General features: G+C 40.0%; 3 protein-coding genes across 29 annotated transcripts; 2 read left to right on the forward strand and 1 right to left on the reverse strand.

Annotated features, from left to right (window-relative positions):
• The first annotated feature begins 173,806 nt into the window (after positions 1 to 173,806).
• On the forward strand, positions 173,807 to 245,516 carry ACVR2A (activin A receptor type 2A). Its single transcript, XM_082313544.1, has 12 exons — positions 173,807 to 174,816; positions 174,944 to 175,581; positions 212,134 to 212,341; positions 214,686 to 214,795; positions 216,207 to 216,361; positions 231,442 to 231,585; positions 232,861 to 233,004; positions 234,704 to 234,849; positions 235,881 to 235,995; positions 237,252 to 237,390; positions 239,845 to 239,975; positions 240,901 to 245,516. The coding sequence occupies exons 2-12, from the start codon at positions 175,527 to 175,529 to the stop codon at positions 241,093 to 241,095; spliced, it is 1,542 nt and encodes a 513-aa protein (XP_082169670.1). The 5' UTR covers positions 173,807 to 174,816; positions 174,944 to 175,526; the 3' UTR covers positions 241,096 to 245,516.
• An 83-nt stretch (positions 245,517 to 245,599) lies between these two features.
• ORC4 (origin recognition complex subunit 4) lies at positions 245,600 to 268,891 on the reverse strand. Of its 7 annotated transcripts, none has more exons than XM_082312678.1 (14): positions 268,590 to 268,889; positions 265,856 to 265,927; positions 263,399 to 263,475; positions 261,617 to 261,707; positions 258,999 to 259,074; positions 258,506 to 258,591; positions 256,276 to 256,324; positions 255,598 to 255,749; positions 253,596 to 253,769; positions 253,176 to 253,262; positions 248,790 to 248,898; positions 247,425 to 247,520; positions 247,272 to 247,339; positions 245,600 to 246,755 (listed from the first exon to the last, which is right to left on the reverse strand). In XM_082312678.1, the coding sequence occupies exons 2-14, from the start codon at positions 265,910 to 265,912 to the stop codon at positions 246,567 to 246,569; spliced, it is 1,311 nt and encodes a 436-aa protein (XP_082168804.1). In that variant the 5' UTR covers positions 265,913 to 265,927; positions 268,590 to 268,889; the 3' UTR covers positions 245,600 to 246,566. The 7 variants fall into 7 exon arrangements, with proteins under 7 accessions (XP_082168804.1, XP_082168805.1, XP_082168806.1 ...); XM_082312679.1 differs by lacking the exon at positions 268,590 to 268,889 and adding an exon at positions 267,457 to 267,515; XM_082312680.1 differs by lacking the exon at positions 268,590 to 268,889 and adding an exon at positions 267,145 to 267,423.
• On the forward strand, positions 267,873 to 423,084 carry MBD5 (methyl-CpG binding domain protein 5). 21 transcript variants are annotated; one of them, XM_082312656.1, is made up of 18 exons: positions 267,873 to 268,163; positions 288,928 to 289,059; positions 290,051 to 290,113; positions 291,556 to 291,902; positions 311,370 to 311,509; positions 319,730 to 319,827; positions 347,928 to 348,065; positions 352,293 to 352,484; positions 357,200 to 357,257; positions 365,874 to 366,555; positions 371,297 to 371,399; positions 372,062 to 372,242; positions 375,418 to 377,556; positions 393,026 to 394,054; positions 395,738 to 395,949; positions 397,693 to 398,901; positions 404,390 to 404,502; positions 407,101 to 407,311. In XM_082312656.1, the coding sequence occupies exons 10-18, from the start codon at positions 366,443 to 366,445 to the stop codon at positions 407,294 to 407,296; spliced, it is 5,295 nt and encodes a 1,764-aa protein (XP_082168782.1). In that variant the 5' UTR covers positions 267,873 to 268,163; positions 288,928 to 289,059; positions 290,051 to 290,113; positions 291,556 to 291,902; positions 311,370 to 311,509; positions 319,730 to 319,827; positions 347,928 to 348,065; positions 352,293 to 352,484; positions 357,200 to 357,257; positions 365,874 to 366,442; the 3' UTR covers positions 407,297 to 407,311. The 21 variants fall into 21 exon arrangements, with proteins under 21 accessions (XP_082168782.1, XP_082168796.1, XP_082168793.1 ...); XM_082312670.1 differs by lacking the exon at positions 311,370 to 311,509; XM_082312667.1 differs by lacking the exon at positions 290,051 to 290,113.
• The last annotated feature ends 19,576 nt before the right edge of the window (positions 423,085 to 442,660 follow it).

The raw sequence follows: 442,660 nt of genomic DNA on the forward strand, positions 1-442,660 counted from the left end.
TGGCTTATATTGACACAAAACGGATCTGCCACCTGACATGGCTCTGAAATTGCTCGGTAAGTGCCGGACACTGACAATTTCTGCTGACTCTGCATGTAAAGGTTAAGATCCCGGTTTAATCAGTCTACTGAAAACAATGACTGGATCCAAGTTCAACTGCTGTTCTGCCGGGGGCATGAATCCTTTTACCTATTCCATAGTAGATTTTACATAATATTAAATCCTCCTCTTTTGTTTCAGAGACTTTTGTGGTCAAAGAAGGGAAAGACAGGCAGAATCTCAAAGCAGGCACGGCATCCTACTGGCACAGCAAAGGATGGGTTTGTCGGCTGACGATACAGCAGGACGCTTAACTGGTCCTCTGCAGGGGAAAGTATGTATTTTCCCCGAAACCAGCATGCAACATATCCCAGTTGGCCAACAGACCTAAAAAGACTCTTATCACGTAGTCATTGGCATCGGGGCAAATCAGTGCTGGCAAACACAGGAGTCACATCATTGCCTTTCACCTTCCTAGGATGGGACTGGAGTCCAAGCGTTCCTGTTAAGATTCTTAGCTATGTGTTAAAAAAATAAATATCGACATGGGGTGGGAGGGTGGAGGAAGGAATGGGGTCATGGTGACTGACTGTACAGAAGAAATATCCAGTCATTTATCCGAGCTGCAGCAGCTCTAACAAGGGAAATGAGAAAATCCCAGGCTAGAGCAGCCAGCGTACTAGTTCGTTAGGTGGCTACCAGCTCCATGAAGGACCGAACTTCCACTGTCTATTCTAAATAAAGTACATTGGGAAACAGAAGGGTTTCCTACACATCCTAAGAATGCAGCCAGATGCACCTTTCTGGTTTTCTGATCCCCTTTTAAACTGTATTTTGTTTTTCTGGCATCATTACCTTATGCAAATGTCTTGTCAGCAATTTTAAGGCAAAAAGTACAAGGCAAAATTAAAATACCATTTTAATCCTATGGGGTTTTAATCTGGGGCCTGATTTATGGTGTTTGTGAGGCTAAAATTTAAAAATGGGCCATGCTTTTTTATGGTTCTTGAATATAGAAGCGAGATGGAGAGGGGCAGAAGTGTTGTGCTAGTTTGCAGTCATCTGCAAAAGAACAACTCCACGCCACCACCATTGGCCTGAATAACATGGTTCATCTCAAGGTCTTTAACAGAAAAAAAGCTGCATATACAAGTTAAAAAAAATCACCCTAAGTAAAGAATTAAATATTTTCCTTACCAGTTTATTAAATTGTATGCAGTATAAATAACAATCTCAGTGCCACAAAGCAGCAAGGTAGCAAGGTTAAACAGAATCTGCAGCCTGTAACTTTCTTATGTGCTAAAAAATAACCCCCTTTAACTTTGGAAAACACACTGTCTTTTAATAGCATAAGAGATCAGCCACAAAGTTTTATTTCAACCTTGATCCCTCACGCATGATTTTTTATTTGCTTAGATAATATTAAATATTTGATGTCATAAAATGTGTTCTTGACCTAACAGATCTTTAAAGTATCTCCTTTTTCTGGCCGATGTATGTATCCCTGTACGGTGGCCAAGTTCAAAGACAGTCTAAACAACTTCCTGGCTTTACCGTGCATTAAGACAGCTGCCAGCCCTGTGCTTTTTTGCTCTATTTCACAGTTCCAACTGCTTCAGAAGCATTAAATTTCCAGTCATGTATGGAAGCTAGGATGTAAATAGTAAAATGTTCCCTAGTATGGAGACATCTATGTATTTTTTTGCCTTATCGTCTAAATACTTTGCTAAACGGAGCAATACATTCAATTTCCAGTAGAAAATGGCAGGAATGCACATTATTTTCGAGTAAGAGTATATCTTTATGCTATACTTAAGCAAAGATGGCTGCATGAAGATTATTTCTTGGAAATCAATATTCCACCAGGGAGAGCTGATGGCCTCAGATACATGGGAGAATCATTGACTCCAGTTGCATATGACATAGAAAATAGTCTACATGGAGGCTGTCGGGGCTAAAAATAAAAGTATAGGCATATGGATTTTTATATGCATTATGCAGTTCACAATTGCAATACATTGCATGAGAGAGTACCAGAAAATTAATGTTCTATATATTACTCAAATGACTCAAAATCTATTCCGTGTATACTATTTCTCAATCAATTGTATTTCCGTAAAATATTGGTAATGTTTGCCAATATTATTTACATAAGATGAGAGCCTAAATTAGAGCGGTAGGTGTAAGCAAACTGTCAGGTTACGCTCCTCCGTACCGCTTGCATCACACGCTGAAACAGAGTTGATGAGACGGTGACCGGGTCCCAGAGTCAGGAATAAGAGGGAAGGGCCCAAGGCCAACTCTAAATTACACACTAATTTTTTTTCTTTTTTTTTTTTTAATTACAAATGTTTCTGTATTGGGAAAGTGGGACGCAGCATGTGTAATTAACTCGTTTGGGCAAGTTACAGGCCTTCGCTAAAAAACTCCACCTACTTTATCTGATGCGTACACACCCTTGTGGGCCTTCAACACGGCATGGGATGTGTGGGATTCCTCTTCTGGCAGATTCCCAGTTTTACATAATGTAAACAAACCAGCTACGTTCAGCAACTCTTTGGCTCCCCTTTAAAATTGCTTTAAGACCCAGCAGTGCAAGCAAAACCAAGCTGCGGCCTATGAGCCAGAGAAAGAGAAATTAAATCACTTTTAAAAGAGAACATCTCTGGGGTGAGGGCAACACCTAAGAAGTAGAGCAAATTCCAAGAAAGAGATTTTATGCCCTTTAAAAATAACAACAAACTCAACCAGCCGAATGCAAAATTCTCCCGCGTCACGCGGGGTGCCTGGGAAGCCAGCCTGAAGCCACAACTGCTTTAGTAGGAGTGGAAATAACGTTTGTCCCTCGCCCTCCAGCCGAGCAGGAAATTACACTTGGGATATCACTCGGGAATTTTAAAGTTTTTAAGATGCTTTAAAACTGCAATTACGCATTCTGAATATCCACTGCCGGCAAGGACCCTCCATCGCTTTTCTCCGTTTGCACAGGGGGCCGCGGAAATCGAGAGCTGCAAAGGCAGAAGTCCAGAAATCCTGGGCACGAAGCTAATTTAATATCTTCGTAGCCACTCGGCAGCTCCAACCAGAAGTAAAGATAGGACAGCAAAAGTAATAACGAAATTCCAGTGGGAATCTGTGCTGCTGAAGGGCTGAAAATTAGGGCCTTTGCAGGGATAGTCCCTCTGCAAAGCCAGGCTCATTTTAATTACTTAGGTGTTAAGGCATCGGCGTAGGAAATACAGTCGCATCCCTTGACTATTCTCAAAAGCAAAACCAAGGGGTTTTTTCCTTTCCTTCCCCCCCTCCCAGTCTAATGAGTTAAAACCAGGTGAAGCAGCTCCTTCCTTATTAAACCAGCTAACACCAGATGGCTTGACACCTGGCTGGAGCTGGGTTTGGTGACCTTTGGAGTGACAGCAGGTTGATATATTTAAGAGAGAGAGTCCTTGGGGGGATGCAGTAGGACACAAAGGATTTTATAGAGCAGTTGGAGATGGTTTGGTGGGAAAGACACGTCGTTTCTTGCAAACGGGAGCTGACTTGCTCTGCTAAATCTCTGAAAGCCAGTGTGTGCATGCTCGTGCTGTTTTATCTAATCTGTACAGAAACATTAATAGGAACTAGGTGAAATCTATAAATGACAAATGCATTAGGAAATGTCCGCAGCTGATTACTATTCACTTATCGCACAGAATTGATCCCCCTGGTACTGTTTCCATGTTTTTATGCCACCGCTTTGGCACTCTAACATTTTTCTTTGGCACTTCAGATATTTCTGACTGCTTTCTCAGCCTCTAGTGCTGGAAGAATTTTACCTAAAGAGTGGATAGAAATTCATTTTTTCTTTCCTCTTTTAACTTTCCATAGTCTTGGCAGCAAACTGTGTCATGATGATGTTGGCAACAACATATTTGTGGCAGAAGGAAGAAAGAGAATCATAAAATATATGAAAGAAAAAGTTGACATTTTAATGAAATACCTTGTAACTTCTTGGAAAAAGTTATTAAAATGCATTCAGTTTATAGCTGCTTGCACAGATAGGAGGAGTAGCATACTGTCTCCTGAAGTCCTTAATAAAAATTGCGTGTTAACAAGAAGTAATAGTGGCTAGAATCGTTTTCGAAATTCATTGCTGGAGTGAATTTTAGGTTTGGGACATTCTGGGCTTATTCTGAGTGCACACGAAGACTGCTGGCACACACGTGAGTTTCTGGGAGTGCAGCGTGACTTGTTCACGAGAAGAGCGAGCAGAATGATGGAGCAGCTAATGTTCCTTTCAGCCGGCTACCAAAGCTGGCACTTACTTCTCACACAGCTACAAATAAAGGAATTCGTTTATCTTAAATGCTACTCTGTCAGATTATAGTGCCCAGTATTCCCAGCCCCTGCAAGGGTTTTGTCTGCCTTTGAGCAAGGAATGGTTGAGCAAGGAAACCGAGGACATGGTTTAGTGGTGGGCTTGGCAGTGCTGGCTTAACGGTTGGACTCGATGATCTGAAGGGTCTTTTCCAACCTTAACGATTCTGTGATTCTATGAATGATGGCAGCAGCTCTGTAGATACCCTCAAGCCCAGGTCAGCAAGCCGGGATCCCCACACAGCTACAGCGGCGGAGGCTGCAGCAAAGGTCTCTCCGGGCGCTACGCAGCAGTGAGGAATCCACTCTGCAGCTACTCAGTGCTGAAGAAGAAAGAAATGAAAGGCACCCTTCCTGTTGCACGCTGCCATTGCATCTCACCTCTGTAATTACACATCTCATTTTAATATGACATAAATCTGAGGAAAAGCCTCTTGCTGCAAAGCACAATAAAGCCAGTACCACTGGCATCAGCTGCACAATAGCAAGGAGAACAGATCGGCCACAGCTGGGTGTTCGTCACAGAATAAGAAAGGAGAGAGGGAAAACACTCACAGCCAGCCATGGATTTATCAGGGTGAAAGATGAAAGAGTCGAGGACTGTAGGAGCTTTGCTCCCCTGCCTTTTTTTCCCCCCAACCTGGGCTGCGTTTTCCCTGACAATAATGGCGTAAGAAAAAATAAAGAGAAAATACTGATCACCCAACTGTCAAATACATTGGACAGTCATCAATTAACATTTCTCTGTCAGAAACGTGCAAAGCAGCAACCTAGGACAGGAATCTCAGACCTCCCTGTATGATAAAGTGGTTTCCAGACCCAAATAAACCTGCCTGGTTCTGTGCCTCCTGCTTCACCTTTCCAAAATGTAAACTTGAATTGCAGGTAAATCTTGGGAAATTATCCTTCCAGTTGGTTTCAGCTACAGCTGTAGGAAGGACAGATGTTGCACTTCTGGAAGGACTCTGACATTTTGATTTAGTTCCAAACCAAACAAACCAGACTCCATGATGAAGAAAGAACCTTCTTTTTAGGAAGAGCTGAGACATCTCTTACACAGTTCGATATCACGAAGCAAAAAAGAGTTTCAAATCGAAGAGTCATTTCATGAGCAGAATAGCAGGCACTACTGCAAAAAAAAATTGTAGAAATACAGTGCTTTATTACAGCTGAAATTTCCCTTCTCCTCTTCTCCAGAATCAGCCTTCAGCCTCTGCCCAAGCAAAATATCCTTCCCTTGCACTAGCACTCGCATTTGTGTAACACTGATGAGGGAGTTGATCCATGTTAAATAAAAAGCCCACCAAAAAAAAAAAGAGAAACACCAATAAAAGATGAATTTGCAGCACGATCAGCTGCCTGGACCACCCCACCGCAGATGCCCGAGCAGCTCCTGGGCAGGCACGTGAGCCCCAACCCACAGCAGCTCCCACCGCCACATAACTCCACTCTCATTATTTTTAATCAGCTTTAGTTTCAGCTTTGACAGAGAAATTGTAATGTTAGCTGTGTCACACAAAACCGGGTTCGCTGGGTCTCCCCGCCGTTTCAGCACACGTTACGCCGCGGGCAGGTCAGCCCGCCGTGACTCACCGGGGCGAGCGCTGCTGGCGGGGCTCCACCCTGCGTGCTCGGGGCTGAGAGCGGGACACGAGGCTCCGCTCGCCGCCCGACAGTCACAGCGGGGAGAAAAAGCTGCTGTCATTTAGGGTGTTATTTTTAAAACTCACTTTTTCTGGTTGATTAAAGAAGGTGCTACAAAAAGTCTGACTGTGTAGAAAGTGGCCTGCCCCCCTCCTCCAAAGTCTAGATTGAAAATTCCCCAGCGATTGTCCCTCACCGTGCGTTTGCTCAGCGGTGAGTAGAAAAGGTCCCCAGCCTCACCGGTGGTACCACAACGCCCGTAACTACGTATATGTGCTGCATCAGCTCCTGCCACGAGACTGATGTACAATGATTTGTTGTTATTATTAGGAAACAGTCATTCCAAAAATTATCATTAAAGATTTCAAGGATAATACTTCCACAATCAATGCAATTGAACGTACTAGACATACAGCTACTATACACCAGAATAATATACACTACACGCTAGAATACCAAAGCGTATACCAAGCACAGATACACTTACGGGATTCTGTTGATATTGTTTCTGACTTCAGTCATAAAACTGAAACAGAAATAGCACGTAAAAAGTGGAAGACAACTCTGATCAATTAGCGGCCCTGAAGAATACAGACTGTTTTGGCAGATCATTTGAAAATTTCACAGCTTGGAAAAAAGCCTCGGTAACAAAATAAATTTTCTTTTATTGGCAACTACTTATAAAGATTTCAAACACTGGACTGGATGGCAGTGAATTTAAATGCATATTGACTATTAAAACTCTGGGTCACGATCACTGTGTAATAATGCCAATTTGGGAATGCTTATGTTATTTTTATGTTATTTATGTTCTGTTTAAGAACTTGGTTATTAATTATCATACAAACTCCAGTTAATAATCAATTCCTGCCACAATTATCGTATCAGTTATATTGTCTAATTAAGAACTGGTGAGTGATTGGAATTCCAATACAGTAATACAGGCACAGGCTGCAATCCTAAACAAATGCAAGTGTGAAGTTACTGAACAAAAGATTATCTAAGCTTTAGTGTCTACTGGCAAAACTCTTTCAGTATGGATCATTAGCTTCCAGTCCTATTATTACATTCAAATGACCAATTTCTGCTAATTCCTAAAGCTAATTCCTTCAAACCATTATTTTGTATACATTGTGTTAAGGCTTTTCACTTGTTTAAATTTGCATAATTATAGCAATTGTCTTCTGAGCTTACTCTACTGAAATAATTCTAAATTGGGATTTAGCCTATTTTTAAAGATTAGTCAACTTCTATAGAGCAACGTATCTGGAATTGGCATTGCTAGATCTTCATGTAATTCAGCCCGGGACAGGGAGGCAGTTTGGAAGGGCCGGGAAAGGGCCAGGGCGGAATATCGATACGTACAGTGCTCAGCAAAAGATACGTGAATACCATGTAAGACACAAAGCATATATAGGATAACCTTGCTTTTATGGATGTACTATCCCTGTGTCTATCATTAACGAAATACTGGACCAGCAGTTGCTTCCCAGCTACCACCTCTGATGAAAAGGTAGCATGGCTGGTCCTGTCTGGAAATCCTTTGTTGTTTTGCCCCTCTCTCCTCAGAGGACACAGGAGAGGCTGGCCGCAGGCGTAGAGCTCCACGTAAGGTCAAACCAAAGACGGTAGCTCTTGCTTTCAGAGCACTGGAGCGATCAAACCCAGGATCACAGCCTCTCCCTGCAACTCGGGTGGGAAGGAGCCCTGGAGGTCTCTGCCCTGAGCTCCTGCCCCGGCAGGGTCAGCTCTGGGCTCTTCCATTTGAGACTGTTCCTTAAATGTGTCCCTCCTAAAGAGCACAGAGCCGTCCTCAACCTCCGCCGCGGCGAACAGCAGCGCAAACTCATCTGGCTTTCCTGCGATGGCCTTATCTTCCTCTAATGCTCCTGTTAGGCCTTGACCATCTATCAGTCTGACTGCTTCTCTGGCAAGCTTCCTGCCTCTGATGTGTTCAAAAAGTTTTTGTTATTAGCTTTTCCACCTTCAGTAAGTGCTCAAAATTTGTTCGGCTTGCCTTTTACGTTTAAATTGACAGTTGACTCTCTTTTCTTTTAAAAAAAAAAACCCAAACAACTAAAACCCAAACCTAATAGCTCCATTGTATGTTGGTTTATATTTTATTTTTGGCAGATCTTCTTTAAAGTTATTATGTTGTGCATATTTGTGTTGAGTAGTAAAATAAGTTGTTGCCTTTAAAGCACCGAAGCCGCCTACAAACATATTCCCCTCTTAGCTGCTCCTTTAATTTCCTTTTAATTATCATCCTCATTATTAGCAGTTCCTCCGTAGGGGCATTGATTCCCCCCCCAGGGATGTTCAGTGTTGTTATGACTATTCCGGAGTGGCTTTTTCACACACACTGACTGAAGTAGCTGGAGAACTGCAGTGCTCAGAAGTAACTGAAGAATTATTCTTCCCCGTGCCAACGGTTTTATTGTCAAAAAGCATTTCTGGAAGGGGGGCCCTGGCTGTGGCACTGTCAGCCTGAACAGGGATGAACCAACTTGCTCTTACTGTGCTTTTTATTAATCCTGTGGCTGTTTTATCAGCAGGGCCATGCCTTCTCCCATGGCTGGGGAACTTATGTCCTGTATTACGGTGATTACTTTCTTTCTGCGACACCTGTTACAACATCCCCTGAGCTTTCAGACTTCTGCTATTCATATAAAAGCACTCACACAGCTGGTTTTGATCTCGTCGTCTGTGGCCCCAAGTTTCCCACAAATATTTCATGTTCTTTATGTTTTCCTACCTGAGCTCCACCTGACTTTTTTCCAGAATAAAATTTCCATGGCCTCATCTTTCCAGGATGGCCTATCCTGAACTTCTCCTCATCTCCTAGCTTCCTCTCACTTTACCCTCTTATCTGTCTAACTCTTAGTGCCAGGAGAACAGAGCTCATCTCTGCTGTAGGTTATCTATATTTCAAAAGCTTCTCATCCCAATACCTAACAGACCCTTTTCTCTGCCTTCTGCCTGTCTGGCTGGCCTTTGAAGCATTTCATCTCGCTTTCATCTGCTGCCAATACAACTAACTCCTTCCATACCTATGTTCTGAAATATGCCGTGGTACACATACAGATGAGATAGTACGCTACTGATTAAAAGTAAAGCTATCAAAAGACGATCAGCAGCACTCAATAACACAAGGCAAAGTCCTCGAAATTTTATGCAAATGAGATATTAAGAAGTTGTTCCTTTGAGAAAAAGGGTAAAGTACTGTTTGGGTTACGATCTGTTCTGTGTAGGATGCACTTTAAAAAAAAACAAACAACAAAAAACCATGGAGTTATATATTAAGTATGGAACCCCATCTTGTTGTCTAAGAATTCACAGCCATGCAAATAGCCACGTTCTTCACAAGCACGAGCAGCAGTGAGTGTCATTTTCCCGTCACCTGCTATAACAAATTGGAGCATTAAACGCTGCTGTGTTAGTGTCCTGACTGAGTTTTCTTTGCTGATTTCTTCTTTTTCAAAAGAAATGAAAAATGGTTACTGCCCATTTCAGTTACCTGTTTCTCACCAAAACATCTGTCACATACCAGAGATAGGCTATAACAAACAGGCTGTATCCATACACAGTTTATTTTCTCTTATTTCAGGAGGAGAAGGAAAAAAGGGGACTTCACTTTTTGCTAGCTGCCCATCTCTATAGTGAGTAAATCAAAAGAATGACTTTTCCCGGCCCAGATAAAACCTCTTACGCATCGGTACATGTTCTCTCCATGTATCATCCTAACTTTTTAAGGAACTTTACAAGATTAAAACATAGTACCCCTGATAACCATAATTTCAGTTATCTAGGACTCAGAGGCAAAAAAAAGAATAGAACTCTTTCTGCATACAAAACAGTTCTCAATAATTTTCTCAAAACAAAACATCAAATAACTCGGTTCCTTCAGATGTTGCAGACGAAGGCAGCCTGTCACGCTGCCAGGGCGGGAGTATCGCCTCCCCACGCCTCCCTGCCAGCAGAACAAGGGAATTTGCCCTCTTCCGCCATTCTAAAACAACTCTGCTCTGTTTAGCTTGCACCAGGGGGACTGATCAGAGGAGCTGTCCCCCTTCCTCTGTCCCTGCAGGCCTGGAGGATATCAGACTTTAAAAGCCATGATATTTGTCAGTCATCCAGGATTTTTGCTTCTCTTCAGCTTCAGGCGGTGGCAATTTGTGTAGGTGAGGGAGGAAAAAAACTCTAATGGATTTCTGCAGTGGGTTAATTTTTTTAAATGAGGCTCTTTTGAAAGTAAGTGGCTGGGAGAGATCGATAATGGGCAGAGGACAAGGAAGCGCTCCAAGGTACACGACAGGCACACGTCCCACACAGCCCTACAGTTTGCCATCATTTCCATATGGAAAAAAAAAAAAAAAAAGTGAGCCAAATAATTTGTTCTTTTTGAGTTTTTCCATGTGAATGAACAAAAGCAAAATTTTCTACTAAATACTCTTTGTCAAAAATTCCCATTTCAGCAGAGGTACATCATTTTAAAAACAAGACCAAATGGGGGCGGGGGGGAAATAGTATTTTATTTGGTTTCTTTTTTAGTTTCCTCAGCTATAAAGATGAGTTCTAGGAATTAGCTCTCTGATTCTACCAGCAGTCTATTCCTCACGATCGGCAAATGATTTCTGAAAGACTATATAATGATGCAAATGAATCAATTTGCAAAAGGTCTGCTCTGATATAGAATGTACATGGCAGTAAAATATACATGAGGTACTCTGAATAGTAACTATGCAGTTAGCAAAGCAATAAGTATAATTATCATCCTGAACTACTTAAAATACAAATGGCTATAAAATTCCAGTAGCCAATACAAGTATAATGACAATTTTGTTTAGACACAATACTTTTTTGCCTTTGAATGGAAGATAATAAATAAATGCAAAATGCAAACTGTCCTGGTATGAAGTAACTTCTAATTTAAATATCGTATGTGGGAGTCCGGCTCATGTTGCTTTTAGACTTAGGAGTACCATTCACTTTCCTATTGCTTTTGTGGAAGAAGAGGAAGGGAAATAAATTCAGAATTAATTTGTATTGATTTTGTTAGATCTCTACTTTGACATTTATTTGTATAAAATATCCTAGAACAGCTAAAATCATTTCCAGGACAAGCAATTAAATAGAAAACCTAAAAGTATAATGCTCCCCATCCTTGCATTTGCTTAATATACACAATTACCAGATTTTAAACAGAGAAAATAAGTAAAGCTGAATGATACAACTTTTAAATTCAGTCTTAAACTCATGGTTTCATAGAAGGTGCATCTTAAATAACAACTCAAGGATTTCTTTACTTAATCTTACTATTTTTAACAAGCAATGCCCACTTGCTTTAACAAGTGTCAGCAAAGACAAGAGTAACCATGAAGTATTGAGCCCTGTCATCATCTTGTGAGGACTTAAGCGTTTCGAAGGAGCTTCAGGACACCACAGCCAAAATAGCTAGTGAGACTTCAGGATTCTGTGCATCTTTTCTTTCAAAAGATGCACTCAAAGGTATCGTTAAAGAAATGCTTGTTAAGAAAAATCTTCACGAAGCAATTTAAATTTCATTTACTGCCACATGCTTTTCTGTTGCAAAGATTCTTCTTCAGTTTGGGGGTTCAAGGATCTCAACAGTATGAATGCCCTGGGAAAGAGTCCATTTTCTTTCCCCAGGAAAACACGATTCCACAATTTCCAGATAGATACCAAATACAGAAATGATGCAATGGACCAGAGGTTTTGCGGAAAAGCTGATCTGACATTAAAGTTGAATGGACCAGTCCCACTCTGAAGGGTAAAACTTTCTAGATCCCAGATGTGTGCTGTTCAGAGACCTTCGCGCTTTGAACAGAATACTCTACAGAGTTTACTTTAAAACCCTAATTTTTTAAAAATTTTAAATCTAGTATATGCAATAAGAAATGACTAGCTGCTTGGATTTAACAAAGCCGCTTGAAACACATGCCAGAATTGCGTTTGATATTAATGATCTTTTGATTATGAGGAGACGGTTTAAAAGCTTTCTCGTTTTTTCATGTATTTGGGTGACTTGGTATGAAAAGCCCTTGCAAAGATTACAAAGACCTGCTTTAAATGTGCTTATATGGTTTATAATTTGGGACACTCCTAAACAATTTTTTTCCTACTAATTATTTATGCTTTGTTTCGTGTCATATAACAGCACGTACTTCTATGCTGTCTTTCTTGTTTGGGAAAACAGACCTATTGTTAGTACAAACACTCAACACATTTCTTTTGTTGTCTGCATAAAAATGGAAAATCATTAAAATACTTTTTCCAAGTTATCAGCCAACATTTCCCCTCAAGTGAGACATTTTAGCAATACACGTAACCTTTTTTCCAACTGAAAAATCATGTTCATCGTTGTCTTCAGTTATTAAAAAGTTAGCAGCAGCCACGCAACATGCATCTGCAAGTTAAATACCCTGACAAAAATATATCATAAAAGGAGAAAAAATTAGAACAGAGTAATTCAGGTGAGAAGGGGTCCCAGGAGGCCTCTGGCTGGACCTCCTGCCCCAGCAGGGTCAGCTCTGGGTGCCACCCAGTTGTTCTTGGTCCTCTCAGGTCCTGCAAACCTCCAAGGATGGAGATGGCACAGCCTGGAGGCACAACTCCAACACAGTCTGGACCTCTCGACTTCCAATTCAGGTCTGTTGCCCCTTTTCCTCCCACCCGGCTCCGAGCGCTGAGTAAAGGGGGATGACCGTGTCCCTCGACCTCCTGGCCACGTCCCTGCTCCGGCAGCCCAGGATGGGCTCCAGCACCCGCGCCTTTTCCCCGGGGCTGCTCCCCAGCCAGCTCTGCATACCCAAGGTACCTTTCTGAAGCAGCCAAACCCCTCGTGCTGCCCTTGGGGATCTGAGCTTTCAGGGCAGAGCTGGCTGCCTGCAGGGGCTCCCGCCTCGGCCCTCGCAGGGCAAGTGGCTGCCACGTAGGGCTCACGGTATGGGCAGTGATGCTGTGACCACTGATTATGCTCCTCATCAAGCTATTCATTTGCTTGCCAGTGTAGCGCTGTTTTGGCTATTATTAAATGAAGCTGTATTTTTAATTTACATATAGATTCAGAAGCCCTGCTAGTATATTTAGGATGACAAATAATAGCACTATATAATGACAGGAGAAAGAGGAGCTATACTGCGACTCTGTGATTAAGGGCAATGCTGACGAGAGCAATTGCTGACTTGTAGCTGACATCTTCAAAACAGCCATCCACAGAAAGTAATGATCTGGCTCACATCAATAATTAACAGATAATAGAAAAATGGTAAAATGGCATGATAAAGCAGGATTTGATCTGCAACATTTGTGTTTCAGGTTCCAAATGCGAGAAAGAGAAACCGCAGTAAGCTGTATCCTGTGAACGGCTATTACTGTAGATAAATATTATGACCCGTAATTATTATTTGTTGTGCACGGCTACAGTTATAACATCTACATAGCTTGCACTTCCATGTGGTTTCTCTGAGTGGAGGAGAAAATACTACTGCACCATTAATTACTTGCAAGTTGTACGATGCAAATTGTACTGAGCTAACGCTTTGCCTTCTAAACAGAAGTCGTACATAATGCCACTGCTGGCTGCACCAGGGCGGTATTTGTAACGAGAACCATGCCCAGGTTGTATGAAACAAAGCTGGAGAGTGCAATTTGTTGTCAGCCCTTCTGCCGACAAAGAAACCACGACGTATAGCCGACTCTGGAGGACTTCATACAGTTACAATTTAAACGAGAATCCTTTATACAGCACACTAAGGCTGGAACAGTTGCACAGATTTTAAACCATCAGGCTGATCTCAAATTTAGGAAAGTTCTGCCTCTCCCACCTCAAAGTAAAATATGAGGAGTCTCAGAATCTGAAAATGGGAAGGATTTGAGATGGGTGATAGCAAGTCTTAAATTTCTAAAATATATCAACACAAGCTTGTATTAGCTGAGCCTTTTTTGAGACACGAGACAATTACCCCTATTTCACGCGGTCGCAACTTTCTAGGTATTAGCCTTCGGAATGACTGACAAATTGGGCTGAAACATCTCTGGTGTGAAACACTGGGTTATTTGCTGTCACTGTTGACCTGCTGGTCGGTCACTCAGTCATCCCACGGGCAGCACACTGATATTGGGAATGTGCACAGAGACCTTTCCAGCTGTATCTCTAAAACCCCAGATACCCCAAACCAGAACTCATACGACTAAACTCCACATCTCTCTATACAAAGATTATGTTCAGGGTCCACAGCAACTCAAACCAAAACACTAAGTTTTGAGAGGATTAAATATGGCAACAACTGACACCGCAGACGTTTTTGTCCTAGAAAGCAAATCCCTTCTTGGCCCCCCGGGCCGCAGGCACTAGCTGTTTTAATTAGCTCTGTTCAATTTAGGTTTTGAACAGTAAAGCAGTAGTTTAGCCCTTACACACACCAACAGAACGACCCCAGAATGCAGGATGATCAGTTCTTAGGGATTTCTGCTGTTGTTTTGTGCCCATGTCTCAGCAATATTGAAATTCTGATGGGAAAGGGATGAAATTCATTAAATGTCTTTTATAAATCATGTATTGTTTTGCTCCTTGGATGACTGAGTGTGCTAAAGAAGTTAAAAAATAAATGAGTGTACTTTGGCAAGACTGCATATGGGTATCACCTAGTTCTGAATAATATTTACATGATTTAAGAATAGGCCATTCCATTGAACTGAAAATGTGAGTTTATTGTTGAATTAAAGAGGACTGAAAATAATTAATGCAGACATACTGAAACAACAGGATTAAGGGCTAATCCTGCCATATTTGGAATTATAAAAAACTAAATCATTTCATGTAGCTGCCAAACTAGCTGACTCAGGAGACTGAAAAAAAAGCTGATTTTTTTTCAGTTCTATGCTTTTAATTTGAATATAGATCAGAGGTTTGAATGCATAATACCAGATGATTAGAAAACTGGTTGTCTTCTAAGTCAAAATTCAGGCAGTAGGAAAGGTTACAAAACTAAAACTCTTTTTGTGAGTGCATGGTGCTCCTCTTCTCCAAATTAGCTCAAATATTTTTCAGGTTCCTACTTCTTACCTGGGCTTCCCAGGCAAATATGGGAACGTATGAAGCGTATTTCTTGCTCTTCTGTGAGCAGCTCCGCAGTTCCCACTGATCTCTGGACCCTTGTGCAGTTCCCGTTGATGCTGATACTGCAAGTTCAGGCCTGTAGATGATTGTTGCCATTAGTAGAGATATTTTTGACCAGCTACACAATGGCTTGGGTCACGATGCTATTGTAATGGGCCTGAATGAGAATGACCTGTTAAATATACTTTTATTTAAAGAAAAAAAAAAAAAAAAACTTAGAAAAATGAAAGAAAGTCTTTCATTTTGCATGACACAGGGATTTTTCTGATTGGGCAGATAACTCCAATTTCCAACTTGTTTTATCTTGAAAAAAAAACAGTTTTGGCGACCACGAAGCAGCAATGTTTTGTTCTCAGCCAGGTAAGTCCTCTGCAGACTGCCGTCCTCCCCAGTCACCTCTCAAACTTGCACTCTACAACCAAATGCTTTTGCAATCTGACAAAATTGTGCAAGGTGGAAACCTAAATGACACGCTAGGTACGAAGCCAAAACTGAAGCCTCTCTTTGCAAAGGACAACGGATCATTTTGGATGAAGTATCAAATACCACAATCAAGTGGGATATTACTCATCCAGAAACATAAAATACAATCTTATTATACATGCGTGGTGTGCCATCTGGCACTGGAGTCAGCACACGCTACAGCTGGGTGACACGGAGAGCGAGCCAATTGTCATCACCTGAGTTGCCAACTCTCAGCGAAAAGTAGTCTTACTATTTCCAGCCAGCAGACATATTTGTATACTATAAGGAAGGGAAAACATAACAAGCAATCTCTGAGGAAAGTCTAAAACAGGAAATTAAGAAAACCCCTTTAACTATGCACATGTATTGAAAAGCAGAGAACACAAGACTCAGAACATAAAAATCTTTCATGAAAACGAGTATGTGCACATGACGTAAAGAATAAATACATTTATTGTGTTGGTAATGGGAAAATGTAATAGGGAACCATAACCCACAGAAAGTCTCACCGTACAATAATTCAGGTGTTGCAGCTGCAGCTTGCCTTAAAAAAAAAAGTAAAGTACTCACTAAAGGGGAGGAAGGTTTCAGATTCTCATACGATAGCTGTTAGATATGTGAGCTGCTTTGTCAGTTTTATGCTGTAACCAAAAAGATAAGCACCTGTTGCCTGAGGAAATACAAGCCATTTCTTAACGCAAGGACATTCCACACTTACTGAAATGAGCAGCAAAGAAGAAAAAGGTAATGAAAAATGAACCTGCTAGCTAGGGGCTTGTTGACTGGCTGGTAAAAAAATTGGAAAATACCAGATTGTCTTTTGTGTAAATGAGGAAACGAAGACAAACACAGAAAATGATCCTACCTTTATATCATAAAAATAACCAACAGAAAGATGAAAGGAGATTGCTAAAAGATATATATTTTAAAATGCTGTTTATGTTTCTGCCCATCTAAAATGATCACTCTTGATTTATTGGTGCAGAATATATTGCTGCAGCAATTGAAGTAATGATAATAGCCCAGGAAAAATGTTGATGCCGTGAGTCTGATGATTGATTGAAGCACTACTGAACCAGCGAGGGGATTTATCAATGCGCCTCAGAACTTTGTAAATGATCCTTCTGGAAGTCTGTAAACAAACTAAACTGGAAGAGAACTGCCAGCGCTTCCCACCGCTGAGACGCACCAGGACTCATTTAGAGTATTGTTTCAATTAGGGATGATTGACTGTAATAACGATCCACGCGTTGCTACACTGAGGCCGATGGGGCTTGTCAAACATGGGGGAGCTAATGCAGAAACACCAAAATGGGTTCGTGCGGCCAGCCCGGCCGCGGCAGTTAGCAAGGCTGGATGGACACCAGGAGGCACCTGAGGTGTTTTGAAAAAGTCAATCAGTCACTGCAATCAGCCCGGCCACAGACGCCACATAGCCCCATCACTGCCATTCCCCCTGTTCCCAGTCTTTTCCTTACCCATCAGTTGCCTTTACCGTGTGATTTTTCGAATTACTTTTCTCCCAGTTTACTTGATCTTCTAAAAACATTTTGGGCCTTTGCATCTCCCAAAGCAAAAAATTCTCTGATCAGCATGGCTACTTATTTTGTGTGCTAAATGTTGCATGAAAGGAAACAAAAAGTTTCACCAAAAATTATTAAAGAAAGACCGTTGACTTGCCACCCATTCATCCACGACATGGGGTGGGACCTACGTTTTTACCCAGTATCCATAGAAAGTTCACGCGATTGTAAAGCCCTTTACCAGAGGTATGGAAATGAAAAAACAGAGACAAAACAGCATGTTTACCAAGAGAAAGGAAAGAAATTGCAGCCACGTGATGACCCTTGAGGACTTAGAAGCCAAGGCACTTGTCAGTCTGCATTTCTGAAATGTTTGCCCTTTCTTCTCAATTGAAGACCAAGGCTTTAAAATATATAGCCCGTGCTGCTGTTAATGGGCGATTACTCCACTGAACACCACCGCAGCGGGAGGGCTAACTCCCAGCTTCTACATTCACTTCAGAATGTGTGAATCTCAGTTTTTGTTTTTATTGATGCTGGCAGATAAAAGGATAAAAATAATCATCAGAAGTGCTAGAACAAGACAACAAATAAAAGAATCCCAGAAATTTTATAATTGTGGGTAGACCTGTCAGATGAATGTTTGAGCTGACAACAGATGAATATACAGAGATCCTTCGCATGTTGTCAAACTTCATAACAATGCAGATTAAAACAAATTAATGAGGCAACTGAATTCGTGCGTCTAACTGCTCTTGTGGTCCTTTGTTTTAAACTCCTGTGTTGAAGCCACAGGAAGACAAGCCGGAGCATCGGGGTATTTGCTGCGTGTCGAGAAGAGCTCCACCACTGACTTGTGTAAATGACTCTACACCACACAAGGCAGCAAAATGGTTGGACACGAGCTCAGGTCCCAGAAGCAACAAGCAGTAATTGCTCCTTCCTCAGCTAATGAGTCCTTCTGCGATGTAAGAGCGAAGCTGAGCTAGCAGATACGTGCTGCTGAAATGCAGAGCTCCCCGGTCCTCCTCTTCCCTCCCTTCCCTGAAGCCTCCTGGACTTCTCCCATGACCCAGGTCAACACAGAAGCCAGTGGAGAACTAAAAAGGAAACAGTTCTCTGCCAGGTTAAGACCACAAGTGAAGGATCTGACAAGTGCTGGAGCAGGGAAGGTGGAGAAGGGAGAGAAGGAAGGGAGGAAAACAGGACCTTTTCTTCCTGCGGGGACAAGCTGTAGGATCCACGTTCCCTTAGCTGGGCAGACCACGGGGCTGACCTGACCTGCTATCACACAGCTCATCCAAGACTTGCTTGTTTGTTGCATCTCGGGTGCCTCTAAATAGTGTTCGGTGAGACATGTTCTCTGATGGGGAAAAATTCAACTGACCCATCTGCATCTCAGCTTATAAGACAGACAACTATATTTCACCTTCTTAAAAGAAGCAATCTCTATATTACCAGTAGTTTTCAAGCAATGACTGTGGCAGCAGAATGGATAGCAGAATGGATAGCAGAGAGTCCCAAGATGGATTTTTTGGGGTGGAAGGGAGAACTGGACAATCAGCAGAAATTATTATATATATCAAATAAAATTTTACATTTCAGTTTCATACTAACAGCTTCCTTGCAGTTTACAAATGTTCACTCATTCATTAGGACCATCTGAAGTTGCCCAGTTTACAGACAAGATAACTGAAATAGAGCCGTTAAGTTACAGTATAAAAACTTGGGAAGGAACTGCGGAGGAGCAATCTCTTTCAGACAGAAGTAGGATGGGAAACAACCTGTTCTGTGATTTTTGCTCCCCAAATGTATGTTCTTCCATTAGCAAAGGGAAAAGCATCCCAGCTTGCCGTAAAGTGTTCTGTCGGGTCACATTTTGCTGCACGCGAACACGTTGCATCGGACGTGACAGGACAAACGCCATGACCTAACGCGACTAAACAAAGCGCAGCACCTCAGCGATCAGACGCCGCCTTTCCTTCCCTGGCCACGAACGATTGTCACTCTGGGTAGGAAACAGCTCACCTAGATTTTAAAGTAGTATTGACTAGAAAGTGCTGGGAGGTTGTTCGGTGGAGCTGCTGCCCACAGACTGTCAGAAATCCCGAGTTCACTCCTAGTACCTAAAGGTCCCTGGCGAGAAGAAGGGCAAACTCGCAGGCTGTTGATCCAAAAAACTATTTGCAGGCCTAAACTGCTACAGAGTTACTCCAAGATTTTCATAGGCACTGATAGCAATCTTTGGCTTCTATTTTAGAAAAATAAAATGAAAATAATGATGAATTAATTTGAAAGGAAAAGCAGCCACCATTTACATATTACCTGACATTCAGGAAACGGCTGTTTTTATTGCAGGGAGCTGAGAGCCTGAGGATAAATAAACAAATAGGCACAAGTAAAGAGACGAGATTAAACACAGAGGTTTTTCTATATATACATACAAATTATTTAAAGGAGGCGCCATGAGAGAAGTATGCCTTTGAGTTTGAGTCCACAGTGCACAATTAACTCAGATGACTGGCACCTCAATTACAGCACCGGGGTTACCCAAGGCAGGCACGAGGATGCTCCCGGCTCCCATCTCACTGCATCCTCCCGGCGGCATCTCGGAGGCATCTGCACGCTCTTTCTGTGCCAAAATGCCTTGGCATTCCTCTGCAAATCGATGGCAAGAAAAAGCTCGGAGAAAGGAGCGGAGGGGGTGGAAGGAACCTGAGGTGAAGAGGAGAAGATGAAAGAAAAATGGGATTGAAGCACAGCTCAGATCAGAAAAAGTCCAGGAAGAACAAAAGAGGCTTCTCCAGGTGTCTCCCACTGGCAGAAATCTCTGCTGGCTTCTCCCTGAAGATTTTTTTGTTAGCTTGTTTTAAGGTTTGGGATTTTTGAGGTTTTTGTTTTCTTTTTTTTTGGCCAGAGCTCACAGGGTAGAAGGTAACCAAAAGGAAGACAGCACTTTTTAAGATGCCCTTAAAAGCAGCAGGGGATCTGTGGGCTCAGTTTCAAGGGTGATGGAAATGGGGGTGGCCTAAGCCACTCCCCGTATCTGTCACTTGACATCGCTTTCCTCCTTCACCCCTGCCAAATCCCAGGCTTTCTGTGTTTAGGCGAGGGCCTGGCTCATCAGTGCTATTTAGGTTCCTTACAGACCACTTTATCTGCAAAGTAACAAAGGTATTTGATTCTTTAAATGTGTTGTGTTACTGAAAAATGTTGCGCTTCTGAATGCACTGAACTCTAATTTTTAGACTTTATGCCTATGAGTGGAAAGCTCTTTACCACCTGGAGGTCAAGTGTTAACATAGGCGTTCGTACGTTGCAATGGACTTGCTTGAGAAGAATTAAAACGTGAGTCAAGCATCTGTGATTTTTTAAGGATCTGCCCTGATCTCTTCGGGATGTGGAATTTCTCTGTGTCCTTTCAGAGCCTACCTGGGCAGAACTTTAATCAACATTAAGACCTCCATATATTACATAGAACAAAATATTATTGACAGAAACAGCAATTTCACTGACAAGAAAACATTTACTGTTGAATAAAGTAATACATTAAACTCAAATCTCCAGATTTTTGTATAATTTCCATTTGAAAATGTTAAAAGTCTCAAGTAAATTCAAAATAACTGTCAGTAATCTACCACACTTTCCCTCCCTGACAACTTAGAAGTTGAGTTGAAAAGTAGTGCGATTTTGCTGTGCTGAACAAATTTCCCAACTTCAGAAGTTACAGAGCATATGTTTAAAAACTGGCACCTAGCGAGGCACACCAGGTTCTGCTATCTTTACCCTGCTGCACTGCGGCGAAGCCCACGACTGCACAACACACGGCGCGGCGGTGCTCAAGGGGTTAAAGTAAAACGGTTGAACTTGTCAAGATATTTTTGCATTGTCTAGCCAAGTTGTTTGTTCTGTTGTAGATGCTGCAGGGTATCAGTCACTCTGAAGGAGAGGATGTCCAAGCAGTCCCACAGTTAGACAGTGACTGGCACTGTCAGTAAATCGTTTTGTCAAGGATTCATTTTGCAGCAATGCAAAGGAAATGGTGTGATTGTTTGAAATGAACTGAAGCATTTTGTATTTATCGGCATGCTGAGTCCACAATAAAATGATCAATTACGGCTTGTTAATACCACTCAATAACAGTTCGGACATGAGCTTTAGACTTGCTTTACTGTGGGTAGTTTTACAGTACGGCAGATCCTCTCTCATTTTTAAGTGGAACAGTGGTATCCTTTCTGCTCTGGGATATTTTCAGTACAAAGCAGGGAGATAAGATGGTTTTCCACCTACTTGTCTTCATTCAAGCCAAGCATCTTCTGTCACGTAGCTCTATGCACACAGGACGAGCGGTTTATGAAAACAGCGGAGAGAGGCAGAGTTGCAGTGGTCGTGGTTTTGTGATTCTGGCCAGGTCCTGTACAAAATAACCAGAGGTAACAGGCTATGGATTTTACAGCTCTTAAAGAGCGTTGGGATCTCTGAATGTCAGTTCGTAAAGAAAGCAATTTTTTGGTGCAATGGAAACCTATCACACGTTTTGCTGGCCAGAGGTTGCCCTTTTAAACTGTCACAGACATCCGTGTACAGCCAAAGATATCTGCCACCAGATACTAAAGCGTAAATATAAACTAGATTAGTCTGCAGAGCGTTCAATCCTTAACTATTATTTCCCAATCAGTATTGGTAAAATTTTTTCATACCACCTATAGCTTTTATTTCTAATTTACTGACAAGGCCTCTGGGACTTGAGGTATGCTAAAACTGTGGGAGAAGTTGTGCTGAGTCCTACAACGTGTTGAGCCCGGCTCTCCAGCTTCCCTCTGACCAGGACTGGTAAAGCCGATGGAAGGTAAGGAGGGGATGAACAGTGACAATGAAATAATCAAGTTTTCTACTAATTGGCTTTAGATAGCAGTAGGGTAACCTTTCTAGATCTCCATCAAGGCAAAGAGGAAAAAGAGGAATATTAGATCCAAAATCAGCTTAACATGTAGAAGCTGGTGCTGTGGTTAATGCTGTACAGTGGCAGTGATTCAAACTGTATTGAGAGAGAGAGATTTCAACCTACTTTGAAATCTTTCAGTGAAAGCCTTTACTTTTAGCCCATAAACACTCCAAATGACAATCCACAGACAAGCCAGAAGATTATGAAGAGAGAAGCGAGGATAATTATGTCAGATATACACCAAAGCTCTGCAAGAATTTAGAAAATTACAGTTATCAGTTCATGTTGACAACAAACGTGGCCTCCTTCCCTTGCTCTGGTTTTCCCAAAACTTGGGCATCGAACACACTTTCGGAAATAATTTTAACTAGCAAGCTACTGGCGAACTAGGCACAGAAAAAGAAAACTAAAAGAAAAACATAGCAGAGGCTCTAGAACTGGATATGGGAGGAATAACTAGAAGCATTTCAATTAAATACATACAGTCAAGCCAAGCAATACCTATGGGCAATATATCTGTCAACACACACATGAAGGATGTAAACAGAAAGAATGGAACGGAACGATTTAGTGCAACTCACTGGGCATAGCTAGGAGTGATGTGATTAAATTAAGAAAGATAATTCAGGTTGAATCTGAAGAACAACTTCCTGACAGTGAAATGTTTCAGCTTCAAACAATCTCCCAAATAAGCAGTTAATCCCCGTTCTGTAAAACATGACTGGGCAAGAGCCCTCGTACATGCGGAATGGGGAACGCTGCTGCTTTTGCCAAAAGATGGATTGGAAAATGAAGTAAGCCTTTAATTTCTTTAATATCTGTGAATCTACCATCCCAGTGGGGATAGCATAATGGTGAAACTGAGAAAAAAAGAGAGGGATGGGAGGCAGACCCATCCTAAACTCATAGTTAACCAGATTTCTTGGAGCAAGAACTTTAACGTTAATATATAAGGAATGAAAAGCGATGCTAGGAAGAGGGGGTGAAAGTCCTGGGCAGGAGCTCATCATACCCCTAGTAATTTATTATGGTAGCTTCCCCAAGGTTTCCAAATAGCTATGCCTCACTCTATGGCAGCACACCTCTCCCTGGATCACGCTCTACTGGTTGCTGGTGTTTCACATGTTTTCTTCCTTAAGCTGCCCTTAAACACAGAGTCAAGCAGCACAACTTAATGAAGGCTACGTCTGCATAACGCACTTTCCTAAAGCCAGCTCCGGCAGCGCGGTGCGGAGCCCTTGGCCTGCCCTGCTCCCCTCCGGCGCGGTGCCAGCTGCGGCGCATGCTCCCGTCTCCATCCTTGCCCAGCCAGCTTCTCCTGATCCCCTCCACCCTCTCTCCACCAACATCCTAGCAAAAAATAAAAAAAGGATGAGACTAGCTAAGTCTCATTATCCTGCTACACAAATTAAATCAACTAAGGAGAGGCAAACTTAAGAGCTTTGCCCAAGGTTACAATCATATTCAGAGGCAAAGCCAAGACTAGATCTGGAATCCTGCTTTCTCCTGTAATGTTTAGACTACAGCTCCTGCAGCAAATGCTTTCACACTTTATAGTGTTTACTAACTTCATAATGTCTGCTAACATACTGCTCTGCCTGAAGAAGCTACACAAGAAAGAATTTAATCAATGGAAAATAAATGTAGTTATTAGGAATTACGCAAGACAGCACTTAACACAACGGCTTACATCAGTTGGACGATTTCTATTGTTTCGGGAGAAGGCCAACAGTTTCGGTATTGCAGCAAGGAAGAAAATCACAGGGATTATTCAGGCTTCACTTGGAAGGCACTAGAAGTGCAAGGCACCATCCATCATCTTTATGGTACATCGCATCACCTGAGGCATGAAGTAATCATCTAAAAATGCACTGCCTGACGTGACCATCGTGTATAATCAATAGCCTCTACGATCAGAGAATATTAAGAAAAATCTTTTATTCTATTGATGTCTTGTTTTTATACAAAGAAGTCCATTATCAGAATGGCACAACTGGACGACTTACCCGACGTAGATTGAAAAGTACTCATTTTAGAAATAAAAGTGCATGGCTCAATAAATGTGTAAATCATCAGCGAGAAGCTCTGATTGCCTCTGTACATCAGAATTAACTCCTGGAGTGTAAAAGAGCTAGCTTCAAAAATCTGCCCTCTATATGTCTGCATATAATGTTTGCCAACTTCATATTTTTACATATGCATTCAAAAAAAAAAAAAAAAAAACCAAAAAAACCCATATATATATATATATATATAAAAAGACACATTCCTGCACTACAAAACCAGTGCTCTCAAGCACCAGCTAATGAACACTTCGAGATGATGCCTGCCAGCCACCACAGCCCAGAAAGGCCAGTGAACTGCACAGGCCGAAACAATGACTAGCGCTGAAGCTTAAGCATATTTTTCTGTCTCTGTAATTCAGTTCACACAAACCAGAAGCTGTTTCTCAAATGGACAGTCTCGGAAACTGAGAGTTTTGAAGGACACGAAACACTGCTTTAACGACCCATTCAATACAGGTTCTTGGGAACATCGTGTGCAAATGTCCAGAGTTCCTCGTGTTCATAACCGAATTGCCACAGACTGTGACTTATGGAGAAAAATGAAGTATTTTGGAATATACAGAAAAGTATTCTCCACACAGGTCTAACGCACGTGCAATTCAGGCTCTACATGTAAGTGAAAAGCACTAAGAGAGTAATGTCTCTTCTAGGTGAAGTATATGCTGTATATACATGGGTGTGTATGTGCAAGCGCTGTTTTTTTAGGGGAGGGGGCTTCATCGCTGCGCTTAGAGAAATGAAGCAGGCAGCAGGGGAGACGAGATGGGCTGGGGTTGTGCTACGGGACTGTACAGACAGACTGTGAAAACATACCTCGGGTCTGGGAGGGGAGGCTGTGGGTCTCTTATCTGTTTCTGGTTTCTAAAGGTAGGAGTTGCTTCATATTCAAGCTTATGGGCGATGCAGGCTGACAAGCAAAGTTTCCTGAGTAGGACCATTCAGTAGTCCTATCTGCTGCTACAAAGATGACAGCAGTCATTCAAAGTCTCATCAAATCTGGAAAACTCTTTGTCCCTCTGAACTTTACATGCTACTACAGCTCGCCAGAGAGCGTCCAAATGCAGGCGACCTGGATTCAGGCTGCATTTAACCACATCAGTCCCAAAAACTTATGTCAGACAGCCATGAACATTACAGAATGGTGTTTCCCTTCTGTAACTTTTTTACACATGATCAGACTCTCTCTCGCTCTCATTCTTTTTTCACTCTTGCAAAATACTCCCAGCTTAAATTGCAGTCTTTGGAGCCAACACGTCTGGCTGTAGCTGCTCTGTCATTCATAACCTTATTATGCAAATAAAACATAGACAAGCTGTAAGTTCCAATTGAATCCAAACACCCTGGAGCATCCAATAAATGGAGACGTCTAAAAAACATAACTCCATGGATGACACACATTTGTCATCCAGCTGAGAAATCTTAGATAGAAAGATGAATAAGAGTGAATTTACAAATGTCAAGAAGCTTCAGGATCCTTTTCCCCATTTCTATTGCTTCAGGGAAGAGTTGAGACCCAGAAAAAAAAAAAAAAAAAACTCTCATGAAATGGCAAGCTGTGTTTGCAATTATTACTTTCTCTGAAAGTTGATCTAGGGAACAACAGGCTTAACTTGGGATTTTTTATTTTTGCAAATATTTCTTAGAGTCCTAAATCAGAGATGAAGAACTTCAACAGGCCTATTTCAAACTACGCTTCAACTGCTTTTTAAAAAAAGGAAACAAAAAAGTTAACAAAAACAAGTTGACAAAAGTTAAATATGTAAACATTTTCTTGCTGTTTTGAAAGCATGATTATCATTAGATCATGGACTGAGACCTGTATGTCCGGAATACCTGCACAAGAATAACTAATATTTTAGACAAAGTATTTTGCTGATCACAAGCAAAATGGGAAAGAATGTGAGCCACAAAGTATCAATTACCATTACTGGCCAATGGAAGAGATTCTAATCAATATTCTTAATTTAGCAATAACTTATTGTTAATAGTGGTAATATTAACAAGGAAATCACGAATTTCTAATTGATAATATTAATGAGGTCACAAGGTCTGCAAACAATAAAAGACACTGATTACGCACGTTGATATTCCTGCCAGCTTGTGGAAAAGTCATGCTAAATTTCTGGATCTATTTACCCTCTGTTCGGCATTTCTATTATTATAGCAGGGGTGAAATGAGTATTTAGAAGCCAAATGAAATAATTTAAGGTTTGATATGCAACCTTTTCATATTGCAACATGTCTGAAAACTTCTGGGATGTCTTACTAGTACAGACTGGTCCATAAATACCATTGATTACAATCATTTAGATGCGATTCTAAATGCTGCTTTCGATAACCAGAAGGCTTTAGAGTAGGTAAGGATGTAGTGCTGAGAAGTGATAGTGATGATGGCTGCCATGAAATCAGTGTTTACAGAGGTCTGCAACTGCTTTTGGATCAAAGTCAATGGATCTATCAGTCACTTTCAAATGCAGCCGATGGAACATTTGTGCCTCTTACGGAGGCAAAACAGCAGCAGAGATGAGCAAGCCAGGACTAACCCAAGAGTATTGAAAGATTTCATGCAAATTCAGTGATTTTTTTATTACACGTGTACTGGGACATATTCACTGCAGTGCTGGGATCTGGGTTAGCCCAACTGGAGTGTGAGCAGCCGCCTCCATAGGTCTGTCCAGCTGCTCTGGTGCCAGGGGTGCGGAGCTGGCAGGGCCCCCAGGATCCTGGGGCACGGGGGCTCCTCACCTTCCAGCAGCCTCCCTTCTGCTTCCCCAGAGATGAAAGCATCTTACTAAGAAACTCGTATACATTAGTTTGTTCCTGCCAGTCAGAGTAACGTTATAAATTATTAAAAACATTAAGAATTACAATTTCCAGATCCTCAGCTGCTACAATAAATCAGCACAGCTCCAAATGCTTTAGTACCGTCAGATCAGTTTACACCAAATGACAGCATGGCTTTGTCTGTATTTCGTTTCGTGCCTGTAAGGCTACTTACACTGGAAAAGTCACAGGTCAGCAATTAGCTGAAGGAATTTTTTTACACATTTGTTGTTAGCATATACTGTCATGCTTACCAAAGTTGTTGTTAGCACTGCTTCCTACAAATACAAAATGAGGGCTATAATATAAGTAAGGAGGTGAGATAAAATCAGAGTATGAGATTATTTACTGTCTCCAGTGGTTTACAGTGGTTTTACCACTGAAACAAGTCTGTTGACATCTACCGACCAGGGCTGGTGTGCATTTCATTGGCAGCAGTGATATCAGAAACAGGTGCGCTTTGCGGCATTACTTAGAACAAGGATCCATAATAAACATTAAAAACACGGGGTTTTTGCAAGCATATTGCACCACGTAAAGAAGCAGGGAGGGAAGTCTCTTGTATTTACTTTTACCGGAAAAGCATGACGGACTGGTCCTGACATCACTTTGTTTTGCAAAGGCTAAGGTTAGATATAATTAGAGTGACAAAGCCACCCTCCCTTGGCCAGGCTCCGTGACACTGCCGGGGAGCTCAAGGGTGCCCACGCTCTGCCAGAAGATTTTCACAGATTACGGCGTAGCTGAAGCCTGCAGCCAGTGCAGCGGGGCTACCGCCGCCAGCCCAGCTGCCTTCAGGGGCTAACGATGTCTGCGAGCCTGTTACTGCTGGGAAGTCCTTCAGACTTTGGAAAAGAGACCTAGAGATTTGTATTCTGCGGTACATCCCGAGAACTGGGATGTACATCCGATCGCAGTCACTTATTTTCCGAAAGAGATAATTTAAACAACCAGTGACTGAGAAATATTCTGTAGTAAAACTATCCGTATAGCAGCAAGCTGCATTGCAACTAGTATAAATTGTTGCTTTTAACAATAGTAATTACAAGTAAATGTAATCAATGTCATCCCTTCAGAGAAGGGACAGATTGAAGAAAGGGACTGAAATGGGCATCTCCTGGAGCGCCGCAGAGAAGAGCAGCTCCTCAAGAGAGGGGGATGGATACCCTCTCTTTCCTTCTCCAGCGGGGCATTAGTGAACAGTGCAAAGGCCCCCGACGATGCTGTGTCCTGTGGCAGCACCAGAAGGGTCCTTTTTCTTCTTCTTTCCCTCCTCTCTGCCCTTCATCTACTGCTCTTTTCCTTCTACTTGACCGATACCTTCACCAATGAGTTAGGACCTTTTGTCCCCCAAGCACACAAAAAATATCTCACTGTTGCTACCTCATTCTTCACTCCACCTTGCCGCTGCCTCATCCCCATACGCCATACGTTTTTGCATGACAGGGAACATTTATTACTCTGTTTGCACAGTCCACAGCAAACAGGGACCTCCTTCTGGGTAACTTGCAGGTTATTGTAATAAAACGAACATTAAGAAATTATGACAGCATTAGGCCTCCGCTGAGTGCTCACTGAGGTATGACTTCATGCTGTTACCATTCTGGTTAGTATTAGATTATCCCATTATCTTCACGGAGTATCAAATAAGGTCCTTGCAACAAAAATATACAAAAAAAAGATTAAGAAGAATGTTTAAAATACTGAATGAAAATCATTAAAAATATGTTTCTTAAAAAATCATCTTTCCTTTGGTTTCATCACCGTCTCATTTCCCAAAGCACTTGGTGAATCTTAGCTTCCTGAGATCCTTCAGCCACAAAAAAACCTACCTGTGATTAACAAAACCTGAATTTCTTTATTGTATCACAAATGGTCTTGATGGAGGTTTATGCTATTGCGTCCTGAGTTCTTAGACTTCTCTTTTTTCTTTCTTTTTTTTTTCCCAAGAATGCTGACTTTCATGAATATTGTATCACGTTTCCCAAAAGCAGCTATTTATTGCATCTGTTTGCCCTTTATTACACGAAAAATAGAAAGCTTGTGTTTTTCTTTGCTGTGTAAAGATGCTTCATACGTAATCTAAGAAGCTACTTTCATGTTTGTTCAATAAGTATTTCAAGATGCTGCTATTTTGATAATGTGCTGACTGATACATAATTCACAGCAATGCAAAGTTTAATAATATCTTCAAACTCAAATATAAAATGAGCTCTCAATTCTGACATGCTAAATCTAGTTCTAAAGCCTACTATTTCTCATTTGTTTTGTAAAACGATACGGAACCGCTATTACTCAATGTAATGCATGTGTTTCTTACGCCAACGCATTAGAAAAATAAATCACTTAATTCCTGAACACATATACAAACATACCTCCTAGGAAGTGGAGCAGATGAAATGGTAATCGCTCACGGAGAAGACCTCTGTCCGTTACACGGTGAACACGCGCTGAAGAATGAATCGCTCAAGACACCATTCCCTCCCACAAATCCCTTTACAAATTAGTTCTCCCATCGGTAAGAACGTCGACAAGGAAGCCTGACCGGACCTCCACAAGGAAAGATGTTAAAGGACAAGAATCCCAAATGACAACGTAATTGCCTGGGTTTCTTGGGGACTGGGCGCTCAACAGACGTTTGCCTTTTGCCACCAGTTCTTAAGCCTGCTAGAAATGTTGTTTGCTAATGAATGATAGAAGTGGTTTATCTACCTTTAAACACTTGCCATTAGATATAGCCTACTTAAAATATCTGGGGCGCTGCTCCCCCTCTCCCTATTTCTTCAGTTTCTGAGATTCTCAGAGCCTTTCGTGCGTTTTTTCTCACAGCACACCGTGTGGTAGGAAAGTAGCGCTCTCCACATTTAATAGACAAAAAGCTGAAATTTGGGAAATGGGCCACTTGCATGAAAACAGAACATTTCACAGGCAAGGTTCGATGTTTGCCAAGTACAGCCAGAACCCAGGAGGGTTTCTGAAGGAAACCTGCCTCATTTCCAACCATCTTCTCCTCCTGGAGACTTGATAGCTACCAGGCAGGATGACAGAGACTCCTTTACTCTGTACGAGAATAAAACACTTTTCAGCATCTGATGTTCTTCCACAAGAGGAGCAAAATTCTAGCACAAAATACGTAAAAACTTGTCTAACGTTGAAGATGTCTTGTCAGCTCCTGAGCCCCTGCCGCTCTCCTCCCCGACACAGCCCTGCTGAAGCTGCACACTCGCTAGTGGAAATCACACAGAAGCACTGAGGATCAGCAACAGCCACGGGCATTACTTCATCGTTTTCCTGACTTAGCTTTGCCCTAACACGTGTAACTGCGGTGTCGGTTCAGGCCTGGGAAGGATCTGGGAGAGACGAGATGTTCTAGGTTCGGCAAAGTCGCTGCGCGTTGCTTTTGCCTCTCTGCTCGAGTCATGAAACCCCATCTGTACCTCAGAGTCCCCATCTGTCAAGTGGAGATGATTCTTCCCCGCCTCACGCAGATCTTTGTGACGATTACTTGATAAGCCCTCTCAGATCCATGGGAAAGGCAGCACAGAGAAGCAAAAAGCATTACCAAGGCATTAAAAACATACAACGATCTTTTCACTTGGGAGATTTATTTTGCAATATGTATTTCTAAAAAATCTATTCACTTGCAAGGTGAAGGTGGGGAAGAAATAAAGAAGCAAAACTGGAGTCCCGCTGTTTTTCCTGCTCCTGTCCATAATTCATCTCATACTGCTTTCAAGGGACTTGGATGTCCTGTCATCTACCCTCAGATTAAATATTTTCATTTGTGGGCAGATGAATAAATCAGAATGGGGTTTACCTGACTGCTACAGCACTTTTCTCCTTATTCCACTTGCCTCCTCTCCAATCCTCCAACTGCCTTTTATCAATCTCATTATAACATAGCTTAAATAAAACCAGAAGTTAGACAACCTCATAGCAGGGATCACTTCCTTTACCCGACTTGGAACAGTCCGGCACTTATACAGCTACAAACCTACGTTCGACATCCTGCAATGGGTTTCCAGCCAGTACAAAATGCTGTAGTCAATGGAAGTACGGCAATTTACAGCAGCAAAAAAGTCTGCTCCATCAAACACAATATTTTTCACCTTCTAAATTCATGGTATGTCATGGACCTTCCTGAACACTCCTGATTGCTCTGTCATAACCTAAACATTACGGTCTCTAATACTCTGCAAGTCGTCCTCACCCAGGAGCCTTCAGAAACTATTTGTATGGTATCAATCTCTCCCTAGCTTTACATTATGAATGAGCAAGATGTAACAAATTATAGAATGTTTTAAGAAAATTAAAATGCCAAACATATTTTTCTTCTTTGAAAAATGCTAAACAAAAATCTGGGTCTTCTGCCTCGCTGCATGCATCACTGCCAACAACTACAACCTGATCTGTAACACCAGAAAATTACAAACAGTAGAAAGGAAAAAAAAAAACCTGCCTTGAATGAGACCCACTCTCACTCTGCTGCTACACGAATAAGCGCATTAAAAATGTAAATAGGACTAGCATAAGGACAGGGTTATGAAGAAAACAAATGATGGCAGAGACTTCAATCATTCATATAACAAATATTTCAGAGTGTCACAACTAAATGAAACCTAGTTTTCCAGCCATTCCGGTGATCACTTACACTAAACAAACCTTCATACTTTATACCTAAAACTATGTAAAATTACCTAATTCTGCTATTATAGACAGGAGAACCTATCTATAGTACGGAAGGAACAAGCGAGCCCTGTGTGCCCTTACCAGACTGTGCTTCGTCGGCAGTGTTGTGTGGGATAAATCCCTCCTCTTCAGATATCTCTCTTTGCTTCCTGTGCTTATCTTATGCAATAAACACTAAAATAAGAGAAGCTGCTTGTCCCTCACCAGCTGTCTTTTCACAAAGACACTGAACTACTGGGTAATATCTGCCTTCTTGAAAACCTCATTAAAAGCAAAGAAATAAAAATAGTTTTTACCCCGCTGTCGGGGTCTGCTTACTTATGGTGAGGGTTGTGCACCGGAGTCAGGCTTGCACTGGTGCGGCTCCCCTGACTCCACGCGCTCCGTCTGATGGCGCGGATGGATGGTACCGGTGAATGGCAGAGATGTCTCTGCTTCTGTGTAACAAAGAGAAGTTAAAAACCCGATTGATAAGATTTTCAGACGTGGGAAGCACCCAAAGCTTTCATTGGACACGTGAGTTCGAACACCTGAAATGGTCTGCATAAAGCCGGACGGGAAATCTATGGCAACAGCAGAAACGGAATCAAATTGATCAGAATCCTTGGTCAACATCTGACCACCTTTTACCTTGTGCAAAATGCATGTTGATGTTAATTTTTTATTGGCATTTAAATACAGGGCCATTGTGCCTCCTCTATGTGTTCCCGGGAACAGGTAGAAACCTCCACAGCAAGAGGAGGGCTTTTGCAGCTGTTGGCCATCGCCGCAGCCGTGGCAGCTGAAGCACAGTGCAGGCAGCTGCCTGCTCAGCAGCCAGTTCAATTACCAGACGCAAAAAGGTCTAGACATCTCAGCTGAGCCAGCCATTCTTAATACTCCTGCATGGGTCTTTCAGACTGATTCCTGCCTCCAAGATAAGTGATTTCTCTCCTTTCCCTTATCAAATATATAAAACAAACCTGGAAATTAATGGCAAGGAAAATAAAGGAAACTAATTGGTTAGTCAGCTCTTGAAATCACGTTGTTATTTAAAATATCAAATGTTTGTTTATATTTAGGCTCGTTTCCCCTCTCTTTAGGACTCTCTGTAGTTTCTGCTGCCAAAATAAAGCCCAGATGCTTCTCCCCTTTGTTACTCATGATGAATTTGCATTTCCAAATGCAAATTCCTTTAAAACAAGAAGGATTTGCTGTTTCATTTATTGAAACAAAGTGAAAACTTCTTGAGGGAGCAAGAAAACCAGTCACCTTGGGTAACATCTGGCAACGCTGAACATCATAGCTGAAGAGCGACCGTCGAAAGCCGGACCTCCATCAGGTGTGCTGCAGCTCCCCACCGCCAGCGCGGCCCAGAGCTTTCCCTGCCTTCCTCCAGCCCATTCCAGAAGATCCCTGGGAGCCCTCTGCTTACTGCAGAACAGCCGATCCTGCTCCGACATGGTATGTATTTCTAAATATATTCCCTGAAGGGATCTTAGAGGCAGTATACTGATGAAGCCATATTCTTCGCATGCCAAGCATATGGGGAACCTACCACTCACCACCCTGAACTCCATCACCTTATGTCCTCTTTGCTTTTGACAAACCAAAATGCTGTTTCAGACCGCACAGCACCACATACTTACGATTATCCAAAGAAAGAGGCTGTAAATGTGTACCTTTCAGCATTTAATAACATCAGGGTGAACAATTCTTGGCTAAATTAGGAAGAAAGCACTTTCAGTGCCGAGCAGCATAAAGCAGATCCATGACAGACTCCTATCACCGCACACTTACAGAATTAACAAACAGCAACTTTCAGTGGAAAGCGGAGCGCTCTTGTTGCAAACTAATAATGATGTACTTTCAGGAGGGCAGCTGCCGCACATCTAAGTGCCTCATTCATAAACTCTCTTTTTATTTTGAAGATAGAACAACGTACTTAGCAATACTGCTGTACAGGCTAATGATAAACAGGACTCATTGTACATTTTGGTTCTCTGGAGCAATTGCTCTGTGTTAATGCTGCATCATGGTGCTCAGCACTTGCCTCTACAATTAGGTACTCTAGAGCCCCTAATAAATCTCATCCGCACAACTGAATGCTTCGAAATGGCACATTATACAAAGATCAGACCTGAATCTGAATCTTTAGGGTGCAGAGTGAATCATGATAAAAATATGCTCCCTAGAGACCTGTGAATGCTTCAAGTAAGATGAGGGGGAGGATAAGACATTCGATTTAGAAAAAAATTTCACTTTGTGTAGTGAATTTTCTGTCTTGTTTTCCTTTCCCATTTTTATTACTCAGTAAGCATTCAGGAAAACTGGATCTTTGCTTTTGAGATATTCTGCACCTGCTGTCTAGCCTATAAAAATGCTGTTTTCAATTCAAAGCCATAAAACACTGCAATTAATCTAAATCACATCATTACTGTTGGAGCCTAGACTCACAAAATTGGCTGCCTCTACCTCAGTGTATACCACTTATCTTATTTTCAAAAATATTTTCAAAATATATTTTGTTATTCTTACCTCTTTCAACTTAATGCTATTACTCTTTATTTCATTGTTTGTATTAGGACTCACAGGCTCCATTTCAGATTAGATGGCCCACAGTGCATAGTAAGCACAAAGCACAGATCCCTGCCATACAGGTTCAGATGGAGACATACTCCTGTGCACAGTCAAGTATCACCCAGCAGGAAAATTAAAAGCTGGAAGAAATACCATCTGCACCCAATTCCTACAAGACTGTTATGGTCAGAATAAGTCATAACCGGGGCCTCCAGCCCTGCGTGGGCTAACCGTGCTGCCGAACATCATATGCCAAGCGCTCCAGAGCTGACCACTCCACCGCGCCGTAATAGATCCTTGCAGGAGTGGCAAAGCGACAACCACCATAAGCACTGACAGGGGACAGTGCAGGAGGAGGCTGGATGTAGCTGGCGAAAAAGGCTACGGTATTGCCACTGCCATGCCTGAGCAGCCATGTATTCTCTCAACATGTAAGTTATGTGCTGCAAACCCAAAATGTAAGCAGCTGCATCCAAATAGTTGATCCCATGGTGGTATTCAGCAAGAACGTTACATCACATTCCATTAAAAAATACACGTGCCAAATAAAATTACCTTTTTTAGCCATTCTCACTTGGTAATTCCACACAAAAATCAAATCAGACGTAGCTTTTGCCTATATTTACTAACTCTGGAATTTCATATATAATACTTTTGCTTTTTTCTAAAAAATTAACTTATTGACTTCCATGTTCTCCATTTTTTCAGTCATGCAACAATATTCACAAACTCTGGTTCGTGCTGTTATTAAGATACAAAAGTGTGGCCCAACGTCAACGTGTGGTTCCAGACCGTACAGTGACAGAAAAGAAATATGAAAAGATTTCCCAGGAATTTCCATTTAACTTCACAAACAGGGCTTCTCTCCAGAGGTTTACAGTGCCAGAGCGTCTGACATTACACCTGAAATGATACAAATGAATAGGTAACAAAGATGCTACCTGTGGGTACAGCAGAGGATGAATCATTCATTTTATCACATTTCCTATTCTTTATTTTATCAGATTTCCTATTCTTACTTTGAATAAAGCTTGCCAGATTGTCTGGACTCAAATACACATAGAAATTTTTATTCTGCACTTTCTGTCATTAGTAGGAATGAAGAAGTTGGAAATTTGTATTAATAAGCTTAAAAGCAGAAGCAAGAGATAGACTATTCAGTGGAAGGTCAATTGAGTAATGTCCAAGGAAAATAATTCAATTCCTCTTCTTGTCAGTACACGCAGGACTAGGACATAGCTGTGCCCCAGAAGATGACTTTTATTAATTACTTAGCAAGTTGAACATTGAACTGTGGTCTGTGGCAAAGCCACTAACAGCTCAGACCACCTTATGCCCACAAATAAGCAATGTTTTTCAGACTTCCATTTTTAAATATTGTTAAAAGCTTCTGAATTCTGGCTATATTTCAGGCGGTATCTTCCAAAAGTCCTCGGGTGGTATAACTCTGCCTCCCAAGGCAATTTTACCATGGTTTTGGATGGCCAGCCTAGGCCTTTGCTAAGTGATTTTGAGAAGCCTGTTACACTTCTTCCATCACTGTGACAATTCTGACACTTGTTATTGCAAGTAACTGCTTAGGTCTCTTTTCTAGGTCTGATACACATTTTTGCATTGTTTTTCCCATAATGAAGAGATATCAGGATGATTTCCAGTTTGGATATAAAACGCTCTAACTACTACGGAAATTGCTCTATGTACGTTGCCAAAATGGGGGTATAAATAAAGTGCTGAAGGGTATGAGATGAGATGCCTCCCAGTGACGCAGAGGAAATTAGCTTGTCTCAGTTGCCCGTATTTCGTCTGACAGTCTGTGTTGACACCTTGTTGTGAGACCACCACACTGTCCCTAAGTATATTATGCAATTATTCTCTCATTTTCTCTCCGCTTTCTTCATTCAATGAGGTCAAGACTATTCTATTTCCTCTCTCATGACATTTGCAAAATATTGGGGGAGAGCCTCCCGGAACTAAAGGCTGCAGAAGGTATTTGGTAGGAAGAAGTGCCTCATGTTTGAAAGAGGAAGGCTGGGGGGCTGCACTGGAGGCAGCTTTCCTGTTGTACAAAATTTGACACTAGTAGGACATGTTTTGAACTATCAAGATGAAACCAAGGCCCTTCGACGTCAAAAATCGGGACTTCAGCAAGCCTACATGAGCCGGTAGCAGAGTGGTTCCTCAAGGCAGTCAGGAAAGAACAACAGATCATTTACACCGTAACTTCCCATGTTCAAGACTAGTCCTTTATTGGTCTACTGGCTGCACCAGAAAAGAGTATGCTGTATTATTTTCGGGGAAAAATATGTTGCAGAAGCCAAAACTCAAAAAAGAAGCCTTTAACTACATTTTTTTATAGAGCTCGCAGATTTTTTGGAGTGTGATGCTATGGAAGTGTAATCTGGGAATTTTTTTGAAGAAACATCATAGCCCTATTTAATTTTTCTCCGGATCTTTAAATCGTGAAGAACAAAGAAAGAACGCTGGGGGGACATTTTTATTTAAAATAATCAAGTTTCTCTTTGCTATAGATTAAGAAGTTAGGCGGCGTTATAAAAATAAATCCATCTGAAGCATAAAGTCTAATGCATTTCTTTCCCATCCTATCTGTATGCTCAGGCCTAACTGATAAGATTCCCAAACAGATTTTATATACATACTTGCTTCTGGTTTCTGAGTTTTTTTCTGGCTGAATTCTCCTTGGCACAAGATCAGAGGATGGGAAATTCAGACTAGGTGGCTTTAACGTACCCATTTCTCTGCGGCCTCAGGAACGCTAATGCATGTTCAGTCCGGAGCATGATGGACATCTGTACAGCTGCCGGTTACTGTGAGACCACGGAAAATACAATACGGCCTCCATATTCTGGGGAATTGAGGACAAAACAGATTAAACTGCTATGATGCATGTTGATGACAATATAATAAACAAATGATAAGTTCTCTCCCAAGTCTGAGCTCAACTCAGAACAAGGCAGAAGAAGACAGTGAGAGAAGAAAACTGGAATCAAGTATTTTGGCATTAATGTTCCCTTTTTGGTTAAAATGTAGATCAAAACGGGAGGGGAAATAGGAGCTGTGAGAAACCAAAATATTTTAGAAAGTAAAAAAAAATCCAAAACAAACCAGGAAATTATTCCCATATCACATTCAATTTATAAAAACATGAATGAGACTCTGATATAGGATAGGTAGGTTATTTTTTTTCTTTTCCGTTAAATCACAGTGTTGCAAAAGGGCTTTCCAGAAAGCCAAACTCTCATAAATAGAACTATGCCAGCTTGAGTTTCTTGGCATTTAGCAACACTAATTGTCCCTTTTTTCCTTGCTGCTCTTTGCCATATTTCTTGGAAAACAACAGCTGTGTTTATTCAAATAGCAGTATCCTGATGACTTGATGATAGGCTAATCTGCAGGAATTTCAAGTGTGACTGTCCTGTAGGAATCTCTGCAGAGCACCACACAATTGCCTTTGGATGACAGAAATCCTTGGAAAGACTTCCATGCTTTTGGCCGATCTGGAAGGTTACCCTTATCCTGGTTAGTTCACTGAATTTCTTACAGCACGCACCGCCTTTTTCACGTTTTGTGGAATAATTTCCTCATGCATCAATGTCAGAAAGTAATTCCACAACATAAACGGCTTCCCTGCCGCACACTCTAACCAGAGGGATGTAGGCAGTACGTTGAATTACAATTGAAACAAGCCTCAGCATTCGCCTGGCAATCAGGGCTATAAATTCAGCGGGACTGTCAGTGTTCTCCATGAAACAGTGCAAGCTTCAGACTACCTGATATCTTAGTAAGCAGTTTACATAGTATATCAAATGATCCAGAAGAAAAGCAAGCGTATGAGAGCGGCTGAATTAATCACATGTATTCAAAGAAGAAGCTTTCAGACAAGCGCGCAGCCAGCCAGATGCTGGCTCATCCCCCTCTTTGTATCGGAGGGGGATGCCCACCTAATAACTGAGCATAAAATGTCGTTTACTCAGCACTTTTACTAAGGAGGGGAAACTGGGATAAAAAAAAAATTTCTCCCCACCTAAGTCCTGTGTTACCGGACTTCGGTTTAAAAAATAAACTGTTAATATACATAAATCAAATGAGAATGAGGAGTAACGTAGATGAAGAACAGGAACAGCGGGGCGAGGGGGCAGGAGGGTCCCATCGGGCATGGCAGCCGATGCGCGCAACAGCACACAGAAGGACAGCGAGGGACACAGGACCTACACAAGATGGTCCCAGTGGCCCAGCCTCCCAGAAAAGCAGGTCGGGTTTACATATTTCAAAAACCAAACATAGCCTTTTTAAAAGACAGAACACATTCAGAGCCATTCCCAGACAGAAGGCATCTTAGTTTCATTAGCTGTGTTTTAGGTAGTTTGGGCAAATGTTCATTTATTCGTAATTCATTGTAGAGTTGTTCCCTGATCTTTCCATCTGGATTACTGGTTTCTACAAAACTGCACCTCTCTGGCTGACCCATTAGAAACTCTTTGGGGAACTCCAAAGCCTGCCTGAGCACAGCAAGAACGTGACTGCAAAAGCCTTTTGCAACACAGTGAAAAAGGGAGGTTTATAGATGTGCAACAGAGACCACTGTACTCCTTTAGCTTAACTTCCAGTGTAACTTAGAGCAAAGCTTCACATTATATTTAACTTTATATAACCATACTTGGTCACCAAGAGGTCTGGGAACACAAGGAGATCTACTGCTTTAAAAGCAAACAGCAGTTAGATAAAAATCCAAAGTAATGTGGCATTGCACCCACAGACCGTAAGAATAATGATTGATTACATCCATTTGTAAAACGTGCACCTTACACACAGTCCAGTTTGCCTAGTTTCAGCTTCTAGTCCTGCATCTCGCTATAGCTTTGTCTGCTAAATAATGTTTCATACACCACATATAGTTTATTATAGATGAGGTCATTGCACAATTTTTAGTTTGATAAGACCAATACATCATATTCTCCACATACATAAAGAGAATATGTACTTTATAAAGCCATTTGCCAGCATTTTAGTGATGCTCTCAGTTCTTCTGAACTCTGTGAATAAGGATAGCGAATACTAGGGCTGAAACCGCACAGTCAGAGTTGGCATTAGGGCCAAACACAAATTGCCAAAGAACCGAGGCTGGACTGGGCCTCTGGAGGCCTCTGGTCCAACCTCCTGCTCCAGGCAGGTCTGGTTAGCTGGTAAGATCTGTCCTCAGCCTTCGCTGCACGACCCAGCCCTCTCAGCGTCTCCGTCTGCGTCCCGTGCTCCAGCCCCCATCCAGCTCGGTGGCCTCCGCTGGGCTCGCTCCAGCACGGCCGTGTGTCCCGGACTGGGGAACCCAAAGTCAAGGACGTGGCCTCTTCACTGCGCCCTACTCCCCCATTCTCTCTATCACACACATGTGAGACCATGACACACGCTTTGACATGGACTATCTCTGTATCTATCTATTTATCTCTCCGTATGTATCGATATACAATCAGTAATGAGTTCTTGTTTCCTTCTAGGTCGTTGATAGAAACATGAAACAGCAGGGGATCTAGAACCAACCCAGAAGTCTCTCTACTAGAAACTTACTTCTCAGTTACAATCTGTTTAAGTTACCCCTTGAAGCCAGACAGTTAGACAGCTCAAATTATTTAATATGTGCCAGATAATATTTCTTAATCAACATTTCAAATAAGACTCACTTCAAATGTTTTATTTAAGTTTAGGGTTATTACATCATCTTTTTTAGCCTAACCTGCAATCTCAGAAAAGCTAAAAATAGAATAAAAGATCGGGTTAGCTTGACCTTCTTTAATTCCAAAACACCCTATTGACTGGCCATTTATTGTTCCCATTTATTTCTTTATTCATACCATTTTATATTCTTTCCTATTATTTTTCTCTGAACTGAGGAAGCAATTTCATTTCTGCTTTTGTCTGTAAGTATGTATTTAATTACATAGCCCTAATCTGCATAGAAATAGAGTCACTTAATCATTTCCTTGCCCATCTTCAAGACATGATAATTCAGATGATTGTTTTCACAGGTACCCTGAATCCCCAGCCACCTAAGCATTTTAAAACAAAGATGATGTGCCCTTCTTGTTTTTCAGTATTACAGACCGGTCCTTATCTTACCTCTCCTAGAACAACAACAAAAAATAAATCACAAATACCCCAAAAAAGCACAAATCTCCCCAAGCAGTGATTCAGGGAAAAATGGCTTCATTTATGTGGAGTTGTACATAAATACTATCTCATCAATGCAGATGGTTCTCTACAAGTGCATTATCAGTGCTGATGGACTGAATGAAATTGGTGTCATTTTCCTTCACATGACTGAGTTTCTCTTTGCTGGAAAATTAACTACAAGTAACATCTTTGAGCTTTCCAGATTAAAAAATAGGCAAGAGATTTCTTCTGCATTGAGAATATGCAGCCAAAAAAGTCCAAAAGCTTACAGAACCAAAGTATACAATATCTTAGCTCTTAAAAATAAATAAATAAGATGCCCTTAAATCAATTAGAAAATTTCTATGCTTGTGGTCCAGCCTTCCAGCATGTGTCCATCTTAAATATTCATTTCAAGAAAGTTATTAGTTTAAGAGCTTTACTATATATTGCCTTATGCTAAATATAACCAATACTGGTCTTGTCAAAATGAAAAAATAAAAAAGCATTTTTTTGCTCAGGTATTGTCTGCAATGTCATCATGTAAGAAGCAACTGTCAGCAAAATAAACTGCTCTTAAGGGCAGGATATTTAATTATTATTAACGCACTGAACATAGCTGAAGTTCTCAGAATCGTAATGAAGTTAAGGTACATATTATGCATGTAATCATTCTTTTCTTCTATTTCTTTTTCCTTACCCAACTTGCTTACGCTCAGTTCAAATAGCAATTGGCACTGAGCATCAGAGCTCACTTGCAAGAGCCCAAAGTATCACTGTATTACAGAAGTGCAATAGCAGTGTATTCTCTTTCCTGGGGAATCTATTTTCATATAAATGGTTTTAAACTGAGCTGCTGCCTGGCTTGGAAGAGATGAATTATCTTGTGAAAGTATCAGCACTAGTGCAGAGAGCAAATGCTCCAGACTGTCCTCTCTGCTTTTAAGCCAGGGTTCCCATGCCAGCCACAGGACTTGGCTTATACCTCAGAGGCACAGAGGGCAAGGTACGCTTTGGAGCCCTCTGAGTACATAAATCAACTGAAAAGTTTAAATCTAAACCCAAAAAGGGAACAGTTACAAACTTACAGTGCAACCAAGGCTTCAAGAATGTGCACAAAGAGAAGCGATGATCCCACACCACTGTGCCCTACAGCTCTTTGCAGCAAACCCCGTCCCACTCTCTGGACCAGCTCCAGGCATCCATCTCCTGGGGATGCCGCAGCCCTGGGACTCCACTGCCACTCCTACACTGTGCTTACGCAGCTAATTATGTCTGCATCGACCGTATCTGATGATTTCTGAAGTTTCTTTCCGAAATCCATCAAGCCTGGATTTCCAGGGGAGCAAGGGGGCTTTAGTAGCCCCGGCAGCTCCCACCTCCTGTGCCAGCCCGACGCTGAGGCCAAGGTCAGCCGCCTCCGCAGGCAGACGGCTTCTCACTCTCTCTGAAAGAGTGAATGCAGGTAATTAGATAATTTACAGTCCCCTCTATAATTAAAATACAGAATGACCTTAATGCCACAGTTCATGTTCACAGTTCATTATTCATCAGGCATCGCTCAAACAATGTCAGCCATCTATTTTTTATATTTCCAGCCTATTCAGAGCTCACACCAGGCAGTCTGCAGCGTCTAGGGCCTCCACCCGAATCGCTGCTTCTTCTGAATTGGGATCTTTTCCTACTCTTCTCCAGATAGCTTCCTAAGCAGGAAACACTACAACTAGTCCTGCCACATTTTTTTCCAAGGGAATTAATTGTTGCACAATTCTCAGGTGCTCACCATCCATTTAAATAAACCAAGGCTCAGTGCTCTAGGAGCTGCCTCAGTAGTTTCGCCTGTGGTCGAGTTTGCAACACCTTAATATATAAAGTGGTTTGAGAGCAGGTTATCTGAGAAGCCACACTCGTACCACAGCAGCAGTTAGGAGAGATGTGAGCAAGCCTTCCTGTGCAGAGATCCAGCATCTCTGCAGCCCAGTGACTGGAGACTGTGCCAACATTTCGGGTCAAATAGCCAAGCTTGGAGGACATCATATGCATGTCAGAAATGTCAGTGGCCAGTATCTGGAAGGCAAGGAGGATATATCCTTAAATAACTTGTGTATCTACTTTACAATGGATCCATTACTTCAATTGTGTATGATTATTTTTGCTACTGGGGTATTCATTTTTGCTTGCAAGTTTAACCACTTCTAAAACATTTTTCTTTCACCTTAATATTAAATAACAACATAGAGTCACACCAAGTGAGAAGCAGACCAGCATGTAGTATGATGGGATTCAAAAAGTACATCTGAAACTCTTCAGCATCAGATTCTAAAAGACAGTTAATGGTTTTTAATGTCATTGAGGTCTGGGTTTCTTACCGCTCCTGTATAAAGCCTCAGTTGTTACAGCTGACATCTATGCTGAAGGCTCTTTTGCAGTATTGTAATACAAATGAGAATAACAAGTAATACAATGTATATTTATACTATAATTTGAATCATTAAATAAAATGTCACTGTATACACACAGCTGCTTTTTGGAGAGCAACAGTAATTTCCTGCTTTTCAATGACTTGAACAAATGTGGTAAGTTTTATTTAAAAGTCTTTTTGCTTGTTTCTTAATTGGTGAATTCTTGTGTCAAAGCACCCAAATCATTCACAGAATTGCAAAAAAAACTGAATTAGCTTTGAAACACTTACTGGCAGAATACGTCTATAGAAGCTGGAAAACCACAAAACACATGCAGTAATCTCCTGGTTTACTTCTTGCTAGTAATCCTAGGCTGGGTTGGAAAGGGTTGTTACACTTAGTGTAACAGTTGACTAGAGCCCAGTTATCTGTGCATTCCCTTTAAGATGATGTAATCAGATCGTCAATGTCAGAACAGACTTTCCTACTTTGTTATATTTTTATAATCCTAAAACATCTGTTTTCTTTGAAAAGAGAAAAAAAATATCATTTATGGAAAGTGACAACACTGAAAAGAATAAACATTTCTTAGTGATACTGCATTCATGAAATACGCATAGGCAACAAGGACTGTTTTCCACAAGAATCAGAGTTTTACATTTTCACTATTTAAACACTGTTCACTTTTGCTGTGAAAATAGGAGAAATGAATTCCCAAACTGCAGCTTCAGGAGATCACTATCCGAGCCCATAGTCATGGACAGACACCTGGAGAACTAGATGTTACTGGAAAGATTGAAGGGGTTTGGTAACTCATGACCAGGTGATTGAAGGACCTCAGTCATTTGCCTCTCTCCTCCGCAGATGCGATCGGTGTCCACCTGGAGGAATCAGCCACCCCAGGTCATCTGGACACAGCAACTTGAATTATCGCCAGTTTGCACGCAGACCAGCAGCCTGGGCTGCTGGCCGCACAGCTGCATGTGGAACACAGCATGAGCTCCCCACCATCGGGGAGACTGCAGGAGAGGTGGGACGGTACGGTGGGACCTTGCAGTCCTGTCCCAGTATGAATCCCCAGGGCTTACGGATGAAGCAGAGATCAAAACTGTAGGGACTATATCGTGTCTCTAGCCTTCAGAGTCACTTGAAATTTATAAAAATCCTTGACACAAGTTTACAAATCAGTCTGAATAAGACATGAGTATCTATTAATGTTCAAAAAAGGAACATTCATAATTAAATTATTATCCTTAGTTTACTTGCCTTCTCCCTATTTCATACTGAAGGCTTAGCTTCTGTTTAATATCCATAATAGGTAACTTTCATTCTCTATAGAGATTTACATTTGATCTCCAGAACAGTACAAAGGATTTCACACAAATCTCCCTAATTTCCTGTGCATACATCACTGCCACCACTCTTCAAAGCTACTATTTTGTCTGCTACTTGCAGTACTCTTTAGATAACACGTACACACACATATATATATGTATATATGTATGTTAAATATGTGGAGTTCCTCACCAGCTTCCTAAAAATAAAGCTCCATCAAATAAAGCTGGTCCTATGGAAAATACACAGATACTTGGAAGAGGCAGATAGAAGGGAAGATTTAATGATATTTTTCTTTATACAGGTAAAATTTGGACATTTGAGAAGTTTTGTCCCATGCAGGTCAAAACTGGCAATGCATACACTCATGGAAATTTCTTGATTTTCTTTATTGGTTCTGAAATTTCAAAATGCAACATTTCAAATTCTGAAAGATTTCATATCCTTTGGGACTGAATTAATTTATAGGCCAGCCAATGAAATCTGGATTTGAGTAAAAAAATAATCTTAGTGAATGCTGACAAGAATGTCATGGATTTGTCCTGGCAAGGAGACCAGGGACTTGGAAAGAAAATGCAGGTATGAGACCACCAACACTACTTATTTCCTACAATATTTTGTTAGTGAGATCCTTGGCAAAAAAAAAGGTTAAAATTAATTAAAGCCTGGCGTATGTGCTGAAACTGTAGGTTGAGGTTATCACAAAATACATCTGAGCAGGAAAATGAGCACCAAATGAAGAAAGAACTTGAGCCCTTTCCTCAGTGACAGACCAAATTTCTGCTGCCATTATTTGTGCCCATTTTGCTTCCTTATTCTGATTCCTCAGTCATCCAGTGAGACTGAATAAAATAAATTAACCTTATTAATTATGTACAGACAGTTTCTGTTGTTTCATTAGTATGTATTGAACTCTGTGTCTCCACATAAAGTCAAAATGAAAAAGGAATTCTTATTTCAGTTCTAGGAATTTGTCACAGTGATGTATGGAGAAGGAGATATGTATGTGCGTGCATATACATCCACATACCCACAGGTATGGGCATGCAAACCACAAGATGTTTTCAGCAGCTGGCTAGCAAAGTTCAAAACTGTCAGTCAAAAGAGAGCACAGAAATAACAAAAGCCTTGTGGAAAGTACTGCCATTCCTTTCCGAGGAAAGAATGGTATTTAGCAGTCAACCCAAACGCATGCTAACAAAACCAACATGCCACCAAACATTCTGTCCAGGGATGAACATACTATAAGCAACAAGATGAACTACCTTTAATTGATGTTTGCAATCATACACACCAGAGGTGAAATCCTGTCCCTGAAAACCTGATGAAGTCCGTGACTTCACCAAGGCCAGAATCTTACTCAAAGATGTCTCATGGCAGAGGCTCCAACAGCAACGCAGGCGGTTTTGAATGGTTGGGGACTCTGCCAAAAACCCACACATACCTTTGTTCTAGCTGGAATTTGCTTCTTTCAAACCAACCTCAGCTTCAATTTCCGAGGGTTACAACTCGCATCAGATAAAGACTGGACACGAGCCAGCACACCACATCTTGGAGAGAGACAACGCGGCAATGGCATGATGCATAACAAGGATGCAAGGACCCTGCTCTGCGGTGCACGACCTACCTGCTGCTTGGGGAAAAGATGCGTCGTACTTAAACACTTACAGACCTTCACATGCTCAAGCCTTGGGCAGCTTGATTAGCTGACAGGAATTAGTTTATGAATTTTTGCCAGTAAATTCAGTGTGGAACAAACAGCGTGAGTTTCTTTTCGGGTAGCAACGTGTGGTGGATTTCTTCTCCCCCGGGTACTTTTTTGCAGAGGAGAGCAGAGAAGGGTGACTGTGCCCAGGCGGGAGAGCACCTTCCCCACTGCGCGGGGCCACGCCGAGAGCAAGGGCTCTTTGGTACTACAAGGTGTTACTGGAACACACTTACTCACAGCAATCGTGTTTCCGACTGCTAACCTGGCAAAACGTGTGCTCCTTTCTGTCGCTGTGGTTTGGGGAGGGGTGAGGAGAGCTAAGGGACAACCCACCTCTCTGTATTTCTCTTCTATTTATTGACTTCAGACGGCTATAATTCATTAAGTAAACTACCTGGCACCAGCAGACAAACTCAAAGTCTACGCTTTCCATTACCACTCAGAGGAGAAAGTATCTAAGATATATGCCAAGTGCACATAGGTAAAGTAATCAATATGGGGGAGAGGAGAGCAGATTAATCACAAGTTATGTAAAGCTGTACCCTGAAAGCCGCTCAATTTAATCTCCACCACTTGTAGCTATTCCTAATCCAGTACCGTACAGGTGTTCGCAGTCAGTTTTGTGCTAGCCTTGTATGACCCGAGCCTGGTTTTAATTGCTTAACAAACGTAATTTTATTAGAGAGATAAAGATATAGCTAACACTAATAAGCTGACTTCAAAATATAAAGAGCCTTTCAAGATTGGATTTTTAGTTAGCTTGCTGCTCTTTCTTTAGTATCTAATTGATTTTCTTGACATCTCTTTAGCCTGGCATACTGCCTGCCTAAGTACTTTATCTGACCTTCAGGCTCTTTGCCAGGTATTGATCCCATCCCTACAATGGCCGTGTTGTAGCTGCTCTTCCAACTCTGATAAGGGCTAATGTACCAGCACCAGCGAGGCAGGAAGTCAATGGGCACCCAATTTCCATCATCCTGCTCTCCCTATCTACTTATGTAAGTATTCTGCACGCTGAAATAAGATCCTAAGCAGGCCATATGTGCTTGTATTCCAAATTTCTCTTCCAGGAAATATTTTACAAAAAAAAAAAAAAAACCACCCTTAAATAAAAGTGTTTAGATAGAATTTTCATCACGGAGCCAAAATAAAGCTTTCTTGATTTGATGAGCAGAAATAGAAGCAAACTTGAGCTGTTAAATAAAATATCAAAACAATACAGGAAAAAGAAGGAAAAAAAGGAAGTCAGATTTTTCAGTAGCATCTCATACACCCAAGTCCATGAAAATATTTTGGACATTACAGGACCTTAAAGGAAAGTAAAAGAAAGTTAGCTGTGTTTTTAATAACACTTCCAAGACAGCAATTTATTATAAATTACTAATAGCAAAACACAGCACAAATTTAAAATGGGAACGAAAAAAGAACATAAAACTTGCTAACATTCTTGTAATAGCAACAGTCAAGGCTGTTTTCCCAAATTCCGCTTCACTCATCTAAGGCCTCGTAGCCACATCATGAGAGCCATTAAGCAATCTGAAGTTAAGACTAATAGAGGCTGTTTCCACCAGATGTTATACTATATAAGGGGCTACAACATAAGGCAGAGGAAGCTAAAGGATCGTCTCCTCAATGCAGACTCCTTAAACCACTGCATCTGATTAAAATGGCAGCACGCTAGACAAGATTTTGGGTTGTTTAAAAACCTTTGCAGGACAAATAAATACTTACACCATGTGCAAAAGAGCGGTACTCCGCAAGGGCCGTAGCCAAAGCCCTGAGATGGACAACTGCATCTGCAGACACATTCCAAAGAATGGTTCAAGTTTTTCCAGTGGAGTCTTTTAAATGTTTTTTGGTTGGTTCGTTGGTTTTATACCCCCACAAAGATGTAGTGAGGAGCCATGGTTTCATGATGAGACTCCAGACTTGGGAAGTATTGCTTGAATCCTAACACTGTTAAAAACACTCTTCACAACTATTGAATCTTTCAGTCTCCGTAAACGTTGACAATGGATGCACAAGGAATGCTGCCAGGTAAGTACATTAAAAACTGTATTCAAGGACAACTGTTATAGAGCAAGACAAATACCACAGACAGACAAGAGCCATGTTTAGAAGATACTGCTGCCCTGAGGCTCCTGCTGCTCCAGAACCAAGTCCAGCTTAGACATAATTGCCAGTTACTCCGGATGCAAAAAACGCACAAAAATATTCTGTATTTATATGCTCCTTATATGTGCTCGAAGCAGTTAAAACAGACCACATTTCGAAAGTTAGGCTTACCAGCCCCTCACGTAAAAAAGTAGGGATTAGCAGGACAGTAAATAGAAGTACTTCAATCACAAACTCTTGCAAAGAGAAAGAAAGAATCAAGGTAGCTGAGGGAAAACTTCAGCAGGGAAAATTATGGATTTTTCAAGTGACAAAGAAAATATTACAAACACAACATCACAGTAAGGGCCTTTTTCAATACACAGGAAAATCGCCTGCGTAATACCTTGCTCTCAGCTGTTCAGGAAACATCATATCCTCCACCTGCTCTGCAAACCGTTGTGTCTCCCTACCTCATTGGTACCAGCCTGGAAAGAGGCTTCAAAACTCCTAGCATTTTAGCAAGCACTCCTCTGTTCCCCTCCAAAGAAATAATTTAAGTCACAAATTAAGATTTTGTAGATTGATCCACTATTTAAATTTATTTGGCCTCCCGTAAGTGCTATGGTGCTTCATATATAAGTAGAACAGGAAGACGCCTCCCAGACGGTCTGGCACGGCACCAGCAGACCATCAGCAAAGAGGCGGCTGAAAGATCTGCTCTTGCAAAGTGGATGTGGAAGGGCAGAAGAGCTCTGCTTTGGCTAAGACTGGCTGAAGTCCTGGCTCGTAAAATAAATGCATCTGACAGTGAAGTCAGCAATGAAGTTAACAGAATCAGCATAACTGAAACCCTGATGTATAGGGCTTTCCATCTGTTTTCTGGTGCTAAAACAAAACGACTGAACTAAAGGCACACCTCTCTACTTAGGTTTCTCAATTTGCTTCAGCTGCAGAAATTGCCTACTGTGTTTCTCAATTTCCGCTCAGATGAAGGAGTTGAACAGGAGGAAGGTGAGGGAGGATCCTCCTGCACCTATAAAGGGCTGCTGAAGTGCCCGCTGCTCCACCTGGAGGGGAAAATCCTGCAGGATCTGCCACGGGAGAGGTCCCCAGGGAGTGAGGAGGGGAAGCGTGGAGAGGGCCGCGTGAGAACTGAGAGCAAGTTCTGAAAAGAGGGCAAATAGGGAATGTAACTCAGAAGAAACGTGGATTAGGGAACATGATGAAGTGGGCCATGGGGCCAGGGACGAGAGAGATATACAGGATCTGGTTTCCTTATCTTTAGAGGAAGGACTAATTTGCTTTACTTGCAATTAGCCTTTTTACCTTTTAAGTGCTGACATTTAGTCCAGATTTATATGTTTCTGTGTGTATATCTGGGAACAGTCTGTGTATTTGGAGCCAGTGATTTTTCTTTATTATTATTGCTAATGACACAGGCTGGATGAATGTGGCATGGGAACTACTAAGTTCTACAGAAACTTCGCTAGCTCTGGAAAATTTCTTTATCATCAATGACCACGATACTTAGCGGCGAGCCTTCACCCACAGAGCTGTGGGTGGACAAGCTCCTGGTTTGGTTTTTTTTTTTCTTTCAGGAAAGGAACAGAGTCGTGTTCAGTATAATTCAAATGGACTGATCGTCAGAAAAATGCCGCAAGGCATACGTTTTTCCAAGTTTTGCTAAATTGTTTCATTGAGAGGCTTGCGAACTTAGATACAGGAGCTTATTTTGTTGGCAAATTTATATTTCATAATCATATCCTAGAGGGTTTTTTTCCTCTCTCTGATAATTTTTTAGCTTTGGTTTAGTGAATTTTTAAGTTTAGGCTGAAAGTGTTTTTTAACAGAGATATTACTTAAGGGAACTTAATATAATAAAATTGAAAATTTGGTCATTGACTCTGCATCATACAAATGTAGAGTGAATTTTCAAACTGAGAGACTAGTTATCTTCTGTTCTTAGACAATCTGCTCCTACTGCCAATTAGTTCTCTTCTCTGAGCAACTCCTGACTTTGCGGTTTTCATTTTTATTGTAATCCCATCCTATCTCAATTCCGTGTTATCACCAACCCTGGTAGAGTAATGCTATTTCCTGACCTGATACATTAACACTTGCTTTTCTGTATTTATCATTCCTTAATTTCTGATCTCCTTTATTTCTCCTCTTTATGAACTTCTTTTACATAACTTGCTCTACTGACGTTACGCAGAACTTGGAATTTTTTACATTATTTTCAATAAAGCTCACTTTTTACACAGAAACTCCCCAACAGATGACTTAAAACAGAAGTATCTGGCAACCACAGTTAAATGTACTACAAGATTTTAGATGGGACTACTCCAGTTGAGTCTGTAATGATACCATTCCTCTTTTACACAGGATAGGATAATGTAGTCTAGCCAGCTTCAAAGGGAACAAAAATCACTATATGCTGACATACACGCTGTTTAGGGGAATTGGAAAGAATGAAAGACAAAACACTACTACGTACTATTCCTTTCTTTTCCTGTTTGAGGACCTACTATATATTTGGGTATTATAATTTTTAGTAAAACCAAAAATATCTGTTGATGCAATACAGTGAAGCGTTCATATAAACTAAGAGAAAGTATATAGATCTGCAGCACCTGTCTCAGGTATGCAGAGTTTTGAAACTTAGCAACACAAAGCCAAGCAAAACTTCATTACTTACTCTTAATGAGTGCAGAAGTTTACTATACAGAAAATTAAGCAGCTTAATATCAACATGAGAATACACTTAGTAACTTAATTACATTCTCACCTCTTTAGAATCTGGCTCAAATTGGGCTGACACCACATGGGTGAAATAAGTCTCTCCTTCTCAAGTGAGTGTCGTGTTGTAAAGGGACAACAGATCTTTTCCACAATATCCAGAGTTGACTTTAGAGGTGCCTTGGCCTTGGATTGACTAGAAGGTGGTTCCAGGTTAGATGCAATGGCAGAGATTTATTGAAATCTCTTGTTGTTTAGCCTGGAGAAGAGGAGGCTGAGGGGTGACCTTATTGCTCTCTACAACTACCTGAAAGGAGGTTGTAGCGAGGTGGGGGTCGGTCTCTTCTCCCCAGGAACAAGCGATGGGACGAGAGGAAACGGCCTCAAGCTGCGCCAGGGCAGGTTTGGGTTGGATATTAGGGAAAACTTCTTCACCGAAAGGGTGGTCAAGCACTGGCACAGGCTGCCCAGGGAAGTGGTTGAGTCTCCATCCCTGGAGGTATTTAAAGAACGGGTAGATGTGGTGCTCGAGGACATGGTTTAGTGATGGACTTGGCAGTGACAGGTTAACGGTTGGACTCGATGATCTTAAGGGTCTTTTCCAACCTTGACGATTCTATGATTCTATGATTCTATGAAAAGCCTATTCAGTCCTTGCTTCTATTGCAGCGTCCTCAAAATGTATGTCTATATCTCTTTCATGATGACTAAATTTCTCCCAAAAGAGAGTTTGATCCTTAAAAGTGCTGGTTTAATCATCATTGACTTAATGATTCTTTTGCAATGTCAATTAAACGGTATGAAAAATTAAACCATTTACAGAACACGAGGACCTTTTAAATTACACATTTCAAAAATATTATTTAAAATTCGAGTTATATAATCCTTTTAGAACTGTCAAAGAATAATGCTGCTCTAACATTTGACTCATTACTCATGCCAATGCTTGTTGGAATTCACAGAGTTGGCAGATATTTAAAAACCAAACTCACTAGAAATGAAGAAATTATCAAAGCGTAACAGCAAAATTAGCCGGTGTTTTGCAGAAGGGGGGCATACACACCATTCAGGTGATAAAGCCTGTTAAACATTAAGTTTTACACTGCTAATGTCATGGGAAAGCTCCAATTATATAACAATTTAAAATTTCTATAAATTAAGTCATATATCCAACGTGGGTTTCTACTTTTGTTCTTTGAAAACACATTGAGCCATTTTGCTGGGAACATTTATCTTCCTTTCAGCTGGTTTTACCCTTTCCATCTGTCCCTCCCCACACCCACGCGGCAGTGCACCCCTGAACGGATGTTTTACTCTTGACTCTTCCATTTAATTATCTTAGAAAGTTGCCTTGATACCGTTAACTACCTCAAGCAGCCGTGTTTTCAGCTTGAATGTACTGTGGAGCATTTATTTTAGCACCCAGCATTAGCACTGACAGTCATCAAGCGGGAAGCTGCTACAGCTCACTCTTCAGGGACTAACTGCTGTTGCCTTCACTGCCTGTCTTATGGGAAATGAAATGAGAGGTTTTATCTGGGACCTGTATGAATGTGGGATTTCCCCTCAAGGGAAACACATTCAAATGAGCCCAAACACATACAAGAAAGACTCCTTTTGCTTCTCCTAACCCAATAGATATGCACTACAGGTCACAGTGTTTGTCATGTGAGTATCAGGGGTAAGCATTATAATTAAGGAAACTATATAAAATCTGACAGTTACATTTGTAATAAAAGACACCATTCATGAAGCTGTCTATTTTCCGAAGAACGATGATGCAATACTGTACATAAATTAGGAAAAGACAGTAAAAGAATGGCAGGCAGCCAAATTACCACGATAATTTCCGGCTTCAGTGTCCATCACAGTCTCCAGTGATTTTTACCAGCATGTCAAGTCTCACGGTTGTTGTTGAGCATGCACTACCAAAAGTCACTTCTCTGTCAGTCCTGCTATATCATAAATACATTCTGGAAATGAGTCTACCCCTTCTCTCACTCCACCTTTTATACATATACACATTAAAAAAAAAAAAAAAAAAGAACCAGAGAGGCTCAAGAAATATTTTTAAAAAAACCCAACTAGTCTAAAAACACTTGCCAAGGGACAAACTTCTCTTTTAATACACAGATTCCTTCAAAGACCCTCACTAATAGGATTCCTGTAGCCAGTCTATCACCACAGGCTCCCTAGTAGTCATGACTTTAAGAAGTGCCAGTATTCAACAGCAGTTAGGACAGACATCCAGAAGATATTCAGGCCAATTAGGTTAAAAATCTTTGCACAAATTACAAACTCCCAGTCAATGTACTTGTACGCTTAGTAAACACTACTGTCAAATACACAAGCACATAGACTCTTGGTTTTTCTCTACATGGATTCCCACACTGTGCAAATACGATTAACCTTGCCCACACCTACGCCGCAGTATTCACTATTCTTTATTCATAAAGAGTTCAAGTTGTCCCATCTCCTCCATGGAGGAGAAACAAGACTTGTGTGACCAGTCGTATAGCACGGAGAGTCAAAGATCACAATCCTCAAGCTGAAATGTTATTGTCTAACACAAAATCAGCCAACCTCACACTCTAAACCACAACACTCCCTCTCCCTGATGAATAATTTCCTAATAGCCATTTGTACTAGTCTTCGTTACACGACTGTAAATCTGGTCAAACGATATATCACTGATAAGGGTAAGAATATTCTGGAAACAACCTTTTTAAAGGTCTATCCCTCACACTGATGAACTTTAAATGAAATTTTGAAGGTATGGGACATTTTTGTTTCCATGGGGTAATGAGTTATTTTGTAGCTGCCTATGTTTCATATACTTCTGATAACCTGAAGCTAAGGCTGTGTAAATGGAGCATATCTGTCCTGGCCAGACCTCAGCAGTCATTAACATTTTATGTTCGAAAGGTTATTCTCCAAATGACCCTATTTTGATGTTTGAAAGAGAATCTAATGGAAACTTCTATCATGTTAGTAACTTCCCTTATGCTTTCTCTTGGCAATGTCAACTGAAGGAAGAAAGTAGAAGCTGGGAAGCTTGGAGTTCTACACCAATTTTAATGTCATTCTGTGATCCTTCACCTCAATTTCCACACTTTCCACATCAGCGTACCGTTCAGTTAGATTAAGTAAACTACAACATCACCGAAATGTTGCAAAGCACAGAAGGATAGAGAGATAATTTCTCTTTTCTAGTTATAACCTAATACTCTGCGGATGCCTACTAATAAAAACAAAAGGAGGTTGTCCCTCTGGGATAAGTAACTATCATTGCTTCACTTGCAGCTCGCCATCACAATGAGAAGACAGTTGCTTGTGCCTTCATGGTATGGAAAATACTGGCTAACTGGTTGCTTGCGGGGTGTCCCTGGAGGGTGTCTTCAGTCTTCTAATAATTTATGACCTGATAACCTGAGATATCATCTCCTCAGGACATAGGCAGGAGCGACACAGATACTTTGATAATCCACCATTCAGTTGCAACAACTGGAGCGTGCACTCTGCTCATGACAGAGGGAAAAAGAAAGGGATGAGCTGTGTTAACCACAGATTGTTTCTTATTAGCCATTAATACCTTTTTTCCCCACAATCACATTTTACAAGACAAGGTACTGGATCTTCATAAGACACTAAAAAGAGAAAAAAAACCTGCTCAATATTACACACGTCCGCAAAACACTGGGAAGACGTACAAAAGGCAACTCAGCCCAGGTAAGACATAACCGAGAATTTCCCACACATACACATAAGCCTTTTTTTTCTTTTTAAGTAGAATCTGGAAGGTTAAATAAGGAGAGGCCTCCAAATAGTCCTGTAAATAATTTCAGAACTATCACAGGCATATTTAAACAAGAGGATGGTAACAAGCAATTTCTCAGCAAAGAACGATAGCAATTTCTGATGCTATCACAATTATCATGCCATTATTACGAGATAACCTAATATATTACACTATGTTGCAGCTCAGCTCTGTCTATCATCCTGCTGTGTAACACAACTAGTTACTTATATATTCTAGACAAACGGTATCGGTATATTTAGTGGCTCATTTTTTTAAAATGCTCTGAAACCCTGTTACGTGCTGAGATCCCATCTGAGTAGCAACAGCCTGGGACCATTTTCTCAGGAAAATTCGGTGACTTATTTTGGGACTTTGGGACAATATTCTCAGCTATAATTACCGGTTTTTAAAGAAAGAAAGAATAGAACAAAAATAAATATCAAACCAATTATTTACTACCCTAACTACAGATTTTGCAGATGATGGTTACCTGAAACAAGATCTCTGGGAAACCTTGCAGTGGCGGTTTACTATTACGACTTCTAATCACCCACCCTGCTATCCTCTGGAAGGTACAACACCTCCGAGAGAGGCAAAAAACCAGAAGGTGTGTGATGTCTCAGCTAACCCTGCTCACAGAGCGGCATCTTGGTTTAAATTGCTGATGAGAGTGGGTTTGAGCCAAGACTCAGTTATGACAGAAGCGCGTTTTCCTTCCTGCCAGTCCTGGCAGAAAAACAGGGCAGATCTAACCACCTCAAAGCAAGATTAGCTGGAACTGGTTTGTTGAAGCTCTTGTGCACCACCAACTTGAAAGCGTTTATCCTGATGCCCTACTGTATGAAACAAAGCCAGTTTAAAGGAAACACCACTGAAATTTAACTCTTATCAGTGTGGTATTAAAAATACATCACAACGTTCACACCATGGGAGCTCCATCCTCCATTCAGGTAGGTTTCTGGGTAGGTTTCCATAGCAGTTTGGAGGGTTATCATCCTTCTCCAACAGCTGAGAAATCCTGCTGATGGACATGTGCGTAAGGAATTTCTACCGTGTACTTCATGCTTTGGAGGAGGCAGGGAAGGAAAAGTGTGTTAAAAGAAATAATTTCTTTTAGCAATAATTTGGCAGCTGTGAATAGGCCCGCACTGCCGCCCAGCAAAGAACCAAGGAACCAGCACACACCAACAGAGAGGCTTTTTAACATTGCGGCTGCCTTATACCAGCTGTCAGATGGGTAACCCCGAACAGTCAGACAGAAGATGCTTCGGAGGCGATGCCTCCTGAGAGAAGGGCTGGAAGGAGCTGGATGCCCATGGGGATGTCCAGGTGAGGACACCAGAACGGCCGCGGCACGGAGCAGGAGGCAGCACGGGAAGCTTCGGACAGGCCGGGCAGCAGAGCACGCCAAGCAGCATCTGGGAGTTACCGAGCAAGATCGACTTTGCACTGCTAATCGCTTCCTCCGTGTGCAGTTTATGCTTTGTAACACTAACCCAGATAGATAGCCTGGATAATGAGACAGAGAACTGCTTTCCAGGTCATTGGTGATTAAAAGGGTAGAGTTAGCACTGATAACAAACTGGTGCTCTATTTCATACACGATTATCAGCATTCGGCAATGACGGAACCATCATTTTCTCTATGTATGAAACACCGGATTTTTTTTCCCGTCTGTTTTCATTAATCTCATTATATGTGAATTAACAGAACACTGCTTAAGGAAATTATATCTTGTTTTGGCAAACGGACGTTTTAGTTGTATTAAAACCTTTCTATTATCTAGCATAATCTAATACATTAAATGTTTCCAAACTAAATATTTGGTAGGTCAAGATATGTAATCCACCCCAGTGAAACTGTCAATACGTACATTACTTTTGACCACAGTTAATGGAATTAATGTCACTTGTTTCAGTCAAGCCGTACGGCAAAGCCCATGTCTAATCTATGACGTGTACAGATAAACAGATTTACAAAGCAATAGCTTACATGGCACCTTGTCTTTCAAGGTCACAGGTTGCACTGCAAAGAAGCCAACTTCAAGATGCCCTTACATATCTACTTACCCCGAGCATAATGGTATATATTGATCTATACCTTCATGTAGTCTATAGACATGCTCAAAATATCAGTAGGGATAGCTATTTATTAAATTGCATTTACTATAAATCTTGTCTATTTTACCACACCTTTGTCTGCTAGCGAGCACATCAAACAATCCCAATAGATATGAAAATATTTTTTTGCCTAAAGTTATCATCACTTCTTTTTCAAGAATTCAAATTAAAAACCAAACAGAACAAAATTAAATCTAAAACTCATTCTGTTAGGTAAATTAGGCTGCATCTAAAACATGTTTTATGGGAAACCACTACTTCGTATATGCAATTTCTTCCTGGATTGAACAAAAGAAGTTCTTTCTTTCAGGTAACATGATCCTATATACTCAAATATAACACATGGACATAGCATAACTTCTATCAGACTATACTGTGCTTCAGAATACATTGGCCTTCAATCAGCGAGGTGCTTAGAAGACAGAAAAAATGAGATTAACAAATAACTGTGAGATAATGCGAGTACTGCATCTTGGAAGACGGTTTTCCATCATTTGTATGTTAATGAACACCTGCCTGTAGAGCTGGATTTTTCCTGGACATTCGCAGCAACTTAAATTAACAAAAGGAAAAGAAGCTAATTTTGTGGCTATCTTCATATATTGTCTTAGACCAAGGAGCTACAATTCAATTTTCTAAACTAGTTTAAAAACTCTATTACAACAAATTTCCTTGTTAAAAATAAATAAATAAACCAGTATGTATAAGCTGAAGCCATTTTACAAGCTCTTAAAAACTGCGCTATGGGCTAGATCTTAGATTAATGTTTGTGATGCACACTGAAAACCTGTAAAGCATTTATGTAATTGCTAAGCATTATTATTTTTATTACTGTAACAGATGGAACCAATCCATCTTCGTAGATAGTATCTCATAAATGATTCATTACTATTCCTTTAACCTAAAGTCTTTTGTATTTTGCAGATCCATGAGAAATAACTATTAGGAGGCTCCATGCATAAAACAGTACGAAAACTACCTAATGTTTTCCAAACGTAGTAGCTTTGCTAACATTTGGGCCTTACAATTTTCGCATTGTTCCTATTCCTCTCAGAATCTGTTACTTCTGCAAGATACTCCTCCTCATTTTCCACCACTGGTTTTCAGGTGACGTAAAATATCACTGCAGACGACTGGTAATGTTTATAGCTTATATGGCTGCCATTAACTGCAAATATGGACTAGACAAATGTTTTATAAGAGAGAGAAATATCTCCCACAAATGCACGACACAGTTTTATAATGCAGCATTCTTGGCTTCAGCTGCTAATGAAAAAGAGTTCTGTGATCACACTGTCCATCTTTCCTTTGTCCAACAACTTTCTGACAAATTTTAATCAAATCGGAAAGCCAGGTAGACATCTCACAGATATGAGTTTCTATCAGCTTAATGAGAACTGATGGCTGGACGAGAAAAGAAATACACGAATTAGTACTGTCACTGATACAAAGGCTTAAATGGGAGCTCATCAGCCATCCCCCAGGCCTGCGCTGCCTCTGGCCATTCAGACACTCAGTCCAGAATCAGACAGAGCAGATGCCATCTCCTGCCCACCTTACAGCTGACAGACAGACCACTGACAATATTTTGAAGAAAAGCTTGTCTAAAAATGTATTAAAGGCTGATCCAAGCAAAGTAATCATCATGATATCAGTGACAGATGACTACCCCAACAGTTAAAATGTGAAAAAATGCTCATATACACACACAGAAAAAGCATTTCTTGGATTGTTAGCAGAAAACGCAGAGAGAGAATCTCAAGCCACCACACCTAGCTTATTATTTTGATACTGACCTTGGGAGCATCATGAGCACAACAGTTCCCAGAGCCCAATACATTAACCACCGGGCTTGTAGGCCTTTGGAGAACGCACAGGTCTCCACTGTTTCTATGGGCTTATTTGGGCTATTCAATCTGCTCTTTACACACAGAACAATTAGCCATTTTCAGCAGACTTCAATGTAATGGTAAAAGCTAATTAAAAGTGATGAGCCCTAATATGGAAATCTTCATGGGTTTTATCAATGAAAAAACAAATTACGTTCTCCATGTAATCATACCACATTGTGATTTGAATACGAACAAAAGGATCCATGTTATTCTGCTTACATTGTGCACAATGTGATAAACTAAGGCATTCTGGGTTTTGGCTGAGCGGTTTTAGACTCAACTCCAACGTCACTTCCTTATCTAGTCGCATTAGCTAAGGGTTTGGGGTGTCTGAGTAAGGATGCCAGATACGGCTTGATTTTCAAAACGCGGTCACCACCCATACAACAGAAGTTAGGCTTGTCAGAAGTATACTGGAAATCTCCTTAAACCTCATGAACACCAAATACCAAGGGACCAGAAGTAAAAACTATTGTGAAAGTTTATGTCATTTTATTTAAAGTACAACAAACTACAAAAATAAAAATTAACAAGACCCTCCAAGACAAACAAAACCCAATAGGCTGTCATGGTTTAACCCCAGCTAGCAACTAAGCACCACGCAGCCGCTTGCTCACTCCCCCGCCAGTGGGATGGGGGAGAGAATTGGAAGGGCAAGAGGGGAAAACTCATGGGTTGAGATAAGAAAAGTTTAATAACTAAAGTAAAATAAAAATAGAACAGTAGTAATAGTAATAATAACAATAATAATAAGTAATAATAGTACAATAGTAATACAGAGCAAGCGATACACTGTACAATTGCTCACCACCCGCCAACCGATGCCCAGCACATCCCCCAAGCCGCGATCATTGCCCCTCCCCCCGCCAACTCCCCCCGCTCATACACTGAGCATGACGTCCTGTGGTACGGCATAGCCCCTTGGCCAGTCTGGACCAGCTGGCCTGGCTGTGCCCCCTCCCAGCTTCTTGTGCACCTGAGGAGCAGGGGAAGCTGAAAACTCCTTGACCAGTGTGAGCGCCACTTAGCAACTACTTAGCACTACTTAGCAAGAACCAAAACATCAGTGCATCATCGACATTGTTCTCATCCTAAACCCAAAACACAGCCCCATACTGGCTACCAAGAAGAAAATTAACTCTATCCCAGCTGAAACCAGGACATAGGCGAGATAACGGTCACACAAAGAGCACAGCATGTTGTATCGGTGTGTGCAGAGAACGAGACAGCAACAGCCTTTTCCTTACCTCTGTAACTTCAAACCCTGGGGGCCTGGTGCAACCGGAGAAGTATTTGAGCAGCTGGGGAAGGCAGCAGCCCCGTGAAGAGTCCTGCGTGCAAGCTCTACAACCCAAGCCTGTTGCGCTTCCCTTCTTCTTGACTCAATTCATCACTATATACTACAGCATGAGAAGCTTTCACGGGCAACCTGCTACTCTACCTGCTAATTCTTCCCACCTCACCAAGCTGTAGCAGAGGAGGTTGTGCTAGGGAAATTGTCTGTAGGTTACACTAAACTCCCAACCTTTTAAAGCTCCTGTTCAACCCACCTCTTACAAAGGCGTCTTGTTTGTCACCAACACATATTTACTTTAGCTGGAAAATGTGTTTGGAGGCTGAAATAATGGAACTTTGCCACCAGCCACTTTGACACTGGGTCTCTTCTAAACACTTCATAAGAAGTTACTATTCCTCTTGAGAAACCACATGAAAGCATTTCTTGACCAAATGGAGCTATCTTTCACTTGAAAAGTATCATGTGATCTCGGCCATTCTACTTGCAACTAGTTTCAAACTGATTTTGACTCACAAAATAGTAAGTTGCCTTGAAAGCTTCCCCTTAAAAATCTAAATTCATCTAAAATTTTCATGAAAATTCAGGTAAAAACACAGTTCCCAATACCCAAAAAAGGAAGTCAAATGTAGAATAACACGTTTTCTAAGCAGCTTCAAATTCCACATCGAAACGAGAGAGCATGAAGCCAGATTCCCCTCTGGTCGAGGATGACAACCGGAATGGGCAGGCAGAGCTCCCAGTCTCACTGCTCGGGATGACGATGCCATCCTAAAAATCTTTCACCAAGGGGAACCCTACAAAGTGCAGCGTTGAGGCATCACAGTGAGAAGCAAAGACTTGAATCCTTCATCTCTGATTGAGCTTTTCAATATTCCACTAGAAGGACTGACATTTATAAACTGCCCTTTTGAAAAGAATTCATTTTCCTTTCCTCTTCTCACATAGAAGATACATTCCGCATAAAACCAGCCACAGATTTGTTCTTTTTGCTAACACCTCAGTTAAATACGATGAACTACATTTTACTCCACTGTGAAGTGCGTTCACTTAGATGAAATGACATTGCTGTAAGCAGAACAAAATTTGCTCTAATTCAAGAAAATCCCTCTAATGCACATAATTTTAAAAATCTCTTCCAAGTGGTACCATATGACTTTTAACAACATAGGTTTGGCAAGTTATTAAAATAAGTCATGCTTATGAGAACAATGTGCAAGCAAAACTCAGTTTTTTTCCTAGGCATATTTTCACTCGTACTCAGCTGTTCTTGCTAAGACATGAGCGGCTCTGTTACCACTTTGGCCTCTCAGTGTACAGATTTTAACTTTGTTACTTAGCTAATTCATTTGCTTTAACATGAGATTTTTAAATACAACTACCAGCTGTTCAACATAACGAGGTTTCATTTACAATTTTCTAATGACCATGAGGGTAGATAGAAAAGAAAAATCTCAGCTTTAAGATACACATTATTTTATACCAAGGGAGAGAACAGCAAGCATTCATCTGAAGTGACTGGTTAGGATGACATTTTTGCAGTGAAACAGATTTTCATTTCAAGATTCCCACAGCTACTCTGAATTTAATTGCGTGAAAGACCACCAGGATTTCTTTCTCAAACACAAACCAAAAGCATGTTACCAAAGAAACAACTATTACATGCAGGAAACCAATTTTTAGTTTCTAATATGTTGAAATGTTTTAAAAGGAACCAAAAGGCAAAAAAATTACAGGAAGCACAACTGGGGTTAGGTGCTTTGATAAAAGGAAAAGTTTGCAAATTAAGCTATTAGCAGGCCACAGAGCTGTACGCGAATGACGTGCTCCTAACCGGAATGGCAAGGGACAGGCGAGCGCAATAGGAAAACAGGTCTCAGCCCCTCTTTCTGTATCAGTGGGGGGCAGAACTGAGACCTGAAAGCCTACAACGCACATCTGAAAGTGTCCGGCATTGTCTTACCTTCTGGGAGCTGGGCACGTCGAGATGGGCGTCACCAGGGTTAAAGAAATGTTGCAGCTGCCAACAGAGAGAGAAAGATGGTAATTGCATTTTGCAGGTAAATTGGGGCATGTTTTGAAACAAGAAAATAGTCTGCATGTAAAAAAGATACGAGACTGTAAAGGAATTCTGCAACATTTAATACAGACAATTTTCCCCCTACTTGGTCACATTACAGGAAGCTGAATATTTTATAACTAGGCAGCAGAGAATGGTTGAACAAATGGCAAAGCGTCAGATATAGACAGGTAATAATGGGTTTGTTCTGTGGATAACCTACTCCAGAGAAAACATGTTAAATTAGAAATGCTGAACTAGGGGGAAGTAAACAAAAGTTACTAAATTGTGCTACTCTAACACTTCCCATTCTGGAGAACACATGAATCATAGATAAGGCTGAATATTTGTCACAGCTGTGATTTCAGCATCAAAAAGAAATAATTTTAGCCCAGATTTTAGGGGAGTTTCCAGAAAATTTGTCAGTTCAGCCAACCGGATACTAGACTTCTTCGTGATCTGCCGCAAGTTTAGCTCTCTTTGGGTTTGAACCTGCAAAGCAACAAGCACTCACTTTTGAAACCACGGTGATGACTAACATGGTTAAGTGTCTTGGTGTCTTCTTGGATGAGGCCAAAGCTCTCAGCACACTGAGATATCAGGCTGTATTTTGATGGGTTTTGGTGCTTTGAAACCGATGTGTGCACTGAGTATTTTTAATTTGAAAGATGAAGAAACGTCAGCGATACAAAAATATGAAAATGCTGAACCACTGTTTTTCACTTTTTATGATAAAAAACGCTGCCCTTAAGTTTTCTGCTCTAGTAAAGCAGCGTGTTTTTATTCTTGGCAATGACAAAACTCAAGTTCCACCCGCAGTCCTGACTCACTGAGAGCGTATGGTAGGGGAAGTGGCCTAGCTTCATAAGCCTGCATTAGAAACTATAGCTGGCAGCAAAAGTGCATAGTTTATATTCCAAAAAAATTATTCTGGAGTAAACAAAGTATTTGCAAGTTCAGATTGAATTTTATAGCAGAGCAGAGGAGATCTGAAACTTGGAAAGTATTTAAAAGCTCAAACCAAAATATTTTATGTGAAACAAAATATTGCATTCAATTCTAAGTTAATTGTTTCTACATTTTCAGTTTAGGCACTGAACTGAAAAAATGCCAACACTTCTGATTTTATTTTTAAAAAAGAATTCCTGTATACCGATATTCTTACAAACCCTGCCAAAACATAGGCACATGCATAAGTATATCCCAGCTTTAACCCCCGTGAGTTCAGTTAGACTTTCCATGCTTATTTGAACAATTAGCTGATGAAGAAACTTGTATTTTCACAGATTCACGCTATCATCCAAAATTAAAAAATGGCTTTAACTCACTCTAAAATTTTAAGAAGGAGATTTTAGATTAGAGTTAAGCCAATCTAAAAGCTAGCTGCTACTGAGAGGTGGTGTCCTGCTGGCTCCCCTCCTTTGCTGTTCTGCCCACACTCCGCTTCTCCTCTCCCGGCTTGGGTGTTTGCCTCACTTTGTACTGAATCAGTGCAGAAAATGAGACAGCAAAGAACTAACTGCACAAAAACCAGCAAGTAGTTTTCTGCCAATTTAGCTCCCTGAATCAGCTCACCACAGGGCAAACGAGCCACAGAGCCTGCACCAGGACCACATGGTTAGGGGAACAGGAGAAAAAAGATGACTCTACATATATATGTATTTTTTTTACATCAGCTAATTTTTGGATTGTCTTAGCTCTAATTTAAGACCTTACGGTGAGTTCTAGCTGCCCTCTGTTTCATACCTTCTGGGCTGAGCTCTCTCCTTTCAGATACAAATAATCTCTTCTTAAGCCCACTGACAGAAGGAAAAAAAAACCTACTTACAGTTTTAAAATTTTATCAAAGGAATAAAAAGCAATTACAAGGCAATTTATGCAGTTGTTCCATCTGAAATATAAAGGAGGCTAATATTATTCTCAAATGCAATTTTTTAAACAGCTCGTAGTTCTTTCCCTGTCAACCTCTTAGTATTGCACCTTCACTTATCAGGACCCGTGCACTCAGAGAAAAAAGGAGCATTTTATTGAGGAAGGCGCCCGCTGGCGCGGGTGCGCGCTGCAGGCTCCCCGGGCCTCCGCAGCTCGGCGGAGGCAGGGCCAGCCTGCTTCGTGCTTCAGGCGCGCCGCAATCTCAACTGGCAACGCAGAAAGACATCTCCAGCTTTTGTCCTCAGGGCAAACCGCTCAGGGAACGGGATATGCTTTAAACATCTAATATCCCGCAAGGATGATTTTCAGGCGTATCGTTGGGGATTGATCCGTCAGCTGCTTCACAGCTTGTGTTTAGCAAATACATTTTTTCCTGTGGAAATCCTGCCTCACAGGTTAAAAGGGAATTTTCCATTTTTCTGTAGCAGCCATACAACCCACAGCAAAACCCGAAGTGCAATCGCACAGTTAGCTAAAGCTGCCCTGAGACCCCCCCCCGTTGCCTCCAGTCCTTCTTTTCATCTCCAGCTGCACATCCTCACCACCTTCCCTGCGGCAGAGGGGACTCTGGATCAGACCCAAGAGCTCCGCTCCGGCAAGCTCAGCCTGAAGGACAGACGGAGAAAATTACTGTTCAGCCAGAGCCCCGAGCCGACCCACCGTAGGGCTGCGGGCCCCCCGGCCCCCACCCCGGGGCGTGCGGGAGCGTGGCTAAGCGCAGGTGGGAGGACAGGACTGGCCCTTTCAACAGTTTCAGCCTGCAGCTTCAGGGTAGAGCTGGTCCGAGACAAGTACGTTCACAGGAAATCTTCCGCCTAAAATAGGCGTTGTTCTTCTACACCTCCTACTGAACAGTGGGTACAATTCATGAATATAGACTTTTGAAACTGATTCAGAAGAGATCTGAGGAATGTATCAAAAAGTCCATATGGTTTTGCCAAATCAAGTATGCAGAACTGGGTAAATTTAGCCATGCGCTTAAGATCTAAAATTTGTCTTGTTTGACCCAACTGGAAGGAACATAGTCATGAGCCACTTACACACACATCAATCTGACTAATTCTTCATCTTGGTGAGGTCAAAAATTGACGAGTAACACATTATTTAATGTATGGAAACAAAAGGACACCTCAGTTACCAAAGAAGTGCAGTGGAACATGAAAGCACTACCCAGACAGGTCTAAATAATGCTATTTTCTCTAACATATTTAGGTAGTGAAATTACAAGTGACAAGTGGTTGGCGCTTTGACAGCTGGGCCTACGTTTCCAAGTTTTTCTCCTGCAACTCAGAAGAGTGAAAGCTTTGTTTTAAATGAAGGCTGAAATTCTTACAATAAGACAGGAGCTGGAGGCTTTAAGAAATATTATACATTGTTCATTGTAAAAATTACAGGTGTTCGTAAGAGTGAGGTGTCAAGCACATAAGGAAAGGCTTCCCAAACCTCTCTACGCCATCGTATTTCCACTTGCATCAGGATAGCTCAGCCTAGCACCATCCAACGCCAAGTGCCTGGAGCACCCTGGAGCTAGCTTTCGAATTTCCCTTCCATCACCGAAGGCCGCCGCTCTGCAGCCTTCAGAAGCTGCGCTCAGGGTCAGCCTCAAATTCCCCAAAGTTCAACTGGCCGAGCTTTTGCATGCGTAGACTTATAGGGGTAAATCTTGAACATGAGCTAGTTCTTCTCCCCCCACCTCTTCTCCCCTCTGGGATCAGAGGCTTTAGCAATAGTTCCTTGTATTCCCCTAAGGAACGGGGGAATTAGGATGCTTACCAAAAACCCCTATTTTCTGGCATACTTGCCCTATTAAAAGAGCGGAGAGTAATCAAGCGGCACACGTAACAAAGTACCCCAAATTCACGCAGCAATCCAAGGTGCAACTAGAAAAGGAAAGGTACTTTAAGCACCAATACTAATTTCAAGCTAAGCATGCAAAAGGTAATTATTTATAAAACTGAACATGAAACATTGAAATGCAATGCTTTTGTAATGGGAAATACATGTAATAATATATCTGCAAAAGAAATAAACAGAAGTCTTTTGGTGATTGAACTTGCAGATTTATCTAGAAAAAATTTAAAGATTTATAGCTCATTTTTTAGTCACATTAACCCAGCCCTTCTAATATACACAGAAATGTATGATCCTTGCAGCTGAAATGTTCAGGACATTAATCTGAGAACAGTGAGATCCCAGAATCCAGGACCCTGCAGGTGAATCCTGGCAGTGAACAAGAAGGTAGTTTTACCTTCCAAGCCTGCACTTTTACAAGTCCTCTACCTATTAAAAAACATGATAATGCTTTTCAAAAATATTAGCCTATGGTTATAAAACTCTCATCATCCTCTTTTCTCCCTGGAACCTTTAATTAAGTCTCCACACTGCTTCGAAGCAGCAGCAGTCTAATGGGTTCAGAATATTTTCTTACAAATAAGCTGTTCAAAACACACAGACTCGCTATGAGTTGTAGTCTTTGAACATAAGCTTCTTAAATAATCCCTTTTATTTTTATTTATTTTTGAAGATATCAGATTCTAATCCTCTCTAACCAATGTACACTACCAGTAATAAAAAAAAAATGCATAGCTCTTTGGAATTTTTTTTCTTTTTTGCCATTTTTGTGCTGAATATGTGTATAACTATGCAGGATTTCCCACATGAAAAGTGTTCACAGCCGCAAAAGAAAGCATGAAAATGGTTTTCATCAGCAGATCTTAAAGTACTTTTACAAAGCACTATTCTTTAACAGATGGGGAACCTGAGACTCAGGCAGATAAAGTAACTTGCCTAAAGTCACCCAACAAGGTAACACAAGTTGGGTTGCTGCTGTGCTAGTAGTTTGCTCTTGTGACTCTTTAGGACTATCTGGAGTAAATCCACTATGTGTTAGACCTTCAAGAATGATTTTATGGCATCAGATTACGAGTTTTCTTTGACAGGAGTGATACAGACCCTCAAAAATTACACCTTGGGAAGCTAAGAGGGAAGGAAAGAGGCCAACATTGTGCTAAGGGGGAAGGGATCAGTGCAGTGACTACGAAAGCCTGGATCCACCTGTCCACCTCTCCCGACCAACATGGTGTAAAACTAAAGCGCTAATGAAAGAAGTGGACTAGAGGTCTTTGCTTCACTAGGCTGGTCCTCTGGTGTGAAAACTATAAATCTGCCACTCGGAGTTTTAAGTCGCACGTCTTGCACAATAAAACATCACCCTTTTGTTCGGTATGCTTAGGGTCTCTGCATATTGGCCTGGAAAACCTGTATTAGATTTCTGGACAAAGCAGGTATTTAATCTAAAACCAATATTACAGTATGTTCACACCAGCAGACATTCTCTCTGAGCTGTGGTGCCACCCTGCAAAGAGGCCTCTACAGCCGAGCTCAGAGTGTTTGGCAGCTAGAAAAGCCATAACACAACTATTTCTATAATTGAGTGCCATGTAGTGGTGCTAGCAATAAAATACCTGGACTGTGTATCTGGCCAGACACATGAATGTTTTTATCACATCCCATGCAAAATATTATGAATTTCTACACCTGTATGAATCATGCTATATTTTGCTGCTAAACAAACAGCTGAAAGATCATACTGCAGAGGAAATGCGTTTGCATGAGTATCTTTTACACCTTCACAAGTAAACCTTATCTTCCACTTTAGAGGCAAACTGTGGTTTTGAGCAGCTGAAGATTAATACATAAAAGTTGTGTTTTTATTTACTGTTAGTAGAGTAATGCTTCTGGTAGTTTCCTAAAAATCTGCGCTTACTCTGCCTGTGCTGCCACGCTTACTTAAGATTCTCATGATACATTAATATAGCAGCACGTGCAGAGCCTGCTGTGAATGCAAGACACATTTTCCCACAGAATTGTTTGAAATATAAATTCAGTGCTTAGTTTGCTAAACATTTGTTTTCTTCACATTTCGATATTTGGAAAGAAAATAGATAGCTCATGATTAGTAAAACATTCATTGCAGAATGAAATAACCAACAGTCCCTTTAATCTGTTGTTCAGAAGTCTGCAATAACTATCTCTATAAATAAATTTCTGCTTGCTCTTTTATATTTGTACTAGTGGCAAGAAATTCTCGACTCTAACTTGATAACAAAGACTTTAGCACTGTATCCTTGAGGTGTGAACCAACAATGAAAGCTATTATTTTTTATTACTTGCCTGTTTAAACAAAAGACGACAAAGTCTAAGATATTCAGATTTGCAACATCAAAGTAAACTCTGCTACTTGACAGATATTTAATAAAGTATCACAAGTCATGCATGGAAAACATGAAGACTACACTGCTGTAAACATTAGCTGGCATGCCTAATATTTCTTGGTGGTCTGAGTTCACAGTTTTATATTTCAAAGGCTATGAATGAAGACAGCTTTACAGTTGCACGTGTCTTCTTGCCTGAAAGAGCTCTTTAACAGTTCTGAAAGTAGTAACTTCAACGTTCTACCCACCTCGTCTTACCAGAGACTAACGGTACACATTTATAGTGGTACTGCGAATGGGAATAACCCAACATTTTCCAGTCTGAACATACTCGTCACTCAGAGCTGCATGATTCTTTTCATATATCTTAGTGGGTTTTGTTCAGCTAGAAGTGTGTGGAGCATATATTCTAAATTACATGTCAGTTTGCAGCAATTGTTAATTTGCAGCAGTGTAATAGACTGTGAAAATGAAAGCTTTAAAATAATTGTCCACTTTCCTTTGACACAAAGCAATTCCCACTATTCAGACGTTTTCAAACAAAGTCTCGGTGACAGACTGGAGTGCAATACTTACAAATTGCTACTTCAGCAAATGGAAACCTATTTTAACTAGATGTTAGGGAATGATCGTGGAAAACACAAAACCTTCAGCTTTGTGAGTTCAACAGAATAATCGGCTACTCAAGACCTACTTGAACACCTCAGCTGAAGAATAAATATTGAACCAACAGATCTGGGAAGCGACTTGCTAGAACTTTATTTGTTGGAGGATGGGAAAGGCTTGACGCTATTCGTGCTTAAGTTCTGCATCTGATTCAAACAAATGGGAACAAAATTCTTAAAGCTTAATGAAGTGGATTTTTTTTTCAGCCTCTGTCAAGCTTGTGACTTATCGGTGCCAAAACAAGGCTATACTGTTCTGAAGGCGACATGAGGTATGCATTACATATAGGTTGCAGTGTAGAAGAGAGGTCTATGAGCTTAGGCTGACCATGTTACTCCCCCACAGCGAAGCCGTCAGTCAGTTATGCGCGTCCCCCCTACCCACCACCCAAACCGAACCGTCCGTCACAGCAGAGCATGACGCGCTGAACGACTCAACTGAGTACCGCAGAAATGTAACGGAAAATTTTCAGCCATTTCTACTGGAACTCTGGGACTCTAGCGGTAGCAGCAGATGCTGTATGCACTCATTTTGAGAAGTGTTGAACATCCAGAATACGAAGGGAAGTCAACAGCAGCTGTATGCACTCAGCACCTCTGAAAATAGCAGCTACACAGCCCTGAGGTCTTAGGTGTGAGGAGTTCAATTAGAGGAAAATTAAAATGAAACAGTTCCATTATGAAGCTACTTTAAAAGCTGTTTAGACATAAGGAATTTAACTTTAAATATGTGTATTTTTAAATTCCTACTTAGAAGTAAACACTAGGTAGCACATTCTGAAGTTACAAGTTTCCACAATTTCAGTAATATAAACGATTAGTGTGTTGCCTTGGCATTTATGCACAAGGCATGTGTTTTCTTTCAAAAAGATGGTTTTAGGGGTCAGTCAACTCATAACACTACTAACCACCCACGGGACTAATTGAGAGATAACTTCTGGTCTGTAATAAACAGTACACATTAATCCCATGTAAAAATTTGCATAAAGAATGCATGCCAATTTATATTATTTATGTGAAATTATAACACTAAGGGTGCAAAAAGTCTTCAGGCTTGAGACCTGGCTGTTGCCTCACTAAGTAATTTGCTGTTTGGATTAATGACTTGCTAATATTTCAACCAAGCATAAGAGGTGACTGCACGTGGCCTGCCAAAGAGGTTTTAGTGGCTCCAAAAACTGAGAGGGCAGCCAAGAGCCCAGAAAAAGAAGTATCCAAACTACATTCTCCTAGAGGCAAAGAATTACATACGCTAGGAGCACAGAGATGTTCACACTAAACCTCACACCAACAAGAGGATATGGCATTCGGCATGCCTCTCCTGCCTAAGAACTGCAACACCGGACAGGTGCTAGGACTCGATTACTGTGCAGGCAATAAATAACTGCAGACAGCTAGTGAACCAGATTTATAAGGGACGACTTTTGGGATTTGACAGGTTTGGAAATGTAGAGGAAATGCAGAGCGTTTCTTTTCTGTCATCTCTGTCGTGACAAACTTCCACAACTGTGTTCATTTGTTTGGGATTTTGCGAAAAGTCTGGTTTTCTTTTGTTTGCCAGATCAGGTTAAGGTATAGGCACTCCAGTCCTTCAAAACAGCTCTTCGTGAAACAGGATCGTGAGAGCACTCTAGCAATGCTGCGCGCCACAGGCTCACTAAGGTACACATCTCCTGCGCTGCACGGCCAGTCTGAGGAGCGAGGGGGGGAACTGTCTTGCAGGGATTTTCATCAGCCAGCTGATAAGCTTTCTAGAAACATTATTCACATAGGACAAAGACCTTCTGAATCCCAAGCAATTTTGTAAGATGTCACCTGATAGAAATATCACACCTCATAGATTTCAGAGCAATAATTTCAAATCTTGGATTTTGTGGAAGACTGGAGAAAAAGGGAAGATACCTTTTTCTTGCATTTTGATTTACATGATGACTATCTGAAGCTAACGAGAGGACTGACACACTGGAACTAACACCGTGATGTGGGCTGTAGAGAGCAAGACTAAACATCACGCACTTCACTGCATGTTCAGTATCTCCACTTGTACACAAAATACGTTTCCAGAGCACCCTGAGAGATGATGCCATTTCCCATCAGTTTAATGCAGACAGATAAACTGGAAAAAATAGACCCAGCGACACCTCCACCCCCTTTCTGCATCCTGATCTCAGGTCACAGAGCAGACGTTGCTGAGACACACAGGTACTCTGAGCCACGTCCACTCTGTGGCTTAGGGCAGGCTTCCAAAGCCCCCTGCCAGGACTAAAGCATTATGAAATCCTTTATTTCTGAGGCCTGAACAGAACCAACTTTTATCAACCTTAAAGATATTTACCTGAAAAAGCACTGGGTCTACCTAGTCATAAAACTTGGGACAGATCGGGACAAAATAAGAATATTCAATGCACTAGCACGAGGCTACTTCACAAACCAGTCGGTTCTGTGGCATTTGTCTGGAACACTAGGCATGAGGTGAAAGCAAACATGACAATCTGTGATCGAAAGCAGAACAAATAGCTTCAACGCAAAGCGCAGCAAGGGTGGCTCAGCCTCGCACCGCTCAAGCCCATCTCCTGCATTAGGCCAGCCGCTCATACCAGAAAGTGGCAACTCGCAGTGGAAAAGCTGCGTCCATTGGTACGAGAATTTGTACGGTACCTTAACTGAGCTTTCAGGAGAAAACTTAAGTGGGAGTAGCAGTAGTTTCACACATACAAAAGAAGCCCTATTTTAAACAAATAGAAAAAAAAGAAAAGGCTAAAGAACCAGGAAGTGGAGGAGTAAATGACAGTGGTGGAGAGATGCCTCCTTCCATTTAGGCAAGCAGACATACTCTTGCGATTTAATGGATTGTAAGGACTCAGAGATATTTACTGTCTAGCCACGTAAGTACATTCCAGCTCTTGATTTGCTTTTAGCATTGAAACCAGTCATATATTACATCAATGTGATTCTTGTTTGTCGAACTAAGTGAATAATTTGGGGAGTATATTCAATTCACGATTTTTACATTCCCTTGTTTCATCTGTTCTCAATTTCCAACAATATGCCGTTTGGAAAACTACAGCTGGAAGCACGTGGCCAGTCAGAGAGATTGGTCAAGAACTCTGACGCCTTAACTAATTTGCTTAACTACATGTTGAATGAACGACATACAGGCTAGGTTGTTACGAACATGACATACATCACTTTTTGGTTTTTGGTATGCAGAGGTCGAGCGATTTGAGGAAACAATTCTGCTAAGGCAATTTAATGGCTCACTTCTGCCAAAAGGTGCTACTCCATCCCGCCGTATGCTCAGCCTTCCCATCCCCTTCCTCACACTGGCATTTGCCTGCCGGTACTGGTCTGCCTTCAAGATGAGCCAGTTGGGGGAACAAAACTGGCAGAAACCATCCACTTTTTTGGTAGTGTTGATTTTCTGCTGGCTTAGGGCTCTCAGCTGGCTCCCTGAAAGGTCAAGAAGTCAGTACAAAAAAAAAGCACAAACAGGCAGCCAGGGAAAAGAGGAAGGAGCAGACTGTCGTATCATAAAACTGCACCGTCAGAGCGTACCTGGGGGTGGCTTCACTCTTGTTCTTCTTACGTGAAAAAATTTAACAGTTCTGAAATAGGTAGAAATATTGTTTCTCTTGCTAAAGCCTGTAAATTCTGAAGCTACTAGGTTCTGATGTTCTGTGGAATAACTACTAAGGTAATTTTCCACAAAATCTTTTAAACCATAATTTTTTTCTATTGTAGGGCTTAAAATTCAGCTACTCAGAGATAGCCAGTGAAAACAGAAACATCAGCCATCTAAATTCCCATAATATTGACTTGAAACAAAATACAACAGTGTTTACTCTATTGCTTTGGCGTGGGTTGGTTTGTTTGCAGTCAAACCGTAATTTATACTGGCTCCTCACATATTGGTATGTTGAGGAAATAAACAGTAAATACTATTTCCAATCCATCTGTTTAACTTGTTAGAAAAACAACAGTCAGAGGCTTTTCAGAATTGTATTTTTTCTGTACAAAAACCAAATAGGGAACTAGGTTTTTGTTACACTTAAAGTACTCTGTGTGTGCGTTTGGATGAAGTATCCAGTCTGACTTCCCAACTCCCACTCCAGCCCTGGTCCTGGCAGAGGTTTGCGGAGTTTGCAGCGAGTGAGTGACAACTGTCTGGAGGAGACCCACCACATCTGTGAGCCTGGCGAGAGCCGTCCTAAGCCGTGGTCGACTCTCCTCGCTGTTTCTCTTTGTCTGACACACGACTATGCCTTTTAGAGAAAATGTCACCCACCTAACCAGGAGCTTTCTAGGAACGCTGCTGCGAGGAGAATCAGGTTGGCTCCGTCATGGTTCACCTGCTGGCTGCCGAGTGGAAGACACTCAGCTCGTGCATAAGAAAGCAAATTTTTGCCTTGTAATCTTCAATTCTTCTCAGACAGAAAAATGAAGGTACTTATCTAACACTTATTCTCGAAAACTCATCAAGTACTGAACAGCTTATGCAGACTGTCTAATGGAGGTCCTATTGCCAGGCTGCAGTACTGCTATAAGGGTTTACCCCAGTCAGCGACACTGCTGAAGAACGTAGCCTGGTTAACTCCACTCCGCTCCAGTAGTCTCGGTAGGTTTAAACAAGCATAAAACTGCAGTAAAACAGCCTCACAGTGTCTTACCTAGCCACATTCTTCTGGCATTCAGCAATGTTGTCTTATAGTATGGTCTGTATAAAGGCCTATAAGAGTTACATTGAAATATAAAGCCAACATAGTGCATGTTTTAGCCATCTTGTCTAGCAGGTCATAGACACTAAAGTGGACATGGTGCTTCTTTGGCCTTTTGAGCTAATCTATTCACTAAGCCAAAAGAAAGCGTTATTAAAAAATAAAAATAAAAAGAAGAAAATAAAAAAGACGTGGCTTACAACGGCTCGGGTGAACGCCAGAGCTGGTAGGAAGGAGCACGCGGTTACCAGTGAGAGAAGGTGGAAAGGAGAGGGAATGGCAGGACCCGCCTTTTGGCCTCCGCTACCAAGTAGACAAGGCAGTGGAGTCCAACTGCATCTGTTAGGATTCATGTTCTGCTGAAAGATGGAATAGTATGGGCAAAAAAATTCCTTCAGATGATTGTCATTTTCTGAGTCTAAAAGTAACTTACTGCCAATGAACTAGAGAGGGGGAAAAAAAAAAAAGTATTTGTTGACTTCTGTAAAATGAGACAGAACTACCAGCTTCTAAGGGTTCAATTATGCTGCTTTCAAGATCTAGGCCAGCAAGTTAGTACCTTTTTCTAATATTAAAAATGTTGAGATGGATTTGAGTTTTACACTCAAACCCTGAGGTAGGTAATTTAAACCATCTGAACTGCAGAGCTGTTGCTGAAGCCAATAAAAATATTTCATAATTACTTTTTGCTTCCTTTTTTGCCAGCATCAAATACCATCATTGTTAAAGTTCAGAAACAGGCCACTTTTCAACACTTCAAGAAAAAATGTTTACCTCACTAGCCAGATCAGTACTTGAAATAGTTATGGATAGCAGGAATATTCTCAGGTGTAAGTTAGGAGCTTTGGAACAGCAGGTTTCAGACACTCACCAGATTTCTGATACCATGAGGTACCTGAATGATTTTATTTTAATTCTGTCATTTTGAGTGTTTTCCTACAAGACCCACTCAGAAGAATCTTTCAATGTATTTTAGGTGCATTCCATACAACCCTAAAACTATGGACAAATTTTGCATTTCTTTTTGTAGCCTGTCTTGGTCAATTGCCGATCTTTTTTAAAAAGGATTTAATATGCTCATTTTTTTTGTTTAATTTCCAGTCCTCTAACAATGGATTAAAACACATAAACAGGCTACAGCTGTTTAGCCTTCTAAATTCTGACACCTCCTTCCTCCATGTGGGACTACAGTCTCTTATTCTTTTTGTCTTTGACTTTTTGTCGACTGAAATCCAATACTTTTGTCTGCATCTGCTGCTAAAAGCCGTTTCTCTCCAGCCACAGACCAGTCCCCTTGTGTCTCATTAAGCACATTTACATTTGGCTCTTAAAATCCGAAACAGAGCATTTCATGCCTAGCAATAGTGCACTGATGAAAGATGCACTCTACTCATGGCTGCTGTAATGACACATGGTATTACCCCATTATTTGGGGGGGGACTCAAACAGAATCTTATTAAAAAAAAGTGACTGCCCTGTTACAGAGGGTTTTTTTTTTTAAACGATCAGTACTTTTCTATAGTAGGCAACAAAGAAATTTAATTAAAAGGCATATAAAAAGTAAAATTTTGCATTGTGGATTAATTCAGTGGGGTGGGTATTTTTGCGACGCTCCTCCTAAAGTCGGTCAAGAAGGGTTAGTTTCTCAAAAGAAGATATTAGCAACACTGAGTGTCCCAAGGTATGCAAGCCATTTGGTGGCATCAGCCTTCTCAAAGTCACGTGCTTCGATCGGGAATAGCAGGCATACTAGATCACCACAATCTAATTAAATGCAATTAATCAACTCTGAACCGACCACTTCCAGAAGTGCCCACTGAACCTTTTCAGGTGGCAGGAATGTCAGGAATTCATGATTCTGGCACACAACAGTAGGAAGTAATTCCAGTCTGGCTCCTACAAGTCATATTGGCTTCAGTTCAAGGCTTCTATTGATCATTCCTGTGGTAGCATAAAATAAACCAAAAAAAAAAAAAAACCCCAAAACCAAAACAAAACAAGAAGGAAGCAAGCATTCAGGAACCCAGCCCTGAATCACTTGGGATTTAACACGAACAAATAATATCTTGCATCATATTACAAGCCAACAAGTAGAACAACCTGTAGGCCACAGGTGCAGCATGCTCACCACAAGAAGCTGTCTTTAATCACCTGGCTGTGCTATCTGAACTAACTGTATATTCTATGCAGCTCCTACATGTAGCTCCAAGAAAAATGAGCAGCAATAGACTAATCTAAAGCTAATGAAGGAAGTCAGGTCTGTCCCCAGAGTGAATTGTCACATTTACCTTCGCAAGAGCAGATGGGAAAAGCAGGCTTTTGGATGCTTCCGTAGGAGCTTACAGCCAACAGCCCAAGGTCTAACAGACCTTGAGCTTTCAAAACATGGCTTTCAAAGAATGGACAGCTATCATCATCCCCAGCTGACATAACCAAACAATGCTCTGATTCCTTCATAAAATTTGCCAGCAGTGCCAGTTTTAGCTGGATTATGCCTCAAGGCACATCACCACCAGAAGACATTGTGTCAGCCGCTCTAGTGACCACAAAATCACAATGGAGACCTCTCCACCGTAACACGGACTGTATCAGCATGGGCTCAAAGGCTTTTTCCATACTTTGGAGGACATCGTTAATCCAACAGCATTAGCATTGATTCAACTTCAAAAGCAGAATAAAATCAAGGGACTACTAAGAACGTTAAGGTTGCTTAGACAAAACCAACAATCTAACAATTAGCAAATATGATCTATTGTAAAAATGTGAGAACATTAAAAAACAGAGACCTTAAATGAATATGATCTCAAGAAAATCTGGCAAAAGAGTACCAAGTAGCTCGATGACGGCTGGTCCTTACAAGCCAACAGACATAGCGAGACCATTATACAAGTAGAAGCCTGAAGTGCCCTCCTTCCGTTCAGAGTCACAAGCCAGAAGAAGGCTCAGTTTAGCCCTTTGAAACATTCTTCTCCACCCACAGAAGCTGCAAATTTTATTTGAGAAATTCTGCCTGTGGTACAACCAGCAAATTCCTCAGCTGGAAACAAAGGAGCATTGCTGTCATCGAGCAGTCGTGGGCTGAGGAACTTCCTGCCCCCAGCCAAGAGAAGAACTCTCCTCTTAGTGCCGCAATCCGCATTTACCAACCTACTTCCAATTCTCTATTCTGTGACCAAACTTGCCTCCAGCCAGAAGGAAAAATAGGCAGCTCTCTGCCTGCATTTCCCCATTACTATCCTTACACATGCACACAGAAGATAAGAACCCAGAAAGAATACATACTCAGACAAGGTCAAATGTAAGAGCCGTCTGACCTCTTTTTCTTTTAAATCCTTATTCTGATTTCGTTTGTTTCTGTTGTCCCCACTCGCTATCATCTCTGCAGAGTCCCTAGTGTGAAGACATTCTCTATCACAGAAATCACCCTCGAAAACCTCTGGTCCTCTTATCTGGCCTTTTCTTTCTGTAAGACACGAGTTTGAAGCACCAACACCTTTCTCTGGAGATCTCAAGAATCTCCTGTTCTGAAAAAATCTGTAACTTTAATCAGATGCATCCATACAACTCTCAGTTAAAAGAAACGAGTCTATCATCCCTGCTACTTAATGAAAATACTGCAATATACCATTTGCAGCTGGCTATGCATATACAAGCAGAAGGAAAGCTCTTCCTTCCTTCTTTGACCCAGACAGACCTCTAACTGCAATAGGTATTTGAGTCTGTGCTATACTTCCCGAGCAGAGTCTCCCAGCTGTGCCTAACTGATGTGAATAACAGTATCTGGTAAACTATTTGAGTCATTTTTCCTTCAAATGGCTTTACTTCTGAACTGCAAAATAGAAAGAAGCAAAAAAGTGCTCTTAGGTATCACTTACAATAGCGTGCTGAACAGAACCAATCTCAGAACTCAGTCTGAGCTTTACTCAAATTCCTTCCGAAAATTTATTTCTTCTGTTGATGCGTACAGAAAGTTGGGCAACAAATAAAGTAAAAGGCAGAAGACTCGAAAATCTTGTAAGTATTAAGTTGTGTTTTACCCTGACTGGTGCAAACAAGAATTTATAAACTTCCTCAGTTATTCCAGATTTTTCAATGTTCACAAAAGTGGCAAATATTCAGCCACTGGCAGGGGTTCCACAGAAATGGATATAATTTAATTATTTCAATTTAATATCCAATTATTATTACTTTCAAAAAGTTCAAAGGAAGTAAAACTAGAGCTACATGCCTAAGGTAGGACTAAATATTGTAATCACTTCTCATGCATTTTTAAATGTTAATTTTGTTGGAAATATTTAGATGATTTCCTCACACCTATGAATAAGTAATCCCATGCCTATGTGTGTATTATTTGTAGGCACAGGAAAAAATACAGCAATGAATCTTAATTCTTTTCTGCATCACCCAGCAGGCTACAGCCGCCCAGCAGATAGGAGAAAAAGGATGTGAAATGGAATAGATCTTACTTCTCAGAGATGATGATGTTTTGAAAAATCCGGGTGATAGATAGCTGATGTCACCACACGGTGTTTTATAGGCTGCTACTAAGTGGAATTTTACTCTCTGGGGGGGGTTGATTAGACTTGTAAGAACGTTACTTAAGTTTTCACTTCAGAGACATTCAGAACAACAAGAAGTAAAAAAGCTTCTTATAGCAAGCAGGCAATGTGAACCATGGTAAAAGCCACTGCTTGGGCAGCGCAAGAAAAAATAGGAACCACGTGGTCTCAATACTGTATAGAAATGAGCAAAAGGGGCAGGGAAAGCCTCTCATACTGTTCATGCTGATCAAAAAATATTAGAAGTATTGAGCTATTGAAGAAACCATTCAGTACTGTATATAACGGTGCTGCTTTTGACCAAAGCCAAACATTGAAAATTAGAAGTCCAGTGTTCAAAGCCCCGCAAGACAAAAGACTGAGGAAGAAATTGGTAGACTGGACGCAGACTTGCTTATTCAAAAAAACTTACAAGTGCCATTTCTCCTAAATACAGGAGGCATCAAACAAGAGGTTTATGTTCTTTCAACCTTGCCAAAAAGCTGTGTGAATGCAAGTCGTTTGTGTCTCTGTCTCCATTTTTTTGTCAAGTTCATGCTCAGCAGCGCTTCAGGGTCTCTGGAGCTTCTCTGACAACTCCCCTGTCTGGGTAAGAGGCTAAATCACAAAAGAACATCTCCTCTTGCATGCACATCCTCACTTCTTTTTAAAAACTGCATTTAGCAACAGCATATATGTAAAGTTTTGTATGCTTTCACATGAAATGCAGTCAGCAGCCCTGTAGTCTGTTGCACATGTGGATTAGGGGAGATTAATCTTTTTGTCCCTCAGATGGCGTATTTCAGAATCAGACCACTGTATTCAACTGGCGAGGAAGCCAGTCTTCTGTTAGCAACCTGTGCTTTGCTAATAGAGCCTCAAACTTCTGTTCTTCCACATAATAAAATTACTTAGCAACTCATAGTGATTCTTCTCCTGATGGGGTTCTGCTGAAACCAGTGGGGACTCTTCTACCAATTTTAATGGGCGTCAAGTATATCAACGCACATCTCATAATTTTGTTCCTGTAGCAATACAAGCCAGGCATAGGTAAGAACAATCACAGTACAGCCTGCATAAAAACAGACGAGAAAAAAACAAAAAAAAAAAGATTCTGAGCTGTCTAGGGGACAGATTAAATTTAGCACAAGAGTGAAACAAAGGAGAAAAACTGTAACAGTTGGACTGCTGATGTCTCTGTTTAACCCTCTTGTGCTGACCGTTACTGCCTTATTCTTCTGGAGGCATTGTTGGGAAAAGAAGAACGGGTGACAATATTTACATAAGGCTCTTTTCAAGGGGGAGGGGGAGTATGAGAGAAGCACCGATGTTGATTTACTGGGGGCTGGAAGAGGCAGCCCTAACATCATCGCTGATTTTATTAACATCACCCGGTGCTTCATGTGTCACAGGATGCAGTCCCAGGTCCCACCACCTTTCAGATTGCAGTGCAGGCTATGGCATCTGTGAAAAAATGTCGTAGGCATGTAGCAGAGACTGGCTTAAAAAGTAAAAGAAAGACTATCATTAAGGATATGTCACTACTGTTTTCAGTCCAGGAAGCCAGGTCATTTTGGGTTCCCATAAATAGAAAGTGGCAAGCCAGTAAAAAAAGACTCAGATTCTTGTTGCACAATTTTTCTCCTTCTGTTCTTGATTTAATGCCAATGTAACCAAAAGATTGACCTACAAGAGCTCAGATTTCCTTCCTGTTTCTTCCCTGCCATCTCCAAGCTTCAAACTCCTAACTTTATGTTATCTGTAAACCCTGCTATAGTTCACTCTTCAACAAAGTTAAACACACTGTCAAATGAATCAGTAGTTAAAGTATGAGCTAACCCCAGCCAAACACCATGAACGGTCATATCAACACAGTGATGACTTTTTAGCATGGTTTCCTAAGAAAACAAGGCTTATGTAAATATATCAGTTACCAGTCTGCCTATGACCCTGTTCTCCCACTCCACCAATAATTTTTGAACCATTGGCCAATTTCAACCGTATTTGAGGAAAGGACAGAAGTCTCAATGCCATTAAGGGGGGTTGGAAGGGAAAGCAGAGATACCCAAAACGGTGCTCCTGCTGTGGGCATCAGACTCAAGTGTGGGGTGCTGAGATTCCTAAATCTCATCTGCAATCAGTTCTCACTCCATTTGTTTCAGAGAAACTCACAGGGTTGACCTTATCCTTACAAAAAGGACCAAAAGCACTCAGGCACTTGTTTGGTTTCATGAAGGAGCCATGACAAAGAGTTGAGAGGCCGCAAGGAACAACATCTGCTCAAGTCTCAGGACTCAAACCTGTGCTTATTTCCTTTGCTGTAGCAAGGCAACAACAGGAGATTTCACACGCAAGTCTTCAGCTCTGGCGGATTTTATCCAGCAATGTACTTCATTCGCCTCAAGCTCCGCAATACCTTGCACCAGAGCATTGGCCATTAAGAAGACACTAATCCTCAGGCAAAGAGTCAGTGCGACACCGATGTGTTCACACAGACATGTCCTGAAGTAAGGACTGCATCTGGTAGTCCACATTAAGGTTCTTGACCAAGTTTGAGCTCCTGGACAAAACCAAGACAAGCAGCCATCTACACTGGTACAAGCAAATCCCGTAGCACTCTCAGCTCGGGGGAGCTAGTTTTACCCCGACACCATAAAGACGACTTCTCATTTAGCTCTTGACAAAACAAGGTTCCCTCTTTGAATCTTTTACAGTCAATATGATCTCTCTGCCTCCCCTGCAATCACACCCAGCTTGCTAACAGTAAAAGAGCCCATCTTGTCAGCTTCTCAGTGTGGCAATAATGCTGCCTTTTGACTTCTTTCTGCAGAGCGGAAAGATATTATAATATTAACTGCTAATGGCAAGTCCTCGCTGCATATTAATAAGCCAGCCAATGAACAGCATGTACTTTATTATTCATATTACAGCTAGCACAACAAGCTGAGGTGACAGACAAGTACTGAAAAAAAAAAGCTAAAAGGTATCAAAAAACATACATATGCTCCAAGTTGTTGAAAAACATGTTATATCCAGGGAGATATTTTTAGGTTTCCATAAACCGACAGGTGCCTACATTATGCTAGAAGTCTTTAATCTATAAAATTGGATTTACAGCCAGTGCTTCAGGAAGAATGAATGCATCTAACAGCCACAAAGACCTACATTCTCTGTACATTTAACTGCCACAAGTTTGTAGGACTCACATAGAACTGTAGAGAAGTGTACACGTGCTCTTTCTAAATTTTCTTCAAGCTTTAACGGCCACAAAGTAGAAGGGAGGGGTGTTTTGATTTTTTTATTATTGTTTTGGGTGAGCTTTCACTTAATCAAAGCTTTAACAATATGTAACTTTTTCCTTGGAAAGCTGGCCTACAATCGGCATGTTGAAATAGCAAACAGTTTATTGTTAGCTTAACAGAATCTAACAGCTAATGACTCAAGCACGGGTTAAAGAAAACCACTACCAGTGGCTTCCCTAGTCAGTGCATCTGTATTGACTGTAAAAACAAAAACTCACCACAGAAAGGATTTTTCCTCCTGTCTCCAAACAGAGCAGATTATTTCACCACAAATGCTGTCAAGTCTTTGTCTGACGGGTGGAACTGCCGTCTTGGTCAGATCTCTTCACCACTGACCTGTTAGCAGAAAGTATTTGGAAGGTTTTACTTATTACAGATAGTATATTTGTTGTATTAAATCACTGTAAAAAATTGTTAAGTTTGTACAATCCTGAATACTTGATTATTGCCTCAGGATGACACCCAAAACCAACTGTGGAATTCAAAACTAGGTGTTTCACTACCAGTTTCCTATGGGATCCAAACTACCAAGTATCCTTTATCATGTGGACTTCCATATATCCTCCTTCGGACCCTAAAACAGACTCAGCAAAACAATGACTTTTCGACAGTGTGATAACCTTGTTTACTGTCTAGTGACGTATTTCTAAAACTTTCAAAGCCTAAAGAACAAATTCCTAGTAGTTGCTGTAAAACAGAGTTACTGGAGGTACTACAAGGAATGGGTATTTTGAACACCGTTGTACCAGTTATAAACCTAAGTAATCCTCATGTGACAAGATGCTTCTATTCACATGGTTCCACCGATTCAAGCAATATTTATTTATTTAACCACTACCGAAGAGTTTCTTCCATTTAAAATGAATTAAGGACCTTTCGACTCTAACAGAGGCCCCTACACATGAAACTTGTACATGTCACATGAAAACACCTCATTGCCTTCCCGCTCCGGGCGATTCCACAGAAACACCGAGGCAGACGCTGCAATGGCAGTCTGTCAGATCTCCCTAGCTGCCCACGACACCAAAAGGGCGATCGCTGATGAGTCTGTGCTTCTGAGAGCATCCCGAATTGACTGTTCTGCTGTTTTCCTTGGATCAGCATATTCCATCGTTCTTATTTTCTCCAAGCACTACTATCTTAGTCCTTCAGCAATTTCATTTAAGTCAATTACATTCTTATGGACTGAGAAGTTATTCCAAGTGAGAAAATAACTATATTTAAAGCAGGATATGAGTAATTTTTTTTTATACCTTCAACAATGTAACTTGATTTCACATTAATAACATCTAGTCCTAATGTCTTACTGTAAACCTCACTTCAAAATAGGGAAGCTGAGTCACTGAAAAGTTGAAGAGCTTGCCCAGATAAATTCAGCAAACTAGATTCCCAGCCTAGATACCGACCACTAGATTAGCCTGCCCTCCAATTGCTTCTCTAGGAAGATTCCCTCACTATTATTGACTGTTCTTGATTTCTACATGTCTGTGCTACACAAATGCCTATGGTGAACAAAGAAGAAATCGCAAGTTCTATAATAAACACTTGGCAAACTTCTGAACGGAAGAGATGTCCCCTGTCTGACCTTATTATCCCTGAACTAGAATGACAGTGGGATTTAGCAATCAAAAAAAAAAAATTATGCTTTAAAGTTATTCTAGCAAAAGCATTAATCCTTTCCGCCCTTTTAGGAACTGGTTACTTGTTTTCCCTGAGCAACTGAGCAATAAATATAAATTGTGCAATTCTGAGCAATGGAAAGAAAATGTTGCTTTGGTTTTAGCAGGATATAGGAGTTACCATAAAAGCAAATCACTAAGACAGATCAGTTCCTTATTCCACAAATGTGGAATGAAAGGGATGCATCCTTCAGCAGATCCATTCCAACACTAGAAAGGGAAAAAAAACAGAGGAAAAAATACACAGCCAAACAGCTCACAAATCTCTGGGACAGAAAAAGATTCCAGATACAGCAGGATCTGCAGGTGAGATTCAATATACAAATAACCTGTGTCCAGCACACTCAAAATGTTTTCCTTAAAATTCTAAAGGAAAAAAAATGGCAAATTACTGAGGAATCTCTGAAATCAAAGAAGTCTTCTGCCTGTGTGAATCCTTCCAGAAACACAAGACAGTGTTCTTGAATGCTAGAAGACAGCACTCAATCTGGTGTCGGAGGTCAGCCTCTGAGGAGGAGTAATTCACTGGAGAAGATGGTGATGTCAGCTCCAAACATGAGATGGAAAGGATCCAGGAAACTTGTTAGTTCTGCAACCGCTCAGGAACAAATATTTAACTTGGGAATTAGCAAGGAGACCAACTTGGAACTGGCAAGGGATCTCTGTAAAGAAGCAAAGCAGGAATTATATAAGAAATGCAGGTCAGAGTCTGCAAGGAACAGGTCCTGTTCTGCTCGTTCCTCCAGCTGTTCCACCCAGACCGAAGCATTTGCATCAGTCAGGCATCTCTATTTTGCATCAACTTTACCGAGACTGGAAGCATCCACGGTACCTTACGTGGCGGCTGGGATGCCTTGAAAATGGAGAACTCCTGCCTAATGGGGAAAAAAATAACTTCAATGAAATCACTGTATCTTGGAATAAAAAAGTAACCCTTTTTAAACCTGCCATGGTCTGATACTCTTTTCACATCAGTCTAAGGCTGGAAGAACCGGTTTTATACGTCCACTAATTTCCACTTTCTGCTCTTGGAACTTTTTATGCCCATACAAGCAAGGCTGAAAAGCCCTCTTGTGAGCAGGTAACAGCTGATACACAAGTTCATAAAACCACAACTCGAGCTTCTTTCAGACAATGAAAACTTTAGCTACCTGAGCCTCATTTCTCTCTCATGCAATATTTTCACAGCTGTCTTATTAATTTTTTTCTGGAATTTCTGCATCAATAACTTGCTCCAAATACGTAGGTATTTATCAAATATTTCTGCCTTCTCTGCAATTCAAAGGGAAATATCCCCCCAGCAGCAGCAAGAGGAGTTCCAGGCTCTGCCCACCTTCGGGCTCTGGGATTTTAAAGCCCGCCAGCATGTGCACATGCCTGGCCCAAGATGCAAAGCAGGAACCATCACAGGTGGTTTGGAGAGAATGAGCTTAAGTAAACGCAGTATAATTCAAAGGACGGAGACAGAGATTTGAGCCCTGATTTAAAGAGCTGACAAACAGAAGAGGAAGGAACCGCAGTGGTGTGGGAAGCTGGAGCGCATGGTCTGGGGAGTCCAGAACGGCTGCTGCCGCCACCGCAGCCATAAAACCTGGGAACTCACAATATGCCACCCATCCCTCTGACTCTCCCTACAGATGTCCTCATCTGGTATTCACTGCCATTTACTTCCTCTTTCCTATTCTTTAATCAGCGCATTGTTGTTTGTTCTACTGCCAATTATTTTCATATTTTTCTTAAGTGGGTTACTTCTTGACCAAATTTTTTATGTCTCTGGAGCCACAAGTTTTTGATATCCCAGATGAGACTTTCAGATAATTCCCAGTTTCCAATAGTATTCCCCACAGTAAGTTACATTCCCAAATGCATTCTGTAACTGTATGCATCAGTATAACTTTGGAAAATTATTCCTCTTGATGTGGTACCTATATACATGTGCAAGCACATGAGTGCATGTGCACATACATTTGTGTGCATAAACCATGGATAAATAACTGGAGCCATGTCCTATTTACAGAAGGTAAGTGCAACCAGATTGTGATTAGTACATAGGGATACATAAGGAAGTACTCTGGTTCAGAGTGACAAAGAAGCATTCTTCTTTGTCCCTCAGAATTAGATTAGTCTATGTGGTAACACAAGCTTTCTGTGTTAAGAAAAAACATTTGTATTTTTAGATGACTGGCCTGCAATAGTTCATTCTCTACATGCAACATTTTTCTAACCAGAAAATCTTTTCAGAGTTATAAAAAAGCATATTCATGCAGGACTCTAAGAAGACTGGCCCAGAATTCACTCAACAGTGAACACCAATCTTAAATTTGAGGAGATAAGAGGACCTGGTAACAAGTTCTATTATGCTCAAGAGAAAACTGAATATAAAACTCATGCCTTAGCAATTTAAGTGAAAGTGTTGCCCTTCTGCATGGCTGAAAGCTTCACACTGTGCTGAGAATAAACTTGCAGACAGCAATGACAGCTGTGGGAATGATGCCACATATTAAAATGTTTAAACTCTCCTCACAGATGACAACAGGAGTAGTCACCCAACAGAGCATCGTTCTGCTCAGGTACAGGTCAGCTGAGACAAGGAGCAACACTTTGGGGAAGACTATAACTTGAAAAGAAAAATAAAGCCAAAATAAGTTTTTCAAGAGAACCGTTTAAAATAAGGAAGCATGCTTAAGAACATAGATTGCAAGGAAGAAATTATTAAATTCCACATCAAGCTAATTAATTTAATCCATAAGCAGACATATGTCTTGCCAGATAAAAATGGAGAACTTCAAACTGATCTCAAGAAACTATGAAAAAATGCAAGAGTACGTAAATAAATGAACGTTAGGCATCTCCTGCCACCATCACCGACAGAAGGCAAATATCTACACTGAGCCATGTCCATTTGCACTTAAAAAAAAGTTAGCATATAGCATACATCACAATCTTTTCATTAATTCACTTAAAATCATGTGAAAGGTACTGCATTGTGACAGCCCCTGGGATTCCTTCTCACCATCACATCTGGAATTGTAGGTTTCTAATAAGATTAGAGACAGGGAAGAAGCCATAGTTTGGAATTCCTGATTTACACATCATTACTTGTACCTAAGTGTTAGGAGTCTCAATCGGGCACCAAATCAGAAAACACACCTCGAACGCATGTCAGAAAGCTGTGGCCTGGTGGAGCAGAAAGTTACTTATCAAAACCTGAGTCTTTGCAGAATCACCAAAAAGAGCATGAAAAGTCAAACTGCTGTCCATACGAGCAGCAGTTCTCTGTGGCTGTAGTATGAAGCACTGCGATGGGTTTCAGCACAGCTTTCTGTAGCCATCGAGTCCAAGACAGCAGCCGGGTTACATGACGTGACTGGGGGAGCACCTTCCCCGCTCCCCCGGCTCCGCGACGCAGCCAGCTGAAAGACTTCTGCAGGGTCCCATCCTTCTCCGTGAAAAGCAGCCCAGGGACAAAAGATGTTGCCTTATCCCGGATCGCATTTTAGCCCCCTCTGCCTATATTGCCTTAGCCAAGAGTAGAAAGATGTTCGCGTATGAAGCGAGGAATTAATTTTCTCAGCCTGGTATGGAGCCAGCGTTTGCAGCCCTCCTAGGCCTGAAGGCTGCTCCAGAGGCTAATTTGCAAAATGAGGATAAACATCCCGAGCTTTACAGAACAACACACAGTGTACATTTGACAACGCGTTGTGTGCATTTGTTTACTTTTCGCTGCAAAAGCTGCCGTGATGTAAGCTTCCCTGGCCCTCTGCCTTCCTGTGCCTCCCCTTAACTCCGGGCAGGAGCTGGTGGGTGAAGGAATGGCTGGAATGTGTTGGTTGTAGCACGGTTTTCTGCTCTGCGATCACTTGCTGCTTCCTGTCAGACTGCAGGGAAAAACCAGGCTTCTTTTAATATCCCCAGTTCAAAATGTAGCTAATGCTCCATTTTCTTGGGATAAAAGAATGTTTTATTAATGGAAATTACGCAAATAAAAATATTCTTAATTCATTTTTTCCATTAATTTGCTCCTTTTTATACCGGCACTCAAGCATGTAGGTCTCCGTATCTTATCCATTATCTATTCTTATGTACATATTTTGCAGAACAAAGACATTGAAATTGTGAATCCAGTTCTCCAATCTGGGCGCTTCATACTGTCACAGCCACATAAAGAGGCGCGGAAGCTAGCAGAACAAGATTCACAAGGAATAACCTCAGGACGAGGGAGTTTCCCAGCTGTCATAGAGCCAACGGAGTAACTCTGCAAACTTTCTCCCTGAGCCCTAGTAACCAGGGCAAAAAGTGCTCAGCGATACTTCTCCTGTAACCAGCTGCAATGATAAACCCTCCTGGCCTTCACAACTCGGCGTCAACCTCCCAGCGCGAGATCCAAAAGCTCATTTGCCTCTTCAGCCTTACGGAATAGGTTGCAACAAGCAGAAGAAATCCAGCTTTGGTTCTTTTGAGACCACCAAAATCCTCATGTAAAATATGCACGTTTCAAAGTTTGGATTGTTGTTCCCCAAAAGAAAGGAACATACTTTTTTTAAAAAAAATGTTCCAGCCTGCTACAATTAATACAAGATTTTTCGTAGCAGTAGTAGTTACATCTTTATATCTAGTACAGTATCAGAGCAGCTGCCCTCAGCTGTTTAGCTTTAAAAAACAGTTTCTTATTGCAAGCTTTACAGTTGCTTCATATACGACATTTTCATCTGTCAGACGACATCTGAAATTCGTTACTGGTTCACAAGGCTCCAGTTTGCATTTTTAGATATATTCCTTAAATGTCATTTACAGAGGTTAATGCCTTTGAATATCTAAAAGCAACTGCAGCTGTATCTACCTAAAAAAAGAATACAAGTTCCATTTATATTGTATTCACGATGCTAGAACCAAAAGCATCTATGGATTCCAAATTATTGAAGTATGTATCTATTTTTGCTTCCACTATAATTGTGAGGAAAATAAGCACCAAAAAATAGTAACATATTTCGTAACAGGCAGTACAGTCTTAAAAACCCAGCCTATTTCTTGTTGATATTTCATCTGGATTTTTCAAAACATGAAGCTATGAATCTGCAGATTTTTATTCTGGCGTGTTTATACCATAAATTAAAAGTCACAAGACTTAAAAAGCGCTGCCCTCAAATATTCGTACCCCAGGTTGTTCTTTTCTGATGAGTACTCCAAGGGGAGCGGGGCTGAGGCTTCGCACATGTCCCTGTCCCTGCTGGAAACGTCCCCTCCGAGTATTTCCACTAGATCACAAGAAAGGAAGGGAGAGATCCACTATTACATTATTCTGGCCATTTTCATACTGGCTCTGTCCTACAGTACACTTCCCAGTATTTGGTACGGTTTTATTATAAATTGAAGTTTAAAAAAAATGAACTGTCACCAGTTCTCGAACACTGCCATCCCTCACAGTGTTTTTACATATGCTCTCTGTGCAGCTCCATGCCATTACTGCTAGCTAAGATCCTCTCTGCTGTTTACAATCTTGAAATATTTGCAACTAGAAGGCAAATCTGCACAAATTATAGAGAGAAAAATCAGCCACAGAAAAAGTGTTAAATAATGGCACTTTTAAGCTACAACAGCAACACAAGACACTTTCTCTTTCACAAGTACATTTTTGAAAGCAATAATATAGAGTGTTAGTTAAACAAAGATGTTGGCACCAAAGGGACTGCAAAATTATTCAAAATGAGTGTTCATAAAGGCTAATGTATGGAGTGCACTTAGTAGTAAGTTTTCTTTTATTTAAAAGTTCAGTATCTTTAAACTACGAGTTAATAAGAAGCAGAGTTGTGCGGGTATCAGTGCACTAGACCCAAACGCACGCCCCAAACTCCCACTGACGCCCGTGCGTTCCACAGGGCACCGGGCCTGGGACTGCGGGAAGTTAAGACTTGGTGATGAAACTGGAGAGCCAAAACCAAATATCCCACCACTGCAAATTGCATCAGGCCGTTGCTCAACTGATGATGGAAACATATTTCCTCCTCGTAGTGATCGAATTCCTTACATCACATCATCACAGCAGCTACAATAACAGTTTGCCTGTATAATTTGAGGTTATTTTGCAAAATTTCGCATCAAAAGGAAAATAGCTGAGTTTTAAACATTTATTTTGCAGAATAAATCAGTTTTTCATAGTGAAACTTTTTTTTTAATGGCCAATACTTCCATCTCTGGAAGCTTCCCTGCCTAAGCGTGCTTAATTGCTCCCTGTGCAAAATAAATCTCCTCTTTTCCTTCCAGGGATTTCTACTTTACCCACTTATCTTAAAGGAGTATAACATAATTAGGTAGAAAGCAAAGAACCAAGTGTTACTGGTCCCGACACCATACTTCTATTTGCAACACTGCTAAGCAGAGCACACCATATTTATTTGCAGAAGACTTGTTAATACAGACAACGTTCATACTAGGAGGAAGAGAGCGCTCCAGAGGAGTACACTTCAGACCTCAGGACAGAGAAATGCTACAGGTGACTGTCGACTAGAAAGCCTGGCTTTTCAGCAACAGCTTTTCTTTAAACACCACCACTCCAGCAATGGAAACTGGGTCTCCTCTGCTGCCAGAGCAGTCCAAACCCAAGGACAACCACCTCAGCAACCAGCGGCCGGCTGCGTTCTCTCAGCATGAGTTACTTCTGGAGCTATGAAGGAGGCAGCCCTTTGTGAAAATGCTGGAGGACAATAAGAGCACACCAAATACTAACGGTCTGACAAGGTGAACAATATACCCAAACAATATACAATTTATACACAATACACAATTTTATGTACAATATACAATTTATAGCTCCCCAATACATTTCAGGATATGAATATTAGAACAAATCGTATGAATAAAGGAAAAACATCTTAGGGAACTGGAAGGGAGACCCGGGGAGCAGCCCTGCCAGGCAGGACTTGCAGGAGCAGGCATGCTAGTTAGTAAAAGTCACATTTAATTCTCCTTTCACAAGAGGCTTAAAGATCCCTGCAAGTAGCAGCAGACTTTTGATTCTAAGATCTTTAGTGAGAAAATTATTTTCCTGTGGGTTAATACGGATGTTGTTGTGAAGGCAGCGAGGAAGAGGGAGGTTCAGGGCTGAACCACTGGCTGTTTTGCAGCCCAAGCAGCCCAGCCATCAGAGGCAACCGCCCCAGCCAGCGGCATCGTCTCGCTGAGAAAGGGGGTGAGGTGGACGAGTTCTCGTCGCATCTGTGTGCCTCCGTGTCTCCCATTTAACCTTGGCTGGGAACCTCCCAAAAAAATCAAGAAAGACTTTAGGGTTGTTGGTGGGCACTGTCCCCCCACGCACTAACCTTTTCCAACACCAAACTATTGTGGGAAATGAGGTAAAATGGGATTAAATTGCAGAAGGCAGGCGAGCCACTAATGCTACATGAAAAATGCACGGTATACTGAAGGGATGTTTTCTTTAAAATGTGCTAAGAAAATGTTTTTCTTAAATGATATATCAGTAATGCAATTCCATGAAAGCCTTAGGATAAATTCTTTACAATCTGGAATTAATATAGGAAAATATTTTGAGTTTAAATAAAAAGTCTATAGGTTGTCATACGAAATATGAACAGCAACTAGTTTCTTAAGTGGGAAACATTTGTTTATTCAAGCAACAAGAAAAATAACATGTTAAATACTAATAAAGATATGACAGCCAAAAGAATTTAACGGTGGCCATCTCTGCTAGAACAGGACCATTAAACACAGGCCCGCCGACATGAGCTGCCTCCCGTTCCCAGTTCATGCTCTGCTCCAGTCCTGCCTGGATGAGCCCAGCCGACAACTAAAGCAGGTTTACTCATCCTCCGCATTTTGGCAGACAAAAATTAAAGTAGTCTCAAAGACAAAACTCAAAATGTTACCCTGTTGGGCAGATACAGGTTGCATCTAATTCAGAATAAAGACAAAATAACTCCAATGACTCTAGGGCCACTACTTGAGATTTATGTCAGTATTCATCTCATTTACCCTTGATAGCATCTCACCATTTTAAAAAAAAGTTGGTCCAAAATATCGATTTCCTATTTTTTTTAGGTTCTATAATCACCTAGTAGGGATTTTATTGTTTGGATTTTAAGGTTAAATTCAGCAATATTTAATACCTTTTATTCATTTTTGCCATTACTTATATTTCAAAAGAGGCCATTCATAGCCAGATGAAAAAAAAAATTAAAAATCCTCTGCATTAATAAAATAGGTATGTAAGCATCTTTTAAAGCATCTATGTATTCATGTATTTTCAATTTATTTTAATGCAACTGAAGAAAGACTGTGCAGGTAGCTCTAGATTGGAATCCCACCATAAGGTTTAGAAAAATCTAATTCATCTACCACATCACAAAAGTGCTTGAATGTCTCCAGAAAATCAGATATTCGTATAGAACTACTATATTCAGTGAACTACTGTTGCAACTAATCATACCTATACACAGAATAAAAGGAAAAAACTCTGCCTAACTTTTAGGGCAAGTAGAACTTCCAGCGTTCTTAGCATGCCTATTTCCAAATGTTGTATTTTCCTGAATTACACAATAACTGTGTGGACTTAATTATCTTATAGCTTTCCTGCTGGTGTGTCAGCATTCAACTGGTTAAGCTTTGACCCTCAGACTTCTCACCATCCTTAAAACAAAACAAATACTGCTTGCAGAACAGCAGGCTTTTCACATCTACAGGGGAGTAAATATCAATACTGAACCAATAAGCAGAAGAGCTCATGAACAATTTAGATCCTTCCCATTGTCTCAAAAAGTAATTTTCTGGAGGATAAGAAGAAACTAGCACAATATATGTGTGTATAGGTGTGCCTCCTAGTAGGCAATACCGTTTTTGCTATTGAAGTGCATCCCAGAGCTGGAGCTTTATTCTCCAGTACTGGCAGTTGCCACCGCTGGCACTGGGTGTTGCTCTGAGAAAGCCTGACTGCATCTAGCCCAGCTGTTTACACTGTGCATTTATAGACAGAAAATAACTTTCTCCCAGGATCATATCTGATTTCGACATTCAACTATTTTTCTCATGCCAGTACATGTCCAGTAAAGTGTTGAAATTTAATTTTAAACACAGCACAATACCCAACTCCCACGTACACATTATTTGTAACAACCATTCTTGTATTTGGCCTAGGAAAGAAGCACAAATGGAAAACCTACAAACTCAAAATTTGGGTGTTGAGGGAAAGTTCCTGGCAGAAGACTGAAACATAAGCTTTTAAAATGGGCATTATGCATTGCTAAACCGAAAATCTTTAAGACTCTGTAAGCATCCAGCAAAAGTACGCAGTGATAGAGAGAAAAGGAGTCAGAATATTAACGGCTTTGCTGTGATGAGGGTGAGAAGCTGCGGATGCCCCCTCCCTGGAAATGTTCAAGGCCAGGTTGGACGGGGCTTTGAGCAACCTGGTCTAGAGGAAGGTGTCCTCCCTCTGGCAGGGGGGTTGGACTAGATGATCTTCGAAGGTCCCTTCCAACCCAAACCATTCTGAGACTCTGAGGATTTCAGTAGGTTTATGACAGTCACGGTCTCCAAAGCCACAAGTGCAGAACCTACACGTGAACTAGTTTGCCTTGCCATTAGATGTGGCTCTGACTGTGGGATGTACAGCGCATATTTCTACTATGCATCATTGAGAAAACTTGTGCGTTCCATTGAGCACTCTCATTAGCTACTGAATTAAGAATAAGCTTCCTAATTGGAGGTTAATGCTGCGATGAGACAGAGGGTACAGTAAAGTCCTATGTTCTTTGTGAATTTTACTGCAGATAGGGATGGGAAAGAAGGAAAGGAGTAAAGGAATAGGAGAATAAGGAATTCACAGACTACCTAACATTTTCCATACCTTGTGTTTAAATGCAGAGCCAGAGCTTCTCTGTTTCTGTGTGATACAGGAATCACTCAGAGCAAAGTATTCAGAGGAAGAACAGCTCCCTGAGTGTGAGTCTGAGCGCCTCAACGCTTTGTACCCTGAGCCACGGTACGATGCTGCTGCTACCACCTTCTCTGAGGGAAGTGCTCGAGGCGGCAGCTCCTCATCTGACTGCTCGAGAGAGACCCAGCCCAACCCCACTGCTTCTGCAGAACTCCAGGAGAGAAGAGAGGCTGTCAGACAGGACACGAATACATGGGGACGTTGTACTGTCGTTCACAGCGTTAAATACAGAGTACAACTGCACAGGAGTTCTTGGCATCTCCTCATAGGATCCAAGCTCCACGTCAGGATCATAGGACAATCCAAGTTGGGAGGGCCGTCTGGAGGCTTCCAGGCCAACCTTCCTCTCCAGGCAGGGCCAGCTAAGACTTCACACCAACTTACTCAGGGCTTTAACTAGTCAGGCCTTGAAGACCTCCAAGGCACTGCCCAGCATCTCTGGGCAACCTATTCCCCAGCTTGTCTACCCAATGAGGAAAAGGGATTTTTTTAAATATCCATGACACCATCCACCAGGTTTGGCTTGGCTTTTGTAAATAAACAGAAGAACTAAATTGTTTTATGTTAAATTAGTTAATAGACACATCCCTGTATATATAAGAACACCACCTACGGATGCCTACAGCATATGTAACTCGCTGTAGGAAGAAGATGCATTACCATCCTCCACAATAACAAAGTAGATAAGAGCTATAAATACTTATATTTTTGTAACATATTTGGGTTTCTGCTTTTTGTAATTCAGAAGGTGGTAGAATCTAAACAAGTATGGTACAACTCAGAAAGCCAATCCATACGTAACGTGACTGAATTTGACTGCAAAATTATGCAGACATGTTCACATCTCTCCACGCTTACAAGCCTGCACAGATTTTTGCATATACATACTGTCATCCATGACCCCAGAACTGATACTATATATTTTAGTACTATATATTTTAGATACTATAAGCCAAACTGCAAAGCATTCTCTCGCTGACTCTGCTGAAAATCCAGCTTCCCGGCTGGTTACAAGCACCTTTTAATTGATGGTAAGTCCACACACAAATACGTACACTAATCTCTTCTATAAAGATAACAACCAAGAAAGTCAGTATTCTCTGAAAAGCAAAAGATACAAATCTCTGCATTTGATATTTAAAGAGTAAACTAATGATGTCAATAAGCTACCAGGAACTGTAAGCCAGATAGCAATAGAGGCTTTTATTCTTCTCTTGCAACTTCAACTCCTATCCAGAACAGGTGGTAGCTTTCCACTCCGCAGTTGATCAGCTCTTATTCACAGCTAAGTGCACATGTAAGCAGTTACTCAAAGATTCAGCTTTCCGTGTAATTCTCTCTACGCCATCCTTTAGGACAGCTCATGTTCTTTGTGGACCTGCGCTTGCTGGCATTGCACACTCCCTAAAACCTTATTCCTTCTTTTTTTTAATATATTTTAATATAGTTTCTCACACAGTTATAAGGCTAAGACAGACCAGGCCCCACACTCTGTTTAATAGAAGATTGGTTTACAAAACATTATTTTTGCTATATACGTATTTAATAAACAGTGAGAAAAAGGAGAAAAACAGCTAGTTGTTAGTGGGACTGTTATTGACAATGTTGTATGTAGTGATCACATTCCGCAACACAGAGCTCTTATAGCATCATTACACCAACCTAGCATGAAAGTACTAAAGGGTATTTTCTTCCCTAAATCCAATTAGTATTAATTGGAGCTACATTCACGTTTTGAAAGAGAAACACACACTAAGAAGTGACTTACCATAGCAGGATAACTCACCTATATCAACTACCAAAATGAAAGGATGGTGATAAATACAAGCCAATCAGTTCCACGTTGAGATCATTATTCAGGTAAACCCACTGCTGATCTCCCTGTGCATGCAACCCTTCATGATAAGAGCCATCAGAAGCTGCTTTTGCCCTTGCAATGATCCCTTTACATAAAAACTTATTTCAGTGATCATCAGATTTTCTTATAATTTCTCTAATCAGCACATGCTGCTGGAAAACTAATTTGGGGAAAAATACATATATATACACACACACATTAAAATACAGCTGCCACTATATATAGATATACTTAACATTTCAAAGCAAACGATACAGCAACATACAAGAATCTCTTCATATATTTCATATCCTGTTTGCCAATAAATCACTTATTCAGAAACTTTTTTCATGAAAAACAGAAGGGGAAGAAAATGAATCAGGTTTATTTTAGGAAATGTAAAGAAAAGTATGTAACAATGGCTCTGGAATGGCTCCCTATCTTTCAAGAAGGATGCACTTCAGTCTTTGTTGAAAAACATACCAATACACCTTGAAACAGTCAGCTGTGCTTTGTGGCAGAGTGTCCGGAATGAACATTCACTTTTTATTTTTTTAAAAAGTTGTTGGTTATTAGAAAACTATTAATAGGGCAGGCAGATGTTCAACCAAGCTACTATAACATTGGCTACTTTACTTTTAAATGTTCATAGGACAACACAGAATAAAAAAGCCACCAAAAATACCTATGTTGATATTCCTTCCTAAAACTGAGATTCAGAAACTAGCCCACAGACCTTAAGTGGTGTTAAAAAGAAAAGGAAGGTCACAGCTGAGAGTGGATCGTAACGTCAGTTAAGAGTGGTCAGCTCCTCGTAGGGTGTTGCATCCGTGTGAGCCACAGAATGAAATGAGGTCATGGTCTCATCACTGAAAATAAGCTATTCATCCTGAAAAAAAATATATTGCTATCATGTATATATATGTATGTGTATATATACATGCACACATGTATACGTAGATTACACAATACAGATAGATAAAGACATTACGAAGATGGAGAACAGAAAAACTTTGCACGAACCACAGAATAAGAATAGAAAGTCTATGAAGAAGATCTTGAACAATCAATTCAAACTACAACCTATTCGTGGGTAATTCCTGAGCAGAACAGAAAGCCAAAGTTGGCAGATACCGATTCTTTATGAATTACTTGCTCATCCTTCACAGAGGTAATCTGAAAAGGCTGTAAATGTAAGAGCTGAGTGAAATGTGTCAGCCTAAGATTACCAGGTAGTGGAATTGTAAGCGCAGTAACTAGATTTTCACACCTATTTTGAACCCCACATCCAAAGGTTATATGATAATGATGAAGCTCTATAAAATTTCCCTTCCTTCTATGTGGTGCCACAAACAGAAGAGATACGAAGGATACGATTCTGGAAAGAAGCATAACGGCATTTTTATTTCTCAAGAGAAAAGAGCATAACTGTAACTACAAACTGCTTGCATAAGCCTTGAATTTCTTCAAGGCACGGAACTCTTTCCAAAGCTATTTGTCCAGCAGTAGAATCAGTAATTATTTCTAGCAAAGAAATAATTATTCTACCAGAGATACTGTTTAAGAGGGGGTAGGAAGAGAGAGAGAGAGACATTTATTCTTTAAACTCAAACGTGATCCTAAACACAGAACATGTAGGGTATGTTTCAAATCCAGAACAGATTTTATAGCAGAGTTAAATTAAAAATTCTTGAAGTTTTATAATGGAAATGCTGACAGACCCTAAAATATAGCGACACTAGTGGGAGTCACTATAATAAAGTGGCATTTAAGATTATTTTTTTTTTTGCTAGACTTTGATTTCTGCAAAGGTCACATTTGAATAAAACTCTGTATCAGTAAACCTCATTAAAAGTATTCTCTTTGCCAGAAAGGCACTGGGTTTGGGCTTTTTTTTTTACCTAGCTTGCACGGTTTTAAAGAACAAATTAATGTCTATATCAAATCTTTTCTCACGTATCATTTTTGATAGAAGTCCTCTAAAAGGTAAAAGGAGAATGACGGACTTTGCTCTCGAGCTGAATTCCCTGCTGCCGGAGCACTGGGGCTGTGACACAGCAGCGAGGGAAACACTCTTGGCTCCTTCCCAAGCTGCTTTTCTCTTTGATTATATCCCCATGGGGTGCTTAGGAAGCTTAGATACTACACAGGATTTTAAAGCAAAAGAAGGGAGTGCAAGAGGTTCAACAACAAAAATTGAGAATTAGCTTTGCAGAAAAAGAAAGCAGACCAACCAGGTCTGCTTCAGAGCAAACCTACCTTTCATTGTATTCTAACCTGCTAGCTCTGGCTAGACCAGGCAAATCTTAGCTGTGGCAAAAAGACACTGTGAAACAGCTTTTACGCTCTTATTTATTAGCGGAAATACAGAACGAGCGCAATGTGGTAAATTTAGATACATCCCCTGGTTAGAATCTCATCCAAGGCTTAAGGAATTCTTACTGCTTCACTTCCTTTACACCAGTATTTGTTAATATACAGCTTCATGGAAAAGTTATTAAAAGTTTGTTTTAATCATATGAACAACCGACAGCACTGCCTACAACTAAGGTTGACTAGCGTTCTCCGCTGTAAAATTCAGCAAAAGGCTGAAGGCACACCCAGGCATTAGGACCCCAAGTTCCTTTTCCTAAGAGGGTTTCAACACTTAGCTGAACCACAGAGATTTAACTGTGGTGATTCGGGACTGCTAAAATGAACATCTATTTTAGGATGCCTTACTCCAGGGATGAAATCCGCAGCCCTGCATCGCAGTCCTCAGCTCCTTCACCATCTAAAGGAGAGAAACATCAGGGAATGGATGCCTGGGAGCTGGTGTGCTGAACAGGGAGCCTCACAGGGCTCATACAGCGCTTCAGAGGAGTTAAAAAAACCAAAACAAAACCAAAAAAAACCCCCACAAAACTCCACCGTATAAAACTACTACACAAATTCCGGTCGGACTCTTCGGTTTCCTCTTCTGGGGAATTTAATATCTAATACCAGTTTAGTAAAAAAATAACACTGGCCATTACTGCTGATGAACAACAGAGCATTTTATTTTTTAAAAAAAGGGGGGATAAAGAATAGAAGAAAGAAAATATTTTAAACTCAGGTCTCCTCTGCATGGAAAATACACTTTACCTTCAAAACATCCTGCACTATTCATTTAGCCAGCCTATGGCATAGATATCCAGCTGAATTAGTATAGCCAATGCAATGCAAAGTATCTTACTTGCACGCTGGAAACTCCAGACTACCTGATAAACTGCAATGGGGAAATGCACAGAAAGCGTTTCCTCTTATCACTTCTGCATGTGCCGCTCCTACAATACACTCTCGAAAGTGGCAATGCTACAGCTACATGGAAGAAGGATTCACAAATGCAAAACCAGAGTATTTATGAAGATGTGAAAAAGAAATCATATTTATGTATGTTGAATTCAAATTCACTGCATACAAAATTATTAAAAAGTGGAGTAGCATAATTTGCCATCATATAAATTACCTGAATCTAAACCCTTATGTGTGTCCTTACCTGGCTCATAACATTGCAGAGTTATCCCAGTCAGAGAAGTGTGATAAAAGATCATTTTACAATTTATCTTTGCACATGGAAGCCTCAGCTGAGTCACATTCAGATGTACAAAACCTTAGTTTTGTAAGGTGTGATGGGTTTACAAAAGCCTTTCAAAAAGAGAAATAAGAAATCCCAAGTCTCCAAGATAACTCAGAAGTCATGAGAATTATCTGTTTGATTAATAAAGGAATACATCGAAGCTATCTTCCTCCCACATTAGTAAATCCTGATGCTTTTGCAGATTTTGCACAGCACATATCCTTTTATGCTGTCCTAAAGCAGTAATTACATTGCTCTATGCTCTGCTGTTTTACTTACTGTAAACATCATCGCTCGGTTTTGATCCACCTCCTTTGCAAAACCAGGCTGCTTCTTTCCCGTGCCGCCGGGGAGTTCTGTTGACCGTACCAGAGCTACTTCATTAACTGTAAAGGGGTCAACTTCCTCGTTACTCCCTTCTCTCCCGTTTGCCCTCGCCCACAGAGATGCACGTTTGTATTCCTGGAAGCTCACTAAGGCCTAATGGTTCCTGATGGTATCAAGAACGGTCCCAGACAGCCCAACGGCCTAAGTGCCAGTAGACTTCAGTGATAATTAAGAAATCATCAGAGTCTTCTAAAATGAGTATTAGAAATCACTAACAGTCTAGAAATCCCATATGGAAAATTCTTCTCCACTATGGATATAAGTGCAAAAGGAGATTCTGCTATCTTATCCTTATCTCATCCCCTCCATTAGCAGGAGGGCAATGATCAGCTATATCCCATTTATTATTGTTCGGGGTTTTTTTATTTATGCACCCAGATATATGTTTAAGTTCAACACTATTTCCATATTTCATCTGCATGATATGTAAGTAATTTCAAAATAAAAATCATTAACAGTGCTTCCAGAACATACATCCTTTGCTTCACATATAAAATTTTCTGTGCATATTTTTCCTTTAATATCTTTGCTTAAAAGGTTCTCTTTTGCAGCTAGCTTCCATCTGTATTAGGCTATTTTTTCTCTTAATTTTTTTAAATTAATGAACGTTTTTCTACAATGGCTGAGTAACCTCATTTTATTATATCTTGCTTTTCTTTTAATTTGTACAATTTCCCACCTTATTTATATTATGTTCTCAATGTTATTAGTTGCATAGAATATCTACTGAAAAGCATTTTTCAGGGATAGTTACAGAAAGCCTGTTCCTCTCTCATATTTGCTCTGACTTTCCTAGAACTACCTACATGTGCAAAAGACAACATGAGCGAAAAGAGATTCTGCTTTCTCCTTTCCACTCACAAACCCTTTTTTCCCTAAATAATGTTGCATAGTCCAATGATTTTCTAACTCAGTGCTGAAATCACAACAATCTCATTATTCACTTACACCCCTTGCTGGAAGAAGGAATTGGAAATTGCGTCAATTAAGCAGCAACCAAATTAAAAGCAAAAGACCTGCTTCTTATGCAGCGTTATTTTGCCGTGTTGACGCAGGCCAAGTTACGGCTAAGTCGGTGCAGCCTGAAGATGTCACTTAAGCCTCTGAGCATCCGTACGGCAACCAGCCTAACGCAGAGCGATGCTTCGCGCGAGTGCATGCTAAGCAGCTTGCTGGAGGAAGCCTGCCAGCCCTCACGCCCCTGCCATTCTGCCACGTGGATGCTTTTAGCTGACAACTCAGCTAAGGAGGAGGCTAACAGCTAACAAGTAGTTTAGGAAATTGCTTGCCTCTCCTGTGCTAATTACTGGCTTACGAATGAGACCTTGTAACCAACTTTATAATTGGTTCTAGTCAGGACAAAGTCAGGCAAGTTAGCTCACACCGTTCCCAGGATCGGAGCCACTAATGACTACCTGAGAGGAGGCAGCTGATACCAGCTCTCACGGGTTGAAGATAAGGTGTTCAACATTGCACTGGGACCGTGAAGAGATGGAGAAATCCCACGATGACACACCAGGCTTCCCTCACACATGGCAACCTAACTACAATACGAAGGCCCAGCTGATGAAATGAGCTGCCAAGCTGCTGAGTGCAGAGCCAGGGCCACAGCTCACATGGTAGCCTGGGAAGAGCTTTAGGAATGAGATCTCCAGAAGCAAAGGTTTTTGTAAGGAGACCACAAGAATCGCTTGGCTAGTGTACGATGGAGGTACGGGGCACACGCGTGCCATGCCAGGAGAGAGCGCTCCTCACAGGGACACACTTCAGCACTAACCAACCCAGGGGTAGCGTATCTGGACCGTTTTCTGTACCAAAATACCAAATTTCAGCTATGCCAATATATATCCTTCCCCCTCCCCCCTCAAAATCTCTGCCACAAAGAGCCCAGGACCCATTATTTTCAATAGCACATACGCTTCGGATTTCCCTCTTTACTGAATGACCGAAGAACAACTGCAGATAATCAATGATATTCAATAATCCCTACCACTCACCCGGAGTGAAATTCAGCTATTCCATTAAAAGTGCACATCCTTGTAAATGTTTCCGGATTGCTACTGCAATAGAGCTTTTAATAAATCGACTCCCAATAGCTGTGAATGCTAATAAAAATAATCAATTCAGCACTTAACACTTCAATCACAAGACATATTTTTAGCCTATTACTGATAGCCATGTTATAAAAACAGTAGTCTGTTATGTTCGATGCTTTTCTTGTGAAACTCATGTAACAGTGCCAGAAACAAGCAAATAGTTTAAGCATTTGCTTCTTAAATACTTATTATAGCTCAGACCAAAATAATAACAAAGAATCTCAGTTAACTTTGGCTCCACTATTATCTGGGTGACTATTCAGTACGTCAGGCAGGCAACGAAGGTATATATTTAGTGATTACCTGGATTCTTCTTCAGCAGTGATACCCTCTGAATTTAATTTTTAGGGGATATTCGACTGAAATTGTTTATGTATCTTCAAATCCAGCTTTATTCTATCATGTCTCACCTTTGCTATTGTTTTTTTCCAGTTTTCCTTCTTGAAACAAATTCAAACTGACATGAGAAAGCCGCAAGAGACCAAAGATGCTTTTCTTTTCCAGAGGTTTTTTAACTTCTTTTTCCACACATAAATACACACATGAATGTCATTATAATATGTCATTCTAATTAGGAGAGCTTAATATTCAGGAAAGCTAAAGTGCCTTGCGCAAGGAAATTACTATTGCAGCAACCGTGTATACTCTCTGCAAGCCCTAGATGCATCTACATCTTGATTCTAACCGTAAGTTTAATCATAAGCATGTGACTTGTTGCACTGAAGTCAGAGAGATCTGGACAATCCATGGTTTGTCTAACTAGAGGGTTCAACTAGGGTGTTTAAGAATTTAAAACATATTCTGTGGTACCAGCAGTGCCTCGGATCAATTCCCATTGATTTTAGATTCCCTTATGCCCACACATATACTAATGGTCCCCACCTGACCAGCTCCATGCACAGCTCCTGCTGATCCACAAGGCACACTCAGGCCACAACGCGGAGCAAGCAGTCACCCTCGTTCATGAAAACCCACTCAGCAGTTCAAGGAGGAAAATTTCCTTGAGAAGAATCAATTGCTACGGTCAGAACTGCGATTCTGATGAAGTCCAGTTGTCCTTGCAAAGAGCCTTCTGAAGAAAGGCAACTTCCAATGTTTAACTCACACCTTCAGTTTGAAACTTCTCATGAGAAAAATTCAGATCAATCACGTTCGATTCGTATTGAACAGAAGCTTCGAGGCATTATCTTTCTGTCACTGACTTACAGGTTCGCTTTACATAGTGAACCTGAATCCAAACTAAAGAGCTAACCTAAGGAACAAAAGCATTACAGCAATTGAATTGCAGAGACACACACCTGACTCCCGAAGAAACCTTTCAAAACCAGTATTAATGCATGGTGTCCAAACGCCGCGAGGGCCAGCCTACCCACAGCCCACTCTCTTTGTGCCTGAAGAGGGCCGTGGGCTCTACAGCACTCTGAGAAACTCACCATCTGCTGGCCGCTTCTGACTGCTAAAGCAGCAGCAACGTGCCTCTGTGTACACCAGGATCGAGGCCGAAATCCAGAGACTCTTTTGAGAAAGAAGCGACATTAATTATTACGGGGATACTGTCTTCCTCATCTCTGATATCTTTTCATTGATTACTGTAAGCAAACAGCTAAAACCAATTCATACCGGTATTTTAACCACTAACGAATAAAACTGCAAGGGAAAAAAAAGTAAATAACCTTAAACTAGAAAAGACTTATCTTTTTTGATCTTGAGTTTGCTATTGAATGTGCTGAAGCAATGCCTGAAATAACTTTTAGTGCGCCAGAAGGCCCAAAGATTCTGAGCAGCGGAAACCTTTCCAAATTACATACATACACACATACACATGCATAAATGCATTCCCACTCTCGCTCAGTCTTGTGGCGTCAGGAGTCTGACTCACAGCCTTTAAGTGCAGTAAGGTCAATGTTCCAGCTCACTAGCATGTTTAGCCTCCATCCCAGACATTTTAATGTATCTATTCAATTTCCGTTTTATTAACCTTAGCTAAAACATATAGTAATAACACTACATCAATTAAAGCATCCTGGTTCCATAATTCCCAGACAAAATTAAAGCAAAAAAAAAAAAAAAAAAAGAAGAATGATGCATTTGCTTATTTTCTAAGCATTAATGTTATCTAAAATGAAAGAACGAGCAATCTGAGATCATGACAATGCTATGAAGACTGACAAGCTCACAGAGCTGCCTGGTGCAAAGATCTCTGAGGCACAAGCCCGAAGGTACAGAACGGAGAACAACACACACCAGCAAAGCATGCCGTGAACTCAAATGGCATTAATATTTCTACATTACAACAGTTTTATTTTGAAACAAGCTCTCATACCTTGTTACCAGTGTGAACAATTCATTATCACATTTAGTCAAGTTTTTGCCTTAGTTGGAATATGCTGGTTTCTACAGCATGACTTTTTTCAACTAATGCTGCAAAACTCTGTTCCGCGCACGGAATGGCACTGACTAAGGAGACTGGTATTGACATATCTTACATGGGATTTCCAAGGGCATCAAAGCTCCCATTGCTTTAGGAATGCAGGAATTCAAGGTTCAGTCTGCAGCTTGATATTTGCCATATCTTAGACATAGCAAATATCACATTAGGAAACAGTACGTCAGATAACATCATTTATTTTTATTACAGTTGGTTACACTTGATTGTCATAATAAACTCCTGTGGCCCACATGCACAAAGCAAATGTTCATTACATTATGATCAAATCATGGAGTGATGGACATTTTCTATGTGTTAAGCTTCTGTAAAAGTCTCACCGGCCTACAGTTTATCTAATCTTCGTTCCCTGCTGACTCTGAGAAAGATGGGCTGCTGTACAGCAGGGTTATTTGCACAAGCCTGTTATTGATCAGCAGAAATGATCTGTGCAGTTTATCTCTGCTGATTTGATTTTTACTGTTCCCTATCCTCGCATAATGAGGACCTCCAGGCTAATTCGGGTAGATTTTTATCCACTGAAGTCATCACCATGTCCTAATTCCAAATACTTTTTTTGTTGGTTGGAGTTTAAAGGCACAGCCCAGCATGATGATGCTCTGCCCCACAACTACTGCCAGCAGAACGGCTGAGTCAGGCAGAGGGCCCCACTCCCATCTCTCCTCTGGCAGCAAGCCGCTGCTAGAGGACCTAGTCTTGCCTAACCCCCTTTTACCTGCACGAAAGAAAACCTTTTACAAAGGGCGAAAAGTCAGGAAAATGTTTGCTGCACGTTTCCTTTGTCATTTACCTTGCTTTGGGCTGCCTGCAATCTCGGCCTCGGATTGAAAAATACCAGCAAAGGAGCACTAAGGAGAATCTCAGCTAATGGTGTGAGGAAACGCCCCACTCGACAAGAAAGTCTGGGGATGTATTTCTTCTCCTCTTCATTTTTTTCTGGGCAGGTATCACCTTTTGTAATTGCTAGTCCGGCTAAAATAGAATTTGGACCTGCAAACTGTTTATCAAAAGGTAGCAGGATTATATAGAATTTATACTGTCAAATTATTATGGTTATTCTTTGGGCATGAAATTTACCCCACAGAATAGTGAAAAATCACTCTTCTCCCGAGTCTTTTTTTTCCAGAAGAGCGTACGTGAAGGAAAAAAGGGGTTGGATTAAAGGACAACAGAGAAAAGAAGACAAGAGTTTGTTATGGACAATATTCTATCTATAAACTTGCACATAGGCCTTGAAATGTTGCCCTTTTAAATATAACTAGCAGTATAATATCTGTAACATCTGGAATTATTTATTTATGCATAATAATTGTTGCTGTTGCTATTTAAAGAACCTCTCTGTAAATTCAGGAAATGGTATACATATGCATGGGTCCCTAAAAAAATAAGAAAATCACTTTCTAAGTTACTGGGAACCTTTACTGCTGGTTTTCCAATCCCAGAGGTAGGCTAGATTTCTGTTTCACCCAATTCCTTTGCCAACAGTCAATATTCCATTTTCTGTAAACTGTCCAGTAATTCCAGTGCGGTTTCATAACCGATTTCCAAACTGCAACAGGCACTGCAAGGAAGATTTGATTTTACTCAGAGTTAATGCATAAGCAAGTATGAAAAATCAACAATTATTTATTATTTTCATGTAAAGAAGCTACCTCCAAGAATAATCACGAAAAATCAGAAACTTGATAGGTAATGCTATCTCTAGCTACCTCTTTCCTCTCCGAAAGAAACTATAGGGACCATTTAAATGCATATGCTTGCTGGCTAAGTACTCAAAGAAAAGAGTAAAAAAGAGTAAAAAAAGAAAATTCCTAAAGTAAATAGAAAAATAAATTATGCCCCTATGACATGAAAACTTGGCTGAAACATAACAGGCTTAATCAAAGGAGGCCCTAACCCACCCTGTTTCTCAAAGTCATGTCTCTAATCAAGGGTGCACCCTCAAGGAGTTTCAAAATTCTCCATTAAACAAGGGCTCTGCCAAAACGTTATAGACACTTTGTGGTGCTTAGGCTCCAGCCCTCCACCACTACCTCCCCCTGGAATAAACAGCCCATCAAATATACTCAAAAGTATGGTAAAGATGAAAGGCGAGCCAAATATCAAGTGCTTGTTCAAACTGCAAAATACGTACAACTTTCAAATTTAATGAAAGCTGAGAGGGACATTTCTTCATACTTCTAACGTCAAACTACTTCTCCCTCTCACATGCTGAATTTCATCATGATTTCAAACTAAGATATGGAGAATCTCAAGCTGCAATTTTTTTTTTTCTCAAAATCATTGGGAAAAAACATTCTAATTTAACAGGCAACACGGTCTCTGTGTTCCGCTTCATGATCAGCAGCAACAATCGCTCATACTCTGTGCAACAGAAAACAATTCATGACCTTCAGCGAGATGCAATAAAACCAGAATCAATAAAAAAAAATTGTAAACCCCCTCCTTTCCTCACACAGGCTGACATTTGTTATAACAAACCTACCAATTCTGGGTTTCAGTAAGTCCTTTCCTTTTAAACAGAGGCCTCACGACTCCCACAAGGAGCGAGCCGGGGAAGCGAAGCACCAAGAGCGAGCAAAGCACACGCTTGCGGGGACACCTGAGCTCCTGCCGCCGCCTCCGGCCGTGCTTCTGCGCCCCGCAGGCTGCTGCCCCGGGGGATGCCCAGCCGAACACCGAAACCCTAGTTTGAGGAGTTGTTAAAAAAAAGAAAATAAAATAAAAATCCTACATCTGATATCACTATCTACCTGAAACAAAAGTACAGATGACAAAAAAAAAAACCCCTTTTTTTTTAATTTAACAAGTGAATCAGAAACAGTCAGACTCAGCACTCTAATTTCCTCATTTCCTATAATTAACTGAGCTTTCAACACCTCTTCTAATTTACTGATGATTATCTTTTTATTCACCAATCTAGATTAGAACATAATTGACATTCTTTGCTACCCACTGGTTCAGATGTTCTCATCTTTCTGCCTCTAAAGATAAGCAGTAGTTGTTCTCTGGTGGATTTATTTTCTTTCCTTTCATCCATCGCAGACTGCCACGCATGTTATGGAGAACTAGAAATCCTTCAGAACCATCTGAGGTTGCCTTTCTCTGATCACTGCACACTACTTTTTTCAAGAAGCAGCTCCTTGTTCATTTTAATCTAAATGATATTTCATCTTGCAAAGCAAGATGTCTATTTTATCAACCTGGTTGCTCCTCTCTCCTGCACAATACATGGAGCCAATTTTTCGTGCTTTGATAAGGCAACATATGCGTGTGCTCAAAAGAATTACAGTACCAGAAACAGGAATTGTCCAGGTAATTTCCACAGCTCTTGATGATGAGACTGTATCTTAAGAATGCAAGAAGGAATAAGAACGTAAGAAATCCATATTAGAAACAGAAAACAAAATATTTCTTAGAATTATTTGGAGGTTTTGCCTTGTTTTTCAGATGGAACAGATAGTATCCGATTTTCTTTTCTCTGCTTTCAAATAATGCATAGAATCTTCTTTATCACTGTTTTTTTAAGTAACAGTATTTGGGTGACTCTTGCACAGTAACCCACCAAACTGCGAGATGTTTTCTCTAACCGCCTAGTTAGCATTTCTGCAGACATGCGCTAGCATGCAAGTATCAACCCTTAGAATTGTTTTTAATCTAACAGTATAATCAATTGTAAACCAAGAAAATCTTGTCTCACAAGATCCTGTCCCAGCCTACTCCAAAGCTGATCATTCCCACCTCTGCTTTTCTAGCTTCCCTTTGCTATTTTTATACTGCTATTCTTTTAGGATGGCTGACAAGTGTTGCTCCCCCAAATATTTTTTAGGCAACAGAAACCATCTAAGAATACTAGATGATATCCACGGGCTTCTGCAATACAGGAGATTTTCACGTGGAGTAAATTCTGAAGAGCTACAAACTGCTTTAATAGGAAATTCCTGAGAAGCAATAAGCGGATAATTTTCCACGTTTCTGAAATAATCTTCCAAGCAACCATAATCCACTTCATCGAAAACGAAGGATGAATATATGAGCACATATGACATTCACAGAGAACAAATATTCAATGCTTTTGACAAGTATCAGATTTATACTCTACATCCACAGAAGAAGTATCATATGGACTTCTGCAGTATGAACCTCCCCAAACTCCTTGTTTCACCCCAGAAATATATATCTGCAAATGGGATCACAGTTCTATCTCCAAGCCGATCTCCATGCACTTGCCTGACTTCTCATGAATCAGATCACTTACTGCTATTTCTCACCTAATTTAACCTATTCTGTTTTATAGTCCATAGTCACTGTATTATTGGAACACACATTCCCTGAAAAAATGAACATCCTATGTAAGAATTACGGACAACCAGGGTAAGAGGGCCTACGGACCCCTTCTCTTCCCTTTCTACAGTGTTTCTCTAGTTGATCTGTCTGCAAACCAAATTGATCTATAGTTGGTATATTAATGACTCCTAGATCTATTTATTTCATAGCTCCCTGATCTGAGCACTCAGTTCAGCCTCTCTCTCTCCTAAATCTCCTTGTGAATGCCTAGGAATCAACCGTCGGGTGCTTCACATAAGCGATTAACACTCCACGTTGCTCTGCACTCTCCAACCTTCTTTACCACCACAGACAATATCAACAGTTTTAATGGACGCCATCATTAACATTCATTTTTTTTTAAAGCCTGCACACCTAAGCAGTGTCTAAGTTGATCAGCTGTTTCTGCACAAAATCCATGCACTGCAGCCATTAGAGCTGTCACTACCCGGGGCTTTGCTCACCAGCCTTCCCTAGGCCATCCCTACCCAGCCCCTTGACTGCCATGTCCTGCCCACACAGTTCCTCCTGCCTTTTCCTCCAAGTTACTCAGCTTCACTCTCTCTACAAATCTACCTCTTATTCACTATACAGGACACCGACTTCCAACTCGGAGCAGCCTATAGGCCAGAATTTATCTGCCTTTCACATTTTTCAACCATGTATTTTATACTTTCTCTGTTGCTATTCCTCACGTGTGGAAATTATTTCCTGTAAACACGCAAAAGTTCCCCAGCCGCCCTCTTTCAAATCCCAGTTGAAGACCGTCCTTTGGATGTTACCTATAAAAAACTGATGTTTTGCTTAGACCACTGCCTGCCAGACGGACCCGTTTCATCACAGTGTTGCCGGGGGCTTCCCTGTTTTACTGACTTCATACTTAAATTGTCTCTTAAAAATGAATTGTCATATCTTGGGGACACTTTTAATCCAAAATCTGAACAAAACACTGCAGAGCAGACCATCTTCCATCACTTCACTCCCTAGGCACTATAGTTACACAAACACCAGTGAACAATAAAATGTGTGTGTCTGGGGTTTTTTGAATCAGCTTTCTAAGCAGAAATACAAATATAACAAGAAGTTAAATGACTTTCAGTCCCAGAAACAGATTAACAGTACGGCCACATAATGTGCCAGAGAATTCAATTCATGGCTCTTGATATTGCTCTGCTTGTGTTTCTCCTGCTTTTAACAGATGTATTCCTGGGACAGCTACAGCATCCCCCTTTTGGGCACCTGCCTTAAGGGTCTAAACCAGGAGTTGGTTGGGAGCCTACTTCTCCAATAACCTCTGGGGAGCCCCAGCTACCCACTTAGGGACGTAGATGACATACATAGAAGTAGATGGGGTGAAAACCCAACTTTCCATTGTACAATTGTGCAAATGCAGAAATGAATAATGGCCTTGCCGTGGAAACCCAAAGCCCACTCCAGTGAGATGTTTAACAGTACTTTTCTGTCTTCACTGAGAATATTTTCAGATTTGGGGAGGTGGCATTTTACACTCTCAGTTCTGAGCTGCGGGTTTTTTCTGCTTTAGGTAATCAGTAACACTGGTCCCTCAGATGTGTGTAAACTCAAGTAACAATAACAAAACAATGTATCTCAATTTATGACTAAAGGAAATTCTTGGCACTGTGAGCACACTGCTGTATTTACTGATTTTACAGTGTAAACACATATGTTGCAAGACAGATGGACCTTTCCCCCCCAGCTTTCAGCAATGGGTGTCTCATCAGGGAAGGGATTAAGAAGATCTTAAAATCTTTAAACAAGGTTTCACAGCCCTTGTCGTGGACAGCCATCTACAGAGGCGGGGATTATTAGACACAAAGGGGTGTGCTTTCGGGGCGCAGCCAGGCCACACTAAACAGATAATTCAGCAGTGTTTTAATTATATTACAGAAAAAGGGTTGACAATAGATTTTACTATCAACTGCAGCCAGGTGGCTTTACAAGACAAAATTTTGGCTTTTTAGTCCGTGGAATGCAATTCTTGAATTATCCATATTCTGAACAGCAGCGGGGTCTGTGATTTTGAACAGACTAGCTCTCAGCTGAAACTACTTTTGCAAAACAGCCACAATATCAAATTATTTTTGACACATTTTCTGTGAAAATATAGTGGATTTTATATAAACATAAACCGTGGGTTTGGAGGTAAAACAAAACTCACATCAAGGCATTTACAGATTTGCCAGAGCATAGACTTTTTACTCTTAGTCTTTGTTTGATCAAAGGTCTATTATAATATTTGTAGAATGAAAGTCCATGTTATAATAATCAACTTTCTTTTTTAACTGAGGAAAGCTCCGATGGTGCGGAATGCACTCAGTCCACAAGCCAAAGAGGCCGATACACCCCTGCGACCCTGCCTGTGTTCAGCAGCTTCAGTGAAGGATCCCTGTTTACAGTCGTACCTACCTCTGCCCTCTGGTATTCTTTCCACTATAACCACAAGTTTTTCTTTCGAAGAATTGCAGGAGCCATCATAGTTCGCATTTCTCCTAAAACTCGGTAACCAGCAAGAAGACATTTCTCCACGTTTAGCGAAGGAAGGCTCGACACAAACCTCGGCATCGCTGCCGTAGAGCTATCGGGGGCAGCACCACCAGGCCTGCTCTCTTTACTACTGGCTCCGTGAGAGAACTACACAGAGATCTTTTATTGCTGGTTTTTGTTTGATTTTGAGGTGGTTTTCTGCTCCTAGCAGACTATCTAGCTAGTTTCAGAGACAGAAGCTTTAAAATTACATACGGTAGAAACAAAAGGCCTCTGTCTTTTTATTAAGTTACGAAATTTGCCTCCAGTAGAGTACAATCTTTCGAAGGCAAAAAACCCCACGCAAAGTAAAGCTGTGCAGTAACTGGAAAGATGATAGGCATAAGACTTTTGTCTCATATTTTAGAAGTTATTAATTAATTTTCTTCTGCAAGACTGAGTAAGGGAAAGTAGTAAGGATGGATGTGTAAGTAGGTTTGAGAGAAAAGGAAACAAGGAGGCAAGGAAGAAGAGATAAGCATGAAGGGCAATACAAGGAATCTTTTTTCACAGCTAGTGAAAACTGACAAGAGTAAGAAATTAGTTATTTCCTAAAGGAAAACAAGCTGCTGTATTCAATTTAGGCTATGGATTCAGATGAAAGCTCTTTTGACAAAATAAGATGCTGTCCAGACAATACCTCATAGCTTTCTCTTGTACACTTACTGTCTCCATCCTATGACCTTGCATATAACAAAAATGTGTACAACAATCACGCTGGTTGTATCATGATGGTCTTGCATACGAGACTTCAAACTTGGTCTGAAGTGCTCTTTATAAAGGTTGGTAACCTAACAGCGTGAGATGGCTTCTTCCCCGCCATGTGCATCTTGTCTTCCTCTCTAATTTATACTGTCAGTCTGATTTTGAATACTGATTTTTTCTCATTTCACAGCAACCCTTGCCAGCAAAGTCTTCATGGAATCAAAGCTCATTTTTCAGCACAGTAACTTGCAAAACAGCAAACATTCTGTAAAAGGCAGGTGATAAGAACTGACTGGCATTCTCATATGTTATGGATGAACACACTCTAATGCTACTTAAAAGATTTAACGTCTGATATTCTCCTAATGAGATTAAGGGGACAAAGAATTGAAAACAAGGGATGTTTACAATTACTGGCACCTGAAGAGCAGTGATGTCACACGGAAAAACAAACTTTCCACCATAGATGAATCTCCTTGACAATGCAAACTTATTCATCTCTAATTTGTCTCCTCGGACCTAATATCATTTCAACACTGTAACCGAGAATAGAAATAAATGCAACAAAGCGTAATGGTCAATTATCAGCAATTAAAAGATGAGCACATTTAAGTTACGGTAAAAATCTGCTCGTAACTGAATAACTGAAAGAATGAAACTGTCATTGGAAACATCCCACTGCAAGGTGGAGGAAGTCTTACCGTTCAAACATGTCACAGATTACAGAATGACCTTTTCTTTGACTTTGGACTGAACTACTTTTACCTGGACAACACCTTTAAAGTTAGCTTTTTTTATTATTATCTTGCTATAATTTCAAGACAGTTGTAATGTTAAGGAATGTAAGCTGGAACAATGTTTGGATCGTCTTCTTTGTGAAAGATTGGTCTTACTAAAATCAGATTTAAATTTCCACCTTCCTTCAGAAAAGCAGTATTTCATTCCTTATCTTTACCACTAAAACACGGCAGAACTCTGCCCCTTCTGACATCTTTCTTCTTGTCTCTTTTTGCTTTCCCTATCGTGCTACATAGCCTGCTAATTCTTCTTGACCTGCTGCTATTTTAGGGTCTGATCCAAAGGCCTCTGAAATATAAAATAAAAATCCTGTTCTTCTCAGTGCTGAGTAATATTATTTTATCTTTATGACATATCAAAATCTCCTGTCCCTATTGTAGCCAATAAATTTGCCAATTCATAGTGTCTGCATCTCTAATCTTCCTCCTTCAAATCTCCACTCTTTTTCTGCTGTGTTATTTTCAGAAGGCAAATTCTGAAAAGGGATGAAATTTCAAATTCCCTAAGTGACAGGAAAAGGAGCAATAAAGTTAAAAAAATAGCCATTTGCCTGAATAAACATTACAAAACAACTGAAAAGTTGGATAAAATTGTTTCACTTATTTCTGTTTACTCAGTTGCGTTCTACAAATACGTATCTGAGTTTTACTCAAGTGTACAGTCCCACCAACTTTCTGAGAGAATAAAAACAGGCCCTTCATCTGTAAGCTGTACATTTATTTATTTGTTTATTTTTACATTTCAAGAGCTGGATATGCATAACATAGTAATTTGAGCTTGGATCCGAGGTTGCAAAACACGATGCCTTCTTGCACCCCGCGCCTTGGGGTGACAGCTTCCTGGCTGGGCAGCACATGGGCTGCAGCACATTCAGCCCTCGCGGCTCTGCCCCGGGAGCATTGCCCAGGGATTTGTATTTCAGATCTGTCAGATCTTTAAGGAGGGATGGGCACTTCAACGTACCCCTTCACAGGTGAGTGCGCTGTTAGGCTCTAACCAAAAAAAAAAAATGAACTACTTCCACTGTTTTATAAAGAAGAAGAACTTCCACAGCCTTTAGTTATGAGTTTGCTAGTGATCCCAGGTGAATGGAGTCTGAGATAGGCACCAAGTTCCAGAGGAGGGTTTTCTCTTGTCTATCTCTAGAAATTTCTCTAAACCTCCCAGGTGACTTCTGACAACACCTAATTCTCCACACTGACTGCACTTGAAGCCAAAGCACCCAAGTGGGACACATGGAGTGACCTTCCCAAAGCCACACATCTGTGCTTCAGACCCTGCTATGCCTACGTAGTTGGTGCTTAAGCCAGCGCTCTTAACACCCGAGATATTTTAGCGATCTGTAACAGCTCAGCATAGAGTTTTGTTTCTGTTATGGCCATTGAAAGCTCAGATCTCACACTACTGAGCTAAAAAAAAAACAAAACCAAAACCAAATAAAACCCTTATTTACTTCTGGAGCCTTGATCCATGGAGTACTTATTCTTGAAAACCTCTTATCAGTTCTAGAAGGTAAAATACTCTGATAAGATATGCAGATCTCATTAAGGTAATTTTTAATGCTATCTATGCTTTTAAAAGAGAATCTAGGAAAAACACTGAAGGCAAGGAATCTCTCTTACTTTCTCGTAGATTTTTTTTAAGTTGGGGAGTTCTGAGGTCATATTTGGAGGCTTCTCCAGGGCTTTGTTTGCACAGCAAACACCAGTGTTTTATTCTTCAGAGGTAAGTTAGACTGCCAAAGTAAAATTTACTTTTGAACCTAGTTTTTAATAAAAATATTGAACTAGAGATATAGCGTTTGGCAAGAATGAAAAACAAAAACAAGCACACAAGAAAATGACACTTCTCCCGAAGGGACAAACTAGAATCTAATCTCCTGAAAATACAAAAACTGCTTTCAAAAGCAGTTTTCAGACTGCTTTCAAAAAAAAAAGCAGTCTTTCAACTTTTTTTTTCCAACATTTTAGCTGCTGTGTTTAAATATCTGCTTCACTGATTATATGGATATGAAACAGGTCAAACCTTTAAATTAGTCATACTAAGCTTCTACCCGTTAGTGATGCGTCATACCACTGATGTATGTCACAATTTCCTCAAATAAAAATGTTCTTTCAAAAGGCAGAGCGTTCTCAAATGCAAATATAAAATGGGAGAAGGGCTTAAAAGAAGTGTAACATTTTTAGATAGCATGCACTGTTTATTTTCTACTCCTGTACTTTTTGCTCCAGCTAAGGGAGGCTGAAAATTTTCAAGAGATGTTCTTCAAAATTCAGAACTGCCATTCTGCCACTTACCCTCCCCTTTCCCTAATCCAGTGCATTCAGGACCTCTTACTGTGTTAATGTTTTCTTTCCATAATCATTATAATGAACAACCTTTATAAATAATACATTTCCTTTGTTTCCTTCTGTTCTGTGGGGACAATCCAGTCTCATAAAGCACCGTGCATGACAGAACAGAATCTTAATTTTAAAAGATATAAAAATATTTAAGCATCAGGTTAATTTTGTCCATATAGTGACATCTTTTTTTATTTCATTTAAATACTTAGTATAACGCAATTTTGTTACAAAAAACTCAGGCTGTACATATTAAAAAATTACTGATCTCAAGCTCTTCTCTTTTATGTTCTTTCTGTCAACAACTAGACACATTTCGCCTCTTTTTTTATACAGCCATTTCAAGAAATCTCATTATTCTCTAGTCGTAACCCATAACTTCATTATAGTTGTCAGCCTGCTCCTTGAATATTTATCTCTAGGATTTTCTTTCACTTCAGTGGCATAGAGGGACTTGGAGGATGACGATGAAACACAGACTTTTTTTTCACCTTGCGTTTTATATTGTGAGGGCTCTATTCAGGAGTATATGTCTAATTTAAACAGTATGCTTAATTCTAAATACACAAACAGCCCTACTACCTTGAAAGATGCTTAAAAATATTTAAGCATGTATTTACTTACGTTTATGAATCATTATTTATTTCTGCCCCAGTTACTTGAAAAGACATCGTGCCTGTTTACATCTTGTTCGAAACATACTGATCTATATTCAAGAGTTTTTCTCAAAACTAAAAGCTAGGACTGCCTACAAATTACAGCAGCATGGATGTCCAAAGCTACAGAATAAATACACAGACACGTGGGACTATATTCACGGCAGGTAGGATCAGACAGTATCTTTCACCATCACAAATAAGGACAGTAGCCAGAAAGTGAGACAAGAAGCGTTTCCATATGCTAACACCAGTAGGCAAAACATAAAAAAAGTAAGATTCCTAGTCAGGAGGACAGAAGTGTGATCTGTTATAAAATACTGGTGAACATTTAAGTTACGTAATACTGAATTTCCACTTTCAGCCGTCCATCGGTCTTGTCTGGTACATCTAAAACATACCTGCGCTCCCACTCAGATTTTGACAGAATTAAACAAGATAAAAGCACATCTAAAAGCAAAAAATAATTAAAGATGGAACTGCAATAAATATAGATGTTCGCATGCTGGCTTCACTCTACCATGCTCAGGTTAGCAATTGCAAACCTGGCTTCAACAAAGTGACTTAATGATATATTTAGTAATTGGTAAAAAAAACCAAAAATAATTTCTAAATAAAATTATGTGTATGTTTCTAGAGCCATCTGCTATATATAAAGAGCTGGATGTTAGAAGCATTTTCCCAGAGCAATCTCATCTGTCTTGTTGTCTGTGGAGTTAAAGAGTTTGATGACTAAAATCGAAACCTATAAATAAAGATTTTGTATAGTTTTTAAATTTATACTCTGGAGCCTTTCATATAATACAGCTTTTCTGTATTCTGTAGCTTTCTACATTTTGCTTTCATACTCCATACGAATTATTTCTGTTCATACAGCTTTTCTATAATCCGGAGCCTTTGGTCTGAATCCCTTTCAGGCAGAAATGAAAAGAAGGGGAGAAGACAACTCCCTGCAGACGTTCATTACAAACCCCCTGCCCCTCCTCTCCAAGGTGCTGAGGATGTACAGCCATACAGCAGGATGATGACCTCCCGTGTCCTCACGTGTGGACTCCAGACTGGAGCCACCCCTCCGAACAGCTACGGAGCATGCACAAGGCCGGGGGTTTTCATTTTCTGTCCGAGGCACCATGTCGTCATTCAGTTTGGATCCCCCTGCAGCTGCTGGATACATAAAGCCAGTGGGTTTGCAGGGAACACTGATTTAGCGTAAAGTTGCAGATGCTGAGAGACGAGGGCAGCACCCTCCTCGTCTCATTACTAGAACAAATTCTAAAAGCAAGCGCTTGCACTGACAAGTCTCCCCACAAGATACAAAGAGCTGGATCCTTTACCACAAACAAGCCTGTATTGATTCAAACTAGCTGATAACCTAGTCCACAGCATTGGAAATGATTTCAGTAAATAGCTTGAGTATAAATGAAATAAATTATGTGGAAAATGTGTTTGTTTTCAAAAGCACAAGTGTGCTTCCATCCGAAATACATTACTGCAGTTTGTGAGAGAGTCTATCTTGGCAAGCTACAAGCTTGAAGCACTGGTTGTGTAGAATGACATTAGCTCAGCCGGCAGAGCAAATAACCAAAGGGAAACTCCGGAGCACTCTACTTGCCCTGGCTAAACAGAGCAGCAGGCCAAGCCGGCACTCCTTAGCCAGACAAGTCAGCGTTAGCTCAATGGCATCCGTTGGTGACGAGTGCCCAGCCCTGCTCGTGACGGGCTTGGTCCTGGTCTCCTCGGCTTCCGCAGAAGCAAGAGCGTGTGCTGCTTTAACTGCGTCCCTCCTGCACTCCGAGGGTGGAGATCATCCAAGAAACTCCTCCGGAATGCCTCACGTGCACAGAAATTGCTGCTTCTGCAAACGCCCAGAACCAGAACAGATCACGAGCACCAGGTGAAGGAGGCGTCGCTCTCCCAGGTGCAGCCCGTGAACAACGCAGCTTGCTAACTGCTTTTGAGCAGCAAGCTGCAGTGGGGCAAAGACCCTCCTTGCAACTTTTTTGGATGGATACAGTTCCACAGCGAACATCGTAACATTAGTAAAGGATAAACGTCCAAAATCAGATGAGCGCACATGAAAGTCACGCTTACCCTTTCAGTTGTAACGGCTAAGCAGAGAGTTATGAGCCTTTAGTTTTTTTCCTGATCCTGAGAGAAAGCTGCTGATGGAGGCAGCTATTTCTCTGCTGCAGCCCAGTTTGCTGACAAGAACGGAGGAACACCTTTTTCCCCGAGCACAGAAGGAATTAAAAATCAGAGCTGGTTTCTCTTCTCGCGGCTCCTTTCCCAGGCCGCTCGCGCTACAGAAGGTTCTGGGGCTGCAGCGCCTTTCTGCTTTCTCCCTCTCCTCCGTAAGTAACCCTCCAAACCACGCTACCCTAACTAGCCATGCCTGATGAACTCCTTCGCTCACACACTTCTCATTAGCCCTGCCTAGACTGTCTAGCAGTGACTGTATTTTAAACTATCTATCCAGTATATAAATTAGGGGTTTTTTTTAACATGAGTAAGAGGCAGGGCCCACTAATTAACTTTCACTCAAACACTGGAATCAGGGATGACTGCAGAAAAACTAATCAAAGTTATCCATCAATAGTGTATTGACACTATTAATTGTAGATAATCTATTGTATAGGAACAATGTACGGAACCAGTACAGAGCTGTGCCCATAGAATGACATAGATGTATCATCCTCAACAAAATTGGAGCGGTTATGTTTGAAGGCTTCTGGTTTCACGGCAGACGCTCTCTAGGTGAGAACATACTGGAACAACAATTTTAAAAGGTATTAATGAAGCAGCGTTACAGTCTTGGTGTAAGATATCACCATACCTTTTGGAATAAAAATGGAATTACAGGTTATAGTCCCTCAAGACGGAAACCTGTCTTCGCTTTAACTTTTCAGACAATTGTTATTTTAAACATAAACATTTATTTTATATTGGTTATTTTTATATATACTTTTTAAATTCAGATTATTGTATCAGTAACTTTAAAGGTATGCTCTCTCAAATCAAGAACTTTGCGGTCAGGTTATCAATACCTACTTAAATGCTACGATCCTACTGGGGGGCAGTGGGAATTTTATCTATTCAGTTAGTTAGTTAGTTATTATTTTAATTTCACATATTTTGGGAACATCTCTGGAGTTGATATACTATGTTATAAAATAAAGGAGTTTTTCTCTCAGGTTTCCCACACAGATTCAACCTACTTCCATAATATGCGTAAGAGCTTTTCTACTGACTTCATGTTAGATCAAAGCATAAAGACAGAATTCAGACATGGGTTTTTCTTTCCTTTTTTCAAGAGCTCTATGGAAATTGCCAAAGATATGATGATTTGGATCACAAATAACATCCCTTTTTTTTCAAGTTCTGAAATGAATCCATAAATAAAGAAATATGTCAGAATAAATGCACGGTATTTTTCTTTTTACTTAAAAAGCTGTTCTAACACGGTGTGTTTCCATTCTGTCCCTGCTAACTTCTGCTGCACTGGAAGCTCATGGAAAGATCTATTAATCTTTTTTTTATGGACTGTACTTTGCAAACTTCATTCCCACCTACAAAGTGGCTGTTTTGTGAATTACAAAGCACTAATATATGAATATTATGTTATTATAATGTTCCCATAACATACTCTGTAAAGAATAAAACCTGCTCCTACAGAATAATTGAGACACAGTATTTGCTTTTAAAGAAGCCAACTCCCGAGAAAACAAACAAGAACACCCTACCACTGTTTAGAAAGGTCATACGTGAAAATATTAACATTGCCAGAAGTAATGCTGATGCCTGGAAGTAGGAAAATTATCATCCCTTCTTTGCGTATGATTAATAATGTTTTACCTCTTTACATAAAATACAAGACTAAAGATACCGCAACAATCTCTGGAAAGCTGTTCTTGAATTCTACAGCAATGCATTTTTACTGAACTTAAAAATAATTTATAATTTTCTGTATTTCAATGTAATATGAAACAAATGTGGGCTGGCTGTTCAAAACAAGCTTTTAGTATAATGGTATAGACCTGTTCTAGGAAGTTATAGATCATTCAAAACTATCTAAAAACTAATCACTGCAAATGAAGGCAGTAAAAAGACAACCAGCAAAACTGAAGGCTGGATTGCACTTTCTATCTCACCAACATGAGTCTGACCTGGTAGTTCCTTAAAAAACTAGTTACACGTTGCAGACTTTTCCTGCTAACAGCAGAATTCAACAAATACTGACACCCACCCCCACCAGCAGGTCCCCTGGACCCGTCCCTATTTATCCAAGACACAGCGATAGAAAAGCAGCAACTGAAAACTTTGCATAGGTACTCTAAGAGTGAATTTTTCAACAGAAAACTTTTAAGTTTATAAAGTTTGTATGTCATAAAAATATAAAAAAGGAATTATTGAAATTACTTCGCTAAAAATCAATCTCTGATGTTTTGAAAACTTTCCCATGGATTATAGTCTTAAGTGATGCCTTTCCCCTGGCAGTGAAACTCTGCTAGAAAAATATCAATTATTCTGTTCTGCAGAAATGGGAATACACAGATGCTGGCAAGAAATTTTAGTTTGAACAAATTTCCTATGTTTCCTAGAAGAAAATGTAACTAAAATCTTAATCTGGGCCACCTGTCCAGTAAAGTTTTCAACATTTGAATCTGGATCTGATTTTAACATGATCCCATATCTAGCATCAATACAGTATTCAGAAAAGATTATTAAAGAAAGCATTATTTGAAAAATACAAATTCTTAATTTCCAATTGCAAACCAAATAGCACAAATAACTCCGTCATGGGTTTCTGAAACAGCCTTTAAAAATGAATGTCAAAATCATGAGTGAGACTTTTTAACCAGTAAATGTTTGTGTCAGGGATGACAATTTATAACTTCCTATCTGCTACCAAAAGAATGGGAAATTCAGTGGTAACGTGGGTTTAGCCAAAAAAAGAAACTATTCCACGTGCTGATGGGATACTCATGAGCAACTTTTCCTGAAAGCAGCTTTAAATGACTGTGTTTCAGTTTGGGGTTTTTTTTATTATTATTATTCTTGTATGTATTGCATGTGCCAATTTGATGGGTTGCGATCAATGTATTGGTTGTATTCAAAAACATCAGAAAGCCCTTGCAGCAAAATGCTTCATATATTCAATGCTGGTTGCTCGATAAATAATTTCTAGCAAAACTGATGATCTGCTTGGGCTCTGAGCAACTCTGAATTTCTTGTTGCTTCTAAAATACACCGTGACTACTCAACTATCATAAATATGTTGAGATTAAAGCCACATGAATGTCCTGAGACCCACTCTGATATTTTTAACTTTAGCCACAAAATGAACATAGTTTTAGGGCATGATTCTCATTACCAGGATATGTAGTGAACTCTAAAATGTCACTGAGAGCTTGTGCTGCTTTTATTTTGGCTCCCCAGGGAATCCACCAGGCTGAAATAATAATAAAAAAATATACATTCAACCCTACTAAGCTAACCTAACCAAATGTCCCTGTAAGCAAGAAAAATATATTAATGTTCAATGAGCTACACAGGTTAGTTTTTCTATTTGGCTCACCCAAATAGAAAAGAGCTATTTGTAAAATCAGACTCAATGCTTATAGTAATTAAATGCTATTCTAGGTCTCTCCATCATTTTGCTTCTCATATATAGTAAAACAAATGCTGCACCTAGTCTCGCTCACAAAACACCGAGTCAATACGTGACACTATCACAGGGCTCAATTTCCAGATCAAGATCACAAAGGCTGAAGATCTGAAATCACAAGGGGACTTTGTTTTTCAGGTTATGTACATGGAGTATGCGTGAACTGTATAATGCCAAGTGAGTAAGTACCTTACAAGCAATCATGTAACTTGTTAGCAGATTTTAGAATGAAGCGATAACAGAACTCGGTAAGTTCAAAGATCTGACAACAATGAATGTGGAAGCCCAAGAGAGATTTTCACACAGAAAGCTTGTGTCAAACAACGCAGTCAACTTAAGAGATCTGATAAAGTTTCAGTGCTGAAATCCAATCAAACTGGTACTTAATGTAATTAAAACTTTTCTAAAGTTCAGAACAAAATTGGTATTTTATTTAGTAAACACCATTCAGCCATGTAGATCTAATTTTGGGGATGCCAATAAACACTAGAATTGGCTAATAATAATGAGTAGAAATAATCTTTGACTGAGTCTGAACTATCAGAACACCAGTAAGGATTTTTTTTTCTTTTTTATTAGCTCATTAGGTTATGAGGAATTTAGGATTAGCTGTGGACTTTAACGTACAAGTCACCAGTTCAGATGAAACAGGTAAAGAACACACTTACACAGGTGCTGACCAAATTTCTGCCAAATCTGAATGAGGGAAAAGGGCCTCAAATAGATGAGGTTTGTAACAGTTTGCTTAAAAATCGGAAGCTGGGGTTGAGTAACCAAAGGGTAGGCAGCAAATTTCAGGCCCCCACTCGTACCGAGAAGCAGGAATGTGAACGCGCCAGGCAGCCACCTCGCACACAAATACTACAACCAAGACAAGGAACTTCGCCACGTTGCCCAAAGCGGAAAGTACGCAGATAGCTATAAGGAGAAAGAGGTAGGAAACAAGCTTCATCCATCCTCCAGCTCACTACCTAACTTACTTGCTTTTGAAACATAGACTGAAACTACAGAAAACGCTTTTCATTTTGCCAAACCAAAACCAGTAACAATGAATTTGGTTTTGATGTTTTAACGGTTGTAGAAGTGTTTTATCCACCAAATTTGGTGAATAACATTCACTCTAATTTCATAAGTGAAGTTTCAAGCCCTTTTAATTAGACAAATTCTTCTTTTTAACATTTCGCTAGACATGCACGTTTGTATCTTTTTAATGAGTTTATAGGATTTTACGGTCTTTGAGCCTGCTTCTACTTAGGTCAGTGTCAAAACTTTGGCTGAGTTCAGTGAAAGCAAATCAATCCACTAGCAAGAAAAATCATATTTCTTGTAAGGATCTGCTTTTTCACTGATTATTGGAAGAAAACACAGAAACAAGGCTAAGAAAAATTGTTCCCCTCATTGTCACTTACTTAGTACTTCATGTACAACTGTTCACAAATACTTTTTCAATTATCGTTTTTCTTCTTAATTGGACACTTTATCATCCCATTTTAGTGGCTGCCCCAGTACTGGATCCCAATTAAGGCCACAGCCATAGCAGTGGAAAGCTGCGTTTGCTGTTTAATCACAGTTATACATGCTTTAGGCTAAAACCCTTTGTAACACTGCTATGCCCGATTTACAGTCCAGACAAACTGTTTGAACAGGACCTAAGAGGATTCTGCTTTAATACTCAAAAGGAATAAGGCTCTTTAATGCAGAAAAAGCCTCCTAATGGAGTCTGCATATAAGTCTTCACTACACAAGCGTGACAGAGGTACCTGGCAATCTTTTACACCAGCACTCCTAACATGCAAATGCTAACGGCTGTGACTTCTAAATGGCTAATGCTTACGGAAATGCTGAAGTTAAACACTTTTTAATGTTTTTTTTCTTAGTGAATAATGCTTTCTCACCACACAAAGTGCTAGACGGCAATATTAAAATTGGAAGCGTTCCTTTCAAACTTCCCAGTTTCCACAATAAGTGTTGTCTCATAAAGTTTGTATTTCAAGGGAAAGGTTCAAAGACCGAGTGTTTGATCACACAAAGAAGTCTTCTGTACTGCGAGCTCACAAAATCATCCATTTTATTTAATGCCTAACTATTTGGTAATTGCTCATATTCAGTCTCACACCAGCTTGAATGATTTCAGCTTTTAATGTGCCTCATCTCATTCTGAGGCACATCAATCCATGAGTAGATCGCAGCACCTTGAAATACTAATGCTTGTCACATACTTTAATCTCCTCTAAAAGGTCTTGTTCGTTGTGTGCTTAAATCTCTTAATAGCTTTTTCTTCTCCTTAGGTTTTTACTTTTGTGGCAACTGATTCTAGTTAGGATGAAGTTTGTTTAATTTTCATTTTAGTGAAGTGGAGGAGCAATAATCTAAAAGCTTGGATTATTACTGTATTAATAGAAAGGTAAAATTGCTTTTTCTAAAAAATGACTTTTTTCCCCAAGCATGAAACTCTCTCAAAAACGTGTCTATAGTAATAAAATAAACTTTTCAGAATGTAAGAAGACACGCAAGAGCTTATACTTGATCACGTATGAGGATCACTCAGATATGCACAATTGGATATCACAGCTAAATTTCTAACGTTATTGTATAGCACAAAGTCTGGGAATGACTGCTGCCGTGCTGCTACACACCTCTTACAATAATGAGATGATTCTTTTATTCCAGACTCATTTTTATTCTATTGTCTATTTAACTAGAAACTTGTACTTGCTATTGTTTTATCTCCTTGCACGCATTCCAGCTGTGGATACCCTGCTCGTTGCCCTCCCACGCCAGCCCCTGGAGGGGACTCGCCTTCGCAGGCGCGGTGAGCTCGGCCGCACGCTGCAGGCTGACGCTGCGGCACTGTAAGATCTCGGTTGCTGCCGGGGCTCCGCCGAGAGCCGCCGCGTTCACCCCCGGGCCTGCGCAAGGCGCCGCGCAGCGCCTGCGCCGCTCCCTGCGCGCAGCCGTTCGCTTCCATCTTGTGTCAGCTCTGTGCTCAGGCTGCTGCAGGAGTGAGTCACGACCTCACATCACACCAGCCCTTTTGACAACTTCTCCTTACAAATCAAACTGCAGCGTAACTGATTTCTGTCATTTCCCTTCCAATATTCAAACAGAAATCTAAGGAAAAAGAATCGCTCAACTGAGCAAACCTGTAAGACTTTCCCCAAACCCTTTGGAGAACAGCCACGCACCTCTTGGGAGAGCATTTTAAGGCTAAATTAATACCACCTGGACAACAGCAGCAGTTCTGGAAATTACGCTCCTCTGAAAAGCTGCTGCTGTCACACACGCACATTTTTTTAATCCTTCACTCATTGCTTATTTCAAACCATGTGAAGACACGGCGTGACGTTAGCTAGTCTCCGTATTCAGTCCACGGTTTCAGACTCATCAACGCTCATTCAGCCCTTCAGCTACCTCCAGTATATACATAAAGTACTGTGCTACTCCGTATGATTAGGGACCTGCTCGGTGATAAATAAAAAACAGAAGCTACAAAAAAAAAAAATTCTATCTATCTATCTCCTCTGTGGAAACATTAAGCAATCTTCAGTGTTTGGGGCTTTTTTCACTCACTGTTATCCAGTATGCTTAATAATAATTGTCCCCAATCTTGAAGATGGCTATATTTCAGTCGTCTTTATTTTTACATGAATAATGCTTGATGATTTGAAGTGCTCTTACATTGCAGTTCCTACTTAAACAGTATTTTAGCAGTAATAGTACCAGGGATGGGGCAGGGTTAAAATATTTTCTTGTTTTAGTCTGTCAAAATACTCGTTGAAACTAACATATCTGATACATTAAAATATTTATGTGAAATCTGTCTGTTCAGCACTCAAGCACAGAACTGATAAGTATAGTCAAATTCTTACTGGATGTCAATCAACTTCCGAATGAATGGAACCATTCAATTAAAGAGCAATGATACAGAAGCAGGCACGCATTTACACCTTGCTATCCAGTAAATACTGCCCATTTCCACTTCAGTATGCGGGACAATGCTGCTCTTACCCTTCTCCACAGTTCTTCATATTTTCTTTCAAAACTATGAGGCAAAGGAGATTAAAATCAATACACGAGCTGTTTATGAAATGTCACTTGGGCAGTCTAGGAATCTCGCTCTATTCATCAAAGATGATACATAATTTCTCTGTCAAAATGTTTACCCAAAAAAGGGTCATCTGCAAAGGTGTTTAGCATAGTTCAAACTTTACTCCCATTTTGTTACAATTTCCAAACAGCTTTTCAATTGGGCGGGTGGTTTTTCTTGTTTGTTTGACCTCTATATATGACCTCTATAATTTAGGAAGAGATCACCAAACAATAAAGTGCAGGTCAACAGCCATCTTGACGACCAGACTGAGTTCAGGGAGCACCTGAACTTCCACATTCTTCTTCCAAATCCAAAGATATTCAGTTCTGGAGCAAAACCTCTATTTTCTCTCAACACTTTTCCCATTTTGTGGGAGGGGAGGGAAGTTCAGCATTTCCTGAATGTACGTTTCCCACAGCCTAAGATGCCTAGCGTTTCTCTTCTCCTCTCTCTCGCTGTTCAAAGAGCAAACAGGAGCAGGGGCAATCTCGGGGCCTTACGAGGTGGCTGTCGATGTCCACCCCACTGGCAGGGGATGAAACGCGCTGCTTATTCACCGCTGTAGGTGCGAGATTTCAGCAGAGCTGTCATGGAGCAACACACTGGGGACCAAATGAGTGTCAAGTGTGACACTTGGCAGGGCTGTCTGCCAGGATTTGAACCTGTGGTTCCAGAGAGTCTAGATGTTAGTCTAGGAAATCCAACCTGCTGCTTAGATGATGAAACCATCCCCAATTTAAAACTTGCAGCCTTATTCCTCTGGAATGTCCCTTCAGATGAATGGAATATCCCACCATGCTGGATAAGCACATTAACTGGATGCTTTTACTAAAACGATCAGAAGTAAAATAACTCTGTTGACATTTAAATCGCCATAATCTGTCTGCAAAGCTAACACTCCATTGAGATGAACAGGAACATTTATTACTTTGGTTTGTATCCATATACGGTATGATTGCACAATATCCACTTCTATTCCAGAGGTTACCTTTGCAGTCAGAGGGCAGTTAAATGAAAAAGTTGAAGGAGGTGTCTGTTGCACGTACATATGCTCATATGGTCAAGATAAACAGGAATATGAATCCACATATTCTTTAACAATGAATGAGAAATATTGCACCCACGATGAACAGAACCGCAGTGGCTGTCTGATCAGAAAATAAACAATCATCTCAAACGTTTTTTAAAAATTGTCAAGTGTTGATTTTTATGAAGACCGTTGAAGATTGCAATGATGAATCGTCAACAAAAAGATTCCACTCATTTTCCCAAATACTAAATGCTTATCTTTAAATTACTGGTGCTTAACAGCTGCAATAACTATAATTGGGTCACTACAGCTTTAATCCCCACTTTCACACTTGCATCTTGAATCTAAACAGCTGAAAATAAAATCAGAAATGAAGCAGCAAAACACACCTTAAATTTCTGAAGCAGTAGCACTGTTCTAACACTCCAGAGGTAATTATTACCCTTAATAACACCAGATATGATTGAGGCTTTTAACAAAAGGAATGCTGCCTTGAAACCGTCTGCTACGACTCAGAATTTGACTGCTATGAAAAATTGTCAGCCGAGGAATAAATGTGCATTATTAATGATAGGTACGTGGTGGGATGTGCAAACTCTCTGCCCAGAAAGGGCTGGGAAACGTTGAATTCCTTTACTGTTAGAAGGAGAAACCTGTGCAATATGCCTTAGCCAAGGCTAAAAGGAAGACCTTCTAACCATGATATCAAAACCAACAGGCGTGAAAGAAGAGGTTTAGATCAGGATGTATTTATGGGTAGGAATGGATTTCCTAAATACTGAGCACCATTGCTTCAAAACAGTTACTGTTTTAATAGTGCTTCTTTCCACAAACAGTGTTGTTGGACACTGCAATCAATGACGAAAGTATTTCTTAAGACAAAGTTTTGTTATTGAAATTAGTCAAACCAGGCACAATTTATCAGGTAAGATAATCACATTTTTCATACACTATCAATTTTAACATTTTCTGTTGAATAACTCATGAAACTATGTGCATATTTATTTCAGCACTGCGTGAAGAGGACTGCCGGTATTTGGGTTGAAGAAACCAGGGATGTTCGTATGTGCTCGAAATAACAAAGCATAGTTCTTTGCAAGCTTTCCCCAAAGGATTCTGCATACCTTGGAACCAGGCTGGTCTTCTGTTTTTAAGATATGGAGCAAACCAAAATCACGTGTTGCCTCCTGAACCACCTCCTGCAGCTCAGATTCAAAACACTCTTTCAACAAGTACTCCAAATTATGTCAGCTACAGACAGTAGGTCGTGCAAGCACAGTACATCTGTAACTATGTGATTAACACAGCGACGTCTCTCTCAAAAGTAGGAACATTGACATATTCGGGTAACAGTCTCAAAAAGAAAATACACCTGATCCTGAGACATGCTGTGTAGATTACTTTGTATTTTGAACTTCTAATGCAAAGACCAAAAAAGTGATTATGATCCTGCTATTGACTTTACCATGTATTCCTTTAAAGTGTTTAAAAAGGTAGAGGTAAAAGTTTGAGCAGATCTTTGAGAAACATTAGTTCGACTGGGATACTCTCACTTGCATTTTTAAAGACACATTTTTTAGGAGAAAGATATTAGCGAACAATAAAGACTCTGAAAATTAACCTTGCAAAAAATTCTGATGAAAATTATGCCCATTAGGATAAGTCTGTGCCAAGACCAACACTGGAGAGTGCTCTCAGGGGAGCAATCAGTTGCAAGGGCTGGAACTGTACAAGCTGCCCTTTCATTGCGATGGTGTTCAGATGTGTATAACATACATGAAAAATACAGATGGATTTATGGAGGTTGAAGGAATATTAAGCTATGCTATTACTTATTATGCTACAATGCTTTCCCCTTTCTTGTAATACTCCTGACCAGTGCTGTTCACTGGAACGAAAGATGAAGCCATGGCTTTTAACCGTTCTTGCCTTCCTTATATTTACATATTTTAAATCATTATTGCTAAATACTACAATAGGTACTATGAAAAATACCTTTATATTTCTCTCTGTTATATACTGAAACATAGACAGCCTTTTCTTAAATTAAAAAGGAAGTCTGTGACAAACTGGGAAGAGAATAGGTATTTTCTGAATCTGTCAAGCACCGACAGCATCCAGAATTTGTCCCAAATTCACATTTTCTATCTTAAAAAGCAATAAGAAGAAAGGAAAGCTGTTTGACACGCAAGATAGCTAGATCAATATCAAAAAGCATGACTCCAGAGAAAAAAATGATGATAAGAATGTGAGGACAGAAGAAAATTCAAGAACGTGGCCCAGAACATGCAGAAATACAGGCAAAGCTGTACAAGAAGTGAAAGAGAAGGACCAAGAGCCTAAATAAAGCATTGACGAAGGGAAGAAGGCCTCTGGCAAGCAGCGACCAGCACAGTAGGAAGGAAAGGCAATACTGACAGAGCGCCACTGTTCAAATTCATATTCCACCCCTGTCTACCCATTCACAGACAGGCAATATATATTGTATATACAGCAAGTATACACCAAGCATAACAGTGCAGGTCACAATGGCTGGCGTTGTTCACCAATGGAATAGGGTAAAATTCCACTAAACAAAAATTAATTTTTTATATTGAAATCAACAAAAGCCCGTAATTGTTGTGCCTGACAGTCTGAACTAACGGTCAGTATGAATTCTTAGTAATTGTCCCATTCCACCTCTTTCAACGCTCTTAGGCTCCACTACATATTGTGTGATTATAAAAAACGGTTTCAGAAGTTTTCGGTTAAGAGGGCTTTTTTACAAGAGGAAAACGCCAGCAATCACCATGCTTTTACACAAAGAATTCAGCTCAAGTCAAGATAGATTTCAACTTTGACACAAAAAGCAGAGGAACAGATTAGCTGGCAGCTTTTTAAGCAGTTGGCAGGGAATAACTATAAGTTCACTTCTCCCACTGGCTTAAAAAGAAATTTGCTATACTTATTACTGGAAAGAGACTCATGCAGGGATTGTTCCAATCAGAACGTTGTACGGTACAGCAGCATTTGAGTTCCGAGTTTCAGAAATATTTGTACTGAGATTTCGAAGTCACGTGAACACTACCTTATTTTCTAATTATTCCTTTGATACTTAGGATTGAGTTGTTTCAAAAGATATAAACTTAGCTCCCCGCCTTTACTGAGTCTCTTCAGAAGTCTCACCTTGCTCTTTGTTACTAAAATTTTTTTCACCAGGGACAAAACATTGTCTGGTACACAGACACACAAGTGTGATTTTCAGTTTCTCACTGCAAGACACGATGGCGAATTGTTTAATTTTAACTTCACAGATTGTAAGGTGCGTGAATACAACATCTATACCTCCACGGAAATAAACATGAACAGAAAGAGGCACTGAACTCCTAATCTGCCTTATACCGCCAAGGTCACGGAGGGCACACCAGGTCAGTGCATTAAGTCCTGAGTGCTAGTAATAGCTGCTCTTCCTTTAAGATGTCACTTTGCATTTGTCTAGAGAAATCAAGAAAGGAGTTAAATACGCTGTAATGTAGGTGACAGGCAGAGTATGCAGTTTTTAATCAGTAAATTGGTTTACAGAAGCAAACTTTCTGTTAAATTGGCTTTCAAAGCTAGAGCAATATACAAAAAATATACTTTTACCACAGAGTTATTCTATTCATAAAGAACTTACTTCATGTAGGACCGCCTTTTTGTTTGGTTTTTTTTTTCCTGAATTCAGATGTGTAGGTGATCCATGTTCTGGGCTTCGTCTCAGTTACAAAGTTATAAGAAAACACTACAACTGCAGTTAAGCAGTGAAGGTAAGAGACAGGCTAACACATACTGTCACATTAAGATGTCCAGACCAGGCAGCCCAACCCCTTCTGGAATTTTCAAAAGCAGACAATGGGAGAGCTGACGCTTCTTTTTCCTATGAACATTCAATATGATTTGGACATCTAAATCTCTCTTGGGCTCCTTTAAATCACGAAATTATCAGAAGGCCTCAAAATATATCTTAATAAGGTAAAGGGTTTTTGTGCTTGGTTGGGTTTTTTGTAAATCATCGTTGTTGTGCAATGTGGCAAAATGTCAGAATTCCCAGCATTTCTTTCAAAGTGTTTTCTTCATGAGAATGTACATAAGAGGTGAAAGAATGGAAAGAACTGTAGCATCTCTGGTCATTGTATAATCTAAAGGCCTCAGTAGTGGACATTTTGACTATAACCAGATGGCTGCAGGCTGCCAAACTATTAACATCTTCAGCATGAATAGTATTTTAGTAACCCTCATTTTTCTCAGCAGCGTTACACGGATTAGTCTGTGCCCCCTACTTTTGTCAAGTGTCTAAAACAGGGCTGCACAGTCACTTCCAACCTTTTATAAGGTTTTATAATGACCTTAAAGTCATTACCTTCTGCCCTTCATACCTCATCCCCGCTTCCAGACCACCGCCTCTTCACTATTTCAAGCCTTTTGCCCACTTGATTACAAACCTTAGGATGGACACAATTTTACTAGCAGAAAAGTACTTAATTAAGTCATCATCTTTGCTTGTGTGGAAATACAGCACAGCAATGTAAGGCCTGAAAAAAGAGCTGTACAGCTTTAAAACCACAGAATCTTTTTTATTAACTCAGACCACAGCATGGGCATTTTATGACAGTTAAAACAGCCTACTAAATAATACTGTAAGATATGAAAAGTTTGTGGTGTCTAACATGTGCAGGCAGACCTACGAAGAAGTCAAGGCTCTAACGTCCTAACGCCCTGTCCCTTCTGGTGCACGCTGCAGCGCTGGGTTACGTGCTATCAACAGCTCTGCAGTGTTTCACAACTCCCCGACTCGCTGCCCGAGAGCTGCTGCCTCACCAGAGCCGTAACTCCTCCGCTATCTGCTGCTCCCTCCCACGCTCCAAGCCATGCGGAATCATCAACTGCTGTTCCTGTCCAACAAACACACAGCGCTCGGGTTTGGGTTTGGGCACGATTCGTTGGTTCTGCGCTGCAGTTGATCACTGCTCCCTTCTTGTTATGCCTGCACTCCAGGCTTCTCCATTGCACCCCGATTCCTGCTTCCCACACCCTCCACCGCCCCGTGCACCCCTTTCGTCCAGCCCCACACCTCTCCACCACCTCTTCCATAAGCCCCGAGGCTCCTTGAGAACCTTTGGGTCCGCGTCCTCAACTCCCTCTGGTTCTCCTGCTCCCACTTCCCCACTCTCCCATATTTTTCAAACTCTTTCCATGTTTCCAGAATCTACACTGGCCAGAACTCGCCTGCGAGTTTGGTCTCTTTTGGAGTAAAATTATATTCGTAAACATAACTGTTTGCAAGGTCAGATCAGTTCGTAATATCCTGGCTAGTACAACTATTCATTGTAGAAGACAAATTCTGTATGAAAGCCTTGGTTATCAAATACTATAAATAATATTATAAATATTATAATATTATAAAGTATCAATATTTCCATGTTGTAGAAGCCAGGCTGTAAATCATCCCACTTCAACAGCTAGTTGAGAGGGACTGAATCATTTTTCTGATTGCCTGCATGTCTCCCACAGAAAATACTGGGGAGAAAAGGTGATTAGCATTCCAGTTAATAGAGCCCAAAGCTATTAATAATAAATCCATTAAAGCCCTGAAACTAGTCAGACAAAATACACCCCATATAATAAAATAAATCTATAGTATCAGTAATAATTAGCAACGTATCCTGTAGGATTAAAAATAATTAAAATAATTACATTTTGAAGTATTTTTAAATAGGTAATAGACTGCTTCAAAGAAGCTAATAAAATTACATTCAGAAGCTGTAGGCTACCGTCCTGGCAGGATATACTTTGAGTATAGTCTAAAACAATGAATTTACAAGTAATTAAAAAGTATCAGGCACTGGATAATTATTTTTAATGATCTCGCCTTCCTTCTTGAAGATAACAAAGATTTGGGGCCCCTTTTAGCAAAATTCTGTAACAGTCAAAGTTCACGTGTTGCCCACTGTTCACAACATCCAACAAGCAAAGAGGTATCAATGTATTCCACGACAGCTAACCACCGTGATTGCAGGGGTATACGACAGCAAACGCCAAGTATGAAGCCCAAAATTCTTATGGAGGCACCAAAATCAATAACCAGTTGTCGGGGTGACAGGAACAGGCTTTACTGGCAATGGGCAAAATAATAATCTGGAGATTTTTTTCTGGGGCAGCTTATGTGAAAAAGGGCGGTGAGTCAAGAAGAGCAAAGCAGTTAAGAAGCCAGCGCAGACCAAACAGGACAAACTGTGTGTGCCACTATAAGCTAAGGGAAATTTAGAGTGGACATAAGTAGAGGGGAAAAAAAAAACCAACAAAAAAATGCTATTTGCATTGCATTACATAAAGACTCAACGGACTTGGTCAAAATTTGACCAAAGAAGGCATCCTCCAAAGCGCTACAGGGAAAATCACTCTGCAGTATAAATTCATTAGTTGATTGGAAGTTTAAGTGATCCTACTTGTCGGAGGTTTTCTGCTTACAGGCACTACAGAATTTTTGCAGAGAATATGCAAAAGCATGAAGAACATGGGAGAAAGGGAAAGAGAATTATACAGTTTCCATGAAGCCTGACAAGTTTAGGCATACAGCTTAAGATTTAAAAAAGCAGTTCTACTATACATAATTGGCTCTTACCCAACAATTTAGCTAAGTAAGATTTATGTAAACTCCTATTTCTCAAGACAGATATCTAAATTGCACTCCACCCATACTGAATCTGCCAAACTTTTTTGTTCATAAACAACCCCATTTAGAGATGTATGAAGCTTAGGGAAGGAGAAAAGGAAAGCTCCATGCTAAAAATCCCCCCGTAGGAAATATCTTCCTGGAAAAATGATCAGATGCAGAGGAGTTTAAGTAGCTTACCAAAATTACAAATGTGTATGAAGAACAGACCAGCACTACATGGACAAACTGAGTTCCCATACTATAAGCCTAGATGAAATTATCACCATTACAAAACAACCTCTTTGTATAGCACAAAACCTCAAAACCCAGAAGCAATGCATTTCTTTGCCCAAAATAAAGATTTGTTTCAAAATTAAATTTGTTTTTAAAAGAGGTCTAGAACTATTAACTTCTAAATTTCAATTTAAAATGACAGAATAACATAATAGCACTGACAAAGCAAGCCAAACAAAAGCTGTGGTAGATTAAATTTCAGGCACCTATACACTGAAGACTCAAAATCTAAATTTCCCTGTACACAAAACTTCTGGTTATTCCGCTTTAAACTGTAAAGTGAATTTTCAACCTTTGTTGCTACATCCCTCAGGTAAAAGGATCAATCTTCAGAGAAGAGATAACTAGCGCATGGTTTTGGGGTTGGGGCTTTTTAAGTTATTAGCTTAGCTCTTAAGCCATAAATAGTAAATACGTTGAAAGGATATGAATGAAAATATGGGGGAATGAATTAGAAGCAGAAAGCATTTTATGAGAGAAGGTGATTCAGAAGGCAAGAGCAGAAAAAGCAAATAATTGAAGCATCAAATTTAATATCATATCTTATTATTATGAATAATAAGAGAAATTTCCATGTTAGACGATAAAGTATTTAATCATATAGTCAAGAAGTTTTCCTTTAAATCTACTATTCCACAGCTATTAAGTCCAGACTACAGTTCTGGAGTCTACAGTTCCCTTCCTCTCAAGTAATGATGAATCATAGAATCATAGAATCATAGAATCGTTAAGGTTGGAAAAGACCCTTAAGATCGAGCCCAACCGTTAACCCAGCACTGCCAAGCCCACCACTAAACCATGTCCTTGAGCATCATGTCTACTTTTCTTCTAAATCCCTCCAGGGATGGGGACTCAGCCCCTGCCCTGGGCAGCCTGGGCCAGGGCCTGACAGCCCTTTGGGGGAAGAAGTTTTTCCTAATATCCAACCTAAACTTGCCCTGGCGCAGCTCGAGGCCGTGGTGGTTCAAGAGGGTGGTGGTTCAAGAGAAAAGTTGCACGAGAATCCTGATGTCTACAGATGGCCAAAAAAATCCACTGAGTTATAGTTTTCCAAACAGGCTACTGTATCTTCCTCTCGCTCCCTTCTCTCCTAGGTCAGCTTCCAGAGTATGAGATACACTGGTGAAGCCCCCCCTCACACGTATGTGCTAGAGAGGCCACAGATGATATTCAATAAAACTTAATGCTGCATCAGCTCATTTTGAAATAAAAATTCTGTTGGGTGCTAAGGGATCCACAGAAACAAGGATGATCTATCACTTGAAGTTCAACCAAGGTCTTGTGCAAAAGCTATCCAAGGGATCGCAGAGAGAGGGCCTAAAGACAAGTCAGCAGTTGCAATGAAGTGTTTTCTGTCTTTTTAAATACATACCGATGGCATAAAGCATAGTTTTATGGATTTGCCTGCACTGCCACAGGACAGACCATAAGCACAAGCACTGTACCTTGCTTGTCCACATTGCTTAATTCTCCTCTAGATTTGTTTTTGAAGCGATCCAACTAGATTTCTCCAAGACAAACCCAGGCCACAACTCTGGGCACAGTTCTCCTTGGTAACTGTTCTAAGAGTCAGTAAGGAAAACACTACATCAGCGCTGGCTCCCTGCACTCACAACAGTCTGCCTGCACAGTCCTCGAATATTTTGTGTCCTCCATCTCCCCTAGATGCCTTGATACCACAAACAGAAAATGTAACTGGTGGCATGTAATTAAAGCACCATTCTGGTGTACTGCAGCAAAGATGGCATACTTTCAGACTGAACTGAACCCTGCCCCCTCCTCAAAACTGAATCTTAGGTGTGCAGAGCTGCCACGTGCTGCTCAGGGACAGATGTGATGGGATGGATGTGACCAACCTGTTTTAGAGGTAGCCATCCAAAGTCTTTGCACCATTTGGATTTGAGGCCAGGGACTGCTGCCAAACTTTCTCTAATTCAGCAGCATAGGTGTGCCCCATCAGTCCACTCTCAAGGCATGTTTGCTATTCCTTTTGAAGCCCTTTCAATTCACTGAAGGTCGCTCTCAAAATCGGAACAGGAAACAGGACCAAGAGAAGAACCAGAACTTTGTTTTGTCTGGCAGCTCTATACAGAGGCGTGAGTTCACTTTCATGAACCGCATTTTTGTAACCGAGAGCTACATCGCTGAGCGTGGTTAAGCATTCTCATATGTTTATGAAAATAGCTACGTTCACTTTCTCATTTAGATTATACCCAACCAGAACATTAGGTGAGATTGTCAGATGTTATGGACTAACGTGCTGACAACATGTCAGGAATGCACAGCCAGTTTTCTTCTCATCAGAAGTACATAATGCTGTCATTTAGCTAACCAAGCACCTGAAAGACATGAGCAGCTGGCTCCTACTTACCTGTTTAAGACACTAGCAGAGAACAGAAAGCCATTTGATAAATGGGCACTTGCCTGTTCCTGTTACTGAAGACATTTATCTCTAAGCAGTGAGCAGACTGGAAACTTCCCTGACATCATCTTTGCTTGATACCAAATCATCAAAGATGTCAAGAATTAAAATTTTCCAGTGACGAATAGAAAGTCTCACAGACATATCATCTTTGCTAACTTTATAACCACAATGCAACAATCCTTCTATACCCTGGCATGGAAACGAATGCCGTGTAAGAGCTCTCCAATGCCACACAGTTCAACAACCTCAAGTGCATTAGAGAAACCCCATCCGACTGGGCTTTCCTGGATATCCATCCAATACCAAGTTCATAGTCTGCACATCCTCACAAAGTCCACAAGTACATACACATAGAGACTGAAAATAAATACACAGTGCTAATAAATAGAATGCAAAAATGCAGTAATTAAAAGCAAATGTAATGAACTGTTACGCCGAGACTATTCCACCAAGACTGGCAATAGGCTGGATAAAAGAGCTAAAAGCTCTTTTATTATGTGTCCTAGAATAAAAAGTAACCAACATGAAAACGAACACAGAAAAAAATCCCTCAGAAGATGTTGCAGTTTTAAGGAAGAATGATAAAAACATTTTAAAAAGGAATCAGAGGGAAGGCAAACTGATAGAACAGGATGAAAAAAAACTTCAGCTTAGAAAATTTGTAAAAAGTCAAAAGCAGAGAAAATTGTCTGAAATGCTTTTGCAGCAGAAAAAAAATTAAATAAAAACCATTTAGCAAGGTAACAGCAAATAGCAGCTCTATGAGTTGGCAATTGAGCTTGGCAGTAAAAATAAAAGCTGAAGTGATACACACTTGCATACGCTGAGACTCAACTGAGGTTTTTCATTACCAGAAAGATTTAAATTAATGACAGGAGATTCATGGAAGAATAATAAAAATTATAAGTGAACAGAGACAAATGAAAAATCATTAGAACTTTGAAAAAACCCTTAGATCTAGACACCATAGTTTAACACAATTATGAATAAATTGGGGGGAAATGAGTACTGCCTACACATTTTCAAATGGTATAAATATTACTGCTGAAATCCCGTATTTAACTCAATGGGAGTTTTGTCATTGTCTTTATGGGGCCAATGAGTTGACGTTGAAGTAGGAAGGGAGAAATATAAGATAGAATCAGAAACTAGCTTCAAGTTAGGCTTGTTAAATTTGTTGAAAGTAGAGTATTTTGAACTGAGAAAGGTACGTAAAAGAAATGATGGAAGCTTCAGCACTTGCAGTACTTAAAATAGCCGAAAAACTGCCTGGAAAACACATAGCAGGTATAGTCCTATGCTGTCAACTGAATTAAATGTTCTCAGCAAATTTCTGTGGCTTGCAAATTCACCAATACTGCTGCAATAATTTAAAAAGTCAATAGAGAGACGGTTCAGAGACCAAGAAAGTTCGTATCCACCAGCACTAATTCTAATAATAATCAGTCCCATAATAGGCTCCGTGCTTGTGTCAGTCCCTATTCTATATTCCTCTGAGTCACCATCAGATTCTGTTTCTATATCCTCCTGCTTAACTCGGATGTAGATTGAGCTGGTGTTAGACAGCAACACATGGTACAACCTGATGGAAACTCTTAAATGCTTGTTAGTTCTGCAACAGACTTCTATAAGATCTTAGTCTTTTATTAGGACATGTCTACACATCACAAAAAAGCATGATGCATAGGTCTTCAAGTTAATATTGACCAAACTACCGTCACAGCTTGAGTTTGGGCCCCTAAAGCAACACAACTGCATCCTCAAGAGGGCTGTGTTCAAGCTAACATGCTCTGCAAGAAGCTCTTGCTGCAAAGGCATGAAGGCATAGCTACCTTGCTTCCAACGCTGGAGCTAACTCAAGTGGGACTGAAGTCCTCATCATACCCTACTCTTCAGAACAGATGTGCTCTAATTACTCTTTTTCAACAGAGAAACAAAATTAGAATCTGAGATATCTATGATGATGTTTGGTATCACTGCGCTTTCACCCTAAAATTAGCAACAAGAAACTCATAAAATAGCAGTCCATAAGCTCTATGCAAATAATTTACCAGTCTCCCCCTCCCACCCGAAAGAGGATGTGTCAGTGTGAGTGGAAGGGAAACAAGCTATCTGCAGAAGCAAACTTGAGGAAAGCGGGAGGTTTTAAGAAGTCTAATGCACTTAACAGAACACAGAACAAAAGCTGTAACAATTACACTTACAAACATACACAGAGCTAAATTCACAAGAAGTTAAGCCCTGCAGAGCTATGTTGTTATTTTCATAGGTAAAGGATGCCAATGTCCTTTCTAAGATGCACAACAATTCATGCTTCATGTCACTACTGTCATTGGACCAAGTCTGGACATTTCAAGGACTGCAGAAAAACAGACAGTAATTGAGCTCAATGCGGGATTTTTATACTTAAAGTAGAATTACATGTACTTACATCACCTCTTCACCTGAGCCAGGCTCATATTTACAATCATGGTGTGAAAGACACCCTGCCATCTGTGATTTTTATTGAAAGAAAATACCAAGCCATAAGAAGCAGCTAATACTAACTGCAGCAGCTGTGCACTGTCTCCAAAGAGAATTATGGGACATGCATTGAATGCATGGCATTGCTTTGTAAGGATTTGATTAGATACAGTTTGGTAAGAAAAAATGTTATCCATCAAATAAACAGTCTGCTATTTTAGAAGTTAACTTCTGTATGTACAGCCTAACACATTTTCTTTCCTGTATTTCAAATGTAGGGTAATTCCAAAAACTGCTTCACTAGTTATAGAAGTAATTAATTCTGTCTATAGAATAGGGAGTGAAGCTAATTACAGATAAAAAGTATCTATAAAATGAATTAAAATTCACAAGAAAACATTACTAAAGGCAGTTGACCATTTATTTTTAATGCTTTTAGGAGCATCTACTCTTGAAATGAAGAGCACAATAGCATCTAGCAAAAATTTCTCTTTTGAAGAATATAATTTTTAAAAGGGAAGTACGCAGTGTAACTGCATTTAAGATGTTATCCTACAAGTTCTCAAGCTACTACTGACACATATGGTACAAATTCTGCTGTCTTTGAAGTCATAAGCTGACTATAACACAGTGGAAGTATACAGAGGATTTAATTACGTTTTAGCTCTACCTACATAAAATACTAGAAAATACTGGTTACTTCTGACTTTTGTTAATTATTTATATCTTTTTAAGGTGTTTTAATGGAAAATAAATAAATAATTGTGCCACTGGAATAAGATTCTTATCTACTATAAGCACTACACTTAACTCCTACACAACTGTTGCAACTGTATATTAGGAAAAATTATGTTACACCCCTTATGATGTAGTTGAAAACTCAGCCCCATTTATTTAAGAGCTGTCAGTGACACAATCTACACGTTCTGACTTTCCACAATCTACAAATGTCACGTTTCGTGCACCTGTAAAACTTAATGAATGCATACATATGAATGCATACTTAATGAATGCATACATTTTCATTGCTTTCATTGAGTTCTACCTTCCTCTTTTTTTTCTGTTAATAAAGGGAGAAGATTATTCTGTGAGACTGATTCTGCAAGTTTTTGAGAACTGTCCTGTTCTAATGGACAGATCACAACTTGGAAGAATCAAGGATGCAGAGCTTTGTTGTTTTGTTTAATCACAATATAGAAGGGAAGAATAACAGTCATTCTCATTTACGCACACAGCCATAATTTTTTGGTACGTGCGAATGCATGATGCTTATGAATTATCTTGAATGGTAATTTTTGTTCACGTGACAATTTTCTAAAATTTAAGAATAAACCAATGTGAGAAAACAACATGCAATAAACAAGTGGCCGTTCTTTTATTACAAAGATTTTATACATCAGTGGCTTGAAATAATATGGATGCTATTTCCATCCACTTAAAAATAACTCATAGTGCAGTATTTTCTTGTTACTATTGGGGGTGGGAGCAAAAATAACTTTCCAAAAGAATATTTGGCATAGGAACAGCGTGCTATATTTTTTTAAATAAAAGATCTCATGACACCCAGGCATTTGCAACTCAAGAACATGAAAAATCAGCTGGAACTCTCACACCAGTGAACATAACAAAATGCACCTTATATTCCCCAAAATTCTTGATATGCAAAGAAGCACATTATAATGATGTGGGATTATAAATATTAAATATACTGAAACAAGTTGATTTATAGTAGCAAAGAAAAACATACTATCAGGCAATTAACATTCTATTAAGTGTAGTGTTTACTACAATGAGGCATCCATCAGTGTAAATAAACTTCTTCCATCAGCTCTTTAGTGGGGCCTGCCAGTATACTTCTACTTCAAGCTCTCTTAACTGAAGGATATTGTTTAGATCCTCACCTGGTGCAAAATAAAAGAACTCACCCACCTTATTTCTTTATGGCAAACTCATAGCACTAGAAGGAAAACACCCTGTACTGGCATTAGTTTATTAGCTGATGATCAGTCCTGACTGAAGTGCTTTCTGCCACACTTCATTCTTATCCCAGTACTGGATTCTTCCCAAGTATGCGAGCAAATCACTGTTGAACCCTCTGATACACCATAAAGCTAAAAATGTTGTCTTAGGTTATCAAAATGACTCAAACTAGCACAGTGAAGCACAGTAAACAGCTGGTCACATGGTCACACACAGCAACCCAGAAGGGCATTCTGTAAGGACAGTGAGAGCTTAAAAAAGATCTAGAAAGAAATAGGAAACTGAACCAATAACCAAAACGCTACTATGATCTCATCCTTCATTTTAAGAGATACTGTAGTAGCAGTAAAGAGAATATTAGGACTATTTTGGCTTCAGCTATGCACGGATGATTGGTTAGCTGTCTACAGGGAAATACTGTTCTTTAAAAATGGCCACACGGCTTTTGAAGTGAAACTGTATCGTGGTAAGCAAATAACAGCACTCATTCAGGACCCCACCTTCACACAGTTGAGATGATCATCCACTGACGATCTTACCTGGAACTCACTGCAATGAAAACACAAAAAGATTTCCAAAAATGTAAAAAAGCAGCTATGTTCGTAGTTCCTCAGTCTCCTCCGTACACACACAGACTATTTGTCATTTAAAAAGATCATTAGCTAAAATTTTTCATTGAAGCGGTGTATTCGCTGGCTCCATTTTATTACAAAAACTGTTAAGTATTTTACTCGTGCCTATGCTGTGAACTGTATTTTAAGCTGGGCTTGGTGTAGCTCAGCAGTACGGAGCTAGGAAAGGGAACTTGCCCCTCCATTACTGCATCTCCCTTACTCTGGTCAAGGCGAATCCCAGCGTAACACTGATTGAGGTGTACTGTAATGTACGCGAGCTACACGAAGTATTTATTACACTGAGATGCAGGGATCCATGCAATATGGACCCTCTATCTTCCTTTCATTATTCTGCATCCAGGATGGATGGAGGTATGGAATCTGGGTCTGCGCCTCTCGCTCAGGAACGCCTTTCACACTTTGACAAATCATCCCTCAAAGACGACTCAAATAGCACAGCATCAGTAAAGTATTATTTTTATTGTCATATTATCTGTTCCCAAGTTCTCTCTATAACCTCAGAAAGGACTCACCAATTCTAAAATGAAATAAAACAAACCATCCACAATATCAAATGTTTTATAAGAAGCCTAGACTTGGGAATTGCAGCAATGTTGTTCAGGCGGTTTCTCGCATTTATGTCAATACTCAAGAATGCAAGGGAACAACACCTGCATTTTAATGATTTCATATTCCTCCTCCTACGCTAGATTTCTGTAGGGCAACAGTTTCCACTTCTCAATTACTCATATAAATGTCTTCTCACTTTGTTCCATACCTCTATTGCTACAGATAAAATACCTCACTTGTAACCTGAAAGCCCTTTTTTCTTCAAATTTTCCCTTAAAACCCACTTCTATCTATGACGCCCACAAGAAACTGCCAGCTGATAATGTTTAGATAGCTCAGAGGATGGGGGCTTTTTGTCTCCACTGACTTAATGGAATTTTTGTACTACACAAAGGAAAATTGCCAGTATCGTGATCTAGTTTTGCATGAGGAAGTGTAGCAAAATGAAATATCCCAATGGATCTCAGAGAATCCTGCTTCTGGCAACCCATCACTTTTTTTTGTTGTTGTTTAGCATACTGCCAACAGATTATGGATACTATCAATTATAGAACAGGGTCCATATGGCAAAAGTTTGCCTTATTTTGTAATTGACACCTCAGAAAATACCCATAGCTGCATGGCCATGACTAGAGTTTCTGTTGACTATAATGGGATTTCCACACTCTACACATTTAGGCAATCTAAATGTGAGTACCTGCCATACTGCTACTAACTCAACACGTTATAAGGAATGTCACAACAATAGGCACATTTTCCTTAAATCTGCAAATCCTAGACTCATGGGGTTACGAGAGAATTTGAGGTGAAAAGAGAGTTTGTGTTTCCAAAGCAATTTTTTTCCAAAGTAAATAGCTCGGGGAAAAAATAAAAATAAATAAATAAATAAATAAATAAAAGATTAAAATACTTGTTCATTAATACAAGGTAAATTTCCTTCAGCCACACTCAATGCATGGCAGATTGGCATGCACTACACATCACGAGCGCTGCTCCTCTCCACCGACGTCTCCTGTGCCAACAGTGGCAATGTTTCCTGGTGGAAAAGGTACAGGACAGCCTGATCCGCTGTGAGACCCTGACATAACCTTTTTTCTTTTTTTCCCCCTTGTTTAATCTGTGAACTCTCTCTACAGACATAGCCTTCCAAATGTCTGTGATATCTAACAGAAAATGAAAGCCAAGATCAAATGATGCTTTTGTAAAGTACTCAACAGGCAGCAGCTTCTGTACAAGCACTTCAGTTTTCCCTTTGCAGAACTTTCTTTCCAAACGAAGGTGGAATACCGATTAATTTCCACAGTAACTACAACGGTGTATAGTGGACTCATGAAAAATGTTCTTATGGAAGGTTAGCTCTATAAAAACAGAAAAAGCCACGCTAAAGAGAAAAGCTTTGTCACATGGTTGCAGCAGAATTTACCTGCCATTTTCTAAGCATTACTGGCAGATGTAGAGTTGTACAGTACTCTTATTTAAATCTAATGGAAGAAAAAAAATGATGCTGTGGGCTTAAATGTTCTTCCTATAAGACAGTCCTGACTTCATATTCTATTCTTAACCCTTATTTAATAATTCAAAGTAATTATATTATTAAATAATAATTCAGAATAATATGCTAATTCTCAATGATTCTAAGACATTTTCTTATTTAACTATTTGCATCCTGTATCTAGGAAGTACCAATTTTAGTGACCCTAAATTCCACATTAAAAAAAGATAGACAGAATTTGCAAGGAAGAGAATATATGTTACATCAACTGACATAATTCAGACAAAAAAGACAGATTTTTGGGCACAAAGCCCTTCCTCAGGTCAGGAGAAAACCTGCCATAGAACTTTTTATGTAGCTAAAAGTGTATTTTTGTGATTTATGGCATTTAAGATGAGATTTTTAAGTCTGAAATAATTAACAATTTGAAAGTTGACAAATTCTGACTAATTGCTTACCAGGTATCACACTATATGTTGTAAAATGATAAAAGTGGAGGACTAAACTAATACCTTATCCTGATTGATTAGTAAAGTACTGCACGTATGCAAACCACTAACAAGTATGCGTTACAGGCAGACCTAACAGTTCCTGTGCTAAGATGTTTGCAAGTAAAGAAAAACATGGACAGCTAGTAAAAGTGAAATTCAGGTCTCCCACCTCTTAATTCAAAACTGTATCAGTGGAACTGTATGAATTAGGTAGGTGCAGCAGCCAAAAATACTTAGCAGGGAACAGCAGAATCTACTGCAGTCCTGCTTATAGCAATGTTCCTGGACCAGCTCTTGGAATCCGTTCTCCACAGACCAACGAAACTTCCCATCTCAAGACCTCATGAGAAAGACAGTGGACGGCTAGTCCAACTATAGGATCAGGAGTTTTCTTCATAGTTTTAGAATAATGAAACTTAATTTCTTGCCTAGAAGCAAAGAAAGGACATTTTTAGTCTGGCTAGTTATTTGATGCAAATCTGTCTAAAAAAACCAGCAGGCTATTCAATTAGTTAGGATTGGCAGCAAAAGCTGTAGCGCAAGCCTAAAGATATATCAAAACCTCAGCTCAAAAGCAGGCTTTTTAATCCTGATTTATAGGATTTCTTGAGGCACAACGCTTTGATCATTTTTTTAATATCACAAAAAATTGAGAGGTCTTGTGAAATATATGGAATAGATTATGTGGGCTGTATATCAACACAGCGAACACAAGTTCAGCCACCACCCCTAACCTACAAGACTGCTTGCTCTCACGCTCAGACACAAGAAAGAAATCGGTGCATACACGAACACCATGCGAGTGTTTCCACCAGTCCATCGTTAGCCTGAAGGATGTCAATCTCAACGACAGAGGCACTATCAAAACCAACATAAAAATACTAAATTTTCCACAATTTTTAAAACAAATACTGACAAACTTTATATAATATTTAGGCATAATACCCTTTGAATAGTTATCGGGGCCTCTAGAGATCTTATGAATTACTAAATTCTCACCAGCTAAGCAATAGCAAACTTCAGCATGAATATACGTATGGAGAAAGTACCCCAATGATTTCAAGTACAGCAAAACCTCAGTTTGAACTGTCATGGCCTGTTACACAACTGCTGCGCTCCATGCCAAAGGTGGCTGCATTTCAGCAACGAGAGAGTGAGTCATAGCTTGCACAATCGGAAAAACTCTTGGGATGAAAAGTACTGTACAAGTCATTCATAGTATCACTGGTGTTCCAGTACTGAAATTGGCTACATGCATGAAAACACTCCCCCTTACTGAAAAAACAAAGCATGACTGTCAAGTGTTTGGCTATACATCCTGTATCTACTTACACCTGTTATCTTTGTTATTTTTGGCAACAGTGGCGTAGGAGTCCAGTTGAAGTGTGGATTTCACTACAGCTACAGCATACTATTCAACCTGTTGGCAAATTCAATCAAGCGGGGTTCTCCAGGCTTGCTGTCACAGACAGTGAAGCGCAATACGAAAGAAAACATGAAAATTGGAGGTGTGAGCCCCTGGTATGATGCTCCCTCCCCGGATGATGTGCAACTGTAAAGGAAGTAAACACCAGGATGGATTCTGCAGCGCACCCGAGCTCCGTGTGTTCTCTGATCTCTCCCAATTCTGCTGCTATCTGGAGTCGTTTCCCTTCGGCTATGTTTAAGCAGGCAATGAACAGCTTAAATGGAGAATAAAAACACTGAGCTGACGACCAAGGACTTTGGGTAGATTTTTACAATATGGACTGAAATCAACAAAATTCAATTTTTTTAATGGTTCTAGCAATCCAAGCAAAGATAAACCATAAAATTATTATGTCCCTGACAGACAACCATTTGGGTCTGAATAACGTTCATCTAACACATTATCCTGTCTCTGGGTGTCACCAAGGCCCATAACACCTCTGTCTCCTGCAATAAGCCGTTTAGGAGCTTCCTGAACAGGAGTTTGTACCCTGAAGAGTTGTTTTGTGTGTGTTTTTAGGGTTTTTGTTTCACTTCAATAGCCACTGATGGTGATTTAAAAATCTATTCATGCTTTTGGCCTCCACAATCTCCTGTAGTAGCGCATTCCAAAATTTAATTCTGTGCTATTTAAGAACACTTCACGTTTGTATACTGCCTATTTCTTGTATTATGAAAAATGATGAAAAACCATGTTCTGTGCACCTTTCCCACACTATTCATGAATTCATAGGCCCCCTCCGTAACTCTCCATTTAGTAGTCTCTTTGCAAAGTGGAAAAATCCTAAACAATTCAATCTCTCTTCACAGAGCAGTTGCTTCGCAATTTTGATCGCTACATCTCCTCACCATACCTTCTCAAGTTACTGTATAATCTTTGTCAGATCCCGGTGCTGTTTTAAATAAACCATTGTTTTGCTAGTCACAGTTAAAAATCACAGTTACAGTTAAAAAATCAAATCATAATCACCAGTCAAAAACAGTTAGAAGTTAACAGTTAAAGTTAACAGTTAAAAATCACAGTTACAGTTAAAAACCAAATCATAATCACCATTCAAAAACACCGTTAGAAGTTCTCTCATTCATAAATAGAGGGGAAAAATGAGCACTCGCAAGTGACTAACAGCATTATGTCACTTACGTGTGATATGTTGGTCCAAAGACCTCTCACATAAAAATTTTAGACCTTGGGACACTGCCTTAAAATGAAAAAGCATAATTAACGTTGAACAGAAAACGTTTCCTAACCTATACAAAGATTTCAACTTTAAATTTGCGGGAGTCAATCTTGCCATGAGACTTCCCCATCAGCCCCCAGTCAGCATTGCAGTATTGCGACTGGAAGCTGATGATTTCTTTGTAGCTACCAAATAGATTTCCTACTCCATGATGGAGAGAAAGTAAAAATACTGTTCTGGCTGCCTCCTCATTCTCTCCTCTAGTCCCCACGGAGTACCCAAGTGGAGCAGAATGACAACTCTTACCACCACCACCACAGAGGAGTGGAGAATCTAACGGTTATAAAAAACCAGATTCTATCTATCACACAGAGAGCACATGAGAATGATGCTGACCGTATCTGTAATTAGAGAAAAGCAGCAGCTATATACAGGTAAACCCTCAGCAGTATAAGGTTGTCAATCTGGGGAGATACACACTGCAGAGAAATACCAACGAGAGCATATGGGGCAGTAAATCAGCCATTGTGCCTAAGAAGATCTCAGACAGGCAAAAAACCACAGCAAGCTGAAACAGCTGTGCCCCAGGAAACAGCAGAACGAATGGATTTACTGCCTCCTGACTACAGCGATACCAATACCTCTGTAGAGAGAACAGCAGGGCGAGTAAGGGAAACTGAAAACTGTAAGTTAATTTACTTGATAAACAAGTTATAAATATCTGAAATGCTGCTTCATTTCAGTATGTAACATTGTGTTTTGCTCAGAAAGGAAGATGTAGATGACTAACGTTAAGAGGGTAACTCTGATATCAGACACTGAAAATTGGGTGCTGTTTCACACAAGCTTATGTTGCAGAGTACTGACCAGTTCCAGCAAGACAAAAGTATCTGCCTTTCTGTAGTTCTGGTTACGCTAAACAATGCAGTGCAACGCTGAGATATACGACTCTTAAACTTTGAATGAGGTGGTATATTTACATGGCAAAGAGCATTGCTGTGCACAGATACCAGGGCAGGTCTTTAACGTAGTACAGCTGCTTCGGTGTAACCCAAGCTAGCTCATGAGAAACAAGATAATCCTAATGCAGCTATACTGCTTCCAGTTCTGGCGAGGACTTTAACGTTGATCTGGGTAGCTCAGCTTGGCACTGCCTTGCACAATGTGAGCGTACCACAAGAGATTCTCTGTTCTTAGTAATTTCTGTACTATAAAATAGCCAGGATGGCCGCCCTTTATCATGGAATTTGGAGGTGAGAGGAGCTGAGGCAGAATGACTCTCCACCAGAATGATTAACTGAACATGGCCCGTGCACATCCCATAACACTCTCAGCAAATTCAATGTGGAACTGTGCAATAAGCAGAACTGGGGTCTTAATTCAGACCAGTCGTACAAACCCCCAGCCTATAATAAGATACATTTTGGATTCAGCTGACTGCGTTAAAAGATCACTGTCTCTGGCTGGAGGCATCTACATTACCATCTTTATTCTCCCTAAAGGAGGTTACCATTTTCTCCCATCACTTACATAACTGCAGAGGCAAATGTCCCCTGACCCACCTGCATCAAAAAGATTCCACCTACCATATAGTAAGTACACTGCATGTTAATAGTTCGCTTCAATTTAACCTCAGCCATTTTGACAGAACTGGATTAAGAAACTACTATATGTGCAGTTTTGTCAGCAGCTTTGCTAGCTTCTGGCATAAATGGAGGGATGAAGAAGTGTGGAAGTACCTTTTAATAAGCCTCAGCTGCAGCTTGAACTGTACATCTGGCCACAGCAGTACATTTTTGCTGCTCTTACAAAAGTAAAAGAAAATTAAGTAGAGCTTGATTTACAGTTTATCCACCTAAATTCATTACTGTATTCTATTTTTCTGTACGCTGTAGGATAGGTATTTCATTCTAGGCATCACCTTGTTACCCTGGACATTCGGTGAAGACATCTGACCAGGTTTTCACTAATTCTTCCAGACTTTTTGACAAAGGCCTGGCCTACGGAATAATTATAATACTGAGCCTTGTTGGTATGAGGTGAGATTATTTATACTATTTTATTTCTGTAGGAGGAAATAAAGTAACATTAATTTTAGCTTTTAAAAATATACATGAAAGCCCTAAAAAATGGAGAAGGGAACCAGAGAGGTAAGTATCAAAACCCATAATGATCTAAAGCTGCTTACTACAAAAATAGCCAAGATGCTATATGGTATATTTCAAAAACCTGTAATTAACTGTGCAATTTTCACTTGCTAATGGCATTGGGTTACTGTGTCCCTACATACAACTCAAGGCCCAAACTGTCATTTTTTTTGCCAAGTTAGAACTTCTTTTCATTCCAAAGAAGATTTTTCCTGAAAAACTACTGAGAAAGAAAAGCTTTCTTACAGTTGGAAGAACAAAAAATGGTTATTTTAAATCATGACACGAAAGACTCAAAAGACCCTGAACAAACAGTTCAAATTAATAAACCAAACTAAATTTTGACAATGCACGTAGGAATTTATTCCAGATTGGCACATACATTACAGGAAATTAAGATTTATTTATAATAATGAAATTCATACGACAAGCATTTCTTCTGAAAAAATAAGCTAAAGGAAAAAAAAAGGAAAATTAGTACTAAGGACTAAGTTTACTAACATATGAGAATTCCGTGGCACATGAAAAGAAAATTGCATCTCCCATGCATTTCGTTCCCAGAATTGTTTATTAACAACAAACAAAGAAATTCAAGTTAGAAAGGAATGCTATCTTCTCTGTCACCATCTGCAGTGGGAAACCATCCACCAAAAATATTCCCTTGAAAAATATCTAACTGGTATTGGATATCATTCTCAGAAAATTCCAAATACTGCTGAACACCATCAAACACTCTCTTTTTCATTAGCTGAATTAGTAATGCTACACAAATCCTTCAACCGGCCCATAACAAGTCAAACCCAAATCAGACCTACAGTCTTCAAGAGCCATTACCATCCAATTTAATGCCTCACGGCCTGTGTGAAATAAGGCAGGTGTCCTAACAAAACCTGGTAACACAACTGGTTTATGACCATTCTTTCTCAAAAAGGAGGCAGAAACTGAACTGAGGTGAACACTGCAATTGTCTCACCTCTACAATTCAAGGCAGAAACGCACTCACCACTTTATATATTTTTTCTCCACTAAAGATGTTTCCTGTTAGGAGGTATAGCTACACAGTAAAGCAGTTGATATTCAATAGATCATCTATGCTTGGTAAGGCTTGGGATGTGGTCAAACAAGGTTTGATCAGCAACATGAGCAAGTGTGCCGTGGAACTAGGAAAGAACAAGAACAGATAGTAATGTGGATGGCATTAATGTTAACGTGGTTTTAAAGTGCTTAGTTTTACCCTCAAAAGAATAAACTGCCACCTATTCTGTTAATCCTCATCTAGAACGGACATACTGATCCTTTATTTAGCATTATCCTAATATCTAAGGCAAAAAATAGCCATTATTTAATCTATTGAACATTTTCTAACAGAGGGCATCAAGTTTCAATCAGTTACACTGGAACTGATCTCATGAAGGATATTTGATGAATGTAACTACATTTAGATACAAAAAATTGGTTTTTTTTCCAAGAGAGTGTGTAGAGTCAGTTAAACATTAAAATTGATCATAAAATGTTTAAAAAAAAGTTTAGTCATTTGCAGCTATAATTGGGAAAGGGGATTCAGATGAATCAGCTTAAATAAATTCCAAAATCTTCTCTAACCCAGCTGTTAAAAAGATGTTTTAATGCATCTAAAAGACTGTAAGTATTAAGATATAGCAAAAAAAAATTAAAACTGAGTATTTCTGTATACCAGCACTACATATTTCAGAACTGAGATTTTCCTCTGTTGTTCTATTAACCTATTTTAACCAGAAAACACAACTGAAAATACCTAAGTCAAATATAAGAAATGATCCTCCATGTATATTTTATTTGGTCTGCAAAGTGTTTTTGAAGGCTTAACTGAATGTTCATAATAAAGTACCATGTAATTAGACTTCTGAATTTCAAGTTGACTTTTCAATATTTATGTGAATCACATGACATTATCTTTTATATCAGGTGCTAACTATCAAAAATGACTGAGAAAGATTAGCAACACAGCAAGGTTCCTTGTTGCTGTGTCTTTTGAGTTCAGGTGAAGTTGAATCCTTAAATGTTATCAAAGCTCTCCCAGTTTACTTTGAAATCTAAGCAACTAAAAAATGAGCTGAAAGAATTTCCCTAAGAAGAAAAGTGTATAGTAAACTTGTTTCAAAGCAGAAACATCATAGCAGAACAACTAATCTCTTAGGCATGAGATGATGGATGTGAAAAAGGATGATCTGCCATTAGAAAAGCTCTATTTTATAATAAAGTATGTATCTTTTAAAAATACGTAAAAATATCTTTTTTTTTCTAATTTAAAAGAAACAGGGATCAAAAATAATCTGTTCTGCCAATGATAACCTATTTTTAAACTAAATTCTGTTTACTTCCTGTATATGCTATCATTGTTTACTTAACATGGCTTATAAAGATGCATAACAAAAAAATAGCATTATAATATTAAATTAGTCACTGCTCAGTAGATGCAGTGCATTTTCTTTTCCTCAAATTACCATTGACTTTTAACAAGATAGAGTTGTACTACTGGATTTATTACAGGAAGGATTGTGGGAACGTTGAGGTCCCAGCAGCCTTCCAAAATGATGGGAGAGGAGGGAAGAGCGGAGTTCTGTGTCACCGTGTACCAGAAGCAGCTGGGTGCAGAAGAGGAAGACCTGAAGTGCTTTGTGTTTCTGAAGGATGCATTCTCCTCCACGCATCTTCATTCAATGGGAGCCTGAGATGACTACTTCTGTGGCACCATCCTATTAATTTCACTAGCTGTTTTCTCATTTCTTGGGGTGAGGATTATTGCTATGCTTTCCCAGTTAGTGATAATAGTCCCTTCCTAAATAATACCACAGAGGCAGGCGAAGAAAAGAGAAGCAGCATTAATAAGAGTGTTTGAGATGAAATGAGTAGAATTAGCACAAAATAGTCCAAAATAGAAAAGCAGTAGACCACCAGATGAGACTTGTTTCATTATCTATAAGTAGCACGATGTGTAGGAGCATATAAAGTGTGGCTACATTTCAAATATAAAAATATTACCATGAGGCTTCTCCCTCCCACTCTATTATACTCTCCAAGAGAAAAGAGAGTAGGTAGACAATGAAATTCTTAGTTCACTGCCAAGAATTCCAGTGCAAACAAATTATCAAGAGAATCAGATAAGAATAATGATGTGATATTGATAGAGAAAGCAGAAGCTCGGTATAAATTAAAGTTTAAAATAAACTGTAGGAGTGACAGAAGGAAAAGGTAAAAAGGCAGGCAGAGAAAAAGATCTGTATTTTGATAGAGAAAAGGGTATGTACATCCTGTACACACTACTGGTAACAGCATGAACAAACAGATCTCTCATTGTAGGCAGTCTCCTCCTTAGATAACAAGAGCATCAGCAATGCAAGACACTGGTTATGTAGAAAAACAGTATGTTCAGCAGAAAATAGTTCCTGATTGCCGAAGTTACAAGAGTCGCTTGGAAAATAACCTGCACTAGACTGTACTTGTATCTGTACTAAACAATGAAGAGCAAATAGGTTTACTGTTTCAAAGTAAGTTTAAGATTTTAGTAGCTCAGTCCATTTTGCTTAGCTTGTGCGAATATTACCATAGTCTCCTGAATTGCAACGCACAAGTGAAAATATTTTTATCCTGCCTGGCTTACTTTCCAAGGTTATCTAGTCTGAAGTGATCAGGTATGAAATCAGAATTCTCCTTCACGGGCCTTCTTGAACAGTCTCAGTGATCATTTCAATTGACCTAGTTTTCCTCCTTCTAGATACTCATGCTTCATGGTATCTTACTCTGATGTATTTGATATAATTCTGCAGGGAATTCCCAGAAAGAGCCATCCCCACTCAAGGACACAGATTTACTTCGTCTGCTGTAAACGTACGTACGAAGAAATGTCGATCATTCCAACAGAGGCAGAGATAAAGAAACAGTATATGGAAATCTGCAAAATTATAAATTATGATAAGATGATTTTGTTTGGTTGCAAGTCAAATTTAATCAGTTCAATGAATTGGCAATAGTGTTGTACGGAATCAAAGAATCAGCATTAACTGACAATTGCATCAGAAGACCTAAGGGAATTCAGATGAATGATCTTTGAAAGGTGGAGTAGCTTTAAGAAAATGAAAAAATTAAGGTAGAACAGGAAAATATGCCAACATATGGAAACGCCTGAAAACTTGCAAAATAGAAACACTATAAAAGGCAAAAGAGGTGACAGGCAGCCCGTCATGCAGCCACCACCAAGGCAATCAAATGCTCATTCAGCTGACTATTGACTAGAGCTCTGACCATACAGATGCTCGGTTTTAAAAATGAACAAATCACACATAGCAAAGAACATCTATATCGAACTTGCTCCCCCTTAAAGTAAAGATGCTCTAAGATGAAAAGTCAAAGAGTTAAATAAAATAGATATCACCCAAACTCCTGAAGATATGAACAGAACTGATTAAAACATTTTAAATTTTTTTTCCGCACAAAAGAAATTCTGCGTATAGAAATTACACGGTTTCCAGCTCTACAATTGGTTCATTATATGGAGAAAAGCAAAATTGCAGTATATGCTCTGTCATTCATTTTTAACCAAGATAAATGATTGGAACTGAAATTAAGCCATTAACATGGATACTTTTGAATGTTATCTTAAAACAAAAAGGGGCAAATTAAAAAAAAATTATTGCTTTGTATATAGCATTGAATCACATCTAACCTAAAGAAAAAATCCATTATAATCAGAGGAAAAAAATATTTTAAAATGCTGATAACTCTTTCACATTTTATTCACCCTAACCTAAAAAAAGCATACTATGTAAAAATTAGTAACTCACAAAAGCAAAATTTCTGTTACTCAAAGAAGAGGTGAACTAGATTTCATAAAGCCAGGAAGGTCTTCGCTATCATTTATTTCTCTATGTTTTATTTTATATACACTATTTTATTGCATATGAGGGGCAGTGTATGCTTTGAGATACAATGATAAGGTGCACATATGCATACAGGTTGAAGTGTACTGCAGAATTACGTATTTCCACAAAAAGAAACCTTAGAAAGTGAATTGTCCAGCTCCGCAGCCTTCCTAAAGGCTGAGAATATATACACCACCTTTCATGCTTCCTCCTCCTCCTTGCTAGAGCGCCTGTAATGCTCACACATTGAAACAAGTACTGGGCCTTACTACTAGCTGGGCTGATTCTCAGTGCTTACTGAACACCGAAAGTTAGACTTTTTTTTATCTTTAATGGCCAATAGACGCATGATACTTCTGAACAGGACACTGCTTCTTAGGCCCAAACAATATAACAATATTCACAAAAGTATTTGTTTTTAAATCACCTGGATTGCTACCATTGCAAACTCATGCTTATGCTTCTCGTACCATATCATCACAGCCACTCATCTTTGTCTCATTTGCAACTTCTCATTAATACGAAGAATTGTAAGCTACCCTCGAATAAACCCCAAGGAACGCATTTGTTGATACTTTCATCGAAAGTGTATTGATTTTCCCCGTCTACATCAAATAGTACAAAATGAGTGAGCATAGTCACCATTCTCCACCCACAGCACAAGTCAATCGTAGAGTGGTTGAATCTTTACCACGATCACAGCTATAAATAAAACCTTACTGAAAATATTAAATATATATGCTCTAATTTTCTGTGCATGTGCTTGTGTTTCATACACAACAATAGACAAAAAAGGACAACAGGAATGATGTTGAAGCATTTTACAGTTTTCGGTTCTCCTATGCTACCTTGATCTGACTCGAAATCTAATGATTTAATAGGTATAATGGTGGAGAACTACACAGGGAAACATTAACCCTCTTATTTATTTTGATAAGCAGGTCTACTGGGGTCTTTCCGGGAAACACCTGCATAAAGGATGTGTGCACGGGGTAGGTCACAGTTTGGCTTCTGACTTCATACAGAGGAATCTTATTTTATAAAACCTGCTTACTTCTTAATATAGCTACAGATGCTCAACAAAACTTGAAATTAAGGGAATAGTAGATCTACAAATCAGTCACAGATTATTTTCTTTAAAGAAGTAATAACTGTAAGATCAGAAAACATTACTCTTAGCATCAGGGTAAGAGCAAATCCAAAGATCTTTGAAGCAAAGCCTCATGTCACAGATCCAGTGGGTGAAGAACATGGCTAACAGTCAGAAGTCCTCAGATGTGCCAGTAATGACATAGTTACAATGGTTTTCTATGAGTCAGTCCACAGAAAGAACACAGTGAAAAGCACCTTATTTATATAAAGTATTTGTCATTATTGTATACATAGAATTTCTTGGAGCTATACGAGTTGGGTGTCAACTCCTATTCTATTTCAACAGGTTTGCTCTGCAAGTACCACAGGACAGGGTACCTCCATGAAAGTTGATGCAATTTCACATGTCTATCTTGGCCCATGCTCGGGTCTAGTTTTATCTGAGGTATTCAGCAATTGCCTTTACCCACATAATGCAATTAAATCTGAATAACCTAGGTACAGTCAAATGGCCACAGAAGGTAGAGATTTTATTAGCTGTTTCTCAAAAAAAACCCCAAACCAAACCAAAACAAAAAAGACTAAAAGGTCAGAATCAACTGTGTCAGCCATCAACCATATCAATAAGATTTGACATAAATGTCTTGGAACTCAGGGAAACTAATGCTATAAACAGTCTTACTAAGAGCTATAGACTCTGCATACTATGAATGTTACATGTATTTGTAAAAATAAAGTAATTTTTTAGTACTTAAAAAACCACTAGTACACTTTTAAAAAATAAGTAACATACTACTAATGTTTTACACCTATATACTACTTAAATGCAAAAGTTACTATACAATTAGAGAGTAGTACTGTAAGTAGTACAGTAGTAAAAGACTTTGACTCTTTCTATTTAACGACACCAGAAATTTGAATTGTTTTTCGGAAGTGTCTGTATTACATTAAAAGATGTTTAGGCAAAGTTTCTAAGCATTGTGTTTATTACATGATTTGTTTTGAAGGAGTTATACTTTTCTGATTCTTTAAGCTCTTTATAACTCCCTCATCTCATTTGCACTGCTGGAGATCTTTAAACCCACTCTCTTCATAGTTAAAAACAACGTAACAAGATTAGGCTGAGAGCCAACAAAATCAACTGTGTGCCAACCAGTCTTCTGCATTCTAATTAGAACATCATTTGTATTAACCTCCATTTTCTAACATAAGGACAATGCTATTATTTCTATGATTATATCAGTGAAGTAATTATCTATTCCAGGCGTATATTGCAAGATAGAAACAATAAAATGTAATACTAATAGGACAACTTGTAGGAAGTTATTAATAGGCAATTATTCCAGAAAAGCATATATTAATCTACAAATGTTTAATAGAAATGCAATAAGGAAATAGCCATTCATAGTCAAGAAGGATTTGATAAAGAAGCGTACATACAAGAGTATTTATGTCCTAATCTAGTGAAAAATCTTTCTAGCTGGGCAAGGAATTACTATGCTTTCACCTTTTCTGACTAGCTTTACCATCTGTATCGTTACTTACTCTAAATAAAGAACAGCTTTTTCAGTCAGCCTTGAAAAATATTTTATTTTCAGCCTCTGACTTAAGAATGACAAGCATTGCTCTTTAATTCAATTGTTAGTACAAATCAGATTACCTAGTTTGCATGTGCTTACTATATGCGCATATTACTAAAATCAATGATCATGACTATTCTATATGTAAAATAAAGATGTATAGTCTCCTATTATTTTTGTTTAAATAAGTCATTAAATATCTTCCATTAATAAAATAAAAGAAAAAAAATTCATTAAAAGCACTCATACATAGATTGGAAATGCGGTCTAGAAATGGAATGAAGCGCTTGTTAGATATATGTTGTATATAAATCTTCTAAAACCCAAAAATCTGTTTAGCCACCGACTAAACACATTTAATGCTAAAAAACGCTTTCCTTTCGTTAGATCAAGTATGCAATCTCTGTTCCAAATGCTGGTAATGCTGCTCTCTCCTGTCACTTTGCATGTCATTCCATGAAGTATTCCTTTTCTAATATTTCATGATCAATCTAGGTGTCAGATGTCTGCTCGACTCTAACCTCTGTCTCCCTTCCACAGGGAAGATCTCCAGAGGCCCCTTCCAACCTCAACCATTCTGCACAATTCTGTGATTCCCTTATACCCTACCTCTCCAAATTCCTCCTGTGTTTTTGCTATTGTACTTTTTGGGTTAATCTTATAAGCTGTATTGAGACTGCTTACCCAATACATTTGTGATGAATTTGGCTTGGAACAGACTGATTTGGCATTTGGTCAAATTTTAGGATATTTCATATTACCATGTGATCCGTAACACTGAGATGTTAAGTAAAGAGTTTTTAGTACAAGGTTAATTTTGTAGAAGGATATTATTTGGTGAGCGATCTCTTCAAAATCCAACAAAGGCCCCTAGAACACCAGCCAGAACACTTTTTTCATATAAAAGAATAAATTTTAAAACGAAAACCAAAGCATAGATTTTAATGCAAAAACTGCATTAATGAACTTAGAAGAAAATATTGTGACTTAAATCACAGATAGTATACTATTATCAGTCTCTTGTACTGAAGAGAGCTAGAAAAGCATGCATTGAAATAAATATTAAAAATACACTTACAGCAATAATTTACCTAACTACAAGATTAAAATAACATTCATATTTTAAACAGAAAATTACCTAAATATGTGGATTATCAATGGGTATATATACTCACTGAAATCTATGGCACTCTTTGTGCAAAATAAACCTAACACAGAACCAAGAAAAACTGGGGATATATGGAATGCATGTGTTTATCATAATACATTTACCACAGTAGTATCATATATTAAGATGAATCTCAAAGTGTGAAAACACTTATGGTGCATGTTTTAGCAGTTGTTTTTCAATGAAGATGCTATTTTTGCATCTATATAAAGACACACAAAGAATATGAAATTATAAAAATCCTTTCACGTCCACCATCTTATAACAAATCAGCTAAACTTCTAACAAGACAGGTCAAAACTTTCAAGAGAGTATTAATTGTGCCTCACGATACGGGTGTACAATTTGATTCAAACTTCCACACAGCAGTGATCAATACTGCCTGAAAAAAGAATTATATTCCTCATAGGACATCTCAAGCTGAGCACCAAATCATCTATGAGAATTTAAGTACACATCTTCTTTGCAGACAGAGCAGATTAAAGTATTTTGCGCAAGGAAAGACACTTCCTTCCTGTAAAACCAGTCATGAAAATATCTTTGAGTATTATATAAACTCATTTCTCTACCATAAAATTTATTATATCACATAAAACTCATTTATGTAACATAAACTCATTTATATAACAATACCAATTGCGCTATGCAATTGTTTATACAAAAGTATAAGGCCATAATGCCTGAAAAACTAAAATACAAAAATTGGTTTCAAAATCTCTATGCCTGATCTGCCAATAAAACTATTACATGTTTAATGATTTTGATCTAGGATATTGAAACTATTCCTCATTTATTTTCAAGGTAACATTCTATGTTTATTCTCTGAAGCGATATCAGCTCTATTCAGAGATAGCATGAACAGAAGCAATGACAGCAAAAGAATGGCACATTTTTACTTTAAAAACCAAACAGAAATTTACCGTCAGCAAAGCAAGGCTGAAATACAGTTCCTTTATTCTAATACCATGAAAGACACGATTACCAAATATCATTACAGAATCACCTCTTTATCCTTAAGATTGGCAGGGGTACCATTACCTTACGTTCAACATTATAGCCCTATGCTTTAAAAAGTGACTTTGTTGTCTTTGGAAATGAGTACTGCAAGACAAGGAGTACTGTAATAAACACGCAGAGACAGGTATTGAAACCATTCTCTCCCAGCGCTGGTCCTCATACATTTCAGTGAGAAATAAGAAGTCACAGAGTAAGGAGCAGCCACCTGCAGTACTACGAGTAAATCAAAGCAACTTCAGGATTTCCAGTGGGCCTCTTAGCTAAAGGCCTGTCTCTTACATTTACACATAGCGTGAGAGGTCCAGAAGCAACAACTACCTCTGATATAGCTAAGTCTCTCAGAGACTAGTTTGGGAATCAATCTAAAAAGTCACAGTTTCTTTACCTTGCTCCTACTTTTTGCAGAACATTTTCTTTCCTCAGGAATTTTTCACAGGAGTTAGGAGAACAAAGACATTGGAGAGACATGATCGGGAAGGAAAGAAGGATAGGAAAAAGAAATGTTAGGAAAACAAAGAGCGCAAGTTGCGGGTGTAATAAGACTGAGAGAAGAGGCTGCAAAGAAGAAAAGTGGGAGGATGCCATAGCAGACGAACCAACCCTGTTCTACAGATTGCTGTGGAGAACTTTGTAGATTGTCAGCCAAGTGGTAAATGCATATGGGAACTTGTTGCTTCAGGCTTAATCAAGCTCAGCTGTAACAAAAACTTTTTCAATTATTTTTAAAGCCTTTCAGAATTTAGAATACTTTGGTTGGTGTTTTACAAGTCACTGGGCTCAATTTCATTTAAGAAGTTAATTTCTATTTTCGAATAGTCTTAAAGACAAGCATAAGACTGGAACTTCCACTCGATTCTCCCCGAAAGTATATGGCCTCTGCAGCTCACTTTAACACTGAGCAGAGCGATCTTACATTTTAATGCATTCAGAACTAGGTAAAGTTTCTTCCACAAGAAAATATGATTGATTGTTACAATGACAGTAATTGCATTTTAGTAAAAGTAACCATTATGGTAATTTTCCTCTGGAAAGAGACATTTAACTAACTTAAGTAACTTGTTACTTTTCAACACATTAACTTTGGCAAATTTAACATTACAAACGTATAGAGTTCACAGACACAACAACATGCATCACTTCGGGAGTGTGCGCGCTTTTTTCCTTCTATATATCAAGTAGTGTTTCCAAATAGTATATGCTAAAAAAATGTGCATACATAACACAGCATTAATTAAACTGTTAAGAGCAGCTACAGTACATCTATTGCCAAGTCTCCTGTTTAAAAATTCTGACTTCAAAGTAGCAAACTTCAGATCATTATGAGACATTAATTCCTAAGCATCTACAAAGATAAAATGCCAACTCTGAGAAAACCATAATAAAAGATCCTGGTAAAGCAAAGCAGATCAACAGTAACTCATGACACACCACTAAGAGAGGGAGGCGGGTGAATGACAGACACAGAAAAGCATTCATAGGACAAAAAACTGTACAGAAGCCTATAGCTCTAGATCGCAACACGGGGGAGAGCGAGCGAGCAAGCCATTTCTGTGATAGACTACCTGTTACAGTAATATCTGTAAGTTATAAAAAACAATATTAGCATTTAATTTCATGAATTGCTTCCAAACACCGCTTCGACACTAGTTAGAAACTAACCACTAAGAAGTCTGTAGCACTGCACATATGGAAGAGGTGCATTATTTTTTCCAACCTGCTATTTATAAACATCCAATGCAACATAGGTAGTAGTAACTTCTTATTAAAAGTGTAGTTTCTGATAATTAAGAACTACATCACAAAATAATTTAAGCATCCAGGTTTTGTTTCATACTACTTCACATGAGTTAAAATAAAAAAACTCCACCTTTACTTTAAAGTTGTTTAAGATAATAATCATTCCTTATGCTTTAAAGGGATTCTAAGCTGGAGCTGGTTGAATTTCCATACCACTGAACATTTTTACACTAGAAAAGAACTGAAATTAGTCTGGATTGAAATTTTAAGAAATTTCCTTTAAATGGAAATATTAAAAATCTGAATTTCAATAAATCAGATTTTAAATTTTCAATTCAACTTTCCTACTTTCTCAGAAGAAACAGTTTTTGTATCTCTGGCTCCTTCTGCCTCCTGTACCCTTTTTGAATTGCATATAATGTTTACAGTGCAGAATTGTGTGTTTACAACTCAGGCTTTCATATATGATGCTGCATTTTTTTTTCCCCCTAGTCAAAGGATTATTATTACAGAGGAAGCTATGCTTCCACGCTCTTAGTATCTTGCCTGGCAGGTCCAGACTAACAGGTTTCGTCCTCCATATCATCAGTAGTAGTACACACTCCTCCCTTCTGAAAAGTGCTGACCTTTCAGGTATGTTAATTCAACTATTTCAATGTGAAATACTCTATTCTGTATTTTAAGAAGATTTTTTTTTAATTGATTTAGATTAAAGAGCCTCAGTTTAAACTGTGATTTAAGTATTTAGCTGGAATGGTCAATGGTTTTTACCCTCCTCTTATTTCAAGATCCCAGCTACACTTTTGAGATAAAATAATATAGATGCTATAAAGTGGAGGAGAGACTAGAGAAAATTACAGAGGGCTAAGAAATAAAAAGTTAGAATATTAATCTGCATTATTTCAAAGTCTGTTGAACTGCTTTTTCAGTAGCAGCCTTCCAGATAATTTTAGATAAACCCTTAATTTTTCTTTTTTCTTTTAAGAAATTACACCTGTAAATTGGTCAATGATTTTTTTCTTTTTTTTTTTTTGCTTTTATAATAGAAAGCAACTATTAGGTTGCAAACTCTTAGTGAAAAAAAAGCCAAAACTCTTGAATAATCAGAATTAATTGGAAATTCATATAGCTCGAGAAATCTTTCTTTCAAATATTTTCAAGATTAAAACCTTTCCACTACTGTTCATCTTCTACTACTTTATAATGGAAGAATTTTTAAGAAAATTTCAAAAATAGTTTGGTTGTTCAAAGATAAAGTGAAATTAGAAATAAATCAGTGACTGACACACAAACAGCAATAACCCAAGGCACATGTTAAGAGCTTACTAACACCCATTCTGCCATGGAATTTTGTGAGACTATTTTTATAATGCAGTGCCCTAGTTACTTTTGAGAAGAGGAGGAAACTTACAGTTTAAACAGAATTGGCAGTCGACCTCTATAATTAGTCCTTTATCTTTTCCGTATCCTCTAAATTTCACGTGGCAAACTACATTCCTGAATCTTGCTTTGCAGAGTGTAGGAGTTAATTCTTCAACAGTAGCTGAAGAAATAAATGGTTTTGTAGTGTCTTTGCAGTTCCAGCACCGATGTGCTTTACTCCATGCAACTCAGAATAATGTATGGATCTTTGACCAGATGTTGAGGTTAACTGTGGAAAAAAAAACATAAACAAAACCACCAATCAGGGGTGTAGTGCAACTTTTCCCTGCCCATGCCCACACGCTGCCTGTGACAGGACCACTACCCGATTCCTATAAAGAAAGGTCCTGCCAGGACCTCCAAAGAGAGAATGCAACTGGGAAGAGAAGACCTTCCAGTGGGGCTCTGCTGAGCAAAGGGACACCTTTTACAACCACACTAAACTGCCATGCAGCATCCCGGCCTCTTTCCATCCTTTGCTTCAAGCATCTGAGGTCAGAGAGAAGCAGCAGCTGTGGTGCAGGCTCGCAATGGATTAGATAAAAGTGCCAAGCAGGCAAGTACAAATTGGGACTTATATGAATAACTCTTGCACATAATGCATTAAATTTGGCAGGCTTATAGTGGAAAGATGGGAAAAAAATAACATAACTAGTATTTGCATTGTACTAAAAGATTACTTAAATTAAGGAGAATTTCTCTCAAAAAAGGCATTTAATTTTTATTGAACTAGCTGTAATTGTCTCAGAAATTCCAAGCAATATAGAAGTATGCATAAGTACTATGTAAGACCTGTAAGACTAACGAAAGGAGTTGATGCAACTAACCATGATCCACAATTTTATTCTGATGTCCAACAATGTAATAAATGAGACATGAATGCGTTTTCTAGTATGTAATTTGGGATGAGTGAAACTCTGTAATTCTTTGTAATCCAAAGATAAAACACTTATGAAACGCATAAATTATCTTAGCACAGTTTTGGAGAAAAGGAATGAGCTACTTAAACTGTCAGATTGTAATACTGACAAGCACAATTCATCTAAGCCCTGTATTTTTCTCCAATTGTTTTGTTGCATAAATACTAAATGGAACTACCTAATACAGAAAATACCTCTTGTGAGAGGTTGTTAGAGGGTAGAACAATATTTTGGTGGGTGTGGAAATGTGTTTTGGTTAGACACAGTTTGGATCACAGAAGATACAACTTGAAGTTCTTAAGAGAAAAATGGTTAAAGGCAGGCAGGTGATACAGACAGAATTAGTCCAAGGCACACCCTGGGCTCTATCCAAGGTGTGTCTGACATAACTTGGGAGCCAGGGCATAAAAAGATGACAATTAAGCCTCTTTTACAATATCTGGCTGTTTAGCGAGGAGCCACAATTTAAACTGCAATTCCACAAGCCCTTTAAACCAGCCCTTGCATCAAAAAAGTGGCTCCTGGTTTTCTTCACACACTTCTTGTGGTCTTAACACCAGGAAGGTGAAGACCTTCAAGCCAACATAAATATTTGTGAGGCTAGGAATGAAGTGAGTTCAGAAACTAGTTTAAAGCTAATGTTTTGGTTTGGTTTGTTTGCTGGGCTAGTTTGAACCTAAATCAGTTCCCCAATCAATTAAGTGTGCAGCTGCAAGAACATTTGTGCAGGGCTGGGCAGCATCTCTTGGCTTATGCTGGCTTAAAGTGTTTGTGGAAGTACAGCATGAATGTAACTAAAGATCTGCTATAGTCTAACACTGCTAATAATCCACAAATGCCATTCCAGAACACAGGAATAGTTAAAGCATATAAATGGCCTTGCCATCTGCCTTGCATAGGGGCCTAACAGAGGAGAGCTTAGAAATTGGTATAACAGCTTGAAAAATACGTAAGTTTTGAGGTAACTGTATGTTCCAACAGCAAGGACAAAAATCTGATTCCCAAGTCACTTCCATCAAACTACAGTATGACTGATGATAACACGATAAATGTACCTACCAGACCTCTCACAGTGCAGCTTCTGTGAGAAAGCTGATGACACACATAGTGCATCCTTCCCACCCCTCTAACCCTAACCTGTCCTGCCACCATTTGATCCTCTTTGAACCTGTCTGTAGCCTGCAACTTCCCTTCTCTATAATAAGGCCACTTCTAAGCCAGTCGCTACTTAAAATTTCCAGTAATGCTCCAAAGGTAACAGAGAACGAAACTGAAGTAACAGCAGAAATACCAGAAGAATCAAGATGGAAATGACACTCCAATTTTCCTATTACTACTTCATTGTAATATAAACGCTAGCCACAGACGATCTGAATGCTCTTATTGTACGATTTCACAAAAAGCTGGACTGGGCATGTGCATATTCATAAGCGTTGTCTTTACTTGGAACCACAAGCTTAGCACATCAGTATATTCTAAAGTGTCTAGTCTGAATGGTTTATCTTCATTGCTATATTGACATCGCATTTCCACTAAAAGTATTAGCTATTCCAAGTACTAGGAGCTATCTGTTAGAATTTGCATTAAAAAATTATTTCATGCTGACTGATTTGCCACCTGTTTTACATAATATTTTCATTTTCTCATTTTCTCTACCTATTTTTAAGAAACTTTTCATAAAAAGGTTGTAATTACATTCTAGTTAAATGAAAAAAATCTTCACCAAAAAAGCATGTCGTCATCTGGTACAAATCTTAAGTAGAATTTAAGCAAAGCAATACTGTACAAGAATAATCACCTGCTAACATATGTACACAGACATACATTATATATTGTGCGTATCCGACTAAGTTTTTCTCAAGTGAGAATCAGCTAATAGGGCTTAAAGATAACAGCACGCTATTATTTAAAAATAATAGTTAAAAACAAGCTTCTTTCAATATTTTGAACCTTGTTTGCTAAATATTTGACAGTAAGTCTCCACTACAGTCAGCACTCTAGAAAGCAAATCTTGTGTAGAAGAACAGTTTTTCTTCAACTGTCATATACAACTGATATTAGGCTGCTAGACGATGCAGTGTAATGCTGATGATCCTAAGAAGATCCACCAGTAAAGCAGTTATTTATACAATTCCTAAATATACTTGGATAATTTCCATTATGAAATTATGAAAAAGCACAGCAAATGATCAACTGACAGCATACTATATGCTATACACTGAGATGAAAAATGCTGCACAGTTGCACGAAGCTACTGCAGTTCAGTTGTATTAACTTCATTAAACCTGCTTCAGAAACTATGATTAACTGAATGCTTCCATATTATTTAGTTGGAAAATGAGAGGGAGAGAGTCTGTTCTTACATTCTAATTTGGTTTCTCCCATCACTGCTACAAGCGGCAACACGGTTCTATAAAATTCTTCCATGCTAGCTAACACAGATGAAACATCCAGCCACATCTTAGCCCTTCCCTCCAATAGCACAGCTATTTACATGACTCAGTGAATCCCCTGATATTTTAATGACAATAGAACTTGTAAACCAATACAGATTGGGACTATTAGTTGTGACAGATCATTAAAAGATCATTAAAAGAAAAACATGAACCAAACAAGAAAAAACCCTGCCTCTTTCCTTTCACTTGCCTTAGCCAGTGCCTGAAAACCTCCATGGCAATGTCCATTAAACTTGGCAAGAAGTGTTGTCTGAGCTTTCTCAAATGTGAAGCACTCAGCATGACCTGAACATTCAACCTCTGAGTATGTTTAATTAAAAAAAGTAAAACTAGGTAGTGCCATGCACAATTCCAGGAGAAAAAACCCTGATCTTTCAACCCAAACTGCAGCCAAGCACCTGTGCCAGTGGAATAAGCCTTCAAAACCATGGGAATCTCTCTCCTGAGAGCTGTTTAAGCTTCCTTAATGCTCATAATCCACCTTGATATGGAAACGCTAGACACACTGGCAGCCACCTTCCGACTTCCAAATAGCTGGTCAAGTGTCTCAGAGTTTCTTTTCTCTCAGTGTAGATCCTGACAGGCTTTAGGACACAGCCTAACTGAAGTTTTCCACAACTGTGCTTGTGGCCTTCAAGAAACACCTTACTGGAAGTGAAAACCTCCCACGAACTTTGAGAAAAAACAGACTATAATAATGGTCAAAAAACTAAATAAACCTCTCTGGAAAAGAAAGACATTATTTAGGAAACGGCACAGGAAGAGAGACCTCTAAACTACACTGCCAGCTCTACGGGCTGTGCCATTAATTAGTTCATCAGTGTTCATGGTAAAAAGAGGAATGATGGTCTTCTGGCTGAGGCAATCCCTCTCTGTGTATGAATCCGAGGCCAAAAAGGCCCCGCTTTCATCTTTAGAAACTTCATTGTCCTGCCAACAAATGTTTAATAACCACTAAACCACCAAAACACCCGTTATCAGAAGTGACTAATAGCTTCAAAATGGTGGTGTTCCAATGGAATCATTCACATGTTTTGGGGCAAGTATGCAAAAAAAATCTAGTATCCATCTGCGTCTACTTCAGCTTCCCTACCTCTCCGTATAAAACAAAAATACTTTCCTCTCTGCAGTTTTATGAAAGTTAATTACTTGATGTTCCTAAAACAGGGTGCATGCACTGTGTATCACTAAAAAACAATCTTAGAAGTATGCTTTCATTGCCTAAAGAATTTGAAGGCAAAAAAATGAGCCTTTATATTAGAAAGGTCGACTGCTATGTAGAAAACTTTCTAGTTAAATAGAAAAAAGGTTACCTTTTGTTCATTTTAAAATAGCCTGAACTGAAAGAAATTCTCACTATAGGAAGTAAATGGAATTTTGCCATCTCAGACATTAAAATACTGTTTGTTCAATGTCTAAGTTGAAATTATTATAAAATAATTTGTAGATGAATCTACCCCAAAACTATTCAGCACTAGAAGCCGGAGAAGGATTTAGCTACCCGGTGAGCTGGACAACGATGAAGCACATGTAACAGGAGTAGGCTGGGATCTTCTGCTGGTTGCAGAAGCAAGATTATAGGTTTTAACTTACAGAACTTCAAATGGCCTTGGATTGGCTCACCCCATCCATCTTGCCAAAGGCACAACCATCAGAAAGAAATTGTTACAGCTGGATGCTCTTTGTTATAAAAAAGAAGTGGACAGCTGGTAGGTGTTCCTTGAGAGACTTCTAAGACTAAACTTGCTCCGTCCTTCTTTAGATCTGAAATAGGTCAAATTTGGGAATCTTCCATGCTCTTTACAAGGAAACCTGTAATGTGCCAAATTTCCAGGAATTACAGCGCTTGGGGAGAGGTATGCTTTTTATAACAGTGAACAGAAACAAAGGGGTGTCTGCAGGCTGAGCTGCTGTTGGCAGGATTATTTTAGTGCTACTTAAATTCTGTGCAGAAATTATGAAATCCCTAAATCACTGATTACGGGCTGAAACCAAAACACATTAACTTAGACCAATATTAGGCAACACTGTCCCAGAGTCACACTTCTGACTTCCTCAGGGTTCCTGCTACATTTCTACATAACTACCTTTAATAAAAAGATCAGAGAAGTGAGACACTGTCATGGGCCTGAGGAAGATGCAGTTTAAGATCTCATTGCTCAGGCACGGATGTAACAGATTTTTCTGCCACCCATCATTTAGAAATATTTCACTGTGCTACAAAAAATATAACCCACAACAAATACAACAGAAGCTCTGGAAGCTCCCTTTCCCTTTGTAATTTTACTCCGTATCAGTATTTATTAGATGTAGCTGCTCCTCTTTCACAATGGGAATTCTAACAGTCACTATTCGCTACTTGGAGTCAAGCATTCAGATAACAGCAGGAGCATCAGTAGCTAAGTCCTTCAAAGGAAGTGGGTCTCAAATCATATTCCAACCACTGTCCTTTGCAGGAAGGCTTTATTAGCCTATAACTGCTGCCTCTAGAAGCAGGACAACTTCTGCCACATAATATATTTGTAAGGGTTAATTCTACATTCTACAGCTGTTAGCTGCAATAAAACACAAAATTATTAGTAGCTTGTTCATTACCATGGATCTTCACATTTCTTTTCTAAAATTCCAAATGACCAATTTTGAAACCACAGATTTTTTGGTAGATACTTGACTCCCGGTTGCCATCTCTTTCTGAAACCGATTGGTTACATCTTGGACCTCCAATTTCTTAGCATTTTAGCAAAAACAGAAACTAATGTTTTGAGCTTCAGTATCCTCCAATCCATCTGAATCTTCAAAAAGTCCACCTCCCATTATTGTTCTTTAACAATACCATTGGGAACTTTATTATTAAGTTATCTGTTGAACCAGAACCTGGCACTCCATCGTCTTCCCCAGCGCTCATCTTGACTATGACATTGAACTGAATCAAATAATAATGTTATACTTACTGAGGTTTTAAATTGCTAAAGTGGGACAACAGGACCTCTCTGATGGACAGACTCAGAAACAACTGTACACATGCAGTCTCACCCAAGGCCTCTCACTCCTCCTCTTCCTCCAGGCAGCCGACTTCCATTCGGACCTGCAAACCTTTGATTCACTTCTCAAAGCCTTTCCTCAGCTAACTATCACTACTCATCTCTGCTAGCAAACTCTAAAATCCACAAATACATATCTCGAGTTTCCTCTATTTCCTGAAAACCTGGCCTGTGACAATTTGGCTACTTGTAAGCTGGCTGCCTCATCTGATCATTCCCAACTGCGATTACCACAATGGAATTTACAAACCTATCAACACCTTCTAATTCGCTGTTCCAAGAGAGACTTCCAGAAGCCATATTTTTAAGGTTTCCAGCTCAATCTTTGCAACTTTTTTCTTCTTTTTAATTTAGGTTGGTTGACTATTAACATCCTACAATCTTCCCTGCTACAAAAGAACTTACGTTTTAGGATTCAGGGCTGAAATGAAAACTCAAAGGACAAGCTCTGTTGTCAGTTCTTTTAAAAAATACTGCGCGTGTATGCAGTCTGTTGCTAAACCTTGAATCCAAACCGCACATCACAGCTCTGACAACTAGCCCGCTCTCTTCAAGTTCTCCACCCCCACCCCTCGGGGCACTTTTCTATGTGTTTCATTTTGATTCAATGAGCAAAACAGATATAATTTTCTCTAGAACCTAGGCTGTATAGCTGACACTAGTACTATGCTTTACATCAAGCTCCCATAAATTGTTTCTGCTACTAAGAAACAGATGAAGACTTCGGGTACACTTTTGATAAAATGCCTTTGGCTTATGAAAAACATATATGCATTACCCATGACAGGGTATTTGACTTTCTTGTGCTCCTCTAATACTGTTTAACAAAAGTAATATATATATACAATTCGCGATTAAACTCTGAAGTTACACCACACATGACAGCTTGGAAAATTAGCCAACTCTCCTGATCCTACCCTTCAGTCATTACAGAAAGCTTCTAGTATATTTTGAATGACATCATAAGTAATTGCATCTATTCAACTTTTTTCCTTGTTTCAAAAGAACCAAAAGTCATATTAACAAAATAATTCTAAAGACCACACAATTTAATACTCTCAGTATCTGACAATCTCTCCCTACTCAGCCACTTTGCCCTCCTATTTCTTATGACTACTTAGTTATAAATTGTCAGTCTAAAATATGTAATTCTTTACCAACCAATATATATACATACAAAGACTTTCTAAGAAGTGAGAAAGATACGTTCTTTAAAATCTAGTATCATTGTCAGGACACCGTAGCAAAAGAAAACACTTGTCACACATTTTAAGAATTCATCGAAAATAATGGTGAAAACATTACAATGTTGTAGCACTTTTGCTTTCCGTGATGAACACAGTTTGTTTTCAAGGGGTATATATTAAGTATCATACTATATTCTGAGTAGGAAGATCTCTACACAGACCTGAGGAACCTTGTTTTCGTAATACAGATTAGGGTTTTAAGAATTCATCTCGGACTCTTCACGGCACTTCAAAAAAAGGATTGTAAAGTGTACATGAGGACTATAGTACAATAGCTGGAAAATTTAATTGTATAAATGTGAAATCATACATGATAAATGCCAGAGTAATAAAAAACTGTGACACAACAAACCGCCTCTAAGAGACAATGTAGTGTCTGAAAGCAACAGGAAGCTCTAGTCGGATGATCTTTTCTGACAAGACAGTGCAAATCCTAGAAGGAAACATCACTCTGTCCTCCAAGAAAATAGGTTAGATATTTTTTCATCTCTGCACAAGTATTTTAAGGAAACAAAAGTCTGGATAGCAGATCGAAAAAGAAAAAATAATCATTGGTACAAATGCAGCCTTTAATGAAAATGACTTGATGGAGATTGTATTTAAGTGTTAATTTCTGCAAAATTTTTTAGCTATGTGTTTGTTTTCAAACCTGAAGGAGGGAAATATTCACCTTAGTGTGGGTCTACAGGCTCCATCTGATTACATTAAAAAGGAATTTTTCACACACAAAAAGCTTGCTATAGAAATAGCTTTACATAACACGATACAGGGCAAATCCTATTCATTTGTAGTTATTAGTACTGCTCACATGAATAAAACGAGCATACTTTAGCCAAACACCAAAATACCTGAATCCAAAATAGGGCTATGATTGCAGCATGTATTTTACTTTGTCTTTGTGGATATCAGCTGGATTCAACAACTGCATGTAAAATTTATAACTTTGATTACAAGCGTAAAAGGAGAAAATTTTGGTGGGCATATATGCTGACCCAATCGAAAAGCATACCAGAGGCAAGCTTTTGATTTAATTTGAGTTCATCAACATTTAAAGGGTTGATTAATTCTACATTTTCTCATGCTTTAAAGCTGTGTTATCCATATAACTGTAAAGTATCCCAATAGTTTTGGAACAGAGTAAAAAATGCAATATAATGAAAAATTTGTAGCAATTTCGTTATCTGTCCACTGCACTAAACCTGAAACTTTGTATTAAAACTTTTTAAAAATATTACGAGTTTCACATAAGTTATGTATACTTACACAAAATTAAAAATAACTTCAGGGCAGTTATTCATCCATTTTTTTTTTTTTTTAATTAGGCTGTCCTCCAATATCTGCACTTTTTCTCACAGCATGGAAAGTTAAGCCGGCTGGTAAGGAGGAGATCCCTGAGAGAGATTAATTTCTTGCTGTTTTGATCATTTTTGTTTTGGTTATGTAAAGACAGTGTCTGAACGTGGTCCTCTCTTCCTTCAGAGTTTCAAGGGGAGAATTACTTAGACCATGAGGGAAGATTAATGAGATAATGACAAGGGTTATATCTGTTGATGTTACTCCTGATATTATAAACGCCACTGTTGTGGTTTAACCCTAGTCCCCAGCTAAGCACCACACAGCCGCTTGCTCACTCTCCCCCGCAATGGGATGAGGGAGAGAATTGGAAGATTAAAAGTGAGAAAACTTGTGGGTTGAGATAAAGACAATTTAATAATTGAAATAAAATAAAGTAAAATAGTAATAATAGTAATAGTAAGAGTAATAGTAATAAAAAGAATATACAAAGCAAGTGATGCACAGTGCAACTGCTCACCACCCGCTGATCGATGCCCAGCCTGTCCCCGAGCAGTGGTCCCTGCCCCCTGGCCAGCTCCCCCAGTTTCTATACTGGGCATGACGCCATACGGTATGGCATAGCCCTCTGGCCAGTCTGGGCCAGCTGTCCTGGCTGTGCCCCCTCCCAGCTCCTTGTGCGCTGGGCAGAGCATGGGAAGCTGCAAAGTCCTTGACTCAGTGTAAGCACTGCTCAGCAACAACTAAAACATCAGTGTGTTATCAACATTATTCTCATCCTAAATCCAAAACACAGCATTATACCAGCTACTAGGAAGAAAATTAACTCTATCCCAGCCAAAAACAGGACACCCATGTTTCCCACTCTACATTTTAAAAATGCTTGTACAGATACTATGAATGAGCCTTGCACACTAGCTTCTTGCCTTTAATGCTGTTTCTGCATAAACAGTAGTGATTCAGTGGTAAGTGTGGAAATAGCAAAGGCACAGCTGAAATCCTCTATTCCTAGCAGCGCTCTGAAGAGAAAAAGAGACATTGCTGGTTTTTAATTCTTCTCATTATTCCCTAGAAGGAAAGTTATATTTGTGCTGCCTCTAGGCAAAGTACCATCCCACATGAACAAAAGAATGAAACTAAGATCGCATCCATTTCATCTTGCTGCTGCTACTCCTGCACAGAAGCTCTCCGCAGACGCTTAAGTCCCTGACACTGTATCTTCAGTGCTCATATGTCACAGTAAATGATTCATTAAAAATGCATAGACAGACTCATCTTAGAAGAGGGGAAAAAAGACCTGGAGTTCAAGGCGAAAGGAAAATAGAAATGAAAAGCCAAAAGGAAGAAGAGGGAAAGACCCCCAAAATTCACATGAGAAAGGCATGCAAAAAGACATTTAAAATGAAAGAGGAGACAGCAACTGTGTTGACATTTAATATGTCTACTTGGGGTAAAACTCATCCTTTTACTAGCAATAAAAGCAACAGCCTAGAGAAAGCCCTTAAAGCATTTTGCGTCAAGTACCTCACAAAAATGGCAGGCAATTTCTGCTAAGGTCTGTACGATATTTGCACCAAACTACCTAATTTTTTTTTTTTAATGCAATTAAATGGGAGCAAATCCCTAATGCAGATATAGATAGCTCTATAGATACTGTGCCTATAATGACATAACTGAAACAACATTATGGTGCTGCAATCATGCAACAAAACTGGTTTTTATTGTTTGCATACCAAAAATGAGCATATTTGTACCTCTCCTTATTTGTTTCTTTTCATATGCTACATTAGGTAGGCCTTCAAAGGATGCAAGGCTGATGTGCAGCACCACTGGGGCTGAAAACAGAGTGATGCTTCTGGAGTGGTACGAACATCTGAGCGGGCTCCCTGATCCTAGTTCCCAGTAGTCATCCTAGTTCATATACCATTTGCCATCGTCCCCTTAGGCCTCAAAACTGGGAAGGAAAATAGAGAAAGATACGCTTCATTCGTGATTCCTGTGGTCCTGATAAACATGTGATTGACAAGACTAACCCTATACTATTACTGCTTTTGTAATATTTACTGGATGGCCAGAAGGCTGTATTCTGTTTAAGGGATCCTGCAAGCAAAAAAACACCCATGCTTAAGAATAATAAGCTACTTGAGTAAGAGGCACCTCCTTACTATGACATTCATGCAAATGGTGTTATATAGATGACATATTTATTCTATTTGTACTAAAAATAATCGGTAAAATACAAATATGGACCATAATTTACATTCTGTCAGGGAAAAAAAAAGCCAAATACCTACAATGGGAAGTATATATATATATATATATTCACACACACACGTACAATAGCAATATTTTTAGCTATAATTTCCTACTCATGTGGCAACATGACGAGCATTTTGAAGAAGCTGAGCCAAGTGAAAATACAACCTGCAGAACAGGTCATGTTTAAATATTCTGCTATTGAAGAATATTAAAAACTACAGATTAAGTAGGAGTGTTGTAATACTTACATTAATTAACGCTTGTAAATCATTCTGAAATACTTGGATAAAAGATGGCATAAAAAGTGTTGCCACATGTCTTGATGCTTCTAGATGTACACAATCCCATACATCTTGTTTTGCTTTTTGGATGTTTCAAATCATCAAAAACATGGTCAGTGGATGAATTTAGCGTTGGTAAGTGTTTGAACACGACAGAGAAACACCAAGGATGCCCGAATCCTGATTAAGAACTCCAGCAGACACCTCAATATAAATAGACTGAAATATCTACGTTTCTTCATGGCTGAATCCAAGTGCTAGTGGTGGCTCACCAGGTCTAGTTACTGAACGCCTCTGTCGATCAGTGAATTAGCACAGCTCAGAGAGCTTGGCAATGTTACTCAGCCTTGACTTGGCTGTATATCCACATATGTGAAATATCTTATACATAACATGCCTTCCAATCTAGTACCCCCGAGTATTTCCATCACCAAAAAACTTAGACCATGTCAGCATGAGAAGGAAGGTATCTGAAATCACTCAATCCACATCTACGGTTACTGAACAGCATACCACTTTTCAGAGAAGTTGGCACTACTTGCTTATACAAACACTGCCCTTTACAGAAATACAGAAATGAAAGGCCAGCATTAAGGCCGTTATGCTTTCCCGCCTTGATCTCTAAATCTAAGAGACATGTATTCCTTTTTACTCAGAGGCAAGTAACATATTTTATGGTATCCATTTAAAAAAAAAAAAAAAAACGGGGTAGGGAGTCTCACCAAACTGATGAAGGAGGAGAACCACTGTCCTCAAGAGGGATTAATTTACTGCAAGAGTGTTTTATCTCCAGTGACAAAAAGTACCGCCAATATATACATCTTCCCCAAAAGGTGAGAACACTAGAAATTATTCATCCTTCCTCCTCTCTCCCTCCTCTGTTCCAAACCCAGCACATGTGCTGCTTTATACCCACGTTCTGGAGCACAGACTGTTTGTTCTGCTCTTGCACAGCACGTAAAACAATGTAGTGTTGTGCCCGTCTCAGGAACTTCTAAAGGCTATCTCACTTCAAATAAATACTGCAAGCCGCTAGACTGCGGCAGCCAAAGGACAAACAATGATAGGAAACAGAAGTTTGTTGTGATTCGGAGGGAGGCTAAGCAAGCTGCCAGAGCAGGAAGCGCAGCCACCATGTGAGCAGAGCACCCTGTTCTTCTGGGTGACCAGCGTAATTAATTGCACGTGATACGCTCTGCAGGAACAACCACCTAATAACGTAGTGTCTTGGCGTGACAGCGGCTGAAAGCAAGGCTGTAGAACACGCTCGGGGTGTCGTGGCAGCAGCGGTTACCCTGAGGAACATGCCCGCCGTGGGGACCACCGCAGGCCCCGTCGCCTGCCAGGGCTCCCTCTCAGGGCATCGCAGCGGCACTTGGGGCCAGGGGAGCGAAGCGGAGGGCCGGGAAAGCAGCGCTTGACGCCCCTGGTAGCCCCTCACAGCCTTACACCGGGTCTCACAGCGTTTTTTACCGTAGATTTTTTTTTTTTTCTCCCTAGAGCGCTCCGTCACCTGAAAAGGGCCTCGGTCAGGGAGAAAGGCTCCCGAAGACCAAGAACAAGCCCCGCGAAGGTGAATTAATAATAACGGGGGGTGGGACCGGGAGGCGCCAGCTCTCCTCCTTCGGCGCCGGCAGGGCCGGGCGCAGCGAGCAGGTGCCGACGGGCGGCGCAGCCGGGCCCGTCCCTCACACCTGCCGGCCCGGCCCGGCGGCCTCCTTCTCCTCAGGGGCGGGCGCCAGCAGCCCCTCACCCTGCGCTCCCGAGGCGAGAGGAACCGGCCCCCACCGACCTTCGCTCTGCAGAGCGGGCAGGACACCGCGGGCCGGGGCGGGGCGGCGGCCGGGCGCGGCGCGGCGCGGAGCGACGAGGCGGGCGGGCGGGCGGGCGGGCGGACGGCGCCCGACGGCCGCGGCGCGAGGGCCGCGCCCAGGGGCGGGCGGGGGCGCGCGCCCGCGGACGCGGGCGTGTGCGCGCGGGCAGGTAGGGGCGGGGCCTCGCGGCGGCGTCCCGAGCTCCGCCCCGCCGGGAGGAGGGAGGAGGGAGGAGGAGGCGGGGCCAGGCGGCGGCCCGCTGGGTCGTGAGTGGGCAGGGCGGTTGTCAATCCGGGGCGGCGCGCGGCCGGCCGGCGTCGCGCGAGGGGCTGCCGTGATTGTGGGAAAGGAGGGGAGGGTGGGGGAGGGGGAGGCGGAGAGGAAACAAAAACAATCGCCCGGGCGCCGCCATCTTGGGTCCGTTCTCCACGCCAGGCAAGTGAATGGGTAGATATGAAATTACCACAGGGGAGCAGCAGCAGCAGCAGGGTACGGAGGGCTGCTCCCAGCTGCCGGCCGGACTCGGGAGACTCTAGAGACGGCTCCTGCCGCCGCCGCCGCCCTGAGAAAACCCCCGGGCTCGGCCTTTTCTCCTCGCCAACCCCTAAACTGCACTCCTGGAGGGACAAAGTTGGTCTCAGCCGCGCTGCCTCCGCCGCCCGGGAGACGAGAGAGTTGCGTTCGGCAGCGGCTTCCTCGGAGCCGGGAGTGAGCCGGGGTCAGAGTTAGGGGAGAGGGTGCCGAGGGGATTCCTGCCCCCGCCGCCCTCCGGCCGGGGCTCGCCCGGTGCGCGGTGCGGGAGGCAGGAGGGACAGCCAGCCCCAGCCCGGCGGGCTCTTCCTTTCCACCCCTGCCGCTTCTTATTCCTTTCTCCTACGAGGAAAAAGAAAAAGAAAAAGAAAAAAAAAAGGCAAGAACTGGACCGAGAGCGGGGCGGGGGGACGACACACGGTCTCGGGTCGGCGTGTGAGGAGCAGCGGGGCGGCGAGGCAGAAATGCGCCGGTGAGGAGTCGGAGCCGCCCGCCCGCCTGGCCGGGAAGGGAAGGGACCCGCCGGGCAGGGACCCGCCGGGCCGCCCGCCGCAGCCTCCCCTCCGCCCGCGGCTTCCGAGGAAGCCGAGCCCTCCTGGAAGCACGGCACTCAAGGAAGGATTTGCCACAAAGAATATATCACCCTCCTCCCCAGCGGCTGGATACTGCTTTTTTTTTTTTTTTTTTTTTTCCCCCCAATCACTCTTCTGTGTTTAAATACCAAATATAGCCTCTTGGGGGGGAGGGGATGGAAATCTCTTAGAAGAATTTGACATCTTGCTGGGGTTCGGGAGCGCGGGTGTCGCCGGGCCCGGGCGGAGGATCGCGGAGAAGGGGCGATGCGCGGCTCCGGCTGACGGGCGGACTCCAGATTTGCCACTTTTCGCAAGCCCGAAGGTTGGTTTGTTACCAGACTCTTGTTTCTCCCCTTCTCCTCTTGTGGGTCAGGCTAAATCCCTCAGCATTAAAGACAACCGAAGCGTTGCCCACGTGTAGCTGGTGGCTTTCTCTTTTTTTAAGGTAGTTTTCGTCAAGAAACTGACAAAACTTCCTCCCTTCACCCGGAGGCTTTTGAGGTTTGAAACTGAAATGGAGCTACTTTTCTCCCAAACACTACATGTTGTATAAGGGGAGCCAGGACGAAGACGTCGTGTTTACTGGTTCCGACCCCGCTCCCTGGCACTCGGCACCCGCGAGGGATGCTTCGCGGAGCTTGATGTGGACAAGCAAAGTTGGAGTGTGCTCAGAGACTTCGTCGTGTCCAGCGGCTTAATTGTTGACTTTTCTTTTTTTTTTTTAACGTGGATTCGTAGCATACTTTTATGAATTAAAGTTTGCCACCGTTTGTACAGAAGCCAAATGACCCGTGTGTTTTGAAACACGGTTCCAAATATATCCATCCCTCAACCGGGATTCTCGCTAGAAAGAGCCGGAGGGAGATAGTGTCTAAAGAAATCTGATTTTACTGTTTTATGAACATTTTCTGCTGCAGAAATGTTGCTATAGATTGCTCTATAACGGTTCAGCAAGAAGGGAGATTTTCCAGCTTGCAGGACCCAGGAAACTGGATACTTAAAGTCACTTAAATGTTTTAACAGCATTGGAAAATGGGAGCTGCTACTAAGTTGGCGTTCGCTGTTTTTCTTATCTCTTGTTCTTCAGGTAAGTGAATGTTCTTGGTTTTGTTGCTTTCCACGTAAGGCTTTGGGGTCAGCACTTGGAAGCTTGAGGGAACTTTGTCGATTAGCTTGAAGGGGGAGAAACCTCTCTTTGTTCAGATGACAAATGTTTGGGGATGGCAGAAGCTGTTTTCATCGTTATTCTTAAAAATGTATATAACACGAGCGCTTCAAATGTGGGCAGCACTTGGGTTTCAGATCAATTGTGTGGAACAAATGTGGAGACATAACCACCTAGTGTCACATAGAGTCATCTGGCAGTGCAGTTCCTAGTGTTTCATAGTGTTTTTTTAAATCAGAATAACCCAGCCGAAATACCCTTGACTTCAATTGGATCTATTAATCCGGACCATTCACTGGTGAATGGCCACCTTCATTAATGCTTCATTAATTTAGAATAGGTACTGCTCTGAAAGCAGTAGCTCGTCCTTTCATGATAGCGAGGGGTGTGTGCATGTATAGATGCATGCACAGAATTAGGCTGAAAAGGCAGACTTTCAGTTTCTAAACAATAATTTGTAACGATTTCTATTTTGCTACTCAATATGTCGCTGCCTTGCAGTGCAAAAAAAGCTACTACTTCTCTCTTTGAAACAGCAGAAGTTGGGTTTCAAACGCCAGCTCTGAGTCCTGAGAAGCCAGCGGGGTGTGAGGACTTCCCCACGCCTCTACAGGAGGAAAATGGTTATGGTAGCAACCAGTGGTTGGGGGAATTGTTGGTGCACTTCGGCTTGAAGCTCCATCAGTTTCACGAAAAAACCTGTTATGAAATGTGTAAAGGATGTAATATTTGTTTACGTGGCAAGCCTGGCACTTCCTGCTTACTCTTTGAATGTGAATATAGTCCTCTGTGTAGGTTTAGATACACTTTTTGGCATTCTTGCAGGGCGTGCGAAGGTATACTTCTTTATCAGTCTGAAAGCTAGCAGACAAGTGCTGAGCTTTTCAGTGTAACCAGTGTAAGGGAGTAATGAGATCCATATAACAATGCCTTTTAAAATTTCAGTGTTATAATGTACAGGATTTTGCTGAACAGGACATTTTCTTGTGGTTAGTAAATGGATAGTCTAGTCTTATGTCTGTAGCGGTATTGATCAATTCCTTGTGCGCTAAATGTGCTGTGAAATGGTGAGCGCTGCCAGAAATAAACCAAAAAAAAATCCTTTCTGTTTTAACCAGATAAATAACAGAGCAGGTTAAAGACAGACAGAGGCTTGTTTTTTTTTTGTTTTTTTTTTTTTTTAATTAGGGTATACCATTTATTCATCTCTTGAAACAAAGCACGATTTCTTCTGACAGTTTTGTCTTGCAGTAGGAGACATGTCTTTCATCTTTTCCTAATAGCTTATTTTTAAGTTACTCGAGCAACATTCCTCTTAATTCGGCAATATTTTCTGTAGGGAAACTTCCACACCCCCCTGACAGTTTCTGAAAGGCTTGGTGCCATCTGCCCTTCATGTCTGCCTCTCCCTTCCCCGTCCTTCTATTAAGATCTTTTTGCCTAGAGCACAGAATAGTGATCTTGTTGACATTACCCATCTTACTTATTAAAAAGAACGGTTTGGCAACAAAAGCCTTCTTTTCTTTAGCATTTCTTGCTCAGGTTGTTCTCGTTAAGGTAAAATGAATGGTTCTCTTGCCTGTGAAGGTGGAATTAATCTTTGCTAAACGAGCAGGAAGCTGGCTGCAGTTTGGACTGCTTCTCATGTTAATGACATTGTTTTGGTGGTTATTCCAGTAGTACACATTGAGTGTTCCAGTATTTAACAATTAATAAACTATTTTCTCCTAACCTAAAATTTTAGAGTATCTGCAGTCCTGGTGTAGGTCTAAAAATAAATTCAACAGTAGGCTTTTGTTTTTATGATCAAAATTATAAGATTATGTAAGCTTTTAGCACGAAGTACAGGCATTTTGATAAGTAGTGTTTCATCTCTTTACTGTAACTTGTTTCAGTTTAAAATCTTACCTGATCAATTGGTTCTAACATCATCGTCAGAAGAAGTTTCTTTTCCAGTCTTTAGTCTGAAAAAGTCTGCCCAGGCTATATATTTAAGAATATTGGCAATGGTTGAAGAAATCCTAGAATTCAGGTGTGAAGATGTCTGGTTTGTCTTTCTCCGGTGTGCAGTCCCCAGCTGCTCTGAGTGTGTGTTTCGGGGAGTGGGGGTGTTGGTTTTCTTTATTTATGAATTTATTTTTGTATGCAACTATTTTTTGCAGTTGTTTACATAGCCAATTAATACTAGTGGTCTTTAAATAGGTGAAAATGTTGTGGGATTTTTTTTCTACGTGATGGGTGTGGAAGCGGTCTTTAGGTTGAAGGTGTTTTATTTTGCTATCTATAAACTGCTGTATGAAACCTTGTAAATGTGCTTCAAATGGATAGGAGTTTCCAGTGAATGAAAATAATAATCTAATAATCTTTGCTAAGGGAGTGAAAATATTTCCCTTGTCTGACTAAGATATTTGAAAAAGAGCATCTGTGTTATGTATTCTGCTTAAAAATATTTGTAGATGTTTGCATAAAAGTGGGTGTAGGTTTGCACCCATTTGTACTAATTCAAGAGAATGAGATGAATGCGGATTAACTAAACATCAAAACAAAGTGCCCAGGTCAAGGTTTTCCATGTGCCCACTAAGAATTTTTTTTATATAAACCCATCTGTATTTTTGATTCAATAAAGAACAGAAGATCCTGAAGTAATAACAAAATACTTATGAACAATTGAATATGCTTCCTGTGCCTCTTTTGGAGGTGAGGCAGGATTGTAGGTGAGCTTAAAAAAGAAAAATAGTAAATAAAATAGCTTGTTCATCAAAGAACGCTTCTCTTTAGATATTCTTTATGTTCTCCCATCCCCCAAGGAAGTGTGTTTCTGTGTCCTCCAATTTTCATGATTGCTGAGTTATACTTTATGAACTTTCAGGAACAGAGAATGTATACTTCCATAATTTTCTGTGATGTTTCAGAATATATGCCCTATGCCGCTGAAAATGTGGGAGGTGTTGAAGTAGTGGATTGTCTTTTAACCAGAATCTTCTGTGGAGGGTGCTATAGTTTTTAACATCTCATGGTCCTTTTGTGACTCTTATGCTTCATATCTCCTAAACTATCACCTCTTCTGAGCTGCCTGCTCTGTCTTTGGTACCCGGGCAGTCCGTCATCAAAGTAGTTCTGCAGCTTTAAGTCTCTTACAGGGCACAAGACCCATATTTGTTAAAACTCACTTAAGCTTGATTCATGAATCACCTAAGCAAAAGGAAACGCATCAGAAAAGTCTCGGTCCTCTTTTTTTTTTTTTTTTTTTCTCTCCTTCCTAATGCTAGATCATTCTCAAGCCACTCGGAAGGTCTTGAGTAATTTTGCTGAAGGAAGTGGCATGTCAAAGATAACTTTGTAGTTGAAGTAGCATTTTCACTGCATGGGGAATGTTTTAATCTTTGATTTTTATTTTATTCTTCTGTCTCACACTGATTATTCTCAGGGGAAATGATTTTTTTAATTTATTCTCCCCCACCCCCCCAAAATCTAGATAGAACTGTAAAGCCAAAGATACTGGTACAGCGTGAGAAGCTGAATCGTTAGGTGTTCTGAAGGAATTAAGGGGTGGGAGGTGAGACTTTTTTTCTTTAATTTTACTAGTGTAACTTTTTTTTTTTTTGACTCTCCTTTCATTATTGATTTGGTAGCACTTGAAAATCCTGCCAAAGGTTTAGGAGTATTGTTTGTGAAATAGTCTCTGCTGGTATGTTCTCTGCGAGCTGTCCATGATTATGGTTGAACTCTAATCGCTTTATTGCACAGGCAGAGCAATAAAACACTTCAGACTTAGTACTGCTCTTAAAGTAAAATCCTGCTCAAGATTCCTGTTTTATAAGAGTGTACACTTTTTTGTACGACATGTGTTATCATTGGGCAGTACCCCAGCACTCTTGATGTTGCTGTTGAGAGCAGGACTGGTAAACCTACTTAATACTGTTTTCAAGCACAGAGGTGTTTACATAGATGTAAATGTTATGTACCTTACGTAGTTTCAGGTTGATGTTAGAACTTTGATTACAGATCAAAATTGTTAGTAGTTCTATCTGATCAGTTAATACTCAACAAAAGTTGCAAGCCTTAAATCTTCTGGGTTATGAAAAATAGCTGTACTTGTGCTGATGCAGTATTAGAACATGTAAACGTAGTTCTAGTAGAACTCTGCTTGACAAATGTTTTCGGAGAGATGCTGCTGGCATGGGTTTATTTGCATGTCTACCCTTCAGACGCAAGTCTTTTTTTGGAGAAAAAGCTTAAATAAGTTTGTCTTCAAATGCTGGATGCTATGTAAGTTGGCGGGGTGAGGGGTGTTCTGTGTGAGGGGAAAGCTGTTTTCTGCTGTATGGGGGTGCAAGATGATAATTACTGCTATCATGAATAATAGTTTTCAGCTGGTTTTAATGGAGAGTATTTGAATGGCATTTCTTTTTTCCCCCCACCTTTCTGGAATTTGGGGGCGAAAGTCCTTAGGTGATGGGTTTGGATGACTTGCAAATGAGGATAGACAAATAATTTTTTTTTTTCACTTCCATCTGTTTAACTATAGAGGTTCATTTTTGTCATATCAGTTTTAGGTAGGGGAAAAAAATAACAGTAACTCCAATGTTTTTTCATTCTTGCTGATTCTACCTTCTCTTCCAACTCCCATAGCTTATTTCTCTTTGAAATTGGAATACAGTTCTATTTCAAATCATCATTACGAAGTTTATATGTGTAGTGTCTGGATCTCTTAAAAGATGGTAGTAACATTTTCACGGACAAATGTGGTGGACAAAAATATGCGAAAGTAGTCTTTTGGAGACCTATGTGATTTGGAGCTAAGATGTAGCAAGTCCTGGGTACTTATCCTTGGGAAATCATCTGGAGAATAATCATTATAACATGGGCTGTAAAAAGATAGAGGTTGACAAGGAATCTGATTGTGGAAGAGATTTCTTGGTGAAGGGGAAATGCATTTCCACCGCTTAATTAACAGAAAGCAGATTAATGCAAATGTCTGCTTTAGCTGGTTGGTAGAATACATGGTCTGTTAGCTATCTGATGTTCTTGAAAATGAGAACTCTTTAAAAAGATCAAGAAAATTACGAATTTTACAGCCAAGTTCTTGTGTGATGAAATCTTAATGTGTTTTTGTTGCCTTGGTGCTTAAAATTCAGCATATCTTATTTCCTGTTATTTCCATATGGAAATTGAAGTGTTATTGGATGCCAGTGACTTTATGTGGCATCTCTTATCTTCTCTCCCCTACACTGTCTGTGTGGTGGTGGAGGCTTTTTTTCTTAGAAACAGTTTGTGACTACAGTGCCAAACAGCAGAGCATATTTAGGCTTAATCCCACAGAAAATGAATATTTACTGCAATATTGTTTACATTGCATATCTCTGTGGCTAAGAATCCCAAACGTACGTTAGATGCATCAAAAACTTCAGTTGTTGGTGGAAAGAGAGCAGAAAGGGGTTTGTCCGCTGCAGTAGTTATTGCTAAGGCACCATTCCTTAATAGTTCCATAGTAAAGTAACCCTTGGAAGAGAAAGGTCAACATTCATGGATTTCTTCTGAATTTCCCAGTTAAAGCCGTAACTGGAAGCAAGTAGTCTGGCTAGGAAAAAAAGATTAGACAATTCACTTCCTAACTGGAGGCATAAATCTTTGGTTATGTGGTTAGAGGTATTTGAAAAACCCTTGGAAATAAGGGAAGCGTTTGTGGGAAGACTACCCGTTCCTGCAGCCAGGAGCAGCTGGAGGTAGCGCTGGTATTGCTGCTAGGAGGGCATCTACTGAGGCTGGGTATTGGAGGCGTGAAGTACTTCTCTGTACCCACCTCTAGATAGGTGCTGTCACAAAAAACTGTGTTACTTTAGATAGTTCAGGGAAAGAATGTACCTTCTCTCGTTATCTTTTCCTCTTTAACTTCTGTTCCACGGTTCTCCCAAATTAATCCCATTTTGAGACTCGCAGTCAAAGAAGGATGAGCCGAATGGTAGCCTTTACCTCTCTGTCTTTGGACCTTTCTTTGTGATGGTCCTCCTAATGAACCGTGCTGCTCTCGCTTTCAGGCAGAAACTTCGTTATGGAGAAAATGAGCAAGTGACATACTTAGAATTGTATTGGTGCCAGCAAAGGTCCAAGTGACGGCTGTGTAACCTAAATTCTGGGTGACTTTACAATGTAGCAGTGGAAGAACAGGAACGCTTCTGTATATTGCCAATTCAATGTTTCACTGATTTTTTTTTTTTTTGAGGGTAAATTAAGTATTGCTGAATTCTAAAAACTTTCCTTGTAAAAATACTGGTGGTATTGTATTCTGCTGGTATTCCTGGTTAAATTGGTGCAAGGTAATCTGTTTCAATCAGGATGCAGAGTCAGTCCAAAATTGTAATTAATTTCAGTGTTGTTCTTAAGTTATTCACTAAGAAGGCTTGTTAGTAACTATTAAACTGCATTGACTTGGCCTTCATTTGATGTTGAGTACCTTTAGTTGGCAAGAAGGCTACGTGTCATTGAAGTAATGTAAATGGCTAGGTATCACCTTTTGAGATTCCTTATTTTGTTAAGGTATAACTTCTGTTTTTAAGGTTTTATATGAAGTTGTAATTAGGTGGTAATTCAATTAAAAATGCTGAAACCAGAATGTAATTAAAAGCAAAGCCCTGTATACTCCTAACTGCGATGGGCATGTAAGAAATGCCAAAATACATTTTTTTGCTTTTATAACTCTTATTAATGAGGGAAACATTGCCTACAGTTGGTGAATTGAACTGACCGAAAGGCAAGATACTCGGGAAGAATCACCGTTTTGTAAGTGCTGGATCTCAGCTAAAATGAAAAAGAAGAATATTTCTCAAATTGTTTTGTTTTCTGAACTTTGAGGTAGTTATCAACTAAGCTGAAATTAAGGAAATGAACATCGTATTTTGCATTTACAAACAGTGAGTATTGCTTTCTAATTTAGTTTTGTTGTGCACCTAAGTGAGGCTCTTCTCACAGTTGGGAAGACTCCACTGTCTCTGTAATGACAACAGCAAATGAGTTAAGTTTTACTTTTTTAATTGTTAACATTGACACAGTTTAAAGGTAATACCTGAAAGGTTACTTAATAATCCAGTTTTATTTAAAAGTTTTGTTTTCAGAAAGTGTCTGTATAATTATTTTTAAAACTGGGAATAAGAATCTGTATTGCTTAGAATTTTGTTGCTTTTCTATAGCTTTAACTCTGTGTCTTCCATTCCTAAATGAGATGTGTTCAATGTATTGTTATTTCACCAGAAGAGAGTTTTTAGAACCGAAGTTGCAAAGTTTCTTGCGGCAGATTGACTTTTGAAGTTGGATGGTACATGCATCCATTTTAGAAATGGAGAAGGGAGGATGTGGTCAAAAATGTTTAGGTTATTGTTTCTGTATTTTCTGAAAGGTACCAAACTTTTTATGAGGGTAAGGTGACATGCAGGTTTTGTTCTGGAAAATAATGGGGAGGGGTAAGGCAACTCCATGTTGGTTTTTTTTCTTGTTTTAATGTTATTGACTGTAGATGTGATGAATGTTTTAGAGATGATCTGTGGCTTGTCTCTTTTGACTGTTTCGAAACTTCTTAGTGAAATGAGGCTGCAGAGTGAACACAAATACCGTTTAACTACTAATGCAGTCCTGATAGCTGTTCTAGCTTGTGCCAACTGGTGTCTAATGAGATGACACGCAAGCACAGTTCGAGGGATAGTGCAGGCAGGGGGCCAGTGCCAGGAGGCAGCACAGTGAAGACTGTACCAGAATTCCTGCAGCTTCAGCACTTCAGTATGCCCACATCTTGTATCTGAGAGGATGGAGTATATACCATCAGTATGCTGTGAAAACTTTATGATGATTTACACTGGGTTACAGCTTAGCTTTTGCATTATTTTGGATGTTCAAACTGAAAAACTGTCCCACTTGCAACAAAACCAACCAAACAAACAAAACCCCCAAAAAAACCCAAAACAAGCAACAAAAAACCCAAACAAATCAAGACAGCAAACCAACCCATAAGCTGCTTTGGGGCCAGAAGAACATCTCATGGAGCCACCAGGAGGAGGTCCATGGTCAAGCACTGTGTGGAATGGGCATGCTCAGTCTGTGACACGTTGCCTAAGGGCCAGTGAAAAGTCCCTGGACCTGTTGTGATCTGCAGTACAGATACATGCTTTGAAGAAAAAATGCCTGCTTTGTGTTTGAAGATTTTAGATTTTTCATCTATTTTATATGAGTATTGAAAGTTTTGATGCAAAAACAGTGCAGTTGGTGGTTACTGTAATGTTGCAGTCTACCTGTTTCTTAATGTCATTTCATAATAATGGCTCTGAATAGAAATGGTAGTTTCCTGTTTGAAATTACTTTTTAAAAACATAGGAGCATAGATTCTATTTGGGTCATCAGGCGATCTTCTCCAGCATCGTGCTCAAAGCAGTGTATTGCCCACCAAACCTCCAGGTTCTCTTTGGCAGAGCTGCTACCTGACAGTCGCCACTTGTGCTGATGCAGAGGATGCTCTGTTCCTAGGCGCAGGACTTCACGTTTGTCCTTGTTGCATTTCGTGAGGTTCCTGTTGGCCCACCCCTCTACTCTGGCTAGGTCCTCCTAAGTGGCATCCCTGCTGTCAAGCACCTCACCCTCTGGCCTTGGCTGCCAGCTCATTGAGGCGCCTTACACCACCTCCTCCAGCCATTGATAAAGGTATGAAACAGGATGGGTCCTAGGGCAGGCCCTTGGGGGACCCTGCGTGTGATATTTCACATCCCACTATGGACGTGTTCCTTACATGAGTGGTTCTATTCCAGTCACATGCTGGCTGTATTTGAGCTTGCTAGCTCGCATACATGATTTTAACTCCGTTTCAGCAGCTTCCTTCCTTTTGGTGGCATACAAACTTATGATTCGGAGGTGATTTTTTTTTTTTGTAACTGAAACTGTAATGGCATGACCTTATTTTTTCAGATTCAGAGTCCTTATCTCATCTAGATAATGCTAATCTCTAGTCTTTAAATACTGCCTAAACGATCATAGTGATCTTTATTCTGTCAGCTGTCTTTTGAATCCTTGGATTTCAATATCAACATGTAAGTTGAAATTTAATCTGTTTTTAAAAGCTATTTTTAAATATAACCAATCATTTTATCAAGCCTTCTAACATGAAAAACTGTTTTCTTCTAGGAATTTTGGGGAAGATCCACATAAACAGGGAAGTGGTTTAATTTTGTTGTTCAGTTATAGTGTTAAGTGTATGAGACAAAATTAAACTTTGCAGTAAGTAACTTAATTTTAGAAATTTTTGGTAGTGTTTGTCAGTAGAGGGTACAGATAGTTCTCTTTAGCTCATAGCAATTACACGGTGGAAGAGTTTTTTCTTTAAATATTTCAGGGTTGAAAAACATTTAGGCTGTGAAAGTTGCAAAAATTTTAAATTGTGCACAATTGTTTGAATTACTGTACTTTGCATAATAAATTAGATTGTCTATTTTTCATCATTTTAAAGCTACTTTAAAAGTAGCAGAGAGAAGACCACTGGTTAAATATTTTCATTTTAACTCTCTGATCTTTAATTTTGGAAAGGGTCTGTTTTGCAAGTTAGACCTAGGCATGATTATATTTCATTAAATTTAACACAAAGCCTGCCAAAACGGTTGTCTTAAAGGGCTCTTAAAAATGTTATGGTTTGATTATGTTTTGTTTTAATTTCAGGTTGTGGCACGTATTGGGGGGGGACAGACCCCAACACATTAAGCCTCATCTTACCTTGCCCATTTAGAATAACAAATCAGCAGTGAAGCTTAATTAGTTTTTATGTGCCATATATGTACTAAGAGCAAGATTTGGAACCATGAATAATCTGTGAGAAGGTTATTTAAAACCACAAGATGGTTTTGCTCCCATTCCTGGCCTGAAATGAATTCCCCCCTCCCCAAATGAAGTACCAACACGAAACTCAGTAGTAAGGAGTGACCTACCAGCACTCCGGAAAACACCCTATGAAAAAAAAAAATTGACAGTTTGGTGAAAGTCTTCTGTTTCTGTTCGCTTGAAAAAATAATGAATCACATCCTGTTGGGTCAGAGGCTTTCAAAGAAACCAAGAGTGCTCAGGTCCCACTTCTTATTCCTTTGGAAATGGAGTGGATCCCTCATGAAAAGTCTTGATGCTTCAGTGTGCAGCTCTACTTTTCCAGTGGCTTAAAAACATTCTGATGGATGGCAAATAAAGCAAAATTCATTTCAGTTGGCTTTTGTCCCCTCTAAACGAGGGAGCTGTACTTCTGACAAGTTGAACTTAAATCCCCCTTTTGTCTCCCCCAAATCATGTGTAATTATTTCTGTAGAGTATTACTTTTTTAAAACATTTTGCAATCTTTAATTACAAGATTTACAATTTTTAATTGTCAATAAGACAATTGGAATAATTCAGAAAATACATTTGAATGCTGTTTGGACCTATGGTGACAGGTGCTCTGGAGTTTTTGTTTGAGGAAGGGACAAATTTTCTCCTATCCCTTACCCTGTTGTGTGACAGCAGAAACTTCTGTTCTTTTGTACATCCCTTAATATACTGACTATGCGCTTTTGAAAACGCCTACACAGAGGCTATATGGTAGATAATATGCAAAAAAACCATCAGTAATCCAGCGCTTCAAATTAGGAAGTAGTATGATTGGAAGGAGAATCATCTATGGCATGTCCTAAGGAGAACCATCTTCTAACGACCTGTTGTGAGGATTCAGCCATAAAATAAAATCAGTTTTTAGTTTTGTTTTGTTGTTTTTTTGTTTTGGTTTTTTTGTTTTTTTGTTTTTTTTTTTTAAATCTTGAGTCTAAAGAGTGATAAGAATACATACCAAAAGTGAATGTATTAATTGTATTAATTATTGTATTAATACTACTTTAACGATGTATGAGAACAGAAATGGAATAATCCTTGGATTTTATGTAATCAATGATGAGTAAATTTTAGAATTTGGTGAAACATCTTCTCTTACAATTTTGGAAGGAGAATGTCACCTGATAGTTTGAGCCTTTTAGTCGGCAACTGATGAAGATTTTCTAGAACCTTGCTTTGCCAAAATATTTCTTCTGAAATTTAGTAATCCCGGAAGTTTTTTCTCTCACCATTATTATAAATTTTTTGGTGTTGGAAGCTCTTTCATTCAAAGTGAAGATGAGGAATCGTATCTGCGTAGAAAACCTATTGGCATTTTTCTACCTCAGCATAATCACCTTGGTCAAAGTATGAAGCTTCTTTCAACAAGTAATGTATAGCACATCAACTCAGGCAGTTAAAATCTTACCAGCTGAGTGCTAGCAGACTTCAGTATGTGAGAGAAGAGGTAAATGACACGTTCCCATTTCTACATATGTAAGAGTAAAAATGTGTGTTTGAACTTGGTTTTGATAGACTTTTGGGATATTTACATGCTGACGAAGTATCTTCTGGGGGAGCTTCAGTTGACCTCTGAACTTTTCTCCCCTCTGTCTTTCTCCTAGCCAAAGTCGGTCTAACATTTTTCTAAGACAGAAGCTTGTTTGCAACATCAAACAAATGTTTGAGAAATCCAATATTCAAGCATGGACTGACCACATTCACCATGCAGTAGGTCATAGACTTTGATAGGAACTCTTGGAACGTTACTAATAAACTGCAAAATCCTTGTTGTGCATAACAAACAAGTTGAGTGTCTAGCATGTGTCAGATTTTGCTTGGTCGATGGTATCATTGGACAGGATGTTCAAACAGGAAAAGTCATTTTGAAACAGAGGTTCAGTAATAAAATAAAGTTTTAGAAGTAAGCCAACAAAGTGCATGCATTTTAGTTGTTCCTCCAGTAGTTCAGCCAGCTTCATAGAATAGCCAGTTAGCTTCTGCTTGTCCAGAAGGGTTGGTTCAGTTGCAACCTACTGTTAAAGGTGACAGCCGGTATCTCTTACTGTAGCCACTTAGGGCAGCTTGTACTTCTTTAATCAAAATCAGGAGGGTTTCCAAACAGGGGGTTTCCTTCTGTTGAGAAGTCCCTGGTTGTCTGTGTGGTAGAAAGTTGTGTGGTAAGAAGTTAAGTCTTTCCTTTCCTGAGGCACCTTTGAAGTGTCATTACTTAAAATTTCTATTGTATGGCACTTTTAGATTACATTTCTAGCTTTAAGCTAGCTTCTCTGTTTGACATAGTGTGAAGAAGACTTTAAAAATTATACATAAAGAAAAATACTACATCGTAGAGTCCTTTCAGTGTTGGTGTCTTGCAGTACTGTCAGCTTTATGTAGGGTATTTAAGAAAAACTGATTGGAGAACTGGGAGACTGACAGGTCCTCTTTTCTGTATGCTCTTCCTCATACCCACTTCATGGCAAAGTTGCACTTCGCTGTTGGTTCAACCCTCTCATACACCAGCCCTCGTGGCTGTCTGGCATTGTGCTGGGCCGATTCAATTTGCTAAACCAGCAAAAGTGACTTGAAAAAACAGCAAGTAGCTTTCTGCAAGCAGTATCAAATGAGGACAAGAGTTGGGGTAGAATGACTGGAGCAAGGGAAAATGACACATCAGAGTTGGTGAATAGGGCTGTTCTGTAGACATATTGGGTAAGAAAGGAAAAAGGACAAAGTTAATTATTTTTAATAAACTCCATCTTTAAAAAGAACTTGCTTCTCTTTTTCAGAGTGCTTCTGAGGATGTCGGTGCATGCCTGTTGTCGCAGGACTTTTTTCTCTTCCCTTGCTTTATAAATATCTCCATGTCACATTATTCTCTAGGGGCCCTAGGTTGAACGTTTCCAGGCAGAACGGCAGGCCACTGCCTGTTGCAATATTGCTGTAGACAGTACCTTTGCTCACTGGTACAGAACTACTGGTTTGTTGTTTGTTTTTTTTTTGTATGGACATATGAGAAAGAGCAGGAATCTGGTAGTAAAAAGTTTTCATTGTCATCATTCTCTTAAGCGGCATCCTCTTCTGTTGCACTTGCAGCTGTTTCACAGGTAGCAGAAGGCAAAGTTCCCATACTTGGGGAGAGCATGGCACAAACTGGTAGAGCTGGAACCTGCATCTGTGGAACCTGATTCGAAGGAATAGGTGATCACATTCACTTCTGTCTCCCAGGTTTGCTGTTAACTGTGAGGTGGGAACTAAATAGGAGGTTCAGACTGATACAGTGGGCTGTAAAAGCCCATTACATCCCAAGTTTAAGAAAACAATTTGGAAAGACTGTTTGCAACATAATCTTACTAGTGTCTGATTTGTGGTAATCAAATTCTAACTGCAAGTTGTCCTAGAAACTTATGCTGAGCAGGGAGCAATAAAACTTTATGGAAAAACTCTGGCAAAAAATTCAGATCCAAGCAGAGAATAGACAGCACTCACGCATCTACAAGTGATGGGGGAAGAATGTAGGAGAGGTCTTTAAAATAACAAACCTCATTTGGTAATGCCTTAAGTACTGAATTCAAAACACTAAGCACAGCATCAATAATCATGTTTACAGAAAACAGCTGATCTGGTGATTTTTACGTATCAGCTAAACAGCCATGTAGAGATTACATCCAGGATCCCCATCTCCCCAGTCTGAGAGGACTCCCATCTTGTGAGTGTCTTCCAGTTCCCAGGGGAGCATGTAAGAACCAGGCTGCTTGTCAGGGGCTTGTCATGTTGTTACCATTACGAATATGAGTGTCTCTAAGCCAGATGAGCAAGCCGGTGGAACCAGGGCAGTCAGGAGTGCAGAACGGTTATAAAGTGTCATTGAATTGACAAAAGCCATAAACCAGGGAAATCTTCCAGACAGCAGGGCACGCTTCACGAGAGAAAAGGTGTGGCGCTCTGGCAAGTCGGGATAAGATTGTGGTACTTGTAGTTCAGCTGCTCACCAAGTCTTTGGGGCACCTACCTAAACTCATCAGCCTTTTGTTACTCTCTAGTGTGAGGTAAGCCTCAGGCTTTTCTTAGGCTTTGTTCAGACATCATGTTGCTTTTAACGTTCCCTGAAACTACATGAGGACTTCTTCTGTAATAAAATCTAAGCATGGGCAGCAAAAGTGAGAGAGATCTTAGTCTCCGGTAGCAGTGTTCTGAAATTCTGAATAAAACATGACTAGAAGTCCAGATCGGCTTCAAAAGCATGGAGGAATCTCACCTTCGGTGTTATGTGAAACCTGTCATCTTTCTATTTCTTCCCAGCCATGGTCTTCTCCAGCTGAGCCCAAAACCTGCCTCCCTTTTAGGGAAGAAAGAAGCTAATGTTCCAAGGCCCAGGCTGCTATTTCCACCATCCTGTTCCTTTGGCTGCTTCCAATTAACTGTGATGTTTAACTTGCTTTCTGCTTAAACAAAGCAGAATTTTTAAACCCTTGCTTCCCTGAAGTGATGGCTTCTGCTGAGGGCATCAAGGTTAACGCAATGACTTAGTGCCACCAGAAGGTAGAGGCCTAAATTTATATTGTTTTTCCTTTCTGTCCACCTTTCCTCTAGTGAGGCTGTTCGTTCTTCTCCTGGGAGCATATTGTTCCTTTCTTATTTACCTTTGCCAGCACACCTTTCTATTCAATTCAACAAAATCTCCACCCTATCCGCCAGTCCCCCAAAAGTGTTTATTTGTTGCTGGAGTAGTTTTCGGGAATTTTAGGAACTGAAATGTCTTATGGAGAAGTGTGGTAAGTTCTGAAGGAAGGACAAGATAATGGCAGTGGAAGCAGAGAGGCAGATGAAGTGCTAGTGAGACCTCTGGCTCTCACACTCTTCATGTTCTTTTCCAAGCAGACTGAGAACGTTACACGCAGAAAGCGCATTACGTCTTTTTGTTAGACTAGTCTTCAGCTGGCTTGGCGCATTGGAACAGCTTATCTGTACAAGAGAGGAGGCAGAGCCCCAGTGGGATTGATGTGGGCTGCCGTAGATTGCAGCCGCCGGGAGGCTGAGGCAAATGGAAGTGAACGACCATAATATTCCCTGGTCAGATGATCTTCAGCCCGTTGTGGAATCTAACTGCTCTGAGGCTGGCAAGGTGATTGAAGCCTGGGCCCCCTCTTCCAAACTGCTGAGCTTTTACACAAAAAGCTTTTATGTGGAATTTCCAGTAGCTGCCTTTTACTGGGGAGTGAGCTCTTCTCTAGTATGTGTGTTCCTAATTGGGGGAAAAAAAAAAAAAAGGTAATCCAAGTGGATGGCCTCAAGCCTGGGCAGGATGGACTGGATGGAGGCATCAAGCCTAGAAATTTAACTTCTGTGGGCAGGAACTTCTCTTCGTGCTCTGGGTTCCCTACTGATTTGCTTAGGGCAACTCTCCGCTCTATGGTTAGGAGTCCCACATTTTTCCACTGACTGTATAGGGAACGTGGGTACCTAAATTCATGGCGTCACCAATCTTGGTGTCTCTGCATAAATAATACTATAGTTAAATAAACAATGTAAGAGAAGAAACAAAGGCAGTTTGAATGTTACAACCACCTTAACCGTAGAACATTATTGTTAAGTATATTCAAGGTGAAGTTAGGTGTCAGTTTCTTGTTTGATTTGTTTTTCAAGGAAGCTTTTGTTACAAGGAAGGTATTTCAGAAAGGCCTAGGATTCCCTGTATTGTCTCTAAAACACTGGTCTCACTGCTCCTAATAGGATGGAATAAACCACTCCTAGGAGTGCTACACAAGTTGAGTCACTGGTACTGTTCAGCCACTGATTTACCAAATTATCTGTTGACTGTGTTGATTACCTGTAGGTAATCATTGTCCTGGAAGGAAAAAAAAAAAAAAAAAAACCACCAATTTTTCTTCTCATTTTAAAAGGCTGTTCTCCTGTTGATCTTAGTGATACAGCTTTTTATGTACTCATTTAAAGACTCATTGACTACTGCAGAAGAAACACCTTGTACAGGCAAGGCTTGAGAATTCTCCCATAACTTTTTTTTTTTTTTAATTGTGAAGCTTTGGTGTCCTTCTGGACTGCTGGGAGAATTTATTGCTGAATGAATTCCTCACTTGTGACAAGAGAAACACCTGTTTCTGCCTGAGCAGAAGCACTGCTCCATCAAAGACAACGTCTGGCAGGATAAGCCCTTAAACTTCTGTTTATGGCTTCCCTTTCTGTGTAAGATACTCCAAATACAACTTTGGAAGTTCTCTTGAGAAAGTAAGCATCGGTATAATAATGAGGATTGCTGGCTACCTCAAAGAAAATACCGTGCTAGAAATACATCATCATTCTGTCCATTACCTTGATACCTGAAGAGGCTTTATTTTAGTATTAAAGAAACGCGTTCTCTTGGATGTTGAACTTTTTTTAATAACTAGGAATAGAAAGTTACATATGAGCATATATATAACTTAATCTAAATGTAAACAACTTGAAATCTGTTTAGTTGTTTTCTGTTCTCTTAGAAGTGTCCTAAGAATTCCAAGCATCAGACTGGAGGACTCAGCTTTTAAGCATCATTCTCTTTTAAAAATCAGGTTGGGAATTGGAAGTTAATACCCTAGATACAAGTACTTAGCTGTAATTTCTCCATCCCAGTCCACGCCAATGTACTACCTCTGTCTGATAACTATGGAAATGCATTTAGGGATGCTTTTGGGGCCAAGTACCTTGTCTTTTCTTCCTGTTCAGCCTGCTGGCCAGCTGCTTCGCATCAAATCCAGTGAAGTGGTTGATGAAGGTATTTTAAGCAGACAAAGTACATTTACTAATGACGGGTAATTAAACTGTAGAACTCACTGTTTCAGAACATGTGGAAATAAAAAATGGTTTCACAGATGGACAAATTCAAGGAGGATAGTTTGTGCAGAGGTGCTTAAACTTGGTCTGGATGGAACCTCTAGATCAAATAATTCCTGATTGCTAAATATTCCTGCCAAAAACCTTTAGTTAAACCTGCAGTTAATGTTCTCTGCTTCTGAAATATTCTCCTCCAAAGGATATTTCTGATGAAAATTAGGCAAGCCTGCTGTTTTTTCCTGCATGTGTTCTTATACCGAGCTGGTGCCTTAATACCAAAATGCTTTACGGCAGTTCATGAAAGAGAACTATTTTTTGAATGCATTTGTTTTCTCGTCTCTTCCAAACAGGAGAAAAGTTCTAGCCTCAGTGATTGCATTTAGGAATTTTTGTATGTATATGTCTTTGAGAGGGCAACATTAAAGAAGTATTCTTTGCACTCGAGATTCCCTTTCACTTCACGCCTGATCTCGTGTAACTACTGACTTCTGCTGAACAGGGAGTGGTCCTTCCCCTCCCTAGGACAGGTTTCCGCAGCCCACCTTGTGCCGGACCCAGCAATCGTGCGGCAGGAGGGAGGGAGTTGAGTCAGCAGTTATAATCTTGTGCAAAGTTCACTTTGCTGCCATTTACCCTATGTTTTTGAAAAGTTAAGTTGTAGCTCACGTTGTAGTTGTGATTCTGTAGTTGTTTCTCTTGCATAGTCCTGCAAGAGTATTCTTTAGGGCATGAAGGGGATCAGAGGGTGCAAGTAAGGCAGGTTCTGAACAGTGAAGTCTGTGAGGGTAGGTTCGTAGGAGGTGCTGGGACATCAGTCTGCCTCTGAGAGTTTGTACTATCGATCCTAGGCAGGGTTAATGTCTTGAATTCTCTTCAGATTCCGCATGTTTGAAGCATACGGTGTCAGCATATTCAATATAACATGCTGCTTGCTTTAAACTTGGCTATTCCGGGTGACTTTAGTCATAGTGGCAATGAAGACATTACTGGAGCAAAATAGATCAAAACTAGTTTATGTATAATAATACAGTCTGTGACTTGTACTCCTGATTCAAGTATAGGTACCTTTTCCCTGGTCCTAAGAATCATGCATTTCGGAATTTCTGGTTAAAAATTCTGGTTTTCTAGTTACCTCTCCTAGATCGTTGATGGTCTGAAAAGATTCTTCGTCCTTTGTACTGTGTGCAGCTATCGAGGTGGATATTCAAAGAGTTCAGTTGCCAGCTTTGTCAAAGCCTTCATTGACACAGAGTAGTCTGGGCTAATCTTATTTTTGAAAATGCTGTGAAACCAGAAACTCGGGATAATTACTTAGTATTAGCCCATGGTACAGTCCATGAAGAGAGGTTTCTTTGCCTCTTACTTACCTGCCTTCATGTGCAGTGGGTGGAATGCTATTTCTAAGGAATCCTGTGAAGAACTGGCATTATTGTAAGCAACCATGTCCCTTCTACCATGGCTTAAGGTATAGATTGGGAAGTTCTGGTGAATTTGTGCTTATTAGAGACAACTGGCAGAATTATAACTTAAACTTCTTTTTTGTAATATTTTGTGCAGCGTAACTGAAAAATGTCTTTTTCCTCTCCTACTGAAGGTGTCTGGTATTCTGCTAATTTCTTAGGAGCGTTGTTGAAGACATCTAAGCAGATAACCTGGCTGGCAGCTGCTCTCAGAAATAAACTAGTGGAGTACACCTACAGTCATCTTTGTCCTCTTACCTTTGATAGGCAGGAGAGATTGGTACCATTGCCTCTGGGCAGGGGGAGTAGGCGTGGAAAACATGTTTAAGGAACCCTGCTTGAGACTTTCATTAGCGTGGAACTTGGAGTTTCAATCATCAAATTTAAGACTGTTACTTTGTCAAAGTGTGGAGAAGCTTATTAATGTAGTAACAACATTCATGTTCTGGCTTTCACTGTGTTCTTGAATAAGAAGAATAAGGTCAAAATCGTATCCTAAAGTGCCTTCAGGATTTCAGGTCAATAGATGTCGTTTTCTTAATTGTTATCTAAATTTAGAAGACAAATTAACTTCTAGTAGCAAGTGCAGTACTTTCACCTGAAAGCTTTTGTTGGTGTTGTTGTTTTCTTCCATCGCACACATCCCTGGTTCATCCATGAACTTCTGGATTTCTTTTTTCTAATCACAGCATGATGAGAAGTGTCAAAACCAGAGTTGTCTTTATATAGCCACAGTGTTATTTCATCTAGGCTACATGGTTAATTCCTTATTCCACAAAAAAAAGCAGAATCGTAATTCTAACCTGCGAGTGAGCCTAGCTTTGCTAGGTGAACTCGTAATACAAAATATGCATCCGTGAGATTCTTATAGTGAACTGTAGTTCTTTCATGTCAAGCTCCTTAGACGGAAGGGGCACGTGCTCCACGTCTGCAGTCTGTTAGAGTTTCCAAACAGCAAAGCGTGTCTTCTGAAGGGAACAGCAATTCCAGCAGCAAAGAGGTCACGTAGGTCTGGGGGAAGAAGCCCGAGTGACAGCCTTGGACACGATATGGCCAAGGGAGCAGATACCTGTACGTTACATAGGCTGGCTGGTTGGTGGCGGTGATGGGCTGTTGGGTAGAATTACTACCAAATATGCTTCAGTTGTTCAATACTTTACAGAAGTAGATCACTATGCAGTTGCACTCTGAAACAGTGAGTTTTTCCTTCTTTTCAGAAACTTTCAAAAGTTCTGGAGATTTCCGGGGATACATATTAGTGGCATAGCCATATATTTATTCTGAGATTAAAAAAAAAAAAAAAAGACCAGATAAAAAATGACATTTATATAGCTGCAGTATGCTAGAAACTAAATTTTGTTTGCTAGGTACAAACCAAAAGTAGTCTGTCTAGTTTTACTTATTCTATCAGATTTACCTAATTAACATTAAACACAGTAAAAACTTTTGCAGCCAAAACCAACCCCATGTTTTTGAAGATAAACAGCCAAGCTCTGAGAAAGTCTCTGTGTGACTTTCAGTACTTTCAAATTTCCTACTCTACTTAAATCCTTTTTTTTTTTTTTTTTTTGAAACTTATGATGTTGTGGTGGAATAAATCAGATAAGGAGATTGAACAATTGGCCAGAAAATAGATTGCCTTGGTGTGGCACTACGAGGTGGCCCAGTTAAATAACAAAATAACACCATGCTTTATATTCTTGTACACTCATTGCATATGTCAGTCTAATCTGCTTTTATTTGATGCTTTTTGCCACCAGCCTGCTCCCTTGGCAGCTTTGCAGAACTCTGCTGCTAACTCTGTCTTCTTGGGGAAGTGATGAACTTAAACCATAGTGTATTAGGATATTTCACAGAGCACTCTGTTTTCCACAGGTGTAGGAGTCTCAAAAGGTGTGCAGAATATCCCTTTGTTAAACTGCATTTTTTTAGGAGGTTAAAGTTAGCATTAAAAAAAAGGAAAAAAAAAAATCTGTTGTCAGTAGGACTAAAGATAGGTAATTCTTTAAATAGATCATAGGCAAATGAACTACAGCACTACAGAAATACTGCAGAGCTTTAGGATGCTACTGCTCCTGCATGTGCAAGAAGAATAAAACACAGGCGCTTGCCGTATTCACTTCAGTGAAATGCAGACTACTTTATTGCAAGGTAATATTACTGTGGCATTGGTGAAATTATTGCTGAAAAATGTCTATTTTGAGGATTCAACCTTAAAAGTGAAGTCGACAAATTGGGAAGGATTCAGAAAAAGGCCTTCAAGAATAATCTTTTTGTCTACAAATCTTGTGTTACTGAGGGGCTAAGAAATCTCAATCAATGTAGTTTAAGAAACAGCATGATGACTGGCAATTATCTACAATGAGAAGGGATTTCTGACCTTAAAGGTGTTATACAGTATAAATATTAAAAATCAGTATTTTCAGTGAATCCTGATGAAAGTGAGATTATGTACAGTGTCCACTTTTAACTGAGTAATTAAACACTGAATAAGAATCATAAATTTTGAATTGGCTGCTGCATTTCATTAGTTTTCCTGCGAGATGAGGCACTGCTTAAAAAGTTGTGTGCTTCAGGCAGAAGTTACCGGTTGCCGTTCTTTGCTCCTGTGGGTTTAAAATGTGGTAAATTTTCACAGCCATTGCCTCAGGTTTATAAGATGATGGATTTTTTTTTTTGTGGATATGTCTCTCCCAGGCTTTTGTTGAAGGGTAAATCATATGAAAATTTTGGCAGAAGGGAAAACTTTAATGCAAGACACTTTTATTAAAAGAAATTAAATGATTGCTATTGAGCATACAAAATAATAAATGAGAAGAGATCAGAACATAAGCAGAATAAACAAATGTAGACAAGGAATATATATCCTTTAATACAAAAATCATCTATTAAATCACATAAATATTCTATATGTGTATCTGCACCACTTCTCCAATTTTTAATTCCCCTTAAAAATGTAGGACCCAGATAAGGTTTTGTTATTGAAAAAAACCCATCAGAAGGAAGCTGATTATTTATATTCTCAAGTCATTTCCCAAAGCTAGTTTAAGAAAACTGTGCATAGAAAATATCTTGCACTTTATTGCTGCCTGCTGAGTTACAGTCCTAAATGAAGAAGAGCAAATCGGAACTGAATTCAATATATAGAGAATTCCCATTTTATACCAGCAGTGCAAAAATAATTCTGTTGCTGTTCAGTAGGCTTCCTTACCAGTGCTGCTTTTCTGTCCTGTACATCCCCAAATCCTTCATCCGGGGAACTCTGCAAGTGTATTTAAAATTACCTTAGCATATTTCAAAGTCAATATAATAGCTTTGTAATCAGTGATAAATATCTAATTTAAAGATAATTAAAAATGCTTATCATATATAAGCATATGATTTTTAAGTAAAAGTTGTTTCTGCTTGCTGAGGAGGTGATAAGATTGTAGACTAAATGTGATTAATGTTCTTTGCAGATGTTGCTTTATATGCTTAGGCTTTCAGAAGTAAAGCAGTCTAGACTGTCTGTCTGCATTCTCCTACAGCTTTGATCTTGATTAAAACTCGTTGTATTACATTTATCATGTTCCTTTCTTGAATGCCAGAAAGTATCTTAACTGGTTTTTCAGTATGTATGTATGTTTATATAGAAAGATACTAAGTATCTTCTATGAGTACTGTAAAAATTACACGTTTGGATATGTTCAGCAAGTAGCAAAAATCAGTATTTTGTATCCTGAAAGCCTTACAACTATCATTTGGCTTATTTCAGATACAGCTGATGCTATTCAAAATGTTAGTCAAATTCGTAGGGAGTGAATCAGGTTAACATTTTTAAGTGGTTTTTTCCCTCCTGTTGGATATACATCTAAAGATAGGTGGTGGCTTCTTTGATCTTCTTGCTGCAGTCATTTGTATTTCTGTCAGGTCTGATATCAGTGATCTGTTAATATCTGTTTCATTCTACTAAACCAAGATTTTTCTTCCTGACCACCACCCTCGCAACTCAGGGTGATCGAACAGGGCTGCTTCAAGCTGTGCAAAGGGATCCAACACAGCAGTGACACATATAGTACCTGAACGGAACAAAATCTATCAGGGACTGGTATGTGCCCACTATATGGCGGAGCAAAAGATTTGAAAGCAGTGAGTTTCTCGAATCTTTGTCTTGGTATTAAATCTTTCACTGCTTTGGGAGATGATCAGTTCCTCACTTGTGTGCACTAAGTGCAACTGGAATGATTTGCCAAGATTTTGAATAATCAAATTTTCTGTTCATTTGCTTGCTTATCAATCGAAGATTATATAGGACTGATTCCAGAACTTGATATATTTTATGGGGAATTTTTAAGTGAAGGGAATCCTTTTGATACTAAGAAACTATTTGATCGTCAGTCAGTAAAACATTTTGGGTAGTTCTGTTAAATATTAAAGTAGATGGGGTTTATTTTCTATTATAACTTTTATTGTTGGTGCCACTGAATGCTTTAGGTAAGTCTGTTGGTTAGAGTTCTTTATGAAATGTTTGTAGTTTCTGCACCACAGTGGTGTCTTAAATCCAAGTTTGGGAACATGACTCCGTGTACTCATCAAGCATACAAAACGGATGGAGAACTAACTAGATAATGAGTTCAATACTTAGCTCTCATAAAACACTTGTAAATCCATTGTAGGAGGCAGTGAATTGTGTGTTGCTCTGTGCTTTCCCACTACCTAATTTTTTTCCAATCCTTAACTATACAATACTAAAATTGTTCAGGTTTTGTTGTGTCTTGGCAATGATGTGTGGGTTTTTATTACTATTTTTTTTTTAAATCTGTAACAAAATTTAATATTTTTATATTAGGGCATGGCTATCATTATGGAAATCTGTAATCTTGCCTGAATGTTGACATAGCTATCGGGGAAAATTAATTAAAATAAAATATTTGAATACAAGTCTCACACAGCAAATTTGGATTCCCCCTGTTTTAAAAGCATTACCGAGTACATAATTGATGTACTGGCTGAACCGGAGTTGCTGTTCTAAATGTAGATAGTTAAGTAGTTGAGAACTGTGTAGGGCTCTCTTATATAGACCTGGGCTTCCTGAGAGTAATTTCTTAATAAAATTCTGGTAAATTATCTTAATATCTTAATTATCTTTGAATGAGCATATTGAAAAGTTAACACTAAAAATTTTATACAACATTTTGTAACAAATAGATTTTTAAGGTTTTCTTGCAAAGTTAAATGAAGCAAAACTGGCTTAATTCAACACTTCAAGGCAATTTTTTTCATTGATTTGCATGCTATAAACATCTTTAAGTAGTTTAGGATTATTGTACTATGTCAGATGTGGGCTATACGATCAGGGTATGTAGTACCAAAATTCAACTTCATCATGTATTACTAACCATGTGATTTGCTAAAACCAAAAAATCCAGTAGCAGTAGGTTTTTTGTGTGGTTTTGAATACTTTTCATAACAAACATACAGTGAAGCACGGTCCTGTTGACTTCAGTTTTACTAAGCATATGTGCATGGTTCTTAAATGAGAATTTAATTTGATATCTTAATTATTAAATGTTTAGATGTTTAAAGCCTTTAAAACATGCCCTCAGTATCTTCATACTTAGAGATAATTCCAGCAATAATCTTGAGTTTCTAAAATGTATTTTGTACTTTTTTTTTTTTAAGTGAGACATGGCAGATTGACATCAAATTTTTGTTATTTGTACATAACCACAAATAAGAATATTTTGGTCTCTTTTTCCTTAGCGAGGAAATTTTCCAAATTACTTGATGTTGGTATATTATATATATAATCTTTCAAATGTTTTTATTTGTGCATTTCAGGGAATACAGAGATGATTTACAGATTGCTAGAATTGAACTGGTATTCACTCTAATAAGGGAAAAGAGGGGTGATTCCGTACTGTTCTTCTGCATTTTCCAGTGTATAGGTTAAATCACAGCAATTCAGAAGCACTTTTCTGGTGGAAGAATAACAGACAGTTTCATCCACTTCAAAATTTCTTTTGAGAAGACTTTCTGGAGAGGTTAATATTTCTTTTGCCACTTTATGAGGGCCAAACTTTAGAAGCATGTGCATAGTTATGTTTTTGTATACAAGGAACTGTTGTAGTGTGTACTTGGAGTTAGCTCATGTCTCGTAGCACTCTGATATTTCCAAATGTCTGTTTGCCTTGCTTCATACTGAACATCAAACAGCCTTAGAAAAGGCTTTTTTTTTTTTTTTTTTCCTTTTTTCCTTAAGACAGACACTGAACATGAAAACATAGACTATTTGTAAGTGCTTGTAGGCAGGTAAGAGAAATAAAAGCTACTATCTTGGGTTACTTTAGGATTGATTAGATTCTCATGTTAGATCAGTGCTCATTTATTGAAGTCAGCTATTGCAGCAGTTGCTGCATTTAGCTGTTCTAATGACAATGAATGTGCTGGTTGTCCAATATGTAGCATATTCTTAAAGTCACTACTACAGAGTTACGTTCTAGAACACCATTAAGAGTTTTATGAAAGTACTTTAAAATTGTTCCCTTTTCCAGTCAGTTGTTCTTAAAGCTTTGACAAGAAATACAAAATAATGAGTGAAGTTTTAGTATGTAGTATCCTGACTTTAATAACCTCCTTTTGGTTTTGAAATACTCCCTTTTTGGATTTGTTCTCCTAGTTGTGGATCTTGCTTTTCTGCATACAATTAGTAATAGTATCAAGAAATGACTATCAATGATATCAATGATAGCAAGATCTTCTTCGTGAAGAATCCACAAAGCTTAAAAAAAAATGGAGCAGAAGAACAGACTAACATGGAAGTACGCTAGGGAATTGCTTTGTTGTTCCATTGCTTTTTTCATCTTATTGTGAATCTTAAATACTTGATGTTTTTGACAGTTTACCAGTCACTTATATCAGAATTTATTCTACATAAAAACTGGTGTAATAATGATTTCTAGTGAAATTCTATCAGTTCTCATTTCCTGAGGGAAAGCTCACTTTGATGTGTAGTATCTTTAGAGCATGGGAAGGTGATGATGGGTCTGAAAAGTAATAAGAGTAAATTGTGAGCATTACATATGGTGAAAATGTTTACTTAATGAAGACTCTGTAAGATAGCTGGACTCTGGATTTCCCTGATCTTCTCTAGAAAACGAGTCCAGAACTAGGTACTTCAAACAAAAAATCTTGGTTCTCTGCTCGTCCGTCCTTCAGTCAGTACCCAGACCATCTTTGTTGAAGATGAGTATTGTGGTTGACAAAGAGTTGAGCTGCACTGAGGTTTTCTCTAGCTGGAACGGCCTGTGGTGGTGTGTTTGGAGCTTGAGACAGAGTTGACTTAGAAGCCTGAAAGCAAGGAGAGTATGTGCTTGCCATATCAACAGTGTTCATGTCCATAAAAATATGTGTGGTTTCAAGCTATGTGAATGGGAATTTTTACATAATCTTCAGATTTGCAGTCTGATACGGCAAGGAAAACAAGGCAGCCTGAGAGGGGACGAATAGAAAATCCATTTCAAGTGACAGCCAGTTTAGCTAGAGGTAGAGGGGCAGTTTTGCTGGAATTTTTAATGTAATCAGTACCGATTTCAGAACATAAAGACACAAATTTTAAAATTCTTTCAACGTAGAAAAGGTTTGGAATTTTATATAAATAGGACTGGACAGCAGAAATGGAATTAAACAGATACAGCAAAGTTTGAGGTTATGCAGATTTTTTTGCTTTAGGAAGAGGGTTCAGCAGTCAAACATTAGCATTTTTATGATGATAGGTATTTACTCAGATGTGTAATGCTGCAGTCTGACATTTATTTAAGTTTACTGGCTGAAGGAAGGAGTTACTTCCACTCATTTGTGCCAGTTCAGCTGTTTGTGAGGCTGTACAGCAGAGTCTGCTTTTTTGATTGCACTACAACTTAAAAATGTATTTCAAGCTGTGGTCTTGCATTATAACAGATACCATGAGCTACTAATGTGATTTGGCTGTGATGCATGCGATCCTAAAATGCTTCCAAAGGAGTATTTCCTAGCAAACAAAACTAATATTGATACCAGACAAGTCTTTGGAAACGTCTGAAGTACTGAATGTGGTTCTGGCCAACCTGTGTAAGAAAGATGAACTTGGAAAGGCCTGCTGTTGTGGTGAGGTAGTGAAATGAAAAGGAGAATGAAAATACAAAAAAGCCCCTGGAACCTCCACATGGACTGTGTGGAATCAAGACTGAAGCTAAGCTTGATGATTCCCCATAAATATGTTGGAGAGTTGAAATAAGGGAAGGGTGAAGAAGGGTTTCCAGTGCAGTTGAATGGTTGAAACTTTAAAGGCTTCAATTTTTCAGTACTGGGTCCTGCCTTTTCCCCACCATGTTATTCTGTTTGCACACATGTCCAAGGTAATCCCTCTCTCTGTTTACACAAATCTGGAACCTGTCTTTCATACTGTTTAGCTACCATCTGGACAAGGGCAGCTGTAGCTTGTCTGGATCTGCTGGTCAGTGTATGTGTACTCATCAGCCAGCCAGCTAGCCACTGCCAGTCAGCTGCTGGCTGAGCCAGGCCAGACAAATAGCTTAGCAGTTTATAAGATTTCTGGGCCAGTTTTAAGCAAAAGAATACAGCTGATGCTTTAAAAGAAAAAAAAAAAAAAAAGGTGAAAACTGGTTGTAAGTATGTTTAGGCTGGGATCTTGGTTGTAACCACAGAAAAAAGGGAAGTATAGTGATGGCAAAAGAATTGTAATTTAAATAAGGAGCTTGATCAGCATATGAAGGGTAACCGTGTAGTGTTTTTGCTTGCAATAGCACAGAGTGGGACACAACACCCACAGAGAGACTCGTTTGAGATCTGAGTTTAAGACAGAATCACACTGGTCCTGTTGTCTTCTAAATAGTTATATAAGGTCCTGAAAGACAGAAAAAGAAGTGGGGGTAGGATGCATCACATGGAGGAAACATCAAATGTGAAGTTGGACGCTTGCCTCATAGATGTCTTAACTGTGTTTTTGTTTGACTTGGTGTGTGGTTCTGTTTTCTTTGTAGTCAAACTGTTAAAAAATTTGCATTGAATTTGACTGATTTGGATGGCGAAAGGTATAACGATTTTTTGTAATTAGCCTGACTTAGCTCTTCTGTGCGCATTGTTGAGGGGTCAGAAAGGATTCTCCTTGTGGGGAAGAGGAGACACTCCTTATTTCTCATTATCTATGCTGGTGAATTGCTGATGCTGATCGTATTCAACAGGATTCTGGAAGATGCAGGGAATAAACAGTATAGCAAGAGTTGGAGAAAACTCCATTTATGGATCTTGTCCATCTTATAGTCTAACCAGATAAGGAAATTTAAAGACAAATAGAATTGCTGTGAAGCTTTTTTTGTGCTTTTTCATTAAGTGATTAATGAGTTAGAATTTCCCATCTCTATGAGGTTGCAGGAATTTCAAGCTTTCATTTTAGAAGGTTCTTAAAAATGTTTCATAGTTTGCAGTTGGGAAGTTCTTACAAAGTTTCATAGCTCAGAGAAGAATTTCTACAAATACCAACCCTGAGAAAGGATCATTTTGATCAGAAATACCATAGAGATTCACAACCAGGTGATATTCAGGTATTGCTTGGATCCAGATGGGAAGCGGACTAAAACCAGTGGGCACTGGCAGTAGAGGCAGGATGCCATCCGTGAGAAGTCCCCGCTTTTTTTACAGCTATCTGCAGACTGATTCCCTCGTGCTGTATGCAGAGTTTAGGTTGTTCACTGCAGTCTGTAGAGAGGGAGGAAGTTTGCTTATATCTCTAAGCTGTCAAGATAGCATTTATTTAAAAGTAAATCTTTTTTTTGTGGTTAGACTTCTCTGTGGCCCCTATTTTATCTTCGGAAAATCTAGTGTGATAGAGAAGTGTAGGAAGAAAAGCCAAATGTTACCTCCTGAGCCACCGTCTGCATGAGATCAATGCTTGTGTAGAGGCTTTGAATGCATGTTGCAGGCCCTTACAACGAAAGGAGCCTACGCTGAGACTTCTCCTATCTGGTGTGCTGCAGCACATGCACTGGCAGCCAAGCACTACGGCATTCCACTTGCTTGGGACTCTCAAATCAGACGAACAGCTATGACACGTATCTGAGATCATTGCTGGGAAACTTGCTGTCAGGCCTCAAAATAGAAATTCTGCTAGTTGCTACCACCAGCATGATAGTCATCCTTCAAAACGATTCATATCTTCCTAATCTGGTTTTGATATCCTTAGGTGGTTTATTTAGGCTTTAGTCTGAGAGTATGCCTACCAGTGAAGCGCCTTGCTTTTTTAGTTTAATAACAGCATTCTAAGACCCTGTGTGGAAATGGTGTTACTCGCATGTGTGCAACGGGAAAGCATCCCTAGCTGCTTCATGAGCAGCGGCCTTACCTGAGCTTCATCTGGAGGCAGTTGTAGGTGATACCACCTAGATGGTCAGGGTACAGCAGAAGCCCAGTTTCCAAGTTTTTAGTCTCAAAAACTGAATGGAGTTTTTCTTTGAGTTTTGTTGATACATTCAAACCTGCATACAGTATTGAGGGATAGTATTCTTGGGCGGAGCGGTGGGAAGGGACCCGTTAAGGCAAGCGTTGTCCCTTTCATCTGTGCCATGTCCCTTTTTCTTGCTTCCTTTTAAATCTTGGCTGACTTGAAACAGCTTTTCCTTTGAGGTCAGCTACTGTGATTATTTTCTATAGTGCTTGATTTTGTTCTGTTTGTGTTTGGGGTTTTTTGCTGGGGAGAGGAAGGTAATCCTAATTGGAAACTGTGTGTATTTCTAGTGTTAGTGCCTGTTTGGCCCTGGTCTATTTTTTTCAGCCTCTGAATCTTGTAGAATTTAAACTTTTCTGGTGAGTGTTGAGCCCTGTGTTACTTGTTGTGGTAGATTTTTATCATCTCGTAATACCTTCTCTGTTGTGTTGGGGAGAGGATGTTTGACCAGTAACATCTACAAAAGCTACCAGCATGTATGAGGCGAGTGTAGTCCCAAGGCTGTGCTTCAAAAAACCAAACAATTTACAGAATCTTTCAAGCTTTTTTTCCCCTACAAAATCATTAGACGGTAGATGAGAAAGTTTTTCTGTTTTGTGCTGCTCACACCTTGCAGTGACAGGAATGGCATGTTTGAACTTGAAAACATCAGCCTGTGTTTTAGTGTGTTTCCTTGAAGTCAAGAAGTGTGAAAAATAGCACTTATCTTAACTTGAAATTTCTAGAGATTCCCAGAGGATTACAATCTTTATTTCAGAGGTAGCCAGCTGATGGTATAGATACCAGTTGTGCCGTGACTGGCACCTTATTTTCTACCTAAAGAACATAGATGTCGCCTGACCCTTTTTCTCCATTTTCTGGCACATGGTTTGCTCTGAAATGATTTTGGAAAACTTGGACACCAGAGGTTCGGGTTTTTCCCACTTCCTTAAATCCAGTCTTAAATAAGATATTCGGAAGTACAAGGCAGAAAATGGAAGTTCTCTACAGAATCCTATTATGACATTATTAATTTCTTCTAACAATAGGACCGACCGCTTGGAGGGACTGCAGGGAGGAACACATATTGCAAAAGTAATTTCAGCTTCTATTTTTTCCTTGAGCAAGAGTTCAGCAAGATTGAGATGCCACTGTTATGCCTCCTGCAGTGGCCTCTTTCTGAGTACTCCACGTATCACGATTGCCCCCTTAATCTCATCTTCTTTAGTTACTCAGATGGAGACTTCACTTTGGATGGTACCATGGAGTCTCTCAAATTAATGATCGAACTAAGAGGTTTCTCATCTTTACTTGCATCCTTTTCCTTGAATTGTGGCCTGAGCCTTTAAAGATGCTTACCATTAGTTCTGCCACCACCACTTCTAAAATCTCAGGTCTCCGAAAACTGTAGCTCTTTGTTTAAATTAATAAAAAGTTTAATAGCCTCTCTTAAATATTATTCTGGAGAAGTCATCAGACTGAGCTCAGTTTTATAGATGCACAGGTTTTTTCAACGTGGCTAATTACTGAAGCTTGAACTTCAAAAGATCAAGTGGCCACTTTTGCATAGGGATTCACAGGTAGAGAGTGTCTTCTGTCTTGGATGTTCAGCATGTTTTATGGGCATCTCTTCTACAGACTCCAAAATCCTAGTTCTTTCAGTTGATTGTATCTAATTTTGTGTTGCAGGTCATGTATGAATAGTGGTTTTTAGTCTGTGCAAAAAAAATGTGTAAGTTGCATGATAACATAAGTCTGCCAAATCTGTCTTATTAGAACTACAATATCGCAGTGCCTCTAAATATTAAGTGAACTTAACTGTAAAAATGAAGTGTTGATGAGATTAAGAATATCAGAGTGTTTTGGCCCATTGCTTGCACCCTGAAGAGAAACGGTGATGTACTCAAGCCGTGCACAGAGTTCTTTGAGTATGCATTAATTCTGTAAAATTACAAGCCTTTTAGAACATCAGGTCAATTTTTAAATTTTTAAGATTAACCTTTTAGCATTTTAAAAGATCTTGAGTCTCGCAGACTTCTGTGCAGAGATGCAGCGCTTTGGTGGCATTTCTCCATTCTTCCCCAATGACTTTTTGATTAACTACAATGCAGGCTTAGTGGAACATGCTGAAAAGGAGAATGATAATGAGAAATTCTAGTCTGAAAAGATATGCATCTTCTGTATAAGGCAGTGTGACAACAGTTCGGGTGATTTGTTACTTTGCTGTCTTGTTTATCTTTTTCCTGATTCTTGCATTGCTTAAGTTAATTGCTGTTGTGTTTGGATTTAATTAATGTGCTCTGGCTCAGTTTATATGAAGTACAGTCCTTGTTTGACCTGTGAGTATTGAGAACAATGATAATAGCACTAATACTTGTCTAAAGATCAACAAAATATGTTGGTATGTATGGTATTGGTATGTATGAGGAGGACAGAACAGGTCCTTTCTGTTCTAACTCAGTTTGCTTTATTAAGTTGAAAATAACCTCTTTATTTTTCCTTTTGAGAAACATTCCCCTGGGTGTTATCAGGAAAAAATACAGAATGATAAAAACTTGCTTCCTGCTTGCGGAAACATCAAAGCTGGGCGTTTGTAGTATGTATTTGTAGTCTGTTCTTAGATATATTTGTGGGTCTAGAAAGTGTATGAGATCACTGTGGAAACAAATAGAATAATATATATAGGCAAGTACTTGAAATAGATACCTGTACAGTAACTGAAGTTTTTTCAAGATGCTATTTCTATCTGTGCTACGTTTTCTGTCCTTTTTGTTCCCCTACAACAGTGCGTTACAATTCAGATCTTTTAGCGAATGGGCCGATCTGTCTGCTGAGCAACTCGGTGTCCAGCCCCTGTGGTGCTTCAGGCCATTCTGCTCAATTAGTTTATTCTAATAAACTACTCCATTCCTTATATGTTTGTGGATCTCAGTGCTCAGAATGAGTTCAAATTAATCTCAAACATAATACAGTTTAAGTAGCCTTTGTACAATAAGTTCAGGTAGCTGCCAGACTGAACTTCACCGTTTCATTCCTTTATATACTAGGTTTTCTAGGAAATAGCAAAAAGTCCTTTTCTATCACGTGAGTATTCCTGCATATAAATCCTTACCAGTACTGTCATTGGTGCTTATAACAGAATCAAGTTCAAGTACAGTGTAAGGGACTCGTCTGGGTAGGTTGTGCAGCCATGAAATACAGATGTGATTACTCTTCACAGACTTCAGTGTTGCCGTTTGCATCTCAGGCTTGAGTAAGTACATGTCAGAAACATACTAGGTGGAAAAGAAGTCTGTAGTTCTGTCTAGTGCTGGAAGACATGCAGAAATATGTTTGAAATTTTATTTTTAGTTCCCTTCTAGTTAAGGATGTGTTAGGTAAGCACTGGGAGCACCCATCAGAGCAATCTACATACGTAGACTGGCTTTCAGAAGACTTGGGGTTTTTTTTCCATGCTGATGTTTTAGATCTCAGTGCCATCAAACTAATCTTTGTAGTCTTTTCACGAGTTTTCATGACTTCAGCTTAAAAATTTTGCTAGATTTCATAGACCAGCAAGGAATCACAGATTCATCTTGCCTTTGACTGGAAGCCTCTGTGTCTTTACGTGGTGTCACCAACCAAGTATGCTGCAAAAGCAGTGTTTGGGGATAGGAGTAGGACACGGCGGAATGGTGTGTCTGTTTTGAAGTCTTCTCAGGAAATGAGGGAGAAGATCATGATCACATATCAGACTTTTTATTAAAACTGTCATGAAACCATTCGTGCATTACAGACCAATATGGTTGTGTTGCTTGGTTTCAGGTTTACTAAATAAAGCTAGATGATAAACTCCCAGAAGCTGGTATCTCTCTTTTTTCCCCTCTGCGTGTAATGTAGTGGTATCTGTAATAGAGAATTCATATTTCATCCAGTGTCTTTTTCCAGTAATCCCCTTCTAAATTAGGGCTATGTTAGTATAGTCCTTCTTATTAGCTATGCATAGATTTCATTGTTGGCCCCTTTTTTTAATTAAAAAAAAACTGGCTAGAATTTTTTTTCAGGCATTCATGTAGTCTTTCTGCTTCAAAAAATGGTAGCCAGTTCTTTGGATTCCTACTAAGGTGAGGTTTTCCAGACTGCACATGTACACTCTAATAAAATTGCTTTCTGTACTGCTAACAATTACAGTGTATCCTGTATTAACAGCAGTTCAGAAGTTCACTAGCAAATGTTGGGTTTCTTTTCTTACTGCAGCTGTTGTGGATGAACGCAGATGTATAGTGATACAGCAGCACACTGACTGCAATATGATAACAGCATATATTAAATGTGATCTGTCTTAACATGCCGAAACTAAACTCTATTATATACTTGAATATTCTTTGCTTTTACAATGTGATTCCCTCTCAGAAGCTTTCAGACTTCTAAGTTCAGTCCAAAGGATGCTGCTGGTGCTTTACTCATGGCTTCTTTCAACAGCAGCATTTTGCCTTTTGAGATTCAGTAATAAATTTCCCGAAGACCTGACAATTTCCTATGAAAACAATGTCATCGCTCAAAATGGGCATAGGAGTTGCGTTATAGACATGCTATGCCTAAACAGGGACCCAAATAAATTTGCTTTTGTTGTAAATGCCAGCTGCCCTTCTCCTTTAAGAGTTCGATTCCTGTGGAGGGGGTGGCAGAGCTGGTTGCAAGCAGATGCTTCCTTTGTGCAGTGGGCTCAGGGCTGCCTTCCTTGTGTTGTTCCCCTTCCCTTCTTCCCTTGCTTCCACCATGTTCCCGCCTTTCTACTTGGAAAGGTTAAGCCAAGATTGTCCTGGTATGTCCATACGTAAGTTTAGTCTGGCCAGACTTACTGCAAATGTCCGCTCAGCCCCTAGAGAAGGTGTTACGGTTAGATGCTCCAGTCAGATCCAAAGTCATTAAACCAGCAGTGTGATTGCTGGCCAGCTGGATAGGTCGAACTGATTCAGAGCGTTAATGGATAAGAAACCCTGACTACAGAGAAGACATACGTAAGGAAAATATTTGTGCAAAGTTAATTTTACTGTAGTTTCTGAATTTTATCAAATTCAGCTTGTCTATGGTCCTTCAAAGCTAGGCTTGGCAGCAGCAGAAGAGGAATGGCACGTATGAGATAAATCCAGGACTTCTGCTTTATTGCACTGACAGAACCAAATTGTTCAATCTGTTGCCTCATCTGTTTCTTGCCATAGCTGGGAGTTGTAAAGGTCAGGCCATCGCAGCACAAAGAATATAATAGTTAACATGCTGCATCTCGCAGTGTTACCAGCTGGCTAGCGCATTTCTCCCATTGAACATCCAGGCTCTTTCCCAAAAAGCGTAAGCAGCATCCTCTGCCTATTTTGGGAATGCGTCAAAGTCAAAAGTTTCTGAAGGTGGTAACGTGGGATGCCCGGTATGGTCAGCGCTGCGTTCGGCTGATGTCCTGTGCTGCACGTCGAGGGCTGCGGCAATTCTCAGTTTGAAATAATTCTTATCACCCTGAGAGGTGCAACTTTTCTGGTCCCTGTACAGTCAGGTCTGTTTACTGAGAACAATTACCTTACTGTCAGTGGTGTGTGTTTGAGGGGGTGTTATGTGATGGAAACCTCTACCAGCGTCCCAGTCACCCCGACCCCCACCTCCTACCGCCGTTGGGTGGAGAGCCTGGGTGACAAAGATTTCATCCCACAAAAGAAGTCAGGGTTATAACTGCTCTGCTTGTTACACCCTCGTGGAGGAGAATGAGAAGTATGGCTATGGCTACAAGGCAATAGCTAGTGTATCAAAATTAGTGTGAATATATGTGAGTAAAGGAGGTAATGAGTGATACAAATAAATCCATATGAAACTGACTGCTATGGAAGCAGTTTTCTGTTTAAATCTTATCTTCAGCATGATGTCTAATGTACCTGTCTCCCTTGAAAATATCAGATGGGTGCACAGGCAAAGTAAACATGCTTTGTCATCCTCCTGACCCTCCCGAAGTGAGTCCTCTGACTCTTTAGCTCTTCTTTCGCCCCCTCTGTTTTTTCCATGTTTTTAATACATGTTAAATGATGAAGATTAATGACATGCTCTTGGCAGTATTTGACAAGATAAAAACAGAAGTAAAAGCCAGTTATTACTCCCTTCCAGTATTCTGGTAATGGTTTTGCATCCTAACAACCCTTTACCTTTGCAGAAAGCAGATTGGTCATTCATATCACATTAAAACCATGAAGTTAGCTCCACTTGGAGGTGCCTCAGTCTTAATATGTGCTTGGTTTTGCTGTAGGTTGTCAGTAGACATTGACGAATCAATTACATTTGTTATTTAACAGACAGAATTAAAATCAAAAGTTCAGAAAATTTTATTTTTAAGAATACTGGGATAACAAAAAAAAAAAAAAATCCCATGCTATCAGGATAGGTTAAGCCAGCCTGCTAGTCCGTTATGGTCCACCAGCACGTTTAATACAGACTGCATCAGTGCTTTGGCCTCCAAACACCGCTTGGCTTTTGTTGCCTGAAGCTGGCACATCAGCCATCGTGGCTGATCCCACTGCGTATGTTGGGCACGCAGCGTGGGAAGGGGAGACGTGCCCCTGGGCCTTCTGAGAGGGGAGGCACTCGGCTATTGAGTTACGACAAAGGGCTAAGGTCTTTTACCTTGCAGCTGATTGACTGGGTGGGACCACACAGCAAAAAACCAGCACTGCCCTTGGAGATTAGGGACCATTGCCTCACACCTATTGCTCTCAATTCCAGTTGCTCACTTGGCAAATCAGAGTGACATAAAATATACTATTTTAGCATAGCGTGTCTTATACTTCAGTGCTTTGTGTCAAGAAACTATGTCACAGATGAAAGAGAGGGGAAAAGATGTTGGTGGTTTAAAACTGAATTTATTAGTTGGGTTTAGGTTTCTAACATGTACAAACTGCTTTTATGGCACGTTGTCATGGTTTAACCCCAGCCGGCAACTAAGCACCACCCAACTGCTCGCTCACTCCCCCCTGGTGGGATGGGGGAGAGAATTAAAAGGGTAGAAGTGAGGAAACTCATGGGTTGAGATAAAGGCAGTTTAACAGGTAAAGCAGAAGCAGCGCACACAAGCAAAGCAAAACAAGGAATTCATTCACTCCTTCCCATCGGCAGGCGGGTGCTCAGCCATCCCCAGGAAGGCAGGGCTCCATCACGCGTAACGGTGACTTGGGAAGACAAACGCCATCGCTCCAAACATTTTTCGCTTTCTTCTTCTTCCCCCAGCTTTCTGTGCTGAGCATGGCGTCCTGTGGTGTGGGGTAGCCCTTGGGCAGTTGGGGTCAGCGGTCCCAGCCGTGTCCCCTCCCAGCTTCTTGTGCAAGCACTGCTCAGCAGTAAGGAAAACATCCCTGGGTTATCAACACTGTTTCCAGCACGAATCCAAGGCATAACCCCACACTAGCTACTATGGAGAAAATTAACTCTACCCCAGCCAAAACCAGTACACATGTGTAACAACATAAGAGACAAAAATGCCTTTTGGTAACTTCTACTAGCTAAAACTTCTTGTTTGGCTAATGTTGTAACTAAACCTTTATTGTTCAGTGTTTGAAATTTTCTCTGCTATTGCTATTCAGGGAAAAGTATTGCCATAACTTGTTCTTTGTTTCATCAAATCTTGATAAGTTATCTAAGTCACTGTTTGACTTAACAGAAGAGCTTTGTTTTATGTTTCAACACTTACTTGGAATGCTTGTGAACTTTAAATTTTTTCTTTCTTTATGGAAAAAATGGGGAGAAGGTGTATTGATGCAAATGGTGTATGATATTTTAGTACATCCTGGTTTTGACTGCTCATGTGTCTCAGTCCTTCAGAATGCCAGTTAATTGTGATTTATTTTTCCTTCCTAAAAGGTGCCATACTTGGCAGATCAGAAACACAGGAGTGTATCTACTACAACGCTAATTGGGAAAAAGATAAAACAAATCGCAGTGGTATTGAACCTTGTTATGGTGATAAAGATAAAAGACGACACTGTTTTGCTACATGGAAGAATATTTCTGGATCAATTGAAATTGTGAAGCAAGGTTGCTGGCTAGATGACATCAATTGTTATGACAGGTAAGTGAGTTTTCCTATAAATTTGTAATTATTTGTAATTTTAAACCATTTTGCCTGTCCATAATTTAGACAACCTCCCCTTTGCAAACAGTACTTGAGACAAGCGATAATACAGTAGTCTATGAATAGTTAGCTTGTTTTTAGATGGGCAGACGCATACATACATGCTTTTTTTTTCTCCACATACCTGTATTTAGGGACCTGACTTCATCTAAGTACTTTGTCTTGTTTGCAGAATAGCATGTTTTACCTTCTCTTATTTACTTACTATATATTAAAAAACAGGTGTTTAGTTTATTCTTTTTTAGGCCATTAATAATAGATTTTCTAGTGACTTGTTATTGCCAAACAATGCAAATATAGTTATTGAAACCAGAATGCGAAATTCTGTGGTTCACTTTTCCAAAGTCTTTGGAGTAGGAAAGTCAGGACATTGTGTCTGCTCTTTAATTGAACATGGAAGTATTTTGTCAATTTTTTAAAAAGCTCACCTCAGTGACAGCTCTAAGAGACATCAAATATTCTAAAATTCCAGTCATTTTTTTATAACAGATGGTCTAGCAAGTACCCGTGAGCAGTAACAGCAGGACTTGGGTTTTGTTAGATACTGGCTGAATAAAGGTCATGACTCTCTTAAGAAATGGTATTATAGTTCTTTGAAGTACTGTACTAAGTTTTATTTGACCAAAACAGTTATTGTTTGGAAAAGGAGAGAATTAAGAAAATAAATGCATAATAGCTCTTCATTAAAATGTATTTAGAAATTATTTTTAGCAATATTTTAGAAAATTTTCCTTTTGTGTTTCTGAAATGTTGAATGAGTAGAAGAAATCATTATAGTAATTTCTACCAAACAAAGTTTCGCCACACACTAGGACGTTTTCCCCTTTAATGACAGTTTAAAGCTAAGTTGAACACTAGTTCTGATTTATCTGTTTCTCAGAGAAGTAGCAAAGCATCTGCGCGCTTGCTTGCACAGCATGATTGAAATTTGGCTATGCTAGAAGGCAAAGGACAATTTTAAAGAAATCATATTTGTTGCTACTAGTGTCTAGTAGCTCTAAGTCTCTCAGGATGGGAAAGTACTTTGGGGTGTTTTGGGTTTTTTGTAATCTGTTCTTAGTTGTAGCTTTGCAGAAGAAGTGGGGGTATTTACAATTTCTGAACTAAGTTTATTTCTGCTAAATGTTAAACTTTTAGGATGGAAATAAAATTTTTCAGTTTGGAAATGGAACTGGGTCCGGTAGCATTGTTATCCCTCTAGTTACATGTGTATCTTTGAACAGTCTAAAAAAATTGGTGTTAAATTCTTCCTTGAGCAAAGAAAAGAAATGGGAAGAAGAAATAAAATGCAGGAAGGACGTTAAGGAAATAGTTGAAAACTGAGTAAAAGTTTGTCTGGCTCTAAGACCTCATTAACTGTAACTTGTCATAAGAATGCATGCTGCGTGTTTGTCTAAAATATTCATTAAACAAAATCTTATCTCTGGGAGTGAAGAGTGGTTTACTGAACGGGGAGTTACAGTATGATGAACTCCCAACAACAGCAGATTAAGAACACCAAAGCATAAATGTTTTATGGAAGTCACAGTACAGTGTAATTGTAATAGCTGGTTCTAGAAAATAACCTAATTTTTCAGCATGAACCCAAAACTCTTTTGACAATCTTCAGCTGTATTTAAAGTCCTCAACTATTTCTGCAGGATTTTCAGATTCTTCTCTTTCTGCTGTCAAGTTGTCTCCTGCATGACTCCTGTTTTTCTTTCCTGACTTGAATAGTTTCAGCTTATTTGTTAATAGAACTCCTTTCCTGCAGTTAATGCATTGAGTGAAATAAGCCCTGTCCATGAGCATAATGTGGGCAGGGGAAATTGCAGAAGTTTTATCTTTTTTTCTAAAAATAAAGTAAAATTTTAAAAGTCTCCTTCCCACTTATCTGCAACCCTGTACTGTGAGTTTATGGTTAAACACTAGCCATTTGATCATTTGTTTGTCCTGTTTAAATCTAGATTGTGAACTGTTGTTCAGTATTTTTGTCAGCTTTTGAAATGCATCCTGTTAGTGGTTCTCTTTAACTTTGTCTTAAAAATAGCAAAAATGTGCTGTTTCAGTTTTGGTATCCATGATATTTCATTGCAATATAAAATAATGAAAAAAATTTTAATTTGTTTCTTCAGATTTAACTCTTATTTGGGTCGTATGTTATCCTGGATGATTTAATGAAGTTCAATTTAAATTTGGAATATGAGCATATGTTTTCTCTTGAACAAAAAAAAAAAAAAAACCACACAACTTAAGATTAATGATCTTTTTTAATTATCTTTCTTATTATTATCTTTTATAGGAATGATTGCATAGAGAAGAAAGACAGCCCTGAAGTGTTTTTCTGTTGTTGTGAAGGCAACATGTGTAATGAACGCTTTTTCTATTTTCCAGAAATGGAAGTCACGCAACGTAAGTTAGTCTAAGACATTTATGAACGAACTGCTTAGCAGAGTTCAGAAATACTTAATATTGTGCATGTTCAGGAGATAAGACTTTTCAAAATGCTGTGGTCTGTTTCTCCTGCCAGAAGGTTTCTGATTCCCGGATGATAGAGCACTGTGTGCATTCACATAAAGAGCCGAGAAAATTGCCAGTTCATTTCTTCGATTTTGAAAGGTCTCTATACTAGGAGTAATTTAAATTGATAAAAGGTACTTCAACTCTTTTCTAAGGGTGAGAAGGAAGGATAATCTGAAATAATTGGCTGTTTTAAGATACAGAAGTTAGTGTCAAATCTTACCTTAATTGTATAGTTAAGCTTCTGTAAGTGTCTATACATCATTGGGCTAAAAGCCATATCATCCTTCTATGTGTGTACCAGCCTATGAATGCTCCTCTTCTTGAAACAATGCTCCTGCTGTTTCTTTAAGCTAATTGGACCTTTGAGTTTCTCTGTAAATTGACCCAGTAACCTTTAAAAAGGGGGAAAAAATTTCCTCCCAGGTTACAAAGAAAATCAGATATCCAGACTTAACAAATAATTGTTTTAAAAAACAATAACTAAAAGATTATTTGATTATTCCTGCATATCTTCTTCCAGTCAAGAATCTAATCTTTGTTGGAAAACTAAATAATGTTAATAACTGAACTGAAAACAGCAAATGTCTTGTGTACCAAATAGCCCGAGGAAGTTGTTTATGAAATTAAATAACATTTTCTATGAGATTAAAATAGCCTTTGTTGACCCAAGAAATATTCTTGTCATTTTTGTCAGTGATACTGCTAAGGCAATAGTGGACATTCTTCTTCACTCTCATGAAACCTCTCTTGCCCCGGGGGTCTGTGGCTGCCCCGGCACCCGCTGCCTCAGAAGCAGGGCTTCTCCGGAGCCGTTCCGGAGGTCCTATGGAAGCGCCTTCAGCTAGGGAGCCTTTACCTTCAGCAAATCAACAGTGCATAGACGTGTTGGCAGATTATTTCTGGCCTGTTCTACTTCTTAATGACATCCTATTGTATACGTCCCAAAGACTAAACCTCTGCATTGGTTCTTTTTTTCATTCATTAGGTGATGGCATTCTTGCAATCTTTTTAAAATACAAACACGTCTTATGTGCTGTAGATAGGCGGAGCTCAGAAGCACAAAAAAGTTAGATGTGCTGATGTGTAAGTCTGGGGATCTCGGTTATTTCTGCACTTTCCAAAATGCTGCCTTTTTAAATATGTGTCTCTTTCTATTAGAGTATGCTATTTAATCAGGTATTGTTAGCCTGTTTTGCTGATTCCAAGAATTTTTAGAAAATCAGGATGCTAGACATTTCAAAAACTGGGTGATTTTTGTTTCTTAAAAGCTGTGTCCTTTTTTTTTTTTTTTTTTCTTCAGCAACTTCCAATCCTGTTACACCTAAGCCACCTCTGTTCAATACCTTGCTTTATTCCTTGTTGCCTATAATGGGAATTGCAGTGATTGTGCTCTTTTCGTTCTGGATGTACAGACATCACAAGCTAGCGTATCCTCCAGTACTCGTTCCAACCCAAGTAAGTCGCTGCGTTATGATCTTGATTTTTTTGAATGGTAAAACAATCTTCTGGAGAGGAAAGAAAGGGGTGTGCATCTGTCACATGGCTGAAGTCTTCTGTTACTTTCCTGGTTTAGGGGTGCTAATGCTTGCTAGCCGCAAAAGCAGAAAATTAAGCTTTACTTAAATAGCCTTATCTCCTGTCATTAATTGGTATTTGATGAATGTATGAGCAACTACTTGATGTTTTTACACATCTGTGTGTTTGGGAGGAGAAAAACTAAACACAAAACTTCAGATGGCAAAGGCGCAGTATTGCTGGACAGCCGTGGGAGGTTTGTACTCCCGCGTAGTTAAAAGGATTGCTTGTCCGAAAGTTGTGTACAGCTGCGCTCAGGTACTTGGGGTTGAGCTTTATGTAGTGCTTAGCTTAAAGCAAAAATGAAGGAGACGTGCTCATTCATAATGGCAATTTGCAGTGAATAGAAAATAGTAACTAGTAGAAGCTTCTGGTTTTGAAAAAGCATGGAACTGGGATACAGGTATCGGTTAAAGGGAATGTAAAGAAAATCTTTAGTTGAAGCACAGTTCCAGGGCTTAGCTCAGCTTGTGGCCTTACCGTGATTCCTGTAATCTTCTTCCTCTTATTTGTTTATGCATTTTGTGTTTTGTCTTAAAATGTTGCAGTTTTAGCAGTGTTTGTGTTTTACTTAGAAAATACTATGAGATTGTGGTCTCCAAATGTGAACCCTAAACTGGCAGTGTGGCATCCAAATAAACCTTTTCTGGCTGCATGGGCATAGTTCCTACTGCTGTCATGCTCCACCTCATTCTGCAGGTGTAATTAGTATTAATGCTAGAACTCCTCTTCCTTCATCTATGTCTAGAGATTCAGCTGAGATTAGAACGCCTTTATGAAAAAAGTTAAGACAGCAAACTCTTCAGACCAAAGTAGGAAAGATGGACAAAATGTGGTAGTGGAAATGGAGACATAAACGACTTGCCCGGGGTCCCACAGCTCTTGGGTTTTTGCAGGAAGAAGTGAACTTCAGCTTCCTAACTCAGTGCAGCGAGCGCTCAGAATACATTGCCTCTCACACAGTGATGATGTGATGATGCTATTTAGGATTAAATAAAATTAAAACACTTGTTGTTTTTGGTAGGATTGCGTTTAAAAAGGATTTACATGTATTTGCTCTGTACTGCCAGCTTCTGTGATATTTTTGGTGTTACTGCTTGACTTGAGGGTGTTCCAGGAAGCATTATTGCCTGTGGTTGATAAATAAAATTGGTTTGGTTTCAGTTTCATAGTAATAGATAAGAAAAATTTGGGGGGAGGCAGCGGGCATATGTTCTTGCCAAATGAAAAGAACATAATTTAGAGGAAAAAAGTATGTTTCCTGTCCTTGCAGAAAGTATTGCAGATCCTCAAACTTCATGCAATCTGTTAGCATAATTATTTCATCCATCTCAATTTTGGGGACTTTACATCAACCTAGTAGTCTTCACTATAAGATCAAATTCATAACTGCTAGCTGTGTGAATAATTTCAGCATGTAATTTCCTTTCTCGACTTAAAGAAATTAAATAAGTAATGCATAAAGTGATAGAAAAGGAAGCAAAAGTTAAATACGTGCAAGATACCAAGAACTTGAATTTTTATATTCTTCCTCCTTTTTATTGCAGTTCTTCTCCTGCATGATTTGTGTTTGATGCAGGAGTGGACACGTCATAATTTTTAATAAATAGGGTAATAACCTGTTTTGTTAATGCTCAGATTGTATCTGTTGGGATAAGTATATGTTGGTGCTTGAGCCAGTTATGGTGTAATAACATTTTCTTATCTTGTGGTGAATAGGCATTAAGGTTTGATGTGGAAAGTCAGGAAAAGCTACTTCTGCCTGAAAAACTAAATGAAATTATTATGGAAATAGCATGTGTAAATGTTCTCCCATATGCAGCAGAGCAGTATTTCCCACTTTAAATTTGATTAGAGCTGATTTGAACGGAGGCAGAGGAAGCAGGAAGAGAGGGAAAAGTATTAGTAATTTTATAACCACGAAACAAACATTTAAATATTTATGCAATTACTATAGTAAACATTAATATTATATTTAATAAGTAGGGCATGAGTAGAGTTTGTAGGCGAATGGATTCTTTTCTAAATCTTTCTGTAGCAAATGGTAGAATGGATAGATCACATGTAGAGCAGATACTCACTGGAAAAGAGGGATTTCTGTATGAGAGACAGATGAAGGTTATCTTATTTTACTCTGTTCATTCCCAGAAGGCAATGGGAGTACTTAGGTGCAGTATGCCCTGGTACTAATCTTTCTTTCAGTAGAAGTTAAGGATAGATGAGGAATAAGCAAAAGATAAAATTGAGGAAACACTGAAGAATGAGAAATTTTGGAACAATTAGGAGAAGAAGGGATAAGTAAATAAAAAATCAGAGGGCAAAAGGGAAAGAAATTGTTTGGAATATTTCAAAAAAAGAAAGAAATATGCTAGAAGAGATTTTTGAACCTGTAGTGAAATATAAAGGGCAAACATCTGAGAAATTGCAAATAACTCCATTTTCTTTTGAAAGGAAAATTGTAGTGAAACTGGCAGTTCCTACACAAACTGAGCTTGGTTCACAGCTATGTGGATTAACTTAACTTTGTATTCCCTTTGAATGTACAGATAATTTTAAAATTTCACATGGTAGAATTAGCTTATATGTTTGGTTTAAGATTGGAAAGCAGTAGATATTTTTGTTTGCCCCTTCCATGTTTCAGTCTTGCTTTCTCTCAGGTTTGGGTAGAGAGGTCGGTCAAGGGGGTCGCTAGAGTAGGGAACTGCTGAGAGGCTCCTTGCCGGTCCCGAGGCGCCTGTCCGGGACGGCCGCGGCAGAGCGCTCTGCTCCGAGGTGCCGGTACAGGGACCTGTCGTTGCTCCTGCCGCTGCCATTAGTCTTGGCTTACGTATTCTTGGTCTCTCATTTGTGCTGTTAACTGTGTGCCTTGCTTTATTGTGTGGGGTGCTATCTAGTTAAAGCTGACTGTCAAATTTTATAAAATCTGTCACTCTTTAAATTCGTAAATGAGTTATTAACAAATGTGAGTTTGCTAAATACGAATGTGCATGAGTAAAACAGTTTGAAAGAACTATTTCATTTTCTTATTTATACTTGATTTAATCATGCAGCGAACATCTATTCATATGTCTGATCAAATTTACCAAAAAATGGGTTAGTATTTTAAATATTTGAATCTGTATTTTTATATAGAAAGAGTTGCTCTCACCTGGTTAGTTTTCACTCATGAGCACCAGGTACACTGAAAACGAAACACGACCGTCTTTGCGGACAAAGGCTTTCACTCTCGAATTAGGTGTTGTTTCGATTTCCCCCCAGTGTCCTACTAATATTCCTGGTAGAAATACGAATGCGGATGGCAAGGAGTTGATTTGTTATGCTCATTTATTTTTTACATTTCTTGAGCTTGGGCCAGAGTTGTCAGTCAATGCTAATTACAACTGTGGTGTTACCACTCTGTCATCTGATAGATAGGACCATAACCTATTTTATAGCATAACTGACACAAGTAACACTTTTGTTTTTTATCAGTTCACAAAGCTGTGGCTCCCAACATTTTACATCCATACTGTGCAAAAAGGGAATTAACCTCTTGTACTTTTTGTTGAGTGCCCAAGTTATGAATATCTAATTGGATCACAGAGTTGCTTTTTTTGTTTTGTGTTGTTTTTAAAATAAGAGTCATATGTTGAGAGGGTTGAAAAAAAGCTTTACAGATTCACATAAGTGTCTTCTTAACCTATTTTTGTGCTTTCTTCTGAAACATTTGAAATAACTTGGGTCAAAGATGCGTCATGTTTTTAATCACTAAGCACAAGAAGGCCCTGATCTAGGCCTGTTTGGTGTTACCAGAAATTTAAAAACTTGGAATGGACAGATCCTGTCTATTAGAGTGTCCATAAAAGCAAGCTTAATTAAAAACTCGGAATGGACAGATCCTGTCTGTTAGAGTGTCCATAAAAGCAAGCTTAGTTGCTAGGAATTACCATTGCTTTCTCTCCTCAGAGAGGAGGATTACGTCGTTGAAAAATGTGACTACATCTTCTGCTTTTAACCTCCTATATATCGCTTGTTCTAAGCTTTTCACTCAGTATTCCCTATATTGAGCACAATAATCTTTTATGTGCTTAATTTTTCTTTTTTCTTTTTTTTTTTTTTTAAACCCCATATGAATGAACCTCACTGGTCTCATATATATCTGGAGAACATCCCTTGTCTTCAAAGTCATGTGCTATGTGAACCAAGAACTAAGAATAATTGAAGCACATGTATCAGCTATGAAGAGATATTGATCTTAGCCCTCTGGTCTCAAAAGCTTTTTTGAGCATAAAAAAATACTCTGTGATTTTGGTTGATGGCAATTTTGGTATGGCTCCCTTCACTACCATACCATTGTAGTCTTTCCTCAATGTATCTTTTCCTGAAGACACCCAAGTATGAATAGATTTTTGTAGCTATGTCATGGGTTTGATATTTCAGTTTCAGCTCTAAGAAATTAGAACTGAAAACAGTATCACATAATGGGAGGTGAATAACGATGAAGGAGAAGAATCTCTAACAGTGGCAGATGCAAGACGTATTCTGAACTACTGGCTGCAGGTCCAACTGCATGTGTAGCAGTGGAAAAACAAATGCTGTGTTGGAAACGAATAGGAAAAGAACATAAAACAAATCAAGCACTGCTCTTTGCGGCAGTCTTTTGACCTCAGATGTCTGGCCTAAGCTACCAGACTGGTGCCAAGGAGTTTGGCGAGGGCGTGTGTCACTTGAATGGTTTGTTTTCAAAAAATAGTTAGTAATGGGAAATTTTTTATGGTTTGCATTGGAAAAGATTTTCATTTTTTGGTTTTATTCTCTAAATTAACTTGTAGCACATGAAATAATCTACCTGGTGCACTTGCAATTTCTGGGATAATCTTTATCCCTTTGCCTCACTAGGGAAATTGCAGTTGGCTGCTGAAGAAGAAAGTAGAAATTAAATCAAGTGTTCAGGTTTTTGCCGTTTTTGTCTTCCAGACACATTTTTTTTCTTGTTGTTGTTATAGATACTATAACACTTGAAAAATGAAGAATAAAAGGAGAGATGTTTTTACAAGGACTTATTCCAAACCTAGGAAGATTAATAGCTACTTGAAAAATACATGGAGGAGAATCCAGGTGCTTATATGAAATGGGAAAAGAGATTGATCAGCAAAGAAAAGCTGGAGCTCAGAAAGAGGAAGAATTTAAAAAAAAAAAAAATAGCTAAAGACTGAGTTAGAGCTTGTGGCTAGCTAGGAAGGAGTTAAGGTTGGGTATGTATCAGTGGTTAATGAATGATTAACATATAATGAGTGGCAGTGTTGATAATAAAAAGGAATGGCTGAACAATCTCAAGATTTGGATTGCTAGATGTGTGCATGAATTCACATACTGCATTTCATATCATCAGGACTAATACAAATTCCTTCTATAATTGATTCCAGTCAATAGCTGGAATGACACAGCAGGAAGATCTGGTGCTGTCCTTTGATTGTGGTACTGTGTGGCACAACTATGATATGGTTGTTTAAAGGGGAAAAAAAAAAAAAAAAACAAACCACAAATACAGGGATACTGTGAGAAAGTAGTAGGAAAGTTGTTATAGATAAGGAGTTCTTAATGTGTATTAGGTAAATAGGTTGTAGCTATGTCTTTTTTTAGAATTCATGGGCTATTACAATAAAAGTAGTTCCTTATAAATCTTTAACAGAGGGAAGAATTTGTATGACAAGTAATTGAAAACCAAATACATGAAGTGATGCATGCTTTTTCAATGGTCACTATAAAACCAGACGTCCAAAACTTTGGTTCTGAATCTTGATAGCTTTTAAAATTTTTTTTTTTGAAAGTACTTTCTTGAATTCTCAACTTGCTTTTCAGAATGAGCTATCTACATTTAAATAAATCATAAACGCAGTCGTATTTTTTTAAATCTTCAAGAGGTAAGAAAATAAAAATCCAGACTTATGGTATGCTATCCTGAATGGCAGCCTAAAGAGAAGTTTATGATTAAAGTACAATTAAAATTTTTAAAAAATTTTAAATTTACTTCTGTAGTGAACTTCAAGTTACTTTGTGCTTTTGCATTGATTCAAGCAGAGCATTGTCTTATTGTCTTATTGCTTTCAATGCTGTACCTTATTCCTACCTTATTAAAAAGTTGATTTAGTTTTAGGAGTAGGTTTGTACAGGGTGGCTCTGAGAGGCTGATGCAAGAAGGTGTGTATCCGCCCGATAGGCTGGACGTAGGCAGTACTTTGTGTCTTATTCTCATAAGTGTTCACTTGGTGTATACACATTTAACGACTGACGAGACACTGCAGGCTTTTACAGCACTATATTTAATTTACCTTGAAGAATTTCTCTCTGTTGTTCATTCATTGTAAACAGTAATATTCAAAATAATCTACATTATCAAGACCACATTTAGATTATAGTCTTAGTGCTTTGGAAGAGTCGTAGGAAGGCTGAAATACTGATCCCCGTGAAGTCTGCAATCGGGTACTGCACCTTCAGGAGCTTTTTAATGATTTTTCCATAATAAAGTCCAGTTTGCTGCATATCCTCAGGTATGCTCTCCTGAATGTTTTAGGTTGACATGTTTCAAGTAATCTTTTATATCACTAAATGGATGAGAATTACACATTTCACAAAGTATACAAAAGTAATTCGTCTTACCTTATGTCCTCCGAAGAGACTGAGGGACTGCGGATGAATACGCAGATGTCCTATTTAGGGTATTAGTTAGGAACAAATGAAGAAATCGGCACAATTAACTTGTGATACAATAATTTGCATTTATTTTGAACACCGTGTTTATAAAGACTTTTGTGACATGTTTGAAGGTCAGCATATGATTGGGGATAGCCCAAGTTTTGGAAAAGACCACGCTGCTTGTTTTTGTTTGTCTAATTGGTTACAAATATTAAAATCATTTCCCTAATCCCTGATAAAACATTTAGAAGTAGTTTTCAGGCAATATAAATAGGAATTTACTGTGTTTATATACATTTGTGTAGATGATAGCTGGGGGGGGGTAATTGCTCCCAGTTTTTATTTATAAGAGTTGTATTAATTCCTGACAGAAGAAAGCATGTATTTGCATTTATGTAGTAGCCTGATACTGCTAAAACTTGTGATACTTGCATTTCTAATGAAAAGTCTGAGGTGGTGGTGGTCTGTAATCTGAAGGGAAGGACAATGATTTTAAAATCAGAAGGTCTATAAATCTCTGTCTGAAATTTTCATGCATGTCTAATTTATTAGTGTTTGGGGGAAGCTGATCCCCGTAAGAGAGTAGTGAGAGGCATGGGAGAGGACTCTTACTTCTCAGAGTTTCATATTTGCAGTTTCTCATTATGGTAAGAGCAAAAAGGTTGGATTCATGTACCTTTTTCCTTGTTTCTGAGGAATTTACATAATTCTCAGGAGCTGGAGAATTTTAATAGCAAATAGGCCTCTGAAAAAATGACTAATAAGTTTTTTACAGCCACAGGAAAGACGTTTGTTGAACAACTATTTCATACAAGCAATGCTTTTTAATTTTTTAAACGGTTATTATCTGTTCTTTGACTACTTGAGTCAGTAGAAAAATGAGTACCCAGAGATATTTCTATTACTCTGTTCAGTAGCCGTTCCCTATCAGATTCCCAGATTGAGTAATACTTTTATTTTGCTTCACTGCTGTTTCTGGCAAGGAAATATGGGGGGCTTGGAGGAGGAACTTCTTTCAGTAACTGTGCTTGTGGTTTGTGGAGTTTGTGCTGCAGAATCTTACTTGTCGTTTTTCTAAGTCTATGTGGAATAGCTGTCATTCTACTGGAACCACCAGCTCACAGTGATTGGAAGGTGAAGATGATCAGCTACTCCGAAAACCAGTTGAAGGGTTTGGGTTTTTTGTTTAGTGGGGGGGGGGTTTGTTCCCCCCTTATGAAGTGCCCCCAAAATATTTGCAGGCTGTACAGGTCCTGCAAGAATCTGCTTCAGACTCTTGGTGCGGGTGTTCTCCTCCTGTCCGGTGGTCTGCGGACCCGACGGCGAGAGGAGTGATCCTGTTGGGCTCCAGTGTTCTTTAGTGCTCTGTCAGTGGCAGCAAGCTCTACTACAGTATTTATAAATCTGACTCCCAGCTAATCTGGCCTTCAAGAAATACTTCAGCCCTTCTATTATTAATTATTTAGATAATCCTAAGTGTGTGCTAGACAGTTTTCAAGCGCAGAGAAAAGCCTCTTGTTGGCCCTAAGTTCTGTAGCATCCTAAGAATGTAAAGACAAAGGGTGAAGAAAGGGATGATGGCTGTTATGTGGCAGCTGAATACTTCAAGTGTTTGAATTTCATGCCCTTGCAACATCTATCTGATCAAATTATAAAGGCCAAAGAAAATGGCTGAGGCAAAAGTACAAGAGGAGAAACGAAGGTGTCTCAGCGCTTCTTTGCTTGGGTGGCAATGAGATTGTTCAATAAATAAGAGATGAAAGTAGCGCAAACAAGCTCGTGTCATTAAAATGTGTTTTCAGTTTCAGTAACAGTGCTCTGGGACTTAGGTTTCTAGAATGGATTTCATTCCACAGTCTGTAAACTCATGTGACTTGCTTGCAAGAATCTTGACTATTGTAATCTCCCTTTATATATGCTGGATATAGTGTTTTCAAGTTCACTGGTTCTAGTTACGCCTCTAGCATGCCAGACGTATTGATTAAATTTAGTAAAATAGACCTAATATATGATGACCTATTTGTTTATAAAGTTGAGCTGTAACTTAGACATTAAAAAGTTTTCATTTTCCACAGCTAGCTACTAATTACAGGGAATTTTAAAAAATACAACGCTGCCCTCTACTGTGCAGTTGTGAGCATAACAAGAAATAAGTTTGCATAACTTGTGTTTGTATGTATGTTTACTTTTCTGCATGTGTTTATGTACTGTTTTGTAGTAACATGACTGTTTATACCCCTCTAATGGACAATTCCGGTTTTAATTGTAAGATCAATTCAGCTAACGGTCTGTATAATAATCTTTATTTTCGTCCATTTTTCTTTGCTAACATAGTAATGATGGACTTTTTTATTGTAAATGATCTGTTATTAGTACGAGAAAGTATTGCTATCCCCATGAATTTTTTTTGTTGTTAATTCACAAACTACTTTGTCTCTTCTCTTATAAGCTGTTTTTTCATCCCATTCTTGGTATAAATAGTAATTTCTTTTGCCTGTGTTTTTTCCCCTCTCTACAAGCACGCCTTTCATATAATGATTGAGGTAAGATGCATTGATGTTTGTTCATGGTTACGGAACTTTCTGTGGATATGTAAGAAGTTGTTTTGGTATGAATTACATTTTTTTCAGTATTTTGGACAAGAAATTTGTAAGCATGCGTGGTTTAAAAATACCAATTTAGTCTGCTGTTCATAGGTTTCTTAAAATGTACTATAACTTCTTAGGCTATGGATTGATAATGAGATACACCAGGCATGGTCAGTTTGTGGTTCTTCACCTACAGACTAGCTCGTTTGTGTCACATCCACCCTAGTGCCACGTCGTATGAGCGGTGGTAAGGGCTCTGCTGGTACCACGTTTGCTGGTAACCCCAGTCTCTGGCTGCGGGAGCAGTCCAGCCGGCAGGGACTCCCAGTCTCACTGTACTGGGTTGCCTGGGAAGTAACCGGCGTGTCCTGCCCACTTCTGTCCTGTCTTTGGTGTCTGCTGTCATCTGCCACCCGTGAACCGCCTGTAACTGTTGGAGTGAGGTGTGTGGTCTTCATGTTGTGATTCTGGGTGATGTGATGTTCTTCTGTGTGATTCAGGTGCTCGGAGAAATAGGTTACGTGAAGAAAAATATTCTTTCACTGTTAAGTCTCTACTTTGATTTTTTTTTTTCACTGGCTAGAAGTTGTTTTTACTTCTGTTAAACAACTGATACTTCATGTGAAACTACAAGTAATTGAAAACTGTTAATTCAGAAACTTGGTCATTATTGCTAGGCTTTTAAATTGAATACTGAAAAAGTCAAGATTTGAGTTGTAATATGAATGCTTAATTTCTGTTGTCTCTGTAGGTCGATAATGAATAGCTGAAATGCCTTGTAAATGTAATTTAGAAGAAAATAGAATGGTGCTATTTAAATATCTTCCTGAATATCTTGCATCTGTAAAGAGTTATCGGAGTTCCTTCTATTTGTATTACTGTTTTGCTGCAAATGACGTAGTTTCAGTTGGGGAAGAAGCTGAAGTATCCTGCCTCCAAGTAACTACTTTGTTGACATTACTTTAGGGAATATGTTTGCAATGTACGATAAAATAGAGGATTTTGTGGGGTGAAAAAGAGAAAAATTTCCGCCATTTAAAAAATTGTTGTTTGATATAAATCATAGCGTCAATTTTAGAATAATGACAACATTTAAGAATTCTGACTCCTTTGACCATATTTGGATCTTAACTTCACAGGTCATCTGTTTGAAAATGAACCAGTCCCAAATTAGAAAGGGAGGAAACAACCAAGATTAGTCATCAGACGCCTTCAATGAGAACTTGTCAAACATACTCACAATACAAGCTGTAGAATAAATGTAACCCAGGGGAGATATTGCACCATTTAACAAGGAAAACTTGCATGTGCTCTGGAAGTTTGAGTACTTGTTTATATTTTGGAGTCAGGAAGGAGAAATGCGTCTATGTACAACCCCGTTTGGATAATTGGTCTTTTTTTCCCTTTGTTGTACATGATGAATCACCTGATTCAGTTGCCGTATGAGAGACGTGACTGGAGATAAACTCAAGTACTGACGGGCTGTGGTGGGGCAGGTCTTTAAACAAACTGATCAGTTGGTCGTATTTTTAAAAGATGTGTAGTTTGTTAAGCTTCCCTCTGATCGTGAGAACCATTCTTGAATGCACTTAGGGAAACCTGTTTCTGGAAGTTACCATTCTTTAATGAGTATTTTTCCCTCTGTTCTTTTTCTGGTATGACTAGGATGCGCTACCTGACAGCTGACTGCAACTCCAGCTATAAAAATGAGAACCACAAAGCCCTGCTTGGGATTTAAAAATATGACAGGGTACAACGTAACTAGATGCCCATGATTTTGAGATCACCATGCAACTCGAACTTAGGTTTTAATGATCAATGGCTTTGAGCTATAGGAAGAGTACAGCCTAGTTGTCTGAGTATTAGGCATCGCATGACCCAGTCAGTTCAAGGACTTTTTGCCGGCATAGCTGCTTCTGCTTTTTATCTGACAGTAGATGGTTGTGCAGCAGGAGAGATCCTGCTGCCTCTGCTAACTGCGCCGGCGTTAGGACGGAGCACGCCTTTGAGAAGGTGGAGTACTTGGGATGAAGTTACGTGGGCCAGCGGCTCACCGCTCCCGAGAGAGCGAGCCCTGCTTCCCTCTGCCGTGCCGTGCTTCTTGTGTTGACCTGGGCTGTGTTGCAGGCTGATTCAATTTGCTAAGCTATCAGAAAATTAACCCGATTTTAAAAATAAAGAAATAAATATCAGCTTTCTGTCAATATAGCGTATTGCCTTGATTTGCTGTGTGGTCAGACAAGTACCAGAATCAGCCCAAGGGAAGGGACAGGGAAAGCTCGGGAAATTGGGCCCTTATTTTTTGACAGCTGTGGCAAGCTGTTAGACTAATAGATCCACATTATATCTTTGCTCACGTTGTATCATCATCCTTGGCGCCACAGAGATGATTTTAAAAAGCCATACAAAAATAATTATGCCTGTGGCACGTTAAACATTTTTGCTTAGAAGTAGAGCAAGTTGAAAATATTTTCAAGGAATGTTTTGATATAAAAATAGTACCTGTAGTTTTAGAGTAAATGCCTGTTGATTTTTAACAAAGATGTTTAGGAAAAAAAAAAAATCAGAAGCAGCATGGAAAACTATTCTTTTTAGTTATGTTAACAGAAGGCAATTATACTTCCCATTTTAAATCAGATTTGTTTTGATTTGTGCGTGTGGGTGTGTGTTGCTGCTTCATAAGAACGCCGGAAGTTTTGACTTCATAAGGCTGTTTCAACACGAAAGGGAAATGTGCAGAGAACCGCAGGAGGTTGCTATGTAAGGTAGTGGGAAAATACTTTGAAATGCCAGGATTTTCTAGGAAATGTGAAATTCAGGTATATGAAAATTGTCATGGTCTAATGTGAAAGTAAGAAGCACCAGTTTCCTCTGGCCACTCTTTGCGGAGGAGTTATTGCCTTCTCTCATGTGATAGATGCTGTAATTTTTTTCATCAAATCTCTGAGAAGGATTAAGTGGTCATTTGCTTGATTGCTTGAAAAAATTCACATAGTGCGCTTCAAAATGCCGAAATGTATGGAAAGGAAAGGGAGTCGTTCCAGCCACTAACGCAAAGTGAGATTTGGGTTTACTTCCCACAAACTGTTCTCTAAATTTAGGCAAGTCACTAGGTTCAAAACTTTAAAAGTTGTCTGATTGCCTGGTGTTAAATCCCCAGATGCTGCACAGTGCTCAGGATTCTTAAAAACAGCAGGTTTTTTTTACAAATTAAAGTAGGCTTTTGTGAGTAAATTTGGGCATCTTGTTTCTAGTTTTGTTTGTAGCTGTAACTATTACAAATTAAGGACAGGGATTTCCCTGGTGCTCGAAGTATTCATAAAGGGCTTTGGCATTGCATGAGAGGCAGGACGGGAGGGAAAAGTTAACTCTTAAACTTCATTTTCTGTATTGTTTGTCCACTTTAAACCCAGCAATTTTGATGAAACAACTTTAAGCATCTGTTGCTGTCATATTTGCGAATGGATTTCATACTTTTCTGAGGCTAGTATTGTAATGTGTCTCTAATTTGAATTTCAAACATTATATTTTCTTGTAGTTATTAATTTGTGGAATTAGGTTACAGTTTCCTTAAATTGCTATGAATCTATCTGCCTCTGAAACTTGTGCTTTTTGAAGGATGTATTTGTTGCTTAATAAGAAACAAGAGAATGGTTATATATTCCTACGTTTAAACTACTCGAAACTTGTGTTGGATACAGAAGCACTTGTCTCCATTCTCACAGTAGTAAAGTATACTTAAAACCCCAGTTGTTCAGAAAATGTCTTTAACGTGCACAAGACTTCTATGTTGCTAACTGAAGTGCTCAAATACTTAACTATTGAGTACTCTCATTTGAAGCAACGACTCCAGTAGAAGACGACTGTAGAGAAGCCAAGTGAATGTTTTGAAGATTTTTTTTTTTTTTTTAACAGTAGACTTTAGGGTTTTTTTTGTTACATTCTGCAGTGTGGATATAATTTCAAAGCAATACCTAACTTTCTGTTTGTTTCTTTCATACGCAGTATTGAGACTTGTGGTACAATTTTGTGGTCTCCGTAGACCCGCACTGCCACTAAAAGCAGCCGCTCACCCTCTTCCCATCTGTGGTCGAGCAGCCTGCCCCCGTGCATCGCTGCTGGCATTGGCGTTTGCAGGTCTCTGTAGTAATTTGGACTGAGGAACAAGTCATGGTTTAAACTAACTGGGGGGAGTGGAAGGAAGGTGGAGCTGTTTCTCGTGGTGATAGTATTGGTAATTCTGCTTAGTGACCGCTACACACCAGAACTTGACTTATTTTCCTGCAGAAAGCAGGGATCAGACAGAAGAGGTCATGTTTCTCTGGCTCTGTGCATAGGGTAATATTATTTGATGCAGAGGCATACGTAAATGGGTCCGATGCATTTGTTCGTGGTAGGGAAGAAGCTTGCATAGGTACAAGCTAATCTCACATGGTAGACTGGAGAGAAAAGGACAGCCCAGAAAGAAGCACATCTTTGGCAATAAAGTTGAAAATCTGCTTGTTATATTCGGATGACGTGTATGATACAGAACATGTAAGAGATGTATAAAAGACAAGATATTCAATAAGCTGTCACATTTTCTTTCCCAGAAGGGGAAGTTGTTCAAATCTGTAGTAAGATCGGTGGTTATATGGATAGCTGTACGGAAGCTCTATCTCAGTTGCAGTTGTACTTCCCAGCTTGTGCTGTCATATTTGAAAATTGTTGGGCTAGCCCCTCAGTAAAGTATAAACGCTGCAAGATATGACAAGATAATCTCTTAAATTTAATTCCAGTTCTGTTTCTGGGGTACCGCCAAGTACTCACATTTCAGTAACGTATTGGCCATCTACCTTAGCAAAAGTTGGGAGCAATAGCAGTGGATTGGTACGGTGAGGCTTCGGTGCTGTGGTTCCTCCCACCGCCGTTCGAGTGGCTTGGAGATGGTGATGTTTGGTTTCCTGTGCCAAATGCCTGCACTGCGCCTGTGGTTCAATGGTTTCTGAATCAAAAAAGATCAGTTACGTCCTGGAAGACCTTGTGGTGGCATGGTCTGCCTGCATATTGGTTTGCAACCTGATGTCCCCAGTAAGCAGTGGAGCTTTTGAAGCAGAGCTGTGCTGGTACCAGCTCGACAGCTCGGGGGAGCTGCAGGCAGTGAGGGGATTCGCTTCAGCTCTGCGCCGCTGTCGCCAACCAAATTGCTCATGTAGACACCTTCTGCTTCCCGGCTGATGGCTGAGGTCGGTCACACGGAGCGGGCTTGGTGGCTGCGTACAGTCAAGTCACCAGGCCATTGAAGTAAAGGATTAAACAGGTCACATATATGTCAAACAAACAAACAAACCAACCTTAAATGTATCAAAGGTGCTCATTTCAATTCTATTACTTGAAAAAAAAATAACAAGTAAAGCTTGATTATCTTTATTCCTTAATTTCTGCTGTGCTTTTACGCCTGGTTAGACAGATTTATACTGTAACTGTTGTTATGCTGTCGCTTGCATATTAATTCTGAGCATGTTTTATAATTTCTTTTTTCTTTCCTGTGGAGAAGGGTTGCTGTTTTGTTTCTGGTTTGTTTGGGGGAATTTGTTGCAAGGGGGTTGGGTATATGGTACCAAGTCTCTTTCCTTTACAAGCCTTTATTTTAAGTGCTGTCATCGTAGATAGCACACACAGTAGCAAAATTAATTAATGGTTTTAACCTGATTTCAGGATCCTGGACCACCACCGCCTTCACCGTTGATGGGTTTGAAGCCGTTGCAGTTACTAGAGATCAAAGCTAGGGGAAGATTTGGATGTGTATGGAAAGCTCAACTACTAAATGAGTATGTTGCAGTCAAAATATTCCCTATTCAGGTAAGCAGAAGTTCTTAGGGTCCTGTGTTGCCTGTAATATCGTCATGTTAAACCAGCTTTTCTAGTCACAAGAAGAGGCTTTTATTTTAGATAGTTCAAAGAAATTCTTAAATGCAGAAGTGTTGCCAGCTGAAAAATGTGCAGGTAGAGTTTTATTGAATTAAAGTAAGTATTTTAATGGAGCAAACATACATTCTTGAAACATAAACTCTGTGAAAGCTATGTATGTTTCTAGCCATAAAAATACATATTTAGCATGAATAGTTCTAAGTGGCTCTGACACATCTCTCAATCAGTTGAGAAGAATTAATTCAAGTACAAATTAAATTGTACTTGGAAGGACTGTCCTGAAATGCAAGCCCATAGGGTGATTGTTCCAGTTAAATTTGCCTCAATTAAGTGAAATAATATTTACTTCCCAACAAGTACCCTCTGAAAGCCAGGTTTTAGAATAGATTGTACTCATAATTTTAAGATCCAGTCTAGTTAAAGAATACAAAGTGATCATACACATTGATATTAGGATAGAGTTTACATGATTTAAAAACACCCACTGCTACTTGAGGTGAGATGTGCTTGTGTTTTCTGATGATTAAGCAAGTGTTGACTTGCTGAATAAATACATCCGCGTGTTCTTATTCTTCTAGGAGAAATGGCAGGTATTTATGCTGGTTTCAGCCATCAGCCCAGCATAAATTAAATCTGAGGCTTTGTTCATTATTTTTTAATGAAGGAAAACCTATTTCTAATTCTTTATAGGGCTGTTGTAGATGAATAAAATATAAAAATTGAACCATGCTCTTCAGACTAAAGCAATCGTAATGATTTGCAGTATGTAGACTTCAATCCTAACCTACAGCTTTGTGTTTCCATGGTTCTTACCTGTGATAGTTGATGTTGTTTTCAACAGTTGATGTCTATTTACAACGAATTTAAGTTTTTCAGACAATTTTCCACTTTATGTGAATACGTAATATAAGTGAAGACAGACGTTTTTTCATATTTTTGTATATGTTAGGTCAGTGGTTTGTAGCACAAATATTGTTATTAGTCTAAACACTTGTAATTTTTAAATTATCAGCCTCATAATGTTAATTGCATACACTATGATCTAGGTAGTAAATCTGTCTTAAAAAAAAAAAAAGGTTTTAGCAGTTTTGACAGATCATTTACAAATGGACAGTAAATTATAGGAAGAAACTTCTGTCAGGGAAAGTACCTCTTATTCTCATGAATATGGTGTTAACTTGGTTTGATGTGTTCTTTTGTTTAAAGGACAAACAGTCATGGCAGAACGAATATGAAATTTACAGTTTACCTGGAATGAAGCATGACAATATCCTGCAGTTCATTGGTGCAGAGAAACGAGGCACTAGCATTGATGTCGATCTCTGGTTGATTACAGCATTTCATGAAAAGGTATGTTTAGTTCTCAGTGTAGTTCCTGGGTTTTTATGATTATGGTAGAGGAAGAACAGCCTTAGGTATCTGTCACAAATGTGAACTTTAGACAGTTACGAAATAAAATTTAAAATAGTCGTTGCTTATTCTTAGCTTGTCTCTTTTCAGTGGATATGAATTTATTTAAATTTATTGTCAGCCAGCTGAGAAAGTTGTCATCATCCTTTACTTAACAGAGGAGTTGTTTCAGAAAACAAACAAAAACTTATTCTACTTTTTTGCTTTTTAGAATGAGTTTTTTTGAATATCCCTCATCTAAATCTGCCTAAATTAAATAAACTCCATCCAAGATTGTGGCGTTTTATTTGTGTTTTACTTGTGTTAGCGGATTTGTGTCTATAAGAATGAAGTAATATGTATCAGTTGTATTGCGATAACCACAAGAAGAAACACATGTGGTTAGGAATATGTTCACGGTTTTATTTTGTCCGCTTAGATTGTATTTTTTTTTAATGCATGTAACTGTCACAGATGTAAGCACAAAGAGCAGAAAAAGCCCCGGACTTAAATTTAGCACTGGCACAGGCAAAGAGGTGTTAAGAAGATGCTACCTGAAGCAGATTTGAGAAAATATAGATCTGTATAGTATGGATAGACTAATAGCTTAAGGCTAGGTCATAGATCATATTTCTAGTATTGAGTATTACGTTCCTCATTCTGGCATTTTTGTCCCATTTATGCCTGTGCTTTAATCATTTAGAAGACTAAAACTGTCCAACTGTTTAAAATTTTTGATAGATCTTCATGATCAAGTAGATAATATAAACTAATATGCCTTTCTGAAAAGTTATTGCCATTTTTTTGTTTGTTTTTTGTCTAAGAGTTTTAAAAATCTTGTTCCTGTTGGAAAGATGGCATCCGGGATGACTCTGATGGAAAATGCGCATTTTTTTATTTTATTTTTAAAGTCTAGCCTCTACACTTTGACAGCACTTTGCTCATTTTTCCCTTTTGGGTTGGCTTTTCACACAGCAACATGTGACACGGTGGCATCTCACCAACCGGATCACATGCAAATCCATGAAAATGTGTGTATAGAGTGGGCTATAGAAGTGAGTTTGAAGAGGAGTGCTTTATGTTGACTAGATTTTTACTTCATCTCTCTATATTTATTCAGAGTATGTATTTCACTCTGAAACTATATTGTGAAACTGGAGTTCACTGTTGCTGGTCTGTAAGAAAAGAAAGACTTAGACTATCAGTTAAAGGTCTTCGAGAACAGCAGGATTCTGGAAGGTGAACCTAACCTGTAATTTCCTGTGCCTGGAAGATTATAAATCACCCTTGCAAAAGCAGGGTTGTCTTTATAAAGACCTTCAATATCCTAAGTCTAGCTCCTGTTTCTGACACTGAGAGTTAAGCGCAGCTCATTGGCAAGCGTGCCACTGAACCCGAGTTCATTGCGCTGTTTGCTTGGTGAGGTGATGCGTCTTGATGCTATTCGTGGCCCAGAGATGATGCAAAGGTAATTTTTTTGTTGTTTAAACTAGCAGTTGATTGCATATATGTGTGGATAATTACATGGTCTATCAGAAAACAAGAGAGAGGCAGACAGGCATATCGTGTTCTGTAATGATGGAGGCCATCTAGAAGTTTGCTTTATGAGTAGCTGAGAATGAAATTGATCCTGTAATTGTTTTTCTTTTTTGCTCTGCAGGGTTCATTAACGGACTTTCTGAAGGCTAATGTGGTCTCTTGGAATGAGCTATGTCACATCGCTCAAACTATGGCTAGAGGCTTGGCTTATCTTCACGAGGATATACCAGGGCTAAAAGATGGACATAAACCTGCCATCTCACATAGGTACAGTATATCTAAAATATTTTCAGGTGATGGTTATGTTTAACTTTGAGTTAAAGGATAAGAAATGTGGATAGAGAGGAAGTATTCAAATAATTACTCTGTGCTATCTTCCTTCCAGAATTGTCAAGAGCCTTGTAAGAAAAATCTGCTCAGCCTAAGCAAAAGTCTAGCTGATGGTTTATAGAACTTGGTGTGGTGATTGTGGTTAATGTCATAAATTCTTTTTTTTTAATACAGTTAATTATTTAAGGACCCTCTGCAGTATATGAAATAATTGGCATTATGGCTATTTGAAACAAGCGAAACACTTATGTATGTAACTTTAAGTAATACTGAATGCCTTCAGAGAGAAACTTACTGTAAGTGGTGTTATGCCTATTGTTGAGTGTGGTGCTGGTTTTTTAAATGAGGTAGGTATAGAGAGCTGTTGATAGAAGTAGGGAGCTGAAATGATAGTGGTAACCAAAATAAAAGATAGGCATATAGAGTAAGAGACATACAGGTCCTGCAGAACTTGGAATTTCATGAGCAAAACGGCTTGGCTGATGGTGACATGGGGGAGGGGGAGAGGTACACACCGGACAGATGGGAGTCCCTGGCTCCAGGCCAGCATCCTTTGTTTCTGCAGGAAATCATGTATCTCCTTGTTAGAAACAACCAAGGTTCATTTTTCAAAGTGTTTTGTTTCCTAGTATTTAAACAAACAAAATGTAGTTGTAGCTACAGTATGGAGTAGCTACATTTTTCTTCTATTTCTGTATCATACATGCTTATAAATCTGTATGTATTTTAAAGCTAAGCATAAAATGATAGTTCCAATTGTGGTCTCATATATTTCCGTAAGAATAAAGGTGTGCAAGTGTGCTCCTAGGTTTTATTATTATTCTTTTGTTGTTTGAATGGACTGCTTCTTCATGATTTTCTTGCCTTTCGTATTATCATGTTCTTTGTTTTATTATATTACTGTTTCCTTAGAACTTTATATGGTATTTCATGTTCTAGACTTCTAATTTTTTCCCTTAACTTCAAAGGGACATCAAAAGCAAGAACGTGCTGCTGAAAAATAATCTTACAGCTTGTATTGCTGATTTCGGTCTAGCTTTAAAGTTTGAGGCTGGAAAGTCTGCAGGGGATACACATGGACAGGTAAATACCAATTTATTTGCATAAATGATACAACTGTTAACTGCACGGGAATGGAAATCGATAGTTTAGGTATTTTTCATGCAGAGGATCCTAATCATCAACCCTATTTTTGATGACCCTTAATGAGGATGGCAATTTGTGCTTTCTTCTCACAGGCTAAAAATGAAACAATTCTTTAGATAATTACAGATCCCAGCCTTCCCCCCCCTCATTACACGGCCCTTCCCCCCCCCCCCCCCCTTATTTTCATTCTTACCGGAGGATTTGGATAAGAAGGAGTGGTCTTGCTATATTTTATTAATTGTTCTGAGATACTGTGCAGAAATTGAGGGCTGATGCTGGCAGCGAGTTTCTAACTTTCTGACCTAGCAACAGTCGCTTTCCTGAAATGACAACAGTACTCATCAAGCACTTGTCATACAACAGGGAACTGTTTTAGTACCATGTACTTTTAAAATAACAAGCTTGAGCTTAGAGCATTACAGTTTCTGGAAAACTAAATATATTTAATTTTAGGCAGAACTTCACAGTTTATGATTGAGCGACAAAAATAAAATCCTTACAATAAGATTATAAAACCTCAGTAACACTGCTTAAGAGAAACATAGCTATTACCACCAAGGTTCAAATAGTGGAGTAGATCTTGTTCAGACATGGTGTAAGTTCTGATTTGGTCAGATGGCATCATTTCATAATTGACTGTGGCCAAAAAGAAGGGGTATCCCCGAAGTTTCACTTAGTGGCCAGTTTTGTATAAGTGGTTTCATAGAACTTTCTTGGTATAAATTTTACTTTGGGTAGCTACTTTTCCTTTGGTATTTTTATTACTGCTCCTGTCATGGGAAGAGACATAAGCAAGTTTCACATCCTTATGCAAAACTTTAATATTCTTTTGACATGGAAGACTAAGAATAATGGCCTTCCTGTAATCTGGAAGAAAGTAAGGAATGGGAGTGACAAATATGTTGAATTGTCATGCAAATATGTTATTTTAAAATATATTCAGGTTTTCCTGCTTCATAAGTATCCTTTATAGGGCCCAGTCTATACGATTGTTTCTAATTCCTCTTACCTGCTATTGGCTATAAGACTACAAGAAACTTCCAAGACTTAGTCCTAAAACCATGGCTATTTTTAATCTTTGACAAAAAATAGTACAGGTCTACAGTATTATTATAATCAGCACCAGCTGGAGTGGTAATTGTGGTCGTGTCGATTCTTAGCATGCAAATGTTTATGCTTTCCTGTCTTTCAAGGTTGGTACACGAAGGTATATGGCTCCTGAGGTACTAGAAGGTGCTATAAACTTCCAAAGGGATGCGTTTTTGCGGATAGATATGTATGCCATGGGATTAGTCCTCTGGGAATTGGCGTCACGCTGTACTGCCTCAGATGGTAAGCAACATACGTGATCTATGGAAATATTTGATGTAACTTGTGAGAGGTGTGGAAGGTAGATTATACGTATGTAATAAAATTTAATACGGGTGGTAGTCTTGTGGGGAAATGAACGAAACACCAACATCACGTCGTCGCTTTATAATTTAGTCTCTTCAGGGTTTGGCATCCCAGGTAAAAGTTTTCTGGTACACGGGTACCTGTTGCATTTCTTCGCCTGGTCTTGGTAAGGACGAGAGAGAATTACTGTGGAGCTCCTAACCTAATAGGTGCGATGTCCTCTGCGTCAGCCTGACAGTGTCGGTGCCAATCAGTTCATCTTAAAGATTTTGCTGCTTTCAATAAACAAAAGCTCAGATTGGATTAACCTTGGTAACAAAGATAGCCCACAGCACCCGCTGAGAAATGGGTGGCTCCTGCTGCACACCGTAGCATCCGGACACCGACCTGCCTTTTCGTGCTGCCTGTGGAAGCTGTTCATGTCAGAGATCTGTTCCCAGTATAGTGAGGCTAAAAGACATGACGAATTTTCATAGGTCGACGTATATTTTATTATAAAGAGCATTGATGGAGTCAGTAATTTTCTAGCTGCTTACAAGCACGTGCAGGATACGGTACCGCCTTGGCCCTTCCCGAAGGACGGTGAGCTGCTCCTCGGTGCCTCAGGAAGCCGGCTGTCTGCAGTGAGCCATGAGACGTCTGCTTCTGGTTTATAGCCACAGGTGCCAGAGTGAGACTCCGCCATGTACCTGCAGTCCTTCCCTGCCCTGTCTTCCTCTTCGTTGTCACTAGTGCAGCGTTAGTTCAGCACGTGTAGATGTCAGAACCTCTGAGGAATTTCTAATTAATTGTTGATAGCTCGGAGACTGAAAATACAGTAACGCCTGAGAAATCTGCAGCTGATACTTTGTCAGCTATGGGTCCATCACCGTTGTTTTCCTCAAAGCAAACCATTGGATCCCGTTCTTAAGCTATCAAGATATCAGATACCCTGTTTCAAGTATGAATGCTATTCTTAAATTTTGTAAAGAGAGATCTTTTTTGGGTGTCCAGGATAAGTCAGGATTAATCAAGAACAAGACAAAAGACAAGGCTCAAAAATGTGTGGGAGAAAGTTGCATTTTCAGTACAGTCTTTAGAGCAGCTAAATTCAACTAAATAAATCTGATGGTTTCGCTTGGGCTGGTGATGCTGTTTGTCACGGAGCCCTCCTGCGAGGGCCCAGTGCAGCTGCCAGATACCCGTATGAAAAGCCAAGCTGAACTGGAGATCTCAGCAGATCGGCGCATGGCCACAGCACTCTCCTGCTCCGCGCCGTGCTCTTCTGCTTCAAACATTCCTCGCGGAGCAGAAGCCACGGGGGAGATTTTTACCCTTTTGAAAATGTTAAGCTGTTTACTAGCAGGATCGACACGATCTTGCACAAGTCTCTGAGGCAGCCCCGCATTCTCTGTCGATTTTTCGTGCCTCGGTGTACTGCAAAACCGACACACATCTTACTGGAAGCGTGTCGTAGGCCTCTCTGGCCGGTGTGGTCGTTACTCCAGAAGGTAAAGGAGACATCAGTGAAGGGAAGCAGCCCTCCTGAATCACAGCTTTGTGGGGCTCTACAGTCGTGGCTGCTGTTTTTCTTTCTGCAAATCCGTGGGGGGGTTTTTTGGGGTTGGGTTTTTTCCCCAGAAGGTACCCAGTCCGTTTCACTAAGTCTCATCAGCCTCATCCGTACCATACCGCTCGTTTCTTCCGTGGTCCCCTTCCTCCTGGTTTCAGACTTTTGATCTGAGAGCACAAAGTATACATTACAATCACGTAATTATATAATCTATAGCTACGTAATCTATAGTTCAGCATACAAACCTTGTCCCTCTGATTGTGTTACGGACAAGCATTACGCTTAGCCTTCAACGTAAGTACTTTTGTCCTGGGCTGTATGGATCGGAGGGGGAGACGCATTGCGTTCTCAGAGGGACGCAGCAGTTGCTGTTGCAAGCGCGTTTTTCGCAGTGTGTGTGGTATTGAAAACATTCACAAGTGGCTCCGGGGCGCCTGCTTGGTAATCAGATACCAAGAGAGCCAGCAAACTTGAAAGGAGGAGGAGGATTTATCTTACCACCACTGGGATTTGCTGGAGGAGGCGGGGGAGAAGCTGTGGCTCCCGCCCCTGCGTTTCGAAGCTTGCGATCGCAGGGGAGCTGGGCCGGGAGCTGCGCTTGGCTGCCGCGCCGGGGAGCAAAGCCCTGTAGCTCCTGGAGAGGCTGCTGCTGCTTAATTAAAGTCTTAGTCACCGCTTGCTGCTAACCTGTCATAGGGTGAGCTTGTAACGGCAACAGAAAGTAAACTGCTCCCTAAGGTGCTGATCAGGGGCTACATTTCTAAGACACCAGTCTTATTTTTTCTTCCCCTTTTTTAAAGCAAAATCGGTGGTTTAACTTTTTTTTTTTTTATCTATAGGCCCGGTCGATGAGTACATGTTGCCATTTGAAGAAGAAATTGGCCAGCACCCCTCCCTTGAAGACATGCAGGAGGTTGTCGTTCATAAAAAGAAGAGACCCGTTTTAAGAGAGTGTTGGCAAAAACATTCTGTGAGTCCTCATGCAACCAAGTTCTTCAAAGTTCCGTTGTGATTTGAATTTCAAATTTTGTTAATCCTGTGTTGTGTTCATAATGCTGTCTTTTAGGAAGAATTTAATAATTTAGTAAAATGAAATGGACTGTAAACTAGTATGTTCTTAAAGTGCTCTCTCTCATCTCGGCTGATTTGAAAGCGAGTGATTTTTTCACTTTGTTGGTGAAAGAACAGATTCTTGAGAGTTACTTTTGAATGCGCATGTTAAAAATATATTTACGAAATAATAGTCTTGATTTACTACAGGAATGCTGCAAACCAAACGTAATAACATAGGGTAAGCTGTGTCGTACGAGACATTTCTGGGATCGGTTAGGGAGGATCTGCTTTATGGCTAGAGGCTCGCAGGAACGCCACGGCCTAGTCCTGGCACTGGTTTTTTTCCCAAAAAATGGGTTGTTAGAAACCATAGATGACACTGGCCGGCTGCAAGAGAAACGAGGGTATGTTACCGTCTGCTCCGTGCGATGAGCGTATCTCCAAAGTGTCACTTTGGAGAAAAGTTAACTGCTGTCAGGTAGAAATCCCCGTTTGTACCGGTGGGTTTCTTCATGAAGAACTCAGCCTCTTTTAGCGTGAGATCTTTTAGAATACCCCGATGGCTTCATCAGCAGACTACAACATTGTATGGTGAAAAGGACTCGCTCGCTGTCACGCATCTTGTTTAAATAGTGCAAAACAAACGAGACGCAAGGCCCCACGCGACATGCTGGGTTTCAAAACAAATACGGCGTGGCTTCTGGTGGGCAGAAGGGTTAAATTTTGGCAGGCGGACCTGAAAACGCAATTTGCTGTAAGAATTGCTGGGCGCCCCCACCTTGATAAAACTTGCGGCTAACTCTGCCCGCCGTTAGTTTTGACTTCGCTTTGTTTGCTCGCAGGGAATGGCGATGCTTTGCGAAACGATAGAGGAATGCTGGGATCACGATGCGGAAGCCAGGTTGTCAGCGGGCTGCGTAGAAGAACGGATTATTCAGATGCAAAAACTAACTAACATTATAACGACAGAGGACATTGTGACGGTGGTCACAATGGTGACAAACGTGGACTTTCCTCCCAAAGAATCCAGTCTATGATAGTTGCACTGGTCATGTGAGTGACCACCGGGACTCTTCACTGGAGCTGCTAAAGCGAGCGGACTGCTTACGTCGTTACTGTTTTCTGTGTGAAAAGACTGGTAAGTCTCTCCGGAGCACCACCGCGAGGTGTTTGCCCTTTATTTTCCCCTTCCTCCTCCCAAACATGGATCCTGCTACACCCGAAGGACAAGGACATGTGACTGAGAAGCGATAACGTGCTGTTAAGGAGCTTAGATGAAGAATACGGACCTGTACTGGCTAATCAAGCGTTTTAAAAACTGGCATCAGATTTCTTAATACCTGTCAGAAGACACTAATTCCTTAAACGAACTACTGTTATTTTTTTTTAAATCAAACATTTCATTTCAGATTTAAAAAAAGGGTAACTTGTTTTTATTGCATTTGCTGTTGTTTATAAAAATGACTATTGTAATGCCAATATGACACAGCTTGTGAATGTTTAGTGTGCTGCTGTTCAGTGTACATAAACAAAAGTAATCAAGTGGGATCTAGCAAAGAGGCTTCCAAGTATTACTTAACCTCCCTCAACAAGGTATACCTCAGTTCCACCTCTGCTAAATTATGAGATTGACAACACTAACAAAATTGGAATAATAAATCGATCCATGTTTTTGTAAATGATGTATTTCAAATTCACTGTGTTATTTAAAAAGGGTAAGCTATGCTTCATGCCAACAGTAAATGGCCATTCCTAAAGCAGTGTTTTTAGCCTTTTCTTGTACTAGCTTGTTGTGTATAAAAAACCCCAGTGCTGTTTATTGAAACAAAATTTTCCTTCCTGCTTTTCTCTTACCTCCATTTCCCAGAGTATCTCATACATTTATTTAACTGAATACTATTTAGGTTTGCTGTGTCTGAGGAATATTTGAAAACTTAAGCATGACTTTTTTTAATTTTCTGTGAGCTGTGACACTGGAAAGCTCTGAATTCTTGTTCTTTTTTTAAAAAAAGTCTTTTTTTTTCCTATTTATGTTTGTGAAAAGGTCTGCCTAGCGTGCGCTCTGTTCACCCAACAGTGTGCAGAGGGTTCTGTGTCACTGTTCAGGATCACCTCAGGAAGCTCAGTTATCCCCAGGTCCTTGCTCTCGGCGCGGGGCCCCGCAGCTCCGCTCGACGGAAGGCTCGGTGCCACCTCGCCGCAGTACTGCTTCGTGCCCGCGACACACAGGTTTATCCCAGGATCGGGCGAAAAACTCCAGCCACAGATTTCAGATTAGAAACGCTTACAGATTTCAGGGATGATTTAGTTACGCTGACGACTTAAAATACGCAGTGACCGCTTAGAGGTAACGAATGCCGGTGTCCGTAGCACAGACTGGCAAAACGAGAGGAAAAGGGTTGAAGCTGCGCTCACAACTCCAGCGTTCTTTTCGAGGTCAGGAAGTCACGCCTTCGCTCCGGTTACAAAGTGACCGGTAGGTAGGTGCCAAAGCGCTTCTCACAAGTGCTGTTTCACTCCGTTTATTCGATCCTTTACCCAAATTTCCAAGTAAAATGAATTTTACAGACCTTTGGAGTACAGAACCGCCGAGAGCCAGTAGCACGCTGTGTGTTTCGTCGCTCTTTCCGCTGGTTTTACACCATGCGTTCAGCGCCTTTCGGAAGGAGCTTTCCGTGTTGCAGTCAGGAGCTCGCTGCGAGTGGTATCTGGAAAACGGATCTGTACGGCCACGAGGTAGGCGCAGTTTTACGTCTACATGAACTTAATCGCTGGGAACAGTAAGAGGCGTTAGGGATAAACAAGACCTAGGTCAGCACGCTCTTGGCAGGGAGGGGAAGAGAGGTCTAACGCACCACCCAGCGCTGTCTGTCTTGCTGCTCGCTGTCTGTCTTGCTGCTTGTCACGCCCGAGGTCCCGGAGAACCCCGCTCTGCAGGCTCGTTGGTGCCGCAGCGCGCAGCTCGGCTGTAAAAAGAGAGAAACCTCGTTTGTGGGCGCTTCTTCGATTGACGCTTTCATTTTGCTTCCGTTTTTAATCCAGGGCCATGAGTTACGCACACAGCGGGACACGAACGTAGCTGCCGAGTTCTGAACAAATAAGAACCCGTTCGTACTTCGCTGAAGACCTCTGTGCTCCCCATGAGTTTTAACCCCTTTACTAGCAAAAACGGAGTAAATACCGATGGTTTCATAGTCCGTTATTCAAGATCTGATGCAGAAATTGGGCACGTATAAAACGCGCATCACCTGCGTGTTATCCTTTAAACTGTCGCTCATACGCCTCGCGCTGCAGACGACGCAGGGCACTCGCTGAGCCCCGCAGCAGGAAAACCGAGATCAAGTCTCTTCATAGTCGGGTAGCCCTGCTTGTTTAAATAGCGCATTATTCCCAGTTTCCTGATTTTTAACAGCGTGCTTTAGTGCCACTGTGAAGAGGATGTTCCTAGTGGAAGAGCTTTGGGATGGGTAACAGGGAGATGCCCGGAGCCGTTCGGTACGACCGCTCTCACAGGGCGTTTCGAGCTCTGTTCTTGTTTCACTTGGAGAGCGTTCAACGCGCAGGCTGGGACGATGCCTGAGCCAGCAGCGCTTTGCGAGGGTGAAGGAGGGCAGGCCTCCGTGAGGTGGCTGCTAGCCGGAATGTTTTGGCTTTGTTTGGTAGCAGGCGGCGACCGCTGTCCCTCTGCGTCCTGCCGCCGCGTGGGGGTGAGCTCCTGAGGAACAGCCGGGCCCCGGCTCCTCACTTGCAGCCAAGGCCACTGCAAAATCTGCTTTTTACGTTGCAGTAGAGGGCAAGACGTTTCCGTAGGGCGCCCCGCGCCGCGGTGCGCACCGCTCGGGGACCCGCAGCCGGGCAGGGCGGAGGCCGGGGAGTCGGTGGTGCTGTCGGTGGTGTGGCTGTCGGTGGTGGTGTTGGTGTGGCTGTCGGGCACCAGCTGCGGGGCGCTAACGGAAGGGTCACCAGGCAGCGCTGAGACGCGTCCTGATCATGTGAGCATCTGACGGAATAAGGAGGGTCACCGCTTCGCTCTTTTTCCAGCTTCTCTTTTTTTAACCTTTTGTAACGCATTTACTTTTATTAGGAACACTTGGTACAAAACGCAGAAAGCTGCAATATGCGTTCACGGGCAAAACGATTCAAGTAGCATCCTTGACGGAACATCATTTACCTCAGATACTCAACCAGCAGTACTTTTTTTTTTTTTTTAATTTTATTTTTTTAATGCTGTTTCAGTCCATATACTATTCGTTACCTCTCGAGATTTTGGTAAGCAATTATTTTAACTTTACTCTTCGTATTTGTCAGTGTTTTGGGCACAGGTTGTTGTACTACTGTCAAAAGGTACTTGCTGTTTTTCTGCAAGTCCTAAAAACAAACCAACCCCCCCTCGCCCTCAATAAAGTGATTGTTAAATATTGTACAAATAAAAATGTATACTCTTTCTCCCCCTATTCCCCCAAAAAGTTAAAATAAAAAATGTGACTACTATGACTTGTATATGCCTTTTTTCAAGCTGTAATGCTGCAGGAGAGGAGATTGCTGTTCCTACAGTGTGGGAACAGAGTTGTGTGGCAAAAAAAAGAAATGGGAAGACCTTGCCCTGGAAATCCGGCGGGGAAGCAAAGGCAGCATCCACGCCATCTCCTGCATTTCTGATGGCCAGCTCCTCTCCCCGTCCTTCCCCCGCCGGAAGGGATACCTCGCCCTTCCATAGCTTTTAACCACCCCCGAGCACCGAGGCAGACTCCCTGAAGCCTTCAGCCCAGGGCCGAGGAAGGCGCCAGCGCTGCTTTGGTAATTCTGCGTGCTGCAGCCAGCGCTCCGGGTCCAGGGGCGTCAGGCCTTCCGCTGCCAGGGAGATTACCCACCTCTTGCCCTTCAACTCAAAGCCATCGCCTCTCTCCCTTCTAAAAATGTTAAATTCCATCAAGCAGACCATTACAACTCTGTGGCTGTATGTAATTCCACCGAAAGGGGTTTTTTTCCCAGCCTGCGCTATTGCTACTGCAGCTCCCGAGTTCCGAAGGCCGAGCTGCGAGGCCTCTGTAACGCCAGCGCTGTGGCCGAGTCCCAGCACGTGTTAGATGCGTGGCTTGAAGATTCTTCCTTATGGCGAGGGGTTTCGAGTGCAGAAGTTGAACCGCAGAGCTGTGGCACGACGGGTTTGGCAGTCGTCATTTACGCAGCGCTGCCCGTTAACCCATGCAACGGTCCGCCAGCAGGGCTGGCGAGGCGAGCAGCGGGCTGGGTGCCCTGCGTCACTGCTCTCCCCCGCCCTGTCCCGTCCTGAGCTGCTCCCCTTCGTTAGTAAATGAAGGGCAGGGAAAAGGGGAGCTGCTGCCATAATTTATTTAATGAGCCCTTCCTGGGAGATACACGGATGGCAGGCAGGGCCCGGCCTTCCTCCCCCGGCCTTCCCGGGAATGTGCCGTTGCGTAGACAATATCTTTACTGAAGCAGCAAAGAGCGAAATAAATAAAATAGCCTCTGACTGCAGAGCAACAGGGGCCCAAGCATGAGCAAACATCACTGAAATCCCTTCAGCTCTGTGACAGACAAGCCCCTGGGCTGCTAAAATGCGTATGACATCGTGTAGGCTTTCAGGTCGGAGCCAGCCAACTTCCGCTAGCCAGGACAGCGGCCAAAGGGGGGGGCTGACCCTCAGCGCGGCCCACGCGGCTTCCAGCCGCCGGCGTAAGCGGGGCCAAACGCTCCTGGCACCTAGGCTTGACCCAGCGCTGCCTTGATGTGCCGGCACCAAGCCGGCCGTAACTCCCACCTGCCGGGAACGCACGTCTGCTACACACGTACTTCCCGTGTACAGCATTATACACCCTTCAGACAGATCGTCCACTAGAACAGCTGGAAAACCCGTTTCTTGCCCCGCAGAGCGGAGCGCAGCTGCGAGGCAGCCAGGTCGGGGCTTCAGAGCTGCCCCCGCGCAGGGGCAGTCGCCCTTCAAGCGCTGCTCCGTCCTATGGAGCTGGCGGCTGAGGGAGCGGGGCAGAGGGCGGGGGGTACCTGGCACAAAGATGCACTTACCGCTGAGGCTAGCTGCGAGGGAAGGTTTAAGTGAGTAAGTTTTCTGTGTCAAGTCAGATTTGAGAAGAAAAGGTAGCCCGAGTAGGGGCTTTAAACTGCACTAGCGACGGATCCGTGCTTCTGGACTTGCAGTGGGAGCCCCACGGCCGCTGGTGGCAGGACGCCGCTGAGCCAGGAGCTAAAGCGGCCTCGATCCGAGACGGAGAAATTCCAGAGCGCTTTGATTTCTACAACGTGGAAACGTTAGCACTGAGCTGAGCTAAACTGCCTGAGCGTTTAAGTCAACCAAATTCATGGCCATGAGAGGAGAACAGCAGCACGGTTCTCCTTAAAAAACAAAATCCCAACCCGATCAGCACAGCAAGCTGCTTCCAAAAATTTATTCATCTGAACACCCTGCTGGAGTTCGCGGTTAACTCCAAAAGTTTCCACGTAAAAAGTGATATTGCAAGTTCCAAAAAGTTCACAACCAACTGAGCGACGACGCTGCCCACTGTTTAACGTCTGTCGGGCAGTTCGGGTACGCCTGCAAAGCATCCATGATTTGGTTATTGTCCAGCAGCAGTCTCATTAAGAGGTACTCTCTCTGAGCGCGTACAGATGGTCTTTCGATCGGTTTTACTAATTCCAGCTGTAGTAAGTGTTCAAATGCCTGAAAACAAAAGAAAAAAAAAAATGAGGAAATGGAAGACGGCATCGCTCTGGGCTGTGCTGCTCGTTGTGAATGACTGGGAGGCGCCGCTTTGACAGAAACCCGTGATGCGATCTCAACAGACAAGCCCTTCAACGCCAGCTCCATTTTACCTTCGCTTTCCTTCGTAAAGAAATGGTATTTGAGCTCTGGTGTACATGTAACCGACTGGGACCGACTCCCTTGTTCTGGGCTACAAACTGGAACGGCCTGTCACAAGCGCGCAGCCACGTTACCTAGCGTCCCGTTGAAGCGTAACTGAGTAACGTTGAATCAGAATTGATCTATTAGGCTGCACACGGATCCCACGCCAGTCAGACCTACTGGGACTGGGATTGACTAAAACAGGGGTTTGATGTGGTAAGGTGAATCTGCATTTTGGAGACATCACTTCCAAACAACAGAAGTGAAGGAGCAAGCTGAGGACACCCACACACATACACAGTAAGAAAAAAAAAAAAGACATTTCAGGCTTACCTTCATGACCACCGGCTTTTCGAAGTTGTACATGCAGTGCGCCTTCCTTTGTATGAACTTCTGGAATTCTGTATCAGTAACGGGGGAAAAAAAAAAGTTACTTGGGGGAAAGTAAGTGATTTAGTGTCCGTAAAGTTCACGCGTTTCTCTCACCATTGTAAACCATCTGGAAGTTAAATGGTTCTCCTTCATAAACATCATTTAAGTGTTTCATAGCTATAATTAGGCAGATTTCCAGGACAGACAAACCTAGAGGGAAAGACAAGAGCTCTAAATATTTCTCTTAAACATAACGGAAACGCGAGCAGTTCACACACTATTTTCATTCCTCTATTTCTACATGCTGTAGGCCTCACATATTTGTGTTATGTATCTTCATCATGTGAAAAAATTCCAGAATTGGAGAGACTAGATAAGAGGACATTTGTTTTCCAGATATTTGAAGCAAGAATGTTGAGAAACGGGCTGCTTCCATCAAAAAGCAAGAAATGTAAGTAAAACCATCACTGCAGATCGTACGGCATGACAAAGGATTTTTAGCAGCACCAAGACAACCTCCGTGCTGCTGTATAGCATGTCAGGAAATGAGAGCCTGAAGAGGTTGTTCACTACTCAAAGCTGAAGAAGCGATCCAGGGAATTAGCTCCACGGAGACCAAGCCAAACCAACGCCTATAAAATCCGGAAGCCGTAAGGAAGCAATGGGATAAGTTAACTTCTCCTGGTCAGGGAAGCGATTCCTCCTGTAACTATACTTGGGCTCGGTACCAGCCCCAGGAGAAGTTCACTTCTTCCCGCTGTTTGCACAGGTCCCAAAACGCTTCCCAGAGGAAACGGAAGCATAGTGCTCCGTACATCCCAGCTGCTGAGGTTTAGAAAGGGAGAAGCCCCGGACCACGCAAAGGCGGCGGCGCACCGCAACACGCGAGAGGAGTCAGTACAGCATTAGCAGCAGCTCGGTTAAACGCAGGTAAGCGCGTGCTCTGTAGCTCTGAGCACACAATTCAAGCCCGCGCACCAACCGTGTACGTAACCAAGCACAGAGCGTGGCAGCTCGCGGGGGGTTAGTGCTACAGCTCCCAGCCAAAGCGCCTTCAGCATCCTCCGGCTCCCAGCACCAGCGGGAAGAGGTCCGCGTCTTCCCGTCCTCCCCCATCGAAATGGGACGGCGCCGCTGCCCGGGCCCCGGGTGCGCTCCCCAGCCAGCACCGCAGCACCACACAAGCTGCCCGGTACTGACAGTTGTGAGCCCGCATCACAGCCGCGCGCTGCCCGAGCTCCCCGTGTAGTAGGATTTATATCAACTATTCTGTAACTCAATTTCTGGTTTATTCAGCATTGTTACATCCACGCAGATGTACGAACGCAAACGCGCGGGGCGCAGGCTGCACGGGCGGAGGCGTTCCCTGGGCAGCTCATACCAACAGGGGACGCGGCACTACACAGTGTCCCTTACATCAGAAGAATTTCAGGGAGAGCCTGAGACAGAAACTTTCTTGGGGAAAAAGCTGAGCTTTACCATGAACAATATTTGCTTTGGAGTCCATTCTATAGTGCTTGCTTGCTTCATGAAGATCTGATGCAGTGATAAGCGGGTGATGCACAGTAACGTTACTTACAGCGAGCATCTAAAAATAAAGCAGAAGACATTTTTCATTTAATTACTAATTACCAGACATACTTTCTACTTGGAGATGGAATGCAGAAGGACACGTTTCCCCTGGAGTCACCTACGGGAAACATTACTGAATAAACCCTACACACAGTAGGCTCATAGGGAAAACCTTGTAAATAGCTGGTAGCTACAACTACGTTTTGCCAGGAAGGTTTTCCAGGCTGGAAACTTTAAAGCCTCCTCGCTAGAGAACATAAACACTCATTAACTTGTTTATATGAATTTCAATGGATTAGCATACTTCAGTGATTGCTGTAAGAATGACTTACAACTATTTTAAACGTACCTTTGTACACAGAGCTACAGCGCACTCGTGTCACGAAGTGCTAAGAAAGTGGCGGAAGGCGCCTCTTGGATTACAGAATACGAATTACCCCTTCAGAGCATTTCCTAAACAGCCTCACCTAGTTGCAATTTGCATCTCTAACCTTCTTGAACCACCTGTCACAGAAGTGGGTTTTGAACAAGCGTGAGTTAATGAACACATAGTTAGCTGACCGCTTCTGACACCACTCTTGCAAAGCTACTGATGACCCAGCAGCAGGCGCGCTGCAGTGACCTTCGCTTGCTCTTCAGGGCTTTAAGTATCTGCCCTGTAGATACTTTCTAAGTTAATATTCATCAGCAACAACAATGGCTTTTACTTTTAGTGCCTACCTCCCGCTTCTGCAGGTCTGTGTGATGAACAACTATTTATTTCATCCCTTTAATTGAGGTCTGTCACTGAGAACATCCAATGCTGTCTACCACCAGTCTTTGCCAGTCCTCTTTCGCTTCTTCGAGATGCCAACTGAACAGCCTCAAAAAGCTGCGCGACCATTAGACTTCCAAAGGTACGGAATGAGGTTTTATACTGTACAGGCTAAAGGGAATTCGGACGGGAAGAAGGGGAGGGGTGAAGAAACAACAGCCCCAAGTCACTAACAGACACGCAAAATGGAAAGAGGTACGGGAGACACAGCAGTATCTCTTGTCAGTCACTGCTCCCTCGGCTTCAGGGCTAGTGAAACTTGTGAGGGACCAGGAACTGCACCGCACAGAGCCTGCAGCACCGGGCGCCCTCTGCTTTACCAGGTTCAGAGGCAGACATGAAGTCCCCCACACGACAGAAACTGTTGGGGAACAGCATTTATCAAAAGCAAAACTAGATTTTACCAGCTCAGTTATGAGCCAGCTAGTTCTACTTACGTAAAAAATTACTTATTTTACCTTGCTAAGAAACGTAACTTGTTCAATTCTTCCAAGCTTTCACACGATACCCTTTGGGGTACTGCAACATGAAACAGATCCTAAGTTTCCATCGAAAACCCATGTGTTCATCTGACAATGCAAAGCTATGGGGAGCACTATATGTAATTTAAAAAGAGCTGGTCATAGAAAACAAGTCCTTGCTACCGAAAAGCAGGTAAATAGCACGAGTAGCTCCAATTCTCGCCACTACCACACTGCCCATCGCGAAGCTTCTCGCACCAGCTCAAATGGCAGACTCCTACAGATTTTCAAAATTAAAGAAAAATTCAACCTGCAGGGCTATTCATCCACGCTTCAGGTAATCCAAAAGAATTACAGAAGTGCTAGAATCTGTACAACATACTTTTATGAGCAAGATGACTTCAGAGTAAAAAAGCCTCTTTCTAAAGGAAAAATTCAGAACATGCTGAAGAAAACAGTTAGGAACTTCAGCCTCAGCTGTGACACACCCTGGAGCTCAAGGGGAGGCTATTCAGATAGCCATCAGCTCTTTGTCTGGCTTTCCTTCAAGCCAGAGAGAGAGAATTGGGTGCTGCTAAACTAGAAATAATCTGCAAGCTTGTAAAGAACCCAAGTCGACAGAGGACTACCAGAAAGAGGACTCTGATCTCACTCCCGTGTTTCAGAACTAGAGCGGGAAGTCTATGATCCGGTTTTCGGGGTGGCTATAAACGCAGTGCGCTGGGTTTGGCTGGGGTAAGGTTAATTTTCTTCACAGCAGCTGGTATGGGGCTGTGGTTTGGATTTGTGCTGGAAACCGTGCCGACAACACAGGGATGTTTTAGTTGTTGCTGAGCAGTGCTTACACTAAGTCAAGGCCTTTTCTGCCGCTGACCCCAGCCCACCAGCGAGGAGGCTGGGGGTGCTCAGAAGCTGGGAGGGGACACGGCTGGGACCGCTGACCCCAACTGCCCAAGGGCTACCCCACACCACAGGACGCCATGCTCAGCACAGAAAGCTGGGGGAAGAAGAAGAAAGGGGAAAATGTACGGAGTGATGGCGTTTGTCTTCCCAAGTCACCGTTACGCGTGATGGAGCCCTGCCTTCCTGGGGATGGCTGAGCACCCGCCTGCCGATGGGAAGGAGTGAATGAATTCCTTGTTTTGCTTTGCTTGTGTGCGCGGCTTCTGCTTTACCTCTTAAACTGCCTTTATCTCAACCCATGAGTTTCCTCACTTTTACCCTTTTAATTCTCTCCCCCATCCCACCAGGGGGGAGTGAGCGAGCACCTGGGTGGTGCTTAGTTGCTGGCTGGGGTTAAACCACGACACTCAGCTTTGGGAAAAGCTGTAAGCACTACAGAGCCCAAGAACAGCCCACCACAGAGCTGAAGGTTACCATCTGAATACTTGCACAACACAAGATAAGCAGGTACGGTTAGTGGGCTTTTCACACGGACAGAAGCACACAGATATTTTAAGGTGGTTAAAACAGTGTTACTTATCTTCTGTAATGAATATTATTGCGTTCATATTAACTGTGTTAAAAAACAGGAGTGAAGGAGGCAGATTTAAAAAAAACAAAACAAAACAAAAACCACAAAACTAAACCCTCCAAGAGAGCCTGACCACGGGTTAAGCTTCAGCTCATTTGTTGTGATAGGAGGAAGTTCACTGTCAGCATTACCTCCTACCTACTGAATACAGAAGTCATCTCTCAGAGTTAACAGGGAGGCAGCAGCCTAATTTTTCTCCGCACAGTGAGGAGAGGCCTTCCTTCTCTCCCCTAAGATAACTGGGAAAGGTTGAAGATACCAAGTAAAATTCTGAAAGCTTCTTCAGGCCCTTGATGCCAGACAACGTGGTCATTCGGAAGATCAGAATTAACTTCCGTCTCAGTATTTCTGGGGATTAGTAGTCTCAAGCTTCCAGCACCTCAAGATTTAAAAGATTAAGATCGCATTTCCTGGACTAGCGTCACAGTAACGGAGAAATTCAGGACAGCATCTGGGCTACTTGAATTGCTCCATATATGAAACCAGCTCTGGACAACAAAGTGGTGCTTAATCATACAGTTCATAAAGTGATTTTATCTGATACTCTGCATAAGAACAAATTGGAAGTGATAAAAGAAAACAACAGTATTTCCTCTGGGTGAATAACGAGACTAGATAAATGGGAACTCTCTTACTGAAGAGGTATCCAGGAGCAACCAGTCCATAAACACAAGTAATCTGTGCTCAGGAGCATCGTAGCAAGAACGCTGATTTAGGAAGAAGAAGGAGTGGAAAGAGGGATGACAACAACAAATATTTTAGCTCTAAGTGACAGTCATTCCAAATGCAGTACCGTGTGCTTTTATGTCGAAAGTGCATATACCTACACAGAGAGTAATTCAAGAGCAGCTCAAGAAAAAGGTGAGGATTGGCCAGGAACACAGACAAACCCCAGCAGTGTCAGGGGGACGACAAAGTGGAGAGCATAAGATGATGCAAGAATACAGTAAGAGACCATAGTAAAAAAAAAAAAAAAAAAAAAAGGCACCAAAATTTATTAATCTTTGAAGAAGACAGACATTGATGAAGAGAAGCAGGTTTAGAATAGCGACAGATTTAGCGAAAGAGGAGGAATGGAGGAATATTTGGCTGCAACAACAGCCTTAAAGGTCGAAAAAGTAGGGTTTAGTACAAGCAGTTTTCAGGATTCACCAGCAACCAAAAAGAATCTCAGAAAGGAAAGAAGATTTTGAAAGTATTTCACCTACAGTTTTGCTTTATAAATGGAAAGGCTTGGCAAAAGTTATTTTAAATACCAAAAACCCACCACCATTTTAATTAAACAGTATACCCTCACAATGTAACTGCTACGGAAATTGGAACGACTCAAATTCATTAATAAAGCATGGACTGATAAGGCATGCAAGAACCCAGCACTGTCAAAAGCCCGCTCAATAAAAGATGTTTCAAGAAAAGCTCAGATAACTGGCTTGAAAAACACAAGTGTTGTTGACAGATTATCATATACATATCCAAATACATACCAACAGCAAGTGAAGGGAGCGCAGATCTTTAGTGCGGTGAAAAAGGTTCTGCAGCACGTCTTGCACAGTTTTATCCTCCGAGAGATGCTAAAAACAATTTCGGCGATATTTTAATCATCTCAGCAAATCATTTCATACTCACCTGAAAAAATACCAGCTAGCTAACTTTCTGAAAGAGCTCAGCTTATGCTTGACAATACAATTCTTCATGCCTAACCTTAACTTTCTGGTCTTTTTTGTGACACTTACGATTTTATCTCCAGACTTCAATAAGCAAAGATTCTCTATCACAATTTGATTTATTCCATATCAAACTCAAATAGTGAAAGGAAATACTAATCTCAGGTAAAGGCTTTACACTTATAAACTGGTCTTACTTTAGAAGTTTTAATAAAACCAAGTATAAAAAGCTTTAAATACCTGAACATTATTATTCCATTTTTGTGCAAAAGACTCATCAGGAAAGTCAGCAGGAAGAGAAAGCTGTTCCTTAAATATCCTAATGTACTGTTTAAAATCAAAGGAATTCATCAAATATATCTGTCGGTGAGAGAACCTTGATTTTACTCTCTTCTCCAAGAGCTCCAGGATATCCTTGTTAGAAAAAGTAAAACAAAAAAAAAAAAAAAAGGAGACGCATTTAGTGCATTCTTTGCTACAGTAAAAACTACAAAACACAGAAGTAAATTGTGTTAAAAAAAAAAGAATTATTAAATTCTCAGGCTTAAAATGTTCTAACAAGACCTTTGCTAATTATTATAATTGATGTGCCTTGAAATGCCTAACAACTAGCCATTTACCCGAATCATGTGATGCACTACATCATCCAGGATAATTAGTTGCTAGGATACCCAGCAAAATTTCTCCATAGATTATGTAAATATTTCAGTTACTTAAGTCTGCATTCAAGATGTTTCAGCCTATCACAGCTCTAGACAAGTTGTCTCTTTAGTAGATACATAGGGTGGCAGCTGTCATTTCACATGCCTTTTGTCAGACTGAAAGAATCCAGCTTAAAAAAAAAATTTAAGAGCCAATATTTATCTTCAAAGATTGTCACACAGAACTAAGCAAGTCTGCCATCAAGTTGCTGGTTGAAGATAATGGAGAAAAGCTTACTTTTCTCAGAACACATAGCAATAGACTGGCATCAGAAACAAGCTATGGGCTTCAGCGTCCTACTCCCCTACCTTCTACTGGGGCAGAACGATTACACTCCTAGTTTCTAGGAATTTTGGGTGAGCCTTTTTGGTTTTTAAGGGTTGTGTTGTCTGTTCGGTTTGGTGGTTTTACTTGCACTAAAAAAAGGCTTTAAGAATACGGAAATCCCTCACCAAAAAGAGAGCGATAACAGTAAATAGAGAGCCAACAGTGCAAGATATAAAGACCCCTTTCGATTTAGAAGTCATATGCAACAGGGACCAGTGATTTAAAAAAAACCAAAACACCACAAAAACCCAAACCCCCCCAAAAAACTCAGAAGCAACAGCTATCACCACAACCACAGTACAGCCTCTGGAGACTCTACCTTAATTGCATTCAAAAGCAGAGCAATACGGGGTTCTAAATAATGGGTAATGAGGATAGCAGACTCAGGACAGTAATGAAGCAAAAGAAAAGACTGTAATTTACTAAATCAACTATTAACGATTCTATTAAATTCCAGAAATTTGCCCAGCTAAATATCACCTAAACCCAATCAACTGCAGCTTCAGGCTTCAATGAAAGATTTTAATTATTATTCTTCATGTCATAACCTGGCTATCTTCACCACCAATCCGGTTTATTGAGAAAAACAGTATTATTTTTATAAAGTATCAGCTTCCATAGTGTTACAAAGTAATTATTTCACAGTATACACATAATCTGTCCACAGCGCCCTATGATGTCATTGTAAAAATCACAGCAAGTTCAACACGGATCCTAAACCCATTTTGAACATGCTAATATTATAGTAAAAGTGCCCTACTGAAGTATGTGATTAAAAAGAATTCTTTGTCCTCAGGAATACAAGTTAATACAAGTCTGTTCTTACCAACTGCTGACCAAGAAACTGAAATGCCCAGGGGCCTCTCCAAAGAGTGAACAACAGTATAATATAAACCAGCCACATGGATAAATATGGCTCTTCTGCGGTAATACAGGACAACAGGCTTGTATCTCCTTAGAAATGTAAACCTGTTCTTTTAAGAGTAAAACTGAAGGCTTTGTAGCTTTTTAGTCATCTAAGTTTGCTCTCAGCAGAAATTATTTTCTTTTTGTCCCCACCCCCTTCCCAATTAAAAAGTCAGAAAAATGGATAATTGAGAAAAGTCTCTTAGTAAATTAAGTAAGGTTCCAGGAGAGGAGAAAACATTCCAACTAAGGCAAAAGCCTCTTTAAAACAGCTACAAACTTTGAACGAGAAAGTTCAATTTCTTACCTGCCTGCATGTAAGTCCAATAACTGTTACTGGAGTCTGTGCTGACTGGGATATATCAAAGAGGTTATAGAGCAGCGTCTGATTCTTGTGATGAACAAACAAGTCAAATTCATCCAGTATAAACAAGACCGGACAGCTGCTAGTTCGATCTCCTGAGATAGCAATTTTAGAAGTTAGTATATGGTAACATCATCATCAGACTTTCATCTCTACAGCCTTCACATTTTCCGGTTCTAACAATTTACACATTTTCTTTTAGCTTTTCACTAAGCCCTCCTTTCACACGTGTACTACTAAAACAGTAAAAAGAAAAATACACTGAAAAATTGGTAAGGTTTTGTAGTATTCTGCCAAGCATCATTCCTGGTTGCGAGGGAAGACAGACTTCTATGGCAAATTTTTAAAACAACACTATTTTTAATAGCTTTAATCTGGATAAAAGAATCTGTCCTACATAGCTGACCATGACATGCAAGCCTTTATGGCATCAGTTACGCTAGGTACATGTTTGTTTAGTATTAGGTATTTTTTACGTTATTTTGTAACCACGACACATTCTTGGGCTAGATTTCTTCATACCACTTGCACAAGTAGATGAAGAAACTTGTATATGCAAACTTTTCAGTCAAGTGACAAACGCACACACACAGTTTCAGAACAGGCACTACTAGTGTTTACCTTTCCTTAAAGCTTCAAGAAGGAACGCAAGATTTTCAGCAAAACTGCCCTACACAGAGAAGAGAAAAGTTTCACAATAGATCTTCAATATCATTCTCAGAATTGTGTGACTACATCAAGTTCAGGCATGTAATGAAGCCCGTTTCCTTCTAAAACCCTGCTTTCAAAACCAGCACGTATTTGAAAATTTACAATGTTACTTCATGTTGTATAATCATAACCTCTTCAGGACAAGAAAACTGATAGTTAATGCTACATTGATCCACTTTTTTCCAGTCTGAAAACTCCAAACTAATTGCCTCAGACAGCTAAAAATTAGAGATCAGAAGAATGTCTACAATAAGCCAAATTTCCAAGTAGCTTTATCTTTCCTTAAGTAGCTATTGCATACTCCTTTTCCATCTACACACATGCAAAAACTGCCACCTAACGTGTTCCACTGAGAATGATCAGTATGCAGTTTTTTAATTTGCAACCTTATTAGAGAGATGAAAACATCAAACATTCATGACAGAAAACAATGAATTGCTATGACCATCCTGCTTCAGTTACACGCACATTTACACACTCGGAAGCACACAAGCTCCGAGATGGGAAATAACTATAATTGAAGACCACAAGCCCTATCAAAGAAGGCAGAAAGGCCAATTTACTCTCTGAATCTGAGATGAATGTGAGTTGAACTCACTGCATGTGACTTGCAGAAGCTAAGAAAGGAAAAGTTTCTATGGAGAGAAGTAAGGACGTTCCGGCAAATCAGCATGTTTCCATGCCCGTGTGCAACCGAAGGGATTAGATGACTAAGAGTTTAAAGTAGTACTCCACAATAACTTAACGGGAAAAATGATAGGGGAATTAAGCATATTTAAGTCCAGTTTTGACTCCAGCATTTTTGGTAGTGGAACTGGAGACCTTGAAAGGCTCTTCTAGGTCTCTGTTGAAAAGACAACTCATTCAAATGGCTATGCTGAAATAAAATACTTGCTATTTCCTTTTATTACTGCAGCTGTATTTGGGAAAAATTTTAGCTCACCACCAGAAAGGGTTTTCCATTCTCTGCATCTAAAGTCATTTGGGATAAGTAAGAAACCAAAGCACAGCCTAAGAAGCAAGCATTTCCAAAGGATAATAAAGCCTAATAACAACAATCTACACTTCATCTTGTATTCCACACTGCCTCTAACCTAGTTCTCTGGTTTCTCTTAACTAAAGTAGTAACATCTTATCTCTTTAGAAGCTTTCCGAATGCAACTGATGAAAATAAACCTCATCAATTGAGACTTCACCTTTCTCCCCTCTCATAATTCCGCTTTAGCCCCTTGGAAGGGTATTACACATGACTCACAACTACAGAAACTCTGGCAAACTCAAAGGCCCTGTCTGGGAGCAAAGGAGGAGATGGTGCTCAGAAGGACCTTCTGTCATACCAGAAGATGGCCTCTCAAGAACACGCACTGAATAACCGGCAACAACTGGGGTAGCTCAGATCACTAGCCCAAGTTATTTCACACTCAAATGAGTGAAATTTAATCTGAAGCACTCTGGTTGTTCTCTTTATTACTGACTTCAGTACTAATGTGAGTTTCTTATCTTTGAGAAAACGTCAATAGAAGCAAATATTTTAATAGAAATTCTATGCAAAATGAAAGGCTCTAAGAAGCCTGGAGAGATTTCCCGATGAATTAGAGAAGGTTGCAAATATATGAAAGATACTGCTTTTTGGCTGGTTAACTTGCTTACTCTCTGTCTTGAAATGTTAAAGCTGATGTTTCCAAAATACTCTACCCCTGTGCACAAAGTCTCTTCGGAATGCTTAACGCTCGTTTCATTTAGAGGCTTGAAGTAATCGTTAAGAGAGCCTTTCCATTCTGCCTCCTTCTCTAAGTCAAAGCTGGTGTTTTTTGAAAAAGTATCAGGATGCATTAATATTGCCCAACTAGCAAAATGCAGTGTTCAGCACTTGTGTAGAACATAAGTATTTGCTGGCAAGCTTGAAGTGTTTGTAAAGCAGGGTCCTCACAGGTACATGCTGCCACAGTTCACTACTGCCATCAATTATTAAATATTTTAAAGGAGAAAGCTTTGAGAAGACCAAGCCAGCCCATCGCAATTTTGCTAATAAACTCTCAAAGCCCATTCAGTCTCAACAAGCTGCACTCTATAAAACTAGTTTTATAGGCAAGGATTTTTGAGGGAGATAAGCAAAGAGTATAATAAAGTTGATACTCACAAAAACTTTATCCCCAACCACGTTTTCCAGGTGCAACTGTCTGGTGATCTCCTTCAGGGCCACTTTATCATTAGTCTGCAGAAGCCCTGAAAGAAAACGATTTTTCATGAAGAACTGGCAGTTCTCCTTCACTCCAAGAGGCCATGTCTACAGCCACTAGGAACTTATCCAGAAGCTTCTCTCCATTTCCAGCCTTACAAAGCTATGCCTTTTTATAAATTAAGACTAGACAGTAATTTTCTATATGTAATAAGAAGTTACTTAAAACAATTCCGTCACAACTGAACTGACTTTTAACATTTTGAAAAGTTATTACAAGCACGCAAGCTCTCTTTATTAGAGAGATACAAAGAAAGGCATTTTGGACCTCACAGACAAACGTGTCCATAATTGAGGCTAGATTACAACTTCTGAAATCAAAATCTTTGTTCAATACATACAATATGTAACAACTAAATATAACATAACATGCGAATAATGCTGCATTACTTGCCATTCAGATGAACTTCCAAGAGGTTCCCTCTAACTTGTTTCATTTCCGTGAGCTCTTTTAAGACATGATTTAGTAACTAGGGGAAAAAAAAAAAAAACGTAATTTCTTTATAAGAACATTAATGTATTAACAGTAAGAAAAGTGTACAAATGGGTATTATCAGGTAGGAAACAGTATGTGCGGTTTCATTAGGTAATAATGTTTTTGAGTATTTTCAAGACTAAAATACTAAAATGACAACTTCGCATTCACTATCGTGACTGTAGCGATTACGTTTGTTCATTCTGCTGAATTAGTAGGGAAAGAAATGTAAAAATAACTCCAGTATTTTAGTGATTCATTTTTGGGGGTAATATCTAGGGCTTTTTGCCTTCATCAAAAAAAGCTTTATGAGTTTGAGATGTGAGGGAATTTGTCTCTTGAGTTAGTATAGTATTCAGCTTGATTAGATGCTGTAGAACAAAAATCTTTGGTATAAATCTTTAAAGACACTACACTTATTATTTTCCTCTTACAGTTAGGAAGTACGAGACACAATTAAATTGCACATAATTACGTCAACTACTGCTTATAAAACTTAGGGGTCCCAAATTTACAGCCCCTCAAGAACTTGTTCTTGGTAAAAGTCATAAGGAACTTGTATTAAAATAGCTATAAGTAGATGAAATGTTAACTTTTCATTCACTTGCTACTTCTTTGCTTTTGCTTTCTCAGCTGAGAATCTGCAGCTCCCATCTATGTGTATGTACACATACATATATACAGGCATACAATTTTCTTATCTCCAGCAGTCTTTTTTTGAGAACTAATATCTTTCTCTTGATATAGAATAAGAATATAATTCATTTCGTGATTTGCTTACTTATATTCTGGCAGGAAGGATCACAAATTTTCATCTTCACTATCCTTACGTAAAAGGTTTGGAAGAAAATTTAAACTTCAATTAAATAAAAATAGTTTGATTTTTGGTGATGGGGGAGCACGTGGCGTTTGAGGGATCGTTCTGTTGTGGTTTTTTTTAAAAACCTTAACATTTACTCCAATTAGCTTGTAGTATACAGGTCATCTATAGTTTTCTATTGATATTGTATTTAGAGGTAGATACAGTTAGACTCCTACTACAGGTGCCAACATTTACTATATGGATACTTGGAACAAAAAAGCTTATTCCCTTGGTTTCTCAAGTTTATGGCCAATAAGCTGATGCCATCCGTTCTGGCTAGCCTCTTACCCAACAATCTCAATTGTACCTTGAAAGTCTACATTGCAAATATGAGAAAATCTAAAAACTATGAGAGTGCTTGTTGCTTACTTACAAATCCATACATCTACTAAAGGAAAAACAAACTCCAGTTCTAGCAGGAAGTACATAGGTGAAGGAATCCTTATTTGCCACTGGTTTATCAACTCTTTCCCCACCACCACTCCTTAGTATTTTGGCAATTATCCTTCTTCTGAAGCGTTATGGGTAACAGAAGAAGGTAACAATACTGACTGTTTTTGAAATGCAAAACAAGAAAGCTATCAACAAACTGGCAGAATGATTGGTGTCAGCTGTATCATGGATATGTTTACCATCTACTCATTTATTTCTATTCAGCTGTATTTAAAAGCTTGAAGGCCACTTGCTTTAGCACTTGTGAAGACTTCCGAAGGATTTTTGTAATTTTTCAATCTTGAATACTTTTTGCAGTAACAGCCAACCTATTTATCCCATTATATACTCATGTAAACACAAAAGACTTAAGTGTTATATACTTTAATATTATGCAAACACTTAAGTTAGATGTCATCCCTTCACATGCCTCAACTAAAAAGAGTTTCTTTAAAATACAAAACCTACACTTGTAAACTAGAACTACCATACAATACTCTACCTCCTAGCAATTTAGGTAAAAATAATCTCCGACACGTTTAAAACAGGATTAATACACCTTACCATTCTCTGCATATAAAGAGCTACGTAGAAATCCACCCCTTAAGTCTACACCTTTTACAGTTTTTCGATGCCTCTTCAGTCATTTTTACAGCGGACGCCCAATAGCAATAGCAGGCTAACTTTTAGGGAGTAAGCAAAATGTGGCTTTAGTTGCAAAGATGAACTCCTCTGTGGCAAGAACTGTTACAGAATTGTAATAGGAGAAATGCTGAAAGAAGGCAGAATCTATGACGTAGTCAGATCACTGAACGACAAATGCAACTTGTTCTGATAAAATTCGTTCCATTTTACATGTTTTGGGTACCTGTAGGGTGTCATGAAACCTGGTGAAGACACGCAAAGAATTCCATAACCACGGATACTCTGCAAGTCATTGTGAGGATGGACAAGTACATGTTTTTGTCAGCTGCACGTGAAGCTATTCTATTTTACAAAATCACCAGGAACTCAGCATTTGAAAAATTTCAGATGTTAGGAAACCGATTTCTCCATATTGTTATTCAACAGAATTAGCTCACAAGAAGTCCTAGAATGTTTTGAAATTATAGGTAAACAATTAGCAATTCTCTCTTTAAAAACAGACAGAGACGAAAATTTAGGTCCAAAAGCTCCCAGGACTTCAGTGAGGTTCTCTCGTGCCTAATTTGACCTTTTATAAACTTTTAATACATGTTTATACCGCAGTCTTTCCTGATCCTCGGGGTCCAATAATGAGGGCAGAATTACTTTCTCCATGAACCGCAGTTCGTTTCAGCAATTCCAGCAGGTGTCTGTGTTGACAACAGCAATAGGTCAAAAACGTCAAACCAGACAACGTTCACTGAAACTATGGGAAATTCAAAGAATCTTTAGAACATAAGAGAAAACTCGATACATTTCAACTTGCTCTCAGAGCCAACACTCAGGGCATGCAAAATGTAATACAATAAAGTACAAAAGGCTGAGTGATCAGATCTCTTAAAATATTTTAAAATATTAAAACATGCAGAAGTCAGGAGTATCACTAATTCATAAAGTTTGACAATTCTCCACCATGAAATGACAGAATTCAATAATTATTTCTTTCTTTAAAAAAAAGAAAAGATTGCTCTCTGTGATACCACTATGGTTCACAAAAAAGGAAGACTGGGAAACACATTGAAGGAAAACTTTGACATCAGTAAAAATTCATAATCTAGTGGAATATATTCATTTTGACAGTCTTCATAAAACTGATTATATGCTAAATTTAGGCATTCAAAGCTTGTCAACAGTAACAACAATACTGAACTTCAAGTTCATATTCTATTCCCACCCAAAAGAAGGAGCAAAGAATAAGTCTGTATTATCTTCAGACAGACTTATCACCGAGTACCACCGAGAAAGTGCTTATAAAAACTACTGACACTTCCAATTCCCAAATGTTTACAAACACATACATTTAATGTGCGCTTTTTTTTAACATAGAATATTGACAGCACGCAATTGCTTCTAAAGGAGTGACAGAGTCATCAAGGAACAGCTGTAGCAAATGTATGTGGTTTTGTTCACTATTTGAGAGCTAACTAGAGCCAAGAGCCCTGATAACACCTCGGGAAAGAAAAACGAAGAGCTGGGAAGTTCATCGTGTTTTCTCTCCAGTCTAATTCATCAACAGTGGCCTGTTAAGCAGAAGACAATCTGTAAACTGTTTTTCAGAATCCCAGTATAAAGAGGGGAGGCTTGTTTTGTAGAATACCAACATCACAGAAATACATTTTCTCACAACAACAATAAACACAACTATGTGAGCTCTGCATGTATATTACACTACGCTTTTTTAATAACAGAAACGTTATTTTCCTTCCTGTAAGGGAAAAGAAACTAATGCTCACACCAGGTGATTCAACTTCAGATACGTGTTTGTTATTTTCAGAATTTGACCTGCATCTGTAAAAGGATTAGCATTAGGATAGTCTTATTGTCACAATAGGTCCCTTCTTCCTAACTTTAACCTCCGCATCTGGATGACTCCAAGAAGCAGCTTTGTTTTAAACATCTACTTCACGAAACACAATGTTGACATCCAAGGTTTAAGATTTACTTTTAACACAGCTTACCAGTAAACTGCAGAAAATCTGAAGTAAAAATAAAGATTCACAACAAGAGAATTTAACTTTTTGCTTGGTGAGGTCATTAAACATAGCCTTAGAATATGCACTAGAAGTATCATCTTTCAGGCTCAAAAAAAAGTGTTTCAGGAATTACAGATTTGAAACAAGGACAAGAAATCAAAACTCAGAGCCAGACAAAACAGCAAGCAACAGTTGTATAAAAACTCTTAAAATCCGAGGCAAACAATTTTTAGAAGCATTGCGCTGCAAGTCATTTAAGCCTGTATAATTTAGAAAAACAGAGGTAGCAGAAAATTCTGAGTTCACCTGATAATTTTTCTACTGTGGTTAAAGTAGAAATCACTTAGTATTTGAGTCTGTTCACTCACCTGTGCTGATGTTCAATCCCGAACAGTTTTCCAGTAGCATAACGGCGACAGAATCTTTCACGTAAAATTTTTTGCACCTACAGATGTAACACAAGACAGAAAGAATGCTTGGTGCTTCAAACACCAGAGTGTACCAATAATGTAATTACTGCAACAAAATAACACTAAAATATGCATGTTTCTGTGGTGTTACAAACAGTCTGTAACATGTAAATGTTAATTGTCATCAATGATATAGGGGTCTTGAGAGTAAGAATAAAGTTGCAGTAGGCAGACTATTTAACAGACTCTTTTGTAGCAGAAAAGAGAAATTCAATTAAATGATAGCAACATGTGTCTTTGGTCCCTTCTGCTACAGTTTCCTTCCTTCACCCCCAAAGGGATGTTAACACTTGTTACCAAAATTAGGTCAGCATTTCATCTAATTCAGAGTTCTAACTTACTGTGTAATACAGGCAAGAAAACACTTACCAGTTGACTTAAATAAATGGTAACCCCACTCAGTTATTCCCCCAAATCCACAGCGAATACACTTTTTGCACCACTCGCAATAACATTGCGGCCTACCACGTGCAAACATTAAAAAGCATCAAATTTACAGTTTCTCTGAAAATTCAGTTCAGATACCTTGTTCCTAAAGTTTGGAAGGGGGGCAGAAAGTAGTATGAAACTGAAGCTCATATATTGCTTACAAAGGATGGAACGAAGTCTACCCAGCTTGATTTTTAGATCAAGTTCCGAAGTCCTTCAAATTGCACAGGGAATACAGTTACTTTAACTATTGATTCGGATGTACCGCTTGGGGTATCTTTAGATATACGTCTGCCCTGACTTCTGCTTTCCGCGTTAAGAACTGTTACTTAAAATTGTATCTTCAATTCCCAAAGACCCAACCTTCAACATCATAGCAGATTTCTTCCTACCACTTGACTAGCAGCACCAAATTGGATAATCCCCATTTTTAAGAATTTACAGGACTCTATACTACTATTCCTCCCCATCCCTCATTTAAGCTATTCTAAAATACCCACACACTCCATCCTTTTATAATGGTTGGTGTTCAATTTAAGTGCTCATTGTCAAAGAATTTCGGAGATCAAATTGCAAACTGTTAATGAAGTGACTTTCCTTTAAAATCACACTTGAGCACCTTGCCTTTCAGTCTAAGTGAATGTCCATTCGATCTAAAAACTAACTATATCATTATCATGCACATCTGCGTCATGGCTTTTCCATTCTCTCAATCCAAGTTGGCTCATCTTCCCCCCACATGGTTTTTCTCTACATTCTTCAGTTGCACCTCTTAACCGAGTCCTTTTTCATTTCTGCTGAACCCTGAGAAATCATGAAAAAGTGCAGTGTTCTATCCCAGGTAAACCTGCACTGAGGCAATACTGTACCGCAAATGTTTTGCGTTTTTCTCACCTTAGGTAGCAGTTACTCGTTCAGCTGTTTTAGCTGACCAGTCCTGGGCTACATTACTAACAGGCTTTTAGTATCTTGAAAATACGTCTTCTTCGAACGCTTACCTAATTTATAATTTATGATAGAATTATCAGCATCAGCTCTAGGTGATGGGTTTAAAAATAAATACATATGGATGCATCTTTGTGAAGTACTCCTCAGCAAGTCTAAATAATGGACAGAAGAACAATAGACATCTATTTTGCTAATAATTCCACTTTATGAAATGAATTCTCTTTTAATATGAGCTGTACTCATCTACCTGATTTTTCAGTTACTTTTTCTTCTACTAAAGTCTTACTGACTTGATTTCCAGATTTATTCTGTTTTAATGAACAATCTATCTGAACAGTCAGCATTGTCCATTCACAAGTGAAAAGGTTTTCCTCCTATAAAGGGATTTTATAGGTAAATGAAGGAAAGATATTAAAATATAAGGAATCACTGAACCAGAGGTAATTCACTGCAATATGCATCACAGTTGTTAAGTAGCCACTTTGAGAAAACAGAAGAATAAAGCTTAAAAAATAATAATAAAAAAAAAAATTAAAAAACCCAAAACCACACAAAAACTGATTCGGCAGCTGCTGTCCTACCTAACCCAGGCTGTTAAAAAAAAAAAAAAAAGTCCCCTAGATTCTGATTCACCCTACAAACTGGAAGATAAAGACTCTGTCTAGATAAAAATAGTTTTATGCAAATCTGCTGCCACAAATAGCTGTAACAGAGCAAGGCCATCCTTTATCATTTTTATTAAGACTCCAAAAAGTAGATCATTACTATAACACTTGAAGCAAGCAAACATCAGGTGAGAAGCTGAAAGAAATACAGAACATAAATACAAAACTCATTTACAGCCCTAGAAATTACATCAAGTATCTGTACATGCCTTTTTTTCTGGTCTAGTAGAAAACTATAGAATGACAGCGATGGGAGAGGATGGAAAAGTTTCATAACTTCAAAACAAAGTCAGTTAATAAAGACGTTACTAACCTGTGAAATGCATTCTCCGTTTGCGCCACTGCTCTCCTTCGACTTACGTTTACTCATTGCAGAAGTTTTCGCCTTTAAATGAGAAAGAGAATATAAGAGTTATACTCAATTACTCATTTTTTCCAATAATTGTGTTAGTTAGAAACTCTACTCAGATGTTAGTAAACTAAATTTAGTACAGCAAACACAAGACAGTTGCTCATTCCTAAGAACTTAAGTTGTAATGAACATAATTTCTTAACTGATGATGTTGTAGTTCACCTTACTAGTAAAAAGAAAACCTCAAACCTTGAAGCATTTTTAATTAATTTCTGATTAGATGAAATCCATGTTCATATATAACTTCTGAACAGCATTTGTTTTAGGATGCTTCAACGCAATGCAAACAGTGCCTAATGCAACTAATAGGGAAGTTTCTCTTCAAGTTTTCTTCCAAGTTTATCTAGCAAGTTCTTAACGGCAACGATGACATTCACGAGTCTGTGAATGACATATTAAGTTCCACTAAGACAGCACAGCCACAGACAAACTGATCTTGCACAGAACCAGGAGTGGCACAGCTCGTGCATTTGTACTTCAGATGCGTTACTGCGAACAACCAAATCGATGCTCTTCAAGGATGTTGTACTAACAAGTGACATTTGCACACCTTCTCCTCTCACCAACCACCAAGTGTAATTTGTTTGTTTTAATTGCATTTGGGATTGTTTGAAACAAGGTGTTTGAGCTTCTGCAGCTGGAACAAGCTACAGGCACACGGTAACGTGTTAAGTCAAGTTTTTATAGGAACGATCGGCTACCCATGTCTATACTGGTGCAGCTTAAAACAATAACCACAATGCCTCTTGAGATAAGCAGCCTGAGTAAAACCCAATTCTCCTTCATTGTGCTAACAGAAAGCTCCCAAGCCTTACTCTGCAACAATTTACGCTTATTTCAGCCCAGCCGTTTCCCTCTTCTCCCAGTTTTGCTCTTTCTATTGTACGGCCAGCACCGGTCGGGCCGCTGGCACAGCCGCTACGGCCGCAAAGGACGAGGCTGGCCGCTAAAAAACGCATCAGTGAGGTAGCCACTACGTGAGCAGACGCACAAGAGCGCACGGCGCGGGAACACAAAGCTGGGGAAGCTGAACCGAAGCCATTCCATCGGAACACCAAGGCTACCGGCCGAGGAGCTTGCCCGTTCCCGTTTTTTTTTTTTATCCGAGGCTCACAAAGTCCCACCGAAGCCCCGCAGCCACCGACCGCCGCCACTCCCAACCCACCCCACCCCCCGGCCGCGCCGAGCACCTTGTGCGCTCCCGGTCGGGGTGAGGGAGGCGGGAAGCGCCGCTCCCGCCTCGCCGCCGGAGAGACGCCCGGCAGCACCTCTGCGGCCTCCGCAGACCTCCCGGCGGGGCGGCCCGTAGCCAGCAGCAGCCGTTACTCCCCCCCCCCCCCCCGCCCCCGCTTCAAGCCAAACCCCCGGGACCCGCGGCGCTACCAGAGCTCGGGGGAAAGGCAAGGCGGGGGGGAATCTTCCCCTTCCCGGCACCCACCGCACTGAGGCGGCGGGCGGAGCGGCCCGGCCCGGCCTGGCCCCGGCTCCCGCCGCTCCCTCACCTGAGGCGGCAACCGCCGCCCTCGCGCGCCCGCCCCTCCGCGCCGCGCTCCCGGCAGCCCCCGCGCCGCCCGCCCCACCCCTCTCACGTGACAGCGGGTTCCCCCGCCCACTTCCGCCCCGGCCTTCCCCGCCACTTCCTTCCGCCCCGCATCCCCTTCCGGGTGCGGGCGGCGCGCGCGGCCCTGTGGGAAGGCGCGTCCCTCCCTCTCCCTCTCCCTCTCCCCCCCCGCGGCCTCCCGAGCTCCCCCGGGGCGCATGCGCAGTGGCTGCCTCCCCTCTTCCTCCCCGGCAGCGCCGGAGCCCCAGCAGCCGGAGCGGCGGCAGCAGCTGAGGATGAGGAGGAGCGCGGGGGGGGGGCGGGGGGGCCCGTTATTTATACCGTTAAAGGGACAGGCCGCTAATTCCGCTCGGCGGGGGCGGGGGGCCGCTGCCAGGTGCCCCGAGTTTCTCCCCCCCCAGCCCCGCCGGAGGAGCCCGGGGAGTTTCTTTCCCTCCCCCCCCCCCCCCCCATCTCCCGCGGCGGCCGTTCGGCAGAGGGAGGGCGAGCCCGGGAGGCGGCCCCGGCGGGAGGCACCTCGGCGGGGGAGCGGCAGGCAGTTGGGCAGCCCCCACCCCCCGCGCTCCCCTCCTCCCCCTTTATTACCCTTTGTGTGCGTCTCCGCCTGCGCCGCTCCGGGGCCGGCCGGGCGCCCGGGGGGCCGCTGAGGTGAGTACGGGGCGGCGGCGGAGCGGAGCGGGGCGGGGAGCGGTGGCGGGGGGGGAGAAGCGGCGGCGGGGCCGCCCGCTTGTTTACCTCAGGGAGGGAGCGGGAGGGGGGGCCCGGCGCTCGGCCGCGCTGGGCCGCGGGCGGCGGGGAGGGGGCGCCGGGCGCCCGCCTGTCACTTTCTGCCCCTTCTCAGCGCCGGGGGCTCCCCCCGGCACGGTCCTGCCGGAGCTTTGTTGTCCGCCGGGGAGCGGGTGATGCTCCGGACCCGGCCGCCCTCCTCGCCCCGCCGCCCCGGGGGCTGCTGCTTGGGCCCCCAGCCCCGGGCCGGGGTAGCGTCGCCCCTCAGCTGAAGGCGCGGTGTTGTGAGGAAAGTTCGGGGTGGCGGCGGTGGGTGCCGAGCCCCGGCTCGTCCCGAAAGTGTTTTACCTCGCCTCAGCGGGGAATTCGGTGGCTGAAATAACGGCGGGGTGCCGGGGAGCCCCCCGGCTCCGCTCCCCCCGGCTGGGCTCCCCGCGGCGGTTTCAGGCCCTTATTTGACTTATTAAAGCCCTGCGGTGGGTAAGGCCCCGGCGGTACAAAGACCCGCTGTCGAGCTGAACTTCCAGGGGTAGTCCAAGAACTGGACTCCCGGCGAACGTCAACGTTTGCAAGATCGGGATCGGTGTTGCGCGTTTGATAGCAGTACGCGGTTATCGTTGGTGGCTGGCTATATTTGGTCAATGGTTTGCTCAAATATATGTATGTGTCGTGATCTGTTTTTCCGTGGCCTTCTACTGGGAAGGCCAAATGTCTCCATCCAGGCTTGGTTCGTTAGGTCAGGTGCTGCTGGTAGGCTGGTCTGACCATCTTTTTTACTGATTAAAAGGAAAGTTGCGTGTCAAAATGTCTGAAACGGATTAAAACGTAAGGGGGCAAACTAAATGCCGAACTCAAGGAAATACTGGGAGAAGCCTTCTAGAGATTTGCAAGAATCCATAAGTAAGAGTTTGGGCATTAATGCCAAGTTGAAATAAGAGTCCTCTATATAAGTAGGATGTTTATATTAAAATTGCTGTTGTCTGCTTATTTCTGGAGCTTAATTATGTCCTCCGTAATTTTAAAAAGACGGTTTGAGTGCTCAGTTTATTAAGTGCTGTGGAGCATGCTGAACCATGAAGTAGGCCATGAGTATGTATTTCAGCGGGGCATCACGGTTAAATGGTGGTCAGCAGAGAGCGTGTGTCATCTCTGCCTCACGCTGGAAGGGTAGCCACAAGAAAGAGCTCTCCTGAAACTCTTTGGTATCTCCTATTTCTAATTTGTACATACGTATCTTGTGCGAAGCAGCAATTTTGTCATCAAACTGGAGTTTGAGAAAGCCGTAATTTGATGGGGTGGAAAGAATGAGAGAAAAATATAGTTGGACCGATACTTAACAATATTGTGAAGAAGACTTGAAGGTAGCAGCCATAGTTGTGGTTCTTTCTAGTAGTTTGCCATTAGTTTTGTGTTAACTTGTGAAAACAAGATTACTTTGGTTTTAAACACGTGAAAACATGCAATAATCCTCGTCAAAATCGGCAGATACGTGTATAAAAACCCAGTCTTTAAATGTGTGACTCTCCTTTTAGTGAGTTTACTACAGGCAAGAGTTGGACAGCAAAAGACTGACCAGGAATACCAGGAATAAAGGACACTTTTTTTTTTTTTTTTTTCTTCTTCTTCTTCTTCATGACAATGCTTCCTTTCTCAACCTGAGGTACCATTAATCTACTTTCATCTGTACATGGAAACCTATAGCGGCTTCAGGATTACACTCCCGATGTATGTAGAGCCGCAGATCCGCGTGCAACTTTCATGGCCTACAGCTGATGAGATGTATTATTTATTATGGAGATTTAAGACTTTGATTTCTTTGTGTTTTAGTGTTAAAAATAGGTATGATTTGATTTAATATGATTGCTCAGTAAAATGCCCTAACAGAATTCTAAAGCTGGGCAGAATAATTCAGGGGCTTCTCTTACTTTAAATCCTAGAGATAAAATTACTAATAAAACCTTCCTTGCCATAGGCTGGTTTGGGGGGTTTGGGTAGGGAAGGTCCATCCTAAGGAACCACTGGTGGGGCTGGGGTTCCGAGTTGTGTGGCAGGCAATTCCTGTATTTGGGCAGCGCCTAGCACAAAGGGGTCTCAGGCTAATTTGAGGCTGCTGTCACAACAACCGTCTAAGAACTGAAAGAATGGAGTCTCTCAACCTGTGTTAAGGAAGACTGTGCCTTATCAACAGCTGTAACTAAAGGGCAATACAGTTTTGTTTTGTTTGGGTTCTTTAAGCTCTTTTTGCTGTTATTATGAATAGGTATTTACAATTGCTAATTGCTTTTGGGAAAACTTTGTGCACATTTTTCAATTATTTACCTTCTGAGCCAAAATTAATTTTAAGTATTTTCCTGTATTCCAGGTTAGTGGCTTCCCGAACTCTAGGTCGGAGAGATTGTTTCGAATTAGCAAGGAACCTCCCATGGCAAAATATAGGCTGTGCTAGATGTAAAGATGCGGTTCAGGGCAGACTTGTATTTGTCTTTAACAGTCTTTCCTTGGAGTTTGCTGTCTTACCTTTCTTTGTAGATGAATGTGTTAGTTTCTATTTAGACTAGGTAAGCAGATGTTTGAAGAGAATCTTTATGATGCAATACTTTGAATAATTTAACTTTTCTTCGCTTGCAGTCCTTTCGTTCTTCTTTGGCTGTGGAGGGATCAGTCTTTCTCCTTCTTAAAAAGCATTAAAGATCTTGGCATAAGTAACAGTCCACTCAAAAATGGAATGCCTTGGTTTTCAGTTGGGCTATTTAATTCGGTTTGTCAGTAATTTTTTTTTTTTTTTTCCTGCTGTTATTCGTGGTAATTCCTTGTATGTGGAAGATCAGTAACTTGAATACAGTCCATAACTACAAAATTAGTTTCTGAACCAGCAGCAAGTGCTTATCGTGGATGTTCCTTCTGGAAAGCAGTAGACCAGGTGGGTGCCCATCTGGAGCCCCACTAATGTCAGTGTGTCTTTCTATGGGCTTAAGAGACCACATGCACAAAGCAGCTTGTAAGAGAAGAATCTCCTCTTTTAATGGCTCGGGACACAAATTTTGAAAGTGGCTGAGCTTCCTTTTCAAAAATACTGTTGAAACTTTTGAAGAGTGGGGAGTTCGGTTTCTTCTTTTGGGCTTGTTCAGTTGTTTAAGTGCTTGGTTTTGTTTGCTTGAGCTTTATTAAGGACCCCGTATTGGTTTCTGTTTTGTCCCAGTGGAAGTGGGTATCAAAGTTACCGTTGATTTTAACAATAAAAAGATACAGGATACATTTTTGAATGCTCTTATGTCATTAAGGACCTGCTTATTCTTTTAAAGACTTATTTGAATGTTTGAAACCACAGGCTTTCACTGGCTTTTCTTTGTAACTATTTTTGGAACTATTAGGTGGAATAATACTGCTCAATCAGTTTCAAATAGGCCTGCACAGGAACCGAGGCCTGTATTAGGAATAAAATTTTGGGAAGAGCATTGGAGGCAGGTAAAAATTAAAGCATCCTGAAAGCTACGTAACTAGAGTTAAACCAAGTGGGATGCTAATAAAAAGCAGCAGTTAAGAAATTAAGAAGTGCTGACTCCTTTCCTCTCTTCGAATTCCAAGTTCTTTATTATAGCAATACCTATTTTTTTGATGAATCGTCTGAAAAAAGAGTTCAGACTTTGCAGTGTTTTTAAGTCAAGGTAAAATTTGTCAAACCCACTTAGACTACAATGTTATAAAGTGTATGAGTACATATGTATATATGTTTAGCTACATACACAAATGCACGTGTACATACAAACGAGCATATAAAAGAAATGTAAAGAATAGGTACTTTAAAACAGTACTTAAAAGTTAAAATTAAAGCGGCTGTGTGGCTCCAAAGATCTGTGTTTCAAGCCTTTTACCTCGGAGTTGTTGTTTTGATCTGGCACATGGCAGCAGGAATCAGTCATTACCGTGAGATGGCTATTCATAGACCTTTGTGAAATGAGTTGATCATCTCAGTTTATCTGCAGCTTGACAGGTGTTCCCATCACAAAAATCTCCATTACCTCCTGTCCTTCCCATGGGAATGACTAAGGAACAAATTGTGGAGAGTGGCTTTGAGTGTTGGTTCATTGGGTTGCAGCTGAGGAACATTGTAGAGGGCAATACAGAAAGATGGAGATGCACAAGATACATTTGTCACTTTGTTATTTGTTTGGTGTTTTGTTTTTGGTTTTTTTTTTTTTTCCTGAAATCTTCTGTTTCGGGAGCTTTACATTTACTTAAAAAGTGAAATGGTAAAATGTCTGGAAATTATTTTTGATATTTCTAACAACTTTCTGTATGAAAGAATAAAGGATTTAATTTATTACTTTGGTTAAATTCTTCAATGTGCTGTTTTCGTTTGGTTTTTTGTTTGTTTTTTTTTTTTAATTTCTTCTATATTTTAAAGTAAGCAAATGGTATTTTAAAAATTCTTATTTTGCCACAATATCTGGTAGATAACACCTATAGCAGCAATATGTTAATAACATTATTCCTATATGAGGTAAAATTGAAGTCCATGATTAAAAATATATATAAATTCTCACAATTTTTGGTTAGTCTACATTTTCAGTGACATTAAGTCCAAGATTATTTTGGTGACTTCCTGAAGGAGGAGTAATGTGAAATGTAAATAGCATCTTAAATATTAGGGCCCTTGGTTTGCAGCATCAGTAGTGTGGCCTCGCTAAGAAAAATTCCCAAGTGAGGGAACCAGAACAGTTGTCAATTGTTTGCACAACAAATCCTGTTGGATCAAATGGTGATATTCTCAACATTTAGATAAAGAGAGGCTTGCAATAATGTTGCCTTGTACCCCGCTGCCAAAGGAAACAAATGCAGTCTAAGTTAAGAGAAAAGTAAAAGTCGGCCAAATAGAAGGTAGGCCTACGTATCATAAATATAGATAGTCTAATTTTTCCATTCATACTGCCTAATGTTTCAAAAGCATGTGAATTAAATTTCAATTTACCAATTTTAGACTTTATTTTTAAGCTCTGGTAGGTCATTGCCAACACGTTATTTAGGATTATCTGTTGTGACAAACTAAACTGCTTATGAAAATGTGTAAAATGTGGTTTTGTCTCATTCCTTTGAGCTTTTACCTGTATGTCTCAAGTATATTTTTTCTACGTGTATGTATACACACGCACACATACTTAAACACACACGTGCGCATATATATATATATGTGTGTGTGTGTGTGTATATGTGATTAGCCCCCCCTAGAATGAGTACAAATTTCATGTGTTTTGGTAGGGCTCAAGCTGTAGCGTTGACAATAACAAACAGCTGGCACTGGCTTTATATCTTGACTGTGTTTGCACCTAATATATATTTTAAATTTATTTAATTTTTTACTTTTATGACTAATGCAATGAAGATTTATGCATCTATTTAATTTTTTTTAATATAAGCATACTGTCGTTTTAAGGAGGTAGATTTTATTTGTTTTATATGTATGTAGAAGACAAGCACAAAAAAAAGTTTTTGCTGGATCCTCTCATCTAAGGGTTGGATTTTTTTAGTATCTGCTATTTTTGTAAAAAAACACTGCAAAAGTGGGCAAATGACATCATTGATTAAAGAAACAAAGTAGTTGGAAATCTGTAGCGAGCTGATTTTTTTAGAACAGAACTTCCTTTTGTCTTTTATGGGCCTGGGGGCAGAAGGGGGGTAGGCTGTCCCCTCGTAATCTTTATGGGGAAGAAGCTCGGCTAAAGCAAATTATGAGAAGGATCAGATTTAAAGAGGTGGACATGTTGGTATAAATTGGTGAAGCAACGTGTTTTTGTTATGTTGTTCTTGAGCGTGGCTACTTGAAATGTGAAATTATAAGATCTGCTGGTATTTCAAAGTTCAGTAACTTTTCTTGATGCATTTTGAAGTGTTAAGAGGAAAAAAAGCCTTTGGAAAATATCGTTCTGTTTTGCAACTATTTGATTTAAAGTTTTCTGGCTTTTTATTTTTTCTTGAAGGATCAGACCATGTTTGTCAAGGACAGCCCCCTTTGAAAACTTAAAGTCAAGACTCCCATTCATACTATCTTAGGAAAGGTTAGGCTTTTTTAAGATACTCTTTAAAAATATTTTCCCTCCTTTAACATTTTGTCACACAGGAGTTCTTGCCGAAGGGATTCTTGGCCGTTTTAGAAACTGTAATCTAGTTAAAAGGTTTGTTTATGCTTCCCATCTCTGTTCTGCTGATGGTATTAGAGTGCGGGCCAGAGCCAGGCAGCTAACTGTTTATAGCAGTCAAACTTCAATTAAAGCTGCAGCCTTCACTTTACTAAGTATCAATATGTTCATGGCAGCTGCAAATAATTGCAGAAAGGATGAAAGTAGAGTGGTGGCCTATGATTTCTTGCGTTCTCAATAAATTCTTTCTCACTTGTTGTTCTTTTCTTATTTAGAATCCTGCGTGCACTTTCAGATTCAGAAATGCTTTTCACATTGAAAGAAGCCGTCTATGAAAGACGGAGATCTATATTTGGTACTGTATCTTTTCAAGGCAAAACATTCACTGACTTCAGTGGCAGTTTTGTCCTAAATAAGGGCTCTCGAGTATGTTTCTCTGTATCGGAGCAGGTATCAACATTCTTCTACCACAGCTGTTGCATAGGCTGTTCTCCAGATTCAAAGTACCGTTGACTTTTCTCTACTGAGATAATTTAAATGTTGAGGGCTGTGAAGTCCTGTCTTCTCAGGGTAGCAAGAATGTGCTCTATTTAGTGGACAATAACGCAAGAATTTGTGCATTTGAAAAAAAAGCGAACTAATAACATAGATCTCATTTAATACTTTAACACTTCAGGCTGATGTTTGGGTTTAAGGATTATGTATTTAAAAATATGTGACTTGTTGGAGCCTTTTAAAACAGACGTGGGTTTCCTTGAAGTCTGCCTTGGTGTTACTAAGTAATAAAGCACGTATGTGTCTGTAGGCCATCTGAACTAAAGAAGCAAACCATATCTGGCCTGTAGGCTATTGGTTCCTCACCTCTGTTTTAAAATTAGTAAAATCATTTGCAGCGTGATTCATTTCTAAAAATTACTTGTCCATCTGTGCAGAGCGTGCTAGCTGTAAAGTTGCAGTGCTCGCTGTGGTAGTGTTGATGTTTTTTCTGAAAGTTGCATTACTCCTGTAACATCTTTGTTGTATCATACTTTGGCCAAGTTATTATTCTTTGATAAATAGGTTTGTATTAGGCATGTAATTTGGGGTGTTATAATATTGCTGTATAAGGTGATTTTGATTTTTTGAAATATCAATAAAATATTTGTACTCTTGATATTTTGTTATTAAAAATCTATATAATAATTCTTTACACTAAGGAAAAAAAATAAAGGGTCTATTCTGTTTTCACTGATGTCAGTGTTAAAATATTTATTAACTTCCTTGGGTGCTGGATCAAGCCCTAAACCTGAATTTTTTATGAGTTCTAACTTCACAAAGGTATTGGGGAATGAGCAGTCCTAACTATGTAATGATCCCAAAAGCTGGTCGTTAGGCAGCTTCTTAATCAGCTGGTATGTGGATTCCTAGTGGATCACCTTACATATTTAGCTTTCTTCCTGTGCTTGTGGTTTTTGCTGGTCTTTTTCCCATGCTCCTTTTCTTAAACACTTCACAGTTATGAATCAGTCTTAATCATTTTTTGTAACTCAAGTCATTATCTGATGTAAGAGTTCTGCTAGGAATCTGCAGACACATGGTGAGGTAGAACTTAATGAGCATGTCCCTGGAACTAGAAATAAACAGCAAATTAAAAGATAGTAATTTTTGAGTCTTTTTAGTGTAAAAGGAACTTGTAAATACTTTATGCCAGTAAAGGTATTCCTGTGTGTAGGAACTACATTGTTTTTCTTAAATATTAACTGTCAGGGCAATAACTGTTATTTAGTCACAAAATGAATATATAAACTTTGTAGAACCTGCTGTTGACAATTTTTGCTTTTATTTTAAAGCAGTTAATCGACTTTCTTCAGATATTGATCTGTGCTGAATAAAAATAAGTTTAACTTTGTTCGGGTTTTTTTTGAAGTTGTGGGTTTGATACAACAACCTGAGACACACGTATCCCATAGTGGAACTGTTGGAAGTATATTAATCTGATTTTTAATATTATTGCGTTTAACAAAACAGTAAAAGAAGTGTTAATATTCAGCTTTTGCTAACTATTGCAAATAATTATAATACTGTGTGCACTGGAATTTATTTATAGTATCTGTATGTCTAGAATGTTTCTGAGCTTCTGTTATAGAAAAAATGAAATACGTTTTAGTTTCTGTTTTGGTAGATGGTCGTCAAAATTCATATGTAATATATGAAAATGTTCATTATAATGGTGAGGAATATAAACTTATTCATTGCTGACGACTGGTGAAGATATCTTAAAGCATCTCCAGTTATCATTGTCTTGAAAGAAAGCTCTCTATAGAGACTTCTATTTAATGTCCTAATGTAGGGTCTGGAAAAAGGCGGGAAAAGGCAGTTAGCATGTATAACAGAGGTCTCCGCAGACAGGTGGTATTTGAGGATTAGGTTGTATGAATCTGTACGTTCATCAAAAATTTGCAAATAATTACTACTTTTTTAATCTCTGCATTAATCCTGTCCAGTGTAATCCGTAATTGTTCTGTGCTCAATTTGCAAAGACTCTCCTGTTATTTACTTTTCCTTTACTCACATACTTTATTTTGCCCTAATAGAAATACCTAAGAACTTACTAACTGTTAGTTGGTCTGAGAAGTAATGTTTGATGCTCAGCTTGGTGGCGTTTTTCTGCGTGTCAGTATCGCAGTGAGTTTGGAATGCCACAAATAAACTTGAAACTTCAGAGAAGGCATCACTAGGTAGAAATATTTTTATTTTTGTGCAAACAAAGGGTGGTGAAGCCTGCTTCACCGGAGAGGCGAGTTCCCTGAAGCTGCAAGGTGCTGCCTGTGGATAAGTCTTCCTGCTATTCACTGTGGTATTTGGCATTAGGTACCCTTATTTTAAGGGAAGATGGTGTTTTGCTCCGTAAGAGCAAGGAGGATTATAACCGAAAGCTTCTGTAGAGGCCTTGTGGTGTGGGAGTAGGAAGGAAGCGAGCAGCGAGACGTTAGGAAGTAGCAGACTTGGGGGAGAGGGGTTGGTGGTCAGGAGCCAAGCAGCGTCGCGGGGCTGCGAATGGCACCGGGGGGGGGGAAGCGGATAGAGGCAGAGCAGGCGCTGGGAGAAGAGCTGAAGGCGGAGGGGGTTGGTGCGGGGCTAATCGGGGCTCTAACGAAAACTGGGAGGTGTTTGGGGAACAGGGCCATGCGGTTGCACATGAAAGTATCTGCCATGGCAGAGGGAAGGAGATCCGGTAACGGACGGTGATGGGAAGGGGAGATGGTGACTATTTATGGGGAAAAAAAAAACCTGGTAGCCTTACCGAAGGCACAGGTATGAAGCCCCATGGCTTGTATTTTCACACATGGTATCAACTAGAAAGTGCTGCTTAATCACAGACTTTACATATAACAGAGTCTCAGGATGATTTGAAAAGGGAAATAAACGGGCATCAGACTACTATCAGGCATATAAATTATTTCATAATGTTGTCACTGTTGCTGCCTAGACTTGAAGAGCTTAAAGTTGTTACAGTCTAGATCGTCAGGCATATTTGGACACCAAGCCCCACTGTTTTCAAACGATAACTGATATCAGTAGAAAAGAAGTGTTTAAATATCTTTTGAGGACTTTGGCCTAGATGTTTAGGTTTCCATGAGTTAAGTCTCTAGGCAACTAAATACATGACTTGAGTTCAGCTTTTTCTTCTTTGTCCTACTTCAGTTCTGTCTTGTGGCTGCGAACTCCGTGTCTTGGTCGAAGGAAAGTATCGGAGAATTCTGCCGTTCCCGTAGCATAAACAGCGCTCTGACAAAGACCTACATGTTTAAGTTTTCATTCGGAAAAGCATCCCATCGTTATATTCTGAAAAGAGTGACTGAAATGCTCAGCATGCCTTCTCTGGCTTGCCATTATTTTGTTTACTTTGACTATATTCTTTCTTACTTGTCTCTTGAGTAAACAATTCTAATCCACTGCTGTACATGCAAGTCATTTTTGTTATTTATTTCTGAACCTCTCTGGTTTTTTTATGCATCCTTTTGACATCAGATGACCAGAAGTAAACACAGTATTCCTAGTGAGGGGAAACCACTGATTTATATGGATTATTCTAATCCAACATCATGCAAGCAAAATCAAAAAATAGTTTGACTACCTAATGATTCAGAAATGCGGAAGTGTTGCCAAAAATTTTAGCATTTGTTAGCTTTACACTTGAGCAAATGCATTCTGGTAGAGAATTTAACTTCTTTTTTTTTTTTTTAACTCTTATCTTCAGAGTTTTAAGGCTATGAATTTATTCCACAAAAACAGAAGCATATGTTTTACAATTAATAAAAATATGAAAATTAATTTTTAAATTGCTTGCATCTTCCTTTTCGGATTAATATTTCTAGACATATATACAGGGACAAACGTTCTTCCATTGAATACAGCCAGAAAAGTTTTTTTTTTTTTTTATTGAACAGGAGCTTTAATATGATTTAGCATTTTCTAGTTTGAGCTAATGGCCTGAAGTAGGGCTTGTGCCATAGGAAATAAATTCAGTATACCTTAGTGAGGAAAGGAGTATCTCTGGAATAACATCAGTTTCTGTGTATTTTGAGTGCTTAAGTATTTCAACAGAAATAGGAACAAAATTTTTTGAGGAACCTGAGCAGAAGTAGGAACCAGATGTGTTGATTTTGTAAGCATTAAACAGTCTGCATTTTAAGAATTATTCTCTGATCCCTTTGAATTCAGTGACTGACTGAATTATTTTATGTGCCTCTTCTGGACAGTGTTTTTCTGTGTATCTGTCAATCATAACGGGAGCCCTGGTATTACTGTAGTATAGAATAATAGTAATAATGAGGGATTTTTTTTTTTCATTGACTTCTGTGAAAGTTATTTTGGACCTCATACAGGGGGATGATTTTACATAGTTTAATAAAGAATAAAAAATGAAAAGTGATAATTTAGGATGAACAGTAGAAGAGACTTATAATGAGAGAAACTTGATTTCTAAATTTAATTTCTGTTGGATAGCTTAATTCGAATTGCTCATACTAGCTTCTTAGGTTGGCTACAAGGGAATATCTTTGCACTTACAAGAAATGAACTTAATTTTTTTCATTCCTTTTTTTTTTTTCTCTTCAAGACTTTAAAAAAAAAAAAAAGGCAACAAACCCCAAACCTGCCCCAAAATACTTTAATATGTTTTTCTCTGAACTACAACAGCTGTACAACATTGTTTTAAATAAATATTCTGATACAGTTCTGCCAAAAACAAGAAAAAAGGCTTTGTTCAATCAGCTGAAATAAAGTTATCTGCAAAGTAGCAATGAGTTACTTATGCATTTTCCCCATGATTCAGCATTTGATGAATAATGTGTTAATAAATAATTGCTTTAAGTTAGAAAACCAGATTTGAGAGGCTTTGCTTCTTTATTTAGATTTTCTATAGTAATACACAGGTCAATTGACTATTTGACTTCAGACAGATGGGGGGGGATCTAACAAAGTGAAAATGCGTGTTCTGCATGAAATATAAATACATGCTCAGCAACTGGATTAATCTCTGATAATCTTTCTTGTTAGATGTTTTTCTCACTATTATAAAATACAAAATTTTAAAATCAAAATTAACTTTTGGATAAAAGTGAGGAAAATAATAAATTTCTGCAACATTACAGTATGAAGCATTAAATGGCAAATACATGGAGATGTTAAATGTGCTGGCCTCATTTTCATTTATGTCCAGGGAGCTTTACATTAGTTTTACATGACTTTTACCATGACTTTTCACTTTATTTTGAATGCCTTTTCTACATAGAAAAGTTAACAGTCATACATTCTGTCATCTATTAATTTAATTTTATTATTTTTTTTAATATTAAGTACTGTGATTTGGTGCTACCATCACAATATTAAGTGTTAAGAAGATGTTTTTTGTAAGAAAACTTTAAAATAACGTCTGGACAGAACACTGCGTTTCCGTAGAGAAGATAATTGCTCTCCTAAATTGGAATAGCATATGTTTGTGTGCATATGTATGTGGCTTTTTTTGAGGCTACTTCATTTGATGGTATTATCTCATAGGCATTGCTTCCCTTTGAGATGGATGGGACTTGCACCTCTCTGAGAGGTGAGCTTATGTCTAGCAGTGGAGTACAGCATATTTTGCTCTGTGTCGTGGAAAAAGAAGTTTATGACTTGGGCAAAACACTTTCCCCATTTCTGTGGAGACTTGTGTGTTTAGTGTCCAAAAACTTTTTCATAAATACAGTCACAGTACCTAAGGCTATTCAATTCATCTTTTCAAGGGCAAAGGATTTTTTCTTTTCTTTTCTTTCTTTTTTGATTAAATTTTTTGAGAAAGGGAGCTGTCAGAACTAACTCTATAGTTTTTCCTTTGTTGAATTGACACTCTATAAAATTTTATTTTAGCCGATTTGATACAAGAAGGAAGAAAACGGTAGACTACAAGTAGGGCACAGAAGAAAGTTGTAGGTTATTAAATCTTTTCAAGGAGAAAAGGAAGTAGTTCAGTGTGCTCACAGAGGTTCCTGTGTCAGCATTTGAGAAGCCTGGAAGAGATTATCTTCAGCCAACAGTAGGTAACGAAGGACAGGATGTGAAGGGAACACTGAACTACCCTCGTGAAGGAAATTTGAGATATGAGCCTGTTTCAAAACTGGTTTTGCTTTAGATGTCTTCTTGCTCTGCAGTTCTTGAGCTACTGTGTGAGAGAGAGAGTTTTGAGCACACAGATTAAAAAGCGAATGCTAATGTCTCAAAATAGACATTTTAATAGGCTTTTGGCTTTTTTTTTTAAGCTAATTTATCATTAAGGAGAACCGATAGCAATACAACAGATATATTGGAGCAAATTAACACTTCACACACCTGTTTGGTTTTGGGGGGTGTTTTTCCTCCCCATACTGCCATCCACATCCATGTACATTTTACTGAGAATCGGCCCCTCTCTTGAAGGCATGGGCAGTATTAATAAAATTAGTTAAGGGTCATTTGGCCGAAGGGTTAGTGTCATAATCTGCCAGCTCAGTTCTCTCTGGCAGGTGAGCTGGGTATTCAGGCATGTGCGTTGCTCCACCTGTGGCACTGCTGTTCTGCTCTGCGCCCCGCCGAGATTTCTTAGCTGGATTTTACTTTGTCTTCAGCAGTGAATTTGTCAAAAGGACGTCAACATTTTTTAAAACAAAAAATATTAGCTGTCGTCCCAACCCTGTGCATTGGTAATGCTTCTGGAACGTACACTGGAGAAAAAGTGGGGTGTGTACGTATTGAAGAGCGGAGCAGGTGGAGCCAGGTAGGCTGTGCCGAAGCTATCAAGTCTGTCAGATCAGTCATGTCCTTGCCAGTTGAGACTTGCGTTAGACTTGCACGTATCGTGAGCATTATCCTTTACGTGGATGCCATTCTCACAGAAGGTTGCTTGTTGTTTTAGGTGCATGGGATTGGCCTGGCTAGGTGCTTGACTGATACTGACCCTCTCTGATAATGAGGGTCACTGTCAGCATATAATAATGTTACAGGATATGCCTATGCAAAGACTTACACAAGCATGAACACGTGCGGAGCCTGCTTGCAGAGCCCAGTACCTCAGCAGTGCTGTCTGTAACCCAGATGTGTATAGCTGTATCTTGCAGTTGCACTTCATTGTTGCTAACTTTCTGAAGTTGTAATTGCTGTAGCCGGCCTGTGAATTATTGCACTGTGAAAGATTATGTTTGTCCTCCTTAAGCCCTCTTGCGCACGTGTTTGCCATCGCCTTTTTTAAGGTACAGCTGATTCAATGATGATCTTCGCTTCTGCTTTTTCCTAGCCAGTGCCAAACCCCGGCTCTGCCACTGTGGGATGGGCTGCACCTGCTTGGGGTGCACTGTTGTTTCAGCAGGTTACAACCAGAGATTTTGTGAGGATTACGGACAGCTTTCCACCAACCCCTCTTCTGGGAGGCACTGGCCCCTCTCAGAGGGGAGTTGTTACGGCAGGCTGGAGAACTCTGTTAAGCAGCTACTGTAGTGTCTGTAGCTGGCTTCTGATGCAAGGCAGTTGAAACGAGATGAAATCATGCAAATACAAGTCCTTGAGAACTTCTATAAAGACAGTCAGTCAGACATAGAACTTTTCTGAGAGTATGCCACTTGTCCTTTGTCTAGCCAGGGAAATGAGAGATGCTACAACAGCCTGAACGCAGGTGAACATTATCCAGACTGCAATAGTTTGGGAATCAGACCTTGTGTTTTGGGAACTTGACATTTCTACAGTCTTGGAGACGCTTATTAAATATGTCACATTGAATATGCAATCTATTGAGAAGTTTACTGACAAATAACGAATAGAACAAGTGCACCTTGAGTGATAGCTGGTTTTGGAGAGGATGGTCTCTTCCCTGGGTTAATCGTGTTCATACCTGTTTATGAAATTTTACTTGTGAAGATCACTCTCTGGTAACACAGGTCGTGATTAGCCATATTTACTCTCTTCCAGTAACGAATGTAACGAGGTTGTGTTGGCAAAGCATACAACTTCACGCAGCTGGGAAGACCTACCATTGATGTATTTAGGCAGTGGTAGGCCTATACTTTCTGAGCAACGTGACTTTTAAGAGGAATATTCCAGCGTTGTTTCAGAAGATTTTGCCCACTTTACACTTACACAAGTACCACAGAGTTCCTGGTATGGCCGTGCTTTAATTACAAACCTGGCAGTCACAGGATGATGTACATTTCGTACTTCAAGATAAAAACCTGCTATTTGAATGCTGTTAAGCCACAGAAAGTGTCAGTGTAATTGTTTCAGTCTGAAGTGGAGAGAAGATGCTGCTGTACGCAGGCACGTTTCAAACGAGTGCAACTGTCCAAGGAGGGGATAGGTCCCAGTGAGCAAGGAACACTGCTTTATGTTGGTATCTTTGCCTTGAGTGAAGGTCTAGAAGGAGAAAACCCAGTGTGGTGATAAGGAGAATGTGCTGTTCTCTTATATAGCCTTTGGTTTATTTTATTTATGTGCTGGTATTACAAACCCTTAGACCTTTCAATAACAACATGAAAAGTTTGGGTGCAGTTTCCTGATTCTTCTTACAAAACTTAAAATGACATTGTATTTTCCAAAAAGCCAATTAAAATATAACAAAGCATTAAACTAGCCAAAAGTACACAGAAAAGTATTCCAGTTTCTTGTCCACTGATAAGTTCATAGTTAGAACAGTGTAGTAAAACAGAAATGGATGTAAAGCTGTGCCCTTGGAGAAATTGTACAAGGAGTCCAGAATAGTGACTTTTTCTGCACTGAGACTTCCACTAGATTTATATATTCTACAGCTTTTCTAGCACAGATAAGAGGGCCCAGATCAATGATATAATCCACCAATTTAGACCTTAGTTTCTATTTTTAAGTAAGTGATATCTTAAATTTTTGCCGTAGGGGTTTGGGAGCATCTTGTGAAGGAACGTTTGTCCTCTGACCATTTTGGATTATAAGGCCAGAATAAATCCGGAAGGGAGAGCATACCAAATTTTATAAAATACCAATCCGAGCAGAACAAAAGGATTCTTTTTATCTCCTAACGGAAAAATACTCTGATTCTTCCCCACCCCCAGCAGAAGGAATAAATGAACAAAGAATTCAACTGAACTAAGACACCAACAGAAGCAGAAAAGGTGGAAAGCCACAACAGTGAGGGAAGATGAAAAGGAGGGTCATAAATGATTTGTTGTGTGATATACAGGTTGTTAATGCTGTTAATGATCGAACTGTTTATTGGGGATTACAAAGGGTTAGTAAACTACTCTGCTCAGGAATTTCACTGAATCTGACAGAAATGAGCAAAAGTAAGGTTAGGAGGGTGCTGGGCTGGGACTCGGAGATTTGCCAGCAGAAGTCACTCTCCCTGCTGAAGCTCCCCAAGCCTGGTGAGGAGCCCAACCACAGGTGGCTTCGGGGTCCTTCTTCACTTAATTCAGCAACTGGACATATTCAGACTAACTGAGACAGTCCTCTGATGCTAATAACTATATAGGACTATTAAGTTACCAGTGTGATAGAGTTACAAGGAGTGTGGAAGTTTACAGAAATATGCAGTAATACTTGCTGGACCTGTAAATCTAGTTTGGGGGTTGGGGTTTTTTTATGTTTGTTTTTTGTTTTCTAGGGTTTTTAAATAAATGCAAACTCCCTAAAATCAACTGGTAGTTACATATTTGTTATATGCCATTGCTTTGAATCCATCTTTGTTGTTACAGAGAAGATCAGGAAAATAGTGTTACCAATACCTTTGCAATTAAGGACATCCAGCTTGTTATTTATAAGATCCCTCATAACTGTATGTTATAGTTTAAAAACTGCAAGTCACTTCCCGTGTTTTACCCCATCGTAATAAAGATTACAGCTTCCACTTACTCCGTTGCAGCTCTGGCTGCTTCTCTTCTGGTTGTTCTTTAGGCTCACTGCCTCACATTCTTGGGTTGTGTCCCCACGGGTGGTGACCTTAGAGAGGACTCAGAGGAGCACTGTGACTTGTTCTGTGTTTTGTTTTGCTATTCCAGTCTGAAATCATATTGCTGGTGCTCATAAACCTATCATGCAGAATCTGATCATGAGGTCTATATTTAGAAATGAAGGAGGAACCTTTCAGACTCCCTGTAGTAGACATGGGAAGAGCAGGAATATTTAGACCTGCCATTTCCTCACAGAAGAGGCTCTTCAGTTTCTAAACGCATTTCTGGTGTTGTACAGCAGTATGAGCAGCCTGTACCTGTGTTCATATTTTAAATAAGTAAATGTATATTTCTGATGTTTCTTCCAAAGTCATAGACTCGGCTTTACTCTTAGTAGCTCTTAAGCATGTAATTCTCAATGGTTGGCTGTAGGGTAGACAATTGGAGTTCAGCTGATTCATATAGGTTGTGCAAAATGATGAAAAGGTGCATTTAAGCAGTGCTAGTTTTCGGCATGAGAAGGCTAGGGGAATAACGAGCAGATGGGAAAGCTGGAACATCTTGGCCATTGTAGGAATTGTAGGAATACTTTAATGTATCAAATTACACACACCCTCGATTTGTACAAAAATCGTTAATCCAAACCACATGTTTGTACATGCTTTTATTTTACCTACTGATGATACGAAGTCTGGGGCAAAACATGTCTGTGAGTAAAACTATTGGCATATTCTAAATGGGAATTCAACCACAAGCGATGTATCAAGTTAGCACAATTTACATTAATTAGCAAAATTCATCAGCTGCCAATCAAACAGCTCTGAGCTCCAGTTTCGGCTGTAAGTTTATGCTTACTGGGGCTAACCTGAGTATAGTAAGTGAAGTAACTGTTAGCTGCTCACTGTTGCAGTAATTTGAGCTGACTCTTGCCATGAAGGTGAGCGATTGCTTGCAAGGAAGCTCCCGACGCTTGGAAGTCGTTCCCGCGGCAAACCGTGGCAGTATTTGGTATGCACGCTCTCCGCTCTGGGCATGTTATCTTCTGGGGCCGCTTTGCTCCTTCGTAATGTAACGTGCAGTATAGTAAATACAGAAGTATAAGAATACAGTGATGAATCCATCAGTTAAAGATAAATGTTGCTTGGTTTTGTTTTTTTCTCACAAGTTGTTCAAAATTTGATGTAAAATGTTGCATTAAACCTTAGTGTACGAAAGCAGAGATCGATACACCACCTTGCTGTGGTTCAGGTTCACCTGTGAACAGGATTTGGGAAAAATAATGCTTATCTTCTCCCTTCCCCCAGAAAAACCAGAAATCTGCTTCTAAAAACTTTTGAATTTTTGCAGCTGTTGTAGGACACTGGGAATAAGGGAAGGCGGATGTGTCTGAATTATCTCTGTCTAGCATTTCAAGGTATCACTTAGGAATATTTCATGGTACAATTGTGTGCTGCAAAAGTCATAGTATCCATTCTCATAAATAATTTGTGCTTTTTCTGAACTATCCCTCTTTAGAGCCTGCTTTGTTAGCAGTAAGTTCGGAATGAAACCTCACTTGATAAACGTGGGTTTAGTAGTTGATGAGCAGCTAGGTTAGGAGCTGTGTCCTCTGTGTAGCAGCCTTTCTCCATCCATGCGCTCTTACAGAAAGCAGTCTCCACATTGTCATCTGCGCATCTCAAACCAGGCACTGCAGGTACCTCCTTGGTGCTTCTCCCTGTAGCTGCCCTGTATTCCTGGACATCCTTAGCCCATTCCAGAAGGCAGCCTAAACGTTTGGCATGTCTCGCCGCTCAGCAGGGTGCAAGGAAGATGCCCCAGGTTGCCTCTGAACCAGGCTGCTCTGGACCTAGAAGAATGTGCTGTGTTAACCTCTTGAGGATAACAGACCTTACCAGGGTCACCCGAACACCTCCTGGCCCTCAAAGATCAAGCTGGACAGTGTCTGAATTGTCCCAGTCATGGAGGGGATGAGTGATAGTATCACGTTTTCTTATTTTATGTGTGGGTATTTACAGACAGTAGATTACTCATCTCTGCCTTTTTTCTGTACAGTGCAGGAAGTTTTTCTGGCATTAAAGTAGGTTGTCTCAATTTGGAATTTTTCCTTCTAAAAACAAAGCTTTTTACTGCAAAAGAAATGTTAGGGAAAAGTTTTCTTGAATCAGGATGCGTGTGATGGCTGGGTACCCACCCACGGTTTAAAAAATTACTACCAAGGGTAGTACTGTTCAGATACAGCAAAATAGTTGTGTAGCGATTATAAGTGGTAGAAAGTTGCTGTTGCCTGTTCGAGGAAAATGCAGAGGAGACCAAAGGTCTGACTTTAAATTAGAACTTGAATTACAAACTAGTGAGAAAGCAGGGCAGAAGTTCTCCACCCTACACTAGTATTTATTGCCCAGGATACATATTTGTGTTACTCTGTTTAAGAGACTCTGCCAGACTGTGTCGGAAGTTCACCTACCTATTCCAAGTTTTTTGATGTTCCTGATCAGAGGATGAAGTAGGTTCTTCTGACTTGTGATGGCTGTAAATTCATAGGTGAAGAAGGCTTAGCTTTCTGTGTCGCTTTCTGTGTCAGTCAGGCTTGCCTAAGGTGTCTGATAGACCTCTTCCCGTGCATCTCGGTGAACGCTGACATCGCAGAACACATGCCGGTGGGCTGTGCTCTGGCTTAATGAGGCGGACGGATGATGGGTGCTGCCCAGTACCCGGTGTGCATTGCCTTTTCCTCTTGCCGTTCCGTGTGCAGGTGTCACAGGGCTGCCCCACCTCCAGCCGAGCCCCCCCCCTCCCTTCCCCGGCAAAGCAAACAGAGCGGAGCGGCGTTGCGGTTGGTAAATAACTTCACCTGTGAACACCTCCGGTCATGAAGTAATGTGATTGCGTGACAAGATGCATTTAGATCCTGGCAAGACTTTGCAGTTACCAGTAGTGTGCTCAGTACTCTATAACACACAAACACAAATTTGTCATAAAGACCCAACAATTTGGAAAGGAAAGAGACATTGCAAGCGTATCTGGAAGATGTGTTTGTAAGCCCAGAGAAGTTTTGTGCCGGAACCTTTCTGAAACTGAAGGTGTGGTGGCTGCTTTTTATTACCTTGCGTGTGTCTGATTCTTAACCGTAGCCGTACTTCTAATTAAAAAGCTAGAAGTAGTTACTTGGTATTGTGCTGAGGTCCCTTATTAAGCTGGAAATATATACCAGTGGATGAATGACGGAATGCGGACTTCTTGTAAATACAGCTTTTGTTGAGATGAAGTATACCTGAGCAGGTTTCTCTTGTCTCTGTAAGGAATAAAGAGGGATTTTACTGTTTGGTAGTTTATTTATTTTCCTTTTGCAGGAAAAGTTCAGATGTGCTAATGTAGTAATTCTCATTCATCCACCTTCTGGGTTTTATTAAATACCTTACGAAAATTCCTCTGGATCACTTATTTACCTAGAGCTGTCTTTTTAGATTGCTTGAATGAATACTGCTGCTGTTACTGGAATCGAGTGTCCTTACTCTTTTGTACTGCTGCTGCAAGTACTTCTTCAGTCCATGTGGACAAGAGTAGGTGCTGGTTTTATTATGAAGCATTTACTTGAAAACAGGCTTGTTCCCCTGCATATTACCGGCTATCGCACAACTGTAATCTCAGATTTGGCCCATGTGAAACAACTTCTGGCTGTCATTGTAACCTGAGAGAGACACCCCAGGTAGGCACAATTCTTAAGGCTTTGGTGTAGCAGCACATCAGCTCATTTCTATTTTTTTCCATGGTAATATTAAGATGACAGAGCAAGTAGACTGGAGCTTTCTCCCAAACAACCGATGATGTCTTCAGGAACAGTGAAGTTTGCATTGAACTAATTTTATTTTTCCCTATATAAACTTATGACATTTTAAAGGGAGAAGGGGGCTTCTTTCTTCCCTGTTATCTTTCCTTCTCTTAGTTGCCTGACTTTCCTGGCCCAGAAACTTTGGCGTTGTACTAATACTTTAAGGAAAAGGCTTAAGCATCTTGGCATTCTTTGTCAGTACACAATTCATCAGTCGGAGATAGCAATTACATGTTTCGTGCATGGGATCATTGCTGGGGATGGGAGAGAAGAAGAAAATAAAAACGCTGCCAGTTACTTTCTGCTTTTGACAGTGCTCTTGCTGGTTCAGGGAGAGCAGAGCCGTGTCTCAAAAGCGTCTCAAAAGGAAATAGGAAGAGAAAAGCTCTGACACAAGCCTTTAGGAGACAGATCGCCCGTTTTCAGCCCAGTGCTCAAGTGACTTGGTAAGAAGCATGCTGACTCAGAAATGTGTAGCTTGCCTTGTTGTGTGTCTGCCAGAAGCCCACCTCTACTATGCTTCTGTAGGGTCTTTATTTCTTTAATGATCATCCAGTTATTGGGAGAAGAGACGGCAACAGGTATTCAGTTGGGGGCCTAGGAGGTGTGACTGCAGCGTATTTCGGCGTACTCGAACTAGCTTGGGTACAAAAAGCAGTAAACCTGCAGCAGAACAGGCTTCAACATGCTCTAGCCACTCTCACAGGCGCTTTTACTGCTGCTTTTTTCATTGCTATTTGTACCCAAGCTAGTGAGATTAAAACTAGGTCACGTCTGTCTGTCTGCAGTTACACCCTCGTGTTAGCCGTGCAGGCATACCTGGAGTTTGATTCCCTCTACCCAGCGAGTTCTCCCTCTTCTCCTTCCGCACCCCACCCCAAAGAAGGGAGAGCAGATGCGAATCCAGGGTGTCAGATCAGAGGAAAAGGCTTTTTGCTGCTTTGTCTGATAACGCTAGGAATTTATTGCTGTGATTCTTCCTGAGTTTAACAAGTAGAAGAAATAGCGCTTTCCTGGTTTTAGGAAACTGGAAAATTAGCGTGAATGCATATCTTCTTAAAATATTTAATTACAAGATGTCAATTATGCCATTATCTTAGCATAGGTAAATTTGTCTGAAAGGCTGAACTGCCCTGTTTTATATGGTCAGGATCGTTGTATCCCTGCGTGGACTTCTCTGAAGACTCTGGGTGCAAGTCCCAAGCCTAAGAATGCATTTGTCATGCCCACGTGTGTAATCCACAGTAATTCTAGGCTATGGTAATTATGTCCTAAAAAGAAAAAAACATTTCCAGGCAAAAATAACTAAGTTTTACTGAAGTCCATTCATATTCACAGTGGCAAATATCCAGACATCCTTCTTTTTGCCTACTTCCTTTCCCATCCTCCACTCTGCGCATTTTTTTTTCCTTAAAGAAAATAAACTTTCACTTCCAGATTCAAATGCATTTCTGTTGCTGTAAATCTCAAAATAGGCAAATCGGAAGAGAAGACCTTCAGGTAAAAACCATAACCTAAAACTTAACTCTGTCCTGTTTGGGCATTCATTCCTTGTTTGTACCTTCAGTTTAAAATATACGAATATATTTTTTTTTCCTACTAAAGCTACTTCACAGAAGAAATGTCTGAGCAGAGGTGGTTTATACCTGTAGACAGTTTTTTGTGTGTAATTTCGTATAGCTGTAAGATATGTTTTAAACAGATAGGAATTTTGAAAATCTATAGGTCTTTCAGGAATGCATAGTTCATGTTGTCATAATTTATCAACTTACCATGATCCAAACTTTGTTTTAGATAATGCAAGCCAGATGGGTCATTGTTACTTTTGTACGCTAATATTTGTATTTAGGATTTTTAAATGATTTGTACTAACACTGCTGAGGCAGTATGCATTATATAATAATGATTAAGGATATTTTTTTTTTTACTTCAGTTGTTTTGTTTTTTCAATGTTAGTTATCGATCAGGTGTAACAAGGATTTGATTATTTTGCATTTCACTAGGAAAAAGGTTGCTTAAAAAGGGTTTCTGGTCTGCTTTAGAAGAAAGAAGAAAAGCAGTTTATACAAATACAGTAAATAAATAAATAAATCTAGAAAAATGTATGCAAGTACAATACTGCAGGAAACATGAGACAGCATAAAACCAGCCTTCTTTGCAGAAATGTTTGATCAAGTATGCTTCTTCCCTGAGAAGTAAAATTCAGATTAATAATTGTGACAGTTGTCAACTTCTAAATATGATCACTTTTATAAGCTGAGTTACAATTTATTTTCTTTGTAGATCATAATTTCAGATAAATATCACTAAATGGCAATTCCGAGCTGAAGAGACAAAGGCAATTAAATTCTACATTAATTTGTTTACCAGTGTCACATGGAATAAATCGACTATAAGTTTTCATAAATTATCTAGATGTGCCAGTAGAGGAATAATTTTGTAGGATATTGGAATGGGGAAATCTGAATTCTTTTCTGTAGTCACGTGTTTAATTAAACATTATGTAAATGATACTTTATACGACAAAAATCATACAAAACAGTGCTAATGTTAAAATTCATATTGGAAATTATAGTGGGATGCCAGGGCTGTCTTTTACATACAAAAGCAAAAAACTGGGGGGAGGGAAGCAGGGGCAAGTGAATAGAAGCTCTGTGAGCAGAAGCTCAAAACCAGTACTTGCTTATTCCCTGTTTTCGAATACTGGAACTTCTCGTAAGCATAAGCCTCATCCATGAATGCGTACGTATGGGCTTGAAAAGATCAATTTTGAACTCTTTTGGTTTTAAAGATAACCTTTAAAATGTGAACCAATGCAATGTCAAGTTTCCAGGAATACAAACAGAATCATTGCTTCTGCTTCAAACCTCACTGAACGGAAAAGCAACAGCAGAAAAAAAAAAAAAAAATTGTAAGTTTGGGGGTTTTTTTTTCTTCTTTAGGGCATGGCAGGCAACATGAAAATTAAGACAAACATCTCAATTTCATACTGTTTGGAAAACCTGTGAGTAGGAATAACAGCTTCACTTCCTCAGCAACTAGTGCCTATACTTTTCTGGATTTCATGATTTTTGCTAGTGCTTTGAAGACAGATGATGGAATTGTAGAATATCCTGAGTTGGAAGGGACCCACGAGGATTGAGTCCCAACTCCTGACTCCACACAGGGCAACCCAGAAGTTAAAGCGTGTATCTAAGAGCGTTACCCAAACACTTCGTGAGCAGGCAGACTCGGGGCCATGACCACTTCCCTGGGGAGCCTGCTCCAGTGCTTGACTGGAACAGATAAGGTATTAGTTGCTAGTGTTGACCATAATACCTCGCTTGTATGTATTTCTTACACTTCACTCTTTAGATCTTTTGTGTTCTCTACTGTATCTTTGGCTGAAATGAGAAGCAACTTCCATGTTTTTCATCATTTATAATGGGTTTCTCTTTGTTACCTGAAAAAATATAGATAAAGGTTTGTCCCTAGTGTTAGGTGTGAGAGCCAAACACGCTCACTTTGTTCTTTCTTTATTTTTAAACACAAATACAAGATAGCAACAGTGATTAAAGTCTGTTTTATGGATTTTTCTTGCAGTTGCATCCTGATATGCTTAGGTTGTTATCCTTTGCTGTAATTATTTTATTTTATGATACCTTCAGAGCGCCTAATTTGTTTTTTATCTTTTATAGATTTTTTTTTTTTTAATTATTTCAAAGCTGGATCTCTTGGTGCATCCTCATATAGTGACTTAGGAGTCAAAGAAAAAAATATGTCATTTGACAAGCGGCAGCTGAGAGAGATGAAATAACTTGCTCAAGTCAGCGTCAGAGTTGGGATTAGAAGTCTGTTCCTGCTGTAGTCCCTGAACACTAGATTATGTTGTTATTTCTGTCCTGAATAATAGTCTGATAAAAGAGATTTTAGAAGGTACTATGGTAAGTGGGTCCTCTTGCTGTTATTCATATCTAATTTAATCTTTGAAGAGCAGGATTTATTTATCATCCATGTCTAGCCACCGGACAATCATCCTTCGTTGTTCAGCAATTAAACTCTTTTTTTGGTGTACGCATGTAACAACTGTTTATAAAGATAACAGTTTTAAAAGATATTTAAGTAATTGTCATATACCTATTTTCACTTCGGGCTTAGTTACATGACTGAAGGAATGAATGTTGTCTGCATGCAGTGAGAAATAAAATACTAAAGAGAGGGGGCAAATGTTCTGAGCTCTCTTAAAGCTTCCTGTTGATATTCTAATACTGATATGGCCAGGGAGTATAACCTGGCTGCTGTCTTTGTAAGCTATTAGTTAACAGTGCATAGAGCAGAACTGGAAGGTAAAGTGGCAAGAATATGAGCATATGGCTCGGATAAGCATTTCCACCTTTATTAGCAGTAGCAAGCGTCCATCTATGCTACAGTCATGTAAGATATTCATACTCTTTTGTTCGTGATTTTTGTGTGCTGGGAAGAGGACGTCAGCAGAAGAAAGAAACAGGAACTTGTAGATTAATTCAGTGTGAATTTTGAAATGGATTTAGGAGGTAGCAGGATTATACTTGTATGGTTTTGTGAGTTTATCATGTGTTCCATTCCTGGATGAAATGGTGAACTTAGCATGGGAAAACTACCTTGTCAGAGCTAAAAGGACAAACGCGAATTGGTCTAATAAAGGTGAGGGTGATTTTTTTGTTGCCATTCTTTAGGTAGAACCACGAACCTGGACTCAACACCATTGCAAATGAAGATGTTAGGCAAGTACGTATACCGTAATTATGCACATCGCTGTATTCACGAGAGGAATTAACAGCAAAAAATCATGAGGCTAACTTTTGCTGGTCTTTATTGTTTTTGTGCTGCAAATAGAGTAAGGAAGGACAATTGAGGAGACTTTTTTAATTAATAGGATCTAAATCTAAGGAGAAGACTTTCAAAGCAGAATATGTTTTGCATGGTTGTCACTGTGCTGTCTAAATAATATCAGGTATCAACATAGCTTGAAAAAAAATTTAATCTCAAAGTAAGATTATTTAGCATCTCTGGAAATTAATGCTTTAATGAATACTACTTTTTTGGTGCTTAGGATACTGAATTAGACTGCTGGTTTTTATTTCAACATATTTTAAATATTGGTCTTCACTGAGTAGAAGTAAACTTGTACACCAACAAGTACAACTCAGTTAAAAGGACAAAAATATGAGATCAACAGTATCAAAATATAGGCTGGTCAATGTAGATTGTCAAAAAAAAAAAAAAAAAAAAAAAAAAAAAAAGGAAAAAAACCCAACCCAAACGCATGTTGTTTTGCTTTTTCAATGGATAGAGTGTTGGTAATTTTTTGAATGGACTTTGAGTTTGTCAGAAGAGTGAATGGTCATCAGATGAGGAACTTTCATCTCCGCAGGTTTGTCTGCCTGCCTTTGAGAGCAGTACTAACTGTTCCCTTACGGTAGATAATAAAACACAACTGTTCTTTAAAAAGAAAAAAAAAAAGTTTTCTGCCCTTTCTTCACGTCTTCAGAGTCAACTCATCCCTTATTATTTGGTTTTCCTCAACTGTCCAGGTAAGTACTATGCATGCTTATCCTAGCATGAGAATAACTTTTTAAAAAAAAAATAAAAATTTGTCATCTGAATGTACGGTGTCTGCGCCTCACCTAGAGGGCAATGGATCCCTGTCACATCTCCATGACTTTCCTAGGAATAGCGGCGCCTTCTGTCGTCCTTTGGAGAGGGCAGAAGTTCTTTTTCTTTGGTTCTTCTTGAATGCCATGGGAGCGTTTGTCAGGCTGCAAACAGCTTTTTTTTTGTGGTCCTTTCTGATGTCCCAGTGGGCAAGAGCACGCCAGCAGGCACGAGCAGAGAGGGCAGCGTGCAAGAGGAACAGTGTTTTGCGATCTTGGAGGCTCAGATGAGTTAACATGAGAGAGAACGATGCAAATTCCTTCCTAACATTTTCCTCCATGTTAGAATCACAGAATCAGAATTGTTTAGGTTGGAAAAGACCTTTAAGATCATCAAGTCCAACTGTTAACCTAACGCTGCCAAGCCCACCATTGAACCACGTCCCTAAGCACCGCATCTGCCCGTCTTTTAAATACCCCCAGGGATGGGGACTCAACCCCTTCCCTGGGCAGCCTGGGCCAGTGCTTGACTGCCCTTTCAGTGAAGAAATTTTTCCTAATATCCAACCTCAACCTGCCCTGGCGTTGCTGCAACCCACAGGCTTGACTGGATCTTCCAGAAGGCAGAGCTTTTCTTTGAGCTTTCAGCCCTTCAGTGTGTCATTAACAGACATCAGGGGTCTGTGACCACTTTCTCATGTTTGTGTGGCTAATTGAAAAAAGGAGGTGTGTTTGAAGCAGTCTGGCTAAACAAAATTAGTGTGGGAAAAGGTTGTCTGGTTGTTAAAGACGTGTTGGGATGCCAGGGGAGCATATGGTCTGTGGTGAAAGGTCCGGGGCTCAAATGGCTGAGCCGTATTCTCAGCGCTGTCACTTACTTCCTAGGCGCTGTTGTATTGATCACGCCCTTCTGCATCTGTGCTTTAAAAAGTGACTGATGGTAGCCTTGCGTCACTCTTAATATAATGTTAAATTTATTCATGTTGGTAGAGGGCTCAGGATTACAGTAACTGAATGCATGAAGAAGCTGAAAATAAGTATTCCTGACAAGGTTTATGGTGGTATAATTTCAAAGTTATTTAGTGAAATTTCAGCCATGTAAATTATGTCTGACTCATGCTCACAGTATTCAAAGTCAGCTTTTAAAATACACTTTTCGAAGTTTTCAGTGTTGCATACGCACTGTTGAGGCAAAGAGGAGACCATACGAGTATTAAACAGAAGATTAGCAGGCTCTGAGCATTCTTGGCAGTTGTGTAACTCCAGTATAAATTTGCATTCCTTTATTTTGTTTTGCTTTTAAGTGGCCTTTTCACGATATCTTTACTTTTCCCATTTATAATGAGGGAAAAATTGACTGCTATCAAAGCTAAAATGTGCCAAGAAGGGTAGAAGCTCAGCACTTCTGAACTTGCCTAATGATTTTCTGTCATGTTCTGTGTGTATCGCAGAAGTTCATCATTGCAAATACCGAAAATGTCACAGTAAGAATTCCGTGTTTGATTATGTAATTAGAGAAGTCCCCACATGATTTGTTTGGGGTTTATGGGGGTTTTTTTAGATGAAAGGAAGACGAGGTTCAATGATCTGTGCAGTACCTTGCCTCGAGGAGAACAGTTCAGATTTGTCCTCCAGCTCTGGATAACTTTGCAAATAATAAGTTGTCTAAATGTTAGCGTGCGGCAGTCCCCCGTCATGTACGTTAAGGTAATCTGGCAGCAGAGACCTGTGTAATGGGTATGCTGGGAAGAAGGGGGAAAAGGAAGGCGATATTTCACCGTGCTGTCAGCAAAGGAAACAGGGCATGCTTCACATCTACCGAAAGCTCGGCTTGCTTCCCCCAGCCTGTCCCCTGGAATTGTGTGCCGCTCGGCCCCGTGACAGGTGGCCTCTGAATCTGCTAATTGCAGCCTAGCACAGCATGTGCAAAATGCTTCCTGCCTTATGTCCTGCTTATGTGGGAGCCCTTTTGGTGCTGGGCTGTCAGAAGCCGCAGCAACAGATGTGTTCAGAAAAGGCAAGAGCTCGCATTTCATTCAGTTCAGTTCCGCGTTTTCACAGGACCATATGGTTTATATAGATGTTTTGTATACATCTTATCTAGCAGATGATTAGAAGTTAAGGATTAAATGCAGAATCGAGCTTCCACTAAAATCTACGTTAAGTGACATTATCAAAAACATGACCGAGCCCTAAAAGTGACTGACCTGCACGGACATCTTTGTGTTTGCGAATATAGAGGTAAATGTCCATTTAAACGTATTTTAATACTCTATTTGAGAAGACTTAGCTCTTGGAAACCACTTTGAATTTCTAACATCCACATATGAAACGCTAGCTTTTATTTTCAAAATTATTGTCGCGTACAAAGAAAAAAGGTGCTTTTTCTTGGTAATGGAATACAGAGTTGAAAGGTGGATGCAGGCGCCTGGGTGTCAGCAGGTAGTGATTTTTAGTGTCTGTCTCCCGCCTGGCCTCCAGTTGCTGCTCTGTGCGGTCTTCGATTGGCCTTTGTGCGCCAGGCAGAGCGGAGATGGCGTTGGATGCTTACATTTCAGCTGAATCCCGCCCTGAGCAGTTGTGGTACGCTTCAAGATGAGAAGGAATTGTTATTACAGCTGGGATACCAAACTTGGGCTTTTCCAGCGCCTAAACGTCTTTCTTGAATGCAGGATTCAGGACTTGGTCTAAGATGTCTCCGTTATCATAGTATATTATCATTTTAGGGAATACTGGTGGGTTTAAAAAGAGGAGGAAAGTATGAATATACTGAACTTGTCTTCTAGGAGATTATATTCAGTCTAGTTGAATTCAGAAAAAGGAACCTCTTTTTCTGATTTAAGAAGCCAAACTATTATGGGTGCAAAGATATAATAGGAAATTTTACTCAATTAAGTGTACAGCCAAAACATTTAGTTATTTTTGTAGTTTCACTTATCACTAATGATAAAGCATCATTAAAAATAGCTTCTTTTTTTTTTCCTTCCATTTTGAGAAATTGAAGTAGGATCCCGTTTAGATTGAGTAACCTCAGAATTGAACAGCACTCAGAATTTAGAAAGCATATTTGTTTCTTGAATTAAATGGTACATGTGTAAGTCAACTTTCCTTAAAAACCATCAGTGTCTTCATTCAGGCAGCAGTTTTGGGACCAGTACCACGGAATACCAATTAAAGGCAGCTCTGTTTCAGGTGTCTGAAAAGGACCTCCTCAAGTCGGAAGCCATGGCCTGGAAGGGACAAAATAGAAAACATGGTTTAAGTTTCTTCTATTAACTAAATATCCAACTAATAGGATAGAATACAATAAAAGTTAAAGTTAGATAGAAACAAAATGAAACCTGATGAGGTTCAGATTAAGTTTCAGATTCGTTTTTTCATTCTCAGGTTGACCCATGGTAAATGTAGAAATGCCACCAGTATTTGTGATGATGTGGTCGTTAGTTGTAGAACGCAAGTCATGGTGATTTGTGTCATTTTTACCTCCTCTTTGTCGAATGTGGAGCACAGGATCGTTGTTTGGGAAGGCAAGGTTATACAGCTATGGCAGCCGGGTTGCCCATCGTCACCTGCAGAGACAGCGGCAAAAAAAGCGTACAGTCAATGGCTGCTTCTTACCCTGCTTAGTCTGCAGACTGCATTTCACTTCCAGCTTCTCCTCTGTATGCTTGGACAAATTAAAATGGGGCATTTTCCAGAACTCATTGATGATTTAATCAAACCTGCTAAGATATACCTTTATATAACGAGTATCCATCCAAGCTCAGGGCAGAAAGCCCAGTCAGCACTCAGCAGGCCAAGAGAGATTTAGCCTACAGATATCACCTCAGTTCTCCTGCTTAACTCTCTGTTAAAAGTAATTAAAACATTCAATGATAAAAGAAAAATCTGTAATTAAAATCGTAGGGTTGCATCCAGCCATATACAAGGCAGAACCGCTCGTGTCCTTCCGTTGCCTCATACAAAAACACGTTATTTGGGGGGAAGGAGTCTTGGGTGGTGGTTGAGTTTTGACCCATAGTATTATGGTGGGATATTTTTAGTTCCATAGGAGGCTCATCCTTTTCTTTTCCTTTTTATGTGAAGTGATGGTTTTTTATTCTGCTTCACAGAATTGATTGATTTTTAATTGTGGTTTAATATCAAAATGAATGGTATATGATGCATCTGTGTAAACGTCAGTTCCATTTTTATAAATGTGAATCAGTTTCGTGTTTATAATAACTATGCACTTAATTTCTCACATATGATGACATTTGAAAAGTGACAATTTTAAAGAATATTGGAGCAATCTAATAAAAGATATTTGAGGTATCAAATATGGTCAGATGACTTTGTTAATACATTAAAAAATAAAACAAAACAAAACAAACCCACAACAACAAACCAAACAAAAAAAGCAAAACAAAACCAAAAACCCCAAACCATCCCTTTGCCTTTTTTTGTGTTCAAGACCAAACAGTTAAAACTGGTAATGTATACAAACGTGACCTGTGAGGATTTTGGCTAAAGCAAATTTAAGTCTTTCATACTTTCCAGTACCTTCAGTAGGTTCTTGGGTCCTTATTTTCATAACTTGGGGGGGGAGGCTGAAAAGTTACTGTTAAAATTCACATGTTTGTCAACACTTGAATGTTAAATAGAATCTTGTGTTCGTGGAATTGAAGGTGTAGTGATGCAGAAGAGCGTATGTCTGGGGTAGCATCCTCCAAACTTGCACAGTTTTGAAGTAGCTTTTGAAAGCAAGGTTGTTTTCCTGCAGAAGGGAAATAATGTTTTGTCAGTCACAAATTGATGACGAAATTTCAAATATTTACTTAGAAGAAATCTATTCGTTAATTCATTTGAATTTTTCATTGACTAAGGTCAAGAATTCTTGCACAGCCAAAGCATTTTTAGATTATTTTTTTAAATTCTATAATTTAAGAAGCTTTAGAAACAAGATATTTCCCTCTATTATGATATTTCTGATATTAGGGTATGAATATGCTAATATAAATTAGTATATTCTGACATTTGCAAGTGTGAGGGATTGCATTTAAATAAAGTACAAGGAGTCACTCCATCTGCATTCTCTATAAACCTGCTTTCCCTCCACGTGTAAATGATGCTGAGTGTGAGATTGCTGATAGGAGATCCTTCAGACCTTCTTATAAAATCTTCTGACAATAAGGAACAGTTGCCGATTACTGCTACTAGTAGTCTTGGTTTTTTGTGAAAAGTTTCAGCCTTTTCAAAACAACTATGGACTCCGACTGCGTCGTTCAGAAGTTCTCAGATCGCTTTCTCTTGCACAAAACTATTTCGCTTCTGAATAATAGGAAACGTTGATGAATGAACATTCTCCAGTCTCCTTGCTCTAGGTGCATACGCTGCTGCACAGATATATCTCTTTTCCCTTCATGCAGAACTGCTTCAGATGTGCTGTTGTGAAGCTTCCAGCCTTCTTAGCCTAGTTGAAGCTATAATTTATTTAAATACTATGAAAGTAATGTTCTGCTCCTCTTGACAGTTTGCAGTGACTGATCTCTCTGTGTGATCTCGAAGTAGCACAAACTGTAGTTCAAGGTGGAAATACAGTTACCAGTATTCGTTTGGTGACACCGGCGGGTTTCTAAGCGAAAGGAGCTTGGAGTCGCACGGGATGGGTTGTTGCCATTGCCAGTCTAAATCCGGGCCCGTCAGACAGCACTCCTGCCATCCCGCGTGCCGTCCTGGGGTCAGCAGCAGATGGTAAAAGGGTTTGCTGCGTATTTTATGGTTTCTTCTGATGTAATTTTCGTGGACTACTACTCCAAGGATTTAACTCCTTTTGAAAAACAGCAGTAGTGGAAACGCAACAGAAGTCACACTTTGTCATCTCTTGAGGTTGTCTTTTGTAGTTCTTCCTGTGTGATTTCCCATCGGGCTTTGTCCCTGGAGCTCATGTTTTGAAATTTTCTTAGGAGGCTCTTCTGAAGAACAATTCTATTTCTAAGGTTTCGGCAGCTTTTTAGCAGTTGATGAAGGACTGCTCTGTGATTTTGGTTTGGGGAATGTTTGCCTTTTTCCTGATGTCTCCTTCCCTGCCATGCATGTTCTTGCAGCCTTTTATGAAACTTCCTTCTTCATTTTGGTACTACAGCTTCTCATTGAAAAGCCCATTTTAAAGATACCTGGTGCCTATATAGCATCTGCCTGGAGTCTCTGAAGCTTTTATAAATATAATAAATAGTTAGTCTATCTGGACTTGTAAGTCATTTGTGCTTCTATGCTCTCAATTCAATATCAGTACTAGATAGTCTTTATTGTTGCCTATTTGTAACTTTTTTCCTCATTTACCCAATGTGCCACGCTCGCTTTATGTTCAAAGCCTTGATGTTGAACATACTTCCCAGTTTTTTCATCACCTCAGCTACATTTTTGCCTATTCTTTGATGTGCCAGGTAATACTAATAAATATATTTAATCTTTATTTCCATTAATCTGCTTTGTTATTTACAAGTTCAAGTATGCATTTACAACATACGTATTTACATATTTTAAACATCTCTAATATGTGTTATCACTCAAAATACTAATCAATGCAATTGTTAGTCCATGTAATTATCCTAAAAGTTGTAACAAATCCTTTCTTTGCCATTTTTGTCTTTTGTGGACTCTAATTTATATTTACACCAGAGTTTACCTTAGTATTTACTATTTACATTAAACAGTCATGAAAATAGAAGTTCTTTTCCCAAATGCAGCAGTTGTTTCTGACTTCTTAAACAAGTTGTCAGATATACCTAAAGCAGGGATCCTGCAAATATTAATCAACTTTAAAATAGTACCTGTGGGATCTAAACTTTGTGTCTACTTTGCTCTGTTTGGGTGTTTGGTTTTTTTTTTTTTTTTTTTTCTTCCTTCAAGACTGTTAGAGTCTGAGGAAATAGTTCAGATTTTAAAATTTAGTAGTCTGACTATTCAGACTGAGATTGAAGTTTGTGACTCCATCTCGAGATGCATGAAACTTGTTTTAACTGATGAAGTAGTAACTATATTGTGCTTTACGCAAGAATGATTTTGACGTGAATGTTTTACTTGTGTTGACTATTTTTACACTTTACACATATAATATGTAATTGTAAAATTTTAATTTAAGATTTTATTATTCTATGTCATGTTTGTTGCTCTGGGATTTAGTCAGCCTTACGGGAAGGCTGGTATTGAACTATGGCTGTAAAATCTTAAGGTGGAGCAGAATCTTCAAACTGCAATGACATTCCTGGGCTTATTGTCTCAAAATTTGTTCTGTTTTATCAGGGAGTAGCAGGTTAATTCATGAGCTAAGCTTCTACCTATTAAAAAGTAAAAAATAGCCCACTGTTTCTTGAACATTAAATTTTTTTTTCATTTTTAGAGAATTTTCTGTTCTTTGTTTATAGCTGGGGTCGAGGCTTTCTTTTATCATCTATCTCAGCTTTGCAAAATTTCTGCCAGCTAGTATACAGACCTTTAACTAAGCAATGTTGAAGTTACCAATGAAAGAGTTTGTCTTCCGAGCAATATTTGCCAAACGCTTTGCCTAGGAGGTTAAAATAAACACGTGAAGGAAAACTTGGCTGAAGGTTTTGCAGGCAGCCAGGCAATCCTACTGACTCGAGCTGTCTGTACCCGCCATTCCCGCTGTCTCCCTGCAGTGGACTGTGTGTGTCACGTTCTTCTGTTTGTTCTTTTGCAGTTACTTGTTCAGACTTTTTGTGAGGACCCAGTGTCTCTCTGATGCAAGCCCGCCCACAATTTTGTGGAAGAAAAGAAATGATGTTTGTACTATGTTGACATGCAAGAGTAGTGATGGAGCAAACTTCAGCTTTTCCACCTGCTTACTTCAGCTTTTCCACCTGTGGCACAACTGGTTAATTGTAGAGAAGATGAAAGTCCGAAGATGTAGTCATATCGGACATGAGAACTGAAAGGCCCAGAGGTTCCTCATGTGAGGAACTATTACCAGACTAAAATGAGGTAGTTGTGATATTTTTAGTTTGTTATTGATGGAAAATAAGAAAATAAGGGATGATGAGGAGAAATCACATCAATAGAGGGAATACACAGGTGAAAATTACTGTGATTTAATTTGGGAGGATGGATGGGTGATGAAATATCAGGAGCCCGAAGAACTGTGGTCAGAGATAAGAGATCGATTTGGGGCTGCAGTGGCAGAAAAGCAAGGCTTGACGAAGAGGGAGGAGACTAGGGAGAAAAGTCGTAAAAATAATTAAATGAATAAACCTTCTAGTTTTTAATGTAAACACAAATCTCAGTCTCACGTTGTCAGCCTTTGTGTCTGAACTCAGATTTGTCTGGAGGGGAAGGGGCAGCAGGCTGCGTTTCTCCTTGCTCTCCTGTGGTCTGAAGATGTCCTGTTACTCTCTTCAGGAGAGCTGTGCTGGGTCGGGTCTGTGGTCCATCTGTAGCCCTTTCTGTACCCCGTGGGTGACAACGGATGGCACAGGGGCTTAACAAAAGGGGATGTATAGAGATATACTTCATTGATTATCAGAACCTCAGATACCACCGGGCATCTAGAAATGAAGCTTGGACTCACACCACGTGTTTTTAATAGTTACTAATGGATCCGTAGTCCATAACTACTGTTTCCTTTTGAAGGCATTTATACTTCTGTCCTCCACAACATCCTATGGCAGCGTTAGGGACTCATCACTCAGTGTATTGGTTTTGAGAGTATGGGAACATCTTCCTCTATATTCCTTAGATCACACAGCAGGTTTTCAGTAGACAGACAAGTGTGTCAGAAATCTCTTCGTACAGGAGGCGAGGTCTACGAGGCTCTGCGCTTGCGGCCGCTCATGGCTTCTCTTGCCTCCCGCTGGCACGCACACCCCTGCATGAGATCCTGCTAGAGCAACCACATGTTCTGGGAAGATAAGTCAATACTCTTGAGACATTCAGGGAATATCTGATGGGAATTGTTGGGGAAGAAGCTGGGGAGGGGCATTCGGGGAACCTAGGGTGGGTTCGGTACGTGACGGTGATGCAGAAGGCGGCAGATGAGAGAACCCAGGGAGACAAATGAGAGATTTACATCTTGGAGCTGTTTTAGACTATGTTATTCTCCATGGGGAACTCCCATTCAGCTAAGAATGGTGCCATTCTTGTAAAATATTTCAGTGAAGCTTTGTGATATAATTTTATATTAGAAACCATAGTTAAATTGTAGAACGTAGAAAATACTGCAAGAATTAGCCATCTTGTCAAGGCTTTTAAAAATAAATGACTGTTAGTATTGCAGAAAGGGGAACTCTCAAGGTAGCATGAAGTTAGCATAGGAGTTTAAGGACAGCCCTAACACTGATTTTAAGTATTTGTATTAATGACTTTGACACTAATGAAAAGGCAGTCCTGACGAACAAAGTTGGGAGGTATCAGTACAGGGGAAGAACAAATAGGGCATGAGAGCCAGCTGCCTGGGTCCCTACTGCTTCCTTTTGCATTAGTACTAACATTTTTATAACTAGAAAATGAGTAAAAGCTCATATTTTACCCTCCTCCCCTCTCCCCCAAAGTAGGTTTTGGTCAAATCAGGTGCTCAGCCTGGCTCGCCGTGGTTCATTGCATGGCCCCGTAAGTGCCTGTGCTAGCAAGGGGAGGCAGTGGGAGTGAATGGGGGGCTTTGTGGAAGAGCAAGACTGCCCTTTTCAGAAGTACCATAGGCTTACATCAAATGAAGTACGGCGCTGTGGTAACATTGCCTAACATAAAATGAGCTGGATCTGTGATGGCACTTGGTCCAAAGGTATTTGAACATGACTGTGTTGGGCCAGAAGCCCTTTAAAAGGGAGAGAGGCCTGAAGAGCACTTCAGTGCCCAAACCAGGTCCAGTGCCCAGCGCGATGGTGATGACTAGAACTAAGCACCGTACCTTGCAAGAGCCTCACAACATGGAGGCAGTCAAGGTGGTGGTGGGAGGATCACGTGCTTGTGGTGATTTGTGGTTACAGGGTGAGCGGAGACAGAAGAAGAATGGGGTTTTGTGTTACTGTAGCCTGCTGTAAAGCAGTCAAGATGTGGGAACACTTGTACTTCTGCAGGGGTTTTTTTCCTCCCTAATATGGAAGCAACTTAACCTTCTAAGCGTATTAAAACCAAAGATTATTACGATGATTCAGTTATTATTTACAGTAAGTGGTAGAAGACCTAAGAAATCCCTAGCATCTGTAGCTTTTGCTAATGACAACAGTGTGACACAACAACAAACTGACGTTGTAACCTCAGCCGCCTAAAAGGACCCAGCTTACTTTCAAAAATATTTCTTTATGTTTCAAAAGAAAGAAGCAAAACTTGCTGAGGTATTGAGATTGCTTGGCAGTGTTTCTTGCTCTTACACTACACAGAATTCAGAATATCTCAGGCCTTGACAACCAAGGAATGAAAAGTTATGGTACAAGAAAATCCAGGTTTAAATCTTCCCCTGCTGAGCTGGCAGTAGCAATTGAAAATTATTTGCATGCTAAGGTGTGGTTGTACTGAATAGTGGAAGGAGCAGCTGAAATAGCTAAATGGAGTTGTTGGTTGGATTTAAGGAGATCTATTAAACTTTCCCTGTTCACCTCTTGTAGTCTTCTGGGTGTTTATGCTTCATTTCTACAGCAAATGGGGTCCATTTTCTACCTGTAAGATGAATAGGAGATAGACTTGCGGGTTTACTGGTATGCAGTTAAAATACAGAGTTGGTTATCATCCAAGGAGGGGCAATTCTAAAAGGGCATTTCCACCTGGTAGGAGGGTGTGGAGAAGGCAGAGGCAGACTTGTCCTGGAGGTGCCCAGTGAGAGGCAATGGACACAAGTTGGAAAAAAGGAGATTCCGGTTAGATATAAGGAAAATAAAGTCACCATGAAGGTGGTCAGCTACTGGAGAGGCGGTAAAAATCTGTTTTTAAAGGTATGTGAAACTTGATGCGTCAATGCCCTAAGCATCCTGATCTAGTTGTTGCTCCTTTTAGCAAGAGGTCGGACTGGAGACCTCCGGAGGTCCTTTCCAACTGGCACGTTTCTGTGATTCTAACCTATAGTAAGTGTAGGTTTTCTGTGGAATAAGTGAAAGATGAGGTTGTAGGCCAAATGTACTCTGCCCTTGGTCACCATATGTTTACTATGGGTAACTCTGGCTCGTGACCGTGATGACTCCAGTATTTACAGGCCTCCACCTCTGTTGGGCAGTGCTCCACATGGCCTTATCTCTCCATGGTTACCTGTGTGTGCTCTGGGTATGATAAACTACCAAAAGAAGCTCATTTCTGTTACCCTGTTATTGGTGTCTGCCTTTTGCCAGCACAAGTGTTTGTATGATGAAGCTAATCCAAGTTATAATTAGTGCAGCCAGAAAACAGGTTAGTTTTAAGGGTCAGCTCCTGGTGCAGTGAGTTGGTTGTGTTAGTGCTAGGGGAAGGGCGAAGTGTAGGGCAGAAACAGATAAAGTGCAGAAGAAGTAGGACCGCTTCCACCAGCAGTTGAACATGAACATGCAGAATCTGATATCAATTTCTGATAGATCATAAAGTTACCTTTACTCTCTGCTAATTATTTTTTTCTTGATCCAAAACGTTGGGTTTATTGCCATAACACTGTTTTCAAATGGCCAGGATTACCCAGGAACACACAGACATTTATCTAGGTGGATTTCGTATAAAACCATATCGTTGCATATTTACTTTGCATAGCAAAAAATGTTTAGAATTTCTGTGAATAGGGTTTTGGTTTCGGTTTTTTGATTTGATGACATTTTGTGTGTATTTTCATGTTTGCATTTATTTGCTCTCCATAGGTTACCAAAATCGGAGGATTTCAGGAAATACCTGGTTTCTTAGAATTTTAGTACCAAAGCTTCATGCGTTATGGTGTGTGAGAGCTAGACACAAGTATCAAATTTTAGGACCTCGGTGCAATCCGCTGAAAAGGATGTAACTGGTTGCATGACTTACAGCCATTTCTGGGTGGACACCGGCTCCAAGGGATTCCAGCCAGATGATTTAGTAATACTGCTTCTGGGCTAAAATGGTGATTTGCCTTATTTATCGGAGGCACCTGAATGTGCCTTTGTCTGGGCTCTTGAGGAAGTAACGTTATGGAAAGACTAAGAAAAGAGAACAGGCAAGACAAGACTTAACAGCCTACGTATATCTGAAATTGTAAACAACTAAAGATAAAAAGGAAATATTCGGGCTAGCGTAGGGGCTTATAGCTAGAAATAAAGCAGTGAAATGAGGAAAGAGGAGATTAAGGCTAAATGTCATGAAAGAGCATTCTGCAACAGCAGTGGTTTTTTAGACGACTCTTCCAAAGAAAGCAAAGAAAAAACTGTTTCAGGACAAAGGCCCTTTTTTTGTTTTTTGCTTTTTCTTTTTTTTTCCCCCCATGTTTCTTTCCTTCAGCTTAACCACTCAATGTAAAATAATCTCATATGGGTATAGAAAAGAATGTATTAAATTTTTGAGGCATGAATGTGAATCTCTGCATCCTCGGGAGTTGCTGTGATGATGCCCGAACGCTGCGCAGCTTTACAGAACCGAAGGCGCAGTCTTTGCCATCGGGATCTCGCAGTACAAAGCTCTGATCTTGTAAATGAGTCGACGGTGGTAGGTCTGTACACAGTCTGCGCTTCACTGGCTTCAGTGGGACTTGGTAGGAATAGCGAGAGCTGTGTAGTTCAGGATTTAGTTTTGGATAAGTTGAAAAAAGTACGAGTAAAAACTGTTTGGGCTGAAGTGGGAAGAGATGAAGGGAGGAAGATAGGAAGAAATTATTAAGCTTTTGTAGGAGTTTTTGGCTTTCTTTTTTGAATGCATATAAATGCTGCTGCTTTTTTTACCATCAGTAGGACCTAGATGGCAATTTTACTAGTTATTTGTACTATTTAATTTGAGATTAGAATCATTCTAAAAGAGCAAGTAGGGGGTATCTATTTGTGGTCTGTTAACCACCAATGGGAGGTAAAGAAATAACAAACCAAAATCCTGAATTTAAACTTTTCAATGGGCTAAATAGACGACAATTTTTAACAATATCATTATTTTGACATGGATACTCTTAGCTAAGCTTTTGAAAGCTTTTGATGTCTTTCCTTAAAAAAAACTTCTAGTATTATCTCCAGTGTCATAAAATTCTTGCAGATCAGAATTGCTTTGGTGGTTTAAACCGGTGATTTAAACTGGCATTAGCAACACTGCCATAAAAAGGATGCTTCTGCAGTTTTCTCCAGCAGCCAAGCTGGTTGGAGAAATGTCTGCCCACTTCCTCTTGGCCATTCGTTCCTTTGCCACATGAAGGTTTTTTCCCCTTTTTTGCTTGCACCAGTGAAAGTGCTTGTGGTGGTGTGTCTGTGGGCTAATGAAATGGTGCAGATAAAACAATTTTTTAAATGTTTTTATTGGGGAGGGAGGGAGAGGTGGTTAGCTGGATTCTGCAAAATCTCCTCCAATAGGGTCAATTTTTGTTTCTTCAGGTTTTTTTTTGTTTTATTTGTTTGTTGTTTGCTGTAAGCCCAAATAATTTCAGTGCTGTGGTTTTCAGCGTGGCTCTGCAAATATTTGTCTTGGCACATCGGGGCGGTTGAGGCGCTGGAAGGGCCAGGTGGGAAACACGCAGCTGAGGACCAAGCAGCGCTTTTGGAACAGGTTTGGTACTAGAGGGGATATACATGCAAAAGTGCCCTTGGATTTTTCTTTTTCCCACATACGTATTTCCAGTCTTCTACGTATCCCAAATAACCATTAGAAACTGATTAAGAAATCTGTTAAAATATGCAGTGCTTCTAAGAAACTTTAAAGTGCTGTAGCTGAAGGTGAAGGTTGTTTCTAAAATTGTTTGAAGATATTAGAGCTATCAACAACACCTTATTCTCCTTTTCAATAATATAACAGTAAACTTGGGGTTTTTTTTCCTTTACTTTCTGCACTTGTGTGAATTTGAGCAGTGTTCCAGCTGAACTCTGAAATCTGACAGTCGTCACTTCCAGCCCGGTAATGAAGTGTCGCCTGGGTGAAACTGGAGACCAGCCTGGCTCCACAGCTCTTGTGTATTTGCTCCATATTTAAAGAAGAGATGTTATGTGATATTTTCTCCGACGTAACAAACGCAGTTAAATCTCTCCTTAAGATTTAAAACACAACTTTTCCTTGGGCTCAAATGCTTCCTTGCTGCCCCGAGAGGGTCTTATTGAAATGCAGACACTCCATCTTTCCCTTTCTTAGAGAGCAACCTGTCTTATCAATTACTTCCATGAAACAGCATTTACTACGAATATCGTTTCTGCTGTTAGACTGTGAAGGGACAAACTGCATACCTGATATGTCTGGATAAGGAAGTTAAGCAACACAATCCTTGTAATTCCTCTTGACGACTGTGAAACAGGGATGTGATGATTATGGTTCTCCTGGGAGATGTCTTAAAAAATTAACAAGGTCATCTTCCTAACAAAAATTTCCAAACCTCATTTCAACCAAGTGGGAAGGGAATACTGCTTTTATCTGCTTCTGACTTAATTGTCCGTGCGTCTGTTGTGGAGATGTCGTCATGTGATAGCGGTGCCGGTAACGCAGAGAGATGCCTCTCAAACCCCTGGGAGGAAGAAGGCAGTTTTCCCTGAAAGGTTTTCTTTTTAGTAAAGATAAGATGGAAAGAGTAATGATGGAGACTAAACCGGTAAAGGCAGAAATATCAGAAGGAATGGCAGGCTAAAGCCAGAATTTTTAAAGCTGCATTTTAGATGCATCTTCAGAGCTGGATAGGCCATTCCGAAGAAGCCACCTACATTGGCCAAGTCCTTTAATAGCAGATGATCTTTTCTCCGCAGAAGAATAAAGAGCGCTGAGTTCTTAACTGAACGTGTTTTAAACAGGGGTGTCTGGCAGCGTGAGTCAGGTCGGCCTCCGGAGCTCCGGGAAGCACAGGCAGCCTGGAGAAGCTTGCTATCGCTGAACGTCTGAAGGTTGGATACAGGATTTGGGAGCCGTACAGAAACAAGTGCTCCCTCCCCGATGCCTAAGTCCACTTTGTTAATAGTGCAAAATTACAATTGAACTAAGCTGATTAAATGGCACAGTAGATTTGACACACAGAAACAGTGTTGTTAATCTGGCAGCCAAAGATATTGGAGGGGAAATGAGGTTAAAAAAAATACAAAGTCCATCCAGAATTATGATTTTCCTTATTTAAAAAAAAAAAAAAAAAAAAAAAAAAAAAAAAAAAAAAGGCAAAAACCTACTAAGGCTTTTCCTTTTTTAATGCGTCTAGAAAGTCTGCTTTTCAAGAAGGCAGCACAGTGAACTGGGAGGAAATAGGATTTTATCTTTTATTTAAGCAAGGAGAGAATACAGGCATAACTTCAAATAAATTTGCTATTAAAAAAAAAATTACATTATTGTATTTGAGGAGTATTCTGAAGTTTCTTGGAGTGATTTGCAGGTTCCGTGGGACTGATCTGTATGTACTGTGCACATAGTTGAATAAGGGAAATAAATTTCTTTCTGCTAGTAATGCAATCATCTCACAAGCTATTTTTTATTAAATTAGACCTGTGTAACTAAATTGCTCCTGATGCCTTTTGTGGATGCTCCTAAATCATCAGCTAAATAGCAGCTGATCTAAGTTTGGCAAAAGGAAGAAATGAAGTTTTGGAAGATGATACTCATTGTTCCTGATAGTAATCAATCAGAATTTGATACTTGTATACAGTCTTGTTTTAAAAGCATTGTAATTATGGCAGTGCTACAAATCTTATGTTAATGGAGGAGAAAAAAAAAAAAAAAAAACAGTAAATATGACCCATACTTTGAGCTTAAACATTCTGTGGATGTTACTTGTAGAGTGACTGCTGTTTCCCTTAATCAAGGTAAACAGCAGGATTAAAAAGATCACCTTCCCAACTTTTCTCTCATATCATTAGAAGCAAAAGCAAAGCATATACTGGCTTACCTGACCAATTAGCAAATTGTTTTCTTCTGTTATTTCCTGTGTAATTCATGCTTTTGATAACTATTCTTTGTCTTTAGAAAGATCTTTCCTGTGTTCTAGGGTTCCTTTTCAAAGCAACGCTCAGACAATGAGACATGTTGGTATTTAGGGCCTGTCCCCAGCTTTCATCTGCTTTTCCTTACCTTTCATGTTTGTTTTTCCCATTGTCAGGACCTGCGGTGCCTCCCCTTTGGTGTCCCTAGCAGCAGCTGGTTGTGTATTTGTTTCAGGAGGTGGGTGGCCCTTCTGTCCTGCTCTTTTCCAGACATCAGGGCGAAGGGAAAGCAGGTAGAGCAATAGGTATATGTGAATGTAAAGCCTGAAAAAGTGGGTGTCAGGCTGATGTATTCAGATGCATACATTAAAAACATTTTAATCTTGCATATAAAGTCTCCCTAGATTTCAGTTTGATGGTGAACATGCACTGCTAATATAAAGAAGCGTTCCTCTGTTAAATCTTGTGGGGTTTGGGGGCACTTGTGAATTAATTTGTTCCTGGGAGTTCCATCAAAACAGAAATCCGTTGTCAAACTACAGATGTTAAAATACAGACAAAAATTGTTCTTGTTCTGAGAAATTATACACAGTTATTAGCAGTTGAATATTGAAGTCAAAATGCAGAAAAGACCCCTGAAACCTACTATGATTCTAAGATTTCAGAGGAACACTTTTCCTAGACCTTCTTTCTGGTTCCTTTCCTTAAAAATAAGATATTTATGGATTCATGGAAATATCCATATAGTTTTACTTACAGTTTCACCAAGACTTATTGCTTGAACACTAATAGAAGCTGAGTAAGTTACAGTGACCAGGAGAACACAGACTAGTGCAGACACAGAGGAAGCCCCCTGCTATGGTGGTACCTGTAACCAGGCAGAACAGCTCGCCCTTTCATACTGCTATGAATGCATCTATTACACTTGGAAATCCAGCGATTCCGTAGGAGTTTTCATTTTAAGTCCTCTACCTAAAATGATTTTTGAGGATTTAGCACTGCCCTGTTCGAGCTCTGTACAGACGCAGGCACCCACACTCTGGTCCAGCAGCGGTTGCCATCCTATTTCTTGTCGTGCCGTGACCCCATATGCGTCTTCCTCTCATGTTTGTGGGGTTTTGTTAGTGGGTTTTCTTTTTTTTTTTTTTTTTCTGTCAGGTGGGAAAGTCATCTGGCACAACAGGATATTGAACTCCTTTGAGAGTCTGGCCAGAGGTAAAAAAGGACTATTGCTCTACTGAATGCCATGTATAATTGGTGCTATCGGACATCTGGCTGACCTGGTACCTGATACTAAGGTATGACTCTGCTGAACAGATAACAAGGGCTGTAGTCATGTCCCTGTGTCCTCCTTCATTTGGTACCCAGTTTTCTACAAAGCAGTAGCATTCTGCCTCTTGGTATTTGAAACATGGTGTAAAACTTTGCACTTTGTGCTGAATAATTACGCTTCAGCTAAATGAATGGAAAAACACTGTTGAATGGAAACCGTCACAAGATCAGCCAATTAATACAATTTTTCTGTTGCATTTGATTGCCTTTTCTGTTCTTTAAAGAAGACAGAAAATAAAACAAGAGACATATCTGAAGAGATGCATTTTTTTTTTTTCTTTCGCTGTGTAATCATCACAAATTCATACGTTCTTAAATTTACAAAATCCATTTTGTGCTTCTAAATGTTTCTAATTTAATTTTGGAGGAGAAGAATATTTCTTCAAACAATTGGGGCTCAACACTGTGCCATTTTTTCCATTTTAACAGAAAGTCTCTGAAGAGATGTCGGTATTTTATCTGCTGTGTAGTGTCCTCTTTTCGGTTTTTTTGATTCACTGTCATGATTTCTGGTATTCAGTGTTTGAAAGCACAAGAACACTAATTATTTTATAATAGTAAGTGTCAGTACGCAGTTTTCTCAAAATCAACCAAAAATAGAACTTTAGTCCAACTTGTAACATCTTTACAGGTTTTAAATGCAAGTATTGATAGGAAACAGCCATTCAGAAACTAAAGCTTTGTATCTACAGTTCTCTAATGCAGTTCCTTCAGTCTTTAGTTCTATGTTTAGAAAAATTATTACTATGACATCAGTTCTCTACAGATTTGTTATAGACATGGACTGCCCTGGAGCTATAAAACGCTGTTAGGGTGATAGCAACTGCCACAAATCGGAGGTGAATATTTTTGGAACCATCTAAACAGCAGAGGAAGAACATCGTGTTACAAAGCACAGTGAAAATTCCACAGTTATAAAAATATTTTTCTGTTTTCTTTCTTCAATCCAAAAATAAACGCTAGGTAGTATTCCTAATCCTTTCATTCATTTTTCTTGATTTGCAAGTTTTTGCATTTTCCAAAGAATTTCAGCTATCTCTGCAGTGTTGTAACAACAAGATTACAGTTGACAGAAATTTTGTACTTCTGTTTCCAACTGTGTCACCAACATACCAAGAATTTGAGGAGGTCACTAAATCGCTCTGCCCCGGGTTTCTGTTAGTAAACTAAGAACTCTGTCATCTTTGCATGACTTGGGAAGTAAATTACATTTGAAAGTATATTTTGAGATACGGTAGGTGTTTGGATGAATAGCAGTAGAGATGTGAAATATTTTCTTTTGCATATGGAAATTTTAAAAAGGTCAACCATCTTTTTTTTTGAGAGAGATTCCTCAAGTTTGCTGATTCCTCATCTTCAGTGAAAGGTGAGGTATGTGTGACTGATCGTTTAGCTGTTACTTAGTAAGTCAGACTACAAAAGCGTCCTTGGGTGAAATGTGAGTAAACCTCATTACTGCAGCAGTGGTCACTTAGTAAGGAAATTAAATAAAGGATATATTTAGTAAACCCTACTCACTTCTATGACCTAGTTTGCTGTGGATAATAATTTTCTTAGGGCAGTATGGGGCTTACTTTTCCCCCACTTTTGCCCCATTTAACTTCCATGAGTGAGGAGATTCTTCCCATCTCTCATCTTAATTTCTGGGCCACTCTTAGCAAGGCAAGGCTCTTCCCATTGGTGTCTGTAGTAACTCCTGGTTCCCACTCCGGCTTCACTTTGGCCTGCTCCTGGTCTTCCTCCTGTGCCCGTGGAAGCCCTCAGAGCTTCCTGGTTCGTCGTTCCGCTCTGATAAACTAGGAGTTTAAACCCTACGTTCTTCACCTTCCTATAGCTGTGGATGATATAGATGCTGGCTGGGCAGCCTGACTCAGAGACCAGCTGAGATGTGAAATAAATTGATGCAAAAGCTTGTGCGTACTCGGTTGAATGAGTCATAGCTTCTCTACTCATGTAAAGCGCTCTAGCTTTAAGAGCATGCTCTACTATTAAGGTAGTATCAAATAAGCGAGACTAAGAGAGAGAAGTCTGGATGCCGTGTTCACGTGTTGGTGAATGATGTGGCAGGTTATAATTCATGGCGGGGACTGAAGTGAGGGGAGCTCACTTGGTGGTTAAGTTGGTAAGGGATTTTGGGGAGGGGTTCTTTTAGTTTGTTCTACCCGTTATGTAGGCTCAAATAGAGTTTTAGTTTCCTAAGATGTACAGCCTAAAGTCCTACGATGCTCCAGGAGATGGTTGCACGTTAGACGATCTCCGTGGAGAATTTTGCTTTCGCTAATTGTGGAAGAAGTTACACTGTTCAGCTTTAAAGAGAGATGAGCTGCTAAAAAAGTGTTTAGCAGGAACCTAGAAGGGAAGGAAATGTAGATATTCATGTCTGGAAGAGAAATGGGATTCTTTACAATGTGTTTTGTGTCTCATTGAGGGCTGTGTTTTTTCCTTCCAGAAATATTGTTTTGTTTCTCAGAACTTTTAGTAGTACTGGGATTTTGACTATATTAAAAAATAAAGTATCAGTTCCCTATATAGAGAGAGAAATTACATTTTTGTATTTTATATATGCTTATAAATGTAATATTTATATGTATGCACATATGGTTTAGACTTAAATATTGGGGGAAAAAAAATATATAAGCAAGTATCTGTTACAGCAACAATGCCCGAATCGAAGCAGCCCCACGCCGCAGCGCTTTGCCCTGAGGCCTGCGGTGAGCTGCGGCGCCAAGTCCCGCTTTGCTCGGCGCAGTGACGAGAGAGGTTTTGTTAATGACGCGGGCCCGAGCGCTGCTGGAGAACGCTTGAGAGCTGCGAAGACTGGCCTTCACCAGCCTACGAGTGATAACATCAGCGAGGCTTTCATATTTTCAGTTAAAATGTCTTTTTTTCCTAATGCTAATTGGGAAGTTCAGTTAGATTGGTGTCAATAAAATGGTAAATAACAGTTAAAAGCAGGATAAACTTCTTTCTTAGAACAATATTGGAGCAGAGTTATCTGTCATGCGATCTCATTAGTTGTTGCTTGCTCATCTGACAAAAACAAGACAGACCTGGTTTATTTATTTCTCGCTTAAAACGATTAATTTTAAAAAATATTGAGGCTGCCTTTTCCACATAATTGTGGAACAAAAAAAGAAACTGGAGTGATTTTCCTCCTAGTTCTTTTATGGTGGTATGCTGTTGCAACTGGGTTGAATCATCTCGTGGATTCTGCAATCGGAGGAGAAGGTAACCTTGGTAGGGCTCGCGGTGCGTTTTGGGCAGCGCTTATTCCTGTTGCTTTCTCCCTCTTCCACTGCACACATCAGGTGTGATCACCGGTACGCGGCGTACGTGTATGTTTGTGGGTATAAAAATAGAAAGCTGGAAAACAGATCCCGTCAGTGTTTTTCAAATCTACTAGTCCTTTAAATTTGTCACTAAAAAACATTTAGAAAAGCCTTTCGGTTACCCTTGTGTAGCTATATGCAGATATTCTATTATACGTACTAACATTTCTAATGTTTTCTGGGTACATTTATCTTAGTGTGAAATAATCTTCGTACGACTGTGTTTGGGTTGTTTTCCTCACGACTAACAAAACCATACCTCCCAGAGGCAAATGACTGATGGAGATTGCAAAGCCTCTGTAGTATTTCTGTGGTAGTGCCTCTCGCATATATTCCCTTCTCTAAAAGAAAATGGTCTGAAATTTTGCACCTGTCCGAGCTAATGGGCTTCTATTAATATCTAAACATCTATCTGAAGCTCAGGCATGTTTTTCACCCGTGTGATTTAAAGTAACACATGTAACTTCATCAAAGTTACTTTTGATTTATGCCTGTGCAGAAGTTGGCTCTTTCAAGGAGCTAATTTGCTGAAACTAATGCAAATATTGAATTCCTGAGGTTAGCGTGTCTTTTGTTTGCATTTGTGATATTCCAATTAAAAGCAAACCCGCGGTGTGGGGTGGATGCGGACAGTTACCACAGCTCGGGGAGAAGCGAGGTTTCACCATCAGACCTCTGGACCGGCCCAGAGACTCATCTAAAGAAATCCGGTCCTGGGGTCAGGGTGGCCTATGCTCTATCATTTTCTGTTTTCAAGTTATTTTTGTAAAATGTTTGAACGATACTTTGTGCCGTTGTGTCAGTAATAGCGGAAAATCTACCTTATCCCAAATAATACAAAAATAGAGTCCAAGAGCTATTTACAGTTGGAACAAATGGAAAGCTAATGACATTCGAAAAACATATTGATGTTTTTACATAACTGTGCAATAAAATATTTAGGTTAAAAATAAATCTAATGGTTTTAAGACTTAGTAGCACCCACGAGTGTAAAAAATAATGTCTAAAAACAATTTATTATTTTTCCCCAGTGATTTTTGAGCATTTACTTTGAATGATTATTGTCATGTGTTCAGACTGTTTAGCTTCTTCAAAGTTGCTGTTTGGGAATAAATTAATGAAAATACATTTGGGATTTAGAAAGTTTCATATCTCAGAAGATGCTAAATGTTGAGTTGTGTCTAAATACATGTTTTGTCCCCAGTCCAGGAAGAAATTTAAAAAAAAAAAAAAAAAAAAAAATCAAAACAGATTCTTACAGTTGAGCAGAGACATATGTTTTGTGGGTTGGCACCAGACTAGGATGCAGAATCTTGTAGAACCAACTCTTCATACTCTAGGATATTTAGAGGAACAACATTCAAAACAAGGTGCTAAAGAATTTAAAAAAAAAAAAAAAAAAAAAAGAGAATATAGACTTTCCTTAAGACAGAAATTGTCTGGTTTGAGTCTCTTTATGACTGTCCCCTTATTTCTAGTGCCATGTAACCATGTCTTCTTTGTGTCAGCGTCAAATGACATACAGTAATCAGATATTGTAAATAAGATAATGTGTTATTAAAAAGAAGGTGTTTTAATTTCATTGGTAAATTCACATTAATTGAAGATGAGATCATAGTGACTCCTTCTGGCTGTTAGGATGATGATTATAAAATCACATGAAGAAAAAATAACGAAACACTTGGGTGCCATTCAGCAAAACGAACAAGTCCCAAGAGATTTAGAAGATTCCCCTGAAACATGTGGTTTAACACAGAAGAAACTTTTTCCTTGCGATGCGATGCTCAAACTCCTTTGAGAAGGCTTAGAGGGTTTGAGAACAAAATTAATGATACCCTTACAATTATTGCAGTTGTTATGTATGAGAGGAAGGTGATTAAATCTGATCAGAAATAACATCTGCAATGGGAGCAGAGTTTAAATATCTGGATTTTGGTTGCGCAGTTCAGTGCCAACAAAAAGAGAAAATGTCATCTATTAACACAAAAGGCAAAGTGAGAATGATTTACTTGTCAGGCAAAAAAAAAAATCTTTTCAGTGGTACTTAAAAAATCTGGGTAGGTTTGGGTATGATTCAACTTCTTAAGAAAATTGAATGCTAAGGTTGAAGGGCAATTGATAGAAAGCCTCAACACCGAATTTCACGTGCAAAGTCGCTTTTAGGGAAAACAAGTCGCAGCGTCTGAACCGCTTTGAAGAACAGTCGTTTAAAATGGCACAATGAAATGTTGCATTCGTTTCCCTGTAGTTGCTCTGTATTATGTGTTCTCCCTTTAAAAAAAAAAATGGTTTTTACTCCAGTTCTCAGTGCATCTTCAATTTTAAGATCTCCCTGTCAGCAGGTGTGCTTGCTGGTTTATAACCACTGATAAGCATCTTCCATGCTGAACTTATTAAACAAATCTGTTGATGGATTCTGCTTTGGCTTCCGTACCAGTTTATTCCTCTGACTTTATTGGTTTGGCATATAAAACAAGTAAAGTACAGCCAAAGCCAAGCATAGCTACCAAAAGAAGCGTATGTCAAGACCGCACAAGATGTAGACCTGTTGCATTAAAGGTAATTGTTTCGGGTTTAATGTTCACATGGCATACCTTAATGCAGCAGCACTGGGTATCTTAGATCGGGTTGTTTAGTGACTTTGAGCAGCTTATCAGCAGAACTTCTTGTTCGCCTGTTTGTTTCACGGGCTACTTCTGTGCACTCCAAGGTATTTCGTTAGCCTTAGATTATTTGAAACGCTTTTTTCATTGCTCTCCTGCTCCTCAGCCCTGTCTTGAACCATATCTGAAAACGCTGTGGCAGTCTGCCGGGGCAGCATCGCTTTCAGTTTCCACACAGCAGCTTTTTAATACTTTAATAGGGTCATTTTGTATCTGGACTTTTTTCCCCATACCAATCCATCAACTCTCAGTTTGGCAAGCATCAAGGCACAGTGTACATCCAATTGCTTTTTCAGATTTTTCATTAGAAAAAGAGAGTTAGCGTAATCATGGTATAGCCTACGCAATTTTATTTCAGAGGCTGATTTGACAGTTATTTTTTCTACAAGGATTTTAAATTTTGGGAAGCACTAGAAAGACCAAAGAGTATCCATTTAAGTATTCGATAACTTGCTATTTTGCAGAAGAAGTTGATTTGAAAGGTGTTTATTCTCAGGTGATGGAAGCTGGGGGGGTTGGATTGACTTTGGAAAAACCAAACACGAACAATTCAGATAAAGCATTATCATAAAGCTGAGATGAAATAACTTTGCATTCATATAGGCAAACTGCAAAAACTTAGTGTTTTTGCTATTAGAGGTATTATGGCTTTAAGCAGCAATAAATTGTCCACAGAGCCTGCTAAGTGATCTGGTGATCCGATCACCTTTTCACTCGTGTCCTGACTGCTGGCAGTCAGATGTCCCAGGTCTGCAAATAAATAAATAAATGAGTAAATAGATAAATCACGGTTTAAAAAAATATATATTCAAGATGATTTAGTTGCTTGTGTTAACCCAAGTTGGGTTGCTGCTGTGGCTGTACACTGTCAGGAGTCAGCAAGAGGTTTTCCTTTGCTCAGAGTTGGATTCCTCTGTAATCTAAGACTAAACCAAGTGGAATCGACTGAGTAGAGGGAAAAATTGTTCACAAGATGAAAGCTTTTTGACTTGATTAGTCTTCTAGCTTATTGCATCTGTTGCTAAATGAGGACTGAAAGATTTCACACATATCGCAGCATATTTTAGGTTACATGGGGACCAGTGGGGCTTACTTTTGTATATAGCGTCGAGCATGTAGGTAAGGGTTGGTTATACTGACTTACGGCTGTTATCAAACTTTCTGTCTCACGTTACACAGCTACACTTTGAAGTTCCTTCGTTAAGGAAACGTTCTCCAGAGCAGAGAACATCAGGACAGTCTGAACGTCAGGAAACACCTTTTTACTGTGAGCGTGGTTGACCGCTGGACCAGGTTGCCCAGAGAGGCTGAGGAGTCTCCATCTGTGGGGATGTTTAAAGTCCAACTTGTCACGGTCCTGGGCCACCAGCTCTAAGTTGCCCTGCTTGAGCAAGTGGGGTTGACCAAATGTTCTCCAGAGGTCCCTGGCAACCTCGACTACTCTGTGGAAATTTTATTGTGGTTATAATAGACAAGTGGTTTCGCTTTTAATGAAAGAAGTTGAGACCTGGGGGGAAAAAAAAAAAAAATTGTAGCTATTGGGCATTTTAGCGTAAGTTGATTCCAAAGGAAGTACGTACATAGACTAGTTCATTTGATTCTGGCCTTACCAAAGCGTAGTATTTTTTTTTTTTTAATTCATCTTTCCATAGTTACAGTACTAAAATAAGAAAACAGCACTAATAAATGATACTGCGTGGTTATACTGTTGAGTCATGTGGGGCTTTTTAAAACCATAACTGGCATTTTTAGGGACATTGTCTTAAAGGTACCTTTAATTTGGCTTTTCAGAGTTTATGGAGGTGGTTTAACTTCTCATAACCTATTAGTGCTTATAATATAACAACACTTCAATACTAATTTGTAATTTTATTTCTCTTTCCTAGTCTTTAACTCATGGGATGATTACTGCTGTTATTTTGGTGTGATAGCAGTGAATTTCCCAGGTTTGGTGTATTTGGTCTTAAATATATTAAGGCGGAGTAATTGTTACATGCCTCAAGTAGATAAATGCCTTCCCATGTAATGGCTCTGCCGTTTGTCTGTTGTTAACAGCAGCTAAGAAATTCATGTATTGTATGAAATGCACAATTTTACTTTGTGCCTTCTTAATAAATAAATACCGTTTTTAAAAATCCCAACTCGAGTTGCGACTCACCTGGCTTACGTACTGCTCTGTGATGTTTTTCTTCAGATCCTTATTGACGATGGTGGTCATTGGAGGCATAAATATTGAAGAATATATCATTTACAGACAAGATCTTTGAAATCTGTTTCCTTCAGACAGCAAAGGTAAGTAAAAGAATCTGTATTATGCATATATATATAAGTAATAAGTAATATATAGGTAATAAGACAGTTTTTGTTCTCAAAAATAACCAAAATTGAACAGCAACTGTAGTTCAGGAGCCTCGCTTCACTTTTAAGTGTTAACTTTTTTTAGTAAGTTTAGTTATCCTACTAATGTGAAACATAGGCTACAGGGAAGGAGCTCAGTTTCTTTTCCTCCTTTTAGTTACAAGAATATGAGTCCTTTGCTTGTTTTTTCTGTATTTGATGTTATTCCTCCTTCTTTCTTCCTCATGAACTTTTCGTACCACGAGATCATTTGCAATATCTGTGTGTGATACCGATGATAACCAGGAATACCTTGGATATCAAAATCCGAAGAGTAGCTGGGCATGGGGATTACTACTCAAAAAACCAGAAGTTATGTGGAAAAGAAATAGCCAGCACCACACGAAGTAAAATAGTGGTCAATCTTTTGAAGCTTTCTATAAGAGTTTAGAAATGTGACTTCTTTTTAATTAGATATTAGAGACACAAATCTGATGTGCACTCTGCTTGTACTATTTGTTTTGAAAGTGTGGACTTTTGATCAAAGTAAATGTTAGATATTCAGGAGAGTTTTGTTTGGGTGTTATTTTTTCTATTTTGAAACTAACTGTATAAAACACTCTAGATAGTATGGGAAGAGTTTTTTCTGCTATGGAAATGGAGCTAATTTTCCCACTCATTATCTGCTGTTAATTTAATGTGTGGCAATATCTGAAATTTAGTGATGATTATATGGCAGTAGATTTTTGGTTAGCTGTACAACTCATCTATGAGCAAACCAATTAAGACGTAATTTCAGAATATAATTGAACTCCTAATGGGGCACTTTAATTCACTAGAAATTTACATATTTGCCTTTCTTTGTTTTAGTAGACAGGTCCAAAATGAGGGTACGGCTTCATTTTTGAACTTCTGAATACAGCAACTTCATCTGAGACTTTTCAAAATGAAGCATGTATGAATGCTGTTGAATAAGAGGATGGATAAGTTCATGAATAAGCTACTTAGTTCTCAGATCTGAACTTTGAATAGCTCTCATTAGCTGTTTATTTGAAGAATAAAACTTACGGTGGTGTTAGGATGCTATGGCCCTATTGACATTCTTTTCACCTGCAGCGCAACATCGTGCGATGCAACACACTAAAAACCGATCTACAAAGTTTGTTCAGCGTTCAGAACTAATTTTCTGCCTTTAGGCATGTCTGGGCAGTCGCGATCTGCTGGGAGAGCGCTTTTTCTGCAGATCTTTATAACAGATTTTTCAAGCAGTATGAATAGAAGATCATTGGAACTGCATAGTTAGCCCAGACCCAGCCTGATGGAGCAGCTGGGCTGGGACACACAGAGCTGGAGTTCTGTCTCCCACTTCTGTGTTACAAAATGAAGTACCTCATTTATGTAGTGTTTGTAATGCCTTCCTAGTTTACTACCCATTCTGTGTGTTTTTACATAAGTCAGAGTTCTCCTATGAAACTCTCTTTTTACTTTTTTGAGGGTTTTTTCATCCCAAGTTTAACAAGGGCACTAAAACATCATGTTACTCAAGTCTATCGCCACATGCAGTGGGTACTGGCAGATGTATCGGGGCTAACGCAGCCCTGGTTCCGTTGGGTTTTGCATTGTTCTAGGTTTTCTCAGCTCCCAGATGATGCTGTAAGAGAACAACAGATGGGAAGGAGTTAAAAAAATGAGGCGTGCATAACTGAATTACATGACCTAAAATAAGGAAACAAACAGTAGCTGTTTGTTAGAGGAAAGCTCAAACTAAGAAAGAAATTAAGGCCGTTCTCTTTTCTTTTTTTATTTTTCCTTTTTTTTTTTTTTCTTAAACCCCCAGAACGGAAGACCTTTTTCATTTAAAAGATAAACACTGCTGAGCTGGGGGGGGTTATTTATACCTCTGCCATGTTGAGGTTAAATTTTTGGGTTTGTTTTGTTGTCACTGTTTCCTTCAAGGATAAACCTTTGAGTCTGTTTCTATTTGTTCTAAAATGGGGGCCTACAACATCTGGTAAAGGAAAACCAAATGTTTTGGGGAAAGAATTATCAAAGTTTGCATTTGGGTTAAGAAGAAATATTTTTTGTATGTGAAAAACTGGGACAGGGAAAGTATTTCTTTCTGTAAGGTTAACGTTTTACTGGTTATTTCCTTAAAGTTTTAATATGTACATGTGGATAAACCTCAGAATGCTTCTATGAAATCCAAAAAAACATTTAGCTCTCATTCTCGGCATGTTAGCTTTTATTTTGCATCCTTTTTGTCTACCGACACTAAAATGTTCAGAGCTGTATAGGTATGTGCAGACACTGTTTCTATTCCATTTGATCTATTTTTAAATGCAAGGGCTTTTTGTATTTAATACGCATTACTGTGCGTGCAGCCTAATACTTCAAAACCTTAGTGACCTTGGTTCACCCACTTGCACCTTCTACATTCATGCAGTCTTTAATTATATGATAAAATACTATTTTTCTCCATAGAAGGAAATCCTTGCATTAAATAGATGGCATTTAATCAGTGTGCAGCTAACTAGTATTTTTAAATGCTCAGTGTCTGGTTCCAGATCTTCTGTACCATATAATTTTCAAACCTCACTCTGCAGGTAGAATTAAGAATTTGCCTTTATGCTTTACTGTACCTTTTAGCAACAGGTTTTCTCTAAGACTTTCTGGCAAAACCCAATCTCTGAAGCCCGGGTTATTTTGCAGAACCATTTTCAGTTCTCGGAGCTTCCCTTGCCAGCTCTTTTGATGGGCTGCTGGGGTTTGTATACTTTTTACAGTAGCTGCAGAACTGGGGTACTCACTCCATGAAGATTCTTTGAAGCCAGAAAAGCAAGAGCAGTGATCCTCCATGAAAAGCATAGGAATTGAAAGGATTGTCAGCCTAGGCATCTTTTTTGAAGTCATGATTTCATTCTTCTTGGTTCTCAGTTTCGCATTCAGCCGTGCTTACTTGTATCCTAGGTCCTTGTATGTCTCATGTCCTGCATCTCTCTCTTCATTCTCCCTCATCCAAATAAGTGCTCATGTTAACCGGTTTCTATTTCAAGTTCATTATCCATTCTCACGCAGCACCAGTCTTCCCTCGTTTCACTCACTTTCCAGAATTACAGTTCTATTCTGGCTCCAGATCTGCACCCCTTTTTCTCAGGGTGAGTCTGCACAGATGGGTATTGAAGGTTACACATCTTTCTACCCATGCTCTGACTCAGCTGGTGCAAGTCAGCTTCGGTACAACAGCCTTGCAGCTACTTCGGCGTGACTGCGAGGTGCTACGGAGGAGCTAAGTCTGCTCCTGTGCTGTGCTAGGAAGGTTACACACAACCGTAATGCAACGATCAGCCGTCTGCCAAATGGTGTCCTTGCTATAGTGTGTATGTACATTGAAATTTTGCATTTCCAAAACTCAAAAAGCTTTAAATTGTGTATTAGAAAACAGTTTGGAATTTATGGGTATTTTTAACATGCATATAGCAGTTTTAGCGTGAACACTGTGGATTTTCCTTATCCGTAAACTGAGATGGCACTTATTGATTTGTATCGTTTATTTCAGCATGTGAAAGAAAGCAGAATGATACAAGTCCTCGTAATTTTTTTTTTCTTGTTAATCACTTCAAAGGGCGCAAAAATATATCAGAGAAATATAGCATTAATAAAATAGAAAACTGGTTATGCAGACTGAAGGAGAATGAGTGAGGTTTACATCTGTTTCTTGTGGTTTATCTTTTTAAACAGTGCATGGAAAATTCTAGTAGCTAGATAGAATTTTATACCGTGCGATAAAATGATAGACATGTTTAGTCCCCTGTGCCATCTCCAGCTGCAAGCCATGTAGTCTCTGAGAACTTTCTGAACTGCGTAATTCTGGGACTCATGATATATCGCTGCACAAAATCAGGCCTCTCGCTATCCAAACTTCAGAATTTATACGGCTGTTTAATTATACTGGAGTATATAACATATGACTTGGCGCTTCATACACAGTGCTTCTCTAAATAGTTTGTCTTAGAACTGTGTCATTACTAATGTTTTGATTGTAGTTATTCTAAGACAGAAGGAACAGTGTTGTGTTGCATCATTTTTCTCCCTACAGCAGTCTACAGTCCAGATTGACGGACAATTTTTCCTGAATTGTCATTAAAACGAGGGAGCCCAATTGTCTTTTCTGAAGCCCTAATGTTTTTCTGAGAACAGTCAATTTTCTGTCTCTCTCTCATCTTTTAATATGAAAGGGTTGGTTTTTTGTGAAATCCCAAGTTACTTTCTCTAATGCAAGATAGAAACTAATTCTACCTTCTTAAATTTAGTAAAGGGAAACCTACTTAATTTCAAAATTACTGCTACAGAAATTATTTAAAGGATTTGGGGGGAAAAAAAGGTATTCCTATAATGTTGCTGTACAATATCAGTACTTTTAGGTACGTTTTGGAGCCAAATTCTAGAGTGTGTTTGAAACATAATAGATTAGATAGGTCATTCTCTTGCCTTAGCAGAAAATTTTGTACCTCTTCTGCCAAGTTTTTCACATTTCACCAGAGCAAGTTTTTTTCAATGGTCTCCATTTCTTTTCCAGCTGGTCCTTCTGAAACAATTTTCAAATAAAATATCGGCTTACATTTTGAACTTTTTCTTGAAGCAGATACTGTAAATAAATATTGCAAACTACAAGGGCTTTCCATTTTGAAAAATTGGGACAGAGGGCACCCTGAACAAAAGTAAATGTTCCCAACACATTTTTATTGTTACCAAATTAATCAAGCTCAGTGGTTTAATTGTAATTTCAATGTTAAATATTTAAGTCATGCAAAAATTTCTGATACTGCAGTACATCTCTCTCTTTAAAATTAATAACATCATAGCTAGCAAAACTGTTAAAATTTACCTTTTTTAATACCTAATTGTTCTTAGCAAAGCTAGGCATACATGCACACAGCTTCTAAATAAGTTGTCTAAGTCTTCATCCAGTCACACCAACCTGGATGTCTCCAGAAAGTTTTGGGATTTTTTATTATTTCAGTTCATGAAGTTAGAAAGTTTTACAAATATCCATCTCTATGTTTTCCTGTAATACATCAAGAAATTTCTGTGAAGTAAAAACCACATCATCTTTGTTTTTACTTAAAGAGCTATGGGTTTAAAATAAAAGATAATAGAGCTACTGTCATTATTAGATAATTACACAAAATATTTAACAGAAGAATGTAGTTAGAATGTGGTATCTACGATAAACTTAATTATTCTTTTCTTTTGTAACACCAAACCAAATTCAGATCTTTGATTTTTGTTTTTATAATTCCTTCTGAAAAAACAGTGCTCTAAAAGAAGCTCAAGGGTAGGGAACTTAAAATTTAGCTGTTAATGAAAACCTAGGAAACCATTGTTTTTCTTTACATGAAGATGGCCTGACAGGTTGTAGTAGCGGTGTGGGGTTTTTTTTTTTCCATTTTGCTATTTAATTTTGTTTTATTTTCCCATCACTATAACTTTACATCCTTGGAGGCCCATTGTCATGATAAAAGTCTATCGAAATGGTTAAGGAAAGTGAAAATAAAAGAAAAGAGAGAGACCTGTGCTGCGGTTCATCAGCCAGCGGTTGGTGTGGATAAGCGGTGCTGGTGATTCTGACCAGTGGGTGCTTATCCCAGGTGCAGGTGTCCCCACAGCAAAGGCCTGGCCAAGCTGCCTTTTCTCCTTGTTTCTATCCTCATTACAATGTGCAGGGAGAGGGTGCAGGAGCTTTCCTTGACTCTGTGTTGAGCTGTTTGCAGTCATCTCCAGTTAAGCAAGAGTTTGGTTGAAGGGATGAGCTCTTGGCGCTCCCACAGCTTTGCCTACAGCCCTGGTTTGAAGCCGGCACGTTCAGCTTGGATCACCAGTGCTTGTCCACATCTGATCTGGCCTTGTACCACCAGGAGCTGCAATTTGTATATGGCAAGTATAGCCACAAACAACTTTCCTACAGTGAGAAATAAGAGCTTCAAAATTAAACTAACTAATTCTTGCTTTTGTTGGCTTATCATTAAACAAGGCATCGTCACCTTTCAGATTCTTAACTGGCCTCTATCAGCATATCTCTGCTAACGGGGGATCCCTACCCCAGTTAGTTTCTGCTGATGCAGCTCAGTGAATCTCAAACATCTTCGTCTCTTCTCTTAGAAGGATCCCAGTTCAGTGAAGCGCTTTTAAATTAAAAGCAGTGGCACTTTTAAATTCAAGCTCACACAAAGTTTCTGAAGAAAAGAGCCTCTGTTCCTCTGAAAACCCGTGGTGATACTCCAGAGCTGTCATTCAAAACAATGTTTATTTTTATTTTTTACCACATTCCTGAATAATATTAATGAGAGGTAAGATTTTTCACCAAGACGGTTCAGTAATTGCCACAGTTGGCTTTAACTTACTCTCCCAAACTAAGATTACATCACTTCAAAGGAATCATTAAATTTCTTTTGTTTTTTATCCTCAGTGCATGAAGGTTTGTAGGTGCCATTCTGAGAGCGGGGGCAAAAATACTTGAGCTTAGGAAGAGGGTCGGTGAACTCAGCTTTCCATTTGAAAGGGATAAGGAAAAGTTAAAGTATCTCATCTTTTTTGATCAGCTCCATCCTTCTGTTGAGTCCTTAATACGGGAACTAAAACTATTTAGGACCTAGATGCCAGCATAAATTTTCCAAAGTAACTGTAATGTCTTTGAGATGCATGTTGTTGAGATGTTAGAAAACAAAATGCTATTATTTTTTATACTATTGATACATAAATGGAAATGTTCATTGTTGAATCTTGTGTATAATTTGATAATAGTTTATGAGAAGGTAGCTCCCTGACAATTCTCACTTGATTGCTGTCCTGACAAAGGGAGCAGGAAATGGAGGAGGACACCTGGCCACAGGTGCACCGGCAAGAAAAGCAGAACACAAACTGTATAATTTATATTATATGTGTTGTAATGTATATAATTTAACCTCATCTAAATAATTCTAACGCAGCATTTTTGCTTGTGCTACTAATTCTTGTTTGGAAGTGTTATGCGTTTTCTAGTGTAGACATTTATATTGGTTCAGGTATATATCTTTTTTTCCTTTAATTTTCTTTTTCTCTCAAGCATAGTTTAAGTATTTGAGTGACAGCAAGTGACATTTTCATAGGATAGATTCTGTAGGCAAATGAACAGTTGACAGTAGGCATAATGGCAGCCGGGAATAGTCTGACACGTAGGTGTTCTGACTGGAAGATATTCTTTGTGTTGAATGAAGTTCTCATGTAGTAGCTTTCAGTTTATATTGTATTCTCATAGTATAGAATTAAATATATACCCATGACACATATGCTTCAGATGCTTTTTTTACACAATTTCATCTCTTGAGGGAGAAATAGTGTTACATATTCTGAAAGGAAATTCAACAGATAGATACTGGCATTAGTCAAAGTCCTTGGCTTTTGCGTTCTGGAGATGTGAAAGAGTGAGATGTCTTCCAAAGTGGATAAATACACTGTATGTTCCCATACAACATCTCTGTACTTCGTTAAGAACAACACAGAATAAAGGTCTTGATTTTTTTAGAAAGTAGAAGGGAGCGCTTGGTCTTTAGTTGCATGCCAACTTTTGGCTTCTCTATGGACTTACAAAACCCAAATATTCATATTCAAGCAATCTTGGTAAAGTTATCAAGTACCTTGTGTATAGTATGAAATTTTACAGCTGGAGAAAGTAGGAAAACTTTACCTGATTAAAGTGTAATGACAGTATTTCCATTGACTTGCAGAAGATTAGGTAACTGCTGCTAGCTGAAAACTATGATGAATTCAACATTAACTTAAATGGTACTAGGATATTATTTTGTCTCTATGGAAGATTGATCAGTAAATCATTTTACTCAAAAATCATTCTGTTATAGTACCATTTAAAGTGTAAATATCTTAGTAAACTGTCTTTAACTGTTATGTCAACAGAAATTTATGCACATATCTTGATCAGGTTAATATTTATTAAAATTGGTTGTGATCCTTGGAAAACAATGATTTGGAACGGGCGATGCTAGAGAAAAGTACTGTTCTTCCCACAAAGGGGCATTTTAAAACGCATTGCAAATTCATTCATATTATGAAACTGCAAAGTGTATATCTTCCAGTGTGGCAAGTTAGCAAATTGCTGATTTAGATGATGTTACTTAAAAAATGCCACACTGCCAATATTTAGCTGATTTCACCATCTGTTGTTAATGATACTAAGACTGTGGATAGCCCTGATACCTTACCTGCATACCTGAAATGCTGTAAAAACCAGTTGGTTTACGGTGTCTTCTTACGGCAAGAATGGAGAAGAGTCAAAACTGAGCCAGGCACCTTCCTGAGGATGATGGCATAAAATTCAGTGGTTACTACCAAATGTGTTTCCATAATTCAATTGGTTTGAATTGAATTGACTTCTTTCTAATATCTTTTCAGTGGAAATTATTATGAAGTAGTAGTACATACATGAAAATCATGATTTTCATGATTTTTCTTAAAATGGATTTTGTTAATGATCTAAAATTTGAAATACATTTCAAATTTCTAAAAATAGGTATGCTATTTCAAATGACAAATTCATCTTTTGCCTACTTGTTTAAGGTGGTGGGAGTAGCATGCTAAACACAGCTATTTTTATTTAGTCCCTTTTCTTAAAAAAAGAAGAGCCTTGTGTTCACAATGTCAGAATATTGACATTTTGTTTTGGCAGCACAAAAGTTCTTGTAACTGGTGGGTTTTTTGCCCTGCTAGGGCATAAGAAAGATCTTTCTAGGTTCATGTTAGCAAAACGGGTCGCTGCTTTAGGATGGTCTACTGGTACATTTTGCCAAAAAGCTTGTCATTCCCAGTTTAACTGAAGAAAAATAAGTCAAATGTCCACTGTAACAACTGTGTGGGACTTTGTCATTCAGCTGTAAGAGATGGTGTTCTGAAATCCTCTCTCTCATGTGAGAGGGCAAGGCACTGCGTTGACACAGATGTTTCCGCATGAGGTTCGATGCCCTCAGACTAGATTATCACGATTGTCCCATCTAAACATACAAAATTACGCATTCTTTATGAATAGTTTTGATTTGGGCTACAGGAATGCAAAGCTAAAATTCCATCTGAGACAGTAAAAGATGGTTTATAATTACAAATGAACCAGCCCGGCTGCAGCTGCAGGGAGGGGGTAGGGAACAAGCTGCTGAGAGCGAAACAGCAAGGTCCGGAGATGTAGACCACACACCGCATCAGATGGAGCTCATTTGGGAAGCAGGGTGAGGAGAGACAAGCTGCATTTCCCATAGCTGCCGCCTCTTTCCCCGGTGAAGCAGACTCTCCAAACTCATGCTTAATGCACAAAGTTATATTTAAGTCCTTTTGCAAAAGAGTAAAGTGCAGCTGATCGATGATAAAATGCTTTCAAATTAGGAATACTTGTTGTAAAAGCATATCTTCGAGTGAAGATGGGAATGGTGCCTTCAGTTGGACATAGATTCTTCAGTTGTGTCTTCCATCTTTATATCTACTCTGCTCATTTTACTTTCCTGCCCAAGAGGGGTCTTTTTTTTCCTGGGCATCTAAGGGAGAGTAAGGGAATTTAAAAACCCAAAGGCCAGAAGAGACCACAGTGACAGTTTTCTGGCTTCCTTCAGCATGCAGATTATCAGTTTTTGCAGAACCTGGATTAAAGTTTGCCTATTCGAAAGCTACCTGATTTTTTTTTTCAAAGCCTAGTAGTGATAGTGAGCTCACCATTTCACCTAGAAAATGTTTTCATATTTAATTACCTGTAAAAGTAAGAAACAGCTTTTTATATAAAATTAATACTGCTCTACCTTTCATTTGGAAGGACTTAAATATTTTCTCTTTGTTTATATGTACTAAATCTTTCATTTCATAATTGTATTGTTGCTTGTTGTTGTTACAGCGTGGTATACTTTCTTCATCTCCCTTAGCTGTACATGTTCTTTAGCATTTTCTTGCACTGTTTGCAAAAAGAAAAAATTACGCCAATTGGGAAAAGTTTGTGAAAGCCATTTATGTGAAAATGATCCGCCAAACAGCGTGCTAAGAAACACAGCCTAGCATACTTTTGCTATGGCTCTCTAGCATAAAGTTGATACATAGCATACTAAGTTTGCAGCTATACTACTGACATGCCTTTATTGCTTTATCCCCTGAATTGCTGATAGAAACAATGTGGTAGATGTTAAATAGAATTTAGAGATTTTTTGGAGGTTAAGACATTTATTAAAGCTGGTGCCACCCCAAATATATAGTTAAACATAAAATTCCGTGATAGGGAAAAATTGCACTGCTGTATATTTAGAGCCTACGCTCCAGGTACAGGCTTAGGCAGAATCCCTCGGCGCTCTGTGACCGGCGCGGTCTGTCCTTTCCCGGTACTGAGCTCTCGGAGGAGCAGCTAAAGCCGTAAGTGACTTCTGGGTTCCGGTCAGGGGATTACATTTTTGACTGGAAGGAAAGAAGGGTCTGACTTCCTCCTCCATGATCAATTCCTAAATCCAGAACTAAGTATATAAGAAGCTAAAACCAGTTTAGCCCCTCAGCCTGGGAACTGAACTCAGTGGCATTGCTGGCAAGTGGGCTGGAGGGAAGGGAGGCAAGGAGGGGTTGCAGGGGACTATAGGTTCTTCCTTATGTGTTGGAAGAGCAGGGCTGTGTTCCTGAGAGTAAGTTTTAGCTTAGATTCAAGTTCATATAATATTTACGGTAATGGGATGTATTCACTGAAAGGGAGGAAAAAAAACAACATACAAAATATCTACCGGACTGTCACAACAGTAAATTATTTGTTTCGGTAGAAATAGAAATTTATAAAACATGAATCTAGGATTGAACTGTATGTTTTAGCGTTGAACTAAGTGCGGTCGTTTAGTGATGATTAAGAGGTGATTTTAAAGCAGACAGATTTGGGGGTACGATCAGCATTCATACGTGATTACTGAAGTCTGAGTTAGGTCCTGGCTCCGTGGAAACTGGCAGCAGAACTGAAAAAGCATATTAGTTATGTTCATGAAGTACAGTGCTGTATTGATTGAAGTGTGTTTCCTTGCTACATTTTGGATAGGCATCTCATTTGAGATACCTGGCCTTCTGAATTTGACACATTTAGGTATTTTTGCAGCATGTTCTGTGGTATGAGCTCTAGGCTGTAGATTCTGTATCAGTTAAATTTTTCTTATCTGTCCTTGAACTCATCTGGTATTTTGTCCCATCTAAAAACTGTTCATTGGCATTAAGGAATGCTGTCTGAATGCTGAAGGCATCTCTGTCATTCATTTTCATGATTCTTTTGCTCTGATAAAAGGTAAAAAATAAAGATTTTTGGAGTATTGAAGATGTTTCTAATGAGGTTCGCTTGTGAAAATTTTCTAGAGAAAATAAACATGGATTTTTTTTTTTTTAGTAGATTTTTCCATAACTTCTGCAACTTGGTGATTTAAGTTCCATAAATTACTAGATTCAGGGTTTGGCCAACAAATGTAAATGGTGGGGTAACCTCTGTCTCATCTGGTTTTGTCCAAATCTATATTGTACACATTTTTCGTGTACTCTTCAAACTTCTCTGCTCTGTGTCTGCTGAAGAAAAGCTCTCCAGAAATTGGTGTCTGACCATGGTGTTGCCCACATGAGATCTTTAAAGACTGCACAGTCTCCTTTGCCCCTAGGTACTTCAAGCACGCATTTTCAGGTGGGTTCCGCTTACCTGGCTTCGCACCCTGCTCCTTCCTGACGGGTTGCCCCGTGGAGGCAGCGTGCCCTGAGCTTGCCCTTGTCCCCTGCAGCTCAAGGTTTGACAATAAAACAAAATACACAAGTATCTCTGAAAGCCCAAAGCAGAGAACGCTCAGTTAATACTTTCAAGACTTGGAAGCAAAAGAGTACAATAAAAACACAAACCTAATCTGTGCTTCTAAAGAAAATATGCTAAAATAGCTAAAAAAGTCCTACACCTTCAAGGCAGTCTTTGAACATTAGAAGAACTTGCATTTTATCTAATTTTCATTTGCCTCGCCCTCAAATACGTGATCTTGCTGTAGTTTCAAATGCAAATGTTGCTGATCTCTAGAGCCTGTATGCTTTTTACCTTTGACACTTCATAACTACTTAATAAAGAGTGGTAGGGCTAGCTGTCTGCCTAATTAGGTTGATATAATTTTTTAACACTCAGCTTTTGATAGATTCCACATATATCTTTGTATTTTGACAGGAGTACAAGATTTAAGGCCTTTGGCCAGTCCTTTTCAGGAGCCAAACTGTCTCTTCATCTGTTGTTGTTTCAGTGGTTCATGCGTGCAAGTCCAAAAATGGCTTTAGAGATTTGGGATGCAGGAGGGGAGCTTTCCTGCCTGTCTGTTAATTTACTCTGTTAATTTACTCTGATCTGTATTGGTGCCAAAAAAAAAAACCCAACACCAAACACCTGATGACTCACCAGGAGAAGGTTTCCGTTCTGTGTGACTTACTCTTCAGATGTTTCGCCAGCGTGGTGGTGAGTACACAGCATTTGATAGTAGGGCATCAACAGCTAGCACTTCTGCGATGGACACGTGCGTGGTGTGGGCAGTGCTCCTCAGTGCTGCAAGTCCCAGATTATGCTGAGGCTTTTGACAGAAACCGCACGTTTCCGTTGTGCAATATATGAATGTGTATCCAGGAGGAGATAAAACTGAGTAAATCGGTTTGGGAAAACTTGTGCTCATTAGGTGTTTAAAAAATGCCAGGTTTTGCAGCATTCTAAAGAATGCTTTCAGAAAGAAGCTTAATGGCTGGTAACTTCACGCCGTTAAAGGTAGGGTACCTGAAGGGTTGGGTATCCACAGGTCGTGCACAGGACGATTAGAGAGGCAGGAGGAAGCGTCACACCTGGGCTGCGGGACGCCGAGACCTGCCCAGCAGTAACAGCTCCCGGTGAGTTTCACATAATATATGTGACGCTAAAGCAAGGTAATTACTGATGACTAAGTTAGAAGTCATAGACTTTCAGCTCGTTTTGCACAGTTTGAAGAATTGTTTCCTATGCTAAGGGAGGCAGGGCTGGCAGCAGGGAGAGCGGGAGATGGAATGAGCCCTTACTAAGGAGCACAGAGAAATCTGATGTATTACATAGGCACTTAGAAAATATTTTACCTTAGCATTGTATGCTGTCAGTTCTTGTTGCTTGCATAATTTCATCCTGCTTTTTCATTTTGTAAACTATTTATGCTTAACATGTTTCTGTTGAAATAAAATTAACATTCCAGAAAGCTATCTTGTAACTGTTAGCATGCACCTGAACAGCAGTATCGCTTTTTGTGAAAAAAAAAATTGAATAATATGTTTAGCATCACTGTTCAAACCAAAAGATACCAAAAATAAATCAGGTGCCTGTTCCTTTTGTGCCTACTGAAAAACAAAAACTACACCCAGAGTAATGTCATATCACTGGCACTTCATTAAATCAAAAAATAAAATAACTACTTAATAAAACAAAAAAAGGAAATTCAGAGAACGCGTAAGCTGGTAATTGGAAAACAAAAAAAGCCCCTGCTAACCACCATCGACCATCTGAGGTTGTACAGACATGCAAAGAGCAGATAGTTTGTCCTTGATGCAGTCCCTTGGCTTTCTGTCCGCTCTGAGGTGTATGAAACTGCTGGGAAATGTCCATTCTCAGGGAAATGTCCATCCTCAGGGAGAGCAGTGAAGGAGAGGTGTCTTTAGGGACCCAGAGAGTGGAGTGAGTCCTTGTGTCCCATGTTTGCAGTTCAATCTAAAGATCAGGATTTGTCTGCAAAGGTGATTTTGGGTGCAGCGGGCATCTGTGGTTTAACAGGACAAAAAGCTAGTCCCTCATGTCCAAAATATGTGCATATCTTTGTACAGTGCTCACAGTCCTCTCTCACAGGTTCACATGCTTCTCTCCCCTTCCTTCTCTCCCCTTCCTTCTCTCCCCTTCCTTCTCTCCCCTTCCTTCTCTCCCCTTCCTTCTCTCCCCTTCCTTCTCTCCCCTTCCTTCTCTCCCCTTCCTTCTCTCCCCTTCCTTCTCTCCCCTTCCTTCTCTCCCCTTCCTTCTCTCCCCTTCCTTCTCTCCCCTTCTCTCATATCATTTTCTATAAACCATATTTTTAAATCACTGTTCTTTGGCTAGGTTTTTGGTTGGGCAGGGGTGCAGATCATTTGGTCTCAGCCATAAACTTGATCAGCATCTCATAGGATCATAGAATCGTTAAGGTTGGAAAAGACCTTTAAGATCATCGAGTCCAACCGTTAACCCAGCACTGCCAAGCCCACCACTAAACCATATCCCTAAGTGCCACATCTACTGAGCTTTTAAATACCTCCAGGGATGGGGACTCAACCACTTCCCCGGGCAGCTCTCGTAATGCTTCGGCTTCACTCCGGGGTGCTGGTGGCTGAAAGCAGCCGTCAGCTTTCGAGAGGAGGAGAGCGCGATGTTGTAAAGGCTCAGACCTGAGCAGTGGTCTGAGAGCTCTGAGCTGCCAGACCGAGGAGCCCGTGGAGGCAGAGAGGTGAAAGAGGCTTTGAAATCTTGTGTAATTTCCAGTAGAGGAAGCAGATAGATGTCTTTTTCCCAAAAATGTTGTGCTTTGCCATAGAGAAATCCTGGGGTATCCGTGTTTATGGTGTATACGGGACGGAGAGGAGAGGAGGCATGCCGCCTCTACAAAGTCCTGTTACACTTTTCAGTGATCTGAGAGAGAGAAAGTCACTTTAGTATATAGTGGGAAGAGAAAATGAGCCTTGCTCTAGGGTGCTGGAAATCAAATGGTTAAAAGTACAAGAAATCTTTATGGGCCTCTTGTAAATCTTGCTCAATTAAAGGGAACATGGCAATTTTAAACCAGCTGTCCCAGGAAATCAACACTGGTTTTAAATGTGTGCAAACTGAAAACAATCTATGCCAGAACTTCTTGTGCTAATGCCGGCTAAAAAGAAAACAGAAAGGAAAAAATCAAATTGATAGGCTTCAAAGTTGATAATTATGCTTAAGTGCTATGCCTGTATATCAAGGAATAGTTTTTCTATTGATATAACAATTACTGTGTATAAATGTCCATAAGGGTGCCTTTGCAATAATATGAAATACCTGCAATCCTGAATTGCTTGCTAAGCTTGCAGCACTGCAGTTACTAAAATACAACCTGATGCAATGTATTGCCATTTGGCTTAACCTGAGATGATTCCATGAATGTCAAATAACATAATGCTATGGATATTCAAAATTCATGCAAAACATGATGTCGGTCTGTGTGACCTAAACTCCAGAGTAGCATAATGTGTTAAATTATCTTGCTATAGTTCCAAAAAGCTTCAGGGATTAAGTTTTTAAAAGTGCTAGTCTATAACAGTGGGAAATACAATTTTCTTTAAATTCTACCTCTTCCACTTTTTGGTTTACCTTAGCTTCTCAAAACTCATATCTCAAACTGTCTTTATGGTGTGACAGTCCCTGCGTGTGCCTGCAGTCATTTTGGGCAGAGAAAATCTTTGCCCTGAAGACGTGTTGGATCTACTGCTTGGTATGACTCTTCACACCTAGTTGCGTACATGGCAGTCTCCAAGTCGTCTTCTATTGCTGATCGCGCAAAAATTTGAAAGCTGAGAGTAAAATAAACTTATATTCCTTTTTATTGGTTTTACGTGCGAGTCTTCTCTACTCAGAAATGGCGTCCGGAAAGCATGCTACAAAAGCCCATTTCTATCAAATGTATTGGTAAAATTTATACAGAGATGCTAAGCAGTCTGCAATTAGTAAAGTTCAGTACTGTGGGGTTCTATGAGTTTAGAAAACCAATGTGAAATCTTTGCTTTGAAAGACTTGCACTTTTTAATTCCTGTACATAAATTTAGTGTTTTCATCTTTGCGACCTTTGCTGCAAGGGCCCAGGCTACCGTGCAGTGTACGATTGCAACAAATGTGGAGTTTGCTGTGGGATTTGTATTTTGCCTGAGACAATGAATAAAATTGATAAAGCAGAAAGGATAGTTTACTCTGTGCTGTCAAATTAACTCTGCTGCAAAATGACTTGGTTACATCAAGTGGGAAGAAATACTGATATAAAATATTTTGGTACATGGGTATAACAATAGTTCTTGATGATAATATGAGGAACGTTAGGGTACAGTACTATTTCTGTGCAGGTGAAATCGTATTTTCTGTATTTAAGGTTTCTTTGGAAGAATAAACCAAAAGTCTATTTAAAGAAAAACCTTGTTTTAAACTGCTCGTTTTTATCTGCTGCCTAAAATACTTGAAGGTGGTGAAGTACAAACTTTTTTTTACCCTTCGGTATTTACCATAGTGTGCCTGGTTGGGCTGACCTACAGCAGTTGCAGACAACTGATTTGACTTTTTCCATTTACTACAGTTTTGTGTATGTTTTAGGATAAATTCCTACCTTCAGTAAATTTACACTGCTTTGTAGTGAAGCTCTCGTATGCAAGATGAGGCTCTAGCTGCATGAGTAGATTCTTAATTTTGGTAGTTTAGCAGAGGACGTGTTTATAGTTCAAAAAATAAATAATTCAGAAGACTGTATCTGGTTTGTGTTGACTATTTGGAACCCTACTTAAAAATCACTAATCCAGTAATTTCATTTAGTAGCAGCTAACTGTTACCTAAATGAACTTTTACAGCGGTATGACTATTTTAGTAACGTTCATATTCTGTATCGTGGCTTGGTTAAGCATTTCATATTATAACAACACATTTGGAGGCTAATTTTAATAGTGCCTGTATTGGCTCTTTGAAAGTATGTCAGGCTTTCTTCCTAAATCTCTGAGACTCTTGTTTTGTGTGTAAGGTGAGTCGCTTTCTCTAGCGCCAAAACTTTAGATGAGGTACATGTTACTAGAATTATTCAACCCTCATAACCCTCAAACATAACCCTCAAAAAGACTGTAGCTACTGGACTGGAGGAAAGACTTGAACAGTTATTCGTACCTGCTGACGCAGAACGTCAAGAAGAGTATACTGCTGTATTCCCTATTTTATATATTCTGAGGCTGCTAGAAACTTTGGATGATGCCATAGAGTAGAAGACTTCAACTCTTTAAAATGTTATCACTAACGATTGGAGTGTTAAACGAGCCACATGAGGTTGCACAGATCGCCGTTCACTGAGAATTAAAGGCGTTTTTAATCTGTTTTTCAGACTATCTTGACATTATTAAGAAATTATTGAGTTATTAAAAAATAATTCTTGTTGCCCAAACTTTGAATGTTTCCATCTGTTCTCTGAAAATGAGCAGTAGCTAAAATAGGTGTTTCCTAATGCACTAGTGCACATTGCCATTTTACATAATACCTTAATTTTGTGGCTTTACGTGTGGCCATGTTTTGTTGGCATCCTCTTACACTGAGATGAGACTGCAAGTCTTTAGTTCCTCAAGTGAAGGTCCTGCTCATCATACTTGTTGATCATCTTGTTAATCCAAAGTGAGGGTGAAAGTAGAATTTTACACGGTTATTTTAGGTCCCAGCTTCTGTTGAGGTGTGTTTGCCACAGGGTTCCACATTCACACGTTCAGAAAAGCTGACCAAAAATTTCTCCACTGGCATAGCTACATACCGCCGTCCCCTGAAAGATATTTTTAAAATCTAATCAAATTCTTTGTGTATGCAGTTACTGTTAAGCATGGGTGCAGGCTGTTGGCAGATCCGGCAGTCCAAATAGTTGGACCCGGCATGTCAGGCTTATTGTGTGTTAGACCGAGTCCACTGAGCACTGCTTCCAAAAATTTGGGAAGTGTGCTCTTACAGCTGTCAAATTTAAAGCAAGCTTGCAGTAAGATGAAGATGCACCTTGGTCCTTAGGCTTCAGCTCACCGTTAGTATCTCAGCGCTTGGTTTGAATAGAAATCTTTTTATCTACCAGATTAGTAGTTGCCAGGGGATCTGATTGTCCCATCAATTTCAATCTAGCGTAATTCAGTAGGAATTTAAAGTTTTTCTCCTTGAATGGATGTCTCGTACTCTCTTTGGGAAATGAATTCTGTCATCTGGAAGCTCCCGTTAACTCCTTCCTACCAGCCGGCATAGCTTTGAATTAGAGAAGTTTGCGAGTACAGAAGAGGAAGCAAAAGCTTCAGGGGTCAGAAACTTTCTCTCGTATTAAGCCTAAATCCAGATAGTGTAAAAACATGCTGAGAATGAAGGAACTGGGACACTTAGCTTGTGGTTTCTGTGAAGAAGGAAAAAATGCAGTCATTAAATTAGACCATTTGACACTGTGTAATTCACTGTTCTTAGATCCATACAAAATTGTAAGGCTATACTGCTATTACACTTACATTTTTTTAATTATTAAATTAAGATAACTTGCAAAGCAATAAAAGTGTTTAACTTCTTGTTAATGACTGGAGGCCTTAAACCATTTAAGTCTTTTGCATTGTATATTAGAAGTTTCTTGGGCATGAAAGGATTTTTTTTCTGTGATAGAGAAAATTTTACATAAAATCTTGTCATAAAAAGCCAAACTTACCTGTAACCAAGTTGTCTGTTGACTAGTGCTAAAGTCTTGTTCTCGGATCCTTTTTCTCTGTGTGCTCTGCTGACGTGAAAAGCTGGCTAAGATGAAGCTAGCAAAATTCATTTGTTAGCCGCTTCAATGTATGAAATGCTTTTCTTGATCTCTGGATGACAGCATTAACACAGCCATTCATTGAATTGCTTCCCAAAAAACATTTTAGAAGCAAGAATCCTAACATAGTGTATATTTTGAATTTACGTTGTAGATTTTGGAACATAACAAACTTAGAGAAAAGAGTGAAATCTGCCATTATTTTTTTAAAGGATTTGTTGTTGCAATAGCTTTCTGTCTTTAATCCTTCAGCATATATTTGTGTATTTAACTTAAAAAATCTGGTTTCACCTACTCCTATTGTTGATTTACTGTTAAAAACCTTGACAACTTTAAATGCTTGTTTTTACAGTGCCCTCTTTTTCTTGTCTAATAATGCTTATAGAGCAGATGTGGGATAAAAAATTGCATTTGGATTTGTGGAAGTGTTGAGAGAGGGAGTGTGTTTTCAGGGGGGGAGCTGCTAAGGCAATTATTTCTTGTTTTGGTTTCATCCTCTTCCCTCAGAAACTATTTGATTATCTCAGTAAACCAAAGGGATCGTAAGTTTATGATACTGCGTAATAAGTTTTTTCTGAAAAAATTATTAGAAGTTTTTGATGACATGATGTTCCCTCTGGTTTTTCATTTGCAGTTTGACTAGCTGACACTGTCATACGCTGGCACCTTTAACTTTTAGCTTGGAAACCTGCCTCGTTCTTTCTTGTTAGTGAATTGCTCAGAGTTAAAAACAACATGATATTTTATCAAATAAAAATTATCTCTTCCGTTTTGCATAATAAAGTGTGCAAACCAGACCAGTAAACCAAGTTACATGCCTCTGCTCACTCATTATTCTTGAGCCTGCACAATTCTGTGTTGCAAAGTACTGCGTTAACATAGGAATTGGAAGATAGAAAACTTTCTATTTGTACTGATCTGCAAATTGAAAAAAGTTAAAAACCAGTTAGCTGGTTTTGAGTGCGAAGGTAGCAGCAGCCATTATGTGATGGTCTGGGAATTACTCTTGTTTTCTCTGTGATTCAAAACTGTGTTGCAAAGCTTCTTACTGCCTCCCTGGTAGCTTTACACCACCTCTCTTTCAGTGTTGTAAATGCTGAATACACACTTGAGCATCTTTGTTAGAATATCGAACTAAGTATCAGAATCTAATTAACTTACCGCTATCGGATGACATTTATGATCAACTTGCTGTAGGAGATGTTTAATGTAACGCTCCGTCTATGTCAGCTGTAGCTAATACTGCAGTCATCACCGTTGAATTTGATGTATATTTTTTTTCCAATTACAAACCACTGCAATGAGACAGCCTGCCAGAAAGCGAGGGTGGCCTGGTGTGGCAGCAAGCACTACTGATGCCCGAGTCGCAAGGCAGCCCTACCTGCTACCTCCCTGAAACTCCTACATCAGTCCTGACAGCCTCGCAGCTCACCGAGTACGGCGGGGTGGCACCCTGCTTCAGGGAACAGGCTTCGTTTCGGTCATCCTGATCTTCGTAATGTCTGACCAGCGACCCAGGCTAAGTCTGCCGTTGTGGATTGCTTGGTCATTTGCTTGGAAATACTCTCTCATGTGGCTGAAATCTTACGTCTAGGGAGAGGGTTCTTCATGTTGATGGGGAGCTGGGTGTGCTTCTGGCCACGGGAGGGCAGTGGGACTGCTGAGGTCCAGCCTGCTTCTGGCGAGAACGGTTCCTTAGTGCCAGCCTGGAAAGAAGCAGGGAATAGGTGTGGATTAGAACTGTCCTCATTCTTGCTTCATATGCGCCGACTACCGGCTTAGGTATTTATCTATTTTTAGCTTTTTAGCTGAAAAAGTCTTATGTGACTAGAAATGCTTCCCGTATCCATCACTTGCTTAAACTAGCCGGCGACCATCCCCGTCAGGGCTGTTCTCCGCCAGCTGCAGCTCTCTCCACTTAGCTCTAACGTCATCAACAGCCTCCCCGGAGGAAGGTGCCTGCTTTCCTTGTTATGCTTCTCTAAACTAGGTGAAGGCTGAGGAAATACACTGGGACACGTTTCCCCTGATGAGACTCCACAGAGAGCTACTAAAGAAATGGAGAACGGTACGTGGGGGATGAGTAGCAAGAGCGAGTGAGTTCAGCTGGTATCAGGGTGAGATGTGTTACCGTGTTTAGGAGAGGACTTGAGCAGGAGATGAGGAAGAGTTTCAGGGCTGTACTAAGGGCAGGTTGTCTGCTTGATTAGATCCAAGAGCAAAAGCTCTTGGTGAGAAGCGTGGTGAGAAGAGGAAAAGGTGGAGAGCGAGAGTTGTTGGTGAGTGAGTGCAGGAACCAGCTTTCTAGCAAAAGCCCTGAAGGCATCTCAGCTGCTTCTGCCAGAGGGGAAGAAAGGGGCTCATACAAGAGGATTTGTGCTTTGCTCCTGTGTCAGAGCCAAGCTAGAGGAACTGAGGCATATCCACCCAGCTCCTGAGTTCTGTACGCATCCCGTCACCACGTGCTCAAGAGCATGGTTGTCGTGGCCTGTCCAGCACGACGTTAGCCCTGAGTCAGAAGATGAAGGTTCGGGCAGTTGGCAGTGCCGACTGCTGACCTGCTCTGCAGAAACCTTTCTGAGGGCAGCCCGGAGTCTGCGCTTTATGAATGGCTTTCTCACTGACCGCAGGGTAGTTCTGTGCGCTGTAGTCGTAGACTATTGTTAAATCACTTTTCTGTGGATAAAAAGTTAAAAAGTTTTGCTTTAGTAGTAATCAGATTAAAATTATGTTTTCCTCTGGCCAGCTTTCTATGCCTTTTTATTTGATTCTTGGATTAGGATTTTTAAAATTTTGTATAATTATATAATGTCCATATTGTATATTTATATAAAACATTATAAAGATATTAATATTTTCATATTTCAGTACTTACTGGTGTTCAAAATCTGGTTTCAGGGAAAATTTGGCTCTGTCAAATTCTGCAGCAAGGATAATTATTTTTATGATCACAGCAGTGGCCAGAGTGATACAGGATGTACGTATCAATAATTGCCCAAGATCACCATAAAGCTTCCAAATTAGTAAATACATTAAGACATCGTGAGGTCTTAGATATGTTTATATATTACCTATTGTCTGAGGCATTTTTCTCCTCTCTGGCCTTTTCACAAACTTGTAAGGCTTGAGAAAACCTTGCAACAAAGAAGTGAGTTTTATTAGCCTTTTAAGAGGATGGGTACTTTTTTTTTCCCTGATGACATTTGATATGTTTGTCATTAAAGCAGCTTAATATTATTTCATGTGTCTATCTGGCCTTAATGCTACTTGCAGCAGGGGACATATATTTCTAAAAATCAGAGGAATGTTTGATGATTTAGTACCATGGTACTTAGAAATACCTTAAAAACAGACTTCATAAAATCTATCGAAGCTTTTTGAAAAATTGTTCGATCCTAGGCTAAATTTTTAGAGAATTTCAATCTGTATCTATGAATAAATAAGATGGATATTTTTAAAATGATCAAACAGATTCAAATAGTGGGGCATTTTTTATAAATATAGACTCAGTAGTGATCCAATGTGAATTATATTAAACTCAGTGGGAAACCATCTATTAACCTTAGCAAGAATAGAATTAGAATTCCAGAAACTGAATTCTGCTTTAGGAGTCCTATGTCAGGGGATTATTAAAATACCGTCCTGATACTTTATGAATGAATTGGACAATTAGTAGTACTAATTAGTAGCAACATCAGTTTGAAAGAACTACTTAGAGGAAGCGCAATGATGAATATTCCTCGACGGTGAAGGAGGCGGCCTTCAGCAGGCAGCGTGATACGTGCTGGGTAGTGAAATGAAATTCCTTCGCTGTGTAAATTCATTTTGAACTTTCTCAGCCTTTCCAGTTTCAGGCGGGATGCTTGCTGTAATACACACTGTCCAGGCTTTTCTGTAGCATGATAACATTTAACACCTTGTAAGGTGCTGCAGGAATATTAAGTAATGAAATCTGTGTATACGACGACTTTGGTTATCATTGTACTGGGAGATTAACACCCTCTCGCCGTAGAGGGATGATAGAAGCAAAGAATATGGGAAGTGTGAGTGCTACGGTGATGAAGTTGGTCACATCACAAAATAAGCAAGGAGTGAAATTCAACATGTTAAAACCATTGGCTCTGCTGTCACCAGTGGTGAAAGCTATTCCCTGGCCTCCCTTAAGGTAATTCCTCTTTAAAAAGGTTAGTGAGGAGAGGATTGTGAAGCAACAACCTTTTTTTTTTTTTTTTATTTATTTTCCTTCTTTTTTTTTCTTAGCTTCTTTAAGAGTTTCCAATTATCTCATACCTGAGCAGTAACAACGGAAAAACCATTTACACGTGGTGGTGTTCGTGTACCTGGGTGAGGTGATTCCTCTCTATGTGAACTTCAGATGTACAATGTAATAATTTCAGATTTAGGAGAAAACGGATTTCTCTGCCACCAGCATTGGTGGTAGCCTGAGTCTGGACCAGAAGAAAATCGATGCAAAGAGTCTGTGCAGGAAGCCAGTCATCGAGTCGTCCTCCTGTCAACTGCGGTGGCAACATTTGGCCTACATGAGAGTTGAAAATAATCAAGATTTGCCAGTTATGGAGAACTGTGCCAAGAATTTTTAAATAAGAAATAACATAGCTTAGAAAAGTTTATGTTATTTTCTTTTTGGAGGATTTAATTTTAAACAATGGCATAATATCATGTCTTAAAGAAGACACTTTATTATGTGATGATGAAGTATCATGAGGCAAAAATATAAACTTTTGGTGTGCTTGCTGCATTAAATTTCTGCTTTCCTAATGAGTTTGAGGCTTTGGATAACAGTTCAATCTTAAAGTCCTTTTCTTCTGCTTCTTATGCTGTTGTTATATTTATTCAAATATTTGTACAGTGGTCCAGCTGCTTACGCCATGTTCTTAGAGGAACAGAAAAGCTTACAATCTTGGTGTCAACACAAATATTTTTATATAAAATAATCTGAATCATAACTGGTGGGTTCAGTTAGGCCTTATCTGTGAAAGAAGAGTTCCAGCACGGTATGGAAGCACACGAGCAGCTGGAGGGACGGCAGGAAAGCTGGGCAGGAGGAAAGGCTGGTTCAGCTGTCTTCAGGGCAACATTTGTGCGTCCTCTGCCTCATCCATGTCAAGCATTGCAAAAAGAACGTATGTTAATGTAAAGAAAACGCATATAACGTTTGTTATTGGCCTTTAGGCAATTTGTAAATATGCTTTTGAGGCTCTGTTTCTGCAAGTCGTATACATTATGAAGTACAGAAGAGGTTAAAACTCATAATCTAGGGCTACTGGCCCTGCTGTCAAATTCTCTTCATTGGTTTCCGATGTCAAGATGTGATGCAACAAACAAATGAAGCTGTGTACAGATCCTTTCTTTTCATGTGGGGAAAGAAAAGGGGACTGTGTGCACTTGCTGATAGTGGAAACAACGTTCCTATCAAAAGAAAAAGATTTTTCTTTTTTTCTTTTTTTTTTTTTTACTTAAAAAATGGTGTGTGACTATTGCCAAGTTTTGTCGTGGATCTTTCTGTCAGTGGATGACATCTGAGTTTGCAGTTGGTCCGGTGGGGACCGCTGGGGTGGGAGGAGGATTGGTTCTCTCTCCTCTTAGGGTTATTTTATCAAATGTGTTTGCTTTTGGGTATTTGTATTTTGTATGTTAAGGCTTTATGTTAGCTATAGAAATCAAGAAGAAAATGGATTAACATTATCCTCTCCTCCTTAGAATGGCTCTTGTGCTGAGACCTGGCTCTTACACACCTTTTGAAATACCACTGTGTTTCAGGTAGAGACAACTACAGAAAGAAATGCAGTTATTTGCTAGTTTACAGTAGTAATGACTAAATATTTTTTTTTACTGATTCATTCTTTTGTACCTCTAACATTTGTTTAGGAAAAAAAGGAGGGGAAAAGACAAATTGGTATTATACAGAACTAAAATTATTTGTTTATCACCTCAGTTCTCATCAGTTTCACAGTTATCTCTATATTAAATTAAAGATCAGTGAAGGAGAAAAGTAGATTACATTTCCATTGTGAGCTCGAAAATAGAAATGCATGTACAACAGGTATGCAAAATAGCTAATGGAAATAAATCACAAATTTTTAAAATGCTGTGTAACGAAAATAATTTTAAATTATTCCTTAATTTTTGATTCTAAGATGTTTTCACAAAACCATAATAAGATGGAATGCATGATTATTTGAGAGAACCTTTAGTTTCCATACCTTACAGATCCAAATCTTGAGTATTAACTTCATCAAAATATCAAGAACAAGGAGGCAGAAAACATATTACTGTTTAATGTACAAAATACAGGCAAATGCTTGCCATAGCAACCAGCAGTTAGGTAAGACGAGTGCTGTGGTACATGGGCCTGCACTCTGCTTACCTCTTTATTACCCAGGGTTGTACACGGGAGTGATTTTCTTTATAGTCAGAAACTGATCTATTTGTCAATTTGATTGTTTTCGTTCAGTTTTTAAATTGCTGGGTGAAGATTGCATGTGTGCTTTGTCTGAATAGTAGCATGCGCCTTTCCTGTCAAAACCAAGGCTTTTTAAAAAATAAAAGTCTTTTCATGGTTGTAAGATATATTATTAGTACTTGTCACTTTCTTTATGAAAGTATCAGATATGCAGGATTTATAGGATTGAGACTATTGACTAAATTGATGTCTCTGATTTTCTCCTCTGGCAAATTAAAACTCCATTTCTTTTTTTTTTTTTTTTTCCTGTAACTGGAGACAAAAAAATAGATAGTATCCCTTCTTACGTCTTCTCTGTTCAAAGCTGCATCCACTCAAATGACACCATTGCCAAATCTGTGAAAAATGTTAGTATGTTAGCCTTATAGCTATATATCACATACGTAAAACAAATATGTTAGTATGTTAGCCTTATAGCTATATATCACATATATAAAACAAATGTTAGGATGTTAGCCCTATAGCTATATATCACATAAGTAAAACAAATGTGTTAGTACGTTAGCCTTATAGCTATAGCTAATTTTTAAATTAGCTTCTCTGAAAGACCTGCCTGTTGTTATTGTATTTCTTTTAGCTTTAATGTTTTTCGCTTGGTGTATTGTGTTGTTAGGCAGTTAAAATGCATTTTTGAAGTTATATTAATATGGCCAAATTGTTGTCATACAAGAGAATAGTACACTTGGAAAAGCCATATGTTCATGCAAAGGTAGTATTGGAAGGTAGGGTATTTGCTTCTGGTTTTCTTATGTCATCTGTTATGTTTTAACTTCATTTTCTCCAGATACTGTGTCTAGCAAATGTTCGGGTAATAGATGTGAATTCTAATCAGTAAGGAAGCAAGATTATTATTTCCAACAGCTTTATGATGACTTTAGTCAGGTACTCAAAACAGATTTTTTTTTTTAGACATGCCTACTTGCTCTTTGGTGTTATAACAGTTAAAATTTAGAATTGGGATCATAGAATCATAGAATCATAAAATTGTTAAGGTTGGAAAAGACCCTTAAGATCATCGAGTCCAACCGTTAACCCAGCACTGCCAAGCCCACCACTAAACCATGTCCCTGAGCACCACATCTCCCCGGCTTCTAAATCCCCCCAGGGATGGGGACTCAGCCCCTGCCCTGGGCAGCCTGGGCCAGGGCCTGGCAGCCCTTTGGGGGGAGAAGTTTTTCCCCATACCCAACCCAACCCTGCCCTGGCGCAGCTTGGGGCCGTTCCCTCTCGTCCCATCGCTTGTTCCTGGGGAGCAGAGACCGACCCCCCCGGCTCCAGCCTCCTTTCAGGCCGTTGCAGAGAGCGATGAGGGCTCCCCTCAGCCTCCTCTTCTCCAGGCTGAGCCCCCCCAGCTCCCCCAGCCGCTCCTCCCCAGCCTTGTGCTCCAGCCCCTGCCCCAGCCTCGCTGCCCTGCTCTGGCCACGCTCCAGCCCCTCCATGGCCGCCTTGGGGTGCGGGGCCCAGCGCTGAGCACAGCATTCGAGGGGCGGCCTCACCAGTGCCGAAATCATCATACATTTTGAATATGTAGAAGGCTAAATAATACTTTTATTTAAACAATGAAATATACTGAGGTTCTCCCATGAAAACAGGAGAAGAGAAGATATTTTCAATCCTACAGTACTCTAAAATAAAATAAATGAGCAAACACTGAAATTCCCCAAGCACTTTGGGCTGGCATTGGCCAAATTCACTGCTGCTCTTTCCTCTTCGAGTTACTCATTCCCATACACGTGCCACTCCTTCCTAAGCATCTAGTCCAGCACAAGCATTCCTCCAGCCACAGAGATTAGGGAACCGATCTAGGTTAAGACTAATCCAGCAGAAATACACAAATCGGCTCCCTTATCTGATTCACTGGACCAGCATTAGCCGCTGCGGAGGAGAGGGAGCGGGGCCAAACTGCAGCGCCCAGCCTGGAGCAGGAGGAGCCTTTTAGCAAGAGGGTTGAGCTGTGCCCTCTAACCTGAGTAAGGGGCTACACCTTGGGGACTTCCTCCTCAAGAACAGTCCCAAGGTCCAGGAAAATGAAGAAGTAAGGAAAAAATCTGGTGTCCCCATAGTTTTCAAGGTTTCTGCTGCAGAGCTAAGAGCCCTGATTTACACCAGGTCTTCTGGATTGATCAAGGTTCCAGGTCTGTAGACCCGTTGGGGATATCTTAAAATCCTGTGATCCCTGTAGTTAGTCCAAGCATAATCATGCAAAGATATTTTCACCAACTGTTTATGCTGGTTACAAGAATAAAATTAAATACAAGGCTCTGGTTAGGCTGAGTTTCTGATTCTCCATCACGTGTTCAAGTAACAGAATTAGTTGTAGCTGTGTTTGTTTTAGGTGAAAAATCTACAAGGCATTTTAGGGAAAAATGCCTACAAGTCTAAAATCTACTTTCAATGGTATCTAAGCTACTTTGGGTTTTTTATGTTAATTTTTAGATACATATGTATGTGTGTGAGTGTATATAGAGAGAGGTGTGTATATAAATTAGATACAAATAAGCAAAACTGGCCATCTTTTTTTACAATTTTAGCTTTCTAAAGTTTTATGGTAGATCTTCTGAAGAATATCTCGTTAAAAAGTCCTTTTATCCGTTCTCCAGCTGTGTGGCCAGAGTAGGCCAGAGTACTGACCCTTGGACAGTAGGGTATTCTTCTGATTTTGTGTTTATGCTCAATGAAGAAAGAGAGATCCTTCTAGAGGACAGTTCAGAATACAACTGTATGTAGGGTCAGATTAGATTAATTTATTTTAAATCACACTTGGACTGTACCTTTCTTCACTGACTAGTGAGAGCGCCTAGGTAAACTCACCAGTGTTGTTCAATGTTTGCTTTTCTGAACGCGCCCGTGGGTTTTGCGTAGTGAAACCATCTATTAGAGAAGCCGCGCAATCTACGTGAGGCGCAGGTATCGATAACTGGTCTTTCTGCAAATCTTGGTTTAGTACAACATGTATTTTATTGCAGGAAGAAGAGGCTTTATCACAACAAAACGAGCAAAGAAGCGTAAAGACTTGAAGAAACAGCACTTCTCTATTTCTTTCCAAAAGTTCAGAGAACCACCAAAACCTGGTGGATTACCTCCACCGGTCTTCCTGATTTGAGGTAGGTGAATTTTCTCTTTGCCGCTCTTTCTGTCACATATATATAGATAGTAAACACAGTGATTTCAAATTTTAAAATCATTTCTTCTATTTTCTTTGACGTGTCAGAAAATTACGGTGGGCTCCCAGTAGGCTGGTGTTATGGGCAACGTTGTTTATGTGGTGGTAATGTAGTGTCACTGCTAGAAATTAATGATACGGCATTTATTTTTAGTATTATGGAAGACGATGCACTTACTAAATATCATTTTGTGTGACTTTTCCACTTAACAAAATAAAAATAGCAATTATTGAAAATAAAATCAGATAAAATCAGACCGGATGCTTGTAAACAGGTCTCTCGGCTTTTGCCAATATTTTCCAGCATGGAGCCCATGGCTCCGATTTGGAATTAACTCTTTTGGAGGAGCATTTTTCAGTTATGCCACAGGGTAAATGGGAAGAATAACCTGAGAAACAGCCAATAATCAAGTTGATTGGTTAAGAAGAAATATATTTAAAACCTACCTGAAGAAAAAAGAGACCTGGCTGACTGCCGTTCTCTTTCTCTACTCATTTATGACAGCACACAATTGAAAAGTTACTGAGTTTGTTTCTGTTACTGGAAGATCATGTTTTGGTATTTTTCATTTTTTCTTATGAAAAGTAGAGTATCTTTAATTTTAGATACATCAAATACCATAGTTGTAAGAATATTGTATGTATCTTAAGAGATTAGGTGGGGACAGGATTTTTTTAATCTGTTAGCACAGACTTGTTATGCAAATAGAAAGCACACAAAGCGAACGAGACAGCACATGCACTGGAAAAACAGATGTCTCTTCCCCAAGAATACATTCACCATTAGATTCCTGCCACTTGGTGAGAACTCATTGGGAAATTTATTGTTATGGATATGTATGCAATTGAAAAATAAACATATTGTAGTCACTGTGGAAGAACTGTACTGATCTCTGAATGATAAAAATAAACTGGTCTTTTCACGCGTGGCGCAGAGCTATTTAATAACAGCTAGGACAGCCTGTGACAATCACCTTCTTGCATTAAATAGCAGACTGCAGAAGTATAAGTGCTTTTTTCAATGTCGTATCCATGTTTTTAAACAAAAAAAAATCCTTTGCAGTTTTTTTCCAAACACTTATTTTTAGTTCTTTGTCACAAAAACTGGTAGTTCCTAATAGGCAAAGAAAGACAGGAAGGCTGGTTAAAAGGAGAATGAGAACAAGACTTTCAGGAGGGGAAAAGCAATGCAGAGCCTATTGAATTAGCCACAAAAATTCTCTTGGCTCGCCATATAGGAGCCTTTTGATTATCACCGGTAGTCTATGTTTAGTATTTATACAACTGCATTCTGTAGCTGGTCATCTGTCTCTCTGGTGCTAGTATTTTGATGCTAGTAAGTTAGTCAATGGCATATACATAATTAAAGTAATTATTTTTTCAGCAGAAACTTTAAATTACATCTTTGATTACACGTTTCCATTTCAGTATGCCCAGTATGGACAGTTTTTATCATTAATTTATTGTTACTATTTTATTTAGATCGTGTAAGTTAAAAATCAGATTATTTATGTGAATTCATTTCAATAATGCTTTTCTGAGATTTCTTGAGGCTTTTATTAGAAGCTTCTTTTACTGATGCTACTTCAATCTTTAGTAGTGTCCACATGACCTAGTTATTTTAAGCCCTAGTATGACTTAGGTTTCATTCTTGGGCTATTTCATCCATCTATTGATATTGTTTCCAGTAAATTAGTTTTACAGTGTTTGCTGTGATTACCATTATACGCTCAAGGGAAGTTCTTTATAAAAATGTCTCTTATCAATACCTTTCAATGTGTTTAAACATTAATAAATAATTTTATCTGAAGAATGTAATATCCATAGTGAAATTACAATTTAAAATATATTTGTATGCAAATTCTTTAATGGTAGCTTATATCATCTTTCTATTTCTTTTGTTGCTGTAAAGATAAGCTATGTTGCAAAGCCATGGATTCTTATTTGTCTTAATTTTATGAATAGCCTACATAAAAATGTTTGAAATATTTCATGCAGCTTATATACAGAGGAAACAAGTTAAAAATTCCTATCATTTCTACAACTGAAGAAGAAATTCTTATGTTTAAATTATGCCATCTATATATTAGATTTTAAGATTTAGAATTTCTGGAGTAATTTAGAAAACACTGGCATGCAGTTCCTTGATAAGCCGAAGGCAGTAGCTAAGGCCCGGTGGTAAGAGCCCAGCCCTGGGAGTCCTGCGGATGCTTCCCAGGAGGAAGATCCGTGCGTCTCAAACTCTGCGAGATTTGCGTCGTCCTCCTTTCACAGTGTGTCCGGCTTCGCTGGGAGTAACCTTTGCTGCGGCTCCGTCCACTGAATACCCCAATTCTTCACCTGCTAAAATGCAGTAGTTTTTTTCAGTCCTATATATTCAGTATTTAGAGCCCTATGACTCCTTACCTTTATAAACTCACAGTTTTGTTTGTTCAACAAAGTTATTTAACCCTTTCAACTAAGGGGAAGAGGCTTTATTTTACTAATAACAACAACATTAATATTATTGCTATGTACGTTTTATTTATTTATTTATTTTAGTAATTTTAATAATATCTATGGACTGGATGTACCTTGTTAGTATTCTAGATACATAAAAACATTCAGTATTAAGAACAGCTAAGCCCTGTAATGTTCAGAAGGATTAAACATGTAGTGCTTAAACATGGAAGCTGTCTAGTGCCCCAGTCTTTAAGAAAATCTGAATGTATATTCACAATTGTATAGGGGTATAATTTTCAAAGTGATATCGGTTGGGGAAGAACTTTAGCGAGTTAATAATTTTTCTTCTAAGTAGTTTGTATGTGAAAAAACTTCGCTGAAAGCCTCTGCTGGGTTGGTAAATGCAATCTGAAACAACCAAGACTCTTTGGTACCCATTTTTACAAAATGCTGTGCCCCAATTTTGCCCTTAAATTGGGAAGATGCTGATCAACTGATAACTCAGTTAAATTAGTGGTACTAATAAAGTTAATGAAAGCCAAACAGCAGGTCATCGCCAAGAAAGCAAAAAGGGTTTGCTTATAAACTTAACTCAGATATTTTAATAATCATAGTAAACACTGCATGTGGTATTTGCAGCCGGTGTACTTTATGTGACTTATGTGCTTATACCCTGTTTGTTCGGCTTCTCTGAAATTTTTCACTCACATTTTGTATCAGTGGGTTTTCTGTTAGGGGAGAAGGTTTGAACAACAACCAAGCCCTTTACTGTGATGACAAAGAGCTTTAAAAGAGATTCCAAATACGTGATCTGTAAATCAGAACCAATTCATTAGACTTTCTGTAGGATTCAAAAAGCACTAGTTGGCTGTGTTACATCTCTTTTAATCAAAGATTTATTTTTAAAAAAATGTGAAATCCACAATAATTCTGAATTTGTTAAATGTGTATTTCTGATCCCTAACTGAGTCCTCAGGCTTTCAGGTACAATGTTTTAAAGGCCTACATTAACTCTTTTGGGTATGCCTTTAACCTAATGAGCTCCAATGCATTTCACCTGTAAAAGAATTAATTAATTGACTTAAAGTCCTGCGAAGACTGTTAACTCCTTTCAGTGTCAGAGAAACGGGAACAGGCACCATCAAAGGCTAACTAACTCGGAGCCCGGGGAGGACTGCAGGTACATTTTGGTGGTGATTCTGAAGGCAATGGCTCACTAACAGGCAAATGTTATGGAATAACCCAGGTTCTGTTTCAGCTGGGGGTTCAGCAGCATCTGTGTACCTGTGCAAAGACTAATTTAATAGCTCATCAACAATACTGGTGGAACCTTTTGCATACCCAAGGCCATTTGCAGTATTGTAACTCTCTAAAGCCTAGACTTCTTGCCTTTGTAGTTGAAGGCTTTTAGCATGCATCAGTACAACTCGTGTTGTCTGAAGAAGTGACCTTTTTTGTATGCGTACTAGTTCCACAGTAAAAATCCATATACTCATTTTTATAGAAATCTACTCACTCTTCTGGACAGTGAACCACCACAATGTAGTGAACGGTATCTTCCTTTTTTATCAGTTCCAGTCAGAGCCATCCTACCCTTCTTTAAAAGCAAATATTATTACAGTTTATACAACAAAGTAATTGGATAAGGGCTTACAAAGCAGTCAAGAAAAGTGAATAAAAACATTTGGCTTTTTCTTTAATTTAAATAATGCAACTGTCTCAACAGATGTAACGTGGGGTGCAAGACTTCCTCAGATGAGGGGTGTAGTAAGCCAAGGAGCCGGCCTCAATGGACATAGCCCATTATCGAGATCTAAACAGGAGACTATCTAAAGCAAAGCTGAAAGTGCATCAAGAATTTTAAGAAGCCTAAAGATCCACAAGGTAACTAGAAGCAAGACCATGAGGAGTAATGTAGGTAAGTATTCAAAAGTAAATCAATGCATTTATTTAGCTGAGAAACTTTTGATTTTATTTTGATAGTTTTATGCTATGGTAGTAAAGTTTGTTACAAAATGTATTTCAAGAAATATAATACAAAAGATTTGAGCCCATGGTAAAAAAAAAAAAACAGAAGAACAGCAGACATCTTCAACATTTAATGGTGCTGAAGTAGAAAAGTAAACAATTTAGCAACTCATATCTTTGTGCAAGATGGACAGTGCACCCATATGTGGACCTTGTTGATAACAGAACAAAGCAGAAAAAAGCATTCTTGACCTAGATTTAACAGATTGTATTGAAACAGCATATGAAGCACAGTATTTTAATGGTAAGAAAATTACCGTTTTGTGACAGTGTGATTCATATGGAGTATTAGTCATAATTGGTAGTAATCTATTTTGACATAATTAAACAATAGAACTCCAGTTATCTGTATCAGAAAATATGCAGCACCATTCCTGACCTAGATTATATTGTAGTAGCAAAGTGTAGCTGCCTTGTCCTGAGATGAAGCCAGAACTTTACAGTAAAATGAAATGCTCTTATTCTTATACATTTCCATAATCAAAATATAAGGTTATACCATGTCAACAACCAGCAGATGGAGAAAAAGAACGTCCTAGGAAGCTCAAAGAACACGCTAGGAAACTGAGCTATAAATACCAGGCTAATTCCATAGCTTTAAGATTTCTCCAAAGCTTTTTTAAATCCCTCCAGAAAAGACTGAAGAGATCCCTAATCTGAAGTGGCCCAGTTGAAGAATGTGTACATTTTTATTTTTAAATAAAATTATGTTAATCTACAATAGATTGTTTGGACATCTTAATGAGTCAGTGTAGTGTCTGTACTATATTTGCTGCATCAAAATAAGGTTTTTAAACACATTGGTACATTTTCATTCTTATCAGTACTTTATTCTTCAGATAAAATACAGAATTCTGTCTGATCACCTCTGGACCGATACGTATAGTATTCGCAGAGAGTACTTGATGTCCACAACTTATTTTGAATCTCTGTTTTTTTAGAGAGCTGTCCCTTTCAGTAGAGAGAGCTACCAGAAGAGCAATCTTCTTTGGTAGGATTTTATGAAAATTTGGAAGATCTTTTGAATTTTTTTTTCCTTTGTGTTTGTAAATTGTACCTATGGAGCCTAACATTGTGCCTCTATTGAGAAATATTTGTTTTCCTGACCTCCATACTCAATATTCTAAATTCTTGAAAGCAGGCTTTCAGGTTTCATGGCATTCCAAGGAGGATGTTATTCTCATGTTGTAATTGAATTTGGTGAATCTGTGATGTGAACAGGTTCTAAGACAAGTGTCTGTAAGAAAACCTGGATTGTGAGATAAGTGAATTGTCGAGTGTGTAAGTGAAGGGATTCTTTTCTCCATAATGTTGGATGAAAAGATGTATACACTTCTATTACTGAAGCACTGTGTAATGTTTCCTGTTGAAGTTAGCAAAACCAGTAGCTGGGGATGTCATGAGACAGAATTATCGTGTAACCACAGTGTGATATCAGTTGGAAGGGGTATCTGGAGGTCACACAGAACGGCTGAGGTTGGAAGGGACCTCTGTCATCTTGTCCAACCCCCCCGGTCAAGCAACATCACCTAGAGCAGGTTGCCCAGGATCATATCCAGGCAGTTTTTTAATATGTCCATGGATGGAGACTCCACCACCTCTCCAGGCAACCTGTGCCAGTGCTCCGTCACCCTCATAGTAGAAAAGTGTTTCTTGATGTTCAGACGGAACCTCCTGTGTTTCCGTCTGTGCCCGTTACCTCTTGTGCTGTTACTGGACACCACTGAGAAGAGCCTGGCCCCATCTTCTTTGCACCCTTCTTTCAGGTATTCATACGCATTGAGAAGATCCCCCCAGAGCCTTAATTTTCCTAGTATGTATTCAAAACTTTCCATGTTGCACACGTGTCTGCTGCTTGTCCTTTAACTGTGGACGTCAGAGTAGATGGTGGCTCCATCTTCTCCTTAACCGCACGTTAGCTAGTTGAAGACAGCAGTAAGATCTCCCCTAAACCTTCTCTTCTTGAGCTGCTCCTTCCGTAAGGATGTCTTCACTCCTGAAAAACATCTCTTACTTTCTGCACTCATGTTTTGCTTGAGAAAATGCATTAAAAATAAGACCTTTTTCAGAAGCCTCTGAGTTTCCATTGCATGTTCCCTCTGTAAGAGGAACACAATTGTAGAGCTTGAAAAAAAAAACCCACAAAATCACAGATCTTCATTCCTAGAGCACTGGAAATTTTTACAGTGTGTAGTTCCTGTGTCTGACACAAGACTCGGTGTGTGTTCACTGTCACTGAGACCTTAGGTAGAATGTGTTTTGCAGTACTGGACACTGCCCTTTAAAGAAAATTTGTATTAGCCAGAAGAAGGCAAAGCAGAGCAGCAAGCTAGTGCCAGATTTAGAAAGCAGGACTGTTAAAGAACAGCTGAAAGGATTGCGTTTGTTTATTCTAGGAAAAAAGAGAACACTGTAGGATGGGCATAAGGCTTTAAAAGGATAAGAGGTTTTTGTAAAAGCAATGGTGGCAGTTGCTCTGTAGATTTTTTTTTTTTTTTTTTTTTTTTTTAAAAAGCAAGTTCAGTTTGCACAAAGGATAATTTAGGATAGATGTAAAGAGAAAACAGTCCCAGCTTTTTTGTTTAACCTCATATCTGACTGCAAATAGGGATGAAAAACTGGGATATTTTACATATAACTGTCATGCGATCTATGATGAGAAATTTTTAAAAATACATTAAAAATTTTTTTAAAATACATAAAGAAGCAGCTTTCAGAGATGATTTTGGTAATTGTGCCCTTCCGCCACTGGCAGTGGGCTGAGCAGATTGCTCTCCTGAGATTCCTCTTCAGATCCTCAGTTTCTGTAATTCTGTCAACTTAGTTGGGGGATTAGCTTTGTTTTGTTTCCCTGCAAACTTTTTCTATTCCTGATAATATATTTCAGTTTAAGGTATGTGGTATTTAAAGTCTTTGTGTGGCAGTTTTCACTACAAAAAAATTAAGCAAAGGACCTTTTTTCTTAAATAGAATGCTTTGAAAGGCTTTGAAAAGCTCTGATTTAAACTGGAGTGAAATTCAGGTTCAGCAGCCTTTGGAAATTTGCCACTGACTTCCTTGAACTCAGATTTCCATTGAGATGGTAGGCTGAAGTGTAACATAAGAAATAAATGCGTACAAAACAAATGTAGGAAGCTATCATACCTATCTGTAGCTTGAATTCATATTTCTTAGTTTTTTCTGCCAAGAGTTTATGGCATTTGTTCATGACATTAATGGCTTTGTTTATGGAGGGGTTTTTGTGGCAGAATATATTTGTGTTACTAAATGAATTTCTTTTGATCAAGCTTTAAATATGTTGTGATGAAGAGCTGACTAAATGGTTCTTTGCCTACGTTTTTTCCAATAACTCACTTTTTAGAACATGGTGCCAGAACACGCTAAATATCTGTGTTACATCCCTACCGTCTGCATTTCCAGAGACATTTTTCAAGCCTGTTCAGAGAATAAAGGACTGTTTGAGTTTTAAGTTAGTATCTGGCACATTATCCTTCGATTGGGATGAAGTAGTGCATTTTCTACTTCTCATCTCTTTTAGAGCTTTGTTCTTAAACTCTTGGACGTAGTGCATCCTTAAAGGGACACATGGTTTTAATTTCTGGGTGCCTGTGGTCCTTACTCTCATTTTTCTTTTCTCTGCTTTGACGAGCTGGTGGAATTCTCTTATACTTGTCAGGCTTGAATGTGATTCACCCTTTTGTTTAATTCCTTCTGAAGAGAATCAAACCTTTTTTGTCTAGCTTAGCATACGTGCAGTCTGTTGCACATGCAGTAAAATCAGGTTTTATAGTGCATCAAGTGAGCAAAGCCATGGATACCTGGCAGGACAGAGTTGAGCATCGTTACCAGGTACCATCTTGCTCTACATTAAACCTAACGATGTCATGTTTGGATGGCAAAACACACCTCCAAGGAGAGTTTCACAACCCTGTACTGGAGTAGAGAATAGAATGCTTTTTATTGTCATAAAAACAAATGTTTCATTTTCTAGGAGCCAGTCTGCAGTCTTCACAGTTTATTGGACAGTGAAGTTTATCCTTATTAAGGTGTCAATGTGAATACGTCTGATAATTGTCATATAAAAATTGAACTAAAAAAATACACGGACACTAACACTTAGGTACTTTGCTCATTTTACTAGGCTAAAAATATCTTGACTTTCTTAAAAGTAAATCTCTGAGTGAAGGGAATGGGACAGCCACGCAGGAGAAGGTTTTTCACTCATGAAGCACCAAATCTTATTTGAAACTAGTGGCGTGCCTACAGTCGAGAACTTTATCATCTTTGTTGCTGGAATACTGATTAAACTTTAGTAGAGTAGATTTTTTAAAAAGAAGAATTAGCATTTTCTTAAATATTAGATTATTTTTTCTGTGCTCACGATGTTTTATGGAAATGAAGTGTGTACAAAATAAGAAGTGGAAACAGGTATTTATTTCAGAGTTTCAAAAGAGAAATAATATTCTAAGAAACCTCTCTGATTACGTGTTTATAAATATGAAGAAATAATTCAGAATCATTTAATATTGAAATCTTAATATCATAAGTAGACTGTATTGGTTACTATTGCTTATCTTCTGTTTCAACTGATTCTTTGTTTTTCAGCTTGGAATGAACAAGATGAACATATCCACCTTCAATCTAATGCTTAATGAGGAAAAAGGTCAGGCTTGCTTTTTTTTTTTTTTAATCCTGTGCCCTACTGTTAATTAGTATATTAAAAAGTATTTTATATTTGCATTACATATTTCGTATATCTTAAATAACAAACCAAATGTGAAGTTTTAATATGAGGGTGAGGAAGATTATTTTTAAATCGAATGGTATATTCATAAAACAGCTGACTCAGACCAGTGTAAGTAGAAAAAGCAGCTATAGAAGGAAAGGTCGTGCATACAAATCTTCGTAGAGATTCATTTAAAAATTATTAAACTTACAATTAATGGACCTCTGGTATATCAAGAAAGAAATATTTGTCATCATTTTCATGGAGTGAAAGCATTTAAAAGGATTAAAATCATCCACTTTTTTTTTTAATGTCCTTGAACTTCTGAGTACTGTTTTAGAAAACAGAGGCAACTGTCTGTCTCTTAAATAAAACAGCCAAATTCTGCAAATACTTACACATTCAATTAGTGTATCACTGAAAGACAGTGAGTAACAATCTACTAATGCCACAGATTCATCTATCATATCGTACAGGTTTGTAGCATACCAGATTTCAAGAGGCAGCCCAGGCTCTCAAGCACTATTACATTTATGCCAGATAAGGCTGTAGAGTTTGCATTAAGGTGTCTGAATAGCCAATTTTTATGTTATCGTATTTTTTTTGTATCTTAAGAGTATTTTCATGAGGGAAATTGCTGAGTAGAGATACATAATTCAGTAAACAATTTAAAAAATAGCACTTGGAGAAAAAATTCCCTGTGTCTAAAAATAGTATAGTCACGTGACTTATTACTTTGGCACAAAAGCATAATTTACAGGTTTAATTTGCAATCCTACTATGTTTCTGACATTCTCTTGCACAGAAACTGAATCTGAATTATTCAAATGATTTAAATATTGCTGTGTCTTGAACTCCAGGTGTCTAATACTAAGGAGGTTTATATAGTTTATTGAGGCCTCTGCATTTAATATATGGGAGTATGATTTTCATTTTCACCATCTATTGCTTAATTTTTGATATCACAGTGCACAGTTAATGGAGATCTGGGGCTAATCTGGTAATTGTTATGCCAGCAGCTTGTAGCCTTTCACCGTATTTCCAGCAATCTGATTTTTCCTTTTTTTAACTGCTTACCTAAAATCTAATTGAGTTTTCATGTTCAGGTTTTGAAATAGTTCCTTTTAAATATTCTTTCCTTTTAAAATTAACTTTTTTCTTTTCACAAATTCATATTTCCCTAGTAACCAGTAAGTCAATATTGTACAGCAAAGCTGTCAATGAGAACTGAACACTTACAAATAGTTATTACCTATTTATTTTCTGCATCTATTTATTAGACACCTTAGAACATTCTGTATCAGATGTTCCTGAAATTCATACAATCTTCATTATAAAACCATTACAAAAATATATTTAACAATTTCAGATTTTTGGGAGCCTGAAAGATGAGAATTAAAAGTTGTTTTTTGTTATTTGTTTGTTATTTGTTTATTCGTGTGCTTGGATCTCCTTCTGAAGTAATTTTAAGTTTGGTCTGAAAATTTAAAATGTTCATAGCTAAATCATATCACAGTAATCAGTGTGTTGCTATTAGAGTTTTAAGTTTATGTTAATTTTAGCTTCCTTATCACTTTTTCTGACAAACGTGAATGTCTGCAGTGGTCATTTTCTAACAGATCTGTGTGTTATGTTAACAAGAGCGATCCCACTGTGACAAAGCAGATTTTTCTATTTTAGTATCCTCTTCTGTTGTGGCAGTCGGTCTTGGAAGGGCTGAATTCTCTTTCTTATAGGTGCAGATTGCTTTTTTTCTTCCACATTTTGCAGTCATCTTTTTTCTTGACATGGAGGCATGGTAACTGTCCCTGATAGACTCTCCTAGAGCTTGGTAGTTTTTTATGGAGCTAACAGAATCTCAGTTGGTGTAGAAAAGTTTCAGTGTTATAACCATGAAAGATACCTGAAGCCATGAAGAATTAAGATCTACTCATGCTTGTTCCAAAATACTAAGTTCTGGAAAAGCATTACACCAACAAAATCAAGACTACTTTAAGAATTGCGGCTTCCTTATAGCAAGATAGGTTTTGGAGGAGACAGAAATTCCTATTCAAAGAAAGCCCCACAAAAAATGGCCTTCCCAGTTGTAGAACTGATGATGTATCATCACTGCATGAGGAAGAAAGAAGAAAAAGAACTGTAGAAAAGCTGTTCGGAAAAAGAGTTCAAGTATAATTTCTCTTTATATTATCAAAAGCCTAGTCCTTTAAAATCCTTGGCTAGGAACCTCACTATGCAACTCTGCTCTGCTCTGTAATACTTTTACTTGCTTTCTTGTTTTAGAAAATAAAAAAATAACCAGTTTGTATAAGGTTGTTTTAGCTTTATGTCTGCAGATTGAAACAAGACCATTGAAAAGTAAATGTATGAATGGCTTTTGGCCACTAGAAAAAGAAAGAGAAAACATCCAAGTCCAGGTTTGATTTTCCTAGCTTTGTAGGTTGCTTAAGATGGACATCGTATATTATAAAAGTTCCTCACTACCTTATACGAGTTCCCCTAAAGTGACAAAGTGGATGTAATAACATTTCTTCACTTCTTATTAACATATAGGTTAGTAATATTCTTTCATCATACTCCCTAAGAAAGGTTTTGATAATGGTGACATGATTCTTACCTACAGAATAACTTGGTTGATTTAAATTGCATACCAAATATTAGTCTTAATTTTTAAAAAATCTGAGTGCTTACATTATTTTGACAGTAAAGTAGCCCTATCTCACATGCACACAGTTTTGACCTATTTCCCTTGTAAAGAAAAAAATTAATGTGGTGGAAGGCCTGAAAGAGCGTTATGACTCTGTTATAGTCTTGTAGGGACTCTATTGGGTGACCATTGTATTTATTAAATTCTTATTGAGTAGACAGAGCTGAGGTTTAAAAAGAAAATCCTTTTGTCTCCTGCCATCTTTTTTGATTGTCACGTAGCTCAGTTTTGCTTTTTGTCAAAACCTTTCGGAGGTGCTCTGTGTATGCATCCGTGCACATGTGTACACAAAGGAGGTACTTTCTCCATTCTTTCATTGGAAGTGAAAACCTCAATTGCTCCCAACTCGGAGTTACACAGATAGATGTGCTAAAAGGCAGTCATTCTCTGAGAAAGTGTTGGGCTTGGGTACTATACATACACTAAATAAAGGATGCTGGAAGAATCGTGTTCCTTCCCAGTTCAGCCATTGCCTTGGACAACAGTAATGACACAGTTAAATCTCCTAAATTGAGGGTACGTTGCAGCTCAATGAGCACTGCTTTTTACCTGCACTATGGGCGTTGATAGGAAGGATATCAGATGTAAGGTTACAACTTCTGATTAGTTAATGGCATGCAGGTCCCATATGCTCCAAGAGATTCATATTGTGTGCTCTTAATGATCAGCTAGAATCTGTGAACATAAATCAGTCTTTCTCTGTGAGAATCTTTTCCGTATTGTTTTATTAGTGTAGATTCCTAAATAGTAGGTCTGAAGTGACTGCTTTGATCATAGGAAACCAAATAATATAGGATTCTGTCCGTCCACGTGCAGGTAAGCAAGGCTGGCTGAGCTGGGGCATGTCCAGTGGGATACTGGTAAAGATGGCTGGCTGTGGTTGTAGGGATAGGTACAGTGGCCTGGACTATGTTTGCTATTTATGAGTGAATTCATCCAAATAGCTATCATTTTATAGAGTGGTTAAATTGGGGTCTTCCAATCCTAAAAAGTTCTAAAGCATCAAAGTTGTATAAATTAGGAATACATAAGCCTTGTTACAGTACATAATAAAACTGTCCTTTATACAGTTCAAAATAATTTAATGCCAAAGGTAGTTGGGCTAGCATAAACTGATTCAACACCAGGGCAATTTAAAATGTATCGTTTTAATTGTCATTCAGTGCAGATCAATTTTCTGGTTGTTGCAACGTATTCTTAATACTCTGTATTTATGAGTAAGATGAAGATATCTCTCTCAAACCAAAGGCCAGATTATATCATGTATACCTAGATACCAATACAATGAGACAAGATTGAAGGAAGAAAGGTTTCCTTTATACTTTAGGCACATTTGTTTGTTGAATCACTTGCCTAAAAATAGGGCTTCATAAAGTGTTCAATACCAATCTAATTAGTCAAGAGAATGCTCCTTTTCAAATTGGAAAAGCATTCCAAAAAGTGATGCAACATTTGTATCTAATTAGATGATACAGGAGAATCCTAACTAATTGCTTTGATAGACTTAAACAGATTAATAATGTGCAAGCGATAACTAAATAAAAACTCATTTCAACTCTGCGTGGTTTGAAAATAATGCTTTTTAAGAAGCTAAAACTTCCTGTTAGTTCTGACACCCCAAGGCCGTGATTCGAATGCATTTCTTTTTCTGAATGTATTTTGTAGGTTTTTCTGTGATAGAAAGGAAAGCCGGGGAAGTGAGACTGCAATTTGCATCTATGAGCAGCGTTTTGTGTACGTTCTAAGTGTTTGCAAAACTTTGTACCCAAAATCGGGTCATTCCATAGGTAAGCACTGGGTTTGTGCATCAGAGAGGCAGTGGTTGGTCATAGACCTCCAAGGAGCCTTTCTCTGTGACACACGGAATTCTGAGGCACGCTTAAAAGTTCATGTCAAGAAAAAAGTAATGGAGCATCTTTGCAATATTAGGCTGTCAAAATTTGTCTTAGCTGGCTTTACGTCCACTTATTAATAAAAGAAATGTTATATTGGTATTCATATCGTATGTGATAGATCTGAATCCAGACTATTAGTGTCTAAGTTTCTTTTTTACTTTGTACCAAGTTTTCTATTTCACCAGTGGACTAAAAAATTGTTAAACATTAACAGCTGAGTTTGCAAAGAGGCTTCTTAAAATGCAACATTTCAAAAAGTGAGACAGTTGCATTAAAAATTGAAAACATACTTTCGGTGTATGAAAATTAAGGAGACATTTTCGGGGGGGGGGGGGGTTGAGGGGGCTCAAGGCGGGGAACAATTCAGTGTAGTTTTGCATAGTTCCACAATGAAATATTTTTAAGCGTATTGTAATGAAACTGGACTGCAAAACAAATCTAAACAGCATGTCTTGGCGCACAGAAAAAAGAAGTAATTGATTTAGATGTGGAAAGTTGTGTTACTCGTGGTGAGATAACATGAGTTGTCTGGAGTTGTTATGAGATTACAGAGAAGAGGTATTTATTACATGGGTTGATGAAAATCAGGCCTTTGGATAGAATCCAGTGTCCAAAATACTTTGGATTTGGTCCAAAATCCAAATACTTTCTAACCCAATCCAAAGTACTTCAGTTAGAATACTTTGATGGCGAAGGGGAAAATGGTACATCAAAAGGAACGGGATTTTTCTGCCATCGAGTTGAAAGATTCTGGACTGGTAAGAAATGTAAAGGTTTGAGAAGTCAAATGGATGCTCTGTATGTCAGAGCATTCACGGTCAGGCTGGTTTTAATTGAAATTTAAATTGGGATTTAAATGTCTTTTTTCAATCACAGAACAGTTTGCCAAACCTAATCGAGCGGTGCCACTGTCCCCTCAAACTTGCAGCTTCTCGTCTAGGCTGCCTTATATGTGTAAAATGTATTATAAAACCAGCCTATGCCAGCGGTAGGGTGAAAAAGAGCCAGACCCAGCCTGATTTAAGTGACTCTCATCCTCTTTTTCTCTGCTGTCTTCCTTAGCTCCATTTTCTCTTTTTGGCTGATAACCGGTTATTGGGAAAATGCAACGAGTGTCCTTTGTTGAACCAGATTTGAGATGCTTAACTCTTCTTGAGAGACCTGTACTATGCTTAACTTTCCTATGGTGTTATGCAGTTAAATAAATAATGCATATGAACTCTGCGGTGCAGTTTAGTGAAGGATTTCTGTACCAAAATATTGATGGCAACCTCTTACTTTTGCCATTCATGCCCAGCAGAAACGTGCAATGGTTCTAATGTGTACTGGGTAATTTATTGCCTGTAGTTTGTGGAAATCTGCACCGAACCGTGCTGGGGTTTAGTGAAAAAATCTCACTTCCGTGAGCGTTTTCCTATAAACACATAAAACATGGCTAGTTACACACTGATTAGCTGTGTACTGAGAAGATAAATTGCAAGATAAAAGGTCAAACTTCAATGACGTGAACAGCATTGTTTGCTGTTTTCTGCTCGGGGTGAGTGTGGTGGCTGAAGTATTTTTGTACCTGGGGTAGAACAGAAAATGGATCATCATGCCTGTGCTCTGATAGATTTTTATTTTTTACATCACTCAAGCCCTTGTGTCAGTTTACAGTTCTTTAGTATTTCTCAAGAAAAAGTCATACAAACAATAAACTTTGACTGAAGGTATATGATTGAAGCAGCCATTTTACTCCAACTCACTGTACTGAGTAAAAATATTTAAATATTTTCCACAGACAAAGCAGTTAAGTGAATTCTTTTGCCTCTTTTAGTACTATTTCAAGCTATATGCAGTACAGAAAAATGGTTTATCTGATTAGATGATGATAAGTATTACAGTGGTGATGGAATGGGATGTTAGCTGAGGCAGAGCATTGCAGAACCAGTAGAAATATAAGGTTACTTCAAAGCGTCTCTTGCTGCTTGTGCAAAAAAGAAATTGATGGCTATTATTTTCTCGTAATGGATCCAGTGCTATTGCCCTAAATAGCAACATGAGCCACAGCAAGACTGGGCTGAGAGATCAGCAACCTTCTCTGCACTATGTGCTTCCAGTATTTTAAATATGTATTTTCTCATCCTGATTTTACTGTATTACAGGAAGTTAATAGTCATTAAAAATAATATGGGAATTATTTACCTATTTTAGCCTTACATGGGACCTGTAATAAAAATGCCAATGCGGCATTCAGCCATAATCCTGAAATTTGAAGGTAAATTCTGCCTTGGTTTTGATGAAACATCACCTGCTACCTTCTTAATCAAGATAAAACCAATCAAACACCAAAACTTCTAAACTGAAAACCTGAGAGAGCCTTGAACTGTTGCCAAGTGCTCTCCAAATCCTATTTCTGCGTGGCAGATTTAGAGATTAAAGGATAGATTGTTTTCATATGAGAGACGGCAAGGTGCTTGATGTGACATCCACTCTAACCTTCGCTAGCAGGTACTCGGTCACCTCTCCGCTGGCAGCGAGCAGGATCTCATCAGAGTCTCCTCATCCCTTCCCCACTTTTGGCTGGCCAAGGCTTACATCCTATTGGAGTGCTCCGGAGTTTAGGAAAGTTGAAACAGATCCCTGCATAACAGTGCCAGGCTATTCTAGAAGGCTTTGTCCTGCAGAAAATCGCACTCTTTACTCTGAAAATCGCACTCTGTTCTTTAGATTTCAGCACCTCAGTCGAGGGGGGTATGTCCAGCCGGCTCCTTTGTAGTCCGCATCCTTCTTGTAAATACCATGGCTATTTTTTTTCTTTAAGTAGCATTTTGAACTTTACATTTATAAGTAGCACATCTAAAGAGAATGTACTGCATAAGTGTACTTAAGGGAATATTTTCGAGGACTATATTTATGCCTTTGTAGTCTTCCTTTAATGGTCTTGAAGGAAGGAGCTGTTGTTACTGTTAAATATAGATGTAATGTGTTGGTACTGTTGTTGCAGAAATGTTGTAGGATCCAAAGTCTTAGGTTCCATTTCTATCTCAAAAAACCTTTTCTTATTAAGATCAGTCAGGTCTATAATAACATTTACTATGTTTTAAAATGTTCGCATAACATCAGTATTAGGAATAAGGCAGAATTGACATGCGATTCCAAATAAAGCCTATTAGTATCGTTACTACAATAGTCATCAGTGCCATCTTACATTTGAGTTCTAGGATTGTTGTTTTTCCTGACATATTTACTATTTTAATCACGTATTCCATGTTTGTCTCACCTTAATAGAATGTCCAGTCTCAAGAGTTAAGTCTCACCTGGTCAACTTAAAAAACTATTTTGGGGGAATAGCACAGTTAGTCTGAACTTTTTTCATGAAGGTTTGCTCATACAGTATAACCGTATGGGGGGAAATTATTACTTATGATATTCAAAGTGTTCCATAGGTATTCTGAGATCAGTGCATTGATGCTGTTTTTTTGCTTTTTATTTTACAATTTTCTTGTAAGAAAGGATTATTTTAATTTAGTCCAAATGGAGGGTTTTTCCATTTTTATGGATATTAGCAACCCTAGAAGCAGCTTCCTTCATATTAAATTCATCCAGTTTTATAAACAATTTTTAAAGGGCATTAATTAGTCATCTGTTGATAATTCTGAATAGAAGCATATGTGAAACTATTCAGTTAAAAGATACATCCCTTAATGCACCCAAACTGTACATTAACTATTTAATAACAGTTGCACTCTTAGCTTTTAAGATGTAGCTCCGTTGCATCCACATATAAATAGAATATGCTAGCAGGATTATATTTACCCTAAGCCTTATTTTGATGGTTCCATTGACATTTAAAATTTTGATTCTAAGCTCTTTAAATGGATGCAGCTGTATACATCTTCATGAGGTACTGAACTGGGCTGAAAGACTTCAGAAAATGGCTCATGTGTTTTCCGTGTCTGTATTTTTCAGGCTGTTTTATTGGAGCCAGGGAGTCATGAAAGAAACTCAAGAAGACAACTTGGATAATGAATGGAAGATAAAAAGAAAACAAAAAGAATGTGGCATATAAAGGGTATAATACCTGGAGGTATTAGATCTGACTCATATTTATAAAAATGAGACGAGCTTTCACAAAATACAAGTTATCTTAGACAGTCATCAAGCTTGGAGCCATGCTGTTGAACTAGAAATTCTCCTTTACCCCATTCTCCTTTCTGACAGGTAACAAAGGATTGGTGAATTATGATTTTCCCAAGTTGGAAGCACTAATTTTTATCTATATAGTTCATCCTTATGAATATATAAGGAGTTAAACATTGCATATTTAATGTGGATTATAATGGGAAACTGACTCATTAACAAAAATGGCCACTTTTAAGGACTTGGTTTCAAACTGAGCTGGAGCCTCCCAATGCACTTTGTACAATTTGGGGAAAAGTGTACTGAATGGCCTTCTTTGGGAGGCCATGATGACATGTAGTAAAAGGATATCATCTTACTGTTGATATCTTTGAAGACTCATAAACAGAAACAGAAAAATGAATGGTGGAAAGGAGTGTGACGGAGGGGACACGGATGGAGGGCCACCAGCAGTGCAAGTTCCCGTTGGTTGGCAGCGACGGGTGGACCAAAGCGGAGTGCTCTATATCAGGTAAGGTTATCTGAGGTGGTTACTGGTTTTGTATTCGTTGTAGTTTTGCCAGAACGTGTGGGAAATTAGTGACTCGGCTAATCTTTCGGACTCAAAAACTTCAAGGGCTTGTTCTTTTGGAAGTGCGAGATCATTTTTTCTGCTGATATTAGTGGAGTCCACTTATGTCAGTTGTGCCGTTTGCATGCCCTTAACGTACTCTCAAATCTAATATTGCTTGGTCTTGAAAATTTGATGATCCTTACCATACATTTTGCCTTAGGCATGAATAGTTCTTTATTACTTATTATTGTCATATGGATTTTAAAGCTGAGCAGTTGCAGATTTAACCTTACTTAATATCTTTATTATTCAAACCTTTTACAATGAAACTAAGCAGAGGTTTAGTTGTATGCCACACCTGAGGTGATGAGAGATCTCTGCTGTCTTTTGCCTGCTCCCAGCTGCATAGGCATTGCCTTTTCCTTGCACCAGCACAGATTTTTTAGAAGGGCTTTTGCTGGTCGAGTTCAAAGCAGTGCTCAGGCATGCAAACAGTTCATGGCAGGTAAGGTAGAGCGGGACTTTCTTCTTCTGTCAGCAACAAGTCTTCAGCTCAGTTCATGCAGTGCCATGCAACTTTATCCTTACATTCTGTAGCTCTTCTTCCCTAAGGCTTTTCTGGGTTTATGTTCCAGAGCTCCGTTATACTTTAGTGTTTTACTTACACTCTTTTGAAAGGACATTTAAGTGTTGTAACTACTTAGTAGCTGCAGAAAACATCAGGTTTTATATGTCCTGTGAAGTTTGTGTGTTCGGTATCACTGACATTCTCCAGCAAGATTTACTTCTACGGATTCCTCACATTTCTCATGTAGAAAAAAAACAGGAACACAAGCCCAAATCCAAAGTTTTAAGTATTTTATTTCTTTTTTTTTTTTAGCTTATTGGGTTTTTTTGCTTCACCCTGGAACAGTCACAAAGAAATGTATTGAAATTACTATTAAATGAATGTGTTCAGACCAACAGACTACAAATTAAATGTTATTGGAAAAAAGATCAAAGTTAGCTTTAACAAAATATGGGTGCATCAGGTTTACATCAGAGAAGTCTAAATGATTATCAGTCTGTTATTTGCTTAACCTTATTCCACTGCTCTCTGATTAAAATAACCACTTCTTCACAACATTTTATGTATTACCAATACAAAATTCTTTAATGAGTCAAAGCATACTCCAATTTTACACTAAACTACCATAAAAGATCAAATGCATTCCAGGATTTCTTGTTTGTATTCTCAATTAGCAGAATCAAACAAAATCCTTGTCGGTGATACGCACGTCAAAGATAAATCACCTTCCCCTTGTATTTCTCATTACAGCTATAATTTACTGGGCCTCTGCCTTAGTTAAAAATCAATGAGAAAGAAAAAGTTGTGAGTGGTTGGGGTTTTTTCCGTGTCATCTCTATATCCAGGCATCAGAACATGTAATGCTTTAGTATTTTTATGGACCTGATGATCTTAACCTGCTTTTGAACTTCATTTTGTATGGCTGTAAGAAGCAGGCCATGAAGCTTGTGCTGCTTCTTCAAGCATGTGTCTTTCATGTTTACAAACTAGTAAATGTTGGTATAATTCTGACAGTTATTTGCTTTTCTATCTTCTTTTTATGTATGTTCTCTTTGTTCAGGGGGACTTTCTTAATATTTCTGTTCTGAGTTGCCTTACGCAAAACACTGTCCGTACTCTAGTTGACCCCATTAATCAAGTTTACCAGTTGCCTTTTCAAGCTTGGGGAGGCTTGTATTATTTCTACCCTCTTCCCAAGTTTTGCCCAGGAATTTTTTTCCTCTTTAATCCAATGGTTAATTTTCCGATTGCCTTCTCTAAGCCATTCCGATGAAAGGGAAGGCTAGACAACGCACGTGGTATGGTCCACGGCTCTTACATTCTTATTTAGTGAAAGGCACGGGGTAGGACACGTTGGTTGGAAAGGATGGAAGTCAAATAGTCCAACCTCCTGCTTGACGTGGAGCATCCGCAGCGCTCGGTCAGGTCAGCTCTTGGTTTCACCATTTCTTCAAGGACTGAGTTTCCACAACTGCACTGGGTAACCTGCTCTAGTGCTGCACTGCTCTTCTGAAGGAACAACCACCCTGAAAAGACACACAGCATTTACTGAGAGAATGAAAGGTCAAACAATATCGACTCAAAAGCTATCCAAGGGAAAATTAGTGTATATATTAAGATCTGACATGATTTAACTAGAATAGATGATCCCAGCTGAATAAGGACTCATTCTATTTGTGCTTCCTTATGAAGCATGCACGCTTTTCTATCAACTGTCAACAGTTGCTTTGGATTAAATCCATTAATTAACTTGGTTTTTATTACCTGGTAAAAGCACTGAGTTGAGTCTCAGTGCTTTTCTTAGTAAAACAATAGTACAGCCTTAAAGTAGGACCTAGATCTCTTCTTCAGCTTAGTCATCAGTGGAATAAACTGAGAAAAGCTCTTTAATAATAGGAAAAGTTTTCAGAACTGTCAGTAACAGATCCTAATATATTTTATAATTTGCTCTTTCTTGTTTCTTTGGGGTCCGAAAACCTCTGGATGACCTCAGTGATGAAAAAAAAGCTAGTAGTTTCTTACAAAGGAAGCTGCTGATTATCCTTTGCAATATAGAAGCGTGAGAAAATCTGTGCACACAAAAGATACTTTGCAGTTACATAGGTCTGCCCAGGAAGAAGGCAGAATCAGAAGAAATCGGCCGTTTTTTAATTTTGTTGTTTCTTGTGGGCAAATAACCATGCAAATATGTGCAGTAGGGATGCTGAATCCCTGATTCAGTGGACTGATCTGTGCGCTCCCGGTAAGCGTGGGTATCCAGACCTGCCTTTACACCACTGATCGTTGGTGCAGTACGTATGTGCCTTGCAGCTCTGTTTTTTCCAGGCTCCAGTATCTCCTGGTGCCTGAACTGGATATGTGTGCCCAGATTTCCCAGGCAAACTGCACTCCAAGAAAGGCTATTTGAAACTGTTTTATTCTAGAAATAGGAAAAAAATGAACTCGGATGGTATAGCTTTACTCTTGCTGCCCAGTAGGTCTTTTTTACCAATGCAAATAAAATGGCATCCTGACTCCAGAGCATATTCCCTGGGATGCCGTTTAACGCGAGCTTTTTAAGTATCACAGAAAGCGTCTGTAGAGATTTTGCATGTAGATGGGATAGCGTAGAGCAAACGCCAATCTGAGTTTCTCCCGTGGGAAGCTGTTACATCTTCAAGCGTGGACCTCGCCTGGGGTCAGCAGTGGCTCCTGTGTTCTCCCAGGACAGGTTGGGAAAGTCCAAAGCGATCGGCCAGCGCTGGAGACGCGGAGCCAAAGTAGAGAACAAGCGATGCTCGCTGAGTTAAAATGTGATGATGGTAGCATTGTGGTTTAACCAGTCTATAGCTGAAATTTTAATAAGTAAATAGAGTCATATCCTCCTGCTCCCCAAGTATTTCAGTTTCAGACAGGGAAGGTTTGGCTTTCTGACCTATCTATCACTTCATACCCGTACCGTTTTTTTAGATTGCTCTTTTAACTTGCTTACCCTCAGAACTGTCACGTTTACACGTATTTGACCTGGGCAGTTCTCTCTAAAATAATTATTTTGGAGCAAGTCTGGCAAATAAATTACTTATTTAAACTGGCAGCATAACTTTAAATGTCACTTGCAGATGTTGCTTTATATGTGACTTAGTTCTTGTGCAGGATTCAGTGTTTATACATTGGGTTTTAAGTACGAAAGTTTGTCATAGTTCGGAATTTTGACTCTTGGCCGTTTTCATGATACAAACTATTCCACTTAAGTTGTTTTTGTTAAAATAAGGGCTATTTACAGCCACCATTAAGATCCAGTGTTTTAGCCAATCCTCATAAATTATTGTATTCTTTCCCTGATAAACAGTTTAGATGGTTAAGTAATAAAGAGCAATCTGGAAGTTAGAGGGTTGTGACATGAGAACTTCTTTCATCTTATGAATTAGCAATTTTGCCGTAACAGAATTTCCAATGTGCTATTTTGGGATCTGGAGATAATGATTTTCTGGTGGGAGTTAGAGAAATCCGAGTGCAGTTTATCAGAAACTCACTGGACTGCCTTCTTGGTGTAATATTTCTCACTTTCAGTGAGAGGGTTGCAATTTTAGCTGAATGAAACCAAACTGTTTATGCAACTAAGAGACCCAGCCGCAACAGTTCTGTTACTGTTCCCCCTTTTCTGTATGGGTTTTCTCATACTTTTTGAAACACACTTTTGTGTTTTTTCCTTTTTAAATTAGGAAGCGTACAGATGACTGTCATGCCTGCATGGAACTGCGGTGATGTGATGGAGGGGGGGGAGGTCCATGGGGCCTGCTCTCTGCCTGTGTGTTACACTTTATAGGAGAGAGGAGGGAGAAAAATAATCTTAAGGCTTTCAAGCAGGATTGTAATGTGAACAGTAAATATCAGTAATCTCTGTTACTTTCTTTTCTCTGCACTTGCTGTGTTTGTTTTTCTCTAGTAAAATCTTCCTTTAAAATGTTTTTCTGGGGGCTGTTTTTGATAAGTATCATCTCAGTTCTTGACTAAAAGCAAGAAGTACTGTGAAACAAAATATGAAAACTTAGCTGTCTTATTTTAAACACTCTCCATGTGAGCTGTTAGAATGGTGGATAGAAGTCATGACCTATCAAATAGCTTGTATTCATCATTTCTGTTCCTTTACAGTCCCAGTGGGTCTTTATTATCCTGCTTGGAGCAGGTGAAGACTTACTTGCTGACTGATGGAACGTGCAAGTGTGGCCTAGAATGTCCTCTTGTTCTTCCCAAGGTAAAGAAAAGCATTGTTTTGGATCTCTGTGCTATAATCCTTATCAGTTATGTCAGCTGATGTGCTATGCCATGACTTAATCTCTGTTCAGATCATGTATATAAAATAAGTGGTATACATCCAAAGATTTACCATAAAATACAAAATTAATCTCCCTTCTGCCTTCTCCCCTCATGGAAAAGATCTGACTCAGGTTTTATGGTGTTTTAACTTTTTCCTATTAAGTTGGAAACCTACCATTGACAGCGCCGTGTTACCATGTGAGAATCAGAGCGAGACAGTGACTTACGCGATAGCTTCAGTATCAGCTTCACAATGTTATCGTCTATACGCAAATTGTAAACTTTTCTTCTTAATCACAGAGCAATCTCAAACACACGTGGTCCTATTTCCTTTTTTTCTCCCTAGCCTTTAGACTGAGGAGTGTTAAAGTTCTCTTGCTAGATGACAACTTCCATGGCTCTGTACTTATTATAAACATATTCACTATTTATAATTTCAAAATGTACTGTAAAGGTTATCTCTTGGGCAATGTAGGAGCAGCCAGATAGCTCTAAAGAACAGAAGCAGATGTAATTTTATCTAAAATTTCTGGTTTAGGTATATTTGGTGAGTTTGCTGCCTATCATCATTATTTTAAATGTTGGAATTTGTACTCTCAGGTCTTTAATTTTGATCCTGGAGCTGCTGTGAAGCAGAGAACTGCTGAAGATGTTAAAGCGGACGAAGATGTCACCAAACTATGCATACACAAAAGGAAAATTATTGCTGTGGCTACACTTCATAAAAGCATGGAAGCACCACATCCTTCACTAGTCCTAACTAGTCCTGGTGGTGGAACAAGTGAGTAAAATCATGCAGAATCATTTAATTAACTAATTTTAAATATATATCATTACTATACAAAAACATCCCCAAAAGTCTTACGTATCTACGAGTGCAACAGTAAACAGATTAAAGGAGAAAATGGAGGTAGTAATTAGAGAGATGTAGGTAGATAGAAACTGAGTACAAAAAGCAGGTCATCCCAGACTAAGAGCATGATTTTCTTGGAAAAGATATCAGATTGTTCTAGACAAAGAAAATACATTAGCTCTCATCTTTTGGAACTGTAGTAATATGTCTGATATTCTGTCACATGGGAAATTAGAGAAGCAGAATAAAGTGATTATAAAGGGATTAGAATGTGGCTAAGGACTTGGCTAAATGGGAAATTGTATTGCAAGGCAGAATATATAGCAAGAGAAGATCTCCACTGTAATTTCTCAAGGATTATTTTTGGGGACCAACCTGGATTAGCATTTTAATTATCCGTATCAACAAAAAATGAGGTAATTTGCTGATGGATAAAGTTGGACAGGCATTATCAAAACAAGAGAAGATCAAAACATGTTGAAAAACTAGGGGATCATTGAGACCTGGAGTGAAAGAAAAGGTGTAGCAACAAATGCTGTTAATTGTAAGGTTATTCACCTGGGGACTAGTGAAAAAAGCTATTAGCTGTAAATTATTGAGAAAGAAGCCCTAGATATAGTAGCTGATCAAAGATGCCTGTGAGCAGTACCAGATGGCAGTATGGTGCAGATCAATGTGGCTCTAAGAGAGAAGTACAAATGCCGTTGTATGCTTACTGCCTTCCTGCGCCCCGTTCTCGCTAGCGGCACTCAAGCTGAAATAGAGCAGAGGATCTTCTCGTCGTGAACTGCAAAACCTGTTTTATGAAAGTCATCTAAAAGCGTTTAGCTTGTTCAACCTGGCAAAATGGTAGCTGAAGGGAGATACAATTGCTGTCAATAAAGACATCAGGAGAATCGGCACCAGAAAATAAAGCTATTTAAGCTAAAGGACGAAGTTAGTACTGAAAGAAACAGCTACAAAAACAGCGTTGCATAGAAGCTTAAACTGAAAATTAGGCACTTTCTAAGGATTACAAGAAAAGGTTCTGAAGTAGTCTTACAAATTCATATGATTAGGACAAAGGAGTGAAGGTTACTTTTAAGACAGAGCTCGGTAAGTTTATGGTTGTATACTATGATGCATGCAGCTTCTGAAAATGGCCCTGGATAATCTGAGAGATCTTTTGCATCCCTATATTGCTGTAATAATAGCTGGCTAATTGCTAACCGCTCTGTATCTTCACCTCAAAGTGGAAAATTTTAAGAGTATAAAAATAAATGATAAGTTTCAGATACGTAGATGGTGCTAAGATACCGGTGCTGTTCATAGTACTGATGTGCTCTTGCATTTTCAAATTGCTATTTATGATTTTAAAGCTTTGTTTAAATTGTTTTTTGCAATGTAATTTTTTTTTAAAACAGTGCAATTTCCCAAATTACTATGCATTTTCCTTATTAATTTTTTGTATTCTTTATTAGTAGAACTTAAATTACATTTCTGTTTTCAAAGAATTAGTAAAATGAAGGAGGTAAAACCAGCTAAATATTAAAGACACAAGTCCCGTTTATGTGGCCTTACCTTCTCTGTTGATCAGAATTTTGTGCGCTAAGCAAAGGAGAAAATTTCCCAATAAATTGCCTCTTCATTTATGCACACTTACATTTGACCATTTGCTTACGTCCAGCGTTCAAGGTGAGGGTTCTTGTACGTATTTCGTTTTGCAGTTCAGTCTTGAGATTTGTCCCCTAAATGAGACTTCGGTTGTATTTTGGGCAAGGTAATATGTTTGTTTCTGTCATGGTGTAGCTGGCTGAGCAAATGGGATGAAGGCAGGATTGTCAGTCCCATCTGTCTCCTATGGACAGGCTGAAGGAAAGAAGGGAATTGGGTTCTTGTGAGTAGAGGAATTTAAAGGTACCTCTGAATTCATTTGAACATGAAATCTTTAGCTCATTACTCAAGTTTAAGTTTGCATATTCAGAGGCTGCCTGCCAAGAGTGCATTCATTTTCTTTTACTGAGCTCGCACTGTAAGCTGAATTACAAATTCCCAGAGCAGCAGAACTGGCAGAAAGTCCGCCAGACTTGGAGCTGCTTGTGATGGTATTCTTAAAGTAAAACATTGAAAAAAATATTTTTTTAAAAATAAAATTATATTAGTAGGCAGAAAAGGAAAGTGGTCTTGCACTTGTAGGACAGTCTAGTCTCAAAACTGGGATTTACAGGAAATTTTTCCATTGTAGAGGGGTTCATATGTGTGCATGTGCAAATATCCCCAGGGCCTTTATCCTGAAACCAACGTGTAAGGTAGAGCCTCTTAAATTTAGCATCTTCACCCAAGGAAAGCTTGTTGCAGAAGCTGCGGGAAAAGCCTTAATTCAGTAAAGTGATACAGGACACGATATAATGTTTGTCCTCGCCTTTTTAGCAAAGCAGTTCCCAGGAACAGATTAACTCAGAGGACTGGAACTCAGTGCCCTTGGTGCCAGCGAGTGCTGCGGAGCAGCCGGAGAAGCTGCGTCCTGCCTCGCACAGCCATGGTCTCCTAGGTCTCTGCAATTAAGTGCTTGGCTGAATAGAAATCTGAGCCAAAGTCGTATGGCACGGCTCCCCATTCATCCTCATCGGCCACAGCATTTGGGGCAGGACCCTTTTCTCTGTAGGGCACAGAGAAATTAGTCTAAAGCCTTGTTGGGCTTTGTTCCTCCTGTACTCAATAGATGGTGCCAGAGGCTCCTTTTCCCTGTGACAGTGATAGTCTGCTCCTCCTGCCAGCTCTGCTAGCGGTAGCCAAAGTGGTGATGCTGGAGATTCAGGAGTGGGGTACTGGAGATGATGGTTCGAAAGAAAAGACAAAAGGGAAGGAAAAAGATTTAAAGTTGTCCGTATCTTTGCAGTCCTAATATGGGATATGGAGTTAAGGTCTATACAACTGCACTATGTAGTAGGCTAGCATGCACCGTTCCGGCAACTACTTGGCGATTCAGGTATTATTTCTGTTGAGGCAAAAGTTTAGCCAAAAGGCTTTCTAGCTTTTATCAACATTTTCACGCACAGTAGTTTTGCACTGAAATGTGTGATATTGGATTTCAAAACAGTAACTGTTGTGTTTTTAATATCAGGTGCAACTCCAGTAGTTCCTACTCGAGCAGCAACTCCAAGATCCATGAGGAATAAATCACATGAAGGAATTACAAATTCTGTGATGCCAGAATGTAAGACTCCTTTCAAGTTGATGATAGGGGCATCTAATGCCATGGGTAGGCTTTATGTGCAAGAAATGGCTGGAAGCCAGCAACAAGAACTTCATTCTGTCTATCCTAGGCAGAGATTGGGTAGTAATGAACTTGGACAGAAGTCTCCGTATCGTGGCAGTCATGGTGGGATGCCCAGTCCAGCTTCATCAGGATCACAGATATACGGAGATGGCTCAATCTCTCCTAGGACTGACCCACTTGGAAGCCCTGATGTTTTCACAAGGAACAATCCCAGTTTTCATGGAGCACCCAACTCTAGTCCTATTCACATGAACAGGACACCTCTGTCTCCACCATCAGTAATGCTACATGGTTCTCCCATACAGTCATCCTGTGCAATGGCTGGAAGGACTAATATACCTCTTTCCCCAACCTTGACCACAAAAAGCCCAGTAATGAAAAAACCCGTGTGTAATTTTTCAACTGGTATGGAAATACCACGAGCAATGTTTCACCATAAACCGCCCCAAGGTCCACCCCCACCTCCTCCACCGCCTTCTTGTGCTCTTCAGAAAAAGCCATTAACATCGGAAAAGGATCCACTTGGCATACTTGACCCTATTCCTAGCAAACCAGTGAATCAGAATCCTGTTATCATTAACCCAACTACTTTCCATTCAAATGTCCACTCTCAGGTACCCGTGATGAATGTAAGCATGCCTCCTGCTGTCGTCCCTTTGCCAAGTAATCTTCCTTTGCCAACTGTAAAACCTGGTCACATGAACCATGGAAGTCATGTTCAAAGAGTTCAGCATTCTGCTTCAACTTCCCTCTCTCCTTCACCAGTGACATCCCCAGTTCATATGATGGGATCCGGGATTGGAAGGATCGAGGCTTCTCCCCAAAGATCACGTTCTTCTTCCACATCGTCAGATCATGGAAATTTCCTGCTGCCTCCAGTAGGGCCACAGTCATCCTGTAGTGGTATTAAAGTTCCTCCCAGGTCCCCAAGGTCAACAATAGGGTCACCGAGACCATCTATGCCATCTAGCCCTTCCACCAAGCATGATGGACTTAATCAATACAAGGACATCCCTAACCCATTAATTGCTGGAATGAGTAATGTATTAAATCCTCCAAACAATGCAGTTTTTTCTACTGCATCGGCTGGAAGTGGTTCCTTGAAGAGTCAGCCTGGTTTGCTGGGAATGCCTTTAAATCAGATCTTGAACCAGCACAATGCTGCCTCTTTTCCAGCAAGTAGTTTACTCTCAGCAGCAGCCAAAGCACAGCTAGCAAATCAAAATAAACTTGCTGGTAACAACAATAACAGCAGTAGCAATTCTGGACCTGTTGCCAGCGGTGGCAACAATGAAGGACATAGCACTTTAAATACCATGTTCCCTCCTGCTGCCAACGTGCTTCTACCGACAACCGAAGGGCAAAGTGGCCGAGCAGCACTAAGAGATAAATTGATGTCTCAGCAAAAAGACCCTCTGAGAAAAAGAAAGCAGCCGACCACCACAGTGTTGAGTTTGCTGAGACAGTCTCAGTTGGACAGTTCTGGAGTTTCCAAAGCTGGATCCGATTTGATAAGAAAGCAAAGTCAGAGCTCCTTTCCCATCAGTTCTATGTCCCAGCTACTTCAGTCCATGAGTTGTCAGAGCTCTCACATGAGCAGCAATAGTACCACCAGCTGTGGGAGCTCAAATACTGCTTTACCTTGCTCTGGTAACCAGATGCATTTTGCAGACACCAGTATGAACTCTGGCAGTCTCCAGAACTCGCTGGCACAGAGTTTACCCTTGCGAGGGGACGGTGTGCACTGCCAGAACACAAACACTAACTTTGTCCACGGTACTAGCCCGGGCACAACCAACCATCTTGCAGGTTTAATAAATCAGATGCAGGCTAGCGGGAACTGTGGGATGCTCAGTCAGTCAGGAATGGCTTTAGGAAATTCGTTACATCCGAACCCACCTCAGTCGAGAATCCAGGCATCCTCCACTCCAGTGATACCAAACAGCATTGTTAGCAGCTGTAATCAAACAAGTCCTGAAGCAGGTACGTTTCCTTCTAAAAGGATACCCCTATGTTTGACTGCTTGGAAATATCTGGTGACTATTTTTAAATGGGTTCCTTTCACGTATCTACGTTTTAAATTTGAGTTTACCAATATACCAATATGAGAAGTCTGCCTATTTCATGCTGATATTCAGAAACTCAAAAATAAAACAAATGAGAAAAAAACAGTGGTAGACTAAAATATATCTCCCTTTTCCTGAACAAAATCATCTTGGCCTGTGACAATTCTTGCTTTTTTTAACTTCCACATGCTCTGCATAAATAAAATACAGGCACTTTTGTATGTACTCAGACCTCAGCTTTTGTCACTTGCCCAAATAAATTGGGTTTTTTTTTTGCAGCGTGCCCTGCTCCTTCAGCCCTAGAATGCAATGGCTAACCCGGTCGTGTATGTCCAGGCTATACATGTGTTCTTTATGGCTTGCATTAGAGAGTTGGTGTTATCAGAGATTGGAGCAGATACTAGGAGTACAAAAGTTGACAAAATAACCCTTTTCAGGGACAGCGCGGGGGAGTGCCGACTCCGTGTTTGCCTTTATCATGGTCATTTTACTAAGCTGGTAATTAAATGGTTTAATAAACTGTATATTCAGTTGGAAGAGCGTAGAGAGATTTCCTGGTTTATTCATCAGTGAAGACTTGGAGAGGAAGCATGTATGCTGCTGTTACCATCTCCGTGCTGTTTAAAGATAAAAGGGAGACAGCTCAAAAATTTATATTTCGTTTAACTACTATTGGTTGAGCAAAGCATGCATTTTTGAAAGATGGTACTGTGTTAGTTTCTTAAGCAGAAAGAGAACCTTCCATTTGATATTTCAGTCTTTCAGCTTGGTTAACTTTCAAAGCGTGTGTTTGATACAATTATAGCTAAAATACATCAGGTCAAACGAAAGTGACTGTAAGCGTGCAAGCGGTCTCTCTCATTAACCCAAGAAAGAACCTGATATGTATTCCTGAGCTTCCTCCAAGAGAGCTGTTTATTCTTTAAAATACAGAACAGAATTATATAAAAACTGAATTATATGAAAATAATTTTCTAATATTATGCTGGTCACAGTTTCTGATGACTTTTAAGGGTTTCTCTCCATTCCTGGGGAAAAAAAGGCATTTTTTTTCCTTAGCTATGTTGGTGGTTTGCGTCACAAGCAAGCAGCTATTAATCCTTGCATGGCTGTTTTGCCTTGTCATGCTGACAAAGAGGAGTATTTCCAGATATAGTCTGTCTCTTCTGAGACTTTGTACTCTCTGAACAGAACAAAGGTCTGGGTTTGCTTTAGGAGCTTGCTTCCCTGTCCCACTAAGCGTACTACAAAACCCCTTTAGCAGGAACTCTTTGGGTTTCCGCCTGTGTTGAGTTCAGTGGGGACCAGTGGTATATATGGGTGACAATTCTTCTGAATTGTCACTGTCCACACAGCTGCAGAAAGCTGTGAAGTTGTTCCAGCATTGGACTACGTTAACTTGCCCTCCGGAGAAGAGAAAAGCTGAATGTTATGTGAGATAAGAGCCTGAGCGGGTACCGTCAAGAAGCTGAGCATTAGTAATTCACCCCGGGTGGGGTAAGGGTTGGAAAGGTTCAAGATTACTGCAGGAAATTCAGACTGGAACCGATTAACAGGAGTTTTACATGACGTAAAAGTTACCAATAAAATGTTGCTTAAAGACTATTAAAATGGGCTTCTAAGAAGGAGAATGCAAGTTCATCCCCATGTGGGATCTTCTTGTTCCTGCTCGATCGCTTTGACCCAGCCATACGCTATAGCCGTGCCCTGCTTTGGTACGGTGGGAGCTGGGACCCCTCGTGAAGGCTGCCTTCGGGCTGATGGCACGGCTTGGCGTCGTTCCTGTGTTAGTTAATCAGAGCCTTTGCTTCTACTGCCAGTCCTTGTCTTCAGGCAAGCTGAATTTCTTCCCGAGAAGACAAATGTTTTATATGAGGGAGAAACACCAGTAGCATCAGCTATCGAACTCCTGTGGGACGGCAGCAACAGAACAAATCTGTGCTTGTGTCAAAGCCCCGGGAAGAAAGGTTTCAACATAAACAGCCAATTCAGTTCTCATCAATATAGGAATAGAAATATGGGTATAACCCCACCTGGGAACTTCTGTTCTCCTGGGGTGTTTCTACAGAATGGTATTTCTAATACCCTGGAGATAACTGATAGAATTATAGCAATATAATTACAGGGCCTTAAACTGACACTTTTTCTTATCTAAATGATAAATGGTAGTTCTGTGTAGGCAAAAACTGGAAAGATTTGAGTATCTTCTGTTCCTCACTACTGAAAGAGTTTGTTTCTGTAGTTTTGATGCTTGCAAAAAACACATAACCTGCATTTAATTATTTAATTAAATATCCATGATGGCTAGAAGCCTAGAGGCCTGTTTTCTCCTTTAAGATGAATTTTCAGATTCTGTTATCTTTGTGTTATCGCTGGGGGCAAGGCCCTAACACGGTGCATAAACCTTCATCCAGCCTCCTGCCTGAGGCATCACCGCAGCATGGGGCTCAGGCGTAAGACTCAAATCTAATCCATAGCTGGGAAAATCCAGGTAGGGGCGTTTTGTTGTAAAGAAAAATAAACTAAATTGAAAAAGAAAAGTCAGTTACCAGTCTGCATTCAGTTACATAGACAAAACAGGTAAGAGGTATATTGTGAATTATTCTGTCCAGAGGCATAGCGGGTTGATGGTTTTGGTGGATGGAGCTGAGCAGTGTGAAATGTGCTGTGTGAACCGCGCTTCAGGAGCGGTTTGGCTGAGTAAGATGTCTTCAGGAAACTCCTGTGTTCATCTTTGAGTTTGTGGCCTTTTTTTTTTTTTTTTTGCTTTGTTTTTAAGTGTTTTAATTGCTAAATCTGTTTTCTGTTTCTGTGCCAGCATTCAGAATAGCTACTAATCAGAAAATAGTTCCTGAGAGAAAAAATACTGAGAATCACCACAATTAGATAGCTGGTTATTGCCTAAGCTTTTAATTATATTTTAACCACATGGACCATGTTTTATTATTCTAGCTTTTCTTTTCTTCTTCCGCAGATAGTATCTTTAGTTTCCAGGTAATTTTCAGTAGGAGTGTGACGGAATTAAAAATGAGTAAATACAAAAATAAAAATTTCTGTTTATGCAGTAGAGGGCTTTTGCAGTTTTCCAAGTTTGAGCCCTTGAAAACCAGTTATGCTCGGTTAATTTTTCTTAACAATTTGAGTCTCTCAGTTCTGTAGCATTTGGGTTACAAACACTGTTTAATAACAGCTGTCTTACAGGAAGAGCTAGCAGCAGATCTGTATAGATTATTTAGGGCTATTCTTTTGAAAAGAGTCCATTTTCTGCCAGGAGACTGGGTTCTAGGCTCATTTTTCTAATGAGTAGTGTTAATATTTCAGTTAACCTTTGGTGCTGTATTCCTCATTAATCAAGCCCTCAGACTTCTGGTACAAACTGAAGGTAGAATCCAGCTTGCCAGTTTGGCAGCTTTAAAATTTCTTCAGTAAGACACTTTGCCTCTCTTTGGATTTGTCTGTTCTTTTTGTAAAATGGGACCGCGTCACTGTGCGATATATTTTATTGTAGAGTCTGGTTCATTTGTTTTCTTCTTGCTGTTAGAATGCGCCATTAGTCCAGAAGATGACAGTGTAGAAAATCGGCGTGTGAGTGTTGAACGTTCAACGTGCAAATCCTGCTAAGAATGCAACATGCATCAATGATGGGGTAGATGAACACAAGTGAAAAATATTGGGGAGTAAAAGCTATATACAGCTGATAAGGGAAATCGAGGGAACTAATATAATAACCATAGCGAATAGAAATAAAGATGATAAGTTGTCTCAAATATCAGAACATCAGAAATATGAGAAACTCTAGGTCTAGAAGTTTAGTAATGACAAATAAAGGGCAGATTTGGCAAACAAAGGCTATATATCCCTTCCATAGACTCAGCACAGTAATTGTTACTGGGGAAATTCACAGAATACAAAATAATAAAATATAATTAAATAAGGAGGAGTGCACAAGACCAATACCAATCGGTGAGGAGCTGCTATCCCACTCAAACAGAGTTTATTTTAATACAGCCAAGTACAGTGTAATATAATTGGGAATGGAACATTGCCTTGGAAAACAGTGACTCAAAGAAGGGTTTTGGGAGGCTTTGATTTAATAGACATAATGCAAACTGTCAGGCCAGTGATGTTGCAAAAAAAAAACAGGAAAAAAAAACCAAGCCAAAACAAAACAAAAAAATCAAAACAAAAAAAAAAAAAAACCAAAACAAAACAAAACAAAAAGAGAAGCTGGGTGGATCCTTGGAAACATAAAAATGAGAATATGCAGTGGAACTGGGGATGCTCCTGGCTCTGCGTGTACTTGAGAAAACCGGAGTTAGGATGTGGCGTTCTGGCTCGTGGTCGCTCCTCGTGAAAGGTACAGGAATACTAGAGATTTCAAAGGAGGGCCACAAAATTGGTGTGGGTGGTTGCCAATCAGACCTCGGGATGTAAGCCCAAGAGGCAATGTCTGTGCTCTTGTCTTACAGAAGATGCTGAGGTCCCTCACCTCCCACACTGGGAGCTTGTCAGCAGACCCAATGCCAGGGAGCTGAGCTGGATACGAGGTATTCCAGCACTTGGGAATGCCCTGGAATCTGTTCTTTCAAAGAAGTAGCCAAGGAATAGTATCTCCTCCTATAAGTATTTATACTTGGGCAATATCTGAAAAGGTGGAGGGCTGAATTATTTTTACCTTGTTGGCAGACATTTGATGACAATTGCCAGTGGCTGAAAGCTGGTAAAGTCAGCATCAAAGAAACGAGTGGTTTCCTTTTTGTGAGAATACTAAACATGGAAGTACTCTAGCAGAGGACGTGTTGAGTATATGAACAGAAAGAGTCGTAAAGAAATTTTACAACCGTGTGAAGGTGTGCATAGGATCGTTCTGAGTGATGATGGTGGTCGCTCCTGACCTTCATCTGCTCAGCTCGGTTCCCCTCGTGCTGCCCTCCCGTCCTGACCTGTGGGTGGCACGGAGAGCTGCACTGCTTTCACACCGACGGCTCAGAATACATGTAACTGTGTTAACCATTATAACGTAACCTCATTATCAGGATTCAATCCCAATATAACCTAAAGGACTCAGGAAAGAGATTTTTCTGCCAAACTGACAGTTGGCTAGAGCGAGTCAAAGTGGAGCCATCAGGGATTGCCTTCCCTTTGCAGAATCAGAAACTATCTTGTTGATAATCATATTACAGCTCAGAAAAAAATTCCCTTCAAATCATACCGGCCTTTGGTTTTTTCTCCTTCAGCAGCATGGGGTACGATCTTCGGGACATGTCCCACTTCTCTGCCGTTTGTAAAGTTTTGTTTTCTCTTGCCTTTTGCCTGTAGCACAAAGCTGTGTCTCCTGAGGAATGAAATGTTTTAGTCTAACTAAAGGATTTGTCCTTAATGTAGGTGAAAAATACTGATCTGTGCTATGAACGGTATCGCTTCAGATTTTAATTTCAGTGAACGTGGGGGGTTTTTTTGGTAGTTCGGGGTAAGTATTCTCCCTTATCTTCTGGGAGAGCTGTGAATGTATATGCGTTAGATGGAAAGGAATGATGCTGCAGTCGCGTCCGTGTTTTGATGATGTGAGGAACCTAAAGCATAAAGTGTTACGTAAATAAAAGGTTAAATGTACTATTGGATGTAGTGGTAGTCATCAACATAATGTAGGCCCTTGCTTCTCTGAAAATGGTCTTTCCTAGGCATCAAAGAAGGTGGGGTACTTTAGAATATTTCACATTAAACGTGTGCAAAGTGGCATATTCTAGTATGTGAGCCTCTGGATTTGCTTCCCAAAATTACTTTTATATAACATGGAATTACAAAATCAGTAGAACTTTTTGACTTTAAATTCAGAAGAGTATCTGGCTGGCATCCTTTATGGGGCTGGAAATGTCTGAGAGGAGTTTCTTATTAAACTTAATTAACCCCTAGACAGGATGCCAACCAGCTCCTCTTCTAATTATAAAGCCACTTGAAATGCTCTCTTGATTTTGGGTTTCAGTGTTTATATAAACGTACAGAGGGACTTTTCTCTGGTGGGGAGTGGGGTGTGATTATAAGGAGTCACTGTTATTTAAAATCTAGCACTACTTTACAACATTCTACCCTATTTTCCTTTGGTATTATTTTGGGGAGACAAAAGTGATGATTTTCCTATTCAAATGCGAACTGTAAAGCATGGAGAAAATGTTCTAAATGAATAATAAGATTTCCAAGTATGAGACATGTATGGTAGGTCAAGTCTGCTCCCTACCCTGCTGTTGAAATGAATATTCTCATTTATTTGCTCTTCTTAACTCATGATAGAAGGTTTATGCACAAAACCACTCTCATTCTCTGAGCATAAAGGAATCGCTGACTTAGTAGGCATCAGTGATCGTATTAGGTAAAACTTAATTGTTAACATGATAGACTTTTATACAGTTGGTGTAAACATACTTGCTACTGTGAGGTTTACAATAGAGGAAAAATTTGGAAGTGGAATAGATTTTTCTTTTCAAATTACCTCTATTTATGAATGATTATTGTTAGCAAGTGCTAGCAAATTGGAAAAACTTAGGAATCAGCTCAATCTCTACTGAATTAACTTGGTTGTTTAGTACAGGGAGCTGAAATGAGTAAGCCTCTAATTTTAGTAGGAGTGGGAAAAGGAAACATAGGAATAAGTTATTTATAGCTATATCAGACACGTGATGCTGGTTGAGTTTTGGTGAGTAAGGGGTAAGATCATGTACCCCTTCCCTGCATCCTGGGGCACGTGCTCCAGCTGCGAGGCTCCTTCCTGAAAGGTGTGCAGTTACGTAGACCTCAACATTGCTACTACATCCTTCATCCTTGTCTTTGAACTTGGTACGGTTAATGTATGTCAGCTATACCCTGACCTCACCTGCTGCTTGGGGCCCGTCAGGCGCTGCCGTCCCCAGTTTGGGAATCGCAGTGGCGTTACCTCTGAGATAAATACCAAGATTAAAAGTTCAGCTTTGCTGAGCTCCGCTTACCAAGCACATCGCTTGCTTAGACACACAGCTTGGGCTTTTCTTGTGTTGTTTTGTTTCTTATAATTCGAATTTGCTGGTAACACATAGTCTTTTAGTTAACCAGACTCTTACCTGGTTAGTGTTTTAACTGGCATATATTTTTCTAGGAATTTATGTTAATAAAAGTTAGAGGGCTTGTAAAAAGTAGTAATAAATATGCAGAAAGATTAGTTTATTTTATTAAAGATATGATTGTGAAGAAAAACGGAATTAATTACATGAAATTTCCCATACATATTTAGGTCTCCACACCTTCTGAAAATATTCTTGAGCAGAACCAGTGGGCAACTCCAGAAGTTGCAAGAGGGTGACGTGGGGACTATTGAAAGAAATAATGCTTTTTATTGAATTTTTAGTTTCCCAAATTTGCAATAAAATGTTATGCCTCATCTGCAATGCATCTCCCACAGCTGTGAATGGGGGAACGATACAGGACAAGAAGTGCCAACACTGAGTAAATGCTGAAAGACTATTCCTTCATTTGTATGCTGTTGTCTTCACAGTTTTTTACTAGAAGGCTGCTTCTGCTTTCTGTTAACAGCTAAGCACATAAGGATAGTTTTCCCAAAGTAATTTTAAAAACAGCAGTGATGGTAAAATGCAGAAGTCTGAAGAGACAGGGGCAAGGAGAAGAGCCAAGACTGAAACTGAGACTTGAAATTTGGGTATTTTTTTTAAAAAGCCTAATTTTAAGGGTTTCTGTTGTCCTAGTAACTGCTTTGGGCTTTTTGCCCTTCCCCCAGAATTTTGACAGACTCGTTCTTGGCTAAATCACTTTTCAGAAGATGCAGAGACTGCGTGCTGTAGTCCTCAGGGATTCTCATCCTTCAAATAATCTGTTAAAGCAAGAGTTTGAAAAACACTATTAAGAATGGGGCCAACATTACAGCTGTTTTGTTGTAAGTAAAAAAAAAAAAAAGAAAAATACGATCGTGCAGCATTATGCCATCGGTAGTCATAGTAATACGCTCAGCTGCTACAGTGATAAGCGTGATATTATGGACAGGCAGTTAAATCTGTTTCACAGAAGAGCACGTTCCTTGCGGACAGAGTCTTGTACATGAGGGGAGTCCATGTTTTTAACTGGTTCTGCTGGGCTGAGAAGGATGTTTTATTTATGGGTCCATTGTTCATGATTTCTCTGTTGTCTCAAGAGCGCGCAATCTTGATAAGAACAACTGACAGTAGTTTGCGGTTAACTGCTGAATTACGGGTTCTTCGGAATTGAAAGCACTATAATAAACGTGATACCAGATAAATATCTTAAATGTTTTCCATTCCAAAAAGAAAATAGAGAATATAATTATAAAAATGTATAGCTCTTCGTTCTAAGTTTTTAGGTAAGTGATGGGATATGTAGTTAAAGCAAGGACATGTCTCAAATTTTTAAGGAATATGAGGTCATATCGCTTCCATCAGTGATTATACTTCTGGGAAAGTTAAACCTCTTAAAATGGCTAATTCAACAATATTGCCACTGATGCAAACTGTATGTTCATATCTCTAAGCTGATATTAATTCTTATTTCATATTAGTATTGCAGTAGCTTCTGGAGGCCTCGAGCATGGATCGGTGACCCTGTGCGGTAGCAGTTGCACAAACCATTTGAGATACAGTAGTAATTACAATGCCTAAGTAATCTTTTGTACTTTCACACCTTCATCATCTCAGGGTAAGGAATGCAGTGAAACTTTCCTCTCTCCACTCACGCTGGATCTTTTTGAAAGGATCTTGCAGACGTTTTCTGAAAAAGCTACTGCATTTTACCTTAGGAGAGGTTGGAAGTTGAGGAGGTTTTAGCAAGAAGCTCACTACATGACCAAGGAGTTGAATGTGAGTTTCTGACAAGGGTTTCAAAAACTTTAAATGTTCTAAATTTAAAAAGCAATAAAGAAAATATAAAATAAAGCTAGCTGCATTTTTATTGAATATGCATAAAAGTAGGAATTGAGGAGGTGGTATATATAGCATTTATTTGTTTTCAGCTCTTAACATATTTTACATATTAATGCTTAATGAGCAAGTTCTGCACTTTAAGTTTCCTAAGTATTTAATACACCTGTCTAATTGGTTATTTTTATTCTACAAATCTCAGCAATACACAGTTGAGACTATGGAAATATTAAAATACATAATGGATAGTTTCTTATAGAAAAATGCATTGTAAAATATTATTTCCATTGTAATTTTCTAATTGGTATGTTTAACTGCAGTTTTTTAGGAAAATGCATATATAGTTAAGGTTCTTTAATTTGGTAGAAGTACTTTTAGTATCTGTGAAGACTGCAATAGTTTGCTTTCGTTTGAATTGTCTGGTTTGTAAGCAAGCTGAGCGTTGTTCACAGCATGTGAAGTCATTACTCTTCCCACGTATTTTTATGCAGACACAATTCTTCTTCCACTGCAGAAATGTTATATGGTTTTTGACTCTTTACTTTTGTTTAGTTTGAAATCAATCATACCCCAACGTCTCTTTCTGAGGACAGCCATTGAAGCTTGCTGTCCAAGTCTTCATATTGTTCAAATCTTAATAGTGTTTAAAAACCAGGGCTCAAAGCAAGATAGTCCTCTGGCTATATCCTGCCATCCCAATAGCGTATGTGTACATATGTGTTCCTGTCTTTTCATGGTAGGACAGTGCTGAGATATGAATGATAAATATCTTCCACTCTAATTTCTTTATTTTAAGTGAGCAGGGAGAGTGAATCTTCTTGAACACAAAGTGATTTCATAATACCCATTATTATATTGCATCTGCTTAAGAATACCTGTCAAGCAATACTTCAAAAAAAGGAACACAGATAAAATCCACACAGGAAAATAAACCTGCTTTCAAAAGAAAACAAAATAAAAATGCTCATAAATAAAATAGTATAGCCATAATTTTTAAAATGTATAACCTATTCAATTTCCCTTCATTTATTCCGAAAACATTTATTTGACCCTCTAAGAGAACAATAGATCTACTTCTTCAGCATTCTGGATATTTCTTCTTCTCACTGCGTTACAAAGACGGTTCCTTTTTCTCAACAACTGGCAAAAGAACTTCTGGCAGACGTCTGCGTCTGCAGGAGCTGGAAGCCGGCGTTCGTCTTAGGCTTTTATGGCTTTTAGTCTATCTCCTTCATCTTTTTTTCATTCTACTTTTACTCCTAAGAGCTTCTGATTATTAGGGACTGTTATTTACTGAGCTAACATGTATGATGCCTTGGGTTTCCAGGATTCGAAATACCATGTTTTTATGAAACTTGGAATCAAACTTGTGATTTCCTTTTAGCTCTCAACTCCATTCGCATTTCTCATCAAAAGCCTCCTAACTGTCATCTTGGAGCCTAGATACAGCAATAACGGACCGTATCATGGTCGAGTTTTGGGTGAGCTAACGCACTGTCCAAAGTCTTTGGTGCTGTAGTGCATCTTCTTTTCTTCTGGCTGTCATCCTTCTCCAGGCCTGAAATGGTCAGAACCGCAGTCCTGCTTTCCTTAACAGCACTGCTGGCCAAGGCAGCTGGTTTGCGTAGGGACCTTTTTTCAGCTGACATCCACCATCTGGTTCCCAATGTCGTCCTGCCCTCTTTGAAAATTCTAATAAATACAATGTATGGGTCTAGATGTCACTCTGAATTAAAGGCAGATCTCAAAGGACATCCAGAGTCAGTTCCAGATCACCGCTGCTATGCTTTGGTGCTACTGCCTGATTTGAAAGGACAGGCCTCTTATTAGGACTTTTCTTCTCTTGTACTCGCAGTGTAGCTTGTACCGTTGCTTTGGTCATGGAATCATAGAATCGTTAAGGCTGGAAAGGACCTCTGAGATCATCAAGCCCAACCTGTTAACCCAACTGCCTGGTCCACCTCTAAACTATGTCCCTAAGCACCACATCCACACGCTTTTTCAACGCTTCCAGGGACTGTGATTGCACCCCTTCCCTGGGCAGCCTGGGCCAGGGCCTGACCACTCTCTCCGGGAAGAAATTTTTCCTAATATCTAATCTAAATCTCCCCTGGCGCAGCTTGAGGCCGTTCCCTCTCGTCCCATCGCTTGTTCCTGGGGAGCAGAGACCGACCCCCCCGGCTCCAGCCTCCTTTCAGGCCGTTGCAGAGAGCGATGAGGGCTCCCCTCAGCCTCCTCTTCTCCAGGCTGAGCCCCCCCAGCTCCCCCAGCCCCCTCGTAAGACTTGATGAGGCATGTTACATTTTTTCCATGCTGTTTCAGAGAACTTTTCACATCTTCACGCTGCCGATGCTGGGCATCACTTTCTTCTCATCACACCTGATCTCCTTGTGAGTCAAAAAGACGGGACTACTCATGTTCGTCCTGGATTTGGGAGATTTCGTTTTGAAACCGGGGAAGAACAGTTCAGAGGGCTCTCCGAGGGCTCTCGTGGTCCTCCCAGAGGAGGATGGAATTCTGCATCTTGTTGATGCAGCGCTATCAATCACAATTATGGAAATTATACATGTTTTATAAAGGGGAAAAAATAATTCAGATTTTGTCTTTTGGATTGGGGCCAAACATTCAGAAGATGTCTAGCAGCACTCTGTTTTAATGAGAATGGGTGTGCATGCATTTCTTCATCTGGAATATTGACTTGTGGGAGACGGTATTTTGGAAGAGATCCAGAAATCATATTCTGGCAATTCAGTCTGTCACTGGAGATAGATTTGTCCCAGAATGCAGTTGTGAATATTGTATTAGCTGCTACCCAATTCAGGGCTTTTCTACACCAATTCCGACTGTGTCTTTCTGCGAGGCAGGTTTAACAGAAGCTGGGGGACAGTAGTTGCCTGTTTTTTCTTTTCCTGCTGAAGTCTGGCTGCTCATCGCCTCTTCAACTCCCAAACTTCTCAAGTCTGGATTAAAATAAGGACACATTTTCTTCCTCCTACTCAGAATCCATCAAGATTTTTTTTTTTCCCCAGTAGCAATTAATTAATTGCGTAATTAATCTGGAGAAAAGGAAGTGTTGAATGTGCTCTAGACCTCTGGGGTTAGATCTCCAGAAGCGGTGTTTGACAGAGGATAGGAATCAGAGCAGCGTTTGACAAAAACCCAGTGACAATTTTACAAGTTTGAGATTTGCTTCACACCAGATACTCTTCCGTGTGGTCCTTTACCTGAGTGGAATGGAAAATAGGATCATAAATAAATTAGAAACAGAGATTAGGTCCACTTGAAAATACCAAAATTAGGTTTTATATTCATGAGAGGTCTGGATATAGAATAGTTGCCTCCTGTCTGAATTAAAAATCTATCCATGTGCTGCTTAACACGTTGAATGTGATTTCTACTACCGAGGGAAGCCTTTCATAGCTACCAAGGAAAAAGCTTGTATATCTGTCTTTCCCCTATTGCAGGAATAGAGAGTTTCCCAAAAAAATATTGCCTGAAATGAACTCATGCTTAGAAAGTCCAGTATATCAGACTATTCCTGCAGGTCAGGTTAAGGTGGTGGTAGCCTGCTTTTATCTATATGATGGTAAGCTTTGTGTGGAAGGTCATTTACAAGTGGGAGGAATAGCCATCTGAAGATGTTGAGGTATTACCGGGTCCATCTTAAGCTAGATTACAACTGGAGAGACTAACGTTAAGTGTGTCTCGAAGTGCAGTGACAGAGTTTCTCTTCAGTGAGCAATTTTTCAACCAACGTTATTTAAGAGGCCCTATGTATTTTTAAGTACGGTACGCATCCATCTTGTGTCATTTCAGTGGTACAGCGGATTCTTCTGTTAAAGCCATATAGGAGTGACTTTGTAATGGTATTTCTTAAGTCTGTAGTTTGGTCTTTGGGACTTTTCCTAATATTTAAATGCTTGGAGTGGTAGTTCTGGATACTGATTTAAACAAAACAAAACAAAAAATGGAAAATTTCCTTTTTTGTGAGCAAACAGGTACCTGATAGTTAATAATGTGTATCGCTGTGGGCTCTGTAACATACTGATCCACTACAAGCCTGGCACGAGAGTTTGAAACTATTATAAGTGGGTATGTTTTCTTTTCTCCGGTGAAACAAAAAGAATTTGCTTTTAGCCACAAAGATTATAAAGACTTTTCTATTACTTTTCTAAAAATGCAGTTTAAAATATTTCAGAGATTAGTAAAAAAAGGAAAATGTGCAGTTATATTTTAGTTCAGGTTCTCTGGGTTTCGTGTAGTTGAATTTGAGTAACCAGAGTTTACGGTTGTGTGTTAAATAGTAAACATACACGTTGAATTTAATTTTATGTTATGCCGCCCATTTGTATGAACTATGTTTACCTGTTGGCTTATTTACAAGACTAGCAAAATGCTAGAAGGAAAAAAAAAAATGAACACACATGAAAAATCTTTTTAACTTGTCATCTCAGTAGGTCACGTACACCTTCATGCGCAAACATGCGCTTGAGGGAATCTTTCTTTTTTCTGTTATATTCCATTTTGGAGGCATTGCCAGCGGTGGCTTCTCTCCAGAATTAGGTAACCGGTAGCACAGCTACATTGACAGAAAACAAACTTACTTGCCATAGCTGTGGTTTTCATTCATCTCTACCAATAGGTTTGCTGTTACTAGCTTCATTTTAGTTTTGAATAATTTCTCAGCAACTTGTCTGATTAGCAGCTTTTCGTTGGCTTTTATGGGGAAGGTGTCTATAATTTGGAAGTCGGTGTTTCTGAGCTAGGAAGCCCGGGAGGGCGGGGGAGCCAGTTTCTCAGGTATATACGAGGCATTTGGCAGGGCTGGGGGTGTCAAGATACAGAGCATTTGCTATTCCTGCCTGATCTGAAATGTTAAACACAAAACCGTAAGTGGAAATCCCATGTGACGTATGTTTTCAGTGCACGGTTGGGTTTTTGTTCCTCAAGTGCATATCTGTTTTTTTGTTCCAAACTGCTGCCTAGAGAAATGTCCTTGTCGTGAAATGGCTTTTATTGCTTTGCTAACATATTTCTCCTCACAGCAGAACAGGCTATCCTCTGCTTTATGATTACAATTTGTTCTTACGTTACCCTTTTTTTAATTTATTGTTTAATTTCTGTATTGAAATGTGATAATGGTACCTGGGAGAGAGGGTGTGATCTTTCTTCTCTTGAGTTCAATGCAGCGCCTCCTGTACTGTGTTAATTTTGTACCTTTTTGAGTTGTCATAATGTTACAGTACTTGGAAAACGTTTTTTTAAGTTACAAATGATGTAAGGCTTTGATTCAGTTCTTACCAGTTAACTGTGTAGTCGCATATCCCCTTTCAGATAGTATTTGCTTAGAAAAATGGTAATTGATACTTTCTGATAATTGATACCTTGTGATCTCTATCCTATGAGCTATATTTGCAGGGCAGTTGAGAATGGAAAATTATTTTATTGTGTCAAAACCATAGTTAAATATATTTATAATTATACAGTCTTTTATATATGCAGTATATAATTTTAATACTCGAATGTTCTCCAACGAATCACAATGAATAAAGTAGAAAGGTGTAGTTCAAGGCAATTTCGCTTGCTTTAATTCTCCTAGTCTCCTCTCATGTTTTTTTGTGTATGACCACTGTCAGTTGAAGACTGTGCCTTAAGTAAAAGACAATGAATAATTTATTTTATACTTCATCTTTGGTAAAGGGGTATAAAGACAACCAAATAAACTTTATTATTCTCTCACTCTTTCCGTGTCACCCCCTCCTAGTAAATCTACCCACTTGGCCTTACTTTTCATGCCAAGTGATGGATATGACTAGACCACCCCAATTATTTACATGTTTTTTCTTTATAATTGTTGGGGATGGGGGTGGGGTTGTCTGCTACCCTACCTTGACCATAATATATTTTGCTCATTAGATTTTATCATAGTCATCATTGTATTTTTCTTCAGGAGTCCAAAATAATGCTTTAAATAATAATTCTCCAAAACCCCATTAATGGAATAGAGCAGGAAATAGAGGACCATAAGGTTCCCTTCTACATTTAGATCCTGTACTCGCACTCTCTCACCCAACATCGTTCGTGTCTCCCATTGATCCTTCTTCCTAGTCGTTAATTTTGTACTGGTCCACGACTAACTATGTTAAATTATGGTTGCTTTTCAGTTTACGCTAATCAAAATATGTAATGAATGAAATCCTCTTATATCTCCACTCAAAGAAATTTAAGGGAAATACAAGTGTATAGTTAAATAATTTCTGATGAGATGTGGCACAGCACGTAGCGTCTGAAGTAGCTGATGGCAGATGCATTCATATTTAAAAAGTACTCAAGTCTGGGTGCTCAAAACATTTTCCTTCCTGTGCATGGGTATCGAACGTTGCTGTTTCGGATTAGCCTAGTTACTTTATAACTTCGATGGTTGTCTCCCAACAGGCAGTATTCTATTAATAGTTTTGTTCTTTTGCATTGCAGGGGGTTCAGGACCGTCATCATCGATAGCCATAGCTGGCACCAGCCAACCTGCCATCACAAAGACAACATCTGTGCTTCAAGATGGTGTTATAGTCACTACTGCAGCTGGAAACCCACTTCAGAGCCAGCTGCCCATTGGGAGCGATTTCCCTTTTGCTGGCCACGAACACTCGCTTCATTTTCCGCAGAACAGCTCTTCAAACAACAATCTTCCACATTCTTTGAATCAAAACCTCCTCAATTCTCTACCTATCTCTTTGCCAGTGAATCAGCAACATCTCCTAAACCAGAATCTATTAAATATACTACAGCCTTCAGCAGGAGAAGGCAAGTCTGAGGTCAACCTCAACCCTTTAGGTTTTCTCAACCCGAATGTAAATGCTGCTTTAGCTTTTCTCTCCAGTGACGTGGATGGGCAGGTATTACAACCTGTTCATTTTCAGCTTCTAGCAACCCTCCTTCAGAACCAAGCCCAAGCAGCTGCCATGCTTCCCTTACCATCTTTCAATCTGACCATCTCAGATTTGTTGCAACAGCAAAATAACCCTTTACCCTCAGTAACACAGATGACAGCCCCACCTGACCATTTGCCAAGCAATCAGTCAGAAAGCAACAGGGTGGAGACCCTTTTAACCAACCCCCTGGGCAACCCTATACCGAGCTTTTCAGGCACTGACACTACTTCTAACCCCCTGCTGCTCCCCGCTGTCTCTGGGGCCTCAGCATTAATGGCCTTGAATCCCCAGCTGGTGGGAGGTGTCCTGAACTCTGCATCGGGCAACACTGCTAATCATCCAGAGGTTTCCATAGCCACCTCCTCCCAAGCAACCACTACCACAACCACTACATCATCAGCAGTGGCAGCACTGTCTGTCTCAACCCTGGGTGGTGGGACAGCAGTGGTGTCAATGGCAGAAACATTGCTGAACATATCTAATAATGCTGGGAATACATCTGGTCCAGCTAAACTCAACAATAACTCTGTGGTGCCACAGCTACTTAACCCTCTACTGGGGACAGGTCTGCTTGGTAAGTTCAATTTCTTCACAGATATAAAAGGAAAAAAAAAAAAGGAAGAGGGTTGGGGAGGGGGAATTTCTGATTCTAGTTTCTATTTTTAAAGACTCCACTTTATCATACTTCTCTTTGTAAGGCTTTTGTATGTTACAGCTTGTTTATTTCTACTGAGAAAAACATAACTGTTATTGTCAGAAATTTAAAATACATCCTAAGTTAATTCAGTAACATTTAATACTGGTTTTGGAAATTATTTTACATTCCATTCTTAATTCTGATGCCACCTAGACCTACTATATACACCTTAAAATTCTGTAAGCAATTGGACTTGTTTCATTTTTCAAGTAGTAAAAGCACAGGTGCATCTCTGGGATGCAGTGTTTGATTTCAAGTGCATGTGGCATCACAGGGTTAGTACGAGTAGCTGTGCAATAGATGAAAAATGGCCAAGTGCATTTTTCCAAATGAATCGAAAGTGCCAAAACTGTAAGCACACTCCCCGTAAAGTAATCCATAAAGCACTCGAAGTAGGTCCTCGCACAAGTTCAAAGAGGAAGGTTGCCCTTCGAGCCCTTTATTGTGTATTTATATTTTCTCATTTCTTTGTTTTTATTGCTTTAGCTTGTAGTTTAGAAACCCAGGGTATCTCACTTGACAAACACCTACATCCCAAAACAAGTGATTAAAAAGCCCTTAAATACGAGTTTTTTGTCCTCCATCTTTTGATGATTTTTACCAGGAATATGCAATATAGCTAGTACCTCCTCTGTTGTTTGGACTACGTAATCTAATAAACAGACCAGTAGGAGGAATTAAATAGTGGTAAAGAGCTGATAAGTATTTGAACTTAATACCTCATACTTACCTACTAAATGGCTATCGTGAGCTCAACCCTACTTTGCATTTTCCATGTAAAATACAACGAACCAATGATTCTGCAAATGGCAATTGTAAGAAAAACATGAGCTTTTAATGAAAAAAAAAAAACAAAAACCAAAAAAACCCACCACCTAGGAAATGGATACATTTTTAAGCTTTATTATTTCATAAAGGCAGGTTCAACAGCATATTTATTTTACTAGAACTATAATTTTCATGTAAATTGAGATTTTCGTGTAATACAAAATGTTAACACAGTTGTTTCTCGAGAATGTAAAAAAAAAAAATTGTTCAGAGTGTTGGCTGACATGTCTGTGAGCCAAAAAGCCTTTGCTCATTTGCAGTTAGCTCACGTTATTTTGTCATCGTTAATGAAAAACTAGTTTTGTTGGGTTTTTTTAAATTATTTTCTCTTTCTCTCTCTCTTTCCTCCTCCTCCTCCCCCTTACCACCCCAGTACTGTTTGAAGCAGTCACTGTTTGGAAACTAAGAGTAAGATTCCAAGCCACGGAATGTGATAGAAGCTCATTCTGCCATACTTGGCTGTCTACCGTTCCAAAGGCACAGGCAGTCATGTCAGAAACCTTTAGAAAGAGTCCAGATAGATGTGACATGCAAAAGAAGCAATACTGAAGAAATAAAGGAATAAAGAGTAGGAGACACATGCCTTGAGGACCATTCCGTAGAAGATTGAAGGGGAAAAGTGTTATTTTACAGAGGCATTTGCTTAGCAGTCAGTTAAAATTTGAGTCAAGGAAATTCCTCCTGACTGTTGAAAACTATACTGACTTATGTTTCCCTGTGTTTGAATTACAGGTGACATGTCATCTATAAACACTACTTTGAATAACCATCAGCTGAGTCATCTCCAGTCGCTATTAAACAACAATCAGATGTTTCCTTCAAATCAGCAGCAACAGCACCTTCTCCAGGGGTATCAGAACATGCAGGGCTTTCAAGGCCAGCCCCCAATTCCTGGCCCAGCTAACAACCCAAACCCCATGGCATGTCTGTTCCAAAATTTCCAGGTAGAAAGCAAAATGAAATCAATATTCAAACAAATATGCAACTCTCAGTAGGTAAAATTATATCCTCCGTAGTTTGATTTTTTTTTTTTTTTTTTTTTTTGCTGAGTGATTAAGACAATATAGTATATACAATTGCTTGCCTCTTTCAGTGGTTTTTGGATTTTTAAAATCAGTAACATTTGTTACTGAAATTTGATACCTTCTTCCTTAGAAATTGGGTGTAGGTTCTTTGGAAACAGTTATGCTGCGTGTATTGAAAAAAATATGCTATGTGTGTTCTGACAATTACTATACATTTTTAGCAAAACTATCTTCCATTCTGCAGAAGCGATCATAAATTCCCATTTAGACCACTCTTAACAATTCAGTGGTGAGAAATAAATATTGATACCACTTTACAGTAATTAGAAACTTAGTAAACGATTATAGGTGACCGTGTGTACCAGTCCTCTTATATTGTCACTGAAATGGAAAGGAAGAGCTAGCTGTGGTGGGGATTGTATAGACTGAAGAAAACAGGCAGTAAAATGAATATGCAATGACAACCTGTGCAAAAGTGATACCTCCCTGCTCTCCACTTCGGTAGACACTTCTTCATAATGCAAGTTGAACTATCAAACTAACATACTGACAGGAAGCATAGCAACCAAAATAGGTAATAAAAACAGAGTTAAAATACGTATTTATTATTATTCAGTATTGCTGTGGTTGCTGCAGAACTCAAGACAGGAAGACAGAAGCATGCAGATAGCGCCAGAAAGTGCTTTTACCCTTTAAGAAGGAAAAAGATGTGTCATTTTCTCGGTGGAGATGTTTCACTGCTATTGCAAAACCACAGTCCTTCAGCTGCCTACTACCTCTCTTTGGTTTTGTATGAATTTTAGTAGCTTTATGTCAGTATTTTTTGCTTCAGATTCTCAGTTATATAAATAGTAATGGTAAGTATTTAAAGGAGCATTTGGAAATATTTTACCCTTGTTTTTTTACAGTTTTTTATTATAGCACTATTATTGACATCGTCTTCACTGCCTACATATGTGACAAGAAATATAAAAAGCACAGTTAGTTTAATCTGAAGGTTACCGTTCACTGACATTACAGCTGCAATGCAAAGGGATGCAGGCATGGTTTACAAGGGACTGAAGTAAAAAGAGATCCCACGAGAGAAGCACATAACCGAAAGGGAAAAAATAGAAATGTTAGACAATTCCAGAGGACAGTTATGGCCTACATTCCAGAAATTGAATGAGGAGCATAGAAGGAGCCCAGAAGAATAGTTAGCAGGGAGGAAAGAGGCAAAATTAGGGTCTGGGAAGGAACGAAAGAAAATAGTTGAGAACCGAAATATTGACTTTGGTGGAGTTGTTTAGGACTTGAGAGAAAAAAGGAGGGTGCTGTACTTCAATCGGAAGAGGAAATCCCTGAAAAGATGCTGAAAGAGATGATAATGTAGTCTCAGCAGGTTGTATCGTTTCATGCAAGGCATCTATTTTGATCCATGAGACAAAGTCTAAGAGCCAGTGGTTTTGTTTTCCTCTAAATTATGCTTTTTTTGTTTTCTGTCTAGCTTGTTCAGCATTAAACTTCATAACTGATGTATAAGCAAACTGAAATTATGTACTGTAACAAATAGTCACCCTGGCCACCATCCTGATTTTTTCATTAAAATGAAACCAAGTTTGTCTGTTGAAATGGAACTTCAGGCAGAATAGTGATTTCCGTCTTTTTCTCTACTTTTTCCAGGTGAGAATGCAGGAAGATGCTGCTGTCCTAAACAAAAGAATGATCACTCAGATGGGAATGGCACCAGTTCCTGAGAGCTCCAACACTATGCTTCCTCCTTTCCAAGAAACATCTTGTGATTTGCAGCAAAGAACTGAACCATCTCTTGGACAACAGGCAAAGGATAACCTCAATGTCGCTGCTCAGGGTGATACATCGGTGGACGCTATCTACAAAGCAGTTGTAGATGCTGCAAGCAAAGGAATGCAAGTAGTAATCACCACTGCTGTTAGCAGTACAACACAAATGAGTCCCATTCCAGCTTTGAGTGCCATGAGTGCCTTCACAGCCTCAATTGGTGACCCATTAAATCTTTCTAGTGCTGTCAGTGCAGTAATCCATGGAAGAAACATTGCCGTTTCTGATCATGAAGGTAGGATAAGGAACACTAGAGGAACACGAATACTGAAGAATTCAGAGCACGGTAAAAATTCAAGTGAAGGGGATGGGTATGAATATTACAAATCCACAAGTTGTAACACACCCAAAAAACAGTGGGAAGGGGAGCAGAGTCCTGTCAGTGAGATAAATAGGTGGAAATGTGATGAGTTTCTAGACCACTCTACCCATATCCATAGTAGTCCTTGTCACGAAAGGCCCAATAACATCTCCACACTGCCATTATTACAAGGCGAGCAGCATCAGATACTGTTATCACAGCGAAACTGTCAAAGTGATAAAATGTTGGAGGAGAATTTCAGGTATAACAATTACAAAAGAACTATGATGAGTTTTAAGGAAAGACTGGAGAACACTGTGGAACGATGTGCACACATAAACGGAAATAGGCCTCAGCAGAACAGAGGATTTGGGGAGTTGCTGAACACTTCTAAACAAGACCTGATTCTGGAGGAGCAATCTCCAAGTTCTTCAAATAGCTTGGAAAGTTCGTTAGTTAAAGACTATATCCATTACAATGGAGATTTTAATGCCAAAAGCATTAATGGGTGTGTGCCTAGCCCTTCAGATGCTAAAAGCATCAGTAGTGAAGATGACCTAAGGAACCCAGACTCCCCTTCTTCAAATGAGCTGATACATTACAGGCCGAGGACGTTTAATGTTGGCGACTTGGTCTGGGGCCAAATCAAAGGACTGACTTCATGGCCTGGAAAACTAGTAAGAGAAGAAGAAGTTCACAATTCATGTCAACAAAACGCTGAGGAGGGGAAGGTATATTTATATATATATGCACATATCTATCTATCTATCTACACGTGTACCTACGCCCATACAAGTGTTTATCAAAATGATCTTGGTCCATTCTTTATTTTTTTTTCCTTTGTCTCTTATTTTAGTAGTACAAATTGCTTTTTTTTATAACTATACCTTGCAGAACTGAATTTTTCCCATAGTTATCTAATGAGAAACTTCTACCAATGCCATGAAAGAGATTCTATTTTGGCCTGATTATGCTTTACTAACTAAATTGTGCACAAAAGGTTTGCTACACAAAAAATGTTGTTAACAAAAAATTGTTTAACTTACATTGTGTATTTAGTTGGAACTTCTGGCTGTGTCCAAAGAAACTGATACACGGGGATATCTAAAAGTGTTGAAAACTGCAAAAAGGAAAACTGATCTAATCAGATTGAGGAGTCTGTAATAAGTAAAAGCTTGCTGATTGACACGTACACTCTTTAAGAGGAAATGCATGTGCATTTTCACCTTGAAAGGAGGTTTTGACCATCTTTTAATAGTGAGAAAAGCATTCCAATTTGCTCTTTCATACTAAAATCCTTTTTTTTTTTTTTTTCCAACAAATCATATGCTTGTTGGGGAATATACAGAAAATACATTTATCAAGGAGTTGTTGGTTATTTTATTATGATAAATATTTCAAATTCTGGTCTCCACTATTTCTATAACATTATATTTTTGTAGTTCTTATAAAATATTTCACATCTTCCATATATAAATATTTTTAAGTGCCATTTTATAAAATGCAAATTTTAAAAATATGTAAGCAGAAAGGAAGGATCTAATGAAATAACATTTTACTTCGGGCAGAGAAATCAAACCACTTAAAAATTACGTCTGTTTTCCCCGTATACCTGCCTAGTACCTTGCACGACAACAGTCACAAGAACGGTGATAGTGGGTTGACCAAAGTATTCCTTTCCCCCAAATTTGGCCAACAGCAGGTATGCAGAGAGAGAGTACAAGAACATGTTGAGGAGTGCTTCTCCACCAGCAGCCTCTGACTCCCACCAGTCCATGGCTCAGGAACGTCTTGAGCTGGAACTGGTGTTCCTATGGCCTAACCGCTGCTGGTCTTGCTGCAGTTCATAATCGTAGAGTTTTCCGCGGTTGATGTGCAAATGTAATTTCTCCAAACAGTCCAACAGGTCTTTGATGAATTGCTGCTATAAATAACTGGGGTGATGTTTGGCCAGAAGGGTTTCAACTCTAGTTCAAGAGAACTTTAGTCTCTTTACTATGGCTTCTCTGTTGATCTCCTTAGCCACAAAGGTTTCACAGAGCTCCCGTCTGAGCACGCTGAACGGAAGTATTTACTCTATAGAGAAATCAACATGCTGTAGTAACAATATTTGAGTGCTTAAGCTCATTCCTTATAAAAGTTAGATCCCCAAGTTACAAGTCAGTTTATGAAGTACAGGCAAATGAGACAGACCACAAACTATAAAAGATTAAACAAAACTGGAAAAATTAGGAGGTGTACGATATCACTGTCCCATATGAATTAAGAATACAGTAATTACACTGCACATGTGTTCCAAGTATGCATTTATGTATTAACTTTCCAAGTATGCATTTATGTATTGACTTCACAAAATTGTGTATCCATATCTATATGACTGTTTTGATATATTTGAAGAGCTTATTTTTTGTAACTTTTGTAAAGAGGTGACTTTTTTTTCATTTGCATTCCTTAGCAATTTTATAAGTTTACTCCCCAATTTGTGGATACCAGAATGTATAGTTGCTTTTGTCCAAACCCGCCTTCTTTAATTTTGTGTCTCTTATGTACATTACATAAGCATTGTATAATATTCTATTCAGTGGCACAGATTTTATTGTATACTGAAGCACAAACAACAGGGAAGCAAACTGTGGAAATGCAATCTTTGCTGCTCATGCAGTACTGTCAAGGTACTTGTGGAGGCAGCAAGAGAGCCTGTTTCAACTTCTTCATCAGGAATTCCCACGTCATAGATCACCTCTCACATCAGAAGGCCTTTAATTTAATAATAATAATAATTTTATTTTTTTTTTTTTTTAAAAAAAGTATGTCTAATTTTCTCCAACAAGAAGTACAGAGTGAATGACCATTCCAAAGGTCAGGAGTTGAGGTTGGAAGGTGGGATACAGGGGAATATGAAAGAGGTGAAAATGTGCATGTGCTGTATAATAGTTCTGTTTCAGGTTGAAAATAGGCAGGAATCCCCGTGCACAGTGGCAATCTGTAGACATGTTCAAACACTCCTATAACGTGTTGTACGGCTGCATTCTTCAGATGGTTGGGCAGCCTGGGCTGAAGAAAAGGGGAAAAAAAAAAAAAAACAAACCACACCAAACCAAAAAAAAAATAGCCTTGAAAACCAAAAAGAAATAACCTGGAAAATCAAATGGTCTTCAGAAATTCTGTGCTTCAAAAAATCCTGAAAGGTTACAACTCATGGTGGGAGTCACTAGCAGCAGTTCTGAAAATTGTATTTTCTGCCAAGCTTTCTTAAAACTTCTTTTAAAGTATTTGTACAATCAAATATTAACCTCCTATATTGTAACATTAGTTTGCTATGCTGTTGGGATTTCGTGGTACTTTGTATATTTTCTGTTCTTTATATCATACATAATTTGATTTTTGTTTCCATTTAAAAGACTTTGGGTATTAAATGTAATAATGCTTCTGTTTGAAGAGCAGCTGGAAAGGTGTTTCCCTACCAGAAGGGAGGAATATTGTACCTTTGCTTCCTAACGAACACTTGCTTTTTGGCTATTGGAAAATTAAAGAGGAGCCCAAGGGAAGCGCAGCAGTAGCAGCAGAAATTTCTGAAAAGGAGAGAAGCAAACCTGAAGCTACATGCATCCTAAACCGGAGGATGTGTATTTCATTAAGTAATTAATTTGATTATTATCCAAATCAAATCACCTAAACAGGAGCAAGGCTTTGAGAGCAGTGATGTGAAAGTCAGGCAGTAGTTGCCTGTTGTTAGGGTGTTTCATGGTGATTCTTACGGGGCAAGTATTGTTCTCCATAGGACTTCCCATCAGTTAAACTAGGCTTTTTAAACTGAGCTTTCATAGTTCTACAGCTAATAATAGGAGTGATTTATCAGTCTCCCGAAAATCCCATTTGTATGTATTATTTAGTGTTGTAATGGCTTACTGTAAATGAAAGTATATGATATTATTAATTCAAATATATCTGTTATAGTTGCTTCCAAGAGCATGTTATGTTAGCAATTTGATACTGCTTCTTCATAAAGTGCTAGCAGGTTTTTTACTGTTCTGCCACCAGAAAATTCCAATAACGAAGATACTGATTTCCTTTCGTTACTTCAGTCCCTTGTCACCCAAACACGATATTAGCTCTTCATAAAAATATTTACCGTTGAACTTTCTTATATATCTGATGGCAGACATATACAACCCTTTGCAGAGTTTCTTCCTTATATACACGTATATCTCACAGATACGGCTAATGTACAATTTAGCATTCATGACAACTCTGTCACGTGGTAAAGTGTCCGAGGTAAAGGATCAAGATGATCACGTTATTGCCCTTTAATTCTGGTCAGTTTGAAAAACATAAGTTTCTTCTTCAGCTGTTTTTCAGACATTCTATGCAATGAAGGCTTGAGCTATAGCGTATTGCAGACGGAGTAACGTTGCCTCCGATAATACCATTTTAATGTAGGAGACGTAACGTATAAGCTTCCGAAGCCAGTTTGCTCATTCTGTGAGCGTGGTGTGCCTTTTCTTCACGTGTTTACCCTTAGAAAAGCTCCGCGGGTTTTAAATAGAGAGTATTTCTTATGTATGCTTTTGTATTTTTCCAAAGTCTGATTAGGAGAGGAATTATTTGAAGTATTTGCAGCCTTACATTAAAAGTAAGCACAGTTTTAAGAGAAGAGCGCTACAATCTGTGGCATAATTGAATCTATTTCATGAAAATAGAAATCTTGCCTCCCCATGTGCAGATTTCACCACTAATGCCTCTTGTCTTGCAAGTTCCTGACATGGCAGCATCCCCCAATTTCATTAGCAGATGCCTAAGTTCAAGACCTGTGAAATTTGGTCTAAACATGTATTGTATTGGGCTTTACTTCTAGAGATTTTGACAACTTGCTCACTCATTACCTTCACATTGTCACGTCTAAAATTCAGTTTCATTGTGAATATAAATTATTTAGTAATTGAAAGGCTGGGTTTAGAGGGAATTTGCATTTAGATTTCTTTTTGGGATTGTATATGGGCATGCTTAATAAATTGGTATTTATAGAATTAATTTTCCTTGTGTCAGAATACAAGCTATACTTTCTAATGAAACAAATGCTATATAAGGTTCTTGTTAAGTTATGCAAAGATTAAAAAATACATCAAGCAAAATGTAGCGATGCTGACAAAGAAAAAGGAATTTATCCATTCATTTTCTTTAAATTGATGTGCTTAAATACCTTTTTTGTTTTTACAAGCAGAAATGACTGAGCCAAATCAAAATAATATGCAGAGTTAAGTGGACTAATGTTTTGAGAATGCAAATGATAAAGTCATACAGATGATATAATTAATTTTCTTTCATGTTGGTATTGTTTATACTAGTACTAACTGGTACCTCCCCAGTGGTGCCAGTGATGATATGCAGCGGTTTATATACAGATTGCTTAAAAGATTATAATTCTGGTTGAGTTCAAGAGAACTTAAATTTCCAGTTAAAGTACTTCAAATACCAGCTCAGCAACCCTGCTGAGCACGTGCTCAAATTCATTCCTGACTCGGCAGATCACTAAAGTATGTGCTTAAGTAAAAAAATTTAAAAAGACCTTTCTCAGGACCAATAAATTAGCCGCCTAAAGCGAGCTCTAGTTAAGACTCATAGCTTCATAATGCATAAATAAGGCTTGCCACCCTGCCCGCCCCCCTTTTAAGGCCTTTTAACTTAAGCACGTACTGTGGCTCTTCTGAAACAGGAATGAATTTGGCCGTGCCGTTAGCAGCGTTGTTGAACTGGGGCATTAAATGCTTTATCCAGAAATTTGAGGTGATGTGAAACGCTTTTGTGTTGATGGCATCTGTAAAAATTGTATCGTGTGTACTAGGCAACTTGGTATTTTAATGCGTTCCAGGTGGTCTCAAAGGTGTAAAATACATTTGTAAAATGTGAGTACAGAATACGAGACTTCAACAACAGTGTTCGCATTAATAATATAAAGACAAACAAGGTTTTAAAAATATTATTTTCCTTCTTAGTTTTGTTTTCTTAAGTGTGGTGGGTTTGTTTTTTGTATTTCGTTGCTCGTGGCGTAGACATCTAGAGAAATGATAATATATTCATATATGTATGAGGGGGCATATATAGCCATACATGAATGTATTCTTTGCTGGGAAGGTTAGCGTCTTCTGGATGCAGTGAAAATTAGGCTCCATAATAATGCATGTCTAGCAGTAAAGTAAAAACAGTGTTTAATAATTGCAGGTCTGGGTAATGTGGTTTGGTGTTCATACCTTCACTCAGGTGGAGCCAGAGAAGTTGAAGACACTAACAGAAGGTCTAGAAGCTTACAACCGAGCCAGAAAAAGGAACAGAAAGTAAGTGAATGCCCATTTATTTAGTAGTGAAATGGAATAATTAAATTCTTTTCCTTCCTAAGACTCTCATTTTGGGGAGCTTAGTGGATCGGCCAAACTGAAGAGTTAATTTTCTGAATTCCTCGTGTTGGTTATGATAATCATTCGAGATCTTTGATATCTGCATTTTTATTGCATCTTCTGATATTTACAGTAGCCTTTGTAAAATGTCAGCCTACTTGTTTGAGCTTTCATGTGTAGGATTTCTAATTTACAGCAAAAAAGTTATTACATCAAAACTATTCTGACCAAATAAGCTTTTTAACAAGATCTGCCCTTCTTATCTCTTTCCTCTCCCTCTGGCAGCTGCTGCTGCAGGCAGAGCACAGGTTTATTCAGATAAATTCAGTTTATTTCCCATTGCTGCGAAGCGTTGCAGAATTTGTGAAGTCTGGCTGTATTTAACCAGACAAGGGGCTCAGTGCAGAGCTTTGTGTCAGACGTGTATGAACTGTTTGGTTTCATCTTGCCTTTTAAGTTTTTATTTACCAATATACAAGGACAGAAAGACCATGAAACAGTAAGTATTAGGACACGAAGCATCAGCATAGACAAAAAGAGAAAAATGGTTGACTTAGGAGGAAAAAAAAAAAACCTGGACAGCTATAAGAGGATAGAAAAGTAGAAATTGTACTATGATTGGATTTGTTCTAGGATGCTGTTGCTTATTTACTGTTGCAGTGAAACTATATTACTTTGAATCCGTGTGAGAATTTAAAGTCAGCTTGCAATACTTGTCTTTAGCAAAATAAACACAGGCTTAAAGGAATTAAATAATTATTTGTCTTCAGCTCCTTTTAAGGTGTAAGCTTTTCTTCTATTTATACGTCACATGGTGCTTGAAAGAAATATTTCTTATGCCAATGAGACAATGTTGGTGGTGGTTTTTTCCAAGATCATCCTCAAAATATCTTACTGGAGTTTAAGGGTGTATGGTGAGAACATAGAAGGGCTTTTGGCAGCTCCCCGGTTATTTGCTCGTGTCCCTGAAGCGAAATACGTGACTCAAGTAAGGTGACACCAGGAGCGGATTTAAAGAGGTGTTGAAGTTGAGATAAACAGTACAATTTAAGAAAAACTCCCATCTTCTGATTTGCATTTGTATATTTAGCAGACTGCAAGGATTGTCTGCAGTTCCACTGAATCCAGTGGCCATTTTTTGTGGCATGTCTGGTTCTGCCCCGTTGCTTGCCCATAAGGAAACCCCAGCCAATCTGGGGCACCTGGTTGCCCCTTTCGCAGGGTTGCGTTGCAGCCCTTACAGTTTTTTTTCTCCATATTTCTACTTATGCTTATTTCATAGCTCAAGTTTTTTTGTATTTCTTCATGGACCCTTCCTCTTTTTGCTGTGTACTGTCATAAATTCATCGGAAACAGTTACTAATCTCCTTATAGTCTTCTTTCTGGTATATGTCTCTGTAGTATCTTGTTACACACAGGTCCAGATTTTTTAAAACATTTAGCATTAGATATAATTGCTACATGTAGAATACTCCTGTTTCTGTATCCCAGCTGTATAAGTACTCGGCACTTAAGCGTATCATGTACTGGCGTCAAGTTGAACATTTCTATGGTAAAGAAGACATGGGTAAAGAAACCCAGGAGAAATCTATGTTGAGAGAGCATGGACTAGCATCACATAGGTCCCGTGTCTTTAGCAGAGTGAGGTTAGCACCCATGTCGTCAAAATGACGTTCAGATACCCTAACCCCATAAGTTATTCTTTGTGTTCCTACAGTTCATGTCTCAGCCCTAGTATATTGTACAATTTTGGCAACAGATGTTACTTATGGGACTACTGCGGTAGTCTCCTTCACTGCACAGTCTTGACTCAATCTCCAATGATACATATTAATATTATGTATTAAATATAAAATTATTAAAACTAAATTGAAGATGAAAAATGTTTGTAAAGCTAAAAGCTGTATTATAATAGGGAAGTAATAGGATGCAATTCAAGTTGCACCCCAAATCCAGTATTTGTGAATTGTAAATCTTAATCTAACCTTAACTATTAGTTTTTAAAATGTGAATGTTTTGCGCATTCAGTTGCTTAGGTTTCTAAACAAGATACCCGAAAAAAATGTCACCGTAGCACATTTGATCGGCACAGTCAGATGGGTTAGCTCTGTTGCACAGTGCTTCGTAACTTCAACTAATAGCATGATCTAAAGCATTTTGTGTAGCGCTTCACTAGAAAATAGTGTGGTGTTTTGCTTGGGGACATCTCAGCGGCATGGTGGGACTCCTAAACCATCGTATTTATTCTGGGCCTTGTAGGAAGATGCTCTCTAGTACCAACCGCTGAGCCATCCCAGCTTATCTTGGTTCCATCTCATCTCAGCCGTTCTGTTCTCCTCCGAGCCATGTCCCTTCTTGCTTCCAGCAGGTGGGGACGTAGCAGCTTCCTCACCGCTCCGGTTGTAGTCTCTAGCAGATTATCTGCTGGAGGCCCAGTCTTCCCTTATCAAAGCCTCGTCTGATCCAATCTTTGTTCTTCCCAAGCTTCGTAGTTATCTGTGTTCCTCTGTTCACTAGTGTTCTCCTGTCCCACTGCAGGCGCAGCATCTTCCGTGGGTCGTACCCAGTGCCAGTGTCTCCTTCTCCTCTGGGTTCCTGTTCCGCTGTGTGGTTATGTCCAACACCAGGCTTCCCTTTTGTCAGGGATGTGCCATTTACCATCCCTACCATTGCCATCTCTACCATCCATCCTAAGTTATTTCAAAATGAAGTTGAACATGGCTTCTTAGCATAGAACACTTAAATCTCTGATGTTATTCCTCCTATTGGACATGTGCCATGCTCAAAGTTGAAGAGGACTCCAGTAAGGGAAGAAATAATGCATCCCTTCCACCACCTTTCCAACTTCTAGCTCCAGTCAGTCTCCGTCCTGACACAGTCTAAGTCTCTCTCTTCTCTAGGTGTGAGTCTACCGGTGGCTTGCCCCATGCTGTTAGAGACAAGCAGGGTGGCTGCACTCAGGCATCCCCTGTTCTCGCTGCAAGAGCTGCCCAGAGCAGCAGCTGCAGATGAAGTCTGGCGTATGTCCGCTGTGGGAGGGAGCTTCAACTCAACACGTGCTCAGACTTCGTTTTGCTGATACAATTTGGTAAAAGTTTAATGGGCCCTAGTAGGGAGGAGGAGGATTAAAACAACGCTTCTGACAAAAAGGTTATCCTGCCTTCCCGAGGGAAGGAAATTAAATCCTTCTCCAAAGCTGTTGGCCATGAGAGGTTTTCTAAGAGATGATGTGCTGTTTTTAATGAGTGATGAATTGGATTATTTACAGGTTGGTTTGGATCCCTAGAGACCTGATGCATATGTTTATCTGATGTCAAATGCCCAGGTTTTTAGCTGCAGTGTTTTGTCTGCAGTAAGAGGATATTTTAGTGATGGGTACTTCTGAAACTTTGATTTGCTCAGGGCAGATCGTCATCTTCACAGTAAAACGAAGGTAACAACAGTGTCTTAAGACTCCAATTCAAATGATCATTTGTATTTTAAATACTTTCAAATGGCTGTTTTGACTAATAGCAATAATTTCATAGATATCGCAATAAGAGTGGGTTGCTGATACATAACTTTACATCACGCATAGGTAACTTGACATCTGAAATCCGCTTCTAGGTGACATGAAAGTCAACAATGTCATCAGATATTGATATCTGCATTATAAATAAAGTCATGTTACCTTTATAGGAAGTTACGTCGCCACTGAACGATATTCTGTTCGTAATCTGTAATACCTAAGGGTGCCTTCGCTTACCCAAGTTGCATAGCTTAAACTTTTTTTTGCAAGCAGTCTAGCTCAAGCAGTTCAGAAACCCAAGTGGATATGTCAGGCTTTGTACGTGAATATTTATTTCAGTTTATCTTATCATTTCTCCGGTTGATTTAAACTACATCAGGGTATGTAATTTTAAAGTTGCACAAAACTCCTTTACCACTGTTTTAACTAATTCATTCAAAGCCTTAGTTAAATTTGTGCAACTTCATAGGTGGATGAAGTCCTACTGTACTTCACTTTTGTGCAGTCGGGTCGGTGAGGTTTCTAGCCTTTTGAATTTTTTGTGGAATTCATGCCCTGGTATAGCTCAGATGACCAATGCAAAATAGTGTTAGGAAATATCTTATTTGAATTATGAATAACAGACCCTCTGATCTCCTATCATCGCTCTCCCAGCTGTACGGATGGTTACGAAAATCATTTTGCTGAACAAGGGAGACGGCGTTACCGGAGAGCGACACTGGTTGGATAGCTCGTCTGTGCGACTTCCTTCTCAATCTTGCCAATGCTTTCAGTTGCTATAAATCTTTTCGGTCCCAGGGAAGAATGTCCCAGTTGACATGATGATCTATCCTCCTTTATTAAAAGGGAAGGTTTGTTTTTAGAAAGTGTCTCCTTCCGTGAGGGACGGTCCTAGTGACCCAGCCATCCTTGCCAGCTTGGGACGAGCTCTTCTCTTACCTGTCTCTGCCATTATCTTCCCTCATGATGCAGAGGCTCTCTTCCTCCTCCCCTTGTTTCTGCATCGCCAAAGCAGATCCCTGTAGTTTCTTACTTTCGGAGATATCGTGATGGTTGCTCGTAACACTGTCTCGCATCTCCAGGATGATCTCTCTCATCTCATAGTCAGCATTTCTCTTCATATTCATTACTCTTCTAAGTGTACCTGTTCCGTTGAAGTCATGAATGAACCAGCCTATCTAAATATATATACACACACCTGCTTTTAAGCACAGATCCTCAACAAGCTGTCAACAAACGATAGTAACGCGTGCTCAAGTACTGTTTGCTAGCTTGAAACTCCGAGGTGCAAACACGGAGCCACAGAAGTACGAGCTGTCATGCAGAGCACGGTGTTCAAGTGGGAAACTTCGTTAAAGAAACAATGAAAAATGTCACTGTAACATCAGATGTGTGTGGAGCTGCCCCATGACTTGGGGTAACTTGATTTGGAAGAAGAAAGTCTTCACCCTACCTTTACCATAGCCCTTGGTGTGCTGTCACTCCAGGGTAAAACTAGCAACATTTTAGAGGCCTAATACTAATATTTTCCTCGGGCTATTTAAAGTTAGAAGGGATATTGAACTTTGAGCTTTGTGCTTTGGGTAAGAGGAAGACTTTGCAGCTCACGCACTGATTTTTCAAGAAGACGGCAGCGTACGTTATTTAGTCCTTCGCAAAAGTATTGCTGAAATGTAACCACATTTACAAAGGAAATGCAGTGGGTAACACGGAGTGGGAAGCAGGCAGAGGCGAGCTGGCACGAGAGGTTTAGTAACACTTGAAGTCTTTAAGAAAGTCCAGAGTAGCTGGAGTACTCCTCTGCTGCCCCGATCAAAACCCGTGAGAGCCTGGCCCTTTGCTAATGATTTAAAAGAAAGATTGCACAAAATGCTACGTTACCCTGAAGCGCTCGTGCTTTTTATTCACGGATGTAGTCTGTCTTGTGGATATTGGAACTAACCCTACGAACTAACCATACAACTCAGTGAAGTGCTGGCTTTAGTTTTTCTTCTATAGTTATAACACAAGCCGTTAATTTGCGTAATATTGTATATAGGTCGGATCTTGCTATTTGTGCTGTAACAACCTGGGAGGCTCTACAGCTAGTAGAATATATCCAGTGAGTTAATGGGTTTATTATTAATTTTTTAAAATTCTTTTCTGCTGCTAAGAATTACTGATGGCATTATTTTTTTCTTCCTAGAAGTGGAAAGCTAAATAACCATTTAGAAGCTGCTATACACGAGGCCATGAGTGAACTAGACAAAATGTCTGGGAATGTAAGTTTCCTTTCACGTTAGCAATAATCTCCTTTTTTCTATGTTTCTGCATGTGTGTCAGTTGAAGACCGGGAGTCTTGGCTTGGGTTGCTTTCTGACATAAATTTTGTTTCTATTTTCTTAAATAATGTGGAATTTTCAGTATTTCTCCTGCACTAGAACCCGTTGGCAAATGTCTAATCATTCTGAAAAATGGGAAAAGATGGAGAATTTTAGTTCCATTGCCAATTATATTATTTTTTACAAAGGTAGATTCCTGGACGTACTTTTACTCATCCAGCCTGATAATATTGGGATCAGTTCCAGTCCTGCTCATACCCCATGGGTTTTCTCTGACTAGTGACACAAAATCAGGCTCATTTGGTTTTCAGTTTGAGTAGCAAGATACTGAAACCACATTTCAAAGCACCGTTCTTTTGAATGTAAACTCTGAGTAAAGCTTTCCTCATGTGAAATGAAAGATACTGTCATGAAAGGTAAGAGCATTCCTAATACCAAATCTAACAGTGCTCTTTCTAAAATATTTACACTGTTACTATGTAAGCCCAGTATCTTTCTAATAGAAAATTTGGTTTATGTCATGTGCTCACCTTCATATTTAGAACATGTCTGTAATTTCATTGACGCGCACTTAGAAATGCAAAAAAAGTATATCACGGCACGTCTAACCGCTCATATCATTGGTAGTTATTCAAATTATTAAACATTTGAATACATTAAAAAGTCTTTTTCCTGATATTCGATGCTCAGTACTGAAGGTGCTTGTACCCGTGCATATGTAGAAGTAGTAAAACTTCAGGGGAGCTCCTGGAGTACAGAAAAGGGAATGTATACAGAACTGCAGAGTTAGAGCTGCCTTCAGAACCACCAAGAAATATTAAATGAGCTATTCAGTAGCTTTTAATGGCTGCAGCGAGTAATAACAAAATCAAATCTTTTGCTTAAACTTGTGAATTTTACAAAATGAGATTGAGTTTTGATTTAAAATGATATGTGTTTTCCCGTTGTCTTTGGAAGGAAAAGGAGAGCAGGGTCTGGTTGTAGTCTCTTACAAATAAATATGGGCTGTGTGTTTGGCACACACATCTCTGTTGCTTACGCTGCCACTTATCTGTTTGGACTGGACCGTTCTGCTGATACCTTTTTTTCATTTATAAATCCAGCAATACTAGAAACTGTATGCTATATGCATTTTAACTGCGATAGAAACTGGCTCAGGGGAAAGTGCTGTAATGGGATTTGCTGATCGGGTTGTTTCGTAATGCAGACAAGCTGGTGGACCAGCCTGCATGTCATTACATAGTCTTGATTTATATTTTAATTACCTGGTCACAAAATTTGCCATCGGGGTTTATTTCCATAAAGACCGTGATTCCTAGAAACAATCGGAGGGAATCAGCGGTTCTCTTTTTAGTGACTTGCATTTTTTGTCAGCTGCTGCTGTTCAGACATCAGTGACATTTTAAATGAAAAGCATGTGCAAGCAAGATCATGAGCTCAAAGAATTATTTCTACTGGTGAGAGCCAATAAAGAGGTAGTAAATGTTAGCGGTGTGAAGGAATTCAGGACGGACCCAAGGAAATAATTGAGCACGTTGCTGAAGGATTTGTTGCTGTTGCCTGGCTGCTGTTGGGAAGCGGCGAACTCCTCTTCCCAGCACAGCAGCTCGCTGCCGCCGACAGATGGTGGTGGTATTCCACGCTAGGCGCCAGCGCCTGCCTCCACCTCTGCTCTCCCAACCGCCTCGTGTTTTTCACTGAGCAGTCAGTGATGAAAAGCTGTTTCACGCTCAAATTAACCTAGCATTTAGCTCGAAATTGAATATTTCCTTTTAATAATCAGATGAAGACAGAATTTGCTAAACATAGCTTGTTCCTTAATAAGGCTACCACAGACCTGAATTTGACTTCTCCTGTTTTTCCCTGTTAGCAATATTTTCTCACCACCTACTTCCTACTTTATTGCTCTTGTCGCGGTGACGTCTAAAAGTTTGTCCCCAAGAACTTGACGTAATTGCAGCTTCGGGTTCAGTTCTCGATTCTACGCTTTCCCAATTGCTGCAGCGGGTACCTTTCTCCAAGGCAGGAGAGGTTTGAGTCGCACCGACTGCGGCATCGACCTTTTTCTCCCCAGTGCCTTAAAGTTCTTGAAGTTCCTTTTAATGCGGGCTCCCATGTAGACGTGAAATAATAAGCACCGTTTCCTAACAGCACCTCAAGCAATCCTGTAGCTCATTTATTGCTGGCTGGTTATTTTGACCGATATTCTTTGCTAACTTCTAAATATACTTATTTTTAGGTCCACCAAATCCCACAGGGAGACAGACAAGTGAAGCCTCCAAAACCCAAGAGGAGGAAGATCTCTAGATAACATTGAATGTCTTTGTTACTGGTCCAGTACTTATCAAAGTGAACGTGCACATAAGTCTATATGTAGGTATTGATATAGACGTGGTTATATCAATATTTATATGAAGACAGATAGATACCATCCCAGGGTGCTACGCGGATTAGTGGTACAATATTTTTGATGATCAGGAGGGATAGCGGTTGCTGGATAAGCCAATCAGAAATCTTGAAAGGTTGCAGTAACAATGTCAGATGATTACGGAAATTTTTTTTCTATAATACTAAAATTGTGATTATAAGAAATAGTCCAAATGTTTCTGAGAAATTTTCATTGTGTATATAGATAATACAGAATTTCACGGTGATATCTGAAATGTAAATATTGTACAATATTGTCATGTACAAGCGTACCTAATGCACACTTTATCTTTTATTGTACAAAAAATAGTGTACAAAATTCTTTGGTTTCTATTGAGTACACATACAAGAGACTACCAGTGTAAAGTGATAAATAAAAATACAGCCTAAATGCTTTTATATGATAATGTAAAAGATGCTGTTTTTGTATTTAACAGCAGAGAGAAGGCATGATTATGTAATACCTTAATTATGACATACACTTCACGCCACTGAGTGTCCATCGATACTGTCTGTTTGGAATGAACCTTGCCTGGAAGTACTGTACTCCATTTCAGGTCTCTGTAGGAGAGTGCAACCTTGCAGATTCCTAACGGGATGTGGGATCACAGCTCTAATTAATAATTCAAAGGCTGCAACTATCGGTTGCGTTTTTATTTACTTAACTTTTAAAGTAGAATGCTGTAGATTTTATTAAAGAGAAAAAAAAGTAGATGGACTATTTTAGTCAGCCATTTCTGTAGTTAAAGTTTCATAGCCACCTGATAAACTAAACAGTTTATATCCCCCGTAACGTTGACCCCTCAAAACCCCTAGATTTATTAGCTTAAATTATCTAACGTCATTAACCATCGTGTTTACTTTTAAGGGGGCAGAGGCCCTGCTTTAATAATGTGATCGGTATTGATTACGGTTTGGTTTTGCAGTAGAATGAAAGGGCATGCTCCGCAGCGTTCGTAAAAGTAATTCCAGTATCCATCTCGCAGTATTAAAACAAAAAATTAAGGGTGGCTTACAAAACTATTAGCAACAGTAATTTTTATCAGTATTATGTAACATATCAGATTTATTTTATTTAAAAAGAATTATTTATACCATTAACAGATTCTTATATATATTAATGTGGCTGAAATGTGCAGGTTAAATCTATTAACCAAATTATTTATGTTATATTAAGTGAGAAATGTGAAACATATGTAGAAAAAATTAATACACTACAGATTTAAAAGTCTAAAGCTATGAGCCATTATAAAATTAACGAACGGAAGTGTAGCACAACATTATTTCCATTTTATTTCATTTTTCTTTTTAACACGGATGGTGGTGATGGTGATGGAAGCAATGACATCCTCTGTCTTCAAGGCTTCCCAAAATAACTCTCAGTTCACCATTCCCGGTCCCGGGGTGGAGTCCGTAACCCCTACCTCTTCGTCCGGGACCGCCACTTACCTCAGATTTCCTTTTTTCCCCCCCCTCGATTCCCAAATCTCACTCTCTAGCTAAGGACTGGCAGTGATCAGCATCCTGGGAAGCTGGCGGTATCGCCGCTCTCCAGATACGCGGCACTCGGCGCCGGGATCACAAGTCCTTGCTCCTCTTCCCATCCGCCTTGCCCAAGTTCCACACTCCTCTCTCTGAAGGACCTGACCGAGACCAGCCGTCCCCGAGGACGACGGGACCCGGCGGCTTTCCCAGCCTCGGCTCTCGCGTGCCCCAGCACGCAGCACTACCTCTGGGCTCGCCCCTGGGCTTTCTCACGTCCGGCAAAACGGCTCTCACCCTCCTTCCCCCAGCCCGAGGGATCGCAATAGCCACACTGGCTACAGGGGCCTGGAGGCAGGAGCCCTTCCTTCCGCGGGGTAGGTTCATTTGTCTTTTCTGTAACGCCACTGCCCTCCATGCAAGCTCATGTGAAGTGATCGATTTTATTAATTTAAAAAAAAAAAAAAAACAAACACAATTTTTTTTGGGGGGGGGGGGGTGTAGTTTAGCTCACGTTTTTCTGTTCCGAGTTGGTGTCTTGGTTTAAAGAGTCGATGTTGTCCATCCTCCACGCCAGCCCGCTTCCCTGCCGTCTGTCCGCACCCGCGTGGGTCTTAACTCATCGCTCCGTGCGTGCGTGTGTGCGTGTGCGTGTGCGAGCGCCTGTCTCGATTTAGTTCCTTTCCCCCTTTGCTTTCTGTCCTAGAACCGAGTTTGTATCGCCCGACCCTTCTTTTGGCATTTTAACGCATTAGGTTTGTACTTTCTCACCAATGTATACTTTACATCAGTAGACTATGTAAAGTATTTTTGTGCACTTGATTTCATTGGTTAATAATGGCATTGATGTGGGTGCTAGGAGTAGTTTGTTTCAGTCCATACCAATTTTTTTCTCTTTTAGAGTTTTTACGGTTTCATGTAAGCAGTTAATGTAAATATTGTGAGCATTACAGGTCATGCGGTGTTGTAACATTTTAAAAAATGTTGCACCTACTTTACGATTAAAAAACTGGTCACTCATACTTGAATTTTGCCCATAGAGCCATTTCTTTCTCTTTGCATTAAAGCATAATATACTTTTTTGATGGAGGCCCAACCCTTCTTTCTACCTTATTATTTTTTGTTTAATAAATCTATATTTTTTCTAATAGAAGACTTAAAAATGAAAATTTAAAAAATACTTTTTGCCTACTTTCTAATTTAAGAGAGAATTCCTATATTTAAAAGGTAAAAAAAAAAAAAAAAATACCCCATTGTGGAAAGTGGAACAACACTTTATTTGTCATTAATATGGCACAATCACACGAAACTGAACTGGCTGAGTAAAGCGAGCCCACAACCTCAATCAGTATCTCGGTAGCTTAGGGAACGACGTGATTCTTTGAGGATGTAAAGTGTTACATATTCTTGTCTATTTATTTATTTATTTATTATGCTTTCTTTTGCTAAGTGGGTGACAATGTGGTTGAGTCATTCAGATGACATTCAAATTAAAGGAAATATTCCTCTTTCTATTATGGTGCATTTTGTGAACACCATAAAAAAAATATTTTCATTTATTTCAATGGATTTTCTTCATATTTTCACTTCTGACAGAAAACGTTTGGCTGGTATCAGCTGCAAAAATAATATCCACATAGTTTAAAAAAAAAAAAATCCCCCCAAACCCCCCACTTCTGCTGTCCCAGGTCTGCTATCCTCACAGTCTAAGGTTTTAGGGGTTAAAAAGAACTTAAAATTTAAAGGTATTTCCTAAATCAGCTTTGCCGAAGGTTTCTAAGTAATGTGATATCCTTTTGGAGTCCTTGAGTTTGATGGTGTAGAGCTATTAGAGGGCTCGTGGTGGACTGAATTACCTTAGGACTGCTACCTTTCTTAGCTACAGTTTGTATTTTGCTATGTAGGGTTGTAATGTGAGAATTCCAGAAGAGCAGTAGCATAAAAGTGCTTTTCTATTTTTTAAAAAAACCCATTCTAGTCTTACTAAGAATTAGAGATTTTTTTAATATCAGTTTTGTAATTTTTGATAAAGTTGTCAATATTATGATTAAATCACCAGAAAAAAAAGTTACTGTGATGTTCTCTTCGGGGCAGGGACTATGTCTTCCTCTGTATTTGTAAGATGCCACGATGGGACGCCCAGTCTTAAACGGGGCCACGGGCACCGCTATCAAATTAAATAGCAACCAACAACGTTGAGGTCGATTTAAATGCATAAAAGCCAAGAGAATTCACAGTTCAGACTGCAAATCCGATTACCTGTCCTTAGTTTGCCTGCTGTGTCCTCCGTGAAGGTACCGTCCTCGGCTGCGGCGTCCGGCGGGTAAGTTGAGGAAGCCGATGGCTGTTGAAGCTTTTGCTCGCGCAACCCAGGACCTTCTCATCCAAGCCAAAGCAGATCCACGCCGTTAGCACAGCCCTCGGCCCCCTCCTTCTCTCTGCTGTTTTTGCCAGTACGAACTGAGCAACTCAACGTTCGTGTTTCAGGATTCCTCAAAAAATACCATTAAGCCACTGGTTTAAGCACGGTACCGAGTTACAAAATCCCAAAGGCATAAACAGATCGTTTAGTTCAAAATTCACCGCAAGCACAGTTCACGCTGGTGTCGAATCGACTCTAGAAAAACACTTCAAGACTTAAAAAAAAAAAAAAAAATCCTACCAAAGATATATTTGTCTACCTGCGGGACACCCAGGGGCCTCCTGAGGATGCCCCGGGCTCTGGGGGCGCGCAGCCCGCCGCGCCGGCCTTCCCTGCCCCGCCGCCGGCGCCCGCCGGCCTGGTTATCCTGCGCTTGCGCCGTCGAGGACCAGGGCAGCTTGTACGAGAGCGAGCCTGCGCTCACGGATTTCATACGATGCTGCTCAGACGCAGAGCCTGCATCGGGCTGGGTTTGTATTGCTGCAGTGAGTGCTGCCCAAGCACGCGTACCCCAAAAAGTCCCGCCAGCCTCTCGCGACCCTGCGTCGCAGGCTGCTCTTTAAACTAGCGCGCCAAACGGAGAAAGCCACCGCGAACTGGAACAGTAAGGCGTTACATTTGCTTTGCATTTGAAAGCCAAGCAGTGGGAAGTCAGGCCTCCGTACCTCCTTGCTCTCTGCCAGGTTTTACAATTTATTTATTGGCTGTGAAGGCTTAAAAGCAATTTTTGTTGTTGCTTTAAAAAAAAAAAAAATCCGAGATTCGATTTGAAATATCCCCCGCAAAAGCACGTTCTGGGAGAGATTTCATCTCTCGCATTTTTACCTGCTGCGAGATAAGTATTTGTCTGTAATTGCGTGCCATCCCAACAGAAGATAAGGGGTTAGGATTTAGAAGAGAAAAAAAAAATGTATGTGTACATGTATAGAGTAGTTCTTTCTGGAAATTCCTGTTTTGGAAAAGACATGGGAAACGGGAAGGGGTTTGGCGTACTTACTCTGGACGAAGCGGAGCGGAGAAGGCCGAGCGAGAGCATCCCCACGGATCCCTGCGTACAAACCCCAGGGAAGCATTGGCGCAGGTCGCCGCACGCCAGGGAGAAGAGGCGGGCACGCGCGGCGTCAGCCGGCCGTTTACGGTTCCAGGCAGAAACCGGCACCGGCGAGCGAGCGAGCTGGGTCTGCGCCGCCGCGTGCGTCCGGCCCTGAGCGGGGTCTGGTACAGCCACGTCCAGGTCCGCTGGCGCAGAGCACGTGCAGGTAAGTCCTCCTCGGGCCTTAATGATTTCGCTTAGCTCATGACGTGAAAACCTATTAACTGTTATTGAAAACCAGTGATCGTGAGAGACGGCACAGATAAGGAAAAATAAGCATTCTCGCCCTGAGGAAATGTCAAGGTACCAAAACGAAGGCTGCAATGCAAAGCAAAGAAAGAAAATAGTAGCCTAAAAATACGGAAGAATAAATTATTTCGGTTCAAAAACCATATATAACTTCTACTCAGCTGATTTCTGCTTGGCATGTGAACGCAGGCAGGGGTGTCGCCGTCTGTGCTGCGGGGAACCCCTGCCGCTCGGGGAGGAGCTCTTCAGGTGCCCCAGTCAAGGAAACGGGTTTATAGAAAAGATGGGTTTTAATCCTCCTTCAGAAGTTTCCATCTCATCAAATCACACTCATTTTGGGCTGCCTTGAAAGAGAAGCAATTCTTAACTCCCGGTAAAAATACTGCTTATTTTCAGTTCCAGGAAAATAACTTCTTGCACCTCTTGCTGATTTTTCTCTAGGAAGAGAAAAACTCATAAAAATAACAAAAAAATATTGGGGTTTGCCATTATCTGTTCTCAATCATGGGAGCTGCTCTCTGCTTCTGAGGAGAAAAGTGAGGATTTACCCCCGAAAAATAAGGGAAACCTTTATTTATCCTATCCTATCCTATCCTATCCTATTCTTATTCTATTCTTATTCTATTCTATACTTATTCTATTCTATTCTATTCTATTCTATTCTATTCTATTCTATTCTATTCTGCATTTGTTTAATCATGACCGAAAGGAGAATCCCTGACTTGGTCTCATACATCTTAAAGAGTTTCATCGACCAAAATGAGAAACGGGAGAAGTTGTAATTCTTCCTCCCAGTATCGCTACAGAAAGACATCCAAAAAAACCAACCCAATAGAGCAAAATTATTTTCCTGGCCACAAAGGTGTCATCGCGGTATTCAAAAATAGATGTGCCCGTGGCACGCCTGCTCCGTTGCCCGATCAGTTACCTGTGGGCCAGTCATCTCCAGCCTCCTCTTCATTTGTCAGAGATCCAAAAATTTATTTTACAAAATAAGTTAACAGAAATTATGAAATTTGAGGCTTTGGGCATTACAGATAACGTCATGGCAGCCTTTCTGTTAATTTGCTTTTGAAGTTATGAGGAAAGTTATTGGCACTTCTGAGCCGGGTGTTGACATCCGATTGCCAGGAGCCTCCAAAATCAGCGGTCCAGCAGCAGGGAGCCTCCCTGGCGCCCTCCCCTACTCCCGTTACCGCACGTAAGGTTTTACGTTCCCGTCCCACCGTCTAAGGCCGCGCTGGCGCGCTCTGCAAGAACTTCGTTTGCATAATAATGCCTGATCATATATGGGATATTTTAAGTGGAAGTTGACCTACAAGCAGTATAAACTACGTAGAATAGAAAGGAGACTTTCAAATTTAAAAAGAAAGAAAAACCAAAAACATGTTGAAAGACTTATTAGATACCCGTGCTTTGAGTTTGTGGGTATTGGTTCATCGAGTGAAGGCTTCAGGGTCCGACGCACAACAGCGCTCTGTCTCCAGGTGAGGGAGGCAAGCCTGTCCGCTGGTGAGGAAAAAGATTAAATTAATTAAAAAAGAGAGTTTTTAGGCCCTTCAGCGTGTGCTATCGTAGTGAAATGAATTTGTGTTGTGCTATTTGATCCATTAGTCTGAATGAATAAACTAAGAAACTTCTCCCTGAGAAAATGGCGGGAAAGCGAGTGGCGGGAGGAGAGCCCAGGGCCGCAGGAGCACCGCTTGCTGCTCTCACAGCTGCAGAGAAGTGCCAGGAAAAACCTGATACTACCTAAACCGTTGTCATTCAGAACTTGGTTATGATGGAATAATTCAAATAGAAAAGAAACTGTTAGAATTAAAAGTAGATTTTAAAAATTTTGGATTTATGAAAGTACAAGCACGTTATTTGCAACCCTAAAACCTGCAACGGGGCAAGAGCTTTTACGGACATCGCGTATTAGGTCCTGCTTTGGCACGCACTTCGACAAGTGCCTGTACAGATGCTGAATCCGGGTGTATCTTCCAACGCCTCGCCTTTTACCCTCGGGTCAGAGAGAGCTGGGAGGTGACAAAGATGGCGAGGGAGAAGGTCTCCATAGCTCGGTGGAAGAGCCCGGACAGCAACCTCATTCGCAGCCGTACAAAGAGCTGGGTTTGTCTTAAAATGAGCCACATGGAGGCACGGAAACGCAGGTCCGAACCACATGTGATTCTTGTTAAAATACTTGGAATAGTTGGGGGAGAATTAGGCTGAAGCCCAGTAATGGTGCGAATTAAATCTGTACCGAGCATTTCGATCGCAGGCGAAGAGTTCTTGCTGGGGAAGTTTTGACATGGGTTTAGATAAATACATATTCACGTTTTACAGAGTAGCAACAAAATATCTGCGTTGGTTAGAATTGATCTACTTCACTAACAGCAGAGCTAATATCACTTAGGAAGAGGAGAAAGGCAGCAAAGCACAGCAAGCAACAAATTATGAATTATTCAATGCAAATGTCAAGTCTTAGTAGTGAACGTGGATGTAAATCTTTTTTTGAAAGGCTAAGCGTTGCCATTAAGCAAGTCCATATGACACTACATCTGCTGGATTTCTTTTATATTTATATCATTTTATTTTTATGTATGCTGGGGAAAAGTACGGGGAATTTCCACATCAGAATTTTAATACCATCATTTCCCCAACTTCTGTTGTCTGTTGTTTTAATGTTTGATGAAGGGATGATTTTTTTAGCAGAGGTTAAATCCGTAACCACTTCATTAACTACCCAAGCCGTAAGTCTTCAAATGAAAATTTGCTTTTGCGGAGAAATTTCAGTTTTCCACATACTGAACCCAAGAAGTCAGAGAAGTTTACCTAGCTGCCGTTTTCAGAGCGTCGCCTCCTGATCTGGTGCTTTTAAGTGCTCTTACACCGGGTACCTTTTTGAGTCACTCCGTAAAGGATCCTTCCACGCGTGCGGGGAGAACGCAGCCCGGATCGAAACCTGTTAAATCCCCCCTCCAATCAGAAATTCCTAACGCCTCCAAATTTTGATTTTGAATTGCACTGCTCTTGCCCGCGTAAGACACTGGCAATTCAGTCCAATTTGTCCGCTCTCTTCTCTCTCATTTTCTCACCTCTCTTCTCTTTCATGTCAATATTGTCGCGTTTCTCCCCCCGCAGCTGCGTTCAGACAAAGCCAGTTTAATTTCTTGCGAAGATGGGGAGCGGTGACGTGCACCAGAAGAGCCAGGAGGTATCCGTTACTCTGCCAATGCCTGAGCGGCCTGTGCCGGGGGACCCCTATCTGCTCCATATAATCAATCTCTCCAAGTATTTCTATAGCTCTCGTTATCCTGCGTGCCTCCAGGATAAGAAGCCGAGAACAATCGCCCATTGTCAGTTTATGAAGCAACTTTTTCATCTTCCTTCCCCAAAGACTAAATACTTAATTAAGTAAATTAAAATTAATTACGGAATCTGTACAACAAGATGTTATCGCGTCTGTCCCCCAAACCGAGCTGTTCCTGCACGCTCGCCCTCCTAATCATCGAATCGTAGAATGGTTTGGGTTGGAAGGGAGCGTTCAAGGTCATCCAGCCCAACCCCCTGCCATCAGCAGGGACATCTCCAACCACACCAGGTTGCTGAGAGCTCCGTCCAACCTGACCTTGAACGCTTCCAGGGATGGGGCATCTCCCACCTCTCTGGGCAACCCCTTCCCGTGTTTCACCACCCTCGGCGTAAAAAATTTCTTTCTTGCATCTAGTCGGAACCTACCCTAAGACAGGAGGTGCCCAGCAGAGCAGCTCGGGCGCACGGGTGGCTTTGTTCAGCAGATCCCACCTGGAGACGGGAGCGTTCCCATCGCCTGGGCAGAGCCTCAGCCGCCTACAAGCATCTCTGCGCATTTAAGGTCAAGCGCTGTGGACCAGCGTGCACGATTAAAAATATGTGTGTGTCTTCCAGAGCTGAGGCCGAAAGGCTTTCGCTTTTGAAAAGGTCATTTCATACCAAGCAACACCTAAATATACAATGGCAAAGTCTGTTTCTAACAAACCTCAAAGCATCTCTCTGTATTTTTTAATGATTTCTTGTGCTTCGTTAGCAAGAGGTTTAAACTGAGCCAAATTCCAAAGGACGTGAATGTTGCATTTCTATTAATTAGTTTTCAGATGAAGATGTTGCCATTAACTACCTACAGTGATCCTCTTATTAACTGTCTGATAAGGGTGACGTAAGTATCTAATAAAATAATGGATTAAATGCCACGAGTGAATGAAGCGTATCACGAGTTGAACCCGCGAACGCAATTATTTACCAAGTGAAAGGAAAGTGTAATAGGTTTATTGACTTTGATCTTAAAACTTTTAGGGGATGAACATCTTGAAGATGTCAAGTATTTTTAGAAGAGCAAACGTACCCGTTCCGCAAGCCGGTCAGAACCAGGAGAAGACTTCTCAGCAGCCTGTGCAAGTCCGAGCTGGGCCAGGCCAAGGAGGGAGCGTTCCCCTCCCCGGGAAGGGGTGGAGAGCAAATAGACAACGGAGAGGGAGCGGTGGGAACCGCCGGCGTGCTGAGCTGCTCCTCCCGGCGAGAAACGGATAGCCGCTGACGCTCCGGGGAGCCATGCCTCTCCAAAATAGCTACTGACCCGCGGCGGCAGCAAGCCCAGCAAAGGAGCAGGCAGGGAGGCTGTTCTGCTGCCCGCCATCCTGCTGCCCCGAGCTGCTGCCCATGCTTATTTTCCGAAAAGGATCACTGGATATTAATTAAAGGAGCTGTAAACAGAACCTCGTGATTCAGGCGCTCGCACTTCGGGGGCGCGTTCGGTGGGAGCCGTCGCGGGGAAGTGTCAGTACTGCTGGCTGTTGCAGGCGTGCGAGCGTGCGATGGTGTGGGTTTAACCGCTGGGTCTTGTGGGCTTGGGGTGTACAGCGTGCGGCGGTGAAGCGTTGGGGCCGGTCCCTCAGTGTTGGGGCCGGTCCTGTTTAACATCTTTATCGATGATCTGGACGAGGGGATGGAGGGCACCCTCGGTCAGTTTGCAGATGACACCAAGTTGAGTGGCAGTGTCGATCTGCTGGAGGGCAGGGAGGCTCTGCAGAGGGCCCTGGCCAGGCCGGGTCGATGGCCCAGGCCCCGGGGTGAGGGTCAGCAAGGCTCAGGGCCGGGTCCTGCCCTGGGGGCACAGCAACCCCAGGCACCGCTGCAGGCGTGGGGAGGAGCGGCTGGGAGCTGCCCGGCGGGAAAGGGCCTGGGGGTGCTGGCCGACAGCCGCTGGACATGAGCCAGCAGTGTGCCCAGGTGGCCAAGAGGGCCAGTGGCATCCTGGCTTGTATCAGGAACGGTGTGGCCAGCAGGAGCAGGGCAGGGATGGTCCCCCTGTGCTGGGCACTGGTGAGGCCGCCCCTCGAGTGCTGTGCTCAGCGCTGGGCCCCGCACCCCAAGGCGGCCATGGAGGGGCTGGAGCGTGGCCAGAGCAGGGCAGCGAGGCTGGGGCAGGGGCTGGAGCACAAGGCTGGGGAGGAGCGGCTGGGGGGGCTGGGGGGGCTCAGCCTGGAGAAGAGGAGGCTGAGGGGAGCCCTCATCGCTCTCTGCAACGGCCTGAAAGGAGGCTGGAGCCGGGGGGGTCGGTCTCTGCTCCCCAGGAACAAGCGATGGGGCGAGAGGGAACGGCCTCAAGCTGCGCCAGGGCAGGGTTGGGTTGGGTATTGGGAAAAACTTCTCCCCCCAAAGGGCTGCCAGGGCCTGGCCCAGGCTGCCCAGGGCAGGGGCTGAGTCCCCATCCCTGGAGGGACTTAGAAGACGGGGAGATGTGGTGCTCAGCGACATGGTTTAGGGATGGACTTGGCAGTGCTGGGATAACGGTTGGACTCGATGATCTTAAGGGTCTTTTCCAACCTTAACGATTCTATGCCTCTCTGATTGTATGATTCTATGAAGCGCTGCTGGGGTGCTTGTTATAAAGCTGGGATCATCGAACAGATAATCATGACGTTCCCAAAGCAGCAGCTCTGGGAGAACAGGCGGTGGAGCGGTATGTCCTACGGCACGCACCGTCATCCCTGCCCTAACTCCCAGTTACCTCTCGGTCGCTCTGCGGCGGCAGAGTGGTCCAGCAGCCAGGCCGCTTCGCCGCTCGTCTCGCTGAAAAATTATCACCAGTGGAAGGAAAGATGCTTTTTGTGCTCCCTTCCTTCAGCCCCGTGCTGTTCCCAATTACAGGGGAAGCAGATTTGATCACTACGTTTCAGACATCGGTATGAATCCCCCCGAGTCCAGCGTTAGGGCATCGTTCAGGCAATCCAAATGGGTAATCATAGAATCGTTTAGGTTGGAAAAGACCTTTAACATCATCAAGTCCAACTGTAAATACTAATCCTCATACTCAGGGTCTTCCCGAAACATGATTAATAACGTGTGTTATGGAGCTGTAGCTAATTATATGGCCTTTAACTATCAAGCCCACAGAGTTGTTCATGGGTTTTTTTAATGATCCTTAAAAGACGGAATGAGATTTCTTCTTGAAAATTTCCATGAGTTAGGGGCCTCCTAAATCAAAGAGGTTTATTTCAACTTTGTTCTTCGATAAAACCAACCCCAGGTAAAGCACGCCTCCTGATCAGAAGTTCGCATTCTCTTCTGTTTGTTTCTGGAACCAAAGAATAAGAAAAACATTTTGAAGTTTCCATTTCTCAGAAAAAGGAATGTTAGAAAACAAGGTTTCTTTTAAAACCCTCAAGGTTACTGCTGCAGAAAGGCAGCGGGGCCCGGTGTTTTCAGATGAATAACCATGAATCTGAAGTTTTCTTGTCTGTCTTGCTCGGAAATAGCTGCTTGTAACTGAAGTTGCACATTATCTTTTTGTTTGAAATTTGAATGAACTCTTACTTAAGCCCCGTAGGCAATTGCATCTATTCAATTTTTCAGAGATTTTAGGAACATGGGGGGATTTTGAATATTTTCTAGAGCGTCTTCTAAGAAGCGTGTTACAAGCACAGTCTGATCCCCAGAGTAAACTCAGCTGAATTTATTCCTGCTCCCAACCACCTTAGCTGGGGCCTCGCCACAGTTACCTGCGCATCCGTCTGGGTCGGGGCTTAGCGGATTTGCGTGGTCCATGACAACTGAACCGCCGCTCACAGAGGCTGCTGGGTTTGGAGATGTATTTCTCCCTTCGGTCGCACTGCCCCGCTTTTCCCAGCTGCTACGCAGCCCTGGCTCCCCGCGCCAGGAGGGGAGACCTCGCACGTTTTCTGCAAGGCCGAAGGAAAATCATTTCTCCACCTGGACGCGTGACTTTCTCACCCAGAAATCCACCAAGCAGCAGTGTCCATTGCGTACTCTCTATTTATTTGTTTAATGCTACAACAGAGAACCTAGTTTGAGACTAAAAACTATGCTTAAAACCAAACCCCCTAGCCCCAGAACAGTGGTGCAAGGGCTCTGCCTGTGGGAAAGCCCAGGCCAGCGCTACGAAGCAGAGCACTGCGTAATGCTGAGCAGTTTTTCAGCTCCATCGGACCGTATTTGCCTTTTTCCTCCCGTTGTTCTGATCGGGACATCATCCCGCAGCAGCAATCACCTGCTGATCTCCAGCCGATGTTTGCTCAAAGTTCGTTTTCATCCATTTGTTCTTGTCACGACGAAGTCGTTCAGCTTCTCTCTCTGGATGCTCAGTCGCCGATACCTCTACAGCCGGCGGTCACACCCCTCCTCAGCTTTCGCTCTGTTAGAGCGAGCAAGCCCCACGCCTCTCGTCTCTCGCCGTACGATAGCTTCTCCAATCACTCGGTCATTTCGGCAGCTGTCCGTTGCGGTGCTAGGTAATCAGTTAGACCCGGTATTTCAGAAGCAGTCTCGGCAGTGCGCTGGAGGGTAACACCGGTACGTAGCTGTTTCTCTCCTAAATACCTTTACATCATCTGAGCCATGCTTGGAGCTTGTGCTCACATTCGAATCCACTAATGTATCTAGCTGGTTGTCGGCTGTTTCCAGTTAACAAGATTTTATTTTATTAGCCCAACTTTTTTTTTAGAACTAGAATTAGTATATGGCGCTAGATTTCAGACTGAAAAGTATTACCATAAAAAAACCATTAAGATCAAATTTAACGTTGCTGTACAAGAAGGCAGGCAACGCAGAGCGTGTGCCGTATGGTTTGTGCCACGATCTCCATAATTAAGGCAATCGCGGGACTGCTGATTGACTTGCCTGTGCCATTCCTATTGCCAGTCCTAGCACAGCGGCAGAAACCCGACATCTCCGTGCGGGAGCGTGCCCCTCATTGAGCGTGTGAATTTGCCCACGGAAACGACAGAAATGTATTTGCAGGCACACGTCTTCCAAAGCGCAGCTCCGGCGGGCTCTTAACCAAGCCGCGCCGCACGGTCCGTTTTGCCCCCGGATAACGTGGCGCAGGTACCTCCCTCATTTGTATTTTCCATCTTTCGAGGGCTTCGACGGTCGTTTTGTTCTGAGCAGTATCTTTTCTACAGCACAGAGCCCTGATCCGTAACTAGATCTGCTGCACGCCAAAAGTAACTGGCAAGGGTATGTCTCAGTCAAAGCCAAATGGACTTGATTTATTTTCTTGGCCATTTGCTTTGTCGTGTGATCAAATAAATGCACAATCGGAAAATGAGAAGATGCCAATGAGCTGATTTTTGGTATTGCTTGTGTTGCTGGAGGTATGGACTCTACCGCATCACCGCCTCTTCTCGCTCTGTCGTCCAGCGCTTAACCAGCAAGGGCTTTTCTGCATCGCTTTCTCTAAAGTAGCAGTTTCTCGTAGTTTGATTGGTTTCCTAATCGCCCGTTCTGGTTAGTTTGGCACTGAGGAAGACTTTCGCTGGTGAGGAGGCTCCCAGCAAAAGCCCAGAGCTGAGCTCACCTCCATGAAGCAGACGCTTGCGAGGAAGAATGAGACGACCCAGTGCCTGCTTCCATTTCTCCTCTTCATTTGCTTGCTAATTCACAGCTAAATCCTCTTTCTAGTGGGGAGGTCCTAATCATCTTCAGTTATAGGGTTTTATAAACTATAGGAGAAAAGTAGGATGTCCTAAGATGGTAGGACTTACAAATCCATAGGGGTTTTTTGGTCAATAAAAGAAATGTAAGTACAAAACAATACGTTTTTTCATCTTCCAGTGTGTAACTGTTGGAATTCTGAATGTAGCATTAAAAATATTGCCTAAATCCTTCTTTTAATTTCCAGAGGACTTTGCATCTGGCAGCAACTTGCAATACATTGCAGAATATTCTGGAAAAAATGAAAGCCTGTCAAAGCTTCATCTTCTACTAGGATGTGATTTAGCAGACGTATTCAGTAACAGATTGAGTTATGTTTTCTTCTAGCACAGTAATTGGCTTCATGTTTCAAAATATGAACCACTACAAATGATGTTTCTCTCATGTACCCAGAGGTATCTCATATTTATATCCCAATAAGCTTATAATATTGAAGAAATATGTTGGGTTTCGGGCCTTGCATGACAGCTGTAGCTCTTTCAATCATTATTATTAAAGAATATTTGCACAAGTTGCCACCTCTCTCATTTTACAAAAAATTTTTTGCAATTTTGCAAAACAATTTGCCTCCCTTGATCTCTGCACAGGTCGTAAAGGCTCCACATACTGAGCGCAGCAAATGTCACTTGTTGACTGCGTATTTCGTCTTGGTTCATCTGTAAATTAGGCTAGGCAGAAGTTTCACAGAAAATTAGAGTCTTTATTTTAAGAAAGGGAATTGTTGCTGTAGCTCGGATCTCTTCTGCTTTTGTTTCAGACAAACATACGTTCGCTGGGTTTGTTGGAATCGATGAGTGAGGGTATATATTGGGAAGTGGTGTGGGTTTGAAGTGGGATTTGCTTTGATATTTCTGTGCAAATCCATGTGATAGCTCACTGACTCATAGGGCTGAAAATAGGTAGTGATATCAACCACAGAATTCTTTACAGATTTTTTTTTTTTTTCCTTTTCTTGCTTAGCTAGCTGCTCTTCCAAAAATCCAGGTCATTATTCAAATCTGCGCTTAGATTAAAACTCCAGATAGCATCACTCTTACTCACTGATGAATCACACGGGAACAAATTTTGGTCCTACTGAACAAACTATGTGTTGCCTTAGTCATAAGTTTGTTTAGCAAATCACATGTCAGGCTTAAATTAAGCACTTGCTTAAAGCGGATACTTTTTGAATATATTCTGGAAAGTCTGCATGTAAGATTTATGCTGATTTCTATAGGTAAGATTTACATTGAAAACATCTCAAAGCAAAACTAGAGAACGAAAAATTCTGTCCCAGATATAGGCCCAGTCTTTATCCCTGAAATACCCCAGTTCAGCTTGTATCATTCGGACCGAAATAAAATGAGTTACAACTATTAAGCACAAGAATACTGATTTGTTCTTTTAGCATACAAGTAACTGCTGAAAAACACGAGTTGCAAGTAAAATGACCTATTCTAAGCTGTTCTCAAGGAAATTCAAATCCTTCTCTTTACTGTTCTTTGCCAGTTTTATTAATCTGCACATAAATACATTATTTAGGGGCACAGCGAGGTTAGGGGCCGTCACGCTGAACTACAGCACAAGAGGGAAGGCGTCAGAGCGGCGGCGAGACTGCAAAGGCCGGCGCTAGAGGAAAGAGAGACCAATTCTCAGGCAAGTCCTTCCATACCCAACAAAAGCAAATTTCAGGAGCAAAACAGAGAGGTAATGTCGTGGGTTAAACTACAAACGTTAGTATGTTAGCGACACACCTAAACGGACTGCTGGGCATACCTGAAATTAAACTTGTTTCGTCAAGTCTATTTCTAAATTAATTTTAAATATTGGCTTTTGGAAGTGTTTGGTGAGGAGCAAAAACCCACCCTGGGTGCGGTGATGCCAGCCTGGCTGCCTGCCACCGACCACGCGTAGGGGAGAGGAGCGCGCTCGGGATCCCCGCAGCCTCTGCTCTGTCGCTGCTGACAGCACGTTGACCTTTCTCGAAGATTTTTTTTTATATTGCTTGATCCTATCCTTATGCTAATATCAAATTTGCACCAAATCTTTTAAACTGTCATCAAATGGCTCTTTACATTAACAGGGCAGCGAGACTGGGGCAGGGGCTGGAGCACAAGGCTGGGGAGGAGCGGCTGGGGGAGCTGGGGGGGCTCAGCCTGGAGAAGAGGAGGCTGAGGGGAGCCCTCATCGCTCTCTGCAACGGCCTGAAAGGAGGCTGGAGCCGGGGGGGTCGGTCTCTGCTCCCCAGGAACAAGCGATGGGACGAGAGGGAACGGCCTCAAGCTGCGCCAGGGCAGGGTTGGGTTGGGTATTGGGAAAAACTTCTTCCCCCAAAGGGCTGTCAGGGCCTGGCCCAGGCTGCCCAGGGCAGGGGCTGAGTCCCCATCCCTGGGGGGATTTAGAAAACGGGGAGATGTGGTGCTCAGGGACATGGTTTAGTGGTGGCCTTGGCAGTGCTGGGTTGACGCTGATGATCTTAAGGGTCTTTTCCATCCTTAACAATTCTATGAGGGCCATTCTGCCCAGCCATGAACAAGGATAACAGGAATTTACCTGAAATTATAATTTAAAAACTAAACACAAAATAGGTAACGTAAATAAAAGCATGTCCAAAAATACTTATCTCGGAACAGAGCACTTGCGAAATTTTATGGAAAGGAAGGGCAGGAACTGAGGTGGTGATGTTTAGCTCATAAATCACACGGCAGATGGAAGCGGGGTTTGGTTGGATCCATCCATGGCTCCGTCTCCTACATGCCTTGTGCAAAAACATTGAAGTGGAAATGTACTCTGAAAGTGTATTTGCTAATGGACTAAAGGTATGGTTAAAAGAGGAAAAAAAAATCATGGAATTTAATATATTCAGAGCATATCCCGAATGATGATGTGTCCATGGGAATAGGACAAATGCAGCAATGAGACTGGCAGATTGCAGCTAAACCACAGCATGATCCACTGGAAAAAAACATCGTCAAATCTCCTGATGCCGTAGCAGACACGGGCCCCGCTCCCATTCCGTGCTGGGGAAAAGGAAAAGCTTTCGCGGTGCTGGTTAAACACGACCAATGCCCGCAGCGGAATGACGACCCGAGGAGCTGTTCGTCAGGAAATTAATAACCCCAACGATGTGCCAAGACCTAGGGTTCCTTGTTGTGGTTGCCTCGTCAGATGGAGAATCTGTTCCCTTTCAGACTGGTAATAGAGCAGAACAAAACGTGTTACTAAAGAGGTGCCAGCAGGAAAGGAAAGCCGCAGACGTGGAACCATAACTTCCCAATTTAGGCTATTTTAATGTGTCGCAGGTGACGTGAGGTCACTGTTTTCTTAATAATCTTTTGAGTCGGTCATCTAGATATCTGAAGTTAAACTCCTGAATCTGAAACTCACCATCACGCAAAAACTCAAGGGTAGACAAGACAACTGGTGCGAATGTCGCTGCAGGACTGGGAGAGCCCCGTTATCCCCCGGGAAAAGGGGGTGTTCCTCGAACCCCCCCCGACGGTCAGGAGCCCGGAGAGCTGAGCATGTAACGCTGCTGATTTCAGCCCTGCTTCAGCCTGGTTTCTCACCGCTGAGACGGGCAGAAAATAAAAAGGAAAAGCTTAAAGCGGTGGTAATGGTTGTAACACCCTTAACGGCGGGTTTCTTTGAGAAGAAGGTACGTTCTTTGCTTCAGCAGCGCTGCGCCTATCGCGCTCACACGCAACTAGCGTGTAACCAGAGTGTAAGGCCGACGTCCTATTTTTGGTCAAACTCGGCTGCATTTTTATGACCCTTTAGCACAGGTAAAACAGAGCTGCAGGTAGGGACAGCACAGGTTTTCCTGATCGGTCATGCAGCCGGTACGTGGTAGAGCAGACGGGAGCTCTACGCCCAGCTACCGCTCGCGCGGCCGACTCCAGTAAAAGCTGAGTTAAAGCACGCGGTGTTGGCACAGCAAGCGGCACCCACGGCTCGGACACCGAGCGGCAAGAATATGTGGTTCGATAGCGCCAAATTTTCTCAGCCGCACCTGACAGCGTGAAATTGCCGAGTGGCTGAAAAAGAGAGAATTCGGTAAAAATTAGAGGAAGCTTTAGAATCCTTCAAAACCAAACCAATAATTAATCTTTCTCTCTTCCTGCTTCAGATTTGTCATACAAAAGAATGAAAAAATTTTTAAATATTACTTGCTTGTCTGGGGTTTTATGTACAATTTCTATTTCTATTTCAATAGATACGCTATTATGCCTATTTATTCTAAAGTGATACTGTCTATTAAAAATCTAATGAGGCCTAGGGAAGCCTTTTGTTAAAGATCATAAGAAAAATTCTGTTTAAGCTTAGCTAAGATCCATATTATCCATATTTGGGGAGTAAAACTAAGATTTTACAGCAATATCCCCAAGTTTGATGCCAATCTGCGTGAAAAGATTTTCTAATGTATTTTTCACTTTCCCCAAGAAATTCAGCAAACTCGGGGTCTAAATTATTAACTGAATTGATGTTTATGGTTCATTTCATATTAATAAATTTTTGCTTTGAGAGCCTCCAAAAAATGCATCGCTAAGGTCCTGGGCCGTCTTTTGCCAATTTGACATTCGTTATGCCCATGCCAAAGGGAAGAATGAAAAAAAAAGGCACCTAAATTATCACAGACAAAGCCACTTGAAACAGATTTTTAAATTGTCGAAGCTGTTTGACACATCAGGAACCCCAGTTCCCAGTCCCAGGGGATCAGCATGGCGGAGAATTCAACCCCAGTCGCTTCTGAAAATAATCTCATTTATTGCTAGAGGATCACAGTTGTGAGCTGGTTGGGTTTGATTTTGCAGGGATTGGGGGGCTGGAGAAAAAGGGGCAGCTTCAGCCTCTGATGTAAAGCTAACGCTTATTATGTCTTTAAAACAAAACGTGTACCCCCATTTTTTCAAGTTTCACGGTTAGGATGCTTTGATGGAAATATTCCTTCCATTCCCATTTGACAGCATAAAATACAGGTGATCTCTGAGAGCCTGAGCCGCTGATTTTTCTTCTGCATTGCAAGAGATTTTAGGATCACAGACTAATTTAGGTTGGAAGAGTCTTCTGGAGCTCATCGGCTCTGACCCCTACTCAAAGCAGGGCCATGCTGGAAGTTACATATATTGCTCTAAGCTTTATTCAGTAGGTTTCTAAGTACCTCCAGTGAAAAAGATTCCCCAGCTTCTCTGGGGCGATGCATCAGTGTTTAACCAAACTCACTGTGAATTATTTTTCCCTATGCTCAAGCAGTTTCCCGTGTTGCCCCTTGTAACTCTTCCTTCCTCCTTTCATGGTGGACCTCCAAGAAGAGCCTGGTCCTGCTCAGCAATCATTTCCCTCCTTCGCCTTCTCTCCCCACGTGGAGCAAGCCCAGCTCTCCCAGATGTTCCTCATACATTAGGTGCTCCAACTCCCAACCATCTTGGAAGCCCTCTGGGCTTGCTCCTGTAGGTCAAAATTCTCCAGATGGAGCATCACAGTGCAGAGGACGGGGCAAGAATCCCTTTCATACTTAGTTTGCACGGAAATACATACACTCAGTCTTTCAAATTAACTTCAATTTGTTATTATGAACCTCCACTTTGACCCACATGATGTCTGCGTGATGATTTTGAACCAGAAATGGGATTTTCCATGCCCTGTTTTTCTAAAAGAGTCACCGTGGAGGAGCTGGCATGGCTACCGGCAGGCCCATGTAGAAGCTCAGCAGCCGTTCCTGGAAGGGCACCAGGTGGCCCAGCGCAGCAGAAGGATTATGCCTTAAATGCCACCGCGGCTACCTGAGCTCCTGGAAGCTCAGCACTGTTTGCGTTTCATCCTGCCCCATTGAACCAGTGTCGCTGGCAACAGCTCGTTCACCTGGAGCTATGTTGTGCCTAGCGCACAGCTGTATTTCAATATTTAGCTTTGTGGCGAGTAGGAAAAGGGGAGTTACAAGAGGCAGCTGGTGTCTGAGCCTTGCAGGTGATGAGTTAATGCTGCTGGGCTGCCTGGGATATTCCTGGAAACACATCGCTCCTGCTTCTACGTTAAAATATTTTTCCTGGGACATAGCTCATGGCTTGAAGAGTTGAGCCATCTAACCCCTTCACCCGTTCAATATTCTCTCTTATAAGGTTCATAAATACAAAGTTTTCTGCCACAGTGAATTTCCCCAGGGGAAGAGAGCCACCAGAAAGGCCGTCTCCGAGCCAGAAGAAAGGGCTTGTAGAGTTACTGCGAAGTGCTCTGGTAAAGCACAGCGTTCCTGACACATCCCAGGACTGTCGGTTCTTGAGATCACGGGGACAATGCAGCGCGGATCAAATATGTTGACAGATTAATTTGCCGCCACAACCTGAGAATAAATCTTCTCCCCGCACCGTGGTGATCCTCGGCACCAAACTGTCGTTTCTGTATTGTTCTTCCCCTTACGCAGCGCGCCCTCTCTACTGCTTTTGTTAACAGCAACTGAGAATAACCATTTCCTTTCATTTTCCAAATGATTTTTTCCTGATTTTGCCATGTGGTATTATATTTTGCTGGAAAGTGGCAAAACAGTACAGGAAAAGCTTGATAATGTTCTCATAACCTTAAGAGGCTACACATTGCAATAAGCCTAAAGCTTTAAACAAAGAAATTGCTATTGGGCTAAACCCATGCATTTGTTTTTCTGCTTTGACAGTAATATACTTTTTCCTGCTAGAACCACCACATAAAAGTTTCAGTGGCTCAGTGTTGAATATAACAAGAATTGATTAGAAAGTGTTTTCTTTCGCTTTGCGGGTTGCTGTGGGTCAGTGGTAGACAATACTTTGTGTGCATTTATTATTATTTAAATTTTGAGTACAAGCTGTTCATCAGGTTCCCCAAGTGGGTAACATCTCGGAAGAACAGGTATGTGAACTATAAAGAAATCTGTCTTTATATCTCCTATTGCAGGTACTGTAATAGCATACTGTCTGATCGCTAAGGCGAGAGGAGAAGGTATCTCGCACTTCATTATATTTTGCTTTTAAGGAAAACTTAAATCTATCATTCTTTTTGATCAAAGAAAGCGTAGCCTATGTTGCATTATAATTTCACTGAGAGGAAAAAGCTTGGTAGCTTACAAATGTATTTTGGATAATCCAGACAGGTTGGGATTACAACTCCTTGCAACTCCTAGGCTTTATGGGCCATTTTCCTCTAAAGGATTAACCTGTGGCTTCGGGAGAAGCTCACAAAAATATCTGTGTGTTTAAAATCAAGAAAGAACTGTGGAAAGAGATTCATTAACAAACAACCACCGAATACTTGGGGGAAAACGGGAATGGAGTAATTTGAGCTCCTTGAAAATCTAACTATCGCACTGGCATTTTTTTCAGTTGAAGTTATACTAAAACTCTGATGTAATTTTCTTTTTATATAATGGCAGTATTTTCCACTCCTTTATTTATAAGGATGATTAATTAGTGACACTATTCAGGTACTTGCAGAAACATTACCAAACCCAGTCATTCTTTTGTCTAATAAGATGTTTTGCTACACCTGGAGTAGCCAGAAGCACTTGGCACCCTGATTTTTAATCTCACAGGCATTATTCAGGATTTCAGGGTTAGAAATTCCCATCACGCCTGAGACATTCCCTGATTTTCCTCTGAACAAGCGTGGGATGTATTGCACAAATGTTACTAGAGCCTTCAAAGCCTCAGTAGCAAGGAGTAAAGCTTGCCAGAAGTTTGTCTTGCATTGACTCACGGTGCCTCACCGTGGGGTGACCTGGATAGAAAGTGAAACGGCTGCAACTGGTTTGCTAGCACAGTTCAACAACGCCTGTGCGGGCTCTTCAGAAATTGTCCCACGTGGTTGGTTTACCTCTTCCGTTCTCTTCTTGTTTCAAGCTTTTTTCAGCTGCTTCTGCTCCCCTGTGCACTGGCTCTCCCGTAAATCTTGCCTCTTCCCCGATGACCTGTGTTGCTGGTGTCTGCGGTGCCCTGAGGTGGCTTCTGACCAGGACCTCCCCTAGGAGACCCTGGGTGGCTACCTGGGCATTCCTGCGCCTCCTTGGTTATTTGATTCTCTGGGAAGAAGGCAGTCGTACTGCACCGCTACACGGAGTGAAACCTTTATTTAAAATATTTATGACAAAATTATCTTTTCTCAGGCTTTGCTATTCCTATTTGGCTACATGTCTTCATTGCACTTCCACAAATAGTACCTCGAGTTACCCGTAATTTGCATTTGCAAGCTTCCAAGGCTTACTTGTGAAAACTCAAACTTGAAGGCATCAGCTTTCCCTCACTTTCACCAGTGTCCTCTTACCCCGTCTGCTCTCCCCCACGCCCACAATTCAGTTCCCACGTTTAACTCTTTTCTTCCTTTTTTCTTCGTGAAGTTCAGAGAAATGTTGTGAACGGGCACTGCTCTGTCTGTACGCCAAACCTGAGGCCGGGACACAAGGAGGAGCTCTACACATCCAGCTTCAAGTTCAGTCTTGGAGGAATATGTAGTTAGACTCAGCTGTGTGAAAATATCCTCTCAACATCAATTCAAAGTGAAACAAAAGCTCTCAGAGGCGTGAATGGCATTATTCAAGCAGTGAGAGTGCCTGCGGATCCGTAGCATGCACCAGACTTCCCTCTTCTTGATTACTCAGCTTTCTCCCAGCGTTGAGCCGGTGCGTACTGCGAGCGGGCCTTTTCCCAGCTCTGCATTGCACCCAAAAGACGATGTGCCTGCACCATGCCCTTGGTGCATGCGGTCCACCCCCTGCCATCACGCACCCTTAGCAGCCGAGCCAGCCCAGCACTCGGGGACTGGTGCGTGGCGTAACCACGTCTGGCTGCAGCTCCTCACCCAAGTCCTCCGAGTTCGTACTGCCCAAATACACCACGTGGAGCTGGCTGCACGGGAAGGCCTGGTTGAATACGCGTGAACATCTACAACTGGTAGCTCACTTGCCTTTTTTAATAAAACTATTTAATCCTCTCTTATCCCCCTCTGCTCCCACCTCTCCCATCATTTGAGTTCAAATCCCTCAAGTGGGGCTTCCCAGGACAGGACCTGGCGATGGGCAGGAGGCATTGAGGTCCACCTCAAAGGTAAACACGCCGCTCCTCCTTCCAAAAACAGCTTGCTGTGAATCAAAAGCACAAAAGTGCAGAAGCTGAATGTGCTAACAGGCAAACTTCTCCCATCTTTTCAGGGAGCAATGCCGAATCATTAGTCACTTCAATAAGAATAAATTGCTCCCCGGAGCGGAGCTCGCAGCATTGTTCTGAGGAAGCAAGAGCTGGTATAAATGTGTGACTTTCCTGGAAGCAGGTCTTCTACAGCCCTTCTGTATTTAGCCAGATATGATTGTATACATCGCAAGATATTTCTGAACTGGTCAATGAACAGTGATCAATACTGGAAGAGGCAATACTATATCAGATTTGCTATGACTGACACCTGCATAATAAAAGTGTCTTTTTAATACTATTTTCTGAAAAAACCCCTTTGGCAAGGAAGTACAGAAATTCGAAGCTTGATTACATGTTTAAATCTGTATGTTGATTGCATAACTTACAACAGAAGACTAAAACCTCTCTTTCATTATTATGAATTTATGCGCTGAGTGTACCACAAACAGTATCGCCACCGCGCTATTCATTGCCAACATAACGCTTCCATTTTCCTTTTGACTTTTCTTGCAATCAAGCTAATATTTTTGGGTTTTGATGCACAGCAACGTTGTTGAGAGACTCTTGTTTTTCTATGACTGCTTTCAGTCCTGTTTTCCAGGAAAACGGGGGAAGTACAGAACACACGACAACACTACTCCGATACAAGTGATACAGGGCGATGCCGTTCAGAGGAGCAGCGTGACACAGAAAGAGGTCACCGGAGCAAGAAGAGGAGCAGCACCCGCAGGCACCCTGCTGCTCGAGAGGTGGGGTGGCTGCCTGGTTCTACTCCAGCTGTAGAAAAGCACTGAGATTTTCTTTTTGAAGGGGTTTATGGAAGGACTTAAGAGTTTGAGAAGGGAAAAAAGACTGAGAGCTGATGGTGTGCACGCTGAAGGTCTGGTACGTACACAGATAAAGGAAAACAAACCGTACTAGAGAAGGTAGAGTTTTGCTGGTACGCGAGCATCCACAGCAGAGGCTTTCTGCCCGGACACCTCGAGAAGCCTCGGACTGTGCCCACACCTGAATTCGCAAAATCCAGAGGATTCTGCGTCCCAGAATTCACAAAATCCAGAGGATTCTGAATCCCAGCAGCCAGGGTCCCTGTGGTTCAGCCAGGCACCCTGACGTCAGGCTCCCGCTCCCGCTATCCCGCCACGATGGAAGAAACAGCGCGCTGCATCGGCAAAGGTGTCCTTTCCGCGGGGAGACGCTTTGCTGCCAGCTGCACCACGGTCCCCGTTTTCACCGAATTAAGCCATTAAATATGCCCTTCCCACGCCGGCGAGGACTGCTACTCCAGATCAGGCCGAAGCAAATCATATCAGCCTCAGGAGCAGGTGGGCAGGAAAATGTTGCCATTTTTAATCAGTAAGAAAAATTGTTTTATCTGGGCCACTAATCCAGAAGACAGCAATCGAGATTTTTTTTAGGTAAGCTTGTGGCTTTTAGGGTGTTTATAAAAAGTTACACTTTGTGTATTTCCCGATTTCTTATTTTTACAGTTGCCTGCAAATTTATTTTTAGAAAGCAGGCTCACTTCTACCCTTCTGCTAAAATTCAGCAGGGGCAGAGTTTTTCCACCGAGTCCACTTTAGGGAAATTCCTTCCCTCTGGCTTCTGAACTCTGAATAAAAATTATAACACTTTAATGCTCCATGATTCTTTCTTTACTGGCACTCACAAAGTCAGTGATGTGTCTGGGAAGTGGCAGGATGGGGTTTATTTTTTAACGCAAGGTGGGGAGCTCACAGCTCCTCAAAATACATTGATTTAATAATAATTACAAAAAAAAAATTATCTTGTATTTGCCTCTCGAGGTGTGAGACTTTGGGATAAATTTGTATACATTTGTAAACTTGGTTTTCATGTTTTTCTCTGCTAGATTTTTCTAAATGACAGTTGAGTAAATCTCTCTCTTTTCAAGGCCTACTGTTATTTTCCAAAACTTAACGGCATAAATACAATCCTTACTATGTACCAACTTCAACAGTAGTTTTCTTGTTCCAGTCACAACCATTCTTTTCCTCGTTACTTGTCGCCGTGTTGCAAAGTCACCTTTTTCCTGGTGGTGCAAGAAATGGATGTGCCCCATTTACACGAGCCACGCGTCGGCAGCGGCAGCCCAGCGCTCTTCGGCGGGACCAGCAAGGGCCCAGCCCGTGCCACGCCGAGCACCATCTGGTTTTGTTTAGTGCAGAGGGGGTTTTTTTTGGTTGAGGGGGAAGGGGAGAGAATAGGAAAGAGTATTTGTTTGTCTTAAGAGGAATAATAAAAATCTATGCTGAGATTGCCTCATATACAGGCGAGGTTTGGTATTTATACTGCTGGGCATTAACCCCTTCTGTTCACTTGCATATATTCTAGTTCATGACCTAGACCAAGCTGTTGCTTCGACGCCCCTGGCCAGGCTGTCCTTGTTTTCAAATGCATCATTTTTGCTTCGTATTCTATCCCGCCTGTTTTAAAAATGAGTAACCAAACCAGCTGCCTTAACGTGCTCGCACCTCACGCTTCCACTGCAACATCTGCAAGGTCACACCGTGTGGTGCCCGTGCTGCTGCGCTCATCTCCTGTCAAGCCTTGCCTGTCAAATGCCAAAGGAGCCACCTATTCCCTCCATGCTGACCATTTTCACCACTAAGTGACGTCAAATAGGTTCAAAACGCTTTTGGTAGCCTTTCTGATGTTTCAGTTCCTCAGTGGGTTTCTCTCTTGAGACACAATGATTTCTGTATTCTGAATACGTCTCATATTTAAGCTATGAAGATCCTTATTATTAAATATCCTTTGGCGAAAAAGTACTGTTTCAGAACACCACTGTGTTTTCGTTTTTGCTTCATATTCTATCCTGCCTGTTTTAAAAATCAACCCCAGATTCCCGTGTTTCTGAGCTGCCCTCGTACAGGTGGCTAATGGTTTTCCTTGATGTTCTACATATGCTCAGCGTAAATACGATGTGAGAGAGATGGATACAGACATGTACGCACGCCTGCATGGATGAAGAACAAATTTCAGCCTACAAGGTAAAACTGCGTGTCCTTATAAGCACCTCCCAATGACCTCTCTTAAAGCTTTTGCAGCCTCAGTGGCTGGTATCTGTCGGGCAAACTACTTGTTCCGCGGCGCCTGTGTCATACACGGGTACAGGGAAGTAGTGTGTCGTATAAATGTGCAGGTTTAGGGAATATAACTCTAAACCAAATTCATCCTGTTTCGTAATTGCATTGTTGTTAACTTGCTGAATTGCGTCGTAGAAGAGCGCAGTCACAGTCGAGTAGATTTATCTTTTGACGGCGCATCCAAGATTTTATACAATAGGAAACAGCTGCACCAGGTTCCTTTAAAGAGCTGCTGACGCCTCCCGATGCCTGGGCTAACCTTCAGGCACAAAGCGCGCTTTCCCTTCATTTTAAACCTATTTCTTGGCACGGATATTTTTGGTATAGAACTCTTAAATCAGGAGCTTCCTGCTGCTTCCTAGCTCGAGCATCTTTCATCATTTTACCTCCCTGCGATAATTTTGGGAATCAGCTATTTTCATAGCTGTCTTTTTATTTAGTGTTACATGGCATCTGTTGCTGTTGGGCTCCGGATTTTAACTTAATTTTCAACTTTAATAATTTTCATTCAGAGCTTTAAATCTCCCAAGGAGCTATTCCATACTAGATTTCAGGTTTTGGCTGATAGGTTTTGGTGACCTTAAAGAGGAAAATGTGCAGGCTGCCAGTCCCCTAAACCCTTTGAATAATTTGAAATAGAAATGGTTTGGAACAGCTGATACATTTAACTCTGAACATTAGCCACTAAGCATGCTTAGTAGCTACTTTGATCAAGCTCTTTTTCCTGACAAAACCCCCTTTGAAATGAATAGGACAGAGGTTCCTTTCACTTCAATAGGAGTTCTCAGACATAGGGAGAAAGAAGGACTTCATAACCTTTAAAAAGACTCCCCTAGTCCATTCATATATCTCCTGGAAAGCTCAGCACTTTCCCTTGTGCTGAAGTTACTAAGCCAGCCTCCTGGCTACTTTTAGGCTCCCTTCTAGCGCAGCTTTGCTTAAACATGAGATCAAAACGCTCTATAATGAGGCTGCTGCTGCTGCTGCTACCGAGGCAGGAATCCTGAATGTACAATGGCTGTACCAGTGACATCGGAAATATTTGTTGGCGTAGATCCGTCGGCATCACTTTCCTAATCGCGTCTTCTAACCCCGGTGCGGTGTGTGCCTGGCGTGCTGCAGAAGACAAAGACAATTCTACACACTTCTTATCTTAACGAACGATCATTGTTGTGCATTTACATCAAGTCATTAGCACCCTAAAATTCTATTTATCTTTTAACACCATACCATTAATTAGGGTTTCAAACAGCCCACAAGGCTGAAGGACACCATGCCTTTTCAGAAGCCATTAGCCATTTCTGGAATCTCTGTACCTCTGTCTCTATATTGTCCATGCTTTTTTTTTTTTTTAAATACTTCTTGTACTTCTAAGGAAATGTCACAGAAAATAAAGAACTATTACATGCTCATGACATATCATACTGCAATAATGTACATTGAGATTTCTTGACATAATCATCCCTAAGTGATGCTTCTGCTTGGTGTGGGACTAATGCAGTGAGATGTATATTATTAGAAAAAAAAAATAAACAACAACAGAAAAAATTTGCAAAAAGACCACCAGAAATGACCCAGGCTTTAGGCAGCTACAGTGAGAACAAGCATTCCTTGTGTTAAATGTCATTATGGAGAAGCAGAAGCAAAGGCAAGGACGTGATAAAGCACCCCAGCCTATCTAACTCTAACATTTCCAGTGACAGATGTGTTCAAATGAAATTTGGGTATTTTTGGTCTATCCAGTATGCAAGTGTGCATATTCACTTCCATTATCTGATACAGAAAATATGAAGACAAGTCAGAATTCAACTACTGAACAAATAATTTTGTTTGAGACATTGTTTCCTTGATTTGTTGACCAAAAGTAAATTATTTTATCTGTAGGTCAGGTACAGCTCATTATTTTCTTACAGCTGAAATTCTTCAGAAAACCTGTAATATTTTACAAAATGAAGAGATCAGATGATGTACTGAAAAGATGTATGGTTCTGGCTTAAAGCTAAGCTAATGCAGGTTGAAACTTTAGTTCTAGCCATGTTCAGGTCTGTGCGATGGCTTTTTTGACTACATTAAAAACCTCAGTATCCTACAGGGCATCATTTAAAAAAAATTGCATTGCCTGTAGAAATCAAACAATGGGATGAGTTCAGGACTAAGAGCCGCCTTGAGGGCAAATATGTTGCATTTTTGTTCTTCTTTTTTTTTTTTGGTTCAAGCAGTGAAAAAGAACAGAACCTGCACAGAAAGGGAAAAGGTTATTATTATCTATTGTTCAGTTGTGCTAACTGAAAAAGCAAAAAAATCTTACAGCTGTGTGTAAAATGCCTCTTTCTTGCTAGGAGGGAAGCAGAACGAGGAAAGTCCTTCCTGTCTTTTAACTGCTGGAGGAAGTACTGCAGGAGGGACTGCCTGTTCCATGCAGCTAACCTAGCCTTTTCAAATGCACGTTAGCTGTACGGCGGGCCGTAACGGGATCTATGTAATGGCATTTATACGGAAAATGCATGAAACGCGGGCTGAAAATGCATTTTATTTACTGAGACTGGAACTCATGCCCGTCATATGCTGTTTGTCAACAACCATAGGGGAAGCTCACGCTTGGGTACAATTTCAAATGTCTGTGCTGAGATGTGAAGGTCCCAGCAGGTGAGGTCGAATTCAGTTCAGCGTTTACTTCAGGCATACATTTAAGTTGCTGATAAACAAGACAACTTCAGGCGGTTGCCTGGTGGGGGAACGTTCACAGAACTCTCCTCCTTCCACTAAATCCATCATCAAAATGCGAACCTAACTCCTGAGCTGCTGAGAGCTCTAGTAACTATCCTCTAGTAACTAACCTTCGTCTAGCTGAAACAGCATGACTACCTTTATTTCAACTTCTAGTTTCCCCGAGTTGTTGGGACTGGCTTATTCTAGAGTGCTGCGAGGATGCACAAGACGCAGAGTCTCCAGTTCAGGAAGAGCCCGTGGCTTAATTCCCCTTACGATTTCTGTACCGGTGCCGCACAGCAAGACTGAGACGCCAAAGCTCACGCAGAAGTGCGTCGCAATTACTCTTTGGAAAATGGCAACCGTCTGCTGCTACCGATGAGTTGTGAATCAGGTTGGAGGGTATCAAACCGATTTTGGGTGCTGGAAGTTTGGCCACTTCTAAAATGGTGCAGAACTATAAATTCTAAACTAGAAACTATACAACTTTTAAATATTTGCATGCTAATTCTAATCCGAGTCAAGAATTGTCTACCTTTATGAATAAAAATACTTTATGGGAATTATAAATAAGTGCAATCTATTGCAGTTTTGTTCGCTGTTCCTTTTCTCATAATTTTTAAAGCTTCATTTGTTCCTATGACTATTACTGAACATTAACCTGATGCTTTCA

The sequence above is a fragment of the Platalea leucorodia genome (genome assembly GCF_965183815.1).
Source record: "Platalea leucorodia genome assembly, chromosome: 5".
NCBI lineage: Eukaryota > Metazoa > Chordata > Aves > Pelecaniformes > Threskiornithidae > Platalea > Platalea leucorodia.

Coding starts and splice junctions, on each gene's coding strand:
- ORC4 (XM_082312678.1), bottom strand. CDS start 265,912: ATGAGTAAACGTAAGTCGAAGGAGAGCAGTGGCGCAAACGGAGAATGC. Junction 258,592..258,998: donor CTTGGAAGTTCATCTGAATG/GCAAGTAATGCA, acceptor GTTTTCTTTCAG/GGCTTCTGCAGACTAATGAT. Junction 255,750..256,275: donor TCTTGAAGCTTTAAGGAAAG/GTAAACACTAGT, acceptor TTGCTATCTCAG/GAGATCGAACTAGCAGCTGT.
- ACVR2A (XM_082313544.1), top strand. CDS start 175,527: ATGGGAGCTGCTACTAAGTTGGCGTTCGCTGTTTTTCTTATCTCTTGT. Junction 214,796..216,206: donor AGAAATGGAAGTCACGCAAC/GTAAGTTAGTCT, acceptor TTTTTTCTTCAG/CAACTTCCAATCCTGTTACA. Junction 233,005..234,703: donor TTACAGCATTTCATGAAAAG/GTATGTTTAGTT, acceptor TTTGCTCTGCAG/GGTTCATTAACGGACTTTCT.
- MBD5 (XM_082312656.1), top strand. CDS start 366,443: ATGAATGGTGGAAAGGAGTGTGACGGAGGGGACACGGATGGAGGGCCA. Junction 394,055..395,737: donor ACTGGGGACAGGTCTGCTTG/GTAAGTTCAATT, acceptor TTTGAATTACAG/GTGACATGTCATCTATAAAC. Junction 404,503..407,100: donor GCCAGAAAAAGGAACAGAAA/GTAAGTGAATGC, acceptor GTCCCACTGCAG/GCGCAGCATCTTCCGTGGGT.